At 42.1% G+C, this 462,437-nt stretch overlaps 5 protein-coding genes and 1 pseudogene across 10 annotated transcripts; 2 read left to right on the top strand and 4 right to left on the bottom strand.

Annotated features, from left to right (window-relative positions):
• Nucleotides 1–13,630: 13,630 nt before the first annotated feature.
• On the top strand, nt 13,631–361,279 carry MCC (MCC regulator of Wnt signaling pathway). Of its 4 annotated transcripts, XM_074952965.1 has the most exons (20): nt 13,631–13,965; nt 64,965–65,212; nt 103,783–103,994; nt 115,018–115,068; nt 255,789–255,902; nt 265,526–265,668; nt 277,037–277,179; nt 284,697–284,860; nt 287,730–287,936; nt 309,023–309,169; nt 309,519–309,608; nt 310,185–310,333; nt 314,027–314,167; nt 316,899–316,999; nt 320,198–320,381; nt 330,236–330,470; nt 335,704–335,910; nt 337,376–337,473; nt 353,872–353,994; nt 355,796–361,279. In XM_074952965.1, the coding sequence occupies exons 1-20, from the start codon at nt 13,817–13,819 to the stop codon at nt 355,974–355,976; spliced, it is 3,087 nt and encodes a 1,028-aa protein (XP_074809066.1). In that variant the 5' UTR covers nt 13,631–13,816; the 3' UTR covers nt 355,977–361,279. The 4 variants fall into 4 exon arrangements, with proteins under 4 accessions (XP_074809066.1, XP_074809067.1, XP_074809068.1 ...); XM_074952966.1 differs by lacking the exon at nt 115,018–115,068; XM_074952967.1 differs by lacking the exon at nt 64,965–65,212 and having other exon boundaries at nt 13,632–13,965.
• Nucleotides 108,119–110,331, bottom strand: LOC141987895 (E3 SUMO-protein ligase KIAA1586-like; annotated as a pseudogene).
• LOC141988186 (histone H4-like) lies at nt 269,280–270,976 on the bottom strand. Its single transcript, XM_074954018.1, has 2 exons — nt 270,850–270,976; nt 269,280–269,464 (listed from the first exon to the last, which is right to left on the bottom strand). The coding sequence occupies exons 1-2, from the start codon at nt 270,974–270,976 to the stop codon at nt 269,280–269,282; spliced, it is 312 nt and encodes a 103-aa protein (XP_074810119.1).
• DCP2 (decapping mRNA 2) lies at nt 360,728–392,646 on the bottom strand. 2 transcript variants are annotated; one of them, XM_074952969.1, is made up of 11 exons: nt 392,500–392,646; nt 385,391–385,542; nt 383,604–383,731; nt 383,053–383,151; nt 376,752–376,904; nt 373,487–373,599; nt 373,298–373,405; nt 371,847–371,979; nt 371,343–371,444; nt 369,318–369,369; nt 360,728–368,442 (listed from the first exon to the last, which is right to left on the bottom strand). In XM_074952969.1, the coding sequence occupies exons 1-11, from the start codon at nt 392,550–392,552 to the stop codon at nt 368,276–368,278; spliced, it is 1,260 nt and encodes a 419-aa protein (XP_074809070.1). In that variant the 5' UTR covers nt 392,553–392,646; the 3' UTR covers nt 360,728–368,275. The 2 variants fall into 2 exon arrangements, with proteins under 2 accessions (XP_074809070.1, XP_074809071.1); XM_074952970.1 differs by having other exon boundaries at nt 360,728–368,439.
• A 13,051-nt stretch (nt 392,647–405,697) lies between these two features.
• On the top strand, nt 405,698–433,845 carry REEP5 (receptor accessory protein 5). The gene is made up of 5 exons (XM_074952964.1): nt 405,698–406,057; nt 406,871–406,964; nt 424,757–424,895; nt 428,782–428,950; nt 430,569–433,845. The coding sequence occupies exons 1-5, from the start codon at nt 405,940–405,942 to the stop codon at nt 430,616–430,618; spliced, it is 570 nt and encodes a 189-aa protein (XP_074809065.1). The 5' UTR covers nt 405,698–405,939; the 3' UTR covers nt 430,619–433,845.
• A 17,239-nt stretch (nt 433,846–451,084) lies between these two features.
• Nucleotides 451,085–462,014, bottom strand: SRP19 (signal recognition particle 19). 2 transcript variants are annotated; one of them, XM_074952962.1, is made up of 5 exons: nt 461,792–462,012; nt 459,021–459,096; nt 457,371–457,442; nt 453,302–453,413; nt 451,092–451,575 (listed from the first exon to the last, which is right to left on the bottom strand). In XM_074952962.1, exons 1-5 carry the CDS (start codon nt 461,827–461,829, stop codon nt 451,442–451,444), a joined length of 432 nt encoding a protein of 143 aa, XP_074809063.1. In that variant the 5' UTR covers nt 461,830–462,012; the 3' UTR covers nt 451,092–451,441. The 2 variants fall into 2 exon arrangements, with proteins under 2 accessions (XP_074809064.1, XP_074809063.1); XM_074952963.1 differs by lacking the exon at nt 457,371–457,442 and having other exon boundaries at nt 451,085–451,575; nt 461,792–462,014.
• Between the last annotated feature and the right edge of the window lie 423 nt (nt 462,015–462,437).

The raw sequence follows: 462,437 nt of genomic DNA, 5'->3' as shown, positions 1-462,437 counted from the left end.
CAATGGAAATGCAGACCCTACTTCTAATCCTAACCACTAACTAATATTTGAAACATGGGGTTTCCTTATTTCCAGATAGAAGAGTTTTAAAATAAAGTTTAATATAAGGTAATTAAAAATGCCTTAAGTTACTAAAGTAACACAACAAAATTGGTAAATATATTTTTTTATCAATTTTAAAAATGTTAAATAAGGTGATAACTTGTTTATTTAAATGTTTAACCCTTTGTCATTTTTGTTTGCCTTAAAAAAGACTTGGTCCCTATTACATTGTAAGCACATGAATCTATGGATTAAATTTGGGTTACTAAAAATTTAAAACAAACAAAAAATTTATTACGTTAACTAAAAGTACATCCCACAAACTAAATACACCAAAAAACCACACCACAAAAACACCCCCAAAAATCAGTATTCAGATAGAAAAAACAAAAAAATTGAAGTGCACAAATAAAAAATTGGTCAAATACACCTCAATCTACCATATATAAACAACTAAGTTGGCAATCAGCTAAAAACCACTATCAGTTAATTTAAACTTAGCTACTATGTAAAGGCAACTGTATTATTGCTCTGTATGTCATTTACATAACATTGCTAAACTATTTAACCAACACATGAGTAAAAATCCACAAACAAATGGTAGCAAACAACAACAACACAGTGGTTAAAAAAAATTGCTACACAATAACTACAAATTGGGTAAACAAATCCCTGTTAGCACGAGTCATAATGTGGGTAAGTGACCCTGCATCCTAAGTAAAACAGATGTTATTCAAAACAATCTTGTCCAGTGTCCAAGTACCAACATTAAATCCTAACACAGAAATATTTAATAAATTGGTTACTGTCCATTCAGTAAGTTACCTGGAAAACAGCATCCATAAAAAAAACAAAAACTAAATCTACGTCAACTACTGGTGTATCACAGAGTAATGCCACCAATAAAACAAAAAAGCTAGCCGTTCTTGTTTCCTACCCAGCAAAACTTACCAAAAGGTAACAAACAAACAAGCTTACCAAAGGGTAACAACCAGCAGTAAGGGTAACCTATAATATGAATGGACAGTATTGGGTAGTAACTAATTACAAAACATTTATATATAAAGGCCTCATTTGTAATGTCACTACTCCAAATTTCTGTTTTACTTCTCATATACATAGCACGGTGGGACACACTATAATAATGCTTATCCCAGTATTTCAAAACACTCAGCCTTCTACCAATAATAACACAAATGGTGACTGTAATTGCCCTAATAAAAATATCTTGCTATCTACAGCACCAACATAAAAAAGCCAAACTATAGCACCAGATTGGAATAAAAATGTTACACTTAAATATAAAGTGGTGTCATATGTACACATACAAACTGTACATATATACCCATATACACTACAAATATATACATTATATCCATATTATTCATATGTATTAATTATCTGGGAGTGCCCCCAAGGCTCAATCATAAAACTATATTCCTTAATCAAAGTCTCAGGCCCAACATAAGGAACTAATAACAATTGGAAAATAAAATCTGCCCATCAATCATACAAGGGAACGTGCAAGTTAAGAAACAGATGGGGCATAAGTGTGTAAATGAGAAGCAGTAAGGTGGCCACATAACAGTGTTTAGCCCACTGGACCATCTTCAGCCCATGCGTTATGCTTTTCTGGGACACTGTGTAAACATCCTCCCCATAAAAACTCAAAAAGTGGGGGAATATAGTAGGAAAAGAGCCTGAGACATAAGCCCATGTATCAGAGGCCTGGTATGAAACAGGACCTGCTCACAGAATCTGGCAAGAACAGGGCTAATATTGTAGAAATACACAATCCTAAGAAGTGCTACTCACACAAACACATCCCAATATCAAGTGGTACCAGAACATCCTGATATCAAGGATGGTATAAGAACATTCCCAAAGGATAACAAGAACACATACACCCCCCTAAAAGATAAGGTCAGGATGACAGTACGTAATAGACATGTTTTGATCGAACTAACATGTACAAGGTGATGGGTGATAACTAGCCACGTCAGGGGGCAGTAACTAACTATGTCAGAGGGGCAGTAATAACTTGTTTGTATCAGGGTATAAAGATGTATCTCAAAGGGAGTATCTTTGTCTGCCCTAGGGAGGAACAGAAAGCCCCGCCGTTCACCAGACTGGTCCATTGTTATGGGCATACATGTATTATTACTCCGGTAGAGTCTGCGGGATACTAATACATGCTTCGTTGACAATAAACCTGGCTGGGTGCCTTCATCCCTTAACGGATCTTGTGGTCATTGGATGGTTCATTCGAGGTCTGCCATACCAGCTGTCTTCACAGGGCTGGGGTGGCACATGGAGGGAACACACAAGCAACCAAACATCTATTAACATTTAACCAGTGCTGTTACTGTGTTAAACATAATTAGCCACAAGGTGGTGCTAGTACAACAAATGTGTGTTTATATGTAACAAGATTCTGAATCCAAATCACAGTGAGCCAGGCCCTGAAGTCCCCCTTCCAGCAAAACTAGTGAGATTTGCTGGATTAAAGACTTCAGTAAAATGGCCAAATTTAGTCCTGGTGCATAAATGTAGTGTCTTTGCGGCAGACCTTCAGTTGTGACAAAAGATATATTTGATTTAGCTGGAGAGGGAAGCAAAGGTGGTTTTCCCAATTCTCCCATCCTGGGACTACTCTGCATTTTGTTATGAAAGATCAGGGTAATTAATTTCAGTGGAGTTGCATCTGTTTACACCATGGCTGAATATGGCCTATCATGTTTCTTCCAGCAGATAACCTATTACCTGTAAAAAGAAAAAGGAAAAGGAGTACTTGTGGCACCTTAGAGACTAACCAGTTTATTTGAGCATGAGCTTTCGTGAGCTACAGCTCACTTCATCGGATGCATAGCATATCGTGGAAACTGCAGAAGACATTATATACACACAGAGACCATGAAACAAAACTTCCTCCCACCCCACTGTCCTGCTGCTAACAGCTTATGGGGTGGGAGGAAGTTTTGTTTCATGGTCTCTGTGTGTATATAATGTCTTCTGCAGTTTCCACGATATGCTATGCATCCGATGAAGTGAGCTGTAGCTCACGAAAGCTCATGCTCAAATAAACTGGTTAGTCTCTAAGGTGCCACAAGTACTCCTTTTCCTTTTTCTTTTTACGAATACAGACTAACACGGCTGTTACTCTGAAACCTATTACCTGTATCTATGAAGACTCATCAGTGACTAGAGAATATTGAATCACCAGTTGTATGGGCTTCTAACAGTTTTAATATCTGAATCCTAAGGCTTTTCTTAGTTTTTAGAGAATAATATTACAAGTATATTTTTGAAAATATAATTGTGAGTAGTAGATCATGTCTGTAAACTTAAAGGAAATTGTCATTTACTATTATTTTATTAGAACCAATCTAATGTGGATACATGTAATGTATCACACAATTCATGGTAACTAACTAAAAGAGGCATTGACATTTGTCTGTCTATCCATAGGCGCCGGCTTTGTTATACCAATAAAATAAAAACCAGCAGGATCTTATTAAAGGGGAAAAGGCAAAATACCACATTTATTGTGAATACAGAAAGAATCATAGTAAGCAGTTAGTTATAGCTATAACATTCCATTCAATCTCATATTTATTCACACATTCATTCATACAAACACACACACACAGGTTCTGCAAGGTTGTTATCACAGTTACCAGCCTTAGAGTTGCTCATGCCAAGCCACTGGCCAGGTGGCCTGGACATGAGGAGGGAGCAGGGCCTCGTCAGATGTACATCTGATGCTCCTGGAAGTTGGTTTGCAGAATCAGACCTCAAAGTTCTCACTTTCTAGAGTCCATTTTTATAGGAATTTCTTCCTATGCCAGTCTATGGGAATTGCTTCATCATGCTGTTGCTGAATCAATCAGCAGATGGAACATTCCTCACAGCTCCGTGCTGCCAGATGTTATCTTGTTCTTTGGTTCTCCCATTCTTGAGGCTGTTAGGTGGATTCCAGTCTGCCCTCTGGGGGTCCTCTGGTTGTTTCCACTTGACGCCTTCTTTGGCCGATGGACACTGGATTCTTAGGCTGGCACCTCCCTGATCATTCAGTTATTATCCACAGCAAGCATCCATCCACATACATCCTCTATCTCTATTTTAATCACAATTGTTAACAAAGTGAGATGAATACAACAAAGGGGCGGGGAGTCTCTGGGTGCTGTTTCTGTTGTTACAGAGTATTGCTTTGAGTCTCTCTCTGTGTGAGTAGTTGTTGTTACAAAGAATTGCTTTGAGAGCAGACTCTGTCTTAGAATGTACTAACACAATTAGCAGCTTGCAAGTTTCACACATAGAGGGAGAGAAACAGTACCAAAAACCAAGAGACCTCTTAATTAGTAATACCCTGGAATTTAAACTACGGGGAATCAAACTCATTTGTGATTTTAATACAGAACTTCTGTAATATGATCCAACAACTTTCCCTCATTTCCGTGGGTGCTTGACCCCCACTTCTGCCCCTGAACCTGCCCCCACTCCACCCCTTCCATGAGGTCCCGCCCCTGCCTCGCCTCTTCCCCGCCCATTCCAACCCCTTCCCCAAAGTCACCACCCCAACTCCGCCCCCTCCCTGCCCCTATTCCAACTCCTTCCCCAAATCACCGCCCCGACCTTGCCTCTTCCCCGGCGTGCGCCACATTCCCACGCTCCTCCCCACACCCCGAAGTGTGCTAATGCTGCCAAACAGTAGTTTGGTGGCAGCCGGGCGGGAAGCGCTGGGAGGTAGGCAGAGGAGCGGGGACATGGTGCATTCAGGGGAGGAGGAAGTGGGGCGGGGAGTGAGGGGAGCTTGGCTGCCCGTGGGTGCAGAGGACCAATAATTTTTCCCCATGGGTGCTCCAGCCCCGGAGCACCCACGGAGTTGGCGCCTATGTGTCCATCAACTCTATCCCATAAATAGAGATGGGAATGTATCAAGAATACCAAGACTATTGGCCTGGTCACAGTGGCTCGTGTTGTCCCTGGCTATAGGATTAGTACACAAGGAGCATTTTGGCACAGCTCTGCTCTGAATAGTGACGATAAATTGGCACTGCAGTGTTCCAGGTTTGCTGTGTCTCAGAGGTGCTATTTAGAAATTTCTCCATTTACATGTAATGTACTAGCTTTTTCTAATCAGCTCCCTTGCAAACTCTCCCTGAGATCTGAAAAATCAAATCAGAGTCTTTCCTTCGTATACATCTTCAGTGGTATTTATTTGGAGACATTTCTATTGCACTCAATATATATCTAAGCACCTCATAGCTATTAATTAAGCTTCATAAGGGAGTATTTTTTCCATTTTACACACAAGAAAACTAAGGCTTAGAGAGGGTAAGTGACTTGCAAAAAGTCTATGATCAAGAACCTAGATCTTCCATCTCCTCTGCCTTAACACAACCAACTTTCCTTCCCACATAAAAATAAAGATTCTGCAGGCCAAATTCTGTCCTCAGTTATACCTTTGCAAACCATTGTATTTAGTAAGTTATCTTCAGTGAGTTATAACTGTATAATTAAGAGCCCTATATTGCAACTGGATCCTATGTTACATCTGTTGATGATACACAACCTTCTTTTTCCATTGTTGTGTTGACTTTCCAGTGATATTAGAAGTGGAAGTTTAAAAAGTTACTTTCAATCACTAAAGTTAGCAAATATGACTCATAATATACACAGGGGGCATATCTGTTGAGTAAGAATGTATCATTTGTACATAATCCTTTGCCAGAGTAGAAATGCATTTTAGGGTTTGTGGACCAAATCCATCCCTAGTCTATCCTCATTGATAAATTTATACCAGGGATTAATTCTTCTGGGAGTTTAAGACAGGAATTTATAAAATATCAATGAAAGAGAGAGAAGTTTGACTTATTTGAAGGACAGTATTTAAATATCACATTGTAAAGAGGAGACAGTGTTAGGGCACTAAACAGAAGTCACACCATAGATTTTTAGACTTTTTATAGATATGCACGAAAATAAACATCTTGCAGCTAATAAATCATTCCCAAATAAGACATTCATCTGAAGTAGAGGAATCAGCTTTAAGATAACACAAAAAAGGTCTGCTCAGGCCTAATTTCTAATTTGGACCCAAGCCCACCCAACCTGGCCCTTCCCAGCTGAACCTGAGCCAGCCGTGCCATCTGTACCTCCTCCCCCTAAGTTTGGTGCAGTGGTGGCCACCTGCTGCACTGTGTGAACTGCAAAGTGCGGTGCTTCAACTCATTAGCACACAATGTAGCAAGGTGGCAGTGGCTGGCAGGAAACAGCAGGGCATGTGTCTGCTACCGCACCAACCCCATGGGCAGAAGGAGAGCCAACCTGTTTTCCCACCCAACCTGAATCCAGTGCTTGTAGTCAGGTCCGGGTGAGGTTGCAAGGCTCTAACACAAAAAGCCACTAAATGCAGTATAATTCAGTGCTGCAAATTGCAATAAAGCCTGGATTATGGTTTTCATATGAAACTGGTTGCTTTTCCAGGTGCAGTGCAGTTAATAAGTTGGTTCAAATGTACAGTGAAACTCTGCAAGATGGCAAAGTAGGAATTCAATTCCAGTGCTAAAAGCAGGGAACTTAGGGCTAGGGTTTGCAACCCTTCCTCATGTTTCTGAGAACTTACACAAGTAGTCCCACTGAAGTCAGTAAGTGCTCACTAACAGGAGGAATGGCATCTTATCCTCAGTCAGGTGAGAGGATATAGGCTTTTATAGGGTTAAGCGAACAACTATGGCTGACTCAGCCACCCTGTCATTCTAATTTGTTCAAAACTGGAGATAGACACATTTATTTTGACTAATATTAAACCCACTGAAACATTGTGAGTTTAAAAAAGTGTGTCTCAAACTCAACGTTATTGATTGTGCTTTCCATTGGGAAGAGTAAATACATAAAAGGAACAGGGTGAAACAATCATTAAAAACACAAGGGAAAAATTAACCAGTGAGGACCATAACAAAGAGAGACCATTAAAAAAAGGGGGAAAGGTGGAGTTGAGAAAAATTCTAATCAAAATATAAACACACACACACTATATATATAGGCCACCCACTTGTTTCTAAGGGGTTGTTGTTCTTTCTCCAATATATAGATCAGGCCTCTCATCAGCTAGAAGAAGCTCATCTCCTTGCAGGCATTTGCCAGAGGATGTCTAGGGGATATTTATATGAATATAGGAAGTGCTATACAGCATTAGACCAACAGTCCATCCTATCTGGCATTCTGTCTCCACTGGCAGTCAAAACCAGATGCTCAACAGGAAGATATAAGAAATAGAACATTCTGGACAACCCATAGACAACATATTTTTCTAACCCCAGCAATTTGTATTTCTCTTATGCTCTGAAGCATGATGATTTATATGCCTCATGCATTTTTAATTCTATCTCATACATTTTCTCATTATTCCAAAGTCAATGAGTGCCTAAGTCTCTTTTGAAAAAGGGACTTTTGAAATTACTACTTCCTTGTTTTAATTGCCAATCTGTAAAATTAATTAACGTTTGTAAGGTGCTTAGACATGAGCTGTTAAAGTTCATAGATAGTCTGCAGGTAAAGTGGTAAGTGGATCAATGAAAGCCACTCCTCTTCCCTCCCTGCTTGTTCCCTGTGAGTGGATAAATGGAAAGAAGACTTGATGCTATCTGCTATCGCAGGAGCAGAGCGAAAGTCAGTAGAGAACATGTAAAAGAGAAAGAAAGCAGAGAATAGCAAAGTTAAGTAAATGGACAGAACAAAGGAAAAACTATGCATACTGTGTCAAAACGTGGTATGAGGAATCATCAGGGGCTGGGGCAACCACCAATACATCCCAAAGTGGCTCCAACAACAGCAACAAAAAAGGTGAGAAGTACTGGTCTATAATGTTTTGTGCACTACAGCAACAGAAGCCCATTTTTCATCAGCTGTTGAACATCTCCCACGATAATTTCATAATGTCACATGATGCTGGAATCCATTTTAAATCTGGCACTTTTCCATTTAGAAGGAGCGGGTCGGGACCCAGAGAGACAAAGGATTCCTGCCTTGTGCCAAAGCTATAAAAGGGGGTGGAGCAGAACAAAGGGGCAGCCAGTCATGAGAAAACCCCTTGTTACCACCTGAGATGGCTGCTGGAACTACGGACTGTACCAGGGGAAAGGATTGGGCCCAGACTAGGAAGGAATCTAGTCTGTAAAAGAAGCTTATCAGAATATCTCTGAGGATGAGATATTACCTGTAATCAGTTTCTTAAGGTATTAGGCTTAGACTTGAATGTTTTTGCTTGGTGACTTACTTTGTTCTGTCTGTTGTTACTTGAAACCACTTAAATCCTACTTTTTATACTTAATAAAATGACTTTTGTTTATTAATAGACTCAGAGTAAGTGATTAATACCTGGGGGAGCAAACAGCTGTGCATATCTCTCTATCAGTGTTATAGAGGGCGGACAATTTATAAATTTATCCTGTATAAGCTTCATACAGAGTAAAATGGATTTATTTGGGGTTTGGATCCCATTGGGAACTAGGTGTCTGGGTGCTGGAGAGGTAACCTGCTGAGCTGTTTTTGGTTAAAGTCTGCAGCTTTGGGAACATAGGACAGACCCTGGGTCTGCGTTGCAACAGGCTAGTGTGGCTGGCTCAACAAGACAGGGTTCTGGAGTCCCAAGCTGGCAGGGAAAACGGGCTCAGAGGTAATTTCAGCGCATCAGGTGACAGTCCCAAGGGGATCTCTGTGACCAAACCCGTCACACTGTCCAGGTCCACTCTTGATCCTCTTTGCCTTGTGTTTCACGCACTTTAGGGTAATTCAGAGTCCAGTCCAAAAGACAGGAAAAACGTAAAGTCGAGTAGCCTGTGCCAGACCCTCACCCCCCGTCCAGGACATATCATTTTTGACCTCTTTCAGTCTGGAACTCTGCCCTTCTCCTGTTGGTCTGGAGAAGAGTTAGGGGAACCCGGGCCTGCAGTCTCCTCTGGGTTCCAGCACACGGACCCTGTTTTAGACAGGTAAGGATTGTTCCTTCAATCACGCACTGCTTCCTTGTGCTGCTATGATCTTTCCTTGCTTGTCAGCTCCTTCTCCGGGTCTGAATGCCATTATTCCCATATGGATTTGTGGCTCCATGCAGCTTCTTTCCAGGTCTGAACCACATCCCCCCAAAACTGCAGACTTAACTGAAAACAGCTTAAGAAGTGCTCCTGTCTCTAGCACTCAGATACCCAGTTCCCAATGGGATCCAAACCCCAAATAAATTTGTTTTACTCTCTATAAAGCGTATACAGGGTAAACTCATAAATTGTCTGCTGTCTATAACACTGATAGAGAGATATGCACAGCTGTTTGCTCCCCCAGGAATTAATTACTTACTCTGGGTCAATTAATAAGCAAAAAGTGACTTTATTAAGTATAAAAAGAAGGATTTACGTGGTTCCAAGTAATAACAGACAGAACAAAGTAAATTACCAAGCAAAATAAAACAAAAACACGCAAGTCTAAGCCTAATACAGTAGGAAACTAAATGCAGGTAAATCTCACCCTCAGAGATGTTCCAATAAGCTTCTTTCACAGACTAGACTCCTTCCTAGTCTGGGTCCAGCAATCACTCATACCCCTGTAGTTACTGTCCCTTTTTCCAGTTTCTTTCAGGCATCTCTTTGGGGCGGAGAGGCTTTTGAGCCAGCTGAAGAGAAAATGGAGGGATTTCCAGGGCCTTTTATATTATTTCTCTTGTGGGCAGAAACCCCTCTGTTCTTCTGTGCAAAATCACAGCAACAAGATGGAGTCTGTAGCCACCTGGGCAAGTCACATGTCTATGAATGATTCAGTTTTTTGCAGACTGAGGCTATTGTTTACATGTTAATTTGAACGTTCCCAGGAAAGCTCAGATGTGGATTAGCGTCTCCCAAAGTCCATTGTCAGTTAAGTGTTTCTTGATTGGGTACTTACTGAGAATAGTCCTTTCTCAAGAAGCTGACCAAATGCTTCACTGAGGCTAATTAGAATCAAACAAATACATAGCCAATATCCATAACTTCAAATACAAAAATGATACACACATACACATAGCATAATCATAACCAGCAAACTACAACCTTTCCATAGACACTCCACTTGGCCTCCTCTGTACAAGGACTGGTGCAACCATAAGACCCTGGTTGCAACAATGATCTATATAGTCACAGTTTATGTCAATAACATCACACATTCTTATAAGACTAATACCTATTTTGAGCAAAACTAAAAATACATGTGAACTGGTCTGGTCTCCAGCTATGAGTTTGTCAGTTCTTAGTGAATGCTTGCAGTCTGGGCAACAGCTGGCATCTAGTTTGTTAGCATCACAGTTCAGGCAGTTTCTCATTCAGTCTCCTTAAGGCAGGAGTCCCCCAGCTCTCCTCCATGGACCTGAACTTGTAACTTGGTCTCTCTCTTACAACTGATTTTTTGTTTACAGTGCCACATCCCCTATACTATATCACTCTTCTCTATGTATTTCTAACAATTGCTTGTGTCTCTACTATGTTTGGGGTTTAGCTTTTCAGTATATAGCACTTGTCTACGGCTTTGCTACTTCTTCGGTTCGACGATCAGCAGGAATCTTGACCTTCAGACTAAACTAATAGAGAATCAGAAAAGCAACTAAGAATTTCAGACTATTACAGAGACGTGCATGGAATAGCAGCAAACTATTGACTAAGGTGAAGATGCAAATCTATGAGACTTGTGTGCCATCATCCCTGCTTTATTGTGCAGAAACATGGACTACATATGCTAGGCACATCAGGAGACTGAACAGCTTCCACATGAAATGCCTGAATAAGATTCTGAAAATAAAGCTGGAAGACAAAATACCAAAACGCAGAGATGCTGGAGTGCACAGGACTGACACACTTAGAAACCACTATCAAGAAGAAGAGTTTGCGATGGCTCGGTCATGTCAGGGAAGAGACCATATCCCCAAGAATATTTTGTACATAGAGATTTGGGATGGCTCTAGAAAGCAGAGTCCCCCTTTATGGCAGTACGTGTGCAAAAATGGTATGAAGTCACTTAACATCAATGTAGGGAGAGCGTACAAAATCCCGTCCAATTTGGAGGGAATATCTGGCACTGCTCCTAGAGGAGAGAAGGCCAAAGGAGCAACACAGAGTGGCTGACACTCTGCAGGACTTGAAATTCCCTTCTTTGTCGATGCCTAGGATCTCACAGGGTTGGAATGCTGCATTCTGCCCTCAAAACCAGTCCCACATGAGGTGACAATTAGTTAAAATCTCCATGAAGTCAACCTGCCCTTTCTCCCAGTGGTTTGGGCCAAGGAAATTTGACAAAAAACCTGCAACATATAGTTAACATTTCACATGCATGAAGAGTGAAAATTAAAAGCTTCCACAGCAACTGTAACTTGGCCACATTACACATCGTGACATTACTCAGTAAATATTCCATATTTAAGACAGAAGGTTTTTCCTTCTGAGCATCCATTTAAGCCTAACATTCGATTGGTCAAGTTACAGTTGCTGCTGAAAATATAACTTTTTGAATTTTTGACTTAGTCTTTAAAAAGACAAGCCCAGAAAGATCCAGCGATGATGACTTTGTTTCTTTGTGTTTAGCATATAATTTGCATCTTCTTCTTGGGCTTCTTCGTTCCTGTAAAATATGAAATTGCCAGGTATTTTAGTCCTTACAAAAGTAAATACTAATTATATTATGACTGTGACAATAATGTGAGAAGTACAACTGTGCAGAATTTGCCAGACTACAGCCATACCATCCAAGTATATACCATCTTCAGGTATGGTCTCATTTGTTGGAGGTGCTTGAGTAGGTATCTTTCAAAATGTACTGGATTCTGTTCACAGATAGGACCTCTGATGTTGGGAGCCACAGGATGCATAAAAAAGGGAGCCTCTGAGTGCTGCAATGCTATTGCCCCTCCATCCCCTTTGACTTTCCAGGTACTGAGAAGGCAGAACAGTAAGAAATGGGGAACAGCTGCTATCAAGTAGACTGAAATCCTGGTTAATAAATGCAGCTAAAGAGTGAGGGTGATGATGCTCTCGGCTACTTGCCAATAGCCCACCCATTTACAACCTCTCCACAGAAGGATCAAGCAGTTCATAGGAAACTATCACCTGTCTATCACCAAAATATCACCTAAAAGATCAGGGAACTCCAAGTAAGTATATGTAGTAAATGGGAATGATTAGACACAAGTGGGAAATTTTGGAGAGTGAAAGTTCATAACACCCCTCGGAAGTGCTCCATCTCACTAGTTTTCTCTCTTGTTTAAACGGACACTGTTAATTTAGAACTCACACTTTCTTATTTTTATATAGGACACCACAGATTACTATGACTGAAAAACACAGAGGAAAAATGTTTCTATTTTCCCTCCCTTTCCTTACTTTGTGGATTGCTCTTTGTGTATAGTCACTTTATCTATTTCCCCTGTAAAATCAGTTGAAACCACATTTTCAGGAGTCAGAGTAGCAGCCGTGTTAGTCTGTAGCCGCAAAAAGAAAAGGAGGTCTTGTGGCACCTAAGTGAGCTGTAGCTCACAAAAGCTTATGCTCAAATATATTTGTTAGTCTCTAAGGTGCCACAAGTCCTCCTTCTCTATTTTCAGGAGTGTTCACTAGTTTTTTGTTCATGTTTTTGGCAGTCTAACTTGAGACACTTGGGACCTGATTTTCAGAGGTTCTGAGTAAATGCAATTCCTAGAGCCCTGTGTTTTCTGCAAATGTAAACTACCACAAAACAAAATGAAACACCAACAGAAAACAAAAAACTTACCCCACAGCAGCAGCTCCTGTCCCATAGGGCTGGGCCTGCCTCCCCACTTCAGATGTTGTGATTTGGCACGAGTGCCACTCAGATTAGCCCATGCATTCCTCACTCAAATTTTGCCTGCCTCTCTCTCCATCCCCTGGTCACAACGGAAGTGTGGCTAGGCCAAACGTGAGCAGCACTGTGACCCTGTGCCTCAGGTTGCAAAGCCCGGAGTGTGGAGCCAGCCGCCCAGCTCTGTAAGAATGGAGCCACCACTACAGGATGAGTGCTAGGCAGGCTCCCATCTTTGGGGCAGGACTCGACCATGATCAAATGAAACGCTCCCCCAAAACCTCCAAAAATTATTTAAAAAAAACCCCAAACCCATTACGTCGAACCCCAGAGCCTGCACCCCCAGCCCAGAGCCCCCTCCCACAGCCTGAACACCTCACCCCAACCCTCTGCCCCAGCTCTGAGCCCCTCCCACACCCCTAACACCTCATCCCCAGCTCCCTTGGGTTGCTGGCATCAAGGCTCAAGGGTGCGGCTGTCGCTCCGCTTCCCCCCGAACCGCCCCGGCCCTGGTTCACTGGGCCGGGTCCCGCGGCGGGCGCTCCGCACAGGGGCAGGTAGAGCAGCCGCCGCCGCCGCAGCAGCGCCGCGCCGGACAGGCAGCTCTGCAAGGCGCCTAGTACAGCAGCGGCCGCGGCTCCTGCGCATTCCTCCCCCTCGCGAACGCGCCTGAGCCCAGCTGCAGCCGCTGGAAAGTGCGAGCCGGCCCGTCGCGCGCTCCCCCGGCGCCTTCCAGGCCAGAACGCGAATCCGGGGCTCGGGAGTCGCTGCGCTCGTGCGCGAGGAGGCTGAACACCCGGGCTCTCCAACCCCTGGCTGGCCTTGCGCCGCCGCTCGCGAGCCGCGCTGTGCAGGCACGGCGGGGAGGGCTCGCGCGGACTGAGGGTCCCGAGCACCGCGGGCTGCGCTGCCTGCTCCTCCTCCTCTTGAGCAGAGCCGCATGATGGCGGCAGCTGCGGCCGTGGTGGTGGAGGTGAGCGTCAGCAGCACCGGGAGCAGCAGCAGCGACACGTCCAGCACCGGCGAGGAGGAGAGGATGAGGCGCCTCTTCCAGACCTGCGATGGCGATGGGGACGGTTACATCAGCAGGTAACAGCCACAAGGGCAGGAAAGGGCTTGTGCAGCTGGGCTCAGGGATTCCCCTCTTCGGCCCCCAAAAGTGGCATCGCAAGTTCTCAGCAAGTTTCTCGGGAGAGTTTGCAGTAGCTTGCAATCAGCAGCATTGTGCATGGGAGCTGTCTCTCCCTGTGCAATAGGGGCAGGCTGGACTGGACCATCCTTTCTCAGCTCAGTTTGCGGGACCTTCTTGTGGGGCTAGTAGTTTGTTAGTCTTTCGTTTGGGTGGTTCTGGACATCATGTTGAGTGATTCTTCTCTCTTGCAATAACTTCCTGAAGATGGTGGTAAGAAGAGATCGAGCCCTTTTTAGCACTGAAGTAGATCAGAGCCCCTTTCGTTTCTGCAGGAGCAAGAGTCTGCTCTGGGGGCAGGATGCTTGCACTGTCCTGCTACTATGGGCAGCAGCCAGGGAGGTGAATTCACATGAACTCCTGGAAGTTAGAGACGTCTAGCTTGTACATCTCTAGTCCCATCCACTCAATCATTCTGCCAGTGCAGGGTTGTTCCTAAGTAACAGGGTACATGATGATGCTCCACTAGTATTCAAACTTCACAGCACAACATTTGGATAATCATTTGCCTCAGGTCTACAGCGTGAGAATATCAGCTATGAAGGTATAGCGGGCATTTTCTTCTGAGATGTTGAGTCTGATTTAGTGTTCTGTTCCAATTTTCTGTGTTGGGATAGTGAAATTGGTTCACAGTGTCTTGCTTCCTATGTGGATGACCATCCTTTCCATTGGAATAGCAGGGATTAGCTGAAAGTTTAGTACATCAGTGCTAACAAATGGATATTTAGGAATCAAGGTGGGTTTTGTACACACAGCATACAGTTGCTAATTGCCTGGGGCCAACATTGTTTTATAATTTTTAACAGGTTTGATTTTTATTAATATTTCTGTTAACACAGACAAGGTAACTTCCAAGTGACTCACAAAGATTAAACCACAGATGTCTTCTTTACTCTAAGGAGTCTGATGGCACCTTAAAGACTAACAGATTTATTTGTTATTCTTCAAGGTGCCACTGGACTCCTTGTTGTTTTTGTGGATACAGGCTAACACGGCTACCTCTCTGATTCTTTATACTAGCATGTTAGACAAGTGGTGTACGGTAAACTTACAAAATTGTTGTAACTTAAAAATTCCTTTGCTCTTCAAGCGCATATAGTTTTGGCTGTGTCTTTCTTGAGACCCTGTTCTTGCAACTCTGTGTGCATGGGTAGACTCTTGTACCCACACAAAATCAATTTAAGGATCAGATAAGATCTTCATGGCAGTGATGATGGGCTTTAACTATGTTGTGTACGGCACTGAGCATGTTGTTGGAAATACATATCACACTTCTATATGTTCCTACATCGGTAGTTAGCAGCAGTCTGTTTTAAGTAGGAGAGGACTAGTGGCAGGGTGTTTTCTGTAAGGGGCCTTTAAATTTTTTTAATAAGCTTTTAGAATCAGGATAGGATTTTCAAAGGTGGTGGGGACCTGCAGCTCCAAATTAATTAAGTAGGAGCTGCAGGTGCTCTGCACTTCTGAAGAGTTGGGATGTGAGAGAAAGTTATTAGTCTAGGCTAGGAGCTCCTCTGAAACCGAAGAACATGAGGCTGAACAGAGGCCAAGTAAGCTATAATTCTCAACACAGTTTGAGATTAGACAATTGTTGAGAATCTCAAATACTGTGCATCAGTAAATAATGGGACTTTGTAGGTTAGTTTAAAAAGAGTCATCTTACATTAGTCATTTTGCCATTTTATTCTTATCTAATAGACCTCGTGAGTATTTTTTCAACCAAGGGGCTATTTTATCAGTGGTTATTCTGAAATGAAAATACTGAAAATGTACCCTTTTATATATACCAGTTTGTCAAGTCCAGTAAAGATGATATTTTCCTTTTCGTTTGTATGCCATATTAATAGACATTATTTTGCCTGTCAGAAAATTTGAAATACTTGTTTACAATATATGTTGCCTGATTATAATATGCTATCTCATCTATACCCTTACTACTTTTTTTTCTGATTATGTAAACTGAAGTGGGATTTAATCAAATACTGTAGTTAGTGTACATAAAACTTGCTAATGGAATGTTAATATATTGCTTTATGTGGACAATTAGGGGACACTAATGAACCACCAAACCAGACTGCTGTATTTTAAATTAAACTTTCCTCCTATTCATCACAAAAGCTGGGAAACAGTTTTAATTAAAGAGAAACAAAAATTACATCATGAAGCAATTGAAAGTAACATGAAAGAGAGAACTATAAAAAAAAAACTTTTAAAGCTGTAATCTTTCTAGAAATATAGAATCACACTGAACACAGCGATAGCTAAATGGAAATGTTGAAAAGGAGACCAAATTGGTGTTCTTTACAGAACCTCTCTCCCCCTCTGAAGAGCTAGAAAATAGCTCTCTAAGTTTAGGATCATCAGCCTTTCAAGATGATTGGTGAAAAGGATGATAGCTTAATTTGTAATAGACCGACTTCACAAATGTTAAATGAAAGTGTATTTCTAGGCCATTCATGAGAGAATCAGTGAATTGTATGTTACAGTCATAGCTCGTTCTAAATCTTACCCAAGAGCTATGAGGGTTGAGCTTCTAAAATTCTAAGAACTGGAGTAGGAGGGGCACTGGACTACATCAGGAAACAAATATAGCACAAAAGAGAGTGGTTGAAAGCCAGAGAGGAGGTATTAGGACCATTGTTGATGGTTGTTAACTTACTTTAGGATGGGGAGTGTACTTTCAAGTGAGCAGTGGTATGGCCTGGATCCAAAAGCAATAACATAGATATCTATCTTCTCTTAAACTTCATATTTTTAGGAGGATGATCAAGGTATCTTTGGCATCATCTGGAGTCATCTGATTTTCTTGACCCCTATCAATTAGGTTTTAGTCCTGGGCACATGGCACAGATAGATACTATATTTATTTCCTTGGACACTGATCTTGGAAATGGAATGCATCCCTCTCTTGGCATTGCATACTATCTGATCTTTTCCACTGATATACTTTATGGCAAATTGTGTCTGCAGGAGTGGGTTTGGCTAGTGGTTCTCAGACATTTTCATAGTGTGTGCCATCTGCAGAGAGGTTGTCTCTCAGACATTTCCTTCACACTCACAATAACACAACATCCATGTGGCACTCTGTAGCAATTGTTTACATGGAAAAATAACATTAGGAAAGTGTTTGGTATTTTATCTCCTTTTAATGTAATAAGTGTTCTGTCCTTTTTGCAATGTTAATTGCACTGTCTGCTTTTGCTCTTAATTTAATCTTATCCTCCTATCTATACTTTCCCTTTTGCTGCTGCTTCTTTCTATCCATATAGTTCAGTCATGGTCCTCTTTCCCTCTGCTTTCCTGGACATGCTGCCTGGCTTCCCATTCTCTCTTGCCTTACTTCCCTGGACTTTTCTTTGCTTCCTTTGCCCACTGGTGACTCTGGTTCCTGAGAGTAATTCCTGTTTCCTTGCCTTTTCTCCTGAAGCTCTAGTAGAGGCAGGTCCCTTCATTGCTCCTTTTACAGGCCTGCAGTTCAGCTTTGTAATAAAGATTGTAGACATCTGTTAGAAGCAGCTAGAAACAAAGAAGCAAAGCTCTCTCTGGGCCACTGGTGGTCACAAAGTGCAGTTTCAGAACTGTTAGACTTCTTCCCTTTTGAGTGTCCGTTTTTGAGAAGTTTTAATTTATTTTAAATGGAACAAAGATTTCCCCCCCCCTTTTTGCAGCTGTTGTTCAGTATAGTTTATAACAATTGAAAATACGCACACAATAGCCATTCCACTGGCAGCCCTGAAATTTATTCAGTCTTTTGCTTGCTTACTAAATGCCTCCAGAAGAGCATTTGTAAGGTTGCTGCTTGGTTTTAGAACTCCTCTGAAACTTCAGAGATCTAATGGGAGAAAAAAATCTATATTCTTGCAGTACAGGCAGGCGGTTTTCTGTTGTATGCATCTTTATTAAGTGTATCACATGGGGAGATGAGCTATTTGCATTTCTGATGAAGTTATATGGCGTCTCAGCTGTGGAAACTCTATGTTGTCCATTAAACTGAAAATGTCTCTAAATATTATCAGGGAAGTAGAGGCACATATGGCGATAAAGGGCACCTCCTAAGAGAACAGTTAATTGCCAGTCTCTGAATAGTTAAGATGACATTTTAAAATGATTGATAAAGGCATAATTGCTAACTGTGCCATTGATTATTGATGACTGAGACTAGGAAGAAATCAAAAAATGAGGTGAAGAATTTTAGGAGCTCATCTATATGAGTCGTGTTCTTTAGCAACTTAGACCCATTTTACTTCAGTTCAGCAATGTTTACAAACTAAAAAAAGTATAAACAAAATGCTGCAATTTTAACTTGGCCAGCATGTTCTATTTACTTCTATTGTGTTCACTTTTTCAATGGAGGACGAGTACATAGGACCCTTTTGGGAGCTCAGCAATAATAATGTTACTTTGTGAATATTGTTTATGCAGGACATTTTTAGGACTCAGTCCTGCCTTTGTTAAAGTCAGTGGGAGCTTTTGTGATTCGCCTCATTGGGAGCAGGATTCAGGCCTTAAGGGTTGTTCGTATAAAGACTGTATTTTTACTTATTTCTACCCTGTTAACTGAATTATATTTATTAATAAGGATCTGTTAGTTGAATAATACACAGGTGTAACAGTTTTAGTTTTGCTTTTATTAGTTTTTGAGAGGCTTTAAAAACAGTACAGATGTGAAACTGTAGTGTATTAAACATCTCTTCTGAATCACAGAGTCATCTCATTGGTGAGGACACCTGTAGTCTATTGTTTCTTTTATAAGGTCAAGATATGTGGCACTTGTGACTGTTGATGAGGAAAGTGAGAACGCTGTTCAGTTTTCACAGGTGGTGGAGTAGATTGATGGTTCCTTTTGAAACTTGATGGCCATGTAGTTTTATTAGTGTTCTGGGGGTGGGGTGAGGAAGCGAGAGGCGAGCTGGCGGGGGGGGGGGGTGAGGAGGCGAGCCGTGGGTGTATGTGGTGTGTGTGTGAGGAGATGAGCAGCAGGGGGGTGGGGGGGGTGAGGAGACACGTGGTGTGGCGGGGACAGGGCCTGCTGGAGGAGTAAGGAGGTGAATGGCGAGCTAGCAGCAGGGTAATGAGGCGGGCAGGGGGGTCTGGCTGTGAGCGGGAAAGTGATGAGTTGGGCAGGAGGGTCTGGCTGAGAGTGGAGGAGCAAGAAGGTGAGTGGTGAGCCACCAGCGAGCGGGAGTTCTCGCGGTGGGCAGGGAGGTGTCTTGGCAGGCGAGTGAAGAGGCGAGTGGCAGGTGGGGGAGTGAGGAGGGACACAGGAGGCGAGTGGTGGGTGGGAGAGTGAGGAGGGATACAGGAGGCAGGTGGGGGATGAGGAGGTGAGCGGCGGGTGCATGGGCAGTGGATGGAGCCCCCCCCCCCCTTCGGGGAGGCTAGCCCCCAACTCCACCTCTTCTGCCCGCGCTCCCTCCTCCTGGCAGCTGGAGCCTCGAGACCCCCTGCACCTGGAGCCACAAGCTGCGGCATGAGGAGCCCCGGGCTGGCCTAAGCCTCGAGTCCATTCCCCCGCCACCTGCCCGGAGGAGCCCCGGGCCGGCTGAAGCCCGGAGCGCCCCCGCCTGCCCGGAGGAGCCCCTGGCCGGCTGAAGCCGCAGCTATGCATCCTCTCCCCTCTCCCCTACCCAGACCCAAGCCCAGATATATTTTTCATTATTGTTTGGAGTTCTAATATGTCAAAGCATTTTTAAATTTACTTCAGAATTGTTATACGGACAACCACTTTTACCAAAAAAGCAAAAGAAACAATAATAAAAAAGACAAGAATGGGCAAAGCACCTTATTTGTGTTTCTATTCTGTTAGGTCCAGTAAAGAATAGAGATAACTGTGTATGAGTTTTATTATTAAGTCTTCAAAAAAAACCCCAAAACCTTACATAAATAAATTACAATGATTTGGATGTATATGTGTGCTTATTACTTAATTAGCTTTAGGAAAAATAAATAATTTTAGGAAAAAGTGTCAGTGCGGCCACCAGCATCTTGAGGAAGGGTACAACACCTGGATGTCATTCCAAAAAGAATCTTCAGTACCAAACACTTGAGGGTTCAGATTACAGGCCACGGTCCCCCATTTCTTGCTGAGCGTTGTGTTGAAGGTTTTGAACACTTTTTCGTTTCTTGTGTTCCGGGGTGGGAAGGACTTCCAGAAACACCTGGCTTTTCTCACCATATGTTTCTCCTTCAGCTTTTGTGCTCAGTTGAGCTGAGATTTTGGTTGTCAGGATCTGATAAACGCCTGTTATTGGCAAATGTGTTGGCAGGAGTCGGAGAAAGCTCCAGTGTTTTTGGTGTGTCACACAGTGATTCCAAGTTTTCAACAATCAACATTACCTTCGTGGGCAGAATCTAGTGGTCATTTTGGTTTTTTGCCAGTCTCTTCAGAGTTTCTGCTTTAGAACCAACAAACTCAGAATGATCTAGGAGATGCATTAGGACACTCCACATGTTATTTACATGACAGGCAGCGAAATACAAGCTCATCCACCGATGTGGCACAACAGGGGTAGTTTAATTGGCAGCTGGCACTATGTAAAACAAAGCCTTCAACTTGTTTGCATGCTTGAAAATGGCCCCGAATCCAATGATGCAAGATTTCATGTCTTTCATTTCTTCTGTGGCAGTAAGTGCTGACAGTGCAATGTTAATCAGATGAGCAGGACAGGTAATACATACCAGTTCTGGTTTCTGATTGCATTTAATCTCCTGTGCAAATTTAGCCATGAAAGAAGCAGAATCTGTTAATTGTGGCCACATTTTCCCAAATTAGTTGATACATCTCAAGCATGTCAGTTATTGCTGTGTCGATAAAACAGCTGTCAGCAGAAGGGATGAATGTCACATCAGCACAAAACAATGTGGGTTTATTCACTTTGAAATCAAAAAACGAAAACAAAAGGCCCAGAATCGGATGATCCAAGCTTCAGGAGACTTGTCAAAAATCAGGTTAGACAACACATTTCCATCAATTCATTCCATCAGTTTAGATACTAAAACATCTTATGAGTGAGGTTGTCTGCATTAGGAAAGGTTTATGTTGCTGGACAGTGCTATGTCACAAAGTCGCCAATAGACCCCCCTGCAATTAACAGTGGTTGTCTGGCAAAACAAAGAGCACACACAAATTCATTGACACAGTTGTGCTGTGTCCTCTCTTTCATTATAGCCCTGGTGGAAGCGCCTGATATTGACTGTTAATCCTGAAGGTCACTTTCTTCTTTAAGCTTCTTGTGTCACTTGCTTTCAACATTCTCCTTTATTCTGTCAGCGCGAGCACTGACCTCAGTGCTCCAGTCCTGGCAGCTCAATGCATCCTCTTCATTTTCATCTTTACTTTTCTTGAAAATGTCTAAGCACTGATTTCCTTGTTGGTATTCGGGCATAGATTTGCCTTCTCACCCCATGTTTACCTTTTTACCTGATCTATCCGTAACCCCCAAGGAGGTTACCTAGGTTCCTGGGGCTCTGTGTGCTCGTAGTTCAGGGAGAGGCAGCTGTCCCTGGTAGGAAGAGGGAGCCAAGGGCAGACGCGGAGTCTGCTAGGCAACCCAGAGGAGGAGGAGAGAAACTATGTAGAACAGCAGGGGGCCCCTGTTGGTTGAGGAAGGATTGCAGGCATGCCTGCTCAGAAGAGGGAGCAGAGTGAAGTGATTGATCAGGAAAAGCCTGGGAAGAAGAGCTAGCCTCAGGGCCGGCTCCAGGCACCAGTGAACCAAGCAGGTGCCTGGGGCAGCAAATGTAAAGGGGAGGCAGGACATCGGGCTCTGGGGCGGCAATCCGTCCTCGGCGATGGCGGGAATTTGGCAGCCGCTCCATCACAGTGCGTTTCACACTCAGCGGCAATTTGCCGGCAGGAACACAACTCTTCTTTGGTCGGCAGCAGCAATTCGGTGGTCGCACCATCGCTCTGTCTCCGTGTTCGGCGGGCAGGATTCCGCCTCCCTGTTCAGCTGCAAGTTTTTTTGGGTTTTTTTGCTGCTTGGGACGGCAAAAACGCTGGAGCCGGCCCTGGCTAGCCTGACCAGTAGGGAGTGAGAAACCCTCCCTGGGAGCCTTGGATGGGGGAGAAGCCATTTTGGGGGTAGTCTGGAGCCAGCCACAGAAAGGGCAGGACTGGTTTTGTGGGGATCCAGAAGAAGCCAGGCCTGCCCATCCAAATCCTTAAGGAGATGGGCACTAAAGGAAGTAACCAGGTGAATAGAGGGCAATATATATCTTTATCTGTGGAGGATTGATTGTTTAAATTCAGTGCCATACAAAATGGACGCACAGAAATAGGCAGGCAGCATCTCCTTGTGAGCCAATCATAGTGCGATATTAACGTTGTTTGATTTTTTCAACCTCCACCGTGTGTGTGTTCTGTGTTTTACATTGTGGAATGGTTTCAATCTCAGAGTTGCAGGACACAAAAACCGTGTAAAGCTTTAGGGTTTAACAAAAATAAGTACCCGAAAATACACTGAGTGGATTGATAAATGGGTGTAAATCAGTAAAAACTGAACTCCTTTTATGAAAATATCTGGTAATTTATCAGTGAAAATCAGTAAAAACTGAAAACGTAGAAAGCTAGTCATCCTGTAAGGTAGACAAACACAGAGATTAAGAAACCTGCTTATCTGATACCTAGTTGGTACAGGTCATTAAAACACATGTTGAAAGAGAGCTTCCTTTGACAGTGATTCTCAGAAGGAGCTCCTTAGGAAACTTGTCTGACTTGTCACATTACCTGAATGGAATTAATAGTTATGTAGACTTGTGAACACTCACTGGCTGTACTATCAGAGTGACACTTCCATATTTAATGGGTTATAGTAGTCCTGCCTCTCCAGTTCGTCCCGTGTCCCGTAAGCACTTGGGAACTCTGCAAAGTCTGTGGTTGTGGACCACATGTACAGTTTTTAAAAAATCTCATTTAAGGGGACGTTGTGAACTTTTAAAAAAAGTTTTATCTTAACACGCATTTCCTAATTTTTCAGTGTCTGGTTTTTTTTAGCTTGTATATTAATTTTAATACATATTTACAATTTAGTTATAGCTTAATAGCATTTTTATCATGGAATAAAGAATTAGGGTAAAATCCTACCTGCCCTGAAGTCAGTGGGAGTTTGTCAATGACTTCAGTGGAACCAGAACTGTAAAAAGTATAATCGGGCAAGTAAACAGAATTGTCAGGTTTGAAAAAGTGCACCAGACAGTTACTGGCTGGAAGCCTAAACCTCCTTGCCGGAGAGAGAGATGCAATTTGAGGGTGGGTGGCTCCCACAAGTGGTGTAATAAATCCAGTTTCTTTCTCACCCCATGCAACTGGGAAGGTGAGGAGGGCTGGGATTTCTGCTATGGTGGTGTCTCTAGTTTTTTCTTAGGGGCTCCATCTCTCATAATAGCTTCTTTGATACATTTAAAAATAATCTTTCTCTAGTTGCTGGAAGAAAGACAGAGCTCTCTCCTGTCCAGAGCCTCCTCTCTGTTGGCAAGAGAAGGGTCTCCATTACAGTACTCCTAGGACTCTAGAGCCTCCAAAGGAATTTTAATTTTAACCTGTCTTCGTTACCAGGCAAATTATTTGTAGCACTGGTTCAAGGAGATCTATTGCTGATCATAGTTTCCAGCAAGGTGTACATTTCTATAGATTTTCCTAGCCAACCATTTTTCTTTTTGTAACTGGCACCTCTCCACAGAGGCTTGTCTCTTATGGTGTCGTCTTGCATTCAGTCCTTGACCTCTCTTCTGTCCGTCTATATTAGTCTGGTTGGTCATCTTTTTAAATTTAGACGTTAGTATAATTTCTGTGCAGATAATAGAACCCCAAAACTCTTACCTGTTTTGGCTCTCTACTTTCTGACTGTTTCAGTTTCATTAAATCATGTCTCTACCATAACTTTACTCACTGTATACATAACTGATATTCTAGTACTTGGTCTGCTTGGTGAGAACCCTTCAGTCAATATTCTGTCACTATCCTTTCTCTTCTCAAATTTTATATTCACTCTTACTGTCAGGAAGCCCTAAACTCTCTTGCCTCTTGCATTTTGGAGTTCTGTAAATATGCTTGTATAATAGCCTTTTTTAAAAATACTGTCTACATAATACGCTTTCTTAACCCCTTTCTTTGCTGAAACCTTTATTTCTGCATTCATCTCCCCTCATACTGACTGCAGTAATTCCTCCTTATTTGCTTTCTAGGTCTGTCAAATGATTACAAACAATAATTGCAGTATTTTAAAAAAAGTTGCAGAGTCCTGTGCCACAGGACTCTTTGCTGCTTTTACAGATCCAGACTAACACGGCGACCCCTCTGATACTTAAAAAAAGTTGTGATTAATCGCAGTTTAAACGCACTGTTAAACCATAATAGAATACAAAGTGTACCGTGCTCATGGTATATTATTGTTTTTATTATAAATATTTGCACTGTAAAAAAGATGATAGTATTTTTCAATTCACCTAATACAAATACTGTAGTTAAATCTCTTTATTGTGAAAGTGCAACTTACAAATGTAGAATTTTTTTTTTGTACATAACTGCACTCGGAACCAAAACAATGTAAAACTTTAGAGACTACAAGTTGAAACATGAAGGGGCATACGAATGCTTACATATCTGGCATATAAATACCTTGCAATGTGGGCTACAACAGTGCCATGCAAACTTTTGTTCTCACTTTCAGGTTATGTAAATAAGAAGCAGGCAGCATTATCTCCTGTAAATGTAAACAGACTTGATTGTCTCAGTGATTGGCTGAACAAGAAGTAGGACTGAGTGGACTTGTATGAGGTGAATTGAAAAATACTATTTTTTGTTTTTTACAGTGTAAATATCTGTAGTAAAAATAATGTAAAGTGAGCACTGAACGCTTTGTACAGGACCTCCTCACTTAACGTTGTAGTTATGTTCCTGAAAAATGTGACTTTAAGCGAAACGATGTTAAGCGAATCCAGTTTCCCCATAAGAATTAATGTAAGGGGGGGGGTTAGATTCCAGGGAATATGAATGTGTGTGTGTGTGTGTGTGTATATATATATACATATATATATATATATATATATATACACATTCTTATACTGCGTGTGTGTGTGTATATGTATATATATATATACACACACACACACACGCAGTATAAGTTTTAAACAAACAATTTAATACTGGTACACAGCAATGATGATTGTGAAGCTTGGTTGAGGTGGTGAAGTCAGAGGGTGGGATATTTCCCGGGGAATGACTTACTGCTAAATTATGAACTAGCCCTCAAGGGTTAACTCGTTGTTAATGTAGCCTCACACTCTACAAGGCAGAAGGAATGAAGGGAGGGGAGACAGCATAGCAGACAGAGACACACACCCTGTGTGGGGTAAGTTGGGTGCAGGAGCGGGGATGGGGGGAGACACCCTGACATTAGCCCCTCTCTTTCCCCCTGCACAGCAAGCAGGAGGTTCAGGGAGCAGCTCCAAGGCAGAGGGCAGGAGCAGCACATGGCAGTGGGGGAGGGACAGCTGAACTGCCAGCAATTGATAGCCTGCTGGGCAGTTGCTGCACAGGGAATTTAGGGGAGCGGGGAGCTGATTGGGGGCTGCCGGTCCACCATGGTTCCAAGCTCCCACCAGCTAGCTGCAACGGGCTGCTCTTCCTGCAAGCAGTGGACAAAGCAGGCGGCTGCCAAACGACGTGAGAAGGGAGCATTGCACAACTTTAAACGAGCATGTTCCCTAATTGATCAGCAATGAAACAATGAAACAACCTTAACCGGGACAACTTTAAGTGAGGAGTTCCTGTACTCTGTGTTCTAACTGAAATCAATATATTTGAAAATGTAGAAAAACATCCCAAAATATTTATAATAAATTCAAATTGGTATTCTGTTATTGTTCAACGGTGCTATTAAAACTGCGATTAATCACAGCTTTTTAAAATCTAGTTAATTTGTTTTGTGTAATTGCATGCATTAACTTTGATTAATTGACAGCCCTAATGCTTTTTGTAAGCTCCAGTTCCTAGTACTTCTTTTGTCTAAATTTGGTGGTCCTTTTCATCCCTACTGTTCTTATGTGCTTTATATGTAGTTGAACATACACATTAATACTGAACGTGAATCGTTCTTTTGTCAACTTGAATGATACAATGCAATTTTTTTTAAATGGCTACTCTTGATAATGTACTTCAAATATTGTTGTTGATTAAGAGAAGAACAGAAATATCCGTTAAAAGCATGAAACCACAACTTTAATAAAATGGTCCAAATTCATCTGTGTAATTTCTTTGGTTTGTGGAATCAGTATTCCAGGGATAAATTTGGTCATTGGGTTGAAGCTATTTGTGGTACTTGAGATTCAAATTTGTGTTTTGTCTAGCATAACAATATAGCATGTCAAATTGACATAAAGTTACAGTTTTTGCAAGATAATTAAATGACTCATGTCTTTGTAGTCCACTGGAAAAAAATTGAAAAAGTATTTATTACTTTAATTTGGGTTTCATGCTTTCATTCATGTAAATTCCTGTATTAATTAGGTTGAACTTGATCTATTTAGAGGACTGTTGATTTTAGTAAGAATTTCTGTAGGTGGAAGAAGTATTGTCTTGTAATTTAAACCCCAGAACTGACCTGCCTGCAGTGGTTTAAACAAACTGATGAGGATTGTACTCCTGATTCTAATAACTGGTGAATATTTAAATAAAATAATCTTCCGAGGTGTCTGTGTGTGTGTGTGTGTGTGTGTTTGTATGTGTTTAGCCGTTCTTGTTGTGTAGAAGCTATAATATTTTATCCTCTGTTGCCAGCAGAGGAGCAAAGGGCTAAGCAGACTTGAGTAGAAATGCATACCCAGTTTGCAATGAAGAGCACTAGGTCAGAAGGCTCCTTCCTTAAATTCTCATTTTATGTAATGTACTCCTGTATGCTGGAATTAGCAAAATAAAATAACTCTCCAGTGCCAGTGAGAGCAGTCAAGTAGGCTGCATCTATGCTAACAAAAATGGGGCCAGCAGCTCCATCAGTGGTAGGAAGAAGGGAAGCTGTAGAGGAGACAAGATTTTTGTGGGGTCTATTGTTTCTGTTATTCCCTTCCTCAGTTTTGGCCATTATCCAGCAGCTTGGTATATTTAAGTGGGTAGCTGTTCCTATTGCTGCGAGGAGGATTCCCATGAGAGAGACAGTGTCAGGGTTCCCTCCCCACTCTGAACTCTAGGGTACAGATGTACCAAAACAAAAACCTTCCCCCACAGATTTGAAAGTATCTTCTCCCCTTATTGGTCCTTTTGGTCAGGTGCCAATCAGGATATCTGAGCTTCTTAACCCTTTACAGGTAAAGGAGGGATTTTATGCTACCCTTAGCTCTAGGTTTATGACAGACAGTTAGATCTCTTCCTTAAAGACTTCATGGTTGACCAGTGTAGCGATTGCAGACTCTGTTGTTCTTTGTGTAAGCCTCTGTATAGAACTCTTTTCTCTTCTTTCTCTCTGTCTTTCTCTCTCTCTCTCTCTCCCCCCCACCCCCTTGAACCATCCTTTAGAATATGGGAGTTCATTTCGTTTCTGTAGTATTAAATGTACAGTTACATTTTTTAAAGCTACTTTAATCAAACTGCCATGACATGCTCTCAGTGCAGCATAGACCTAATATTATATGAGAGGGACAAGGTGGGTGAGGTAATATTTTTAATTGGACCACCTTCTGTTGGAAGTTACAAGCTTTTGAGCTTCGCAGAGCTCTGGGGAAGGAAACCCATTTCTGAGCTAAATACAAGTTAACATGCGTTAACATTTTATGCTTAACAATATGTCCCAACTTGCATTTAGCTCAGACACTCTCATATCTTGGGACCAACATGGGTACACCACCACTGCAAACTTCTATAATATGATTCAGTTATTGTTCTTTCATGGACTAGAAGGGGCAGAGGAAACATGTATTAAAGCAGCTCTATACTATAAGGTTAAAATAATGCTTCCCCTTGCAATAAACCCAAGAACACAGGCTTTGCAAATGGATCTAAGAGAGCTTGAAGGAGGAATTCTTCTCCCGGAAATCATCAGCTGGTTGCACAGCTACTATGCTTCTTCAGTTGTAGCTTTTATTGATTCCTTTGAGACAACTGTGACCTGTTTCCAAGGCATCCACCATCTGCACTAAGTTGCTATTTAGTCCAAAGCATGGGACACAATGATTAAAAGAATGATCATTTGGCTGCATTTTGCTGCAGCTGAGTTAGAGACTGATGAAGCCTGAGGTAGGGGACATCTTTAGGGGATCAAGACAAACATATATGTGAGCATGTTATAGGTTGTTACTGAAGGCTTTGCAAAAGCTGGAGGGTGTTTGGGGCTTTGCAAAAGCTGGAGGGTGGTGTGCTGTAAGTTCCAGCAATAAAAGAAAATCCTGGCTCTGTCTGTAATCTTATTAATATAGATGGTGGATTTGAAGGCAATATTTCTAGGTCCTGGTGGTGGGGAGGAGCGTAAGGTGCAGAAAAAGTTCAGATTTATATCTTCTTAGCTTCCATTGAATGTACAGGTGCCAAATATACCAGGGGATAGCAGCAATGAACATTCACATGGTTTTAGTGCTTTTCATTCAATACAGTGATCTAGTGACGTCAAAAAAATAGTCAATTATGGCAGTGTATGAATTAACAATCTGCTGGAGAGTGCCTTACCTCAGTGACTGCCTCTAAAATTACACTAAAATATCATCAGATCCACAGCATGCACATGCATGTTTAACAAAGCTTTTAATTTTCAGGCTCTTCTGCCTTTCAGGATATACTGCAGTTGGTGGTAGAACATGGGTTTTCCACAATAAATTTAATCATAATAACAGTTTATATTTAATCATATAAACAGTGAAACACTCTTGAGATTTGACGCACATATGAGTTTATGTCCCAAGTGCTTCTTCTAACTCTTTCAGGCTATTCTCTATTGACTGGAAGGGCGACCAGGAACAAAACCTGCAAATGAACACTGTCACACTGTGTACTCAAAAGCAGGCAGCACTAGTGAAAAACCAAGTGAGAACCAGACACAATGCAAACAAGAGAATAATAAAAAAAACCAAACAGACTCTGTAATATTCATCTAAAATAGAACAAGCAGAATGCAGAAAACTGCATTTAGACAATCGCAGTAGCAACAGCATTTCATTTTAATTTACTTCAGAGAATGAGGCCTCAGCCTGAAAATTGAGACAACCATATTTTGTGAACAGTCAACCAAGTTTGAAGATTTAATTGTCTGTAGACCAGTGATCAGAATTATTTTATTTTTTTTTCCTTGATTGCCGTGGTGTCTGATTGAATATTCAAATGCCTTTCTGAGCATGGTATTGGTCTGGTAGTCTTGTAGCCCCTGCTACTTGTCTCAGATTTCAAGAACAACATGGGCCCAGCAGTCAATGATAACGATTCTGCCCCCAGAGGAGTACTGTACCCAATGAACTTCATCTTGAAGTAGCTTGCAGACCTTGAAATAGCTGGGGGACATGATCCATGCACTAGGCTGATTTTGTTCTCTGGCCATCTTTTAAGTACTGTTAGATCACACTCACTCCTCTCTCCTGGGCCACCTGAGAGTCTGGCAATTATTTTTCAAGAGCTCCAGCAGAAATGTATCTGTCCGAGCAAAAATCAAACTTGACCATTCATTCTCACTTCCATGTGTACCATATGCCACGGGAACAGCTGCAGTTCCCAAGGAGCTATGGTAGTTTGCTCGGGTCTCCCTTAATCCTGTTGCCTCCTTAGAAGGCTTTTTGAAGTCTCCCACAATCTGCATATGGTTTTTCAGAAAGCCTTTCACAAGGTCCCACACCAAAGACACTTAAGGAAAGTAAGCAGTTATGGGATAAGAGGGAAGGTCATCTCATGGATCAGTAACTGATTAAAAGATAGGAAACAAAAGGTAGGAGTACATAGTCAATTTTCACAATGAAAAGTGGTAAATTGCAGGGTCCCCAGGGATCTGTATTGCGACCAGTGCAGTTCATCATATTCATAAATGATCTGGAAAAGGGGGTAAACTGAGGTGGCAAAGTTTGCAGATAATACTAAATTACTCAACATTGTTAAGTCCAAAGCTGACTGCAAAGAGTTACAAAGTGATCTCACTGAACAGGGTGACTGAGCACACAATGGCAGATGAAATTCAGTGTTGATAAGTGCAAAGTAATGCACTTTGGAAAATGTAATCCCAAATATACATACAAAATGTTGGGGTCTAAATTAGCTGATACTAGTCAAGAAAGAGATCTTGGAGTTTTTGTGGATAGTTCTTTGAATACATCTGCTCAGTGTGCCGCGACAGTCAAAAAAGCTAACAATGTTAGGAACCATTAGGAAAGGAATAGAAAATAAGACAGAAAATAACATAAATCCATGGTATACCCATACCTTGAATAGTGTGTGCAGTTCTGGTTGCTCCATCTCAAAGAAGATATATTAGAATTGGAAAAGGTACAGAGAAAGGCAACAAAAATGACTAATGATGTGGAACAACTTTAATATGAAGAGACATTAAAAAGACTGGGACTGTGTTCAGCTTAGAAAAGAGATGACCTAAGGGTGGAATATAATAGAAGTCTATCAAATCATGAACGGTGTGGAGAAAGTGAGCAGGGAGGTGTTACATGCCTCTTCACATAACACAAGAACCACGAGTCTTCCAATGAAATTAATAGGCAGCAGGATTAAAACAAACCAAAGGAAGTACTTCTTCACACAACGCACAGTCAACCTGTGAAACATTTTACCTGGGGATATTGTGAAGGCCAAAAGTCTGAATGAGTTTGAAAAAGAATTAGATAAATTCTTGGAGGATAGGTCCATCAATGGCTGTCAGCCAAGATGGTCAGGGATGCAACCACATGCTCTGGATATCCCTAAATTTCTGACTGCCAGAAGCTGGGACTGGACAACAGGGGATAGATTGCACAATAATTGCTCTGTTCTGTTCATTCCCTCTGAAGCGGGTGTTAATGGCCGCTATTGAAAGACAGGATACTGGGCTAGATGGACCATTTGCCCGACCCAGTATGGCCATTCTTATGTGCTTATGCACTATGGAGCAGTGATGAGAACTGTCGATATGTATCTAAAGGGCAGTGCGATTGCAATATTAGTGTTTTTATATATGGGTGCATGGTAGAACTGTATGAAAAACAGAAGTTTAGTGGCTGCAGTGCACAGTTGTTGTTAACATGAGCACAGTTCTGCTTGCAGCACCTGTCTCTATGGGATTTGCTTGAATTAGCTGTTCCACATCCAGGAGCTTTATGAATAAAGATGACATAATTCCACATTTGTTTTCTGCAGATCCTCTCTGAGAATTTTAACCAGAAGAAGAAATAAGGGGGAGAGATGTAGAAAGCAGGCAGTCTAAAGACACTTATTTTTTCCATCCCAAACCAATCCCTTTGTCAAATACTGTGTCTAGCATTCCTACCAGGAATTAATATTTTTTAGAGATTTATACATTTCAAAATCTGTATTTGTCAGAATTAATTCACAAGCATGGAGAAGATAGTTTAATTGGTATTTTCAGAATCTTTAATAATTAAATCTAGCCATCTACCCGAGTTTTATGTAAACATCAGGATGATCTTTGAAAACCGCAATATTTCATTTTAGTTGTCATTCATATTTGAAAATTAGTACATGTATTTTACACAGCTTGTTCTATTCCTCTTTCTCCTGAGTGTTAGTAATCTGAGAAGAAGTGACTTAAATATAAATCTTGAACTTGTTATCATAAGGTTATTTACTGCTTTTGAGTGGCCTTAATATCCATACAGTTTTTAATATGAAAAATTGAACACGTAATCTGTCATTTGAGAACACAGTTGAAAATACATCTGTTGGACCTCTTTTCCCTGTGAAAAAAGCATGCTGAAACAATCCATTTTGTACTGCTGAAGCTATTTCTTGTCCTTTTTAATTTTCGGTGTATTACTTGTTAATAAAGATGGAAGACAGTACAATATCTTATGTTGTTGGTTATTACAGTGAGAGAGCGAAACCTGTGTGCGAAACCAGTTAGGGGACTGTAACTATTCAAGAGAAGACAGAGGTGTTCAATTGAAAATTATCCCTAACGATTCTGGAATGGTCGTCGACAAAACCTGAATAATTTTCAGAAGATGCTCAGTTTTGTTTTTTCCTTGGGTTATAACGTACAAACTGCTAGTCATCATTTTAGCTGCATAGGTAAGATCTTGATACTGAAATTAACTTGGCATGTGGGCTCTGTATGGGTAGGTGTGGAGTTTTGTCTGCTCAGAACCAAGTGCAGGATCAGGACTTGTGCTAAACAATATAATTTACTTAAATTACTGGAGAAATACCAGCCTTTTGGTGGGATTAAGAATTTTTTTTTTAAATACTGCAATTAAAAATGAATGTGTGTATTGCCTGAACTGGGAGATACTGAGTTGGGGGAAGAGTCCCACTACTTGGGTAATTAATTCCTTGTATTACTATCTTCCTCCTTTATCTCACCAGATTATGGTGGGCCACTAGATGGGTGAGAGGCAAATGGTTTTAAACAATTGAACTGGCCATTGTGGTTGGATCCAAGTCACATTAAAAATATGTTTTAAAAATATGCCTACAGGATGAAGTAACTGGTGTTTAAACTTGCTTCAGGAAACAGTTCAGGGTCATTGTGGATAGGAGCTAAACCCTGGTCTACACTACAAGTTTAGGTTGAATTTAGCGGTGGTAGGTCGATTTAACCCTGCACCAGTCCACACGACCAAGCCTGTTTTGTCGACTTAAAAGGGCTCTTAAAATTGATTTCTGTACTCCTCCCCGGCGAGGGGAGTAGCGCTAAAATTGACCTCGCTTGGTCGAATTTGGGTTAATGTGGACACAATTCGACGATATTGGCCTCTGGGAGCTATCCCAGAGTGCTCCATTGTGACTGCTCTGGACAGCACTCTCAACTCAGATGCACTGGCCAGATAGACAGGAAAAGCCCCTTGAACTTCTGAATTTCATTTCCTGTTTGGCCAGTGTGGCGAGCTGATCAACACAGATGACCATGCAGAGCTCATCAGCACAGGTGACCATGGAGTCCCAGAATCGCAAAAGAGCTCCAGCATGGACTGAACGGGAGGTACTGGATCTGATCGCTGTATGGGGAGAAGAATCTGTGCAGGCAGAACTCAATTCCAAAAGACGAAATGCCAGTATATTTACCAAAATCTCCAAGGGCATGATGGACAGAGGCTACAACAGGGACACACAGCAGTGCTGCATGAAAGTTAAGGAGCTGAGGCAAGCCTACCAAAAAACCAAAGGATGCAAACAGTTTCTCTGGGTCAGAGCCCCATACATGGTCCTTCTATGATGAGCTGCATGCAATTCTCGGGGTAGCCCCTACCACTTCCCCACCACTGTCCATGGACACCTACAAGGGGGGAATCTCACGCAACAGGGACGAGGATTTTGTGGATGCGGAAGCTGATGAGGAGGAGGAGGAGGAGGTTGAGGATCGTGCACAGCAGGCAAGCGGAGAATAATCCCTTCTTCCCGGCAGCCAGGAACTGTTCATCAGCCTGGAGCCAATACCCTCCCAACCCTCCCAAGGTGGGCTCCCTGACCAAGAAGCCGGAGAAGGCACCTCTGGTGAGCGTACCGTTGTAAATATAATACAGGGTTTAAAAACAAGCGTGTTTAGTGATTAATTTGCTCTGAAGACTTGGGATGCATTCGTGGCCAGTATAGCTACGAGAAAAGTCTGTTAACATGTCTGGGGATGGAGCGGAAATCCTCCAGGGACATCTCCATGAAGCTCTTCTGGAGGTACTCTCTGTGTTAGCCTCAGGAGAGTGACATCATTCATTGTCACCTGGTTGAAATACGGGAAATTTGTTTAAGGGGACATTCAGAGGTGCCCGTTCCTGCTGGGCTGTTTGCCTTTGGCTGAAAAGAAATCATCCCCACTGTTAGCCACGCGGTGGGGGGAGGCCCATTCATGCTGAGCTGTTCGTGTTTGGCTGACAGGGATCTTCCCTGATACTAGCCATGCGGTTGGGGTGGTGGGGGTGAAGCGATCATCCCAGAGAATTGGGTGGGTGTGGGTTGTGCTGTACATTCACCCTAAAACCGCAGCCCCTCCTTTTAAATGGCCAACCCAATGGGCTTTGCTTGGTATGGGAAAGGAGGGCGCTGCTGTTTGAAACCATTCCCACATGTTATGAAGGTTGAAGAAGTCGAAACCCTTTCCCTTACCATGGCTGCCTGGAAGCTGAATTCTGTTGCCCAGCCAAGCGTGTGTGATGTCTCACACCAAACCGGCAGACACTCAGTATAAGAGGCAAAATGCGACCTTGTACCAAAAGCACATGTGCTAAGTAATGTGAATTGCTTGATTCAGTGTGAAATAGTCTTTCCTTTGTTCTCTAAATGTATCTTTTAAAATACTACTCTCCCTTTTTTTCCTCCTGCAGCTGAAAATGTTTCTACGTTCCCCCTATCATCTCCGTCCCAGAGGCTAGCGCAGATTAGAAGGTGAAAAAAACGCACTCGTGATGAAATGTTCTCAGAGCTCATGCAGTCCTCCTGCACTGAAAGAGCTCAGCAAATGCGTGGAGGCAAACAATGGCAGAGTCCAGGAAAGCGTTAAATGAACGCGATGAGAGGAGGCAGGATGCAATGCTGAGGCTAATGGGGGAGCAAAGTGACATGCTCAGGCATCTGGTGGAGCTGCAGGAAAGGCAGCAGGAGCACAGACGGCCGCTGCAGCCCCTGTATAACCGCTTGCCCTCCTCCCCAAGTTCCATATCCTCCTCACCCAGAAGCCCAAGAACACGTGGGGGTGAGGCTACGGGCACCCAGCCACTCCACCCCAGAGGATTGCCCAAGCAACAGAAGGCTGGCATTCAATAAGTTTTGAACTGTAGTGTGGCCTTGTCCTTCCCGCCTCCCCTCATCCACCACCTTACCCGGTGCTTCCCTCCTCACCCACCCTTCCTGGGTTACCTTGTGAGTTTTCCCCCTATTTGTGTGATGAATTAATAAAGAATGCATGATTTTGAAACAATAATGACTTTATTGCCTCTGAAAGCAGTGCTTGAAGTGGGGGAGGTCGGTTGGCTTACAGGGAAGTAAAGTCAACCAAGGGGGCGGGTTTTCATCAAGGAGAAACAAACAGAAAAGTCACACCGTAGCCTGGCCAGTCATGAAACTGGTTTTCAAAGCTTCTCTGATGCACAGGGCGCCCAGCTGTGCTCTTCTAACCGCCCTGGTGTCTGGCTGTGTGTAATCGGCCACCAGGCGATTTGCCTCAACCTCCCACCCCGCCATAAACATCTCCCCCTTACTCTCACAGATATTGTGGAGCACACAACAAGCAGCAATAACAATGGGAATATTGGTTTTGCTGAGGTCTAACCTAGTCAGTAAACTGTGCCAGCGAGCTTTTAAACGTCCAAATGCACATTCTACCACCATTCTGCACTTGCTCAGCCTATAGTTGAACTGCTCCTTACTACTGTCCAGGATGCCTGTGTATGGCTTTATGAGCCATGGCATTAAGGGGTAGCCTGGGTCCCCAAGGATAATTATAGGCATTTCAACATCCCCAACGGTAATTTTCTGGTCTGGGAAGTAAGTTCCTTTCTGCAGCTGTTCAAACAGACCGGAGTTTCTGAAGATGCGAGCGTCATGCACCTTTCCTGGCCATCCCACGTTGAAGTCGGTGAAACATCCCCTGTGATCTACCAGTGCTTGCAGCACCACTGAAAAGTGCCCCTTGCTGTTTATGTACTGGCTGTCAAGGTGGTCCGGTCCGAAGATAGGGATATGCGTTCCGTCTATTGCCCCACCACAATAGGTAACCCCATTGCAGCAAAGTCATCCACTATGACCTGCACGTTTCCCAGAGTCACTACCCTTGATAGCAGCAGCTCAGTGATTGCATTGGCTACGTGGATCACAGCAGCCCCCACAGTAGATTTACCCACTCCAAATTGATTCCCGACTGACCGGTAGCTGTCTGGCGTTGCAAGCTTCCACAGGGCTATCACCACTCGCTTCTCAACTGTGAGGGCTGCTCTCATCTTGGTATTCTTGCACTTCAGGGCAGGGGAAAGCAAGTCACAAAGTTCCATGAAAGTGCCCTTATGCATGCAAAAGTTTCGCAGCCACTGGGAATCATCCCAGACCTGCAACATTATGCGGTCCCACCAGTCTGTGCTTGTTTCCCGGGCCCAGAATCAGTGTTCCACGGCATGAACCTGCCCCATTACCACCATGATGTCCAAATTGCCAGGGCCCGTGCTTTGAGAGAAGTCTGTGTCCATGTCCTCATCACTATCGGGGTCGTGCCGTCGTTGCCTCCTCGTCTGCTTTTGCAGGTTCTGCGCATACTGCAGGATAATGCGCGAGGTGTTTGCAATGCTCACAACAGCAGTGATGAGCTGAGCAGGCTCCATGCTTGCCGCGGTATGGCGTCTGCAGGAGAGCAGAATTGCAGCGGAAGCGGTGGATGACGACGGATGCCACGAGAATAGATATTTATACAGAGCGATGAGAGGACCTGCGAGATGGATTCATGGCACCAGGAGAGCAGTGTTTGAAGCGGAAGCGGTGGATGACAACGACGGTTAGCAGTCCTACTGCACCGTCTGCTGACAGCAGTATGGCGTCTGCACGGAAAAAAGGCGCGAAATGATTGTCTGCTGTTGCTTTCACGGAGGGAGGGGCGACTGACGACATGTACCCAAAACCACCCGCGACAATGTTTTTTCCCCATCAGGCATTGGGAGCTCAACCCAGAATTCCAGTGCAGTGGAGACTGTGGGATAACTACCCACAGTGCAAGGCTCCGAAAGTTGACACTAGCCACAGTAGTGAGGACGCACTCCGCCGACTTAATGCGCTTAGTGTGGACATATGCAATCGACTGTATGAAATCGATATCTAAAAATTGACTTCTATAAGATCAACCTAATTTCGTAGTGTAGACATACCTTAAATCTCCTGAGAGATAATGTTCTTACAAATCCCTTAGTTATCCCACACATTGACTTTCAGAAGCAGCAGCCTCAGGTTCTTTATCGCTGTGCAAATCATTGAACACATCACAACTCAGTGCCCCAATAGGGACTTAAAAGTGAATTGGATGATATCTATAACATCACAGAGGAGGCCTTGAAATGGATAATGCACCTACAACTGCATCTATAGAGTGTTGCTCTGCAGATGCCTTACCTGCACAAGAAATCTCTGTCTTGTTGGCTAGACATGCCTTGTTGGTTTTAGAGTTTTAGGACATCCTACAGCAGGTAAAAACTCAGTTACCTTCCTAACCCTTCACTTTGGATTATGAATTGCCATCTTCTGAATGTTGAATTTTTTAATGTAATTCCATGTCAAACACTTTGGACAGAGGAACACTGCTGAGAATCTGAATTGGGGTCAGCAACAAGAACAAAACTGTTTTTAATTATAGAAAATTGCACTAAAACATCTTATGTTTCAGTAAATATGGGGTAGGGAATAGTAAAGTCAGTGGTGCACTGAATTGAGCATTATCAACAGGATGGGTCTGTGAGAGAGTTGTTTAGACAAGTCTGGAAATTGATCTAATTTCCACATAAGTATATGTGGCTTTTGAAACCTTCCTTATATTTTTATTGAGAGTGTTCACATGCATCTGCTAGAATTAGCAGTGTAAGTGTGGAATGTATCCACTGTTCAATGACTGTTCCCTAGCGCTAGGGTGTTAATTAGCATTGGTATCTTTAATGAGCACATTTAACACATCATTCCTGCTGAGAATTTTACTGGTAACTAAATTCTTAAATTTAATAATGCAAAATGTATTTGTACAAAGCCCATGCTACATCTGGAGTGTGAGAACTGAGCTCTTTGTATTTCCTACCCTGCAGTGAAATTGGTGGGCCATATCAAATATTCTATTTTGTTGTCTTTTTTATTAATTTACTATATTTTAAATAGCAAAGTTCAAAAGTAGCAGATTAAAACAAAGGGAAAGCGCAGAACATCAAAAAGTTTTATTGATAAACAGATTTTTTCCCCACAATTAATAATTACAGTAGCAATAGTCCTGTTACCTTAAACAAGATGCAACTAGAGAAGACAGGTTTCAGAATAACAGCCGTGTTAGTCTGTATTCGCAAAAAGAAAAGGAGTATTTGTGGCACTTCAGAGACTAACCAATTTATTTCAGCATAAGCTTTCGTGAGCTACAGCTCACTTCATCGGATGCATACTGTGGAAAATGTAGAAGATCTTTTTATACACACAAAGCATGAAAAAATACCTCCCCCCACCCCACTCTTCTGCTGGTAATAGCTTATCTAAAGTGATCACTCTCCTTCCAATGTGTATGATAATCAAATTGGGCCATTTCCATCACAAATCCAGGTTCTTCCCCTCCCCCCCCCCCCACAAACCCACTCTCCTGTTGGTAATAGCTTATCTAAAGTGATCACTCTCCTTACAATGTGTATGATAATCAAGGTGGGCCATTTCCAGCACAAATCCAGAGTTTAACAAGAACGTCTGGGGGGGGGGGTAGGAAAAAACAAGGGGAAATAGGTTACCTTGCATAATGACTTAGCCACTCCCAGTCTCTATTCAAGCCTAAGTTAATTGTATCCAATTTGCAAATGAATTCCAATTCAACAGTCTCTCACTGGAGTCTGGTTTTGAAGTTTTTTTGTTGTAATATTGCAACTTTCATGTCTGTAATCGCGTGACCAGAGAGATTGAAGTGTTCTCCGACTGGTTTATGAATGTTATAATTCTTGACATCTGATTTATGTCCATTTATTCTTTTACGTAGAGACTGTCCAGTTTGACCAATGTACATGGCAGAGGGGCATTGCTGGCACATGATGGCATATATCACATTGGTGGATGTGCAGGTGAACGAGCCTCTGATAGTGTGGCTGATGTTATTAGGCCCTGTGATGGTGTCCCCTGAATAGATATGTGGGCACAGTTGGCAATGGGCTTTGTTGCAAGGATAGGTTCTTGGGTTAGTGGTTCTGTTGTGTGGTATGTGGTTGCTGGTGAGTATTTGCTTGAGGTTGGGGGGCTGTCTGTAGGCAAGGACTGGCCTGTCTCCCAAGATTTGTGAGAGTGTTGGGTCATCCTTCAGGATAGGTTGTAGATCCTTAATAATGCGTTGGAGGGGTTTTAGTTGGGGGCTGAAGGTGACGGCTAGTGGCGTTCTGTTATTTTCTTTGTTAGGCCTGTCCTGTAGTAGGTGACTTCTGGGAACTCTTCTGGCTCTATCAATCTGTTTCTTCACTTCCGCAGGTGGGTATTGTAGTTGTAAGAATGCTTGATAGAGATCTTGTAGGTGTTTGTCTCTGTCTGTCTCTGTCTGAGGGGTTGGAGCAAATGCGGTTGTATCGCAGAGCTTGGCTGTAGACAATGGATCGTGTGGTGTGGTCAGGGTGAAAACAGGAGGCATGTAGGTAGGAATAGCGGTCAGTAGGTTTCCGGTATAGGGTGGTGTTTATGTGACCATCGTTTATTAGCACTGTAGTGTCCAAGAAGTGGATCTCTTGTGTGGACTGGACCAGGCTGAGGTTGATGGTGGGATGGAAATTGTAAAAAATTATAAAAAATTATAAAAAGATCTTCTATACTTTCCACAGTATGCATCCGATGAAGTGAGCTGTAGCTCACGAAAGCTTATGCTCAAATAAATTGGTTAGTCTCTAAGGTTCCACAAGTACTCCTTTTCTTTTTGCGAATACAGACTAACACGGCTGTTACTCTGAAACCTGTCATTATGCAAGGCACTGCATTTAGCCATATGGAGTGGAAATCTATCAACTGCATGAAAAAACTTGTACAGATACAGACAGACATCATCTTCCTTTCGAAATGCAAACAGATGGACATCGTACCAAAAGGACTGAAGGTAAAAAATCGATTACAATCTACATACCACAAAGACTATGCTGACAGCTTGTGCCACACGCTCTCAAAGAAACTGCGGAACCACCTGATCAACATCCTCTACAGCAAACAGGGAAAGATACAGAATGAGCTCTCAAAAATGGATACTCTCATAAAAAACCAACCTTCCACACAAACTTCCTCGTGGCTGGACTTTACTAAAACTAGACAAGCCATTTACAACACACACTTTGCTTCTCTACAAAAGAAAAAGGACACTAAACTTTCTAAACTACTACATGCCACAAGGGGCCACAGCAATGGTTCCCTCAACCCACCCAGCAATATTGTTAACCTATCCAACTATACTCTTAGCCCAGCAGAAGCAGCTGTCCTATCTCGGGGCCTCTCCTTCTGCCCCTCCACCCCCACGAACATGATACAGTTCTGTGGTGACCTAGAATCCTATTTTCGACGTCTCCGACTCAAGGAATATTTCCAACACACCTCTGAACAACATACTAATCCACAGAGACCTCCCTACCAACACTACAAAAAGAAGGATTCTAGGTGGACTCCTCCTGAAGGTCGAGACAGCAGACTGGACTTCTACATAGAGTGCTTCCGCCGACGTGCACGGGCTGAAATTGTGGAAAAGCAGCATCACTTGCCCCACAACCTCAGCCGTGCAGAACAGAATGCCATCCACAGCCTCAGAAACAACTCTGACATCATCATCAAAAAGGCTGACAAAGGAGGTGCTGTTGTCATCATGAATAGGTCGGAATATGAACAAGAGGCTGCTCGGCAGCTCTCCAACACCACTTTCTACAAGCCATTACCCTCTGATCCCACTGAGAGTTACCAAAAGAAACTACAGCATTTGCTCAAGAAACTCCCTGAAAAAGCACAAGATCAAATCCGCACAGACACACCCCTGGAACTCCGACCTGGGATAGTCTATCTACTACCCAAGATCCATAAACCTGGAAATCCTGGGCGCCCCATCATCTCAGGCATTGGCACCCTGACAGCAGGATTGTCTGGCTATGTAGACTCCCTCCTCAGGCCCTACGCTACCAGCACTCCCAGCTACCTTCGAGACACCACTGACTTCCTGAGGAAACTACAATCCATCGGTGATCTTCCTGATAACACCATCCTGGCCACTATGGATGTAGAAGCCCCCTTTCCACACAAAGATGGACTACAAGCCGTCAAGAACACTATCCCCGATAATGTCACGGCTAACCTGGTGGCTGAACTTTGTGACTTTGTCCTTACCCATAACTATTTTACATTTGGGGACAATGTATACCTTCAAATCAGCGGCACTGCTATGGGTACCCGCATGGCCCCACAGTATGCCAACATTTTTATGGCTGACTTAGAACAACGCTTCCTCAGCTCTCGTCCCCTAACGCCCCTACTCTACTTGCGCTATATTGATGACATCTTCATCATCTGGACCCATGGAAAAGAAGCCTTGAGGAATTCCACCATGATTTCAACAATTTCCATCCCACCATCAACCTCAGCCTGGTCCAGTCCACACAAGAGATCCACTTCCTGGACACTACAGTGCTAATAAACGATGGTCACATAAACACCACCCTATACCGGAAACCTACTGACCGCTATTCCTACCTACATGCCTCCAGTTTTCACCCTGACCACACCACACTATCCATTGTCTACAGCCAAGCTCTGCGATACAACCGCATTTGCTCCAACCCCTCAGACAGAGACAAACACCTACAAGATCTCTATCAAGCATTCTTACAACTACAATACCCACCTGCGGAAGTGAAGAAACAGATTGATGGAGCCAGAAGAGTTCCCAGAAGTCACCTACTACAGGACAGGCCTAACAAAGAAAATAACAGAACGCCACTAGCCGTCACCTTCAGCCCCCAACTAAAACCCCTCCAACGCATTATTAAGGATCTACAACCTATCCTGAAGGATGACCCAACACTCTCACAAATCTTGGGAGACAGGCCAGTCCTTGCCTACAGACAGCCCCCCAACCTCAAGCAAATACTCACCAGCAACCACATACCACACAACAGAACCACTAACCCAGGAACCTATCCTTGCAACAAAGCCCATTGCCAACTGTGCCCACATATCTATTCAGGGGACACCATCACAGGGCCTAATAACATCAGCCACACTATCAGAGGCTCGTTCACCTGCACATCCACCAATGTGATATATGCCATCATGTGCCAGCAATGCCCCTCTGCCATGTACATTGGTCAAACTGGTCAGTCTCTACGTAAAAGAATAAAGGGACATAAATCAGATGTCAAGAATTATAACATTCATAAACCAGTCGGAGAACACTTCAAGCTCTCTGGTCACGTGATTACAGATATGAAAGTTGCAATATTACAACAAAAAAACTTCAAAACCAGACTCCAGCGAGAGACTGTTGAATTGGAATTCATGTGCAAATTGGATACAATTAACTTAGGCTTGAATAGAGACTGGGAGTGGCTAAGTCATTATGCAAGGTAACCTATTTCCCCTTGTTTTTTCCTACCCCCCCCCCACCCCCCCCCCCCGACATTCTTGTTAAACCCTGGATTTGTGCTGGAAATGGCCCACCTTGATTATCATACACATTGTAAGGAGAATGATCACTTTAGATAAGCTATTACCAACAGGAGAGTGGGTTTGTGGGGGGGTGGGGGGTGGGGAGAAAACCTGGATTTGTGTTGGAAATGGCTCACCTTGATTATCATACACATTGTAAGGAGAGTGATCACTTTAGATAAGCTATTACCAGCAGGAGAGTGGGGTGGGAGGAGGTATTTTTTCATGGTTTGTGTGTATATAATAAGATCTTCTATACTTTCCACAGTATGTATCCGATGAAGTGAGCTGTAGCTCACGAAAGCTTATGCTCAAATAAATTGGTTAGTCTCTAAGGTGCCACAAGAACTAGAGGAGACAGTGTAAGCTTTTTTTTTTTCCTTCTGAGAAGCAGTTTGTATCACCAATTTGAGGCAAAGGGTCAGAATAACATTTGAAAGGGACATTTAATTGCTTTATTTGTAATAAGTGAATTATACAAATGTTGTATTGTGCTTATTGTTAAAGAAACAATTCACGTAACAGGCTGGTAGTCTTTTCCTAAAACACCCTATTAAGAGGTACTGATCCCACTAGGAAAGGGTTAAGCTGCTGACCTGCTGGGGCAGATGGCTTTCCTCTTCTTCCCCAGAGGTGGGAGTGGCTTTCTAGAGCGGGCTGGGCAATCCAGCAATAGTGAGATCCTAGAAGTAGCCGAGCTTGGGCAGAAGGTGATGAGGTGAATTTTTATGTTATTTACAGTTTCAGAGTAACAGCCGTGTTAGTCTGTATTCTCAAAAAGTAAAGGAGGACTTGTGGCACCTTAGAGACTAACCAATTTATTTGAGCATGAGCTTTCGTGAGCTACAGCTCACTTCATCGGATGCATACTGTGGAAATTGCAGAAGACATTATATACACAGACACCATGAAACAATACCTCCTCCCACCCCACTCTCCTGCTGGTAATAGCTTATCTAAAGTGATCATCAAGTTGGGCCATTTCCAGCACAAATCCAGGTTTTCTCACCCTCCGCCCCCCCACAGACAAACTCACTCTCTTGCTGGTAATAGCCCATCAAAGGTGACCACTGTCTTCACAATGTGTATGATAATCAAGGTGGGCCATTTCCTGCAGAAATCCAGGTTCTCTCACCCCCTCACCCCCCTCCAAAAACCACACACACAAACTCACTCTCCTGCTGGTAATAGCCTATCCAAAGTGACCACTCTCCTTACAACCTGCAGGAAAATCAAAGTGGGCCATTTCCAGCACAAATCCAGGATTTCTCACTCCCCCACCCCCATACACACACACACTCACTCTCCTGCTGGTAATAGCTCATCTGAAGTGACCACTCCCCCTACAATGTGCATGATAATCAAGGTGGGCCATTTCCAGCACAAATCTAGGTTTTCTCACACACACACACACACACACCCCACACACACAAACTCACTCTCCTGCTGGCAATAGCTCATCCAAACTGACCACTCTCCCCACACTGTGCATGACAATCAAGGTGGGCCACTTCCAGCATAAATCCAAGTTTAACCAGAACGTCTGGGGGAGGGGGAAGGAAAAAACAAGGGGAAATAGGCTACCTTGCATAATGACTTCGCCACTCCCAGTCTCTATTTAAGCCTAAATTAATAGTATCCAATTTGCAAATGAATTCCAATTCAGCAGTTTCTCGCTGGACTCTGGATTTGAAGTTTTTTTGTTGTAAGATAGCGACCTTCATGTCTCTGATTGCGTGACCAGAGAGATTGAAGTGTTCTCCGACTGGTTTATGAATGTTATTACCAGCAGGAGAGTGAGTTTGTGTGTGTGGTTTTTGGAGGGGGGTGAGGGGGTGAGAGAACCTGGATTTCTGCAGGAAATGGCCCACCTTGATTATCATACACATTGTGAAGACAGTGGTCACCTTTGATGGGCTATTACCAGCAAGAGAGTGAGTTTGTCTGTGGGGGGGCGGAGGGTGAGAAAACCTGGATTTGTGCTGGAAATGGCCCAACTTGATGATCATTTTAGATAAGCTATTACCAGCAGGAGAGTGGGGTGGGAGGAGGTATTGTTTCATGGTGTCTGTGTATATAATGTCTTCTGCAATTTCCACAGTATGCATCCGATGAAGTGAGCTGTAGCTCACGAAAGCTCATGCTCAAATAAATTGGTTAGTCTCTAAGGTGCCACAAGTCCTCCTTTTCTTTTTGTTATTTACAGTGTTCTTGTAGCAGTGTTGGTCCCAGGATATTAGAGAGAGAAGGCAGGTGAGGTAATCTCTTTTATTGGACCAGCTTCTGTTAGTGGAAGAGACAAGCTTTCAAGCTACACTGAGCTCTTCAGGTCTGCGAGGGCACTCAGTATTACAGCTAAATAAAAAAGTGAACAGATTGTTCAGCATAAGAAGTTTAACGTGGTATAAAGAGGACATTCAAGATGAAGTGGGCAGTTTACATCTCTGCAGTTGCAGGACAAAGGAGAATTAGTAGTTATAGATTGTTGTAAAGAGGAAGAATTTCTGGACAAATGCACAACAAAATCAGTGATATTGCGGAGCTACATCGATGATATTTTCATGCTGTGGACAGATGACCAAAACTTGCTCATAGATTTCCATCACAAAGTCAACAACCGCAACCCATCCATCAAACTCTCTCCAGGACACTTCCCCACCAGCATCAACTTCCGGGATATCATGATTGGGTTCAACAACAGAACCCTACAGATAACTACATACAAAAAACCCACAGATCACCACACCTACCTTCACAGATCCAGTAGTCACTCCAAACACACCAAGAAATCTGTTATGTACAACCAGTCATGCAGATATCACAGAATATCCTCCAAGGAGAAAGTCCGGATACTCACCTTAACACACTTAAAGCTGCTTTCACCAAACAAGGACACTCTACCAGATGAGTAGATTGCATCATGGAATGAGCCACCCAAATACCCTGAGGGAACCTGCATCAATACAGGGGTGGAGGGGGAAAGCCAGCTGCACACCCCGAGTTGTCACTTACCACCCACACTGGAACCCACATGAAGCATCATCAGATAATTACAGGCCATACTCCTGAAAGAAATCTTGTCCAAGCCCTCCCGCCCCACATGGGGCTGGCCCAAGCCACTCGCCTGAATCCCCCTCCCTGTGCAAGGCTGGCGTCACTGCTTGCCCGAGCCCTGCCTACCCCCCGCCTGAGCCCTGCCTCCCCCCCCGTGCGAGGCTGGCATCGCCGCTCACCCCCTCCCGCCCCTGTTCCTCTGCACTCCACTTTTTTGACAAAAAAGTCAGGATAGCCAGGGCAGGGCTTAAAAAGAGGGACTGTCCTGGCCAAAACGGGACATATGGTCACCCTAATCTGAAGTAGACAGAGCAAGTTGTTTAAAAATATCAGCTAGACGTGGTCAGCCCTAGGCTCCCTATGCATTCTGCCTTCTCTCCTGCAGCTGAAATAGCTTTGCTTCCCACTTCAGCACTTCTGTCTGCGTCTGAGTGGACTTTCCCCTCCCAGTCAGGTTGTTCTCTCTTCTCCACAACTACTTGCAACATTGGCTGCTTCCTGCTCTGGAAATGATTATTATCCAAATCTTGCAATTTAGGGTATGATTTTTTTCACTCCTGATGGACTGCAATGTATTTTAAGTATTATAAATTGTTGTTTGATTGCCAGTGAGCTATCATAGATTGATGCAATCAAATTTGATATCAAAATGAATAACAGTGGGTATTGCACTGACTACATTATTTATTTTCGTATTTAGTTCATTCAAAACTCCATTTTTAAATTTAAATGAGTGTTTTGCATTAGAGTGATGCAGAATCCATCATATTGCAGCAATAAATCCATTTTGTCACAGAATACATGGAGCCTTCTGAAAATATATATATAAGAGATAAAGTGTAAAAACACCAATTTATCAATCTCTTTCTGACCACTTACAGTGACAGGAATGAATGTATTGCTTTCAACTCGGATTAGAATGAGAGCTTTTTCCTGAACAACAGCTGCCAGTTGGATTTTCTGCAGCAGACAGTTTGTCATATTTTGCATTCTTTGTCCTCTCTTCTGAGGCCTTGTCTACACTGGCAAGTTTTGTCGCCAAAAACTGCCTTTTGGTGACAAAACTGCGATAGCGTACACACTGCAATGTGACTTTTTTTCGAAAAAAATGCCCAGTTTTGGTGACAAAAAACTTCCACCCCTGCGAGAGACTTTTTTCTTTTCCCCTCCCTTTATTGTCGACAAACCGCCAGTGTAGACACCACAGCTTTTTTTAAATTTTATTGGCCTCCAGAAAGTGTCCCACAATTCCCATGCTGCTGCTCTCTCTGCTGCCCTGCAGCCAACCCGCTCCTCACACTTGCAAGTCCCGGGAATTTGAAATCTCATTTCCTGCTTGCTGGCTTCCCACATGAGCTTCCCAGGTGAGCATGGCTGGCTATCGCACCAAATACACTCCCACTTGGACCACCGCTGAGTTGTTAGATCTGATCAGTATATGGGGAGAGGAGTCTTTTCAGTCGCAGCTGTGAGTGACCTGTAGGAATCGGGACACGTATGGGTAAATTTCTCGAGGCTGTGCGAAAAGGGCTATGATCGGGACGTGCAGCAGTGGAGAGTGAAGATAAAGGAGCTGAGGCAGGTGTACCATAAGGTGTGGGAGGCGAACCATCACTTCGGTGCTGCACCTAAGACCTGCTGCTTCTACAAGGAGCTGAATGCTATCCTCAGTGGTGACCCCACCTCCATCGCTGGTAGCCCCATGGATACTTTGAGGCAGCAGAAAAAGGGGGTAACCTAGTGGCTGAAATTCTGGATGAAGAAGTCAAGATAGAAGAGAAAGGATATGGTGCTCCCAGCAGGGTGGCCCGGTGGGGCAGGCAGCCAGGAACTTTTGTCCACTCCTGAAGTGCTCTACGGGGAGCAGGAAGCAGATGAGACACCAGGTAAGTTGCTGTGACTTGTGTTGGGAATCGAAAAGTGGGAGACAGGTAGAGTTTTCTGTGAGGTGGACATTGCCCTGTGTAGCTAATTTACGTGGCCAAGCAGGATGTCAGTGGACATCGAGACCTGCAGGGACTCCTTCAGAGAGAGGCTCTGGAAAGTTTCCAAGAGGTACTTGTTAATCCTCTGTTGCAGATTCCAAGGGATTGCAGCCTTGTTAGTTCCCCCATTGTAGGAAACTGTACCATGCCATTTAGCAATCACTGGAGCTGGGACCAAAGTGGCACATAGCTGAGCTGCATACAGCTCCGGGTGAAAGCCGGAAGCGTGTAGCATTTGTGCCCTGGTTTCCTTGATTACATGCAGCAGCGAGATGTCAGCCAGCAGGTTGGCCGCCTGTGAAAAAGTGTGTGATAATTTTAGAATGATTTCCCTGCAAAGCTGCCCTGTAAGCCATGAGTGTTTTGTCCGTATGCACAACCCCCTTGCTCCCAATCCCGACACTCACCGTGATTGGGGTGCTTATGGAGCTGCGTGCCTGCCTAGAGTCTCAGAGACAAAGTGATTTCTACTAACAAAGACCCTTGTTACTAAAATGTTTCAATTGTTTGCTGTAATATAACAATCCCTCTTCTGTTCAGCACAGACCTTGAGGAACATACCATGCACCCCTGCCGACCGGCTTCGGCAGATAAGGAAGTACCCTAGGTGCAGCAAAGAAGACATGTTCCGGGAGGTGCTGCAGCTCGATGAAAGACAGACCAGGGAACGCAAAGAGTGCTGGGAAGCCAAAAGGCAGGACAGAAAAGAGAATGCTGCATTTGCCAGGCAAGCGACAGAGCGGATGATAAAAGTGATGGAGGATCAGACAGAGATGCTCAAGTCTTTGATACCGCTGCAGACTGAGCAGATCTGTGGCTGACCTCCCCTGCAGCACATGCACATGTACAATTCTTTGCCAACCCCACCCCCCCTCCGTGCCCCCACATCCCTTTTCACTTCACAGCCCTCCTGAGTTTCCCCATCACTCCACCCCTCTCACAGCTTGCACAATGATAGCTGGAGCTACACACCATTGTGAGGTTTTACCCTTCTTAACAATAAATAAAGGCTAAGGTATTTAATGGTACAGTGTTTTTATTCTGTGTTCTACAAAAGCGTAAAGCCATCAATTCACTCTTGGGAACAGGCTTCTAAAGCATTGTGTTGCATGGATCTTGGGCCGCAAAATTGTACATGGATGCACTAGGGAAGCAACTCCAAAGCAGAGATATGTTAGTGCCCCTCATTGTCAAAATGGTTCCTCAAAGCCTCTCCGATGTTAATAGCAGCCCTCTGGGCTCCTCTGACAGCCCTAGCATCTGGCTGTTCAAACTGTGCAGCCAAGCGCTCTGCCTCAGTGCTCCACCCCTGTGCAAACATTTCACCCTTAGATTCATGCAGTTTATGCAAAGGGCAGCACGCGGCTATGACCACGGGAATATTATCCTCGGTAAGGTCTACGCTGCCACTGAGACACCTCCAGCAAGCTTTCAAACGGCCAAAGGCACATTCGACTACCATGCGGCACCTGCTCAGCCTGTTGTTAAAACACTCCTTGCTGCTGTCCAGGTGCCCCGTGTAAGATTTCATGAGCCAAGGCTGTAAGGAGTAAGCTGGGTCTCCCAGGATTACAGTGGGCATTTCCACATCCCCCACTGTGATCTTGTGGTCTGGAAAGAAAGTCCCCGCCTGCAGCTTTCTGTACAGGCCACTGTTCCTGAAGATGCGTGCATCATGCATCTTTCTAGACCAGCCTGCATTGATGTCCGCGAAATGCCCCCGGTGATCTACAAGCACCTGCAATACCATGGATAAGTATCCCTTCCTACTGATGTATTCAGAGGCAAGGTGGTCTGGAGCTAAAATTGTAATGTGCGTGCCATCAATCGCCCCGCCACAGTTAGGGAAACCCATCTCTGCAAAGCCATCCACTATTTCATGCACATTTCTCAGAGTCACGGTCCTCCACAGCAGGGTGCGATTTATTGCCATGCACCCTTATAGTAATACAGCCCCAACATTGGACTGCCCTACTCCAAATTGATTTGCAACTGACCGGTAGCAGTCTGGATTCACCAGCTTCCACACAGCGATTGCAACATGTTTCTCTACCGCTAGGGCAACTCTTAGTCTGGTGTCCTTGCACTGCAGGTCGGGGGCCAGCTCAGCACAGAGCTCCAGGAAGGTTGCTTTACGCATCCTAAAGTTCTGTACCCACTGGTCGTCATCCCACACCTGCATGACAATGCGATCCCACCAATCAGTGCTTGTTTCCCTATCCCAAAAGCGATGGTCTACCGTATGCAGCTGCTCTGTGAATGCACAAAGCACTAATAAGTAGCTGCTGTCCATATCACACTCGGGTGCCTGCCATTCATTCTCTGTCGGTAACTTTGCGATAACTCTACGAGTAACTGTGCTGCCAGGTGCGATGTCTTCACGTCAGCTAACAGCGCATAGGAGAGAAGTGCGGGATCCATCCCCTCTCACTGCAGATGATGGCACGCACTACAAAAGAATGACAGTTGGAAAAACGGCGTGAAAGGAAGCCAGAAACCATTGGAGGGCTGGGACGCAAAGCAGTGCATGACGGGACATTTTGCACATCCCAGGATGCGCCGCGCTCCATTTCCACCTTCCCACAACACCTAGCGACGGATGGTGTCTCCAGGTACTGTGGGATACATACCCACAGTCCATTGCTCTCGCTGTTGACAATTCTGCCCTGAATGTGGACACGAGACACGATCTGTTGACAGAGGGAGCAAATGTAGACACACTTTGGCGACTTTGCTTTTGTCGATTTTTTCCTTGTTGACATTAGTTTCATCGACAAAACTTGCCAGTGTAGACAAGACTTGAGTTCCCACTTACAAGAAGAAAATTACCAGCAAAGTCTCACTTGTCCTGGTGATTGTTTTATATAGTTTAAAATCGTAACAGAAACTTTAGCATAGCTTCAGTGTTGTTTTAAAAGAGAGGATGAGGAAACTATTTTCTCTTGAATGTCTGTTTTATGTAAGCATGTGGGGAAAATCTGAGGAGATGTGAGGTTATAACAGCTTCTGTGTCACTAAGTCAGCAAGGTTGATGGGCAATGAGGGAAGCAGTTAGGTATGAAAACCATTAGTACATGCTGCTAACCACACAAATACTGTCGTGGGAGCTTGAAAAGTCACTAATGGCTAATCTACACTAGAAGTGCTACAGTGGCGCAGCTGCACTGATGCAGCTGTGCTGCTGTAGCACATCTGGTGAAGACACTCTATCCCGCCAACATAGCGCTGTTCACACCGGAGCTTAGGTCGGTGTAACTTATGTTGCTCTCGGGGGTGGGTTACTCACACCCCTGAGCATCATAAGTTATACTGACATAAGTGGTAGTGTGTACAAGACCCAGGTCTTCCTGACAATGTTTGTGGTTTTGCAATCACTTTGGGTTTTTTTAGTGTTTCTATTTATTATTGCTGTGAGAAAGATACCCCCCCCCCAAAAAAAAGACAAGAGAAACTGACTAATTGAATCCTTGATTCTGTAACGGGGTTCAAAGAGGTAGACCCTAGTGCTTGCATGGATCCCTTGCAGGATTGACCGCTAGACATGATTTCCCTTGCCTAGTTAAAATGCCATCATATGCACAGAGCAAACAAACTGAAATAAAAGAAAGAATGTTTTCCCTCTAATCTCTTTTAGTTATAGTAATCTTAGGTATCATTTGTAATACTAGTAGGTAAAAATAATTCTGAATTATTTTTTTTAAAGTTGAAATTGTCCCTGCTAAAAAAACAAAAGCACACTTCCCTCTTCTTGTTGTTGTTGTCTTTAAAGTTACATGTAAATATTTTTGGGACTGGGGTTTAATTGATTATGCAAGGGAAGCTGTGAAACTGATTATACATGAAGTGCTATCAAATGCAGTAAGTAAACAAATTTCAAGAGCTAGAGAAAAATATTTTATTTTGTTAAATTCTTACACCTTCTTTTATCTTAGCTGTTACAAAATGTTTAGGCAGAATGGGATCTTCAGTATTATTCCACTAGCTGTCTACAGATTGATTGAGAAATACATCTTAATTATAGTTTAAATATCTGAGAATAGATGTTTATTCTAACTGCCTCTAGGAAATTCTTGGTACAGAAACTTTCTTATGAAGCAGAAAATTTAAAATTAAAGATGCATTAGGATGGAGATTGCATAGACAGCGACTAAATAATTTCCTAGCAGAATAGCATTATCATTTGCAGCTGTTAAAAAATGTAAGTGGGTCAGAATTGCTGTTGATTTTATATAATCCAAGAATTTACTGTTCATGATATAAATGACAGCATAGATGTGTTAGCGCACATGCAAGTGCACACACACATTCTTGTGCAGGTAGTTCTTTTCATTCACCAAAGCAATGGGCAGAATAAAGTACAAATGAACTTTGCATTAAAAAAATGTAAATTGCAGGGAAGAAAGTTTTCTGTAGTTGATAAATGCTGTTTGTGTCTCACTCTACCAAAATTTGTCAGAATGAATAAATTGAAGCTTTGGTAATCCCATTAATGAATACAAGCATTAATAAATGTATGCAATTTCCCCTGTCATAATTTCTAAAATGAGCCTATGATTTACCCACTCAGTTGTACAATAGTGTTGTACCATGCAGTCGGTACACTTACATACATTTTTATATTTACTTTTTCTCAGTGAAGAGCAGAGGAATCTCAATGGTTCAAATGCCCTCTATATACCAAGTATTAATTATTAAAATTAAAACCATTTTATAATTGTTCGTGTTTACATAAATCCTACACTTGCTAAGCTGAATGGCTAAGATTTGGAAAGCTGAAAAGCTTAATCCTTTTCTTAGTATTGCTGTTCTAAGTAGAGAGGCCAAATAGGAACAGCCAAATCATGAAAAAACGTTGACAGAATAACATCCTGCATACTGATAGAATCCTGTTAAAAGGACTGTTCACCATTTCCTGTGTGTCAGCAGGGGCTCAAGCTAGTTTCTTTAACTCTCTTATCAATTGTCCACAAGACTTGTGTTTAGGCAATCTTGTCTCTGATTGCCACGGTATCATTAAAACATACTATTTGGTACATTTAAGCAGTTATGGGGCATGAATTTAAAAGGGTCTGTTTAGGCAGAGGTTTTTTTCCTCTCTCTAAACTTTGAACTCTTTAATAAACAAAATTCTAAAATGAATGTGTTATAGTGTGAAGATATAATTGTTATGATACAGCAACATTTTTATGTAGAAAATACCTCTCCTGGTCTTGGAGGGAAAAAATGGCTGAGTGGTTTGTTACTAGACATAATAAGAATATGGGTTTTTTTTAAAGAAGATCAGGCAAACATCTTTTATCCCCTCAGGGTATAATTTAGCAAGACTGATATTCCCTTACAGCCAAATCTTGGTCATTGACATCAAAGCTGCTTGGACTGCTAAGAATGATTCATGTGGCCTTTATTTCTTTTGTATTTGTAAATAGTTATGGTCCCCTGTTTGTTGTGCCTTGTATTTTGGTGTCCATATTGCCCTAAAAAGCTAAAGATTTTGAAATAATATTTTAAAAAGAGTAAAGTTGATGGGCCTAATTGTGATCTCACACTAGTATGAATCAGGAGTATCTTCAGTGAAGCCAGAGGAATTAACTGTGTGTAAAACCAGATTACTGGTAGTGAGAGGAGAACCAGGCCCTTGAAGTATAAAGCAGTATTTTTTGTGATACATGGGAATATGAAAATGAATCCAAAATTTTTCTGGCTCCCTTTCTTTTAAGATTCACTCAGTCCACATCCCTGAGCAATACAGTTATACCAGCTGTACTGCTGGTGAGACAACACTATGTCAATGGGACGGCTTCTCCCGTCAACATAGCTACTGCCTGTTGGGGAGGTGGAGTACCGATGCTGATGGAAGAAGCTGTCCCATCGGCGTAGGTAGAGTCTTTACTAACTGCTACATCAGCACAGCTGCAGCACTGTAAGTGTAGACAAGACCTAAGTTTGTTCTGACTAGATATTTGTCTTAGATTTTTCTCTATGCCTATCACCATAGTATCTAACCAGTGATTAAAATACTTACTGACTTGAGTAGTTTCAGAGTAGCAGCCGTGTTAGTCTGTGTCCGCAAAAAGAAAAGGAGGACTTGTGGCACCTTAGAGACTAACAAATTTATTTGAGCATAAGCTTTCGTGAGCTACAGCTCACTTCATTGGATGCATTCACAAAAGCTTATGCTCAAATAAATTTGCTAGTTTCTAAGGTGCCACAAGTCCTCCTTTTCTTTTTACTGACTTGAGTATTGTAACAGAATTGGCATGATAGCATACCAATACATCTACTCGAAATAGTTTGTATGTAACTTGCTGGCACATATTTTTCTATGGTTGTGTTACAGCTGGGATTTTCAGAGCCCGCAGGGGTTTAGGCTCCCCACACTGTTGTACCTCTTTGAAATCTTAGCCCACATATAGATGAAATTAGATATGCATGGAGGGGATGATCATATGTAGGGCCGTACCAAATTCACAGCTGTGAAAAATGCATCACAGACTGTGAAATCTGGTCTCCCCCATGAAATCTGGTCTTTTGTGTAATTTTACCCTGTACTATATAGATTGCTCAATTTCATGGGGGAGACCAACGTTTCTCAAACTGGGGGTCCCGACCCAAAAGGGAGTTGCACAGGGGTCACAAGGTTATTGTAGGGGGGTCGCAGTATTGTCACCCTTACTTCTGTGCCGCCTTCAGAGCTGGGTGGCCAGAGAGCTGTGGCTGCTGGCCGGACGCCCAGCTCTCAAGGCAGCACCCCACCAGCAGCAGAACTGAAGTAAGGGTGGCAATGCCGTACCAAGCCACCCTTACTTATGCCCTGCTGCCTTCAGAGTTTGATAGCTCGAGAGTGGTGGCTGCTGGCCAAGGGCCCAGCTCTGAAGGCAGCAGCACAGAACTAAGGGTGGCAGTACCATTCTATGCCATCGTTACTTCTCTGCTTCTGCTGGTGGCACAGCTGCCTTCAGAGCTGGGCAGCTGGAGAATGGCGGCTGCCGACTGGGAGCGCAGCTCTGAAGGAAGCACTGCCGTCAGCAGCAGTTGCACAGAAGTAAAGGTGGCAATACTGCAACCTCCCTACAATAATCTTGTGACCTCCCCTACAACTCCATTTTGGGTCAGGACCCCTACAATTACAACACTGAAATTTCAGATTTAAATATCTGAAATCATGAAATTTATGACTTTTAGAATCCTATGACCGTGAAATTAACCAAAATGGACTGTGACTTTGATAGGGTTCTAATTATATCCTCCAGCATGTGATATTGTTGTTGCCAGTTGATCCCAGTGTGTTTCATCACCATAAAGTCCTGATCCAAATCTTATTGAAGTCAAAGACTTGCATTGACTTCAGTGAGTTTTGGATTATGCTCAAGAGAGGAAAAATGATGATGATAATACCTAGCTCTTAAAGAGAACTTCTGTTAAAGACCTAATCACATTTTCAGTCCAGTATTTGCATATCTTAGGCTCCAATCCAACAAAGAACTTTAAACACATTATTAACTTCAAGAATGTGAGATCTCTTGAAGTCATGGGACAACTACTGTTCATAAAGTAAGCATTTGCTTTATGTATTTATTGCTGTATTCAAGCCTGAGAGAGCATGGAAAAATCTGAGTCATTCTGGCTATAAATCATAATAATTCAGCTAGTTCATATTTTTATGACTTCCTACTAATTGTATTACTAAGGATATTTTATGAATACAGGATTCTTTTTTCTTTAGTTAAGATGATCTTGCTGCTTATTCCAGACCTGAAGTCATAAGCCTCTGATGTCACAATTGGTAGCTGTGGAAACTGCAATTTTTAAATGGTTAATTTTGTGCCTCAGGGTATTTTTGAGTGGGAATTAATCAGGAATATAAAGGAAGGGAAGTATGTATTCCGGTAAGATGTTAATCTCGATGTGCAGGTATTTACATGAACAAATTCCCATACATCTTCTAGATGATGTGTATGTAGCTTTTAAACAGATTCCTTGGAAAATATTTTGCTGTATTTTTTTAAAAAAGGGGAAAAAAAGTATTATTCTGATATGAGAATAGAGGGAAACGGATAAAGCTAATGTCATTCCAGAATGGTTGACATACTCAGGTGTGAACTGGATCAATAATTTCACTAGCATTCGATGTCTTTGGCTAATTAATTAGTGTCTGATTATCATAGCATAAAAACCAGTTTCTTATAATTCATATTAACCCTTCTCACTGACCTCCCACATATTTCCGACTTCATTTGGTTCAGAGTCTCTAGATTGCAGTGTATTAAAATTATAAGTATTATCTAATCTCTGTATTTAGAGAGCAAGGAGGGAAATCAAAAGGAGCATATATAACAATTGCTCATGATTGCTTACTCTTTTAATCCTTGTTTTCCTATAGGGGCCATTCCTCCCCCGGTTTATCATTTTGTGGTGTTATTTCTGTCTTAAGCCCTGATCCAGAAAACACATATGCACATGTTTAACTTTAAGTATATGAGTAGGAATTCTGTCTTATTTATTTTAGGCACTCATATGGCCCAATTCAGTAGTATCTAAGAACCCCACAGTATTTAATGTATTTATCCACAACCCCCCCTCCCCCCATCCCAATGTGAGGTAGGGAAATAGTATTATCCCCATTTCACAGATGGGGAACTGAGCCATATAGAGGGTAAATGACTTGCCCAAAGTCACAGAGGAAACTTGTGGTGGTGTAAGGGCTTAAACCTGGGTCTGTCCAGTGCTAAGCTACCACCCTAACCACTAGATTCTGTGTGTGATTGGATGACAGTCTCCTTTTAAGAAAGACTGGGATCCAGTGCATCCGTGGCTTATCAGCTGCCTCCCATTTGGGCTCCTGGGGCATAAAAATGGGAGATACTGAGACAGTGGAGAGTCAGTCAAGAAAGGGGCAGGTGAGAGCTGCCTGAGGAGGGAGGGAGAGACCCAAGGAGAAACAGGAGCAGCAGAGAAGAACTGGGACAGAGAGCCATTAGGAAGAACAAAAGAGGAAAGTTGATGGTGAGGACTGGCTGGAGCTCTGGAACCCAGGAGATTTACAGGAGAGTTACAGGAGAGCTCTTGCAGAGGCCACAGGAACAAGGTGAAGAACCAGCCTGGTTTGGGAAGCTAAGCCCAAAACAAGAGGGTTGATGCTGGATGCTGGGTCCCAGGAGCAGGGGTAGGACTCACAGGCAGAGAGGCCTGGGTGTGTGGAACACTGTGGCAAGCCCCCTTGCAGCAGACCTGAGCGGAGGTCTGCAGGAACCTGAGCCCAGAACAAGGGGGCTGGTCCTGGGGGTGGTGGAGTGGAAAGGCCTAGCTGAATGGAACACTGCGGGGAGCTCTGTCACAGGAGACCTGATTTGGGACTACTGGAAAAGTGTGAGTGGGAGATGAGTGAATCTGGGAACTCTCAGGTGAGGAGTGGCCTGGAGAGTGGAGCCCTAGAACAAGGGCAAAAAGACTGGAAATAGACTGGAGAGGGACTCATGGGAAGGTGAGCTGGAAATGATGTTTTGGGAGCGAACAGCATGGGAAACTGCCATGAACCTGTGGTACTTTGGGGTTTTGGAGAGAGCTGTTTTATCTTGAGGGTTCTGTGGATTGTCATGTGTACGTGAATAAATTATGTCCAAAGATGGCACTTTGAAGTGGACACTGGGAGACTTTATTCCTTTCTACTGGCAAAAGAAGGGGAAACCGGGGCAGGCATACATATTGTGGCATGGTCTGCTACAGAAGGGTGCTCGAGGAAGGGCTATCATGTCACACTATGTAATATTAAAGTGCTATCTTTATATCAATTACTATTGATGTCAGTTTTTGTTCTCTATAATAGAAAAAATAAAAATATGCCTAAAATTGTATCCTGAATTATCAGTCATTTATAAGTTTCAGAGTAGCAGCCGTGTTAGTCTGTATCCGCAAAAAGAACAGGAGTACTTGTGGCACCTTAGAGACTAACCAATTTATTAGAGCATAAGCTTTCGTGGGCTACAGCCCACTTCATCGGATGTATAGAATGGAACATATAGTAAGAAGAGATATATATATATCATACATATATATACACACACATACAGATAAGTTGGAAGTTACCATACAAACTGTGAGAGGCTGATTAGTTAAGATGAGCTATTATCAGCAGGATAAAAAAACTTTTGTAGTGATAATCAAGATGGCCCATTTAGACAGTTGACAAGAAGGTGTGAGGATACTTAACTTAAGGAAATAGATTCAATATGTGTAATGACCCAGCCACTCCCAGTCTCTATTCAAACCCAAGTTAATGGTATCTAGTTTGCATATTAATTCAAGCAAACTAGATATGTTCCATGCATGTGTTCCGTTCTGTGCATCCGATGAAGTGGGCTGTAGCCCATGAAAGTTTATGCTCTAATAAATTTGTTAAAAGAAAAGGAGTACTTGTGGCACCTTAGAGACTAACCAATTTATTTGAGCATAAGCTTTCGTGAGCTACAGCTCACTTCATCGGATGCATACTATGGAAAATACAGAAGATGTTTGTTTTTATACACACAAATCATGAAAAAATGGGTGTTTATCACTACAAAAGGTTTTCTCTCGCCCCACCCCACTCTCCTGCTGGTAATAGCTTATGTAAAGTGATCACTCTCCTTACAATGTATCCTGAATTATCAGTCATTTATAGGTTTCAGAGGCCAGGGGGGTTAGGAAAACAAGGGGAAATAGGTTACCTTGCATAATGATTTAGCCACTCCCAGTCTCTATTCAAGCCCAAGTTAATTGTATCCAATTTGCACATGAATTCCAATTCAGCAGTCTCTCGCTGGAGTCTGGTTTTGAAGTTTTTCTGTTGTAATATCGCAACTTTCATGTCTGTAATCGCGTGACCAGAGAGATTGAAGTGTTCTCCGACTGGTTTATGAATGTTATAATTCTTGACATCTGATTTGTGTCCATTTATTCTTTTATGTAGAGACTGTCCAGTTTGGCCAATGTACATGGCAGAGGGGCATTGCTGGCACATGATGGCATATATCACATTGGTGGATGTGCAGGTGAACGAACCTCTGATAGTGTGGCTGATGTTATTAGGCCCTATGATGGTGTCCCCTGAATAGATATGTGGGCACAGTTGGCAACAGGCTTTGTTGCAAGGATAGGTTCCTGGGTTAGTGGTTCTGTTGTGTGGTATGTGGTTGCTGGTGAGTATTTGCTTGAGGTTGGGGGGCTGTCTGTAGGCAAGGACTGGCCTGTCTCCCAAGATTTGTGAGAGTGTTGGGTCATCCTTCAGGATAGGCTGTAGATCCTTAATAATGCGTTGGAGGGGTTTTAGTTGGGGGTTGAAGGTGACGGCTAGTGGCGTTCTGTTATTTTCTTTGTTAGGCCTGTCCTGTAGTAGGTGACTTCTGGGAACTCTTCTGGCTCTATCAATCTGTTTCTTCACTTCGGCAGGTGGGTATTGTAGTTGTAAGAATGCTTGATAGAGATCTTGTAGGTGTTAGTCTCTGTCTGAGGGGTTGGAGCAAATGCGGTTGTATCGGAGAGCTTGGCTGTAGACGATGGATCGTTTGGTGTGGTCAGGGTGAAAGCTGGAGGCATGTAGGTAGGAATAGCGGTCAGTAGGTTTCCGGTATAGGGTGGTGTTTATGTGAGAATCATTTATTAGCACTGTAGTGTCCAGGAAGTGGATCTCTTGTGTGGACTGGACCAGGCTGAGGTTGATGGTGGGATGGAAATTGTTGAAATCATGGTGGAATTCCTCAAGAACTTCTTTTCCATGGGTCCAGATGATGAAGATGTCATCAATATAGCGCAAGTAGAGTAGGGGCGTTAGGGGACGAGAGCTGAGGAAGCATTGTTCTAAGTCAGCCATAAAAATGTTGGCATACTGTGGGGCCATGCGGGTACCCATAGCAGTGCTGCTGATTTGAAGGTATACATTGTCCCCAAATGTAAAATAGTTACGGGTAAGGACAAAGTCACAAAGTTCAGCCACCAGGTTAGCTGTGACATTATCGGGGATAGTGTTCTTGACGGCTTGTAGTCCATCTTTGTGTGGAATGTTGGTGTAGAGGGCTTCTACATCCATAGTGGCCAGGATGGTGTTATCAGGAAGATCACCGATGGATTGTAGTTTCCTCAGGAAGTCAGTGGTGTCTCGAAGGTAGCTGGGAGTGCTGGTAGCGTAGGGCCTGAGGAGGGAGTCTACATAGCCAGACAATCCTGCTGTCAGGGTGCCAATGCCTGAGATGATGGGGCGCCCAGGATTTCCAGGTTTATGGATCTTGGGTAGTAGATAGACTATCCCAGGTCGGAGTTCCAGGGGTGTGTCTGTGCGGATTTGATCTTGTGCTTTTTCAGGGAGTTTCTTGAGCAAATGCTGTAGTTTCTTTTGGTAACTCTCAGTGGGATCAGAGGGTAATGGCTTGTAGAAAGTGGTGTTGGAGAGCTGCCGAGCAGCCTCTTGTTCATATTCCGACCTATTCATGATGACAACAGCACCTCCTTTGTCAGCCTTTTTGATGATGATGTCAGAGTTGTTTCTGAAGCTGTGGATGGCATTCTGTTCTGCACGGCTGAGGTTGTGGGGCAAGTGATGCTGCTTTTCCACAATTTCAGCCCGTGCACGTCGGCGGAAGCACTCTATGTAGAAGTCCAGTCTGCTGTCTTGACCTTCAGGAGGAGTCCACCTAGAATCCTTCTTTTTGTAGTGTTGGTAGGGAGGTCTCTGTGGATTAGTATGTTGTTCAGAGGTGTGTTGGAAATATTCCTTGAGTCGGAGACGTTGAAAATAGGATTCTAGGTCACCACAGAACTGTATCATGTTCGTGGGGGTGGAGGGGCAGAATTCATTTGCAACTTGGATACAATTAACTTAGGCTTGAATAGAGACTGGGAGTGGCTAAGTCATTATGCAAGGTAACCTATTTCCCCTTGTTTTCCTAACCCCCCACCCCCCTTCCTCAGACCTTCTTGTTAAACCCTGGATTTGTGCTGGAAATGGCCCACCTTGATTATCATACACATTGTAAGGAGAGTGATCACTTTAGATAAGCTATTACCAACAGGAGAGTGGGTTTGTTTGGGGGGTGTGGCGGGGGGGGGAGGGGAAGAAAACCTGGATTTGTGTTGGACATGGCCCACCTTGATTATCATACACATTGTAAGGAGAGTGATCACTTTACATAAGCTATTACCAGCAGGAGATTGGGGTGGGGGGAGAGAAAACCTTTTGTAGTGATAAACACCCATTTTTTCATGATTTGTGTGTATAAAAACAAACATCTTCTGTATTTTCCACAGTATGCATCCGATGAAGTGAGCTGTAGCTCACAAAACCTTATGCTCAAATAAATTGGTTAGTCTCTAAGGTGTCACAAGTACTCCTTTTCTTTTTGCGAGTACAGACTAACACGGCTGTTACTCTGAAACCTGTAATAAATTTGTTAGTCTCTACGGGCCACAAGTACTCCTGTTCTTTTTGCAGTCATTTATAGTCAGCATACATCATGCGATTTACATCTTCCATAATAAACTCATTTTTAAGCTAAGTGGGGGATTTTTTTTGGCTAAAATACACTGTCATCAAGAATGTGGTTTTTTTATTGTTTTTATATTCTAGTTCCACCATAAAAGCCTGTGCCAGGAGGCCTGGTGGGGCAGCTGTTCTGGAATTACAGATTTATAAAGCTCCAGGCAATCTATAACTTTTTTTGTATAGAACAGACGGACATTGACTGTAATGTCAAATGGCTTTAGTGCAACATATGCTGTAAATTTATTATATAAGAATTTCAGGTACTTATTCCACACACACAAACTTCCTGCACAATATTCAGAATATTATTGGTTTCCTAAGTAGTAGTAAATTAAATTCAGAGTCTTGTATTTGTACTATATGAGCAAGAAACTTAATTTTTTTTCACAAAAACTAGAAATTGATGGTATAGGTCCTTTGCTGGTTAGGGAGAGTTTCTCATTCACTAGTGGTAACTAAGCGAGTGAATTTTTTCAGCACTATTCTAGGGCCCTGAGTCAGCAAAGCATGTATTTTAAGTATTTCACTGAACCAGAGCCTAGATCATTAATGGGAATATCAGATATTTGAACCGTGGGTTCCTGGAGGTACATTCCTTCCTACTGTTCCTCAGGAGTCTCATTGTTAATGGCTATTCCTTTTTTAGGAACCAATTTTTAATCCATACAGTGTTGTTTTTATCTGGTTAGTATTGAGGCATTTTTTTTCCATTGTGCCTTATCTGCCCTGTCCTTTCAACTGCTACCATATATTATTCTTTTACAAATTGTGTTCTCTCTCCTTCTGGAGAAAACACAAAAGAAGGATCTTCTGGATGGAAGACATGCAAGCATCTGTGGAAGGTTTCTCCCTCATCGCCCAATCATAATCCAAGGGACACTACAATGGCTCTTCCCTCCCTCAGACAAAACAAAGGGTGGCATCAGTGCCAGTGTAAGGGCTAAATTTTATAATTGTACTATAAGAATTGATGTAAACTTTAATTTCATTCTGCCATCCACCCTTTTTGAATAATAGAAAGGAATGATTATCTGAGACTGGGATCCTGTTTCCCATATACGTTATAATTAGGACCTGTTATAAAGTTTAGTTAGTAAAAGACAGGATTTTGTATTGTGTCTGTAATAAATAGATTAAAGAAATGTTGAGGGCCTGAAGCCCCAATGTAAATTGTTTTAGTTATAAGATTTAGCAAGACTTAATTTATAATGTATTCTGTATACCTTTGAAGGTTTCTGTGAGAGACTGTTTGTGTAAATAAGAAATGCATGCATCAGGAAAAGATAAGATGTAAAAGCCATCACAAATGTCCAGATGGTCAAGAAAAAGTGAGAGACTTGGAAACACCAGGAGACAATCAGAAAATATCCATTGTATCGGAGGCTAAACATGTTAGCAGCATTGATGACCTCAGAGGTGAGGCAGGCACCCCCGAAAGCGAGACAACAAATAGGAGATAACGATGGGAATCCCGACAATAACCATCAAATGATAACAGCAGAAAATCCCAAGATTAACACCAGTTAAGGACTAATGATTACAGGATGACATTGCAAAATGCATGGACTCAAATGGGAATTTACAAGTATAAAAATGGGGTGTTTTGCCATGGAACTCTGGATTCAGTCCTGCAAAGCCTCGGAGCATCAGATTGCAACCGGCAGAGCCTAGCTCCTCACTCGTGCTCAATCTAACTGGCCATTAGATTGACTTGAGCTACAACAGACTGGTAACTATAAAGACCATCTGCAGGACTTTTGTGTGTGTGTATGTGTTGTGTGACTGAAAAGCCTATGCTAACTGTTGTATTTTCAATAAATATGGCATATTTGCCTTCTCTCTTATAAAATATCCCTTGTGCTTTATATAGCATAACACCAGTGTCCTTGAATGGTTATTTTTGGCAGTGTGTTTAGTTTGATTTACATGCATCAATCTTAATTACATTTCATACAAAAAGGTATGCACAGTTATACCTACCCTTAGAATTGATTTTGTTGCAACTTTCTTGTTGCTTTTTGAGATTTGGAGGAATGTGTGGATCTGAATTAAGAGTTTTCCTTCCCTTTTGTCACTTTCATTGAACATTTGGAACAACTATGATTTAAAAAAGTAATCAGAAAGTCTGAGAACAGGCTTGAAACCGACTATTCAAAATAATATTTCTCCTTTCTTTTTTCCCCTCCCTCCTTGGGTTTTTAACTTACTGCTTTACCTCTCCTGAGTGAAATGGAAACTGGAGCACTCATCCATCTTCTGAGAGATTAGTTTAAATATTATCTATTCCTGATACTTACCTGTGAGAACTGTCTAACAGGATACTGTAATGCGGGGTTTCCAAACTTTTTGCTTTCATGATGCCGTTTTGAAACTTACTTCTTTCCTGTGACCCCAGACAGCAACACAGCAACCAAGGAATCCACACATTAAGTACCGGTACTTTTAGTGCTGTCTAATGTGACATATGGGCTTGCGTGTTGCAACACAGCTTCTTGACGTCTGGCAGCTTGATAGACATTGCACATCTAATCAGTAGATCAGTATCAAGACTTGATGGACACAAGTGTACTGAATCCAGCTTCACACAAATGTGTGCTTGCAAATGGCACTATCAGTTTCAAGTCAAGTGTTCAGAGTTCAGGGTATTCATTCTTGACAGTGAACCAGAACTCTGGGAGAGAACGTTTGGGCATGTATTCCTTGCAAGAATTGATCACAGAAAATTTTGCTGAGCTGTTCAATTTCAGCTACTGGCAGAGCCATGGCATCACTGAAAGGCTTGCATCCAAGGATACTTTGTCATGTCCACACTGGGGAAAAAGGATGCAAACTGTTCCTCTCTGACTGAGATGCTCAGTCATCACCTGTGTCTGCGAGGAACTTGCAGCACAGAGACAGTGACTTAGAATGATTCTTTATCGAGTGCCAACAGGGTACTCTTGTTGGCATAAAAGAAAACATGGGCCTTGCCTTAAGGTGCTTACAAGTCATTGCCGATTTCCATCTCAGAAAAGGTTAGCACAGGCTCCTACCAACTCAAGCAGAGAGGAGGCTCTGTTGATAAGGCTGCTGCTCACAAAGAACTGGATTCAAGTCTTTCACTTGGATGCTTGCACAGCCAGATGTGCAAATGGCAAAATGGTGTCTGCACAGCCACCTCCCCACAGCCAACATGCCTGCACCTGTTTCACCAATGCCATGCCAAGAAGCTGCTTTTTTACACACACTGTATGTGTGAGATCACGCTGTGTGGATGCCACCATTTTGTAGATTAAAATGGCAGCCTCCTGGCGTGGCGTTTGTGGAGCAAGCCTGGATATGTTTGGGGCAGATGGCAGTGTCTCATGGGGCAAAACTGGCTCGTTGGACCCGTGACCCTATTTGGGGTTGCAAATCGCAGTTGGGGGAGCATTGATATAATGGTGCAAGGTTCAGTTCTCATTGGCTGTGCATATCTCTGGTAGTAGAAATGTTAGTAACTTAAAATTGGGGATTTATACATTTAATAATATTGTTTTTAATATTTTCCCACTTTTCTGCTCTTTCTGTGGTGCGTTTTGCTTCAGCATAACTGAATAGAAGTCTAAATCTTTCTGGTAAATATGGTTAAAATCTGGACATACAACCTCATAAGGGGTTGTCGTGTGCAGCTTTGCCAAGAAACAATGGGAGTTCATAACTTTACTTTGTTCAGGCTTTATTCCTGTGATTGAAATCTGCCGACCTCACAGTTCCTTTATTGGATTCACAAAATTCAGAGCTGCTGTATTAGATTTAAATGTCTGTGAATAAATGGATTTCCAGATTAGACAGGGTTAGCATTGTTTTATGAACTAAATTGCTTTTTTCTCCCCCCTCCCCGCCCTCGCCCAGGAATGACTTGCTGATGGTGTGCCGTCAGTTGAATATGGAGGAGTCTGTTGCTGAGATCATGCACCAACTGGGAGCAGATGAAAATGGGAAAATTTCCTTTCGGGATTTTACTCGGTGCCGCATGCAGCTTGTGCGAGAAATCAGGAAAGAGGAAGTGGAACTTTCTGTGAAATCAGATGACTCTTGTAAAAAGAAGTTGTTAAGGTACAGAATAGCCTCCTGGCCAACGAGCAGTGATAACAGTTTGGGTAGGTACAATTTCAAATACTCCTCCAGGGATAAATAATGAATGCTGATGTCCTGTTTCTGTTAAGTTAATGGGAATATTTCCATTAACTTTACTGGGGCCAGGATTTCACTCAAAGGGTTTTGCAAGATCATCAGATAATAGATTTTTATCATTAATAATGAATAAAGTGCCCATCATCATGGTATCTGGTCATGCATCCGACGAAGTGGGTATTCACCCACGAAAGCTTATGCTCCAATACGTCTGTTAGTCTATAAGGTGCCACAGGACTCTTTGCTGCATTTATAAGAGAAGTACGGAACAACGTTTTTGTAAAACTCATGGGCACATAGATTGTGACCCTACTGCAGCAACAGGTTCACTTCCCTGAAAGGACGGGAGACAGATCGCTCAGCTGATTGTTAAAGTGCTAGGAAACTTCGGGACTACATTGACTGGAAAGCCTGAAGAAATATATAGGTAGAAACATTAAAGACAAGAAGAACACAGTACCCTCTAGTCCATCTTCCTTATCAAGGAAGTCTTACCCTGTTTCTCAGCTGGTGTCCAGTTCTGATTTCCTTAGAATTTAGTATATTTCTGTACGAACATGAGAGTTGCCAGCCTGGGTCAGAAAATCACTTCATCTAGTCCAGTATGTTATGATTGAGGAGAATACAAAATCCTCTCCTTCCTTTCCCCGCGCCCCAAAATAAACCAAACCAAACAAAAAACCCCCATAACACCTGACCAGATGAGCAATTCTGTGCATGAAGTTTATTTAATGCATTTTCCTAAGTGGACAATTGAATTAATATTTTTCTTATCATTGTTGATATATTTTCACAAAATTTTAAGTATGTCCATGAGATGGTAGAAGCAGGCTGAACATTTAAATTCCCTGCCCATGTTATTATTTTCCATTCCATGCAGATTAAGCCTCACTTTACGTCTGTCACTTTGCTTTAGTTTTGGTTATATTTTAGACCTGTTGGAAACTTCATGATTTCTATACAGTTATCCTGCTTTGATTTTTCCCGTGCTCCAGAGAAGTTCAGTGGTCATGCTGCTATTAAAAACACTTCACAGGGCACAAACATAATATGACCTGGAGCATGCTAATAGTCCTGACTAATGAGCTGCCTCTTCAGGGGCACATATCCTCTTTTTATTTAGTCAGGACTTGGAGAGCTAGTGATGTTATTTGAACCTGCTCCCTATTGCTTTGTAAACATTGCTTAAGACACGAGACGTCAAAATGTGCTAATTAATACAAATAAACTTGATGGATGCTGATTTTTTGGAGGAGGGTGTATTGTTTTTAATAACCGGTGTCTTCAAAGACTGTTTATAGGCCTTTCCTCAAGATTTATTTCCATGTGATGTGTCATCCACTGTTATCCCTTGAAAGTTTCTATCCAAAGTCCATGTGGAGTGCATAAATTACAGAAACTCCAAATTCATTTAGCTGCCACTGAGCAGCAGGGGTCCTGGTGACCTGCAGCAAAGGAATCTGCCTTCTTTGAAGGGACTTTTACATTAAGGAGTTTGTTTGGAGGTTGTACAGAGAGCAAATAGTTCAGGCCTCGTGAAAAAGAAGGCCTTTCAGCTATCTTCTTCACAAAGAGGTGCAAAAATGTATATGTACCTATTTAAAGTGAAGCTACAAACTTATACTTCCAGTACCCCAATCACTGCATCCCATTACATAGCAACGTAAAAGCAAGTGAAAAATAAAATTTCATAATAATTAACTATTATTCCTAACTGATTGTTGCAACTTGACTTCTGTAGATAATCTCGCTTTTCTCTCATGCCGTCATTGACTAGAGAATCTTTATAACATCCCTGCCAGTAAGTATTGTTAACTCCATTTTACAGATGGGGATGCAGCTGAAGCTAGGGAGGTTAAGTGACTTTCTTCAGGCCAAGGAAGGGGCAGTGTTAATCATGATTAGCACTCAGAAATCAGACTGTGCCCTCCCCCTCATTCTGTGCTCAGTCCACTGTGACTAGACCACAATATTGGTCAGAGTAATTAACCATTGGGACAATTTACAAAGGGTCATGGTGGGTTCTCCATCACTGACCATTTTAAAATCAAGATTGGATGTTTTTTTCTAAAAGATCTGCTCTGGAAATGATTTTGGGGAAGTTCTCTGTCCTGTGTAATACAGGAGGTCAGATTAGATGATGACAATGGCCCCTTCTGGCCATAGAATCTATTAAACCTGTTTCTGCCATTTCATTTAAATGGTAGAGTAGGACAGTGGACTGAACCTTCCATTTGAATACATGACAAAGCAGAACACTTTAAAAGTCACTAGAATAACATTTTTCATTTCATTAATGTCGTACTTCCAGGGTTCTCAAAATGCATTTTGGGTCCAATTCTACACCATTAAAATCAATGGGAGTTTTAACACTGATTTCAAAGTCAGTAGGGTCAAACTGTATACACAGGTGAATATTAAAGTAAGTTCTGTTGCTTAAATGTTATGTTTTTTTTAACACAGTAAAAGTAATAAAACATAGGTAAAATTAACTTTGAAAGTCTACTGTTGGGTCTACTGCGGTATCTGTGTCCAATCTAACTCATCAGAATAGATCTTCAGTAGGAAGTATTGAGAGAATTTCAAGTGTCTCCAAGAGACCTGTTGGCATCACTCAGTTACGGAGGCAATAAAGCCATGACAGGTACCTTAAAACCTGTCTTAAATGAGCACTCAAGAGACTGACAGATATGGATTGCTTAACAAAAGGGACGTTGTAATAATCAAGCAGAATAATAATTCATCAAGGAGTATGTTTGAGGTTACTTTTTTGTGATTTCTTAAAACAGAAAAGTTACCGAATAAAGGTGGCGTCTTTCATAGGTAGTACTGTATTTCTTAAAGTTTTGAAAGGTTATACATATTTTATGCAAAAAGTTGCAACAAATGCAATTATGATATATTTATATCTATAGATGTGCCTGGCATTTTACAGACAACTAGTACATTTACTGGATCTTCTATGGTAAAGGAATCTGACTTCAAAAATACAACTTCTAGGCACATTGTAACTTTTGAGAGAACAGATATTATACAAAACTGTGTTTTATCAGTAAAATCTTAATTCAGTTGGACAGATGAGTGGTTTTGCTGTCCAACTGGGAGCACTATGGCTACTGATACGATTCCACAGCCCAGATGCTCATATAAGAAAAAAACACAGACCATAAGCAATTCTGAGCTGTTCTAGTTTAGCAGTTCATAATTAATTAATTTGTAACCAATTCCCCTCTTCTCCCTCTAAAAAAGAAAACCCCTGGGCTTCTGATATAATGATGATGATATCATACCAATCGTGAGAAAAAATTTAAGGAATACCAGCATTTCAGACACAAATTAAGCTTATGGATAAATATGAGAGGCAGGTCATTTGGGGCTGAAAAATCATTGCTTTTGCTCTGCATTATTCCCGCATTTGATCTCCCTGTAAATAAATTGCGCTTAGAAGTTGATGCGGTGATAATTAAATTTATTTACCCTATATTTAATTAAAAGCTACAGAGTGATAGCTCAGCCCAAGTAGTGCAGATTCTTTCTCAGATTCACCCAGAAATTTTCACCCACGATTTATTTGACTTGTACAGCTATTCTGATTGTCTGGTTTAATTTATATATACATTGGGGTAGATAAACATATTAACTAGTAATGGATCGGTTTGTTGATGTGCAAATATTCTTTTGATACTCTCACCTCTCTGTTGTACAGTAGCAGATGTCCAGTCATTGCAGGTCAGCTTTCTTTCAGATAAAAAATCAGTGATACAGAGTTGGGTATATTCTTAGTGCAACTTATTTACACACACACCCCTTACCTGTCCCGGAACAGAAATGTCATGCAGGCGTTCCTCACTTCCAGGGGTTTTCAGCTCCAGCACTGATGCCCAGTTCCCAGAAAGAAAATCTGCCTAAAAAAATTGACTCTAGCTAAGAAATTAAGGCAAAGAGCAAACTCCCTTGATGCGTGCCTTAGCTCCTTCAAAGGATTTGCATAAAAAACCCCCAACAATCAAGCAATTCTTCGAAGACTATAATTTGCTTGCACACAAAGAAAAAGAACTTGTAAGAAACTGTATGTGAAACGGTGCCATATGGTGATCCCTGTCATAATTCACCATATTTGCATATCCATATGCTTCCAAATGAAATGTGAGAACTATAACTCTTCACGGACACCATAAAGAAAAGCCATCCTGAATAACAGGTGGGCTCCCTGAGAGGGACCATAGTCCTCGTAAACTGCTGCCTGCCTGCCTGTCTTCACAGTGGTTACCTCCTCTGTTCTGCCCTACCTTTTGCTCAGTTCTGTCTAGCTTACAGAAAGCATCTTATGCACCCCTTGGGCCCTGTTTTCCAGCTTGTCAGGGGGAAATTACCCAAAAGCACTGATCCTGCAGTTGACGGCTGCATAGAATGGATAGGGATAATTCCTCTGAAAGGGAAATTGTGTGTGAACCAGCTTCCTATTCCCCAATCTGATCTGGAATTGTTCTGTGTCCTCTTGTGGCACTAGGGGCATTATTGCCTATCTTGTTTGCTCTAGGATGTTTTAGATTTCCTTCAGTCAGTGTTCAAGAGGGGTCTCGAACATCAGTTATTCATCTGATGATCCATCATTGAGACTTTATCCTGCAGGTTCAGATGTGACCTTCATTTGACCCCTTAAGACAGACTTCTTCACTTATGATGGCCTTTCTTATTGTGCTGATCTTGGACAGTTGAGGGAGTGAATTCAGCTTTCATTTTCTCTCCTTAGTTCTTTTCAGAAAGCTGATTTTTAACTTTCTTTGTGAATTTGTTCACAAGGTGAATACCAAATTCCACCTGAGCAAACCCCCTCTCATCTCCTTTCCTCCAGGACAAGAGGCTACATTAGTGGATGGTAAGAATATTATCAAATTTTGCGTTCCCCATTCTCAAAAGTGTAAATGATCAAAGCCGTTGTTCATCTGATTTGAGGGTTACAACAAGGGTAAGGCAGTGACAAAAACCACCATCGCTTGGTGGGTTTTAGGTTGCATTCTCACAGGACATGTCCAGATTGTTGGTTTTGTTCTTAACTTGTCAGACACTATTTGGCTAGAGAAGTCTCCTCTTCATGGGAGTGAATGTGCTGAAGCATCCAGTTCCAAGGTATGCTAGGTATGCTGTCAACATGAATGACAGTGACATATGTCCTGAATATGTCACTGTCAACTGGACCTTGCTGTTTCTCAGTGTGACTGTGGGGCCATGCTAGTCACACAATAAGTGTTTGCTGCCTCTTGGAGTTACCACTTGCTACATCTGCTGTCTGATTATTAATTCACAGTCGTAGGATTGGAGAGAGACATACATGGTGAGGGAGAATTACTTGGTGGTAATCTTGTTCATTATAGTCTTCTCTTCTCACACCCTACATCCTAGCCTCTTCCCCACTGGGTGATGTGCTGCTACTTGTTTTTTCTCTCTCGCTAACTTGTAGTCTCTTCCTTCTCTATGGCTCTGGAAGTTGCTCTGATGGGAGGGAAGGCTGTTGTTACTGAGGTTTAGTTAATCCATGGGGGGCAAAGGAGTTCAGAACTCTTTGCTGTCTTGTTTACAGTAGGTGATACTGTAACCTGTCTGTCCATTATACCACTGTTGTTGGGTGGTAGAAGGAGAGACTATGCTAGTAAAATTAGCAGTACGTAAATTTGTTTTACACCATACTGGCTCTAACTCTCTCTGAAAAGAAACATGTCTTTGGAGCTTCTTTTAGATTTTGGGAGCCATTATTGCCACAGCCAAATCTGAATCTTTATCCTGTCACTCATTGCTTAGGGCACAAAAAAGTCTCCACCAACCCTGTCTATCCTGGGCCCTTCTTTGCATATCCTCTGTGTTGCGAAGTCCCATACGTTTTCCTTCTCTTAGTACTGTTTAGTGGAGAGATTATTTTGATTGTCCCCTTTTACATATTCCTACAGCTGCCCAGTGGCATGCCAGCCATGACACATGCTCTGGCTTCAGTCTGAACACATGTCCTAGACATTTCCGTCTTCTTTTCTAGATAACTTTGGAGATAAGGAGTTGTTAAACTCTGACTAATCTCAGAATTGGTTATAAATTCAATCCATTTAATTCTTAATAATTTCAGAGGCATTTGCTTTTGAAGACATTTAGCTGTCTGTTGTATCTTTGATCAATATCTGGCTTTCACATCCATATGTCAAGGTGGAATTAACATTTGAGTTGAAGATTTGTAGTTTGGTTTTAAAGTTGTAGATTTTCAATGACCAACTCTTATTTAAGATGGTGAATGCAGCAGATGCCTTGCCAATTTGGGACATTATTCCTTCTGGATATCCCTGCTGGCATGCACTGCTAAGGTATGTGAAGTGAGTCATCTCTTGGAGTCTTTTGCCTTCTTATGTAATGCTTGAGTTGAGAGTTGCTGGGATTCTCATTAGATTTGTTTGGGGTTTTTTTATATCCAGGTGGTGATATAGGCAAATTTGGAAAAAAAAAAAAAAAAAAGATTCCATGGGAGTACTTCATCTGCTAACTTATGTGTGCTTTCCATCTGAAACTCTGTCAGGGTGTTTAAAGTAAGTTGAGTAATGTATAGGGCCCTACCAAATTCACGGTCCATTTTGGTCAATTTCACAGTTGTAGGATTTTAAAAATTGTAAATTTCATGATTTCAGCTATATAAATCTGAAATTTCATTGTAGGGGTCCTGACCCAAAAAGGAGTTGTGGGGGTCGCAAGGTTATTGCAGGGCGGGTTGCGGCACTGCTACCCTTACTTGTATGCTGCTGCTGGTGGTGGCGCTGCCTTCAGAGCTGGGCAGCTGGAGAGCGGCGGCTGCTGGCCAGGAGCCTAGTTCTGAAGGCAGAGCCACCAGCAGCAGCAGCACAGAAGTCAGGATGGCATGGTATGGTACTGCCACCCTTACTTCTGTGCTGCTGCCTGCAGAGCTGGGCCCTCAGTCACCCGTCACCACTCTCCAGCCACCCAGTGTTGAAGGCAGCAGCATAGAAGTAAGGGTAGCATGGTATGGTATTGCCAGCCTTCTGCTCTGCTGCTGGCGGGGCTCTGCCTTCAGAGCTGGGCACCCAGCCAACAGCAGCCGCTCTCCGGCCACCTACCTCTGAAGGCAGCACAGAAGTAAAGGTGGCAATACTGTGACCCCCCTAAAATAACCTTGCAACCCCCCCTGCAACTCCCATTTGGGTCAGGACCCACATTTGAGAAATACTGGTCTCCCCCATGAAATCTGTATAGTATAGGGTAAAAGCACACAAAAGACCAGATTTTACGGTCCGTGATGCATTTTTCATGGCCATGAATTTGGTAGGGCACTAGTAATGTAGCATTAAATATGCCACAGTGGGATATTTAGGGCCAGATTCACAATAGGCTTTTGTTTTGTAGACTCTGGCAAAAGGCCCCTAGCTGTGGAAAGTCTTCCAGGAAAGTGCTTGTGGTGGAGCACATTTCCCGCATCCTTCCCTCTGCCGGGTTATCTGCAGGCAGACAGCCAGCACAGCCTTTGCTGTGGGTAGGTGTGAGTGTCTTGATGCTCTGCATGTTTGTTATGGTTATGTGATATTGGTAAATTCCAACCTAGAGCTAGGGACAACATTGCTTTTCAGTTTTAGTTATTTTTTTTTTAACAAAAGAAAAATATTAGCTTACTCAGGTCAAATATTATCTCCTTTCCCTCCTCTTCCATCTTCCTGAATGTTGTGCACCCTCCTTGACATAATTGGCAATGTGTCAGACTTGTACTTTGGATTGTTGCGGTCATTGAAATGGCATGCCCACATAATGATGATTTCATTTAATTCAGATGAAAATCCAGGTTATGTGGGGTGCAAAGAAGGCAGATTATAGCTGTTTAGTTTTATGCATGGGATTTTTTTTTATATAAGAGAAAATAATGGTGTCTGTCCAACCATATATAAATATTTGTGTTCTATAGTCCAGCTATATAGTTTGGAGGGCACATTTGAACTTCATCTAACCTTTGTGCTATTTCAAGATAAATGCACCCTCTTTCTTTCATACACTTTTTAGTAGAGCTAATTAATTTCTGGAGGAAAAGATTATTAGCCTTTTAATACAGATTACAGACAAAATATTAAACTGAGATCCTAACCATTCATGGTCATTACATAAAAGCACACTTTTTGCAAGTATATGGGTATTTTGGCCAAATTTGAATTGGTTAAAGAAATTTTATCTACCTAAAATTGTCCCTGTAGTTTCATTGGCTATTGTGTTTTCAACATTCCATCCTGAAGTGGTGCTTGATATAACAGTGCACAGGAAAAGAGCAACTGTCTTCTGCCGCAGAACATAAGAGCAGCTACACTGGGTCAGACCAAAGGTCCATCTAGCCCAGTATCCTGTCTTCCAACAGTGGCAAATGCCAGGTGCCCCAGAGGGAATGAACAGAACAGGTAATCATCAAGTGATCCATCCCCAGTTGCCCATTCCCAGCTTGTCCCTAGCCTCTGTTTGCCACACCGTCGCTGCCCATCCTGGCTAATAGCCATTGATGGACCTATCCTCCATGAACTTACCTAGTTCTTTTTTCACCCCTGTTATAGTCTTGTCCTTCACAATATCCTCTGGCAAAGAATATACTGAAGCTTGTAAAATTTGGGATTTTGGGATGAAAGTTGCTATAGAAATGTCAGTTCTTCTTTGAAAAAACAAAAGGAGTACTTGTGGCACCTTAGAGACTAACCAATTTATTTGAGCATAAGCTTTCGTGAGCTATAGCTCACGAAAGCTTATGCTCAAATAAATGTTCATGTCAATTGTTCATGTCAGTTCCAATCAGGTGTGCATGTGCCGCGTGCACGGTCGTTGGAAACTTTTCCCCTTAGCAGCTCCCTTCGGGTCGGCTAGGGATCCCCCTGGAGTGGTGCCTCCATGGCGCTCAATATATGACCCTGCCAACCCAACCCCCCTTCAGTTCCTTCTTACAGTCCATGGCGGCATTGGAACTGCGTTTTGCTTGCTTGAAAGTTTTAGTTTTAGCCTAGTACCTAGTTCTACCCAGTTTCGTGTTTTAGTTAGTTGTTTATAGTTAGTATAGAATAGTTTATAGTTAGTTTATAGTATAGTATTGTTGTTTATAGTTAGTATAGAAATTGGTAAGTGGAATTGTTCCTATCCCTCACCCCGCCTTGGGCTTCAGGGTCTCAAGCCCAAGGATTTGTCTTGCGGTGTATGCCGAAGGCCTATGCCTCTTGGCGATCCACACGACTCGTGCCTGAGGTGTCTAGGGGAGGTGCATCAGTCTGAACGCTACAAGATTTGTAAGGCTTTCAAGCCTAGAACTAAAAAGGAGCGTGACTTCCTTTTAAAACAATTACTGATGGAAGCCGCACTCCGTCCAGTGGCACCTGACCACAAAGGCCCAGGCCTGAGCTCGGTGCGGAGCGCCCCGGCGTCGGTCTGCAAATCGGTGCTGAGGAAGGACTCTGGTGCGAGAGACCCTCGGCACTGAAGATCCCAGGCACCGCTCCATGTCTCTGATGCCCCCCATGCACCATAAGCAGGTGGACGGAGGGCGCTCTCCTCAGAGAGCTGTGAGACCATCAGGAGATGCTCTGTTGCTCCAGAGGAAAGACTCGTCTTCCAAGCAGCAAGAGTTCGTGACGTTAACTCCAGCGCCCCAGACGGCACTGTTGAGCCCGGCGCTTAGTGACTCTCTGGCGGAGCAGTGCCTGATGGAGGTGTTGGAGCCCGCCTCCACCCCGGATGCTTTTGAGGCTGCTAAGGAGCCATTTAAATAACTGCACCTCAACCCCAGCCGTTAGAGACAAGTCTCCAGCACCACCTAGATTGATACCATAGAGGCAAGTCCGCGATGATATGGCTCTCCTCATCGCCGGACCGACATCATTCCTGGCACTGTTCCAGGTCCCCATCGCCACAACACTCTCTGGCACTACGACTTGGTACAAGATCGCATGGCACTGAGTGTGCAACAATCTATATCTCCAGCACCGAGGGGTTGGCACCAATCTAGAACACCCTCACAGGGCTGGCACTGACATGAGGCACTGGAGCACAGCAACTGTTCCCCAGCACCGGACACGCAGCAGTGATCTTGGTCGCGGGACAGCTAGCACCGATCCTTGACGCAATCATCGCAGCGCCGATCCCCGACCTCTTCACGGCACTGACCGCCGGTGCAGTGGTCATCAGCACCACCATCTCGTCGCCCTTGGGATCCTCAGACTCAGAGGCTGACTCATTTTATTCAAGGTGCAGTAGACATAGGTCCGGTAAACAGCGAAGAGATGTGTAAGTGGACTGGCTGCTGCAATGGCCGCCCCCTGCACAGTGGCCTTTCTGGACCCTCTGGGCTTACCATCAGGCTCAGGGTACCTCTTCGAGGGCTTCTAGGTCGGTGGCCTTAGGATGTCACCTTTCCCGGTCACCAATGAGTAGACCTGCCTCTCAGGTTACGGAAGTGACCCTCTCTAGGCCACCCCTTCATACTACAGAGGAGTCTGCAGAACTGGCTCCAGAACCACCCTTAGGAAAGGACATATCTGACCCGGTTGGACCAGTGGAGGAGTCTAGTGCAGCACAGCAACAACCCAGGCAGCTAGAGGGCCATGAAGACCCTGGACCTTCACTTGCTACCTCATCATCCTCATAAGGCAGGAGTGTCAGCTTCAGGTCCTCTGCCCATTGACCACAGGGCACACCAGGATCTGCTCCGCCGCATTGCCTGTAACATGGGCCTACAGACGGAGGAAGTAACTGAATCGGAGGACCCAATGGTGGACATTCTCGCCTCCGAGGGGCCTTCCAGAGTGGCATTACCTGTAATAAAAACTATTCAAAATAATAACAAGATCCTGTGGCAGATTCCAGCCTCCATTCTGCCCATTGCCAGGGGAGTGGAAAGGAAGTACTTTGTCCCCTCCAAGGGATATGAGTTTTTATTCTCCCACCCACACCCTTGCTCCTTGGTGACGCCACCCTGAGGCTAATCAGATGACATTCAAATATACTGCCAGAGACTGTATTTGCTTACAATAACATGTCAATTCATAGTATCCTCTTGTTCTTGCCTGTATATGTTTTAGACACTCTTTTATGTAGCATTTTTAAAGAACATATTTAATGAAATTCTCTTACCTGTAGCAATCACTTCATGTCAGTCAAGATTAATGAAGGAATACATTCAAATTAGGTTTGGTTTGTTAATCTAGTGCCCAGGTCTTAATGTGGATAAGGCACAACATATCACTGCTAGTCATATTCTTGGGATCATAAACCAAGTAACACTATCCAAAAATAAATGTAAAAACATCTCTCAGTGCCATCTAACTCAAGCCAAACATGTGGCAGTGCTCTATGGTGTCTTGAACCAGTTCCAATTTTCTGTGATACCATTTAGCCAGCTTTTTAGATGTTGTTCATGCAATAAAAATTGTTGGTTAGCTGCTAGGAAAATGATTCTCTGTTCATTTAGTGGTGTTTAGTTAAGCATGAATATCCTGTTATCCCTTAGATCTTTCAAGAGATTCACTTGTAGCATAAAAGAATTTCCTAGGGGCTTATTTTGCTTACTGCTTTCTTACTTACTAGACATGCAAACCTGTAGCTGTGCATTAAAAGAGGAGTGTTTGCACATTTGCTTTAGAGTAATTTTAAAAGCTTGTAAGATAGCAATTTAAAAAGTTTTTTTTTAATTGAAATCAATCTGAATGCTTCACGCTGTAAACTGATCATCTTTATGGATTTGGAAAGAAACTTTCCCAACCACAAAACTGCATTGCACAATTGGCCAGTATGTTGTAGGAAGTTTTCCATTCAAATGAAGCATCATCAAGTGCTGGTCACTGCTAGAGTCAAGATACTTTCTTTCTAGGCCAATGGTCTGATGGATAACATGACACTTGACTTTGAATGATTACATCATGGTTTTGTTCTTGGCCCAACAAGTTTATTTTCTTCTGGTTTTCATGCAGGCACTAAGTGTATTTACTTTTCTAAGATTTCAGATTTATTTTGCTTTTTGCATATATTTTAAAAGAACCTTTTGATAATTGTGTCAGCCACCCAGACCATGAGCTTTACAAAGAGGGGACCCCTGCTTGTTCCTGGAGAGTGAGAATGAAGATTAATCCTCCCAAAATTGTTGCAGATTTTTTTAAAGCTGCAATTAGTTCAAGTGTTTTACAAAAGTAATTCCCTAATTTTAGGGTGTAGCAACAGGAATCTCAGCAACACAAAATTACTGCAATTGGAGATCTTATCTCAGATTCTAGAGGCTGGTACTGCTAAACTCTGGGGTGATAGATTTAGCAAGCTTGAGGATAGTTCAGTACCAGAATATGAACATTTTAATAATTTGGATAAATATACTGAAGAAGAAGAATAAAAATGTTAGAATTTTGGATCTACCTAATACACAGGATTAGATTTAATATGTATAAAAATGCAAGGTTAAAACTAGAGAAGCCTCATATTATTGAAAATTGATGTGAGAATTAATCATAGAATCTTAGATATGTAGGGCTGCAATAGACCTTGAGAGGTCATTTGGTCCATCTCCACATGCTGAAGCGGGACTAAGTATACTTACACCATTTGTGACAATCAGGATCCAGACACGTCAAGTGGAGAAACTGGGGTCTGAACCCCAAAGAATAAGAAATTGAATCAGTTGGTTGTATACCCTGCTATTGTGTTGAAAAATATCAGATAAGATTATGAAGTTCTGAACATGATGGTCATTATGAGATGTGTATACAGACCATGGTTATAAATCTGTGTATTTATTTATATAGAATAGTGTGCTCATGACTGGTTCACCAATTTCAAATAAACCTCACAGTTTGGAGGGTCTTCTTCCAAGTCAGTTATTTACACAAAGTTAACTTCAAGTACCCATCCATTGTCCAGCCAGGAGAAGTCCATGGTGGACCATTAGAGTTAATGGGAAAACACTGAAACATCTTGAAACTGAAAAGAAAACTTCAGGCTTGGAAAACTGAGAGAAGGGAGTTTCCCCCATTCTGAATCACCATAGTTTGAGAGAGAGAGGGGAGAAACTGAAACCCCTGAAAAGAGAAGGGGTTTAAAGGGACATCCAGGCACTGAGGGCAGCATCTAAGCAGGAAGCTGTCAGTGAAACACTGGACCCCTCCCCTTGATGATGGTGGAGGTGTGCTGGGGGACTGCTCAGAGGCAACAGGTAACTTATTTTAGAAAAGGGAATTTAGTTAATATAGCAGCATAAGCCTCAAGTTGTGTCTTTATGTTTATTTTCTGCATAACTTGTATGTGTTTGCTTTTCCTCACTATTTCATCTTTGATTTTGTGATTTTGTTCCTATTAAATAAGCCTTTTGTTTATTTTTACCCCGAGCAGGTCTCTGCTGTGAAGTCTGTTTGGGGCGTGAGTGCCAAAGTGAACTGATAACTGAGGGCAGGTTTCACACCTTTGGGGGGTGATGAACCAGAGGGGGAAAATGTCTGGTAGTTAAGAACTCGGGGTGTCTGGTAGTTAAGAACTCGGGGAGACGGATTTGGGGAGACTCGGGACCAGAAGGGCTGTTGGGGATCACCCTGCAAGGAGTAAATAGGCTGGTGGAAGCCAGGGTGAGATCTTTGTCTGTAGGCTGGCTACTGGTGTAGGGCTCCAGCTATAGAAGCATAGCTTTGGGCAGGTGGTGACAGAACCTTTCCTGGTTTGGGTGATCCCCAAAATGCCACACCATCCCTGACAGGTTTGTCTAACCAGTTCTTAAAAATCTCTAGTTGTTTGGATTCTACAACCTCCCTTGAAAGCTTCTTCCACATCTTAACTATCCTTATAGTTAGAAAGGTTTTTTCCCCCCCGATATCTAATCTAAATCTCCCTTGCTGCAGATTAAGCCCATTATTTCTAGTCCTACCTTCAGTGGATATGGAGAACAGTTGATCACCATCCTCTTTATAACAGCCCTGTTATCAGGCCGCTTAGGCTACTTTTCTCAGGACCGAATATAACAGGTTTTTTTAACCTCTCTTCACAGGTCAGGTTTTCTAAATCTTTTTTCATTTGTGTTGCTGTCCTCTGAACCCCCTCCAATTTGTCCACATCTTCCTTAAAGCGTGACATCCAAAACTGGCCACAGTACTCCAGCTGAGGCCAGACCAGTGATGAGTAGAATGGGACAATTACATTACATTCCATGTTTTTTATACAGCACTTCTGTTAATACATCCCAGAATATTAGGCTTTTTTGCAACTACATCGCATTGTTGGCTCGAATGCAATTTGTGATCCGCTATAACCCCTCAATCCTTTTCTGCAGCACTGCCACTTCACCAATTGCATTCCCCATTTTGTAATTGTGCATTTGATTTTTCCTTCGTAAGTGTGGTACTTTGCACTTGTATTAATTTGAATTTCATCATGTTGATTTCGGACCAAATCTTCAATTTGTCAAGGTAATTTTGAATTCTAACCCTGTAATCCAAAGTGCTTGCAACCCCTTCCAGCTTGGTTTCATCTGCAAATTTTATAAGCATATTCTCCACTCCATTATCCAAGTCATTAATTAAAATTTTGCATAGAACTGGGCCCTAGACACGTCCTCCTACTTTGACAGTGAACCATTGATAACTGCTGTTTTATTATAATTTTTCAATCAGTTGTGCAAACATTTTACAGAATTTCATCTAGACCACATCTCCTGAGTTTGCTTATGAGAATGTCATGTGGGACTGTGCCAAAAGCTTTGCTAAAATCACTTCTATTGCTTCCCCTTATCCACTAGGCCAGGAATTCTGTCAATTAAGGAAATGAGGTTGGTTTGACATTATTTGTTCTTGACTACTCCATATTGGCTATTCCTTATCACCCTATTATCCTCTAGGTGCTTACAAATTTATTGTTTAATTATATGTTCCAGTATCTTTTCAGATACTGGAATACTAAGCTGAGAAGTCAAAGAAGTTACTTCATCCCTTGTCTTGGGAATCTTGACTTTTGTCTTCTACTTTGTCCTATCATCCTGACAGATGCAGTATGGTTTCAGATCTGTAATTTGATACTGATTAGCATTTTTTGTGGTCTCTTTGGCACTTCAGAGGAATCATTGCTTGACTTGTTGTAATATGTGAGTATTTTATTTGTTTTCAGATAACAGTAAATCCCAGCAAACAACATTGAGGAGTCAAATGTATATTTATGAGAAGTCCAGTGGTGCAAGTATGGTGGTACGGTACGGTATGTTGTACCAGTAAGATATTTATAGCTGGTACAGTATACTGGAAAGACACAGGAGGAGCCCGCCCCCAGCCCTTCCACACAGCTGCATCTCCTGAGTCCTCCTGCCATAGAATCATAGAATATCAGGGTTGGAAGGGACCCCAGAAGGTCATCTAGTCCAACCCCCTGCTCGAAGCAGGACCAATTCCCAGTTAAATCATCCCAGCCAGGGCTTTGTCAAGCCTGACCTTAAAAACCTCTAAGGAAGGAGATTCTACCACCTCCCTAGGTAACGCATTCCAGTGTTTCACCACCCTCTTAGTGAAAAAGTTTTTCCTAATATCCAATCTAAACCTCCCCCATTGCAACTTGAGACCATTACTCCTCGTTCTGTCATCTGCTACCATTGAGAACAGTCTAGAGCCATCCTCTTTGGAACCCCCTTTCAGGTAGTTGAAAGCAGCTATCAAATCCCCCCTCATTCTTCTCTTCTGCAGACTAAACAATTCCAGCTCCCTCAGCCTCTCTTCATAAGTCATGTGCTCTAGACCCCTAATCATTTTTGTTGCCCTTCGCTGGACTCTCTCCAATTTATCCACATCCTTCTTGTAGTGTGGGGCCCAAAACTGGACACAGTACTCCAGATGAGGCCTCACCAATGTCGAATAGAGGGGAACGATCACATCCCTCGATCTGCTCGCTATGCCCCTACTTATACATCCCAAAATGCCATTGGCCTTCTTGGCAACAAGGGCACACTGTTGACTCATATCCAGCTTCTCGTCCACTGTCACCCCTAGGTCCTTTTCCGCAGAACTGCTGCCTAGCCATTCGGTCCCTAGTCTGTAGCGGTGCATTGGATTCTTCCATCCTAAGTGCAGGACCCTGCACTTATCCTTATTGAACCTCATCAGATTTCTTTTGGCCCAATCCTCCAATTTGTCTAGGTCCTTCTGTATCCTATCCCTCCCCTCCAGCGTATCTACCACTCCTCCCAGTTTAGTATCATCTGCAAATTTGCTGAGAGTGCAATCCACACCATCCTCCAGATCATTTATGAAGATATTGAACAAAACCGGCCCCAGGACCGACCCCTGGGGCACTCCACTTGACACCGGCTGCCAACTAGACATGGAGCCATTGATCACTACCCGTTGAGCCCGACAATCTAGCCAGCTTTCTACCCACCTTATAGTGCATTCATCTAGCCCATACTTCCTTAACTTGCTGACAAGAATACTGTGGGAGACCGTGTCAAAAGCTTTGCTAAAGTCAAGAAACAATACATCCACTGCTTTCCCTTCATCCACAGAACCAGTAATCTCATCATAAAAGGCGATTAGATTAGTCAGGCATGACCTTCCCTTGGTGAATCCATGCTGACTGTTCCTGATCACTTTCCTCTCCTCTAAGTGCTTCAGGATTGATTCTTTGAGGACCTGCTCCATGATTTTTCCAAGGACTGAGGTGAGGCTGACTGGCCTGTAGTTCCCAGGATCCTCCTTCTTCCCTTTTTTAAAGATTGGCACTACATTAGCCTTTTTCCAGTCATCCGGGACTTCCCCCGTTCGCCACGAGTTTTCAAAGATAATGGCCAAGGGCTCTGCAATCACAGCCGCCAATTCCTTCAGCACTCTCGGATGTAACTCGTCCGGCCCCATGGACTTGTGCACGTCCAGCTTTTCTAAATAGTCCCTAACCACCTCTATCTCCACAGAGGGCTGGCCATCTCTTCCCCATTCTGTGATGCCCAGCGCAGCAGTCTGGGAGCTGACCTTGTTAGTGAAAACAGAGGCAAAAAAAGCATTGAGTACATTAGCTTTTTCCACATCCTCTGTCACTAGGTTGCCTCCCTCATTCAGTAAGGGGCCCACACTTTCCTTGGCTTTCTTCTTGTTGCCAACATACCTGAAGAAACCCTTCTTGTTACTCTTGACATCTCTTGCTAGCTGCAGCTCCAGGTGCGATTTGGCCCTCCTGATATCTTTCCTACATGCCCGAGCAATATTTTTATACTCTTCCCTGGTCATATGTCCAACCTTCCACTTCTTGTAAGCTTCTTTTTTATGTTTAAGATCCGCTAGGATTTCACCATTAAGCCAAGCTGGTCGCTTGCCATGTTTACTATTCTTTCGACTCATCGGGATGGTTTGTCCCTGTAACCTCAACAGGGATTCCTTGAAATACAGCCAGCTCTCCTGGACTCCCTTCCCCTTCATGTACTGTACAGACCCCTGCCTGGGGTCTGTACAGTAGCCCCGCCAGAGGACAGGGTTGGGGGGGACAGCAGCCACGCCGGAGGAGCTGCTGATGTGGGGCTGCCCAGTGGCCCCACGTTCTGCTCCTTTCCCCACTGCGGTTTCGGAGAGTCCTGATCTCCCGGGAACTGCAGCAGCAAAAGGAGCAGAACGTGGAGCCGCCGGGTGTACCCATGCCGGCAGCTCCTCCGGCGCAGCTGTATCGCTCCTAGCCCTTCCGTGCAGCTGCGTCCCCTGAGTCCTCCTGCCTGGTGTCTGTACAGCAGAAGTCTCCAGCGCAGTGGGAGGAGGACAGAGGGCTCCTCCCTTCACCCTGCCAGGTAATGTGGGATGGATGTGAATCATGGGGAGGGGATGGAGAGAGCGCCGGGGCCCCAGGCTGGGGGCGGGGAGGAGTCATGTGGGGAGGTCACTGCCCCCCCTTTGTGTCCCTCCCATGAGTGCAGCGTACTGGCAATAAATGATTTCTATTTGCACCACTGGAGAAGTCCAAGGCCTTTCCTTTCCATGGCAAAAAATTTTGGCCCAGTGCCTTTTCCCCCTCCCCCTTCCAAACTTATGTGCACAGAATGGATCTTCCATACACTCTTCTACCCCTTCCACAGGTAAGGAGTTTAGAGACCTCTCTGGCACTGTTCCCCCCTTTGAATCCTGAAGAGTTGGCAGGGAATGGGGAGATGTGTATTGTCCCCCATCTCCAGTCCCAAAGGAGACAAGTCAAGAGAGAATATAGTCCCAGTCTTTTCTGTCAAGCCACTCCAGAGGGGCAACTGTGGTCAGAGGGAGTGAGATCCATGAGGCCCAGCGCTGGCAGAGATGGCCCTAGACTTCCTGAGATCCAGTTTGAATCCCACAATCTCTGTCAGGTTTGAGGTGGGCCTTGTGGGCTTTTCTGTGGTAAAGAAAATTCCTTTCAGCAATAGGACAACGTGGTGGGATTTTTGCAAGGGGGTGCTTATGAAGAATTCTTCCCCAAAGCTCCATACTGATGGAAGAGAGTGTTTTTTAAATAATTTATTTCCTCTTTTCTATTGTTCAGGAACAATTTTAATGAAATTCTGTGGGAGCTGGATGTTGATATTTAAGAACAAACTTTCAAAGTAGCCATAAAAAATAACCCCTCCGCTTCAGTTCCTTCTTACCACCTGTGACGGTTAGCTGGAATGCTTTTTTCTCTTGCTTTGGCAAGCCTTCTCCCTAGTGGTCATTGGACTGTTCTCTGTAAATAGTTAGTTTAGTTATAGTATAGTTAGAATTCCAGTAAGGAGTTGTTCTGGGGATTGTCCCCTTTCCCTACCTTCCCCTCCCCCCCTGCCCTCTGGCACCGGGGTATGCCTTGGTAACCGGGTTTTAAACTCTGTGCACCTTGTAGCAAGCAAGCCAGGTGTGGGGAGACTAAGAGGGAGTTTCTTTCTTTCCCCCCATGCCTCTGTTGTGAAAGGGGCAGCACTATCCCTGGGTGAGGAGGTACTGCAGAGCCAGCTGGGGAACAGCAGGGTTGAGCACTCCCAGGTTAAGAAAGGGGTGGTGACGGAAAGGAGCGCCGCCTGTCCTGTATGTTAAGGAAGGGGGAAGAAGTCCTTCCATATATGGAATAGGTGTAATAGGCTGCCTTTTCCTAAGAGGCAGGGGAAGCAAGGAATGAGTGTCAATCAAAGAGTTGTTTCTGGTAGAATGGTGGATTTCTCCTTTGTCCTGTGGGAAGGTCTGAAGATCTGTGGAGCTGGCAGTCCTAGGATTGGTAGATGAACTTCTGCAATTTACTCCAGAGCTTGCAAGCTATTTTGGTTTGGGCTTTCAACAAATGACAACTGACAGAGCAAGATTGCTCTGACTGCTCCAACCTTGATAAGATTATTTGAAAGCACTTCTGCCTGTCAGAGATGTAAAACCAGCTCCATTGCCATCTGCATTCACTGCTGTAACAGGAAGGGACGGAATCGGGAGGAGGAGACTGGAGCAGGAAATGGAAGCGTTCTAATTTGCATATGCAAATTGACTTGTTTTTATTTATCTGGCTTGGCTGAGGTGCTTATTGAAGGACGCAGTTACAACCCCAAGGAGAGAGGTGCCTGGAATAGTGCAAGAACACACTTGGTTAACTGGTGCATAATTGTGCTTGAACACAAGAAGCTGTGGGAGGCTAGTTCCTTCCTGGTCATTGAAGCTAATGAATAAAAGCAACATACCACACTCAATAAATGAAAAGCTTTTTCTATTGTCACTGCTGAGAATAGGTTTCTCTGTAATAAAACATCTTATAGACACGTACTCCAGCTGCCGTATGTTTGCATATCCCAAAGAAACTATAGGTTCCTGATGCAAATCAGTCACCATCCTTTATTGCTTCCATGTTATGTGGAGAACATTATGTAGTCTGCTGTAAATGTGTATGAATAAATTTAGATTCACTGAGGTAGCATTGCTGCTGTAGTTTAGCACTTTAAATTATCTGCAGCATAATAACCATTGACAATGAAGTTCCATGAAGGCTTTGGCCTTTGACTCCTGCACTAGAGCTGTTTCCTGATTTGCACAGAGACCATTTTGATTATCTGCTCCTCATTGTGAGTTGGTTTTATTTCCATTACTAACACAATTTAGTCAGAAAACCTTTCAAGAACAACAAGAACATTTGTTCTTTCTTTCGCCCTCCTCATTGGTTTTTTATAGCTCTTCTGGGAACAATATCCCAGACAGCAGGATGTGAGAAAGGTTACAGTCCATTTTGAAAAGACAATAGAAACAAAGAGTGCTCAAAAGCCCCAAACATGACAATTGAGTTTTTACTGCCTGAGCCAAATTAGCAGCTTGTAAACTTGACCCCACTTGTTCCTTTCTTGCCTTTCGAACACACTGACCTTCAATGAGCTCTCCTGTATGTGCTTTATACCTCCTTTAAACAATCAGAAGTCTAGTCAGCTTTTAATTTTCTTTAAGTGCTTTTGATCATAGCAATCTTTGCATAAGCAGAAACGAGAATAGAGGATTTTGGAATCCTTCTCCTCCTTTCCTTTTTTCTTTGTTTTGAAATGTTCAGGCTTGTTCCTTGCTCATCCTGTGTAAATATATACTATGTTATAGGTGGAGGGTGGCCTCTCTTGTTTCATTTTGCAAGCCTTTTCCTTCATGCTGATAGTGCCTCTGTCACTAGTACTTTTTATGTTAGTGGCGGAGCATGAAAAATGAGAGCTACTATTTTAATGCATGCCATAGGGCTTGTTCTTGGAGTACCCAGGCCTGAGAGTCACCTCCAGTAACACCACCAGTCTTTCAGCCATTCAAGCACTTTCTTCTGGGTTATGCCAGCCCTGTCTTCATCTTGTGGGTTAACGAGTGCACCCCAGTCCCTAGTCTCTTTGAATCAGTCCCCTGTGATATCGAGCCCCTGCCACTAGCTACTCTCAAAAATTCCACTGCCCCCAATCGTGCAGTGTACCCCAATTTACCAGTTTTACATTAAATCCACCACTGCTGTAAACCACACAACACTTGTGAGCACTGGCAATAAAACACAACTAGGTTTATTTAAGAAAGGGTAAAGATTTAAGTAGAAATGAGAAAATGATGGAAACAAATGGTTAAAATACAAAACAAAATCATAAAACACAATCCTGGGTCCCACTTATTAATAGCTACCGTTCCTAGCTAATTAAAGTAGGTTTCCCCCCCAAATGCAGTCTATTACAGAGCTGGCTAGTGTCACAAGAACCAAGATCCAAACATTCATGAAAACATCCCACTCCTCAAGGGGTTTGAATGAATCCAGAGGCCCTTTGCCTCCTCTGTGTTGTACTGGAAACAGCCTTTTGTTCCTATTCATAGACAGGACAAACCCGTGCCTTGTTGTAGTAGTGTTTGTGGGTTTTTTAACCTGTAAATGGTTTTGATTGTTTGCAGTAGCCTCTGAGAGTTTTCCCTTGAAAGTCTTAGGGCACGTCTACACTGGAAAAGTTACAGCACCGCTCAGAAAGCACTGAAGGAAAACTGCTGTTGTGTGTTCACACTGACAGCTGCCTGCGCAGTAGCACGTTCACACTTGTGGCACTTGCAGTGCTATTTGGAGTGGTGCACTCTGGGCAGCTATCCCACAGAGCATCTCTTTCTCTTTTGTGGCTAAGACTTGTGGGAAGGCGGAGTGGGTCGCGGGGCATCCTGGGTCCAGTCCCAGTGCCCCGTGATGCATTGCTTTGCATCCCAGCAATCCCTGTGCTTCCAGCTGCATTTGGCGCCATCTTTCAATGGTTTGTGTACTGCATGTCCTGCCTCTTTGGGCTGCAGGAATGGATCCCGAACTGCTGACCAGTATGCTGCTCGCTCTGACCAACACGTCATGAGTGGCAGTGGAGTTATTCCTTAAACTACAAAGTCAAGATGAGTGTGATGTTGATCTCACCAGGTGTAGTAGCTACGACATGAGAATGCTTGTGGCATTCACAGAGGTGCTGACCACAGTGGAATGCCGCTTTTGGGCTCTGGAAACAAGCACTGAGTCGTGGGATCACATCGTGATGCATGTCTGGGATGACGAGCGTGGCTGCAGAACTTTTGGATGAGGAAAGCCACATTCATGGGAGTGTGTGATGAGCTCACCCCAGCCCTGCGGCACAAGGACACGAGAATGAGAGCTGCCCTGTCATTGGAGAAGCACATAGCGATTGCACTGTGGAAGCTGGCTACTGCAGACTGCTAACCCATTCGGAGTGGGAAAGTCAATTGTTGGAGTCATGTTGATGGAAGTGTGTCGGGCCATTAATCGCATCCTGCTCTGAAAGACCATGACTCTGGGCATGGTATTGTGGATGGCTTTGCACAAATGGGCTTCCCTAACTGCGGAGGGGCGATAGATGGCATGCACATTCCAATTCTGGCACCTGACCACCTAGCCACCAAGTACATTAATCGCAAAGGGTATTTCTCAATGGTTCTCCAGGCGCTTGTGGATCACCATGGATGTTTCACAGACATTAACGCAGGCTGGTCCAGAAAGGTGCATGATGCATGCATCTTTTGGAACACAGGCCTGTTCAAGAAGCTGCAAGGAGGGACTTTCTTCCCAGACCAGAAGATCACTGTAGGGAAAGTCGAAATGCCCATTGTGATCCTGGGAGACACCGCCTACCCCTTAATGCTGTGGCTTATGAAGCCATACACGGGGCAACTTGACAGCAGCAAGGAGCGGTTCAACAACAGGCTGAGCAAGTGCAGAATGACTGTTGAGTGTGCATTTGGCCATTTAAAAGCCCGCTAGCGATGCCTATATGGGAAGCTGGACATGGCCAATGACAATATTCCTATGCTTATAACCGTGTGCTGTACGCTCCATAATATTTGTGAAGGGACAAGTGAAAGCTTCACTCAGGGCTGGACCGCAGAAGCTCAGTGCCTGGAGCTGAGTTTGAACAGCCAGAGACCAGGGCTATTGGAGGGGCACAGTGCGGGGCCATAAGGATCAGGGATGCCTTGAGGCAGCAATTTGAGGCTGAAAGCCACTAATATTTGTTGCTTTGCTTGGGATTGCAGTGCTTGTAATGCTAGGAGGTGATTGGTGTATGTGATGCAAAAAGGGGCCTTAACATAATTGTATGTTACTTTGCAGTGCTCTTTTTGCTTTCACTTAATAAAATAAAGATTGCTTTCAAACCGACACAATTCTTTTTTTAAAAGACAACGACCAGAGGAGAGTATCAGAGGGGTAGCCGTGTTAGTCCGTATCTGCAAAAACAATCCGTCAGACAGAGACATACACCTACAAGATCTTTATCAAGCATTCTTAAAACTACACTACCCACCTGGGGAAGTGAGGAAACAGATTGACAGAGCTAGATGGGTACCCAGAAGTCACCTGCTACAGGACAGGCCCAACAAGGAAAATAACAGAACACCACTGGCCATCACGTTCAGCCCCCATCTAGAACGTCTCCAGCACATCATCCACAATCTACAACCTATCCTGGAAAATGATTCCTCACTTTCACAGACCTTGGGAGACAGGCCAGTCCTCGCTTACAGACAGCCCCCCAACCTGAAGCAAATACTCACCAGCAACTACACACCACGCTACAGAAACACTAACACAGGAACCAATCCCTGTAACAAACCTCGTTGCCTTCTCTGTCCCCATATCTACTCTAGCGACACCATCAGAGGACCCAACCACATGAGCCACACCATCAGGGACTCATTCATCTGCACATGTACTAATGTGATATATGCCATCATGTGCCAGCAGTGCTCCTCTGCCATGTACATTGCCCAAACCGGACAGTCTCTGTGTAAAAGAATAAATGGACAAATCAGATATCAGGAATGGTAACATACAAAAGCCAGTAGGAGAACACTTCAGTCTCCCTGGACATGCTATAACAGATTTAAAAGTAGTCATACTTCAACAAAAAACTTCAAAAACAGACTTCAAAGAGAAACTGCAGAGCTACAATTCATTTGCAAATTTAACACCATTAATTTGGGCTTGAATAGGGACTGAGAGTGGCTGGCTCACTACAGAAGCAACTTTCCCTCTCTTGGTATTGACACCTCCTCATCAGTTATTGGGAGTGGACTACTCTGACTAAATTGGCCTTCAACACTGGTTCTCCACTTGTAAGGTAACTCCCTTGTCTTCATGTGTCAGTATAATAATGCCTGCATCTGTAATTTTCACTCCATGCATCTAAAGAAGTGGGTTTTTTACCCATGAAAGCTTATGCCCAAATAAATTTGTTAGTCTTTAAGGTGCAACCGGAGGAGAGAGTCAAATGACAAAAATACATCTGCAGGGAGGGGGATGGGGGAAGGGAAGGTCTCCAGAGGAGGAGGGGTCCCAAGACGGCTACAGATTTGTGTATGTCCAGGGATCATACCCAAGCTTCTCCTTGGGAGTACAATGCAGCGGGTGCTGTACTTCAGCAGGGCCAAACTGCAAAGGGATGGGTGTTGAGTGCAGTGGGTAGTGGGAGTCCACACTGCTGGACTGTGAGGAGTGAGGAGTGGAATGCTGCGGGTAGAGAGTGGAGCCAGCAGGTTGATAAGAGTGTGTTGGTGGTGCTTTAAAACACAGCCAGTACTCACACACCTGTCACTAACTGGCTGACCCCAGGCCTCAAGACCCCCAAAATGGTAGTAGCCGCAGGGGCAGGGTAAGTCACTCTTCCTGGACCCTGCTGCTCTCTGGGCATATGGCTCTTGGGGAGAGCCAGCACTGTCCCCATACTTTCCACAGGATGTGATCATTATGGAGATCTCTCGCTGCTGAGGGTGAGCAGGGAATCAAAGGAGAGTCTTCTCCAAGCCTGCAGCTTCTGCCCTGGCCCCTATGCGGCTCGCCTGTGTGCAACAATGGTCCTCCCACCCCCATGACGGCACAGTGGCGTGAGAAAGTTACCATTAATCGGGCAAGAAACAAAGCAGCTCTGCCGAGGAACCTGCAGCAGAGGTTTGCCCAGCATCTCCACGAGAGTTTCCTGGAGATCTCTGAGGGAGATTCCCGTGAATCAGCCTGTTCTGCCGCTCAGAATAGGCATGCAATGGGAGACAAGCCTGCTTTCTGCAACCCTCCTGCAATCATGTGCCAGCAATGCTCCTCTGCCATGTACATTGCTTCAGCAATTCCTCAAATGAGATCCACTTACCTGGGGCCTCCTCTCCTGTTTGCGCTTCGCCAAGGTCCTGCTGCTCCTCCAGGGTAGAAAAGAGCTCCTGACTGCATTCATCTCTGGCTTCCAAGCCATCCTCTGCCTCTGGGTCCCCCTCCGCGTCTTCGTCCAAGATTTCCTCCTCCTGGCTCGAACCACTCTTGACTGGCACATGAACCAACAAAGTTTCCACAGGGGCCTTCGCAGTGGAGGTGGGGTTGCCACTGAGTATCATGACCAGCTCTTTGTAGAACCGGCAGCTCGTGGGCACAGCATGGGAGCAGCAGTTTGCCTCCTGCGCCTTGTGGAAGGTGTTCCACAGCTCCTTCACTTTTACCCTACACTGCAATGTGTCCCGGTCATGGCCCCTTTCTATCATGCATCGTGAAATCTGTCCGTATCATATTTGCTACAGCTAGAGCGCAGTTGGGACTGGACAGCTTCCTCTCCCCAAATGCCGATGAGGTCCAGCAGCTCGGCATTGCTCTAAGCGGGGAAATCACCTGGTGCACGGAGCAGGCATGGCCACCTGGAAAGATGCGCTGAGACCACTGCACGCATAACCGAGCAAACAGGAAGGGGACTTTCAAATATGCAAAGGAATGTACGGGGTGGGGATGATGGTTGGTCACCTGAGGCAGGGCAGTAGAGTTCAAACTGATTACCAGAGAGGTGAGAACAGGCATTGTGGGACACCTCCCGGAGGCCAGTCGCAGCTTTGTAATCGCCATGGTGTCCACACTGGCACCGCAGCACTATAGCCCTGGCGCAGAAAGCTGTACGCCTCTCATCGGGGTGGTTTTTTTAGAGCGCTACAACTGTGCAGTTTCTGTGCACTAAGTGGCTTGGCAGTGTGTACACCTCGGGAGTTACAGCGCAGAAAGTTGTTTACTGTGCAGAAACTTGCCAGTGTAGATGGGGCCTTAGTATGGTGCAAGGCTAACTAAAAGGGGAGTTCAAGTTCAAATTCAAAAGGATTCAAGTTTGGGAAACAAAGGATTCCTGCCTTATGTTAACCTTATTTAAGGGTGGGGAGGAAGGCAAACAGGACTCCTCTCCATGGCCTGTCTGCCCAAGAAGAAAGACTGCTAAAGACACCTGAAGGGAAGGCAAGGGGGGAGTCCAGGCTAAGTCCAGTCTGAAAAAAAATATAACTGGAATTGTAAGCTACAGAAACTTTTCAACCTGCCTAAAACAACATTTAGGGTAAGAAATAACTTTTTGTAACCTGTTTCTTAAATATATTGAGCTTAGCATGCATATTTTGTTTTATTTGCTCAGTAATCTGCTTTGTTTTGTCTGTTGTCTCTTATATTCACTTAAAATTCACCTTATGTAATTAATAAACTTATTTCTTGTTTATAATATAACAATTCATAATTGGGAGGGGGCAGAGGGAGGCTGTGCATACCTTCCTCCACATTGAGGGAGGAGGTGGATTTCATAATATACCTTTGGGTCTGCACTCCAACAGAGGTGGACACCTGAGTGCTGGGGCAAGTCCCTCAAGCTGAGTCTTCCCAAAGTTGATCTCAGTGTCTGTGTTGTTCTGCAGTTGGGTGTGTCCCTGCCTGTGTGTGCTGGAGGAGGCTTAATAGCCTGGCTCAGCAAAACAGGTAAAAAGGGTGCCTAGGCTGGCATAACAGGCAGGCTCAGTGGTATCTTAGCACATCGGGTGGCATCCGAAGGGGGGCAAACCGTCACAATTACCTGTAGATACATCCCGCAGTGATCATGAATCTTGACAAGTTATGAGCTTTCTGTAGATATCTGATGTTACTTTTTATCCATAAGTATCTTGTAAGATGTGTTTGGTGTAGTGAGTTTGTCAGGTCTGAGGTGAGAGTTGTTCTTTGCTAAGGAGTCTCTGTGTCACAGCCACCATTGTCATTTTTCTGCCCACTGAAGATTATTAAAGAAAGGTGTTAATTTTCAATAGTCATATCTTACCTATTGAGTAAAGAATCGCCAAAGAGGAAATTGGCATGCTGAAAATAGCCATTTTTACAGTCAGATTATCCGCTGGTGGGAGAAGTCTTCATGAGTCAGTCTAAAACCTTGGATAGTAAGGGACATGGCAGCAACAAAGAGGTAAATAAAGGACAGACTGGATGACTCAGGAGTTTCTTCATAGAATGTGGAGCCTTTCACTTCTCAGCTGCCAGTCTGAACACTGTTAAATCACTAATAACCTAAAGTTGAACCTGACAGACTATGGCACAAGGAAATCTTGCATTCCTATTATAGCCACAAGGGAGATGTAAAAAAGATACTTATTTGTATACACTCTTGACTGCAAAGTCATGACTGACTGAAATATTCCATATTGTGAACTCATTTGACAAATGGGACTGCTTTTCCACATTCTCAACCCCTTCACCTGACGCAGTGAGAAATTCTTCCCCTGCTGTACAGATTGCATTCCTAGGATCTGGGTTGCACTCTGGCTCCCAGAAATTGAAGTATACTGTGTCCATTTCTTACTCAGAAGGTAGACAGTTTGTTGTATCAGAAGTTCTCCAAAGTGCTTAAGGAAGTTCAACCACTACGTGTGATTAACACCTCATAAAAAGCAATAATGAGATCCCAGGTCCTCTGCTGATTCTGTCAATGTCTCCTTCAGTGAGGGGAGTCTACTGGGCTCCCTGGCGCATGCAGTAGTGGCTGGCTGGCGCTTCGAAAGCGATCAGTACCAACAGTCTTGTCATTTGCCATCATATCTACCATTCTTGAACAAGGTAACTGAAAAGCTCGTGCAGAGCTACCATCAATAACATCAGACCTCTGCTAGTGTCTTACTTGTGTCTTACAGTGAGGTTGCAGACCATGATATGTCTGAGACTGCTGCATTGGTTGCTCTGGTGGATGGTCTATCTTCTGTAGTGAAGGATGGATAGAAGCATGTGCTCAAACTGCTTTATCTCTCAACAGGGTCGGCCACAATTGACTACGAGTTGCCTGACAGACCTGACAGTGTTGATGAGCTTAGGGCTTAGCGGTGCAGCTGCCACGCATCTGGTAGATGCTCTGTGCCAATGGGAGAGAGCTCTCCTATTGGCATAATAAAACCACCTCTGCGTGAGGTGGTAGTTATGTCGGTGGGAGAAACTCTCCCACAGACATAACGCTGTCCACACCGGCACTTATGTGGATTTAACTTATGTTGCTCAGGAGGGTGGTTTATTCACACCCCAGAGTGACATAAGTTATGCCCAGCAAAGAAAATAACAGAACGCCACTAGCTATCACCTTCAGCCCCCAACTAAAACCTCTCCAACGCATCATCAAGGATCTACAACCTATCCTGAAGGTTAACCCATCACTCTCACAGATCTTGGAAGACAGGCCAGTCCTTGCTTACAGACAGCCCCCCAACCTGAAGCAAATACTCACCAGGAACCACACAACAAAAACACTAACCCTGGAACCTATCCTTGCAACAAAGGCCGTTGCCAACTGTGTCCACATATCTATTCAGGGGACACCATCATAGGGCCTAATCACATCAGCCACACTATCAGAGGCTCGTTCATCTGCGCATCTACCAATGTGATATATGCCATCATGTGCCAGCAATGCCCCTCTGCCATGTACATTGGCCAAAATGGACAGTCTCTACGTAAAAGAATAAATGGACACAAATCAAACATCAAGAATTATAACATTCAAAAACCAGTCGGAGAACACTTCAATCTCTTTGGTCACTCGATTACAGACCTAAAAGTTGCAGTTCTTCAACAAAAAACTTCAAAAACAGACTCCAACGAGAGACTTCTGAATTGGAATTAATTTGCAAACTGGATACAATTAACTTAGTCTTGAATAAAGACTGGGAGTGGATGGGTCATTACACAAAGTAAAACTATTTCCCCATGTTTATTTCACCCCCCTACTGTTCTTGTAAAGTGCTAGAAATGGCCCACCTTGATTATCACTACAAAAGGTCCCCCCCGCCCCCCGCTCTCTTGCTGGTAATAGCTCACCTTTCCTGATCACTCTTGTTACAGTGTGTATGGTAACACCCATTGTTTCATGTTCTCTGTGTATATAAAATCTCCCCGCTGTATTTTTCACAGTATGCATCCAATGAAGTGAGCTGTAGCTCACGAAAGCTTATGCTCTAATAAATTTGTTAGTCTCTAAGGTGCCACAAGTACTCCTTTTCTATAAGCTGTAGTGTAGACATAGCCTTACATGGTTGTGATAGGCATCTGCTCCTCTGCAATTCTCAGGCCAGTCCCTCATCCTAGAGAAATCAGTCAAAATCCCTAGAAGAGAGTGAAATTCAGTTGCCTTTGGGGTCTCCTTCCCATTGCAGCACCATTGCCCAGATTGGCAGCTGGTTGAAATAAGACACTAGACTCAGTGCAGGCTGGCCAGGGCTAACCCTAACCTTATTACCTGCCTTGCTGATAATCTTAACACTGCGAGTGAACCACTCCTGGGTGATTATTCCTGATGGCATTGCTTGTAGGTATTCGTCATGTTCCTCAAGGGTACCCAGGGTTGCGAGGCACTGCACCAACACCTGCCCTTAGCATGAGGAAGTCTTATTTCTGGCTGCTGTGGATCAGCTCTCTGAAACCAACATCCACTGGCAGCAGAAACGCTGCCTTCCAGGCCTCTGCAAGCTTTGCTCTTGCTGTACAGGTAGTGATAGACTCACACAATCCCCAAGTCCTCAGAGTGTTCCCTGCATTGCCCAGCCCTTTTTCCACTGAACATACTCAGAATGACCAGGCCTGTTGTTCCCAAAGGAACAGTACACATCAGGTTGTAAGATTCAACTCAGGAACAGAACTTTGCTTAATACCACAGCCCTTAAACTTACTCTTGTTTTCACTATAAATATATCTATCAAAGATTAGAGACTCAAGTAATAGTGAATAAGAATATTGGCAAGAAATGGTTACATGTAAAACAAAAGCGGAACGCGCCTTCTAGAGACTAAATTTAGCTGACATGTAACTCAGTTGTCTAAAAAATTTATCTCACTCAGAGTTCTCGTCAGTGTTTTCAGCCAAGCCTGGGTAAAGCATGAACACTCCTTTTTCTCCATCAATGAAGGGTGCCAAGGTATCTTCTTTGTTTCCCAAATATCGTGGAGCAAACCTTTGAAGTGTACTTCCAGGTAGGGTTGGAGTACTCTGTTCTGCTACTTGGTTGAAATAAATACTGTTCAAATAACATTTTATGTTGACTTGTGGCAATAACAGCATCAATTTACATGTGTACTCGCTATCTAGGAATCTCTACGTATACAAAAACCTTCAGATGTACTCCTATTACTGACGTCAGTTCCCTACTATTTGCTGATTGCTATTGTAGAGGCTAACTTACATCCATATAGCAAACAGAACTACTGTGGGATTTATAAATTCTATTAAGAATGATTCTCAGAGATCCAGGAACTGCTGAACTCTAATATCAGTTCTGCCACTGATTCTCTGTGTAGCCTTGTGCAAATCACTTGAGTTGTGTGTCTATGTTCTGATCTTTAAAATGGGGCTACTATTTACCGGGGTGTAGTGAGGATTGATTGATCAGCTAGTTTGTACATATCTTTGAAGATGTAAAGCGCTAGTAAAGAGGAAATTACTCTTATTCACGCCTTGTAAAACCCCCACATTACCTCCACCCACAAATGTACTCCCTTCCTCCCTCCAACTCATCATGTTTACCACTCTCTTCCCTCTGGTTATTACTATAAAGCACAGGAGTTGGGTGTGCTGATTATATGTATGTACGTGTGCAATAATAGTTGAGCAGTTTTTGCAACCTAATTATTTCCCTAGCAAGAAGCTAAAATATCAAAAATGCAAAATCTCTGAGGACAGTATTTGAAAGTCAACATTTTGGTTTTATGGAGGGGTGAGGGAATTAGTCAAAGTGAAAAAATTGGGGTAAAACCCAAATTAAATACTCTTATGGAAAAAGGCATTTTCATTTATATCTATGCTTGCACTTCTTTATCCATTTTAAATAAGGAGCACAGTGCTGTGCTTTTTAATTCTAAAGTATCTTAAAATTGAATGGTAATTGTTGCCCCTCGCCTCCCCTCCTCTCCCCTCCCCTCTAAAACCAAGACAGCATAGCATCATGAATGAGACTTGTATGATTGAAAATGTAATTGTGCCTGCCCTGTAGAGGGGGCTAGTCTATATATAACCATGACAGATATGGGACTATTGAGCCAATAAAAATTGGGGATGTATTCGTAATTTTTTTTTGTTTTTATTAACTTTCATTTAATTAGTTCTTTTACAGAACAAAACAGTCTGAACAATAGTCTGAATTAATATACAGATACACTACAGAGGATAAGCCATTTTAGCTCCATACAAGCAAGAATGAATAATATACAGTCGACTCTATTAACTCAGTGGTCATGCACATGCCCACATAATGGTCATCTGATATATTTAGTATACATGGATCCTGGGAGCTGGATAGAACACAGCCTTTGGCTTACAAGAGAAGGCCTCTACTACTCAGCTATAGGAAAACCTTCTTTGGCAGTTAGGGGTTTTATTTTCTGTAGTCCAGCCACTTGAGGGCAGTGGTACCCACATCTACTACTGTGTGCACACTTCACATTACCTGGAGATATATTTTGGACTTATTCTGACAGAAACATTTAAGGGCTTGTCTATTTTGGACAACTTGCACTTATATTATTAAAGTGATTACAGTGGTACAAACTGCTAATATATATGCAGTTAAATCAGTTTAAAGCATTCTTAAACTGTATTAGATTAAAGCAGTATCTAATCCTTTTGATTACACCAGTACCTGTTCTGCAGTATAGACCAGACCTCATGCCTCTCTTGTGATTTCTTGTTTCATTTAGTTCTATTTCCTTTTAAGATGAGATTATTATATATTAGCTTTATGGTATATCCCCTTCTAGCGAGTTGAGGGGAAAATATATATGTGTATTTTTGAATCAACTCTCCATGCATTTCTGCTCCCTGCAAACACCAATATAAAGCTTTTATTATACTTGATTATGTCGCTGTCACACTGATGTTTTACCCATTTTGTATTACCTCATTAATAAGCTCCTTGTTTTTTTCCTAGCTGATCATTATTTCATTTATTATGACTGACTGGCATTTTATTGAGTAATTAATGATCATTGATTAATAAATGTCCTCTTTGAATGTTAATGGATATTTTAGAGGAACACAGTCCACTAGAAAGCCTTTGAGTTAACCTGATAGTATTACTTATAATTGCTTATGGGCTGCTGTGGCCTAGTGGATTGAAAATAGTGTCCAAGAGACAAGCAGATCTAGATTATGGTGTCTACTTTGCCGCTCTCTTACTGTGTGTGCTTGGGCAAGTCACTTAAATCGCTTTATGTTTTCGTTACCTCAGATGTAAAATGGGATAATGATACCTACCATTATGATGTGTTTGGGGAATCTAGGGATTAAAAGTGCAATGGAAGATGAATAGCCGTTTTTAAAGGCGTGAATGAAAGTCTGTTGCTTATGACTGGCATAGATTGGTAGGTCTCATTTTATAAAATACGTCCATCAGGCGCCACTGGAAGGCTTGTGTCCTTACTGTGGCAGCATCTGAGGCTTTTGCAGCAGTCAGTCTTGAAGATATTACAGGAAGATCCATTTGCTTCCTGGATTTCCCCAGAAGCTTTCCCTCTGTGATGTATCAAGTGACAATTATAACTTATTTCTGTTCTTATGGGGAAATGGTTTAAATTAGGTTGGTTCTTAGCAGGTAGCTAGGAAATAACTTGATGCTAATGGGCCAGTTTTCAGTATTTCCAGGAGAGCTGAACTTGGGCAAACTAGTACCTTTCTGCTAATTGGAACTATTCATGGATTAGGGTATGGGAGAATTCAGTGGACACATGGTAAAACAGTGACTATTATTGGATGTCTTATTTAAAGTAGTTCATTGAGATCTTTCCAATAAATAGCTTTAATGGGTATGGACTAAATCCTGGGAAGTGCCTGGGATTCCCTGATACTCCCATTGGAATCAGTTTCTGTGTATGCACTCGGCAAGTGCTGAGCACCTGTGGATGGAGGTATGGCCCTTTTTAAGAGTGGTAGCTTTACCCGGTAACATTTGATTTAATACATAAGCAAAAAACTCTGAACTGTAGAATAAGACTACGACTCTCTGTTGCTTCCTGACTTTATGCCAGTTTATTCCTACATTAATGTAATCAACTCACTTTCTCAGATGAATTACTTTTCAATCTGTGTTCACTGGAGAGTCTTCTAGTCTATCAGCATCATTTAGCTGCAAAATTGTTATAGTAACAATGCTAGTGGTTTTTAGACAGTGATTTAATTAGAGAGAGACCATGGTTTTAACTGATTATGGAATTCTAGTCAAAATTTAAGTGTAGGATGGAATGCTTCTATAAAAAGAGCAAAATAATCTAGTGAAAATGTATTATCCAAAACCTGTGATGTTCTATACACATCCATCTGGCTATCTTATTTGAATGAAAACTTGTGTCTGATGCAAAGTTATTTGTTCTAGCACTCATAAAATTATTTCTGGTTTGTGTTTGAAAAGCAGTAAGAGGTCAAAGACCGTATCCATACCAATGAACTGTTTCATCTACTGTAGCAGTACCCACACTTTGCCTAACTGAGGGTCTACATTGGCAGCTTGCTAGGAGCCAGATGGCTATACTTAATTTTTATGAAATGGAGCAGCTGCAGCTTTAATTTTAATAAAATGTGTACTATACACATTATAGGTTTTAGTATCGTTACTCCACCCTGATTCATGTTCAGGCCTGACCCACTGCTTTCATACTTGATCAACTATAGATCGATAAGACGTTTTACACATCTTCCTGTATGTGAGGGTTCTAAATTAACTGGATCATTTAAGGGAAAAGACTTGGGAATCATTGTGGATACCTCAAGAAGACTTCGACTCAAGATGTAGCTATGGGCAGAAAGCAAACAAGAAGCTAGATTACACGTGAAATGGGTTCGAGAATAATACAACAATCATTATAATGCCATTAAATACATCAGTGGAGCAGCCACATATCGAATGCTCTGCACAGTACTGGTCACCCCATCTTGAAAAGGATGTTACAGAACTAGAGGGGGGGTTAGCGAAAGGTGACTAAAATGATTCGAGGCACAGAAAAACTGTCATATGAAGAGAGCTTGAAAAGATTACAGCTGTTTACCTTGGAAAGAAGATGAATACATGGGAACACTATGAAAGTACATTAGATTACATTAAAATGGTTAAAAGTACATTATTAAGGTTGCAAAGTCAGGCACTCAGAAGCTAGGAAATGCAAACAATGAGGTTGCCTGTGCAACTTGAATTTAGTTTCCTCGTGCATCTTTAATTACCTGATCACATTCTGGGTGCAGATCCTCAGGTGGTGTAAATTGTCATGGCTTCATTAACCTCATTGGCTGAGATTCTGCTCTACCATTTTCCCCATAACTCCCCTGCCACATTCAGTGCACAAGAAGGACGGTGCTCACAGAATGGGCAGTTATTCACTTGTAGTTTTTATCTTTGTCATTCATTGTGTGGTCCCAGACCTTATTTGCTGTACGGTATTCAAACTGAGGACTGGATAAGTAACCAGGGGGAGCAATGAGAGCACAGGAGAGACTGTCTCCCTGCTCTCTTCTGGTGCAACAGTAGCCCCAAACAGGAGGAAAATACCTGTTAAGGCCCTGGAGTCCTGGGCTGGAGCATGCTCAGTCACTCTGTGGGAATAGAATATTTGCAGTTTGGTTGTCAAGTTGGGAGCTGTTTTGGGTTGGAGCATGCTGAATGCAGATGTACTGCAGTGTAGTGGGTATGGAATCTTTGGGGAATTTAGCTGCCAAATTCTAACAAACCTCTACTGAATGTGTAAAAAGAAAAGGAGTACTTGTGGCACCTTAGAGACTAACCAATTTATTTGAGCATAAGCTTTCGTGAGCTACAGCTCACTTCATCGGATGCATACTGTGGAAAGTGTAGAAGATCTTATTATATACACACAAAGCATGAAAAAATACCTCCTCCCACCCCACTCTCCCGCTGGTAATAGCTTATCTAAAGTGACCACTCTCCTTACATTGTGTGATAATCAAGGTGGGCCATTTCCAGCACAAATCCAGGGTTTAACAAGAACGTCGGGGGGGGGAGGGTAGGAAAAAACAAGGGGAAATAGGCTACCTTGCATAATGACTAAGCCACTCCCAGTCTCTATTCAAGCCTAAGTTAATTGTATCCAATTTGCAAATGAATTCCAATTCAGCAGTTTCTCGCTGGAGTCTGGATTTGAAGTTTTTTTGTTGTAAAATAGCGACTTTCATGTCTGTAATCGCGTGACCAGAGAGATTGAAGTGTTCTCCGACTGGTTTATGAATGTTATAATTCTTGACATCTGATTTGTGTCCATTTACTCTTTTACGTAGAGACTGTCCAGTTTGACCAATGTACATGGCAGAGGGGCATTGCTGGCACATGATGGCATATATAACGTTGGTGGATGTGCAGGTGAACGAGCCTCTGATAGTGTGGCTGATGTTATTAGGCCCTGTGATGGTGTCTCCTGAATAGATATGTGGGCACAGTTGGCAACGGGCTTTGTTGCAAGGATAGGTTCCTGGGTTAGTGGTTCTGTTGTGTGGTATGTGTTGCTGGTGAGTATTTGCTTCAGGTTGGGGGGCTGTCTGTAGGCAAGGACTGGCCTGTCTCCCAAGATTTGTGAGAGTGTTGGGTCATCCTTCAGGATAGGTTGTAGATCCTTAAGAATTCGTTGGAGGGGTTTTAGTTGGGGGCTGAAGGTGACGGCTAGTGGCGTTCTGTTATTTTCTTTGTTAGGCCTGTCCTGTAGTAGGTGACTTCTGGGAACTCTTCTGGCTCTGTCAATCTGTTTCTTCACTTCGGCAGGTGGGTATTGTAGTTGTAAGAATGCTTGATAGAGATCTTGTAGGTGTCTGTCTCTGTCTGAGGGCTTGGAGCAAATGCGGTTGTATCGCAGAGCTTGGCTGTAGACGATGGATCATGTGGTGTGGTCAGGGTGAAAGCTGGAGGCATGTAGGTAGGAATAGAGGTGAGTAGGTTTCCGGTATAGGGTGGTGTTTATGTGACCATCGTTTATTAGCACTGTAGTGTCCAGGAAGTGGATCTCTTGTGTGGACTGGACCAGGCTGAGGTTGATGGTGGGATGGAAATTGTTGAAATCATGGTGGAATTCCTCAAGGGCTTCTTTTCCATGGGTCCAGATGATGAAGATGTCATCAATATAGCACAGAACCACTAACCCAGGAATCTATCCTTGCAACAAAGCCCGTTGCCAAATGTGCCCACATATCTATTCAGGGGACACCATCACAGGACCTAATAACATCAGCCACACTAACAGAGGCTCGTTCACCTGCACATCCACCAATGTGATATATGCCATCATGTGCCAGCAATGCCCCTCTGCCATGTACATTGGTCAAACTGGACAGTCTCTACGTAAAAGAGTAAATGGACACAAATCAGATGTCAAGAATTATAACATTCATAAACCAGTCAGAGAACACTTCAATCTCTCTGGTCACGCGATTACAGACATGAAAGTCGCTATTTTACAACAAAAAAACTTCAAATCCAGACTCCAGCGAGAAACTGCTGATTTGGAATTCATTTGCAAATTGGATACAATTAACTTAGGCTTGAGTAGAAACTGGGAGTGGCTTAGTCATTATGCAAGGTAGCCTATTTCCCCTTGTTTTTTCCTACCCTCCCCCCCCCGATGTTCTTGTTAAACCCTGGATTTGTGCTGGAAATGGCCCACCTTGATTATCATACACATTGTAAGGAGAGTGGTCACTTTAGATAAGCTATTACCAGCAGGAGAGTGGGGTGGGAGGAGGTATTTTTTCATGCTTTGTGTGTATATAATAAGATCTTCTACACTTTCCACAGTATGCATCTGATGAAGTGAGCTGTAGCTCACGAAAGCTTATGCTCAAATAAATTGGTTAGTCTCTAAGGTGCCACAAGTACTCCTTTTCTTTTTGCGAATACAGACTAACACGGCTGTTACTCTGAAACCTACTGAATGTGTGTGAACTGAGATTTTACAGAAGTTTATAACTTGGCCAGGTTTGAGCAGGGACACCATGGTAATAAATTGCAAGTTGCTGCTCAAAGCATGGAGGCTCTAGAGCTTCTAAATGAAACTGTTTTAATTTTTTTAACATTGGCAAAACAGTGTATTTTTCTGTAATCAAAAATGGCTAAACTGTTTCATCTGTAATTTACAAAAAATATTCAGTCTGAGGCAGATACCCATTGTGGAAAAGTTTAAGAACAACCATATCGAGTCAGACCAAAAGTCCATCTAGCCCAGTATCCTGTCTTCTGACATTGGCTAATGCCAGGTGCTTCAGAGGGAATGAACAGAACAGGTAATCATCAAGAGTTCCCTCCCCTGTTGCTCATTCCCACCTTCTGGCAAAGTTATAAGCCACTGAAAACAGGGTTTTATAATGGAAGTTGTTAGGCAACTTTAACTATATGTGTTGCCACCAATTCTGCCTATATTACAGAAGAGAGATCAGGAATTTCCATTTGGTCCCTACACAAGAACAAGGGGACATTAAATTCAATTAAAAGGTGGAGAATTCAAAACCAATAAAAGGAAATATTTTTTCAAACACATAATTAAACTGTGGAATTTATGCCACAGGAAGTTGTTGAGACTAAAAACATAGCAAGATTCAAAGGGGTTTGGACATTTAGCTGAATGACAAGAATACCCAGAGTTATAATAATTAACGCTAAGAAATTTTGGACGAGATATTAAACTCAAGTTTTGGGGTTTAAGCTAGTCTCTAACTATAAGAGATTAGGAGGACACCTAATGTGGATGGCAGATTAGGCAGAAGTAGGATAATGCAAGGGTTCTTGCACTTTCCTCTGAAGCAGCTGGTGCTGGGCACTGGTTGAAGACAGGATGCTAGGCAACTTGGGCCACCTGTCTGATCCAATATGGTGATTCTTATGTTGGTTTTTAAAAAGCCTCAGGGGGTTGGAATGTTAAAATAAATTCTAGGAGATGGATAGGGGAGGGAATACTGTCATAGATTTATGATAAATTGCACAGGTGTGTGATAAACTTTTCACTGGATAGTCTCTCTCTCTCTCTCTCTCTCTCTGTTTTTATGATGATGTGCACTTGGATTTATTTCTGCCATCATACTAATAAATAGTATTTTCCCCTGTTATTTACAGATGTAGGTGATATTTCTAAATACTGTATAAAAACCGCTTTTGTCTTTGACTCCTGTGTCTTGAAAATCAATACTGTGTCCCATAAACACTCTTTGATTTTTGCTGCACTAGGTATTTTTAGGGGGCAGGGGGCATGTTAGCCCCTGTAAGTTTGCTGTGGGATTACAGTTGGATCTCTTTTCTGTTTCTACATTTCAGGTGCCTTATCAGGTGCTAGAGAAAGCTGGGAATATGATTCTGGTGCAAGAGACCTTCAGAGTCCTGACCTGCAGAGTCATTCTACCCTACAGAAGCTCTTGGAGTATGGCGGCAGCAGTATGAGTCAACAAGCTGCTCTGCAGAAACTGCTAACGCAGGCCTCCAATCTTAGCAACTCAGTTGGAGGAAGCTATTTAGAGCTTGCCAACACTGTAAGTACACTTTATCTTCACAGTAAAGCTCTTCAGGGTTTTTCCCCCCAGCTTGAATATATTAAACTTTTAAGTCATGGTCCACGAGGGAACTATCAGGCTGCTGTAATTTTCATCTACCACGTCATTAAATTTTCATCTTTTCAAATAATGAGAAGTATTTAGAAATTACTTGTATAATTGAGGACTTGCTTTCAGCAAAAAGGATTTGGTGGACTCCATAAGGCATTTAGCTGAAGTTTTTAACTTATACAATTTAATTATAAAACATAGCCAGCTTGTGAAAACATTTACTTATGGGAAAATAAATTGGTAACACAGTGGCAGACTGTGCAAGTAAACATCTTTCTGCTCATTAAGTCAGTTAGTGTCATGCAGGAAAATACTTTCCCTTATATTTCAGGATTTTCCACTTTATTTGCTGAGATTTCTGTTTGGAACTCTTTGTGTAGCACTGTATTTTACTGTTCTCATAGGCAAGCCTCATAGTAAAAGTATTTTCAGATAAACATACCACATTATTCTCTGCAGTAAAAATCTGATGTGCTTGTTAAGTGAGTGGTTTTTTTCAATTAGGCATTGGATTCAGGTTTTTAAGGGTACGTCTTCACTGCAGTTAGACACCAGCGACTGGCCTGTGCCAGCTGACCCTGGGACCCTCCCACCTCGCAGGGTCCTAGAGTCCGGGCTCCAGCCTGAGCCTGAACGCCCCTTAGCCCGAGCCCTGCAAACTCAAGTCAGCTGGCACGGGCCAGCTACAAGTTTTTAATTGCAGTGTAGACATACCCTAAATAACTTTAGACCAGGTGAGCTATAAAATTTATTGCCATTTTGTAGCTCATTTCTGGTGGTCAAAGGTTGATGCTGCTAAACTGAAAAGAAGGAGCAAGGATTCAGGCTTTTAGTTGGAGAACAAAAAGGCCCAAACTAAAGGCATTGGGGAAAAGCTGAGGAACCCATTTTAGAATGGCTGCTTGTGACAGTAACTAGCTTTGTACTGGTGAAACAGATTCTGTTAGTTAATGCTTATGGGGAGTTGAAGGGGTGGACACTCAGAAGAAAATGGAAATTTATTCAACTGATATGGCTAAAACCAACACAATACTGTGACGGGTTCCCTGGGGTGCAACCTGGAATTTGGGTTCCTCTGTGCCCTCTGTCTTACTAACCTGAGCTCCCTCTCACACTGTGATAATGTGACAAGCTGCAAACGCCTTCAGGTCCTGCACTCACACAGATATTCACAGGCAGGGACACACCCAGCTGTGTTACATGAATGCTTTTGCCAGCCACTCATGAACCAACAATAGAGAGACTCCAGCCAACTCTTCCCAGCCTAGGACATCAGAGCTGTACCATCTCTCCCTGGTCAGAAGCCTGACCAGCGTAAATTATTTATCCAGTCCAGCCCTCCCTCAATGTGGAGAGGACAATGCACCAGCACTGTCTGTGAGCAGATTTCCCTTTACACTCCAAACAAAACTCCCCAGTCCAAGTCTTTGTTCCTGAGGTGTTTCCAGGTGTTGAGTTGTGGGGGGAGTGAGGATAAGTGATGATGTCACTTCCCCATTTTATAGCTTCTGGCATGTGGAGGGAACTTCATTGTCCCAAACAAAGCCCCCAGCACAGATAGTGGAAAAGTACAGGCACAAGATGGAATTCAGTGCCACGTGAGCTGGTCACATGCCCTTGCATGCTTTGATGAGTCATAACAGAGCCATTCCCCGTATTCTGGCTAGAACGTCTACAGGACAGTCCATCAGGTGGGGATAAGCTTCTTCAATGGTCCATGGTGTTAATTACTGGGCCATCAGCTTCAGTAGTTCATTCACAATGTGCTTGCTAAACTGGATATAAACTACTTTGTGGGAGATACCACAGGAGCAAACACATTTGAAATACAGGTATATAGTCAATATTCACAGCTTCAGATACAAAAATGATACATGGTTACAAATAGGATAATCATATGCAGCAAACCATAACTTTTCCATTGGCACCTCACATGACATACTTTGTACAAGGTGCATCATAATTAAGGCTGCAGGTTTGTCACGGAGGTCAAGGATTCTGTGATTTTCTGGGACCTCCATGATTTCTGCAGCTGGCTGGTGCAGCTGACCCCAGGGCCCCCAAACAGCTCGAGAGGTGTTCCCGTGCCTCCCTTCAACCCGAGCACCAGCGGGCGCCCCGGAATCCCCTCCCAGCACCAGCAGGCACCCCAACAGGTGCCCTGGAGGTCCCCACCAGTACCTGCGGGTGCCCCGGAGCCCCCAGCACCAGTGGACACCCCAGAGGCCCCCCTCCAGAGCAGCAGCTTCACCCCCAGAGTCTCCCAGAGCACCCATGATTTAGTCAGAGGTACATAGTACAAGTCATGGACAGGTCACAGGGCCGTGAATTTTTGTTTATTGCCCGTGACCTGTCTATGACTTTTACTAAAAATACACATGACTAAATCTTAGCCTTATGTCACCATGATAAATGTGAGGGTGCCAGTGTGTTGCCTTGGGGTACAGAGCGTCACAAACACACACGCACACACAATAATTTTGTGCACTGTTTTAAAGTCTGGTTTGTATCTCCCTAACACCCATATAGAGTCAGTATTGCGTCATTCGTCTGTTATTAACATAGTTCAACTATGCCTTGAAGAAAAATGAGTAAACAAATAATATATTCCAGTATTTTTACTATATAGGGAAAATATCTGCCTATCTATTTTCCAGTGGCGCTTGTGACGGATTATGCCCATAGGAAACTGCCTGATGTGCTGAGATACCACTGAGTCTATCTGCTCTGCCAGCATAGGCCCCCTTTACCTGGCCTTGTTGGGTTAGGCCCACAAGCCTTTTCCAGCCAAGCACACAGGCAGGGCCACATCCAACTGCAGATCAACTCTGGGAAGATTCAGCTTAAGGGACTTGCTCCAACACTCTGGTGCTCACTCCTTTTAAGGGTTAGAAACCCAAAGGTTTTATGAAATTCGCCTCCTCCCTCAATGTGGAAGAAGGTATGCACAGCTTCTCACCCCCCCCCCCCCCAGTTAGAAATTACAGAAACTGGGTAATATTATAAACAACAAAATTTTATTAACTACAAAAGGCAGATTTTAAGTGGTAAAAGGGGCAGCAAACAGAACAAAGCAGATTGTGTGTTTGGCTTAATTTGCTTAGTAAATTAAGCTAGTTTCACTAAAGAAATTGGTTACAAATAGTAATTTCTCACCCTAGATATTGTTGCAGGCAGATTACAGAAAGTCTTGAAAGGCAGCTGTAGTGTCTCCCTCTTGAGACCACAGGTATTATTACTCGCCCCCCGTTCAGTTTTTGCTTCCAGGTGTTTTTCAATGTCTCTTTGGATGGGGAGGCAGAGGAGAACCGTGATGATGTCACTCCCCTGCCTTATATAGCTCTTGTGTAAGGAGGGAACTCTCTGTCTTTTGGTGGAATACCACTGGCATTCCAAAAGAGGAGGAGGGGTATCCAGTACCAGGTGACTCAGACCAATGTTCCCTCTAATTTTTGACAGGCTGTGTGCACAAAAAATTTCTTCTGTGCAAATTTTTGAAGCAGAGTTCAAATTTGTGCGCCATGAGACAAATGTGCCCAAGCGACTAAAATGCTTATACATTTAAAAAGTTTTAATTTGCAATTTGTGATAATAGTTTCACACCATGTTATTTTATAAATGTCATTTTTAAATACTTAGAAAAAGGAAATTTAACCATTCTTCATGAAGTAGAAGTTAGTTTTAAGCATTACGTTTTATGATCTTTTTGAGAGACAATCACGAGCATATACCAAGCACATATTAATCATGATCATTATCAGTCCATAGGCATCTGCCCGTTGGTGTCCACTTTCACCTTTCATTCTATACACATGTCCGAAAAGATTTTGATAAACATACAATAAAGACAATAAGTATGCCATTATGTCAATTTATATGGGTTTTCAGGTAGAGATATCACAAGTAAAAAAAGAAAAACGAGTTTGTGTTTTAAATTTTAAATTTTCCTAAAAAATATCAATAAATAATTATCAGCCAAGAATAAGATATATAATTACAAATGCATTTTAATTTCCTTATTGGTTGAAATGTCAAAGATTGCTAAACTAACCTTACTGTTTTTCCCTGTGATCTTTTTCAATTGCCCATTCAATATAAACTCTGTCCAGATCTATCAGTCCTCCATCCAGCTGGTAACTCTTAATACACATCAGCATGTCCAAATGATCTACTTGTAAACGATTCTGTAGTTTGTTTTTTAGAGTGTTCATTAAGCTACAGCCACACTCACAGTCTGCACTTGACGCTAGGAATGTTCCTCCAATATCCATCAGATTTGCAAGATCCTGAAACTGTTCGTTCTGGTGAGCAAATGTTACCATATCCAGGAAACTTAAAACCAATTGGCTTTTGGTTCTTTCGGCTACTGCAAACTTGAAGCCATTGTACTGACTGACTATAACAATCTCTTCAGCAAGAAAGTCTTTGTATTTTGAATATAGGGATTTGACCTGATGAATTCCAAAATTGAAGTCACACTTAACTATTGCTGCACAATCAAAAGCGGACCACTCCTAGACTTCATCCTCTGGAAACCTGTCTGCCAAATGTGCACACAAGTTGTTTATGAAAGTTATTATGGAACTGGTATCAATTCCATTATTTTCTTGAGAGGTCATATCTAAGAGAGCCGTAACTTTGTCACTCCAAAAGACTGAATCTCCAAGTACTGTCTTCTGATCTTGTTCAGTTTACCTCGGGCAAGGTGAAATGCTTCAAGAGGTGTAAGGCCCTGTTTCTGGAGCAGCGTGGATAGTGAAGCCAGCTCTGACAAAACATCATTCAAAACTTCTAATGTTATTCGGTATTTCATGGTATTCCGCTTTTTGTGGCAGTATTTAGAAACTGGATCAGTATCTTTGTCTTGCTCAAAATATTCCAGAAGAGGATTATAGTTGCAAATAATTGCTCGAAGTGCAAAGTGTCTAGATAACCAGCGCACTTCATTGAGTGGCCTGAAAGCCACTGACTCACATTCAGAAGCATCCACTATTTCCTGAAATTTGCATTTTCTCCTGGATGACCGACAGAACACCATGTAAACAGTTCTCATTAAGGTTTCGAAGTCTCTTATCAGCTTGACCTCTTTCCATGCATCGGAAATCCTCAAGTCTTCCCGGTGTGCAACGCAATGTTGCTAGACTAAGTGTGGAATATCACATTTCAACTGAGTCGCCACACCATTGAGTTTGCCCAACATTATGGTGGCACCATCAGATGTGAACATCACCATTTTCATTAGATCAAGTTGGTGTTTTTTATAAAACTCTTTAATTGCAGACACTATTGAAACAGGTTTAGAGTAGCAGCCGTGTTAGTCTGTATCCGCAAAAAGAAGAGGAGTACTTGTGGCACCTTAGAGACTAACATTTATTAGAGCATAAGCTTTCGTGGGCTACAGCTCACTTCAGCGGATGCATAGAATGGTACATATAGTAAGAAGATGTATATATACACACACACACACACAGAGAAGGTGGAAGTTGCCATACAAACTGTAAGAGGCTAATTATTTAAGATGAGCTATTATCAGCAGGAGAAAAAAACTTTTGTAGCGATAATCAAGATGGCCCATTTAGACAGTTGACAAGAAGGTGTGAGGATACTTAACATGGGGAAATAGATTCAATATGTGTAATGACTCAGACACTCCCAGTCTCTATTCAAACCCAAGTTAAAGGTATCTAGTTTGCATTGAAACAGCATCACATTCTTGCAATCAAACGAAGTTTTGTGGTCTTCAGAATTTATGGATCTGTATTTAAAGTAGAGTATCAAGTATCTGTTAATGGATATATCAGTGCTTTCATCAACAGCTAGAGTATGAAACATTGCTGACGCTATTTCATGCATGAGGTAATTTTGGACAATGCAGTTGATGATTTCAAGAAATTCAAAAGCATAATTTTTACTTCTCCAGCTCACTGGTATTCGCACATACTTTTCCATATCGTCATTAATATCCTGAACAGAAAGCATTGAGCTGTTCATTTTAATAGCCAACAACACACTGTCAATCAGTACCTTGATTTCTTCTGGGTCTGAGCAATCCGCTCTGTAAGGAAGGGTTTTTGTTTCTAAGTCTTGTTACACCATCTATATGAGACTTACTTGACAGATGACGCTTTAAGAAATCCAACTTCCATACATCATTCCACATTCTTCCTGTTGAAAATTCTCCCGAAGCTCTGGCATCTCAACAATATACACAAACCACTCCATTGTCCTCATCATATATGAATATTTCACAAAGTTTAACAAGCATTACAGTATGTGACTTTGGTGTAACTGTCTCTATAGTCTCATCCAGCCATCCAGATTTAAATGAAGTCGCTTTTCTTTTATGCTTTAGACCTCTAGACAGTGACATTTTGGGATTGATTTTTTACCAGATTGGTTTATTTAAAATTAATACTTTTATTATATGGCTACTGTTTCAATGCGCTTAACAGTGTGACTCGACAAAAGAGCAAACTGGAGATCATTCAGATCAGGATACCGGAAGTTTGTGCATAGCTCCGATCACAGCCATGGATCTGCGGCAAAAAAATGCAGGAAAATGGTAAAACATCATGAGTTATTGTATAAAGTCCAATGCCTTTGAAAGAGTTCAATCACGAAAACAACACTTACCTTTGTTCATTTCTGGGAAATCTTTGCAGTTCTTTAGCAATTACGACCAGGCATTTTGACTTATTCGCACGTACTTGAGTTTGTACATAGCCAAATGAACAGACTACAAGGAGAGGTGTGGGTCCCGACTGTCTTGACGTGATCAACGTTCCACGTTTGAAATGGTGGCGGGGAGGGGTACGATTCATTGCCCTCCTTTCCCTCCCCCCCTCCCCCCCCGCCAGCTAGTAGAATCTGGCTGTGTTGATAGATGGCGGGCGAATAATGTCAAAAGTAGCCCGTAAATCATATTTCGGCCTGCCTCCAATGTAGTATTTCATTTTTTGTGCACACGGTGTTTCACCGTGTGTGCGGGGTTTTGGATCTGTGTGCACGTGCATAGCTTAGAGGGAACAGTGACTCAGACCCACCTCTCTGCAGGGCTGTGACAGCCATTGCTCATAAGTGTCTTCAGGGTCCACAGGAAGCCACTGCTCTTTCACAGTCCATTGTCTCTGCTAATGGCCCATTAGCCCTGTCTGGCTTTTCCATTGTTGTACCTGAAGCGCTGGTTGGGGTGTCACCCAAAAGTAACACGTTTGAAATACAGACACATAACTAATATTACTAACTTCAGATACAGAAATGATACAGGCATACAAATTGGATAATCACATTCAGGAAATCATAACCTTTCCAATGATATCTTACATGAGCCATCTTACATAAAGTACATCTCAAAAAACGAAAAAAGAAAAGGAGTACTTGTGGCACCTTAGAGACTAACCAGTTTATTTGAGCATGAGCTTTCGTGAGCTACAGCTCACTTCATCGGATGCATAGCATATTGTGGAAACTGCAGAAGACATTATATACACACAGAGACCATGAAACAAAACTTCCTCCCACCCCACTGTCCTGCTCGTAACAGCTTATCTAAAGTGATCATCAAGGAGGGCCATTTCCAGCACAAATCCAGGTTTTCTCACCCTCCCCCCCCCCCCCAGACACACATACAAACTCACTCTCCTGCTGGTAATAGCCCATCCCTCTTTGAAACCTCTCTTTATAATGCGCATGATAATCAAGGTGGGTCATTTCCAGCACTAATCCAGGTTTTAGTGCTGGAAATGACCCACCTTGATTATCATGCGCATTATAAAGAGAGGTTTCAAAGAGGGATGGGCTATTACCAGCAGGAGAGTGAGTTTGTATGTGTGTCTGTGGGGGGGGGAAGGGTGAGAAAACTTGGATTTGTGCTGGAAATGGCCCTCCTTGATGATCACTTTAGATAAGCTGTTACGAGCAGGACAGTGGGGTGGGAGGAAGTTTTGTTTCATGGTCTCTGTGTGTATATAATGTCTTCTGCAGTTTCCACAATATGCTATGCATCCGATGAAGTGAGCTGTAGCTCACGAAAGCTCATGCTCAAATAAACTGGTTAGTCTCTAAGGTGCCACAAGTACTCCTTTTCTTTTTTCTTTTTACGAATACAGACTAACACGGCTGTTACTCTGAAAGTACATCTCAGTTATATCATATTCATATCATAAACATATTTGCATAAGGAATATTGAATGTAATGTCACAAAGCTTGTTTCCATTAAGTTATTTTTTTTAGCATACTATAGTTTTGTTTATTTTTGTGAGTTGTGTCAACTCACTAACATTGTGCATTCTACATATTGTCCTCTCCCCCATGTGATCATGAGCAGCTGCGGATCCTGGATTCAGCTTTCCCACCTGCCAAATAAAACTCTGTAGTTATTAAAAGGAAAGCTACAAACAAAAACTAAATATTTGTTACTTGCCTCTCAAAACAAATCAGCAGAAACTATGCTTAAAGTCTCCACACATTCTGATGGCTACTGCCATTATCCATTGCAAATTTGAGAGTTTGAAAGAAGATCATTAATAATATACACCTGCCCAGTCACTGATATGAATTCCATAGCTGTTGAATGATAGTGGTTAAATGTTAAGAGTCTGGAAAGAGCAGAGCTTCCAATCTCCAGTTCTGATCATTTTGAAAAATGTACAGTATATGTTACTAGATACTTAAACATAGCCCAGGTTTCAGAGTAGCAGCCATGTTAGTCTGTATTCGCAAAAAGAAAAGGAGTACTTGTGGCACCTTAGAGACTAACCAATTTTTTTTTACCTTCAGTCCTTTTGGTATGATGTCCGTCTGTTTGCATTTGGAAAGGAAGATGATGTCTGTCTGTATCTGTACGAGTTTTTTCATGAAGTTGATAGATTTCCGAATTGGTTAGTCTCTAAGGTGCCACAAGTACTCCTTTTCTTTTTAAACATAGCCGTTGAGGAACCAGCTAATTTTTCCCCTCCCTCAGTCGTGTTGTTATAAGAGTGTCTGGTATAAGTCTTTGTTTAGGTTGGGAGCCTTGCAATGTTGTGCCAGTATTGGACGTGATAGTTTTGCTCTTAGAACCTGTGGGCTCTGATGGACCATGTAGGTGATTGTATTCAGGTTTGAAGGTGGGTGTCTGCTAAACTGCTCTCCTTATACCTTCTGGCTGATTTCCAGATTGCTGAATGATGGTAGCTCAGCAGTGACCAGTCTTGTCAGTCTGAGATAATACTACAGGATAGTGACCTCCTATGTGCCTGAGGATTTGGAGGAACACATGTTGCCCCAGAATATAAAATGGTAGCGCTGTTGACCTGTCTTGACAAATAGAAAGCTAACTACACACAATCCAAAAATCCCAATAACTGAAATAAGACTCGAATAAATTTTAAAATCCCTAGATATTATAGTACTCTTTTTAAAAAGTATATATAATATGCAACTGGTTCCTGTTTGTGTGTTCACATTCATGTTACATTTCTCTATTTTTATTGGTATGGAAGCCATCTGATCTGTTTAACATATATCATATTATGCCTCTGCTTCTAAAATGCTTTTTCCCTTGCACTTCAAACAATAGCATAATAAACAGTCTCTCATTTATACGGAGATGCAGACAATGCCTCCATTTTGGCTTCTGCTGAACATTGATATCAGTATGTTGTACGAACAATTTTACTTCAGTTTCGTTAAAATCAAGAAGGATGAGAATCGCTGCTTTTTGTGTGTGGTGTTTTTATTCCCCCCCTCCCGCCCCCTTATACTAGTCTGAATGCTGTCAAGAAAGCTGAAGTGATGTGTATAGTGCAATCTAAATTCTAAGGGCTTGTCTGAGCAAACACTTAATGCATGGCAAGCTAGGGTGTAAATCTACCTCGCACTAGCCTGCAAGGCACTAAGGGCTTGACTATATTAAAAATGCTAAAGCGGCTGTAGCACTTCAGTGTAGACACTACTTACTGTGACAGGAGGGGTTGACCCATCAATGTAGGTAATCCATTTCCCTGAGAGGCGGTAGCTAGGTCGATGGAAGATTTCTGACTAAGGCCAGTTTAACTACACTGCTTAAGGGTGTGGATTTTTCACATCCCTGAGCAATGTAGTTATGCCAACCTAATTTTTAGTGTAGAACCACACCTTAGGTTCCTCATGGACCCTGGTGTTGTGCACTAACAGTTCTCTAGTATGTTTTCATCTTTGAAATGGGAGTAGGTCAGTGTGTGCTAAGGAACATTTAGTGTGCAACAGCAGGATCCACGGGGACATTTAGTGTGTGGCAGGCTGTTGCACTGTAGATTCACACCCCAGTTTGCCGTTTAGACAAGCCCTAACTCTGTATAGAGGTAGAAGTAGTTTCTTGTGATTATGATTCCTTACGTGCACTCCCACTTCCCACATACATACAGTCTCTCCCCAGAAATTTGTTTTACCTCATTACGTTTGTCACGGTTGTGCAGGGCTAGCTTCACTTCTGTCCTGTCTCTGGGTCTCTCTGAGTGTACCCACATGGGTGACAAGCCTCAGGTTTTCACCTCTGTCAGTGTAGAATCATACAGTTCTCCCACTCTTAGATAAGGACCTGGGTTACAGACCCTTGTGTGCCAGTTGTGATTACTTCAGCAGGCCCAACTTAGGTTCAGAACCTGCAGTTCTGCCCTTTGGGAACTGTGACCTATGGTATATACAGAGTATATATACCATCCGGCCTTTTCAAAACAAGATATTGTTTGTTCTTAACAGTAGGAACACTACATACATCAAAGAGAACAAGGATTTTGAAAGAATCAATCTGTATGCAGGCATATCTACCTAGACCCCCCCTGATGTTAGCCAGGTAGGCTCAACTTCTAAGTTGAGACTGCTTCTGTAGACGCTCTCTGTGTCAGCCTGTTTCCCTGTATATCTCCTCACTATTGCCCCTCCCCCTCCTCTAAGTGACTTTTTAACTATTTAGTGTTCTTTTAATCTTAGGTTCCCAGCCTTGGCAAGACAAGTCTTGTAATTTTGCTGGAGCCAAGACAGGTAGGCTCTTCCAACTTAATAGCCCAGTCATTGTTCTCTTAAAGACCTTGAAGTGTTTTCCCAGGTGTGGGTCTTATCTCTAGTCATTGTTTTATATCCTGCTTATTTTCCTAACAGCGCCTTTTGAATAAATTCCTCAGACAGAAAATATCCTTTCTGGCTATTGGACGCTCATATGGCATACACAGCATTCCTAAGTTAATGCAGAGGAACCCCATGTCCTTCACAACATTTAAACAAAGGTTTTCAGTAATGTAAAAGCTAAACAGGCAGCAGTCCTTTGCCAAAATTTTAACTGTTTCTACAAAGTAGAAATATCCATATACATTTTTAAAACCATGTGAATATACAACTTTGCAGAGCTTTGTGAAGATATACTACCTGTTATGCAGCACCTGGTCTCTTATTTATCTCTGTTACTTTTGTCCCTGGGTGCAGTGTGAATTGATTTATCCCAGTGTGTACAAGTATCTCAGCAAACAAGTTGAACCTATTGTTAGAAGTATGGAGTTTTAATTTCTTTAAAGAATGCATCATTTTTTGTAAGTGGAAATTGTCTGTATGTAAGGTGAGGATGATCCTTTAGTTAGAGGCAGATTATTCTGGTCACTCACAGGGAATGATTTGATCAATAAATATCTTCACAGTCTTATATCCAACAACAGTTACTGACTACTCACCCCAGAATGTGTGTCTTTATCTATCTGTTTTGCCTTGATTTATTAACCTTCATATTTAGCTCTTTGTTTCCAGAGACATTCTTCCGTAATTTTATAGGGGACAAATCTTGTGGCATTTTCCCCCTGTTCCATCACTAGGTCTAATATTGAAAGCACATTTTTCCTTGACCTTCTTCACCTGGTTGCTAAAATTTATGTCTAACTTATTGATCCTTTGGTTGACACCATCACCCTTTACTGTTGATGTACCTGCTAGTGCCAATGGGTTAAATAGTGCTATAAATGTTGTATACAGAAGCCATTATATATGCCCTAAATCTAATAATTGGCAAGTTTTTTTTAACCATATTTGGGTGTTAAGAATATACATTTCCTCTTTGCAGATAGCAAAAGATTCCAGCTTTGTCAGGGATTTGGTGTATGTATTTCATTGCATTTTAAGCATCAGAGTCAGACCACAGTTACAAGTGTGTGTATTCATACTAAAAGTATGTAAAGTAGTGAAAAAGCAAAAGAGTAGAAAAAGTAGTGAGTAGTGAAAAAGCAAACTGATTTATGTGCTGCCACCTGTGCTCCCTCTTCAGGAAGCTGTTTATGGGGATCCAAACAGTCTTGGTTCTCCTTCAGTTTCTCCTTCCTGGTACAACTAACAGAGGTGTCAGAGTTGAGTGTCCGTGCCTCTTCCTCTGCAAACCACACATGGCAACAGACGTGATATGCAGCCTTTTCACTGGAATTCTAGAGCTTGATAAGATGAAGCAATGGGATTTGGATAAATGTCATCCTTTTTACCATATTTCCCTCCACAAATGACTACTATGGAATAACACTAAATGATGCATTATTTTAAGTAAATTTCATGTGTTTCTATATAGGGGCTTATTTTCAAAGCCAGCGTCTCGGTATGCACATATATGTGCTTTTTGGCCACAAACACCTATGTGCTCACTTTTTTCACCTCATCTCATGCATAATTGATAACACTGTAGAGCACATTTGTGAGAACAATGATAGAATACAGAAATAGAATTTACACACACAAAACTCATTTGGATAATACTCTATCACATGTACGCAAATGTCAATGTTCAAAGAGCACGTGCACAAAGAGACTCTACATTTTGAAAATTTGGCCTATAAATATTTTTTAAACTGTCCGCTTTCTAAGCTGGTGATGACTAGTGACCATTTTACCCTCACAGGTAAACAGACACTACCTAATAAAGTTGTGATCTATTTTACATAGTGTTTTCCCTTACAAAGGCTCTTCAGATGTGTTACAAACTGATACAAAAGCTTTAAACTTAGGTGTATTCCAGCTGCCACTAAAATACATCCACCTCTGTGGTGATATTGCAACTGTTTAACGAGAACATTAACAACAGATGAGGAGAGGGAATTAAAAATGTATTTTTCAATTAAACATCTGATGGAGAAATTTAGGTAGCTAGGATGTAGTTACCTGAGTTACAGAGTAGTAGCCGTGTTAGTCTATATCCGCAAAAAGAAAAGGAGGACTTGTGGCACCTTAGAGACTAACAAATTTATTTGAGCATAAGCTTTCGTGAGCTACAGCTTATGCTCAAATAAATTTGTTAGTCTCTAAGGTGCCACAAGTCCTCCTTTTCTTTTTACCTGCGTTAGAGGTTAACATGGGCACCAGAGCTTCATACTGATCATTGCAAAAAGCACACTGGTATATTTCATGACCACTTGCAATCAGGACCTTGTGTTTACATCTGATCTCAAAGACAACAACTCCAACATACAGTATTGCCTGACTCCATAAAGGGGTATTAGTTCTTTACTAACTCGGAGGGGAGTGTACTATCTATTGAATAACCAGTGTCACTTTATACAGCATTCTTTGGAGGTCTCCCAGCCAGAGCAATAGCTGAACCTACAGAGAAAAGTTGGGTTTTACAGTTCAGTCTATAGAAGCCAACAGATAAGTTTGGTTTGCTTTTTGACTGGTAAAATAGTAACTTCTTAGGAAGTATTATACCATATACCTTTCTAAAAGATGCACTTTGTGTAATATTCTCTTCTTAGACCCACACAATAGAGCTTCACTTTGCTAATTTATTCTCCCTTAAGTGCATAGAACTGCAAGGACAGAACAGCTGATTTCAGAATGGGAAAAAGTTTAATTTTTTTAGTTGAAATAGCTTATACTAGTGACAGTTATCTAGCAACCAGTATTTTTAAGTCATAAGTGGATTTTTCCCTTCCCACCTTGAAAACGTTCCCCTTAATCAATCAAATCCAGATTGTAATTGCTCATTGTAGTGTGTTCCACTTATATAAATAGATTATCTACATAATAACAAATTCAAGATTATCACTGAGGATTTAATTTATTTTAGACTGCAATGCAGTGGATTCTGGATGGCTGCCCAAAACAGCATTAATGGGCTCTTTACACTGAATAATGGGTAACCATTTGCCTACTATGGCATATATATAGCTATAAATTAAGTAATGAATGGTCAACACTTACGGTGAGTACTGCTTTTAATATAGCAAACGGGGCTATAATATAAAATCTGCAAGATCTTACTATTGCAGAACTTCTTTATTACTTTAAAACAGTGCACTGCAGGCCTTCTCAGTCTTGGGTTTTTACTCACACATCACATGCTGTATTGGAAGTAAAGTGCTGGATATGACGCATCTGTTTTTCCCTTTGCACCTTGAGAGCCTACCATACCCAAAAATGTACAGTTTCTCTGCCTACTTCCCATCTCCCTTTTCCCTACCCTTGTAAGGCATCCAGCATATATGACTCCAAATGACGAGCAGGGAGCATGCTTATATAATTTATTAAAATAGTCTTTCCTACCTCTCCATATCTAATCAATCAATCAACAATTGAACGCCATAGTCTATGCTTGAAACTGGGTCCCCAAAAGACCACTTCAGATGGTTACTGTATCATCACCCATCACTGTAGTATTCAAACATTTAGGTAAGGAAGATAATGCTGATTTGTCCCCTATAAAATTACAGAAGAATGTCTCTGGAAACTATATATATATATATTCGATGTAACTAAACTTCTGCAAAGTAGCTTTACAAATTGACTCCTAAAAATACAGAACACTCTTGCCTCTTGTCCAAGAGGGTAAATGTAATTATCTGGGAAAAATGTGTTTTGTAGTGACTAAAGACTGTTAGTCCTGTAGCATGTGGCTTTACTTGTGAATACTGTGAGCGGATGCCAACGCCATTGACTTCAGTGAACTCGTATTCTCTTATAGAAGCTATAAATTTGACGCATTGTTTCTATTTTTGGGGGGTGGGGTTAACAATAGTAAATTAAGGCTGCTGTTTGCTTTATGTGTAACTTTGAATATACTTGTGTTCAGGGAAAAAATGAATTGAGAGAAAAAGTAGTATTAAGAAAGTCTGAGGGAAGAATTCTTAATGTTACGGGTAACTGTGTGCCTGGTTTAACACCAAAAAGTTACCTGCAGTAATAGTGAAATAGACTACTTGCATATTATTCCACCTCTGAAATCTTCACTTCAGTTTTCATGACTATTACTCTTTCATTCCTGTATTTTACCTACAAACAAAAAGTATTTTAGTTTTGAACATCTTTATAATACACCATTGCAGAAACCATGTTTTTCAATGTGGAATTTTGTCCATAATATGTTAATTGATACTTCTCCTCATCCTTAGAATAGTGTTGTATTTTATTATGACTACATAAATCATTTGTACAGAAATAGAAATATTGGCAATGAGTAAAGCTTATTGGGTCCATCAAGATTCTCACTTTTTAGTACTGTATTCCCATTTTCTCCAGGATGGCATCTAACTTGTTTCTTGGATAACTCTGTTGCTTTTGTCTCAGAAATCTTGCCTCATGGACTCTTCATCAGTGTGGAAAAATTGCTTCTTGATTCTTGTTCTGAATTTATATTTCTTTATGTAGCACATAGGATTCCTTGCCCTGTTGTTTATAGCTGCAGATAGTAAACACTCATGTATGGTGAGCCAGGTTTTCACACATGGCTTCTAATTTTGTCTGTGCAGGTCTGCGTGTATGATCTGAGCATCTAGACAGCATTTGTACAGAAATTGGGGTACAGGGCTTGGAGCACCTTTAAAAAATTTGACCCCATATATTTTGTGTGTGTTTTGCCTAATGGATTAAATTTTCTAAAGGCCAAGATTCCTTTATTTATTTGAAGGTGGAAAAAATTGTGCTTCCCAGGTTTGTGAGCACAAAAATGTGGGAGCAAATCTTGTGGCTTCTGTACACCTATCAAAGGGGAGAAGCCCAGCAGATAACCAGCTGTAAAACCTCTGGGTATTGTAGAAGGAACTGGTAGCAACTCCTGTAGTTAGATTGTCTAACACTTGGCATTGTAAATGATTCTTGTAACCTTTTTTAGAGAATACATAACAACTCAGTTGTATGCAGCAGGTGTAAGACCAGGGTCAGAGAATTGTCTTTTCTTTCTCTAATGAAATTCTGATTGGGTTTGGCTCAGAGATTTTGGAAACTGGCATTTCTGTGCTGAGTTGCACTGTCAGCAAAATTTCAGTAGCATGCAAAAACAATAACTGAACATGAACAATGTAAATATTCATCTGTAACATGGGAACAGTGATACTGACCTTCTTTGTTAAGTGCTCTGAGAGCACTGTAAAATAGCTACTGTACGCATGTGATCTATCTACCAGTGCACCCCTTGCTGGTTGGGTGTGGTATAGTGGCTCTTCTTGTCCTTTGGTGCGCTCTGCTCTGGCCCTGAAGTGGTCTGCCTTTTCCTGAGACTTAACCCTCCATCCAGGTCACCTATAGTCCTATCCCTTCCAGGGAAACCCCAAGTAACAACATGCCACTGGTCTGACAGCATCATGCTGGAAGTTCACCCAATTTAAGGCTTTTGGGCCTGTCAGCCCTTGGCTCTGGTGTCTTCATATCCCCACCCTCTGTGGGCTGGTAGGGGAAGTCAGGCCCAGCCTCTCCTTGGGGTTCCAGCCCAGAGACCCTGTATGAAAAAGATGAGGTTTGTTCGTTCAGAGCCTCTGCTGTATGCCTAAACTGCTTCCAGCCATGGTCTACAACTAGTCCTTCCTCACAGTCTCTTCCCTCACTGACTCTTCTTCAGGACCCAAAACAAAGGGGATCCAGACTAGTTGAGAAATGAAAAGGTTTGCACCAGGTCTACCTGCCCCAAGGAGTCTCTGATCCATAGGAGTTTCTAATTAGGCTCCGGCCTTAGCTGATCCTTCCAGACAGCTTCAAGATGGTCTCTAATTAGGCTCTGGTCCCAGCTGCCTTCCTTCATAGGGTTAGCTCAAAAAGTCTACTTCCTTTCCAAGTCAGCCACCTGTGAGCTGTCCTTTTCCTCCTTTGCCTCCGCCTACCAGCCATGTCAGGTGTAGAGGGGCAAGACTGATTGCACCTATAGGCTCTCATTAGTCCCTTCAGGCTCAGTGTGGGGTTGCTAAACCCAATCACACTCGGTATTCCTCTTATTATTAAATAATGTAAGGCTGGGCCCATGCCATTGTTTCTTCAGCAGCAGACTGTGCTAGGACTCCCAAGAGCAGGCAGCCTCTTCAGGAGTGAGTGAGAGCTGGGCTTTCCCCTGATACCCTCAGTATCCAGCACATGGCTAGAGGGATGAAACATATTTTGCCAGTGGTTTTCACAGCTATTTGGTAGACAGCTGAGGAATGTTGGGACTAAGGTATACAGGATTCTGGTCCTAGTCCTGGAATGGCATGTGCTCTAGTAGTTACGCCACCCGTTTTCTGCCCACTGGTCTGTCTGCTTCTGTCTCATATGCACACAATCCCAATGTCTATCTTATGCCGTTACAGGCTAGTATTAAAAAATGCAGTCTTATGATTTCTGCCAGTGAAACCCATCCTAATAGGGCAACTTACTGCTGAAGAAGAACCTGGCAGTCTGGACAATGAAGCCTGCTTCTACAAAATATCTCAGCTTGAGATGATACTCTCATTTGCTCCTTCACTTCCATCCTACCATCATTTCCATTCTATCAAGCTTAAATTAGAAAGTGATTCTATTGAAATGGAAATTGATTATAGGAATATGGATTTAGCAAGCTTGGCTTGTCTGAAAGCAGCTGAAAGTTGTTTTGTTTGACAGACATTTGCATGTTTGTTTGGGGATGGAGAAAGCAGTTTGGTTTTGCAGTCTTTGATTCCAAGCCAGCATATGTAATGGAGTTTTTTTGTTCAGAGCCTGGCATCAGGTGTAATAGGATTATGCATTGTGTTTATATGACCCTGGCTTTTATATCCCTTTAGCACTGCTCAGTCATTCATTTTTCTCATATAAATTAAAAGTGGAGATGGTAGATTAGATGTGCCAGGACTCATCTGTGTTATGTGAAATGTAGTGTTTCTGTCTCTTGAACTTACTGGATCATGACAGAAATATAGATGAGCAAGAGCAAAATTTTAAACTCTTATGAAAGCTTGCTTCTGTAGCAGATTGATGCCATTTTTGCATCAATAGTAGATTACTACATCAAAGCCCCTTTTTACAATTTTTGATACCTTATTTGTGTTATATTTAAAAGGTCACCCCAGCACTCTCTCCCTCTGTGACGGATCAGAGCCCCAAGTGGCAAGCTTCGAGCACAGTACAAGGCATGTTTGTTCAGGCAGCCTTTTAATAAATGCTCTTCCTGGAGGCTTTTAATTGGATCTTTTATGTGGCAATGAGATGATTTCCCTTATAGGCAAGTCATGTAGCCTCTATGCAGCAAAATGGTGGGTTTTGACCATCCTTTGCAGAAGGTGGCAATTGTGTATTGAAAATGGTATAGGGGGCCAGGTGCTACAGCGTATGTAAATAAAAATAGATTGTGAATTTTTGGGGCACAGTTTCAAGCCTTCTAATTTAATTTAATTTAATTAAAAAGGGTCATCCCTGTCCTCCGCCGGCCCCGTGACCTATGCTGTTTAGAAACAGTGTTTCACACAGCTCCTTCTTATTGTCCTAGTTAGGAGGAGAGTGCTGGTTCAGATCCAGGCTTTCAGATCTATTTTTTCCACACCTTTTTTTCAGTTGACTAAAATCAAGGGCAATTCATAGACTAAGCCAACCCGGACAGTTAAATAGAATTTTTTATTGATGTTCTGCATAATACGGTGGTGGTAAGCTGAGCCTGAGGCCCAGGACAAGGACATTGTAGCAGTGTTAACCTCCTGGTTTCCAGCCTGCCAAAAAAGATTACAAAACAGTTGTAGCAACAGGGACTTCTGTGAACACAGTCTGATATTTTCTACTCCTGAGGAAATTCTGTGCCAAAAAAAAAAATTAATTTTTTTGCACACACTTTGTCAATAAATAAATGTGGAGGCTCCTACATGGCAGTGGGGAGCACAGGCCGCTGGCTGCATGGAGGCGGGAGATCACCCTGCTGTCTCCTCTTTTGCCCCCCAGGACACAGACTTGGTGGTGAGGCTGCACCCAACCCCGACACAACAAAAGGAAAGGGCCGGGCCTGCCTCAGAAACACCCAGGGCCCTGCCTCTCTGCGCCAGGTGTACCAAGTATGGGTAGGGAGGCTCAACCTGGCCAGGATCCAGCTGTGGGGTGAGAGGGTTCTGCTTTCAATAGCTCCATCATAATGGAGCAGCCACCTTTGCTGCCCCTTCAAGTCCCCAGTTTTGTGCCTACCATCTTCCACCTGGCCCAGGAGCACTGGACAGGGCTTCCATAGGAGCACTTTAGTACCATAGCTAAATTGGCCAGAGGGCTTCTGCTGTCCAGGGGCTGAGACTTCTGCTCCTCATGCTATCAGCCCTGGGTAATCAACTCCAAGAACTGAAGAATGCTTCCACTAGGCCCTGTGCCAACCCCATACTTATTTTTGATTATGTGTAGTTGTTAATGAATGACTGGTTGGCAACACTGCTGATTTTAAGAACAGTTTTGGTGTTAGTGCAGGAAAAATGTCCTCTGCAGAGATGAGTGGTTCTGCACACACCTTTCTTTTTCTCTCAGTTTTGTGGAGGAACACTTCAGTGTAATTGCTTCATTTCAAACTACAAAGTCACATTATGATTTCCACAGCAGGGACACTGATTATGATAACAGCCATATTGCAATGTATTGGTAAACTCCACTTTTCATCTTTGTAGGAAGCAAGCAAAATAAACTATTTGAATTTCAGAAAGGGCAATTTCTGTTCTATGTAGAGTTCATAATGTAATAAGAACCCTAACAATGTGCCTGAGTGAGGGCCGTGCCCTTAGGCTAAAACCTCAGCTCCAATTTCCTATCCTTTGCATTTTCTATTACTTTGCCTACTTGAAGCTATAATTTTAGGGAGGTGAGCGGGGGTTAAAGGACATTAGAAATGCTTGGAGCAGAGAGATTCAAAGAGATGTTAAGTGCTTTTTATTAGTTGAATCTGATTTTTACATGAAAACTGTGAGAGAGAGAGAGAGAGAAATTATGTGTGTTTTAACAGCACCCATAAGTGTCCTAGGTGCTTTCTGATACAGGTGACAGGTCTTTGCCCCAGGAACCTAGAAACCTATCTTGGACGTAACTCAATAGGATGGGGCAACCAGCCAGTAGGGAGGGGTAGAGGAGCAGCACTTGCATTATGCAGTTACTCTGTGAGGCTACTATACAGCGTGATAGAGCAAAACAAGTATTTTTAAAAGGTTTTTTGGGATGAGAGAAGGGAAACAAATGAATAAGCAGTAGATTTATTCAGCAAGGTTCTTGTAGGCCTTGTGGAAGAAATGGTTCTTGAGGTGGGGCTTAAAAAGAGAAGATAGTAGCTTTGCAGTCAAGCTCAAGAAAGGCATTCCATGCTTAGGGAGTAGCATAAAAATAAGTGCAGACAAGGTTGTTGGAGAAGTGGATAAACAGGATATCAAAGATGGCATCACTGATGCAGCAGAGTAGGCAGTGAAAGGGATAAATGTAAAATGAGACTGTCAGATAAGTAGTATGGGATAGAGTTAAGTGGACCTTGAAGATGATGACAATAGGCTTGAACTTGATGCACTGGAAAAAGATAAGCCAGTGGAGGAATTCAAAGAGGGGGAAGGTAATGTGGTTAGATTAGTGGTCAAGGAAGAGGAGAGAGTGTTGGGGTGGGGGAAGATGGCTATCGGGGAAGATCTCATTGCTCTATTCTTTAAAGAAGCTGGCATGGTATTGTGCAAAGAGAGAGGAAGATGCAAATGGAGAGGGCTTTGGAGAGAATTGAAGGTTGTAAACAAACAGGTATTGTGGACATGGGATTCTAGTTAGGTGGGAAAGTAGAGATATCTGGCAAGGAATTTAGCAGAAGTGAAGGAGGAGAGGACCAAATTTTAGTCCTGAGGTCATGCACACTTATTCAACTATCTCCAGAGCATGGGAACTGGTGCAGTGCCATTTGAGATTGGAAGCTAATAATTGGGGGCTACTCTGAACTGAGAAAAAAAGGATGCAAAAGAGCAAGTGGGGGGAGGAATTGACAACTCAGCTAAGGAGAGGGTGGAGAGAGTAGGGAAGAGCAGCAGAAGAGTAATGGATGTGAAGGACTGTAGTCCACAGAATGGCCAGGTTTATGGGTAGAGGCAAGTAGCTGATGATGAGGTAGTTTTCAGAGAAAGGGAACTTAAAAATTACTACAATCTCTCTCTGCTTTCTTCAGACAGGTCCATAACTGAGTAACAGGCCTCTGTGTGGGTTTCCTGGTGCCTTGTTTGTCATTTTGCCTGTTTCTGAGGTATTGTGGGGGAAGGGGAATCACTGTGAATGCATGATAGTGGTAGATGAAAAGACAGACAACTAGGGCTGCTGGTTTTGACAGATTAGTGTGTGGCTTGGTGACATGCAATGTTGGAGGATAATTAAAGGGATCAAATGTGAACTGCAAAGAAGATTGGTATGGTCAAGGACATGACATCTTAAGTGGATTTAGTATTTGGAGAGGGGCGAAGGGGTGAGTAACTGTGATTGAAGTGCTGTTTGGAAATCCCATTCCTCTAGATATACTATCCGTTTTAGACTAATCAAGATAGTGTAATGGAAGGGACAGAAAAGTGAAGTTGACATGTTTTTCAAATCGAGTACTTCATTTTTTCAGGGCAGGGTTACTTTCAATTGTTACAGCTGAGCTGGACATTCTTCTCTTGACACGAGTGGGTAACCTTCAGTATTATCGATGGGAATCATTTCCATCAAGAAGAGCAGACCATCCTTTCTAGCCACCACCTTTAAATCAGAGTGCATTAGTGCTATTGAATAAGGAACTGTCTGGAAATTTTATCCAAGTATTGTATTGAATTCCCACTTCCAAACTGCATGTTAAGCTTCAGAGTACTAGTATTCCGTCCTAGGAAATACAAACCACTGATATTAGGATACCTATATATTTTGTGCTGAAGTGAAAACAAGAATCTGCCCTCATAATATTGCATAGTGTTCAGGATGAACTAAAGTTTACAATAAATTAAAGGGGTAATCTATTTGTGCTTGTGACTGTGAAGGGTGCAGCCTTAATTGCAGTAATTATGTGAGAATTACCATGATAAAATATTTAGGAAATTTCAGTAGTGACATTTAGGAAGTTAAGAGAGAGAATAAACAGAGGGGAGGGATAGCTCAGTGGTTTGAGCATTGGCTTGCTAAACCTAGGGTTGTGAGTTCAATCCTTGAGGGGGCCATTTAGGGATCTGGGGCAAAAAAAAATTGGGGATTGTGCCTGCTTTGAGCAGGGGGTTGGACTAGATGAGGTCCCTTCCAACTCTGATAGTCTATGAGTCCAAAAAAAACCTCATTTCACACATGTTGAAGTTGTGATGGGCTAATCATTCATGTTCCATACAGAGTGGAATCACTTGCCTAACATCCTTTTTTTGACTTGTATACTTTGTGTATATTTATATTTAAGAAATAGCTGCTTTTTGCACTGCAATTTTCACTCTGCAGTTGACAAAACAAGAATGATGGAAAAACTCTTCGTGTGTGATAGCTGGGTCATGCTCTCTCCAGTAATGGTTAGAAAGTGGAAGACTGTATTCCCTGAGGGATATTGTGAGTGGGAGGCCTTGTAAAATCACTATAGCACTAAAAATTTCCATATTTTAGAGCAATTTCAAAAGCAAAAGGTAATATATGAGGAAGTTGTATCCCATCCAAAGAGAATGCTAGTACCCAAACTGACATAATGGATCTGACTCTCCAGAGACAACAAAAAGGTAGCATCTGCAGTAACTGTTTGTGTGGCAGGATTAAGGGACACCATAACATCCGGATAGCTCTCAATTTTTCTTTACTGTAGGTAAGTAAATATATTGTCTTTTTAAATCTATAAATAAATGGGATAGAGTGGCCACCAGATTATTAAATTAAGAGTGAGCAGAGCTCAGCTAATAGTGGTTACTAGATAACACACTACCCTACTAGTTTTGAAATTATCACAGGAAGACTGTCAGTGAAACTACACTTGTCTACAAGCAGTATGCAACCTCAGTAGTTGGTAAGGGTTATAAAAAGCACTCATTGATGGGAATGCATTTTGTATATGAAGTAGCTCACCCTGGTGTCTTTGGTTTGGTAGAATATAGTTTTCATTGTCTGTTTCCTTTCTCCGTCAGCTTCAATGACAGTGAATCATGTCCAGTTTATTATTATTTATTCGTATTATGGTAGTAACTACAGGCCTCCACTGAGATAAGGGCCCCGCTGAGCGAGGCAGTATACAAACACATATTAATATTGTTTACACTAGGAGCTAGGCTGTGATTCCCAGCTCGCATTAGACTTGCTCACCTTAGACATACTCACACTAGCTTTCCTTGAGGTAGCATGCTAAAAATAGTAGCACTGCCGTGGTAGCATGGGCAGCAGTCACGAGCTAGTTGTGCTAAGTACGTACCCAAAGGGTTTGGGGGGGTTTACTCAGCACAGCTAGGCTGCCCATGCCACCGTTACCATGGCTACACAATTTTTAGCATGCTAGAGCTCTTCAAGCTAGTGATGGTACATCTAACATGAGGAATCACCCCTAGCTCTAATGTAGACATTTACCTTAAGAGAAAGTCCCTACACCAAAGAACTTATAGTCTAAATAGAGAAGACGGACAAAGGCTGAGAGAAGGGGAGCATTACTATCCCTGGTTTACAGATGAGGAACAGAGACAGTAAGTGAATGGCCTGTGGTCATGCAGGAAGACTGTGGCAAAGCCAGAAATTGAACCCTGATGTGTAAGTCTCACTGCAGTTCTTTAACCACAAGACTTTTTCTGAAAGATTTTACTGTTCTTGCCCTTGAAAGCTGCCTGTGGCGCAAGACATGGTAAAAATGCACCTAATCTATCAACTAGCATTTATAAAAAGAAAAGGTGTACTTGTGGCACCTTAGAGACTAACCAATTTATTTGAGCATAAGCTTTCGTGAGCTACAGCTCACTTCATCGGATGCATACTGTGGAAAGTATAGAAGATCTTTTTATACACACAAAACATGAAAAAATGGGTGTTTACCACTACAAAAGGTTTTCTCTCCCCCCACCCCACTCTCCTGCTGGTAATAGCTTATCTAAAGTGATCACTCTCCTTACAATGTGTATGATAATCAAGGTGGGCCATTTCCAGCACAAATCCAGGGTTTAACAAGAATGTCGGGGGGGGGGGTAGAAAAAACAAGGGGAAATAGGTCACCTTGCATAATGACTTAGCCACTCCCAGTCTCTATTCAAGCCTAAGTTAATTGTATCCAATTTGCAAATGAATTCCAATTAAACAGTCTCTCGCTGGAGTCTGGTTTTGAAGTTTTTTTGTTGTAATATCGCAACTTTCATGTCTGTAATCGCGTGACCAGAGAGATTGAAGTGTTCTCCGACTGGTTTATGAATGTTATAATTCTTGACATCTGATTTGTGTCCATTTATTCTTTTACGTAGAGACTGTCCAGTTTGACCAATGTACATGGCAGAGGGGCATGGCAGGGGGGGAGAAAACCTGGATTTGTGCTGGAAATGGCCCAACTTGATTATCATACACATTGTAAGGAGAGTGATCACTTTAGATAAGCTATTACCAGCAGGAGAGTGGGGTGGGGGGAGAGAAAACCTTTTGTAGTGGTAAACACCCATTTTTTCATGCTTTGTGTATAAAAAGATCTTCCCTACTTTCCACAGTATGCATCCGATGAAGTGAGCTGTAGCTCACAAAAGCTTATGCTCAAATAAATTGGTTAGTCTCTAAGGTGCCACAAGTACTCCTTTTCTTTTTGCGAATACAGACTAACACGGCTGTTACTCTGAAACCTAGCATTTATAAGGTTCTTATCACTATGGTTCTATACCTGACCACTATATATGGATTTATAACAGTGAGGCTGCCTGGATGTATTCAGTTAGATCTGTTTAGGTTTTGAATTTTGTGATGTAATATGATTTCATTGGTCTGACAGATAGCCCCAAGAAATGGTCGACTTCATAAAAATTTAAAAGAGCAGCCATTTTAAAGTCTTTTTAAAAGTTCTTAATTTATTCAAAAATTTCAGAACATGTTCTAGTTGTCAATTAGACTTAGCTTTAAAAATGTAATACGGTAATGATTTTATTTTTGCAAAAGAGAACAAAACTAACCGTAGCTGTTAGTCTTTTCATCATCTCTTCTAAGCAAAATACCTCAGACCTGGGACTAGAACCCTGGTTTTACAGCTGCAACAACAAAGGTCTCTAGCACCTGAGCTGAAAGGAGAGGTCTGTTATCCGCTTACGTATATAGATTGATCCTTTCTGTTTTCTCTGAACTGTAACTAGCCAGTAGAGGACAACATGCTTACACTAACAAATGAAAGCTTATGACAAAAATAAATCCCTTTGGCGTTGGTTAGTGATCACTGAATTTGGCCCATAACTCCCATTGACATCAATGCAAGCTGTATTGAGCACCAAGCTATTCACAACAAAAATCCAGCAATACATATGCTTAGTTACAACGTATTCATTATATCTTCCAATTTACCAGTGCATAGGTCTTCAAGGATGTTTAGCCATGTGTAAAGTTGGAAAGGGAAGTAACAAGCTGATTTTTAATTCAGGGTACTTTTAATGCATTTTAACTCAAAAACATTTTCAAACAACTTCTTCACACTTTGCAGAAACATTCTCCTTTGCCATTACTAAATCTAGTAATTTCCAAATGAAAACAATTTTCCATAATAGAGACCAGACTAGAGTTTTATAACTCAAGCTGATGCTAACAGAAGACCCCAATCCTTCAAGGATTTATATATCCACTTAGCTTTACATACTGCAAGAAGTCAATAGGACTACTCACAGTGTATAAAGCAAAGCAGGTGCATTAATCTTTGCAGAATTGGGGCTAAACTAAGCTGCTCCCCATAATATACTTAATGAAAGACCCTTTAAAAATGCTAAATGCCTTTCAGTGCTGAGTGTGAGGTGTCAGCACTTATTCTCTGTTCAGGCTTCTCTGTTTTAGTTCATAGTTTATGTAACCCTATATCACCCATTTGCAGTGTTCCAGCATTAGTAGTGAGAGTCATCTGGGATTAATGTAAATATAACATTCCCTCAGTGTTTACAGTTTCACTCTACATCCATTTTTAACATTTAGTTTTACACAGTCTTTGGCTGCGCCTCCTGATATTCCTTGGCATGTCTGAATGTATTTGAATTCCATTTTTACTTTTCCACTGGTGACTCCTTATTTTCTTCCATAGTGTTACTAACAAATCTAGAAAGTGGCAGAAGAATAAGGGTATAAGTGTAGAGTCACTTAAAATGTCACAAAAACAGAGTCCATCTCAAATGCATCGCACCCTCATATTTAGAGCTGAAGTTTCTTTTTTAGATTGTAGGATCATGTTCTCCTGTGTCAGCCACTGGCTAGCCAGCAAGTAGTTCAAAAAGACTGTTGACCTTAGGAGGGCAATACAGAATTATTTTAGGACCTTTATCCCTTTCTCTTTCAGTTGGGTTGTGTTTGGTTGTGTAAGGGTATAGTACTGTAAAGATAATGTGCTGTAGCCCCATGTGAAATGGGCTTGCCTGAGGATAAATTTAGGTCTTCACTCTGGAGTCTATCCCTTTTGCAGAGTAAAGTCACTCTTGACTTCTATTTGGAGAGGTTAATTTAGGAAGAGTAGAATATTCTTAATTTTTCTTTGTCAGCTATGGTGGATTTTTAAACAAAAAATAACTCAAGGTTTACAGTTTCAGAGTAGCAGCTGTGTTAGTCTGTATCCGCAAAAAGAAAAGGAGAACTTGTGGCACCTTAGAGACTAACAAATTTATTTGAGCATAAGCTTTCGTGAGCTACAGCTCACTTCATCGGATGCATTGTATCAAAACATTTTATGGTAATTCACCATCAGGTGTCTCTGCTTTCACAGGAGAAAACATGGGTAGCCCCATTATAGTGTGCAGGAAATTAATGTGTTTAACGACTCTACATATGAAAATAAGAGCATATATTCCTCAACACTGGGACTCCCAACCTGTTAGGCACCTCGGACTTTACAGAGAGGTGGGGCACGCCCATCTTTCTGGCTGCTTCTGGAGACCTGCTGAGCCACGGCCACTGGGCATGTACTCTGGCCGTATTTTCTTAGGCAGCTGTACTCAATGCTGTTCCCGGCCCTATGCACAGCAGCGTTCTACCAGCAGAGAGCAGCACAGTACGTTGCTAGCAGCTGGGGGAAGGTGAACGAGAACACGCGTTGGGGACAAAGGAGATAAACAGGCAAGAATATAAGAGAACACTGAGGGAGGTGAAGGTGAGAAAGGGAAGGTAACACAAAAATAAGAGAATTGGGTGCAGAAAACGGAGTGAAAAATAGAGGGGATGTATGTTGGACAGGGAAGAAACTAGGTAAAGAAAACAAACAGTTGATGCTAGAAAGCAAAATCAGGAAGGAAAAGAAATGATGGAAAATGTATCCAGGGTGGGGAAAAAGACAATGTACTTAACAGTGAGACTGCAGCATCCACCCCTGCTAGGTCTTGGCATGAAGGGGAAATGGGGAGGGACTGATACTCAGATCCTGGTCCGTTAAAGCAGGATGTGCTCCAACCCAAAAGGTTTAATTGCTATTATTTTGATAATTTCTTTTCCTCTATGGTCTTAATAGACTTTATTGTGCTTCAGAAGAATTATCGTTGTATCTGATGATGATTATTGATCCCGTAATTAATATAGGTGAGGAAAACATACTATTCAGAGGGTCTTTTTCAGAATGCTACCGTGGCAAGCACTGTTCCCTGTGTAAATGGATTTGCCAAGGTGTGAAGTTGTGCCGTTTGTCCTGATTTGATTTTTGCTCTTTATAAAAATCAACTCTTCCCAGGATTTGATATTTTAGACATATGGTGTATTCATTAAACAAAGTGATCAGATACACTTCAGTCACAGGATAAGGGACTCCAAGCTTCTAACTTCACCAGCGTAACCAAGCAATGTAAAGCAGTATACATTTTGGCTGAGTGGAGTACCTATAGCAGGCAAGGACTGAGGGGAAAAGGTTGTCACTAAATCTTCTGTTGTATGTTTTGTTGAAATCAGCACATTCTTTATAAGAACCTATATTCCTAGGAATTTCCTGGGCTACTAGTTAGATGCTAAATTCAAATGATTGATTTTTTGTATTCATCTAATAATATCTGCCCTAAATTTTGTAAGATTTTAATGTACCCTGTAAAATTCCTGGTTTTCAAATATAGCTTTAGGTTCACTTCAATTTTCTGAAATCATAAAAAGAAACTCATATAATTGCATATGGATATAGGGGAAAATAAGAATCTAGCTACATAGCTATGGAGGTAACTTTTACAGTTGTATGCTTACCTTGTAGTTTTGGTTGTAGTAATTAGTGTACAGAAAGCTGGAAAGATGCCTGCAATTCCAAAATGAACTCTGTGTAGCTCTCTCCTTCCCCCTCCCTTTCTCCTTTGGCACCGCCCCTTCCATGCACCCTTTAGCTAGAAGCAAGACAGCTGTGTTTGATCATAAACCACTTACAACTCCAGGCTTAGTGGACGGGGAAACTTTAGCGTGAAGTACAGCATCAGTTTGTCTCGGCTTTTTTTCCTCTTCTAAGACCTTAGCAGTACTTTGATTGTGTTCTCACTGTGAATTCATCTGAAGCTCACCAAATAGGTGCCAGGATATTAAACTCCTATGGGAGATGCCCTCAAATCTAGCTGGGGAAAGGGCAGTGTAAAACTAGAGGCAGAGCTGAAACATAGATTTCACATGGACTTGGGCAGTTTTAGTATCCAGGAGATCATTACTAACTGTCTGCATTCTCTGTGACCCTGCACTCTGCAGCTTTAATGAGTCTCTTGCAGAAATGGATTGTTTGTGAAATGAAAACCAATTTGGCTCCTTTAGAAGACCGTGCATCGTTAATTTAGGTTCTATAAATGTTAAGTGAAAATGGCTGTCTAGAGCAAAATGTGCAAGACAGAAAAATCTTGGAGAAGAAGGGAGTGTTGAATCTATTGAGCAAAGCTTGGAAGCATTAAAATCTGTAGAAATAGCCAAGCCCTGAAAAGTCTAATCATGAATTCTGGAGTTGCTATGAAATATGGAAATGACTCCTCTGCGGAGCTGAGCGAGGTAAGCAGTTTCAATATCCTTGGTTTTTTTTATTTTTTTAATGCTTTTTGTGTTTTAAATATAGTATCAGTCCCTTTTTGGCTTCAGTCTGCAGGCACTTCAATTAAAGATTAATAGAGTGTATTCTTGTTCTAACTTGCAGTGTTAGTCAGGAAATGACCTGAACTTGCTTCAGTCAGAAATAAGTGGCAAAAGGCAAATGGTTGTAACTTTGCAGAGACCTTTTTTTTTTTTTAATGTCGTCCTGCAGCAAGGATTCCCCCACCTTCCCAAGTGCTGCATTTATACACAGCATTCCTCTTTGAAGTAGGTAAAATACACAGCCATCCCAATTGAGATTAAGCAGATGGTTACTAATTTGTAGTGGAGGGTGGAAAGCAAACAGCATTCTTAAGCCAACAACTTTGGTAGAATCACATGATGTATTTGATTATGTTCAGCTAAGGTAATGCTGTTTCTTCAGATTAGATTAATATTATTTTAGTTGGGGGAAGGGAAAGGAAATAAGACACTGGGACTTTTATTTCTTGCAGCATAGGGTGAAAAACTGTTGTATTCATTACTTACTGTTGTAGGTGTGTCTGTTTTATGCTCTGACAGCATTATGGTTTTTAAGCAGATTTGAAATTAAAGCCACATCAAGTATTATGCAAATATTTAAACAGTTGTTCTAAGATGCATATTTTTACGGTTATTGAAATGCCTCGGGCATATCATTTGGGTACCTTTGATTGGCCTGAAAATTGCTGATATTGGTCACAGCATACAGCCCAGAGCATCTTATTGGGGTTAAAACATTGGTTTTAATGTTCCACAGAATATATTGTCTTGGTTTAAAAAAAATTCTTCCTTTGACACACATTTTATGTGCCATGCAGTTAATTTCTTTTATACTGTCTCCCATGAAAAGCGTCATATCATGCTTCACAGAAGGAAGGAGACAAAAGAGTAAATGGTTTACAGAGTTAGGTAGCTAGGAAAAAAACTATATATCAAGATAAAGAGTGGAAATATAAAATCAATAAGGAAATAAATAGGCATTCTAGCAGACAAGTGAGAGTGAGGGGCAATGGAACACTGTGGAAAGGGCACAAGTAAGGAGCAAGGGTCCATGTCAGTGCAGAATCATGCAGTTCAGGATAGGAACCAGTGCAGTATTTTTATTTAAATTTTCTTCCATAATAAAAGTGCTGTGTGTATATTTTATTAGTCATTTAAATACTAGGAGTTCCATTTCATTAACTGTGTGTGGATCTTGCAAAAGGGAACTTAAGAATGAAGGTCTTGTCTACTCAGCATAAACACTAAAGATCCCTGGATGCTTTTTGTAGAGTGGGAGACTGCCCTGGTGTCCTTGGCCAATACTAGCTTTTATGCAGTGAGTACTATATTCTTGCTGGTTGATGGAGTCTATCCCAGGGTAGTTTTATTTGTGTGTGTGTGTGTGTGTGTGTAATTTATTTTTGTATATTATATACCTTTCATCCCAAAGCTATTATAAGCTTGATTGCTTTTTTAAACAAGAGCCTATTCTTTTTACATTACCTGTGTTAGTGCAACAGCAGTTTGAATAGCACTTCACCTCCAACCATTCTACTTTTAAATAGGATTGTGCAGTCCTGAAAGCTACCGTATTCCCACTGAAGTCAGGGTGGGTGTTGCCATTGACATCAATGGGAGCAAGATTATGTCCTTCTTGTTTGTTTGCTCTTCAAGCTAGTTGAGTGAAATCTCAAATGTCTCCCAGTTTTTGTGTGTGTTTTGGTTTTATACCTGTTTCAAAAGTAAATGTTTCAAACCAGTGCAGTGTCTTGGGAGAGTGATGCTAGGACAGTCATCCAGAGCAGACCATATTTAACAATATCATTTTCATCTTTTTGTATTGCTTTGGAATGTTGTTACAGGTTAGGAGTTCATTTTATTCAGTCACTGGGTGGGACTTTAAGCCATATTAAGAGAGTTCTTTTAACCTTGTATTCAGTGATTTCACCTGGAATTTTGACATAGGAGGCCCTCCAACTCAGAGTATCTGCGATGGGAGAAAATATTGAGGGAAACCTGTGATCTTTCGCCCTGGGAATTTGTTTTTAAATTTAGCTGTCCCCTATGCTTTGATGGAATTGATTACATTTTGTGTTCTAGAGCTACTGAGACAGAGTTTGGTTGAAAGAGCAGGAGTACTTGTGGCACAAGTACTCCTGTTCTTTTTGCAGATACAGACTAACACTGCTGCTACTCTGAGACCAGAGTTTGGTTGCTCATCTTTAAATTTAAGTGACCCACACAGTTCTTTTCTTCCCAGTAGGTGTTACATGAACAACAGGGCCTCCAAGGCTATCCTTTTCTTTTGGCTCCCTCTTCCCCATTCTCCTTGCCATATGTGGATTTTTTATTTTTTTGGCAGTACTTGAAAGATGTTAAGTGCTGTTTGTATCTTTGGTTTGTGTTCATGTTTTGTACCTATTTTTTTGGTTTTCCTGTCTCTCTCTTTATTCTCTTCTGGCTTTCCTTCCTGCTTATGGCTTTTGTTTGCTTTTGCCCATTGGGAGAGTGTAGCACCACAGTCATTTAAAGAAAATGGCTGCAGTGGGAATTTTCCTAGGATCATACAGTCTTAGTGAGTTTTTTGCTCTGTGGCCATCTCCCTACTGGCACTATCTAGTGCAGGGGTAGGTAACCTATGACACGCGTGCGAAAGGCAGCTCACAAGCTGATTTTCAGTGGCACTCATACTGCCCGGGTCCTCGCCACCGGTCTGGGGGGCTCTGCATTTCAATTTAATTTTTAATGAAGCTCCTTAAACATTTTTAAAATCTTATTTACTTTACTTACAACAATAGTGTAGTTATATATTATAGACTTATAGAAAGAGACCTTCTAAAAACATTAAAATGTAATACTGGCACGCGAAACCTTAAATTAAAGTGAATAAATGAAGACTCGGCACACCACTTCTGAAAGGTTGCCAACCCCTGATCTAGTGCATCTGGTTTGGTGAAAAATATGGCAGTGGGCCAGTAATACACACAATTATTTAGGGGAGTTATATCCTCACTTCAATGCACAAAGTTCCAACCATGGAACTTCCATTATTAGAATTAGTGGATAATGTAGAAATCTCTGAACATAGACTCGTGTGTGTGTGTGTGTGTGTGTGAAATTAATACACATACACACAGAGTATATGTTCAGAGATTTCTACATTATCCACTAATTCTAATATTTTCTACATTATCCACTAAAATTAATACACACATGCCTTTCTGTGAGTCAAATGCACAAAATAGAAGGTAAAAATTAATCACTATCCATACAGTTTGCAAGGGGTGTTTTTCTGAAATTTATGCCAGTATTTGGAAAAACTGACAAAAATCTACCTTCTCCCCCACCATGGATGGAAAAGTAAGTGTGTGTGTGTGTTTTGCTTTTGATTTGCAAATAGAATGCTGATCTAATCTCTGATTTTTATTGTAAAAGTAAACAAAATCTTGATATCTAGTTGGTATGTTTCCTTTTCCTTTGTTTGCCTTTTTTCTCCAATCAAGTTCACACAGACAGCAAGGAAAACTGATTTCCATGGTAAGCCAGTCATGTTCCCATCAGAGCAGTATGATTTCAGTGGCTGCTGAACTCCAGAGTTGAAGTTGTCAATATTGGTGTGTATATATCAGCAGCTTCTGTGGTTGACCCTCCTCTACTCTCCCACCAAAAAATAAATTCGGTGTGGGGAGACGGAGACATTAGGAGAGGCTGGTCTGAAAAATCTGGAAGTTGCTGATAGTAACATTGCTGCCACTCATCAGAATGTAGGATAGGCTTTGTTAAAGTTGTTAATAATTTATAAGGTCCAACAAGGCCTGGTTGTAGTATTGTGAAAGAGGCTAGCTGCTGCCAGTGCTATGGTGTGAAGCATTATTTGGAGCGATTTCACTTTGAGGTTGGATCAGTTGGGGGATAGGGCGCCCAGAATTAGATAATCACTATTCAGATCCATGTGTTTAGTCCAATGGTACCATTAACTATTGAATGTAACTACACAATGTGTTCTTAAAAGCCGCCAACATGAATGCCACTTAAGAAGTTTGTTACAGGCAACCAATTAAGTGGAGAAAAATTATTTGCAGTTGCAAAGATAACTGACCCACCCTCCCCCCTAGGTTTTCACAATGTTCAAAGTGGGGCTGTACTTCAGAATGTTCCCACTTTTTTGCAGAATACCTGGATGAATGTGCACAGTGAGGTTTTTTTTATTACATAGTCCATTTCCATATATATGAAGGTTATTGTTGTTTATGCATGTACTTAATTTTACTTCCTGCTGAGTAGTCTACAATGTGGCTACTCGTAGTAAAGTTAAGCACACACATAAGTGTTTGCAGGATTGGCGCCTTATCAGATTTAAGGGCCCAATTCGGTCCTTGGTTATGCACAAATGATTCCTGTAAAAGGCAGTGGAAGCTGTGCAGATCTGTCAAGGGCAGAAATGGGCCCTAAGAAAGGTTTCTGCAGACTCAGGGCTGGTATCTCATTTTTGCAAAACAATCCACATTTTAAAGAATGAATGTTTGTTTTATGTGGCCATTTCCTTTTGCCATTTGCTCTGTAAGCTGTGATGGGGACATCATTTCTCTAATAGGTATGTTCTTTCCAATGAACCAAATTAAAAAAATATCTCTTCTCAGGTGTACATAATTTCTTCCCTTTGCTTTTCATTGTCTCTGCTTAGATTTCAACAGTTCAGAAAATTAACGTAGCTGCTTGCATTCTTGGATACAGTTGTCCATTCTTTAACCACTTACAATGCTAGGAACAAACTATTTCATTTACTTCACTCCTTTTAAATGAGAGAGAGAAATTTAAACGAATACTATGCCCCCACCCCCTTCCAAAGAGATCTTTTGTATTATTTTTGGTGGGAGGAGGTAGAGGAGTGAGGTCTCTGGAGAACAGTGGGATGACAAAATTCTATACATAGTACAAGATACGAAGAATTAAAGGGACAGTGCCAAGTTTGAGAGGGGTAAAACAGGAATCCCATGACAGTGGTGTCCTTCAGAATTTCAGATTTGTATTTCCACCTAATCACCACCACCACTATCTTGATTACTCCTGCTTCAAGAAAATAATGAAGAAAAGTAACAAAATTCAAAGGATGAGGCTGCTTGAGTCATATATGCAACCCAATACAAAGACATTGCTGTGTTGGGCCAAAGAGTGGGGCAGATACAAGTGAGGGAGCCTGACATAGATACAAGCCCAATTGGCAAATACAGCATTGACAATCCCCACCCTGCTGTATTTTCTGTAAGTTTTCAGTTCTTTTTAGGATATGATTCTGCTTGCACTAGTGCTGTAATGTACATGTGGGGAACTGGGAACAGGTTTGTACATACTTCAGATTGGAAATAAATCTTATGGCCTTATTTTTGTCTTCTGAGTTTTGAAATCTTGAGTTTGGCAGTCTTGCTATCGGACAGTCAGAAAGTAGTCTGAATCCATCACTGGCCAGGCTGTAGTGGGGTTGTTGCAGAGATACAGTACTCCTTTACAGGCTAGTGACCTCATCTCACATTGGTATCTCCCTCTCACTCCATTGTCTAGTGTTATAAGACGCGTGCCCGGCCTCCTGTAAAGAAAAACAGTATTAAAGGTTTACAGAGATTGCTATTAAAAGGCAACGTATACTGCATATTGGTATATAGGAGAGATTACAGTTTCCCCCTATACTTAGAAGATAAGTGTTCTGGTAGTCTTTGATAAATTGGTGATAACTATATTTATATAAGTTGAAAAGACCTTAATTTTTTGTTGTTTATGAATGACATTCCATTGTTGGGCAGACCTAGCTCTTTTTGAGAACACTAAACACTGAAGAATAGATGCATAACTGACTCTTAAGGTAATAATAAATAGCTCACATGTCTTATATCTATCAAAGCTAAATGCACTGGTTTATTGACGGTTAGAGTGACATTGCATTGCATGTCGTGTAAAAATGACTTTCTCACAGCAGAAAGTACCCACCAAACTTTGGAGCATCATTTCTGAGGGTCTGGTCTGTGTACCTTTGGTTCCCATTGATCTACAGTATACACTAAAATGGGGGTACAGATTTTATTCAGATAATCAGGAGCTCAGATAATCAAGAGGGCAGGAGCAGCAGTGCAGGGAGCCCTCTGCAGCCCTGCTGTCATGGCCCTCCACCCTTCCGCCTGTGACAGCAGAGCTGCGGAGGGCTCCCTGCACTGCTGCTCTTGCTGTCTTGATTATTGCAGGCGCCAAGGGTGGAGTGGAGGAGGTTATGGTCCTGGCAGGGCAGAGCAGAAACCCATGGCCAGGACTCTGCTCTGCCCCACCAGGACTGCAGTCTTACCTGCTCCTGGCTCCTGCAGGATTAGGTGTCACCGGCCCTGCGGCAGTGCAGAGAGCCCTCTGCAGCTCCACTGTCACAGCCCTGCTCACATAGGGTATGTCTACACATGGATAAAAGACCCATGGCTGGTCCGGGTGAGCTGACTCAGGCTCATGGAACTCAGGCTGCAGTGCTAAAAATTGCTGTGAAGATGTTCTCACTCTGGCTGGAGCCTCTCAGGGTCTCACACCTCGGACTCCAGACTGAGCTCAAACGTCTACACAGCAATTTTTCAGCCCTGGAGCCCTGAGAGTCAGAGTCAGCTGACCCAGGCCAGCGTCCCAATTTTTTTTATCCCTGTGTAGACCTGTCCTCGGTCCCATGACAGCAAGGCTGCAGAGGGCTCCATGCACCGCCACAGGAGCCATTCAGCAGCAGGATGGCCTCCCTGTGGCTGGGAGTCTCCTCTTTGTTGTTCAGACCTCTGCATTATCTGAATCCCTTCCTTGTTGTCCCCCAACAAGGAGAATGAGGAAGGGAATTGGATAATGTGGATGATCAGATAACAGAGTTTTGGAAAATCAGGCATATACTGTATTAGGAAGTGCTTAGCATCTCAAAGTACTGGGTCTGTAATTTGCGTTTTAATGTCAACTGCATAGAAATTTCTTTCCCTGTTTATCCACACTTCCTTCAGAATTTCTCTCTCTAATTTTTATCTCCTTCACTTACACCCGTTAGGCAAGCTTCTGCCCTCAAATGTGCATGTTGATCTCTCGGGCCACTAATGACTGACATTAGTGAGAGAACTCCTTAAACTAAAAGTCACATTTGGCCCTTTGCATTTCATGGGTAGTTTATCTTAGCCTGGTATTGAATATCCTATACGTTAAATCAGATTAAACAAATGGACCTGATTCATTGCATGGTGGAACTTGCACATTGAATCACGGTATCCTATCATAGACTGGAAGGTCAGAAGGGACCATCAGATCATGTAGTCTGACCTCCTATATACTACGGGTCACCAGCTCCACCCAGCCCGTCCACATGTGAAACCCAACAACCCAAATTAGACCAAAGTATTAGAACCCTGAGGAGACTAAGGCTACGCGTACACTAGGAGCTAGGGGTGTGATTCCCCTGCCTGCGCACAGGTATTTGCACTAGCACCCACGAGTATCAATAGCAGCGTAGCCATCGTAGCACTGGTAGTGGCAGCGCAGGCATGGCTGAGCTGTGCCAGATACAGTCCCATCAGTTTCAGGTGGGGTTGTGCTCCCCATGGCTCAGCCGTGCCACCGCTGCTACCTTGGCTATGCTGCTGTTTGTACTCACGCTAGTGACAGCGAGCACAAGTGTGCCTACACAAGCAGGGGAATTACGCCCCAAGCTTGCAGTGTACATGTAGCCTAAGCTACTGTGTGCCAAAGGGAGAGAACAGGCGCACCAATGCCCAAGGCCCTGCAGTGGCGGGAATTGATTAGATATGAGAGACCCAGTTAATTCTGGCAGGTGACCCATGTGCCATGCTTCAGAGGGAGGCGGAAGAAACCCCCCAGGGTCACTGCCTATCTGATCTGGGGGAAAATGCCTTCCTGACCGAAGGTAGAGCCATCAGTTACACTCTGAGTGTGTGAGCAAGAAGCAGCCCGCCAAGCATCTGAGAGACAGAATGTTCTGTATCCCTTTAGAGCACTGGTTCAGCTTCCCTAGAGACAGTGAGGTGCACTTTGCACCCTCTGTGCCTTTATGGGTAAGCTAAGTCCCATATCTTTTCTCTTTGCTCCACTGTGTATTGAATGGCAGGATTTTATTCAATGTTAAACCTTACAAAGCATTCAGTGTTTAAACCCTTTCAAGACTGTTGTCCTAATGGATGCTTAGACAGTATAACCACAGCACCTAAAGAATTATGGTAGATCTCACATTGTTGCAGATATCCAATTTAAGGAGGGGATTCGAGCAGAGAATCTTAATGGTAGAGCTCAGGGATGGTAGCCAGGAAGTCTGGATGTAACTTGTATATCAGATAAACTTTAATCCTGGTTATTCATAACTTTGCTAAATCTAATTTATTTTTATGCTTTATTGTGATCACTTATGATGCATTGCGTAGATGAAAGTAAGTATACTTTTAAAAGAGGGGGAGAGGAGACATTCCTATGCTGCCTGTGCGCACACAGTTTATTAACAGATTGTCTTAGTCAGGTTGACTTGATGGCATGTTATCAGGGTGCTGTGCTGCCAGTTTAGAAATCTGGGTTAGAACATGAGCTCAAATCCTTCATCTGTCTGAGGGGTTGCATTTTTGGCATGACCTGTGCATGTCATTTCCAGTGTGACTGGTGCATGGTATTTCCGGTGTAAAAAACATGCAAACTTCAAAGAACATTTACTTTCTGGATTTGTGTGAGCTGCTTATCAGGCACACAGTGTTTCAGGCTTGGATGTTATTAAACTGAAGTACTATAAAAAGATTACTCAAATGCCCAGACGCTGTCAGTGCAGATAATGCTATTCTCCAGACTCCTAATGAAAAAATGGCAGAGATTATGTAACTTATCTGCCTGATATTAAAATATTTCCAGCTATTAAGACAGAACATTTGAAAAAATGCCCCTGGCCTGGAGATTTAATAAGGACAAATGCGTATAGGGAGAGTAACATTCACAATGTACTGGATTCCCTAAACGTTTTTAGAGAGGTTTAATGTTTTTATTCCTAGATCTATAGTGCCAGAAACTCATTACTTGGGAAAGGTGGGGTTTTTTTTTGTTTTTGTGTGGTTTTTTTTTTTTTTTAAGCTAAAGATCAAGAGATCTCCTCAACCTTTGTGGGAAGAGAAAATCATGGTTTAAGTGATCAGCCCTCAAACTATCAAGGCCCAAACCAAAGCTGGAGGATGGTTTCTGTCTTTCAGAATTTGTTTGTTTGTTTTGCTCTGAGCTGGATGTGGATTGCAGAGTTACCAGTTTGCAGAAACAAAATTGTGGAGGGGAAAAGGAAGGATTTGGATATGAAATTGGATGTTTATTATAAGGATATAGTTCAGGGGTGGCCAGCCTGAGCCTGAGAAGGAGCCAGAATTTACCAATGTACATTGCCAAAGAGCCACAGTAATTTGTCAGCAGCCCCCTATCAGCTCCACCCCCGTTCCCAGCGCCTCCTGCCCACCAGCAGCCCCGCTGATTAGATTCATAGATATTAAGGTCAGAAGGGACCATTATGGTCATCTAGTCTGATCTCCTGCACAATGCAGGCCACCGAATCTCTCTCACCCACCCACTCCTGCGATAAACCTCTCATCTATGTCTGAGCTATTGAAGTCTTCAAATCATGGTTTAAAGACTTCAAGGAGCAGAGAATCCTCCAGCAAGTGACGCGTGCCCCATGCTACAGAGGAAGGCAAAAAACCTCTAGGGCCTCTTCCAATCTACCCTGGAGGAAAATTCCTTCCTGACCCCAAATATGGTGATCAGCTGAACCCTGAGCATATGGGCAAGATTCACCAGCCAGATACCCAGGAAAGAATTCTCTGTAGTAACTCAGATCCCATCCCATCACAGGTCATTGGGCCTATTTACCATGAATATTTACAGATCAATTAATTGCCAAAATCATATTCTACCATCTCCTCCATAAACTTATCGAGTTTAATCTTAAAGCCAGATAGGTCTTTTGCCCCCACTGCTTCCCTTGGAAGGCTATTCCAAAACTTCACTCCTCTCCTCTGATCGTTAGAAACCTTCGTCTAATTTCAAGTCTAAACTTCCCGATGACCAGTTTATATCCATTTGTTCTTGTGTCCACATTGGTACTGAGCTTAAATAATTGCGCTCCCTCTCCGGTATTTATCCCTCTGATATATTTATAGAGAGCAATCATATTTCCCCTCAACCGCCTTTTGGTGCGGCTAAACAAGCCAACCTCCTTGAGTCTCCTTTCATAAGACAGGTTTTCCATTCCTTGGATCATCCTAGTAGCCCTTCTCTGTACCTGTTCCAGTTTGAATTCATCCTCCTTAAACATGGGAGACCAGAACTGCACACAGTATTCCAGGTGCGTCTCCCCCTCCCTTCCTGCACCTCCTGATCAGCTGTTTCATGGCATGCAGGAGGCTCTGGGGGCATGGCAGACTCAGGGGAGGGCATGGGAAGGGGTGGAGTGGGAGGGGTGGATGTGTGAGCAGCCCCCACACATTGGAAAGTTGGCATCTGTAGCTTCAGCCCCGGAGTCGGTGCTTCAGCCGCATATTCACTTCTGAAGAGCCGCATGTGGCTCCGGAGCCACAGCTTGGCCATCCCGGTATAGTGAGACGTTGATTCTACTATGGTACAATAGGCTGATGTAATATTAAGACACAGAATGTGTTCTTGTTGATATGTCACTGCTGTTGTTTTCAGTCGGTTAAGAAGTGTTATTAATGATATGACACTGTATCAGTTAAATTTTCAGTTTGTACTTGTGTGCTGGGAACTGTTGATTTCTAAACACAACAGGAAAACCTGTGGGAGCTCCCCTTTAACATGCAGTAATAATATGTCAGTGCAAGCGCGCTCTGTGGGGAGATGTAGTGATCTCTGAATTTGAGGATTCTGTGTGAAAGAGGGAGGTAGATCTGGATGGTGTTGGTGACTTAATTTCTGAGACATGAGGAGGCACAGTGTATTAGTCCTATGTCAAGGTTTGCAATATAAATGAGTCTTCTGTCTGCATGAATTATTTAGATATTCTTTTAAAGAAACCTGAATAACAGCAGATGTGTTCAGTAAGATCACCTGTTAAGAGATCAACTCTGTTGACTTCTAGGATTAAAATTTTGTAGTTAAAATGAAAATATTGATTGGATTTATTTTATGATTGAAGTAAATCTTCTAGTTCAATCATGCCAAATTAAAAAACATTGAACAAATATATTCTGTACATATACTGAATTATATCTATATAGATATAGTTGTGTACATAGATGCAATAAATTGTGTATTTATTGTAAAGCTGAATAAATTATACTTTTTTTTTTTTGCTGTTGCAAATAAGTGCTACTGAAAAGATGTATTGGTAATTTTTTTTTTTTTTTTTTTACTTAAGAATTGTAAGAATGTTACATTTAATCCTGTGTCTGTTTTTTCAAACAGTGCCTCTGGGGTTGAGGTCTTGACTAGAGGGAGGCAGCATGGTCTGGTAGATAGGGCACTGAATTGGGACTTGGGAAACCTGGATACTATATCCTGCTCTCCACTGGCCTATTTGTGTGACTATGGGCAAGTCCTTTCCCTTCTCTATGCCTCTGATTCCTTTCTCTGTTTATATCTTAAATTCTTCTGGGACAGCCCTGCCCAGAGGTACTCTCTCTTTAGGTGTTTGTACAATGCCTAGCACAGTGAGGCCTGCACGCATTACGAGAGTATAAATAATAATATTTCTGCTCATTTAAGGATCCCATGATGATCAGATTCTAAATCTGGCAGTATAATTACCCCTGCAGCTTAATCTGTAAACAATGGGGCAGATCCTCAGCTGGTATAAATTTTCATAACTATGAAAATTCAGTGGAGCTACGACAGTTTACACCAGTGGTAGATCTGCCCCAATATACTTTTTCATTTCATGTTCTGAAATGTTGTGCCTTGTTGTTTGTACTGTTGAATTGCTTTCAAGTTGCATACCTTAATGTTTGTTAAAAAAAAATCTATATAGTACATTGCAAATACATGCTGTACAGCATATTTTAAAACTACATATGTACGTATTTGGATGTAGAATGTGGACATTATTTTGAGGTTGAAGCAGAAGTGATTGTTTCGTTGCTATTTGTGTTTTATTTTTAAACTAAATTTAAAATATGCATGTTTTATTTTAAGCTGCATTTAAAATTTAAACTAAATTTAAATTTGTTGCTATTTGTGTTTTTGGTTTGTTTTTTTTTAAACTAAATTTTTTACCTTAATTTTGCTGTGCAGTCAGTGGCATCTACAGTGGCCAAATGTCTCTTCAGTTTAGGATGGAATAATTCTAACCCAGATAAATGGGTAGTTGGTGTTATGTGATGATTCAAGAATAGCTGTTGGTATTACTTGCTATTTACCAATATTGTGTATTAGGTGACTTTTTCTAAAACAATATTTATTTTGAAAACATTTATATCAGTACATATTTCTGTTGCTCAGTTGCATTTTTTTATTTACTACTGACAAATTTGTTGGTGAGTAACATTTATTGTAAAGAACAATTAATGTAATGTTTCCATTGCAGTACAGACAATGGACAAAAAAGGAAAGTAGATCCAGCTTATACCCATTAGAGTATCAGCTTTGTTCTGGCATATTAAATATTTATAAACATTGATACAGTTTCCCAAGTTTTTGACATAGTATTTCATCTTTATAATCAAGTCCGTTTTTTTTAAATCTATATTTTAAAATCTAAAATAAGCAGACTTGTGTATATATAGACTGCCATTATTCATTAGCTGTAGTTGGAGTGATAAAAGCTATAATTATCATTGTATTATAGGTGGGGCTGAAAGCAGTGGCTCTTATTAAGATTGCCTAACACTTCATTATAAAGATACTGGTTTCAGTTGCTTATAACTTTTCCAAACTTTAACCATTTAGGTTGAAATTTTTCAAGGCAAGTATCTGTCTGAGGCCAGAATTGAAAAATTACAGCCAAAAATGGTTCTGATGATTCCAAGAACAAGGCTAGTGAAAAATACCTTGTTTTGCCCTAGTAAAGCAGAATCTTCTGCATTATCTTGCCACCATGCTAACCTGTACAGACTGCTTGGTAATAGAATATAGTCTGTTGTCAGTGCCAACCTAAAGTCTTTATGTAGAACTTCTTGTTGCTGCCTCTGCAAATATTGGCTGTGCTTATCACATTTAGCAAAGGTTATGCCAATTAGTGATGCTGCTATTATTGTAATGTACAGATTTATTTGACTCTTGTTGTTCAAACAAGCTTGTATTGGTCCATCTTTTTGTATCAGGCAGTTCTTTACAAATACAACCTTTCCCTTCCCCCAGTATGTGTCTAATATTCTGGTTCCTGCAAGAGCAGATTATTTACTTTCAGAGATCCAAATTGTGTTTGAAATTACTGGTGCTAAAGATATAACAGTCATGTAGCTCAGCATTTTCCCTATAAAGCTTCATGCATGTGAAATTGTTCTACCTGATCTGACTAACACCATTCCTTCCAGTAAAGATGTTCGAAGAAAGCCTCTATCCATTGTTCAATAAATCATGCTGTTGCTTTCAATATAAATGAAATGATTAGGTCGTTTGACCTGCACCAGTAAATGATACTTCAGGTATGTATGTGTTGATCGTATCCAGTGATATTAATAATCTATTTAAATATTATTTTAGCCACGGAGTAAATCAGATGACTGCTGTACATGAGAGAAGTAATTTCCTATTGGCTTCTGTCATGTCAAAGTCTTGTTTAAAATGTGGATTGAGTCTCTTCATTTCTTCCCCAAGGTAATTTACACATGGAAGTTTTACATAAAACATAGAATCAGACTCCAAGGAGAGACTGCTGAATTGGAATTAATTTGCAAACTGGATACAATTAACTTAGGCTTGAATAGAGACTGGGAGTGGATGGGTCATTACACAAAGTAAAACTATTTTCCCATGTTTATTCCCCCCCCCCTCCACCCCCCACTGTTCCTCAGACGTTCTTGTCAACTGCTGGAAATGGCCCACCTTGATTATCACTACAAAAGGTCCCCCTCCCCACGCTCTCCTGTTGGTAATAGCTCACCTTAAGTGATCACTCTCGTTACAGTGTGTATGGTAACACCCATTGTTTCATGTTCTCTATGTATATAAATCTCCCCACTGTATTTTCCACTGAATGCATCCGATGAAGTGAGCTGTAGCTCACGAAAGCTTATGCTCAAATAAATTGGTTAATCTCTAAGGTGCCACAAGTACTCCTTTTCTTTTTGCAAATACAGACTAATACGGCTGCTACTCTGAAACATACCAAAGCTGACATTCAGCCTGGCTTTATTGAGACCTTACCTTTCCTGAAAGCACACTCCTCCACACACAGACTGCCTCCCACATTCCCCAGGCATAGCTTCGTGGTTTTGTGAATATCGGTAATTATGTTTATTTAAGAACTATGAAAGTCCATGCAATTGAGTTTCAGTATTTTTATTCCTTTTGCAAGTAAAAGAATTATTATAATCACTTTTCATGGATGAGTTATTCTCTTAATCCTGTGGAAATTGCTTTAAAATCCTATATTTCTGTATTATTGGTATGTTTCGTGCTAAATCCATTTTCTTGTGTATCATAGTATAAAAGTTAAAAATTGATTCCAATCAGGAATGGGTAACCATCATGCTGCATTCAGAATGTTACACAGTAATACTCCTGAGTAATAAGATTTCAGTTTTCATCAGAGTGATTGGCTAGCATGTCTTTAGACACTTGAACTATTGTCCCTACATGGAATGAGCATAATAGTATTAGTCCAAAAAGGTGATACAGTTTCTGTGAAGAAATAGTCTCAAAAGGGTTTACTTGAGACAGCAGTAAGAAGGTTAATTCTGTCAAAAACATTTCCATCTGAGGGTGTCGTCATATATGAGACTGAAACTGACAATATAAGAAATTAAAAATGACATTTTTAATCAGTTTGAATATTTCCTTTCAACCTAAAGAAGGGTAGAGTCAGAATCTAATGTGGTTCACACATGACTTTTTAAACTAAATCTAACTGCAGTGTAGCATGACATTTATTGTAACATTTTTTCCTCCTATTGATCTTAATTTTTGGAGTAAAGCGTAGTGTTTTTATTAAATTATGTTTCCTGTAGAGATATCAGATGGAGATTTTAAAAAGTTTTAGTTATTACCAGATGTTGAAATCATGTTTATTGTGTTTTTGGACTGCTGTCTTCATAATTTTTTTACAAAATTACCCTACAGTTATCACATTAATATTACTGAATCCAGAATTTAGTTTATTTTATTATTAATATATGTTTACACTGTTGACATTTGCATGTATGAAACAAACAAAGGAATACCCTAATGGGAGTAGTATAATCCTATAATAACAATATAATGAGTTTATTTATAATACTTGTCATCTCAGAAGGAGCCTAAAGCACTTTACAAACTACTCTTTTTGTGTATATGTGTTTAATAATAAAAGTATACACACATGGCAACCTCTACATCTCACTCCATTTGTCCATGGTCCCCAGGTTCTCTGGAAGATCCTAACCCTCCTAGCAGGAGTTCCAGTCTGACAGACTCACTCAAGACTGTCAGACCAGAGCTCCCCAGTGATGAAAGAAAACAGTAGGTTTTCTAGAGAGAGAACATGTCTCAAGACCAGAGTTTCCAGCTCTTCTGTGGAGTCAGCTGCTCTTTCTGACAAGTCTTTTCGAGGTGACTAATCTGCACTAAAACCTGCTTTACTAGTTTCCGGTGTATGGTCTGTTTTAAAGACACAGTGTTTAATAAACATCAGCCAGCATCTCCAAACAAAATGTGGTGGTAAAAGAGGGATGAGATAGGGTTGAGCATTCCTGGTATTTGCTAGCTCTGTTCTGTGACTTCTGTGCTTGTTGTGGCCACAGAAGTGCAGTAAGCCAGGAATTTCTAGTTGCTGTGATTTTATTGCTAAACCATTGTCCAGGAAATGAAACTTCCCAGGAGACATTTCAGCAGTAAATCCAGTCCAAGGATAATCTGTACAATTCCTGGTGTGGTTAGGAGAGCTCCGTACAATTTAGCATCATCTGGTACAGAGTGCCCCATATGTGAGAAATTGCTGCCTTGACTCTATCTGGTGTAAATATGGGGTGGCGCAAGGGCTCTGAAAAATGGGAATCAGTCACATTATTACAAGGGGCAATTTTCTTGGTCAAAGAACTTACTAACTCTTCCATTTCTAACGTGTAGTGTAGTTTAGTTATCAAAGTGACTTTTGACATCAAATCAATGTTTATATTAGCAAAATAGATACCTCTACGTTCTAAAACTATAATGTGGAAATAAATGTCTTGGGAGAAGCACGTGCTTCAATTTGAATTCACCACTTTGTTGAAGCTGAATGTAACAAAAATTAATGTCTAACTTGAAGAAATCTTCCTTAACCCTCTGAAATGCTATTTAACCCTAAAGAATCAGACTTACAGTAAACTACTAGTGTTCTGGTAACCAGTTGGCCTCGTTTTTGGTCCTATCATCTCATTCTCTTCCTGGGTTTATGAATGAGCCTATGGGAAAATGGGTTATCTAATAATAGACTCAAAGCAAGTCCCCTAGCACCAGATTTTACTGAATGAGTGACAGCTATGCTTTTCATATTAGTGGAAGTTCACTCAGCCATCTTTTGGTACTGTATAGTTTAACTCTGGTAAAGCAACTATAAAAATGACATTATAGGGTGTCTATGTTACGTCCCAGTCATTACTAAATCAGATATGCTCATTTTACAAATCCAACAATGTGAATTTATTTTCTACCTGCCAAACATGCAAACTCAATCTATGCTCTGAGAATCAAAATGGGCCCTTTTCTTCTCATGCATCCTCACCTGAACTCCATTTTATTTGTAAACTAATCAAATTTTATATGTCTCAAAGACATAATAAGCATAGGCAATTACTGTAAAAATGACATTGTGACATTTTAGAATAGAACGGCATTTGAAATGTCCCTACATGGAAGTAATGTAAATAATACACAGGAATCTTGGGATTTTAAAATTTTCTTTAAAAAAAAAAAAGTTTTTGAGCCCCTTTTCTTCTCACGAATTATGAATACAAATTGAGTGCAAAATTGCATTCCTCATTATTTGCGCTCACAATTCATGGGCACACAAAGGAGGCCCATAGCTGAAAATCAGATCCTGTGTGTGTCACTCACGTGCATATACTGAACTAAATGAGCTTCTGGTCAAGGGTGACAAAAAGACATGATGAAAAGGGAAATCTGTCTGGCTGATGAAAGCTACAGTTTTGTATGTATTCAGCACAATTATACGGACCAAGATTGAGTGCTTTTTCATTTGAGGATCTGATATCAAGTTGAAATATTATCTCCATTTTACAGATAGTGTAAGTGAGGTACAGCAAGATTAAGCGTTTTACACAAAGTCATACAAAATCTGTGAGAGGCAGGAGGAGTACCCATGCTTTAAAATGAGCAGAAGCACAGATTGTAATATTTTTCCATGCACTGGCCCTGCCAGTTCTAATAATTTGCCCTTCCCCCATAGCCAGAAGTCAGCTGGCAGATTGTGATACCACAGACATTGGACTGTAATATCAAAAGAACTTGGAAGTAGGAGACTAGAAAAGCAATATAACTCTGAAAAATAAATTAATACACTATAATTTATGCACTGGAGTGGTTTGTTAAAATTCTAACATTATAATATTAAAAATATTTATATTGTTAAAAGACGAGGCTCATAAATTCCAAGTTGTTAATTATATTTTATTACAGTCACTGCCAGAAATCTTATTAGCCAATCTGATAACTCAATTCCTGTTCCCTGGCTTTGCATTGCAAAGAAGAGTGCATCCTATCTGGGCATAAATATCTAGACGATTAGAAGTTATGGAGATGGAAATTACATTGAAACACAGTTAAAAAAATTTTTTACAAAATCCATTAAATGGAGGATTGAATTTAGACCTTCTTACATCTTAAAAATAAACTATATTGTTGTAAATTCTAAGCAGATTTGATGGCAGGGTTGGAAGCATTGTGGTTTAGTAATTTTGAAACAATAGATAAAATAATGCTTGATTTGCAGGATTTACAGATAAAAGTGTACAGTGACTCCCACTTGTATGTTTTAAAGAAGAAAACTCATCTGCTTTTTGAGCAAAAAGCATCAGAATAAATTGCATTGCACCAATGTGGACATTTCTTTCACCTCTAAACAACCATAACCCTATTTTAAATGAACAAAACAATATTAATTAATTCCTGAGGCATCTGCTCCCCAATTCCTCCCCTTTCCCTAAATCTTAGGCTACAGAGGTAGATCAGAAGCAAGTGGAGGGCAGAGAACTTCCCTTGATGGGAGCTAGGGAAGATCATCATCAGTATTCAGAACCCCTAGGCTCAAGTGACATCAGCATTCTTTTGTTTCCTGATTGTTGGTGCTCCCAGCCTGTTCTGTTTGTTTCTCTCACAGCCCCTCTACCACCAGCTACACTCTGCATGGCTCAGTGTTCTTCTCCATTCTCCCATGTCCCTCATTAGCCCTTCTACCCAGTCAGTGTCTCCATCCCTTTCTCTTCCTACTGCTTTGAACCTATTAACTTATCCCTCCTGCTCTTGCCTTACCTTACCTGGTATCTTGTAATATACTTCAAAAACTCCATGTGCACCTTACACAATGTTTGGGAACCATTGCTGATCACTTTGCTTGCATGTATGTGCGGTTCTCATACCTTTGTCTGCCTTTTCTAATTAGGCCTTGATCGTGTAAAATGCTAAGTGTCTTCAATATGAGCTTAAATTAAAAAAAAAAAAAAAAAAAAAAAAGCTTGTAGAACAGGAGTGCTTGGCATCTCCTTGCTGGATCAAGCCTTAGATTGTAAACGTTTTGGGATACGGATCATATCTCCCTATATGTTTGTACAGTGCCTACCACAATGGAACGCCTGCAATTTAAATAATAGTTTCAAGTACTTTTGTATAAAATGAATAGTCAAAAAATAAATGAGTGTAGTTAGTAAATCGATATGGAGGTAATACTCAATAGACCTTTGTTTATGTGGAACAAAAATGCATGATGTTTTGCGTCTGTGCTAACCAAATCGTTTAATCAATCCTTTTTATTATTCTTAATCAGTTAAATGCTGTGCAAGTAAGCAAAACAGTTTTTAAAATTGAGCCTTGATGCCTAAGGATTTTATTGGAGGACTTTGAATGCATATTCTCTGGGAGAAGAGATCACTGTTAAATCTCTTCTGGCACAGTTACTCTTCAGTTTGTTGGATTTCTCTGCATCATAGCATGCAGCATGTGGTCATGGGAGGGGCCCAGATGGGCTGGGACAAGAGTGGTGTCAGAGATCCACTGCTGCAGGGATCTTCTTGTCCTCTTTACCTCCCTACTGAGGGGATTTTCTAAGGTCCATTCCTTGCTCCAGCCGTTAAGTGGAAGTTGCTTCCACAGAGCAGCTCTGCAGCTGCTTCTGGGCCTTAGGGGAAGGATTCCTTTCCCCTTCCACTGTACATCTCCATAGCATCCAGGCTAGCTACTTGGACTGGGTACTGGGAAGTGAATTACCTCTACCTGAACTAAAATATTAGAATGAAGGGGTTGTAGGGAGAAGTGGAAATTGAAAATTCCTCATTCATGTAGTGGTGACTTCGCAGTTGCTAGATCTCTCATAGTGACCAGGCTGTTGCTGTTTTTTAGATACCTTCTGCACTGTTCCCCACCAGGAAGGAGCATCAGTCTCCTGATTTGGAGAGTTGTGGATTGGTGGCAGAGGTGCTCTAGGCCAGTGGTCTTCAAACTTTTTTCTGGCAACCCAGTTGACGAAAATTGTTGATGTCTGTGACCCAACGCAGCTAGGAATGAGGGATTTGGCGTGCAGGAAGGGGCTCTGGGTTGGGGGGGCGGGGACAGGGCTGGGAAAGAGGATTGGGAAGTGCTTACCTCAGGTGGCTCCCATGCACCTGGGTGCTAAGGGAGGCATCCTGCCTTTCCTGGCACCATGGACTGCGCTGCACCCCGGAAGCAGCCAGCAGCAGGTCCGACTCCTAGGCGGGAACTAGCCAATGGGAGTGCGGAGCCGGTGCTCGGGTCAGGGGCAGCGCATGGAGCCCCGTGGGCCCCCTGCCTAGGAGTCAGACCCGCTGCTGGCCACTTCCAGGGCGAGCGCGGTGTCAGAACAGGTAGGGACTAGCCTGAAAGCAGAAACGTTTGAGAAAAATGTTATTTAGTCAAAACCCAAATTCAGTGGAAGATTTAAATGGAAAATGTTTGACCAGCCCTAGCTAGGGGCCACTCTAGGTAGCTTTTCTGTGATCAGAATTATCCAGATCTCTACATACAGAAACCCAGCCATGAAATCTCTAACCATACAGACCATGCTGGACCACAGTCCCTGAATGTGACTGTGGAAATACTATAGCTCAAGCAGGTCTGAGCAATGTGATGCTGCTTTAGTCATATCACTGTGCCCATGTATTGGCTGAAAATGATGCTCTAGGTGTGGTGTCAGGACTCTAATCCTAGACATGGCCAGAGAGCACCTCCCACACACAGTGACTGGAGAAATGCTGACTTGCGGTGGGACCTGTATAGCAAGGGAGGGCATTCTGAAAAGTCAGAAACTGCCAGCAGACTAGCAGCATGGCGGAGGTGCTTTCCCCAGGTGGCTCAGAGTGTTAAAGGTGCTGGATCCAATTGCATTTTGTTGACATTGTTCCATTCCATTGTTTTTCAGTTTGAAGTATTTTCAAATTAGATTTTGGGTCATTATTCTTCTGAACAAAAGAGAGAAAACGATGTTGGGGTGAAAACCCTCTTATCAAGATCTCACTTCTATCCTCCTTTGTAAAGAAGTCTGACCACTTTTAGAAAATGCTGCAAGATCCTCCTTTTTGGTAAACCTTTCCCACCATAACTGGAGTTTGGGAACTGTCAAATAATAATGAATTTTGGTCACGATTGACCTAGACTGGATTTCAAGAACTGACCTGAAAAGTATCCTGTGACTTGCAAATCCAACCCTCCCCCAACCCTCAGCCATACAGTCTTATGTACATTTTAAGTTGTGGGGGGCAGGCAATAAATTGGAGCACACTGAAGACATTTTATCTAAAGTTTAAAGAAAATTTGTTAACAAAATTAACCACATTGTATTATAAGACTAAACATGATATTGTAATGTAACACAGTTTAGTCTAGTCCAGTAGTCTGCTAATTTGTGCTTTGACATTTTAATAAAAATTACAAAAAGCAGTTGAACTGGATAAACTGAGACCTTTATGATCAGAGAAAACCACTGACATTTTGGCAGTGCTAAACTCATTAACAATATTAACCAAGGCTATTGCTTTCAGCAGTGTTGCATTTTGTGCATAAAATTGTATACACAAAAAGATAAAGACCTTGCAGGTCCTAATTAGCAAATGTAATAAATGGTACACAGTTTATGGATGTCCATCAAAAACATTAATTACAAAGTCACTGCAATTTAATAACTTAATTTGTCAATATCAATCAAAAAAACCCAGCTAGTGATAAGACAGGACATTTTTACAAGGCTAAAAAAAATATTGTTTCTCATTGTGCTGCAATAAAATGGGTGCCAAAATAAAAGGACAATGTAAAGGAAAATAAATACAGATTTTGGTATGGCCAGATTCCAAGCAATTTATTTGATAAGCCTGACCATATGTTACAAATAATGTTCAAAATATGTTTGTTTACAGTAAATAGGACATAAACATGGACAGCCTGCAATTTTTTTGTTTTTTTTTTTCCTTGACTTCTCTCTGTTTTTGTCAAAATGCTTTTTTTAAATATAAAACACAAACCTAAAATGACTGACGACTACTATTTCTGCTGCACTGTTGAGGCGGCTAGATCTGTATGTTGCATCCTTTAATGAGAGAGACAAGGTAGGTGTGGTAATATGGGACCAACTTCTATTGGTGGAATGTACAAGCTTTCACACTACTGCAGAGTTCTCTTTCAGGTCTGGGGAAGGAAGCAAAGGGTGGGGTCTGAGCTAAATATAATTTGGGACAGATTGTGCAGCAGGGGGGGTAAGGCATGTTGGAGGCAGTCACTTGAAATGAAGTGGGCAATTGGGGGTTAGATTGTTATGCATGAAGGGTTTGAAGTGGGCAATTAAGGGTAGGAAGCAGTGTGGCATGATACAAATTGTTGTAATGAGCCATAAAACCAGTGTCCTTGTTAAGTCCATGGTTTTTAGTGTCTAGCAGAGTTATGAATTTAAGTTCTCAGGCTCCCATTTTGAAAGTGTTGTGCAGGTTTCCTTTAATGGTTGAGCACAGTTGTTTAGCTGAGATGATATCTCATGACTAAGGGTATGTCTACACTACGAAATTAGGTCGATTTTGTAGAAGTCAATCTTTAGAAAGCGATTTTATACAGTTGATTGTGTATGTCCCCACTAAGCACAGTAAGTCGGCGGAGTGTGACCTCAATACCGGGGCTAGCATCGACTCATGGAGTGGTGCATTGTGGGTAGCTATCCCACAGTCCCCGCTGCCCATCGGAATTCTGGGTTAAGCTCCCAATGCCTGATGGGGGGAAAAAACATTGCCGCGGGTGGTTTTGGGTACATGTAGTCAGCCTTCCCTCCCTCCCTCCTTGAAAGCAATGGCAAACAATCATTTCGCGCCTTTTTTCCTGGGTTACCCGTGCAGCATGGAGCCCGCTCAGCTCACCGCTGTTGTTGTGAGCATTGTAAACACCTCGCACATTATCCTGCAGTATGTGCAGAACTTGGCTAGGAGACACCAGCACAAGGATGATTGCGAGGAGGACATGGACACAGATGTTCCTGAAAGCACGGGAAGTGGCAACTGGGACATCATGGCGGCAGTGGGGCATGTTGATACAGTGGAACGCTGATTCTGGGCCCGGCAAATAAGCACACCTGGTGAGACTGCATAGTGTTGCAGGTATGGGATGATTCCCAGTGGCTGTGAAACTTTTGCATGCATAAGGCCACTTTCATGGAACTTTGTGACTTGCTTTCCCCCACCCTGAAGCGCAGGAATACCAAGATGAGAGCTGCTCTGACAGTTGAGAAGTGAGTGGCGATAGCACTGTGGACGCTTGCAACGCCTGACTGCTACCGGTCAGTCGGAAATCAGTTCGGAGTGGGCAAATCTACCATGGGGGCTGCTGTGATCCAAGTAGCCAAGGCAATCAGTGACCTTCTGCTAGCAAGGGTAGTGACTCTGGGAAATGTGCAGGTCCTAGTGGATGGCTTTGCTGCAGTGGGGTTCTCTAACTGTGGTGGGGCGATAGATGGAATGCATATCCCTATCTTGGCACCGGACCACCTTGCCAACCAGTACATAAACTGCAAGGGGTACTTCTCAATGGTGCTGCAAGCACTGATAGATCACAAGGGACGTTTCACCAACATCAACATGGGATGGCCAGGAAAGGTGCATGACGCTCGCATCTTCAGGAACTCCGGGCTGTTCAAACAGCTGAAGAAGGGACTTACTTCCCAGACCAGAAAATTACCGTTGGGGATGTTGAAATGCTAATAGTTATCCTTGGGGACCCAGCCTATCCCTTGCTCCCATGGCTCATGAAGCCGTACACAGGCAGCCTGGACAGTTGTAAGGAGCAGTTCAACTATAGGCTGAGCAAGTGCAGAATGGTGGTAGAATGTGCCCTACGCAGCCCGGGTTGGGTGGGGGAGGCAGGAAGGGCAAGGCCACATTGCTTATTGTAGCCACACTACAAATCAAAGCTGTTTGAATGACAGTCTTCTGTTGCTTGGGCCATCCTCTGAAGTGGACTTGCTGGGTGTCCGGAGCTTCCCCGCTTGCGTTCTTGGGTGTTTGGGTGAGGAGGATTGCTTATAAAATCGACCTAATGTGGCTAAATTCGACCTAACCTCGTAGTGTAGACCAGGGCTAAAATAGTTTAGCAGTGTTGTTACTTGAACAATAGTTGTAGGCAACAGCTATTGATTAGCTTAGCGATAGGCTAAATAAGATCACATGACTTTATATCAGTCAACTGGATTGTGTTTTGCGATCTTTCCCCTTGGACAACTTACTCTCTTCCCCTTGTGCCTCTTTAATTAAATAAGCCTAACATGTTCCCATCTGACCTTGCATACTTTTATATTACAATTGGAACAATTTTCTGTTTAGATGTCTTAGCCCCTATACCTATACAATACCTACACATGTGTACATCGGGGTAGTCAGTAGGTGGAGCAGAGGCCAAATCTGGACCATCAGACGGTTTTGAATGGACCCAAACATCTATAAATAATATATTTATTATCATCATTATTGATATTTTTAATTGTCTCTGGAGTCTGGACCTTGACTATACCTTTATCAAGAAATTTGGACCTTGACAAAAAGAAATGTCTACCCCGGTATACAAGAAGGTACTAGCTCTTTTTAAATGGCTCGGTGTTGTTTTCTGTACGTATGCTACCATAGTCCCCATAGCAGTAGGCAAAAAGAATCCTGGGGCTCCCCAAAGCGTCTCATTTTCTGTTACGTGTAGTTCTGTTTTTGGAAGTGCCATGGCAGACAGCACAGAGGACCATAGGGCATAGTGGAGCATTAACATGATAATTGCTGCATGTTAGTAATTAACTTTGGCTAGGTTAAAATTGGCTAGGCAGTAGCTTTTGGGCATCTACAGCGCATAGGCAACCAGAGGCAAAAGGATACTGGCAGGAGAGGGCGCAAAGATGCCTGGTTCTACTTTCTGTCACTTACCCTAAGTTCCTACTACTGAGAGATTCTTCCCCTCCCACACACTGTGGTATGTCTACACAGCCGATGTTAAAAGACAGCCGCAGCAGCGCTTTAACATGGCTTTATAGTCGTGGCTGTAATAATACCACCTCCACGAGGGGAATAGCAACCAGCGGTATCTACACTGCCACTTTATAGCGCTGAAACTTGCATCACTCGGGGGTGTTTTTTCACACCCCTGATCGAAGAAAGTTTCAGTGCTGTAAATGGAAGTGTAAACAAGGCCTTAGATTACAACTCAATGACTTACATATCCATAAAGTGTGTGATGTCACTATTTCATTACCACTGATGGCAAAGGGGTGTGTCCAGAAGGCAAACTTCAAAGGGGAATAAAAGACATGAGAAGATTTTTTAAAAAAAAATATATTACGAAGACTGTAAAACACACATGTTAACATATGAGTATTGTAAGAAAACTGTAAAAAGAGGGTTGCAATTTTTATAATTAGCCTACTCATATGCAAGATTTCTTGCATAAGTTACTATACACATTTTCAAAATAACTGCCTTGCATTTCTATTTAAAAATTTCTCTACATACTTCAAAATGTGCTATGACTAGCTAATAATTGGATTTACACAACGTGTCGTGATTCTGTTGGTAATGAAACTTTTATCTTGGGAAGAGGTAAAAGAGAAGATTGAATTAAAAAACAAAAAACAGTGATAATTTGCTCCATTTCTTGAACCTGCTTACTTAAGCCACAGATTTTGTTTTAATTATATTATGTAGATTTAATTCTGTTATAAAAACAGGACCATTTTCTCTTTGATTCAAATACATTATTCCATGAATTGTCCTGGGATTTATTCACACTTAGGGAAGAATATTCCTTCTAACTTTTTAGGTACTTTAAAAATGGGCAAATTTGTTTAACCAAGCTGAAACAAATGCAAAAGATACACCTTCCCAAATTTTTTTTTTTTAAACAGGCATCCCAATTGACAATGTAGATGATCTATTACATAGTTATGTGATAGGGCAGCTGCAGATCATGAACAAGAAACAATGGGAATTGCATGTTCTCCAGCCATCTAAATTTGTAGTCCTGTCACCTATTATCCAAAGCAAATAGCTTTCAAGAGTTATAATGTTGTTTTCTGGAGCTTTTTAATATGTGGAAGAATCTTGGCATGAATTTCAGTTTAGGTGGAGCAAAAACCCATCAGCACAGCATAGATTCCAAAGTTTAATTGTTTTAAAAAGCAGAACATTTCTGTCTGGAGGGAGGTAGGGTAGGTCTAGGCGGGGGACACCTTACTGATTCCCTCCCTTCCTACATTTTATTGTAGTCTGGAGAGAAATGAATTTTTCTGATCTGCCTATTTACCCTACCTCACAAGGGTACTCTGATAATTAATTAGTTAATATTTGCACTGTGCTTTGAAAATACAGCAGTTAGCGTTTCATATTATTATCCTCTTAAATCTTGCTATGCATAAATTACGTTCGTAAAAGAAATATTATTTAATATTCTGGAAAAGGCGTTGCTGAAAGCAAGAATCACTGCATGGCTTTTTTGCCGAGAGTGAAGTGCTTGCAGAGTCACACTGTTGAAAGTGAGCATTGTGCTGTATGCTTGGTCAGTGTTTTTCCCGTTGCTCTTGTACTATTCATCTCAACCTTTATGAGTCTGATCATTTGTGTCTCATAAGCTATTGGTCAATAGTGCTCCAGCTCTGCATTTGTCTTCAGGCAGCTTTAATGGACTTCGACACAACCTCCTTGGCTCATGGAAGGTTTTAGTTCAGTACTTCATTGGCCTCTCTAAATCCTCTTTTTATTGTGACTCTCTAATAAATTTATCTGAATTTATCTAAATTTGCAGAAATACCATGCTTTTCTTCTCTCTGTGTGTTTTCTTCAGTCATTGAATGGTGGGATGTGGAAGACCTTTTCTTCCGATGATTTGCTGTTTTCTGCTGCTTTGCACCATTGTTACTGTAGCAGGTTTCCAGGGTAGAGGGTGTCACTTGTCACCAGTTTTTAAAATACTAGTTTTAGGGTCTTAAATCAAAATATTCTAGTTCAGTGGTTCTCAAACTAGGGCCGCCGCTTGTTCAGGGAAAGCCCCTGGCGGGCCGGGCCGGTTTGTTTACCTGCCACATCCGCAGGTTCAGCCAATCGCGGCTCCAACATCCCTCGGCCCGCGCCACTTCCCGCAGCCCCCACTGGTCTGGAGCGGCCGATCGCGGCTCCCACTGGCTGCGGTTCGCCGCTTCAGGCCAATGGGGGCTGCAGGAGGGGCAGCCAGCACATCCCTCGGCCTGTGCCGCTTCCCACAGCCCCCATTGGCCTGGAGTGGCGAATCGCGGCCAATGGGAGCCGCAATCGGCCGAACCTGCAGACGCGGCAGGTAAACAAACTGGCCTGGCCCCCCAGGGGCTTTCTCTAAACAAGCAGCGGCACTAGTTTGAGAACCACTGTTCTAGTTAGACAAATATTAACATGTTATGCAGAGGATTTAAAGGCTTTAGATACCATGATGGTATGTGAGATATATGAAGTTGAATGGAAATGATTCATTAAAAAACCACAACTATACAGTGCTCATTCTGACTAGGTTTTAGTTTGTTTGAAGAATGATCATTTCACCTGTTAAACAAAGTTGCTGTTTTAAAGTCATAGACAGTTATCTGGCAGTTTTGTGAAAGGCTTTGGTATTTTGAAAACCATGTTTTCTGTGAATCATAAAGCAGACTTTGATATTACTGAAAATCTAGACTGAAGAGTGTTCCAAAGAAATGTCCCCTCTGACATCTAACTGAATAGTCTGTAGTTATTAGACAGGACAAGAAAGATGGTGGTAATTAGTCTTGACTCCTTATCTCTTTTTGTGGAAGTATGTAACAATGGAGGCCACTTATGTGTTAGTCAGTGGAAAGTAAATGTATATCTGTTAACACATTCATTCATGTGTTGGGTCTACTTTTGAGATGATGCCAGTGTGTAAGACTATTGATATCACTTAATTATAGAGTACATTTAGTATTAACACTCTCTTTTAACTCTTCAATAAAGAATATATTTGTTTATTATTTAAATATAATTGAATGGTCATTGACTTAATTGGCTTTGGATCAAGCCTTAATAGGGGACCTCCATTACTAGATCAGTCACTCTAGCACCTTTCTGTACAATTAAATTCACTTAAATATAGAAAGGAATAATGACACACAATAAATTTAATAATTTAAGAGGTTATTTTCAGGGTGGCTACAAATCAGTGATTTTAAAAAAAATTAAAATTCTTCAAATTGGATTTTTAATTGAAATTGAAATTTTTAGTTTTGTTGTTTGTAATTTTTATTTTTAAAAGTAAACCTGTTTAAAATACGAATTTAATACAAAATATGTTAAGGCCTATGCTACTTCTACTCTCTCTTAGAACATTTAAATAAAAAATAAATGCTGAATCCATGAGTCTCCATCAAAACTTTGAGTTAGAGGCTGCTTTTCTATATAAAGAATGATGTTTTCCCCCAGGTTCTAACTTTTGAGGTCATGCTTTATAAATATGGCACAATAGTTCATGTACTGCATTAAGGAATTGTTTTGTTTAATGAAAATAAATTGCGTATGCTGTTCTGTGTCTTTAATTAAATTCCAGTTACAATCATAATGCATCTTAACACGAATCACAAGCAAAAAGTTAATTGGTAAATAGAAAATGATGAATGATATATTGCTTAACATACTGAAAATGTACAATTAAGGTATATAATTGCTTAAATGAATTTATATAATTATAGTGTACCTTCCTAGTTAGCAAAAAGATGTACCAAATCTATTGTAAACAATCTATTCAGTTGTAAATGTTTTAATGATTATATTAACCAATGAGAATATATCTTTCTTTATACTGAAGTGCAAATGGAAAAGTTTATTACAATTGATTATTTACAACGAGGCTTTCCACGTGGTGATTTAAATTTCCTTGATTTAAAACAATCCACCCTGTTTATTTTATATCGGATTTTCAGTTTTATCCATGCCACAGTCATGGTTACATCTTAAATGTCTTTTCATGATTTTATTTGATTCAGAGGAGTTTATGATGTAATTCTGTCAAGTCATAAACTTGCACCTTGGCAGGTCCAGGGTGTTTGCATATTGAAGGGTTAAGTGGACTTTATTTTGTTAATGACTTCTCTCCTAAAGAATAAGAGAGAAAGATTTGACATAGGAATAAATAATTCTTTTACAGGGAAGGGGCATTTTCAGTGGAGATGAACCCTGTGGAAAGGAGAAGACAAAAATGCCAAATTCATTTAATAGAAACTGTCCTGAACTTGTCTTTGTTTATTGCAACTTCTGAGTCCTTATAAATCTAAGCAGACCCTGACAATGCACCCAACTGATTAACAATTTTCTTTTTTTGTTCTGTCTATAATTCATTGTAACTGATCCCTATAATTCTTTAAAGGCTTTTGTTATATGTCATTAATCCCTAAAGGCTGAAAATGGACTTACAATAAACCTAAACATGCATCCTAAGAGGAGACATCTTTAAAATTCCTAACACTTTTTTGTATTTTATTGCTATGGCAATATATACACAAATTACTGTCCACTTGAAATCTAGTAATTTAAAAAAAAAATAGTTTCAGGGACTACCCAGAGCCCCTGCCAATTTTTGTACTTTTACAGCCATACTTTCCTCTTTTTAAAAGTATTTTTTCCTCTCCTAACACAGAGCAAGTTAAAACAATGTTTTTCTGTAATTAGTTTGTTACAGTAATCTCTCTCAGATATTACTTTTTTTTAAGAAGTGATTTTTAAATTGATGGTGTCTCTTTTAAGGTGAACTTGGAAATTGGACTTTCTGGGAAATCCTGTTTTCCCCAGAAATAATATATTTATTAATACTTGTTCTGTTGTGGTGTAGCTCTGTGGATATAGTCTTATAGTTTCCTTTGTTTTACTTATAAGTATTCATAAATTGTAAGCTCTTCGAGACAGGTTCTGTGCCTTTGCTTATTCGGTGATGTGCCTACCATGTGCTATAGTGCTCCAGCAAAATAAATACTAATTACAAATTGTGTTGTCTCAAGACTGCATCCTGTAGTGTTCTTCCATCTTTTGTTTAAAATAGTCCAGCCAAAAATAAGATTAAAAATAGCCATATTTGAAAACAGAAACTGAATTTTGGAACAGAAAATATAACCTGCCTCTTTTTTTAAACAAATATGATCAAATATTGCTTCACATCAGAACAGACTCTCAGTTTAAAAACACCCTGAAAAATACCACATGCTACTTTTGAAAGGGAGTCTGTCTTAAGGTTTTTCATATTGAAGAATCCTGCTTTCCTGAATGAGCAACTGTCCCTGCCCCTCCAATGGGCCTGCCATTTTCATAATGGGGAGAAGAGGGCTGTTCTCACAGCATACCACCTTTATAGCAGGGAGTGGTTCTCTGTACCATTCTCTGAATATCACTGTTGCAGCCAATCCTGATGTCAGAGGCATGTGTAGCCTCAACGAATATTTCTGGTAGCATAACTTTCATTTAATAATATATTTGATAACTTTTCTGCTATGTTAAAAAAAAAAAATTAAATCTAAAAATATCTTCATTTGCCCAGGTTATCTAGGAGGCGTATAAAAGCCAGTGTGGCTCTGCGGTACCCTACCTCAGTTTCCCTTTTTTTTAGGACTCTGAATAAACTCCACACACATGGGTCAGTGCTGGAGTTGTGGCTTGTCCCTGTGGCCAAATCAGGAACAAACGTAACCCCTTTCAGGGGTAACTAAAGTCCAACTAAAGCGTCCCAGCAAACAGAAGCTTCTTTTGTCCATCAGGGGCTTTTCTTCTTCAGTCTGCCCTCGGGGCTCTGTTCTCAGCCCCTTTCTGGGCTACCTTTGAGTCTTTCCCCTGCTCTGATATAGAGCACTTGGCCCCCAGGCTGATTCCTGTGGAGTACCATTCTACTGTAGCGTAGAGCTTGGCTCAGGGGCTTCTGCAGGAGCCAGCCTGTGAGCTGTAGCTCACGAAAGCTTATGCTCAAATAAATTGGCTAGTCTCTAAGGTGCCACAAGTACTCCTTTTCTTTTTGCTTGCTCCCTGTGGCATCAGTCTGGGAGTGGAGCCACAGGGAGTGAGCTGATCTCTTTGGCTTTTTATAAGACCCAGGAGTCCATTAAAGCATCAGCTGACTCCCTTAGCCCCGCCCCCTGAGTTAGGAAGCAGCTAATTAATTGTGGCACAGATGGGGCTGACTCCATCTCCCCTAAAAGGGCCAGTCACCCTGTGACACGGGAAATAATTCATGAATATATGTTAGTATATTTGCAAGAAGTTTCAGAGGGGATATTCACAGATAGGTTATTTGGATCATTTGCTCACTGTGTTAGTCGCCAGTCCTGCAGCCAGCTCTGTGTGTGGATGCCTGCATTAGCATGCGGTGCCCAGTAACTTCAGTGGACACTAGTGCTCAGGCATAGGTGTAGTTTGACTTCTATTTTGGTGGGCAGGGGTCAGCGGGGCTCGAGCCAGCTCCGCACTGCGGGGTCTGGGGAGGGAGCGCCAACTCCATCCCTGATTCACCTCAGCAAAAGTTATAACCAAAAATTAGCTCAGCTCAAAAAGTTTGCAAATGGCTCAGGGTGCAGGCAGGGAGAGTAGCTAGGGGCTGTGTGCAGGGAGGGTAGCTTGGGATTTAGGGAGATGGGTAGCTAGAGGCTGTGTGCAGGTAGGGGAGTAGCTCAAGGTGCAGGGACGGGGATAGCTAGGGGCTATGTGCCGGAAGGGCTGCCCTGTGGTCCCTGTTCCCTGAGCACTCTGCCAACCACGGAGCCTGGTCCCCCAGCCCAGGAGGCTCTTACCAGCTGTTTCAGAGTAGCAGTCGTGTTAGTCTATATTCGCAAAAAGAAAAGGAGTACTTGTGGCACCTTAGAGATTAACAAATTTATTTGAGCATAAGCTTTCGTGAGCTACAGCTCACTTCATCGGATGCATTCAGTGGAAAATACAGTGGGGAGATTTATATACACAGAGAACATGAAACAATGGGTGTTACCATACACACTGTACGGAGAGTGATCACTTCAGATGAGCTAATACCAGCAGGAGAGCAGGGGGGGAGAGAGAGAAAACCTTTTGTAGTGATAATCAAGGTGGGCCATTTCCAGCAGTTGACAAGAACGTCTGAGGAACAGTGCGGGGGGGGGAGGAGTAAACATGGGGAAATAGTTTTACTTTGTGTAACCGTGTTGGTTCACACAAGATCAGAGCCTTAAGTTCCTAATTTTTCTTTTAATAATTGTGTAAGGGAATAGTAAGAATTATACAGTACAACAAACAACTCTCCTGAAGTACATACAGTAAAATTTAAATTTTTTCAGTTACATTGTGTCTTGTTGTTTGATACGTGACTCTGCTTTCTATTATGTATTGCTTCCACAAATATCACTCCTTGGTTTTAAACAGATTTTAACATTTTTACATCTGGATATCTCTAATCTATCTCTGAGTTTTTAAATAAAGAAAAATATACAGTTTATCACTGTGGAAGATAAAGGAGAGTTATCTACACAAATAGAGATGTATTGTAGGAGTCTGAGTTAAAGTACATACTTTATCTAAGATAGGAATGGTCACCACATACTGTACAATCAGACTGTTTGGTAGAACCCTTTGTAATTATAAATGCCTAACTTTGTGTAGTTGCATGCTCTGCTCATGGGTGTGCTGTAGGGGTGGTCCAGTGGTTATCAACACAAGTGAAGTGCTCTGTATGTAGCGTTTTCTTGCTGTTATCTGCCTAAGCTCCGTAGTGTTGGGGTGTTCCGTTTTGTTGGTAGTAGGGCCTTTATCCAGGCAAAATTTCCTTTCACTTTCATGGGAATTCTGCTCGAGTAGGGACTGCAAATTGTGGCCCAAAATGTTGTAACTAACTTTGACAGTGCTGCATCAGAAAAACAATTCAGATCCACAGATAACAGATGGAGAACCTCCATCAAAGTGGGATCAGTCAGCTTCTGAAACAAATTCACTGTGGCTTTTCCCATTTAAATTACGCCAGGTTTCCTGAATATGCTTTCATGGGGATTGGATCTGCTGTGAAGGCTCTTAGTCTCTGCCAAATCAAGATCTCTTTTGATCTCTGAAGGTGTATGTTTACAGAATTTTCCAGGTGCTGAAAGATAATGTGAAGAAAGCTTGATCATAGGTGTTTGGGGAGAGTGATTGCAAACAGACTGCTAGATATTGCAGAGGCTTAGTCAATCTCTCATCTTCTCTCACCCACACATTCTCACACATGCTATATTAAAGACTGTTTCTGTCCTAACATTAAAAGATAAAAGAGGTTCACACTGTGCATTCCAAACACAGACTGAGTGTTCTTTTAAAAAAGCAGTTCAGGTGGCACCCTAAAGCTCCCCCCTGTGTTGAGTGCCTAAGGTGGGTTTCAGCCCAGTGAACAGAATTTTCCTGATGCCCTAAAGTGTGGCAACCCGATGATATTTTCACTCTCTGAAAGCCTCTTGTCATTCATTTTGGAATTAACTTCAGAACGCTTTTAAGACCATACATGTGTATATCTGAATATCTGAATCTTTCTCTGGTGTAGGCATCCCTTCAAATATCACAAGCTCCATGAGCTCGGATGGAAACTATTTTTATTTATTTTGTGTGTTGTTTTCCTGACCTAATCCTTTTGGGAGCTTCTGAGACAAAGGAAAGGGGAGTTTCCTTCTCTCTCATTTTCTCCTAGGAGTCCATCAAGCCAATCCTGGCACTAGAAAGCAACAGATATACTCTTCCAATGTATTCATCACAACAGGAGTGTATAGCCAATATGAAGGCTGTCTCACAAACCAGAAGAACTTCTTTAGCCAGTCATGCATGTGACAAAGTCTCAAAAGAGAGATGCCATGAAGGAGACTATAAACCTACTATTAATATTCTAGCTCAGGTTTATATTGTTTTCACTCTGGAAAGTAAATCCAGAGTAGATTTTATTCTTTCTCTGGCCCTAAAGAATTGAGAGTGGGTAAAAAGGGTTGTCCTTTAAAGATTTAAAGAAACTTGATGACATTCTGAAGCAAGTCCATTTCCAAATGGAAAGCCTGAGATTCTTTTACAAAGCCTTTCAGCCTGATATTTGTTTTGCCTCTATTTACTGATGCATCTTTTCATATGTCATTTCATCAATGCCAAGAGGAAAACGATCAGATTTTCAACATGTCATTGTGGTATTTAAGCAAAGGTGACTGTAGTTTATCTTACGCTACAGCAGGTGTATTTAAGCTATACGGTGCAGATGTTCCCTTTAAAAGCGCGTAGCATTTATGAAAATGATCTTCTTGACTCTTACTGATTTGGTTCAGTCTACTCTGATGTGGTTACAACATCTGTCATTCAGAAACTGAGTAACTTACTTCATTGAACTAATCCCTGTCTGGAGCGGATTGCTGAGGTTTAGAAGTTAAGGGAATGAGTAACTTTATTCTTTTCTGTGCAGTGTGTAGTATATTAGTTTGCTGGGAAGAGAAGTGGCAGGTTGGACAGTAGTGTTCCAGTGAAGAACTGTTGTCAGAATAGTCTGGATGCCAACTCAGCGTATTACAATATTGATCTGTTTATTCTTTTGGAAGCAAATTGTGATTTAAGCTATTTCATAACGGGGAGAGAGTGAAATACTTGTAAGTATTTTGTTGTTGTTATCTAATAGATAGTGTAAACTTACTCTCAAGGTTTCTACCCAACTGTGAAAACAGGAAGTGGATAGTATAATGTTACACACTTTTGGTATATTGCCCAAGAACTAAGCTACATAAGACTCCAAGTTTTGGGTACTTCTCTGTTAAATTGAGTAATTTCAGTCTTCTTAAAGTGCACTGGCATAACACTTCCATTCATTATGGGGCAGTATGCTAAATATATTTACTATTAAATACTAACTTCCATCAGATAGGGTACATTTACAGAATCATAAAGCCTAAGTGGTAGAGGCCCATTTAAATTATCATGACTTGCTGTTTAAGCCCCAAAAATTGTACTATGCATTGTGCATAGACAAAGATACATTTCGTATCCTGAGAAATCCACAATCTAAGAAGGATTTTATTAAATGAAAAAGCAAAACAACCCTAAAATAGTGCTATTAATCCATTTTCAAAATTGATAATGTTAATATTAAGTATTACTTATTTAGCGTGGAAATTTTTTGAACTGTGTAAAATTACACCTCAGGATTGACCTATCCAGACTTAGAGCAGAGCTGAGTTGTGTAGATGAAAATAACACTTTTTACTACTTTATATATCAGTAATATCTAGTATCTGAGGATCTCCTATTGCGTTTCAAATATTAATTAATTTAGCCTGAGAGGTAGGTATAAAGATTAACATTTCCATTTTACAGATAGGGAAACTGACACACGGAGCACTTTCATTACAAAACCAGTCTTCCTCTTCTATAATAATTCATATCAAGGCATTACTTCAGTTTAACACCATTGTAATTGATACTCCGCCCCTCCTCCCAGTAAGAATCTTAACTCTTCTACTGACTCATTAAGCGATTGTAGTCAAGTCACTTAACCTCTGTGCCTGAATTCCCTCTTTTTTTTTTTCATGGAGGACATGGAACATGACTTGACACATACACCTTTTACATGTAAATACATTGTTTGACCTGTTACACCCAACTAACCAAGAAGTACAAGAATCTGGCTTTGATTGTTAAAGCCATTGATTTTAAAACCTTGCACTTCTTAAAAATAACAGCAATAAAATGTACAATTAATTTTGAAAAGTGGTCTCTCTTTAAATACAGGGACACCTAAAAGAAGTTCCATCTTTAAAAATATTGATTTTAATAATGTTTTCGTTTTTCATTGTTTACCTGCTGTATAGTTTAGGGAGTTGTGAAAAACTTCACTTTTAGCTCCCAGCAACCGCTTCTGAAACTTTCTAGAGTTCTAATGATTCTTCTCTCACTCTCACTCTTTTTTCTGTTTCTGTCCCCACTGGAAACAGATGTGAAATTGGTGAAAATGGGATGAGGTGCTTTAAAATAATCCTCTATATCACATACCAATCCAATCCAAGGCTGCTATCAAAGCAGTGAAGGTGGACCCCTCTCACTTACCTTCAGATTAGAACGGTATGGCCTCCAACTGCCTGGGTAACCACTCATCTTGGACTCAGGGGAGGATGCAAAGCAGACCAATGTGCTGTTGACATGCAGCCAGCTTAACTGAGATTTTTAAGATGTCATCTTATTGATTTTTGTGCTTATCAGTATAACATGGTAAACAACTGAACTTTATAGCATAATAGGCCTTGTAGTTGCAAAGGGAGAGTAGAAAAAAATAAGGAAGAGTAAATTAGTGGATAAATTGCAATATTCTATCCTTCTGGCTTAATTTTACACAAAAGAATGTGCTTTGGTCTTCAGTAGATGGAGTGAAGGAGGGATGGCAGAGAAGTTTATGGATCATAATAAGACATCTCAGGGGTCAGATTCTTTTCCTGCACTTGAGATTCATAGCCTGCAGTGATGACTGCATGATTATGCTAAATGAGGGAAAACTTGAAAACTCTGTAACATGTGTGAGAAGGAGAATCCCCAACTTCATAAATGAAATTTCCACTGTCCTAATCACAGCGAGAAGGGGGACTCTCTTTTAACATTACCCATAAAGGGAAAAGCTAGTATATGGCTGCAAAAATATACATTATAGTAACTCCTCGCTTAACATTGTAGTTATGTTCTTGAAAAATGCAACTTTAAGCGAAACAATGTTAAGCGAATCCAATTTCCTCATAAGAATTAATGTAAATATGGGGAGAGGGGGGTTAGGTTCCAGGGAAATTTTTTTCACCAGACAAAAGACATTATGTACATATACAGCATAAGTTTTTTAAACCATTTTAAACAAAATGTAATACCGGTATAAATTTTAAACAACTTTAAACAAACAGCAGTGATGATTGTGAAGTTTGGTTGAGGTGGTGGAGTATATAGATCAGGGACATAACGAAATAACGTTAACCAGAACGACATTAAGTGAGGCGTTACTGTACATTATAGTAGTATTGCAATAGCTTTCATAATATTATAGTCACTGTGCTCAATTACATAAGTTCAGAGAGAATACTTGCACCTTCTTATTCACAAGGTAGAATCACTGAAGGACATTATAAATGCCGTTTTTTCTGTAAAGTTAGAAATCAGATCTTCAAGCCTCTTCATCTTCATCCCCCATCTACTCCATCTACTCCCCCATCCAACTTCACTGTTATCGGATTGTGTATTATTGTATTTCCTTCATCAGAAGATTTGAAGGCTAGCTGGGTGTAGATATTTTACATTAAACTAATTGATTATTTCAGGGGAATACCACAAGGTATACTTCAAATATTATAGTGATAGTCACCTATAGAGGAAGGATGGCCCTTCATTCAGGTGGCTTTGTGTATCTTGCTTTAGACCTGCACTGAAATAATTGGTGTGTTTCTTTTATGGACTCTAGCTGGGATTTTTCAAAAGAGCCGATGGGAGTGGTGTCCAAATCCCATTCAAATCAATGTGGGCGTCTAAGGGCCTTAGCCTCCTTTTGAAAATCCCAGCCTATATTTCTGCAAGCAGGTGTGTGATCTAAACCTGTGATCCTGATAGTCTTTACTCAAACCAGCAAATGTAGTCAGCTTTGCCTCTCACCCAGTTAAACTGATTTGCTAGAAGCATCTTCTTCCCCTTGACCCACCTCTCAGGCCATGAGATGCTTGTGTTGGTTTCTTTGTTCTTTCAGTTTGCCGTTCTAGGTTGTCCGTGCACAGAGCACTGCAGCTTTTTTAACACACTAGCAGCTCATTCACTTGTACTATTGCTGCCTATGTGATTAGGGTGACCAGACAGCAAGTGTGAAAAATCGGGAGGGTGGGGGTAATAGGAGCCTCTATAAGAAAAAGACCCAAATATCCAGACTGCCCCTATAAAATCGGGACATCTGGTCACCCTATATGTAATGTTTCAATGTTTTAGTTGTTTCCTTCAAAAGGGCCAGTTCTAGAGATTGTAGAATTTGTAAATTTGACTTCAGCAAAAATTATTTACTCCGTGGATCTCATATGCTCCTTGGCACAATAAGTAGTATGCAAGATGCATGTGTTTTGGCAGCATAGTGTTTATAATTAAATAAAACTTTAAAATAAAATCCAGTGAACTTCAGACATGTTGGCCTCAGTTGTCTGATCAGGCTCTACTCAGTTAAAGAACTACTGCATAGCTGCTTCTCCTAAATCAAATTTGCAATTGCCTGTCTAGTAGTCTAATAAGTTGCTAGAGATATGTAAGGGATTAGAGTTAATGTCCGGACTTTGATTCAGTGCCTCTGAGATGGTGGAGGCTGGGAGTGCTTCAGAAGCAGCAGCAGCAGCCTCATCTCTGTGCAGAGCCAAGTAGCTTTCTCTAACAAACCCTCCAAATGACTCAGGTGAGCAACATCAGTAATATTTCCAGACGAAGGCATGTCTTGCCTTCAGCTAAAGGGAGAGTTGTCACGCTGTGCAGCCAGTGAAGATAGGGAAATTTTAAAAAGAGTTTACAGTAGCAGCACTGACTGAATAATGTTGGAGAGACTAATATTCATGTTCGATAAATAAAAATAATGGAATATTCAGCATTTTGCATTTTCAGAGTCTTGTAATTAATGAGCACTCTTATTAGGTAGAGAAGTAGAAGTTTCCCATATTATAGATGGAAAAACTGAAACAGAATTTAAAACACTTGCCGAAGGCCACATAGTTAGGATTTGTCTAGATTGGACATTTTTCCAGTTATATCAGTATAACTGCACCAATATACTTAATCCACATTAGTTTTACTATGAGGCTCATGGGACTTGAACCTGAGGCTGGAGGAACTTCCATGCTGCCATCAGAGCTTCAGTCAACACACCATGCCTCCTGGGAGACCAGTCACTGTGAGTAGTGTTGCCTACAGTAGAGATGACTGGCAGACCGTCCTGTGACCTCTGATTGGCCCAGCCCTACTGTTTAAGCTAGGAGGGAATACCAGGAAGTCATCTGTACAACAAGCCTGACCTGCTGCTGAAACAGACCCCACCTTGTTCCTGGTTCCTGCTCCCTTCCCTTGTTCCTGATTTTTGCCTCCTTGCCCAGCCCTCTGGTCCCTGGTTATTGACTCTGGCTTGACCCTGGACACTGGTTTCTAACTACTGATGCTGGCTTGGCCCTAGGCTCTGGTTCCCCAGTCACTGACCTTGACGTAACCCTTGGATCCAGAGCTCAGCTACTGTCTCTGGCTGAACCCCACAGACCTGACCAACCATGCCCCAGTTCCTGACAATACTAGTATAATTGCCTATGTAGACAGCCTTATTTTGAAAGGAGAGTGGCTTTTCATTTTCTGTCTTGTCTTATACCACTTCCAAAGTGACATAAGCTAAACTAGGAAAAGTCACATTTATGCCTAATATCAGGGACTTGTACCCGGGGCTGATGAGAGTGGGGAAATTAGAACAATTGTACCAGGGCCTAGAGCTCAGAGTCGCGCCCCCCTCCCCCAAACACCTGTAATTGGGGGTAAAATGGGAGAGCGTGAGTGGGGCCCCAATGAACAAGATGTACCAGTACCCCAATTTCTCTTGATGGGGTTGTTTTACCTGAATAACTCTAGCACAGTGGTCTCCAACGTTCTTACGCACAAGATCACTTTTTGAATTTAAGTGCAACCCAGGATCTACCCAGCCCCTTCGTCAAAACCCTCCCCCGCTCACTCCTCTTCTCCCCCCTGTCCCCCCACCCCGTCGCTCGCTCTCTCCCACCCTTGCTCACTTTCACCGGGCTGGGGCAGGGGTTCAGGAGATGGTGCAGGCTCTGGGCTGGGGCTGAGGGGTTTGGAGTGTGGGAGGGAGCTCTGGGTGGGGGGGGTGAGGGGTACAAACTCTAGGAGGGAGTTTGGGTGCAGGAGGGGGTTCCGGGTTGGGGCACAGTGTTGGGATGCAGAAAGGGGTATGTGATGCTGGCTCCAGGAGGGGGGTTAGGGTTGGGGCAGAGGGTTGGGGTGCAGGAGGAGGTATGGGGTGGCGGCTCCAGGAGGGGGCTCAGGGCAAGGGGTTGGGGTGTGGGCTCCCGCCAGGCTGCACTTACCTCAGGCGACTCCCAAGCGGTGCTGCAGCAGGGCTAAGGCAGGCTCCCTGCCTGCCTGACCCCACGCCACTCCCGGAAGGGATCAATGTGCCCATGCGGCCCCTGGGGGGGAGGGCAGGCGGGCACGTGACTCTGCTTTCTGCCCCTCTCTGCAGGCTCTGCCCCCGCAGCTCCCATTGGCCACAGTTCCCCGTTCAATGGGCACTGCTGGGGCCGTGCTTGCAGGCAGGAGCAGCACGGGAAGGGAAACCCCTGCCCCCGTCCCCATGAACCGGGGGCATGTTGGCAGCTTCCAGGAGTGGCATGGGGCCTGGGCAGGCAGGGAGAAAGCCTGCCTTAGTGGCAGCCTTGCTGCACCGCCGGACTTTTAGTTGTCTGAGATTGTGATTGACTGGAGAGTCTCTCCAGGATTGACCAGTCGATCACCATCGACCAATTGGTGACCACTGAGGTTTAAATTCACACTTCACTCTGTACTGGTATAACTTTCCCATATTGACAAGCCCTGAGTCAATGGCATAGCTGGTATTAGAACTGAGAGCCCCAGATTTTCCTCTGCATTTCAATTATGTTAAATATGGAGTATTATCATTTGTATTACCATAGTGCCTAGGACCCAGCTTTGCTGATATTAGCAGAGATCCAAAGTGTTCAAATTGAGAACCAAGTTGTCCAGCTCCTAGCTCAGACTCAACCGATTAGACCACACACAGACCTAGGCCTTGGCTGCATTTGCACGTTATAGCGCAATAAAGCCACCCAGAGCGCTCTACCTTACTACCCATCCACACTGGCAAGGCATGTAGAGTGGTCTGACTCCACGGCTGGAGCGCTCCTGGTACTCCACATCCCCGAGAGGAATAACGTTTATTTCATTCTCGCTGGAGCACAATGATGCCAGTGTGGACACCTAATGCACTCTGATTGGCCTCCGGAAGTGTCCCACAATGCCTGTTCTAGCCACTTTGGTCATCACTTTTGAACTCTGCTGTCCTGTCCTCAGGTGACCAACCGTCAGACCCACCTTTTAAATTCCCCAGGAATTTTGAAAATCCCCTTCCTATTTGCTCAGCCAGGCGTGGAGTGCTCTCAGCGCATCTTTCCGGGTTACCATGCCTCCACGCGCCAGGTGATCCCCAGTATGGAGCAATGGTGAGGTGCTGGACCTCATCAGTATTTGGGGGAGGAAGCTGTGCAGTCCCAGCTGTGCTCCAGCCATAGGAATTACGATACCTTCGGGCAGATATCAAGGGCCATGACGGAAAGGGGCCATGACCAGGATGCTGTGCAATGCAGGGTTAAAGTAAAGGAGCTGCAGAATGCCTACCACAAAGCCCATGAGGCAAACCGCTGCTTCAGTGCTGCTCCCGCAACTTGCCATTTCTACGAAGAGCTGGATGCGATACTTGGGGGCGACCCCACCTCCACTCCAATGACCACCATGGACACTTCTGAGCCCAGGACAGCAAGGCAGGAGGAGGAGGAGCAAAGCGGGAACGAGGGTGCTTAGGCAGAGGAAGACACCCTGGAATCCCTACATGCATTCAGCCAGGAGTTCTTCTCGAGCCAGGAGGAAGGCAGTGAGTCACGGCGTCTGGTGCTTGGGGAAGGACAAATACCAGAGGAGGTTCCCGGTAAGCGGCTTTTTTTTTCGGGAGGGAAGTTCTTTGGTGCGGGCTCTTTGGGCGAGGAGGGTTTGGGATGCATGCATGCCTAGATGCGGAATAGCGCATTGATGTGGTCTATCACATCACGGTAATCGGCATCGGTGATCTCTTGAAAAGTCTCAGACAGAACGTGGGCAATGCGCCTGCGCGGGTTTATTGGGAGAGCCAGCGTGGTTCTTGTCCCAGTCAAGCTAATGTGTCTGCACTGCTGTGCCGCGAGGGGCGGGGGGACCATTGCTGCACATAGGCAAGCTGCGTATGGGCCAGGGCGGAAGCCGCATTGTAGTCGAAGACTCTCCCTTGCTTCCCCAGTCACCCTCAGCAGCAAGATATCTTCCAGGACGATCTTCTATGGAGAATGTTGTGACAGTGTTCAGTGTCGGTTTCCCCTGCAGCTGTTGGCTCTCCCCAAGGCACAGAAACCCAGAGGGCAGTACATCCATGAAACAATCAGTCCCCCTGGGCCTTGTGCTTACTCACCATTTCTGGGGCTCCCGTGGGTTATGTGTGCTTGCTTTGGGACAGGCAAAGTATGGTTTTGTATGGACTGTGATTGCCCTCCTTAAGTGCGGGGGAATCATTGCTCTGTCTGGTGTGTATAATGCTTCCTCTGTTAAGTGTTGCATTTTGCCTGTATAGGTGCAACCTTGAGATCTCAGCCGCCAGTGTTGTTATCGTCCGACAGACTGAGAACACTCAGAAAGAGGCCCCATAAAAGCAAAGAAGACATGCTGAAGGAAGTGATGCATCAGTCTGTGGAAGAGAATCGAAAGGCACAAAAGTGGAGGGAGAGTGAAAGGAGGATCCGCCAGAAGAATGAGGATTCCCAGCAGCAAAACGCAGTGATCCGGCACCAAAGTATGGATCGGCTGATTAGCATAATGGAGCGCCAAGCAGACTCTATCCAGGTTCTTGTCGCCATGCAAGGCGGAGCACTACCATGCTCGCCCCCCTCTCCCTCCCCCAGCCCTTGTCCCAAAACTCTTTCCCTTGTGCCCCCATGTCCTCTCCAACCCACTTTCCCCAATATCCGGGTTCTTACCACCCCCAGCTGTCTCCTACACCCCTAGCTTCACCATCCACCCACGAACACTATGACCCTTATCCACTGCACTCAACCCCCCTCAACATGGCTTTTAGCCATCCTGAAGTGCAGCACTCAGTGCACAGCACTCCAGACAGGATTCCAGAGTATGAAATCAGGACATACTCAAGTCTGTGAGTGAACCGGTCCCTACCCCACCCCCTTGCCATTGTGGTATTGCTGTGTTACTTTGTTTTTATTTCAATAAATGAATTTTCTTTTCAATAAATGGAGTTTTTCACTTTCAAAACATACTTTATTAGTGCATAAAGCAAACTATACCTTAGCCCAGGAAAGCAACAAGCACTACAATTCAGTGTACCAAACGCGGCCACGGCACTTAACTCCCATCCAGAGCAACAGACATTACTGGTGGCTTTCAGCCTCAAATTGCTCCCTCAAGGCATCCCTAATCCTTGCAGCCCCATGCTGGGCCCCTCTATAATAGCCCTGCTCTCTGACTGTGCAAATTCAGCCTCCAGCTGTTGAACCTCTGAGGCCCATGCCTGAGTGAAGCCTTCACCCTTCCCTTCACAAATATTATGGGGGTACAGCACTCTGATATAACCACGGGGATGCTGGCTTCGGCCAAGTCCAGCTTCCCATAAAGAGAGCGCCAGTGGCCCATCAAACGGCTAAAAGCACAGTCCACAGTCATTCGGCACTGACTCAGCCTGTAGTTGAACCATTCCTGGCTGCTGTCCACGCTCCCTCTGTAGGGTTTCATGAGCCACGGCATTAAAGGGTAAGCGAGGTTTCCAAGGATCACAGTGGGCGTTTCAACTTCCTCTACGGTGATCCTCTGGTCTGGGAAAAAAGTCCCGGCTTGCAGCTTCCTGAACAGGCCAGTGTTCCGAAAGATGCGTGTGTCATGCACCTTTCCAGGCCATCCTGTGTTAATGAAACACCCAGGGTGATCCATAAGCGCTTGGAGAACCGTGGAGAAATACCTCTTTCGGTTAACATACTCGGAGGCTAGGTGGTCTGGTGCCAGAATAGGAATATGCGTCCCATCTATCGCCCCTCTGCAGTTAGGGAAACCCATTTGTTCAAAGCCAGCCACAGTGTCATGCACGTTACCCGGAGTCACAGTTCTTCTGAGCAGGATGTGATTAATGGCCCTGTCAACTTGCATCAACACAATTCCAGTGGTCAACTTTCCCACTCCAAACTGGTTAATGACCGATCGGTAGCTGTCTGGAGATGCCAGCTTCCAGATTGCAATAGCCACCTGCTTCTCCACCATCAGGGCAGCTCTCAATCTCGTGTCCTTGCACCACAGGGTGGGGGCGAGCTCCTCACACAGTCCTATGAAAGCGGCTTTTCTCATCCAAAAGTTCTGCAGCCACTGCTCATCATCCCAGACTTGCAGAACGATGGGATCCCACCACTCAGTGCTTGTTTCCCGAGCCCAAAAGCGGCATTCCACGGTGGAGAGCATGTCCGTAAATGAGACAAGCATTTTTGTGTTGTATGCATTGTGCAACTCAGTATCCTCATCTGACTCCTCACTGTCACTTTGGATCTTAAGGAGTAGCTCGAATGCTAAATGTGACGTGCTGGCGAGACTCGTCAGCATCTTCCTCAGCAGTTCGGCTCCATTCCCGCAGACCGAAAGGGAAGATAGTGTGCCTCACAGAAACCGTTGAAGATGGCGCTAAATGTGGACAGAAATACAGGGATTGCTGAAGCGATGCATTACGGGGCGTTGGGACAGGATCCAGAATGTCCCGCACCCCACGCCCCCTTCCCCCAAGCCACAGCATCAGACTGGGAAGAGGGGCTCTGTGGGACAGATGTCCATAATGCACCGCTCCCAGTGCCGCTACAAGTGCCGTGAATGTGGCCACACCCGTGCGCTTGCAGCTGTCGGTGTGGACAGACTGGAGCGCTTTCCCTGGTGTGCTCTCCGAAGGCTGATTTAACCCAAAGCGCTCTACAGCTGCAAGTGTAGCCAAGCCCCTAGATAACTATAAAGTTTGTGGTGAGCAAGCTGCTCTTTGTTGGCTTAATAGTCCTGAAGCCAGTGAGTAAAAAAGAGGACATTAACTGAAGCATTTTTTTCTTAATAGAAGATTTTTTTTTAAAACGTGTGTTTCTTTATTCTTTTGAAGATACAGCTGAGTGAAATCACTTCCTCTAGTAGTAGAGTTTGCAGTTTGGCATTTCCTTTCGTTTCCTTCCTGGTTGAGACAGACAAATAATTCTTCAAAGCTTCAAGGTTTCTTGATGATGTAGAAAATATTTTCAGCTATAGAACAGTACACATTAGAGATGGAGAAGACTCATTAAAAAGAAAAGGAGTACTTGTGGCACCTTAGAGACTAACAAATGTATTTGAGCATAAGCTTTCGTGAGCTACAGAAATGCATCCGATGAAGTGAGCTTGTAGCTCACGAAAGCTTATGCTCAAATACATTTGTTAGTCTCTAAGGTGCCACAAGTCCTCCTTTTCTTTTTGTGGATACAGACTAACATGGCTGCTACTCTGAAGACTTATTAAATCATTCAGTCTTTTTCTCTGCCAATCCAAGACTGTTTTGTGTAGTACATTTCGTGGTATGTAATCCAGTCTAGTTTTAAACATTTCCAGCCTTTGGGGAAACTATTACACTGTCCGCATACATTTTTTGTCAGGAATCATAGAATCATAGAATATCAGGGTTGGAAGGGACCTCAGGAGGTCATCTAGTCCAATCCCCTGCTCAAAGCAGGACCAATCCCCAGTTTTTGCCCCAGATCCCAAATGGCCCCCTCAAGGATTGAACTCACAACCCTGGGTTTAGCCGGCCAATGCTCAAACCACTGAGCTATCCCTCCCCTTCTTTTATGGTTCTTTATTCTAAATATTATTTTCCTTAATTTCATCCCAGTAACCTTATTTATATCCTCTTGTGCCACTCTAGCTATATTTAATGATCTAATATTTGTATTTTTTTCAGACTTTGATTTAAAATAAAATTGATAAAATATCAGATATTGTTGTATATTCATGTACAGATGTGTTTTAGATGAGACAAGATACCAAAGTTCCTGACCTTGCACTCTTTGTACCAGTAGGGGTTTTAGCCTCAGTGTGCTGGCCAAATTTCAATTTAGATAATTACAGTCAGTCACCAGGAAATTCCTCTTGGATGATAGTATTCATTTTCCATCTTAAACTGTTGCTCCTTTGACCGCTGCATGTCTCCCCAGATACGGTTGAATTTCAGTGGTGCACACAGAAGATACTATGTAGCAGAACTGAACAGCAGTGAATTAGGACATGCTAAAACTTGGCTTAGTGAAGAGACATTCCATTGTATTTAAGTGAAAATTCATTCTTTTTATAGTTATGGAAAATGATGCTTGGGGTGACGTTTAACTTAATCTGCAAGCAGGTTCCCCGGTTAAGTGTGGTACTGAAAGGGAATTAGCACCACTCTCTAGACCAGTGGTCTCCAATCTTTTTATGAACAAGATCACTTTCTGAATTTAAGTGCAACCCAGGATCTACCCTGCCCCTTCCCCGAGGCCATGCCATGCTAACTCCATCCCTCTCCCTGACCCTCACTTGCTTTCACCAGGCTGGGGCAGGGGGTTGGGCTTCGGGAGGGAGTGCGGGCTGTGACCAAAGGGTTAGTGGGAGCGGGTTCCAGACTGAGCCTGGGGCACCAGAGGGGGTGAGGGGTGCAAGCTCTTGGAGGGAGTTTGGGTGCAGGAGGGGGCTCTGGGCTGCGGGAGATTGTTAGGATACAGGAGGGGGTACAGGAGGGTGCTGCCTCTGGGAGGGGACTCAGGGCTGGCGTATGGGTTTGGGGTGCAGGAGGTGATATGGGGTGCTGGCTCTGCGAGGGGACTCAGGACTGGGGGAGGGAGTTTGGGGTGGAGGGAGGTATGGGGTGCTGGCTCTGGGTGGGGGCTTAGGGCTGGGGGTTGGGGTGCAGTCTGGATGGCACTTACCTTGGGTGGTTTCTGGGTGGTGGCGCAGCAAGGCTCAGGCAGGCTCCCTGCCTGCCCTGGCCCCACGTTGCTCCCAGAAGCAGCCAGCCTGTGGGACGACATGTGGCTCTGCGTGCTGCTCCTGCCTGCAAGCACCACCCCCGCAGCTCCCATTGGCCGCAGTTCCCCATTCCAGCCAATGGGAGCTGTAGGGGTGGTGCTTGCAGGAGCAGCCTGTGGAGACCCCTGCCCTCCCCAGGGGAGGGGCGGAGAAGCATAGGGACGTGCTGGCTGCTTCCAGGAGAGGTGTGGCACCAGGATAGGCAGAGAGCTTGCCTTAGCCGTGCTGTGCCACCGGACTTCTAGCGGCCAGAGATCGCAATCGACTGTCAGAGGCTCCAGGATCGACCAGACTCTGCGTGTTTTTAAGTCTGTATAACAGTACTATTATATATGGTTTGTAAAGACCTTTTGAGATTCTTCTGATTGCAATGTAAATTGCTAAAAAAAAGCAGTTGAGCATGACTTAAATTCTTATTCCATTCACTTCTCCCAGCCCCTAAATATAGGAACCTCAGGCTCTCTAAATGAAATTTAGCTGCTTGAAAATCATTAACACAAGAGAAAAAAACCTTGTATTAAATGTTTTGTACCAAATATTTAGTTATGGGTACTGGAATAGAGGCAACACTGGAGACCGTAATCTAAAGTAATCCCAATGGGAAAATTGTTTCTCCACAGCAGGGGTTATGGGAGTTCTAATGGTCTCCCTTATTTTGGTCCTTTTATATCTGTTCTCAGAAGTTTTAGTTTCCTATGTTATTGGGGTAATTTAAATGATTACCCTAACCAGGAAAAGAAGAAAGTTGGGGGTGTGTGTGTATATATATCTATCTATAAAAGTTTAGATTATTATAAGTAGAGCCCTGCGTGGATACAAAATTTGTATCTTCATCCAATCTGCAAACGTGGTCCATGGATATAAAGTGGATATCTGCAGAATTGTAGGGCTCTAATTATAAGTTACCACTATTTAAACATGTTTCTTTTCATCTTAAATATGACATTTTTCCTCCTATCCTGTTAGCAGACATTGATTGAAAAACATGGGGAGCAGGAGGAAATCTGCTTGTTAGCTTTGGGCTGAGATGAGCCAAGGTTCTTGTTTAAAGAAAACAGTAAAATAAAAACTGTTTTAGCACACAGCACTCGGTTTGTTAGTACTTGACCCGTTTCCTGGCTTGAGCTGTCAGCCCCCAAGGTCAAAGAAGTCTCTGATCTAAGGTTGAAAACTAGTTTGTTTGCTTGGCCCTTTCAAGAAAGTAACACTACAAGTTCATGTGTTTCAGAGTACTCTGTCTGAATGAATAATTTAATTCTGGGATAGTTATATAACTAAAAGGAGGCGGGGAAACAGATACAAGTACAGGTTTCATATAAAGCAGGGGTGTCTAACTATTGTCCATCAGAGAATCAAATTAGCAACATACCAAGACCACTCCTACATTTGCATGAACTGGAGCAGTTTGGAGTCCCTCTCATTTTGATACAGAGATGTGGCTACAGAATCTAGGGAGCCATCTTAATCCATGTGGGTCAGAATTCCATATTAAAGATGAGGGCAGCTACAGGTTGCTTTGTAAAACTCTGCAGTTGGCTGGGAGGGTCAGCTAGCTCTGATGTACTATAACGCTAACTTTCTGTAAATATAATTTCCCCCTTTAGTTTAAAAAAACTGTTAATGTGTAGTATTAGTTTGAAGAATAATTTTTTTTGTTAAGACTAAAGCTTACGAACATCTGTTCATCGGCTGACAACTGATGTATTAACTTTGTGAATTAGACTGCCTGCTCTTCATTATTCTGCTGAAGCTAGAGGGTTGGGGGAAAAAAGCCTATAATTTGTGTAAACTATCTGAGGGGAAGAATTGCCAGAAGTCGTCTTTAATGAAGCTATTTGATTATAATTAGTCTTATAATTTTAGCATTCAAATATGTAGCATTATGTTATAAAATGGGGTTTATTAGAAGAGACGAGGAACTATTAAACTGGTTGTGAACGTTTAAAATACTTACAAACTGATTTGGCCACAGTCAGGCAAACACTTATTCACATGCTTAACTTTGCTACCATGAGTAGTTCTGCTGAAGCCATTGGGGCTATTCATATGCTTAAAGTTAAGTGATTACATAAGCGCTTGCAGGATTGGCGTCCAGTATTTCTCCTGTACTGTTCTGCGTTTTGTTTCATTCTGCTCTTAGGGCTAAATTCCGCCCTTATATACAGGAGTATGGGAATCCTGCTGTCATCCCTGGGAACTGCTTACATGTATCCAAAGGCAGGGTTCGGTCCTAATCTTTACAGTGTTTTCGTGACTAATTATTTTTTAAATTTATTTGTTTATACAAAACCATTGTAGATCTAGAACTGAAGAAATCCTTTTACTTGAAGCTTTCTTGAGTGAGAGAGAGCACAAAGAACAACAACAAAACCCTATGTCCAACTCACTGGCCCAGTGTCTTCCAAAAATATATCTGTTTTAAATCTAATAGCTAACTTGTGATTTGCTAATACAAGCAACAGATTGTCTCCATTAGGTTAAGTTTGAAATGTTCCACAAAAAGGAAAAATAACCTCTGTCATTGTTAAAATGCAAAATATTCGACATGGAGTAGAGTATAATGTAATTTTATGTGCAGAAAAATTTTTTTGCTTCTGTAACTTCAGGGCACGTACATAGGTTACTTTAACTAATGATGATTCCATGCAGTGCGTTTTGAACCTGGCTTCCCTTTCTTGATGCCTGATATTAATCTAGGAGCCAGAAATATTTTAGCTGTGTTTACACTGGAAGGGGAAAAGGACAGGAACTACTGGGAAATGCATTTACTTTCCCAATCCAATTGACTTGTTGTTGTTGCTGAAGGATGTAATTCAGATATTGATGTTATATATTGATGTTAATTCTGTTCCACCCCCTTATATATCTTTTGTACAAGGTGGGAATCCTTTATCCCTCTCTGGGTTCCTATCCCTCCTTCTAAATGGAAAAGCACCAGGTTAAAGATGGATTCCAGCTCAGGTGACGTGATCTCATGTCATTGTAAGACTTCATTACCCACTTGCCAGCACACAGGTATACAGGAAGACTTACAAGTAAACAGAGCCATTTACAACCAGTTGTTCTGGTTAATGGGAGCCATCAAGATTCCAAGCCACTATTAATGGCCCACACTTTGCATAATTACAATAGGACCTCAGAGTTATATTTCATATTTTTAGTTTCAGATACAAGAGTGATGAACACACTCAGTAGATTATAAGCTTTGTAATGATACCTTACAAGAGACCTTTTGCGTGAAGCATATTCCAGTTACATTATATTCACGCTCATTAGCATATTTTCATAACATCATATGGAGTGCAACGTCACACACTGTCAATATAAAAATCAAGTAGGTGAAATTCATTTCACCCCGATAAGATCTGAGTTGTCAGGCTTTATGTGGAAGAATGGGGACATCAAAATCAACTCCTTAACCCGAGATCAGAGCATGGGATTACAGGCAATCATTCCCCCATCACTCATCCTGTGAACTGGAACAGCACATGCACGTCTTCCACAGGACTTTAGGGCCACTGGATCTATGTGAATGTGAAACTGATCCAGTAGTTCCTCCTTGGAGCATTCCTAATGTAACCCTTTGTGCCAGTTGGGGTGCAGCGTGCAGAAGTTGCAGAACATCTGGCTCTGCATGACTCCTCTGTACCAGGGTGAATTCTACCCATATTGCATTTTTAAAAGTTTGTTCTTCAGGTATGTCCGTTTTCTCCATTAAAGAGGAACAGTCTTAAAATTTTTAGGGATATATTTGCCATTTTTCCACTTTGTTCTTTCAAAAAGACTTTCAAAAGTCTTAACACATTTCAAGTGAAGTTAAAAGTTGTGTCCCTGTTTTTTTCCACCCAAATATCCTGATTTCTAGCTTTGCAGTGCTGGCAAGTCTCTTTCCTTTACATGTGTTTTTTTGTTTGTTTGTTTTTTTCCCAATCAGACCTTACATTATTGAAATGGAAAGAATTTTTAAAAATTTAAATTGTTTTTCACCATCTTTGTTTTCTGTTTCCTTGTACCTTTTATTCAACTTGAGTGGTGAACCAAGATTGGCCAGTTTCACTTTCTCGTTCTCATGACTAGCATAATGCTGTTGTGTTTGTGTTTCCAGCATTCCCTTGCAATGCGCCTATGTTTTCATTGGGGAAGAAATGTTTTAATGTCTTGAAAACATTATAATCTGTATACTAGACATCCAGGCCTATAAAACATTTTCTTTATGAAAGCTTAATTCTGAGCCTCTTATAGTTGGTGGCATTTCTTTGAAGAAGTATTGGTTGGTTTGGTTTCTTTGAAAGGTTGCTTTGTATCAATGGTTCTCTCAAACCGTGGTTGGTGGAGCCCTTCATTGTAGTCCAAGGAACGGAACATTGTGAGAACTAAGCTAGAGCAGGAAAAGGGCATAAAAAAGGAAGGTCCACAAAAGGAACTTTCTCTTACAAAGTGGTCCACAGAATAAAGCCATTAGATAATTTGTCCTGCAGATTTTTTTTAATTTCATTTAAATATCAATTTTTTACTAAAAAATACCTATTACATTTTCACTGTTTTAGTATGTCAGTAGTGATATGACTTACGTTTTAACGCATTTCATCAAGAAGGAACCCCAAGTGCTGTACAGACTGACTTATAAAACTAAACATACAGGAATACTACACTCTTCCAATAACATACAGACACTTTAGGGTGCAACACTGCAGCACTACAGTATGTACAGTAACCACATACAATAAATTTGGAGAGAAGTGAATAATACCTTATTCAATTTGAAAAGACAGAGTGAATATTACATAAGCAGAATATAATCACCCAAACTGGAATTTGGTTGGGACACCTGGTTTAATTCTTTAAACAAGGTATTTAAATGACCAATAATGAATTGAGGCTTCCAGTTTTACAATTATGTGATAAAATTGGGTCAAAGCCTGAGCTGGTTTAAATTGCCATATTTATATTGACTTCTGTGAAGCTATGCTGATTAAATCACGTAAAGATCTGGCCCGTTGCCTCAAGTAGTCTTGGGGCCAGTTATGCCAACTCTTGCTACTGAGTGATGACACTTGATTGGATACTATGGTAAAGAAAGTTATATATGTACATAAGCAGAGTAATACTTTACTATTATCAGTGGTCTCAGTGATTTCGTTACACGTGGAACATTTGCTGTTGGCAGTGTCAGCTTCTGTTTTGTTTTCAGCCAGCATCCCGTATACAGGAGGTGGTATACTATTATGTAGGAGGCTGGGTGGGGGTGTCATGAGTTTCCTTCAGGAAGTGGGCTGGAAGATGAGTCGAGTATTAACTCCAAATGCTTTCTATATATATCTATACCAGAGAAGCGTTGTTTAGATTCTGCCTTCTTTGTCTGAAGTGGGAATTCAAGAAATATAGAAAGACGAACAAGTTAGAGAAAAAGTAACTCTGATGGAGAATGCAGTGTTTCTGTAGAGATGTCTTATGTCAATAGTAAAATATCAAACTACAGTTTGTTGCTTTATTTTAGTCTGCTGCCAAGTGCTCTTTCAAGGGCACATTTCAGAAGTCAAGACTGGTAAGCTTTTAAGGATAATTAATTCTTAAGAAATGCTGCTGGGGATCTTTCTCCTTAAAGAGGTGCTACATTTGTTAATTGAACCTTCAGGTAAAGCAACATCAAAACATTTTTTCTTTTGGATAAAATGTTTCTCTTCTGTATATAAAACCAGTGTGCATATAAGATTTCTAGGAAAGAGACGTACATGCTTGGCACAGAAGGAGGAAATCCTTTTTATGGCTAGTTTCAGAGTAGCAGCCGTGTTAGTCTGTATTCGCAAAAAGAAAAGGAGTGCTTGTGGAGTACAATTTATTTGAGCATAAACTTTCGTGAGCTACAGCTCACTTCATCGGATGCATAAAGTGGAAAATGCAGTGAGGATGTTTTATACACACAGACCGTGATAAACACCCATTTTTTCATGGTCTGTGTGTATAAAACATCCTCACTGCATTTTCCACTTTATGCATTTGATGAAGTGAGCTGTAGCTCACGAAAGCTTATGCACAAATAAATTGGTTAGTCTCTAAGGTGCCACAAGTACTCCTTTTCTTTTTATGGCTAGTGCATTGAAGAAATAGTTCAAGAACAGTTTATTTTTATTTTGGGATTACTTCTGCAATGCCATTAAGATCAGTTGGTTAGTGATCAATCACATAAGTGTTGGTTGTGAAAGTTTATGTTGTATACTTGTGGGGGTCTATTTGTTTTGCTGTGAGGAGATTGTTACGGGTTTTTGCTTTTAGGGATAATTTAATTTAGGATAAAACTTCCTTCCCCATCTCCTTTATTCCCTGTCCCTTTTGGAATTTCTCCTCCTCTCCTTTCCTCTTCCTACTGATCCTCAAATTAGAATGCACTGGACCTATGTTCTTTTATGCAGGAAGTGATTTATGCTTGTGAACTGCAATTTTGTACTGTACATTCCACAGATGTGTTGAGTTCAGCTTACAAAGAAAATTCACATTTATTTTTCATTACTGATTAACTTTGTCTTATATATAGTCCCTGGTTTCATTATTATTTCTCATGTTGTCTTTTTTAGTGTAGCATTAATGTACTGTTGCAGCTAACCTCCTTGGGTATACAGGTTTAAGGTGGCTCTCTATGTGGTCCCGGACAAGTCTCTTATGGTATTTCTGCTTCATTTTGTCTACCTGTGTAAACAGAGTGGTGAAAATTAATTAACTAATATTTGTACAGTACTTTCATAATGGAAAGCACTCTGTAAATTCTTAGTGTGATTATTGTTGTTACTACCCATCATTTTTTAATCTTCTGCTGGAAATGGGGTGATGAGGAAAGGTTTAAATTCCAAACATTTCCAGAATAAAGAGGGCAACACAGTTTTATACTTAGGTTGATATCCTATCTTTCTTTGAGTCTTCAGTAAATCCCACTCTGGATTGACTGTGGTTAGGTACATTAATAATCCTCTGACTCTCATTCCTTTCCCTATCCTTTCTTTGACTAGTTGAAAGTGCCTCTTGCTGCCTATTTCCACTTCCTTGGCAAGGATGGACACTGGCCAGGTCTGCACTACACAGCTGTGTTAGGAAGAGGTGTGACCCTTGACAAATGGCTGTGCTGGCAAAAGGCCCTAGTGTAGATGCAGTTATGCCACCGAAACAGCTTTTGTTGGTGTATCTTATTTTTTCTCAGGGGGCTGGAGTTAGCAGAAGTGCAGTATTGCTGGCATAAGCTGTATCCATGCTAGGAGTGCTTTTCCAGTACAGTGCTATGCAAACATATAGCACTCCCAGTATAGACCTGGCATGGGAGCCATATCTTCCTCACCCTAGTCTTGTGAGTATTCCAGTTGATGTCAATGGAATTCATTCTGTGAGTAAGACAAACAGTATTTGTCCCCGAATATAGAACTATGTTTCGTTTATTTTATTTAACGTGATCATAAGACATGTTGATATTTTACTTGTCAGGTGAAATGTAGATCAGGATTAGTGTTTTAATGTGTTTGTCTGTGTAACACAATAGACGCAAAAATTACTATTTAAAAATGAAAAAATCAAGAACTTTAATGTAACCATTGTTTTACATTTCTTCTGATTGCTTTGTTAGTAGGCTATCTTCATCATATCCACTTGTCATGAGAAACTGTATTCAGCGTAATCAGGACATCTAGCCAGCCAGTCTCAATGCAGAAACTTCAGTGCATTTATTGCAATGAATGACACTTTTCTATATACAACGTTAACCATTTGTGATGTCGATGATACATTTTTTTTAATTAGAATTCCATTCAGACATTATTCCTGTACAAGCTATATCATGTTGTCTGTCTAGAAAGACTGCTATGCCCATCTCACAGCTCATGCATCTCATCTCCATTTACATATTCACAGGTAATATTCTTTGCATAACAGTCTTTTACCCCAAGGGCCTTCTGTGAATATGTCAGCATCTTGAGGACCCTGCCATCACCCCTGCTTTTACAATTCCACCTTTAAGTCCTACAGCTAAACCAATCAGCCATCTGTCTGAATTGGACTTATAAGTACTATTTTCATCTACTGGAGGGGGGTCCCTGTTGAGCAGAGTAAGGCAGTCATTTCCTTGCCAGAGGTTTTACATTCTTCCTCCACCAACCCACAAGGGCAAGAGAGAGTGGCCCAGGGATTAAACCTAGGATTATGCAGATCACTGCCACTAGACTGCTGAGCTGGTCTGTCAATTTAAGAAAGAAAAAACAAACAAACCCAAACCCTTTAACGTATCCTCTGTTAACAGAATGTACAGTTTTAACTGAAAAATGTTCCTGACTGGAGAAACTGGCCCACTTTTTGAAAGATAAAAACACTTCATTTCTCTGCTATCTTGTTTCCCCCTTTGATTGGGTAGGAGAGGAAGATTCTAAATTAGCTATGAGATAACTTTTAGTAAATTTAAGCAATAGCTTCTTCTCCAAACATTTCTCCGCTCAATATATTGATGTTAATAATGTCAGAAGTTCTGTTTAAAGATTACAATATTCAAGTCATCCTTATATTTCTGGATAGATACAGATGAGGTTTTGATTACTGTTTTGTTGTTGTAGTTGTATTGCATTAGATATTTAACTCGGGTTAGGGACACTTGCCAAAAAAAACACTTTACGTCCTTTCTGGTTACAAAAAATACACCTGAAGGAAAAATGTGAATGAAAAGTTACAGTTGTCATTATACAACTCAGAATCCACTTGACTCAACTTTGAAATTAATCTGCAAATTTTCTGTGACCTACACATGAATACATGTCCTGAAATAAGCAGGTTAGTCTGCCTTGCCCCTAATTGTGGTGGAACTTTGGACAAATTGTGCATCTTCAGTATTTCGTGAATTTGTGGTAAAATAAACTTCCTGTTAGACAGCTTCAGTCTAAGAATTCTGGTGGAGTTACTGCAGGGAAAAGTCCTGCGCTTGCCAAGAGGGGGGTTGGATGTTTTACCCCATCATCTCAGGCATTGGCACCCTGACAGCAGGATTGTCTGGCTATGTAGACTCTCTCCTCAGGCCCTACACTCCCAGCACTCCCAGCTATCTTTGAGACACCACTGACTTCCTGAGGAAACTACAATCCATTGGTGATCTTCCAGAAAACACCATCCTGGCCACTGTGGGTGTAGAAGCCCTCTACACCCACAGTGTATAATTGGATTGTATTTCATAATTGGATATATTTGGATCGTTTGAATAATTAGATGCTAAAATTTGACCATGGCTTTTCATGCCTGGATTCCTTCTAAAGATTTGTCATTTTTACAAGACTTCTAAACCTATATTGTGGGTGAATTAAGTGTTTTGTATTTGCATTTCCTTCAAGGTGTGCGATTCTTAAAATAACGTACAGCTCCTGGTAGTTGAACTGAAAATAGAATGCCCGGATAACTGTATTTCATAATTTATTGAACCACTCTACAATGAATATAAAGAGTCAGGCTCTTAAAATTTAAAGTTGTACAAGCTCTGCAGAACTTAGTGCCAGTTAATAAATTGTTCCATGTAATAAAACCTGAGAGTAGTATGGATAAATAGAGTTGATGTGCACTGGATGTACTCTCTCTCTCTATTTATGTTTAGCTCAGACACTCTGCTTCCTTCCCCAGACATGAAGAACAGCTCTGTGTAGCTTGAAAGCTTGTACCTTCCACCAACAGAAGTTGATCCAATAAAAGCTATTACCTCAGCTACCTTGTCTCTCTCTTATCCTGGGACCAACACAGCTACAACAACACTGTAAACAATCATGACTGGGACATTTATAACACATGTTGACTGTGTTAAATAACCTTGAAGCAAATGTGGAATAGCACATACTTCCCGCTCATCTTTCAATAAGTACATGACCTCTCAAGTCATTCCTTTCAGAGTGACTGACAAATGGGCAACAGTAAACACATCAGCTGCTCTGCTATGTTTTTAAGTTTCACAGCTGTCAGAAAAGTGTGTCAGAACATGGAGGAGGATTTCCTTTAAAAAAGATTAGCAATGAATTAGCAAATATATATGGATAACGTTTTATAACTTATTTGACTGCATGAAAGGAACGTGTCATGTCAAAGAGCATATCCAATAAGTGAAGCTGTCAGTTAAAGCTTGCTAATAATTTGAAAATTGTGATAAAGCATGCAATGTGACAGAGTTTGGGATCTTCTCAGAAGATTTCAGTGAATGAACTGAATTCTTTAGGCTTTGCATTATTTAAAAATCTTAAACTACGGTAATGAAACATGGGGACCTTCACCTCTAGCACAGTGAGGACACATGATATTGCAGTGAGAGCACCAGAATGGGAGGGTTGGAAAATCTGATTTGACTCTGCCACAGACTTTTCTGTGCCTTACCTAACTTGCATGTTTTGAGACTTAAAACATTAATATCTGTAAGGCTTTAAAATTCATTGATAGAAGGTGCTATAGATGTCCAAAATACTTTCATCTGTTACAGTGATTCAAATCCAACTCCCAGCAGTAGTGAACAGAAGTTACAATCCAGTGCCTGTTCAGGGGGCATATGGATGTTGTGTTTTTTAGGTCAGGTCTTAGAGGACATGTATGAACATCACAAAACCAACCATCATAACTGGCATTACTTTTATAAGAATAGCTAAAGGTCAAATAGGCACAAAGATTGAAGCTGTCCTTTTACTCCTGGAAATGGTCCCCTCCAGATCCCACATGGGAAGGCATTGTAGGGAAGTTTGCATTGTGGCTCCCCATGCTGTAGATGCTCAGTAAAAAGAGAAGTCCTCCGTTTACCATTCTCTTTTATTCTTTATTTATCAAACATTAGATTTAACTTCAGCATTGTGTATTTTGTTTTTTGGGATTTTTCTATGTTGATTTCCCCCAGCCCCCCAAAATAAGGGGAGAACAACAACAACATCAAAAAGGGAATGGGAAGGGAGGGGAATGAGAGGGGGCAGAGAGGGAAAATAAGAGTGACACTTTTGTTTCCATCTGAAAAAATTAATCTAAGATTTCTAAAAAGTCAGACCAAATCTTTTCAAATTTGTCTGGGGTCCTCCTTCTCTGAAATGTTACCCATTCTTTAGCAGCCAGGTCAGCCTACTCTCTGTGCCAGGCTTCTATCCCTGGAGGCAATCTGCTCTTCCACCTAAACAGTGAGTAGTTAGGCTACAAGCCCTCCATTAGAGAACCAAGCTTTCCATGAATTGGAGTTTCCAAGATGATGGGATATATCCCAAAACATAAGTTCTGAGAAGTAATTTTTAAGGAGATATTAATTATTCATATTAATCTTTCAATATCTCCAGTGCAGTCTGTTTTGGCAAGGTCAATGCACTGTAATCTATGTGGGGACCTGTGACAAAGTGCTAGGAACCTAAAGCTGACCTGGCATTCTGGTCACCTAAGGTACTAGCTGTTCTCCCTGGAGTGGATTTAATTGGGGGGATGAGTTCTTAATGGCTTTATTAGGCAGGAGGCTGATGAGCTAATGAGAGCAATCGACCTGTCATCTGGGGACAGTTAAAGGAGAAGAAGGAAGTGCAAAGGGGAAGCTGGCCGGGCCCCGGGGCCAGGGGGATCTCAGGATGGTGAGATACTGTCCTTTCCCTTCTTTGGGAGTGCATTAATGGGGGGAGTTTACTTCCAATTGTATGTTGCTGCACAAGGCTGAACTGGTGAAGGGAAACCAATCAATAACTCACTGGTGCTTACAAATTTAGAAACATCCAATCCGGTCTGAGGTGATTGAAATGGAGAGAAATGAGCCTGTTACAGGACCACAGTGTGAACTAAATACAGTTTTCTGCAAAATCATCCTTAACTGTAGATCAATAGTAGAGTTTTTATAGTTTTGCAAGTCACTTCCCCATTGGCTAAGGTGCAAGTACATACATAAATCTTTGTTCCAGGCCTGGTGCAGGCAATCTAAATTAGGGAGGGTCTTTGGGGCCAGAAAGTTGTAACAAACTACAGCTGGTTGGGTGAACCTATGGAGCTCTCTACACATCATCAATAAGTACAGCACTGTTTTAAAAAATAATACAGAAGAGAAAAATCTCAGAATATTGTTTCACTGAGTATGATTTAGCTGTTGATCCTTTAAGCAAGTGATTTTTCTTCCTTTGTTTCTGAGACAAAAGAAGAGCTGCTTCATGCCCTCCTTAACGACGGGACTGAGAAGTCTCCTTTAATGTTAGGTCCGTTACATTGCAGTTTTATAAGGTGAAATACTGTACTAGTGTAATGTTGCATTTTATCAAACATTTTCATGTGCTGAATTTAAACTAAAAAGACTCAAGTAGAGGTGTACTCTGTGTGTCTGTGTGTCAGAGCTATAGTAGAACACTGTGGGATGCAATTCTCTACATCTGAGGTCATTTCTGACAAATGACACAGACACGTGGAAAAGGCCAACCTTCTTGGCAGCCAGTGCCGCAGTCTTACATGTGAGAAGACAGCTGGATCTCCTAAAATCTCTCTTGAGAAGCAGAGCCTGCCAACCCATTATCTCCACAGGAGGAAGAGCACACTAGCTTGTGTGACCTTTGCTAGTGAAAAGAATAGGTAGGGTGGTGGCTCCTCTGGGATGGAAGATGTTGGGGGAGCTGGCTGGCTAGTGTAGTTTTTATGCACTGAAGTCTATATGGCCAAAAAAACTTCACCACATAAAAATCGAAGTGATGATAAAACAAATAGTGATGGTCTCCTGGGGCAGCAGTGGTTTATAGAGAAAAAAAATTACTTTTGGGTAAAAATAGTGGAAATATTTTTCCCTCTGAGGCAGTCATTATTTGTATAATTGTGTGTATATTAGTTTTGTAACCATAAATACATCTGTTCATATTTGGCTCTTAGTAGAAGATTAACAATTTATTTGAAATGGAGTAGCATTTTAAAATCGTGGGTTTTTTTATGTGCATGTTGTCTCCGTCCATGTGAATAGTGTTTCAAATCACATTTTACAGATTTATATTTCAAGAATGGGCAGTGCTGGATTTTCTCCAGAAAACGTCCTTTTATAACAGGACTCCTTTTTAATGATGATACTAAAAAAGAAAACATATGCACTCTTTCTTAAAGAGCATGATCCGGAAAACTCTACCCCAAGGAATAGTGCTCACCAGTGTTCATGGTGGTTGCACTCTTCCAAAATACGTCCACGTAATAGGTTCTCTCCATGTGAATTGTCAAAATGAGATGCCTCTCCAATAGATAATGCAGATATTGAAAATATGAGCATGCATGCCACTGTCCTCCATTGGCCTCCTGGATCTTGGCTCCCCTCAGCGAGGCTTGAATATACTGCTTGGCTCCTCCTTTGATGAGAGGAAAAAATACGTGGTCGTATTTCCAAAATGCTTCCTGCTTTGTGGCACCAAGGTAAGCTGTCACTCATACTACATTGTGCAAATCTGTAATCTTCTCTCTCCTTTCTTGTGAGGAATGAAATAGTTAACAATCTTCATATTTAAATTATCATGACTGAGCATCTGAGTTAACCCTTTACTGAGATTAATGGGGCAGTACACATCTCGCAGAGCTGTTGTTCCAGTCTCCCTGTAGACCACTCATCTCTACGTCAGTTAACCTCAAAAATGTGAATTGAGTGCTTCTCTGCAACAATTACAGCTAGAGATGTACTTTTTAAAACAATGAAAGCTGTGATTCTGGAGAACAAGCAAGTAGCTTGAGAGTGGTGCTGGTATGGCGTATGGGCTCACACCATCTGTTTCTGAGCTCTGGTGCTCACTTCATGAGTACTCTGTTGAAATTAGTATTGTCCTTTCTGTACAATATACTGCCTCTGGTGACTGTAGGATCAAGCCATTAAAGAGCTTTTCTAAGCCTCCCCTATCACCTCTAACTCCGATACATTGTATTTTATGCATTTTTATAAGTTACATTAATTTAATTTTATTGAAAGTAGTAGTACTGGACAAACTAAAGCAAATGCTATTTCAGAGAAATAGTAAAGTCTGTTTGCAGCATCTTTTTAGTTCTGTCTGAAATGAACATTCCACAGTTCTTTTCAGCAACAAGCTAAATATAGAGATTTTGGGAATAAGAGAGAGGATCTGAAGACTTGAGTTAAAATGCAGCCAGCTGAAGAAAGCAAAGCAGATAACAATATTCCATTGCTGGAAAAATATAGTATGAAATGCTTTTAATACTATATAGGTCAGGCAGATTCTGAACAGTTTTTCTGCAACACAGGAAAACTGGACTTATATTCAGCAGGGAAACAATTGCAAATTACACACCACAGTTTGCTGCAGCTACCCAAAAAGCTATGGACCTGGCGTGGCTGGGTGGGTGTGGATGTGTGACCTGTTAATATCAAGGTGAGTTACATATACATTTGCACAGTAAAACAGACCTCTGATGAGAGAGTTTTTTGTGCCCAGCAGAGGAATAGTAGCCTGAGGGTTGGGATTTCATATATTGAGTGCAATTAAAATCATAACAGTAACTGCATCAGTCCCAGATTCAGTGGGAACATTTTATTTTTTTCCCCTATAATATACTTTTTCTTCTCATGTGTTCTGCCAACCAACCTATAAAAAAATAAAGTAAAACAATCTAAACAGTGGATTTGTACAAATGGCACCACTCAAGTATGTGCAGGACAATTTACACAGTTGAGCTGTTCTTTTCATGTAACTCTGTCTCTCAGAGCATCCCTTGGTGCAACATTAATCTATTGTAGTTTTGTGGTGAAAACTGGGCATCTGGCTTCCACTTTCTGCTCCTTCCCCAATTGAATGTGCTTGTGAGGAACCTTTGAATAAAGACAGCATATTTTCTGGGGTCACTACTCTGGTAAACACTGATGGAAATGTTTAACCAAGGGTGACTTCTGCTGATATTGAGGATGCAGTGTAATAACTCGAGCATTGTATTTGGTTACTGAATACATTATTCTCTCTTTCTAACTCTCAGCCATCTGTAGTATAAGAATTGTTGGTAACTGTGATGTCGAGGTATGTATTTGTTTTTCTTTGAAAGCAGCAGAAAATGGACTTTGTTGATTGATTGTTATTACTGTAAATGCTCAAGCTACCTTTTCTCTCCTAATTTACCACTCCTAATCCTTCTCCAATAAATGGTGGACAGGCAAAGTGGCGCTCTTAGTCAAACCAGAATGATTCTATTAACTGAGTGTAGACTTTAGCCCAGTGTCTGTTGAAAACCCATTCAGATAATTTTACTTCTTTAGTGTTTTTAATGGAATTTCTGGGTAGTGTGACAGTAAGTGGATTTTTTTAAAATAAAAATTAAATAGAAATCTAACAGGGCCTAAAGGTACAAGACTCCTGCCCTTAGGAAAGTTCTCTTCACTTTCAAAATGCTTATTGTAGTAAAGAGCACAATGTTTTCACTCCTTCCCTCTGCAGCATTTCCCACTTCACACATCACTATAAATAAGATTCCCTTGAAAGAAAAGAAAGGGGGAATAGTTATGAAGAGGGTACCATACCAGATTCTTCAGTTAAAACAAAAAACAAGAGTCTGGAAAGTTTTGTGTCTCTCATTAAATGTAGAATGGCCAATATTTGGAATTGTGAGAGTACTAGAGTGGAACAAATATACCGTTACCCCTTTTGACCTAAGGGGCTAGTCTAAATTCAGGGCCATGAGAGTGTTCCAGTTGGAAGTAAAAATTGATGGAGCCTGGTGTTTTCTTTGATGCAGTCTTATTTACAAGGCATGTACAAAGTCCTGTTTCTCTGAATGCAGAAGGAAACAAGAACAAAAGGAGCAATGTCTTAACTTACTGCCCCCGCCCCCCTTCAAACTTCCTTAGCCAACACCAGTCACAAAAGCGCTCTTTAGTTTATTCCAGGGTCACACTGTGCTTAGAGGTTGCTGTCCTGCTTGGCTTTTTTTGCCTCTTTTACCCTGCCTCTCTGTTCTTGTCTGACAGCTAAGTATCTGTTCTTTCACACTTCCACACATACCTGCCCAAAAGCTCCTGGGCTGATTCATGCACCCCTTTTGTCTTTGGGCTTATGTTTCCACTTATGTTAAGTCTGAACTCACACTTCAGTTATCAACCTCAATGGCATTTTATCCAAACCCATAACAAAGTTTTCATCCAGCTCATAATACTTTGCTGATTGCTACATCCCATTCAGTATAAAATCATTCACCATTATATATTCCTGTTTCTTCAAGAAGTGATCGCACTTTCAAATGTTGAGGTTTGCTGGCTGAAGGCTGCATTGTTACAGGTTCAAAAGATTTTAAGAATGCAGGACAAATGATTCATGAGTGCCCATTGTTTAGCATTCAAGAAAATATCTTCTGCTAACTTTGATGCCGTTGTATGGTTTTTTTTTCCCTCGCGTTCTCTCCACTGTAGATGCAGAATACTAATGTATGAGCAAATTTTGCAAAAGCTGAATTTCTAGTAGGTTGTTCCTCCAGGTAGGTTTAGGTACATGGTATTGTATGGTACATGGTAGTGTATCTAGTCTGCAAAAAGAAAAGGAGTACTTGTGGCACCTTAGAGGCTAACAAATTTATTTGAGCATAAGCTTTCGTGAGCTACAGCTTGCTTCATCCGATGCATCGGATGCATCCAATGAAGCGAGCTGTAGCTCACGAAAGCTTATGCTCAAATAAATTTGTTAGCCTCTAAGGTGCCACAAGTACTCCTTTTCTTTTTGCGAATACAGACTAACACGGCTGCTACTCTGAAATCTATCTAGATGAATGACTAAAAATGCTCACAGATCTTTTAGCGATGTCAGTTAAGGGCTTAATGACTGAATAAACCTGAAAAGCTTTAGGTGTTTTTAAAGTTATAAAAATAGATTCCAAGCATTAGCCAGAGTTTGAGTAGCTGGATTCAGTAATGGAATAGGGGTAGAAATTGCACCAATTATGGTCTAATTAACTGATGCCAGGTTGTCTCTTTCTTACCTAGAGCTCTGACATCTGCATGGGTGTGAATGAAAGAGTGTGTGTGTTTTGAAAATGCAGATGATTCCAAAATGTTGTACCTTGTTTTGCCAAAAACACTGGTGCCAGTTTGCTCAGACTTATTCACTGCACCAGACATGGGACTAAATGCCAGGAATGTCTGACTTCTAATCCCAGTTGTACCACTGAGTTCCTTTGTGGCTTTGAATAAATCACTCAATCCCCTCCATTTTGTAAAATGGAGATAAATATCATTTCCCCTGTTTTAAGTGATGTGGCAAAGGCCACACATGGAGTCAGTGTGCTCAGACTGAGGGCTTGTCTACCCTTGAAATGCTATGGCAACACAGCTGCATTGCTGTAGCGCTTCAGTGTAGATACTACTTATGCCAATGGGCGGGGTTCTCCCATCAGTGTAGGTCAGGGGTTCTCAAACTTCATTGCACCGTGACCCCCTTCTGACCATAAAAGTGACTACACGACCCCAGGACAGGGACCCGAAGCCTGACCCGGCCCGAGCCCCACTTATCTCAGGGGGGGGCGGAGGGCAAAGCTGAAGCCCAAGGGCTTCAACTTCAGGTTGGGGGGCCTGTAACTTGAGTCCCAGCATGCAGGGCTGAAATCCTCAGGCTTCGGCCTTGGTGGTGGGGCTTGGGCTTGGGCTTCAGCCCTTGGCCCCAGCAAGTCTAAGTCAGCCCTGGTGACCTCACTAAAATGGGGTTGCAACCCACTTTGGGGTCCCGACCCACAGTTTGAGAACCTCTGATGTAGGTAATCCACCTTCCTGAGAGGCAGCAGTTACGTTGACAGAAGAATTCTTCCATCAGTCTAGTTCTGCCTACACCAAGGGTTAGGTTGGCTTAACTACACGGCTCTGGAGTGTGGATTTTTCACATCCCGAGGGACGTAGTTAAGCTGACTTATTTTCTATATAGACCAGGCCTAATAGATTACACCTCTCATCAACAATAATTATAATATTTAGGTCTTACATAGTGTTTCCTTCTTCAAAGATGTGTATAGATGTTAATGACTCCTCTTAATACCCTAAAAGGGAAATAAGTAGTGTTACCTTACTGAGGCATTGTGGGTAATAATGTTGCGAAGTATTATACAGTGCCATGCTAATTATTAGTATACTGGAAGTGGCAAAAACAACTTTCCAGTGACTCTCTTTGAGTGGTCATTGGGGGGTGGATTTACTTGCAATAAATCCCATTGGGGAGTTTAACATGTAGGGCCTAATTTTCAGTGGAGCCTCATGCCATTCTTCCCTGGAGCGCAAGCTTTTTGATATGCCGACACCTCTGTGCACCAGTGATAGAATTTTAATGTGAAAAAGCCTTTTGGACACTTGTTTACGGCAAGTGCATGAACAATATGTATATGTACCAGTGGATCCGCAGATCAGTCCCTTCTCCAAATGTCTTTTAGAACTAGCCTTCTCTTGCACCATGTCTTAAATTTTAAGCGTTATAACTGTTGAAAAGTATTTTCCTCTTGAAGCAATGCTCTGCATACAGAACGAGCTCTCTAAAAACCTTCATTATCAACGAAGTAGTGTGGCGACAAGGCCGGTGCAATCGTCTGTGCAATTCCCCTCTTCATTTTGAGTGTCTGGATGAATGCTGCCAGAGCCTCCTTTTCTTCTGAATGTTTCAGATGCTGTCATTTGCTTCCCTCGCCCAACACCGGAACACTACTAGAAGATGATCAGACTGTGTCATGTTTATTACTCTAGTGCCTCATGCTGCTGCCCATTCATTAAAGGATCCTTTCCCCTCTTCGATCATCAGTTTAATTTGTCTTTTAACATTAGCATCATATTCCAGCTGCCCATAGGTGGCACCTTTTTCAGTGAAGCAGTGCTCTTCTGTCTTTGGCTTACTCTCTTGGTAAGGGGTGCTTGTAGTGTCTGCACACGTTATAAGAAAATCTTGACGCTGGATTTTTTTGTAAACATAAATTGCATTGCCTGGTGAGTTTAATAGACTTGTGATTGGCTTTCAGTTGGTCCATTTTCTGTTGCATTTTGACAGAAGTAAAACTTTCCAAGTAAGGTGTCTGTTTCACTGATGGATGCACTGTACTGTTATGTACCATTCCGATCTTTCCACCATCCTCTGTGCCAATCATATCTTATATTACTATTGCAAGCCTCTGTTCCAGTAGTACCAAGGTCACCACCATCTTCCTCAGGGGACTTCTTAGACGGAGAACCATTAATAGACTCTACTTAGCAACAGTAGTGTTCTCAGGAGTCCGCTTCTCTTAATTGGAAGTGTAGGTGATTTGGAAGAAGTGTTAAACTGTCACTCCACTCTTTTTTGCCATAGTCTATTCCTGCGTCTGTGCTGCTGAACTGTTTTGGAAACAGTCCCACAGCTATGCTGACTTCTATTAAAAGTTAGTTCTTTCTCCTATCAACTCTGTCCTCTTTGGTCTAGATTTTCCCTTGCACCTTGGCTGCTTTGTGCTGCTCTGGCAATGGAAAGCAGCCATAAAATGCGATTGGTGGATCCTCCCTTTGTAAATACAGAGTGTTCTGATGGGCATCTTACACCCGGGTGATACCCAGCTGTTGGAATGGTTCCATTAGGGCTGTGGTGTCTGCCATCATCAAAGTCTCCACAAACCACCAGCTAACAATATGAAAGAGGCCCTCTTCTATTATTCTGTTAGAGCTGTCTGCTGCCGTTAATGCTATTGATCACTTTGACCTCCTTTCTTTGCTTTGTGGTCCTCAATGAATCTGTTCTCCTGCCTACTGACAGTCACCTTTGGTGGATACTCTTTCCACCCTCCCCCCCCCCACCACACACACACTTTTTGATGTCCCTCAGAGGTTGGTCCTCTGTAACCATGTCCACCTTCACACTATGTATATACTCTAGAAGGTTTAATGTGGAACTGCAGTTTAGCTACCACGTCTATGCTAATAGCACTCATATCTATTTCTCTTCTCCTCTCTCCAGTCTCTAATATCTCCATCTAAACATCCTAGCACCATCTCAAACTGAAATCTGTCCAAAGCTGAACTCCACATCTTTCCTCCACAGGCCCCATTTGTGTTAGATGATATACAAAGATATATAGTGACAGGGTCCCTACTCCAAGGATTTTACAGTCCTAAAGGCTTGTGTATACAAGCATCCATTTTTCCAAACCCTCCCATACCTAAACCAGGACTTGTCTTGTCTGCATTACATTTCGATTGTCTATTTTATGTTTGGTAAGCAAAGAACTCTGTATTTGGCTCTGTAAATGACACAAATTAAACCACCTTTTTATCCACCTTTTACACCACCATGGCTTATCCTGTTTTCTAATGCACTGCATACATCTGCTCAAAGATAACATCAGAGATAGACACGAGGGGTTTTTGCAAGTGCTTTCATAACTATCCTCATTTAAAAAAAAACATTATTAAGATTATAAAAGTGAAAAATCACCCACCAAATCATCTGCTGCAGTTTATGCTGTTGGCACTGAATCTCAGTTACTAAAGTTCCCACCAGAAACCACCTAACTATAGTTGAGCTTTCAAGTTCAGTTTTTTTGTATTATACTTTGATTTGTGGTAACCTGCGGTGATATTTACAAAGATGGGACTTCACAAAATTATAGCTTTTTATTTTCCAATTAATTGGAGGTTGTGGTATTTTCACCCTTAATTTTATTTCCCCCCACAGACTTTTAAAATTATAATTTTTGTGACAAAGTTATTTTGGATGCACAGTGAATTGTGAAGCTACCATGTATTAATAATAATGATTATGCCAGACATAGTTGGGAATGGTATAATTGAGAACTGTTTAATGATGCAGGATAAGAGCAGTAGGGATTAATTATACAGAAGAACTTTTTTTTTAACTATTTACTAAATAGAAGATGTAAGATTGTTAACCAGGATGAATAATAGCCATATCCTTCCTCTTGAGAATACTCCCAATAAGAACAAAGTGACTGCTGAAGTGAGGAAGGATTTGCAGAATACATATCAAAGTGGGTGCACACAAATATGAGATCTTATTTTTTAAAAAAAAACGTGTTCTGAAATAAACAGTGCAACAAGGATTAACTGTTTGTGTGGTGCCAGCAAGGAATGAACTCTGAACTGAGATTATTTGTAATTAGAAAATATTTTGGAATGGCAATTTGGGGGGGATACATTAAAATAAATTGTATCGATATTTTGTCTTCATTTAGGTTCCAGTTTAGTGTAAAACTCTGCTCCTCATAGTTATCTGAGTAGTAAGGACTGCGCCTGTGAGTAAGGCACAGGATCTGGTCATTACTTGTAAAATATTTGAATGAGCAAGGAATATAATCAACCTGAAAAATGCAAATGTTGGATTTCTAATTTGTTACATTTATATTTTATTACCCTTATAGCTTATGAAGTTGTATGATTTCCCAATAAGCAAATGTATATGTATTTATGCAACAGCCGTATATCTACATCCATAATGGTATGTAAACTCCTCTGAGGAGAACCCAAGGCATGGAAAGTGATTTATTTAGACTCACCTCCTGCGCTTTCTTGTATGGTAGATGGTATGTAATGAAAAAGGCTATATTTTTCCTTCAAAAAGAGGTGTGTTGTTCTATCCCAGCGTAAAATCCTAGTAGAGAAAAGGCACTCTAATTTTTCTGTCAGTGTAGCTAGTCAAGGTCAACCCTAGCACCCCACCTGGCATTGAACTCGACTAGCTACATTGAGTTAAAAACTACAGTGCCTTCTTCCCACTGTGACAGAGTTGTATTTGTGTGAGTATTTCAACAGTGATCTTTGGTTGGTTTGTTGGTTTGTCTTTTTCCTATTTTAAAGTTTTAAAACTTGAAAATCATGTTCCCATCTGTTATCTACTCTTGTTAACCCAGAAGATTACTATAACTGGAAGGGAACAATTACAACCACAAAAAAAGTCTCTCTCTTTTCAGTTTGTTTACTCTGTGCATTTGACAGTACTTTTTGTAGTACACCAATTTCTCTGTTTTGTTGATGGGGAGCTCCCTTTGCAAAGAGGTGTTTTAAACAGCAGTGGCGAAGCAGAAATAAAATTGAAAAGCTGGCAGGTGTGTGCACAGAAAGAAAGGAGAGGCTTGGGGGGGGTGGAAGCCCTGAGTTAGATGGGTGTTGCTCAAAAGACCATGAATATTGAGAGAAGCAGAAAAGCCCTTGAATATTTTAAAGGAATTTTCCAAAAAAAAAAAAAAGTCAAGACCTAAAATCACCACTGTAATTCAAAATATATATTTAACTGTGATCCGAAAGCCAAGCTGTTTTCTTTCCATCTCTGACACCTTCAATTTTATTGCAGTAACAATTTTTCAGTTAGAACATTATTGACAATTTTTGGTGCTGCATGGGGCATAATAGAATCCAGCTCCATTTTTTGTAAGTGTATTAGCTCTAGTAATAAGAGCGGAAAGGAAAAAATACCACACAGAACCTTGCTTTTATCAATATTGTAAGCAACTATGACCTAAGGAGACGGAAGGAGCAGGCATATAAAGTAAAATGGTGCCCCATTATTGCAGTAATTTTTGTAACTATAGTCACTCTCCAACTGTTTTGCTTTTGTATTTTAAACAATTTGTATTGCCACAACTTTTCCTTTAAATAGTTTCAATTGTGCCAAATGGTTGGGAAAGTATTTACAGTATATGAAAGCTATATGTCTAATGTCTGATCTCCTTAACACTTATTTTCACTTAGAAGGAGGGATGGGATCATTAACTTGTAGATTTCTCAGATAGGCCACTTTTCAGTTATCCTTCTTTTCCTTCCGCTTGTGAAGATGTGTCACAGTGGAGAACAGCCAGCATGTGTACATGCCACAGTGAAATTACTGAATTTATTACTCTGGAAAGGAAGAGTTTTCTCTCTGTTCTGCCAAAGGCCTGAATGTGTATTGATATTTTTCCCATTCAGGATTTTAAATGTATTTTTTTTTAGATACTGTAAAAGATGATGACTAAGGACTAAATTGATTTCTATGAAAACTCTGTTCCAAAACCAACAAGAAATCTAAATCCACTTTCACGCAAGTTGTTGTGTGTTCAGATTGCTAAGCAAAATGTTTAAAAGACTAAGATAAAATGGCTGGATTAGTCTCTGGGATGTGAAAGATGTTCTTCTATTTACAAAATATGCCTCTGACATAAAAAAGATTAAGAAATTCAAACTGAAAGTATGGGTATCAGTACATTGATATTATATATTCAGCTATGTTGTTAAATGTTTAGTGAAATTAAGCTAAAAATAAATTTAAAGGGTTGAATTGAATGAATAATTTACTTAGGCTATGTTCTGTCTGATGCCCTTTGTATCCCATATTAAAAGGCTTTGCAATCAGCCATTGACTGGAACACCTTGAGCTTGTCACATGTGTAACAACTTGCATCCATCCAGAACAGCTGTCCTGGTTGTTCTGAGAGTATTGGTTGTGCCAATGGGTTGTAACAACTGGGATAAATGTCTTAAGCTTAAATTTGACTGAAACAGTGCAGTCTACAGTTGTTTCTTCCCACTGTGGGTAGGGAGCCACTAGCATTGTACTAGCAATTCTCCATATCCTGTCCCATAATGCGGTCCTTTGAGTTTAGATATTACACTGAAGTCCCTACTCCCAGCAACAATACTGAGCTCTGTGTGATGAAAGTGGTTCAGGAGATCCAGGAGGCACTGATACAGCCATGATTGTAAGTAAGGCGTGTGTGCGCGCTCACACATGTTCGTTCCAAAATATCAAAACCAGTGTTGCTTAATTGCCACATTAAGCTTGTCACAAGGATGAATAATTGCTGGGTAAGGTTCTGTTTCCTGTTAAGCAGGAGATGAGCCTAGATTATTATAGTGGTTCCTTCTGGCCTTAAATTCTGTTAATCCAGTGCAACCAAACATGCCATGAAATCTGTGTCCATTCAGTGGTGGTTTTTTTTTTTTTTGCTTATCATTGACACACCCTTAGAAGCCACCTTGGTCCACACGTGGCTCACAGTATTGTAGACAGGAATCTAGTTTCTTGTGGTTGAAGGGAGCTAACATTGGCTACTGTAGTAAGCCAGATAGAACTTTGAATAGTTATTAAAGTGAAATGAAGATTTCTTTAAATGACTCTGAAAAGGAAGACAGTCTACCTGAAAGATTTAACTAGGAGCTTAGGTAATCTTTACCAGTTTAAGATAAAGGAATATAAAACATTTTAAAATCCATTTAAGAGAATCTGCCCAGGCAGTAATTTAACTGAATCACTTTAAAAACATATCCAAAGTTAAACCAGTTCAAATTTGTGTGCTTGTCTGCTTTTCTACCCCTTTCCCTGATTGCATCCCCAGTGCCTGAATTGAGAGTGGGTTCCCCCATGACTTCATAACCCCACCCCAGTTGCACCCCCGCTCTCCCCCGCACCTGCTGCTGGATTCCGCCTCCTCCCGATTGCATCCCAGATCAGTCTCTTTGTCAGGTAATCAGAATGTGTAATGAGAATGTGTCAGTCAGAGTTAGATTCTTCTGTGTGTATGTCAAAGCAGAATTTTGTCTATAGAAAAGGAAGAAATGTTTTCAGCCAGTGGAAGTAAATTTCCTGCTATAGCTCCTTATTGCTGCTGCTTTCATTACTTAGCTCCTTATTACTGAAATAAATTTTAAATTTAATTCAGACAAACTGGCACTTTGAGTATAATTTTGCTTAAAAACTAAAATTTGTTTTGTGTAAATGGCTACAGTAAAAAATAATTCATTGTGTTTTGTTGGGGTAGAAGGCGATAAAACTGGCATTCTATAAAACTAGCATTTTCCTCTCCCATCCATAATTCCATGGGAGAGGGAAACTTATGGACTGTTTATAAAGGAAACAAAATTAAGTCCCTTCATAGCAAAGATTTTCTTGCAAAACAGATTTCCGTGAGAAACAACTTGTGAAATGGAATTATATTAACAATGGTGAATTTTCTAATTTAAAAAAATGTATCTAACACAATTCTGTTGCTTATCAAATCTACATGTATTAAGTGGAAGAATAAATTGTACAGGGAAATGTCTGTGTCAGGTTTAGTCCTTTTTGTTGAGTTGATAATTCAGGGTGAGTCGCCACAGAAGTACGTTTTCCATCAGTGTTCCAACACCACAGGAGAGAGATGCAACAACAGCCTGGATAGATATGAACGGACTGTGCTCGTGTTTGGAGTGTACAATATTTATTTCTATTTGGGGCATTCTGGAATTTGAGCTGCTGCCGCTGGACACAGTGTTAGAAACTGACATTCGCATTCTTCACACAGATGTTTTTCACATACATGAGGCAGAGGTGACATTGATGTTCATATAGTTCAACAATACTAGATGAAAGCAAAAAAACCCCACCTAGGTCAAACTTGCGATTCAGGTCTGTCTTGCAGCCGCACAAGTTAGGTAATGCAAAATTAAGGCTGAAATCACAGTTCAGTTTACAGGAAACCACTTCTGCAGAGAGGAGTTACACTTTACTGGCTGTGCTCCTTGGGGGCTCAAGTCATCCCAGCATGCAGGGAGTTTAGGGGATGAGTCAGGAATTGGCCATGGGATTGCTGGTCAGAGATTGAAGTCACTGGGAGCTGTGGTTGCTCTACTCCTCTGAAAACCAGGCCATATTATTACTGATGTTGTATTCTGGTGCAGCCTAATGACTCCATAATATTGGATGCTGTACAAACACAGAACAAAAAGACACTATCTGCCCCAAAAAACTTACAGTCAAAGTTTTCTCTGTGGGTGTGGGTGTAAATAACATCACACATTGTTTGTCACCACTGCAGAATCTATTCCCGATTGGTTGAATTTAAGCTTTAATTGTGAGTTTGCAGTTCTTATTGTTTAAAGTCAGAGGCAGGATGTTACTTTAGTGTCAGGAATTAGGGCTTGCAGCTGAGCCTGGGACCAGCTGGCTCCACCTCTTTAGTGAGCAACAGAGGACTTGCTGCTGAATCAGGTTTGGCTTGCAGCAGAATCACCTGATTGGCCAGACTGTCCAGTTGGTTGGAAAAGTCAGCTCTTAAACCCAGCCATGGGAGCAGTTCAGTGTCTGCTCAATGCTAACGCCCATAGCTGTGATCACTCTTGTGCCTGCCTTGCCCCGCCCAGTCTTGTTCCAGCCTCGCTCCAGCCTTGCTCCTTGCCTGGTTCTGACTCGGGCTCTGCCCCTTAGCTTGACCTCTGGTTCCTGAGTCTGGCTCCAACCACTAGGCCTGACTGCTGCTGCTCTGACCCCTGGGCCTGATCACTCATGCCCTGGAGGCTGGTATTTAGTATAGTTCTTTCCTGGTGTTTCATTACTTTAATTGTTTGTGTTGTACAAATTATTTTGAGGGTTTTTTTTAAATGAATGGAACAAAAAAAAAATCTTTAGTGAAAGAATGAAGAACTAACAGTAGAATAGCCCTTCTGTAAATGTGCATCCAAATTACATTTAAAAAATTATTAGTGTTGCAGAAACATAATCATAGTCCCACGTTACCAGACATTAAGGGATGCAGAAACCCCTTCCCACCATACATAGTTGTTCTGCACCTTGCCTTGAAGAAAATTGGCCTGCCATATACTTCGGGTAGAGGGGCTCCATGCCAGCTCTGCAAGAAGCCAGTCCAGAGCTGCTTGAAGGTTTATGCAAATGAAATTCCTCCTGTCACCACCTTCTTTCTAGGATCTGTCCATAGATGTTACGTTTCCCATTCTGTTTTTCTGTTTATAATAGCGCCATGTAAGTTACTACAGCCCCAAGTCTGCAATAACTGCCATGTAGCATCAGTAAGGACTCTTCCAGTAGGAAGGAAGAGGAAGTTTTTGTGGTCCGATGAAGTGAACTGTAGCTCACAAAAGCTTATGCTCAAATAAATTGGTTAGTCTCTAAGGTGCCACAAGTACTCCTTCTCTTTTTGCAAATACAGACTAACACAGCTGCTACTCTGAAACCTGCTAAAAGGAAAGGAACTCGCCATCAGTGTCCGCAGAATCCTGCGTTCAGATGTGCAAATGCACCGGAGAACTGATACTGCATATGTGTGTTTTTGTATGCAGCTGTGGAATTTATATTTGCAACTTTTGTGAGCACAACTTAGCTAGTATCTTTGAAAATCTGGCCTTTTTAGGGCTCTTTATTGTGCCAGCAAACCTGCATTGTGTACACAAACCCATGCCTACATTTTTGTTCATAGCAGATATTTGCATGATGTTAACTGTGTGCACAATTTTAGGTAAAATGTAAGGGTCTAAATATAGAAAATTTGGTTCTGTTTACTTGAACACCAGTTAAGATTATGTTTCTGTCCTCGAAACTCTGTGAGCGGGGGTATGAGTCCATTTCTACATTTTACCCATGAGAGTTGCTAAATTTTTCACAGTTTAGCAAAGTTTAGCATTTTGAGTAGTTCCCCCAAAGTAGGTTTGGCTAGGGCGTTGAAAGCAGAATTATGATTGTGGTCTGTTTTGAAACATCAGGATGTACATGTCAATTGAGTAATAGCCAACAACAATATGGAATGTCCTCATTACAATGTAGCCAAGTATCAGGTAGTCACTTAATCAGACTGGCACTAATGGAAATTGATATGAAAGAGCTATACCAAGAGATTAGAGACTAGGGTTTAAACTGAAGTTCACATGTGCGGAATATATATTATCTATTATTTATGTGTGTATGTAAATTGTAAGACATTATGTGTACTAGTGAAAGAAACTGTTGATTTGTTTGTTAACATACATGTATAAGTGTTGTTAATTTTTAAAACCCAGAAACTGCAGTCTTTTAGTCACTGCTGCCTCCACCACATATATCTCTTCTTCCCCCATGAGTAGTTAATGTTACTCCAAAACCGTCTGCTGGCTTTCTTGGGTCCATTGCTTCTCGGAAAGCCGTTCTTCTGCCTGGCGTACTGATATTCTGGAAGAAAAAAAGTTTGATTCTTGAATGGAGAGAGAGGATTGGGAAACATATAATAGCACTGTTCACATTTTAATAAGGGTTGAGTCACTACCCCTGTAAATCTTGCTGCCCTGCCCTAATTTATCCTTGTGTTAATTTTGAGCTTTCTGCAGAGTGATCCAAATGAATTCATAGAAGCAGGTAGAGTTACAATAGTTACAAGAAGAAGAAATTACATACTGAGTGTTTTGTAATGATAATCAGTCTGTTGTTGACTGTGGTCTCTAGACTTCTCTCTTCCGTCCATTGCAAGTGTCTCGGCTGAAAAGTCTTTAGGGCTTTTCCTTCACTAAAATGAATATTTCAGATTAGACGGTATATAAACTTACGCCGTCTAATGACCTTTCAGTGTCCTTTGCTGGCTTACTTTTCATATCTCTATCGAACCCACTGCTGCCTTTGGCTGACGTGCTCCAACCAATTTTTTGTGTCATGTAGACAGATGGTCTAGCCTAGCTCTTCAGTGGAATCAGCCATGTCCATAAATAGGTCAGCAGGAGCGGCTAACAGTGCTTTAATGTGTGAAAGCAGAGACAACACCACCTCCTCTAGAGCACTCAGTAAGGAACAGGCTTTCAGTAAACCAACACATCTTTCTTACTATTGTCTCAGCAAAAGGACAGAACAATTCCTAAGGGAATTATATGTGCAGAGTCATTATTTTTACTGTATTATACCTCAGATGCTCCAAGAATTTCTTCTTTTTCTTTTTTTTTGAGGGGGGCGGGGGCTATAGTTGATTTATCTTTTTTTTAAAAAGTTCAGCTTTTACAGTATTAAAGAGCTTTTTATCTCCTTAGTAATCTGACCCTAAAATGTTTCTTCCACTGGAAGGACAAGAAAGGGATTTTGTTACTGAAACTGAAGGATAAGATCTGCTACAGAAGCCATTTTTGAGCTTGCCAGTTGTGCAGGAATCACCATGGTGGTGGTGTTTTATTTATTTTTTTTAGCCATAGGCAGTTGTATTTTGGGCTCTTTTTTATAGCTACTTGCGGCTTTTAAGGTTGCCATTATTGGCTGGCAAGCTGCTTGCCTAGATCTCACATTGCAGAGCGGCCAGTTGTGAGTGCTCCAGCAGTAACCCCACAGTGGACACCAGTTTGATGCTCTGATCAGCAGCTCTAATCCTTTCAGAGTTCTGGCACCCACTTGTTTAATTTACTCTCAATAATTCCTGGAGATAGTGAAAAGAACTCCATTGGGCTACTGAGGATCGACAGCACCAACTGTGGAGATAATAGGAGCAAGTGGGTTGGTGTCTGTAATATATCATGGGAAACTATTCCTGCATTGGCTGAGAATGTGACTGGATGACCTTATGTCTTTTCTCCATCTCTAACTTTTATGCTTCTGTGCATGGGGAAAAAAATCGGTTAGTGTAATAATGTCCAGGGTGGTATGGCCCTAGGATAGCAGGCAAAGAAGAAAAATTAGGTTTATTTCTACAAGAGGATTATATTTAATGAGCAAAATTTAGATTTATAAAACCACATTTTGTCACTCAGCTTGATTGTTTTCAGTGCAAACTCTGCAAGTTCATTCACTGCAGGGTTTTTGCAGGAACTGATGACTAAGGATGTGTTTAGGCACTGGACTGTTTAATTACATGTAGGTAGTGGTGGTATTCAGTGTTGAGTTAAACATCTCAAAGTCAAAAATTGGAGTCCGTGTAAGAACTGAACCTTGTGAATGCTGTATTGTCGAGTAAGATTGCACGGCTTACTTCTGGTTACTTATTTTCAGTTCCCATGTGTTTTGACCCCAAGTTGTCATCGGTTTGGAAAAGTAGCATAGGTTAATTAAAAAAAAAAAAAAAAAGTGTTCACTAAATTGATTCACAACATGTGCTATTTGACGTTTGAATAACATGTTGTAATTATTTTGGAAATATAAGGAAAAAATGTTGCAGGATAAATAAATAAAATCCCCTAGTACTCCTGCGTGGCTGGAGATGTTTGGCAGGACAAAGAGCATTTTGTGTTGCATCACAACTTGACATAGGAGGTCTAATTTTTTTTTTAATAGAGGCCCACTTATACCTACAGAATGCTGCAATTACGTATGCAGAAAGCCATTTAAGATGTCTAAATAACCACTGAAGTGTGCAATCCTAGACTTGTGCGAGTATGCAAGATTTGCAGTTGTGGGCCCATTTATTCCTGTGTGGGCCTTGGGACCGCCTTCCCCCCCCCAAAAAAAGTTGACCCTTGGTATCTTAGGTCCAGATCCACAAAGGTACTTAGGCACTTAACCCCCACATTTAGGGGCTAAGTCCCGTTTTTAGGCACCACTGTGATCCACAGAATTCTCACTTGGCTGCCGCCTAGCTCTATAGGTGCCTAAACTCTCTCAGAATCTAAGTTTTTGCAGTAGAAGTTCCCCAGGTTGCCTGTGTTTCTACCACTGAGCACGCACACCGCTTCATCACTCTAGACCAGTGGGTCTCAACCTAGGGCACGCAGAGGTCTTCCAGGGGGTATATCAACTTATCTAGATGTTTGCCTAGTTTTACAATGGACTACATAAAAAGCACTAGCGAAGTCAGTACAAACTACAATTTCATACAGACAGTTATTTGTTTATACTGCTCTATATACTACACACTGAAGTGTAAGTACAATATTTATATTTCAGTCGATTTATTTTATAATTATATGATAAAAAAGAAAGTAAACAATTTTTCTGTAATAGTGTGCTGCGACACTTTTGGTTTTTTATGTCTGATTTTTGTAAGCAAGTAGTTTTTAAGTGAGGTGAAACTTGGGGGTACGCAAGACAAATCAGAGTCCTGAATCGGTTACAGTAGTCTGGAAAGGTTGAGAGCCATTGCTCTAGGCATCCAGGCTTCTAGCTCTTTCCTAAGCCCCAGAGCGATCCATGAATGGCAGAAAAAATCGGGGGTTGGGCCCGAACAGGGAGGGCATGCTTAGAGGCTGACTAACTTCACACAAAACAGTTGGGGTGGGGGAGGGGAAGAAGGACTTAATAGCCTTTAGATCTGTAGTTCTGGGACTCATCTGGGATATGGTAGACACCACAGTTCAAGTCTCCCCTCTGCCTGATGAGGAGAGAGGATTTGAACAAGGTTCTGCCACCACTCAGGTGAGGGCTCTAACCATGGAGCCATAGAATAGTCTTATGTGTGGCTCCTCAATCTCTCCCACTGAATTTGTTACACTGTAATTAAATAATTGAAAATTAATTCGAGCAGAAAGAGTGAGTATCACTCTATAGCAGTGGTCCCCAAACTGTGGGGTCACACCCCCCTGGGAGGGTGAGGAGGAATGTTCCGGGGGGGGACGGGACAGCGGCCATGGGCTCACTTTTTTGTGGTGCCCATTTGTAGGCACCTGTCTCTCTCATTTCATTCTATAGGGAGCCTAGGCACGTAACTCGGGCTTTGTGGATTGCAGTGTTGTTTCTGTGTTGTTGCCTAAAGTTTAGACATTACAATGCTCAAAGTCCCTTTGTGGATCCAGGCCTTAATGTCTTTTGATAATGGTTGTATGCAGATCATTAAATTGTATATTGATCTTAGTCTGTAAGTTCTTCCAGGCAGTGCCTATGTCGTCTTTGTTCTGTACAGTGCCAAACAGTAATTAATAACAATAATAATCCACCGTATGCATCCGATGAAGTGAGCTGTAGCTCACGAAAGCTTATGCTCAAATAAATTGGTTAGTCTCTAAGGTGCCACAAGTACTCCTTTTCTTTTTGCAAATACAGACTAACACGGCTGTTACTCTGAAACCAATAATAATCATTGCTGATGTTTGTTCTATTGATTGAACTACCTTCACCCATCCTCAGAACTTATCAAAAGAACAGTTTCTCACTACCATACTGTGGAGGATTTAATGGCACATTAGTTTATCTCCTTGAGCATGCATTAGTCTGTATATTTAATTTGTTTCCCTTGTCTGTTGTTTTCTTAGCAAAGGTGTGCGTGTGAGACAGGCATTCTTCTGTCACTGCATGACTCTTTTACAGGTGAGTTCCTTCCATAGCAAAGTGCTTTGTAATGTGTATGTAGCGAAAGGGAGAGAGACAGAAATATTAGTCTGTGCCAGCAATTATTTACCTTTTTAGTAGAGTTTGAAAGCATAGGTGACAACTGACATCTGTATCTCTGGACAGACAGTGTTGCGTACACATGTTGACAATACTGTAAGAGCCTGTATTGTGATGCACTGCTCAATACTGGGTGTGCTTTAGGGGCATGGAACTCAGAACTATATTTGAAATTCTGCAAAGTGTCATCTGAATGGACTACAGGGAGGTGACAGTTGACTTTTGTCAGCAGGGTGTTAATAATGTGTTATATATTTATGGCATATCTTTCCTTTTGTATTTATGGCATAGCTATACCAGGAAATAGGTCAATATAACAATGTCGCTCAGGGATGTGAAAAATCCATACCCCTGAACGAGGCAGTTAAACCAACCTAACCTCTGGTGTAGACAGCACTATGTGGACAGGAGAATTCTCCCATCGACCTAGCTACTGCCTCTTGGGGAGGTGGATTATCTACGCTGACGGGGAAAGCCCTCCCGTCTGCATAGGTTGTGTCTTCACTGAAGTGCTACAGCGGCACAGCTGCTGCAGTGCACCTGCACCACTACGGCATTTAAGTGTAGACCAGTCTCTCATCTACAGTAAATGCTCATCCTCTGTTATGCTGTCATTAGAGGCAATTGGCTCTCTTTAGATTGCAAGTTTTTTGGGGGGTAAGGAATGTGCCTTACTGTATTTTGCACTGTGCCTAGCGTGTTGGGTACTGCTGCAATCCATATCCTAAGTAACATTCAGTCCTTGTTAAACAGAACATGGGCTCACACTTTTGAGATATTCCTGAATTATTGCTTGTAAAAATATTTTTATCGTGTGCAGTACTAATCTGTTTAAATGTATATGGTTGCCTTGTGAAGCCTTTCCTTAAGACTGAAATCTTGGTTTGTTTTTTGTTTTTTCCAAGTAACTTTTAATTCTGTGTCAGGCTTCAGATTCCTTAGTCCTTCTTTGTAGAGCGTGCAAATTTCATATTGCAGATGTACTACAGTCTGGGCTACCTGAACAGAAATCTCCTGTCCTGTCTGGAAATGAAACATGCAAAGGGAAATGCTCTTCAGCCTCCTGAGAAGGTCAACAAGGTGGTGTTGAGACTTAAAGTAATCTCTGTTCTGGATCAGACTGAAAGCTCTAATTGATAAGAGATTAGTCTTGATGGATATGTCCCACTGTCACATGTTATGGAAAGCAGTGAGATCCACTCATAGTGAATTCTGCTGGAAGGAGAGAAGACTGAAGCTGGGTGACTTTCAGTTCATTAAAAGGCATTGTAGAGACTGAGGGTGGAAAGGGATCTAATGGACTGAACAGTTGTAGGATTTGTTAGGCAAAAATCGCTCTGTTCGCCACTTATGGGACAAAGAAGCCATTAATTAAGGTAAGGGCATTGTCCTTCAGAAGTAGATATTGGAAGCTTGATTTATTACAGGAATATTTTTAAGTGCACATTGCTGTTGTGCTGCAGAAAAACTGGCTGCTTTGTAGCTGGGCATTGTCTGAGAAACAACTGGAATGCAAAAATGCCTTTGAACTCAGGACTGATTTGTTTTTGCTTCATGGGCAGTCAGCATCAATGTTTTGAACAAAAGGGAGGAGGCCGATTACCAAAAGGTTTCCTGATCATGTGGATAAGAAGCTCTTAAGAGAAACAGGAAAACAGAAATTCTCAGTAATAATTAGCGGTCTTCTGCATTTTGTGATATTATGTACAAATTTTAAAAGAAGCAGAATTAAATATGTGCAGTATGCAGCAGGCTGGTTAGGATGTCTAGCAGCATTGCCATGGGAAAAACATTGACTAGAATGCTGAAGTATGCAAAATGCCTTTCTTTTATTGGATTTGCATGCTTAAACGTAGTTAGCATGAAACATATTAACAACCCAACAACTTCCATGCTGGCCCATTATGGAATATATATAAGCCTTAGCTGTGGGAGGAGGAGGATGTGGATTATTTACCAACAATCAGAACTCCTCTGAGTTTAACATTCTGCATTTCTTTTTCCTGTTTGAAGAATGCAACTTTATTCCTGTTCTGGGGGAGAAGCAGGGCACGGCTTCAGACTGGATTTAAAACACTAGCCTCTTCTCTTAAGGAACCCTCCCCCTCAAACAAGCAGACATATACGCTCTCACATACACACGCACACATGAGAAGGGCTTGTACTAAGGAAGCAGCTGTGAACACAGGCAGATCATACAACTCATAGCTGTGACTACAATCTGACTTGAAAGGATTAAAAAAGGAAGAAGGAAAAAGCTCTGGAAGATGGACACATGAGACTAAAAGGGTAGCTTTGCTGGTTAGTAGATTACTACTTGCTTTCCCTGAGACTTGACTTAGGTCATTCATCTCCTCTGTCTCACTCAGCGTGTATGTGTATGGGACGGGACTACAAAACTTGCAACCAGAAGTACATATCTGGGTCAAGAACAAACTGTCTGTACTAGGTGAGTTTATTGATTTTTTTTTTCTGGAAATAGCATGGAACAGTCATTATTTCCTGTTATGTCTCTGTATGCACCCATGTAGAATACTAAAGCTTCTTAATTTTTAATCATCCCTCCCCCATCCGCTCCTTTATTTCGTTTATGCTGAATACTATAGTCAGATAATCATGACTTGCCACGTTTTTCGTGACTGTTGCTGCCTTGCATTTGTATTATTGAAAGTTTGGCAAGACTGGCTAAGGGGGCGGGGTTGCGGGGAGGAGAGCGAGGCAGCCAACGAGGTGGGGGCAGGGAAGGACAGCCTAGTGGAGGAAAGCCTTTAGTATTTACATTTGCTGGCTGCAGTTGGAGGTTCAGAAAGGAGTCCAGTGCTGCGATAGACAATGACTCCAGAAGTGGTAGATGTTTGCTCGATTACTGAGGATGCAAGATCCAGGTAGGGGAGCAGTGAGATTGCAAGTGATAGCCAGCTCCAGCTACTCCAGTGTGCCCTTTCTTTATTTTGCATCTTTTCTGTGACTAAGGCCAGGTTTACACTTGAGAGTTTACAGCGGCAGATCTGTACTGATGCAGCTGTGCTGGTGTAAGATCTCCCGTGTAGCCTCTCTAAGCCAAAAGGAGAGAGCGCTCCTTTTGACATAATTAAACCACCCCCAGCGAGCACTCCTGCTGACATAGCACTGTCCATACTGGCGCTTCTGTTGGTGTAATTAATGTCGCTCAGGGGTGTGTGTTTTTCACACCCCTTGAGTGACATAAGTTATACTGACAAAAGTGCTAGTGTAGACATAGCCTAATGTTTAGTTCCCATCTCTGCTATGTAATGGACTGTGGACTTTTTACAGCTGTTTCAGACAAGTGCCAACCTGTGTGGACAGGGCATAACTTTTTAAAGAAAGGTTGTTGAAAACTATTCTTGGGCTTAGGTGGATGATAAATTTTCCCATCCTGTTTTTCGTGGCTCTGTATAGTATATAATATTACTGGAAAGAGTAGCAACTTAATTTGCTGTCCTGATTTTTCATCAACATTGTAATTACTCTATTTTATAGATACTGAGGTAATGTGGTTAAGTGACTTGTTCAAGGCCACAAAGTAGGCAGGGTTAGTTCCCAATCCTGTGCCCAGACCACTAGATTGTATCTCAGGGTTGATTCTGGTTGAAAATAATAGGTTTTAGGTCTGTTTGAAATAACTCATTGGCTTGAAGGGAAAGAGTTTGGACAGGGAGAAGCACAAGTAAATCCCAACTTAGAGGTTCTCAGCAAAGAAACTGAAATAAGGGTAATGTCAAAGGTGTAGGTAAGGGAGCTCATGTAAATATGAGCTCAGAAAGTACATAATATGTAATTATACTAGTAGGTAACATACGGACAACTCAGCTGAGTTGTTATTAGCATTGCTGTTGGATCTTTAATTTTTGCATTTCTTTAGCCTAAGTGTAAGCTCTTTGAGGGAGGGACTGTGTTTGTACCGTGTCCAGCACAATGAGTTCCTGCTCCTTGTCTGGGGCTCATAGGTGCTATTTCAATACAATTAATGGTTCTGAAACCCGAAGTGATTTTTTTCATGTTGCAGTAGTCCTTTCCCCCCTTTATGATCCCACACATCCTGTAGCAGCTGCTCTTATATCCTTTAGCCTGCATCCAAGGCTTGTCTACACTGGGTTCTTTTTACCAAAAATTTCCCACAGCTCAGAGGCCATGCTGCTGTTGACAACAGTTAGCGGCCATTGATGCTTTAACTGCTATGGCATGTATGCCCGCTTTCCATAGGAATACATTTCAGCTCCAGCAGCCTCTCGGAACCTTGTCTAAACAAGAGCTCCTACCAGAGTCATGGAGCTGATGAGAAATTGGCAAAACATTCTATTGTAAGCATGGCTCAAGAAGCAAGGGGAAGTGCCTACCTCTAAGCAGATTCTTCAAAGACCAGACACTAAAGGATAGGAATATGCAATTCACACACCCCTCTTCCTCTAGCCATGCATTGAAAGTGAGGAAATCTTCTGTGATACTTCCAGGGTTGGCTCTAAACCTCAGCACTTTGCATTGGGTCAGCTCATCTGAGGAATCTTGAAAATACAGGCTGTATTCTCCTACTATCTAGTCCCTACTTGTTTTGGCAGGCTGGGATGGGTCATAAGGGATTTCTGTGCGATGCCTGTACATATCCTTGGCCCTGTAGCTTAGCAACCTGCCTGAAGACAAGGAGGTTTGACGGGACTCCCTTCCAAGCCCACTAGTGAACCTCAGAGCATTGTTAATTACCTTGTTCTTCTAAAAAAGGAGAATTTGTTAAAGAAAAAATTTGCCTTTGAAAAAGTCCTTGAGGTCCAGTCTTCAGGGCAAACGGCTTTAACAGTAATGAGTGGGGGAAGGGTTTGCAGCAGCCTTTTTTTAAACATTTTTTTCCTTTGACATCTTTTAAAGTAACACTAAAGGCAATGCCTACTCTTTTTTGTGTTCCTGTTTTATGTATTTGTTTGTTTTATTGTTGTAATCCATTCAAGCCCTCTGTATTTCCTGTTCTCCTGGCATGCTGTATGAATCTGAATAGGCCAAAATTTCATGCCCAGGGCAGTAGCCACCATCTGTCATTTTTGTTACTTTTCATTGTAGAGGGAGGCTCCTACGATCCTTTCCTAACTTTAAAAAACAGTGAGGGGCAGTAGAAGGAAGAAATAGAATGGATCTGATGGATACAGAGGCTTTCAGTTCCCTGGACTTTGAGATGTCAATTTCCCCATAAATCACACTACTGTTAAGTCAGATCTCCCACCTGTCTAGTTGCATCTGCAGTGTATTTTGCTTCTTTTTTGTAAGGCACTTGTAGTGATGCATTTCACCCTTTTCTTAGGGTTGTATCTGCACTGGCAGAAATGGGACCTCTAATTCACCACCACCAGGAGAGCAGCAGAGGTAGCAGTAGTGTAGACAAGGATCAGGTGTTTTTTAACCATCATGTACACAGCTCAGAGTAGAGTTATAAGACTGTGTTAAAATCACCTCAGCCTGTTTTCTCTATGGAGTTAGGAAGGAATTTATCCCTCATGTAGGGTATCGCATTGGCTGTGCACATTTGTTTTGGTTTTTTCCTCTGAAACATCAGATATTGCTCACTGCCAGAGACAGCAATCTGGACCTGACAGACTACTGTCTTGATCCACTATGGCAAATCCGATGTTCCCAGTCAGCACACACAATTATAGTTATTTTTAAAGACCTCCTCTTCAGCTCCCCTGTCATTCTGTAATAGTATGTAGTACACAGGACAGTGTGAACTGGCCCACATTTTGTTCATCTGTGACCACTGGTCTTGCCCTTGTAGCAATAACTCTCTTTTTTTCATTTGTACTCATTGCATATTCCACATCTGTTGCCAGGGCACCTTGCCTCTGGCTGGGGAAGCAGATACAAGCATGTTCACACTTTCTTATCTTTTTTTTTTTAACTCTCTTTCTTTTGTTCACACACGCAGTCTCATAGAGAAGATATATTTCTCCTTCTCCGCACCTCCCTGTAGACTGGATGCTTGAGGTCCCCAAAAACATTCAGAAGGTGAGAGTGTGAGATAGCAAGTGTGCTTCCAGGCTGCTAGCATTCTGCTAGGCTGCCGACCTCCTTTTCAGAATTTTGAGGCTCCAGTTTGTTTTACCACATTAATTTTCAAGATTAAATTCAAAAAATTTACAAACCTGCCAGTCTGACAGCTTCTTCCCTGTCATTAGCAACCCATTCATGGCTTTTGCAATGCAGCAGAGACAAAAATATCCAATAAATCATGGTTCATAGAACTCCATAAGTGTACATAGCACTAAACAAAACACAGAAACACAAGGTCCATGCCCTGAGGAGTTTATAAACTAACTTTGACAAAAACAATACATGAGACAAACTTCAAATACAAAGAGACCTCATTGAGAAGGTCACTATAGGAAAACTTGTCAAAGGAAGTGAGATTTGGAGGAGGAGGAAAGGAAAGAGAGAAAGCACACTTTACTCAGAAAATAGGAGACAGTTTCAAGCAAATAGGGGTCTGCAAAAAGAAGGTGTAAAACCAAGAGTGGAGGAAGGAGACGTAGGAAGCTGTTAAAAGAATGGAGCGTAATCCAGGAAGAAGAGGGGGATGGGAAAGAGTGAGATGGTTTTGGCAGGGTGAGGAGAAAGGAGAGATGTAGACATGTTCAGTGTTGTACAGAGCCTTGATGGTCAGGACAAAGAGCCTATACTTAATGCAGAAGGAGAAATTAAACCAGTGAAGATATTTAAGAAGGGGTGACATGGCTGTAGCATCAGGAAAAAAATCATTTTAGCCATTGTGTTTTGGGTATACAGAGAGGGAGATGAGGGGAGAGCAGGGAGGGTTGCAACAATCAAGATGACCAAAGCACGGACCTGTGTCAAGGTTCCTTCCCCTCTGAACTCTACGGTACAGATGTGAGGACCTGCATGAAAGACCCCCTAAGCTTTTTCTTACCAGCTTAGGTTAAAAACTTCCCCAAGGTACAAACTTTTTGCCTTGTCCTTGAACCCTATGCTGTCACCAGCAAGCGTGTTAAACAAAGAACAGGGAAAGAGCCCACTTGGAGACGTCTTCCCCCCAAATATCCCCCCCAAGCCCTACACCCCCTTTCCTGGGGAAGGCTTGATAAAAATCCTCACCAATTTGTATAGGTGAACACAGACCCAAACCCTTGGATCTTAAGAGCAATGAAAAATCAGACAGGTTCTTAAAAGAAGAATTTTAATTAAAGAAAAGGTAAAAGAATCACCTCTGTAAAATCAGGATGGTAAATACCTTACAGGGTAGTCAGATTCAAAACATAGAGAATCCCTCTAGGCAAAACCTTAAGTTACAAAAAGACACAAAAACAGGAATATACATTCCATTCAGCACAGCGTATTTTACCAGCCATTAAATAAAAGGAAATCTAACGCATTTATAGCTAGATTACTTACTAACTTAACAGAGTTTCTGAGACTGCATTCCTGATCTGTTCTGGCAAAAGCATCAGACAGACAGACCCTTTGCCCCCCCCCCCTCCAGCTTTGAAAGTATCTTATCTCCTCATTGGTCATTTTGGTCAGGTGCCAGCGAGGTTATCTTAGCTTCTTAATCCTTTACAGGTGAAAGGGTTTTGCCTCTGGCCAGGAGGGATTTTATAGCACTGTATACAGAAATGTGGTGACCCTTCCCTTTATTTATATGACAACCTGGCATATAGCAACCAGTGAGGAAGAAGTGATAGGATTCAGCAAGAGCCTGATTGTAGGACAAGCTCTACTCAGCGCTGGTTAGACCTCAGCTGGAGTACTATGTCCAGTTTTGGCCACCAGTGTATAGAAGTATGTAGAGAAACTGGAAAGGATCCAGAGGCGAGTGACAAAGATGATCAAAAGGAGTACTAGTGGCACCTTAAAGACTAACAAATTTATTTGAGCATAAGCTTTTGTGGGCTACAGCCCACTTCATCAGATGTATGCAGTGGAAAATACAATAGGAAGATTTTATATACACAGAGAACATGAAACAATGGGTGTTACTATACACACTATAAGGAGAGTGATCACGGCTGCTACTCTGAAAGATGATCAAAGGGATGGAATGCAAGTCATATGAGCAAAGGCTGAAGGAACTGGGTATGTTTTGTTTGGAAAATAGGAGATGGGGGGGTGGGGCACGGGGAAATGATAGTGGTCTTCAAATACTTGAAAGACTGCCATAGAAAGATAGAGAAAAGTTGTTCTTTCTTGCCCCAGAGGGTAGGAGAAGAGGCAATGGGTTCAAACTACAGCACAGCAGCTTTAGATTAAATCTCAGGAAAAACTTCTTAACTGTAAGAACAGCAAGACAATGGAACAGACTGCCTGGGGAAATCATGGAAGCTCTATCCCTGGAGGTTTTCAGAAAAAAAGGCTGGATATCCATCTGTCTTGGATGGTTTAGATACAACAAATCTTGCATCTTGGCAGTGGGATAGCCTAGATAACTTTTGTGGTCCCTTCTAACCCCTATGGTTCTATAATTCTAAGCAGAGAGAGAGAAAGAGCAGAGTCATATTTAATATCAAGGTTGTAAGCCTGTGTGACATAAGATGGTGGACTTGTCATAGCCTTGAAGCATGGGGGGTAAATGTTGGCAGCTTGAGGGAGAAGAGCTGGCAGAAGAATATGGTCCAGGGGAGGAAGGTGTACCAGGGCATCTGAGGTGAGAGAGTATGTCTTGCCTGCCCTATGGAGTCATTGCTAATTTGCAGAAGGCTCCCCATTACTGGTGGCAGTACTTGCCCACTGCACCCCAGCTCCAGAACTGCTTACAAAAACAAACTGGAATAAAAGCGTGTGTGTGGGGAGGGTGAGGGTGGGTGATGTTCCTGCTGTTAGTGGGATAGGGGAGCTTGCCCCACGCTTTGGCAAATCCCTAGGGCAGATCAAAGATACTAATTCCATCCTCTCTGCAGAGTTTGGGTTTACTGTACTGCTCTCCAGCAATAATGGCCTTCACACTCCTGTCACCAGTCTGTTTGAATTTGTGCATGCTACACATGATAGGTGGATAGCCCCTATCCTCCAAAGCCGATGAGACCCTTCCAACGTACGCGCGCACACCTCTTCTAGAGGAAGGCACGACAAGAGGGAGTCTTCTTTCCCTAGAAGTGTTCTAGCTTGGCAGCTGTGAGCTTCCCTGTCAGCAGCAGGTACCTGTGTGCAGCTGCTGCTTTGTCCCTGCTTTATGGCTAATTGGCAAGGGAGGGCCTGTTCTCAGTCAGGAAATCAGATGAGGTTTGTTTCTAAAAAGAAACTTGAACTAGAATTTTTTTATATATATTTAAAAGCCACAAACCTATTTTGTGTTAGTTTTAAAAGGACAGGTTGGAGGGTGGGGTCATGAGAGCTACACTTTAAACCGCAGACACCACCACTGTGTTGTATTTTCTGGTGGTTTTTTGTTTTTGTTTAAGGAAATTTGGTGGGGTTGGGTTTTTGGTGACTTGCTAGAACCCATTTGGCAATTTTCAGTTGTCTTCAAAGAGGTTCAGTGTTGTCAAAGTATTGGAGGCACTAACTGACCTAGTGGGAAGTGCTCCAGCAGCGAATTCCTGACTGAGAGGTTTCTTGGGGCTCTGCAGCTTGAGGCGGGGGGATCCTGATAACCCCTTGGAATTTCTGTGTTGTCCCAGGCCCTCCCTTTGAACCTCTGGATTCAGTTTCATTGTAGCTTCAAACAGTTAAAGCTGCCTTTCTAATTGTTGTTACTATTAACTTCTGATGTAAATGATTTAAGGACTTTATCTAACTCACTCTCATCCTACATTTGTAGTTTTGTCTGTGTACTGAGGCTTGTGTTCACAGAACTGCTTGGATTTGTTTCCTAAACAGAGTTAACTTAGCTTCTTCCTCTGTGATTCAACAGCCAGCTCTGCCATTCTTTTCGTCCAAATCCACCTTCCCTTGGTATTTTTATAAGGCACAGACTTTTTGTCTTTCTGAAGCTGGAAGGAATTTTATAGTAGTGGCCTTTCTGCTCCAGTGGGAGGAACTTTTTGGCGATGCTAAAACTGATTCCAGATGAATTCTGAAAGGCCACAATACATGTGGCCCCCTGTGTAGTTATGCCTGTAAGTCATAAGTATTCAGTCTGTAGCAGTTTCATATGCAGAATAGAGAGCAGCTTAATATGTGATGATTTTCTAAGTTCCTTCTTTCCTAACTTAGTTGCATACCCAGAGTTGCACACAGTCCAGACAGATCAGGGTGGATCCCACTCTCACTCACTAGGATAGAGGCCAGCCTGAATGCAATAAAATCATAATGATTTGGAGGCAGAGTCCCTCATTTTTAAATTTATTTTTAGACAGTTTTTAAAGTCTCTTTCTCTAGCATTGCAGGATTTTACTGTATGTTTCAATAAGATATAGAATCATAGAAATGTAGGGCTGGAAAGGACCTCGAAGTCATCAAGTCCAGCCCCCTGCACCATGGCAGGACCAGCTAAACCTAGCTGATGGGAAGGACAGGTCGGGGGGGGCGATGGGAAGGGTCCCCAGTTTGTGTTTTGCTGATGGTTCTGGTCTCTCCCCACCCCTTTTTGCCCCCACCCGGTTGACACATTGTTACTGTTTCATAAGTTACGTTTTTCTGTGGTTACATTCATGAGAAAATAAAGAGATGAAACGGGGCCCCCGGCTGCCTGGGGAGGAGGGGGGGACCCCAAACCGCCAAAAAAGAAGTGTATGTATGGCCTGTTTTTCCCACAACCTCCTGGAAGCCTATTCCAAAGCTTAACTATCCTTATAGTTAGAAAGTTTTTCCTAATATGTAAATTAAATCTCTCTGGCTGCAAATTAAGACCATTACGTCTTGCCCTGCCTTGGGTAGATGTAGAGAACAATTGATCACCATCCTCTTAAAAAGCCCTTAACATATTTGAAGACTGTTATCAGGTCCCCTCTCAGTCATCTTTTCTCAAGACTAAACATGCCTAGTTTGTTTTTAATCTTTCATCATAGGTCAGGTTTTCTAAACCTTTTCTCATTTTTGTAGCTTTCCTCTGAACTCTTTACAGTTTGTCCCCATTTTTCCTAAAATGTGGCATCTAGAATTGGACATGGTACCCCAGTTGAGGCCTTACTAGCGTCCAGATGAGCAGGATGGTTACCTTCCATGTCTTACATACAGCACTTGTGTTAATACACCCCAGAATGATATTAGCCTTTTTTTTTTTTGGCAAGTGCATTGTCATGACCCACAGCCCTCGAACCCAGGTCCACAGGATTCACAGGAGCAGCCATTTTCCAGCCCTCCACTTGGCAGCTTGCTGACAACTACTTATCCAGAACCCATGAAGCCCAGCCCCAGTCTGAGGCTCTGCCTCTGAGGTCCTATTGGCAATCCCAGTGCAGCCGATTGGCCCACTGGCCCTACTTAAGACAAGGAACAGGAAGCTGTCCGAACAACAGAGATCCATTCTACTATGAGCTGTCGTGCTTCCCTGGCTTGACTTCCTGGCACACCAACCTCGCTTGACTCCAGGCATCTGTCTTGAGGTTCTGATCTCCATTTTGTCTCTTGCCTCTGACCTCCTCTTACCCTGACCTGGCCTGACACTGGTTACCAACTTATGGTTCTGATCTCAAGTTTGTCTCCTGTTTCTGATCTCCCAGTATCCTGACCCAGCTGACTCCTCTCATGACTGTAGACCCTATGTCTGGATCTGCATCATATTGTTGTCTCATATGCAATTAGTGATCCACTATAACCCCCAAATCCTTTTCAGCAGTCCCCTCTTGTTCCTCTATGACCCTCTTGTAATTTCCATTACCCCCCTTCAGCATCTAAATCCTCTGTTCAGATCACCTTTGTAATACTTACCTGTGGGCCTTTGTTATCTGCCCCCTTTGAATCTAGTTTAAAGCCCTCCTCACCAGATTGGTGAGTTGGTGCATGAAGATGCTCTTCCCTTTCTTGGTCAGAAGGACCCACGTCTTCCCAGCAGAACTCCTTCCTGGAAAAGCATCCCAATGATCAAGGAAGTTAAAACTTTCCCATTGACACCATCTGTGCAGCAAGTCATAGAATCATAGAATATCAGGGTTGGAAGGGATCTCAGGAGGTCATCTAGTCCAACCCCCTGCTCAAAGCAGGACCAATCCCCAATCAAATCATCCCAGCCAAGGCTTTGTCAAGCCTGACCTTAAAAACTTCCAAGGAAGGAGATTCTACCACCTCCCTAGGTGACGCATTCCAGTGTTTCACCACCCTCCTAGTGAAAAAGTTTTTCCTAATATCCAACCTAAACCTCCCCCACTGCAACTTGAGACCATTACTCCTCGTTCTGTCATCTGCTACCATTGAGAACAGTCTAGAGCCATCCTCTTTGGAACCCCCTTTCAGGTAGTTGAAAGCAGCTATCAAATCCCCCCTCATTCTTCTCTTCCGCAGACTAAACAATCCCAGCTCCCTCAGCCTCTCTTCATAAGTCATGTGCTCTAGATCCCTAATCATTTTTGTTGCCCTTCGCTGGACTCTCTCCAATTTATCCACATCCTTCTTGTAGTGTGGGGCCCAAAACTGGACACAGTACTCCAGATGAGGCCTCACCAGTGTCGAATAGAGGGGAACGATCACATCCCTCGATCTGCTCGCTATGCCCCTACTTATACATCCCAAAATGCCATTGGCCTTCTTGGCAACAAGGGCACACTGCTGACTCATATCCAGCTTCTCGTCCACTGTAACCCCTAGGTCCTTTTCCGCAGAACTGCTGCCTAGCCATTCGGTCCCTAGTCTGTAGCTGTGCATTGGGTTCTTCCGTCCTAAGTGCAGGACCCTGCACTTATCCTTATTGAACCTCATCAGGTTTCTTTTGACCCAATCCTCCAATTTGTCTAGGTCCCTCTGTATCCTATCTCTGCCCTCCAGCGTATCTACCACTCCTCCCAGTTTAGTATCATCCGCAAATTTGCTGAGAGTGCAATCCACACCATCCTCCAGATCATTTATGAAGATATTGAACAAAACCGGCCCCAGGACCGAACCCTGGGGCACTCCACTTGATACCGGCTGCCAACTAGACATGGAGCCATTGTTCACTACCCGTTGAGCCCGACAATCTAGCCAACTTTCTACCCACCTTATAGTACATTCATCCAGCCCATACTTCTTTAACTTGCTGACAAGAATACTGTGGGAGACCGTGTCAAAAGCTTTGCTAAAGTCAAGAAACAATACATCCACTGCTTTCCCTTCATCCACAGAATCAGTAATCTCATCATAGAAGGCGATTAGATTAGTCAGGCATGACCTTCCCTTGGTGAATCCATGCTGACTGTTCCTGATCACTTTCCTCTCGTGTAAGTGCTTCAGGATTGATTCCTTGAGGACCTGCTCCATGATTTTTCCGGGGACTGAGGTGAGGCTGACTGGCCTGTAGTTCCCAGGATCCTGCTTCTTCCCTTTTTTAAAGATTGGCACTACATTTCTTTTTCCAGTCATCTGGGACTTCCCCCGTTCGCCACGAGTTTTCAAAGATAATGGCCAATGGCTCTGCAATCACATCCGCCAATTCCTTTAGCCCTCTCGGATGCAACTCGTCCGGCCCCATGGACTTGTGCACGTCCAGCTTTTCTAAATAGTCCCTAACCACCTCTTTCTCCACAGAGGGCTGGCCATCTACTCCCCATGTTGCGATGCCCAGCGCAGCAGTCTGGGAGCTGTCCTTGTTAGTGAAGACAGAGGCACAAAAACCATTGAGCACATTAGCTTTTTCCACATCCTCTGTCACTAGGTTGCCTCCCTCATTCAGTAAGGGGCCCACACTTTCCTTGGCTTTCTTCTTGTTGCCAACATACCTGAAGAAACCCTTCTTGTTACTCTTGACATCTCTTGCTAGCTGCAGCTCCAGGTGCGATTTGGCCCTCCTGATTTCATTCCTACATGCCCGAGCAATATTTTTATACTCTTCCCTGGTCATATGTCCAACCTTCCACTTCTTGTGAGCTTCTTTTTTATGTTTAAGATCTGCTAGGATTTCACCATTAAGCCAAGCTGGTCGCCTGCCATATTTACTATTCTTTCGACTCATCGGGATGGTTTGTCCCTGTAACCTCAACAGGGATTCCTTGAAATACAGCCAGCTCTCCTGGACTCCTTTCCCCTTCATGTTAGTCCCCCAGGGGATCCTACCCATCCGCTCCCTGAGGGAGTCGAAGTCTGCTTTCCTGAAGTCCAGGGTCCGTATCCTGCTGCTTACCTTTCTTCCCTGTGTCAGGATCCTGAACTCGACCATCTCATGGTCACTGCCTCCCAGATTCCCATCCACTTTTGCTTCCCCCACTAATTCTTCCCAGTTTGTGAGCAGCAGGTCAAGAAAAGCTCCCCCCCCAGTTGGCTCGTCTAGCACTTGCACCAGGAAATTGCCCCCTACGCTTTCCAAAAACTTCCTGGATTGTCTATGCACCGCAGTATTGCTCTCCCAGCAAATATCAGGAAAATTAAAGTCACCCATGAGAACCAGGGCGTGCGATCTAGTAGCTTCTGCGAGTTGCCGGAAGAAAGCCTCATCCACCTCATCCCCCTGGTCCGGTGGTCTATAGCAGACTCCCACCACTACATCACTCTTGTTACTCACACTTCTAAACTTAATCCAGAGACACTCAGGTTTTTCTGCAGTTTCGTACTGGAGCTCTGAGCAGTCATACTGCTCCCTAACATACAGTGCTACTCCCCCACCTTTTCTGCCCTGCCTGTCCTTCCTGAACAGTTTATAACCATCCATGACAGTACTCCAGTCATGTGAGTTATCCCACCAAGTCTCTGTTATTCCAATCACGTCATAATTCCCTGAGATCACCAGGACCTCCAGTTCTCCCTGCTTGTTTCCAAGGCTTTGTGCATTCGTATATAAGCACTTGAGATAACCTGCTGATCGCCCCTCATTCTCAGTATGAGCCAGGAGCCCTCCCCTCACAGACGTTCCTGCCTCGGAGTCATTCATCTCCAGGATGTGCATGTCCCTGCCTCGGCCCTTACCCTCAACCAGAAGAATGGATGAGAACATATTGTGCACCCCTGACCCTTTCACCCTACCTCCAAGTGCCCTGTGGTCACTGCTGATCTGCTCAGGGTCAGACCTGGCAGTATCATTAGTGCCCACATGGATGAGCGGCATGGGGTAGTGGTCAGAGGGTGGATGAGCCTCAGCAACCCTTGTGTCAGAAGCAGGCTTCAGGCAGGCAGCTCACCTCCTAGGTCAGCAGATGGATGCCGCCATTCCCTTCAGAAGGGAGTCCCCAACCACCAGTAATTTACATCTCCTGCTCTCGGGTGTGGTGGCCATGAGCCTACCAGCCTTGGGAGCAAATGGCTGCTCCTCCTCCACCATTGGGGTCTGCTCCTCACCTCCTATTGCCAGTACCTCATACTGGTTCTTCACTTCAGCGGACAGGGGACCCATGTGGGCAGCAGCCAGTCTTCTTCTCCCAGAGCAATTGGTTCTCTTTCCTCCTCTGGTGCTGCTGTAGTCATCTATGGTTGGCCAGCATTCTCCACCCCACTGTCAATGAAGTCCCGGTACTCTTGGATGCTACGCAAATGCCACCTCCTGTGCCTATCTTACCTCCTTCCTGAGGGACTCCGCCAAAAGACACCTCTCTTACCTTGTGGGTCCCCTTGCCTGGCTTTTGTTGGCACGAATATGTAAACTACGTTCCCAACAGTCAAGACCAGGTTTGGATGGGTGCCTGTCTGCCGGGGTCCCCCACAGGTGCAGGCAGAGGAAGAGCTAGCAGTGGTGTTGGCAACACACCATTTTCCTGCTGTGGCAGGTTCTTCCTTGTAGAGTAATTGAAAGTTAAGGAAACAACAACCAACCCTGCCTCCTTCCACTGGCAAACTCAGTTGGCTAGCTCCCTTAGTGTTTGTTACACTGCAATTAAAAACCTGTGGCCGCTGACGTGGGCTCCTGGGGCTTGGGCTCAGGGACTGTTTAATTCCACTGTAGACGTTTGGGTTCAGGCTACAGCCTGAGCTCTGAGACCCTCCTACTTCGCAGGGTCCTAGAGCCTGGGCTACAGCCCAAACACCTACACAGCAATTAAACAGCCCCTTGGCCTGAGCCCGACTCAGCTGGAACGAGCCAGCCATGGGTTTTTAATTGCTGTGTAGCCATACCCTTGGTCTCCCAGCTTCCTTTCTCTCACCAGCCATATGTCATTTCTTTTTCAAAATCTTTAACATTGCCCCAATTTAACAAACTGGACTAAAGCAGCTTTTTTGTATTTGTTACAGGCCAGGATTTGTTAGCTTTGCTATTCCCCCCCGCGTTCTCATTTGGTTTGTTGTTGTGCAAGTCCTGATGTATTCGTTGTAAACAAAAATAATTGATTCTTAAAAGTGTATTTGGGAAGAGCTGTAGTGAGCACTCTGCAAAGTAAAGTGGTGTCCCTTACCAAGAAAGACATCAACTATTGAAATTGCTGAGTGCTGTGGGCGATTATGATGGAGTCCTCTCTGACAAGCGAGAAGTGATATGAACCACAGGATAGATCAGAACTAGACCAGGCTACCCAGTTAATGATTTTAGATGCTTTCCTGAAGTATAATCACTCAGTGCTGTGACTGTATGGCTGTTATAAGAAATCCAGGCACACTCCTTATGCTACTATAGAGAGGGGCATTTTAAAAGAGCTTGTAGCCTGTGAGTGAGAGGTGGGGATATAACATAGTCCTTTGATACAAGTGCAGTTATGCTGGCTTAATTGACAGTTCCAAAGGCAAGTTAATATTTTGCAGAACTTTAGAGGAGACTATCTATTTTATGTTTTCATTTTCTCTTGAATTTTTGCCTTTTTGTTTTCACTCCTGTTTCCTGTTTTCTAAAGAGAGGAGATTAAGGGTATTAAACCCAGAGATGGACGCTAAATGAATCATTCAAGATTAGCTATGGACAAGAACTCTGGGTTATCTAGTCCACACCCATTCTGGTGCTTTATCCAGCCTTCTAAAATTCTCAAAGTAATGGGGTTTCCACAACCTCCTGCGGGAGACTGTTCTCAGTTGAATAGATCTCTCCTTCAGGAAGCTTTCTTGGTATTCAACCTAATTTTTCCATGTCTTAATTCCACCCATTACTCCTAGTTATATTACTGTGCACCAGGTAAGTCCTATTCCTCACTGGATTCTACATCCTTCAAAATTTAGGCTGTTGTTCCATCTCTTGTTATCCTCTCCCTTAGCCAAATTATGCATCTCGCATGTTAACATCACAGGTGCTCAGATGTGCTGTGATGGGCATGACATACAAACCTTTGTAGACAAATAAATAAATTAATCACTTCTGTGCCTTAAATATTTTTGCTGTTCTTTGCCGAATTTCCTCCAGTACATCAGTATCTTCCTGGTATTGAATTTCCCAGAACTGAGTGAATTATTGCAGATGGCTTCTTACAAGAGCCCCACAGACAAGAATGATCACCTCCCTGCTCCATGACATGATTCCTCTGCATATATGCAGCACCAATGTCTGCCAGCCCTTTTTGCTGCCATTTCATTTCCCCCTACACCTGCCTCAGTTTTACTGCTTTCCAAGATTCTTCTCCCATAGACTCTCTGATTATTTTCCCCAGCTATGTTAGCTGGCATTTTTCCAAGTTCACTCTAATTTCCAAACCATCTGAGTCCCTTTGTATTGTTTCTGTTTTCACTGGTGTTTGCAGCAGTTCCCAGTTCAGTATCATTTGCAGATGTTATTGACCCATTGTTTACTCCCTCTTCCACACAATGAAGAAGATATTAAATAAGATGGGGGACTATCAGTAAATGCTTCTGCACTGCTCCAGTGCGTTGCCTGTAATCGTTCCTGTTAATATACTTCACCGGGACACTATTCTCATATAAGATGTTAATTACATTTGAGATCAAAATTTCATGAGACTCTATTGGATGTTTTACTTTAATCCAAATATATCACGTGTAACATATTCACAGCATCCACTGGTTTTATAATTTTTTAAAAAGTCGGTTAGCCGTGACCTGCTCCAGTCAGTTCTTCTTTTTCCATGAGTGAGTGTAGTTTGCATTCCAGATGCCTATGAAGGTTTTTCTGCATGACATGTGATTCTTCCCCCCTCTCCCCCGGCTGTGCATTGTTGGTGATGTTCTTGAGCTAATAAAGGAAACCCATACTGCTTTAAATCTATTATGCCTTTTGATAGCACTGTTTATCTAACACAGTGATTTTTCAAACTGTGAAGTCCCCAATATTTGCTTCCTTGTTGAAATAAACAAAAGTACAGATTGGTGCAGTTTTATAACAGACTTGCAATATCCAAATATTCCTTGTTTCTGGACAGAATGAGTGTCTCTCTGTTGGTACCTGCTCTGTGAAGAACTAATTTGCTTTTGTTTTAAAATGATGGAAAGTCTTCTCAGCTGGCTCTGTGTTTTCATGGTGTCTGACAACAGACCCCACTGCTATGATTAATTTATAATAGGAAACAGGGCGTTCTGATACAAGCACAGAGCTTGCGTCAGATGTGAACAAGCTGGAACTAACATAAGCTGTATCTTTTATTTCAATTCCCATCTGATATGCCTGCCTTCTTAACTATAAATAATGTACAGCCCTTTTTACATCCACTGTTCTAAACATTGGAACTCAGCATAGCTCATTTATATCTCGTTTTACTCTGGGTCCCGTTCTCATGTCCCCAGATAATAGGATCTAGCTCAAGCCTGGCTGCAAGTCTGATTTATTTATTTATTTTCCCTTTCCTTAGATTTTGGCTGCTGTATTACAGTAATTTAAGGTACAGAATGAGCTGTAAGAGCTCGACTTTCTGCTACATCCTGCATTAACTCTTGACTGACTTGGTGTCTCCACAGTTAGCACAGAGACTGGAACATCTTAATTTCTTAATTGTAGTATCAAGTACAAAATAACCATAATAAGGGACCTGTAATTTTGATACCTACAGTGGAAAATCTCTAATTTCCATATTCATAGTATTGTAGCAATAAGTGTTCTCTCTTTTTCTGTTGGACAGATATAATTGTATTCATCATTGGCACATTTGTGGTTTTACTTGAATAAGATGTCTTTTTTTTCAATTAGTACTACAGGAGAACCTTGTTAATTCTCGTATTCATAAACCACAAATTTAGTAATTGTCACCAAAAATGTGGTGGTGTCACCCGACTTCTCATCCATGATTTAACAGTAGAATACCGAAGTGAGTTCTCCATATATTTGTACGATTTGAATTACTTTCACATCAATAAAATACTACACTACAAGTGCACAACAATACCCTAGGAAAGGGTTTATCAACCCGTGGGTCAGGACACAAAACTGGGTCTCCAGAATGTTTCAAAGAGTTGTGTGGTGTCCTATGGCTCCCGTCCCATGGGGCTGCCTGGGCTTTCCTCCCTGTTCCAGGTACTGCAACCTCTGGTGTTCCAGCACCACTCAGGTTTGGCCCAGCTGTCATGATGACCAGAATCTGGGTGAGTGGCACTCCAATCCCATGAGCCAGGTCACAATTCCACTCTCAGAAAATGTGGTGGTCCAGTCAGTGGGGTGGGGCCAAAACTGAGCGGCGCTGCCACCCCGGAGGTTGCAACGCCCAAAGTGGAGAGCCAAGCCTCGCTAGCCACACAGCACAGGAGCTGCCACTGTGGGGTTAGTGCCAGGCAGAACCCGAATGAAACACTCCAGGGTCTCCACTCTCAAACTATTTACTGGGTTGCGACAGGCCATAAACATTTACAAATGGGTCCTGAGCCCAAAAAGGTTGAGAACCACTGCACTGGGGATACCACATGATTCTTGCAAGCATTATAACCACTCTACACTTGTCAAAATAAATGACTGAAGTACATTGGGAGGCAGGGTGGCCTTAGGTTAGAGAACTGGACTGGGAAATAAGACACTAAGCTTCTAGTTGGGTCTCACTGTGCAAGCTTGGCCAAAAAAAAAAAAAAAGTAACCTCAAAATTACACTATCTATAATGCACACTTTTGTAAAGCATTTATACAGCACTTCTCATCCAAAGACCTCAAATACCATTTTCAAGTGTAGTATAGGAAGCTGTTGGAACCTTTACAATCACATTTTGTATTTGCAAGTTCTCTAATTCACAAAATTTGGTTGTCTGTAATGAATCTCCCAGCTGTTAGTATGAATTTTATGCAGGAATTACTATGTGCGCTTCTGTGGCCAGTATTCTACAAGAGGTCGTTCTAGATGATCATAATGGTCCGTTCTGAACTTAAAACATATGAAAATGATCACTGTTCTATTATACTTTGTCTTGTCATGCAGTACAGAAACTGCCTCAGTTAAATGCCACAAACATATTTTGTTTTGTCAAGCTTAGAAGCTTGGGTGAAGGGCAGCTGAGTAAACTATATTTATTTCTCCATTATTTTAGAACACGGTATAATTTAGAATTTTAGAATATCAGGATTGGAAGGGATCTCAGGATCCCCTGCTCAATTTAGGACCAATCCTCAACTAAATTATCCCAGCCAGGGCTTTGTCAAGCCTGACCTTAAAAACTTCTAATTTAATTATGACCAGCCCACATGGGTCCTGTACTGGCCCCCTCAGTGCTTTGTTCCAGTTTGAGTGGTGGAGTGTGGAGGAAGTAGGATGAAATGGATAGTAAGTGGGTGTTTGGGCGGGGGGGGGGGGGGGTGAGCGGAGTGACTTCATCTCATGTTCAGGATTAGGCTGACTAGATCAGTTCAAATAACAATGAAGCCTCCACATCCTCGGCCTGTTGGGACTGCAAAAAGATGGAGCGTTCCTTTCTGTGTTCATGCTGCTTCTGGCTGTGGGTTGGGATGTTGGTTTCTTTTTATTACCTGGGTTTGTGATTCTCACAGAAGCTATAAAGTTCCCGTTTTATTTTCAGTTTTAATATATATCTCCTCATTGATAGTCATCCAGATGACCATGTAAAACAAAACTTGATTTCCAATTAGTTGATGCTGGTACAGTGGTATCTGATACAATATGTAATCACAAATCTGAGGCATTGGCTAAGATTGAAACTATGGGATCCCTTACCGTAACTTCTGTGAGGAGAGTCAGAAAAAAGTGTACAGGTTGCACAGACAGGTATTTGTTTAAATGTCCCATTCTGACACACAGTCAGCTGGTTTGTACTGTCCCTGAATTCTTCTCCAAATCTTTATTAATTTCTGATTTTTGAGTGTGATAGAACATTTGTTATTAATTAAAACAAACAGATTCTTAGTTGTTTTCTCAAGTAAACTTAAAACTGCAGGAAACTCAAAGTGAACCCGCAAAAAGAAAAGGAGTACTTGGGGCTGCCCCAAGTACTCCTTTTCTTTTTGCTGATACAGACTAACACGGCTGCTACTCTGAAAAGTGAACCTGTTAATTTAGGGGAAACTTTACATGTCTTATGTATGTTAAAATGTTTCTCCAGTTTCCCTGAGCAGCAACCCAAACAAATGAGTTGGGTTCTATTAACAGATGCAGATGCTCTGCTGTCACAACCTCTGCACTATATGGGCTTGGTCCTGAGAAGTGTTAAACACCTAAAACTCCCACAGAAATCTCAGGATCTACCCCTATTAGCCCAGATAGCATCATTGGAGATGTCCTCAGCAATAAACTATAACCATGCTAATCTGTATCTAACATGCCCAGAGGCCCCTGAAGGATATAGTGGAATGTCAGGAGTGGTGTAGAAGAGACTGGGAAAGTGAACGGCCCAGTGGTTCTTGTACACTCACTGACTTCAGTGGAAGTTTTGGGTGTGCAGAGATAGTGTATGGTCAAGGTTCAGATTAACGGATTATAAATTATTCTTCCCTAGCATTCTACTATATCAGGCAAGACAGATGGGAATTCAACGCTAACAGGCCCATGCAGCCTTAACACTGCCCTCTGTCAACCATCTAACCGGGGTAGCACAGCTGCCGGCTCGGGTGCAAACCTGCCTGGACCCCTGAACTCAGTTGGCTAGCCCGAGCCACTGCCCCTACCTTGGCTACACTGATATTTTTAGCATGCTAGCTGGAGCAGAGCTACCATGGGTATCTATGTGAGCTGGGAATCATACCTCCCCACTCAAATGTAGATGTACTCATAGCATAAGGGAGTTGTAAAAGGCTATAAATTGTACAGTGGTGGTATTCTTTCGGAGCAGTTGGCTAAGTGTGTGAGTTTATGCCAGGATCTGGAACCTCCTGAATCTCATGGTGCCGAGGGGCAGCGTGAGTATGTACTATGAGCATTGCTCAAAGAGGGTAGAGGGAAGGTGGCATTCCACTGCCCCCAGGATACAATGTAGAAATATAATTTTTCAATAATAAAATAGTAGAACCTCTGGCGAGATTACAGGGAAAATAGAGACTGCACCCGTACTGACAATCCATAGCTAAAAATGACAAGTTTTTAACAGGATGAAGACTATCTTTTCCGTGATTGTTGCAAGCAGTTGGAGGGGGGGGGGGCACAGACATCCAGTTGAACAAAATTAATTTAAAATGTCTTACACTAAACTAGTCTCACTGAGCATTGCTGTTCATGCTTGAGTAGAAATTGTGTGGCAGGTTTCAAAGTTAACTTTTGTTGTTTTTAAAATTGTTTTGTATGTGATTCAGATCTGACTCATTTTAATTTTATGGGGGCAAGTGAGAAATACAGAGAATCAGATTAGCCCTCTAAATCCTTTCCCAGTAGGCCATTTGATTTTCAATCAATTGGTCAGTGCAACATAGCAGTGCATAATTGCAACAGTTTTAGCTTTCTGAATTTTCAGTGAGGTTTTTCTACCATGAATTTTTTCAAGCTACTGTATTTTGGTCTGCCAGGCTTTAAAAGCTAAATTTCTAATCCCCTCTTCTCAGTGAAGAGAAACAGGGATCAGAGCTAAAGGTATTTCAACAAAAACTGCTTCTGTACATACGGAAACATTTTGGCAAATTACTCAGCAGCCAGATGGATTCTTCCTCGAATGAATCACAGTAGAAGGCAGTATGATATTTTCAGCATGCTCATTCAAGAAGAATGAAATGACTGATGCTTGTAAATGGTAGGGCCCTTTTCCAGCAATGACACACCTCTGAAAGCAGTTTCTCAAAAAGATGAAAAGAGTGGATTTTTTTTTGAGTAAAATTTCTTTTGTAAATCACTCATTATCAAAGTCTTTGCAGAAGGTCCATCTATCTGTCTTCCAAGGAACAAGATCAGTGTGTCCTCATGAATAGCAATTGCTCAATAATAAAGAGTTCAGCAGCATGGCCTTGTGACTAAGCATGGAGCTGAGAGCTAGCGGCTCCTGCTGAGAGCCAGCACTGTTGACTGTGTGGCCTTAGGCAAGTCACTTAGAGACAAATGTTTAAAAATGTGCGTTACTTTTTGGTTATGTCAGTTATTGGATGCGTGGCTTGAGACACTTTTTGACTGATATCTAGAGACACTGAGTGTGCACAGCTCCTGTTGACTTCAGCTGGACTTGTGGGTGCTCAGCAACTCTAAAAATGAGAGTAGGCTGCCTTCCCAAAAACAGACACCACAAATTAGAACCCATCTTGGCAGATGTAGGATTTAACATCTTTATCTCAACTTCCTCATGAGTGAGTAGGAATGATACCTGCATATCTTTTTCACAGGACTGTTTGTTTCATTTATGTTGATTAATAAAGCTTAGCATTAATTAGATAATGTATGTGAAGTGCTGCAATTTCTCAAAGTATAAATGAAAGGAAGAGCCAAGCCCCGGGTATAAATCTGCAAGCCAAAGGACACGTTAGCCAAAGGTGTGTTAGAATATGAGTTGCTAGCAATATCTTTGGATAATTTTATCACCTACTTGTTTCAAAATGGCATTTCTCACCTGAGGAAGAAGAGTATGTCAGGCAGTCAGTTCCCGTGTTGAGAGTTGCAAACGAAATAGCTTTAGCTTTGGGAATAGCAAGCATGCTGTTCCTATATAGCAGTTCAGAAGAAAAAAAAAGGATGGAGAGTCATGCAGTAAAATGGATTAATGCAGTGTTGATCCCTTTCTGTCAGGACAATTAACATGAGTCGCCCTACTTAATAGTTGCCCTACTTAAAGCAGATAAGGAGGTACTGTATTGTTCTCCTCTTGTTAAGAGTAATGTTCCTATCCTGGCAGCAGAGAGCACAAGATTTATTTCCTGATTATTATGTGGATTTACAGCTATGTCAATAACTGCTGAAAGCACAGGACCACGTTCGTAAAGGGTCTTTTTAGTGTGGTGGGAGAGGTCGTAAGAAGGATGCCGACATTTTGAAGTGTTAAGAGGGGTTTGTGTGACATGTACAACACCTTCAGTTTCTAAGTAGTGACTTATGTTGACCCTAGTGTGTGTTGGTTGGTGGTGGTTTTTTGATTTACTACATTGAATGCTTAAGGAGCAACTTAACACTGCCATCCTTGGCTTCTTAGAGGATTTGTATTGTTGCTGCATGATTATTTGATAGAAATGTGATGATTGAAAGCAGAGAAATTACTCTAAAGTAGAAAAACCACAACCCACTGGGGTATAGTCTTTACATATATGGAATGCCTCTTAAATTTCAGGGCCAAATACCAGCCTCATTTGTACCCTATGCCCTACTGGCTTTAATGGGGTAGAATGGAGAGGAGAATTTGGCTTTCAGTGGCCAACATAAGAATTGATTCTGCCTTAGCAGGGAAGGGTGGGAACATGGTAATGAACATTTTTTGATTAAATTAATGTCAAACTATTGGAGAAGCTTCGTTATTACTTCTGTGACTGAATAATGTTAAACTTCAGCTAAGTTTTGTAACTTAATAAGTTTATCTGTATTTTGAAGATGTGTATGCACCACTCACAGTGACGTTTATTGTTCGTTAAACACTCTAAACATGCTGATCTTGAGTGACTCATTTGACAAAAAAAATGGGGGTACTGTATGTAATGCAGAGAGTCTCAATTAAAATGTTTTGCAGCCTGCAGAGATTAGAGATGACTTTGAATCAGTGGGTAAATTCTTTTCTCAGTCCAAGAGAACTTGCACTAGTTGTTTTTTTCTAATATTGTGGGCATATCCAAAGACTGCTGTTGGGATTAGGACTACATTGTGGTAGGTGCTCTATGAAAAAGGAAGATGCAGCCTCCGCACTCAACAATCTTATAACCTAAAATGGCAAAAACAGATCAAGGGTGGGAGAAAGGGATGCTGATGCAACATACAAAAGCACAGGGCTTGACCCTGCATCAGGATCTGCCAACCAGACCCCAGCTTCAGGTTTGCTTTTGAATTAATTAATTGTACCTTCATGTGACCTCTTGCTCGTTTGTTGTATTTACCGAGTCCTGCCATCGATCGGTTGGAATGCTGTCAGGGGACTTTGCCATAGAAATGAGGTCCAGAATTCTGCATAGAACACAGGGCTTGCTTTTAGGCTTGGAGAAGCACCCAGAAAAAGTGGCAGGGATAGAGATCAGCTCCCTTCACTAAGGCTAAGGGTGTGATTCCCAGCTTGCACACACGTACTCGCTCTAGCTGGATGAGACCTCGTGTGGGTATAAATAGCAGTGTCGCTGTGGCAGTCTGGGCGGGGGCAGCGGCAGCACGATTTAGCCATGCTGAGTACGTACTCACCGGTTTCAGGCTGGTTTGTACTCGACACGACTAAGCCGTGCCTGTACTGCTGCAGCTACCTTGCTGTGAATATTCAGGCTAGCTTGAGTATGTGTGTGTGAGCGTGGAATCGCAGCCCTGGCTCCAGTGTAGACATAACCTAAAAGAGTATCCCGGCCATTTGTTACTCTGCTCCGCATTCAAGGTATTGTGTTGGATCCCTGCTTCTGGCTCCAAAGAGACTGAAGTGTGTCCGCCCTTGGTTCTGTGTAAACGTGCCCACATCAGCCCAACAGATCTTAACGCTGCTTGTCATTAGTGCTTGTAAGAAGACTTTGACTTTTTCAGTGGGGCATGGACCTCGTCACAGTTATCCATGTGTTCGTCACCTCAGCGTTGTATTGCTCTTTGTGCTGTGACATGGGGTTATCCTGGAAGAAATAAAACATCTGAGGATTGCAGCAAATGCAGGACTAAGTGATGTTTGACATAGATGGCACATTGGCATTGTGTTTTGTGACCTGCACAGGCTGCCAATTGATTTCTACATGAAGTTTAAGGTATTGGTTTCGATCTTTAAAGCTCTAAATGGTTTGGATCCTGGCTATCTTACAGATATATTTCCCCCCCCCTCCGCCCCCTCATATATAGCTGGGAATACCAGAGGTGCTCAAGATAATAGCCCCCTGGTTTTAATAAGATGGGGCAGAGGTGATAAGGGCATTTTCAGTGAGAGGCCCTGAGACTCTACAACTCATTTGCTGTCTTTGGTCTGACACAGCCCAACTTAATGACTCTCGTGAAACAATGTAAGGCTCAATTTATTCTTCAAGATTTTCTTGGGAAGGAAAGGGGCTTTGAATGGAGTCATTAAATGAAGAAATGCAGAAAAATATTTGGACAGTGTTATGCAGTGGGGTGGAGAAGCTTATTTGACTAGGATTATGGACTGGGATAAGTAGGGAAGAAGTTTATTTGGGTAGGTTTTGGGAATTTTCTTTGAGATGGTTATTCTAATAAGTTTTTGGCTGTATTTTTAAGTACAGTGCCTAGAGCGGAGGATAGGTGTATATCTAAGAATAATAATAAAAAATACTTTTTACTGACATAAAACCTGTTCAAGAATGACTTGGTGTTTCCTTATGTTGTAAACAAGTACTCAAAATAATTCCAGTTGTTTCCTCTTTCTGAAATATGTACTTTAACATTGAGTCACGATCATGTCTGCCCATTTTAGACAATTATTTTTGTTACACAATATACCTGGTTCATTAAAATGCATATTGCACCAATATCCTCTGGTTAATAGAAATATAAATTCATCAGGAAAGAGCACTGCTCTGCCACTGTTCTTCCTCCTAAATGTAAGTTATTAAGTGTTTAGAGAAAACTGACCAGTTCCTCCTTTGTACGTTATCTCTTTACATGAGAAGAAGGGGCTCAGCAATATAAATAAACCAAATTAAAGGTAATCCTTTTTCCAACTTGTGCACAGTCAGCCAGTGGATTTTGCTGTAACAAGTGGTAAGATTGTCAAATCATAGAATATCCAGGTTGGAAGGGACCGCAGGAGGTCATCTAGTCCAACCCCCTGCTCAAAGCAGGACCAATTCCCAACTAAATCATCCCAGTCAGGGCTTTGTCAAGCCTGACCTTAAAAACTTCTAAGGAAGGAGATTCCACCACCTCCCTAGGTAACACATTCCAGTGTTTCACCACCCTCCTAGTGAAAAAGTTTTTCCCAGTATCCAACCTATACCTCCCCCACTGCAACTTGAGACCATTACTCCTTGTTCTGTCATCAGCTACCACTGAGAACAGTCTAGAACCATCCTCCTTGGAACCCCCTTTCAGGTAGTTGAAAGCAGCTATCAAATCCCCCCTCATTCTTCTCTTCCGCAGACTAAACAATCCCAGTTCCCTCAGCCTCTCCTCATCAGTCATGTGTTCCAGTTCCCTAATCATTTTTGTTGCCCTCCGCTGGACCCTTTCCAATTTTTCCACATCCTTCTTGTAGTGTGGGGCCCAAAACTGGACACAGTACTCCAGATGAGGCCTCACCAATGTCGAATAGAGGGGTACGATCACGTCCCTTGATCTGCTGGCAATGCCCCTACTTATACATGCCAAAATGCCATTGGCCTTCTTGGCAACAAGGGCACACTGTTGATTCATATCCAGCTTCTCATCCACTGTCACCCCTAGGTCCTTTTCTGCAGAACTGCTGCCGAGCCATTTGGTCCCTAGTCTGTAGCGATGCATGGGATTCTTCCATCCTAAGTGCAGGACTTTGCACTTGTCCTTGTTGAACCTCATCAGATTTCTTTTGACCCAATCCTCTAATTTGTCTAGGTCCCTCTGTATCCTATCTCTACCCTCCAGCGTATCTACCTCTCCTCCCAGTTTAGTGTCATCTGCAAACTTGCTGAGGGTGCAATCCACACCATCCTCCAGATCATTTACGAAGATATTGAACAAAACCAGTCCTTGGGGCACTCCACTTGATACCGGCTGCCAACTAGACATGGAGCCATTGATCACTACCCGTTGAGCCCGACAATCTAGTCAACTTTCTATCCACCTTATAGTCCATTCATCCAGCCCATACTACTTTAACTTGCTGGCAAGAATACTGTGGGAGACCGTGTCAAAAGCTTTGCTAAAGTCAAGGAACAACACGTCCACTGCTTCCTCCTCATCCACAGAGCCAGTTATCTCGTCATGGAAGGCAATTAGATTAGTCAGGCATGACTTGCCCTTGGTGAATCCATGCTGACTGTTCCTGATCACTTTCCTTTCCTCTAAGTGTTTCAGAATTGATTCCTTGAGGACCTGCTCCATGATTTTTCCAGGGACTGAGGTGAGGCTGACTGGCTTGTAGTTCCCAGGATCCTCCTTCTTCCCTTTTTTACAGATGGGCACTACATTAGCCTTTTTCCAGTCGTCCGGGACTTCCCCGGATCGCCATGAGTTTTCAAAGATAATGGCCAATGGCTCTGCAATCACATCCGCCAACTCCTTTAGCACTCTCAGATGCAGCGCATCCGGCCCCATGGACCTGTGCTCGTCCAGCTTTTCTAAATAGTCCCGAACCACTTCTTTCTCCACAGAGGGCTGGTCACCTCCTCCCCATGCAGTGCTGCCCAGTGCAGTAGTCTGGGAGCTGACCTTGTTCGTGAAGACAGAGGCAAAAAAAGCATTGAGTACATTAGCTTTTTCCGCATCCTCTGTCACTAGGTTGCCTCCCTCATTCAGTAAGGGGCCCACACTTTTTCCTTGACTTCCTTCTTGTTGCTAACATACCTGAAGAAACCCTTCTTGTTACTCTTAACATCTCTTGCTAGCTGCAACTCCAGGTGTGATTTGGCCTTCCTGGTTTCACTCCTGCATGACCGAGCAATATTTTTATACTCTTCCCTGGTCATTTGTCCAATCTTCCACTTCTTGTAAGCTTCTTTTTTGTGTTTAAGATCAGCAAAGATTTCACTGTTAAGCCAAGCTGGTCGCCTGCCATATTTACTATTCTTTCTACACATCGGGATGGTTTGTCCCTGTAACCTCAATAAGGGTTCTTTAAAATACAGCCAGCTCTCTTAGACTTCTTTCCCCCTCATGTTATTCTCCCAGGGGATCCTGCCCATCAGGTCCCTGAGGGAGTCAAAGTCTGCTTTTCTGAAGTCCAGGGTCTGTATTCTGCTGCTCTCCTTTCTTCCCTGTGTCAGGATCCTTTATCTGTATTTAAGAAACAGTTTGTTAATGTTATGACTATTTATAATTGTAGTTTTGAAAGCTAAGATTGGGTAATAACTAATGGTTAGGGGCATTATTCAACCACTGTAAGACTCAGGAAGAATTTTTTTCCCCATACAACATTGCATGGTTGCCCAGCTACATTATAGGCTTCATTATTTTTTCTTCTTCCTTCAGTTTTGTCTGAGGCATCAGATTCTGCCAAAAGCAGGTTGCTGGATTGATGGGCCACTGGTTAACCTGGCATGACAAACCCTATGTTTTTAAATATACAGTGTCAGCAGATCATTCGGATCATTCTAAAAGACAACGAACCTTTATGGCACAGTTAGCGCAGATTTGTTGCTAAATCCCCAGTTGTGCCTTTGGAAGTAGGAATTAATTTTCTTGCTGAGAGATCTTGAAAAGAGCAGGAGAACTTTTGAATCCATTATTATTATTATTATTAGTAGTAGTAGTAATAGTAATATTTAATTTTGATTTCACAAGTGACTCTTGTATCTACAGCCTGCTTCTTTTGGAAGATCTGGTGTATTCTCCGGCAGAACGGTAAGGGTGAGTGAAGAACCTAGTTTGCTGCAGAAGTGGTTTGCAAACAATGTCCTAAGCTGCACACCTGGTCATGAGTATTATGAAAACAAATCCATGTCTTCTAGCACAGAACACAAGCCTACTACTTATCTGTGCCTGATCGTTGCTCTGCTCACTTTGGCACTCCGGCAGAGCAAATAGAGTACCAAACACAACACTACTCATCACAGGGCCTGAATGAGTGAAGGACACACTTAGAATTTATCCTCTGCTCCCTCTCCCTGAGTTTAGACAAAGGAGTGGAATGCCCGTCACAGAAGTGTTGCGAGGGAGCCGAGACAATGAGAAAATGGCCTTGACGTGGGAATTGTCAGGTACAAAGAGTTGCATGGAACGTCATCCTGTGTTTTTCCTTCCATCCTCCTTGGCTACAGCTTCCTTGGGCAGATGGGCCGGGGAGGAAGGGAAGAGAGAGGAGATGCTCACTTCCTCCTTCCACAAATACCAAGTGGGGACTAGAAAGAGGAAATTTGGCCTCCTTCCTCCCATAGGTTATGTTGAAGTGGCCTTCCCTGAGAGTAACTAGGAGGGAGATGTGGATGTTAAAATGGTTCATAGGCTGCAGATTTAGGGCTATACATAGCCCCTGATCTGAGAGAGACTCCCATTGATGTGAGTTGCACATACAGCCTGAGGACAGCCTATTGCTCAAAGGTTTGTTTCTATTCTCTCACTCATTTGTTTTTGCTCAGAGAGGAAAGAAAATAGAGGGAATATTGGACATAACTTTTGGGAAGGAAATGGCATCTATCGGCTTTGCTCTTAGAGCCATTTACTTCTGTGCCATCTTTCTGTTGAAGAAAGGAGTTAGTTATATTAGTATTTATTTAACATTTATATTATGGTGGCATTGAGGGTATGTTTACACGGCAGTTTGGAGTGAGCAGGAACAAGCCTCCGAGCCCAGGTTGACAGACTTGGCTTAGCGGTGCTTGTGCTAGTGCTCTAAAAATAGCTGTATAGACAGTGCTGTGAAGTTGTGTCTGAGGCTGGATTTCAGGCTCTGAAGCCTAGGGCAGGGGGAACTCGAAAGAGCTTATATCTCACACTTCTGCCTCGTACTGTCTCTGTTTGCTGTGGAAGTGCACGTACTGAGAGATACAGAGATAGACATAAATCACATTTTAAAAACTACATTAATGTTAAGTTGTAAAATGAAGCACTTGAAAGTCAGGAAATATCAGCATTAAGGCTGCCTGTGCAACCTTAATTTCACCTCCTTGTGTGTGTTATGATAGTTTTGAATTATATAATCATATACAGTACTATTTTTCCATAGGTCCCTGACTCATTAAGTGCACAGTGGGCAGTGCTTACTGAATGGGTAGCCATTCAATATTTTTTTTTATTTTTGTCATTTAATGTGTGGCCCCATGCCTTATTTACTACACCCCATCCAAATCCTGTCCTGAATGCAGAATTATTAATTTCTTTATGATCGTCTCCAGTGTGCTTATCACTGTAGTCTAGGGGTAGTCAATAGGTGGACCGTGGGCCAAATCTAGACACCCAGATGCTTTTGAACAGATCCCAAAATCTTTTTATTTATTTATTATCATTATTGTTTTGGTGGTTTTTTTATTTTCTTCTCTGGTGTTTGGACCTTGACCAAGAAGTTTGGACCTTGAAAAAAAATAATTGCCTACCCCTGCCATAGTCTCTGAGTGCTTCACAGACTTAGTAAATTTATCTCCACATCTCCCCAGTGAGTGAGAGTTTCACTCTTCCCATTTTACAGATGGGGAAAACTGAGACAGCAACCTGCCTTAGGACAGTAAATGGTGGAGACAGGTTAAGATTGGGGACTTGCTGATTCCCAACTCTATGCTTATATCCTTGAGACCTTGCTGCCTTCCTGGTACAGTTGCTGAGCATCTATCACTGCAGGAGAAGGAATCTGGAAGTTTGTGGCACAGTTGGGAATTGAACTGAGATCTTCTTGAGTCCCAAGCTAGAGCCTAACCACAGGACAACTCTTCCTCACTTCTGACTGCTGTGAGGGAGTGAGTCTCCTCTATTCTGATCCTCCAAATTGCCTTCTGGTGAGGGTCACTAGAGAAGAACTCCCCATCCTTTATTTTTAGGGCTCTCCATGCCATGAATAAGTCCATGTATCCTTTTGCTGCTGCTCCTAACTTTCCAAAGCAACAATGTGAAATTGATGTGATTCTTGACTGTTTCACAGTTGCTTACAGGGTTCTTAATAGCAACAGTAAAACTAAATAGAGTCTTGTTAATTTGCTTGGCACACCTATAAAATGTAGCCTTAGCACCTCTCTCTGAATAGTCAAGGAGACAGTGCAAATAGTTTAGATTTTTAGTCATTAGGGTAATAACTGTCCTGTGATATGCATTTTGTGAAGGTAGTGACATTTTAAGAATATGTGATCTTACAACAAAGTTCTCGTATCAAATCTTTGCTGAGAATTGGGAAGAAGACTCCATTTTATGACTGCAGTTAATGAGTATAGACACCAGGGTTGAATTAAGACAATCTACATACCATGCATCTGAAGAAGTGGGGTTTTTTACCACAAAAGCTTATGCCTAAATAAATCTGTTATTCTTTAAGGTGCCACCGGACTTCTCGTTCTTTTTGTGGATAAAGACTAACACGGCTACCCCTCTTATACATAACGTAAGACCCCTTATAGCTCCACCCCTGTACTGTGACCTCACCCCCTACTTGAAATAGAGGTGGCAAGTGCTACACCTCTCCCCCTTCCTCCATTTCCAGTCAGGCACTCAGGGCTGGCCCAAAGTAATCAGCCCAGCAGCCAGGATGTGTGTGCATGACTGGGTGGCCAGGCATACAGTGGATCTTGGTGTTAAATACCCTGTTGAGATTCATGGGGGCAGTTAGTAATTATCGGAGCTAATTGTTTCAGGCTGTCTGCAGACTCAGGCAGATATTGCTGTATTGGTTACGCTTGGGTCACATTTTCAGTGTTTTCTTCACAACCATGAGGGATAAAAACGTTTATTTTTATTATTAAAGCTGGGATTCTTATGTAATCTCATAGGCACAGGCCTATAGTGGCTCTGGTGCAGATTAGTAACATATACATTAACTGTTTTCCATTGTACTCAGTTTGTCCTATGTAAGTTTTATTTATATATATATATATATATATATATATATATTATATGTTAAAAGGGAGTATTTCCACTCCCTGTATAGTATGTGTGTGTTTTATAGTCTTCTGAGCCTGACCCTACTCCCAATAGAATCAGTGGCTGCAGCGCTGATTGTATGTTGATCGGTATTTCGATGCCTTATGGATTTTGCCGCTTGCGGTATTTTTACCCATCTTTACCCACTGTGATGAGGTCGGCAAGAGTAGTTTTGAATTATTTCAAAGAATGGTTAGGAAGATTCACAGGCATACTAAATGTATTAGGAAGTGTTAATATCCGGAGGGGGGGATGAATATTTTTCCTAAAATATTATTTTAAAAGAACCATAAACAGATTGATTTGAGTTGAAAAATCTGCAGAAGATGTGTTCAAAGAGCAAGAATCCATAATAAATACTTTGTTTTGCTACAATTTGGATGGCTCCATCCTAGCTTGTTTTGGCATGCCATTTGTTTAATACTGAAAAAACATATGAAATGACTATGGAATGCCTAATACGACCTTGTTACTTCAACAGGAAAGTCACAAGCTGTGTGTTTCATATGTCATTCGATATACTAGTAGTTTTTCTGCTTTTTGGGGACTAATATAGAAAAATTGTTTCATGAATGTCGATTCTTGGGGTGTTTTTCTAGAAACCTGCAACAATACAATGAAAGCGTTTTTGAGTGATTTTGGCTTTTGCTTAGATAATTACTTTAAAAGGGCAATTGGCTATGGTATTTCAGGTTTATGCCCTAGGGATTATACAACTGAGATTGTTTTATGGAATATTGAGCTGTCCTCTCCCTAATTCTAGAAGGTGATTGTTTTTGTAGAATTTTCCATTCCAGCCTTGTCAGTGCACTCACTTAAATGGACTTTGATTACATTCATTTCAACACTTGGGCCATAAAAATGCATCTTTGTGGACTATCATGTAGAAAAAGAGCTATAAAAAATAAGTGTAAGAGTGAAAACAGTTGAGAGAGAGATTCATTTATATGTCAATCACTTTAAATGAATGTTGATGGGCAAGTAGTTCTGTAGCCTTTTGTAGTGCTGATGAAATGTAAATAACACCGCAAACAGCATGACTTTTACATACAACAAATGGCTACACACAAATTGAAGATCATAAATTCCTTTATGTTAAAAATTCCCTACTTTTATGTTGGAATATTTTTGTTTTCAAACCTTTTTCCTCTGATGTGACCAAGTTGTACGTATCCTGGCTGTAATTTCTCTTAAATTCTTGCTGTGTACTTAATTGTCCTGTCCAGACGTATATTAATGTTGAAGGCCATCATAAGAGCAGACTAGTGCCAACCTTTCCCAAGCCTTGTCCAAACTCTCCCCCCACATATATGCACAGTGGTAGTTGGCCCGGGGGGAGGGGGAATGTACTATCCTGTTTTATCTGCATTTTCTAGTGAAATGCACAAATGACAAAATCCTAAACACTAAAATCCCTAACTTCAAAATCCTGACACAGTCAGATTCCTTCATTGGTATTTTAAATATGCTTTTCATTATCCCGATGACATGTCACGCATAACACCCCATAGAAGTTCACATTGCAGACTGCTTTTTCCTTTGGTGAGTACGGTATTCAGCCATTTTTGCCTGACAGTTTCTACCATCTTTGAAGGGGAGCAGGAAATGCTACACAAATGTTTTAACCACCATTTTATTGTTCTTTTGCTGCTGCTTCAGTTCCTAGGTGGCATTCCAACTACATTTTGCATTTTCCAGTAATCAAAAACCACCTTCAGTGCGGTGCCTCCGAATCTTCCTGGGATTTCAAATTTGTGCTGTAGAAATTTAAGATGAACATTTGGGGGGATTTTTGGAGTGGAGATGTATTTTTATTTGGACATTTGATCAGATCAGAGGAAATGCGTGTGTGTTAGCTTATTATAGGCACTAAAAATAACTAAGTGCTGTAAAAACAGAAAAGAAAGCACAGTGCCTGCCCTGAGCTTACATTTTAAGAAAGACCAAGCAGATCAAGAGATGGAAGCTGGGGAAAGGGAGCAATAAACAATTAAGGAGATCAGGTGGTAATAGCCTATGTCCACATAATGCAAAGTTTTAATGACATAGTGGGGTATTTTTTTTTAACTATATGAAGATACTGTCTGTGCATTTCCCATCTAGATCCTGATGCTTCTGTGGTTCATTTGACATGTCACTGGTTTTAAAATTATGTGCCATGATACTGTAGCTGAGGTGAATGGGAGACGAAAGGATGGGTAGGGAAAAAGAATTTTCAGTTCTTTACATAACTCAAATACAGAGGGACGTACATAGGCTCCCTTTTTAGTTTGGTATATAGCGAAGACAGGCTTTGCACGATTGAAAATAAAAAAATGTCATTAGCGTAGCTATTCTTGTACAGGAGTTTGAGTTAAGGTGATTCTAGTTTGGGGAAAAGACACGTGTGGATACGTAGTTCAGTGATAAGTATGGAAGGATAAACAATTATTTCAAAATACATAAAATGGCAGATTATACTATTGTATAGTGGGTAGGTTTCTATTAGGCATTCTTGTGTGTTTTTATGTTTCCTATAGTTCATGGTCTTCACTCTGCCACTAAAAGCCTATTGAAGTGAATAGAAGTCTGTCTTTACATGACTTCATTGGACTTTGGATCGTGCTCATAAACTGCTATGGTCATTAAATTATTTGCTAAAATTCAGCCCAGGACCTACTAGGTATCAGCACTCATCCAACTTACTTATCACAGGCACAGTGGTGACTTCCTGTTTCCAAGCTCAGTAGCTCCATTTTTATCCCATCCAGATTGACATCCCATCTGTCCTTGTTGTGTGATTTTTTTCGGTAATCCTTAAATATATTTAAACTTGCCTATCTGTAGATCTAATAAAGTTGTTAATATTTTCAGAGAACAGTTCACAAAGCACAATGCAAACAATGTGTTTAGAGCACTGTGCAAGTAATAAGTCATTAACTAATGTTTACCTCACCTCTTTGTGACAGGGAAGTAGGTATCCTCTATCCACATTTTTACTAATGGGGAAGTTAAGGCAGAGACATGAAGTAATTTACCCCAGGTCACACAGGAGTCAGGATTAGAACTCAAGAGTTGGTCTTTCCCAAGTTTGTTCTTATTGTTCTAGATCAGTGGTTCTCAAACTTATTTGATCACTTTCCCCCTTCTTTGTGTCTGTAGTAGTTTAGGCCCCCCTGCCATACAAGTAGATATACTGATTTTAAAAAGTCAACATGAAACTTTCACTAAATATTAAAAACAGTGAGGCATTGATTCAAACAGAGCCAATGATCCATCGTAATAAGAGTAAAAGCAAAACTGTGATTGTGGTCGATGCTTACAATTAAATGTGCTCACCACGTCGTAGTAAACGGATTAACTTACAGATGAGAATGGCTTTGTATAATACTATGCAAGTTTAATAGAAATCTGTCAAAATGCACAGCGCCAACTAGAGTCAAATGTACTGCGCCGTCTGCGGGACCTGATATGTCAGGAGGAGTAAGCTTTGCTAGTTATTGATTGCTATGGGTAAAATGTGTGTAGTACGTTTTTTTTCTTTTTCTAAAGCTTCTCACGCCTCCCCAGAATACCTTTTGCGCCCCCCCAGTTTGAGAACCTCTGTTCTAGGTGACATGATCGCTCTAAGTTATGATATGCAGTGGTCATCATTAAAAAGTTGATATCTGCCAGCAGTAATCTCAGAGTGGTATCTAACATGTTGCCTTTTCCCCATATACTAGGGTACCATTGTATTGCATTTGGAAAAATCACCTTTTCAATGGTGAACACTGCCATTTAAGCACATTCAGTCCAGGCTTGGCACACAGAGTTAGATTTATGGGGAGCCAGCAGATGCCATGCACATATGTACCAAAATTATGTTACTCTTTAAAAAAAAAAAAAAAAGAGAGAGAGAGAGAGACTTTGGCAACAATTTGTAAATAGTGCGGGGGAGGGGTGCTCTGCAGGCAGTAGAGTCATCCTGTAGCTAACCCTAGGAGCTCGTAGAGAGGATAGTAGATCTGAAATTATAGTAGATCTCCCAGCTTTGTGGCTCCTTTTACTAAGTTTTCTTGTGAGCTAGTGGCATATTAAAACTTACAAGAACCCTGTGCTTATCATTACCCTTCGGGCAGGCAAAAGCAGAGCTGGTTGGAAGAATAAAAGGATATTGTATGGGGCTTCTGTAGGCTTGAGTCACATGCTTGTGCCTATGTAATCAAATTTAAAGGAAACCATGGCTTCTGAACTAAGATATACAGTACAGTACACAGTGATCCTATGACTCTAATTCTTTTACAGGAAGAATTCTGCTTTCCTTGGGTCCCTGGTTGGGAAAAAGTGAGGGGACTATTCTGAGCCATTTCAGTTATTATAGTAAAACATGTTGGCTTTGCCTACTCTGTTGGATTGATTGGGTGCTTTACCATTAAATGCACTTGTTTCTGTTGAATGGGAGAATTCAATACCTACTAAATTAGATCAATATAAAAATTTATGAACAATGCAGGCCTTGTCAGAGAACTCTTTCAGTTGTGCTCTTGTAATTCTCCCTGGGAGTTACAGCCTAAGGGCTCAAATCAGTATTTAGTGCACACTAAAAGATTCATGATGTCTGATTATACAGCCTTAATTGTCATAAACTGCTGGGTCTTTAATGTGTTTTCTAATTTTGTGTCATTAAGATGCGGCCCACCTTGAGCTTTAAGTGTCTGATTTCAGTCTGTGTGTCAGTAATGCTGCCTTGTCTGTCATTGTTCACCAAGGAAAAAGCAGTATATCCCACTTGGCTGCCTCCATTCTCTTCCCTCTGCCTTCCCAGTTTACATATCATGTAACTACTGGGTACCACAAAATTACAACTATAACTTCCTTTACAAATAAATTGTTTTTTATTTACTGAAAATCAGTTTCTCTTAAAGGGACACTGTAAAGATTAAAATACTGTATCTTCTTGTCACTAATAACTTGGATTATTTAAACTGAAAATGTTCTTTTCACCATTTATCCTTTTGTTCATTTTAGCTTTTCACTCAGCTGCTTGTTATTAATTTGAATTCCAGTAACTTCTAGAGGCCCCAACCCCACTCTGCCAGGTGCTATACAAGCAGAGAGTGAAAGACAGTCTCTGCCCAAAAGATACGGTTGCCGGGCGTCTGGTTTTCAACCGGAACACCTGGTTGAAAGGGGACCCTGGCCACTCCAATCAGCACTGCTGATCAGGCCGTTAAAAGTCCGGTCGGCAGCGCAGCTGGGCTAAGGAAGGCTCCCTGTCTCCGTGCAGCTCCCGGAAGCAGCCGGCATGTCCCTGCAGCCCCTAGGCACAGTGGTAATCAGGGAAGCTCCACGTGCTGCCCCTGCCCCAAGCACCAGCTCCACAGCTCCCATGGGCCAGGAACCATGGCCAATGGGAGCTGTGGGGGCGTCGCCTCCGGGTGCGGTCAGTGTGCACCGCACAGAGCTGCCTGGTCGCCCCTTCATCTAGAAGCCGGACATGGCAGCTGCTTCCAAGAGCCGTGTGGAGCCAGGGCAGGCGGGGTGCCTGCCTTAGCCCTGCTGCGCCTCCGACCGGGAGCCGCCTGAGGTAAGCACCGCCCAGTCAGAGCCCAAACCCCCTGCCCCAGATCGGAGCCCCCTCCTGTACACAAACTCCTTCCCAGAGCCCGCACCCACATCTCCCCTGCCCCAGTCCTGAGCCACCTCCTGCACCCCAAATCCCTCATCCCCAGCCCTATCCCAGAGCCCGCACCCCCTCCCACGCCCCTGCTCCAGCCCTGAGCCCGATCCTTCACTCCAAATCCCTTGGCCCCAGCCCAGAGCCCCCTCCAGCACCCCAAACCCCTCTTCCCCAGCTCCACCCCAGAGCCCACACCCCAACCCCCTGCCCCAGCCCAGTGAAAGTGAGTAAGGGTGCGGGAGAGCAAGCAACTGAGGGAGCAGGGCTAGAATGAGTGGGGGGTGGGGCCTTAGGGCGGGGGCAAGGAAGGGGGCAGGGAAATGGTGTTCGGTTTTGTGCAAGTAGAAAGTTGGCAACCCTACCAAAAGAGCATAGTCTAACTTAGAAAAGATGGTCAAGTGTATGTAACAAACAGTAGTAAGAAAAAGGAGGACAAGGGAAACAGTAATAAGAACATGCATTTATACTGGCCATTTTCACTTTGATGATGATTGATGATTTCTGTTGCATTAGTATCTAGGCCTCAGTGTGGATCAGGATGTGATTGTGCTAGACACGTTTTAAACATACAATGAAAAAACTGTCCTGTACCACGATTCAAACAAAATTAAAATTTGGAGGCCATTAGTTATACCTTGTTCCTTTTAAATTTGAGAGATGTAGATTTGAGGTTGAAAACACACTCCAGAAACCTTTAACATTGAAACAGGGCATAAAATTCAGTCAAAGCAAGTTTAGTCTGTGATTGACTAAATGCCTAAAATGTTAAATGTGTTGTTTATATGATGTCTTACCTCTGTCCATAGAGTGGAGCATTTGGGAACTCCCCTCATTGCCTGCCCCTTTTTTTCTAACCAGAATTTTAATATGTCAGTTGTGGCTTAGACCCTTATAAAGTAACTTGCTGAATCTTGTGTTTGCAGAACTGCAAGCCTGCCAATAAGCTGGTTGGGAGATTGGGAGATGACACCCTAATTTGTGATGGGGGCAAAACAGAGGTTAGCAGTGTTTTTCATCAAAATCATGAGTGTTTCAGTTTCCTCTTTCCACATCCCTTGCTTCCAGTACAGCCCTTTTTTAAAGATGTAAATCAGTTGTTGAGATGAAGAGGAAAGTTGATTCCTGCCATTGACTATGACAGATAGAAGCTGCTTGTTTGCAGTGACCATGTTTACAAATTAGTTGGGAAATTGTAAATTACGTTAGGTCACTACCAGGCCTACTACTGTAAGAGGAAACAATGTGAGGTAAATGCAGACCCAGATTATGAATATGTATATAAGTCCTAGTAGCTGTTAAACCTTATGCTAGTCCTGTTTGGCTGGATAATGTCTTATTGTCTGGCATGGCACTTTAGTATTTGGGGATTTTTCCTTCCTTTTTTTGGTATACAGTTGGCTTTGTACGATATTAAGTACTAATAAAACTAAATTTTATAAGGAAACGGGATTTCTTTGGTTAAAGGAAGTCCAAAATCTAAGTTATATAAACATCATAATAAACATAATGTTTTACAAAATAATAAATAATAATAAGCATAAGGTTTTACAAAACCTAGTATTAATAGAAATCTTTTTACAATGATCATAAAATTGCAGCATTGTGATAAAGAAAAATTGACTAAGAAATAAACATGAAACTATTTTTATTGTCCACAATGAATTACATGTAAAAAATAAATTGCATAAATGGTGAAATATGTAATATGCGTTCAGTATTGATACTCTTAGATGTTATTAACACAGGTAAGGAAGCCTGGGGAGTTCAAATGTGATTTTTAAATGAACAGTGTCCTTTTATACTGCCGCTCAGTGTGTGAGCATTGTTGGCCTGTTGTTTAATTAGGACCACAGCTGGTAGTCATTGAAGAATAATGTACAAAGGGGAGAGATGTTTACTTGACTGTGTGATATTAGTTTTATACAACTTAGAGAATTGTAGCTATTATTGACATGTGGAGAGAAGGCAGTGCTTGGGAGGAGAGTGTGCGTTATATAGTTCTGTGAAACAGATGCTCTTTATTGTACTCTGTAGTAGAGCTGGTCAAAAAACTGAAAAGACTTTTCTCAAAAAACAAACAAAAAACACCACTTTTTTGTGAACTATGTGTGGTGTTAATTTGTGTATTACTTTAGAGCTAATTATAAGAGCTGGTAACATAATATTAAGGAGAAAAAAGCTCACAGATAAGAAATGTATGACCATTGCCAATAGCAAAAGTGTCTAGAGTGCATAGTGTAGAAAGTATAACCTAGTGCATAACTTTCCTATGTCCCACTGGGAAATAAGAAGCTTTCCATGGTGCATGAAGGGGCCCAATTTCTACAGCATAATTAGGCTTTCATTTATATTTGTGTGTGTGTGTGTGCATGTGTAATAATAACATACATATATATATATATTATAAACTGTGCGCGCGCGCACACACACATATATATTATACACACCCACCCACATTATTAAGGTTGCAAAGGGTTGGGATTCCCTCTGAGACTTTTTCCACTTGTCTTATTCAGAACACCTTGCCCAGTTCTGGGAGAACACTTTATCCAGTTCTCTGGAATCCAAGAAATCAGTTCAACTCTGGACTTTTCACTGAGGTTTCTTTATTGGCATACAGTCAAACTATACTTGAGTTGATCAGGCTCAAGTGTAGGGGGTGGATTCAGGGTACACATCCACACATCCAACATACGTAATCGTGAGTCGGCTTATATACACGCTTATACTTAATACTATTGGTTAACGTCCTTTATGGTTGGTCTACTAATTTTTTAAACCAATCCCTGTACAGATCATGAACTGTCCATGAGCTGCAAAGTGTCCTAGTAAGCAAAGCTGCAGTTGTAAGCTTATCACACCACCTTCTTCTTACTGTTTCTTTATATACTAATGACATGTTATTTACAAGACCACTTTTGAATTTATGCCTTGTCCATTGTTAACCTCTGTTTTCTTACTACTGTTTTCTTTCATTGTTCATGCAAAGCCTACGCAAAGTCAAACACTCAGTTACGAAATGGCAGAATTAAGGTTGCCTGTGCAAGCTTATTTTAACCTCCTGGTGCATATGCATTATGATACAGTGTTTAATTACATGATCACATACTGTTTTTCCCCAGGACCTTTAGATCTACCACACAGACCTCTGCCACTTTAGCTACCAGAGTAACTGATAGCAATAGTAGGTTGTCATCCTCTATGGCAGTGTTTCCCAAACTTGGCCCTCGGCCCGCACCGCTTTCCGCAGCCCCCATTGGCTGGGCACAGTGAACCGCGGCCACTGGGAGCCGTGATTGGCTGAACCTGCAGACACGGCAGGTAAACAAACCAGCCCAGCCCGCCAGGGGCTTTCCCTGAACAAGTGGTGTCCCAAGTTTGGGAAACACTGCTCTATGGGGACCAGCACTAGAGGGGGGTGGGATACTCTGCTAGTGGATACCACAGATAGTTGCTGACAGCAGAGGAATGGTAAGACTAAGGAATCTTAGATTCTGTTCTAGGCTCTGGAACCAAATGTACTCTAGTGGACACAGACTCCATTCCCCACAAGCATGACTCCTTTCTGCCCCCCCCCCCCCTTCACTTGTCCCAGTGTTGTGTCTTCCCCACCGCTGGTTCCTTGTCCCAGTCCCATTCTCCTCACCTAACTAGGCTCAGTGTCCACTCCTCAGGCTTCTGATCCCAGTCCTAGTCTCCTTGTCCATCAATTTCTTGTTTTACTTCTCCAGACTTCCAGTCTTCTTGTCCAACCCTTTCCAGTCCCACCCCACCCCCCAGCTACTTGCCACCAGTCTCATTGCCCAGCCAGTCCCATTCTGCCCCCCCCCCCCACACCCTCAGCCCCTCCATAGATGCCTGTCTCACTGGCATAAATATATGGGAAAAGGCATATTTTCAGTTTTTTTTTAAAGTAAAAATTGGTGTTGATTCCTCTTAGATTGCCCATTTTATCACAATTTTACTGGCTGAACATAAATTTACACATGCCATCAGGTACGTATGAGATATGCCTTCTGTTCCATCTCTCATCTAGTTTTTGGTTCAGTTTCTATTGTTCTTTCCCATTCTGGATGGCTTTCTCCATTCTTCGGTTTAGTTGTTAGTAGCATGTTCTCTGATATCTGTGTGTACTGCATTTTAATTTCCAATATTTTTAATTGAGGAATTACATATTTATACAAAGGGGGGAAATACAAAGAGCCCTTAACACTGATACAGAGCAGACTTACAGTGAAGACTGAAAAGCATCTAAAGAGTATTGGAATTCATATTTTGAAACTGTAAAATATTTATGGGACCCACCAGACTGTACGAACTGTAAGGACAGGATTTTGCCTTTAGTATGATTGCTTAACCCAGATATATTATCTAGGAAAGAAATGCAGGTCAGGTTCTTCCATTACAACTTCAGTAAATCTTTGTTGTTTAAACTCACTAACATGAGACCTGGGAAAAAAATTATCTCAGATAACTGCAAAATGGTAGCTCTGTAAGTGGAATTTTTATTAGTCTCAAAGTAACAATTTGAAGCCTTGTATGCCATATTCCCATTGTTCTCTGTAGGAAGGTTACACAGGCTCTTCTGTCTGAAAGCATTCAAATGGTTAAAGGATACTGCACCTTCTCTTATAGCACAAGTCTCTGAGCTAGTATCCACTGGGATGGTGTAAAAAAGCTAATGGACTCAGGCTTCCAACTAAATTACACTGCATTATATTTACCCTTGTCGTGCGTTCTCTCTCTTAATACAGTATATACTCCTCCTCAGGAGTGTTCCAGGAAAAGCATTCAGCTGCATGTGGATTATTTTATCCCATTTTATGGTTTAAAAGTTCTCGAGTGTGAAAGTTCACAACTAGTTGTGAACATTGATGCCTCCTAGTAGTTTACAGTAGTGGTACATTAAAAGAGTGGTACATTTGGTAGACAAGTTTAACCTGGATACATTTTGATTGTCTTACAGCTCCATTTAGCAGCCCTGGCATCACTAAAGGGAGATATAGTGGAGCTTAATAAACGTCTGCAACAAACAGAAAGGGAGCGGGACCTGCTGGAAAAAAAATTGGCAAAGGCACAGGTGAGTGATGGTTCAAGATCCTGGAAATGGTCTGGGTTGTTTTTTTCAAACAGAGGAAGAGAGATTAAAGATAACATACACTGTAACACTGACATCAGTGGAAAAAAGTTTTAAGAAAGCATAACAAATATTTTTGCCAAAGATGTTAAATTTTTATGTTTTGATGGTAAGTGTTAAAAAAGTCAAGAAATAATTTAATTTAATTGGTTTAGTTTGAAGCCAGAATAAATAACCAGTTGTATTAGGGAATATTTTAAATTATACTGTATCAGGAAATATAAATTACTGAAAGGCCTAGTTGGCTTAGATGATAGAATATAGTCTTTAACTTTAGGTCAGGTTCAAATCCAGTTCAGATTAGTAGTGCTCAGAAGTCATTGCTACTCGATAGCTATTCAGGGGTCTGTGAGAAATTATATGGTGGTCGTCTCAATCCAGTTTCTAGTGGGCAGGTGTCCATATATCTACAATCACCATCACAACTGATGTTCAGTAGAGAAGCTAAGGACTGAATCACGGTACCCTCTGACCCTTAGAAATGGTCCTTTCATGTCAGAATAAAACGGGTAGGAAGGCAGATGTGGAAAACTTGTACTGTTTTCTATACTGTAGTCTTTAGACACAGAATCTTTCTTTTCAAATGGAATCATGCTGGCACTTTTCACATGCCTTACATTTCTAAACTGACTCAAAATATAAAAATATGGTCAGGTATTCATAGAGTTTAAGGCCAGAAAGGACCATTAGATCATCTAATCTGACCTTTATATCACAAGTCATTAAGTTTCATCCAATTACCCCTGTATTGAGTCTGTTTGGCTAAACCATATCTTCTAGAAAGGCATCCAGTCTTGATCCAAAGACATCAAGAGAATGAGAATCCACCACTTTCCTTAGCAATTTGTTGCAATGGTCAGTGGCCCTACTATTAAAAATGTGTGCCAATTTCTAACTTAAATTTGTCTGACTTCAGCTCAAAGCCATTGATACTTGTTATGCCTTTCTATTCTAGAATTACACAATATTTTCTCCCTGTGAAGGTACTAAACAGTGCAATTAAGTCACTTCTCTATCTTCTTTTTGAAAAACTAAATAGGTTGAGCTCTTAAGTCTCTCACTGTTAGGCATTTTCTCCATCCCTCAAATCACTTATGTGGCTCTTTTCTGTACCTTCTCCAGTTTTTCAGCATCCTTTTTAAAATATGGATACCAGAACTGCACACAGTATTCTAGTATCTGTCTCACCCATGTCATAGACCGAGGTAAAATCACCTGCCTACTCCTCTGTTTATATTTCCCAAGATTGCATTAGCCTTTTTTTGCCACAGCATCGTGTTGGGAGTTCATATTGAGTTGTTTGTCCACTATACTCCTAAATCCATCTCAGAGTCATTGCTTTTCAAGGTGCAGTCACCTATTGTAGGTATGGCATACATTCCTTGTTCATAGGTATATAACTTTACGTGTGGCTATATTAAAATACATTTTGTTTGAATGGGCCCAGCTTACCAAACGATCCAGTTTGCTCTGTATGACTGCCTCTTGTCCTCATTGTTTATCAGTCTGCCAATCTTTGGGTGATCCACTAACCCATCGAAAACATTTGCTTATTTTTTTAAAATGTTTATGATGACAACTTGACATTCTTGTTATCCAGATAAATGTTTACATCTTTTTTTAATCTTTTTAAGCTCTTGGATTCAATGGTATTTTGTGCTTACGAGTTCTGCAAGCTAATTGTGTGTTTTGTGTCTCTTAATCTCCATTGCTCCTAGAAAAAGTAAGATTGAGGTCAGGAATTAACTGCACAACCTCAGACAATTCTGGATGAGACTAACTGCCGTGGCCCTTTTACTCAGTAAAACCCTGGCAGGTAATTTATTGCCCTTCTCGCTCAGAGGATGAGAAGCTCCAGGATGAGGTGCTGCTGACAGATAGTACTAAGTCACATGCTTTTCTCCACAAAAGCTGTCCCAGAACTATTCCAGCAAATGTGCCGTGTTCCCTGAGCAGCTCTGGGAGCAGGACAGTTTCTCACAACACGTATGTTAGTCAAAGGTCTGACACTGACTTACAAGTGTCAAGAGCACTCCATAGGTCTGCTTTAAGAAAGAAAATTTTGAATGGGTCAGCAGTAGGATGTGGCAACTATACCTTCTCTGTAGTCTTCAAGAAATCACATTGAATCTGCATGGTTGCACAAGCTGAAGAAGGTGATAGCTGAGTGGCTTCACAGCTCATCTCCTTACCTTGGTTCATACTGTTAGACATTGGGGTTAGTGTGGTACGGTACACATTGTGTATGTTCCAGTCCCGTTTTCCCCTCTGAACGAATTTGTCACGGTTCTTGAAAAGTCTCGAGAACACAGACAGGATGATGATAGTGGCGTATGAAATTTGTGGCCACTTCAGCATGTACATGCACATCATCTTGTGAAAACACTGCATGTGCAGAATTCTTCTTCTCCAGTGTGTTCTACATTATACAGAGTCGTCTTGACACAGAACATATCTGTTTACTTATATTTTGACTTTACTTCAATTATGCAATGCTGGGGAGAGGTGGCCATCAGAAACAGACTAGAGAGACAGAGAGCTCAGTTCCCTGGGATATTTGTCAGCTATATTAGTGGCTATAATTCCACTAATGTTTGTTTGCTCTTTCTCTCTCCAGTTTTTCCTCCACTTGTTGTTGTTACTTGTTTTTTGTTTTGTTTTGTTTTTTTTGTTCTGGCACTGTAAGTCATTATACTGTAAAATACCTGAGAGTTTGGGACCTGGCTGGATTCTTTCTATCTGGCTGTGCTCTATCTGCGCACTTCTGCTGTTTCCACCAATACTACTTTGAATTACTTTCTCATTACCATTTGATCTGACTGACTGTGTATATTAGATCCTTAAATGGAGGCATGCATAGATTCTCATCTCCTGTAGTTTTTAAAAAAGTATTATTTACATAATCAAGTGGTGATCCACAGAGAGACTAGAGGATACACTTGCTAGCAGCTGCTGAATATTCCTTTTTCACTGTCAGTGATTTGATTTCTTATGTGCCACACCAGATATTACTGCTGTGTATATAACTGTAGGAAATTGGGGCACCAGTGCTGGGCATGCCCACTGCAATCAGCACGCCCTAGTAGAGGACTCTGGAGTTCTTGTTGTTGCACACTGGTTAGAGCCAGTTGCCTAAACTGCACCTCCCTATGTCTTCAATCTGTGGATCCTGTTGGGATTAACCTACGCTTTCGCACCACTCTGCGGTTAGCAAACGTCCTTTGGTCAATGTACAGTGGCTTCTGAAGATCTATAGTTCTTCCACAAGTCTTCCCACTCTAAAAACCAGGTCACCTTTGTGCCATAGGGGAAGCGGCCATGTCAGGGTCCCCTCCCCACTCTGAACTCTGGGGTACAGAACTCTGGGGACCCACATGAAAGACCCCCTAAGCTTATTTCTACCAGCTTAGGTTAAAAACTTCCCCAAGGCACAAATTCTTCCTTGTCCTTGGACGAGTACTGCTGCCACCACCAAGTGAGTGAGACAAAGATTCAGGAAAAGGACCACTTAGAATTCCTGTTTCCCTACAGTATCCCCCCAAGCCTCTTCACCCCCTTTCCTGGGGAGGCTTGAGAATAATATACCAACCAAATAGGTAAACAAGGTGAGCACAGACCAGACCCTTGGGTTTTTAGGACACTAAAGACCAATCGGGTTCTTAAAAGCAGAACTGTATTATAAAGAAAAAAGTAAAAGAAGCACCTCTGTAATATCAGGATGGAAGGTAATTTTACAGGTAATAAGATTTAAAACACAGAGGATTCCCCTCTAGGCAAAACTTCAAAGTTACAAAACACAGGAATAAAGCTTCCTCTTAGCATAGGGAAAATTCACAAGCTAAAACAAAAGATAATCTAACTCATTTCCTTGCTTTATTTACAATTTTTGTAATCTTAGATGCTTATTTCAGGTAGGGTTTCAGGTGGTCCCTCTCTCTGTCCCAAGAGAGCACAACAAAGAGAGCACAAACAAAACCTCCCCCCACAGATTTGAAAGGATCTTCTTCCCTTATTGGTCCTTTTGGTCAGGAGCCAACTAGGTTATTTGAGTTTTTTAACCCCTTACAGGTAAAGGAGGGATTTTATGCTACCCTTAGCTGTATGTTTATGACAAGCCGTAACTAGTGCCTTGTACCAGACATATTTTTGTGCTTTGGATTCAGCAGAGACGACAGGAACAGGCCCTTTACCCACTATATACTCCTGTTGGCATCTCCTCTGACATATCACTCTGAATAACTTCCTACAAATCTGCAAACTGCTGCAAGTACAAACTAAAATTAAAACCACTCTCCTCCCTTATCTATAAAATGACTTCCCTCAAGCGCAACCCACTATGTGTCATTCAAAGATGTATGGAGGTCCACTTCTGGTTTTAGTCTAAACCAAACTATAATCCATAGGCAGTGTATGGAGCTTAAGTAAAACACAGTGTGAGAAGATAGTTGTGTCATTTGGGTTCAAATTAGTTTGAAGCTTTAAGCAAAGGTAAAAGGGAATAAAAAGCCACACAGGTCAGCACTGAAGAAGAAGTTTGTTGGGACCAGTGGAAACAGAAACAGCCAATGTTCATGAAGCTCTAGATTAGTTTTAACTGCTGGATCAGACAAAAACTGAAGCTGAGGGAACACACTAAAATACAGACCATGTACAGTTGTTTTTTGTATAAATGTTTCTTTTTCCAAAGTTGGTTCAAGGTGGTCCTCCTCCTGAGTAGGACTATTCAGGGAATACATTCCTAAAGGACTACATTCCCAAGATGCATCATGCTACTCAGAATTTGTCAATGTTGTTACTCTCTCTTAAAAAAAAAAATTAAAAAATCAGAGTGGATTTAATGCTAAAATGACCTTGGAAACGAGGGATTTTGTAATTAAGGATTTTATCCTAAATTAGTTACTGCTGCTTCCTTTTGGAATACTACAGCAGTGTGTCTGCTCTACATACAAGAATTACACCTTTCCATCAGGACTACAGTATTCATTTCTCTGATCTGCAGTGATGCAGAGTGGAAGACTAAAGAACTGAACTCCTAGACAAGAGGCAATTCCAAAAGCCATACTCTATGTTCTGATTAGAAGATTCAACTTTGCCATTTCTTTTGCACTCTTCTGGTTTGCTGGATGACATGGAATCAATATCAATAGTTGAGCTAAACAAATAATTAGAAATAGTACTTAGAATTTAAATGGATAGCAAGTAGATGTGGTTTACCTATACTCTCATTCAGCCTCAAGCATTACACAGACTAAACCCCCATACAATTAATTCTTATCCATGTGTCTTGTTAGGAAGGGGCTCAGGCCACCAGAATATTGCTTATATATAAAAGAGACAAGAATTAACTGATGGCATCCTAAAAGCTTCCGCTTGTCATAAATTAAAATACAATATTGTTTAAGCAAAGGTTTGGCTCCTAAGAACTTGTTAGACAAATTTATTGTTGTAGCTGATTCAGGTGATGACTTGTACTCTTCCTAAAATATTGTGTTACTGGGATTACTTCCACCTCAGGCAGGTGTCTTGAGACTCTGGGGATTTTGTTACTCTAGCACTGAGATTAGGATTTGGTACTATCCTCTAGCTGAGTACAATAAGTGTAATGCAAATGATGATACTGTTAGTGTTTCTTGTACTGCAGGTTGCTACACTTTATAAGCAGTTACACCTACTTGTGCCAACATCCTGAGGTTGAAGTATTTTCTCTTCTCTCTCACTTCATGTTTTTTATTGGTCTGATGATTCTTTCCCAGCACCTCCCTTTTATCCAGAAGATCAGACTTTAAAGTGCCAAAGGTGTTCCCAAGCATGGTAACTTAGTTCTGTAATGAAGTAACCTCTGCAGCCTGTCCCAGAAACCCTGGGTCACTTTGGCTAAAAACTTTACTGGAAACACTTTTTTCTTCCTGGCAACTACTCTTGATGTGCACACTCCTCCAGGAATCCATGGCTTGTTCTTGTGTCTTCCTTCTCTGCCAAGTGGTACCATTAGTAATTCCAGTCAGAAAGTTAGATATGAGACCAAAACAAGGCTGAGGAGAAAGAGAGAGGGTGTGAGGCATTTATCTCATAACTGGAAGTAACTGACATGTGAGAAGAGATTAAAAGAACTAAATATGTACATCTTGGATAAGAAACAACTATGAGGTGCATGAGATAAATCTGATATTTGAAGAATATGAGAAACAAGGAGAGAGAGGAATTTAACATAATGAAATGGGGTATAAATAATTGGTGAAATTAATGAAGAGAAACTTTAGGTTGAATATTGAAAAAATATATATATCAAAAAGTACTAGTGGCACATTTAAACCTAGGGACAAAAATTGGCCAATAGAGGTACAGTCCTGTGTTGACAGATGGTTTAGATGGTTCTTTCTGTCTCTGGATTCTACGTTGCATAATAGGTTGTATTGTATCCTTTCGCATACTTTTACCCTTCTCAGAGGAGAATCACTATTGCCTGACAGGAACACCACATCATCCTCCAGGTTGTACAAGGTTTCCTTCAGATCATTCGTGCTGAAACCACGGCAAAGCATGTTGGGTCCCCACCTTGTGCCCTTCCTTTTTCCCATTTTCTGTTGCCCCAGGGAGGCCAAGGACCCTTTTAAACAAAAACTTAAAGCTGCTTCAGGTGCATACACTTCTCCTGTTTCACATTGTTTCCTCTTTGTTACTCACCATATGTCTGTCACCAAGTAAAGATTATTGTGAAAAATGGTGGCTGTGCAATGACTTGAGAAAGTGAGGGAGAGAAAGCAAGCCTGGTGCTGTAGCTGAAGTCCATTAGCGAGAGTCAGTACATCTTCAGCCAAGATAAATAACATTCAGCTTTTCCGTGCCCAGCTTAGAGAGATGAAATCCGGTGTGGTAGGCTTTTTATTTATTGTCAGAAAATAATTGTTACACCCTCCGTCTGAAATATCCTTTCAGTTTAAAAAACCCCACATTGAGTAGATAACTCACTGGGCTGGAGAATACTGAGACAGTGTTTGTGGGTATTAAAGTGTGTCACAGGAAATTTGGTTTAGAAAGGTGCAGTAAGCCACTTTTTCTTTCCATTTTCCCTGGGCGTAATCTGTGTCTAGCATTTTTGTTAAACTGTTTAACATTTTTATCTGATACTTTCTTCCCCTGTATTTTTATACTCTGAAGGAAGGACTCGTTATTTGATCAAGTATCAGGGAGATGGGGAGGCAAGGGAACAGAGAAATAAAGCCTTTCGTGATAGTGTATGAGAAGTAAGAGGATATGGTGATGTCTGTATATAAAAGCTATGTCAGGTAGCCAGTGTGCAGCCTGAAGGCTGAATGTGGCTCATTGGAGTTCAAGACTGTGGCCCTCTGCTGCCCTCATCATTAGTATGGAGATACATCCACAGGGGGACAGACTTCATCCAAGAGGAGTTCCACTCTGCGAAAGTTGGTGCCTTTGATCTAAGAACAAGATGAATCTCACGGCATAATGGGACATGTATTGTCAGTATCCTGTACCTCTGCATTAAAGATGAAGGCAACTCCATTTTGTGTAAATTATATGTGGTCATCATACTTCTGGCAAGAAGCTAGTGCAGTCTTCTTTTGGACAAAGAACACTGTAGAGAACAGTCCTGCACAGGGTGTGGTCTAGATGGCTTCACCTATTTTCCATCCATAATTTCTATTATTCTATGATGATAAATTTGTATTTACATTTTAAAACAATTATTATATACTCGGCCCTTATTATATGTATATATATCTTTGTTCTTCCCCTCCCTTTCCAAAAATAATAAATACAAATATAATGTATCCATAGTACAGATGATCACTATGGCCTGTCAATTAAATTCTAACGTTGATTATCTTGTTAGAAGGTAGATATAGTGTGAAAGTCGTTGCATATTTCACAGCAGTTAGAATGAAAAACAACACGACTATTCTGCACTGTGTGTGTACTCCAGGAATTTAAAAGTATTGAAATGGATTTCTTTAAAAAAAAAAAAAAAGAGTGGATAATAAATTTTCTGTCAAGCTTAACATCATTTTTCAGTCTGGAGGAAGTTTATTTTCATATAAGTAATGATCCCAAGTCATAAGTTATGAACCTAAGAAAATAGGGGGCGATTATGAAAATATTGTCAGACCCCTAACTGTAGATAGGAATTTTGTATGTGTTATGTATTGTGTTACTTTACTGTATTTTAATTCCATATAGAGTGATATTCAGGGCAAGTCACTTTCAGTAAAATAAAAATGCAGGAGGATTCATGCAGTAGTTAGTTCTGATTTAGCATTTAGAAATAGTTTTATTAAAAAGGCATTGAATATGTTCAGTTGATGTACCAATGCATAGATCACTGTAAGTTTGAGATTTCATTTAATAGGAGCAGTCTCCATTGTGTGACTGCAGGAGAGGCAGTGGCCTGCCTGATTCTTGCATGGGGTCAGAAGCAGGTTAGAAGTCTTGCCCTTTCCAGTCTGCTACCAAGCCTAATTAATGTGTACCATGGCTAGTGCTGTAATTGCAATGCATGTGGCTTCTGGCATCTGGAACCATGACGAGGCTGAATTGAAACGCTGTTGGAGGGAAAGTTAGACAGGGTTGTGTGGAGCATACAGTAATACAAGCAATAGGTCTGTTGTTTCATGGCTCAAATGACAAACTTTTTATTATGTTATAAATGAGTAAATTATGCAAAGTACCTTCTTAAACCGAAAAAAGAAAATCCTAATGGGAAGGAAAAAGGCTTACTAACAGATTCTCTAGGCTTTGTCTATTTTAAACATGTTTACCCAACTATATTGTTTCAACCAGTATGGTGGAGGAAAAGTGGCAGCCACATTTCTGTTATCTTCTGCCAGAGTCTCTCCTTGATCTCTCATGAAACACTTGGATGCCCCTGAAATGTTTGGGAAGCCTAAGATGTATGTCAGAGTGTTACAATACACTGCTTGTGTCTGGAATTGGCACCTCTTGTAGCTCTGTCTGGTGGAACAGATTTGACAGTCACAACTTCATGGCATGGTATCTAGCACATCACCACACAATGTCTTGTGGTTTAGGTTTTTGGAGGGATTTTTTTTTTTTTGGCATAGGGTTATTGCATTCTATCATAAAATCCAGTGCTAGAACACATCATCATACTGTGATGGCTTTGCAGGCCCCCAACATAATATCTTCTTGTGGGATATGGGAAGGCATGACAACCATGGGAAAAGCCCAGACAATTCTTCCTGGATGACAATCTTCACAAAGACTATAGGTCCCAGTTTGTGATATTCCAGGCTGATCTGAGTGGTGGGTGACAATATATTCAAGATGAGGGCAGCTGCAGTATGGTTTATTTTATTGAATTTAGATGAAATCCTTGGGCTCTTGGCATGTTGCCTGTAAAGCCCTGGGTTGTACCAAGTTAGAAGGCCACTCTAAAGACTATTTTCCTCTCTCTGTTGAAAAATGGTGTCAGGATTGGTGGGTAGGGGAGCCATTAATGCACATAAAACTTTGCCTTACATCTAATCTCAGTATGGTTAATCTTAAAACCCATCCTCTTCCTTTGTACTTTGTTTTTTCTGCTTTAGTGTGAACAATCTCATCTAATGAGAGAGCATGAAGATGTACAGGAGCGAACAACACTACGCTATGAGGAACGAATCACAGAGCTTCACAGCATTATCGCTGAATTAAATAAGAAGATTGACCGACTACAAGGAATAACAATAAGGTATTGCAACTCCTATGGAAGTCTGAGCCAAATTCAGAAGTGCTATACACGGTGGTGTACAATATACATTGGGTATGAGTTAATCATAAAAGTGGTGTAGCTAGACTTGCTATGATTGAGGTTCAGTGAGTGTGCAAAATTAGTGTAACATGCATACTAGGGGGTTGGAAACTGGGCAGCAGTAGCAGGAAAAGCAACTTATAGGAGAGTGTAAGGCAAAGCAATCCACTCCCCATTCCCATTTTTATCTTTCTTCTATGCTATCCACAACACCACCAAGACTAAATTAAATCCATTATAGAGGTGCAACTGAAATTGGCTTCAAGAGTTGCACCTGCTTTCACCAGCAGTTCCCATGAAATACAAAATTGGTGCAAATCGAACAAGTGTTGCATACTCACTGAATGTCAAAATTTGGACACTCCTCTTTTAAGACGTTACTCAGTAAGTACCAGCTATTTCTTCATGTAAGTTCTAGATTTCACCAAAGAGGAACATTCTTTTCATTTATCTGTCCATATCAGTTGTTGTTAGCTTACTGAGAGGCAAAGGCCTTTTGCCACTTCTTCGTGAAGGAGTTTGCTGGGACCTCACAGAACTTTTCAGCTGCCAAGCTTATTGGGACATGAACTCCTTGATCCTTGGCCAGTTAAGGATTTTAAACCAAAAGTGAAGAGTTCACATCTCTATAGGTTATACTTACTTAAAATTCTCCCCATGTAGCACTGTGTGGGTTTTCTTGCTTATTTTCCTGAATGTTTTTCAGTAATGGCTGTTTCATTTCTTCATCTCACTAAAGTCCATATGGCCATCAAGCCAGGAGCTCTTTTGTTTAAAGTATATGTCCAGGAAAATATTTTTGTGTGAATGCGTAAACTGGTGTGTCTTAAATTACAGAAGGTAATAATATCCATATATTGTAATTTCAGCATATAAATATAATTGCATTGCATTAATATTATATGAATAGGTAAATAGTGCAAGTTCTTCTGTAGGTAATGATGATGATAGGATCCGGAAGATGTCTCTGGACAGTACAAACTAGTCTGAATTTAAATATAAAATAATTCATATTAGTCTCTCTATTTGGAGCAACCTCTTTGATCCCATATTCAACCATGCATCTACCTGTATAAATAAGTCTCATATTCAGTTCCTCCTGGTCTGTTTTCCAGAGAGCATGCCCTCTTATGAGAATGAAAGTAACTGCCCAAACCATACCCCTTACTCATATAGTCCCACTCTGTAAATGGGCAAAGTCAAGCTAAAGAGTAAAGCACAGGAAGAGCCAGAGTTGCTAGGCTTTTCCCATCAACGAAGGTTGATCCTGTATCAGAAAATGAAGAAAAATTCTGTAAAACCCATCACAGAAATTTCTGGACAGATCTTGAAACCATTAAACTATAAAATATATTTAAATCATAGGGTATTCTTCTTTCTTGACAGATGCTATAGAAGGTTAAGTACGTGTATATATCTACACAAGATAAGCTTCAACATCCAGAGCAAAGTGGGACACAGAACTGAATCTGACACTAAATGTACAATACACTGCACCTTTGAAAGGATGCAACTGTTGCCCTTATGGTCTGCATGCCCCTGAAGGCCAAAGTGTCTTCAGGTTCTGCTACTGTGAGAGAGCACCTACGCACAACCTCTCCCCACCCGTGGCAGCTTTGGCATTCCACATTAGAGTCCTTTGTGCTCAGATCCCTAGACAACACCTCTCTCCACTTATATTTGATTTCATTCCGCTGTAATGATAATAATAAATATTTGTAAGTGAATAATTAATTCTTATTTTGCTTTCCTTTAATGGTCATTGTAGCTACTTTTTTCTCACAGACCAATAAATTTAAAAAACAACAACCTGTGAACAAGGTGAGCTTCCATTCAGCTTCTAAAGACAGTGGGAAGAAAGAAAATCAATTCTTTGCTCCTGTCATTTCCATACTTTCCTGTAACAACATGTCAGGCTTCTGCTCTTGCCCCACTCTGTTAGCAGATGTTGGAACCCTGCAGAAATGTTGGTTAATTACTGCTGCCTCCATTGGGATAGGTGTGGCACATTCTACTCCAACCTGAATATAAGGGATGTTGGTGTGGGTTGGGACAAAGAGATTCTAAGAGAGAGGTCCTAGGAGCAACTAAGGCAATGTCTACACTACTGTGGTAAGTCGACCTACGCTACGCAACTCCAGCTACGTGAATAACGTAGCTGGAGTTGACTTACCTTAGGTCGAGTTACCATGGGGTCTACACTGAGGGGTCTCCCGTCAACTTACCTTACTCTTCTCGTCATGGGTAGAGTATAGGGGTCAACGGGAGAGCGATCTGCTGTCAATTTAGCGGGTCTTCATTAGACCCGCTAAATCGACCGCCGGTGGATCAATCTCAGAGTGTCGATCCCAGCTGTAGTGTAGATGTAGCCTAAGTCTGGGGAAGAGGCTTAGGCCTTGTCTACATTACACAGTTTTGTCTGCAAAGGCTGCCTTTTGCTGACAAACCAGTGGAGGTGTACACACTACAGTGCTACTTTTGGTGGCAAAACTCTGCTGTTTTGCCGACAAAACCAAACCACCTTGACGAGAGACATAGAGCTTTTTGCAGCAAAGTTAAAGTGACAAAGTGTCAGTATAGATCAGAGGTGGGCAAACTACAGTCTGTGGGCCACATCTGGCCCACGGGACCGTCCTGCCTGGCCCCTGAGCTCTCAGCCGGGGAGGCTAGCCCCTGGCCCCTCCCCTGCTATCCCCCTTCCCCCGCAGCCTCTCCACCCTGCCAGTGCTCTGGTCTGCCGCTCCTGCGGGCAGCATGGCTGCGAGCTCCTGCTACTCTGAGCGGCATGGTAATGGGGAAGGGGGGGTTGCATAAGGGGCAGGGGATCCCAGGGGGCAGTGAGGGGACAGGAGGCGGAAGTTCGGGGGGGGGCAGTCAGGGGACAGGTGCGGGGTGGAAAGGCATGGGAGTCCCGGGGGGGGCCTGTCAGGGGCGGGGGTGTGGATGGGGTTGGGGCAGTCAGGGGACAGGGAGCGCGGCAGGGGGGAGTTGGATAGGCGTGGGAGTCCCGGGGGGCTGTCAGGGTGTAGGGGGGTCCCGGGAGGGGGCAGTCAGGGGACAAGGAGCAGGGGGGATTGGATGGGTTGGGGGAATTTAAGGGGGGGAGTGGGAAGTGGGAGGGGGCAGATGGAGGCGGGGGCCAGGCTGTTTGTGGAGGCACAGCCTTCCCTACCTGGCCCTCCATACAGTTTCGCAACCCCAATGTGGCCCTCGGGCCAAAAAGTTTGCCCACCCCTGGTATAGACACTGCCATTTATTACGTCAACTTAACTGGCCTCCCTCAGTATCCACAATGCCTGCCGTGACTGCTCTGCTCATTGTTTTGAACTCGCTGCCTTGCACCTAGCTATGCAGGCATGTGCCCCTCCCCTTGCAAAGCTCCAGGAAGCTTTGACATTCCTCAGCCTGGAGAGCTCACAGAGCTGCTGAGGATGCTGCTCCATGTAGCTGAGGAGGCTGTGGGAGAAATCAAGAGGGAATCTGAACCATTATTGTGGAATGTTGTTCTCCCTTTGTGTTATAGATGTTTTCTGAGAATTACTGACACAGGTTTAGCCTTCAAATCCATACAGAGTACAACCCTGGTGCTTCTGCGCATAAACAATGTCCATGGAAGTCACAGTCTTCTGCTTTCCATGCTCAGTGTAAGTAACAGCATCTCGGATCACATTCTCCAAAAATACCTTTAGCACTCCCCGAGTCTCCTCGTAAATGAGATCTGAAATGTGCTTCCCATCTTTAAAAAAGGGAAGAAGGAGGATCCTGGGAACTACAGGCCAGTCAGCCTCACCTCAGTCCCTGGAAAAATCATGGAGCAGGTCCTCAAGGAATCAATTCTGAAGCACTTAGAGGAAAGGAAAGTGATCAGGAACAGTCAGCATGGATTCACCAAGGGCAAGTCATGCCTGACTAATCTAATTGCCTTCCATGACGAGATAACTGGCTCTGTGGATGAGGGGAAAGCAGTGGACGTGTTGTTCCTTGACTTTAACAAAGCTTTTGACACGGTCTCCCACAGTATTCTTGCCAGCAAGTTAAAGAACTATGGGCTGGATGAATGGACTATAAGGTGGATAGAAAGTTGGCTAGATTGTCGGGCTCAACGGGTAGTGATCAATGGCTCCATGTCTAGTTGGCAGCCGGTATCAAGTGGAGTGCCCCAAGGACTGGTTTTGTTCAATATCTTCGTAAATGATCTGGAGGATGGTGTGGATTGCACCCTCAGCAAGTTTGCAGATGACACTAAACTGGGAGGAGAGGTAGATACGCTGGAGGGTAGAGAGATAGGATACAGAGGGACCTAGACAAATTAGAGGATTGGGTCAAAAGAAATCTGATGAGGTTCAACGAGGACAAGTGCAAAGTCCTGCACTTAGGACGGAAGAATCCCATGCATCGCTACAGACTAGGGACCAAATGGCTCGGCAGCAGTTCTGCAGAAAAGGACCTAGGGGTGACAGTGGACGAGAAGCTGGATATGAATCAACAGTGTGCCCTTGTTGCCAAGAAGGCCAATGGCATTTTGGCATGTATAAGTAGGGGCATTGCCAGCAGATCAAGGGACGTGATCGTACCCCTCTATTCGACATTGGTGAGGCCTCATCTGGAGTACTGTGTCCAGTTTTGGGCCCCACACTACAAGAAGGATGTGGAAAAATTGGAAAGGGTCCAGCGGAGGGCAACAAAAATGATTAGGGAACTGGAACACATGACTGATGAGGAGAGGCTGAGGGAACTGGGATTGTTTAGTCTGCGGAAGAGAAGAATGAGGGGGGATTTGATAGCTGCTTTCAACTACCTGAAAGGGGGTTCCAAGGAGGATGGATCTACACTGTTCTCAGTGGTAGCAGGTGACGGAACAAGGAGCAATGGTTTCAAGTTGCAGTGTGGGAGGTTTAGGTTGGATATTAGGAAAAACTTTTTCACTAGGAGGGTGGTGAAACACTGGAATGCGTTACCTAGGGAGGTGGTGGAATCGCCTTCCTTTGAAGTTTTTAAGGTCAGGCTTGACAAAGCCCTGGCCGGTATGATTTAGTTGGGGATTGTTCCTGCTTTGAGCAGGGGGTTGGACTAGATGACCTCCTGCGGTCCCTTCCAACCCTGATATTCTATGATTCACGCCCCCACAACGAGCCAAATGGCGAATAGCTGGCTTCATAATACCCTGGATATTGTCCCTCAGTACCTTTCTATGGCACTTAGCGCCTCCTTTTCTGATACCCCTACCTCCCTTACCATGACCAGGCATGTTCACTAGGTTTACAGACAGTGCGTCCCGCTGCTGGGGGTGTGGGGTGTGGAGAGACTGCTCAAGCTGCTGTCTGAACTTAGAGACAGCATAGCCACACGCTCTCTCTCCCCCAGCACACACTCTTACCTCTTTCACATATATTCTACCCCCCCACACACAGTCTCTCTCATACTTCCTCAACACACACTCACACTGTTTCTGTCTCTCCCCAACACACACACACACACTCTCCCCTCTTCCACCCTACACTTCAGTTGAACAGCAGCTGGCAATCTAGTAGGATGCCCGTGGAACGAAGCGATTGAGAAACCGGCATCATGTGACACTGTACCTGCCATATGAGGCATTGCAAATCCTTCCCAAAGCACCCTGCGGCCAGTTGCACAGAGGGATAGCTATCCACAGTGCCCTGCTCTCTCTGTTGATGCAAGAGCTGCTAGTGTGGATGCACTCTGCCCACACAAGGAGCATAGTGTGGACATGCAACAGCGGTTTAATTTAAGTGGCATAACTTTTGTCTGCAAAACTCAATAGTGTAGACATAGTCTTAGTGTAGGGCTTCAAGTTATTCTATTTTGCTATTACTTTTCTGTTAATAAAAAAAACTCAAGAGTGGGGATTTTTTTTACCATGAACGTCTCTCTTATGCTTCCAAATGTGCACAGAAAGATGAGACATTACTCGTGAAACCGCAAGATTGTCAGGCCATGATTTGGAAAGCAGTTACTTAAATCTGCTGAATCACAGGGCAAAGAAATGCATCTCCCTGGTGCTGCCATGGAAAAGTTGTATGGCATCTGCACCTTATAGCGGACGTAGTGTAGAAGGCTTGATTTACTGTTGCTTTATGCCATTCTTAATGCTTCCCTTTATAAAACTATATTATTATGTAGATGGTCAAGAGAAACCAAAGTTACACAGTAAATTTGATCATCTAATTCAGAGTCTTTAAATTGTTGCTGTTGTTTTGAGGTTAGCAATGCAGAGCAGAACAAGATTTTCAGTCTAAACAAACCATTGCAACAGATTTAAGAGAGTTTGACAGATTGCATAAGCTAATTTATGTTTTTTATTTAGAAGAGATTGCTTTTTTCAAACACTTTGGAAGGTGAGGGCGAATGGTTTCAGGAAGTTGCAGAATTATGGCTCACGCATTGTTCAGCAAGCCCAACTGCAGAGATGTCAGATCAAGTGCCATGGCTGCACCTCTTCTCAGAAGTGAGGGACACAGTGTTGTTCTTAGTAATAGTTATTGTAGGAAATATTTTTAGATGTTTCCAATAAGCTTCTGGATTTGACAGGCCTTTATAGGGTACAGCAAGTTCCAGATGCATGGCCACATGAAGCTAGCTGTTGATACTGCATTATGTTCTGCCAACACTCCTGATGCAAATGAAGTCACAGTGGTTATGGGATCAAGCCAACAATCATTCCTAATTGTCTTGTCTCACTGATGTTGCTGTAGTTCGAGAAAGCTCAGCTGGCTTGGGAATCCAACCAAAAAAAGAGGAAACTGTGAAATACAGCTGCAACCAATTTGGTATTTGGTCTGGAAGAAAGATGTCTCAACTCATATAATGTTGAGCCTTGCTTAGTTTCTGAAGGGGGATTGATATATCATTTACCCACCACCAGATTGTAAGAAATAGTTTGTAATTTGAGGGAAGTAGAGCAGTTAAGAAGGTAGCTTGCTGAGAGAGAAATTTCTTTCTTTTATATAGTCAAAAATAGAAATGTTGGCTCTGTTTGCATTATCTAAGAGTTTCTCAAACAGTGAGGCTTTAGTGGGTCCCTAAGAAATCCAAGGCTCAGATGGGAGACTACCCTGTTTAAAACTTTGCTAAGAACACAAGAGCACTGTTTCAAAGTCTAATCTTTCTTTCTCGTAGTGTGAATGTAGTTTGGTCAAATTTGCAGAACTCAAGTCACAGGTTTAAGTCCAATTCAGAGTAAGATTGTTTCACCTGAAACTCTTTGTGTATTTAGAAAAAAGAAAAGGAGTACTTGTGGCACCTTAGAGACTAACCAGTTTATTTGAGCATGAGCTTTCGTGAGCTACAGCTCACTTCATCGGATGCATAGCATATTGTGGAAACTGCAGAAGACATTATATACACACAGAGACCATGAAACAAAACTTCCTCCCACTCCACTGTCCTGCTCGTAACAGCTTATCTAAAGTGATCATCAAGGAGGGCCATTTCCAGCACAAATCCAGGTTTTCTCACCCTTCCCCCCCACAGACACACATACACACATACATGAGTTTGTATGTGTGTCTGTGGGGGGGAAGGGTGAGAAAACCTGGATTTGTGCTGGAAATGGCCCTCCTTGATGATCACTTTAGATAAGCTGTTACGAGCAGGACAGTGGAGTGGGAGGAAGTTTTGTTTCATGGTCTCTGTGTGTATATAATGTCTTCTGCAGTTTCCACAATATGCTATGCATCCGATGAAGTGAGCTGTAGCTCACGAAAGCTCATGCTCAAATAAACTGGTTAGTCTCTAAGGTGCCACAAGTACTCCTTTTCTTTTTTCTTTTTACGAATACAGACTAACACGGCTGTTACTCTGAAACCTGTCTTTGTGTATTTATGCAGGAAAGATGCAGAATATCTTTCCATACTCTTCAATGTGAATTTTCTTCACTACAGCATCATAGCTCTGAGCCCCTGTTACCTATCATTTGGAAGTAGGCAGGTAAAATTATCACCAGCCTATATTCCTTCTATTCTCAGAAGACTTTGATACATTCATTAACTCTCTTTTCCTGAACTGCTTCCCATCCATTGGTTTGCGCAAGTCACAAAAAGGCAAAACCAGTCAAGTGGGTAGGTCCACATGAAGCAGCAGTATCAGTGTATTAAAAACACATACATATTAGGGTGTGTCAGTAACACCCTAACAAGATCAACCTCTCAAGAACAAAGAAGGTCCCAAACTAAATAATAAAACATGAGATAATACTGTATCTGTTTTGAAAGTGAACGTTACTGGCCAAGAAAAGTTCATCCTAACACAAGATTTTATTTATTTTTTAATCATGGCTTCAGTAAGGAAATGCATTTTTCATGCAATGATACAAAAATAAACCTTGCCATGTGATTGAGAACAGAATCAGCTACGTACAGTCTTTCCAGTTTGTCTGTGAGTTCAGCAAAAGAATGGGGGGGGGGGCGGAGAGAAAGAATGAGTTGTCTTTCATCTCAATGCTGAAATAGGTCTGTGCAGCTTATGGACTTTCTTGCCTGCTGATGTCCGCTTAGGATTCTTAGCAGCTGTCAAAAGACATACATTCTAACCAGTCAACCATTTGTAAGTAAATGCTGTGCGGCCATGAATTCTGTGCATTACCCAACAGAAAATTCATAAAGAAATATGGGTCACCTAGAAACCTAGGGGGGAAAAAAGGGAGACAGAATAGATAGTATAGTGGACAGCATCATAAAAATTAATAATGGTTGGCACTCCTAGAGTGTCTTTTGTCTGAGGATCTCCCATGTTTTACAAAACATTCATTAAAATATAATGAAAGTTGAAAAACGGCCAACACCCACTGTGATGAAAGCATTCTCTGGTTGAAGCTATGAAAGAATCTCTGTGTACACACCTTGACAACACCCCACCAGAATTCCTCAATGGGGAGGAGGAGGTGCTGAGAGTTTGCCATTTTGATCATTACTAAGCAGGCTTTAAAACAGTTTTGTACCACTGGAGCGACACAAAACTGCTTCATTGCATAGAACGATCTGGCCCAGTACCTTTTGTTACTTTTAATCCATTTTTAAACATTCTGTTTTAGTGTGTAGCTATTGCACCTCTAAGTCCTATTGAAATCAGCAGCGCTTTTGTGTTCTAAAAGGGAAGGGAAGAGGATGGAAGAGAGGGATTTTGCGTTGCCTTTGAACAGCTGCAGAACTAGAAAACCCGTGTTTTCAAAAATCGGCACCTTAGTTGTGTACACAAAATATAAGCATATATAAAAGATGCTGCACTGATTGGTGCTCTTCAAATACCTCGGGTAGAAAAGGTAAATTGCACATATAAAATATGCTGTTATGTGTACAAAGTGGGTAATTTACCATCTGCATTTGTAGTTACCTATTTTGAATGTGGAGTTACATGTTTGTAAAGAGGCATGTTTTGCATGCATGTTTCAAGGGGCAAATTTTGGAAAATTTGGCTCAAACAATCAAAGGTAAATTTGTCAATCTTAGCCATTGTCATTTAAACAAGAAAACTAGTCTGAGTCTGAAAGTGGAGAAAGTCAGAGCTGATTAGCATGTGTAGACAAGCAGTTGGTTTTATGATCAGGTCAGCCTGTCACCCATTCATGGAGGAGATTCACATTTTAAAATGAATCGCTAATTGCAAAACACGTTAATGTATAAATGAACAAACAAACTATCCTTTTGACCAAAAGAAAAAGCAACTCTTTGAGCACTTAGTTTTGGACAAAAACAATTACTAATGATCATTGGCGTGTGCTGTGCCTAATAATTAACTTATTCATAGAACATTTAACCCACATTTATGTGTCTTCAGTAGCCTGTATTTTAATTAATGCTGTTTTTGGTTTGCTTCTCCCACTTGCTTTAAATATATATTGCCCATCACCTAAAACACCTTGCTTTGATCTAAAATTTAATTTTAACCTTATAATCTTAATTTTTGTATAATAGTTGCTAAGTGCTTGTGATAAAGATGTAACTTTCTGTAGTGAGCTGAGTTGCCTTTCAGGGTTAGGAAAGTGTGATCATTCCTATTAAAACTACAGTGGGTAAGCTAAGGAAACGCTGCTTGGCAAACAAGCCGTAATTTTTCTTATGAGTTGGCCTGTTTCACAGACAGCAACCTTTCCTTCAGTCAGTGTTGTGATACGTATGGATCATCTTCCTTTCAGCTATTTTGCCCGACAGACATTGTCAAACCTTTGGGCTAATTCCTGCAAGGTACTGAGAGCTCTCAACTCCCACCGACTTCAATGGAAGTGGAAAGTGCTCAGTACTTTGCAGAACTACCCCCTTAGACAACAGGCTTCCACCCAGCTGGAGGTACCCTCACAGTTCTGTGCTCTCCCTCCCTCACCAAAGAACTCCATTCCTGCTCTATGCTTCCTCCCCACCCTAAAGTCATCCACCTCTCTGATGAAACAGCAGCAAAATAAACCTCTACAAAATACTTTGCTTGTGAGTAGCCAAATAGGGGTACAGTAAATTCACTCATCAGAAGTTTTTGGTTTGTTGTTTCTGTGCCTATGCTACTGCTGTTTTCCGTGCTGGTTAAAATGTGCATATCTGAAAGTGACAAAATAATAATTACAGAAAACTGAAGCTGATTAAAAAAATCAGGTCTTCCTGAATCTCATTTTTTGAGTCGGATTAGAAAATGGATTAAAAAAAGAAAAGAAACATTTTAAAGTGCTTCATTGGGCACTGTGATTTCACATTCCACTACTTTCCTTATCTGCTTCTCCCCATTCTTTGAACTTTAGGTGTGAAAGTAGGGAGAAGAGACTCCTTTTATAAATCTCACTACTTCAGATAATGCCCAATATCGCTCAAACATTTTTGAAGGAACCCGCTTGACAAATAAGAGTGAGTATATGTAATATGCAAGGGTTTTGTTTTCCAGTAACTCCAGCAGTTCACTGCCATTCTAATTAATCTGTACATTATCTTCCAATAGATTTCAAATAAAAACCCACTTGGCAACAGGAGACTTGAGAGAGCGAGAGAGACACACACACTTAATCTGGCAATACATTTTCTTATAGTGAACATTAGTCTGGAATGATCACAAGAACTTTGGTGAAACTTCAAAATACAGAAATGTGAGCCAGATGCTACCCACTACATAACTGGCAGTTGAGAGTACAATGCAGAAAGTCAGTTTGTTTTATGGGAAGCATACCCTGGTCCATTTGATAGTCTTGTTGAGCTGGAGAAAGTTTGTTGTCCAGTGTGTACTCTACTTATTGTGACTACAGGACTGAAAGGCATGCTGTAGAGTTACTTATTCCTTCAATAATATTTTTTTTCTTGTGCCTCTCCCCCAGGGAGGAAGATGAGTATTCCGAACTACGATCAGAGCTCAGCCAGAGCCAGCATGAGGCTAACGAAGATTCACGCAGCATGGACCAGGATCAGACTTCTGTTTCAGTACCAGAGAACCAGTCCACTATGGTCACTGCTGACATGGGTTAGTGATTTTTCTGAAAAGACAGGATGTCTTCTACTAGTAGAAAGAAAAGGAGTACTTGTGGCACCTTAGAGACTAACCAATTTATTTGAGCATAAGCTTTCGTGAGCTACAGCTCACTTCATCGGATGCATACTGTGGAAAGTACAGAAGATCTTTTTATACACACAAACCATGAAAAAATGGGTGTTTACCACTACAAAAGGTTTTCTCTCCCCCCACCCCACTCTCCTGCTGGTAATAGCTTATCTCAAGTGATCACTCTCCTTTCAATGTGTATGATAATCAAGGTGGGCCATTTCCAGCACAAATCCAGGTCCCCTCCCCCCCCCCTTTTTTTTTTCCACACACACAAACCCACTCTCCTGTTGGTAATAGCTTATCTAAAGTGATTGCTCTCCTTACAATGTGTATGATAATCAAGGTGGGCCATTTCCAGCACAAATCAAGGGTTTAACAAGAACGTCTGGGGGGAGGGTAGGAAAAAATAGGGGAAATAGGTTACCTTGCATAATGACTTAGCCACTCCCAGTCTCTATTCAAGCCTAAGTTAATTGTATCCAATTTGCAAATGAATTCCAATTCAGCAGTCTCTCGCTGGAGTCTGGTTTTGAAGTTTTTCTGTTGTAATATCGCAACTTTCATGTCTGTAATCGCGTGACCAGAGAGATTGAAGTGTTCTCCAACTGGTTTATGAATGTTATAATTCTTGACATCTGATTTGTGTCCATTTATTCTTTTACGTAGAGACTGTCCAGTTTGACCAATGTACATGGCAGAGGGGCATTGCTGGCACATAATGGCATATATCACATTGGTGGATGTGCAGGTGAACGAGCCTCTGATAGTGTGGCTGATGTTATTATCATACACATTGTAAGGAGAGTGATCACTTTAGATAAGCTATTACCAGCAGGAGAGTGGGGTGGGGGGAGAGAAAACCTTTTGTAGTGGTAAACACCCATTTTTTCATGGTTTGTGTGTATAAAAAGATCTTCTGTACTTTCCACAGTATGCATCCGATGAAGTGAGCTGTAGCTCATGAAAGCTTATGCTCAAATAAATTGGTTAGTCTCTAAGGTGCCACAAGTACTCCTTTTCTTTTTGCGAATACAGACCAACGCGGCTGTTACTCTGAAACCTACTAGTAGAAAGCCATTGTATCCTTTAAAATACTGATCAGAATGCTTGGAGGGGAAAGAAAATAAATCATCCAAGCCTTGTTAATCAAACCAATGGTGTTGAGGAATTCTCTAGGAGAATAAACAGTATCATTTAAAATAATCTCAGAACCTTGCTCCCAGACCATCAGAGCTATAATAGCTGCAGAGGAAGAACAGAAAATGAGCTTGTCAGGAAGAACTGAAGCGCCTAAATGAGTGCCCTTTGGGGAAAGGGAAAATGGAGGGGACACACACACTCACCCCCCTCTAGAATAGTATACATGTTCTGACCTGACCATGTAATTTGCTGATTAATTGGATGGATTGATTTTTTTTCACTCCTTTTCCTGTTCTGTTATTTTACCAAATAGCAAAAACATTTTATTTATAAGTGACTGAAGGTTGTTTTTAAATGTTGCTAGTTTATTTATCTATAAAATTTTGATTGTTGGAAATTGCAGAGATGAAATAGAGGCATCTAGAGGCATTAATAAGTGGCAGAGCAATGTGCTGCTGTTAAACTTCTCTCTCCAGGCCATGACTTTTAAGACTTGTTGCTTTTTGAGAGCCATTAATTTATGCACAGGTGGCAAGTTTCTGAATACACTTATCTGTGCTGTGGAGTGTTAAGGAAGGTTCTCTATGGAAAGGAGTCCAGTAATTATATTGTTTTTCAGATGTGCTCAGATTGGGAATTTCAAAGCTGAAATTAAAGGGTAGTTAGTACTAGCTATAGAGATCCAGTTCTCAGACTCCAGCAATAAAGATGTTCAGTACTGGGGTACGTAGACACACTGCTTTTCGCAAGCTTGGGAGCGTCATTGATATGCATATTAGAGGGGAAATGTCTGTCTCACTGGATCAGATTCTGTTCTCATTCACATCAGCGTAAATCAGGGACATATCCTTGGCTGTAGTGTAGTTCCTCCTTCCTTCTGTCATAGGTATTTATTAGCTGCTGATCACCAGACGCCAGCGTGCCTTGGGAAAGTCATGATGCGCTGGATCTTGATGAAAAAATTACACTAAATCCAAAGTCCAATGTGACTGATCCAAGCAGAGACAAAGATCAAAACATCACAGAGATGTTTTCTAAGCACTTTTGTTACAGTCGTACAGAGGGTCAAATTCTATCCTCAGATAAATGTGTGTCACTCGCACTGAAGTCAGTAAAAATTCAGCTGATTTTTAATGGCAATTGTTTGTGCTTCTCTGAGGGTAATGTTTGTGTCCCAGTGTAGACTCAGTTAACAATATATTTTTATTTCACTCTTTTCTTTTGCAGTAGCTTAGCAGACACCAGTTGTGCCCTGATCTCTGGCCATGGACTCTGCTTCAGAGAGAGGCAAACTCCTTCCTCTTCCCCATTATAACTTTAAGCTTTATCTCAGATGGAAGGAGAAATCTTGTTTGCCATCCCCAAAAAGAACGAAGATTCCTCTTAGACACAAAAGGACTCTGTGACACATCACCTATTATACAGTGGATGGATTGTTGTTGGTATCTGAATTCCTGTGACTGATCCACCACTGGGAAAATATGCAGATTTACTGAGTAAAGGGGATGGTAGTTTGTTCAGGTCTTCCAAACCTTCCTGCAAAGGAAGGCTTAATTCAGGGAGTCTGTGACCCACTTTTGCTAATATTGGACAGAAGGGGATTAATTTTGGTGGAGGTACACCAGGGATGAATTTGACCCAAATAGTTGAGACAATACATGGGTTTCCCAAGACAACTTTGTAGTTGCTGACTGAAAACTGAGGCCAAAAAGAACATGTGGCTTTTCTTGAGAGAGGGACTCTGTGTTTGTTACGGTTTTGTGGTTTGAGTTTTTTTATTTTCATGTGCAAAACTGATGAATGTACATTTTTGGATATGTGCCTGAATGTCACAGTAGATTTTATTCTTAATTGAAAAAATAAATAAGACAAGAGGCTTAGTCTCTAAACTTGGTATTTTGGTGAAACACATGAGGTCAGACAGTTTAACTTGACACCAAAAACTAGACTAAGGACTGACTTACACAACCATATTGACTTCAGAAGTATTGTATGGAGTGTAAACCAGCACTGAACCTGGCCCTCAGCGTTAAAACATTTAGTTTCTTTTATAGTGGGATTCTTATTATGTTTAGAGTGTCTTTTCTCTCTCACTTACTCAGTGAGAACAGAAATTATGTCCTATATGTACATCAGTACTCCAGTGTAGACTGGCTACCGTTTCAGTCAATCAGAGCTATAGATTAGAATAATGGTATTGGAATTACCTCTGAGCCTGCTTTCCCTGATGGCGTGGAACTCCAGAACCCTGCCTTGTTGAGCCAGACACACTAGTCTGCTGCAACACAGGCCCAGGTCTGATCCACGCCCCCAAAGCTGCAGACTTTAACAGAAAACCACTCAGCAGGTTACCTATCTCCAGCACACAGACACGCAGTTCCCAATGGGATCCAAACCACAAATAAATCCGTTTTACTCTGTATAAAGCTTATACAGGGTAAACTCATAAAGTGTCCACCCTCTATGACACTGATAGAGAGATACACACAGCTGTTTGCTCCCCCAGGTATTAATGACTTACTCTGGGTTAATAAACAAAAGTGATTTTATTAAGTATGAAAAGTAGGATTTAAGTGGTTCCACGTAATAACAGACAGAACAAAGTAAGTTACCAAGCAAAATAAAACAAAACATGGAAGTCTAAGCTTAATACATTTAAGAAACTGAATACAGGTAAATCTCACCCTCAGAGATGTTCCAATAAACTTCTTTCACAGGCTAGACTCCTTCTTAGTCTGGGCCCAATCCTTTCCCCTGGTACAGTTCTTGTTAGTTCCAGCTCAGGTGATAACTAGGGGATTTCTCATGACTGGCAGCTCCCTTTGTTCTTTTCCACCCCCTTTTATATCTTTCGCACAAGGCGGGAATCCTTTGTCTCTCTCTGGGTCGTTCCCCCCCCCCTTCTAAATGGAAAAGCACCAGGTTTAAGATGGATTCCAGTACCAGGTGACATGGTCACATGTCCTGTGAGACCCCAAGTCTCCATTCTTTCCGGCCTGACTCACAGGAACACAGGAAGGCTTACAAGTAAACAGAGCCATTTACAACCAATTGTCCTGGTCAATGGGAGCCATCAAGATTTTGAACCACCATTTTAAAAAATGATAGACAAACTTTTTAAATTTGGGTGCCTATGCCTAAATATGGATTTAGTTGCCTAGGTTTAGGTGCCCAAATTTGAAAAGTTTGGCCTATATTCTTTACCTGTGTTACTAATAATACTTCAGATTAATCAGATTGAAAGAATTTTCACAATCCAATTTACTTTTCAATATTTGTTATTTCTTTACTTTTACCACTTCATTGATCCTGGACAGTGATCTGTTTTTTGTACTGTAATACAAGGATGAGACATTTACATTTCCAGCACAACAAGCAAATGTAGAAATACAAAATATTGCTACACCAAATCACTAACTTTCATAGTAAGCTTATAAAGTATTCCTCCTACTCCCCAACACAAGCATCCCTCTGTCCTTTGTTTATTTTAGTTTTAGTATCTCTTTAAAAATAAACCCTTATGTTAGTTATGCACATCAGGCTAATCACCATGACCTAATAATAACATGGCACTGCATACTGCACTAATGCAGCAAGCTTATTGACATGCCAACTACATCAATGTGTTATGATACACTAATGCTTTTAGATATGCTGCTCTTCTGCTGTAGGCAACAAAAACATCAAGAGCTAAAATTGTTAATTTCTCTGCTGTATCTTGTAAATCCTGTGAGTGGGTTTACACTAGCTTCCCTTTGAAATGTGGGTCTCTCTGACATTGTTATAAATTCTTATTTTCTGGGAGAAACATTCCTTCAGGGCTAGAACTTAGCATATAAGGTCTTTCCTTCTGAAGGAAATGTTTTGTAAAATGAGACAAAATGTATATACAGGCATTATTGAGTTTCAGGAGCACAAGCAAAACAAGTAGATTTTACAATTAAACATTCTTGATGGTGCATCTGTGACTCAGAATTGAATTTTATTAATAAATAAACTTATTTGGCAGATTATTAACGCTAAAGCATATTAATTGTTTTGGTGGAGAGTGGAGCTTGTGGGAAGTTCTTGCACATACAACTTCAGTAGGAGTTTTGTATGCATACAGGTTGCAGGAGCAGACCCTGCTTTGGCCATCCATATTTGTCATGCCATTGATATGTTGATGGGTTTGTTTTTAACATGAAATCCCTTTTGCCTGCAGTAATTTCACATTCACTCCAGGGCTGCATTCTTCTGCAATCCTATTCCTACGCAAAGAGAATTTGTGAACACTTTTGTTGATCAACCTGTGCAAAGCTGGAAATACTGCATAAAGACAAGGGCCCATGATTGCTGCTACTGTCATTTAAACACAAAGGAACAAATGCTACCTTTGAATTTTGAGATGATAACAGTATTGAGTCTGTGTCTTGAATTCTATTCTGTTCTATATGGGTTCTTATATTGTGGTCATCACCGATACAGACAAGCTTTATCTATATGTTAGAAAGTTCCATTGTGCCAGAGGAGCATAGTTGTCGACCATGGTGTTCTCCCAGGGCTTTAGGTAGTCATTTAGATAGACTGGGCCTAAGCCATGGAACCACCTTGAAGATAAGGACTGAGACCTTGAACTTGATTTGAATTTCTATGCAAAGCCTGTGTAACTGAATGAGAACATCACTGGCACATAAGTATTTTGGACATAAGTATTTTGGTTTTATGGTTGCTTTTATTTCCCCCTAGATGTTAATTGGGCCATTTTTGTTAAATGGCTGTCTAAATTACATCCACAAAATTTGTGCATGGCAAGCCTTGCATTGCATACAGTTGTCTGGTTTTTTACATATCTGTGGATGTAATTTAGGTGGTCAGGTTTGTTAGTTTGTCTGGTGTTAATCGAAGAGGTAGATGAGTTTTTGGTCATGAACTTAAGGTTATTTATTTTGTAGTAGTCCCCTGTTCCCTCACACCTCACTCTTTCATAATCAGCTTCTGTGATCCTTCGTTTTAAATTCAGCTTTTCAAAGTGCACTAAAGGAGTTAGGTGCCCAACTCCCATTGAATTTCAGTGGGACTTGAATGCCTGTCTCCCTTAGGCTCCTTTGAAAACACCAGCCATATGTTTTAAATCTGATTGGAAGGTCTGACGGTAATGAAGTCCTAGGTGGAGCAATATCATAAGAATAACATTGCATGAATGGATGCCACCCCTTTTAATATTTGTACCCCTGTGAAAATAATGCATTGTCATGAAATATAAATCCATTGTGTGCTGTACAATGCAATAACTGATTATTGCACGATGCCTTGGTAATTAATGGCCCATAGGTGAATACCGCCAAGAGGCATCAGAACCCAAGAGTGAGTTCAACTATATGGTGCACATCAGGGACTACTGCTGATATTTATCACTGAATGTAAGTTGGAGGTGATGCAATTAATTTGTAAAGTTAGCTCACAAGATAAGAGGGATCATTTGGTTGTCACAAAATTGGGGAGAGAGTGGATGACACCCCATAAAACAGTGCTGTCAGACTGCAGTGGGGAAGGGTCTTCTGGCCCTTTCCTTGTGAGAATTATGATCATGTTTTCATCCTAAAGCACCTAGTGAATACGATCACGATATGGAGCCTCACAAGAACAAGGGTTGTTGTTGGGGACCCATAAATATTTCCAGTCTTCTCTTCAGTTGCACACATAGAAGAAACAGCTGTGAAAATGAAATTTTAGCTCTGTAAAATAATCTCTCTGGGGTTTTTGTGTAAGCTTTTGGACACTTGGCAGCAGTTTGAGCACAAATCCCCAAAGTACTTCCTTTTAGAGGAGATTGGATTATATCATCACTGAGTGAACTGGGCAGAAGAGCATTCTGATTCCGAGGGAAAAGTCTTCTTGCTGAGCACAAAGATCAGGAGAAGCTGCAGTAATGAGAAAGATTAACAAAAAAAAGCAAATTGGGACAGTGACATGGAAGTGTGCTAAAACGTGATCTCTTTAAAATGTGGAGAAGGTTTTTCAAACAAGAAAGACCACTCCAGATAAGTGGACGTGGCGATTATTTGTGTGATTGTGAGTAATTTCAGAGTTTAGGCTGATGGCATTCAACCCTAGAGATTTGTAAAGAGAAATCAATAACTTGTGCGAATAGGCTGATGGTATTCAAGACTGGAGATTTGTGAAGAGTAGTGTCAGACTGTAGGAATATACCATTTTACAGGAGTGGAGCCTGTCTTGCTGAAAGTATTGAATGGTAGTAGCTTTTTAGCTTGTGACACCCAGTGCATGTGTGACATGTTCTTTCTCTTTCATAGATAACTGTAGTGACTTGAACTCCGAACTGCAGAGAGTGCTGACGGGGCTGGAGAATGTAGTCTGCGGGAGGAAGAAGAGCAGTTGCAGTTTGTCTGTAGCAGAAGTGGACAGACACATTGAACAACTCACCACTGCCAGCGAACATTGTGATCTAGCTATTAAGGTGCAACAGCATTAACTAGTCACTAAGTGCATTGTGTGCATACTGGGATACATGATAATACCTTGCATTTATAGCACCTATCATCTGAGAATCTCAGAGCACTTCACAAAGATTTACTGTGCCTCACAACGTCTTGTGAGGTAGGTACAGTAGTATATCTATATTTGCATATGGGTGCACTAAGTCACAGAGAGATTACCTATAGATCTTGTATAGAGCTTTTCATCCATAGATCTCAAAGCACTTTACAAATATGGGTAAGCCTTATCCTTATTTTATAGATGCACAAACTAAGGTACAGAGAGATTGTCTGACTAGCTTTGCAGTTATAAACATGTCATTTATTTAAATTACCTTACACGGAATAGGCTGACTAATGGTCAAGATATTTAGAAGAGTAAATAATAACTACCAGAGGAAGCAATTGCTATTTAAAAATTACAAACTGAAGATGAAAGAGCTGTAAATATTTCTGCACATTAGCTCCTTACCACACCCCTCTGAGGTAGAGAAAAGGGGAAACTGCAGCAGAGAATTTATGATGTGACGGATGCCACAGGATCTATTGGAGTTCCTGGTATCCAGGTTTGTGCTCAGAACATTAGATTACATGACTAATTACGGTGTGTGAGGCTAGATTCCGGATTTATCCTTGATGCATCAGCATGCATAATCAAACTGAACTGTAACACTATATAATCAGGAATGAAAAAAAGCTCAATAATTCTTTAGTTCCCCCAGAGAAATAGTTCCCTGTATGTATCAATTGCCTTCTATTCTCTTCTTCATCGCAAACAATGTAGTGTGCTAGTCAACAAACCAGAGCTGAAGCAAAGCATGCCGCATCCAGAGAACTGCAGACAGTTTAGTTAGCAAATGGATGTTGGTCACGTCAGCTTGTGAGAGCATAAGGGCAGAATGATACCTGGATTCAGTTAATTTGTAATGGTGGTTATTAACGTGCCTGTCAGACCAATGAGGTGAGTGGGTGCATTTAACATATTATGCTGCTTTTCCAACAGGAAGCACTGGAAAAGGGGGCTGGTATCTTTTTACCTTTTCTGCGGGTCATTTTTGATCTTTCCCTTTATTTATTTGCAGTGGGAGTTACTATGTTCTGTAAGCAGCATTAAAACAGATTAGCAATGCTGACAAAGACTGAATACTAGGTGGAAGTTTTCATTGTATCTGAAATAGTTGTTAAGTAGATTTAATTATTAATACAAAACTTCTTATTCCAAATAAGGGATTTAATTCCTTGAATAGTTTTCCAGTATATTGTCTTGATTACCAAGAGAACATCCAACAATATCCTGTTTTTTTCCTTTTGCTATCTCTAAGGAATTTTATTTCTTCTTCTTTTTCACCTTTCAAGAATGCAGCCCATTCATGCAATGAGAATGTTAAATGCTCCTTGAAGCAGTATGTTGTCTTGAAATGACCTGTCTTGTTTTCTGAATCCGATTTTTGGAGACCTGTAGCTTTAGGTGGAGGGTTCATTCTTTATGAAGCATAGCAGCTTGTTTTCTATTCCATGGGTATTACAAGGAATTGCTAATCAGAAAAAGAATGTAGGAACCTCCTCATGAGTAGTGTGTATTTGCTATTCGCTCTTGAGCCTAACTCTATGAATTGTTACGTTTACAGCTGTAAACCAATTATGAACGTGGTGGGGGAGAAATATGGTCCAGTGTTTACAGGAGGAAATTGATGGTCAGAACATGAAGGTTCTGTTCCTACTTCTTCCATTGACTTGCTGCATAACCTTGGACAAGTCACTTAACCTCTTTGTGCACAGGCCTGTGTAGGGGTTAGTGTGGCTCTGCACCACCTTGGGCGGAAGCTCTGGAAGGGATTGTGTGTCAGAGAATCCCAGGTTTTCCCTGAGGTCCCAGGTACACAGAAGGAATGTATAGGCTGCACCATCCTAAGGCATAGTGTACCCCATCCCACACACACACACTGTGTGTGGCCAAGGCTCCTTCCCCTCCCCATATCTCCTTGTGCCTTTGGGGGAAACATATGTCCCTGGGGACCTACAGAAAGAACCATCCTTGTGCTCCCCCAAATTTGGGACTGCACTTGTCCTTGTCATGCTAGTATGTGAGGAAGGATTCCTTGCACCCTCCCCAGCCCTACACGCCCATTCAAGAGCCAGGCACAATCTGGCACTGTGAGTACGTCTACACTTAAGATGGGAAGGTGCTTCCCAGCACAGGTAGAGAGAGAAGCACTAGCTGTGCTTGAGCTAATGTGCTAAAAATAGCAATGTAGCATGGATGGCGAGTCAAGCTAGGTGCCTGAGTACAAACCTGCCTGGACCCATTAGGTATGTATTCAGGTGACTAGCATAGCTGCCACCTGTGCTATCCCCTCTACGCTGGCTCAAACTCTCATGAGTCTGTCTACCTGTGTTGGGAAGCACAATCCCAGCAGCAGCGCAGATATACCCTATGTGTCTCAGTTAAGTCATCTGCAAAAGAGGTACAACGCTTACCCATGGTGAGGTGTAGTGAATGTGTTATACTTTGAGGCCATCTGAGGAAAGGTGCTGTATAAATGCCAACTGCGTGCTGTTGTTTGTGTGTATCTCAGTGAAGCGAACTTTTATTTATAAAGCACCCACCTTCTGCCCAGGTGCTCATGGTGCTGAAGAGTAGAAAGGTTACAAACTATTTATAATGAAAACGGCCTTCATTAAGTTTCAAACAAAAGGAGCAAATTAAATGCTTGTGCGTTGCTTGTATGCACGTGGGTAATTGTATAGCTGCCCTTACATCCTCATGTAGTGGCAGTGTAGTATTATTGGCCCTTTTTAATATTCTCCCCTTCTGCTCCTTTCTGTCTTATCATGACTCTGTTTTTGCAGACAGTAGAGGAGATTGAGGGTGTGCTGGGACGGGATCTTTATCCAAACCTGTCTGAAGAGAGATCTCGGTGGGAAAAGGAGCTGGCTGGTCTGAGGGAAGAAAATGAGAGCCTCACTGCTATGCTGTGCAGCAAAGAGGAGGAGCTGAACAGGACCAAGGCCACTATGAACGCTATCCGGGAAGAAAGGGACAGATTGCGCAGAAGGGTAAGACTACCAGCTGTCTACAGAGTACATAGAAGAGCCTTTCGAGTACCAGGGATCTTTTCAGTTCTTTCCAGGCCACATAGGTTTGTAACTGGGGAGAGTTGATACCCTGCACCTTCTCGCACCATTTTTTGGAAGCGAAGCAATATAAGTTGTAAAGAGCTAGGAGTGAATGGATAGAAATTGCAAGAAGCTTTTATATGAGGGGAGGGATAGCTCAGTGGTTTGAGCATTGGCCTGCTAAACCCAGGGTTGTGAGTTCAATCCTTGAGGGGGCCATTTAGGGATCTGGGGCAAAAATTGGGGATTTGGTCCTGCTTTGAGCAGGGGGTTGGATGAGATGACCTCCTGAGGTCCCTTCCAACCCTGATATTCTATGATTCTATGATGAGCAGTCAAGATATACAGAAGCCTCATATCGGAAAAAGTGTGTTAACTGAAAGGCTGGTATTCATGGGCACAAAAGTATGTGTAAATTGTTTATAGATAAAGCAGATGTTTATTTAGTGGATTTTCCTGTGAATAACAAATAGATCTTTGTCTTTGAGAATTCAATTTGTGATTAAGAGAAAGTAAAAGAGCAGGACACTTGTCACTGGGAAATAATTCTCTGTGAACTGAACTTTGAGTAGTCCCAGCCATGCCCTCTATCCCTGTCTCCATTTTCCAGCTGTTTGCTATGTCAGACAAAACTGTTGTTCTTTATGTAGACACTGAATTAAGACAAGAGGAAATTAAGTTACAGAAAAGATGAAAGTTTAAAGAATATATGGTCAGTCTCTGGTATTCTTTTAAATTATTTACTGCCTCTCCTTAATAGACAAGTTAGGAAATTTTGCAGTGTTCCATGAAACATCTGCATGTGAAATAATTTTGTTTTTGAAGAATATGTGAATAATTTTTGTTCCAAGCCTTGTGCTGTATGAGGGTAAAAATTTAGAGACCTTTGTATTCTTTGTAAATTGTTGAAAATGTTTTTTATTTAGTGGCAGCAGAACAACCTCTTCCTTGAATGTTACATTTTTAAGAGATCAGTACTCTTCAGCATGGTATTGGACTATGTCATTTGCCATTTCCAGTCTTTGGTTATCCAGCCATAGATCATCTCACTCAACAAAGCTTCCTATCCATCGTGACATAATGAGTTTATTTGCTGCTAAGGCCAATTACACCTGTAATCTGCTGTGGTGCTTACTAGATCTTTATGTCTGATGCTCTGTTTAAAATTGCACGTGTGTGTGTGTGTATACATGCATGTGTGTATGCCTACATTTCTGTTTGAGCTAGGGCTGTCGATCAATTGCAGTTAACTCACGTGATTAACTCAAAATCAATTGCGATTAAAAAAATTAATCGTGATTAATCATAGTTTTAATGGCCCTGTTAAACAATAGAATACCAATTGAAATTTATTAAATATTTTGGATGTTTTACTACATTTTCAAATATATTGATTTCAGTCACAACACAGAATATAAACTGTACAGTACTCACTTTATATTATTTTTATTACAAATGTTTGCACTGTAAAAATGATAAAAGAAATAGTATTTTTCAATTCACCTCATACAAATACCGTAGTACAATCTCTTTATCACGAAAGCGCAACTTACAAATGTAGATTTTTTTTTTGTTACATAACTGCACTCAAAAACAAAACAATGTAAAACTTTAGAGCCTACAAGTCTGCTCAGTCCTATTTCTTGTGCAGCCAGTCGCTAAGAGAAACAAGTTTGTTTACATTTACTGGAGATAATGCTGCTTGCTTCTTATTGACAGTCACCTGAAAGTGAGAACAGACATTCACATGGGACTTTTGTAGCCGGCATTGCAAGTTATTTATGTGCAAGATATGCTAAACATTTGTATGCTCCTTCATGCTTTGGCCACTATTCCAGAGGACATGCTTCCATGCTGATTCCACTCGTTAAAAAAAAAATGTGTTAATTAAATTTGTGACTGAACTCATTGGAGGAATAATTGTATGTCTCCTGTTCTGTGTTGTACCTGCATTCTGCCATATATTTCATGTTATAGCAGTCTTGGATGATCACCCAGTATGTTGTTCGTTTTAAGAACACAATCACTGCAGATTTGACAAAACGCAAAGAAGGTACCAATGTGAGATTTCTAAAGATAGCTACAGCACTTGACCCAAGGTTTAAGAATCTGAAGTGCCTTCCAAAATCTGAGAGGGACGGGGTGTGGAGCATGGTTTCAGAAGGCTGAAAAGAGCGGCACTCCAATGTGGAAACTAAAAAACCTGAACCACCACAAAAGAAAAGCAACCTTCTGCTGGTGACATCTGACTCAGATGATGAAAATGAACATGCGTTGGTCTGCACTGCTTTGGATCGTTATCGAGCAGAACCCATCCTCAGCATGGATGCATGTCCTCTGGAATGGTGGTTGAAGCATGAAGGGACATATGAATCTTTAGCGCATCTGGCATGTAAATATCTTGCAGTGCCGGCTACAACAGTGCCATGCGAACATCTGTTCTCACTTTCATGGGACACTGTAAACAAGAAGCGGGCAGCATTATCTCCTGCAAATGTTAACAAACTTGTTTATCTGAGCGATTGGCTGAACAAGAAGTAGGACTGAGTGGACTTGTAGGCTCTCAAGTTTTACATTGTTTTGTTTTTGAGTGCAGTTATGTAAAAAAATAATAATTCTACATTTGTAAGTTGCACATTCATTCACTACGGTACTTGTATGAAGTGAATAGAAAGATACTATTTCTTTTGTTAATCTTTTTTTACAGTGGAAATATAATAAAGAATAAATGTGTGAGCACTGTACACTTTTTGTATTCTGTGTTGTAATTGAAATCAATATATTTGAAAATGTGGAAAACATCCAAAAATATTTATATAAATGGTATTCTGTTATTGTTTAACAGTGTGATTAATCGCGATTATTTTTTTTAATCGCTTGACAGCTCTAGTTTGAGCATTTTGTTTTCTCTTGCAAAATGTTTGTCTCCCATGTAATCATATACCATGCAGTGTAAATAGTTCTCAGTCCCGAGCTGTTTAGACTGAGTACTTGACACAGCATTTTTGCTTTAACGAGGACTATTGCCACATCTTGTGCTACAGACAAAGTTCAAAGAGGTTTTTGCTGGTTTCTCAGTATAATGAAGATTTTATTTGTTTTCTGTTTTCCTTCAGCTGTGCAAATCTACCTCAGCTCTGGACAATATGAGGTGGTGGTGTAAAAAAACTTATTTGGAGAATGTTCTTATTCAGGATGTCTGTTTGCTATGTCAGCCTCTGGGAGGTTTTGGAAAGTACAATCCTCCGGGCCACATGCAATAACTAAACCCACACCTACATTTTCTGGTAATAAAAATTAGAAACTGTAAGAGGTTGAGATGTTTAAAGAAGAGGCACTAGAACAAACTGATAAAGGACAGTGAAGACTAGGTGGTAAGCATCTAAATGTACTATGGAATTTAAGAATGAATAGGCTGAGCAGCTCACAATAGGCCACTTGTAATTAAAATTACACCAGAGGATTGGAGGATAGTAAATGTTGCATCTCTTTTTTTTTTTTTAAAGGTCTGGGGAATTACAGATCGGTAAGGCTATGCCTACACTAGAGACTGTACAGCAGCACAGCTGTACCAATAAGATTTCTCATGTAGCCGCTCTGTGCTAACGAAAGAGAGCTCTTCCATCAACATACTTAAACCAGAGGCAGTAGTTATGTCAGGGGCACACCCCTAAGCGACAAGTTTTGCTGACATACGTGGTAGTGTAGATATGGCCTAAGTTTTACTTGCTTACCTGATAAATTAATGTAAATGGTCATTTGAAAATAGAATGATAAAACACTTAAATCATTCTTATATAATAGGGTCTAACCAGCATAGTTCTACAAAGGAAAATTATACCTCACAAATCTATTAAAATTCTTTAACATGTCAGTACAGCAATGGATAAAGAAAAACTAGCTGACATAATTTATTTGAAATTTCTAGAAGGGCCTTACAAGACATTATTAAGGAATCTCAGAAGTCACGGACTGAAAGGCCATTCTGTCATGGATCAGAAAATAGATAAGTGACAGAAAACAAAAAATAGGACTAAATGGTCAATGTTCATCATGGCAAAAATGACATGAAAGTGCCTTGTGGACCAGGACCATATATATTGTGTTTAATATACTTGCTAATTATCTTCAAAAGCAGGAGCAGTGAGATGGCAAAACTTGCAGATAATATGTAATTATTTAGGTCAGTCAGCACTGAAAAAGTCTTCCGGCTAGCTGAGGAGAAACATTTGGGAAGAGGGGAGAGATTTGGGATGGGCAAGGGGAAAAAGAATAGGGATTGAGAAGTGGGGGAGAACTAATGGAGATCCAGAACACAGAAATTTGAGGAGAAGAGAGAGAGGCAGGCATGTAAGAGGAAAAAGTGAGAAAATAAAAAAGAAAGCAAGCAAAAGCATAGAAAATTCAGAAGCCGAACCCAAAAGGAAGTCATAATTTTCAGACAGAGAGGAGGAGAAGAACCTGGGATGGGACCTGTGGGAACAAGATAGAAATATTTATTTAATTACTATAGAAAATAAGGCAAATTATATTTTTACAGTGTGAATTTAGTGCTTGTGAAAGGACAAGTACATTGAAGGCCAGCATGCCCACACCTCAACCCTCGCCTGAAAGGATCGCATCTAGGATGCTGTGTGTGCAAGAGAAAATTTCCCACTGTTGCTGGCACTAGTTGATCTCCAAAAGGGTCAGCAACACTAATAGCCCTAATGTAGATTGCTGCTGGTGTTTTTAATGCCATGTTTTGTAACCCTACTCAGAGCAGGCCTAATCAGTTTGGAATTGAAAATGCCTGTGGTGGCCAGTCTGCACTAGGACCTCTAACATCCTGAACACCTGTGGAGCTGAACTTGTTTATCACTAGTGTAGACAAGGATTTAGGAGTGAGAGCATAGTTCAGTCATCCTGTCAGCTCAGTCATGGGCGTGTCTACGGGGACTTCTAACAAAGGTGCTGCATACAGTGGTAGATTTTTTTGTATGTGTGTGGAAACCTCTCTGGTAGGAACTGAGACCGTTCACTCATTTCACATAAGCCATCATAAAAGCTAATGGATGGTGACAATATTAAGTTATTTATTGACCTGAATTGGATTCAAATAAGTGACTTTAAAGGTGAAAAGCCCTGAATCTTTCTCTCTCAGGCCTACAACTCACTCCACAAAACAAGTCAACTTAGGGTTTTTTTTAAAATGCTAAGAAAACTCTTTTCAATATAAATTTAATAGATGTATCTCCTTTTAGCTCCCAAATGCAACTAAGTCACTAACTAACCTTTGGGTTAGGACACAACATAAAAAAATCAAAGACAAACTCTAGATTACAGACACAGCTAAAAATAATTTTCTACCTTTTTCATTAATTCAAGTTTATTAAATATGTTTGTTAAAATATGTTTTTGAATACCACGCTTAATATGCAGAACAATTAGTTTAATTCCCCTTGGAGGAGTCTGTCTATTATATGTGACCGTGTCAGGAACACTGTGTAATTGTTGCACTAGAAACCATGTTTGCATTTATAATGTAACCTATGTCCATAGCTGCCACACAATAAGTGTTTTCTTTGATCTGTTAAATATTTTATATATGCAACCCTGAACCCAGAGTCGCTTCAGATTATTTCCCCAAGGAAGAGTGGGAAGGAGACCCTGCCAAAACTTAGCTTTTGTTCTGCACAAATTAAATTGGATAGAGAAAATAGCTGAAGCTGATCAGATCAATAGGTCTGTTACTTTAGCCCAATGTCTGTAATCAAACAAAGTGCTCTCAATAGGTTTTCGGAGGCTTGTTAGAGTTTTAATTAAATTAGGTATTTAATGCATTCAGTTAACAGATTGTGCCACTTCGCAGAGCAGTAGTTAAGAAATGACATGCATACAGATTTTTGTTTCTCACAGGTCATTAGTAAATGAGGCAATTACTTATTTCTGTAGGATGCCCATAATGTAGCTGCTAATTTCACAATTCAGAGGTCTACCCTACTTCTGTGTGATATAGCCATCCTAAAATAAACTGCTTAAAGTCTGGAGGAAGCTATTGCCAGTAGAAAGTGTTTTTTACACACACACACACACACACACACACACACACACACACACTCTCTCTCTCTCTCTTTCTCTCTCTCTCTCTAATTCTGATCTCATTCACACTGGGCAACTCCGTAGAAGTACATGGAGTTAACACGAGTAAGTCTGATCAGAATCAGGCAAGTGCCATTTACAATTGCTCAGTGTAGCCATTGGTTTGACAGCAGCAGAAAAGCCATTTAGCAAAGTCAAGTTAGTGAAACTGCTAACACACAATCTGCATGCTGATCATTACCTAAAAAGACATTTTTTTAACAAATTAATTTGTTGCCCATGAAAGGTGCCAGATAATGCCACTGGAGACTGCAGATCTCTGCTTATCCACAGATTTGAACCACATGGGAAGTGTCAAGCAGTGTGCAGGTTTTCCCCCACATTGTCCTTGAGCGACACCTCTGTGATTGAGACAGTGGTTCCAACTCTGTGTCTGTTAACACTTCCGTACTTTAAGGGGCTGTCACCATTGTGATTGTTACATTTGATAAAGGTGAGGCTTGAAATTGTTTTTATTTTTTGTGAATACTTGTACACTGTGAACTGGTCTGAGTCTGCCAACTCAGTCACAAAGGCCAATGAACAGGTATCAAATGGTATTGTGATTTACTGGCCATACTTGACCGAGACCATATTTGAACCAGTGACCTAGACTAGCATGGAGAAACTTTGTGTCTCAGTGTAAATTCCCTTGAGCTAACCAGTTTCCCTTTTCCCTAAAAATAAGCTTCATTTTAGAAAAAGGACATTTAGAACTCTCTCCCAAACTCCCCTCCTTTCAAAACCCATGCAGGCATCACAAGGAGCCAGATTCTTTTTCCCACTAACGCTTCTATGTACTGCAAGGGGACCTTAAACCTTCCTTTGGAGTGAGGGAATTCTCACTTGTCCTAAAGCTCTATTCCGACCCCTCCTGTTACCCCCAGTGTCAGGGACAGGAGAAGGTATTCCAGGGTCTGGAAAGACAAGGGTATAGTGAAAGACAAGGGTATAGTGGTCTCTAGGGGGCTATTACATGGTGGCTCCGGTTAAAGCAGTCTTTAGGCTTCTTTAACTCCTAACAAGGGCTGATTTGGCACTCAGCCTGCCCCAGGAACAGAGAAGAGGGAAAGGCAGGTTAAAAGCACCTTTATTTGCTTATAGAACAATATCAACTTAACAATAAAAGGACTAGAACTCTGCTTCTCATTTCAAGTCAATAGCCAAAGGTTCCAGAATTAACCTAGAAAATGGGGGAATCGGGAAAATCTTTGGGCTTGAGAATAGGATAAAGGAAATTAAAAAAAAAAAAAAAAAAAGCCTGAGAGATGTACCGTGTGCTCAGCACACCCATGTATGTACTTTCCATTCTTCTTCAAGTGCTTGCTCATGTCCATTCCATGGTAGGTGTGTGTGCTCACCACATGCACCTGTGCTGGAAGTTTTTCCCTCAGTGGTATCCGTAGGGGACAGGCTCTGGCCCCCCTCTGGGGTGGCATTTGTATGTGCCAGTATAAGGGGTGCCGCCGGCTCCCCCCACCCTCAGTTCCTCCTTACCGCCAGTGATGGTGCTGAAACCGTTCCCTTGCCTTGGCAAGCTTTACCTTTTCCACGGTTCCTATTGGTGATTTCTACTGTATATAGTTGTTAGTGTTTTTCTGTATAGGTTTTTAATAGGTCCCTTCGTGTTTTGTGTAGTAATAGTTTGCTAGTCCCCCATGGGGCTTAGTCCAGGGATGGGGCACGCCCCAGTCCCCAGGGTTCAAGCTTTGTGACAGTTGCAAAAAACCTATGCCCATCAGGGATCCCCACCAAAGTGGTCTGAAGTGCCTGGGGGAAGTGACAAGTGTTGCATTTGTAAAAGTTTCAAGCTGAGCACCAAAAAGGAGCAGGACCTTCGGCTTTGAGTGCTCCTTATGGAGTCGGTTCTCACACTGGCCTCCAATCAGGCCAGATCTGACTCCGCTCTGAGCACCGCCATGTCGGTGTGGAGTGTGCCACTGGCACCAGTCCCTGGTGCCAGCTAAGAAACAGAAAAAGCCCAGGAGAGGGCGATCTCCTACATCCTGTAAGGGGAAGGAGAGAGACAGAGGCAAGCAAAGACCTGGGCGGGGCAGCTCATCCTCTCCGGAGCGTCCACGGAGCTGTCAAGTCACCTTCGAGACCCGCCCACCACCCCTGGAAGCTTCAGGACCGTCTAGCACCTGGCAGTGCTGTCCACACTGCAAGCCTTCCAGGCTGCTAAAAACATATTGTCCCTTCCGGTGCCACCGATTCCTGCCAGAGAGGTTGCCCGTTCTAGGGGCAACCCTGCCCTGGGGCTCTTTCAGCAGTCCCCATCTCTGTGGCACCTCTTCCCGGCACCTCCGCAGGTGGCATCCAGAGAAGCGCCACTGGCCCTCCAATACAAGCCGGCTGACCTGCCAGAGTTTCCAGCTCCATTCCCCGGACTCTAGGCATTGCTCTCCGGGATCCCATTAATTGCCGGCTGTCTGGCATAGACCCACCAAGGCGCATAATCAGTCCACAGAGAGCATTGGTCCCGAGTGTCAACGTCGCTGTCTGGACTCACGGCACCGATCTCTTGAGTCACAGCGCAGGTCTCCGGAATCTCATCTCCGATCTCCAGATCGTTGATACCCATCTCCAGAGGCTCATCGCCCATCTCCAGAGTCAAGGTGAAGGTCTCCCTGCTCCTGGTCAACGGAGCAGCACCGCTCTCAGAGCGCAAGGCATCAAAGGCCAGGTTACCATCGCCAGAGTCGCAGCGCTGACATCCCGGCACCAGTCCCCAAGAGAAGAATGCGGGGACGGCTGGCATGGAAAGGACAGAGAGGCGGCAGCAGTACTGCCCTGGTCCCCAGACGAGTTTCTTCCCCCTCAAGCTCAGAAAGTGAGGAGGGTGCATTGCCTGCGGGCCAAGGGCACCCGCCCGGGACATCGGGATTCTCCCTGGCACCGCCAGCGAGCACGTGGCCTCAGAGCCAGTGGCTGGATCCGTGGCAGTTCTGGAACCCCTGGGTTTTTCCTTAGATGTCGGAGCATGTCAGTCTCAGGGACTTATAAGAAGCGGTCAGTGACAGTCTCCCGCCCGCCACCTGACTCAGAGGAGGAGTTGGAGCAGGGTCCCCAAAAACAGCCAGCCCTGGCCAAGGCTCCCCAGGCAGGGGAAACGGAGTTGACCAACCCGCCTGTAACCACCTCTTCATCTTCTTCACCTGATGAGGCAGTAGTGGGGCCTTCCCATGCGATTCCTCAGGATGATGTAAAAGCTCACCAAGAGCTGCTTAAAAGGGTGGCAGCGAACCTGGGGCTTGAGGCCAAGAAGTTGTCGAAACCATCTGACACCCTATTCAATATTTTGAATGCAGCCGCCCCCTCTAAGGTGGCCTTAAGCATCCACAAGGAAGTGGTAAAACTAATCAAGGCCTTGTGGCAAACACCCTCTTCCCTGCTCCCTCCCCCATCCCCATACGGGCAGAGAGGAAATATGTCCCGGCCCAGGGATTTGAATAACTTTATAACCATCCCTCCCAGAGCTCGTTGGTCATATCCATAGCCAATGAACGCAACAGAAAGGGGCAACCAAGTTCAACCCCTAAGAACAAAGAGGCTCAATCTCTGGCAGAAAAATGTATTCGATTGCCAGTTTCCAAATGAGAGTGGCCAATCACCAGGCCCTACTTGGCTGTTATGACTATAACATTTGGCAGTTTATGGCCAAGTTTGTGGACTCTCTGCCAGGGGAGCCCAGGAGGAAGTTCCTGGCTATTCTTCATGAGGGCAAGACAGTGGTGAGGGCTGCCCTCTAAGCAGCTTCGTACGCAGCAAACTTCTCAGCCAGGACCATGGCTTCAGCCATGTCCATGAGGAGACTGTCTTGGCTGCAATCATCTGGGCTGTTGGTGGAGGTTCAGCAATTGATCCAGGACCTCCCCTTTGACGGCCTGGCACTGTTTTCAGAGCAAACAGATAGCAGATTACATGGCTTGAAAGACTCTAGGGCTACTTTGTGCTCAGTGAGCCTTTACACGCCAGCGCCCACAAGAAAGTGGTTCAAACCACAGCAGACCCACAGATTCAGTAGTCAATCCCGATCAAAGCCCTTCTGCAAGAAGGGCAAAGGCTATAAATGTCAACAGGGCCAACCGCCAGCCTTCTCGGCTCACTCGAGCTCTACCCACCACCAGCTGGGTAACAAAAAAGTATTTTGAAGGTGTGTTCGAGGGCGACCTCCGAGCCTGTATCCTGAATCCAACACCCCTTTTGTTTTCCAGCCATTTATTGCCCTACCGCCCTGCTTGGGCTTCTATAACATGAGACCAGTGGGTGCTCAGCACTGTTGCAGGGGGGTATACCCTCCAATTTAGACAACACGGCCTCCATGTTCTATGTCAACAGATGAGGAGCTCGATCATCGGCCCTTTGTTGGGACTTCTGTATCCAGCATGCTATCCACCTGGAAGCCTCACACCTCCCTGGCGTCCAGAACGCGCTGGCAGATCACCTCAGCAGGTCCTTCTTCTCTCACCGCAAGTGGTCCCTCCACTCGGAGGTCACCATGATGCTCTTCCAGAAGTGAGGAGCTCCCTGAGTAGACCTGTTCACCACCAGACAGAAAATATCACTGGTTCTGCTCTCTGCAAGGTCTCGACAGCAGCTCGCTATCTGATGCCTTCCTCCTGCCATGGTCAGGTGACCTGATGTATGCCTTGCTGCCAACCCCACTGATTGGCAAGGTCCTCTTGAAGATCAGGAGGGACAAGGCTGTAGTCATTATGATCGCCCTGGCTTGGCTGCGCCAGCATTGGTTCAAAACGCTCATGGACTTAGCAGTGGAAGCCCCAGGGACACTCCCCAGGCTCCCAGACCTGCCCTCTCAGGATCATGGACAATTACTGCACCTGAACCTCACCTCTCTCCACCACACAATGTGGTTGCTGCATGGTTAAATCCCGAGGAGCAAGCCTGCTCTAGTCAAGTATGACAGGTCGTCTTGGAAAGCAGAAAGCCCTCTACTACGGCGATGTACCTGGTAAAGTGGAAGTGCTTCTCCTGCTGGGTGTTGGAGCGGAATATCTCTCTGATCCATTCGTCTCTACAATCCATCCTAGATTGCCTGCTTCACTTAAAGCACTAGGGCCTTGTTTGTTCATCGATCAAGGTAGACTTAGTGGCCATATCAGCCTTCCACCCTTGTGTCCAGGGTAGATCAGTATTCTCCCATGAGATGATGATCAGATTCCTGAAAGGCCTTGAGAGGCTTTTCCTGGCAGTTCAGGACCCAACTCCCCAGTGGGATCTCAACCTAGTCCTCTCCAGGCCCTCCCTTTGAGCTTCTGGCTTCCTGCTCCCTTTCACACCTGTCGTGGAAGGTTGCATTCCTTGTAGCTATTACCGTGGTGAGGCAAGTCTCCGCTATCAAAGCCCCCGTACACTGTGTTCTACAAGGACGAGGTCTAACTGCATCCACATCCGGCTTTCCTGCCAAAGGTGGTGTCACACTTCCACATCAACCAGGATATCTTCATGCTGGTGTTCTGTCCAAAGCCCCACCTTTCCAACAAGGAGAGGCGTCTGCACAAGGCAGATCTACTCAACTGTTCATTGAGGTGGCTGACAGGATGAAGGGCCTCCCGATGTCTTCTCAGAGGATTTCGTCCTGGATCACCATCTGCATCCGTACTTGCTACGAGGTAGCACTGGCTGTGCCTCCACTGATAGTGACGGCTCATTCCACAATAGCTCAGGCATCGTCGGCCGCCTTACTGGCACATGTCCCTATCCAGGACATCTGCAGAGCCTCAGTGTGGTCATCGGTACATTCACTGTGCACTCTGCCATCATCCAGCAGGCCAGAGATGACACTGGCTTTGGCAGAGCTGTGTTGAAATCGACACATCCATGAACTCGTGCCCGCCTCCGGAGGTACTGCTTGGGAATCACCTACAATGGAATGGACATGAGCAACCACTTGAAGAAAAGATGGTTACTCACCTTTTGTGAATTCTTCGATTGTTCTTCGAGATGTTTTTGCTCAGGTCCATTCCATGACCCATTCTCCTTCCCAGCTATCAGAGTTCCAGCAAGAAAGGGGGAGCTGGCGGCACCTCTTCATACACACGCTATTCTAGAGGGCGCCAGAGCCAGTCCCCTATAGATACCACTGAGGGAAAAACTTCCAGCACTGGTGCATGCTGTGAGCGCACACACCTACAGTGGAATGGGCATGAGCAACACATCTTGAAGAACAACAGTTACAAAAGGTGAGTAACTAACTGTACAATGCTGCACTGCATAAAAGACAAAGGGTACTCCAACTTTGTTTGTATCCTTCAGGCTCCTGGCAATTGGCATTTTGCATAAAATGGAGCATTCTGCTGCTGGTCTTACCTTCATTATCTTCCTTCTGTTAGAGAGATATAGGCCCCAACACTCGTCTGCAAGGATCAGTGTTAAGCGTTTCGTGCTGGGTCTTGTAATCTTGTATCATTGGCCTGCTAAACCCAGGGTTGTGAGTTCAATCCTTGAGGGGGCCATTTAGGGATCTGGGGCAAAAATTGGGGATTGGTCCTGCTTTGAGCAGGGGGTTGGACTAGATGATCTCCTGAGGTCCCTTCCAACCCTGATATTCTATGATTACAAGAACTGCAGAATGCTTGGTAGAAAGCTGTAGGTTGCCTAGTGCTCTTTGGCCTCCCCTGGTTTTCAGTCAGTATGTACAGTTTTGTATGTATATTTATTTTCTGAAACATTTGAGAGAATATTTTGGCACCTTCATTAAATGACACAGAAGGTTCTTTTCTGTTTTTCATCGTGTGAATTCCTGATCCATACATCCCGTCTGTGCTCAGACTAGTGCTCGTTCCCCATCCCTTTGAAAATGACTGTGTCTGGGTGTGGCTGAAAAGTCATGAAGACCCAGAGACTGGAAAAGGCACTGGCCACTCAAGACACATTTAATTGTCAGAAGACTCTGAGTCATACACTAGCGTTGCATTCTTCCATCCTACCCACGTACAAGGCTTGCTTTCTGCATGAATAAATCAGAAAGTGGGGAAATGGTATGCAATATTTTGTTGCATATTTTGCAATATTTTGTTACGCTTAGTACTGCTTGTAGCAGAAAAATAATAATTGGAAAGTATTACAATTGTAAAAGAGACTTCCATTTCTTAGGGAATTATTGAATGATTAAATAATTAGGTCACTGGTCAAGGAGGAAGGAGAAATGGTGGGGCACCTGACACTTGTTGTTTGAAGTTGGATTAGGAACTAATGCACTAATTATCTCTTAATCAAAATAATAGAAGAGTGACACCAATTGAGTTCTTGGTCATACTTTATATTGAAGGCAAATTTATAAATAGTTTATAAAGGGTTAAATGATGTTTGACTATGTGGATAATTAATTGTTATGGAATCCAACAAGTCAATATGTTGCTTATAACCACTAGAACATATTCTGCTGATGTGCTTGTAATCATCTATAACACATAATGCTCATGTCTCCAACATACTTATATACATCTATTAATCATTTATGAATGCTTTATAAATGCAGTCTTAATATAAAGTATGACAGGGTTCTCTGTCTCCCACCCTGTTTTCATTTTTTTTTTCATTCAGTGGTTCTTAATTGTGTTTTTTTCTCCTTCTAGTCCCATCCTCTGCATTCTAAGAAAAAAATATTCGATACAATTAAACAGTTGTTCCTTTCATTTTTACTTGTGTTGCTAAGCATTATTTAATATTAATAAACCTAATTAGAAATTACTTAAATTTGTACTCCATGAGAATAGGAATGACAGTATTTACTAGCAGGGAAAACACACACACACACACACACACACACACACACACACACACACACACACACACACACACACACACACACACACACACACACACACAAAAATAGGTTTCTCTGTAAATGAATTGAGTGTTCTTAATACATCCACCAATCTTGAGTCTCACAATTGGGTTGCCCTGTCTACTAGATATCATGGAAATGACTCAGTTAACGTTTTCTTAGTGTGAAAACTTCCCCATAATTTGTGCTGTGTGCACAGTCCTTCTCCAGTTTACTGCCTCCATCAGTGAATGTTGTGACAGTGCTCCTGCTTTACTAACGCTATTGTATGCCTGGTTTCTCCTTTGAAGAACAATCTACAAGACTCTCAAAGCAAACAAAGAACCAAAAATGGATCTCCTCCACAGACAACAGTGCAGCCTCTCATAAGCCACCCTCCCTGCTGAGAAGACACTCAACAGACTTCTGAAGTCAAAGAATGCGACCTCATGCGATCTGAGAGCATACTCACTACACCTCAGAGGTCACAGGCCTTTCCTAAGCTGTTACTTGCTATCTAAGAGGATGCTTAGTGCGGCTCAGCTGCTGCTGGTATTGTATACCTAAGTTAGTAACATGAAAGAAGCTCTAAATGGAGAAATCCCAGAGGTCATGAACCAGCCTTTGAACAGGAAGACTGTTTCCGCAGTACTGGGCCCTTTCCTCTGCCTGGAGGAAGATGGTTTCTTGCATCAGAGTGGAGTCAATCGTGTTAGACTTATTGCTCACAGCATTATATTTTAGACAACACAGGCAAGTACTGCTTCATCTAACTCAGCCCTTAGAAGTTGCTTGAACACACAAGACAGTTGGCTCAGCTATTAGACGCTTTCCTTCAGGACGACAGAAGATACATCAGGATACAATTATTTCAGCAATACTGACATCTGGCTACGTGGTATAGCAACTCCCGTCATATGTTGGACCTTTCGGGGTGCTGGAACAATTTGTATAGTGAGGGTGCTGAGAGCCACTGAACCAAACTGTACACCCTGTCTATAATGGAATCCACTTCAAGCCAGGGGGTGCTGCAACACCCCCCTCACCCCTAGTTCCAGCACCTATGGTACTTTTTATATTGCCACTCTTGCTTCACGCAGGGCTAGCGTCAATATATAATCCTAGGCAAAAGGAACTTGTGGCGTAGTTAATGGGTATCTTTTCATTCCCATAGTGAGGTTCCACTTGTACACCATATCTCTTCTCCTGATTACCAGAAGAGCTGGGGAAATAAATGGAATAATATTAAATTATCCAAGTACAGATGAACTGGCCTCACCACTTCTGAATTGCAAACCACTGGAAGTGTCAGACTGTGTGAGCCTTTGATTTCCCAATTCACAGTTCTTTTACCTTGGGACCCAGTATTACTCCAAAACCTGACCACATGGAATTTGACTGCACTTTGTGATTATTCATCCATTGATACTGAAACCACTCGGAGATACTACTCGCATCCAGGGAAGAAATGATGGTTGGGTTAGCCCATGAGTCTGGGAAATAATTTCAGAATTGGGATACCAGCTGCTCTGCTTATTGAGCCAGAAGTATTTGACTTTCTGTGAGACCTCTTCCGTAAGGCTTTACAACTTTAAGGTCATGCCAGCCTCGTGAGCTCTTGTAATCTCTCTGGAAGCCAAGAGAATCTAGCCATTTAACCTTCTTTTAGCTAGTTTCTGAGATCAGTAACGAAATGTCATCCTCTTAAATGGGATTACATTTATTTCTTTGAGCTCTCGGGCAACTTTCCTTTGAGCCCATAGCAGATAGGTGACTATTTCTTTTTTCTGTGTTCCCTGTTAGGTGAGTAAATGATCTGAGAGACCAATATACCCAACAACTCTTTCTTCAAGCTTTTGTTTCCCAGAAAAATCTAACTTTTATTGTAGGCTCTTAATTTATGTACCATAGGCACGCTCGCCATCTCTTTGTCCTAGACCTTATCATTTTAGAAGTCTTGGAGCTACACAGGTCGAAACTGTGCAGACTCCTAAATTCTGTTCCTGTAGAACAGAAAACTTGAATTAGACTGTTAGATTTGGTCCTTCTCACAGTTACAAAGGTGTAAATCGGGATTACCTACCTGGAAGTCAGTGGAGTTACACTGGTGTGTGTAGAGTTGTTTGTAAACTTGGTCATACTTTGCCACCCAAAAACATGCTTTAATCAAATCTAAGATATAGCGGGATTAATTAGGTATGCTGGTCATCAGATTTATATACACGTACAAATAAAATTCCACCAAGCATCACGTTCACTGTGAACCCTTTATTGGAGAGAGAAGACCTTGCAAGAAATCTGCAGGACAGCTCCTGGAACATCCCCATTTTCATTCCTAAACCAGGCTCACTTTTCATGTGCAAGTGGGGTTCTGCAAGTGTAAGTTCTGTTGTTTGCACAATGAGTGAAAGTGCTGAAAAGTGTACGTACAGATGGTTGTCCGCGTATATTTGAGCGTTCATGAAAAGAGAGAACATTTTGGAGATTTGAATATCTTAGTAGATTTCTGAGCCTCAGTGGATGCTGTGTGTGTTGCTCAATAGATGCTGCTTAGCCATCCTGATATTAAATCTTTCACCTCCCTCCACACCTCATCCCAGTGTTCTGCTTCTTTCCCCTCCTGCTCTTAACTTCATGCTTTCTTTCATATTGCTCTCAAAACTTGCCATGGCATTCCTCTTCCATCTCACCAAACATCCTCAATTTCTTTCTTTAAATCCTTCCTCAGAACTCATTTCTTTCACCTTGCTTTTCCACCACTGACTTCCAATACTGGACTATCTACACCATCCCCTGATGCTACCTCAATATCAGTCTCGAAAATATCAGAACTTGTAAGCTGTAGTCTCAACATCAGGTCACTCACATTATATTTTAACCCTCTTTCCTAGCTCTTCTTTTGTCAACTTCATTTTCCATTTAGTTAAGGCACAAAAATTTCATGGAAAGTTCTGGTGCTATATAAACAATATTTTTCTTCTTACATTGTAAGCTCTTTGGGGAAGGGACAGTATCTCTAGGTGTATCTTGTACACCACTGAACACTCAGTCACAAGTTAATTTACACTATATAATGAAAACAAGTAACAGTGCTTATTTGTCCCAGTATTGAGACTCCAGATTGGTGGATGTATAGATGTAAGAGGCTAGGACAATTTTAACCTTGTCTGTAAATTAGTCTTCTCCTAATTCATACATCCACCAATCCAGAGAAACCTCCTTTTATAACATTTTTCTCTCTCGATCCCTCTTCTCTGGTCTTCCTTTATTTTTTCTCTAGAATTACCATTACCTGTAGCTTGGAAAGTTACTTTCTGAGGAGATGGTGCATTCAGCTATATCAAGAAGGTTTTGGTGACCAGAAATAGTTAGCTGAGCTGCCTCTGGGCTCTCCAGTGGGTGGGGCAACCCAGTAATGAGATTTTGGATTGGTGAATGTATGCATTATGAGATCACCTATGTACAGGTAAGACAAATTTGTTCTATTTAACTACGCAACATTACTATTGAGTACTCAACATTACTATAATTTCACTGCAAAATGGACACATTCTTAATTTCATTTACAAATTTTAATGGTTAATTCAGCTACTCAACTAATAATCTACTCAACTAATACTCTGGATTTGTATGTTTAAAAAAAAGACCGCACAGTTCAGGGTTGTTAGTGCTCTCTTTTTTCACCTTCTTGTTTCTGAAACAAAATATTGAAGCAGTGAATAGTGTACATTGATGGTTAGACTGTGCTCTAAGTTTTTGACCATGTGCTTTCTTGAGTAAAACTGTTTTCCTGGCTGTGGTCTAAACTTGGTTAATTTTTCTTTCCATTACAGATATTGTTTTACAAATCCTTTAGAGCAGTTCACTCTGTATTTGTGATCAGTAATCACTGCTCAATAATAAAGTGTAGACCAGAGGAAACATCTCTGTGTCAGTGTTTGATTGCACTGTGAGGAGCTTTATGGAACATTGTCCATACAACCACACAACAAAAACACTAACCCAGGAACCTATCCTTGCAACAAAGCCCATTGCCAACTGTGTCCACATATCTATTCAGGGGATGCCATCATAGGGCCTAATCACATCAGCCACACTGTCAAAGGCTCGTTCACCTGCACATCTACCAATGTGATACATGCTTTCATGTGCCAGCAATGCCCCTCTGCCATGTACATTGGCCAGACCGGACAGTCTCTACATAAAAGGATAAATGGACACAAATCAGACATCAAGAATTATAACATTCAAAAACCAGTCGGAGGACACTTCAATCTCTCTGGTCACTCGATTACAGACCTAAAAGTCGCAATATTACAACAAAAAAACTTCAAAAACAGACTCCAACGAGAGACTGCTGAATTGGAATTAATTTTCAAACTGGACACCATTAAATTAGGCTTGAATAAAGACTGGGAGTGGATGTGTCATTACACAAAGTAAAACTATTTCCCCATGTTTGTTTTTCCCCCTACTGTTCCTCACACGTTCTTGTCAATTGCTGGAAATGGCCCATCTTGATTATCACTACAAAAGGTTTTTTTGTTTGTTTTTTTTTTGTTTTTCTCTCCTGCTGGTAATAGCTCACCTTAACTGATCACTCTCGTTATAGTGTGTATGGTAACACCCATTGTTTCATGTTCTCTGTATGTATAAATATCTTCTTACTATATGTTCCATTCTATGCATCCGATGAAGTGGGCTGTAGCCCATGAAAGCTTGTGCTCAAATAAATTTGTTAGTCTCTAAGGTGCCACAAGTCCTCCTGTTCTTTTTGTGGATACAGACTAACACGGGTGCTACTCTGAAACCTGTCCATATAAGGTGGTTTTAAAATGTATGTATGAGACTGTGTACACAGCATCATGGGAACAGTAATGACCACTGTGGTTAAGATTTCAGACACTTTTCAGTTTTACACTTTGTCTTTAGTTGCCTATAACTTTGTAAAACTTTTAGATTTGGGACCGAAATCTTCCAAGTTTGGTCTGTGGCCAAAGGTGATTTTTTTTTAATTTTTTTTTTAAGTTTGAACAAAAACGGTCCAGAATATTTTGAATACAAGGAGAAGGGGAGGAAATACTTTTCTCATAGATATAGTCTTTTAAAAAATTTTCGCACAGCTTTGCCCCCTAAATAACGGGAATGAAAGTCAGAGTTTGACATGGAGATAGCCTTGTTAAGAGAAATGCTCTTATGTATGTTAGTAAAATTCGATGTGGATTTGACTGAGGTCTTGTCTACACTGGTGTTTTGTTTTGTGTTTGTTTTGTTTGCATCAGTATAGCTGCACCACTATAAATAGTGACATGCGTGAGCATGACCTCAGTGCAGTTCACCGGTTTCTATACCAGTGCAGCACTCCTACCCTGTTATATCAGTGTCAAATGTGCATGTAAACCCAGCCTGAGTTACCAACCTAAAATTGTATGCTGTGTGTAGGCGTTTTACATGTATGTGCACAGCTAATTTAACTGTGTAATGAAAATGTATTGAAGAGGTGCATGTGCTGGCTTAAGGGCTGCACAGACAGACATGATTGACTCCATTTCTGTGGACCTTGCACAATATAAAGGGGTTGAGCTATTGGATGCATTTTGTGTAAGGTTTTTAGTGTCCCATTCTGGATGACCCATCAAGTTATGCCCACAATTAGTCTTTGTAACCAAAGTTCTTGTAAGTTCTTATTACTGTTGCCTTCATCCTTCCCTCTCTTCTTTTCCCTTGTATTGTTTATTACACTCAATTATTTTGTCTTAAATGAGATTGAAAACTCTTTGGAGCAGGGCCCTTGTCATCTTATGTATCTGTACAGTGGACTTAATGAGGCCACCACTCTGGATAATAATGCTAAAAATTAATAACAATAATAATGTACTGAAGAGCTCTGGAGCTGGGAATGACCAAACCCTTAATGCAACAACTTTAAGTTTGACTGAGGGCTTATGCTTGAAATGTTTAACCTACATTTGGTGCTACTATATATTTATGTATAAAATCATACTTGTGCAATGGTATAGAAATTGTAGTCTGAATTTTACAAGAGGCTGTGAGACAGGTCATACGCAATTCAGACATTACTGCACTTTTTAGAATTTTTGGCAAAATATCAGTTGTACATTGGCTGTTCATTGTTTTAACAGAATCCACATGTAAGTTAAATATGTAAGTTAAAAATAAACTATCTGTAATTCAGGGAATTTTCCCCTTAAAACTGGGGAGGGTGTTTTTCCCCCTTTTCCTTTGATGCCAGGATGCTGGTTCTGCAGAAAAATGAGCTCTGTTAATTTCCCCTATGGTATAATTGCTGTGTTCAAGCTGGCCGTTTATTCTTTGTTTGTTAAGTACTATTCTGAGGTAAACCCTATCATCTCTTACCCAGCAATACCATTTGGCTTCTTCAAGCCTTTTTTTTCTTAGCCCTAAAACTATTTTGAGGTCAGTTCTTTATTCCTTTGGCATGTAATGAGGACAGTGAAGCTATTTACAAAATGTGTGGTTATTGAGAGCTTCAGCAAACTATTGGTTGGGTGCTTTTTTTAGAAGTTCCCATTCTTGACATTACTCACTCCGTGGTGCTCTATTTAATTGTAGTTTTCAAAGTATTAATAAATTATTTACATTTCAATTACTTTGGCCTTTTAATGCAGTGAAGTCATCCTGAGATATTTATGCATGAGAAGTATTTCATCAGTTTTAGAGCCTCTCTCTTCAGCCATTGAAGACTCTAGCAGTCGGATCTTTGTCTACTTACCACGTTCTTTACACTTGCGAATTTTAGTCCAAAGCATTATTTTAACTTCATTCCAAAGAAGGAGATTCTTATATATATAATATTGTTGCATTCAAGGGATTACATAAAACAAGCAGGAACTAAGAATTGTTCTGTAGCAGCAGATTTGTGTATTTCCACACTGAACAGGTTAGAAGGGGCTGGCAGTAGGGGAGAGTTCTGAATCAATGCCCATGCCTCCACAGTGAAAGCCTTACAATAATCAGAACTTCCCTGGTCTTGTCAGTCAGAAATCATCAATTGGATGCCAGAGAAGGGAGAAAGAGCTAGCTAATTATCTAAACAATAAAAGTGAAAAAAGACTGTTACATTTGATTTTAGGTTCGGGAACTACAGACACGTTTACAGAGCATCCAGGCAACAGGTCCATCCAGCCCAGGTCGTCTCACTTCCGCAAACCGACCCGTAAACCCCAGTACTGGAGAGCTGAGCACGAGCAGTAGTAGCAATGACATTCCCATTGCCAAGGTGAGCTGTTGTGTGCTGCCGTGATGCCTCTCATTATCTGGAAGAAGCAGACTTCATTGTGCACAGCTGCTGTGCAGGCATGCGATTAACTGGGAAGTATCATCTAGAATCCCAGGGGTGTTTTCAAGGGCCCTAAGCGAACCCATGAACTCAAGCTGCAGGAAGAGATAAAGTGCTAATAATTTTAAGTCTCTCTTAGTCACAACACAGATGCCAGCTTTCATTTATCAACTTAACATGGGATTTCCAAGCACGCTGAATGTGTAAACGACGATGCATTTTGCATAGTTGTGGAGAACATGGGGCGTGGGATGCCGGTCTGTAACTTGTGTAGCTTTGTGGCTTTTAGATTGCTGAACGAGTGAAGCTCTCAAAGACAAGGTCAGAGTCTTCATCGTCTGACCGACCTGTCCTAGGATCAGAAATCAGCAGCATAGGGGTGAGTGCTAATAATAAATCAAAATAATAAACTGCGCACACAGCTCATCCTAACATGAGTATTTGCAGAAAGAGCCCGGGGTGACTGTTATGTTGTTAAAAACAAAAACAGTATCTTACGGAAAATATTTTACAGGAGAGAGAGAATAAATGAATGCGCATGTGTAACCTCCAGTTTTACATTAATGTAGTCCATGCAGTTGCCATAAATTAGTGACCAAGGACCAAATCCTTGAAACCCTTCCTCATCTGAGTAATCATCTTGACTGCAGGGGACAATAAATATGAGTGAGGATTACTCACATAAATAAAGGTTATGCAGCTGCACCCCAAGTTAGACATCTCTAGAAGAGTAGTATATCAAATTCTGCTTTGATAACACCAATGTAAATTCAGCAGAACACCATTGCTACTCCTGACTTACACTTGTGTAACTGAGAGCAGTATTTGGCCCTTTTGCTCAGCTTTCTTGAAAGTATAGATGCTCTCCAGAGAGCCTGAGTATTGCTTTTAAATCTACAGTATTTTTAAAAACTAGCCATCAACTCACAGAAGGTTTATTAACCACCCTGTGCAGGTGTCTAGCAGTGTGGCTGAGCACTTGGCCCATTCTCTCCAAGACTGCTCCAACATCCAGGAAATCTTTCAGACACTCTATTCACATGGATCTGCTATCTCTGAAAGCAAAATCCGAGAGTTTGAAGTGGAAACAGAGAGGTTAAATAGGTAAGATGGAAAGTTAGATGCACTTGTTGTATTTTGCCTACTATTTGTTTTGTTAAATTGATTGTATTTTCATTATTGCCTGTCGCATATTTCATATGTTTATGCTTGACTCCCAGTTCGTCTCTGGCAGTTCCAAATAAATGTGAAACTTGGATAATGAAGAGGTGATCTTAACATACATTAATAGTTCTTTCTACCAATATGATCATTCGAACATGTATGCTAAGGCCTGTAGTGGATTTGAATCTCTCTCTGTCCTATATAGTAAATAAATCATTTATTTCTCATGTCTCTTCCATGTCCAAAATTCTAAACTGTGGTGTGTTCCCCATATCCCTGAAGCATGGAGCAGAGCAGTAGATGTCGCATTTTTTTCTAAAATATACAAACGCTATTACTTAGGACTTGCATGCCTACTCCACCATTCTAGAAACAGGGTATTTTATTTTCTGCTGGGGTACCTGAATAATCAAATTTTTCAGAATCAAATTGTCTCAGTGAATGTGCTCATTTTAGCTGAGGTGGAGAATGGAGACTCAAAGAGCTGGGCTTGTTTAGCCTAACCAAACAAAGGCTGAGGGGAGATATGATTGCTCTCTATAAATACATCAGAGGGATAAATACCAGGGAGGGAGAGGAGTCATTTAAGTTAAGTGCCAATGTGGGCACAAGAACAAATAGATATAAACTGGCCATCAGGAAGTTTAGACTTGAAATTAGGCAAAGGTTTCTAACCATCAGAGGAGTGAAGTTCTGTAACAACCTTCCAAGGGGAGCAATGGGGGCAAAAAAACCTGACTAGTTTCAAGACAGCTTGACAAGTTTGTGGAGGGGATGGTAGGATGAGACTGCCTACGATGGCTTGTGGCTCATTGGCAACAGCCAGTAGCAAAAATCCCCAATGGCTGGTGATAGGACACTAAATGGGGAGGGCTCTGAGTTACTACAGAGAATTCTTTCCCAGGGATCTGCCTGGTGGGTCTTGCCCACATGTGCAGGGTCTAACTGATCACAATATTTGGGGTCGGGAAGGAATTTCCCCCCAGGTCAGCTTTGCAGAGATCCTGGGGGTTTTCCGCCTTCTTCTGCAGCATGGGGCACAGGTCATTTGCAGGTTTAAACTAGTGTAAATGGTGAATTCTCTGTAACTTGAAGTCTTTAAACCAAAAATTGAGGACTTCAGTAACTCACCAGAGGTTAGGGGTCTATTACAGGAGCGGGTGTATGACATTCTGTGGCCTGCGATCTGCAACGAGGTCAGACTAGATGGTCATGATGGTCCCTTCTGACCTTAAAGTCTATGAGTCTAACAGTATTGCTGGTATCACTGGACCTTGTACTGTATTCGCTCTTCCATAGCCAAGGCCCCATGTCTTATTAATTACATGAGCTCAAAATTATAAATAAAAAATCCCAGAATTATGTGGCACTGCACTCCCCCTTACTGCTTTTCCCAGCTCTCGTCCAGTCTAGTATGCTTTTTATTTGTATATTTTGATATGAATTAATTTTATGAAAATGCTCCCCCTTCTTTTCAGTGAGCTACAGAATTTTGTATTGACAACACAAACATTGGAGAAGTTGTCAAGCAAGTAAGCTGGAGCTTTTGACAGCGGGATAGGGAACCACTGGGACTTTGGGCAACCTGAAACACTCAGGGGTTTATTCTGGCTACTGAGGAAGGGATGCACTCACTTTTTTCCTCCCCCATTTACAAGTGATGAGGGGGTGACTTCAAATTTTTGAGAGGTGTGATTGGTGTTGATTTCCTTATTCCCTACCTGAGTAAACCTTTACACAGTTAGCTGTACCTGCTGCTACATTCAGCAATGATGGATAAGTACAGCAGCTTGATGTCTCTGCCAAAATGATAGGCAGTGAGGTAGTCAACAATGTTGACGTTTAACGTATTAGGGCTTATTTATGTGAACACATACTTGGCAACAAGCTGTGATGGAAATCTACTTCACACTAGCCTGCCCTGCACTAACTGTCCATGTGGCCTTGTTGGTGCACACTAAAAGTTCTGAATAGTGCGCTTTGAAGCAGGGTAGATCAATCCACACTATGGAACTTTTGTTCTTCAAGTGCTTGCTCAAGCCCATTCCACATTAGGCATGCACCGTTGCTGGAGATTTTACCCTCAGTGGTATCTGTCAGGCTGGCTGTAGTGCCCTCTGGTGCTGTGCGCTTATGTGCCAGTGTAAGGGGTGAGGCCAGCCACGCACCCTCTCAGTTCCTTCTTACCATCTGTGACTGTTGCTAAAAGTCTCCTCTTGCTTTGGCAAGATGCCTATCCATGCTTTTTTCTTCTGTATCATAGTTTAGTCTGTAGTTTAGTTATAGTGTATATATTGTAAATAGGGTTAGTGTAAATAATACCACCTCCCCTTATTGTTAAGGGGATTCCTTCGCCACCGTGGCCGGCCACAAGATGACTTTTGGGCCCATCAAGAGCTCTTAAAGGGGATAGCAGCTAACCTGGGGCTAGCGATTGAGGAGTTTAAGGAATCATCCCACAGTCTCATTGACATTCTGGCAGCAGCAGCAGTTCCATCTAAGGTGGCCTTTCCCATTAATGAGGTCCTAATGGGTCTGGTCAAATGCCTATGGCAGACCCCATCTTCTCTGCCCCCCCATTTTGAAAAGGGCGGAGAACGAGCCTTACTGGGGAGATATGACTACAGTTTGTGGGACTCCTTGGCCAAATTTAAGGACTGTAGGCAGGAATTCTCAGCCCTCTTAGAAGAGGGGAAGAATGTTGCCAGAGCCTCTCTCCAGGCGGCATTAGATGCCACAGACATGGTGGTGAGGACAATGGCTTCTGCCATCACCATGAGGCGATACTCTTGGCTTCAGTCCTTGGGACTCCCTCACTATTTTTGGAGCAGATGAACACAAGACTGCACACCCTGAAGGACTCAAGGGTACTACTCAGGTCCCTGAACCTCAGTGCTCTGTTTACTTCTAGGAAGCACTTCTGGTCCCAACAGCCACCATGCTTCTTGACTCAGCCTCCGAGACAAGAACCATATAAAAGAAAAGGGAGAGGTTACTAGCACCGCAAACCACTTCCATCCACCTCAACCTCCCAGCTGGCATCTCATAGGTACTCTGGTGGACCCAAGCAGGACTTTTGACGGTGTACCCCAGGGCGCTATACAAGTTCCTGCTTCAGATCTTGTCTCCCGTTTATTTTTGGACCGTCTGTCCCAATTCAGCCCAGCATGATCCTGTATAATGTCGGACCGCTGGTTGCTAAATACAGTGGCAGTCAGCAATACCCTAGAGTTTTATGCATTGCCCATGCCCCAAAGAACTTACAAGTTGATTTAAGACAAGACCAAAAGGTAGGAAGGCAAGACAGAGGGAGTATAAGGATAGTAGTAATAAGACCACACTGTTACGTAGACTTGCTGCAATGAGAAAGCAACAGAGAATTCAAAAAGGGATGTTTTGTTCTTTGGTTGGTTCTTCAGTTGTTTTTTTAGTGGTGGGGGATTGGCCAAGATCTAAGTAAACATCCTCCCATGTTCCTGTCACAGTACATGAAACCGATGGATTTAACTGTAGTACTTTAAAATGCTGCCAGCCAAATGTTCTTTGACATTCTAAACTGGGATCATTTTGGTGTTTTCAAGACAAATAGACTTCTGACCGTTTGAGGGTTAAACATTATTTCCTTCTCTACAGCCGTATTGAGCACTTAAAATCCCAGAATGACTTGTTGACAATAACGTTGGAGGAGTGCAAGAGCAATGCTGAGAGGATGAGCATGCTGGTTGGGAAATATGAGTCCAATGCCACAGCACTCAGACTTGCACTGCAGTACAGGTATGTAAATATGTGGCCTGGGAATTTGAGCCTGAAAAGTGAGGGGACAAGACTTGCTACAGAACTTTAGGAGATAAAGCTGCTGCTCTGCAATAGAACCTCCTGCTTCCGTTCCATTCTGGTGTGAGTAAAGATGCACTGGTTAGATACTTTCATGAGGCAGCTACCTTTAGTTATTGTCTGATACGTAACTCAACTGTAGTCAGAGGCATTTCATCAGGGATTAATTTAGCTCTGTCACACTAAATAGCTTTACCTCTTCTTTTTGTTAATACAGAATGAAACTTAGGGAAGATTTGTTTAGTTTTTCTCCCTCCTTCTTGTATGTGCATGAAACAACCGTTGCAGGTTTTACTGACGAAAATAAAGAAAAAAGTGATGATGATCATAATAAGCAACTTGGGATGTTAATATGATAGACGTTGCTGGGAATATTTTTCCAATATTTCTTCAGCAAGAAGAAATAAATCAGTGTCTGAGAAATGTTAAGGCTGTATCTTGCTCTATTTGAAGTGTGTTGGGTGCTCGCAGGCCAGTGTCCTCATCACATAGACAGCCATGATCATTAGCCATCCCACCAAGAGGTTAAGGATTCACTAGGTAAAATGACTGAACTCCCCTCTCACAGTCTAGCAGTTATCCCTCCAGGTGAAGGTTGGGGCACGCTGGAGAAGCATTGTGAAGAAGCTTGTGCTGGAGTTGTCTGTGCGTTAGCTGTCTGTTGGATAAATAAGAGACTTCAGTTTCTCCTACGGTCAGTCTAGCGTCTTTCACAAGCTTGGTGGTATAAAGAAAGAACCCACAACTCCCATTGACTTGTGTGATTTAAGTTGTCTCCTGTAGGAAAGGAACTGTGAGGAACTGTCCCAAAAACTATATTTGCTTTATAATATTTGTAAAAAATTGTCTCTCTAGAACATTCTTTCGACCATGACTAATTTGGAGCAAACACTTGTGGCATTAGGGCAAATCCTGTTCATTTTGAAGGAAGTTGACCGTGAATAAATTTTAGCTATATTATTTACATATTAAATAAAGCAGAAATGAGTGGTTCCCAGGTGCGTTCAGTAGTAATCTCTTTGCAGTGGGGAAAATGGGCTTAAGGAAAGTCTTACTACTTGGACAGGGGATTAATTTTTAACATAGGATCAGAAAAACATAAGTATTTTGGTAAGGTTTTTGAACAATATGGAAAATTGAAAAGGCAACTTCACAAGAAATAGCCTCCATTGTTAGTCAGATTACTGTCTTGAATCATCCACACTTCTGAAGAAAGATAAGCTCAACTCTCACTGGTCATTCCAACTCTCGTATTTCCTATTGTTCAATAAGTTAGGGCCAGCCTGGGGACAACATTCACAGGTTGCATAAGGGGAGGCTTGTTGCCCATTGGTGGGAGAAACCACATTATCTGAGATGTGGAAGACCCAAGTTCAGATCTCTCTGGACCAGTGGTTTGACCCCAGGGCTTCCCTCTTGCAGCTGAGTGCCTGAACCGCCAGGCCGTAGGCCAGAGGTGGACAAACTACGGCACGTGGGCCACATCCGGCCTGGCCCTGAGCTCCTGGGCCAAGAGGCGAGCCCCTGGCTCCTCCCCCGCAGCCTCAGCGTGCCGCGCCACTGGCGCAGTGCTCTGGACAGGGGGCTGCGAGCTCCTGGGGCAGTGCAGCTGCAGAGCCGTGGCCAGCCCCAGTGCTCTGGGCAGCGTGGCTGTAGCGCCTCCAGCCACCGGTGCTCCAGGCAGCGCAGTAAGGTGGCGGGGGAGTTGGGGGGGATGGTCAGGGGGCTGGGGTGTGGATAGGGGTTGGGGCAGTCAGAGGGCAGGAAACAGGGGGGTTGGATGGGGCAGGGGTCCCGGGAGGGCAGTCAGGAAGGGGGGGGGGTTGGATGGGGCGGTGGGGGGTCCAGGGGTGGTCAGGGGACAGGGAGCAGGGGGTGGTGGATGGGGTAGGAGTCCGGGGGGGGGGGGGCTGTCAGGGGGACAAGGGGGGTTGGATGGAGCAGGAGTCCTGGGGGGGGCTGTCACGGGGTGAGAAGCAGGGGGGTCGGATAGGAGGTGGGGGCCAGGCCATGCCTGGGTGTTTGGGGAGACACAGCCTCCCCTAACCGGCCCTCCATACAATTTTGGAAACCCGATATGACCCTCAGGCCAAAAAGTTTGCCCATCCCTGCCATAGGCTATTCTGGGATGGGTCCCTCTTAAGCTCTCCTACTGAAGCTTTTCTATTTCCTGGAAATAGTCAGTCATTGGAGCAGAACTTGAACTTGGGCCTTCCCCCACTCAGATGAGTGCTGTAATCACTGGGTTATAGGAGGGTATTCTGGGGTGGGTCTTTTCTGTTTCTCCTGTTGACACTGGTCCATTTTGTGTAAAATACTTGAATAGTCAGTGGGCCAGAGAAGGACAGAATGAGTCTCTAAGGGAAGACCCAAGTTCAAGTGTGAAATGTTTAATTTGACGCAAAACAGGCTTTTTGTCAACTTCTTTTATTCACAGAGTATTTCCAAAAAGTTCAGATTTGGCCTGACTTGAACCAAGTTTTCTTCTGATTTTCAGAACTGCCATTGAATCAAAAAATCAATTACTGACACAGCCGTAGTCCTGTAATGTCCCTGCTATCATACAAGTAGAAGGGAATAGCCTAGTTCTTCCACCACCGCTTATCTAGTGTTGATCGCTTAATTTGATTATCCTGTCTAAGTTTCAGATATTGTGTTTGTTTTATTTCAGTGAACAATGCATAGAAGCATACGAGCTGCTGCTGGCTTTGGCTGAAAGTGAACAGAGTCTCATTCTTGGTCAATTCAGAGCTGCAGGCGTCGGATCTGTCGGTAAGATCTCAATGAGTCACTCTCTAAGTCCCATTCTGCACTTCAGTTAACATTTATCAGTTTACAGGGGCTGGTTGCAACAGTGAATCATCTCCTGACAGTTTGCTACCCACCAGTCAAGTATGTGGTTATTTTCATGTTTTCAACTGAATAAATAAAATGTTTGACACACACAAAAATTAGGACCGGAACTGAAACAAAATATTACAAGCAAGTTAAAATAAACCATATATGGTATTACAGGAGATGCATCTCCTGGACTTGTGGGATTACTTTTGTTGGGCAATAACCATATACCCAGCACAGTGATTAAACTGATACCTCCAAGCACCCAAGCATGCACTTCACATACTGAATGCAGTGGTTTGGGTTACATAATTTGCACTTGCAATTACCACAGTTGTGTACATAGCCACAGTATTTGCCCACAAAAATTGTGTTTTATAAAAATCTGGTCTTAGATCTGGACATGCAAATATACCATAATGCAGATAAAATACCACATGCAGTCTTTACCTCTAAGCTCCCATGGTACTCTTGTATTTTAACATCTTCATACTCATGTTTTACTGCCTGGACTGAGGTTTCGGCCTCTGTTTTTTGTGGTGTTCTATTTCATTTTGTTACTCAGCAGCACACACTGACACTAGTTAACACTGCTATTGAAAGTGTTCTTTGGGGGATGGTGCTTTCCTAATAACAGAGTCAGCCCGTTTATTAGTCCATTTTCAACATGGTACATGTGAGTTCCATTCACACAAAAGTCCTATTTATTGACAGAAAATGTATGTTTTCACTGTGAAACTAACTCTTAGTTTTACAGAGGCTCATTCCTCTTACTGATGGGAGGGAGTGGTAGTAGTAATCTTGGACTGTGCTTTGGGGGGAGGGGAGGGAGAAAGTATATGAAATGTTCAGAGACAGAAAAATAGCTTTCCATACTGTGTTGAGACCTAGACACAGCCTTTAGATGGTAATTTATAGCACCAGCTTCTCAAGAACCACTGAAATGTAAACTGAAAGCTTTTAAGGACCAAACGACCAGCTGGTTTCAGAGCCACAAGACGGATGAGTTCAACCTCTTGTTTCTGCAGGCTAGATGCAGTGATCCACAGTTACTATGCTGTTTCCAGGCAGTTTATTTTGCATCTCTCCTAGTGGTTTGCGCAAGTCTTTGTGTAGGTGTGTTTCTCCTTGCAGAGTATGTCATGCAGGAAAGGTCATAGCAGATTTTTTTTATTATTATTATTTTCCCTCTTTCTCTAGACTCTAGCCCTTCCTTTTTGTAGTCTGGTATTGAATTTGTACTGCTGTTTCTTTATAAAAGGGCATTAGGAGCAAATGTGCATTAAGCCTTAGATTTTGCTAGTTAGATACATGGCCAAGAAGTAAATCCAGAAAGGAAAGTATTAGTTTTCTTCTCCATTTGAGGTTATAAAAGAGAGGGTGTAACCTACATTTATATAGGTGTCTGCTGTCAACTTTTTTTTTTTTAATAGTAGCATTACCACTCACACCCTGTAGTGGAGACTGTGCCTGCATTTCCATCATAAATCTTGTTTTTCAGGAGGTTATAGCTTGGCTGTGAAACTTTACTTCACTGAGAAATTTAGTCAGAAGAGTCTTGGCCTGACAAGTTATTGTTTTGCATTAGTTTAAAGTAAAAATTAGTTTAGTTTATATTTAAAGTTAGACACAGAATAATCTCTCCCCCCCCCCAACCCTGAGAGCCGTCTCACTATATCAGGGAAATATACATTTTCCAAATTCACACAGATCCCAGAATCTGTCTTTATTAATGATTTGTCTAGCACCACAAATCTGGTTGTGATTGTTTGCTAGTTAAAGTAATAAATGTGGTGCCAAATCCTAATACCTTACTTAGTCCCTTGCAGGTAAAGCTACCATTGGCTTCCATGGGAAACTTGCCTGAGACCTGACCAATTAAAGTCTGAGTAAGCATTTCAGGATTTGGCCTGTGAATAGAAATGTAGAATAAGACACTGAAATCATATTTACCCAGTTCTGGATTTTCTCTACATCCTGTTATTTGAGAGAATGATCATGAAAGTCTCTGGTGTCAACCACCAGAAAACCCAGAACAGGGATGAAAGGGTTGGGATAATATTATGTTGTTTAAGTTTTGTATGTGATTATTTTATTGAATGTGTGTATAGTGTTAAAGTTCTGATAGACTGGGAGAAAAGCCAGGAAGTACAGTGTGAAATCTTGCATTACTCTTCCTGCAACTTCCATAACCAGTAGATTGATTGATTGAATGAAGGATGTTGAACAACTCACCACTTTGAATTTCCTGGCATTTTCTGCTTTTTTCTTTTTATTATTTATTTTTTGATGTTACATTAGAACCAAGACCCCAACTCAGATTGAGGCACTGTTAGTGCTAGACACGGTACAAACACATAGTAAGAGACAGGTCCTGCCTTGAAGACCTTACAGTCTAAATAGACAGGAGAGACAAAAAGGGTAGAAGGGGAAGCTGGGGCATAAAGAGGTCAAGCAACTTGCCTGAAGTCCCCAGGCAGGTCCGTGGTAGAGTTGGGAATGGAACATGGGTCTCCCAGCTCCTGGTCCAGTGCTCTTTCCACTAGAATATGCTGCCTTTCGCTGCCCTTCATACTGCCTGGTGTATCCTTATTGCTGGTAACACAGATAATTTTCCTGTCTGTGGCTATGAAGATCAGTGAGGATTTACAACACCACCCCTACATGGAAAATACAAGGGAGTTGTTGCTGCATCTTCTCAAGGAGATGAGCCCAACCAGCCCACTCCTGTTGGCTGGTACTCTCACTTCCACAATTTTAATGCTGTCTTAAGGGCGTCCCCTTTGAAGGGTTAATATTCAAGGGCATGTGGCTTATTTAGCAAGCATAAAATGTGGATGTACAATGCTTGGCTCAAATGAGGATAAAGCACAGTCTTGCACAGAGCAAACTGTCTCTTTCTTGTCCTGTCTGATGACAGCATTGTATGTGTTTATCTCTAGCACAAAACACATGAATACATGTCATAGCTTTGCTCTTTTTCTCTGTATTAGTCTCACTTAGATCACAAATTGCTAGCTAGGTGTTAATGTCATAGCATTAAGTGAAAATATCTTTAGGAGTCTGTATTCTTGTATTAATTTTTATTATGCTCTTCGAAGCTCTGACACTGATTGTTTGCTTGCAAACTAGGGGACCAAACAGGTGATGAGAACATTACCCAGATGCTCAAGAGAGCTCACGACTGCAGGAAGACAGCTGAGAATGCAGCAAAAGCCCTGCTGATGAAGTTAGACGGCAGCTGCGGGGGAGCCTATGCGATCACTGGCTGTAGTGTACAGCCCTGGGAGAGCCTGTCATCCAACAGCCACACCAGGTAACTGCAACTCATCAAAGCTATTAATTCCTGGGCCTTTGGTTTCAGACCTGAGTAGATTATGTTGTATTCCATTTATTCAACTATCCATCCTCATGTCAGTCTGCTGGGTTCTTTTTGTTTTTATTTTTTTAAATCACTACCATGCTTCAGTGAGCTTATTCTCAGACTTGGAGCAAACTCCATCCAAGAAGCGTTTTGTATAGATTTGTTGCAAGCGGGTGATTCTGATCTTTGATCTCTTTCATAAAGGGCAAAACCATAACGTTTCTTTTACTTCAGTGATTCTGTTTCCCTCTCTCTCTCTCTCTTCCCCTCCTTCCCATCTCATTGAAACTTGAAGCATGTACTTCTTGTTCACCGCTATTGTATTAGGGCACCACAGGTTTCCAGGGAACTGGAAACCAAAAAAGTACTCCCGTCAAGGAAGGTTTTCATAAGCTTTTGGAGTGCTCAAGAATTGTTGTTTTTAAATGTCACGGCTATAACCATTTCACTTCTCACAGAAACAGAATAAGTTTCTGCCACCAGTTATAATAATTTTTCATAACTCCACTAGCCCAAAAAACCTCCCTTTAGCAGTTGACACTGTAGACAAATACTGACTGGTGGACAAATTTTTTGCAGGTTAGAGTGGATTTTTCCAGAAGGGAAAATCAGGATATTGGGATTTTTTTAGACCTTTAAAATAATAAAACTTAAATGAACTATTATTACAAAAATTATCTAGTTCAAATATTTCTGGGGAGCAGCTACTTCTTCAGTACATCTATATATAATGTGTATACTTTGTGTCTTTGTGGCATCTTAGAGACTAACAAATTTATTTGGGCATAAGCTTTCGTGGGCTATAACCCACTTCATCAGATGCATGGAGTGAAAAATACAGTAGGCAGGTATAAATATACAGCACATGAAAAGATGGGAGTTGCCTTGCCAAGTGGGGGGGTCAGTGCTAACGAGGCCAATTCAGTCAGGGTGGATGTGGCCCATTCCCAACATTTGACAAGAAGGGGTGAGTATCAACAGAGGGAAAATTACTTTTTGTAACATACTGTCATTTCTGGTGCTGCCCACGCCAGCCAGTGAGGTGCCCCCTTCGAGGGGTAAACCCGCCCTGTGACCCTTCCAGAGGTCTCCATCAGTGCAGCACCGCTCCCCGTCACAGGGGGTGCCCCACCAGCGTTTGCCTGAACAGCACCACCAGCCGGATGCAGGTTGGCTTCTCTGCCAGAGTTCCCGGCGTTGGTTCCTGGACTCTAGGCAGCGTTCCTTGGAGTCCCGGCATCAATCGCTGGCGGTCTGGCGCAGGCCTGCAGAGGCACGTCCCCAGAGCCTCAGTGCCAGGAGCACCCAAGTCAGTCTCCCAGTCCTCATCACCGCTCCGGGGCGTCGAGGCACCGGTTCCTGGAGCCCCATCACCAGTCTCCAGATCACTGGTACAGATCACTGCAAGCACATCGACGGTCTCCAAGATGCTGATCCTCTTGCTCCTGGTCTATGAAGTGGCACCATTCTCAAAGCGTGAGGTGTTGATCTCCAGGGTACCGTTCCGATCTGCCAAAGGCCACCACCAATCACAGGAGTTGTGGCACTGAGAGCCACCATCCTGGTACAGGTCCACAGTGGAGGTCTGCAGAGAGAGCCAACGGGAACGGGGTAGACAGGAGGCCTCAGTACCGTCCTGGTCCCCCAGACAAGTCTCTCCCTCCTCGGGCTCTGATAGCGAGGAGGAAGTATATAGAGCCCAAGGAGGAAGATCTGCCTGCAGACCAAGGTCACGCACTGGGGACATCAGCATTCCCCTCTGGGTCACCAGTGGCTGCATGGCCCCAGGGCCAGTGGCCGGCCCCTTGACAACTATGGAACCCCTGGGGGTTTCCCCATCTGCTACAGGGGCATCGGCTGGTCTCGGGGGCATCCAAAAGACAGTTGGTGACAGTCTCCCGCCCGCCCCCTGAGCCAGACGCGGAGTCAGAGCAAGCTCCCCAGGGACAGCTGGCCATGGCCGCGGCAGAAGCAGTGGAGTTGACACAACCAGCTGTACCTGCCTCCTCTTCATCTTCATCCAATGAGGCGACAGCGGGATTTTCTCAAGCGGTCGCTCAGGATGATGCAGGGGCCCACCAGGAGCTTCTGAAGAGGGTGGCATCGAACTTGGGGCTGGAAGCTGAGGAGCTGGCAGAGCCCTTAGGCTCCCTGTTCAATTAAATGCAGCAGCCCCCTCCAAGGTGGCGTTGCCATGCACGAGGGAGTGGTGAAACTAATCAAGGCCCTGTGGCAGACACCCTCCTCCCTGCCCCCCATCTCCAGGCAGGCGGAAAGAAAATACTACGTCCCCGCTAAGGGTTTTGAATATCTACATATCCACCCCGCCCCAAGCTCACTGGTTCTGTCAGCAGCCAATGAGTGCGATAGACAGGGCCAACTGGGATAGATGCCTAAGAATAAGGAGGCAAAGACATAGTTATATAAATGACACAGACACTGAGATCAGCTCTGGGAAGACTCAGCTTTAGGGACTTGCCCCAGCACTCAGGTGTCCACCTCCCTTGGAGTGCAGAACCAAAGGTATGGTATGAAATCCACCTCCTCCCTCAACGTGGAGGAAGGTATGTACAGCCTCTTCCCCCCTGATCTCCAAGCCGCCGTACACAGTTTTTCATAAAGACAAGGTCCAGCTCCGCCCACACCCCGTGTTCCTCCCGAAGGTGGTCTCCGCCTACCACATGGGTCAGGATATTTTTCTACCGGTCCTCTGCCCGAAGCCTCACGCATCCAGTGAGGAGCGCCGTCTCCACACGCTCGATGTGCGGCGAGCTCTGGCTTTCTACCGCGAGCGGACCAAGCCATTCAGAAAGTCCTCCCAACTATTCATTCCCTCGGCTGAGTGCGCGAGGGGCCAGCCAATTTCCACTCAGCGGCTTTCCAATTGGATCACTTTGTTATGCACTGGCGGGTGTCCCCCCACCACCCATTGTGAGGGCACACTTGACTCGGGCGCAGGTCTCTTTGGCTGCCTTCGTGGCCCACATCCCCATCCAGGACATTTGTAGGGCCGCCACGTGATCTTCGGTTCACACGTTCACCTCGCACTATGCGATCATCCCCCAAACCAGGGATGACGCTGGGTTCGGCAGGGCTGTCCTCCGTCCTGGAAACTTGTGAACTCCTACCCACCTCCAACAGATATAGCTTGGAATCACCTATTGTGGAATACACATGGGCAATCACTTGAAGAAGAAAAGACAGTTACTTTTTCTGTAACTGGTGTTCTTAGAGATGTGTTGCTCATGTCTATTCCACATCCCACCCTCCTTCCCCTCCGTCAGAGTTGTCTGGCAAGAAGGAACTGAGGGTGGGGGGAGCGTGCAGCTGCCCTTATACCACGCCAGGCAGGCGCCACTCTAGGGGTCATGGGGGGGCGCTCCCCCGTACGGGTACTGCTAGGGGAAAAACTTCCAGCACCTGGGCACGTGGGAAGCACGCGCACCTATTGTGGAATAGACATGAGCAACACATCTCGAAGAACATCAGTTACGGAAAAGGTAACTGTCTTTTATCCCCTTTTTCTCGACAGAGAATCTGAGGCAAACAGAAGTTACTGCAGTGGCCCAAGGGCAGCAAGTCAGGAGCAGTCAGAATAGGGCTTAGAAAACTCAGGACATTTTGACTCCATATTCCACCACACCACTCTGCATTTCCTTTTTTAAATCCACGTATAAATACTTTTGAAATTTCAAGAGGGACCATGTAACATTTGCCCAGCTAAGTACAAAATCTCCTATTTTCCCCATTGTTTTCATCCAGAGGACAAAGGCGTTTAGATGATGTAACTCAGACTTATCTGTAATGTGGCCCACATCTCAATAGAGAGAGACTCTCATGAGCACCCCCTGCTGTTCACAATCACATAACATCCTTGTGGCAACTACGTTTGCTTAGACAGTAATGTTAGTAAAATAGGTATGTATTTGTAACTGTCTTTAATTTTACATTTTGTCCTTTATGAAGAAAACAGATACTCACTCTCCTTTTGTTTTTCATTTCGTTACAATCACACCTGTCCATTTTCATCCTCTCTCTTTCCTGCTGCCTCTCTGCATATGCTTTTGTGCTCCCTTTTTCATTTCACCTTGCATATGCATACCTGCTCCTCCTCTCCAGTTGCACACAGCTCCCTGCCACTTGGCTCCCTTCTTTTGGCTTCATCCTTCCGTGCTGCCCTGGACTTGCTGCTCTATGGTTCTTTCATGCTGGAGGCTGGCAGCAGCCCTGGCCCCACCCACTGGTGGTTGCAATCACTGAAGGTGGATTCCGTCTCCTCTCTGTTGTGACAGTAACCCCTAGCAGAGGCAGCAAGGCTGACTCCTTATTTCCAGCTGCTTTTGTAGGCTTTTTCTTGGTCATGGAAGTACCTGAGGGCCTGTAGAAGCAGGTGGAAACAAGGAGGGGAGCCAGTTCCATAAGACCAGCAAGTGCTCTGTGGACCACAATTTGGAAACAGTTCATATTAATGGACAGATTCCTCCCTTGATTGCACTTAACCTCTGAAATGAAAATTTTTTTATATTATATATGACTACAAGATAATCTTAATACACAAGCCTGATCTTTGCAAACAAAAGTAGTAATAATGAAGATCCTTTGAGTTAAAGTGCTGGGCAGGTTTTTTTCTTTAAATGGGGAAGGGGAAAAACCCCTTTTTGGCTAAGACTTTGTGATAAAGTGAATAATTCTCACTGCAGTTTGAAACCCCACAAAACGGGTTTATAATGGAAGTGCTGAACTTTGGCATCACAAATGAGATGCTGAATGTCAAGTCACTGAACACATTACCGAGAATACAAGCACAGGCAACTGCTGGTGACAAAGCAGGGTTAAAGATTGTAAAAGGGAGCATCTGAGATGAAATGAAAAACCAGCATAGAGGTTGTTACCAGCGAAGTGAATAAAGTAATAGCTAGCATCTCAATTTATTTGGTTGGCAGCAACCCAACTATATTGCCAATTCATTTTTGAAAATAAAAATAGCTTTGTGGAAGTCCTAATTGTTTTAATGGACAGAGGAGCATTCATCTCCAAGAAGGTCCAGCTGATAGCACCTGTAAAAAGAATGAAACGAGAGAGAGAGATGGAGATTGCTGCTGTTACAATGACTAAGGATGCTGTTTTGTATTCATTGCACTACTAGTAACCCCAGCCTTCCACCAAGATGCAGGAGGGACAGTCCGTCCCATCACATGCAAAGGAAATACATTTCTACAACATGTTTTTACCACTAACCATCTGAACTTACCCAAACCTACGGCTAAATCCTCCTCTCAGAACTACCCCAGGGATTTCGGATAAGTAGCTGAAATAAAGGATTATGTTGGCCGCAATGTGGAAGTGTTGATATGGAAACCTGTTAATGCTTCCAAATACCAAAGCATGTGGTATGCTCTCAGTACCAGACTTCATCATTGGAGCAAATAGGTTTCCAAAGGAGGGAGGTGGTTTGCCAAAGTATTGAGATAATAGCCCAATATACTGTTAATTCAAATTCTGCTGGTCTGAGTGAAGGCTAGTTAATCTGAAAGGTTATCCCTGCCATACAGTTTTGTGCTTTCTCTGATGTGGAGCCACTCTGACCTGGAAGATGGGTAGACAGATGTACGTGACCTAACAAATATTCCTTAAAGTAAAAGTTCAAATGCAGACACTACCATTCAAGAATGTTACATGGATTTGGGACATTCCATGTAATTGTAATTCTATAAACCCTTAACCAACAGTTATTACGGATAGAAATTCATACTGTATAAGGGATGCTGTATCCTTTTCACCCAGACAAGGTTTCTTGAATGAAAAGAGAGGATGTACTCAACAGCATCAGTAAACGGAGAAATATTTTCTATATGCAGTGTGTTTATGTATATGCACATGTAGCATGTGTGTATTTGTACCCGTGAGTGTAGGACACCGCTTAAGGTTACACCATGCTATCTAGGATCCACTGTATAGAAAATATATATACAAATTAATTGAGCATCATTTAGGAATCTTGCAGATGTCAATGATGAACCGAGCAGGTAGAATGTTTCTTTCAGCTCTTTATGAACACAGTGAGGGGAATGTGCAGAAGGAAATCATTTTTCCAAGACGTTTGATGGAGCTGTATAATTTTTTCCCTATGTGCATGCTAGAGAAATAAGAGAGACATCATGCATCTGTTTTTGTTTTTTTTCTGGTTGTGACATGCTGCCTGTTCAGTTCATCCCCTAACCTCATTTGCGTTACCCTGATTGCCATCAGAAAGCATAGCAGTCTGCCAAATTCAGCACTACACGGTATCTAGCCAGGGGTGTTTCCCCCACAGATGCAGCAGGGCTGGCCTGAGGATTTTGGGGAGAGCCATCAAAGTGAGTTTGAAGGAGCCCCATGTGGCATCACAACCCCGGATCACATATGCATCATGGCATTGTTTCAGTGCTTAGTCATGCAGCCCTGCACACAGGACTACTTCTCCACAATTCAGGAAATGGGGGTGGGGATTGCGGGGCTGTCTCTGCCTCTCGAATAGGGGAATAGGCTATGTACCCCTTTCCTCTGCTGGCCATATTACCTCCTCTCTTCTCTCACACTGGGTGGGGGGATTCTGGCACCAAAGTTAGGGGACAAGGGGCAGTTCTCCTTTTCTTCTGTCCTCTTTGTACTGGCAGCTCCTCCATTAATTCCTCACCTTGTAACCAGAGGCCTCACTAGCACTTCTGCAGAGGAGCCAGCTCAGCTGCAGGCAGTCAGCCAGGACTGAGCTAATAACCCAAGTTGCTGTTACCTTCCACAGCTGTGGATTGGTCTCCAAAAAATGGAGACCTGCAGCTGTGGACCTGAAAGGTCAGTCCTGTGCAGCTGTGGCTGGTACTGTGAATACCTGGGGAGCTTTAGGAATAGTCCTCATAGCAGATGTAGAGGCCAGTGCTCAGTTTTCATTGTGAGAGCTGTCTTTCCAGCAAAGAGGGCAAGGAGCATATTTTCTCTGTAAACGAAAGCTAAGGTTAACGTTGACTTAAACTCTGAGAATGTGCAGGCTGTGTAGACCCTAAATACTGTCCCTGAGTATTAGTCTCTGAGTGTGTGTAGTCCAGGAAGGCTGGAGAACTTTTTATTTTGGAACCTGAAGAGATCTACAACACCACTTGATATAGAATTGAATAGTAATTTATTGTATTGCCTGATTTTCACATCATATCTACCTCACCGAGGGCCTAGTGAGGCCTAGTTAAATAAGGTTTATAAAGAGCTTTGAGATCCTCCGATGAAAAGCAAAGTATTATGGAGAACTCATTAAAACCTCAATGTATTTTTACCCATGATAGGCTAGCTGGGTTCTGATTTACTGCAGATGGGAATTAGTGGGGGGAAAAGTGGTTTTCGCTTCTAGTAAACACGGCGCCTGTTATCCCTAAGAGAGAGAAGAAATCATTTGAAATTAGCAGAAAGCTGTAGTAAAGCCATGTAATGTGATATTTCATGAGGGGGGAAGACTTAAGGAAGTCTTTGTAGCCCTGCCAATTCTCTGTTTCCTCTCAGGCTGCCCTGGGGTTGGAATTCTCTGAAAGATCCACTGGCAATTATCTGATGCAACTTAAAATCAACACTGCTTGAGCACAAGCACAATTGAGAGGAAGGAGAGAAAACCAACCTGTTTTTCCCCCCTCTTCTTTCTGCAGTGCATAAGTATGTAAGCAAAGTGTATTTCCATTACACATTAGCCTGGCTCCAGCAGGAGTCCACAGACAGGGTGGGTTTTTTTCCTCCTCAAAAAAATGCTGAAAAATAATGCAACCCAATACAGAATGTGATTTATTCCCCTGCTGATAACTGAGATCATCCAGCATTCCAGACAGGCACAGTTAATGGATGACTTAACCCTCACCCAGCAGCTGATTACAGGTTCTCAGGAGACAGCAGGCAGCTTTGTCTATGTAAGGTTGTAGAAATTGCAGTGCTGTTTCTTTTCCTTTTAGTGTTTTTGCAAGTATATTCAGCAGTGGAATGTTAAGGAACTAAAGCAGCATTGCAATTAACCTCCATAAATCTCTTCTCCCTAGAACACTGGAATGCACATAGATAGAGATGGGGCATTGAGGCTCTCGCGCTTATCTAGAAATTGTTTTCCCTGCTTAAAAGCTCTTCATTATGTGATATGTATGGAGCGAGCTAAAATTGTGTGGCAGTTTTTCTTTTGAAACTACCTTTGGAAAAGGAATGCGACAATAAAGTCAGATGATGGTGTTCTATTAGAAGTCCTGTAAAACATGACAAGATACCTCCAAGTTGAGGGATTTGGATGTCTTGTGGAAGTTAGCACTGGAGTAGCTGGTCACTATTTCAAATCCAGCCCCAGGTTAATAGTGATTAAAAGACAGCACCATGACAGCAGCTGGACTTTGTGAAGCAACCTCAGGCTGTTTCTTACAGGTGTCCATCAAAAAATCATCATAATAATTGGCACTGGCATCAGCAGACGGGGCATGGAATCTGAACTAACTTTTCAAACCCAGAGATTGTTATTCCTATTCAAGGTGTGAGGCAGCATGCAGAAGTTTTCTATAGATAAAGGATTTTAGTTGTTATTGCTCTCAGCATGGCATATTTAACAAGCACTTAATTGTTTCTTGATTAAAAAAAAAAGTTTCGTGTCAAAAGCAGTTATGCCAGCAAAACTAATTATCTGGCTTTGCAGTGAAGAAATAATTGACTCAGTATTGTGATGACATTTTTTATTCTGTTTGAAGAACTATATGTTTTTTCTTTTCTGTATTTTAAAGTTGCAGAGGGGTGTGTGTGTGTGTTTCTTTTGCATATTGCAACACTTGGTCCAGGCTCAAGTGAAAAATTCAATGTTTGATATGTACTCCCAAGTTAATATTTTCTATAGTACTACACTAGTTATATAACAATATTAATACACACTGGATCCTGATAGCCATTCTTGCCTTCCTTCAGTTGCTCATTATATTCAAAAGCATGGTATGGTCTTCGGCCATGTCTCCGGAGGGACAAAAACACACCAGCACACCGTGCTCTCAAGCTCTTCATCAACGTGCAAGGGGGTGCATGCCCCAACCCTGCCTGGCACCCCCTGCAAAGCCATTCATGGATTCGTAGGATTGAGCCAGATATGGTAACTTCATTATACCGATGCCATCAACCATGGTTAAGGCTAAGATTATGTCATTAGAAGTCATGGATTCCATGACTTCCAGAGACCTCTGTGACATTTTCTGCTTCAGACCCGGGGCAGGAGGGCTGGAGCTGTCACCTGGCCGGGGGGTCCTTGAACTCCGAGCCACCGCAGGCTTTGGAGGAGACCTCAGAGCTTTCAGTCACCACAGCGGTGGGTGCTGGACCCCCTCCTACCCTCCCACAGCCAGGCTTGGGTTCTCATCCCTCCATCAGCCCCATTTTGTCAGGGTTATTTGTAGTAAGTCATGTACAGGTCATGGGCAATAAACAAAAATTCATGGAAGCCCGTTTTTGGGGGGGAGGTTCCGTTTGTTTGTTTTTTATTGCCCATGACCTGTCCATGACTTTTACTAAAAATAACCATGACAAAATCTTAACCTTAATCATGGTAATTCAGGCTGGCGCAACGGTCTTCAGTAGACTGTGTACGTTTGATGATGATCCTGATAAAATTATACTCTGTGGCAACTGTGAGTGTAAATGTGAATGGGTGAATCACGTGTGTGGTGTTGATGAAACAAATTTCAAATGAGGGCTGGGGGAGGAGGTGGGGGGAGAGGGGAGAGGCTAGAGACCTGAATCCTTGTGCAAATGAGTGATGCTGTTTTTGGTCTTCCAAGTACTACCAGCTCAACTGCAAGTAGCTGTGATACGGAGTTCACAAAGGAGGATGAGCAGAGGTTGAAGGATTACATCCAGCAGCTGAAGAATGACAGGGCAGCAGTCAAGCTGACCATGTTGGAGCTGGAGAGCATCCATATTGATCCCCTTAGTTATGATGTCAAACCTCGTGGAGACAACCAGAGGCTAGATCTGGAAAATGCAGTATTGATGCAGGAACTCATGGCAATGAAGGTATTTTATGACATACTGTCTTTGCCCCTGATTGCTTCATGGTGTTACAGAGAGGTAACTAACAGTGATGCTCAGGACCACTATGAGACCTGCACATTCCAAAGGACATTGTGACAATAGCAAGGGTGTGCACAACTTACCGCTCTCTATCCGGTTAATGTGTAACCTAACCCTGTTGCATGCCCTGTGCTATATCTGAAAGGTTGTAGCATACCCGCAGCTCTGTATCCTGTGCAGTCCATTAGACCTAAACTATTCAATAGGGACCCTAGTATTACACAACACTGTAACCCCATTGCTTGCCCCACCACATCCAATGCGATCAGTATAGCGTCCTTTGTGCTTGTTTATTTTTATATTAAATTGTTGTGCTGCCCCCATATTTTCCTTTGCTGCAGGTGTTTGAATTGCAGCGCATAACGGCATTGTGGAAGTTGGCAGTGGGGAGCTGGGAGGTTATGTGACAGTGGGGTGTTTTGCACCCAGGAGACGGTTGAGAATTTCTCATTTCCCCCTTTTCCACCCAACTCCTCAAGCCACTCTTGATAGTGACTAACTGTCCCACTGCACTCTGCCTAATATCTGGTACTATATTCAAGAGCAACAAGCAGGCATATTCACTTGACGTTTCTGCTAAAAGATCAGCAATGAAATAGTTAAAGTTGATGTTTTAAATTGTCATCAGACTTTCCTGTTAACACGCCTTGGCCATGAATGGGAACAGTTCACTCCCCAGTCAGAGCTGTAGTATCAGCATGCCTGCAGACTCAGGCAGCCACCACTGCAACTCTTCATATTTTGATGCAACCTAGATATAGGAAGACACTTACTATTTTTCCTCTTTTAAAGAACTCTTTGATTCTGGAGCATAATTAGCTGTACAGCAACTTAACAATGATTGATGGACAGTTCTGCTGTTATTTACACACCAGTGTAATTGCATTATACATGGAGCCCATGGCATACTCACTACCCTCACTGTAAGGGCGTAGCATGCCTAGTCCCCTTTCTACCAAAGAGTGTTTGGTAGAATCACAGACCTGGAGTGTTGATCATGACACTTGGGGTGGCATCTAGCTGGGTTGGAGGTCACATTCAACAATCCCAGGTAGTGAGAGAGGGCTTTAGCAATAACCAAGTCTGCGTGCATTAAGCAAGGACTTCGATGCATGGTTCTAAACTTATGACACAGCAATCAAGAAGCCACATGCTTGCAATAGGGAGATATGACAGCAGAGGTGCTCAAGGGAGACCAAAAGCATGAGACAGCATTGCTAACGTAATGTTTCATTATCTCACTCACAAGCTTGTGCATGTACCACTCTGAGAAAACACTCAAAGCTTTGTGTACTGAGGCAGAACAAAGCCACCTCCTTTTCATATTGCCTCAGGAAAGAAGAAGGGCCTGTTAAAAACTATCATCCTTAAGGCACTCAAGTGATCACCATTTCAGAGCAATGTCTTGACACTGTGCTGCAACAAAGAATTGGGGTGGGAGTAGGGGATATAGGAGCATGGAGATTTTCAGTGGTGGAGCTAGTTAGGACTAAACTGTGATCTCTGAGGCCTGATCTACGTACACAGTTGTACCAATATAACGAAGGGCTTGGCTACACTTGCTAGTTAGAGCACATTAAAGCAGCCCCGGGTGCTTTGACTCCCAATGTGTCCACACTGGCAAGGCACGTAGAGTGCCTGGACTCTGCAGCTGGAGCGCACCTGGTAATCCACCTCCACAAGAAGCATAGAGCTTGCTCCGCTCCGGCTGAAACGCCTGGGCGTCAGTGTGAACGCGGTGTTGCATTACTGCGCTGTGATCGGCCTCCAGAAACGTCCCATAATCCCCTTAAGTCAAGTGGCCTCTCTTCTCATTGTTTTGGAATCAGCTGCAGGAATGCGGATATGCCCTTTCAAAGCTCCATTTCCGACAGCCAGCATGCTTATCTGCTCTGGAACAAAGCAAGCCATAACTGTGGAATGCTGCTTGTTGTGAGTGTGTGAGAGAGAAAAGCGAGGGGGAGGGGGGCCTGCTGCTGTCTGAACTTACAAGACAGCATGCTGACACACTCTCAGCCCCCCCAAAACCCACTCTCTCTCCCTCCACATACACACAACACACTCCACCCCACCCCCTACATTTGAAAAGCATTTTGCAGCCACTTGCACGCTGGGATAGCTACCACAATGAACTGCTCTTTGTGGCGTTGCAAGAGCTGCTAATGTGGCCACGCCAGTGTGTTTGCAGCTGACAGTGTAAACACACGGCAGCGTTTTCCCTGCTGCGGTCTCCGAAGGCTGGTTTAATTCCCAGGGCTCTACATCTGTAAGTGTAGCCATGCCCTAATATATGATTTTATACCAATTTAGTTAAACTGGTACAACATTGTGTGGATCTTCTTATATCGGTTTAGCCTGGGCTTGTAACCAGGTTAAATCAATATAACCAGGCATAAACCATTGTAAGGGTGTCCACAATGTTGCATCAGTTTAACAAAACCAATTTAGATTAAACCACACTTGCCTGTGTGTAGGCAAGTCCTAAACATATGTATCAATATCCTCAATTCTGCATTTGATTTCCTCCCTCTCCTTCCACTGAGAATAATTTTTTGGGGGGGGTAGGGCAGAGAGCTTTCTACATCATTGAGAAACAACCCCTCCTATTTCCTCCTGCTTTATCCTCACACCTCTGATGCTCCACTTCACAGCCACCATCTTCCTAATCTAGGAAAATTGGTGGGAGGGACTCTCTTTGGAGTCCATGGGCACCACTCTTCACTCAGCAATAGGCATTGATTCACAGATTTTAAAGCCAGAAAGGACCATTATGCTCATTTAGTCTGACCTCCTGCTTAACATAGGCCTAAGAACCACATCCTGTAATTTCTATATCAAGCCCATTATTTCTGTTTGAGCTATAGTGTATTTTTTCAGAAAGATATCTAGTCTTAATATAACGATTTCACGTGAGGAAGAATCCACCACATCCCTAGGCAAGTTGTTCCTGTGGTTAATTATTACCCTCATTGTTAAAAATTTGTACCTTATTACAAGTCTGAATTTTTCTAGCATCAGCTTCCAACTATTCGATCTCATTATGCCTTTTTCTGCTAGATTAAAGAGAGCAGAAATCTCTTTCTTGTGTAGGTACTTACAGACCATGATCAAGTCACCTCTTAACCTTTGCTGGTATAAACTAAATAGACTGAGCTTTTAAAGTCTCTCATTATTAGGCCAGACCTTGAGTCATTCTTGTAACTCTTTTCTGATCCCTTTCTAATTTTCCAACATCCTTTTTGAAATGTGGACACCTTTCCAGTTAATAGTCACATTCATACTTTATACAGAGGTAACACAACCTCCCTCCTCCTCCTTGATATTGCCCTCTTTAAGTATCTGAGAATTGTGGTCACGCTCCTAGCTACACCGTTGCACTGGGAGCTCCTGTTCAGCTGGGTATCCACTCTGACTCCTAAGTCCTTTTCATTGTCACTGCCTTCCAGGATACAATTCCGTATCCTATAAATGTGACCTACATTGTTTATTCCTAGATATATGACCTTGCATTTGGCCATATTAAAACACATTGTTCAAATGATACTAGGTGCTCCAGGTCTGCCTATATAACTGACCTCTGCCTGTCATTATTTACCACTCCACTAATTTTTATGTCACCTACAAATTTTAGCAATGATTATATATTTTCTTCCAGATGATTGATAAAGATATTGAATGGCACTAGGCTAAGAACAGATCCTTGTGGGACCCCACTAGAAACACTCCTGTTGGGTGATGATTCCCCATTCACAGTGTTCCTTTTTGCAGTCTGTCAGTTAACCAGTTTTTACAACATTTAATATTGGCTACATTAACAAAAATTCACTGTACTAAATTATCAAAATGTCATGCAGGACTAAGTCAGATGCCTTACAGAAGTCTAAGTATAATATGTCAGCAAGTTGCCTTTATCAACCAAACTTGTGATCTCATCAAAAAAATCAAGTTTGTCTGACAAGATCTATTTCCATATAACTATGTTGATTGGCATTAATTGTGCTATCACTCTTTAATTCTTTACTGATTGCATCCCAATCAGCCTTCCCACAATTTGTCCTGGAATTGATGTTAAGTTAACTGGCCTATAGTTAGACCAGCCCTGCTGAATGATACAAGGTTCTCTTCTATCAGACTTATGTCCACTGCCTCCTTTCACAGTCTGAGCACTGAGCTTTTGGTCAGAGGGAGTATTGCCCTTCTCCTGCCTCTACAAAAATGTTAATCGAACTAAATAAGCACTGGAATGTTTTGATATAGTCTTCGCTGACCGTGGATTACATGCTGGGAAAGTAAGATTCTTTGGATTAATATGATACCCCTTCCAGATTTTTTGGCCTCAGAATATGCTTTCAGGTAAAAACTGTGGCCGCGTTTCTGGAGTAAGCCATATAGAAAGGAATTGCTGTACTTCTAGATATGTTCCGATGGTGTATGAGAGCAGATATGATTTGTGGGCATGGGGAATGGACACACTGACGTTATAACATACGTACAACAAGGGTTTGTTCTGAGAAAGTTGGCAGCAATATTGTAACCATCTGATTGGCAGGAGAATTATCTGCAGGAACAAGCTTTTAAAATTAAGCTTCCTTGTAAAGTATCAGTATCTCTTCTGTATGTCAGATTCAGACAGGCGACAAACTAGTGTAATGTTCACCTTTTTCTGAACCTCTCAACAGTTAGGATAAGTTACACTGACAGACTGTCTTACATCTTCACACCTGCTTTCAGCATACCACTTGCCCCTTTACACATCACCTGTGAATTTGGTCCTGTGAGTCTGAGTGCAAGATGGTGTGGCTAAAAGACGTATATATTACACCAGTTCAGACTTCTCTCTGAGTAGGATCTCTTATGGCTCAAGGGGATAGCTTTTCAAACATTTCTGTGGTTATTTTTACTTATAAATATAATACATAATTATATTCAATACCAATAATATATTTACAGCAGAAAATTCTCTACTGCTGCCTGTGTCTGTAAATGTTCTTTGTTGAGATAATACATTTGAATCGTATGAATGATTCCTAAATTAAAAATTCATTGAAAATCAAATTTAAGCCCCACCTTGGCAAGCAGCACAAGTGTGATTCATTCACTGTAAGACTCTGTCTCCCTTCTGTGTACAGTTCTGTGAAGTGGTATCTTGATGTGATCTTCTGTGTGTCCCCAACAGGAGGAGATGGCAGAGCTAAAGGCACAACTGTACTTGCTAGAGAAAGAAAAGAAAGCACTGGAGTTGAAACTTAGCACTCGAGAGGCCCAAGAACAGGCCTACCTAGTTCACATTGAGCACCTGAAGTCTGAAGTAGAAGAGCAAAAAGAACAGAAAATGAGATCCCTCAGCTCCACCAGTAGTGGCAGCAAAGACAAATTGGGCAAGGTCAGGAATTAATACCAGTCTCCAGAATCAGAGTAAACATAACTAAAGACATTTCATCTCCCTGTCGTTACCAGTTTTAAGCATGTTAATCATCCCTGCTTTCTCCCTTCCATCTACACACACACACCTTTCTCCCTCTTCCAGTTGTCACGTATTATATGTAAGGTTAAGATTTCATCATGGTTATTTTTAGTAAACGTCACAGACAGGTCACAGGCAATAAACAAAAATTCACGGAAGTCCATGACCCACATGCATGACTTTTACTAAAAATAACTGACAAAATCGGGGGTGGGGGAGGGAAGGGGGAGGGGCGCGGATTCAGCACCCGCTGCTGCTGCAGCTCCCAGGTCCCCCAGGTGCCTGTGGTTGCTCAGAGATCCAGGATCTCTACCACCCATGGTGGCTGAGAGTGCCCGAGTCCCCACCGCTGCCCACAGTGGCCTGGAGCTGTGGGAGCTGCCCACAGCTGGAGCTCTGAGGTCCCCTCGCCACCAGCGGCTGAGAGCTCCAGGGCCCCTGCTGGCTGCCAGCTCCAGCCCTACCGCCCCTGGGCTGAAGTGGAAAATGTCACAGAGGTCTATGGAAGTCACAGATTCTGTGACCTCCATGACATAATCTTACCCTTAATTATATGGCACCTTCCATCCTGGATCTCTAAGCACTTTGCAGACACTGCAAAGTTAAGCCCATGTCCCTTGAGCAAAATGCAGTTATTAATTCTGGGAAGATGACAATCATTTGGCACTAGCATACTAGCTACTATTACCAACTTTATTGTCATTTGGCTGTTGTATCTCCTTGAAAGTCAATAGTTATGGGGTTTGTGAAATCCAGAAATAAACTGAGATGCATTAGTCTCATTTCACTAGGAAATGACTGGAGATTTCATTATAAAACCCCCTCACAATGCAGGTAGGTACCAGTGGTTGGGGAGAAAATAATTTCCCCTTAAATTAGCAAAATCTGTGTATTGCTATCTTTAGGTTTATAATTTTTCTAAGGAAATAGGGACACCCTAGAAATTCTATAATCCCATACCTATGCTGCTGTGTCCCTTTGTTCCTCTGTCCCTACAAAGCCCCAGCAGAAAAAAAAATTACAGAAGTGTCCCTCTGTATTTTTGACTGCACATCATTTGAATTTCTGCATGCTCACTGTGCTTTTTCCCTTCAAACCTGGTGTCAAAAGTGGAATAAGACACCAGAGAATGTATGCTCTACAGCAGAATTCTGCAAATTATTTATTATTGTGTGATGGTTTGTAAAACAGCGGGTGAATCTGTGGAATATAATGCATTGACCCATCTCTTGGTGTATTGATGTTTCTACATGACACTTGTGTTGTTTATACTGATTTAATTTTAGCTCAGTTTTAAAAGCAGTTGTAAGTTTAAAAGTGCTCATAGTTCCCCCCCTTAAGGTGATGAGTAACTCTTAGTAAGGCAATCTTGCTCATTTCTCAGGAATGCACAGATGGGACCCCAACACCATTAACCCTAGCTGAGCTGAGACCATACAATGACAGTGAACTGGCTGCAGAACTAACAAATGCACTCAGACGGTAAGCACCCTCTTCCACTTCCTGGAGACATTATTTATTCCACAATCCTAGGGTAAGATTTCATTCTGTGTTGTATCTTTTGATCTGGCACATTTTGTAGGGATCTTCAGAGGTTTGCCCATGAGGAAAAACCAGGACTAAAGTTTTCTTACAGTTTGTTTTCTGCTTGTTGTTCTTTCTTGTTTTTTTTTAATTTAGAAATTGCTCTGTGGTGCTCTTCTCCATGGTCCCTAAACTTCTCAGAAATGTGAATGAATTTTAGCCTCACAAAACCTTTGAGGTAGGGAAATGCTGTTATTCCCATTTTACCCATGAGGAACCTGAGGCAGAGACAGGTTAAGTGATTTGCTGAAGGTCACCAGGAAACCTATTGTAATGCTAGGATTAGAATCCAGAGCTCCAGCTAAGAAGGTTTAGCCCCAGGTCAGTAGTTCGATGGGAGACCACTGAAGAACCCCTAGGTGCTGCAGGGAGTAGTTTTCAAAAGCAACATTCACCCTCTGAGCGAGTACCAAACCAGTGCCATGGCGTGGCGATAAGATTGCTGTTTTGTGAGAAGTTTTGGCTTTCAGATGAGATACAAAACTGATATCTTGACAACTTTTTTCATTAATAGCCAGACTTTTAAGCTGAGGTCCATATGAGGTTGCACACCTACTATATATTCTCATATGTAATGATTGTAATTGTGCAGTGTATGTGGTGACTTAAAGTGAAAATGGTTACTTAGTTGCCTAAATGTCATTTATATGCACGTTCCACCAGCCTCCAATTGTAAAGATTTGGTCTTTATCAATCCCATAGAACTTTTTTGCAAGAGACCAACTTCCCAGTTCCTACTATGATAATTACATTCTACCTACCTAAAATTACACTAACTGCTTTAGTTTGAAAAATATATTCATCTGCATTTCTGGCCTAAAAGCTGTATATAGTGTTGGTGTGGCTTATCAGACAGTTGCTGTGTTTCACTCCAGAGACAATTTCATTTCAGTGTTTTACGTATGTAATGTACACAGGGATCCCTGAGGATGAAAGGCATTATATAAATGTAAGGTCATTACTACTGTAAAATCAATACAGCTAATATTATTTGCTTCCTAGTTTCAAAGTTGCAGTTGCTGAATATTTAGCTTGGCTGGTACAGTAAACAAAAAATGTTGTGGTTAAAAAATTGTAATTTGTTTGTGAGGGTGTGTTCCATTTGGTAAAACCTGGCTGGGTAAGTGAATTGAGTAATCATTATCCAAGAGCCTTTTGCCTTAGCCCAATGGAAAACAGTCCTGGTGCTGAGAGCTGGGTTAGCATTGCGTGTCTTCTTTCCAGCTGTAGCTTTTGAATTTTATTGCCTTTTGCTCCCCGGTTTCAAGATGGGACCACTGGCCTTAACTAGTAGAGATTGAGTAAAGTGCGGTTTGCTGACTAAACACAGAAAAACTTCAGTTTATCAACTGCGCCATAAGTCAATTAGCATGGATTTCCAGTTAAGGGCCTAGCAAACAGATAGTGAGTGCAGCCAATTGGGTAGGAGGGGAAAGAAAAAATAATCAGATTAAACTGCTCATAAAGTTAGGAGCTTACGCTCTTTGTATAATGGAAATCGGACTGAGTTAGTTACAACATGTTACATGTGATGGTTGCTGCCAGCTGGGCTCCAGCACGATTTCCATGATCAGTGGGGACAGGAATTTGTACTGAGAACTGTGCCAGCCGAACCAGGCCATAGGCTAACCGCCTTGTGTAGTCTGTTGATTTTCAAGAGAGTTCTCAGAGAAAAAGTCCTATCCCCAGAGCTGAGGGAAACTATGCTAAACCCTGATTGGCAACAGCTGTGTTTAAAAAGATCTATATCATTGTACTTAACTTGGTTTTGATCTCAGTGTAGATAGGACCTTAGAGATCTAAATAAGGTTTACGTAACTGTGCATCCACAAAAGACCTTTTCCTCATTAATGCAACTGTAACAATGTTTGTGTGTGCATAACAACAGCCACTATGAGCTGAGTTATGACTTGGGGGAGGACTTATGCCCTGAGAGCTGGTGTGCAGATTTCTCAGTCCTGCTCCCACTTGCATCTCAGGACAATGTATTATCAATGCCTCCTGTACTCCCTGAGTCCATATCAGTGAAATTTGTGAAGACTCCACTCCCTAAATAAGCATTGCTTAAGCAATAAGTGATTGCTTAACCTCTTGCTGTGTCCAGACAGGGTTGACCCTTGAATTAGCTTCTGAAGTCCACCCACCTGGCCTAGGGTTCCCTAAAATGTCAGTGTAGTGCTCATAAATGAATAAGCACTGTGTATCAGACTGTCAGCTCTCATTTACAATAAAAACATATACTCTGCTCTTAGGTTAGCCAAGATAACCCCCGAAATGAAAGCTGCAAGTGAACTGAAGCAGTGCTTACTTCCTGAGTCTGTGAACAACCTGGGAGGGAAAATCTCTTGAAATTTATCTCTGGAACCTAATAGTGACATTGCTCAGTGCTACTCCTATTAGCAGAAACATCCAGCCATTGTGCTTATTATCCATGGGTGTTAGACACAATGGTGAATACTTAGGGCACTGAGATAGCTGGTTCCTAAGAGGGGAAAAGAAGGTCACATTCCCCAAAAATGCAGTCACCTCCAAACCTGCCCACAAGTGAGAGGGAAAGAAGAGGTGCATTTCTTCCCTATGGCCAAAAGCCTCAAACACCTTCAGAGTGTTATAGGTCCAACCGCTTCCTACACCTTCCTGGTTGCCAAAAGCACCAGCTGTTTCCTATTGGCTGTCAAAACCTACAGCTTTCCCTAAATGATCTTTCTTATGCAGTTGCTGCAGAGCATATGGGGGCCTTCTCTATTGAAGTAATGCTAATTATATTTTAAAATAGTGTATTCCTGTGAAAAAGCAGAGGAAGATCGTCTTGTGCTGAAAAAAAATACATTGACATAATCATCTGGAAGCATTTATTTTTTCATGGCCTGTAGCTAGTTTTGCAGCAGCATCACCACCAAATGTGCTTAGTGCTGTAGTGATTGCTTAACCTCTTGCTGTGTCCAGACAGGGTTGACCCTGGAATTAGCTTCTGAAATCCACCCACCTGGCCTAGGGATTCCCTAAAATGTCAGTGTAGTGCTCATAAATGAATGATTTGGGGAGATCCAACAAAAGGATCATATTCTTACCTTGTTGTGTTAGTGCATATTTTTATTTGTACCAGTTTAACAGGTTTCCTTGTCACAGTTGCTTTGGAATCAACTTGATAGTTTCTCCTGGGCTGTGCACTGTGAAACTCCATCTAATGTGCTTCCACTGTAGACCTCTTTCCTCTTCTCTTCTATAAACAAGCCACACGCAAAGTAGTAGTAATCTGCAAGTTACATGCTATAAAGTCACATTTGGACTACCAGGTTTCCACTATTATAGACTGGGGCGGGCTGTCTGTCTGTCTGTCTTGCTTTGTATGTTCATGCCAAGTTCTGGCTGAATGTAAATCTGCCCCATTCCCCAAAATATATTTTTAGCACTGTTTTGTTTCTCTTTTTATGGTGTAATGCAGATGTGGGCAAACTGTGCCCGCGGGACCATCCTGCCCAGCCCCTGAGCCCCCAGCTGGGGAGGCTAGCCCCCAGCACCTCCCCTGCTGTCCCCCTTTCCCCACAGCCTCACCTTGCCGCGCTGCCAGCATTCTGGCCCTCCACTCCTGCTGTGCAGCACGGCGGTGTGGCTGGCTCCGGCATGGTAAGGGGGCGGGGAGCAGGGGGTCCCCAGGTGCAGTCAGGGAGCAGAGGGCGGTCAGAGGACAGGGAACGGGGGGGTTGGATAGGCATGGGAGCCCTAGGGGGCCTGTCAGGGGGCAGGGATGTGGATAGGGGTCGGGGCAGTTAGAAGACGGGGGGGTGGTGGTTAGGGGCGGGGGGTCCCGGGAGGGGGCAGTCAGGGGACAAGGAACAGGGGGGGTTGGATGGGTCGGGGGTTTTAAGGGGGGCAGTGAGGGGGCGGGAAGTGGGAGGGGGTGAATAGGGAGCAGGGGCCAGGCTGTTTGGGGAGGCACAGCCTTCCCTACTCGGCCCTCCATACAGTTTTGCAAGTCTGATGTGGCCCTCGGGCCAAAAAATTTGCCCACCCCTGGTCTAATAGAATGTGTTGACGGGTGTCCAAAGTGAAGACATTTGACAGTCTCAAGACAATGAGTAATGGTGCCGCACAGATTGTTGGCAGAAAATATCTTGTGTTCAGGATGGAGTGAAAAAATATTTCCAACAGCCTGATGGCATCACATTGTGTTGTGTCATGCCAGAAACCAGGGCTGTAAGAGAGGATTTGTTGGAATTCCCAACTGCCAGGAATAGTGGTGGCTCAGCACGGCGGTGGATGCTGACACAGTCTCTGTGGGGACCCATAAGTAGTACATGCCTCGCTGCTGTGCTCTCCTCTCCAGCTGCAGGAGGGAAGACTGTAGCTTTGTCCATTTCACTTCATACTTAACTAATGCATTATCAGGCCATGAATGCTTATGGCAACTACTCTGCAGGGAGGAGGAAATGAGAAAAATGTCCTGTAGGGAATGAACTTGCCTGCAGGGAGATGCATAAGATGATGTAACTGGGTCTTATTTAGTCTCTGATTTCTATAGTGCTGTGAAAAATGGATGAGAACCTCTGCATCCCCTTAGGCCCATACAGCAATATTCTGATGCATTAGGCCCTCTCACATTCTTTAACCATCCACAACAAAATTGGAGTTATAATAGCTTTGGTGTCTGCGTGGATTTTTTGTAATTCTTTATATTTATTAAAATGCTTGGCCAGGAGGACTGATGGCTCCAGGGATTGGTAATGGCATACAAAGCCCGTCACCATTTCAAATCCAGACCAGGTCAATATTTGCCAAAAGTCATTACATCTGATGGCCATTCAGGGCCTGTGTGAAATGAGTCAGTGATCTCAGTCCCGTGGATTGGTGTCCACTCACAAAAGCCACCATTCCACTTGGCGCCCCTGTTGCGACAGCCTCAGCAGAGAGGCCAAGGATTGAATGGGCATGGAGACTAGCCTAGCAGAAGAGAGTTGAGGCTGTACAGTGAAGCGGGCAGTGCTACTGCACATGCTATGCTAGTTCTGTGCATAAAGAGGCTATGATCTGTGGGCTGTCAAACACTGGCCCCTCCTCCAGTACTAAACACACTTACAAAAATGTTCTGGTCAGAGATTACCTCTCACTGCTCAGTATTTATCATTATTCCACCCACCTCAAAACCGGAGCTATGGACACTTCCATTAGTGTGTTTAAAAAGTTGTCTCGTTTCACTATAGCTTCTGTAATTTCCTAGTGAGAGACAGTAACGTTCTTACAGACTCCCCAAAGAGATCCTTATGCTTGTTGCAGTAGCAGCGCCCTGGTATTTGGAGATCAGCAATGTCACAGAAAGCTGTGCTGAATCACGATAGTGGCCATTTCTTCACATAATGCCAATTACGTTTGGACCAAACTGTAGAGTTTGGATTCCGTGTTCTGCGCCACTCATGGCTGTTTGGATTTGAGGTTTAGGTTCAGCTCTTGATGACAGTGATATCCAGTCATGAAGTTGGGATCCTGACCTGGATATAAGTGTCTCCAAAATTCAGGCCTATTTTGAACACAGAGGAAAGAGGAAAAAGAGGAAAGCGAAACTACAGCATATTGTAATGATCCAAAGAAACAGTGACAATTAAAAAGTGCCACAGTGAAGTGTCCCTTTCTGCCATACTGCAGCTCAAACCGTATATGCAGATGTCAATAAAGCTTTTACATATTAAAAAACAGCCTGTCAATTTTCCCACAGCATTTTGTCTGCTCCTTTTTGGTAGAGTTATTTCACATTTACTTCTTTCCTTGACCTAATTATAGTGTACATTAAATGGGATCAAGGGGCTTGGAACTTGGTAGCATTTCAGAACCAAATTTTGTGACAGGGTGCAGGGAAGTCACAATGACATAGTCATCTGCAAAATTCAAGGATCCCTGCCCTTTTATGCTTCGACCATTATCCAGTCTCTCACTGGCCCAAGAGATTTCCCTTAGTCCATTGAGCCTGGGGGAGAGGGGAGCTATTTTGTCATTTTTCACCAATAACCAGTATCACTCTCATTTGTTTTTTAACTAGAATGAGTAGCTCTGCTCACCACAGAATAGTCGCCCAAATCACTAAGCAACTATACCACTTGACAGAATTGTCGGTCTGTACTCAGCCCAGAACTGGAAAAGCTCCAGGTCAGGACAAATCTGTGCAGGGAAGCTTGACCAGGGAGTGCCTCCATTATGCCCCTCTCTAATTATTGTGAAGAGCCCCTATTTTAGAGGTGCCAAACCACCACAACTCCCATGGATTTCTGAGAGAGCTGTGACTTCTGAACCTCTGGTCATCAGGCCACACATAGAATAGTGCAGTGCTCCTGCATACAACTGCAAGACAAACTTTAAACACCTTTCTTCCTTTTCCTCTGCACAGTCAAACTGGTGGGAGGAAACACTGCAGGCGTCTGCTGATCCAAACACACCTGTGAGCTGGACAAATGTCATATCTGAAAAGGCTTTTTCCCCCTCTAGCTTTTTAGGGGTATTTTGTTACTGTTGCTATTAAGGAAGCAAATATTTCTGTGTGGCCCTCTTCTTTTGTGTTCCATATTACCTGTCGCAGCTTGAGTGGCCAATGTAACTGTGCTGTTTAATTGGTTTAGGGATGTTACATGCAGTGCTGGCACTGGTTGTTAGTTTAAGCTGCTAATGGAACGAGGATTCAGCTGCAATGGTTTTAAACATACCATTGCCTATGGTCTCTAGAGGAGAGGAGAGCTTCATATGGAATGGCTGGTGGCTGAATCAGAAACTACAAGTGTGTGTCATCCTGTCCTACAGGAGTTGGACGATGCATTTCATGCCCTCATAAGCAGGCACAGTGAGTGGGGTAAGACATCCTGGGCCAAACCTGCAGCAAGTATGGGGAGACCAAACTGACAGAAAACTTCAAAAAGTTTGCTCTGTCTTGTGTGGGACCAGGGTTTGGGATTTTCTGCCCAAATTGGATTCAGAGCATTTGATGTGGCTAGATGTACGAAAGTAGAGAAACATTGGGGCCCTGTTAACTAGCCTTTCCACTGAAACCATTCCATAAGCCTGAGCCAAAGCTCATTAAAGCAACTCAGCAGTTATCCACTTTAATTCCACTCAGCAATTGTTTTGGTCTTAAAAATGTAAACCAAGATACTCCATTACTACCATGTCAGTAATTTCAATGAATAAGTGGTACTGTTTTCCAGAGGCTGTTGCTATGCATTAGGCCTGTGAGCTACACATACTCAGAAGGTAGGTTTTTCCTTCAGAACATTGCAGGCAGGGATTTTCCCAAATGACTTGTTCAGTTCCCTGCTGACTGTTCACTGCAGCAGGGAGTTATTAACTAATTGAAACAGAACCATAGTCTCCTATGAGATTGGCTTTCAGGCATATCTCTGATCACAGGCTCATTCCCTGTCAGTGCACACATGCACCAGTTTTCTCTGCATGCATCTCACACAAGATGTGATGTGCCACTGCTATGTTTTCTCAACTCCCTATTGCTGCAGGATCAATTGGAAAAGGAAGGTGTGGGAGGTGAGAGCAGAGGGAATGCTAAACAAAAGCAAGTTGTAAGGTTGAAACAGCTACTGAATTTAGGGTGTGTACAAGTTTGAGTGTTCCTTTAAAATAGTTCATTCTCTCTCTCATTTAAATATAAACCTACAGACACCCACCATAGATTCATTCTGAAAAGATGCTGTGTTATAAATAGCACAATTCTTTTAACGTGTTCTGTTTTATTAAACATGCATTTGCTGATTCTTCATATTCTGTTGATTTATCATAGCAATCAGGAGAGTGAAGCTGTGCTCAGAATTCCATATATGCATATAGCCCTTTAGTGCATTAATGAAATGCAAAGTGCACCTCCAAGTTCCTTATCACTCCGATACAAACTACAGAACAAATGCATGGAAGGGCACAAATGTTAGAAGGATTTCCACATGCCAAAATGGGATCTCTTAGCTAATTGGGGAACAGTAGATACTAAGGAAATTCTGAAGGCGCAGAGAATATTTTCACAAGATCTTATAAAGTGTTAGAGAGACTGCGGATTTACCAGCATTTGTAGCTGTGATGAAGTCTCTGGCATACTGGTAAAAATGGAAAATACAACACCTTGGAGGAGAGAACTTGAATTCATGTGTTTTGATTGTTCAGCCAGTCTGCAAACAAATCTCGGTTTCTCAAATTCCAAAACAAATTAGTAATGTTGGATGAATATCTATCTCTTTGCTTTTGCTGCTGCTTCAGTGTCCATATGTCTGAGCAGCACTTTTCTGTAGAAGGCCCATTGAAATCAATGGAATGTAATAATAAATAAGTATATAGCAGGTACTCAGAATTCAGAAGTGTTCCTGTGGATTGGTTTTCAGGGGTTCGTGAGGTTTCACTCCATCAAATTGCTGTGGTGTCTTTCATGAGAATTCCTGCAAAGGGCAGATGGTTTGATGCCCTTTTCAGCGAACCACAGTATCTCAGGAAAAGGTAACAACTACCTGAATCCTGCCACTACAAATTAGGAGATTTATTTCACTGGTGCAACCCACATTGCAGGCTCCTATTGGCAGTAAGTGTGGAAGGAGTAGGGGGTGCCGCATACACAGTGCGAAAGCCCCTGAATGCCCAGGAGGCTCAGAGCTGGCACCTGAAAAGAATTTGACCCATCTAGGAGGTACTGAGGATAGGTCAGGCAGGAGATGTGCTGATACAATTCCTCTCCCAGGCAGCCTCCCTGTAACAACGAAGGAAAGGTAGAGGTACAGACTGAATCCAGAGTGTATGGATTGAGAACTTCCTTCATTGGCAAAGTGGATTTTCAAAAAAACCCACTATGGAATAACAGAAGTAAGTCAGTTGCTTGTTTGCTCACAGTGCAAGAAAAGCTCCTAGAAATCTTTTAAAAGAAACTCCACTTTTCATCATTTCTTCTCTAGCACTTCAGTAGGAGATGTCCACTGGGCCTTTGTCACAGGTGATGTGTTGACAACTTTAAAATGAATTGCCGCCTTGCGGAGTTCCTTACTATGCAAGTTGCTGCAGTGTGGTCTTTGTTTCAGTGCAGTATTTTCTGACTGATTCTTGATTTAAATGGGCCTGAATTATTTTTTTTCTTTTTTTACTTACTATATATATTCGTCCTAGCTCACCTACTACTCATGCTGTGTCACAGGCCAGCATAAATATATCTCCCCCTCCCCCTTTCGAAGTCCCCAGCCACCCACCTCCCCAGTGCAGGCAGACACTCAATCTCTTCCCTGCTCTGTTCAGGCTCTTAAATGGCTCTTAACATTGTGGTATCAGAGCACCTGTCAAAAGTGCATTAAAGCAATGTGACTAACTTCTGTAATGTCTTGTTCATTCATCTCTGATTCGCTCCCCAAGGTGAAATGGGGGGGAGGTTGTTTTGCTTAACTAAGATAAACTAAAAAGAAAAGGAGTACTTGTGGCACCTTAGAGACTAACCAATTTATTTGAGCATAAGCTTTCGTGAGCTACAGCTCACTTCATCGGATGCATACTGTGGAAAGTGTAGAAGGTCTTTTATACACACAAAGCATGAAAAAATACCTCCCCCCACCCTAAGATAAACTATTATCTGTATACTGCTGCGTGTTTGTATTAACTATTAAAGCAAGGGCATTTGGAAGTTGAAAGTGGTGAGATTTGTGATGGTCCTTAGGCCCATGCCCACCCCCCTCCTCACCAAAAAAAAACAACAAAAAACCACCCTAGAAACTTAAGAATATGCATGAGTCAGTACAGCAAAGAATTTTTAAGACTTTTCTTTAACAAAGATTCTTTCCACCCTCTCATTCTAACCTAACCGTATATCCTTGACAACAATACATTGGTATAAGTAGCTAGCATTCAGTTTTTCCCTGACTTGTTTTGGCAAAACCCTTCTACTGCTGAAGATGGATTTAAAATTCGTTAAACTAGCATGTTAAATGGCTCTTCCTGTGGTTATAAAATGCTGCCACTTTCAGGCCAGCGCTGGAACTGTGGTCTTGTTGAGGCAATTCCAGAAAATCTCAGCGTAGTCTCAGAGGAATTCAAAAGGTTTCACACACTGCAGTGTGATAAGTTGGTGTCAAATGGTCTTTAAGGTGCTTCATTCCTCAACTCTATTAAGGTGCAGATCTAGACTGGACAGGGTCTCTAGAGAAATGCTATTCTTTGACAACTCTCAGTGATTATGTATCAGATGTGTTCAGTTTACAATTAAAAATATGCTTGTTTCCTAACTGTGATCCTTGAAAACCCAACCTAGGCCCAGAAAGTCAATAGTTCTGCTGGCCAAATCATGTCTTCACACCTGTTTTAGTGACCACTGTTTTCAAGTTAAGCACCTGTGCAACCTCATCATAGTGAGATTCTGCCAGAAGTGACACCTGTATAACCCCCATAGCACTCAGTAGAGTTGTACAGGTGTCACTGTTCACTAAATTTCAATTACAAAGCTAAACAGTTTTGTTAATGAATGACAAGATGAACTAGATTCCAGTTCTGACACACTTTGTTGTGTTGGCTCTGTCGGGCTAGCAGGAGGAAACAACAGTATAAATTTATTTTAGTCACTGTAATAGGGATATGTTACTCAATATACACAAGGAGTAGATCTGTTGAGTAAAGTGGTATTTTACAGTGACCTTTAGAGAACTTTTTTCAGAGTAACAGCCGTGTTGGTCTGTATTCACAAAAAGAAAAGGAGTCCTTGTGGCACCTTAGAGACTAACCAATTTATTTAGGCATAAGCTTTCGTGAGCTACAGCTCACTTCATCCAATGCATCCGATGAAGTGAGCTGTAGCTCACGAAAGCTTATGCTCAAATAAATTGGTTAGTCTCTAAGGTGCCACAAGTACTCCTTTTCTTCAGAGAACTGTACTTCGATGTTATTGCATGGTTAGAATTCAAGCTCTTCTGTATTTTACAGCTGTGTAAGAGAAAGTAACATTGCCATTGTGGGGGGTCGAGTGTACATTTGGTATGGTGGCATACGCTATTACAATTATAGTGACTTACATCATTTGTACAATGGGGTACAAAGCACACAGAGCATTAATTTGTATGTTTCCTATATACACAAATTATGGAATATTTTCTTTGGCTAACACAGTAAACAAAAAATTCTGGGGGTTAAAATCAGAATTTCATTGTGTGGGGAGCCCTACCAAACAACCTTGAGTGTTGAATAACCACTGCCCAATGACCACATTCGGACAGGTGGAGCTTGGGTCAGTACTATGTCTTGTTTGCAGCCATAACTTTTGGATTTCCCTTGTGGCTTTGGAAGTTGGAAACTTCGTATCATGATGATGCCTCTAGCATAAACAGCAGAGACTTGTAATGAAGAAGTGGGGTTTGTTGATTAAACCGATAACCTCACTTTATCAGCGGTGCCATAAATTGGACACCATGGATTAAGGACCTAGGACAAGGGCGCCAATTGCAGGGGCAGGGGAAGATGGGAGCTACTCCCTGAGTTTCATACAGGAGGCGTGCACGCTCCCAGGTGGAGCTCTTAACTACAGCACAGTATTAGTGTGAAATGTAAGTTCTGTAGAGGAGAGGTGCATCTGGGGCAGGGAGTCAGTATTTTGTTTACAAACAGAGGCAGGGTGATTAAGATAAGAAAGGGCTGGTGATTAAATTAATGGTATAGAAGTTTAGCCTTTAAAAGAGGAATCCCTCCGTGGAGGGGAGAGAAGGCTGAGGGGTTGTTTCAGAGAGAACAGGGGATTCAGGAAAAATACAGCAAAGCACTGAGCCTAGGTTACATTCAGAAAAGGGGGCCATTTGGGGGCGTAGGTAAAAAGAAGGGGTCAAACCCAGGAAAGGGCTAAGTGTATAGAGAAGTTTCCACTCTACCTGTGGTACTTATGTAGTATTATCACCATAGTATCTGAGGCTGCACCTCACAATATCTAACCTATTTCTCCTCCCAGCCCCTCGGTGAGGTAAAGCAATGCAGTTATCCCCTCAACTACCTGAAGGAGGGTTCCAAAGGGGATGGAGCTAGGCTGTTCTCAGTGGTGGCAGATGCCAGAACAAGGAGCAATGGTCTCAAGTTGCTGGGGGGCGGGGTCTAGGTTAGATACTAGGAAACACTACTTCACCAGGAGGGTGGTGAAGCACTTTACCTGGGGAAGTGCTGGAATCTCCATCCCTAGAGGTTTTTAAGGCCCGGCTTGACAAAGCCCTGGCTGGGATGATTTAGTTGGGGTTGGACTAGATGGCCTCCTGAGGTCTCTTCCAACCCTAATATTCTATGATTGTACAGATGGGGCACTGAGGCACACACAGATTAAAGGGCAGATTTTCAAAGGTATTTAGGCACCTAGTGAGATTTTCAAATGCACTTAGAAGGTTTGGTGCTTTGTAAACCCCACTGGATATCTAGCTACATCTTTGGGTGCCTAAAAGCCTTTGAAATTCTGTCCTTAAAGCACTGGCCTTGGGTCAGACAGGAAGTCCGTGGGGGGAGTAGAACTCAGGTCTCTCAGGGCTAGCTCCCTATCCAGCAGACCAGCCTCTCCCTCTCTCTCTGCTGCATGCTACAAAAAAAGAGAACTCTGATAGATGGGAGAAAAACCAAGGTGGCCAGTTCTCTGAGACTCCAGCAAATGGTCCTAGGATGGATGTCATGGTTTACAGCATGAAAAGCAGCACAGAGGTTAGGAAGGATGGAGAATGAGAGTCAGATGAGAGGAGATCACTTAACTCCCAAGGGGTGGCAGGTTCTGCCCCACGCTGGGTTTTACAGCAATGGCTGCTGTGCAGTTTTACATTTTAACTGAAAACCATTTTGTTCAGTCATTTTTTGTTCCGAGTTTGAGAAAAGGAAGGAATGAGAAAGTGTCCTATAAGTATCAGATGTGTTTACGCCTCAAATCCTTAGAGTTTTTCAGCTGTATTCAGGCCAATTTCAGAGCAAAGAACAGAAACTGCATCCACAGAGTCCATAAAGTCAACAATTATTGTCATGATTTGCATTATTCACTGGGCACCATCTGTGTGCTCAGTACTGCCAGAAAATCCAGTCTCAGAGCCAATGCATATAAGATATGTAACTCTGGATAAGATGGCTCAGATATTTAAGTATGAAGTGTGTAGTTATTGACCACATGTGAGCACATGTTCACTGTGAAGTTTGTATCTGTGAGTGGAGGCACTGATGGCAATTAGGGTGACCAGATGTCCCAGTTTTATAGGGACAGTCTCAATATTTGGGGTTTTGTCTTGTATAGGCTCCTATTACCCTCCACCCCCATCCCGATTTTTCACACTTGCTGTCTGGTCACCCTAATGGCAATAGAAGTTTTAATTGATTAAGGACTAGAAGATTTGACCCTCCATCTTTCTTTCTAAAGGAACAGCTGCCCAGAGCTCCTGTGCCTGTTTATTTTCCTTTTCTGACTGCAGTGATCCTGATATAGCAAGTCTGGGGGATTTTTCCCTCAACTTTAAAATACGGAATTTTCTTGATGTTTGGTTTTAAGTAGTCTCCTGTGAGAACTGCACCTCAGTCGCTGTAGTGTTGTGTTTTTAGAGCCTTCTGGAAAGTAACTCGCCTTTAAACAGATGTAAAAGCAGCGTTGTCAAGTCTCATGATAATTGTTTTCCTTAAAGCCCCAGCTCCTGGAGTCACTTGGATATGTGATGATTTCAACCTTCATTCTGAAAGAAAAATGAAGTTTCTAGTCCTCATGGCTACGCAGAAAGCTTCAAAATGTGACCCCAGTGCACCCTAAAGACTCAAAAAGTGGGAGGCAAATTAAAAAGAACCACACATCTGTTGTTTGTACATAATCTCATGATTTTAAAGCCAATCTCATGATTTTTGGCGAGTCTGATTCATGATTTTTGAACATTTGGGATTGGCACTACTGTGAAAGTGATGTGAAAGTGTCAGTTCCGCTCCTGTTTAAGGTTAGTTTCTAATCTGTTGTTTGTAGTGAGGTAGCACCTCTAGAGCCTAAGGCAGATGCCTTGCCCTAGTAGGACGTTTCCAAAGTTAAATGATCTGTTCCAAGCTTGAAGAACTGCAAAAAGGTGATAGGAAGTAGTCTAGATTTTTCTATAATTGTTTCAATTGTTGTATTCAAGAATTAGTAACAAAGCATATACATTAACATTTTAAACCTAACCAGTGTTCCTTAAGTGGCTTGACACAAGATGTGAGAATATGTTAGTATTAGAGCTGAGTGGGTCTAATATTTATTAAATCCTCTTTTTTTTTTTTTAGGAATTAGATACAGTACTCCGATCAGCTAATTTCTAAGTTATCTGCAAAAAACCCCCTTGAGTTTTCAGGTGACTAAGTGGCCCTTGGAATCACAGTTGAAGTTGCATGCCCCTGACCTAGGAACCATGGACCAGTATAGCCCAGAGGGGAAATGAGAGAAGCATAAATCAAATAAAATAGATGTGTAAATAAAGTTTAGTAGCTGAAAGAACCTAAGTGGGGTGAAGTTAATGGAATTCACAATAAAGCTCAAAATGTCAGTGCAATTAAAAAAATACTGTTGATCAATTTGGGCTGAAAAAGGGACATTTACAGCAAATTGAGACTATTTTAGCAGATCTCAGGAGGCAGGCAGGCAGGCCCACAATCAAAAGTTTTAACAAGGGATTTGATTTTACACATTCACTACAGTGTCTTTACCAGACACCATACCTAATCTCTAGCCTTGGGTAGGTTGTCTAATATGCCTTTGAGTATTTGTGCACTGTATGAATTCAGGGTTCCAGCACCTTTTGTGTCTAGAAATTAAAGATGCCCTTAGCAGCAAATAACCTAAATGCAATGCCAGAGCTGCTCCCAAGAGCTCTTGATACTTTATGCTGAAAAATACCCATGCTCCCCTCTTAGCCACTACAGTGGGTAATTGTATAGTCTCATTGGTGGCATGATAGCTTTGTGTGTGTGTAATGAACATATGTTAAAAGAACATTATTAAGTTTGCAAAGGACTCAAAAGTTAGGAAATGCTAGAACTATGCAGTCTCTAATTACATGACATACTCCTTTTTTCCACAAGACCTTGTGCATTCAGTGCACAGAATGAATGTAATGAGCACCTATTCACTATCTTGTTTTCTCCTCACTGTTTGCCCTGTGTAGCCCTGGGTCTTATTTATTGAATGCTATTCAAACCCTGCTCTGAAGACAGAATTATTAATTTCCTTTTGGGTTTTTCAGTGGCAGTCATCACTATATTATCTGAGTGCTTCAAAACCATGGACTTTATCTTCACAACACCCCTGTGTGATAAGTTGATATTATCCCCATTTTACAAATGGTGAATGGAGATAGAGTGCTGAAGGTCAAAAGTTTCCAGTAATTTTGGGTGCCCAACTTGAGGCACCAAGCACTTGATCTTTCAGAGTACTTGCCATTATATAGCACTTTATATGGTCAAAGCACAGCTCCCATTGACTTGATTTGCAGCTGTGAGTGCTCATCACCTCTACAAATCAGATCCTGGCAATCAAGTTGAGCACCCAGAAAATGAGAAACACACAACTACTGACCACATATGAATCGTTTGGTTTCAGTGACTTGCCCAGCATCACATAGGAACTTAGGCAGAGTAAAGGATGGAATCTAGTATTCCAGGGCAGCACTCAACTGCCTTAACCATGAGACCCTCCTTTCTTTTCCTGCAGTATGTGACTCTGATTGTTATTTTGGATGCTAGTGAAGTCCTCCTCTTTAGTTATTGATTTCTCCCTCTTTTATGTAGCAAGTCTTCCTGCAATTTTTTTTAATAAAGAGAATTTTTAAAAAAAAACAAATAATGTTTGATTAGCAAATTACCTAGTTATCCTAGGTCCACCATGTTTGTATTTAAGTTTTCTATATATATTAGCTTTAGGTTTAACTTCTCTTTATAGTGTTTACTTTACTATCTGAGTTGCCATCTTAAATATATAATATATAGAACATGTTATACGCTAATATCTTCTTCCATGCATCTCTTTTCCTAACTGTGGATATTGCACATTCTGCTCTTATATGAGAGAGATGTAGTGTGGACAAGACCATCCCCAGTGACGATCTGATGTTTGTCAATATTTCTTTTATCCTACATGTGAATTGTTACTGTTTTGCTTTTAAAAAAATCAATTTAACAAAAGTTTAACCTCATAAAACTAAATCCGGCATTATCAAAGTAGTATAAAGAAAAATATTTTCCTCCTTTACATCTAACAGAAGGAACTTTGTTGAATGTGATCTATACTCTTGCAAGTCCAAATTGTATGGATAACTGACTCCTTTTTTCACTCCTTGTATCCTGGTGCAGAGAGAAGAAACTGAAAGGGAGAGTGCAAGAGTTAGTGAATGCCTTAGAAAGACTCACAAAGAGCAGCGAAATCAGACATCAGCAGTCTGCTGAGTTTGTTAATGACCTGAAAAGGGCAAACAGGTAAAGGATCTTCTAGTGAATGGATGTACACATTGACTTCTGCTGCATTCTGGCAGTGCACTGTAATCCTCTCTTTCCCTAATGAGCAGTTTTTACATCCTCAGCTGCTTGCCAGTAGTCTCGAAGAATGCAAGGTCAGAGTTGGGGGAAGAGACTAATCCTTCTCACTGAGTGGCCCATAACCAGTGGGGGGGAGGGGGGAGAAAGATTCTATTGCAGTTAAAAATGGCATCCATTATAAAACAATTTTCAGTTTAATCATGTTTGTGAATTATTGCTGTTTTTGCTCACCTCCTCCCTGGGCTGGCTCATGCATCTCTTCTTATCCCTTCAAATTCTCCTGTTATCAAGTTTCCTTCCATAATCCCACTCAGTACTTTAAAGTGAAGCACTGACAGTGATACAGACTGTGCCTCCATCTCCCAGTCGGTCTGCATCAATGGGCTTTGATGGACCGAGAGTTACAATTGTTGTTGGTCCACTTCCTTCAAGGAGTCAACCATTCGCCATGTAATTTGTCACTCATGAGCCATACTTTACCTGTTAGAGAAAGTCTTGGCCATTGACGTGATGGGCAAGACTTGATCTTCAACCAGCACCCATTTGGTGTCTCCTACTGAGCAAAAGGGGAAGTTGAAGAGAGGGCATTTGGCAACTAAATGTAATACATTGTTGACTTCAAAGGGACACTCTCAAGATCTATCTAGGCACTTATAGGGCCTTCATCATTGTAATACCTGATCACCTCACGCTCATCAGTCCATTACCTTACAGGGAAGTACTATTATCCCCATTTTACAGGTGCAGAACTGAAGCACAGAAATTAAATGACTTGCCCAGGTTCATGCCTGGGGTAGGATTTGAACCGAGGTTTCACAAGTCCCTGTCCCATTCCCTATCCACCAGACCTTCCTCCCTGCTCCAGAATTCACCTTCCTTCTTATAAATAATGCGGCATTCAGAATAGAAAATACTTTAATTCCTTTTTGTACTTCATATACTATGGAGAGACTTGACTCATCAATGTCAACTTCTGGTTCTCAGGCACTAACACACTTTTGTTGATTCCCTACACTTTTTGGATAGGCTTGTCAGGGGACAAAAGCAGTAAAAAAACCTCATCCATTGAACTATTTGTGATGATTAATTATTATTATTATTTAATTAAAACATTTATATTCTATAAATCTTTTATTTACAATATCTACATTTTGATCATATACCTACCTGACAGTGTCCCCTTAACAAAGCACTTTGTGATATGCACCTAGGGCCAAGTCCTCGGTGATACACTGAGCAGCCTCTACTCACACTCACACCAGGGAGGTGCGGGTGCTCAGTACCTCAAACAATTGGGCCCACAGTCCTCAGACATCAGATGATAACCTGGAACTGCGTAGCGCACTAGTGCAGCAAGCGTATAGTGATGCATCGCAATAAATGATCACAGTTAGATATGTTGCTTTAATGCCACAGGCACTAATAAAACACCAAGAGCTACTCTGACGTAGCTATTTTCATTCACTAGTTAGACCCCGTTCTCCCTGATCTATGATTTGGGCCTCTGACGCTTTCATTTGATAATTTTTTATTTTGTGGGAGGAACATTAGTTCTCTTATGGCGGAGATTTTTTATAAACAAGGTCTTGACTTATGAGACTCATTTTATATTAAATTTTAGGGATAGGAATCCCTTGGTCACTTTCAAAAATTTGGCAACTGATTTTGGGTGTCTGTTTCTAGGTGCTTAACTTGAGCTAGCGTTGCTGAATGATCTTGTATTGCTGTCTGTTTCTAACAGTAACCTTGTGGCAGCTTATGAAAAAGCAAAGAAGAAGCATCAAAACAAACTGAAGAAACTGGAGTCACAAATGATGGCCATGGTTGAGAGGCATGAGACTCAAGTGAGGATGCTCAAACAAAGAATAGCATTGCTGGAGGAGGAGAACTCAAGACCTCACACTAATGAAACTTCGCTTTAAAATTATATATATATATATATATATGATGACAATTAGTGCCATTTAAAAAGTTGGGTGTTTTTGACTGATTTTAGGTAGTGAACACTATTAAGGATCTGAAACATAACAGGCATAGATCAGCCTTGTGGCTTTGTCAAATCAAGCCAGGAGGACTGGGGAGACTATTTTAAGCTTAAGCAAAGGATTGTTTATTGATGACTGCTTGAAATGGACAGTGTCTGAAGGTAAAGTTTCCCATCATACCAAGGTTATGTTCATGGTATATGTAATTATGTACACACACACATTTAGGATTATCTCCCATCCTCATCCTAATGGGTGGGAGTCCCTCCACACTTTCATTTTGATCTTGATGCATTCCCTTGCTTTTAATTTACTCCCAAGACAAGGCCAAAATAGCACTCATTCAGATGCTTTTGTATGTTTGTTTGGGCACAGACTAAGCCAGTTTGATAGATCTCCCAGCCACCATGTCCTCTTTGTCCTGAAATCTTGCAGTAAGACTTGCTGTTACATCTATTGTATGTATGTGTTTGGTGAGGGGAAATGTGCAAGATGACAGCCTGGTTTGTACCCTGCACCAAACTTGCAGTTCTCCACGCCGCACACAGTCCAACAAATGTAGAAGGAGAACTCCTGCTAATTCAGAGATGTTTTACCCAGGCAGGATTCCTGAACACAGCAACTAGAAAGCTCTTGCTGCAAGTCTACAGTTCTGCTTTATTTCTTATGCCCTTACAGGCTCTATGTGGCCACATGCTTTCTGTTTACAGTGCAGGGGGGTGTGGGCCCGATTGGGTAGGAAGTTACAAGGAAGTTTTTGTCCTTCATGTTATAGGGTAGTGCTGACAGTCAATTTAGAAAAAGTTGGATTTACTTTTTTAAAATACATTATAGACAAGGTTTTCCTCAAAGAAGCCTCTGTCAGATGCAGAGTAGTATTAGACCAGCATAACGTTCCATTACACCTGTGTGTCACCAAGAGGCAGAAACCCTCTCTGCACTTACTATGTAGTACAAAAAGGTACTTATTTATAAGGAATGTACCTATTCAATATTAAAATAAATGCACATGAATGTGCGTATACATGTAGGTAGATACACACACACACAAAATGAGTGAGCAAATGGCTGGCTCTTAGTACTATGCGAGTAGAAGTTATATGAACACAGCCTTCTGATGGCTGTTGTAAAATTACATTTATAGGCTATATTTTAATAAGTTACTGTTATAATGTAGGTGGACTTCTCTGTTCAAGCCAGTTGGTTTCTTATGCCATGCTAGTGAGCACATGGTAAGACTGAATGAGTCTGGTGTTTTTAGTAGAGGCTGAATGAAGCACAGAGATCAGGTTGCCACCTCTAGGAAGCAGAAGGTGTAGTCTCAGACATGGCATGCATCTCAGCTCCTTTGGGCCTTGTTCACAGGACTTTTGTGTTTTCACTGTCACAGAGATTGTCTGAACACTTAAAATAAAACAACCCACCCTCATCAGTTTAATCAACCTAGAGTCAATTAACTTTTTTGTTATTACTACAGCGCTGGTATGTTTAGTATGATCAAGCTTGAGGTGCTTTCCTTGGCAAATGGATTTACAAAAGTCTGCTGTCATTCCCACCTGTCACACAGGAATTTGTTGTGTTTTGGGACTTGTCTTGAGTTTCCTAGACCTGTTTAGATTGATGTGAATTTCTCTCTAAATGCTTGTTTAGCTTTAAAAGTATTTCCAGAGAGCTGTGGCTATGGTTCTCTATGCTGAGTAACCCTTTGCTAGACTGAGCCTTTAACCTTCCTGGCTGGATCACGCTTTGCTGCTTCTAGATGTTAAGCAGGGACAAAGAGGGGATTTACTTTCAGCTTTTTAGGGAGCAGGTTAAAAACAGCCTTAGGTGAGATTTAAATGTCAGTGATTCTTAATGCTGGTTTCTAATGCTCTCCTTCCCTTTGGCAACCACTGTTCTCTTTCCTCAAAAGTAGTGAAGGTTGAGTAGCAAATCTGAGACAACATAAGCTGCAGCAATGCCAAACCCAATCTCCTGCCTACACCAGTATAAATGAAAAAGACAGCATTACTTACAAACGAAGGGCCACCTCGTAGAGCCCTGCTACCTGACTTGAAACTACAGGGACCCAACTACAATTGCTGGGTCTGGGTCAGGTGGGAAAGCAAGCGGACCCTTAGGGGGTTAGGGTGGGAGTGGCTGCGTGCTCCACCATGCTGCACTGCATGTGTTGTAGAGGGTCTGTGCTGAGGAGCTGCAGATTCTCACTCCACAGTACATACAGCGCAGCAGGGAGGAGTGGATGTTAAGACCAGTGCATGATGCCCTCCCTGAACAAACCCTGAGGCAGAAGGAGAGCTGGGAGGGGTGTGGGTCAGAAAACAGCTCGATCCTCTCAAGATTGATCTGTCAGGGTTGATTTTAAACGTTAGGCCCAAGCCAACCTGTACCACGTTTTAGTTTGGGTGGGGCCAATCCCCTTTACTCACAGAACTGTATAATCTCCCACTTTGAACTGCAAATCCCATCATCTAAGCAATATTCATATTGATTTTCCAGTGTCCAAGTGCAGTTCTGTCCATAGAATTGTTTTGCTAAGCTAGAACTGTCCTTCACTGCAGCAGAAAGCTTTTTTGGGGGGGCAAGATCCATGTTAAAAATTTTTTTTTTATTTTGCCCACAAATGTCCCCAACAGTAGACATTTTTCCTGACTGAATGAAGAGGGCTTGAAAGGAAGAACCCCTCTTTAAAATGAGGCAGAAAAAGCTGTGTTCAAGTAGTTTCTATATTTTGGGTCCAGTACCCCATTCACTAAAATAAGTGAGTTTTGTCATGGGCCTTTAGTTGAAGCAGGATCAGACTACGTGCCTCTGTTGATCATTGGGAAAACTTTCCTGGTGCTAAAAGAATGTGTGCACAACCCTACATAGTATGAGAGATGCACTAAGCCAGTTCCCACAGGTTCAAGGACTCAAGTCATCAACCTTGTTACCTCCTTGAGATCAGCCCTACATTAACCGTGACCTAAGGACTTGACTTGAACACTGCTGCTTAAGTCTAGATGTAAGTGGCTAGATAATGGGTGCAAAGTTCACATTAGCTTTAGCAGGAGTTTTGGATAAGTAAAGGCTGCAGCTGCTTGCTTGTACTAAATGCCTCAAGCATTTGCTTTCCCATTTATAATATGCAGCCAAAACTTTGGTCTGGGGCAGTTTGGATTACATATCTAACACCAGTTAGGCTCCTTGCTAACACAGATTGTTTATGGCTCATTAACAAAATTCTGCGTAATTTAAAGCAATCTCCATGCTGGAAAAATGTATTTGTGCAGGAGGCACCTACTACCTGACAAGCCCTGAGAGCTGACTTTGAAATAGATAGTGACATGCTTTCTTCCCTCACACAAATTACAAAGGAACCAGGAAATGTGAACCATGTCACTGTTCTCTTTATTCCTGCTATTCAGCGTTAGATCCCTCGTATACTGACCTCCTCACCATGGTATCTGAGTGCCTTCCATTAAGCAAAGTTACTAAGATCTGTCACTGGTGGTTAGTTCTCTCTCATCCTCTCCCAAGGGAGTGTTTTAAGTTGTTTAAATGAAAATGCTGCCCTGTTTATATATTAGAAAAGGCAAGGGTGAGGTGTGATTTGTGATGTGCTTAACTCCTGCAGGAATGTGTTGCAGAATTGGGTAGGCTCCCTAGAAACCATGGCTGTAGCTTTAGCCTTAAAATAGAAATGGCCCGTGCTCCTGAAGCCAAGTTGTTGACCACAGTCTTGAGCCAACAAGGACAGATCCTGATGCAATATTCTGTGGGAAACCACTGTGGAGACTCAGCAATAACAAATCTAGAACAAGCACCTGAGACAGCTGAAATTCTTCCACATATAGGTTTGGCTACCCCAGGTTGCTGGATTGTTTTTCCTAGTATCAGTTTTAGGAGGCCTGTTCACAGCTGTACAACGTAACAATTGCTGATAGCATCTCTTACTAAGTTGAAAAGCAAGGGATTTCAGGTTGTTTTTTTTCCTTCAATAAGAGAGTGAAAGGGGTTTCTGTTTAATAGAGGGTTTACTGTTTTGAATTAAGTAGAAGTTTTTATATCACTTCAAATCTAGGCTTTGCCTTCTCAGTCCAAAATAGAGCTGAGCAGAACCTGTCCTGTATATAGATGATTTCATTAGGCAGGAATATTAAGCCAGCACCTTACTCAGATTTCTAAGGGATGAGGAATGATGTACAAGTTTTCTATTACATATTATTTTGTGATAGTGCCAATTTTAACCTACCTTTTAAGTTTGTTTTTAGCAGATCTGTTTTATTTCAAATACATTTTAAGAATGCTGTAAAGATGTAAGTTTACAGGAAATAATCATATCAAGGTGATTAAAGGTAACCTACCCAACATTTCTTCCATGATGTTGATGAGCAAGACCCTATTTGCTTTGTCACAGCCTCTGCTATGGAGTCTTCAACAGTTAAAAGGGAGATGTGGGTACCTAAAAAGTACTGCTTAATTTGTTAGTATATTAGAAAAGGGAGCGGGGAATAGGACCAATGGGAAATAGTGGTGAAATAGCTTAACACCAAAGTGTGTGTTATATGTTTTAGTGCTTCTTGTAATAGGTTAAAAGTAGCCGTAGCCCTAGTGCACCAGTTACAAAAATGACCACCTTAAAACAGTAAATTCCAAAAATATTTAATTATACAACTGTTTGAAACACCAGCTCGAAGTATTATGTAGTCCATCTAAACTGACAAGTGTGCATTCTAACTTCTTCAGAAGTAACTTACATCAACTGTAGACACTGCAACCCAACTCCCACAATTTAAAACACAAAAACTCAAAATGAGTTCAATAGCTGAGTTAGGTTCTATTTATAAGAACCTAGTCAATTCTCCTTCAGTCTCTTGACAGACAAGTGCAACAGTGTATTAATTTGTATCTTGTTTAAAAAACTGTCTGAGTGTCAAATAGTGCATGAAATTTTATATTTCATATTGTTCTGAAAAAGTACTTTTCTAATTAAAAAGGTTTACACCAGCTTGAATGTATTGTTAGTTATTACAAAGCACATGTGACTAAGTTTGCATTAACCTCAGTATTCCACTGTTTATATTGGAAGTTTTTCATTTAAAAATGTCACTGAACATTGTACTATATGTTGTAATTTTAGAGACTTTTCACCTAATTGATTTGCTTTAAATGTGTTCTGCTTTTTAGTTCCTTAGCTGCTGTAAAATAGTTATTTTGTTTATTTGATATAGAATTGTAAAAACAGCATTTATTTATACAGAGACATTTATAATACTTTTTATTTTACAAATGTTCCTATATTCTGAATAAATATTTCTAATGCTAAAGTATGTGTTTCACTTGTTAGCTTCAGTCCCGTAACTAGTTACATACACTCTAAAAAACTTAAGCCTTCAATACATGGTTGATGGGGTGGTACAGACTAAACGAACCTACCTCTTTTCTCTTTTGACAACACTGTGAAAAAAATCTTAATGTCCTTAAATGTCAGTCCTAACATTGAAGTGGAGTTGTTCTGTTTTTCTACTAGAAAAACAGAAGTTTTACCATGTTTCCATTCCCCCATACTTTGGAATTCTTTAAAAAAAAAAAAAGTTGGGACAGCTTCCCAGGACTCTATTAAAAACTTAAAAGTAAGTCTGTAGCTACCTCATTCTCCTTTAAAACTCCTCTTCAAATTTAATATGAAAGTATACATTAAAAGGCAAACATTTTTAAATGGAAGGGTACATATAGACAGTTGCACATGTTTGATTCTTTTAATGACAAATCACTCCGTTTCACAAATACTTAAAAAGCACGGATCGGGGTTTGACAGTAAATCCTCTCATCCAATGTTCCAAACCTATATCCTGCTCACATTGGTCTTTAAAAAGTTCAGAATCCAGCTCCAGTCAGTTTTAACTTTAGCAATGCTTGCTATAAACTTTTATGCTCTTGTAAGTGGCACATGTAGAATCAGTGCTACTAATGGGCATTTAAGGCAATATAAGTCAAAACATTCCGCAGCATAAGTATTCTGCTGCCCCAGGCAGCACAGACATGAAATTTCAAACCACCACCAATTATGTTCATACTTCATTATTACAGTAACAATTTTATCCAGACAGTCAAATACTTTGACAGTAAAAAATGCTTTAAAGAAACAGCCAATGACTCTAAATGTTAATTGTCTGTCTAACAAACAAACAAACAATGTGCTTCAATTTCTGGATCAGTGAACATCCACAATGCTTCAAAAATGCATGTAATCTGTTAGTTCGGTTACAGATCTTCCCTCAATCTGAAGAGTTGAAGGGTGCTCTTCAGGACTAGCTCACAGAAACTGAACAACACCTGTAACTTTGCGTGTTTAATTAGTATAATAGTACAAATACAATTTTATTTAAGTCAGTAAAGATGGACCACGTTCTTAAAGCACTACTCACACCTGGCCTATACAATAGAATACTTCCCGATCCCAGAACTAATCCCTGTCATTGCTTAAGTTTCTGCAAGACAATCACAGAACTTAGACATTTTTTGTAGAGCATGGAATAATTTTTCTTTGGATATTCTGTGTGGTTGTCTGTTACAAGACAAATATATTTGCTCTCTAGAAATCAAGTAGCTTTTAGGATTTATTAGCATACCATTTCATCTAATAGTTTTCTTATGTAACAGGATTGTTCTCAACTGGTGAGACTAAAAGGTGATCCCCTTCTACTGTAATAATTCTATCCAAATGTCCTCAAGAGAGCTTACAAGATTCAGTCATGTGGTTGTACAATCAGGAAAGCAAATTAAGTTTTAATTATAGCATTTTATGTACATCACCATCTCATTTGAAAAATGTTGCATTTCTCATCACAAAATTTGCAGCACTTTCAACATTTAGAACATGATTTCTATATCTTATTAAAAAGATATGTAATCCAAACTTCATAGTAATATTAAAGACTAGCAAATTAAGTTAGTTTTCACCTCTTTGTATAATTCACCTTTTGAACAAAAAATTCTTACAGTATGAATGTTTTAAACAATTTCATGGTATAGTTTTGTTAAATTAAATATGAACAAGTTATTTCTACACACAAGGTTTTTTCCTGCAGAATTACCAAATGGTATGTTTTTTCTTCCTATTCACCCAGAAATCATTTGAACAGATACCTTCCCAAGTAGTTGAGTAAAACTCCTTAAATCCCATCCTGCTCCCTCCCCAAATATCCTGTATGTGTTAGCTGGCGAACTATCAGGAGCATAGGCCTTTCTGTAATACAGAACATGCCATCATTTTGGTTCATGTTTCCTACAGATTGTCCTAAAACTGGAGTCACATTAGAAACCATGAAAGTCAATGTTTACAGTGACTTTAAAGTAAAAATGCAAAGTTAAACCCAAGCATTAGGTCAGTAGAAGAACATTTAAAATTGAGACATTTGTTCTTGCATGATCCTGAATGTGATCATGAAGGAAGGAACTGCTACATGTGCAGTGTCACACCCTCACAGTAAGGCTTATAACTTACTTGGAACAGTAGTGAAATGCACACTCGGAAAAGAACACACTGCATTTCTTATCAGTGCTCATGTACAGTATAAAAAAAGTGCAAATACTACCTTTTAGCCCACTCTTGCTCTTTCCATTGTTGAAGAACATTGCTACAAACATTTAAAAAAAAAAAAAAAATGACCAGAGCTTACCTTTCCAAGCCTCTTTGCTGCAAGAGAGCCTTCACAGTGCACTTTCTATTATGGGTGAATTAATTTCATGTATAAACTCCACATCTTAAATATTTTGGTTGCTGCAACACTAAAATGCTGAAGTGGACTCAAATTCAGTCCAGGGGAGTGGTTTTCAACCTGTGGTCTGCAGCCCCCGTGGTGTCCACAGACTATATCTAAGATTTCCTCCATTCAAAATTTTTTTTAGGGACCACAAATAAAAAAGGTTGGAAGAAAAAAAAAAAATCATTGGTCTAGCATAATTCCAAAAGCAGTTTGAAACCTGTATCAACAAAACTAAAAACAACAACATCTTGTGCCTATGTTTAAACTGCAAACTACTTAAGTCTATAAAGGAGATTTAAGCTATCCCACAAGCACACTTTTCCAAAAGTTTTGGCTTCCCAATATAGATTAGAATAAATTCCAGTAAATGTCGTTTTACAAGATTAGTGCACCTTGGGGTTAGCCCAGAGAAAAGACACTGGAATAACTCAAGACATTCTAGCTCCTAGACTGAAGTAGTCAGTATGATTTGTTAAATCACGATTTGAAATCAAGTAGCTGAAAAAGAAAAGCTCACTGAGCTAACACTATAAAACTGGCCATATGGCCCAACAGTAACACCTCAAGTTCCAACACAGATATAGAGCTTGATTCAGGCCTGCCAGAGATGAGGGCAGTGGGGGCTGGGGAGAGGAGGGCAAATCACACTGGAAAAAAAAACAACACTTCAAATCAGTGATCACAGAAGAAAATGCACTTTTCATATTAAAATGACGATCTGATTGGAAACATGTTAGGAATAGCCAGACTACACAGTTTGCCTTAACATTACATGCAGCATTTTAAACAGAGTATAAACACAGCAAACGTTGTTTTTGTAGATCTCCAAAAGTAAACTATGATCAGAGCACAGTATGTAAACCTGTAGTTTTGTGAGAGAGAGAGAGAGACTTACTACAAATGAAACATACAGAAAGGGAAGCTTTTAATTGTGAAATAAAATAAAATATTTTTCCCCCTCCATACCTCTATCTCCATACCTCAAACTCTGTGCAGGATTCAATACCACACATGTGTATTGAAAAATGGAAATTTTTCAAGACTACCAAGTTACAAAACATGCTAAAATTAGTCTATAGTCTCAAAATCCTCCAAAAATTAAAAACCAAAACCCCACACACTGCATAAAAAGAACTGGAGGGAAAATGCATACAACTGCACTAAAAAACTAAAATAAATTACTGTTTACATAGTACTAGAGACTGCTATGTGAACTAATTCCAGAATTTCCAGTACCTGCACTGAGCTTTTTGTCCATTAAACATTCTTCCTCATAATTTCATGAGTGTCTTAACTTCAAGGTTACAGATGAGTGAGTCACAATTTGATTAGCAACTGCAGGTGAGTGTTGCAACTTGTTTTATTCCAAGCACAGCAGACTGACATGCTTACTTTTCAAGCATCTTCACACCAACAAGCGCTTAGATCTCCGAAGTCCATTCACAACCAATTTCACTAGATAATCTTGCCGCTCCAAATGCCCACCCACACTCAAAAACAAAACAAAAAAATCCACTGAATGAAACTCAATCATCCATTTGCTATTTTTTCCACTCTTTTACAGACATTCCTGTAAGGTGTTCTCCTACACTTTGGAATACAAGTATAAAATGATTCATTTAACATTTTGAACATGAAACACATAAAAAGGACATACAAAACTAGTAAGAGTAAACAACCTGAAACGTTCACAGTGCAGGGCACCCTGAAACCCAAATGCAGGTCATATACAAACACATTTAATAAGCTGTTTGAGACCTCAAGAAAGAAGGAAACTATGTCAATACAAATATGAACATTCTGAATTCATATTTCTGAAACAATACCTTTTACACAAAGAAATAGAAATTATTGCATATTTATCAAATTTATTTTTAACTCTCACACTGATGCTAGATTTAATAGAATCAGGCCTGTTTTCTGCAGCCTTTGTTTGGGATTCATCAGAGAGGAAGCCAGGTATTTTTGTAATTAATGAAAACTTTTGCTTTAAAAAAAAAAAATCTACACTTAGTGATCCCAGTAAGGCATATCCCATTTATGCACATTCTCCTCATATTGCTATGAGCCATTTCACATCCCAAACTGTCATCAAGTGGAAGTTTAAAATTCACACAGCTCTATAAATCTTCCCCTTATTAATCCATGGTGCATTAAGTGAAGAATCATAAAAGGAACATATTTGAAAAGTCAACCTACCTATCAGAAATAAAGATTTCCAAAGCTTGATTTTTTAATCATGCGTTGAGAGTCTCATTAAACTCACTGGCATTAGCAGCCTGGAGGTCAGAGTGCTAACTTCTGATTCCTTAGGAGCTAGACACTTATTGCTGGGAAATCAACTACTTACACTAAGAGGACTGAACAAAGCTTTGGTTTTCATTTGGATCTGAATAGGTAAATTGACAAATTCATCCCTCCTGCCCCCCCGCAACTTTACTATTCAGCCCTCTCAATTAAATAACAGGACATATGCATTTAGGCACAGATCTTCAAAAGGTATTAGACACCTAACTCCCACTGACATTACTTGAAGTTAGGCAACCCGAATAACTTTGAGGATCTGGGCCTTACTGATTTAAGCGACCTCTGAACATTATTTCTGACTATCGACCCACTGCCACCACCACACCAGGGTGAAGCAAAAGAGTCACTTCAACAACTGAAGAAAAACTATTCTAAAAGTAAACTGACCTGTTGTAAGACTTTCTTATCCAAATGGAAAAACTGGAATCTATTTCTCCTGTTAACTGATACAGGAGTCCAGCTTTCCTGGCTAATGGGAAATGTTTTAACAACTGAAAATTACTAGATTCCCTACCCCAAAGGGATGAAAAGATTAGAAGATAAAAATAAGCTAACACGCTATTTATTGAGGGCAAATATAAGATAATAGATATTATAGGGTATTTGCAAGAAGACAGGGATTGTGTTTTGTGGATACCACACCAAAGATATAAAAGGGTGTCTGTTGGTGACATATCTTCTGTGGTCAGAAAATGTACAAAGCCTTGGAACAGCCACTGACAGAAAACAATTTAGTCATTCAGTCCTCCAAATTACACATCACACCCACCTACCTTCATTTTAGAGAACCATCCACTTTAAAAAAAAAGGAAGAGAAAAATATAGGTACTGGCTGCTGAGACAAGTGAGGAGTTTCATTTGCCCCCAATAAAATGCTTTTGAAATGTATATTCAAAACTCTCTCAAGTGAATCATGATGCAAGAATGTATGACTAGTGATTTTTCCCACTTAATATCATTTGCATTCCTACTGCTAATTTTTTCACATCTTTGACATACTTATTATTAAAAGGCTGTAGCCTCATTCATTTTTAGTTACAGTTTTCAGATACTGAGATGCAAGTGCAATATCAAATGCAATACTATTGGAGAGAGAGAGAGAGAGAGAGAACGAACACACATGACACTAGACATCTCCAAGGACAATAGTATAGAACACAATAATGGACACTTAGAACAGTTGTTGCAAACTTGATTAAGCCATTAGGTGGCACATGACGTTCTCTAGTCATCCACACATCTGCCTCAATCCTCCCCTTCCCTCAGCAGGACCTGCAGAGGCTTATTTACATTCAGCAACTACAAATGTTTAGTATATATAAGAATCCCCTCGCCACAAAATTTAACTTTTCCTTTCAACACCTTAAAAGCAGCTGCAAGTGAAAGAAGGCTTGCACCCATTTTGTCCTATTGGAGAACAGTTCTAATGGACATAAAGGAAGAACAGAAACAAGTAAGTGTGAAAGGCCAAGTTCTGTTCAGCAAGTGTATCCCCACCGAAGACAGTCGAGGAAAAGGTGCAAGTCAGGGCAGAATGGGACCCCATGGATTTAGTTTTAAATTCTACTGACTGCAAGTCATTCTGAAATGAGTTTGAGCATGAGAGAGAGGGGAGAACATCGGCAGACAACTGGAGAGAAGAAGAGAGAGAACTGCAAAGATGAGGTCAAACTAGTAGACTTGAAATTCATAATTTTTTTTTTTAAGCACAGATGCTCCAAGATTTCAACATTGGTGGGATAGAGAAGATGGGTGTCCTCTGAGAATTACTTTAATTGCTATACTACTGCAAAGTACTAGAAAATAAAGACTGAGTGTTCCAACAACTTTACATCAGAGCAGGTTCAAAGTTTAGTGTGTTAGTATACAGCCAACACTAAAATACTTCAAAGTTTTAAAAAAAAAAATGCCCTCTCATGCAACAGCAGGAACTAGTGAATCAAACACTGGAAAGGTACTTTTGTGGATAAAGGCGGAACTGCATTTAAAGTGCGACACTTCACTATGCCACTTCCATACTGCAAAGAGAATGGACCCTTTCCAATCATCATTCAGTCCCTGCATTGCTTTAAAAATAAAAAAATAAAAACACCTGAGAAGGAGTAAGGCTGGATTAAAAACCCACTCAACTGCAGAAGATCAGTCTTTGATTTTTGTTCATCCATAACAGGTTTGCTGTCAGAGGTCAAAACTTTTCATTATGGCATCATGGTCAAACTTGAAGCTCAAGAAAGCTCTTGATGAGAAAGTGATTTTGTAATGACCATTACATGCTACAGAGTATGCCTCTGTATGTTCCAGCAGGTCTTCAATGGAGAAACACACATCATACGCTGCTGCATCTGCTTGAAGAAAAAAAAAAAAAAAATGTTCTACCACTTTACTTTCAACTGTATTGATCAATGAAGAGGTCATTGAAAATATGCTACTATTTAGGTTTAAAAAGCTGAACATTAAATTTATGCTCAATTAGCATTTATTCACACTGGCAATTTTATCAGTTTGGTCATCATTTCAAACAAAAAGTGTAGCAAGGAATTCCTTAGCTTTATTGGCCACCTACTGGTCCAAACAAGTTTTGTAGGAGTTACATAAACAGCAGTTTTTACCCAAATGGTTAATTCTCTTCTGCAAAGCCCAGGTTAGGGCAATAATTTTTTGCCATGGTCCAAATTTCTTCGTCAAGATATAGTCAAGGACCAGACTCCAGAGAAAACAAGTAAATAAAAAGAGTTTGCAGTCCATTCAAAAGTTTCAGGGGGTCTGGATTTGGCTCACAGTCTGCCTATTGACTACCCGAGTTAGGGTGACAAACTGCTTGGACACAGTCCCCTTCCAAAGTGGAGACCTGGAGAGCCCCGTGGGGGCCTTAAGTCAGGTGATGGTAGTAATTTCAGAACAGCCCTTGCACCATCAGATACTCCAGCTCCTATACTACCATGAAAAGCCTTTTCAGTGACCTATTCAAATCGTCACCACCATGGCATGCCTCCCCGAGGCTCAGCCCAGATATACAGTGCTTTACTTTCTGCATCAACGGTGAACTATGAGCAACTGTATATTCCACCATCCTACAGATTTCACAACTAAGGAAAGGGATCTTAAACTTCATTTAATAAAAGGTTTCCCTTTTCGGCACGTACTGTAGTAAGTAGATGCAGTCTCAAAAATTGTTTCAAATTAATGTGTTCACATACAAAATGAAAATTAATATACTTGCCTGTTTCAAAGTTATCCTGAAGTCTTCTTGGATTAAGTTTTTTTTCACATTTCTGATTAAGAAAGCGATCATACATTATACTCTACAAAATACATGCCTTAATTTTAACAGTACTCAAGGAAATAAATGTAACTGCTAATTAATACCAGACTGGTAAGTTCACTCTGCAATGACAACAATTCTTTAATTAGGCATTAAATATTTGTTTTAAATCAAAGCAGCTAGTTTATTATCAATCTAGCTTTAAAAAGTGAATTCTGCGATACTGCTATAAAGAACTCTCTAGCGAGCGTACTCCTATAAATCTTTTGAAAGTGTGAAATAGGCAGTTCACACATGCCAACTCTCTTTTTTAAGGGGTTTTTTAAGCAATCTAACAAGCTTCTTTTCTGGTAAGTATTTGCTATTGCAGCCTGCTGAGAGCTGAAGACAAGCTATTTACTTACTCTCAGAGCATAGGTATCACACCAATATTTGAAATGTGGAAACTTTATTAATGGAAATGCTTATTTGCTTAAAGAAAAAGGGGCAGACTGAGGTGCATTAAGGACATTATTGTGAGGAATACACACTCCAAGAGTAAGTGCTAACTGCAATTTGATCTACGCTGTACCCCTGTAGTGAATGAAGCAGGGCCCCACAGATTCCATGAAAATTGATGAAAAAAAAAAAAAAAAAAAAAATCAGCCCTTGACACACAATTGTGTTTCCGAATCTCAGTTTTCATTTAAAAAAAGTTTTTCTAGCCTAATGGTTGTAAAGACAACATTTAAAACCTGAACCAAGCATAAACTGATGCATTAATACATGCCCAAGTCTACCCACTGCCTGTAACAAAAGCTAAAAAGTGTAAACTGCCCCATTCATCAAGGTCCCATGTACCCTATGCTTCCAAGGCTGTAGAATATGGCATTTTCCCAGAGTTTGCAGAAGTCAACACATTTCTTCTGTCGCCAACCTCCTGACATTTCGTTCTCTCCCCCTGCCTTCCCAGGACCCATCCTGCAGCTCCCTGTTGCTCACTTGTTTTCTCCACAATGCATGCTCCCTACCTGTTACACGGAACCAGATAGCAGGGAATTGGGAAGTCAGAGCTGAAGTCAGATTTTCAGTCAAGAGGGGGGAGAACCAAAAAAAGTGTAGGCTGGCAAGATGAGCTGCCTGGACAACAGTACAGCAAATGAGGCCTAAGAAGTCAGGGAGATAAGCCACTGAAGGTGGCTACAAACCCCCTCTAGTCCCCGGCCCACTGGGGTGGGGGGATGGTGCAGTTTTCTGAGCTTGGCCAAATGGACAATATTGCAAGAGCCAAGGCACAGGTTGTAGAACCAGGCCACATGGAGAGCACGGTGAAAAACCCATCCTCAAAAAAAACACCACGGTCAAAAACAGTCAGATACATTTTGTTAAGATTTTCCCTGACCAATGACCTAGCTGAGGGTGTCTGCGTGGTGGTAAGGAGATGGGAATTAATAGTATTTTATGGTGACTCACTAAGTTAATGTCATGGGATTCAGGGTTTGTTGAGGCAGAACTTGATCCCATTGTGCCATGGATATAGATTCAGAGCCCACACCTCAAACTGTAGCCAGGCAGAAAGGAGGGGAGTGACTAGGCATATACTTTACATTTTCAAACTCAGTGGTTTTGCCATACCACAGTAAAATATTTATCCACTCGTTTTTAAGCAGCAGATATTTTGCCATTGCAATGTACAGTACTAGATCATTCTCTGTCAAATACCTGGACTATTACAGGAAGGAACATCTATTGAAGGTTCACTTTAATATGCATTAGAATTCAGTTACAAAATGCTAATTGGATAAGTTATATTATTCAATACTCTACAAGTGTATATGTATATGGGATGAGAAATGTCACCTGCAGTGCGTACATTGAACACTATCATTTAGATCTGTTTTCATGCACATGCAATTTAACATTCCATCAGCAAAACCTTAGTTACACACTCAGTTAAATGTCACCAAAATGTGTTAACGCAAGAACTATGGCTGTCAATCTTACCAATGTGTGGTTCTGTTTCGCTGGCTGACTGTGGACCCCATTTGTCCTCTTCTTTTGGTTAGAAGTGTCTTGATATTGCTTTCTACCATTACCCCTCATGTTCTGAGTCAGCCACACCCAAAAAAGGTAATACAAATAAAGGTTAAGCGCTAGTGTGACACTCTACTGCATTAGGATACCATTTATATAGCAACGATCATCCAAGTACCCCAAATCATTTTCAGGTTTAGAAACCGAGGCACAAGGAAGTTAGAGCTACTGTTCAAGGTTACTCATCAAGCCAGTGGTAGAGGTGGGAAAAGACTCTGGGTCTGCTGATACCCAGTTCCCTGGTCTAATGACTAGACATGCTCCTTTCCATGATATAATGAAGTCTCATCCCTTAAAGCAATAAACCCAACAGCCTATCCCCACACATACATACATAAAGTGAGTCTGAACGAAGCACTACCACTGATTTTAAAGGGTCCTAACAAATCCAATGGACTTGGATATTAAACCTACCTTTATTTTTAGAGCTTCAGACATCTCAGAATGATTGTTATATGGCTTCTGTTGCTGTGGTTGTCTGTACTTTGTCCACTGGTCTCCTGGAGAGCCATCTGTAAACACCTGCTGGCTATAACGAAGTTTAGATCTATCCCATTAAAAGAAAAAAATTATCTGCAAAAGAACTTTGATTCAAGACTATTATGATCAGAACAGAAATACACATTGTTCTGCTTCTCCAGACAATCTTACAAGATAAGCTGAAACATTGGATCTTAACCTTAATAGTCTCTCCACCCACTAAACTTGTTTTGCTTATTGAGGAAGAGTTATGCACAAAGGGGAAAAAATATGACTTTATAAAGCAACAGTATGTGACAAGTAACAAGAAGATTTCTTATTCTAGAATCCTGTCACTTGAAGTGTTGTGTGGATACCAAGTGGGTACACCTTGATACTTTATTCATGACACGAGTGTGGGTGCTGAACTGACCCAGATTGCTGATGGGGAACCTCCCTTTGTCAACCTGAACTGGTTTGAGAAGTTGCTCAGTCACATGACTGCTAGGAAACCAATGTACATTGCCAAAGAGCCACAGTAATACGTCAGCAGCCCCCTATAAGCTCCCCCCCGCCCCCAGAGCCTCCCCGCACCTCCCAATCAGCTGTTTCATGGCATGCACGAAGCTCGGGGGGGGGGAGCGCGAGGACATAGCAGGTTATGGGGAGGAGGCAGGAATGGATGGAGTGGGGGCAGGGCCTGTGGCAGAGCCAGGGGTTGGGCAGTGAGCACCCCCTGGCACACTGGAAAGTTGGCACCTGTAGCTCCAGCCCCAGAGTCGGTGCCTGTACAAGAAGCCGCATATTAAACTTCTGAAGAGCCGCATGTGGCTCCGGAGCCCCAGTTGGCCACCCCCGATCTAAGATCTCCCTGTGATTTAACACGTTACAAGATAATTTGTTCAATCACCCCCGAATCACCATGACAACACTGGTTTTATCCAACTTTCCTTGAAATTGACATTAATTTGAAATTACTTTTAAGTACCATGGCTATTAGTGATTCTTCCTGACTTTGTTCCATTGTTTTTGGCACCTCTCCTTCCTTTGAGCACTACACTGATTATTTTAGAAAGCATATCTACCTGTCCTACCTTCGGATAGAGAATTTCAATTTTATAAAAAGTTTCTCCTTCACTTGCTTTTCATATTCCCATATAGGAACTCAAGACATTCTCTCAGTTTTGCCATATTCTAAAATTTTCCATACAAGTAGTTTCAAGCACATCAGGGAACTAATTAACCTCTCCATCCTACTAACAGTTCTATGGATCTCTCTATAATCTATTATATTAACCCATTCTGAGAAAAAAAAAAAAAAAAGAGTGGACATTCTTCAGCTTTGTGTAGCCAATGATTTATAAAAATGTTGATGACAGACATGTCAAAATGATCTAGTTTCCTACCTTGTTTTCTCCATGTTGAGCTTGGATGGTGTGCTCCCAGTGGATGAAAATCCATTGTCACTATCAGAGGAGTCCCCATACCTTCGAGAAAGCCAGTCTCTCAATGGTCTGTGAAGAAGTTAGTGTTTTGTCAACAAAACCCAGTGTCCTGAAAACAAGAGGCTAGACTTTGGCTTATCCTGAACATACCTGATGAAGGGAATGGCCATGAAAAACTTGTTAGGTGCCAAACCTAGCTTGGACTTTGGAGTCATGTCATTTCTATGGCATGGTAATTTGTCAATTGAGAACCATTCAATGTTCTGAAACACAGAAAAAAGTAATTACTTTAGTGAAGTCATCAAGGGACTTAAGCAAATACACATCATCCACAATAAGAAAAGGAGTACTTGCAGCACCTTAGAGACTAACCAATTTATTTGAGCATAAGCTTTTGTGAGCTACAGCTCACAGTATGCATCCGATGAAGTGAGCTGTAGCTCACAAAAGCTTATGCTCAAATAAATTGGTTAGTCTCTAAGGTGCCACAAGTCCTCCTTTTCTTTTTGCAAATACAGACTAACACAGCTGTTACTCTGAAACCTGTCATCCACAATAATTTTCTTTAAAATCAAAAAACTACAGCAAGAGTCTGAATTAATGAACCATGACAGAGCTGCTGACCAATACAGGTTATTTTAAATGCTAGGATCACTTTTCTGGCCACCACCACAATGTAACAGACATGACAATGCAAGTTTGCAGTGTTGTTGTAGCTGTATTGGTCCCAGAACATGAGAGAGACTGGAAGAAGAGCTCTGTGTAGCTCGAAAGCCTGTCTCTTACACCAACCAAGGTGGTCCATTAAAAGATATTATACCCCCTTGTCTCTCTGTTAGAATCCCTAAAATGTGGAATGCAGTACACAATACCTCAATTATTGAAAGTTAGTTCATTTAAAATAAGGTCTGCAACAACATAGAGTATATACTCTATCATAAGCCGGTTTGTTTATAAGCCGGCCCCCCACCCCCAAGATGGATAAGTAAAAATGGAAAATTTTTATGACCCATTCATAAGCCGACCCTATAATTCAGGGGTCAGCAAACTTTGGCTCCCGGGCCACCAGGATAAGCGGCTGGCGGGCTGAGATGGTTTGTTTACCTCGAGCGTCTGCAGGCACGGAAGTAAACCTAAGTAAACAAAAAGTGTCCCAGTGCGCCAGCTGCTTACCCTGACATCCCGAGACAGCAACTGGTGGCAAAGTTTTTTTTGTTTTTGTTTTTTGGGGGGGGGGGAAGCAACCCCTGTGACCACCCCCCACAACTCCACCCCTAGCCCAGGACCCCCATACTCTCCCCATCCCATCCCTTCCCACCTTATCTGGGGAGGGTCAGGGGAGGATGTCTCTGGCCTGGCCAGAGCTGCTCCGGCAGGCTGGGCAGTGCGGCCGCAGCCTGCTCCAGCAGGCCAGACTGGGCGGCACAGCCCCAGCGTGCTCTGGTGGGCAGGGCCGAGCAGCAGGGCTGCAGCCTGCCAGCCCCGGAGCTGCAGCTGCTTTGGAGGCTGAGGAGAGAGCAGCGTGGCCAAAGCTGAGAGACTCTGGCCTCGCCTCTTTCCTTCTGGCTCTGCTGGCTGTGGGGCCTCTCCTTGCTCCCTCTGTTGAGGGGAGGGGCTGTGTCCCACCTCTCCCCTCTCTATACCCATTCATAAGCCGACCCACTTCTCTGATGCTTTCCTTTTTTACTAAAAAAATTCGCCTTTTGAATGAGTATATATGGTAGTTCCTCACTGTTCACTGAATGCCCTAGAGAGGATACAAATAAACTTTCAAAGCTTGTCTCTGTCTCCCTGCCACCTCCCACAACCCATCTTATTTTATGACCAAACAGAAACAGAGCATCATCAGCCACTCAGAGGATGCCCCAGCATACATTATGTTGATGTCAACAGAACCGAAAACCCCTGAGAGTATCGATCCCTGCTTATGGTAGAGGACAAAGAAATGGAAGCAAACAAAAGTAAAGGGGAGGGAAGGGGGAACGCAGGGCAAATGCCTTTTATACTATATTGTGACGGTTTTACAAAGACGTTTTTAACTGTCACGACTTTATAGTACACAGGGTATAAAACAAAGAAATTTAATATACAAAACCCCAGTTAACCCCTTCCATGAGTCAGTTCAGCTAGATGCTCCAGCAGGTTCTGCAATTCACATGATACTCACTCAGGGAAGAGCATGCAAGATGCTGAAGGGCCTTTACCCGGAACACAAAAATGGAAATCAAGGTTTTAACTAGACCAGTGGTTCGGGACCCCAAAGTCACTCAGGCTTCGGCTGCAGCCCTGGGCGATGGGGCTCAGGTTACAGGCCCCCTGCCTGGGGCTGAAGTCCTTAGGCTTCGGCTTTGCCTGCCCTCCCCCAGCCTGGGGACCTTGAGCTTCAGCTTTGGTTTCAGTCCTGGGTGGTGGGGCTGAAGCCCTTGGGCTTCAGCTTCCCCCCCCTTCCCCGCCTCTGCCTGAAGCCCTTGGGCTTCAGCTTTTCCCCTCCCCAACCTGGACCTCGGGCAGGCTGAGGCTTCGGTCTCCAATCCTGGGGTCATGTAGTAATTTTTGTTGTCAGAAAGGGGTTGCGATGCAATGAAGTTTGAGAACCCCTGAACTAGACCCAGTCAAGAGGGTGCTTAAACAAGGAGCTAGCAATTTACAGCTCTGGGGAACCAACCTAAGGGGGAGAAGAGGAATGTTTAATCACGTGCTGTTGTCCCTATTACACTTAGTATTCAAAAGATATAGCTAAAGTTGGCGGTAATTCTAGTCTTAAAACAAAAATTGCTGTTAAAGTTAAAATGTTATCTGCACGACAAGAGAAATTCAAGTTTCCGGAGGCGATGAACGTGACGAGCACTTCTCAGCACATCACGCACTTTAATTTCTTCTCCATCCCAACAGCTTCCTAGAAGTCCACTGAGTTCAGCTCACTCACACAATGGTTGGCTCCCACGGTGTCTCACAGCCAAGTCTATTCTCTGCTACCCATCATACACTAGATCCGGATTGTACAGACTGCTTATAGAAATAAAGCAAGCCCCATTTTCCTCTTCCAATGCATAGGTTAACGTACAGTATCCTTAAATATTTATATCCTTACAGAAAAATATGTATAAGACATATTAAAAAGGTTAACTGCAAAAAATATTTGTGGGAAGAGAAAGTGGGATGTGCTTTATTGTTAGAGTCACCTGCACTCCAGTGCCAATTTATGATGGAGCCAGGTGTCATAATGAACAGTTGGCCAGCAATCAGTCTTCACATCAGACCTGCAGAAAGTTGACAAAACCTAAAGTGATGACATGCTGCTTTTACTCCATTTGGGGCATTCATTACCTTTTGTTTAATATTTAGCTTTAAATCAACCTTTGCTGAGGTAGTGGCAACCTGAAAAATCTTTATAAATAAAACATAACTATTGTACCCGAATTTCTCTTCTGGTTTTGGGGTTGAATTTTGTGTCCTTTGGAACTCCTGGAATGATGTACAGGCGTGCTAGCTGATCATTGATTCGTAGTTCAATGTAGTCATCTTTGCAGATGTAATCTTTGATATCAAAACCAGTTTCTTCAAACACCTGAGAAGCACACGGATCAAATTAGAATTGTTCAAGTCATACCTTCAAATAGATTTTTGAAAGGCTAAATCAGGAGGGAACCCTTTATTACTAGTTCTCAGATAGCAATCGTAATATGTTTGCACATATGCACAGACACTTGACTGCTAATGAAACAGCATAATCTCTGTACACTCAAATTTTGTCCATTACAGCTCAAGAGTGTGAAGTGGAAAAGAATTTAGATAATATATAAAAGAGCATGCTAACTAGCAAATACAGGGAAACAGCGTGGCTGCTTGTTGATGATGCTGGACACATGAAAAAGTATTTTGCTTCAGACAAAAGTTAAACATATTAATCTAAAGAGAGAGTTTATAATTTTCCTATAACTTTCTGGATGTCTAAAAACTCCTAACTTGGTTTCTACACTTTAGTTCTTTCCCATCCTACAGTACTAATAATGCCCTATGAACCCCCCACAAAATATTCATTCTTATGTCAGTTCTTGTATCAAAATTCAGCAGTACCATAAATTACTCTGAGTAATACACATTTACTAACATTCAGATTAAGTCACTAAATTCAAACTGGGCATCTAAGGTGATAATGGGGATACGGAACTCAGAATTACTCACTCTGCTGACATACTATTACAATCTGTTACTCAGAAGGAATTAAAGTGCTATGCCTGTGACAGGATCACTATACACACTAAAAAAAAAGTATATTATGGATCAACATTTTTACTGGAGTATTTCACGTTTCACTATTGGAGAGGGAAAAGATCCTACCCCTGAGATGGACACAAATTAAGACTAGATGTAGGTTAATTTAAAAGATAATATGAAGTGGATGAAATATTCTAACATTTATACTCCTACCAGGTATAATTACTGAGACGAGCAGAACATGCAGTTATAAGATAATAATCCTGATGTTTAAGGCTTTTTTTTTTTTTTTTTTGGCAAAGTAATGTGTGGACGAAGGGGACTCCAGTTTCTCCTCTTCTTACCAAACACACCATTTTAGAAACTGAAAAACCAGCATTACTGGAAGCTTTTGATCAGTGCCCTGGACTGAAATGTTGCAAATGCCCTACAAAAAAGCAGCCCTGAGGAATCTTAATGAAAACTCATGTACATCTGTGAACCAACATGTACAACAAACTGGTTGGAAGCGAAGTCTGTTCAGCATCTGACAAATTTCACTGAGATCTGTGCCCACCTCTATATATAAACTGGGTCATCTTGATTAACAGATAGTTTTCACAGTCTAGCTTGTCCCTATGGAGTCAGCATTGTTCTCTGGATTATTCATTTTGCCAAATACATAAGAAAATTTGTAAAAATCTGTAAATTAAGTCTCTATGTAGGTGTGGGCAGACTGTTGGGAGTACAGATTTTCTGGAAGCAACAACCCTTCTACTAGTTTATATACACATTGAGAAAATTTTCAAAGATCAATGAAAAGGGAGCAAAATTAAAATGCAACTGATGTTTAGCAGTTCCTCCTATGTGGCAAGACCATATTTACACATACAAGCCATTAAGGGAAGCTGTTTCATAGTGAGGAGTAAGGTTTGAGGGTCTGACATAAAAGCTTTTAAAACAGGAAAGATTAAGATATGCCCTAATAACCTTTAATATGGTCGTTCTCAAAGTTTTGAGCTGGTGATCCCTTTCACATAGCAAGCCTGAGTGTGAGCCCCTTTACAAATTAAAAACACTTTTTTATATATTTAACACCATTATAAATGCTGGAGACAAACTGGGGCTTGGGGTAGATGCGGACAGCTCACGACTCCCCATGTAATAACCTTGTGACCCCTGAGAGGTCCCGACCCTCAGTTTGAGATCCCCTGCTTTAATATTTAATCCATGAAATGGATGACAGATCTAGGAAATACACACACTGCCAAAAGAAAGTCAACTTATTTTATGGTCTCTGGGAACAAATGCAAGAGCTTTTTTTTTAAAAAAAAAAAAAAAGTGACAGTTCGCCTAATGCTGTTAACTTTGGACTAGTCTCCTATGCAAAAGGAAAGTGTTGGGTCAGAATAGAAACTGGGGGAAAAAAAATACACAAGTTTTGGTGAATGATGGTTCTAAACTGATGGTTTGTAAAAGCAATTCTACCCACAACACAGAAATGAAAACCAAGGTTTTTGTCGGATCAAGCCTATAACCTCAGCGCAGCTCCATGCAAAAGAACAAACAAGAAAATTAAGTAGCAAAAATTAAGTAGCACTTTCTTAACCCAGAGTTAAGGTTGCCTGGTGATAGTTTGTGCCCCCCCAGAATACCAAGTTCCAGAATACCCCAATTTGTGAAAACCAGGAAAAAGAGTTAAGGTATATAACCTTAACTCTGCACCCCCTGGAGTGGTAAATAGCCACTGAGAATTATCTGCATACACTCCAGCTGTATCCACCGTTAGCTGTATTAAACAGTGAAGGAATAACTCGAGCAGCTTTGAAGACTCGTCATTGGGATTGAAAAAATCTGATAGGCTATGGCCTCTCAGAGTGCAGGCGAGTCTCTCTTCCTAACCAGTCAAAGGAAAGAGTTGCATTTGTACCTTGGGAGCATGCCTCATTTTAGTTAACTGTGTAGGCTGCATTAGTAGGGGCACAGGGCTCTTCTTGCCAGGGAGATTGTCAGTGGTTAGGTAAGTGTGGTCTGTTAGTTAATGAAAGGTAAGTGACAATTATAGTGTTTGATCGTATTGTCCCTGGAGAATCCCATTGGAACTAGTTATTTGCACACCTCTCCGGGGGTGGCTTCTTTGGAGGTGTCACAACCTGAGTAAATTTGCCTGATCAGCCCCTGCTGTTCTTCTATTTACCCTTCCCATGGAAATACTTACAATCCCACAGTAACACATACACAAACTTCATTTTCAATACAATGAACTCCAAAGACATTTAAACTAAATCAATAAGGTTCATCAATCAATGAATCAATCAATTCAACTAAAAAGTTCACTAAGCATATTGCAGGCTCTTGTCAGTCTGCCACAATGTCTTGTCAAATATCGTATAGCAGTGCACAATCTTGTCACCTGGTGGTAGTTGGTTTTAAGATACAGAAGCAAATGAATGCATTTTGTACAGCAGCCTTCTTTAATATATACTCCTGGGAGAATTTTGCACCAAAAAAATTAAAAATTCTTCATATAGTATTTTAAAATTTGGCATATTTTACTTGTCAAAACAATATAATCAAGCCAGTTTCAATTATTTTGGCAATTTATTTCAAAATACCTGTCCACAAGTATATCTAACAATACAGACAACAAAAAAAAGATTCAGGATATGTTTTCTGACAAATAGATTCCTTACTAGGCATATTAATAGAGAACTTTGAGTAATAATTTATTTAAACTACAATACAGAAGCATATTTCCCGCACTCCTCAGCAGCGGTGCAAAGGCTTGGGGGAATCAGAGGTAATGGAGGAGCTGAGGGAGAGGAAAGTAATTGCTGGGAAGGAGCCTAGGAGTGAACCTGAAGGGTTACTGGGTGTGGGTGGGAGAAGAATGGAACAGGTGTTTGTTTGGTTGGGGTGGGGGGACAGGCAGGCGGCAGGAAGAGTGTTAGGGAGGAGTTGGAGAGTCTACCCCATACAGCCCCAGGCTGACCCCTAGCCTCTCCCATTCAGTCAGGCACATCTGCCACCCCTGTCCCCGTGTGTCCCTGCACCCCCACTACCATTCAGCCAATGGCTCAATCCTGTCACCCACTAGCTCCTCTGCCCCCACCCGTCTGTCCCCCCAGCACTATCCCTTCTGAACCACAGTCTATGTGACCCCCACACACATACCCAAGCAGCCTATGTGCTACGCTCTGTCTGTGCCCCCTCCATGTCCTGTGTCTCTTCACTTGGCCCTGCAGGCAGGGCACTGTGCAGCCACTGGCCCCTCTGACCCTGAGCTCACTGTTCTCTCTTCTGGTGCCACAGCCCACCCCCCCCCCCCAGGGGGGGCTGAGAGAGAACATGACAGGTGTAACTGCGGCACCTCTCCAGCAGAATCTATTTTCTGCAGGGGACATGCATTCTGTATGTGTGCAGAATTCCCACAGGAGTAAACACCTTTAGGGTACATCTGCATGACAGACACTACACCAGCTTAGTCATGCTGGGCTAACTCTGTAGTATAAATGCAGCCTAGGACTATAGAAGGGATTTTCCATTGGTGTAAAAGCACCACCTTCCTGAACAGTAACTACATTGACAGAAGCATTTTTCCATCAACGTAGCTACTTATACACTGAGGATTACGTAGGCCTAGATACATCAGTCAGGAGTGCTATTTTTCACACCTCGACAGACAGAGTTATTAAAAGTTCAGTTGACACAGCTACAGCATGGTCTATGGTTATTAGCTGGCTTAACCCTTTCTTAATTTTGTAAGTTAGAACTCATTTTAAATTTTTCTTGCATGGAAATAGACTTAAAATAGTGTAACGTTATGTCCTCTCTTCATATTTTTGCAGCATGAGACTTTATTACCCCTATCTTTACATAACTACAAATATTATTGGTCATAAAATACATACAACCTCTTTTTACATGCAGCTGCATTATGTACCTAGCTTTCCTCAATAATAAATTCCATAGTGACTATAAACCCCAAAAAACCCGATCTGAAGTATTGTCTTAACCTGTTCCAGTATTACAGAACAACTTAAGCGGCAGCAGTGAAGCTGGAAGTTTATTAATATAGTGTCTTAGCCACAGGCCACTGTGTACAGTACAATAAATATAAGTTTTAAAAAACACAAATTGAAAAACACAAGAGTAACCATTCCCTAAAATCTGTTACAGCTTTAAAATTAGCATACCTACAACAATACATGAAAATGATATAAAATATTAAGAGTACATTACTTCATTTGGGTCAAAACAGGATGGATAAAAATCAATTTAAAAAAAATTTAAAAAAATCAGATTTTCAATTTCAGTTAAATACTGGGTTTTATTTAAATTAACCTATTTAAAATAAAATTTGACTTGATGACAACTTATGTTAAGATCTAAACTTACTATAATCTATTAAAATAATTAAATGCAAAAAATATTAATCAGTACGTATTTGCTGCCAAGTTTTAACAAAAGTCAATCTCCTGTGCTGGTGGAAGTCATTGGCTAAGCCTCTGGAACCAGAATTTGTTAAAGCCCTAAACCCGCTTTTTACAGCAGTAGCCTCTTCTGCCAGTAAAAAGAGAATATTTTCTTCATTTCAGTTTATTCAAAAAGTTCAGTTCAATGATTAGTTCACTGAAACTTAAGAAACCAACTGGTGGGTTGAAAGACAAGAAAAGCTTGTTTTCCTCTTCTAATCTATGAATAAAAAACTATTGAAGGACACGGTGACCAAAAACAATCAGTTCAATTAATTAGAGATCATACTTTCTTTGTTTAATAAATCAGTTATTAATGCAAAACATTTTGATAAAACTTTTTTCCCTTACATGTCCAGCACTTAAGGTAGTTTTATTCAATAAAAGTAAAAATGCTGTTTGTGTGTACTAATCTGAATTTGAATCGTCAAGCTCTGTTTGGAGGGACAAAGTCACAAAAATAAAAAATAAATAATCTAGTAATTAAGAAATGCATCTTTCATTTTCTAAAATAAAAAATGTAAATATTAAGAATGTGAAAAATGTAAAGTAAGCTAATTGCTTACTTTTTTAAAAAAAAGTGTGTATAAATATGTGTATCCTGGTTAGCAAAAAGAACCACTAAATTTAATGTAAAGGCTATGCTTACTTACTTTAATGGTTACCAACTAATTAAAATCAGCTTCTCTTTAGGAACATAATAAAAAGTACAAATGCAAAACAATTAAAAATTGATTTAATTCAACATTTCCTACTTTGCTGATTTAAATCAATCCATCATAGGTCAAATGTGGCCTCTCTTTCACATACTTTTTTCTTATTTAGGGGACCAAATGCTACAGCAGTAGATGCCAACAAGAATACGTAATTTAACAGCTTTCTGTAGAAAGACACCACCAGATTGCTAGAATTTCGTTTTGGTGTGCATGAAAATCCTACTCTCAACATGGGTGAAGGGAACATGTGTTAAATTACTTTGTCTTAAAGAAAAATGATTTAAATGTATGGGTAAGGAATTTTTAAACAATCATCAATGGAACTCACCTCTCTCGCTGCACAGTCATGTGGAGCCTCTTCTTTATTTACTTTCCCTTTTGGAAATCCCCAGCCAGACTTTGCTAAATATCCTTGAACCAGCAGTACCTGCAGAATCCAAGCAATGCAGTAGTGAAATGCCCTTTAATCTCATAGATTTGACTTAATTCCCAAAGTGATACTTTTGGCTGGAGGAGGAGACCTTTTGCCTCGTATTAGCATATGTTCATTAGCATTACAGTTTACCAGACTTAGCAAGAATTAAAAACTTTGGTATAGGGTTGTATTATTAAAAAAATATATAAAAATGAAGTTTGGTGTAAAAACAAGGCAAATGTGCAGCTGCCTTTGGTACAATGGTAATAAAGATACCCCCAACAAACCAGAGATGTACAGAAACTCAATAAAAATGCGAAAAGGTAATGTTTATGATCTTCGGTAGGAAATTATGATTTTTAAAGCACAAAAAAAATTGCTGGGATTGTTAAAAAGCTAGTTAATCCTTTCTGCCCAGCCCTCACCATCTTGTATAAATGTTCACAGATTAGTTTTACACTTACATTTTCAAGTGTCTCATCAAGAATAATTGCACCATAGGTTGGTACTCCCATTTTATACTCCTTCCACTCATCCAAAACCCTTTGCACATCTTCACCTTGAGGCAGTAAAAAAGGGCAATGGCTAAAGAGTATAGAAACAGGTCAAGGAAACTTACTGCACACAAAGACCCACCCAAGACAAATGTTTACAAGTACTGCTTTCTATACGGAATAGGGTTTTATTTTCTAGATGTGTTTATTTGGAGCCAGAAATTAAGGTAATATGCATAATCGAATACTGAGCTATATTCTGCAGATTCAGGGAGCAAACAGTGATTTACCAACTCAAATACAAGCCATTTATACAATGGTTCCTCTTTAAAAGTTAGAGATGCTTTCCTTTGAACAAAGGAAAGCACTCCAATAGTGGGTTTTGGTTTGTTTTTGTTTTTTTTTTTTTAAACATGAAACCAAGTTCTTGCCATGAGAAAAGTTTAAAACTACAGAAGTAAAATTAAAGACACATAAGCTATTTTTGTAAACCAAATATTTTGATTGTTTTAGTGAAACACGGGTCCTCAAATGAAAGCTGGAGCAAAGATACTTAAGCATTGTAAAAGTTAGAATACTGCATGCTATATTAGTTCCCACAGTTGATAGCCAAACTGTGGCATAAAAACCCATACTTAAGAAGTTATGATTAAGGCTAAGATTTTGTCATGGGTATTTTTTAGTAAAAGTCAGGGACAGGTAATGGGCAATAAAGAAGGGCTTCTGTGATTTTTTCTTTATTGCCCACGACCTGTCCCTGACTATTACTAAAAATATCCATGATAAAATGGGAAGGGACTGGGCAGTTGCGGAGTGGCTGGGAGCTCTGGGGCCCCCACCACCAGTGGGGGCTCAGAGCTCCAGGGTCCCCCTGCTCTCTCTGCGGCAACCGGGAAGCTGCTGGGGTAGCCCCACTGCCAATGGCGGCTGAGAGCTTGGGGGCCCGCTGCCTCAGGCAGCAGGGGTACCACACAGCTCCCTGCCGGTGTGGGAGATAGCGGGACCCTGCAGTTCCCAGCCACCAGGACTGAAGTCACAGAGGTCTTTGGAAGTCACGGATTTCATGACTTCCACAACCCCAGTGAGGAAACCGTACCTTAGTTACGATCTAATCACATTTAAAATAATGTTGCTTAAGCCACATGTTCAGGTTTAAGACCCTTCATGAACATGATCAAAACCCACCATAAAAAAAAAAAAAATGTAAATAATTTGAATTACTACATAAACACATCCTGAAGAAGCCAACGGCATAACCCCTCACAGTTGCACACCATCCCCGGCCACGTAAAAGCCAGAGAATTTATACTACTTCTAGCAGAATTAACACGCATGTCAGTTTTTCCATGGAAATCCATGAAGTTAGGGGAGGGAATATGCCACAGAGAGAATATTACATTAAGCTCCTCCTGGCCCTGACCATGCTGAATACAGAAGGAAGTCTTGACTGTTCACTCTGTTACAGGATGAAGTCATAAAAGGCCTAAAAGCAAGCAATAAACTGCTGAATTCTCAGGGCTCCTGGGAAGCTGGGGAAAAGATAGTGAGTGGTTTTTTTTGTTTTTTTTAAGTGCTGTAATATTATGGCAGCTATGAACATTAACAGACTTTCTAATGAAGGCAGTTTTATGTCACTCAAACAAAGGGACTGTTGTGCAAGCAGTTACTCAGGAAAACAGAATTTCACTACTATACTTTAGTATACAGTTTATCCACAAGCATTGAAAAAACAGTAATTGTACCAATAAAAAGGATATCAGCTTTAGCAAAGTCTCTTATCCCACACTGAGGTAATCCTGGTGTGTTCTGCATGTAGAAATCCAAGTAAAACCAATGGGCAAGTTCAATCTGAAAACACACTCTGATTGCATTGTCTCTTTCCTCACTTGGAATGTGCAAAATAAATCGACTGCCGGAGAGGAAAGAAAAAAAAAAAAAAAGGTGGGGGGGGGAGAAAGAGCTTGATTAATAGAATTTGCAGAAAGAAGTTTTCAAAATATGATCTCAAACACTGAAATGCATTACAGACAGGGGTAGAGACAGCCCATCCAATCAACTGGTACACATTAAAAAAAAAAAAAAAGAATTTTAAACACTCAGTAAAGATGTTTAATAAACTCAGATTAGGTGTGCTAAAATACACTCATCATGGACACAGTCAGGTTAAAGATATACGAAAAATGTTTCCTCACCTGGTATTAACACCATTATGAGTTATTAAAAATACCGTAACTTAAAATCTAAGCTATTTTCCCCACCATTTATCCTCACTTTTAATGCACAGTTTTCTCAGTTTGAAGCTAACAGTGGACAGGGTTTAATAGAACTGGTTGGTTTCCCTGTACATTGTCACCTTCTCATGCACTAACACAATGTTGCATGCAGTACCGGGTTATAAACATCAAGGGAAAGTTTACATTCAGACAGTAAAATTCTGTATGACTGTTTGATTCATTCATAGAAAGATTTTTTTTAATCAACACTATTGAATTTTCTTGTTAGATTTCAAAAAGATTTGATTCTTTAAACTAAAATTGAGCTTAAGCTATTTGACAGGGTTCTTTTAAAACAGAGGTACCCAAACTGTGGGGCATGGAGAAAGGTTTGGGGGCGTGGCTAGGGCTTGGGCCAGACCCCACTGGGGGCAGTGAGGGAGTGCCACCCAACTTCAGTTGTGGCCCTGGGAAGCTCCTCTCCCAGCCCCGGCCCTGCCGTGGCCCCAGTCTCGGCCCCTTTACCCATCTGCGTCCTCCTCTCTTGGAGCCACGGCCCCACTCCCAGCCGGGGAGGGAAGGCACAAAGAGGGGTAAGGAGGGGGTGTCATAAATATAAAGGGAAGGGTAACTACCTTTGTTTATACAGTGCTATAAAATTGTTCCTGGCCAGAGGCAAAATCCTTTCACCTGCAAAGGGTTAAGAAGCTAAGGTAACCTCACTGGCACCTGACCCAAAATGACCAATGAGGGGACAAGGTACTTTCAAATCTGGAGGGGGGGAAAAGGCTTTTGTCTGTCTGCGATGCTTTTGCTGGGAACAGATCAGGAATGCAAGCCTTACAACTCCTGTAAAGCTAGTACGTGATCTAGCTAGAAAATGCATTAGATTTTCTTTTGTTTAATGGTTTGTAAAATAAGCTGTGCTGGAGGGAATGTATATTCCTGTTTTTGTGTCTTTTTGTAATTTAAGGTTTTGCCTAGAGGGATTCTCTGTGTTTTGAATCTGATTACCCTGTAAGGTATTTACCATCCTGATTTTACAGAGGTGATTCTTTTACTTTTTCTTCAATTAAAATTCTTCTTTTAAGAACCTGATTGCTTTTTCATTGTTCTGAAGATCCAAAGGTTTGGGTCTGTGTTCACCTGTACCAATTGGTGAGGATTATTATCAAGCCTTCCCCAGGAAAGGGGGCATAGGGCTGGGGGGATATTTTGGGGGAACAGGACTCCAAGTGGGCTCTTTCCCTGTTCTTTGTTTAACACGCTTGCTGGTGAGAGCATAGGGTTCAAGGACAAGGCAAAGTTTGTACCTTGGGGAAGTTTTTAACCTAAGCTGGTAAGAAAAAGCTTAGGGGGGGTCTTTCATAAAGGTCCTCACATCTGTACCCTAGAGTTCAGAGTGACGAAGGAACCTTGACATGATAGCAGAGCGGTGGAATCATTCTGAACCAGAAGCACAGCACGATTTTAAAAGGTTTTGTAAAAGGTGATTGCAGCTGTTGATTCTGTCTCTCTGCCTGGGAGACAGAGCAGCAGGCATAACAAAAAGATTTTTCTGTACGCTGAGAACAGCTATCAGGTTACAGCACAGCAAAATTTTACAAGCTGGGTTTTTTTTGTTTGTTTTCTTTCTAACTCTCAGGTGTAAAATTAGTTAAAAACAGAGAGGTTAGGATGACAGAATGAAATGTTCAACAGAAGCGGGAATTAGCCAGATTTGAGGCTGAGGAAAGACAAAAGGAATATACATTCCCTCCTGCACAGCTTATTTTACCAGCTATTACACAAAAGAAAATCTAATGCATTTTCTAGCTAGCTTACTTACTAACTTAACAGGCTTGCATTTCTGATCTGTTCCTGGCAAAAGCATCACACAGACAGAACCCTTTTCATCCTCTCCCCCCCCCACCGCCCCCCACACTCCAGATTTGAAAGTATCTTGTCCCCTCGTTGGTTATTTTGGGTCAGATGCCAGCGAGGTTACCTTAGCTTCTTAAGCCTTTACAGGTGAAAGGGTTTTGCCTCTGGCCAGAAGGAATTTTATAGCTCTGTATACAGAAAGGTGACTACCCTTCCCTTTGTGTTTATGACAGGGGTCGTGAGGTAAAAAGTTTGGGGACCACTGTTTTAAACCCAACTTCTGAGATTTGCCAGATAAGCTCCATAAGTGGTCATGGGATGCTGATGCAACAGCTAAGAGTCAGAAAAATAGTTAGGTTTTTTTAAGAAGTTTTAGTTATATTGAATAAGGAATGAATAATCCCATATAAAAAAAGCAAACTTTGCCAGGCCTGCTGCATGATGGTTCTCTTCTACTGAAATAACTGTATGCTTTAACAGACATTTCCAAGATTTATTTATTATTACTAATTATTATTATAAGCACAGGATGTAGCACTGTTGCAAGTTAGAGGAAAAAAAATTATATTTAATAAGTTTACTTTGTAAATTTCACTGTTTGATGGTGCACGCCCTTCCCAAAAGGTTATTTTCCAATGACAGCAGCATAAACATGAACAAGTAGTAACATGCAGGAGAGCATCCAGAGAGAAATGGAGAAAGAACCAGCGCATAGGCTGCTCTCAGGCCCACCCATAAGAACACCAACAGGAAAACAGAAATCCCCACCCCAACCCTTTTTTAAGTTTATGTAGAACATACCCATGTGCATAGTGCCCAATAAATCAGCAACACAGCTCACCATTAAGATAATTTCTGCTCTTTTTAAAAAGAGCAGAAATTATCTGCCTACCGCAGTGGAGAAGCCATACAACTTCCCAGCAAACATTGCTGGGTATACGCTTGTAATTTATTACTAGTATTACAACATCAAGTTGGTGAGCCTTTACATAAACCAGACTGACAATTTTGCTTTATCCTTTTAAACCATTTCAACTTCGCAGTTTATTGGAACAAAAAGAAAAAGGCTTGGGAAACCAAAAGGAAAAAATTATAAAAGCCAAAAAGAAACTGTAGGAGATCTGCTCTATAGCCATCAATGAAGAAATGGGTTTCAACCATGTTCACCACAGACAGAATACACTGTTAGAGACTACGATTAATATTAAAACAGCTGTGACATGAGTATGGAAGATTTTATTTTAGAACTTACATTACCACTTGAACAGAGATCAGATTCCTTGAACGACATAGTCTTTGGTCCTTTGTTCTAGCATTATCTGTCCTCATCTGGATTGAATTTAACTCTAGTGTTATGTCGCATATAGTTATACTCTGATCACATAATAATCTATGCAATAAATTTCATATTAAGATAACGGATAAAGTGATTTTTAAAAAATGCCTTCTTCAGACTGTACAGGTTCAAGCACTCTGCTAGTGGTAAAAGTATTATAAAATACTGGAGTGCACAATGCTTTGCAAAAAAGTGAACATATTCCCTGTCTCATAGAGCTGATGAAAAGTGCTTAGGTACTATGATGATGAAACTTAAGACAGATAAGAAGATCTGGAGTTGCCTTAAGAGGTAGGTTTTAATGAAGGATGCTTGGCAGAAAAGGACAGAGAGAGCATTTCTGATGTAGACATGGATGTTCTAGAAGGCACAAAGAAAGTGGTGGGGAAAGAAAAATGAATACATTAGTACCACAAATGAACTGGGAGGGGACTGGAGGACATGAGAAATAGTGAAATTAAAGAACAAAAGTGTAGATGGGAATGAGATACAATAAATCTGAATTTGGTCCAACAGAAAATAAAAATCTAGAAAATAATTTAAATTGGAAGTGGCATTTTGGACAAACTGGGCTTGTCCAAAGAGGAAGGACAGGCAAGGAGGCTACAGTTACAAAAAAGAGACAAGAGATAACTAGGGTTTGAACAGAGAAGATAATGAGAAAAAACAGCAGATTTATGAGTAAGGCTACATATTAGTCACAGGTATTTTTATTAAAAGTCATGGACAGGTCACAGGCAGTAAACAAAAATTCATGACCCGTGGCCTGTCTATAACTTGTACTATACCCCTGACTAAATCTTGGGAGTGCCACGGGTTCTGGAGAGGTTGGGGTTGGCAGGACTGGCAGACTCCCTACCGGGCTTCTTGGAAGCAGCAACATGTCCCTCCCTAAGCTCCTAGCTCTGCAAGCTGCCAGCTCCACAGCTCTGTGTGGGCGGTGCCTGTGGGCACAGGCAGCGCGCAGAGCTAGGAGCTGACAGGGAGGGACATGTTGCAATTTCCGGGGATCCCGCAAAGCAAGCATCGCCCAGAGCCCTCACCCCTTCCTGCACCCCAGCCCTGAACACCCTCCCACCCCCAAAGTTCTCCTGCGGGGGGGGGGGGGGGGAGAAGAGGGGCACAGTGGTCTGAGACTGCCCCAGCAGCAGCCGGTGCGACAGCCCCAGGGGCTGCCTGAGCTGCTCGGGCAGCCTCAGCTACACCAGAAGTCACAGAGGTCATGGAAAATCATGGAATCCATGACAAACTCGCAGCCTTACTTATGACACATTAGGGAGAAAAAGCAACAGGATTTCAGAGATTGGCTCTTTTCTCCCTTCCCTGTATCCCCGAAGATCGCACCGAAGTTGCAAACCTGGAAAACAGGAGAGTTATAAATGCTGAAAGAGGACACAGTTTCAAGACTAAACAAATTCAGCTTTGTTAGAACTGAATGCTGGACACCTACATGGAGATATCAGAGAGGCAGCTAGAAATGCACGACTGGTCGAAGGTAGATTTAGGGTATGTCTACACTGCCAACGTTACAGCGTGGCCACAGCAACACTGATGTGGGCAGTGTAGTCACACTATCACTGGGGGAGAGCTCTCACAGCAATAAAAAATAACCACTCCAAATGAGGGGTGGTAGGTTTATCGCTGGGATAAAGCACTGTCTATACTGGCGCTTTTCATCGCTAAAACTTTTGTTGCTCATGGGGGGGGTGTTTTTTCACACCCCTGAATGACTAAAGTTTTAGCGCTGAAAGTGGCAGTGTAAACACAGCCTTAGATAACGTATAGCGGTGATAGTATTGCCTCCTGTCATTTCAATTAATGATCAGGTGCTGTTCGCAGTCTGTTGTTGAATGTACACTGTGAATTAATGTCTGGTTTAACAGATGGCTAGTTGATTAATCCAGGACTAGTATATTGATTAGTATATTGCAAAAGCAGTTAGTAAACCTGTGTAATCTAAAGAGTGATTTTGTGACTGTATCAGTGGAAACAGATCAAAAGAGGTCAACAAGTTCAAACAGCAGATCTTCCTGATATGTTCAATATAGTTAATAACCCTTTTACTCTTAGATAAAACTACTTACATCATGGACAGCTTGAGTAACCAACAAAAAACTACTGGCAATTATTAGAACTCAGAAAACTCTAATCAGAGATCTTATGAAAAGAAAGATTTGATATGCAGGGCACATTTTCAGAGGTTCAGTGAGCAATGTATGTTTATGGACATTGGAAGGGAAAGTTGATGGCAGAACATGAGGAAGAAAAAGAGGATCTCGGATTGACAACATGGTATTATGGGTGGCTCAACAGAATTATACATCCACAAAAAGATTATCAGAGCATCATACAGAATGGGCTACCAGTTGCAAATCTCCAACAATGGAGAGGACTCTAAATAAGAAGGAAACTACTTAAAGGTAAATCACATGAAAATGCAACACAAACAATTCTGCTGGTGTGCCTATACAAAATGGTTATAAATTTCCAGGTTTCAGAGTAGCAGTCGTGTTAGTCTGTATCCGCAAAAAGAAAAGGACGACTTGTTGCACCTTAGAGACTAACAAATTTATTTGAGCATAAACTTTCGTGAGCTACATCCGATGAAGTGAGCTGTAGCTTCCGAAAACTTATGCTCAAATAAATTTGTTAGTCTCTAAAGTGCCACAAGTCGTCCTTTTCTTTTTATAAATTTCCAGGTTCTGCTTATACCCAAGCTACTTAGCTCACAAAAGTTCAACTGCAAAATGTATGATAAATCCTTTGTGACTTTACAAGTTAACAGAACAAAGAACAAACCTCAGTTCTGACCAGAAATCTTGTATACTCGTGAAAGGGTTGCTCTTAATGAGGCTGAGCAGCAGCAGCAGTTGAATATGCAGTTTTAATTTCTCAAAAGAACTGCAGTCGGATCTTTCAACTCCCTCAGCACAGGCCAGGTCACATAACATACTGCAGTCCCCAGCTTACCTCCCCCCACACCTCCAGGACAGGAGCACTACCGAACATGAACCCCGACCGTTCCAAGCTCCCCGCGGACCCAAATGTTAGCTTAAAGCCTCTCGCACACAGACCTAGCCTTCCAGCTAAGGTGAAAGGGACGGCACGGATCCTTCTTAGGATGTCACGGTAAAAGTAATTACTAAGGGTCCTTACTAATAACGACACCATATCTTAATCATCAGCTTCACTTCACCCCACTGGTACGTTTTATTAACTGGCTACGGACGGTCGCAATGGGCACCACTGGACTAGCCGAGCAAATTTCGTTTGTTTTTCCGCGCAGTTTCACTTTCCACTTCTCTATCGTTAGCGCGGTAGGGTAATACTGGGCTCCGAGCACAGAGCTCGCGGGCGGTGGGGGACAGGGCCCGGCTCAAGGCGCCCCGCTGCCGGGGGCAGGTGGGGGTGGGCAGGGGCGCGGCTCAAGCCGTGGGGCGGCACTCTCCGTTACCTGCACAGATCGTCCAGGACGCTGCTGGGAATCTCGACCCGTTTGGTCTCCATGGGGAAGCGCGGCTCATCCCGACGCGACAGGGCCCGAAGGAACAGCGCAGGGGGGCGGGGAGGCCTCGCAGAGCACAAACCCAGCGACCGAGCGAGGGGCGGGACCAATCGCTTCAGTCCCACTCCCGCTGGGGTTGGGGGCCGACCCTGTCGAGGGACAGACACGCCGCTCCACCAACCACCAGCGCTCGCCCGTGAGCGACGCGAGACTGTTCAAACGTCACCTATTGTCAAGCCAATCATCGGGAGAGTTAGTGGAAGGACTTGACCAATCGGCGGTGACACACGGTAGACAGACACTGTAGTAGGTTCTGTGAGCATGCGCACTTTCCCTTTTAAACTCCTCGGCGTGAGCGAGTGTGTGTCGTTTCCTGCGGGGAGGGGACGCGCCGCCTGTCCCAGCCCCGCCGGCCTTTCCTCGCAGCGCTCAGCTCTGCGCAAGGGGGAAGCTCGCTGCGCTTGCCCGCCCCGGCCCCAGCACGGCCCCTCTCCATTGCCCGGCGCTCCTGCATTCCCAGCCGCCCAATCCAGGGGGCTGGGCCTCCCTCAACACAGCGCTCCGCTAGCAGCCTAGAGGGGCGCTCACGGCAGGCCTCACCTGAGAGGTCATCTGCAAGCACCGGGGTGGGGCAGTGCGTGACGGGGGGAGGGGAGTATTTTAACATGTCCCGCCCGCATCCCGCTGTGCCTCCTCACTCCGCGTCCTGGCCTCACTTGCCTCCGTCCCAACCCCCAACTGTACTTAACTAGAACTAAAAGAAATAAAACTCCCAAATACTGCACCAAGGCCCCATCACCCGGCTGTGACCCGGAGATACGCGCGAGAAACAAGGGCCGTACAGCATGCGGGATTTATTCCACACTGCACCTGTGGTGACCTCTCATCAAGTATTTCCTTAAAGGACAGGTCTGGGTTCCTGCACATGACCCTCTAGCTAAGCACACTGTCATACCACAATATCCCCCCTGGGAACTCTACAGCGCTTTTGTCACAGTTGAGAGCATTATAAATACCAGAACCTGCTTTTCACTCCCTTGAAACCTCTCAGTGTTTGCTGTATACTGAAACTGAACACTAACGTACTACCAAAAAACCAAACACACACACCTCACAAACATGGCTTAACTAACATGGGAGCTCAGCTAAGGTATTTTCCTCTGGCTTTGGGAGGGCAGTTTTTTCACACCTTACTATTTGTACAAAGTCTTGTGTGTACCTTTCTGGTGGGTTTGATGTTGGAGCAAGTGCAAGTCTTTGTGATGGCAGCACTTGGGTTTGTTGGGGGGGGGGGGGTTGTTGACAGTGTTTACTCCTTCCATGACTCCCAGTTGCAGTAATGATAGGACTACAGGCACCAATGTTGTCATGCATCTGGACATCCAGTATTCTACCAGGCTGGTATTAACACTTCCTGTCGAAGCGTTTCTCCCTTCAAGATGGCTTGCCATATATTTTGTTTCCTTTTTGTGGCTCTCTCAAATAAGGCTTAGCCATTTTAACAGCCCATTTAATTTGGTTATTTGACGTGCTGTGGCATGTGATGTGATAGGACAATCTGTTCCCATCTGAGTTGAAACTCCCTGCAAGTAAACTGGGGTCCACTGTTAAACAACACACAGTTTGGGATACCGTGCCTGCCAAAATACTTCCTTGTTTCATCTATGATGGTCGCTGCAGTAATGTCTGACAGTTCGTCTAGTTCCTAGATGTCTGAATAGTCGTCTACAATAATGAGGTAGTTTGTGTGGTTTGTAGAGCAAAGGACCATTTGTTACATGGTCTGTTGGGAATGCTGTGTATTTTCAGTCTCTTTTTACTGCTTGGCCTGTATTTTCCCTAGGTCTTGGAAATCCTTGGTCATGTTTGGCCAGTATACGTTATCTCTTGATTTCCAGATAAACACTTCTACTTCAGAATGCCTCAGAAGTATTCTTGAGAGAATTTCTATTTAATGATCTGGGAATGATGAATCAACTGCCTTTACATATGATGCTATTTTATATGCTCAGATTGTCTCAATTGTTCCAGTATTCTTGAGAGGCAAGTTGGGCTTCTCCCCTGAAGTCTGGCCATCATGACAGAATGGGAGACCTTGTAGCACTGGTAACTCTGTCTTGTATGGTTTGTTCACAGATTCTTTCCAGCCCCTGCCTTGAAACTGTCACATAACTGGCTTGGTTGATGCTTTCTATGTCTGTGTTTTCTGTATTTCTGCCAGACTGAGGATCTCATTTCAGTTCCCATATTTTCATGCTGCAGGGGCAAGGCTGCTCTGAAGTTAGCTATTAACCTTTGTCTTTCTTTAAATTGTAGCATTGCAGTTTCAGAAGCATGTGCTGAAGGCATTTTGGTTTTGGGGCCACTAGCAGTAGCTTTAAAAACACACACAGAGAGAGACAGAGAGAGAGCGTGCGCGCGAGAGCACGCGTGCACGTGTGCATGCACCAAGACAGTGTAGCTTTCAGGTTTTATTTCTTCTTCCCTATAGAAACTGCTCTCTCATTAAGCATTTCCTGAAAGTAATGTGCTTCAAGAGCTTATTACCTGATATATAGTCATACTCTTCTACTGTATCACAAGTAACAGCCCCAAATGGCTGCTGGAATACCACTATAAACTGTAGTGTCTGGCACTATTTACAGTTTTGTTTCGCAGTGTACGTATTTGCTAGTCTCACAGATAAAGCACCAGGCGTGCATGTTATTGTACTATATCAACCACCCCCACGGGGAAATGAAATCTTAACTAATCTCTCTCCCTATATAAATTGTAACTGTACACTCCAAGCTGCAGAACAGTTTGAACCAGGGAGACTTTAAAAATCTTGAATGAAAGAAATGGCAAATGCCCTAATGAGATTAGTGTATCACAAAAGGTTACGATCTGCCATTTAGGAGGGTGTATGATTGGGTCTGCAGCACACTCTAAAAAGGAGCAAGCATGCTGTTCTGTTGCTCCACAGCACAAAATCATGACTGGTGTTATAAAATCATGACTTGTATGGAGAAAGTAAATGTGGAAGTGTTATTTACTCCTCCTCCTAACACAAGAACTAGCGCCCACCAAATCAAATTAATAGGCAGCAGGTTTAAAAACAAACAAAAGGAAGTATTTTTTCACACAATGCACAGTCAACCTGTGGAACTCCTTGCCAGAAGATGTTGTGAAGGCCAAGACTATAACAGCGTTCAAAAAAAGAACTAGATAAATTCATGGAAGATACATCCATCAATGGCTATTAGCCAGGATAGGCAGCGATGGTGTCCCTAGCCTCTGTTTGCCAGAAGCTGGGAATGGGCGACAGGGGATGGATCACTTGATGATTACTTGTTCTGTTCATTCCCTCTGAAGCACCTGGCATTGGCCACTGTCAGAAGACAGGATACTGGGCTAGATGGATCTTTGGTCTGACCCAGTATGGCCATTCTTATGTTCTTATCCCTCTAGCCCATTGAGAGGAATTCTGGCTTGGCTGCTAGGAATCTACTAGTACAAAATACACCTAGCTCTTGAATCTACCTTTGCTCTGCCTCTCTGGACCACCCATAGAAATGTTTTTTCCAAGGTGAATTCTGATACATCATTTGCTGTCTTTAAATAGAGAATATAAAACCTCTAATAATTCATTTTTGTTACTTAAGCTTCAAAATATTTATGGTAAGGAAAATGAAGTTCTGTGTTGGTCTGATGGTGCTGCAGATTCAATAAATGTTTAACCCTTGCTTAAATAATTGTGAAAATGGACATGTTATATTAAATGTAGCCAGGAAAACAAAAATGTATAAGTGCTGAAAGATCTAAATCCACACAAAACAATTTCTTTTACAACTACAGCCACCAGAGGGTGTCCACTGCTCTTTTTTACTATTTACAAGACACTGCAAACAACGACAGTCATGCTTCAGCTGACTTCAACAGCAGCAGGAGGGGCCAGTAATTACAATTACCTCCCATTTAGAGTAAAAGCCTATAACTCACAGCCTGCTTCTCAGAATTCCTTTTTTGACATTCCCATGAACCCTGGTTCTTCTGTCTGAGAGTCTGCTTTGGTTAGGTACCTCCACTCACACATAGCTTAGCCTATTCCTCGCTCATGTTTGCCTGATCTCCCTTAGAGTTTCTACATGTCCAAAGCTCATCTGAATATCTCTGAAGATTTCTGGCTCTACGAGTTTGTCTACATGTAAAATGCTGCAGCTGTGCTGCTGTAGTGCTTCAGTGAAGACACTACCTACATTGACGGGAGGGGCGTAGATACTCCACATCCCTGAGAGGCAGTAGCTAGGTCGATGGGAGAATTCTCCCATCATCCTAGCGCCTTCTATGCTGGGGTTAGGTAAATTTAACTGCATGGCTCAAGGGTGCAGATATTTCACACCCCTGAGCAACTTAGTTATTCTGACCTAATTTCCTACTGAAGACTAGGCCTAAGGGCTTGTCTACACTGGCACTTTACAGCGCTGCAACTTTCTCACTATGGGTTGTGAAAAAACATCCACCTGAGTGCTGCAAGTTTCAGCACTGTAAAGTGCACCAGCGCTGGGAGTGCAGCTATTCCCCTCGTGGAGGGGGTTTTTTTAATAGCGCTGTGCTGCACCTACACAAGATATTTGAAGAGTTGCTTTTTAGATGAAGCTAGAGTGCATTTACAAAGACTCCTCTAGCAGTGATGTGATGGGGACAGTTAAATTGAGCTAACACCTCAACTTATTTCACAGAACTGCCTGAATAGCCTTCAGATGGTCATGATCTTCACTGACTGCTAAAATAAGCTGAATTGGCGGTTAAAATAAGATAACCAGATCACTTCTGCACAGCCTCACATACAAGTCCGTTCCCAAGCTCATACCCATGTTTGCTCAATGCAGGGCTCACAGTCTCAGCGCTTTTCAAGCGCCTTTCACCAGATGATCTATTCATATCTTCGCTTGAGAGTAGTGGGGCTCAAGCAAGGTGTGGGAGTAGTCATTTCCCTTTTAATTGCAATTGGTTGTCCTCCCCCACACCTTGTACTTTACAATTTAAAAGGCTGGATTCTCAGGGATAAGTACTCCTGCACTCCTGGGGGAGGAGCATAGATAAAGAGGAGACAGACCCACTGTCTTTTCAGAGGGGATGAGAAGAGAAAGGGAAGCAGCTTTTATAACCTCTACCTTGTAACTGTTATGAAGGACCCTACCAAATTCACAGTCCATTTTGGTCAATTTCACAATCATAGGGTTTTAAAAATAATAAATTTAATGATTTTCAGCTATTTAAATCTGAAACCTCTCAATGTTGTAATTGTAGGAGTCCTGACCCAAAAAGGAGTTGTGGTGGGGGGCACAAGGTTATTGTAGGGGGGGCTTGCGCTTTTGTTGGCAGTGGTGCTGCCTTCAGATCTGGAAAGCTAGAAGCCAGCAGCAGCGCAGAAGTAAGGATGGCTTGGTATGGTATCACTATCCTTCTGCACTGCTGCTGGTGGGGTGCAGTCTTCAAAGCTGGGTGCCCGGCCAACAGCCGCCGCTCTCCGGCCACCCAGCTCTGAAGGCAGCACAGAAGTAAGGGTGGCAATACCGCGACCTGCCCGAAATAACCTTGTGACCCCCCTGCAACTCCCTTTTGGGTCAGGACCCCCAATTTGAGAAACGCTGGTCGCCCCCATTAAATCTATATAGAATAGGGCAAAAGCACACAAAAGACCAGATTTCACAAGGGAAGACCAGGTTTCATGGTCCGTGACACATTTTTCATGGCCCTGAATTTGGTAGGATTCTACTTATGGGGACTGTGGGATTTAGGCTATATCTGTGCTTAAAACACTACAGTGGCACAACTGCACACTGCAGTGTGCACACTTAATACAGCAATAGGCGGGGTTCCCCTTCACTGTAAGTAACCCACCTCTACAAGAGGCTAAAATAGCTACGTTAATAGAAGAATTCTTCCATCGGCCTAGTCCTGTCTACACCAGGAGTTATATCAGCTTAACTATGTCTCTCAGGGTGGATTTTTTCACAAGCCTGAGACTTGTAGCTATGACATAATTTTTCAGGGTAGACAAGCCCTTGTGTGCACTGACAGCCAAGTTCACCAGAACTCAATGTAAAGTTATGAATACAGGATGCTTAGGAGAGCAAATTTCCCATGTTTGGGTTGGTACAGGCATGATGCAGTCAGCAGGCTAAGGTCCTAACTACATGAAGGAAGTTTGCACTAGTGTAACTACTTAAAATGCATCCTAACGAAAGTGCATCAGTCTGAGGCAGAACTTTAACCCATTAAGCTGCTGTAGGAAAGGACCTTGAGTCTACATTTGGATTGGCAATGGATACTCCTCAACAGGTGTCCAATTATATGATCACATCGCAGAGAGACAAAGTCACCAGAAGAATCAACACCAGACATAGTACCTATTGCCAGTGATTGGAGGTTTCTATTCCCTCTCTCTTGTGCATAGGTTTAGAGCAGCAAGCATGGCTTGTGCCCTATAGGAGTTTAGGGAGAGACCACAAGCATAGGGGAATGCTCAGATAGAGGGGCTCTGTACCAGGAACAAGAACTAAAGCAGGGAGCATCAGACCTAGTCCCAGAGCAGGGTGATTAACCCAGCCATCACACTGCCCTACTGGTCATAATGATGGGCCTAGGGTCAGAACCAACTGGAATAACCCAGCAAGGCAGAGTCACCAGATAAAATCCACCCTACAGGTTGGGGTGGGGGCAGACTAGGCTCATTCTCTGAGAAGCGTTTGGCTGGGGTGAAGCCAGCCTAGCATGCATCCAACAGCTGCTGCTGCTGCCAATTCAGGTCCTGCAGGGCAGCAAGCAGCCCCTCAGGAGCATGGCCAACAGCTCAAGGTAGCCAGGATTCCCTAGCAGGGTTCTCCCTGAGCCATGGGGCTCAGCCCTGTTCCCTCTAGGAATTCCTAACCACCACGGCACCCCAAGCCCCATGGGGGAGGGAAGGCAGCCCTTACCTTGGCCCAGAACCTGGCCCTTGAGCAGCTCCACATGCAGCACTACAATAGTGATTCGCTCCAAGGTAAAGCCTCACACAGTGCCATCCCAGCCCACCTGCATCAGCAGGAGACAGATCCCAGGGAGACTGTGCCACTGCAGCCCAGCTGGGAGGGCAGTGAAAGAAGAGAAGGTTGGCTGCTAGAAATCAGCAACTTTTCTGCTGTCAGCATGTAGTGGGTAATCAACAGGCCAAATCTGGACTGCCAGAGACTTTTAACCAGACCACGAAACTCTAGGGGGCCGTGGGCAATTAGTGTGGTGGGGGGGGGCGTGAAGGGGGGCTACTGTGAATAGAGAAGTGGCTGGCTGGGTGCTTGGGCAAGCTAGGGCTCTGTGGTAAGGTGGAGGAGCAGGAGTGAAGCTGCCCTACTGCCTGCTCCACAGGGGGCACAGTGCGCTCAAGCGGCCAGAAGGTGCAAATGCAGCTCACTCCCGCCCGCAGTTTAACCAAATTGTGGCAACCGTGCTTTGTGTGCCCCTGGCCAAAGACTGTCACAACAGGGGCGCCACTTAGGGAAGGCAGGGGAGCACCTTCTGCCACCCCCCCATCCCCCAGTTATGTCTCAGCTTCAGGTAGCCAGGGCTCCCACTGTGGGGCTGTCAGCAGGAGCCCCATCTGCCTGGGGCTGATACATCACTCAGGAGAGGTGGGGCAGGTGCCCCCTCCCACCTTCCCTAAATGGAGCCCTGCAAGGCTCGAGTCCAGACCTTGACTATACCTTGACTAAAAAATGTTGGCCTTGACAAAAAATAATAGACTACCCCTGGCATATAGCTATGAACCCCACTGGCAGAATGTGTCTCATCCTTCTCTAGTGGCTAATTCACGTAGAAAATACTGGCTTACTACTGTTACCAGTTACTCCTTCAGCAAAAGTGGCAGATCAGTGCTGTGGATCTAAAGATGATGGATGTCTATATGGTTTCACGTGATGGAATTTGTTTTTTCAATTGGCTTTTTAAAAGCTTAGATGTCAAAAAAAAGTGAAGGGTGCTTAAGTTACAAAGTCAAACACTCAGAAGTTATGACATGCCAGAATCAAAGCTGCCTGTAAAACTTTAGCGCCCACCCCCCGCCTTGTGTGTATGCATTATGATAGTGTTTTTAACAATGAAATCATACATTTTTCCACATGATTCCTTGCCTCATTTAATGCACAAGATGGAGGAGACTCAGGAAATCAATCTGGGTTGTGTGAAGGCAGCTACTGTCTGTAGATTCCTTGCCTCATCTGTTGCAGAAGACGGAAGGTGTTGTAGTGAATGAGGCAGGGAACTGCAACAAGAGAAAGGTTGTATGCTATATAAAAAGTAAGAGCTAGTAGTCACAGGACTTACTATTTACTATTCTTTTTTGGCCTATTGATGGGGCAAAGTGAAGGCAAAAAAGAATAGTAAATCCTCCAGGAGGTGTAGAGATACCATACATCCTGTACACTAGATGCAGGCTTTGGATTTGCCACAACACACTTCCTTCCTGCTGGCACAGAAAGAAGGAAGACCAGAAAGAAGGACAAGGCAGTCACAGGCTGCAGCTACACTGAGTTATAGGAAGTCTTGTTACATCATTTCTGTACTCTCTTGACTCAGGCACAGAAGCCCTAGATGTATACTATGCATTCCATACACTCTATAGCGGGAAAAGAAGAACACTTCGCAAAAATAATGAAAAATGTTTGAGGATCATTGTGTCCCCCACCAAAAAAAAAACAAAAACCAAACACAACTTACTTTTGAGAGAGAGACAGGACAAGAATACAGAATGAAGAGGAAAACATAGATGAGTTTGGGGTCACATAATTAAAACTAAAAAGTCAGTCCTTTGAATACGGAATATTAAAAGACTCAGAGACTTGAATATCCTGGGGTGTAAATAATAAGAGTCCAGGAATAGTTAATAAGGGAGATGGATGAGACATTAGAAAGGTCTATATATATATATATATATATGCGCCAAGCAGCAGGATAAACAGAAACAAAAAGCCCAGAGAAGGGCACAGAGCATATGACGGAGTACTGTAGAAAAGCCAGCAAGGAAAAAGTTAATAGAAATTGAATTGGCCATGGACAGGAACATGAAAAGCAGGAAACAATACCAGCAATGTGGCAACCATTTTGAGTATAGGAAATGTCCAGCATTCAGGCAAATATGTAGAAACTGTAATAAGCCCAACCATTATACAAAAACATGCTGAGAAAGCAGGAAAGTGCAATCCAAAAATGGATTCCTCAAATGAAAAGAAAGAGCTGTTCTTAGGCGCAATAAGGAGGAAACGGAAAACTCAAAAATTATCCAGTTAAAATGTGTATTATAACGGGTCACTCACCACTTCCTGGCAGCTCTGGGGATTAGGTCCTTCCAGGTCTGAAGCCCCTTTCTGTTGCTTGTTTGCATGCCCGGCAGTTTCCCTCTCTCTCTGTGACTCAGGGTGCTCTTTGTGACTTGGCTCTCCAACCAGGTCACTAATATGTTTTCCCCCCTTCTAGGGTATCAAAGTCCTACAGGACAAACTATCCCAGGCAGTCTTCAAATCCACTTCCTTGACAGTGGCACTTCCCCAGTGAGTGGTATAGGAATCCAGGCCCATCATCTACTCCGAATTCCAGCTGAGAAACACTCTAATCACCAGCCAAGGTCTGCAACATCCCACCTATTCCTTCTCAACTAGGCTTCAGCATCAATTCAGGGTTATTTAGCCACATAATTCCCCTCATATGTTGCCTATCTGGTTAATTGGCCTCTTCTCAACCTCATTAACCCTTTCCATGCTAGTATAGGGTGAACACCCCATCACATGAAGAAATGGCATTTGTGTGACACACAAGATAGATACTGGGGCAGAAGTAAATGTAATAACAGAAACTGAAATAGAGTGATGTAAGAAGCAGCTGAAAGTGGATGAGTTCAAAGAATCTGTGAAAGACTATCATGGAGGAATAATTCCAGTGTTAGGAAAGTGCATGCTAGCACTTAAATACAAACGGAAAATAATAAAAACAAGAGCTTGCAGTGGTACACAGAGACAAGCAACCATCTACACCCATATGAGGTGCTTGGTCTTGTTAATAGAATGTGTGCTATAGAGCAGTGGTTCTCAACCTTTCCAGACTACTGTACCACTTTCAGGAGTCTGATTTGTCTTGCGTACCCTCAAGTTTCACCTCACTTAAAAAGTACTTGCTTACACAATCAGACATAAAAATACAAAAGCGTCTCAGCACAATATTACCTTAAAATTGCTTTCATTCTTATTTTGTTTGTATGAAGTTTTAGTTGGTACTGACTCTGCTACTGTTTTTATGTAGCCTATTGTAAAACTAGGCAAAGATCTAGATGAGTTGATGTATCCCCTGGAAGACCTCTGTGTACCCGGAGAGGTACACATACCCCTCATTGAAAACCACTGCTATAGAGAAACAGACAACACAGAACCAGATATGTAAGTATTAATAGTATCATATGAAAATGTATTTGCAAAACACAGGTGCTTCCCAGTAACATACAAGATATGGTCAAGAGAAGCTGCAGAACTTATGATATATGCTACACAAAAAGTTCTACAAGCCTTAAGAAAGAGGCTGTCTGAGGCTCCAAAACGTAACAGGAAATGGTATCATTCAGAGAAGAACTAAGAGTTTGGATTCACTCCTTAATAACTGTAGAGAGGAAAAAAGGAGGGAAACTATAGCTTTCTTCCTATACTGGCCTTCCTTCAGGCCCATTCCCACAGCCCCTCCCTAGAACCATTATAGATCTACCTCTCTCTAGACATTTGACAACAAGATAGAAACAACAGTATTCTTCCTCTCTAACTCCTTCTTATCTGGGTTTCCTCCCCTTATGCTCAGCTACCATCTGGGGCTGGCCCAGCTGCCAGGTGCAACCAGGTACCTTAATCAAATTCTCTAACTCCAGTTAACCCTTTTAGTACCAGTGTGGGGTATGTACCTCACAGTAACATATTTTAAATATTTTGTCCCCTTGGGTTTACTTTCAATAGCTAGTACATAAAATTACAACTGCCTTGTCTAGACAAGGATTTTTAGCATGTTAATCCTATTACTAACATATAAAAATACATTTTTCCTAGTATAGACGAGTCCCATCTCTGACTCTCTCTTCTTTCTTTTTTTTCTTTTTATTTTCTCTGCCTCCTGCACCCTCTGGCTGATCAAGAGTGCATATGCCAATGATCCTGCCTTTTTAAATCCATTTAGATCTTGTTATTGTGTACAGTTGTCTGAATTTAACTTAAGATATGACTTTAAACCGTTTAGTTAAACCAGGGCACTCTTAATTTGGTTTAGCTAAATTGATTACACACAGGCTAAAGGTAAACTGAAGGACTTCTTACACCAAAATAAAAGTATTCACACAAGGTTTGCACCAGTTTAACTAAACTGGTTTAATTATATTGGTGTAAGTTTGAATATATACAATGCCTCAGAACCTGATTGTGTTGACTTGGTGCAACCCTCATATATGGACACTTATTTCAATTCAAGAATACATTATAGTGATTTAGCTTAAGTGATTATTTATCAACTGACATTTGTCATGCAGAAGGTCAAGGTGGGTAAGGTAATATATTTTATTGGACCAACTTCTGTTAGTTAGAGAGATACGCTTTTGAACTTACACGGAGTTCTTCTTCAGGTCAGCTCAGTGTAAACTCGAAAGCTTGTCTCTCTCACTAACAGAAACTGGTCCAATAAAATATATTACCTCACCCGCCTTGTCTCCCTAATATCCTGGGACTGGACTGACACGGCTACAACAGCACTGAATACATCACATAGCAGGTGTCAGATCAGGTAGTTTGTGCCATTCTGTGGTCAATATTGTTCCTATTCTCAGGTGGCAAGTGGAGCCAGAACAGGATTTGATCACTAAAGAGAGAAGATAAAGTTGGAGAAAGAGACTGAAGAGAAAAGATATGAAAGAAAGAGGTGGACATGCAAGGGACTCATGAAAGAAGAAAAAGTTTTGCAGTTCTAGGTATATTTGTCTGAGTCCTTTGCAAGATGCACTTCTCCATAGACTTCAAGAAATGTGCACTTGAGGTGAACAGATAGCAAGTGTGAAAAGTTATACCTTTGAAGGGAGGCTGTGCTACTTACATTTGAAACGTTTCCAGGTATGGGTAATAAGAAGCAAAGCCTCCTGAGAAAGCCATCTTGTCATTCGGCCATCATGGCCAATTAATCTTTTTCTGCATGTTTATAGTTTACAGAGATTTGAGGGAGGTCTGAAATCCTTTTAGTCAGAAGCTCTAAAGCGGAGTCACATGAGTAAATGATATCAAGTAGCTTCTGGTAAGGGACCAGGGCCAGAACAAAGGGGTTTACTGGTCAGCAGGCCAAGAAAGCTTCCACGATTGCATCATACTTTGTAAATTACATACTGTTGGCAGAGAAACTGTTTTAAACCTGTGGGAGACCTGACTTCCAGGGTAAAGTTACAAACTTCTAGTACTACTCTGATGCAGTCATGCAGCTTCCCAGTAAAAGTGAAGTCATATTACCACAACCTTTGTTCTTCCTCATCTCATCCCTTCCCTAGTTTGTTGCCCTAACTCATTGCTTCAAATTTATAATTAAATTGTCAGCACTTGAGAGCACAGACTGTGTCTTCTATTTAATCTGTGAAATCCGTATACAATTTTGGGTACTGTAAGCCCTGTCAAAAGTAAACAAATATAAAATAAGAATGGATTCCAACCAAGAATGATGACCTAGGCCTATTTGCACAAAATATCACTAAAGTTCCAAAAATTCAATACCTTCCCAGTGACAGGTCTTCGTGACCTTTCAGCCAAGCATCCAATTAGTATCCGTTTACTAATCTGATATCACACATACCTAGGCACTGTTAGAGGGGCCAGAGCTGCGTTTGGGAGAGGGGATGAGAACTGGAGAAGGCCATCTACTGGATCGCTGCCGCCATGCAGCGCACGACCTAGCCCCGCTGGGTGCGCTAGCCTGTGTTTACTGAGGGTTTGACGTCTCGGGAAAATGTGTCCGCAGCCCGTCCCCGCCCTTCAGCCCACAGCCTGGTCCGTTTGCCTATGTTTGATCATCCCCCACCCTCCTCTCTTGCCATAGCAACCGCACAGGCGCCTGCAGAACCGCCCTTGCTGCGGCAGCCGCCGGGGCTGGGCGCGGTGTTTGCAGTGCGGCCCGGGCGGGGGAGGCAGCTGGGCAGGGCCGACGCTCAGATCACGTATCCCGCGATGCTGCCGCGTGCCACCGCCGGCTCCTCCCCTCCACGGCCAGTGTTTTCCAGCCAGCAGAGCCACCGCCGCTGCCACCCCTGCCTCGCAGTGCCAAGGCTGGGCGACCGGATCCGGGCGTTGCGTGCTCTCCAGCCCCAGCGGCCTCGCCATGACGGCGTCCATGAGGCAGCGGTTTGATACGTTCCTCCATGAGAAGAACTGCATGACCAGCCTGCTGGAGAAAATCGAGACCAAGACCGGGGTGAGCCGATCCTACATCGCCATCGGTGAGTGAATGCCCCGCTCCCCGCCGCTGCTGGCCCCTGGGACACGCCCGGCCTGCGGGCAGGAGCTGGGGTCAGCGCCCGCGAGCCCGGGCAGCGGCTCTGCCGGGGACACGCTGCCGAGGAGTGGCCTCCCGGCTCTGGGTTACGTAACCGGGTTTCGGCGCGGAGGCGGGGGAGTGGGGAAGCCTCTGGCCGGCCAGAGGGGCAGTGGGGGTGGAATGTCTGGGTTGGGTGTCTGCGGCAGCCGAGAGGAGCGACAGCAGCAATGTTGTGCTCTCCGGTTCCGCCAGCCCAGCTCCTCTCCCCCCCCCCCCCCGGTTATTGCGTCCCCTGTCTTCTGGGGGCGATTTCATGGAAGCTGCTGAGCCATAGTGTCAATTCCTCCCCCCCCCCCAAAAAAAAAATCGCACAGGGAGAAACCCCTCTCTCCGGGGGAAACCCTCCCTAGTCGATGGCATCTGAGCCGGCGCGTTTGCATGCAACGGGGCGGAGGGGAAAGAGCGAGTTACCCCCAGGAGGTGGAAACGGACTAGCCAGCGCGGCTGACGTGTCTGAGCCTGGCGTCTCTGCTTCCCGCCCCGGTCCGGCATGATGTTCCCCTTTAGCGTCACAGGTTAGGAGCTGCTCCCCGGGCTGGCTAGTCGGGGGCTGGCAGTAGGCGAGCGGGGCTCCCTGCCGCAGTGGGGGAGCGAGTGGCTGACTCGATAGCTTGGTTTCTTTCCCACCGGGCGCGAGCCGTTGAGAAAACGGCCTGCTATATATAACCGGTCGCTTTCCCCCCTCTAATGCGCTATCTGCTTTCCCCCTGGGTAGCTATCATTGGCGTGCTGGCCGTGTACCTGGTGATCGGCTATGGAGCATCTCTGCTGTGCAACCTGATCGGATTCGCTTATCCTGCCTACATCTCGTAAGTGCCTCAAACGCACCCTCCTGCACAGTGCTGTCCCCGAAACAGGCCATCTGAAAGGGGAGGAGGGGAGCACCTCTCTAGAGAGAGAACTATTCCATTGCTGTTTTTCCTCTGTGTGGATAATTTTTTAAGCAATGTTTGTAGCATTTCAAGTTTGTGGTGATTTTGTCCTGTTCATTATTTTCTCCTCTGGCATTCAAATTGTCCAAGTTTGAGACAGTCTGGTGGATGAACGTGCTAGTGGAATGTGCAGATGATGAAACTTCCCAAGGGCCTTATGTTCACAGTTTGCGAAAACATTGCCTGAAGCTTTTTAAAAAGACAGTGTCTGTATGGATTTCTGACTATGAGAATGGGGTTCCTTACTACAAGGTGAAACGTTAAGTCATTGGGTGCTTATTTCTGTAGGCTGGCCCTTGATATAGATTATAGCTGTTAAATTAAAACTTGAAAGTCATCATCTATTTCTTAAATTAAAGACTTGCCACTTCAGAACCGGGGTGGGCAGATGTTGTTACAAAACAACTGAACAATGTTGAGTAAACTGATGAGTACTGTAAAGTTGAGACTCTGCCCAGAAAGCTAATAAAGAGTTGGAATTTCTGAAACATACATGAGATCAAATATCAGTTGGATGCAGAGGCAGTGCCTGTGACTTTTTTAAAAAATATTTCCATGGGTTTTGCCTTTTCTATCATGAATGTTAGCTGGTTTATTTTATTTTTTGAAACTTTGTATTAATGCAAAGTTACAATAAAACATTAACATACTGCATCATATATTACTTATTCAGGATCAGCATAATATTCAAAGAACTTGGCTAAAGATTCTAGCTTGCTGGCTAGGGGGCTTTCCTCCTTTGAGTATGCTTGAAAGGGTGGCCACATTTCTAAATACCTATCCTCTTTTTGGCGCTTTTCTTGCGTACGTATTTGTTGTATGAACTTTTCCATTACAAGAACAATCTGTTTTACTATATCTCAATTCCATAGAAGGAAGCGGTCACATTTTTCCAATTTCAGTGGCTATTTTTTAAAGATTTTTTTTTTTTTTTAATTACCATTGCAAAATCGCAGTCATCTAGCTTAAACTCTTTGTAGTGCCTGTGGCATCAAAGTGCCATACTCCTGAATTTTATCACTCCTTCGATCATTTTTAGTTTATGCTAGTATGTTAGTCGGTAATGAGAAAACTCACTTGAGTTTACATGGTTAAAGTGGAAACATGAAAATCTGGCATCCCCTCAACCCCCCCCCCCCCCCCCCGTTATTTTTTCTTCATATGCTAGATGGTAAGGTATTATGTTAAGCAATCTTTATGTTTAAAAACCTGTTCTAATTATGTTCCAGCTTACGGTTTTGAAGTGTAATGTCTTAATGAAAGGTTGAATCATACGTTGCATTTGCTTCTAGTGATGAGAGAGAGCGAGAAATAATTACTATTGTTACAATATTGGATAAGACTGATATGGATATTTTAGTTTAGAGTACACTTCAAGATATTCACTAGAGCAGTGATCTAGTGTAAGCATACAACCTAGGCCATGATAAAACAAACAGCATTGTATAAAGGATCTGAGAATAGATCCATATTTAAGGAGGCCTCCTTGCTCCAAAATGACTTTGCTGTTGAAGAGGCTAGAAGTAACATGAAGGAGCATCATTTGACAGTAAACAACAGAGAGAGAGAGAGAGAGAGAAGATTTAAAAATATTTTAAAAAATCCACAAGACAATATGGGGATGCAGTCTGAACTTGTTCTGTAGCAAGGGCAGTCAATCTGGTGCCTTTCACAAGCACTACATTAACTTGTTACAAACACATTTTTAACATATGTGCCTTTTAAGTTAGATTTTATTGTTTCATGTTGAATGAGTACTTAAAATTCCATACTACAGGATCTCCACTAATCAAAACTTGCTGTAAGGATAAACTGTTCCTTCTTACTAATTTAACAGTGCTATCTGATTAATTTTAGTGCATAACTTATTGGATCTTCTTGAGAGCTATGCACATATTTGAGTATGCTGAATAGTATAACAATACTAGTGAAATCTGCCTTAAAGGTGTTGGATAGAAAAGTCCTGTTCACTAATAACACGCTCTTGGGACACTTGCTGTAGATAAAACTGAAAGCTGTGGTTCATGTTGGAGGTGGGAAAACAAAGTGAGCTAAATTCAGCATATTGTCACAGGGTCTTAATGTGACTGCTACCGAAGCAGATAGCTGCATCATTGTTAAAATATTCAGATCTCAGAAGGTGAAGGGGGAAAAACAAATTTTTTCCCAATTTTTTTTCTAGAACAAAGTGGGTCCAAGTTTAATTTTCATGGTATGTCTAGTAACTTGTCTCATTTAAAGTTACATTTAACAAAGTACTCAAGCACACTGCTGCAAAAATATGCTTTCCTTGGCTACTCGTTCACAGGATGGTTATGCTGCTCATTTGTATTGCTAGTCATGTGGGAGAGAGACCATATCAAGTCCCCGTCTCCCCTAACCCAGTCCACACCAAGCAGACTGTGGGAACACACTTAATTGTTAGCTTCTATCTCTAACTTCTGTGACACTAGGATTTTAATATTGGGTTGCTTCCTGTGGCAACCACACTCCTTCCTCTTTTTTTTTTCTTTTTAAAACAGACACGCACAAAGGATTTAGTCAGTTTCAGAATGCGAGTTTGAAAGTAGCTGTGCATTGTCACACAAGTCCCCTTACTAATTTGTATGGTTTTACAATTAACTGTATCTTCCTATTAACTTTTCTTTTCCTTGTTTTTGAGAGTCTTTCACACAACAGGGAAATGAGCTATAGAGTGAAAATGAATATAAAGTGTTATCAAATGCACAAAGTAAACTGGCAGGGAGAGGGGGAATCTATTTTTTCCAGTTAATCTAAAATCAGTATAATGGAAAAGAAGTGTTGTTTGTAATATTATCAGGTAAAAATTTTCAAGAAGTCTGATTATTTTATCTTAAGTTGGTGATGTTCCTTTTATGTGTGTTGTGTAAACTACATTGCCAATGTCTAAACTTATTCCTCTTATGTGATACGATCAAGGAGCCAATCCTACTGTCCTTTGCCATAGAACTTAGAAGCAAACTTTTTATTTCCAGCCAGCTTTAACTCTGAAAAAGGGAATAGCCAGACTACTAAACGAGGGAAGAGGTAAATATTAGAAAACATTTTTGTTGGCAGTGCTTAAATAATGCTATCAATACTTTCTCTGCTCTCCTATGCGTTGCAGAGCATTAGTCTGTTCAATGTAGCCCCACTCATAATCAGTGGTGGTGAACTACCTAACAAAAAAAAATTATATATTAAAAAATTGCTAGCTGTGTGTGTATGTAAAACATGTATACACTTAAAAAATGGAACAGGAAGCGTCTTCGGTGATTAAGTGATGAGGATCATCTGAAACTTTCTTTTAATGTGCTTACTTTTTTTTTGTGTGTGTGTGTGTAATTGCTAAGAATAAGGTCACTTGAAGCAGTAAAGCTGCCTAACTCCTAGTGCTAATGTCAAAAAGCAGAAAATCAGTTAAGTATAATTAAACTCTGCTGCTTTGGCTTAATTTATGCTATTAATATTTTGATTAAGCTACAGAAAACTAACAGAAATACCCATGTAATAAGAGGCAGCATAGTCTAGTGGATTGAGTTTAGGGGTTGGGAACCAGAAACTTGAGTTCTAATTCCAGCATTGTCACTGGAGCCTTGAGTAAATCATTTTAGCCTTTTTGTCTCCATTTTCTCCATCTCTAAATGGGGATGATACTGTATTGTGGCAACCGTTCAGCATTTTGAAATGTAAAGCATTTATGTAAGTGCTAAGAATTAGAGCAAAGAGTTTCTTCAGCTTCTCTTCTCCCTCTTTCCAAATCTGTTGGGGGAACACTATTTACTTTTTTCCATATAATTTTTCTCATAAATCTCCAAATGAAAAATGGCCCATTGCGTCTCCATTGCTGATTATGAAGAGGATATGAGAAAATGTGCTTGAGGAATTTGATTTTGAATTTAAATTTGAGAGGAAAGCTGCCAAATCTTGTTTTCAGTAAGCTTTTCATTTCTACCATTTCCCACAACCTACACTCTTGGTTTTTAATGAGTTTTTTTTAAACATTGAACAGTATATATCAACTTGATGCATGCTCTGCAGAGTCAGGTCCTCTCAACCTATTTACCATTTGAATTTCTGAATCTTGTGTCTAACGATTTTTTGTTTGAATAAATCACTGTATCTGGTGGCTAGATAAGTCACAAGTTTTCTTTGCAGTAATGGTACGAAAATTAGAATTGCTCTTTATCTTCATATTTTAAGTGGCTCCTCATCCTTTCACAGGGAAACTGAAGAGACTCTCCTTATCAGCTTATAAATGACACAGATATTATATATTTTTTTATGATATATAGGGGTAGGAGAGTGTGTGTGTGTGTCATTAGGTAGTGCTTTTTTATAACAAGTGGGCCAGATACTCAGCTAGTGTAAACTGGTGTGTAGCTCCACTGACGCTGGTGGAGTTACCCGGATTTACATCGGCTGAAGTTCTGGCTCAGTATATTCCTAAAGTGCCTTTGATCCTTAATGATCTCAAAGTGCTTCACAAGCCACGTATGCAGTATTGCCAGCTCCAGACATTCAAATACTATGAGTTTGGCAGCAACAATCAGGAGGCTTTAAAAAAAAACACAAAAAACAAACCTGGGGGTTATTTTTAGTTGACTTCTGATTTTTGAGATTTTTAGGGTACAGTTTAGTCACACCTTTAGGCTTTTCTCCATAGCTGTGAGAGCAAAAACCTTACTTTATCTATTTTTGTGTCCAGCAGTACAATATTGAATATTGTGAGACTCTCAATAAAAATACAAGAGTTGGCAATGCTGCACCAACCCAATGGAAATGCAGCTTTCCTCTGAGTTGAGAGCACCAATGAGAACGTGCTAGTTATCAGGAGGGAAAATTTTGGCCAAGGACTACAGGGCAGTGTCCTACTCTTAAGAAAATAAGAGTGTCAGTGAATCTTTGTTGTCACTGTCCAAAGCTGCAGCTAAAAACTTTTTTTTAAAAAAAAGTTTTCCATGAAAGACTACCACGTAGTTGAGTACCTTGCAGTTTTCTATCTAGCTTCAGATAGATGAAAGGTTGAATAGGCCATGCAGGGATTTGAATCCAGGAGTCTATTAGGTCTTCTAAATCTGAAGATTTAGACACTAAGCCATTCCTCTGATTGAGTCTGGTATTTCTGTGGTTATTGGAACATAAGAATGGCCAAACTGGGTCAGTAGTCCAACTAGTCCAGTGGTCTCCAACCTTGCTACGCCCAAGATTACTTTTGGAATTTAAGGGCAACCCAGGATTTACTCTGCCCCTTCCCCAAAGCCTGCTCACTTCATTCCTCCTCTCCCCCCCCGCCCCTTGTTTGCTCTCCCCACCCTCACTCACTTTCACCGGGCTAGGGTAGGGGGTTGAGTTTTGGGAGAGGGTGCGGGCTCTGGGCTGGGGCTGAGGGATTCGCAGTGTGGGAGGGGATTCTGGGCTGAGCCTGGGGTAGGGGGTTGGGGTGCAAGAGTGGGCTCTGGGCTGGGGCAGAGTGTTTGGGATGCTGGCTTCGGGAGGGGGCTCAGGGTTGGGGTGCAGCTTCCAGTACTGTCCCTCTCTGCAAGCACTGCCCCCGCAGCTCCCATTGGCCGCAGCTCCCCATTCCCAGCCAATGGGAGCTGCGGGGGCAGTGCTTGCAGGCAGGAGCAGCATGCGGAGGGAGACCCCTGCCCCCGGGGTCATGCTGGCCACTTCCAAGAGCGGCCTGGGGCAGGGGCAGGCAGGGAGCAAGCCTTAGCGGCAACCCTGCTGCACCACCGGAGATTGCAGTCGATTGGGAGATCCTCTAGGATTGACCGGGTGGTGACCACTGAACTAGTCCAATATCCTGTCTTTCCACAGTGGCTCATGCCAGATGCTTTAAAGGGAATGAACAGGACAATGCCGTTTATCAAATGATCCATCCCCTGTTGTCCTATCCCAGCTTTTGGCAGTCAGAGGTTTAGGGACACCCAGAGCATGGGGTTACGTCACTGATCATCTTAGGTTATAGCCGTTGATGGACCTATCCTCCGTGAATTTATCTAATTCTTTTTTGAACCCAGTTAGACTTTCGCCCTATTGGAAGGATGAAACACTTGATTTTTTGGCCCCATAGCAAAATAACTGTTCTCACTGCATTCCTGATTCAACATACCTACCAACATCTTGAGGCAAAACAAATCACTTTTAATTTAAATAAACTGAATTGGGCCTTGCCAAAATAGGGATCTGCTCTGATTCTAGTGATCAGTGTAGACAAGTAACTGCTCTTTGAATTAATGTAGCTTATGCTGGGGTTTCAAGGAAGGGTAGACTCCACCGGTGCGAGTGGTGTCTTTGCCTGCCAATGCTAAAGGTTGCACCAGGACAGCTAAGTCACTGACTGGAGTTATGGCAAATCACCATTCTAGACAAGGCCTTTGGCTGCTGATGGAGCAGGAGCCCACAGTTTAGTGGAAGAGAGAGGAGCTTCCATGTAGGCCTGCATTATTGGAACCCACAGCTGCACAGGGAGAGAAGGTGGAAGCCCCTGCACCATTGTCAAGCCTCCCAGTTAGTTAATATCTGCCTCTCCAAATACACAGATTCTCCCCCCCTCCTTTCTCCATGAATTAATGTGCTGCTACCCCCCCACTGACAGGGAGTGTGTATTGCACATGTGAAGGGGGGGAATGTTGCAGACTAATTACTTGGGGTTAGAGAGAGAGAGAGAGAGAGAGAGTGTGTGTGTGTGTTGGCAGAAAGTAGCTTCAGGTAGTATCTGGATACAGTTAGTGTTTTTTGGTAGGGATGGTAGCCAGGAATAAAGATGTGAGGTAAGAGTCAGTATTTGATGGCTGAAAGAGTGAGAAAAGAATCAAGAGTGAAGCATATATAAACATGGGCACCTTCTGCATAAAATATGATACCCTTGTGTGAATTTAGACAATTTTGCCAAGGGCAGGATGTGATAATGAGGAAGACAAAGAAGGAACTATACTTGAGAGATCTGTTAGTGGTAGAGTTCATTGTCAATTGCAAAAAGTATGCTAAAAATGCAAGTGCCATGTGGTTGAGAGAGGCCTGGTTGGTAGTATGAAATGCTAAGTTCAAGGGGAGAGAGACTGTGGAAGGAGGGCTGCACATTTAGTAGGGTGTTTCAATATTGTGCAGGTGAGAAGGTACTGGAAACAATCAAGGAAGGCTCTAAACACAAGTATAGTGGATGGGTAGGAGGTGTGTGTGGTTTCAGAGGGGGCAGGGAAAGAATCATCCTTCAGGTTTTTCTTTTTTAACAAAAAAAACATTTGTTTTCAAAACAAATATATCAGTAACTACAAACACACAATAGTCTATTGAGTATGGTGGAATGCAAGTTCATTATTGCATAAGGAGTCTGTACCATGTATTAAAGGGTCCCCACGAAATAGCAAACTTAAGTATGCAGGAGTCTACAGATGCCAGCTATTGTTTTCTATCCCTATGCCTTTTAAAGCCTTTCTATTATCTATGGCTATGTCTATACTTAAACTGCGGCAGCTATGCTCCTGTAGCACTTCAGTGTAGGCACTTACTACAGCAATAGGATGGGTTCTCCCATTGCTGTAGTTAATCCACCTCCCCAAGAAGCTGTAGTTAGGTTGAGAGAAGAATTCTTCCATTAATCTAGCGCTGTCTACATTGGGGATTAAGTTGGTTAAACTACTTTGTTCCGGGGTGTGGATCTTTCACACCACTGAGATGTAGCAGGGTCAACTTAAGTTTTTAGTGTAGACCTGGCCTAAGATTGTGTGTATTTGTATATTTTAACCAGTATGCTTTGAGGGTGTTGCTTCTCTTCCTGGTTGTAAAGATACTCAGTAAAAAGTTTATCACTTGAGAAGGAAAGTGGGAACAGATACGAACGCTTCCATTTCTCTCCCCTTCAAATTAAAGTATTATTGTTCCAGGTTCTCCCCCGCCCCTTAGTTAACTAATGGTGCTGCCAGGAAAGTGTTTATCCTACCTACAGGTGGAAAAACCCGTGTTTGGTACCACTTGAAATGTGATAGCAATAGTGTCCGTATTCTCTTTTTTATTGACAGGTTTTCTCTGTGTGACTTCATTTTCCTTGCTCTTTATATATTGATACTATCAGTTTTAAAACAAAAGCTATTTTGTATGTAGACCACTTTATTGTGTTCTCTTCTGCACTAATGAGACTGATGACATAAAATACTGAAAACACAAAGCCTGTAGCATTCATCTTAGAAAAGAAAGCAATGGAGAAAGTGGTATATCCCTAGTTTCTTAATTCTGCACATCTATAATGCTTTATTTACATGAGTGATCTGGTGTGCACTGTAAATTCCAAGGTTTTCCCATGACACTTACAGTAACAGCTTTTGGCATCTCTCAATTGTTGGACTCCATCCTTTAATAATAAGCAAAAGAATTTAAAAGGATATATAATGCCTAATACGCATAAAGGGAAGTACTGTATATGTGGATTGCTAACCCTAATTATAGTAATAATTAGTAGCATCACAGCTTCAGAAAGCATCACAGCTCCACGGTTTAGCCTTTCCCTGCCAAATAGCTGAATCTTGTCAAAAGGAATCTGGTAACCTAAAGTTTTCTGGCTTAGTTAATTCACTTAAAATCGGAAGATGGTTACAGTAACTCTTTTTAATTAGCTGGTTGCAGAAAAGGTGAGCACTATTGGTTTAGAATTCTGTTTGACTAATTCCATGATACAGACAATCCAATAGAGCTGACATTCTCAGTCTCAAAGAGAGATTAGCTTTCTTTTGTAGCATTTCTTCGATTGGATGTTCATGGATTTTAAAATAAATGTAGCCATGGGATGATTCAATCTGCTGGAAACTGCCTCTTGTATCAGAAAATGCTGTTGAGGAGCCACACGTTTCTGTAGGCACCACTGTCCCCTCCTATGTGCCATAATCACAGGAGTTTTTAAATAAATCCCCTACAGTTGTTTTATATCTCAAGTCTATATAATATTTTTTTTTGAACAGTTCAATCTCCAGACAATGATTTGCACTGTTATTTGGTCATACATCAGTATTATAGAAGCTTTTGGGTTGGGGTGGGACTGGGACTGGCAGCCAGTCCATTTTTTAGGTTTTAATTAAAAATATAAAGCTATACCATGTGATTTTTAGGTATTTCCTTCCTTTTTCAATTCTAAGAACATTGTAGTTTAGTAGGTCTCAATGCTAGAGCTACCATAAATTACATGTTACCTGTTCTTTCAGTATACAAATAACATTGCAACAAAGATGTCTTTGTAAAATAACCTACCTTTAAAATTTGCATACTAAAATTGCTCTAGTGCCAGTATCTCACAGTCTGACTTCATCTGTAATTTATATTCCTGTCACTTGTTAAGGCAGATGACGTGCTGAATATTATACTGAGTCATGATTTAAGATAAAAATGAAATGTTCTTGCTTCTTTTGTATTGTGCATGACAAGGTCTCTCTCAGGTTAGTTGGAGACCACTGTCCTGTTGCAATGTGATATACTATAAATGCTGAAGTTCAGTAAAGATATGTTCAGAAATAAATATTGAAGAGACAGTGGAGATTGTACTGAAACAACTTATTTCTATAAAAATAATCAAAGTACCCAAACTACTCTAGCCGCAATAAAGTTATTAGTTCTTGGTTCATCACTATTACAACCTGATTTGCTCAGTGAATAGATCATGTGGGCATTAGCCACTTGTGAACATCTCATTTGTTCCATGTGCATTTTCATACTTGACATATTATTTATTCTTCAGTACACATCTTTCATTTTAGTAGTATGTTGTTTGGGTTGAATCGATAAAGCAAATCTAGACTCCCTTGCTTGTTGTGCTGTTAATAACGAGATTAAAAATTTCATTTCACTTGTTTTGGATGCAAAACAAACCTATGCTCTCACAAACTGCACAGGAATACTAGCGTTAGCATGTTATTTCTGAAACTTCATCATTTAATAATGCTCTGTAGAGTCACATTAACTAAAGTTTGGTTGTTTTTAAACAGGAAAATTGCATGTGACTGAAGGGCTAGAAATGTATTGAAGGTTCCATAAACAACTTAATGCTGATCCTCTTTCTTTGCCCAGGGGTTCACTGTAGGTCAGAGCCACATTAAGGCAAACATATATAATAATTTTGTGGTGTGAAAATTTTCATTTTTTCCAAACAAAGGACTTTTTTGGACAAATTCATTCAGAAACTATGAGCCAGCTCTAGTGTCAATATAATACATATAAATATACTTTTTGGATGAAACCAGAAAGCAATGGTTTTTTTTAGTCCCTCCGCCTTTCAGGTAAAATGGAAAAAATGTTTTGACACTGGAGTTCAGCCTGAGTTACAGTCTGTGAGGCTGTACGTGATAGATGATTTTGTTTCTAGTATATAAGCTTGTGGCCAATACTGGAAGTGTGGATGAAGCATCTTAGTTTGGCATGGTAGTTTGATATAAGGGGGCTGTGGCTGGATAGGTAGAAGTGTAAATAATCCTCAATTCCACTATCTAGTGCTGTTATATCCTATTACCTGATCACCAACAATCAACTTGAAAGACTGTTTCTCCCACCCTTTCTTCATGTGTGAGAATGTGTGTGTTGGGAGGGTGGGGGGGGTTATTTAATAGGAACTAACATGATAAACAACTCACTAGTGTGGTGGTTGTGAGAAAGCTATTATCAAGGTGGATATGATGAACTGGGATGGAGTATTTTTAAATTAATATTGTGCGACTCTATTTCCATGTTCAATTTTGTATTGCTGCCTGACTAAATGCATAGTTAAATCAAAGGAGGCTGTATAGGGGTTTTTAACCCCGTTCCTGCCCCATGTTGAGCAGGAAAGGTAAAACAGGACGGCTTCAGGTACTTGGCTTCAAAGGAGTTAAGATAACCACTGGGTCATCAAATGGGAGAAGAAACTACTTGGCTGGCTACATCTAGGTGAGAATAGTTTACTTTTCCAAATGCTAAAGCCTGAGATAAAAAAGTGAGCTTTTGAATCAAGACCCTAGAAAAGGGAGGGAGTGTTGTATGAGCTGAGAGACTGGCTGGACTGGACTAGATGTCCAGAGAAAGCAAACTATTACAGTACAAAAAGAGGGGGAGGACTTGTGGCACCTTAGAGACTAACAAATTTATTTGAGCATAAGCTTTCATGAGCTACAGCTCACTTCTCACGAAAGCTTATGCTCAAATAAATTTGTTAGTCTCTAAGGTGCCACAAGTCCTCCTTTTCTTTCTGCGAATACAGACTAACACGGCTGCTACTCTGAAACCTATTACAGTACAGGCTGTTTCTCCCTGCCACAGATGGAGTTAGCTGGGTTGAGGGAATTTACCATGGTGTAACTAAGACTATGCGAGTAGGCCTCTTTTTATTTTACCCCTTGCTTGAATAAATTATGCTTTGTTTTGAGGAAGCTATTCATGTCACCACAAATGTGCTGCCACAGGCTCCTGGAGACAAAGGGCTTGCGGGTGCCAAACACTGTTGGACCTGCTGAAATAATCATGATCGATACATAAGGGGCTATAACCCAGGTCCTGGTCTGAGTGGGAAAGCTGAGGAATTCCACCCCAGGAGCGGTAAAGGTCCAAGGCCTGTCACCTGTGCGGGATATACTTGGTGGAGACCTCAAAGGGACAGTGGTGCAGCTAGCCTAGTAACCAAGACAGTGGGTCTTACACTTCACTCTAGAACTGGTAGGATTCATGTTGACTTTAATTTTAGTGAAAATGTATTCTATGGCCCTGAGAGAGCGACAGAGAGAATCCTGCAAATTTCATTCTTGGCATTGTCAACTCCATTGTGTATGAATACAGCTGTTTTGATGGGTCATGAATAGAAAAAAACAGTCTCTTGACATATTTAGGGACCAGGGTACTGAAGCTGAAGACTTAGAACTGATGCAGAGCTTGTGTAACATAAGGAGTAAATAAGTTATGTATTCTTGTCACCCTGTGTTACTTATTCAAATGGCTGGCACTTCATTATGGCCTTTGCTTTCATCCCTAGGTGTCTCCCATGATGTTTGATTTAATTTTAAACAAGCTAATTTTTTTTTAAATACATTATCTATCTTGTTTCCTCTTCACTTGATTACATATTTTTAGTCATATATGTATATTTATTAAGAGGACTTGTGAATTTTTTTTAGTTAAACAAGCGGTATTTTATATCAGTGTAACAAATTGCCAGGCTTATCAATGGCTAAGATTTTTGTCTTCAGGTTTTTGAATAACTATATTGTGCTTGTTGATGTTGAATGTAAAGCATTTTCTGTAGCTTTCTCATAAAATAGTCGAGAGTAATTAAAAAGGGTGGAAAATCATGTGTCAGTAATGGGTCTACACTGGCATTTGTCTTGGCAGATGGAGAGAGGAAGAGTTTGCCTATGGGGCAGGGTACAACTCCAAATATTTGCCCCTCTGAGCCTTCCCAACCTGCAGCTGTAAACTGAAATCAGCAGAGATGATGCACTTGACCCATTTCCCTCGCACCAATAAACTAATATGGAATAGTATTATATATACACATTGCAGACGTATGTAATTTGTACTTACTCTGAGCTGACGTGTCGCATGATACTTTAGCTGGGGTGACAGATATCTTTTTAAAATGATTGCAGATTATATCTTTTTTCCTCCTCCCCAGTGGACTTATCACATAGCATCTAGATAAGACCACTTCAGAACGGGGTTACCTTCTGGTTCTTGCAGCATACGCAACTCCATCTGTGAATTTAATGTTTTACATCAGTTGATTAATAGACAGTATTAAGGCTATGTCTACCCTGCACAGTTAACCTGGTGACTGGCATCTGATTCTGGACATCCAGGTTGACCCAGAGGGATGTTGGGTGCATCCCCACAGCAAAACCTCTTACCTGCATTATTATGTGCTTACTGTATCTGCACTTGCCAATGTGTATCTGGGGGCATATCCCATGGTTCCTGGTGCTGAGAAAAATCCTAAGATTTTTTTTCCACCCATTCAGTTTTCAATTGAGGGAAAAGTTGTCTGTCCTTCAGGGAGAAATTGTGGGAAGGACATTCAGCACTAGAGTGACTTTTGCTTGCATCCTCCCTGAAAAGTGGGTGAGTTCTAGCTCAAGTTAAAGCAAAGCCTGGGCTCTAACCCACACCCTCAGCAAAATAAGCTAGCCTTGGGCTTAAATCACTTCCAGAGCTATGTCAGAGGTTACTTTCTTGAACTGTGTGTGTGTGTGGGGGGGGGGGGGTTAAGGTTAAAACTTGGATAAGAGCCCAGGTTAACTGCACAGTGTAGATACACAATTATCTGTTTGGTGTAACAAACACCTCCTTTTTATTGCACATAACCATAAAAGATTGTCTTGTTTTATAAATCCAAGTATCCCTCTTCTTCATAATTGTGGGGTTTATCTGTATGCTTCTAAGCAATACAAAGAGGTAGGTAAATATCAGCCCCATTTTATATTCATAACTTGCAAAGTACAACACAGGCTCCAAAGGAAACATCAGTTCTTAGGGACAAGTGCTTGCTTTTGGTTTTGCTTGGCAAGGGTGGAGTGGTGGCAGATATTCTCTCCCACCAGCACCACTTTCAAATGGTGCAGGGATTCTTAAATTTGTAGTACGGTTTGCGGGAGACTTAGTTTCTCAGTACTCCCATCTTCAAGCATTCAAGCATTGAGGCTGGCTTAAAAAACACGATTTAAAAAAAAATCAACTTTGGATATGTTTTATTTTCCATATAGTTTTTGAGCCTGTAAGGTTCATGTTTTCATGCTCTTCTTTGAAACCAGCAGGGCTAGAAATTTACCTCAGCCCCCCCCCCCCCCAAAAAAAAAATAAAAGCCCAAATTTCTCACATAATTGCATGATTCCAAGATCTGGGGTTTAAAAAATGCCCCAGGTATCTCAAGACTCCTGATAAAATCACAAGTGTTGGCAACAATGCGCAGGCTGGCACTCAAGAAGCAATTGACTGCTTTACTGAGATAGTGAGCTCCTTGGAGCAAGGACTGCTTCATCTTGATTGTTTGTGAAGCACCTAACACATCATGGGCACTACCAAAAACAAATGTTTAACCATAGGCCGCAAAGCTGGGGGGCCTCAACACTTTCAGGCCCTGGAGCTTGGGCTGAGTCAGGGAGGGGTCAAGGTATTGTTTGGGGAGCGCCCCGTTTGCATGCTGTGTTGAAAGACAACTGGCTAGAGCAGTGAGCCAGGCCAGCCCAGCCCTGTGGGACAGGAGCCACTGTGGGGTGAGTGCGGGGCAGACTCGTTCTTCCCCCTTCCTCTGTGTGCCCTCCCCCACTTTAAATGGCACTCTGCAGCCCCTCTATTTAACTCTTGCTATTGGGCCAAAATAGAGAAGAGCTAATCCAAATATAACACCTTCTCTGTCAGCTATTATTCACTTCCTTTTAGGGTTGGGGGGGCTGTCTCCCTCACTTCTTGGATTTCACACTTTTGTTCTCTTCTATCCCTTGATCTTTCTGTGCTCCTTTCTTCCCCAGGGCCCACACAGATGCAGCTCTCTGAGTTGATTAGGGAAATTGCAGCTCCTTCAGCTGGCCACAGCAAATTACCAAAGACTAGAGCACTTCCTCCTTTCACAGCGCTTTGTTTCAACAGAGCTCTTAGTCCCTATTGGCTCACAGAGAAAGGGCACGGATTATCTATCCCAGCTAATATTGGCTAACACAAATAGAGCCCTATGTATTCCGTGATATCCTGGAACTGCCCCTTACTGCGAAATTGTAGAATTCATTTAAACAAACAAATCAACAAAACATAATAGTCTCCATGTTTGTGAAGACAGCCTTGGAAATGTGAGCAGAATCTCAGCAAATGCAGTGGTCTCTTCCTGAGTCTGGAGAGCCTGAACCATGCCTCAAAATTGTTAACTATTTAAAAGCTGATCGCTTTAGCACAAGTATCCGGCTGTGTTTGCCCACAATCCCAAATGTCCATTTTTAATATAAATGCAACTATTGAGGCATGTGCAGTCTGTGCCATTAGAGTGAAGCAAAAACTTTGCCATGGAATTTAGGTCCCTATTGGCATTAAACATGGGGAAGGCTTTGCTATTAGACCATCAATGCAGTTCTTTTCTCCCTCCTCTCCTGTCTTTCACTGCTCCAAAATCCCACCCAGCCAGTGGTGTAATACTAGTGCTGTGTTAGCGGGAGCAGCAGTGGACTGGAAATGCAGTCCTTAACAGCACTCTTTGAAAAGCCTGTTCTTCCAGTTGCTGTGCCAGCAAAGTGGCTTGAGCACCACAGGTTAACTGTGCTGGATGGGTCATGGCAGGTTCTGTTAATATCCTGCTGTGGGATCTCAGATAAATTTGAGGATGTTTACCCTGTCCAGATAACGAATAAGTTAAATCAATATATTTGTGTCATACTGTGCTTCAAGATAATTTGGTCAAAGAGAGCTAAGTCAACCGGGGAGTTTTTTTTCCAGTGTTTATTCTAAAACATAAAATCAATAGTGTGACAAGGGTTTTTTTAACCTGTAGAACCAGGATCTGAAGCACTATAAGGAGTCTAGCATTTCATAAAACAGAGGTGGTATTCACAGGCAGAACTGTCAGTAGCTATGAATTACAGGGCTCAATAAGCATTATTACAGACTTTCAAAAAAAATCTTGTGCAACTGATGGTCTCCCCTCAGACTCAACAAACAATATTAAAGGAATAATATATACAAGAAAATTACCAACCGAATTGGGTAAGTACGCTTTATCCTATTACTATAGAATTACCCAAAAGAACATTCTTTCCAGTACTGCCACATTCACAAATAAATTGTACATCTGTTAACCTGGGTCATCTAACTACTACTCAATCCTTGGAATTTCCCTCAAATTTATCCAAAGTGGTAACATTTCACTGGCGTTCTCTAGGACTTATAGGATTCCTAGATCTCTGCTCTTTCTTCAAAAAAAAAAAAAAAAAAAAAAAAAGAAAAGAAAAAAGAAAAGGAGTACTTGTGGCACCTTAGAGATTAACAAATTTATTAGAGCATAAACTTTCATGAGCTACAGCTCACTTCATCGGATGCATACAGTGGAAAATGTAGTGGGGAGATTTTATATACACAGAGAACATGAAACAATGGGTGTTACCATACAGACTGTAACAAGAGTGATCAGGAAAGGTGAGCTATTAACAGCAGGAGATGGAGGGGAGGGGAGGGGACCTTTTGTAGTGATAATCAAGGTGGGCCATTTCCAGCAGTTTACAAGGACAGTAGAAGGGGAAATAAACAAGGGGAAATAGTTTTACTTTGTGTAATGACACATCCACTCCCTGTCTTTATTCAAGCCTAAGTTAATTGTATCCAGTTTGCAAATTAATTCCAATTCAGAAGTCTCTCGTTGGAGTCTGTTTTTGAAGTTTTTTTTGTTGAAGAACTGTCACTTTTAGGTTGTAATCGAGTGCCCAAAGAGATTGAAGTGTTCTCCGACTGGTTTTTGAATGTTATAATTCTTGACGTCTGATTTGTGTCCATTTATTCTTTTATGTAGAGACTGTCCATTTTGGCGTAACACTTAGGTACATGCTCAGATCCAATTTAAAATAAAGGCTACCTACCACCTTTCTTCTGGCCCACAAAATAACAAGATTCAGAGTAACAGCCGTGTTAGTCTGTATTCGCAAAAAGAAAAGGAGTACTGGTGGCACCTTAGAGACTAACCAATTTATTTGAGCATAAGCTTTCGTGAGCTACGGAGTAAGTTTGTTCACTTAAAATTCAGGCTCTGGTAAGACTTTCTTGAATCCACACTAGTTTTCTAACGAGAGCTTGTTTGTTTAATTTTTTTTATATTGCATTGCACAGGTAAATGGTGTTTTGATATGACATGCAGGTTGACACAGGTCAGCCACATAGTTTCATGTTTTTGCCTCTGCTTGTATGAAATTTGGGTTCTTGCTCATGCAGAATCATTGTGCGCTAAGATAATCATTGCATTTTAAAAGCTGTTAGTCTAGAATACAGTCGGCTTTCATCTAGGGTGCTGTAGTACAATCACATCAGTGGCTTGCACAGATCTGCATTTCATTTCTGCTGTTTAGACTGTAATAGTATGCAGAAGCACTATGTGCATTCCAATGATTTGAGGGGGACAGTCTCTGTGCTATTTCTTATGGAACCTGTGAGTAACTTTCTTTAGTGACCAGCAAGAATGTAACAGCAAATGAACTTTCTGTGAGCTCTATCTTGTTGTCTACAGGGAACTGGAACATTTTTATTACCTTAGCATGTGAACAGAAAGACCATGTGGTTCATTAAGGTGGAACGCCTTTGGTTCAGTGGTGGACTCTCCACATTATTCCTGCTAACATTACCTCACCTTTTCTTAACCATCTACTGGAATGGAAGGCCACAAATCATTTGTTTGTGTTTTGATGTCTATGTATGTACGTATGTTTTATCATCAAAGTCAGAAGTAGGAGACCTAAAAATATATTTGAGTTTCTCGGCTTCTTTCATATATAGAAAGGTTTTAGTGTACAAAGATCTGGGGCAAGTCCTCTGTATGAAAGGAATGTTTCAGCCCATCCTCCCACGTACATATGCACAGGCAAATCAAAGTGATCGGTCTCTCCACTATATCATAACAGATTTGGGACAAATCCCTTGTATTTTGTAAATGAGGTGGCATAACTGAACTGCTCACCTGTTATGCTTTCCTTTTCAGAATCAAGGCTATCGAAAGCCCCAACAAAGATGATGACACACAGTGGCTGACCTACTGGGTTGTGTATGGCATCTTCAGCATAGCAGAATTCTTCTCTGATATCTTTCTGTCTTGGTTCCCTTTCTACTACATGCTGAAGGTTTGTTGGTTCACCCTTTTCCCCTTAAAATAAGAATCTCTCAATATATCTAATGTAGAATCCACTAAAGAAGTAGATGGCAGTAAGATTCCCCAGTACTGGGTCATAGTTAACTTTTAAACTGATTAGCATATAAATTGTCACTTTGGCACAAAGAGTGTGAACTCTCAAGGTGAGGGGGAGAATGAAGAGAATGACAAGAGTTGCAGGGAGGAGGAGTACAGCATAGGGAAGTTGAGTCCCTAGCCAAATTTTTTAGCTAGGCTCAGACAATATGACTGTATGTGCCCATGCAGTGAAGGGACCTAAGGCATTTGCCCCCACTCCATGGGATTAGCAGAAGTAACTCCGAAGACCACAATAAAAAATATAAATCCTGTGTATGGGTGGTGGGGGTGTGAGAATCAGGGGGTGAAGATATAGATTTGGATCATATGGGCTTCAGATGTCCTTTAACGTGTCCTTGTCTTTCTGAAAGAGCAGAGTTGGAGTTACAGTACTTTGTCACTAAACTATGTTTGCAGCACCATGAACGCTTTCAGCAGGCTGTAAATAATCAGCTACACTTTAACTCCAAACTACAACTTGCCTAACCTGCTTCAGGCTGTCTTTGCCAGCAAAGATGTGATATTACCAGACTTTCAAACATTACATTGTTTGTGTTCATTTCAATAGGCTATTTTTTAAAATACACTTCTGGGTGGAGGAAGCTCCAGGTAACTGAGTAGCTTTTTAACTGAGCAATTGACTCTTATGTACTTTTTGGGTGGGCTGCTTTTCTCTCTTGCTTCTCTCTCCCCACGTCTCTGCACTTTGCTATTTTTGTCACAACTGTTTGCAAAGAATGCTGAATTCTAAGTGTTCGTTTAGTCCATCAAAGTTTTTGCAATACTGACTTGCTGTTAAAATTGTATGATTACAATACGATACATGGTTTGATATTCTCTCCCAGGAAACAGCTTATGTTAAAGCCAAGATTCTACTCAAAGCCCTTAACTGAACTGTTCAGTTGATCCTGGCTAAAGATTCAGAAGGAAACTATTGTCCCTCTCTTGAGAGGGCCATGCTTCTTTCTCGCAAGGGTCCAGTTAATTAATGCAATGTTAGGACTTTTTATTCATTTCAGAAAAGTTGGGTTTTGGTTTTTTTATACATCAAGTTAACTATCTTGTTGTAAAATCCTAGTGGAAAATAAGACAAGTTACAAGCCTGTGAAAAATTGCAGTTCGTGTACAATTAGTAGATATGAGAGTTTAGCCTCTAAAATCTTCAAAAATTCTTTGTTCACTTAACATTCTCCATCCCCTACATGGGACCTGATTGAATATACGCCGTTTCCCCACCCCTGCATGGCTGAGCATGCTCCAGCCAATGGCTGGAGGGGTGAAGCAGGACTTCCCCTGTGACACCTGCTCTCAGCTAGAGAGAGGCCCTAGAACTGAGTTCTCTATGCCCCCTGCTGGCTCCCAGACAGCACGGAGAAGTAAGCTGCCTGACTCAAATGCATAGGGGCCAAAAAGTCAGACGTGGAAGTGGAATAGATTGGAACGAGGAGCTTGACACTGAGACCAGTGGGGGAGGGAAGAGAGAAACTGACTGGGAGTTCAGGGTGAAACGGAGACTGGGACTGGCTTGGAAAGGAAATTGGACAGGGAGACTGTGAAGGGAGTCTAGACAAGAGGTGCTGATTGAGCCAGTAGGATAGGAGTGGGAGGAGAAGCTGGGGTGGCAAAGCAGAAGTGAACAGGGACCATTAGAGGGTACTGGGCAAAAGGGGCCAAACTTTTAGAGAGGGAAAAGAATGGGCAAGAAGGATCTGATCACTGGAGAACACTCCCTTTCAGAACCTGGAATTGAATTCCTGAGTGTCCTCATTCCTCTGCTGTGAGCATATCTATGAAAGCCACTTAGGAAATTGCACCAAAAATCTACACTAAAAGAACATTCAGGTTGCAAAATCAAGCACTTAAAAAATTAAGAAATACCAGGATTAAGGTGCAACCTTATTTCAGCCTATTTGTGTGCTGGGTTATTATACAGTCTTAAAATACTGTGTCATCCCCCCACCCCTTACCTCATTCAGAGTATAAGATGAATGGGGTTCACTTAAATGAGCACCTATTCAATATTTTGTTTTCTCCTTGTTCAATATGTGGCATAGGTCTGCCTTACAGTACTTCTCCAATGTTAATTATCTTCGAAGCACCTCTGTGCGGTGAGTGGAGTGGCGGTTATCCCCATTTTCCAGATGGAGAACTGAGATGCAGATAGGTTTGAGTGGTAGGCATGTTAGTCTGTATCAGCAAAAACAACAAGAAGTCCTTGTGGCACCTTAGAGACTAAGAAATTTATTTGGGCATAAGCTTTTGTGGGCTACAACCCACTTCATCAGATGCATGGAGTGGAAAATACAGTAGGAAGAGAGAGAGAGATAATACAGAGAACATGAAAAGATGGGAGTTGCCATACCAACTCTAATGAGACAAATCAATTAAGGTGGGCTATTATCAAAAGTTTTTTTTTCTCCTGCTGCTAATAGCCCACCTTAAATCAATTAAATCTGCTGATACAGACTAACATGACTACCACTCTGAAACCTCTCTGCATCTCGGTTCTCCATCTGGAAAATGGGGATAACCACCACTCCACTCACCGCACACAGGTGCTGTGAAGATAATTAACATTGGAGAAGCACTGTAAGGCAGACCTATGCCACATACTGAACAAGGAGTAAACAATCAATTAAGGTGGGCTGTTATCAGCAGGAGGAGAAAAAACCTTTTGATTTTGATTTGATTTGAAAAAACCTTTTGATCCCTCAGAACCCCCGACCCATACAACCCCCCCCACTCCTTGTCCCTTGACCGCCCCCTCCTGGGACCCCCCGGGACCCCACCCCCTATCCAACCCCCCCTCTAAAGCCCCTTTCAGAATGCGGCCCTGCAGACATGGGCGGAGGACTCAGGAGGAGCAGGGGCAGCTGCGCAGCCGGAGAGAAGCGACGGTTTCTCCTTCAAAGCGCCACTTCTCTCCAGCCGGTGGCTGCGGCCGCCCAGTGCTCCTCCTGAGTCCTCCGCATGCATTCACCGCGCTCCCGCCTGCTCCCTTGAGGCTGCAGGTGAGCCTCCCTTGCTGCTCTTCCCTGCTCCCGCAGTGCAGCCCCCTCCCATGCTGGTGGCGTGGCGTGCTGAGGCTGTCGGGGAGAGGGGATAGCAGGGGAGGGACCGGGGACCAGCCTCCCCAGTCGGGAGCTCAAGGGCCGGGCAGGACGGTCCCGCGGGCTGTAGTTTGCCCACCTTTTGCTATATATGTACCAAAAGTCTTAATTTAGGTTGCATAGGTGCTGACTTTGACTAATTCTGATTTTGACTTTGCAACTTAAATGTTCTTTTTGGTATCTGTACTGGGATGGTTGCCATAGAAATGTGTATACTGCCAATTCCAGTAGTACATAAGCCTCTCATATGCTAAAAGATCTATCCTCCCAACATTCTTGTGAGGTATTATCCTTATGTTACAGCCAGGGAATTGAGGCACAGAGATTAATACTGGATTGAAACAACAAAACCATACCCCTGACCCAGTTCTACAGTACAGTCCCCTACTATGGATGCAGTTTTACTGGTATAAACAAGCCTTAAACAGGTATAGCTTATTTCTCCCCTTCTCATATGAAAATAAGCGATATCTGTATAACTGAGGGGGGTTTGTGCATGTCACTTTACTATATAGGTTTAATTAAACCAGTACAGCTTGTGTGTAGAAAAGGCAAAAGTGACCTTGGCAAGTCACTGAGTCTGTGGCAGAGTAAGGGAGAGAACCCAGATCTTCTGAATCTCATCCTTCCTCTCTCAACGCCAATATTGATTTTGTTTTTTCTGTGCAGTGTGGCTTTCTGCTATGGTGCATGGCTCCAAGCCCTTCCAATGGAGCAGAGTTTCTCTACCACCGAATTATCCGCCCTTTCTTCTTGAAGCACGAGGCTCAATTGGACAGTGTTGTGAAGGATCTGAAAGACAAAGCTGCAGAGACTGCAGATGTCATTACTAAAGAAGGTGAGACCAAGAATGTAAACTTACCTCAAGGAGTGGGAATTTACCTTTATGATTTCAGGGCTGATGCCCTTAAAATGATCATTTTTTGGTCTTAAAAGATGCTGCTTTTGCAGATATCTGGTGGGATGTGTGTTGTCTTGGTTTTTGTGCAGAAATTCCCTTTGGAGCAAAGTAAAGGAGAGAGACGATTGTAGAGGGCATAGATGCAGCAAGTACCACTTCTTTAGTGTGTATCTACATTAAACAACAAATCTCTTGAAGGACACTGCTTGCGTGAAATGGTCCAGTTATTTTGCTTGTTCCTACAACAGCTTAGCATGTCCATAAAGTGGTGGTACTAGTCAGAGAATCTATTCAGCACATCACACAAGGCAATCCATACAACTATTCTAGTGCATTCTGGGTCACTGAAGTACTTTGAGTTTGGTGCTGTGGAATAAGTGTCAAATGTTTTATATGGCAAATTGTTAATATTACTTGGAATTCAACACGAGGTGAAACATTACTACCTATTAAGTGTTTGTATTTTTCCCCTCCCAGAAACCAAAATGTCTCAATTCAACTTTTTCTTTAAAAAACAACAAAATGAAAAACACCAAACAAAAAAAACAAACAGTGATTTATGTCTCGGGAGAAAAGTGAAATCTCCATAGTGACTCCTAGATGTACAATTGCTGGAGCTCAAGCAGCATGCTAAAATGGTTCAGAGGGCCTCGCATGGGGGGAAGAAGGCTGGAGGGTGTTCTGCACTTATTTAGCTCCCAAGGAAACCAGGCAGGAAACTTGCACTGTAAATGCCTCATGTAAAATATGGATGAAGGAAGGAGATGTAGCTGAACTTTCTGGAGTGTTTGAATCTGAATCTGAAGGGAGAAAGAACCTTTCATAATTTTTTAGGAGTTTTCTTTGATTTCCCTGTTGTTCTCTGTCTTACTTCTATTTTCCTCCCTGAATGTAAATGACTCATTTTCCTATTTTTCCTACATTTCTGATGCATGACCTTTACTGAGACAAACATCTGTTTTGGTAGATAAGGTTTAAAGCACAATAACTTATTTCTTTTCAACTATTCTTGTTCTCCTAGTTATTGCCTGTATTCTCTATTCCTGTCTTTTTCGTGTTCCTCTTCCTTGAGTCTTGCCCTGTTCTCTTTTCCTTCTCTTTCCCCCCTTAAACACCCTCAGCCACTAAGGTTTGCATATACCTGCTAAATCAGTATGTTATTACAGCCCACTCTGACTGATGGGCTGCTTCATGCTCTGGATATGTTATAGTGAAACTTTCAACATATACAGATCTTCAGGTACTACAGCTAGACCTGGTATAGCCCATATTAAATAGTGCTCTTTTCTTAAGTTGGTCTGTGATCTTTACTGTGGTGCTATCAATCTATGGTTGGTTTGCTGTAATTTTCACAGAATCTGTTTCTACAAAACTTCACAGCTTTGATCCACTCCTATTGTCAATTTTATTTGCCTATTTTAAAATGGCTGGTTTTCCCTCAGCATTTGGAGGTAAAATGTAGATTTGTCTCTCAACTGCAGCCAGTAGTGATTACACAGGCCTCTAATTCGTAGCAGAATAGAAATTTAACACTTTGTTTTCTCCCTTCCTCCAGCCAAGAAAGCTACAGTGAACTTACTGGGTGATGAGAAGAAGGGCATTTAAACTGTTAGCAGGATGAAGAAAGTTGCCCCCCCCCCACCTCCTTTATACAGCTCGATGTTACTGAGGACTGTGGTATAATAATTTTAATAATGTTGCCTTGGAAACATTTTTGATATATTAAAGGAATGTGTTGTAAGTTTGCTTACTTTTATGTTGTCTGTATAGGAAGTAAGCATTTCTATTTAAATGCAGTGCAATGGGCAGTATCTAAAGTTTATTGAAAACTTCTTATTCATCTCCATACAGGGGAAAGACCTTTCAATAGTGTCTCATCCTGCCATGAACACAAACTTAAATAAAATTATATCTATATCCCCCAGGCTCTGCATGTCACAGTTTTTCTTTGTGCATGCATTCTCTGTATTTACAGTTAACATTTGACTGGTTCTTCCTGTAACGTATCATTTTTGTATGCAAAAGTAATGCGTTCTACTTGGATTTTCATGCACATGTATTTGCATATACAGGAAATAATTTATCAAAGGGAAGTGGCTTAATACAGCTATTCCGCACGAGTGAAGCCAACCGCACTATGCACTTGGTCATGGAGATTCTATATTGTTGCATGTACCACTTGTAACCTGCAGTATTCAGTACAAAGTGTGTGTGTGTGTTCAATATTAAATGGGTAGTTCTTAAACATAGAAAAGAGCACGTTAGTGCAAATGACCCGGGTTATACTGGTGTGAAGTTATTTGCCAGAAATGGATGCACTGAACTCCTGGTACAAACTGACTAAAGCATAACCCCTGACTTGTTTGTTAAATGTAATTGGCATGTGAAACAGTTCAGGAATGGAGTGCCTTACAAATAAAATTACACTCAGAAGCAGAAAGCAACTGTAAAAAAAAAAAAAAAAAAAAAAAAAAATCAGATCTACTGCAATGATTTATAGAAATATCTCCTGAAGTCAGTTACAATTTACACTGTAATCATGGGGCTTGCCTCTTATCTTGTTCCCATCAACCCCTTCGTCCTGAGCTTTTTCTGCATATGCAAAAGGTGTTGTCTGCTCTGGCTACATAAGGAGATGTGGGTCTTCCCCATTACCCACCAAATCAGAGCCCATGAAATGCATGGGCATCAAAAAACCTCTTACGGGGCAGAAGTAAAACATCTAGGTTACTTAACTGGACAGAACCAGAGAAGCACAAATGTGACCAAAGCCTTAAAAATACAAGTCAAAACACTTTTCCCCTTTACAATCTGTGCTTGCATCTACTGTTACCATTGCTATTTTATTTGAATTGTGAGATATATTCACACTGTAGACAACAATTCTGTAGTTTTACATCATGTTCTCTTCCTTGTCGTTATGCCTAGTGATGTTTCCTGAGAGCTTGCTGGCTTTACAGCATTTTTAAAATATAAATAACTTTTCCATATTTATAATTGTGGCCCAGCCCATGTACCTTAAGGAAAATGCATTCCAGTTAATGTAGAGAAGCAAATAAAAGCTGTGGAGGTTTCTAGTTTCCCACAAAAACACTTTGAATTCTCCAACTTGAGAATGAGACAGCAAGGGTTAATCCATCTGGGATCTCTCAATGCATGAAACAATTCAAAAATGTAATATAGCAGCTTCAGGGTTATATCTGCAAAAAGGTTTTTACATCAAAGCTAGACTAATGAAGTATCAAGTACACCTTAGAGTATAATCTGTAATTGAAAGGAATTTAAATAAAATGGGAGGTAGTGAGGACCCATTGCTAGTAAGGAATGTGGGTGACTTAGGTATATTTCCCCCCAAAAGGCCAGGTTTGCATGCTGAATGGAGAACTTGAAATAGCATAGCTTGCAGACAAGTATATATTGTGTATATTTGGCTGGTAAAACTCCCCCTTGCTTTATGACCACTTTTTGCTACAAGCTGGCCTAATGCATAGAACAACAGATGATAAAGGTAACTTTGAAACTGAGCAGGTGGAGCAGTGCCACAGGCAGATCTCCTCACTAACTGTGACCTACCCTTAAATAACTGTTGGGTGCTGTTGTGGCATTCCCTGCCTCCTCTGTCCTCTAGAATTTTAATGGAAGGGCTGTTGGAACTTTCAGTTCAAACTGAGTTTCTTGCCCTACTTTTAGGGATGCCTCAGAGCAAAGGTTCTAGGTAGAAGAGCTCAAGGGGTGGGTGAAGGGTACTTAATTATTCAAAGTGCTGGGGTCTTCCATGCAAACAGGAAGTCTTCCCTTTATCTCCAAGGGCCACTGTGGACAAAGGAGGGGTACAATGTGACTGCAGGTCATGCTACTATTTCCCACAAACTATTTTAGCTGATGAGGAAGGGGTCAAATCAGCCAATCCCTAGCATTAAGCACAGGATAGCTATAACACTGGCTAACTTACAGCACCCCTGCAGCTAACAAAAGTGTGAACAGCACAGTATAAGCTTAGCTCAAACAGCAATGGAAGTGCAATAGTAACATTAAAAAAAAACAAACTAGAAGTAGTCCTCTAGGTTTCACTTCTGCTAAGAATTGCAGTGTAAAGGTAGTCTGAGGAAAAGCTTTACTATCATCCTCAGTGCTACATTTTAGTGGAATTTTGTGGGAGTAAAAACCCATTTTAATTTGTTTTATGCACTTGAAATCAGCTCTGCACAAGCCTGTCAACTTGTGTGACTAACATTGCTGCCAGTTTCCTTTTTAGAAGGATGTTAAAACACTTGAGAATTTTTAGGTTTAACAGCAGCAATACCCATGAAGTATGGTGCTCAGTAACTGAAAAGAACTAAGTTCCATATAAGTAAACAAATGACTCTTTATAGAGCCCTTAAATACTGTCCCTATTTTAAAGAGGTGGGAAACAAGAGGTTAGAGACTTTCCAAGGTCAGCCATCCATCCTTGTAGGGACACAACCTAAACTTCCTGATACTCAACCCAGTTAATTTTTATTCTGAAGAATCCCATCTTTTAAACTTCACCCCAATCAGGGGAGCAAAGCCCTTTTAGATAGGTGTAAGGGGAAGTTTATTCTAGTATTCTTAAATAAGGTTCAGAACTGAATAGTTAAATGTTTTCTGTGTTTACAACACAGCCCTCTTGATCAGACAGCTGTTAACACTATGTTTAGTGCAACACATCCCTCAAGTTTTTTTTTTTTTTTAAAACAATTCTTTGTTCCAACTGATTTGCAGGTAGACACACAAATTAAATGGCTTGATGCTGCTTGTTAAGCTGAGTGCATTACTGCTAATAAGTTGCTGTATAGGAAATTCAAATTGTACAACAACTTAACATTCTCTTAAATTGCTTTTGGGCTTGATATATAGAATCTTTAGGTAAGTGAGAAGATTTTTTTCAAAGGTATGCAAATTAACAGGACCTGTTCAGTCAAGTAGTCTTAAAAGGGGAAGGGAAAGATTGCTGCAGCAACCCATTCTGTACTTGCAAATAACTCCTGTGGGCACTGGCCATTCAGTAAGTCTTCTCCCAGCAGCTGTTTGAAAAATTAGTATATCTTAGCCAATTTGTCTGTGCTGAAGATTGTAATGTACTGAACAGAAAGATATAAATAAAGAGCAGTATCTTACAGTATCAGAATAATGCCTTTCAATATGTCTTAAATAAGTACCATCTGCTCAATCCTATGGAAAACTACTGGGTTAAAGGGCAAGGCATCTTTACAGCATACATACTTCTTTTCATCCTTGCCCCCATTCTAGCAGGAGCTTGCAGAAGTACCTAATACTTCATTGTCAGAGCTCTTAGTTTGTGCACCTATGTGTTAGAGGTCTGCTCCTCTAAACAGCTGATATTGGACATCTATAGTATAGGGCAGGGGTAGTCAATAAGCAGACCAGGGGCCAAATCCAGACTGCCAGATGTTTTAGAACAGACGCCCCAATTTTTTTTTTTATTTTCTCTGAAGTCTGGACTGTGACTAGATCTTGACAAAAAGTAATTGACTGTCCCACCATAGGTAGTGAGCATCCACAAGTGTATTGCAATACCAGCCTGGATTTTCTGACTTTCAGTGACCTCCACGTCCTAGTGACCCTCAAGCCTTGGGTAATAAAAGGGCTATGCAGAGAAGAAACATTGGATATAAGCTACAGGGAATTCAGACAGCTTTTTCCTCTCCTGTAGGTTTGCCAGCCTTTAGGAAGCATATAGGCCCAAGTGACGTGGAATATTGCAGGGGTGCTCAAATGGTAGATCGGAACAATCATACCCTCTTTTCTGCTAGCAATATACATATTCCATCAATTCCAACTCATTCCATGCAACTGCAAACACAATATAGCAATAGCTTCAAGAAGGAAATGTAAACAATGCTGTAACCACTAAAGAAATTTTTCACACTAACAAACTGTGATAATTCACTCATTGAAAGCAAATATGCTGTATGAAAAATCCTTATCCTTTTCTATTTCTATCCCCCTCTTAACAAATATCAATTCTTAGAATAAAAGCTGTAACAAATGCTGGGTTCTCAAAACCCCCACTTAAAACTTTTTCAATTTGATACTCAGTTTCTTAAGTCTGCATTCCAATCTGTCAGTGGGTACCTTTATGCAACCTGTTAGTTAACTATTCTGCAAATTCAAGGGAAAATGGCGTGCAGAGGTTTTTAACTTTGCAGCACCTATCTCTCAGATAATCAGTCCCCTGAGCAAAGAGGAAGTACACAGTCAGAAGAGCTCCTTTTATATAACACACAGATGTCAATACTCTAACAGTTATAGTTAATTACACACCCACCCACCAATAAGAACATAAGGTTGCAAAGTCGAGCACTCATTTTGTCCCCTTTTGGGTATGTATTACGATTAGGGCTGTCAAGTGATTAATCGCAATTAATCACACTGTTAAACAATAATGGAATACTATTTAGTTCAATATTTTTGGATGCTTTCTACATTTTTCAAATATAGTGATTTCAATTACAACACAGAATACAAAGTGTAGTGTTCACTTTATATTTATTTTTATTACAAGTATTTGCACTGTAAAAAACAAAAATAGTATTTTTCAATTCACCTAGTACAAGTACAGTAGTGCAATCTCCTTATCAAAGTTGAACTCACAAATGTAGAATTATGTACAAAAAAACCTGCATTCAAAAATAACACACTGTAAAATTTTAGAGCCTGCAAGTCCACACATTCCTACTTCTTGTTCAGCCAATCACTCAGACAAACAAGTTTGGTTCCAATTTGCAGAGAGATAATGCTGCCCACTTCTTGCCACCTGAAAGTGAGAACAGGCATTCACATGGTACTGTTGTAGACGGTGCCACAAAAATAGATTCATATGTCCCTTCGTGCTTCAACCACCATTCCAGAAGACGTGTCCATACTGAAGACTGGTTCTGCTTGATAACTATCCAGAGCAGAGCAAACCAATGCATGTTCATTTTCATCATCTGAGTCAGATGCGCCCAGCAGAAGGTTGATATTCTTTTTTGGTGGTTTGGGTTCTGTAGTTTCTGTATCCGAGCATTGCTCTTTTAAGACTTCTGAAAGCATGCTCCTCCACACCTAGTCCCTCTCAAATTTTGGACAGCACTTCAGATTCTTAAACCTTGGATCAAGTGCTGTAGCTATTTTCAGAAATCTCACACTGGTACCTTCTTTGCATTTTGTCAAATCTGCTGTGAAAGTGTTCTTAAAACGAACGTGTGCTGGGTCATTATCCAAGACTGCTATGACATGAAATATATGGCAGAATGCAGGTAAAAACAGAACAGGAGACAATTCTCCCCCAAGGAGTTCAGTCACAAATGTAATTAACGCATTATTTTTTAAAATGAGCATCATCAGCATGGAAGTATGTCCTCTGGAATGGTGGCCAAAGAATGAAGGGGCATATGAACGTTTGCACTGGCTACAAAAGTGCCATGCGAATGCCTGTTCTCACTTTCAGGTGACATTGTAAACAACAAGCGGGCAGCATTATCTCCTGCAAAATTTTAACCAAACTAGTTTGAGCAACTGGATGAAGTAGGGTTGAGTGGACTTACAGGCTCTAAAGTTTTACATTGTTTTGAATGCAGTTATTTTTTTGAACATAAAATTCTACATTTGTAAGTTCAACTTTCATGATAAAGAGATTGCACTACAGTACTTGTATTAGGTGAACTGAAAAATACCATTTCTTTTGTTTTTTACAGTGGAAATATTTGTAATAAAAATATAAAGTGAGCACTGTACACTTTGTATGCTGTGTTGTAATTGAAATCAATATATTTGAAAATGTAGAAAACAACAAAAATATGTAATACATTTCAATTTGTATTCTATTGTTTAACAGTGCGATTAATTTTTCTGAGTTAATCGCTTGAGTAAGTTGCGATTGACAGCCCTAATTATGATACAGTAATTATCATATACTATTCTGTCTAAGGACCCCTAACTTATTCAGTGCACAGGATGGACCATCTGTTTAACAGTTTTGTGCAAGCATTTACTAGGTCTTTAAAAGTTCCATCATGTGGCATCATACTGACACCCACATGGGTCACCAGCAGGGTTGGAACCTTAGACTACCACTTGAGCAAAGGGGCTAACTGACTAATAGTAGATAGGCATCTTTTATGTGGACCAGCACTAAAGGAAGATGGGGTATTTTGCAAATGTCTTTCATAGTTATTTGCTAACAGCAGAGGAATGCTGAGACTGAGGAATCTCAGGTTCCATTGCAGGCTGTGGAGGGGAGGGCTTCCTAGGGGGCAGACTACTGTGCCCTTTTCCTGAATCTTGACATTTTCAGCCCCAGTGGTTAATTTGTGCCAGGGTTCTGCCTCAACACCTCTTCTGTCAGTGGCATGTAAGGTGTGACCTTGCACACATCATATGTACAAAGTCACGCTGCCCTTCTTTCTTTAGAAATTAAGCACTGGTCAGCCCCATCTCCTCCAGTCTATCCCTCTCCCTTCTCTTCCTCACCCCTAATCCTAGTCGCACTCGCACCTCATCAGTCTCCACTCTTCAGGTTTCTCATTCCCATCTCCATCCCAGTCTCCTTGCCCACCCATTTCCAGTTCCCCTCCAAAAAAAGCCTTATCTCCAGTCTCTTTGCTTAATTCAGTCCTAATTCCCTCAGTGCTCCTCATCCAGTCTGTCTTCCTCCTCCCCCAGCCCATGTTGCCTGTCTAAATTCCCCTACTGAGACTGCTCATCCAATCTCAGTTTGTTTCCTCCACCCCAGATCCTATGCCAGTCTCTTTCCCCAGCCAGTCCCTCCTGTACCCCAGTTCTTTGTCAGATTTGTCTTCTGTCCCTCTCCCTCCTACCCCAACTAGTTTTCAGTCTCCTTGCCCAGTCAGTTGTAGTCTCGCCTCCTGCATATCAACTCCCAGTCCCAATTTCCCTTTCCCTCCCTGCAAGCCTTCAGTCCAAGTTTCCATCTCTAGGCTCTTTATCCCAACCTGCTTCCTCTGTCCCCCAAAGGCCCAGCACTTGTCCTTTCTGCATTCAAATCACCCAGCTTCCTCCTTCCCTCTGCTGGTAGCTAGTAGGGGGTCACTGACAACACAGGCAGACTCCCTTCTCTCAATTTAGGTGGCTGCACCTGGTGTGGCCCACAGCAGCCCAGACTTTCAATTGCAGGGAAAATCTCCTCATCCCCAGCTGGAACTTGACTAGCGTTGACTGAATCTTTGGGGAATTTAACTGCTAAAATCTTAGAAATCCTTATTGAGCTTGTGCCAACTGCAATTTTTCAGAGGTATATTACCTGTCCAAATTTTGACATTTTCACAGGGATGGCAAAAGATTATCCTGACACAAAGGCCACCATCTGTCAAATTTCAAGTCCCTGCTCCAAAGCATGGGGCTGCTAGAACTTTTCATAAAAGAGGTTGCAAGTGTTGTTTGTTTTTTAATGGGCAAAGCAAGCTATTTTTCTCTAATATCAGTCTCAAACAGCTGAACCATTCCGGCTGAAGTTTTTCCAGAAAGATTCAATCTGAGGCAGATACCTAACATGGAAAATTTCAGCCCGAACAGTTAAAGTTTGGCAAAGTTACAAGCTACTGAAGACAGGGCCTTGTAATGGAAAGTAACCTTAATAATAGTAACCTTAGGTAACCTTAATAATAAGCAGCACTACCAGCCCAGCCATTAATAAGGGATATTTTATGGAAAATGCTTCAGTTGGCTTATTTGAAGGAAAAAAAGTGTCTTAAAAGCAGTAAATGTTAAACAGCATATTCTTCCCAAGTTTTAGGTATACAGACTTTCATTATTTCGTGGTAATAAAGTGGGATAGTTTTAAGAACAAAAATACCTATGTCTTAAATATTGCTTTTCATCAGTATATCTCAAAAAGTATATATCATTATCCCCATATTACAGATGCCAAAACTGAGGCAGAGGTGAAATGACTTCTCTTAGGTGCTATATAAAAAAAAAAAGTTGTTTTCTTAAAGTTTTTCCTCTGTGATTAGCACACTGTGGAGAAGGATGGAAAACTACATGTAGTAATTTTTAAATGCCATTTCCCAAATCAAACATACATTTTAAAATAAAATATTTGAAACTCTCTCACTTTCTTTACATCAAGATCTGAGTGCAAGGGTCTGCATTTCCACTGCAGCAGATTCTGCCCTCAGATATCTGAAAAAGTAAATAAAGTCCCTATTTATATTCTCTCATTTTTAAGAAGCCTTTTCTTTCATTGTGTGACTTCACTTTTCAAAGCAGTCTTTGCTCTGTGCCTAATACCAATCTTCTTATCTGCCGATCTATAGAAAGTGTTACACGAACACTGTCAGCTTGAAAAAAAAAAGTCACACTCCTGTCAGAAACTTTCATACCCATTGTAGTTTAAAGTAACAAAAACATTATAATAAACATGTTACATGCCCTGCAATCCCCCCCCCCCTTTTTTTTTTTTTTAAAGTTTGCTGTATATTTTTGTGCAGTCATGTTTCTTTCCGGCCAAAGAGATTCGGATATTGACACAGGAGCTGACATGCTGTTTAAAGAGCACAACAGAGAAACTGCAATATTAAAAGCCTGTTATTTTTAAAAAAAATAATCAAGTTGATAGTATTCCTAAAACATGATGGAAACATTTTATTAGCGCACAAGGTTTTTGCCCCCCCAGGAATTATTCTTTCACTACTAATAAAATTCCTATTACTTCACATATAGTAAAATAGATTATAGTATAAATATACTATAAATATTGCTTAATATTGTTAGGAACTGGATATAACAACGTAGTGTCACATTGTCAAATACAGAAAAGAAGAGATCTTGAGACTTCTAAAGCAGAATTAAGATGACTCATAAGAATCACGTTATGAAAAACAGAAAAGCTTTTAAATGGTATGACTTGTAATTTCAAATATATATACAAAAAATGAAGGTGTATTGTTTTGCTATGGCAGCAAAAACTATGTACAGATATCAGACTCCTAAAGGCAGAAGTGTTTTGAATGAACATACAACTACTTATTTAAAATTCCCAAAGTAAAATATATTAGAGAAACTTTGATTGAACTGGTCTCAAGTAGTGCTTTTAAAAATAAATGACAATGAAGGAGAGACTTTGAAGTGTTACAAAAATTGTCCTAGCTGTAGAACAATTCTAAAATTTTCTATCATTAAACAAACCAATTCAGTACTTGATTTCAGTGGGAGCTGAAGCTGCTCAGTGCTTATGGAAAATTAGGCATCTTATTTAGATGCCTAAATATGGATTTAGGAACCTAACTTTAAGCACCTGTTTTTAACAATCTTGGCTATTATTTTTCAAGAGAAACATTACCTTTAAGATATTCCACACTTGCATGGGACAGAGCCTTTTAATTCCCAGAATGGATTTATGCCTTTGCCAACACAGCCACCTGGAGGAAAAAGATAGTTACCTTTTCCATAACTGGTGTTCTTCAAGATGCATTGCTCATATCCATTCCATATTAGGTGTGTGTGCTCGCCACATGCACCGGTGCCGGAACTGTTTCCCTTAGCGGTATCCGTAGGAGACTGGCTCTGGTGCCCTCTGGAGTGGCGCCCGCATGACACAGTATAAGGGGCGCTGCCAGCTCCCCCCACCCTCAGTTCCTTCTTGCCAGGCACTCCGACAGTGGGGAAGGAGGGCGGGCTGTGGAATGGACATGAGCAATACATCTCAAAGAATACCAGTTATGGAAAAGATAACTGTCTTTTCTTCTTCAAATGCTTACTCATGTCCATTCCATATTAGGTGACTCCAAAGCAGTACCCTTGAAGGTGGGTAGGAGTTAATGGATGTGTAGATTGCAACATGGCTCTGCTGAACTCAGCATCATCCCTGGCCTGCTGAGTGATGGGGTAATGAGTGGTAAACGTGTAAACAGAGGACCACATTGTGGCTCTACAGATGTCCTGGATAGGGATGTGCGCCAGGAAGGCTGCCAAAGACTCTTGAGCTCTCGAGTGGGCTCTGACAATTGGTGGCGGTGGAACCTCCGCCAGGTCGTAACAGCTCCTTATGCATGAGGTGATCCAACTGGAAATCCTCTGGGTGGACACCGGAAGGCCCTTCTTCCTGTTTGCTGTAGCGATGAAGAGCCAAGTTGATTTACAGAAGGGCTTGGTATGTTCTAAGTAAAAAGCCAAGGCCCTTCAGACATCCAGAGCATAAAGTTGCCTCTCTTTACTGTCTTGAGTGGTTTGGGACAGAACACCAGGAGGAAGATGATGTCCTGGTTCATACAGAAGGTGGATACCACCTTCAGAAGGAAGGCTGGGTGGGGCCACAGCTGAACTTTGTCTTTGCAGAAGACTGTGTACAGTAGTTCTGAGGTCAAGGCTTGAATTTCAGAGACCTGTCTCGCCGACATCACCACCACCAGGAACGTGACCTTCCATGACAGGTGGGAAAAGAAGCAGGAACCCAGCAGCTCGAAGGGCGGGCCGGTGAGCCTAGAGAGGACCAAGTTAAGGTCCCACTGTGGGACAGGAGCCCATACCTGTGGGAAGAATCTCTTGAGCTCTCTCAAGAATCTGATTGTAATGTCATGGGAAAACACTGCCTGTCCTTGGATAGGCAAGTGAAAAGCAGAGATGGCCACAAGATGCCTTCTAATGGAAGTGTGTGCCAGGCCCTGGTTCCTCAAATGGAGCAGGTAGTCCAGAACAGCCTGTATAGAAGAACACGAGGGAGAGATGCCATGCTTGGATGCCCAGCGGGAAAACCTCGTCCACTTGGCCAGGTAAGTCAGTCTAGTTGAGGGCTTTCTACTTCCCAGAAGGACCTATTGGACTCCTTCCGAACAGGTCCTCTCCTCCGGGTTGAGCCACACGCATCCACACCAGGAGGTGGAGCGACTTGAGGTTGGAGTGTAGGAGCGAACCGTGGTCCTGTGACAGCAGGTCTGGTCGGTTGGGTAGGGGCCAGGGAGGGGGCGCTGACAAGCTCATGAGCGTGCCGAACCAACACTGGCGAGGCCACGCCGGGGCGATCACGACAACCTGCACTTTGTCTCTCTTGATCTTTGCCAGGACTCTGCTGATGAGTGGAATTGGACGGAATGTGTACATCAGGCTTCCTGACCACAACAGGAGAAAGGCATCAGAGAGGGGCCTTTGCTCAGACTTTGCTGAGAACAGAACTGGTGGCATTTCCTGTTCTGTCTGGTGGCGAACAAGTCCACTTGGGAAGTTCCTCACCTTTGGAAGATCATGCAGGCTACCTCTGGATGGAGTGACCACTCGTGGTGAGAGAAGAAGTCCCTGCTGAGCTGGTCCGCCAGTGTATTCTTGATGCCAGGAAGGTGACAAGCTTCCAGGTAGATTTTGTGGCTGATGCAGAAGTCCTATAGATGGAGGGCCTCTTGACAGAGAGCCAATGGGCGTGCTCCCCCTTGCCTGTTGATATAGAACATCGAGCCTGTGTTGTCCATCAGGACCCGTACCACCTTACCCAACAGTTGGGGCAGGAAGACACCGCACGCCAGCCGGACTGCTCGGAGCTCTTTGCCATTTATGTGCTACTTCGCCTCCTCCGGGGACCACATCCCCCTTGTCTGGAGGTCTTAGGTGTCCGACACCAACTCGATTGAGTGATGGGGGTTGTCGAATGGAACCCCTCCACGACAGTCTCGTGATTGGTCCACCATTGCAGCGAGGTAACTATCGCCCGGAATGGTAGCGATCTTTTCCAGAGGGTCTCGGAACTGGGAATAGATCATTCCCAGCCATTGTTGCAGGGGCCACATCCAGAGCCGGGTATGGTGGATCACATAAGTGCATGCCACCATGTGGCTTAGCAGGCACAGATAAACCCTGGCTGTAGTCAGAGGGATCACGGAGACTTCCGAGATGAGGTTCGTCAGCGTGTGGAACCTGTCCCATGGCAGGAACACCCTGGTGCAGGTCAAGTTGAGGACCGCTCTGATTAACTCTATCCTCTGCACCGGCATTAATGGCAACTTTTTGTTGTTTACCAGAAGGCCCAGAGAGCGGCACGTGGCTTGAAGCACTACAACATCCCTTTGGACTTAAGACCTGGAACTACCCTCAATCGGGATACCCCGGCGCCTGAGGTAAGCAGCTACCACTGATATGCACTTGGTAAAACACTCTCGGTGCTGTCGCCAGGCCAAATGGGAGGACCGCAAACTGGTAGTGGTGGGGCCCCACCGTAAACTGGAGGAAGCATCTGTGTTCTTGAAAGATCACCTATGTGGAAGTATGCGTCCTTCAAAGTCGAGGGCGGCATACCAGTCTCCCAGATCCAGGGAGGGGAAAACAGAAGCCAGGGAAAGCATGCGGAACTTTAACTTCTTTAGGTATTTGTTGAGGTCTCGCAGGTCCAGGATGGGCCGTAGACCACTCTTGGCCTTTGGGATTAAAAAGTACCGGGAATAGAACCCCTTGTTCCTGTACTCGAGAGGAACTTCTCCCACCGCACCCAGCTGTAGCAACCCCTTTACCTCCTGTGCAAGGTGACTCTTGTGAGAGGGGTCTCTGAAGAGGGATGGGGAAGGTGGGTGGGAAGGGGGGGTAGAAAGGAACTGGAGGGTATAACCCTGTTCCACTGTACTGAGGACCCATCGGTCCAAGGAGGGAGAAAAAGGGAAACGCAGTTGGAGAACACTGGGACAGATGGATCCAGGGAATAGTCTGGTAGGCCACCCTCAAATGACCATTTGGTCCCTTGCTTGGCATGGGTCGGGCCTGACTGGGCAGAAAGTGGAGGTGGGTGGCTCGGACATTGCTTGTAGCCGTTGGCTCATTTGTGGGGCTGGTCCTGCTGATGCTGGCTCCCCTGGCCATGCGGCTGCTGCGGTCTGAACCGCTTACATGCTGGGGCTCAGATGTAAAGACCCAGGGTTTTCAGGGTGGTGCGGGAGTCCTTTAGGCCATGCAATTTGCTGTCTGTTTGCTCTGCAAATAGGGCTCAGCTGTCAAAGGGCAAGCCCTGCATTGACTGCTGAGCCTCAGAGGAGAGCCCAGAGAGGAGCAGCCTGGAGGCTCGCCGCATGGAGATGCAGAAGCCATGGTGTGGGCAGCAGCATCAGCGGCATCTGATGCCGCCTGGAGGGCTGCCTTGCCCGCGGGCGTGCCCTCATTGAGGGTTGCTCAGAACTCCTTCTTGGAAGCCTCAGGAAGCGACCCTTCAAACTTGGCCATGGCCGGTATGACTAATATGTGGCAAGCCAAGGAGGGCTTGGTGGTTGGCCACTCTCAGCTGAAGGCTGGAAGATGAATAACTTATGTCCAAAGAGATCCAGCCTCCTCAAGTCTTTATTTTTGGGGGTGGCACTGGTTGCCCTGGCCTTTGTGGTTAACCTCTCCTACCACAAGGGAATTAGGGGCTGGGTGGGAGTATAAGTACTCATGCCCCTTGGTTGGCACAAAGTACTTGCGTTCGGCCCTCAGAGATATGGGCCAAGGAAGAGGGGGGTCAGCCACAGGGCATTAGTGATTTTGGAAACCTCTTCATGAAAGGGTAGGGCCACCCTGGAAGGAGCAGAGGACATCAAACAGCGTCTAAGAGCTCTTCCAGTTCCTCTGCCTGAAGCCCCAGGTTGGAAGCGACCCTCTTCAAAAGTTCCTGGTGCGCCTTGGCGTCATCCTGAGGAACTGCGTGAGGGGGCCCCGTGATAGCCTCGTCTGGTGACGATGAGGACGATGGAGGTTCCCGCGGCACCAGCATGTCCACTGGTGGTCCAGCAGCTTGCTCCCCTGGGTCCTCCTGGACCTGTGGGATCCTTCCCCCTGAAGTGTTGAGCACTGGAAGGGGACGGGATACCAAGGCCACTGGCCTCTCCGAGGCTCCCGACACCGATCGGGCAGCTTGGGATGATTGGGTGAACCCCCAAGGGTTCCACAGGTACTATGGCACCGGCCACTGCCCTTGAGGCCATGGAACAGGTTTCAGTGCCGTCGATGCTGTAGGTACTGGGGCTTGTCCCACAGCCAGGGAACATTGCTTTGTGCTGGAGCTGTAAGCGGAGTGGTCGGTACCAGGCAACCAGGAACGGGTGGAGTGGTGGCTCTTGTCCAACACCGCGGTGCCGGTTGCTGTGACCCAAAGCCAACCTGTCCAAGCGAGTCAGGTGTCTTGGTCGGGTTTTCGGAGACCGATGGCGTTTGGCAGATCTGTGTCGGAAACCCGGCAATCCACACCTCATGCTGCTTGACCAGGACCAGGAGCCACTACAGGCCAGTTGTCGTGAGGAGCCTCGTGAAAAGGGCAATCTCCTAGGAGACAGACGACGACGACTGGTGGTCTCTGCTCCCCGATCAGTCCTGTGATCAGTATCAGGCCTTTGGAGATGGTCAGGGCCAGTCCCTGAGATCTTCCCGGGCAGCACGTGCCCCAGAGCGTCTGTGCCAATCCGCCAGCGAGGAATGCCTCGAATCCCTCCATTGGTGTCCCCAGTGCAGGGACTGAAGGGGGCTCCACTGAGCCTGCCGCTCTAGTCCCGAGGCATGACGCTATCTGAAGTCGCAGGCAAAGTACAGGATGGGCTGCACCGCTTGACTTGAGCTGGGGCCTGACTTCCTGAAGGGGGCGTTGAGCTGCCCGGTACAGGTCGTGGCTCGCCCCCCAGCCCTCTCCTTTCCCTTGCAGGACCGGAGCCATGGAGGGAGACCAGTGCTGGCTCGTGGGTGGCGCCGGCAGAGCACTGTGCACAGAGGCCATGGTGCTCTGTGTAGAGGCGGACCACTGCTCCCGTGCTGGAGTGAGTGCCAACTCCATTAGGAGCGCCTTAGACGAGTTTCATGCTCCTTCTTCGTCGTAGGTTTAAAGGACTTGCAGATACAGCACTTGCAACTTATGTGCCCCATGCCTAAGCACCTTAGGCAGCTGGTATGTGGATTGCTGACGGGCGTAGGCGGTTTACAGCGATTGCAGGGCTTAAAGCCTCTGGACCGGGGCATGCCCCATCCCCCGGCTGAGTCCCATTCAGGACTAACGACGAGCTGAAAACTATTACTAAGGGTTTAACTAAGAAACTACTAACTATATATAACTACTTTACAGGTTTTCAAAGTTTGCGAGAACAGAAAATGAAACAACGCTAGCCGAAGCAGATGTTCCAGTACCATCACTGGCAGCAAGAAGGAACTGAGGGTGACGCCCCTTATACCGTGCCATGTGGACGCCACTCTAGAGGGCGCCAGAGCTGGTCCTCTACAGATACTGCTAAGGGAAATACTTCTGGCACTGGTGCATGTGGCGAGCACACACACCTAATATGGAATTGACATGAGCAAGCACTTGAACTAGTTTTTCTTAGCTCCAAGCAGCAAATTTTGGAGGACCTGAGTGAGTTTTTACTGTCCTTATGCCAGTAAACTCTCATTGGTCAAAATGTAAGCTAGGCTAAGAACTACTATGGATGCCAGATCCTGAAATCCTTAAAAAGTCATCTCTTATCACCCAGTTTTTGAAGCAAAGCAGGTTTACTTCCTGAATTGTTGGTCTCAACACCTCCAATAGGATTTTCATATGGCACTTAGAATATCTGCTTCCTCTCCTTTCAAAATAAACAGAGGATCCATGACTGGGTTACATGAAACGCACACAAGGAAATGGTTCCATTTTTCACAACTGAGAGGAAAAAATGCCTGGAGAAGTTTTCCCACCCACAGCCAGTTATGATAACTTGAGGAGTAATTTTGTAGATATCTAGCACGCTATTGAACCAAACAACTGCATTCTGTCCTTACCTATAAAGTAAAAAGCTGTATTCGCTATGAATACAGTGCAACCTGTCTAAATTGCCACCCCTATTTAAACAACCAATTTGTCAATCTAATAAAAAGGCAGAACAGAATCATATTTGATCATTTTAGATTCACCCCTACAGACAAAGCTGTCTCTAAGAAGGGATGGACGTATATGGAACATCTTTCAGAGATGGTGCTCGCAACATTGGGGGCTCTAAGCAGCAATATTTTTGGCATCAGTCCTGCTCGCCCCACACCACATAATAAAAAGCAAATAGGGGGCCCCCCGAAGTTGCTCAGGGTCCTAAGCAATTGCTGAGTCTGTTTATGCCTAGTGCCGGCTCTGCCCCAAAACAGGCTTCCTAAACAAGTATTTCTTTGGTGACTCCAGGCAATAGCCAAAGAAGGTTACCTAAAAGCACACTGCACAGCACAATAAGGGGTAAAGCAGCATTATTAGAGCAAAGTATAGAAGACCTGGAAAAATGAGCTAGGTTCAAGGTAATTGGTGCCATTTAACTGCTGCCTTATATACATCATGATGTGGAAAGGATGATGAAAATACAACATTTAAATGGGCCACTCTCTTAAAACAAGAGGTGTTTCACTAAGTGTGGTCTCTTGTCCAAGTTTCACTGTATTTTTTTTTTGTAGTAACTGACATTTTTTTCCAAATATTTATTAAGAGAAGTTGTTGAAGGCTAGGAGAGTCTGAGATTCCATTACACACAATGAGTGGAGCATGTTTATTGAAATGTCCATTCTGCCTGAGAAGGATGTCATGGGCGAGGAGAAAAAAAAACAAAAAGACCAATAGGTTTTAGGATCAGTATCCCCTAACAGTCTAATATCTTTGTTGTCTTTTACAGCTCTTAGTATTTGAAAAGTTGTTCAAAACTGAAGCCTAGAGACCAGAAAATTACAAGCCAATCTGTTTCATCTCACAGAAAGAAGGGTCAAAGTTTAACTTTAAGATGCTCCTGAAACAATTTATGGAGGTTAGATCATTCATGTTAAACTTGTCTTCACATGCAGGAGCTGTTCTTAAGCCACTGTGTGCATAACACATTCCTGAACTTATTTGTGAGTGAAGAATAGCCTTTTCTAAAGACCCCAACACTGTCAGCTGTTTAATTCTCTAAACACCATATGTCTGTTGAAGGGTGTAGCCAGTTTTGTACCTAGCAACTTTGAACAACAATGTTTTGGTAGTTTCATTTAATCTCATCAGTTTAGGGGGTTATGAGGTCAGTCACCTCTGTCAAAGCATTACAGTATGGTCATTGCAAAGTATCCATCTCAGCTCCTTTTCAAAGCATATAAATGTATTAGGAGTCAACATGGACTAATTTTGTTTTACTACATATTTACTGTATTTAATAACCAAGGTGGCAATGTAATTAAAATACTTTTATTTATCCAGACAGTACACCAAAATAGAGGTTGAATTGTACTCTTCGCCACTATGAACAGTAGATGCACATCCAATCAGTATTTAACCTCATACATTTTTTAATACACCAATTGCCTAAATTTGAACATTCAAGTTTTGTTCACAAGGATAAGAATTAGGTAGATCACAGTCCTAAGGAGCCTCACTTAGCTGTCACTCAAAACCCTGGTGCCAGATTGTCCCCTCCTGCACAGAACTTTCTAAGAGGAAAAAAAAAAAATGTTCCCGGGGCTTTCATTTTGCAGAAAACCAATGTCAATCCTTCCTCAACAGTGGACAGGAGCTACCACGAGGGGGGAAGAAGCTATAGCACGCTGTTGAGCCCAGTATTTGGAGTGCAAATGCCATGTCTTCCCTCTTCCTTACTAGCATGCCTTGTAATTATACTGCCGTTCACTCCCCCATTGCAACTGCACAATCCCACCCTTTCTAGAGACATATAAGGTATAGAATGGAAGTTAACTGTGACCAAAGTAATAATTCCTGCCACATTTGCCACTTCCCAGGAGAGCATGCCACTGACTGCACCCCATGTTTACCATTCATCCTGCTCAGCCAGACATACACCTACAGTGTCCCAACCACATAGCATTCACATGGTAAGGCTTCCATCAGTTCAAGCATTCAGTACAGATGCAGCTTCTTTCTTTAAGTGTTACTTTTGGAAACCTCAGTGTGTGTTTACAAAGAGATTCTCCAAAAGTAATTCACAATAGATTATGCATGCATGGCCCACAAAAAGAGCCTCTATAACTCAAAGTTTTAAAATAACCTCACAAAAAAACCCCACAAAATTGATTTCCTTCTGTGGCCTTGAATATTTAAATATTCTCACTCAAACCCACAATCCCCAACTCTTATTATCAAGCGATCGCTTACCTCTCAAGGTAAGGTAGCCTTGTGAGTTATTGCCCTGTTACCCTGGCTGAACTCCATAGCACCTTTGCCTATCCAACTCCAGATCTGTCATGAATTTTTGAATTTGCTCAGCTGCAACAAGGATGAAACGGTGTAATTAAAGTATTGTGTAGTTAGTAAATAAAAATTCTCACCCTTTGCTGTTGTGCAAAATCTAAGAGTAGTCATGACAGATTTCAACTAACTTACAGAAAAAGAATTCTGTTCCCAATTAGAAGACTATATAGGAAATTAAGTATTTATCAGTCCAGATTGCCCAAAGTAACACTGACACTGATTCCAGAAAGTGTCTAATTCCCCATGCCACCTGCAGGTAAGATATCCAAAGAGCTATCATGACACACTGAATTACAGAACAGAAGAAACAGGTAATATAAAAACTAAGATCTGCATGGAGACTTTAAGTAAGACACTGTAGCTATCTATATCTTCACATAGACTGAGAATGTCCTAGCATACACTTTACCCCCATAGAAAAAATACTAGTCAGCTGTCACACTAAATACCTATTTGTATTTCAGCTACTTACAACAGAAAAAGCAATGGCCGTATGGCAAGTGCATCATATACCATCTACTTTCCCAAATTTTCCAAACCCAGTGTCAAAACCTACCATAAAACAAAACTGCCACTTTTCAGGGCCAGTGCTTTATGTATTTTTTGTAAGCAGTCTTTAAAAAACCCTCAATACTAAATAATGAGTCAAATTGTAGACACTCACATTGTTTTACATTGTATATCAACCATTAGCTATGTTTTAATAAAAGTTGAAGATCACCCTCTGAAATTCTTGTGGGCCTTCTCTTTATGCTGTCAAGAATTAAAACTCTGATGTCATCCCCCACAGCCAGGCTTTTTGATTCCTCACAGCGGTATACACAGGTGTTAGTAACACTGGCTGGGATGGACTGCAAGGTCAGTGAGGTAAGAACTGAAATTAAGTGAGCATATCCTTGTGATTTTATAATCCACCACAGCCAAATCTAACACTCCATACATTTAAACACTGCTTAAACAGCTACCACATAAAAGATGTGTGCCAGGGAAGACATGCAGGAGGGAAGAGAAAAATATCATCCTTAGGTGGAAGGCCTGCACCACAACTTACATACAGGTATATGGATAAAACTGATCAGTTTCCAGTGTCTGTAACACACGTTAACAAGCACTATATTCACTTTTACAGAGTTATCCTGAACGGAAACAGAATGATTATTTAATAAACACGGAGGTTCACTCAACGTGTAAGTGGGGGAAAAAGACCTACATGAGATCACTTATTGAACAGGCTCTGCTGTTTCCTCTCCAATCTCTCCCTCTTCATGCTCCCAAACCATCCCTTCCTCTGGAACTTACAAAGTGCACTTTTTACTCTCTGTGAGGCCCTTCCTTCCAAGAGTCTTCCTTATTTTGGATTCATCAGCTGTGGGGAGTAGGATAGATCAGCTTAAGCTTCTGCACGAAGTAAACTTTTCCCCAAGGCAATACGCACCTCTAATAAAATAAAACAAAACAGATATTTGTATATGATGACATTAATAAAGTTGTGTTTCCAATATCTGATTGTAAGACTAAAGATAGATGGTACTTTCTTTTTAAAGACAAAAGAATATTAAAGTCAGTAAGCCCTTTCTCATATACATGGCAGTATAAGAGAATCTGTGACATTCTATCCCACAGTAGAATGCAGCCAGCCACAAGCTTTTAATGGGTGAGATGTACAAAATATCTTCTCTTCGAATAGTCATCTGGGGGAAAAAAAAAGAGTGATGAAGCTCCGACTAAAGTATACAATTAGGTTTTCAAAATTTGTTTTTTCCACCTTTATTAGACTTAACATTTGTGAATGATTAAAAAGTGAAATGTACAGAGTTATGATAATTTCATTGGAAATTTACCTAGTACAGTGATATATAAGGTCTAGACTTAAGACAAATTTATCTTTATCAGCATAGATACATTTTGTACTAAGGCAATCAACTTCAAATATCCAGCCTGCATAAAATAAACTTTGTTTTTGTTTATTTTGAAAGCCAAACAACTGCATATGTATCCATGAAAATAATCATGTTTCCACCCTCAAATTGTCTATGTTGTTTGTAACTTCTAAAACTAGCTGCTACCTTTGGATTTGGGGGTTCTGTAATTAATGTTACACAATGTCAGGCACAGTACATGCATTCCACTTCAGTAAAAAATTGAAGACAATTCTGTACAGCTTCACCAGTTTTCTTGTTTTTTAGATCTCAGTTGAGATTCACAAATAGTAACGTCCATCCATATCTGCCATAGAATGACTATATAAAGTAACAATTATGCCAGAGACAGGCTCACTTCTTCTTCTTTCCTTTTCCTTTTTTGCCTCCCTCTCCTGGCTGGAGATTTTGGTCACTACCTCCCATTTTTTGTGTCCTTGTTTTCAGTTTTGGAATTGTTTCTGCTGCATACAGCATCACTGATTTACCTAGAAACAAAAGGCAAGGGTTAATTTATATGAATATTTGTAACACTTTGAACATTAGAATCCCTAGCTAATGTTCGGGCCTACCCGGAACCCTCGTCAAGTTGGATACAAAGTCTCAAGCTCTGCTTCTTTCCCCTGTATCCATGGGATACTGGGTGCTCTCTGGAAGTAGGCACTCAGTGCTTGCTGGGGGAACTTGCAGAACAGTTTTAAACTGAATCATTAGAAGTAATAGAATCCAGAGCAAGCCTAGAGAAAAGTCACAGTAATTTGGGACCTAATCAAGGAATTGAGTTGCTCTTTATCAATTAGATTATGATCTAGCTCAAGGGTTCTCAAACTTCATTGCATCGTGACCCCCTTCTGACAAGAAAAATTACTACATGACCCCAGGAGGGGAGACTGAAGCCTGAGCCTTCCCAAGCCTCACCGTCCCACATGGGGGCCAAAGACAAAGCCAAAAGGGCAGGGCCCAAACCAGAAGCCCAAGGGCTTTAGCCACAGCCGGAGGACCTGTAACCTGAGCCCCACCACCCAGAGCTGAAGCCCTTGGGCTTCAACCCTGGGTGGCGGGGCTCGGGCTTTGGCCCCAGGAAGTCTAATGCCAACCCTGGCAACTCCATTAAAATGGGGTCGCGACCCACAGTTTGAGAACCGCTGACTAGCTTGCACAGACAGACAATGAGGCACAGCCCCCACCACCCCTTACTTCCCTATAGCAGTTACTTGCCTCAAAGGTAAAAGTGCAGGGGAAGACCAAGCCTCCAAAAAGCCATCACATTGCCTTCTGTTTATATGGACTTGGCATGCTAATATTGTAACTATCTGGGGCTAGTCTGGACCTCAAAAGGACAAGTGGATGGACAACCAAAACATGCTACCGGGGACCAAGATGCTGACCCAACTATTTGCTCCCACCAGAAGACTCCATGGCTCTATCTTCCCCTTCTGATCAGTGGAGATCATGAAGCCATCACACCATCAGTGGCACTTTCTAGTTTCTAGCACTTTCATTCTCCCACTCTGTAGATTAGTCTTTGCCCCATCCTTTCTGCACACTAATGCCTCACTTACCTGTCAATATTAAGAAGGCTTCTTTAGTTAGGCCAGTTAGTATTTTAGATTTCCTATGAGCATTTTAGGCAGAAAATTGCAATATCAAACAGGATTACTACATCAGTTTATCAACTGCACTGAAATTTAACTGAGGTATGACAAGTTTACACAAGAAAAAACTAAGTGAAATACAGTAGTTTTAAAGCAGAATTTTTTTTTTTGTTTTTGGAGCGAAACCGTCTACCACAACACAGTACGCTAAAGAAGCACTACTGCTTTGTTGGAGACAGTGGTCACACAGTGTGCCCAAAAGAATGTTCAATTCCCATTTTTTAAAATGAGAATGAAGCACCATCTAAGGAAAAACAGGACCGAAGATTGTACCCTAAAACAGAATCACTTCCTCACTAACAGGCTCTGGCTAATCTCATTTAGTTACCAGTTTATACGGCTTATAGTGGCCAAATGTTTCAAATGGTAGGAACTAAAATGCCTAACAACAAAGTTCTCTATTAATGTTTTAACAGACTGGTCACAATAACATTAGCATGGGAGACACAAACAGCCTGACATTATGGCAACCGACCCTAACTTTTTCTAAGTAGGTAAAAATAAATTGTTACCCAAGTTTTCTCACTGCACATACCCCCTCAACAAATATTGCACTCACGTGTTGGAAACTGAGGTAAACATGGGTTGCCATCTTCCAGCTTGAGTTGAACTCGTACTCTGCCTCGATATTGCACATCACGGTTCCACTCTCTAGGGTACAACTTGTTCTTCTAGCAAATGGAAAAAAGAACACCACAGTTAAACTAGAGATTAAGAGGCAGAAAGACATTTCATAAGATAAGCATCAGACATTAAAGAAATATGTATTTAAAATTGCTATGTACTAAAATGTCCATAACCAATGGACACTGGGTCACAGACGTACACCTTTTTGAGGGAGGTGTCTCAGCCATGTAGACCTTAGGTACATGCTTTGAAAGTGAACGGTCACACATGCTTATTGGGAAAATATGATCATACTCTGGACTTTACAACTAACCCGGTGGTATGTATGCTAAACTTCAGAACAAAATTTCAGAAGTTAAGGCAATCTACGTCTGGGCTGGACTAGTGAGGATGAAGTGAATACTGTTAAACCACTGGAAAAAACATTCTTTCAAAGGAAGCAGAATAGTTATCCTCTCCCATATTTCTCTTCACAAAATAATTCATACAGCACAAAACCAGAGAGGTGTTTGAAGACATACTGATAAAAGTAATTTACAGATGACAAAGATTGGTTAAGAGTTGAATAATGATGTAGACAGGACAGTCATACAGAGCCAGCTGTATCACTTGGTAACCTGGGCCCATTTGAACAAAAGGCATTTTAATGCAGCCCAATGCAAAGTTATATATGTAGGAACAAGAAATGAAGGCCACACCTACAAAATGGAGGACTGTACCATGGAAAGCAATGACTGGAAAAAAAAATTAAAATCGTAGTGGATAGACTGCTGAACATGAGCTCCCAGTCTGATGCTGTAGCAAAGAGAGCCAGTGTGATCCTTGGATGCATGAAGAGGGGAGGAGTGAGTATGAAGGGGATTTTAGCATTGGTGAGACAGATACTGGAATACTATGTCACTTCTGATGTCCACATTTTAAAGAGGATGTAGAAAAATTGGAAAGGGTGAAGAAAAAAGCCACGAAAATTATTCGAGAATTGGAGAAAATGCCTGTGAAATCTTAATCTGTTTAGCTCAGTGGTTCTCAGCCTTTCCAGACTACGGTACCCCTTTCAGAAGTCCGATTTTAGTTTCTCAAAAAAAAATTAAAAGATGACTTGATTACAGTATCTAAGAACTTTCATGGGGAGAAAGTACTGAGTAATAAAAACATCCTTAATCTAGTGGAGAAAGACATAAGAACAAATGGCTAGAAGTTAAAGCCAGACAAATTCAAATTAGAAATTAGGCACAATTTAAAAAACAAAACAAAAACAATAAAACCCACACAGTGAGGGTGATTAGCCAGAGGAACAAACTACAAATAGAAGTGGTGGATTCTCCATCTGTTGGAGACTTCAAATCAAGATGTATTTTAGCCAAGCCCTAGTTATTAGTCTCAAATACAGGGTAATGATGAAACTTAATGGCCTGTGACATATAGGAGGTCAGACTAGATGATCTAATGGACCCTTCTGACCCCAAAACAACAAAAAACCTGGGTCTATGACATATGGAAACCATTTATAGGGCTTAGAATTCAAGTATGACAATGTGTATTACTACATTTACTGAAGAATATCGTTAAGATTTTATCTTTAAAAGACATTACCATAACTTAATTATTTATGTTTGTCTATTTTCTGTGTAAGTTTTGTTTAGAATTTTTTAAAAACACATTTTAATGATTGTGTTGTGAATGTACTAGCAGTTATGAGAGGAAAGTTATTTGTAACTTAGCTGTATACCTATTTGTATTTAAACATCCCGATCAAGTCACTGCTCCCAAAGTTCCAGAGATAAGCCACATAACCTGATAGAAGTTATCTGAAAGGAGGAGTATGAAACATTACATTGCAGTGCTCCATCAGCACTGCATTTTGATAAATCTGATTAAGATTTTGTCAATTTTATGTTAGAAGTTTATAATTTAGAAATGAAGGGGGCATCATTTGAGCAATCCATACAGAATACTGAGGGAAGTGTCATCTAGACACACGGGAAAGATCTAAACCTTTGACATTCTTCAAGACAATAGGGAAGATTGAATGCTACACATTCAGAGCCCAGGGGCAAAGGTGGCTTTAAAAGCCTTGAGATTCTGCGTAGTTCGAGCACTGAAATCACCCCGGCATAATTTAGGCAGATAAAGTTACAACAGTCCCATGTGGGATGCCTCTGAGCAGCTCCACAACACAGTGCTATAGCCCTATCTCCATCAGACTTCCCATGCTTGACCTGTGAGAGCCATAGGCTGTCTTACGCAGCAACCACAGCTGAAGAACTCTTCTCCAGGTAGCTAAGGGGCTTTTATAACTCCTATCCAGCACACTGGGTCTAGGCCAGGGAATGTCTATAAGCATCAGAGATGCTCAGGTATGCTATAAGTGACTACTGCGATCATCATAAGATAGAGGTACTTGAAAGTTCCCTTTCAAACAACCAATGTTTTAAATTTTCCTGAAGATGCTGATGAAAGCAATCTAATGCACTAATTCTTAAAAACTGTTACTACTGAAAAATGTGATGCTCACTTGAAAGTTCTGAAACCCTTTGTAATTCCTAGTAAAGATTCTTCCTCTCTCTTATTTGGCTTTGCCCCTGTTACAAAAGTAACAGTCAATATTTGTGTGTCTCCAAGGGATAAGAAAAATACAGACAGTTCTCTGAAAGCATAATGATAAAGGTATATATGCTTTAAAATATATCAAGGTCCACTTAATTTCCAATTTTTATTACGATAATGCTAGCAACTTTGATTGTATAGATTCAAGAAAAAAACCTGATTTATGAAAATTTAAGATGGTGCTGGCAAAATTTGTACCTGAATGAGCAAGTTTTATGGTACTACTGGTTACATTTTATATTAATGGGCAATTCATGAGAATAACTGAATTGTTCTTTACTTCTCAGAAAAAAATCTTTATATTTAATTATGACTAGTGACTTGATTGATGTTTTCAGGGTATTTGAATGTATACATTAAAAGGAAGATCTTATTGATGAAAACCTAAATGTTTTTATGAGGATATAAGTTTTACAGTATTCACTTTTAGGTTAATCTGAGGTACTGGAGTTATTACTCTTTTCTGTTGTCAAACTGCACTTTATGTGCCAATACAGTTAAACTATCAGAACTTTAAGCCAAAAGAGACATCTATGACCTGTGACATACAGGAGGTCAGACTAGAATTACACCCAGTTACCCCTGCATGAAGCCCAGTAACTTATATTTGGCCAACACATATCTGTGAGAAAGGCATCCGGTCTTGATGTGAAGATGCCAAAAGAAGGAGAATCCATCACATCTCTTGCTAGTTAGTCCCAATGGCTAATTACCTTCAATGTTAACAAAACTGTGCCTAATTTCAATTTGAATTCGTCTAGCTTCATCTTGCAGCAAGAGTCGTCCCTTGGGTAGGGCGAACTGGGGAGACTGCCCAGGGCCCTGGCTTTGTGGGGGCCCATGTTTCAATAAAATCCCGATATTTAGCCCTTTGTCCCCCATCCCGACCAATGTACGATCGGGATGCCATTTGTCCTGATATTCAGGTGACGAGGTGAGGCAGGAGGGATGAGGCAGAGAGCAGACTACCAGGGAGGCTGATTTGTTCTGGGCCCCGCAACCCCATAGGGACGGCCGTGCTTGCAGCCATTGTTTTCTGTTATGCCTTTCTCCAATAGGTTAATGAGCCCTTTAGTACCTGTATTTTCTCCCCATGAAGGTACTTAGACCCTAATCAAGAAAACTCTTCATGTACTTTTTGATAAACTGAACAGATTGAGCTCTTTAAGTCTATCACTGTAAGGCGTTTTCTCTAGCCCTCACATTTTTAAATTTCTTTTCTGTACTCTCTCCAATTTTTCCAACATCCCCATAAATATTAAGTTAACTTATGTTCAAAGAAATCAGAGGACTTGGTTGATAAGTTTATAGGACAATGGTTTTTCTACAGAACATTTTTTTCAATTTAAAAAAAAAAGTCTTTATCAAGATGTATTCATAAAGTTTCACATTACCTCTACAAGCACATTGAGTCCAATTGCTGCACATACATCTTGGATTTCTGTAGATGTGGGATTTTCAATGGCCTATTAAAATAATGTTTTAAATTACTACATTGCCTTTTTAAAAAAAATAGTCTACTGCTGAGAAACAAATCCATCGTAATTAGGTGTTGATTGGATGAGCTCCTGAAATTCCTCAGGGGAAGCAGTAGTCAGGGAAAGGGAGGGCACAAAGATGGATCAGGGAAAACAGATCTGCTTGCTTCTCCACTTATGTAAGTTATTTATGAACCAGGACATGTACATTTCCTGGAATATATCAGAAAGAAAGGAACAAAGCACCAAAGAAGAGGAAAAAATAAGCCTGGGCTCAAACATTAGCTGTAGACAGGCCTGGGCAAGAACCCAGGTAGGAGTGGGGACAGAGTTAGTACTTTAGAAAAACAATTTTGGTTTCTTTGGAGTGAGATAGGAGTAAGATTTCTTTGTGTGTGGTTTAAGCAATTAGAAGCAAAAAAAAAAAAAACCCTAAACCCAAACACCAACCTGCAGCAATGAGTCTCAGAGCCCAGGCCTACAGAGTTGGGCTTTTGTGACGTTCTCACTTGGACTGGAGCCTGGGCTCTGAGACACACTCTGCTCAGTGGGTTTCAGAGCCCGGTCTCCTGATCAAGTGGGAATGTCTACTCTGATATTTTTAGCCTGTAGCACAAGCCTGAGTATATGAGACCCAGGCTCAGAGACTTGCTGCTGCAGGGTTTGTGTGTGTGTGTGTAGACACACCCTCAGCTACAGACTGAGGAACTAAGAGAGGATTGACTGAGTGACAGGCATCTCTCGCCAAGGAGTCAGCTAGAGACTGAAGAGAAAGGAACAGAAGGCCAGGCATCAGTTATCAAAGACGTAGGGGCCTGATCACTCAAGTAACAGACTTAACTACTAGTTCAAGTTAAAACAACTGACTTTTTGCTATAACAGGAAAAACATCTAAGAAAGTATACGGAGAATATGGATGTTTTAGCAGTCAGTGTTTAATCAGTGGCACTTCTCGGTAAGCCATGTACTATATGTCTATTCCACTACCAGCTGGGCTCCTACTGGATCCTGAAGCACTAGTTATGGACACAGAAGTAACAGACAAGAAATGGTACATTACAGACAGTGACTCAAATGTGTTCTATTTCCCATCATCCTTGATATTACAGGGGGCCTCTAGAGTCAAAACAAGAGTGCAAAACACGCACATCTAAACTAGTTAGATAATGAAATTATAAGCAAATCATTAGGCAGCCTTACAAAATCCTTCTTGCCCAGGTGATCAGTATCTGTTTCCTTCATCACTGCAAGAACAGGCAAGAAGATTTTGTACTAGTGAATTTTCAAGAGATTTTCAAGGTTGCATTCAGTCTCTCCCAGCTGATCTGTTTGAGCCTTGCTCATGTGAAAATAAGAGGTTCTGAATGCAGCCTTTCCCATGTTGAATTCACATGTTGACACCAATGGTCAGTCTTCAAATATGTTACAGAATTCAATCATCAACTTTCCTCTCCTTCTCCTCAAAAAAGCTTAAGTAGCCTTGTTCACAATTGTTAGTTCCTTCCCAAACTCCCTCCAAGCTATCATGAAGCAAAACTTAGTTTTCCCATGCCACCCACAAATTACTTTGTCCATAGGTATTCTTCTTCCTTCTGCTATTGTCTTCTTGTTATTTAAGTATGCTGGATAGATGCAGATGAATCTAAAAAAAAAATGTAATATAAGTTCTGGAAAATACTGTTTTTTGTAATATCTTCTAAAGCACATAAAAAAACAAAGGAATGCCCACTTCTAAAACTTGGAAACTGTCATACCAGATCAGACCATTTGTTTATCTAGTACAATTGCCAGATTGTGAAAGTACCACACAATTCAGGGGAAGATGCAAAAAACCACACCGTGGACAATGACGGACCATAGGGAGAGATTTTTCCTAATACTAGGATAGTGGCTAGCTAAAACCCCAAAGCATGAGGTTTTTATATCCTTTATAATTCTGTCCTATTTTAAGCAGCCGTGTAAACTATTATAAAAAAACAATTCCTTTGCTAAATCCTGCTAAGCTCCAGGGTTTGATATCTTGCAACAGGAACTCCACTGTCTAATTATGCAAAACACAAACAAACCAAAAAAACCCTTATTAGTTTTAATTTGTCTTCCAATTTCGTTTGGAAACCTAAAATATAGCATTATTAAAGAGTAAACAGGAATTCCTTACTAACCTTTTCTACATTGATGATTATATTGAAGTTGCCAGACATTTCCCATTATATGACACTGCCAGAGTTGGAGCAGAAGAGGGAGAATGGGGAATGATGGGGCAAAGAATCTATGCAAATACGTGGGAAACCTACTGGCAATGTGTTGTTCTCCCTCCACCTCTAGTGCTGGTCTACACAGAGGATGACAAGCTACTATTTCTATCAGTTACTCCAGTGGCAGAGGTACGTGGAGTGAATCTAAAGGTTTCAACCCTGATGATGACCCATATGGCTATCAGTGTGATGCTACATGACAGAGTTTGCCTTTTTTAAAACCTAGGCAACTGCATACAACAAATGACAATAAAATAATATAATTAAGGTTGCAAAAATCAAGCATTCAAAAGTTAGGACATGGCTGAATCAAGGTTGCCCTTGCGCATATGTATTATCTTTGTATACACAATAACTCCTATTTTTTCCACAGGACCCATACCTCATTCAGTGCACAGGATGGACTGACCTCTAGAAATGAATCAGGGTTGTGTAGTAAAGGACACTGTTTTCTGTATTATTTGTCACCAAAATTGGAAAGTATGTAGTAAATGAGGCAGCACACAGCAGGTAGATATAGGATGGTTCACATGATTAAAGCAGATGAAATACTGCTCTGGATTAGATGTCACTGCCACAGAGTTCCTGTATGATGTTCATCAAGTCACTTAAACCCAGCCTTTCATAGGTTGTCACAAGTTGTTTGTTCCTCATTTTCTGGGTGCCCAAATTGAGACCCTGGGACCTGAGTCTGGGTGCTGAGCACTCACAACTGCAACAAATATCAGTGGGAGCTGTGCTTGAATATATAAAGTGCCATATAACACTAAGTACCCTGAAAAAAACAGGTCCTAGGCACCTAAAATTAGTGGATACTCTTCACCTTCTATTCTCTGTGCCTCAGTTCACCCTGGGTAAAATGAGACTATCATCACCCCCTCACCTCACCGGAGTATTGCAAAGATAAAATTCATCTCTATGAAGCACTCCGACACTGCAGTGGTAATCGCCATAGAAAAGTCCATGAGAAAATTAATAACTCTGTCTTCAGAGTAGGGTTTGAATAGTATGCAGCACATAAGGCCTAGGGCCGCACAATGAACAATAGGGAGAAAACAAAATACTGAATAGTGGCTCCCCAAGTGAGCACAGCCCATTCTGCCCACTGAATGAAGCAGTGGCGAGTCCTGGGGAAAAAATATTTCTGTGACCATGTAACTAGACCATAGGTTCTCAAACTGGGGGTCACGACCCCTCAGGGGGTTGCAAGGTTATTATATGGGGGGGGGTCATGAGCTGTCAGCCTGCACCCCAAACCGCACTTGGCATCCAGCATTTATAATGGTGTTAAATATACAAAAAAGTGTTTTTAATTCATAAGGGAGGGCCGCACTCAGAGGCTTGCTAAGTGAAAAGGGTCACCAGTACAAAAGTTTGAGAACCACTGAACTACAGGCTGTAGTATAACATAGCCACCCAAGGGGACAGATTTAAGATTCCCTGTGCTAGGTCTTGTGGCACCTTAGAGACTAACAAATTGGGTTTAGCTCACGAAAGCTTACGCCATAATAAATGTGTTAGTCTCTAAAGTGCCACAAGGACTCCTCCTCCTTTTTGCTGATACAGACTAACAGAGCTGCCACTCTGAAACCTGTGCTACCTCTGAGTGCCTGACTTCGCAGCCCTGCTCATTTAAGGCAACGCTGTCTGGGCGTGAATGTAAACACCTCTTGCTGCCATCTATTGCCCCCCTCCACGCTGGATCACCTCGCCGCTCACTCGCGGCCCCTGTTCAGCCCCATACGCGTTTCCGCCACCCCTCCCAGAGCTCCTTCGAGGAGCGGTGGCGCCCAGCCCCGCACGCAGCTGTCACCGGCTCGCCCAGCAGGTGGATCCCGGCCCCCTTCCACAGCTAAGGAGCGCGGGGCAGGAGCAGCGCGGGGGCAGCGCCGATCCGCCCAGGGCCCGCTCGCGGGGACCAGGCCTACAGGACGTGTGAAGGCCGGGGGCAGAGTAGCCCCAGCGCCTCCTCCCACCCCACCGGCGCAGGGGCCGCAGGGCCAGAGCCACCGAGCAAGCCGGGAGCCGCAGCCGCCCCTGAAGTACCGGAAACATGGGCTGCCCCGCGCAGGGGGCCGTTACCTTTCCTTGTCCGCCGGGGAGGTGGCGGCCCAGGCCATGGCGGTTGTGCGGTGGGGGGGAATACAGCACCGCCTCCCCCACTGTCACTCGCTACTACCCACTCACTCCTCACAAACACAGCGCTCTTGCCAGGCCAGCAGGGAGTGCGAGAGGCGAGCCCACACACAGTCTCGCGCACACCCTCGGCGCCACATTCCTATTGGACCACAGAACTGTCACTCAAAGAAGACTGCACACGCGGCATCCTATGGGTCGTGCTCTTTAACTCTCGCGACATTTGAATCGGGATAGCGAGAGGCTGGGCGAACAGCTTCCGGCCGGGGCGCGGCGCGCGTTTTGTGGTGCGCATGCGTTCTTCGAGGCAGCGGCGCGCGGCGGAGGGAGGCTGGCGGCGTGTGCGTTGCTGCCCCCACCGTCGCAGCGCTTCGCGGCCCGGGGACGGCCTTGATGCCGGAGTCCGGTTAGGCCTTCGCAAGGGTGGCCGCAGGGCCCAGTGGTCCTCCAGCGGCCCTCCATAGCGCGAGGGGCGCTGAGACGCCGCTGCCGCGCGGGTCCGCGCTGCTCTGTGCGCAGGCGGCCGGGCTGTGCCCGTTGCTCAGGCTCCCCGGCAGCGCAGCGTCTGATCCCCTGCCCGGGCACGGATGGA

Source organism: Natator depressus, chromosome 5 (genome assembly GCF_965152275.1).
Source record: "Natator depressus isolate rNatDep1 chromosome 5, rNatDep2.hap1, whole genome shotgun sequence".
NCBI lineage: Eukaryota > Metazoa > Chordata > Testudines > Cheloniidae > Natator > Natator depressus.
Note: the sequence above shows the minus strand (reverse complement) of the source record. Positions and strands in the feature narration are given on the sequence as shown.

Coding starts and splice junctions, on each gene's coding strand:
- MCC (XM_074952965.1), top strand. CDS start 13,817: ATGATGGCGGCAGCTGCGGCCGTGGTGGTGGAGGTGAGCGTCAGCAGC. Junction 309,170..309,518: donor ATGACATTCCCATTGCCAAG/GTGAGCTGTTGT, acceptor TGTGGCTTTTAG/ATTGCTGAACGAGTGAAGCT. Junction 337,474..353,871: donor CTAACAAATGCACTCAGACG/GTAAGCACCCTC, acceptor ATCCTGGTGCAG/AGAGAAGAAACTGAAAGGGA.
- LOC141988186 (XM_074954018.1), bottom strand. CDS start 270,976: ATGCCTGGTCATGGTAAGGGAGGTAGGGGTATCAGAAAAGGAGGCGCT. Junction 269,465..270,849: donor CCATTTGGCTCGTTGTGGGG/GCGTGAATCATA, acceptor CCTTTTTTAAAG/ATGGGAAGCACATTTCAGAT.
- DCP2 (XM_074952969.1), bottom strand. CDS start 392,552: ATGGAGACCAAACGGGTCGAGATTCCCAGCAGCGTCCTGGACGATCTG. Junction 385,543..392,499: donor GTCCTGGACGATCTGTGCAG/GTAACGGAGAGT, acceptor CCTCTCCGGCAG/TCGATTTATTTTGCACATTC. Junction 369,370..371,342: donor CGAAACAGAACCACACATTG/GTAAGATTGACA, acceptor TTTCTTAATCAG/AAATGTGAAAAAAAACTTAA.
- REEP5 (XM_074952964.1), top strand. CDS start 405,940: ATGACGGCGTCCATGAGGCAGCGGTTTGATACGTTCCTCCATGAGAAG. Junction 424,896..428,781: donor CTTTCTACTACATGCTGAAG/GTTTGTTGGTTC, acceptor TTTTCTGTGCAG/TGTGGCTTTCTGCTATGGTG. Junction 428,951..430,568: donor AGATGTCATTACTAAAGAAG/GTGAGACCAAGA, acceptor CCCTTCCTCCAG/CCAAGAAAGCTACAGTGAAC.
- SRP19 (XM_074952962.1), bottom strand. CDS start 461,829: ATGGCCTGGGCCGCCACCTCCCCGGCGGACAAGGAAAG. Junction 457,443..459,020: donor GAAGAATACCTATGGACAAA/GTAATTTGTGGG, acceptor TTATTTTAATAG/GCCATTGAAAATCCCACATC. Junction 451,576..453,301: donor TTTACCTCAGTTTCCAACAC/GTGAGTGCAATA, acceptor TTTTGTTTCTAG/GTAAATCAGTGATGCTGTAT.